The sequence below is a fragment of the Doryrhamphus excisus genome, linkage group LG23 (assembly GCF_037039965.1).
Source record: "Doryrhamphus excisus strain RoL-2023G ecotype Guam linkage group LG23, RoL_Dexc_Guam_v1.1, whole genome shotgun sequence".
Classification (NCBI taxonomy): Eukaryota; Metazoa; Chordata; class Actinopteri; order Syngnathiformes; family Syngnathidae; genus Doryrhamphus; species Doryrhamphus excisus.
Window position 1 is genome coordinate 9199966 of NC_136379.1, and position 496469 is coordinate 9696434.

The 496469-nt window shown below is 41.1% G+C and overlaps 26 protein-coding genes, 2 long non-coding RNA genes and 1 other non-coding gene across 58 annotated transcripts; 13 read left to right on the plus strand and 16 right to left on the minus strand.

The window, feature by feature from the left end:
* Positions 1-109829: 109829 nt before the first annotated feature.
* pcdh12 (protocadherin 12) lies at positions 109830-124322 on the minus strand. 3 transcript variants are annotated; one of them, XM_058057519.2, is made up of 5 exons: positions 121283-124322; positions 117569-117660; positions 115585-115736; positions 111529-111696; positions 109830-110408 (listed from the first exon to the last, which is right to left on the minus strand). In XM_058057519.2, exons 1-5 carry the CDS (start codon positions 124070-124072, stop codon positions 110182-110184), a joined length of 3429 nt encoding a protein of 1142 aa, XP_057913502.2. In that variant the 5' UTR covers positions 124073-124322; the 3' UTR covers positions 109830-110181. The 3 variants fall into 3 exon arrangements, with proteins under 3 accessions (XP_057913502.2, XP_057913494.2, XP_057913485.2); XM_058057511.2 differs by having other exon boundaries at positions 111529-111693; positions 117569-117663; XM_058057502.2 differs by having other exon boundaries at positions 117569-117663.
* Positions 109850-130834, plus strand: LOC144894880 (uncharacterized). Of its 3 annotated transcripts, none has more exons than XR_013625410.1 (9): positions 109850-110418; positions 113617-113736; positions 113809-115922; positions 117516-117699; positions 117833-118078; positions 127542-127696; positions 127798-127865; positions 130068-130171; positions 130442-130834. It is a non-coding gene; the product is annotated as an uncharacterized LOC144894880 (long non-coding RNA). The 3 variants fall into 3 exon arrangements; XR_013625409.1 differs by lacking the exon at positions 109850-110418 and having other exon boundaries at positions 112814-113736; positions 117833-117859; positions 117945-118078; XR_013625408.1 differs by lacking the exon at positions 109850-110418 and having other exon boundaries at positions 112814-113736.
* Positions 128702-131200, minus strand: gm2a (ganglioside GM2 activator). Its single transcript, XM_058057620.2, has 4 exons — positions 130854-131200; positions 130485-130634; positions 129018-129200; positions 128702-128946 (listed from the first exon to the last, which is right to left on the minus strand). Exons 1-4 carry the CDS (start codon positions 130959-130961, stop codon positions 128791-128793), a joined length of 597 nt encoding a protein of 198 aa, XP_057913603.2. The 5' UTR covers positions 130962-131200; the 3' UTR covers positions 128702-128790.
* Positions 131201-132363: 1163 nt separating this feature from the next.
* On the plus strand, positions 132364-143605 carry shtn3 (shootin 3). 7 transcript variants are annotated; one of them, XM_078788397.1, is made up of 17 exons: positions 132364-132605; positions 134168-134228; positions 135922-136016; positions 136231-136399; positions 137383-137562; positions 137646-137740; positions 137804-137950; positions 138019-138172; positions 138514-138691; positions 138771-138960; positions 139086-139100; positions 140223-140285; positions 140360-140489; positions 140714-140822; positions 140872-141002; positions 142266-142375; positions 143216-143605. In XM_078788397.1, the coding sequence occupies exons 1-16, from the start codon at positions 132570-132572 to the stop codon at positions 142352-142354; spliced, it is 1842 nt and encodes a 613-aa protein (XP_078644523.1). In that variant the 5' UTR covers positions 132364-132569; the 3' UTR covers positions 142355-142375; positions 143216-143605. The 7 variants fall into 7 exon arrangements, with proteins under 7 accessions (XP_078644523.1, XP_078644520.1, XP_078644522.1 ...); XM_078788394.1 differs by having other exon boundaries at positions 140714-141002; positions 143216-143603; XM_078788396.1 differs by lacking the exon at positions 143216-143605 and having other exon boundaries at positions 142266-142832.
* Positions 143606-143770: 165 nt separating this feature from the next.
* Positions 143771-147829, plus strand: thoc3 (THO complex 3). Its single transcript, XM_058064131.2, has 6 exons — positions 143771-144000; positions 144425-144581; positions 144670-144874; positions 145819-145980; positions 147386-147486; positions 147569-147829. The coding sequence occupies exons 1-6, from the start codon at positions 143821-143823 to the stop codon at positions 147721-147723; spliced, it is 960 nt and encodes a 319-aa protein (XP_057920114.1). The 5' UTR covers positions 143771-143820; the 3' UTR covers positions 147724-147829.
* A 2722-nt stretch (positions 147830-150551) lies between these two features.
* On the plus strand, positions 150552-158505 carry cplx2b (complexin 2b). 2 transcript variants are annotated; one of them, XM_058064726.2, is made up of 4 exons: positions 150552-150630; positions 154744-154865; positions 156682-156857; positions 158288-158505. In XM_058064726.2, exons 2-4 carry the CDS (start codon positions 154835-154837, stop codon positions 158483-158485), a joined length of 405 nt encoding a protein of 134 aa, XP_057920709.1. In that variant the 5' UTR covers positions 150552-150630; positions 154744-154834; the 3' UTR covers positions 158486-158505. The 2 variants fall into 2 exon arrangements, with proteins under 2 accessions (XP_057920709.1, XP_057920710.1); XM_058064727.2 differs by lacking the exon at positions 150552-150630 and adding an exon at positions 150660-150824.
* A 4226-nt stretch (positions 158506-162731) lies between these two features.
* slc25a48 (solute carrier family 25 member 48) lies at positions 162732-173142 on the minus strand. Its single transcript, XM_058064721.2, has 7 exons — positions 173032-173142; positions 172874-172917; positions 172708-172779; positions 170344-170599; positions 167612-167899; positions 165438-165571; positions 162732-163139 (listed from the first exon to the last, which is right to left on the minus strand). Exons 1-7 carry the CDS (start codon positions 173081-173083, stop codon positions 163035-163037), a joined length of 951 nt encoding a protein of 316 aa, XP_057920704.2. The 5' UTR covers positions 173084-173142; the 3' UTR covers positions 162732-163034.
* Positions 172649-281077, plus strand: glra1 (glycine receptor, alpha 1). 5 transcript variants are annotated; one of them, XM_078788531.1, is made up of 11 exons: positions 172649-172827; positions 188571-188696; positions 244230-244354; positions 250821-250859; positions 258203-258270; positions 262521-262744; positions 265241-265323; positions 267600-267737; positions 273500-273714; positions 275979-276125; positions 280293-281077. In XM_078788531.1, the coding sequence occupies exons 3-11, from the start codon at positions 244276-244278 to the stop codon at positions 280575-280577; spliced, it is 1278 nt and encodes a 425-aa protein (XP_078644657.1). In that variant the 5' UTR covers positions 172649-172827; positions 188571-188696; positions 244230-244275; the 3' UTR covers positions 280578-281077. The 5 variants fall into 5 exon arrangements, with proteins under 5 accessions (XP_078644657.1, XP_078644658.1, XP_057920682.1 ...); XM_058064699.2 differs by lacking the exons at positions 172649-172827; positions 188571-188696 and adding exons at positions 233529-234408; positions 245923-245934; XM_078788532.1 differs by lacking the exon at positions 250821-250859 and having other exon boundaries at positions 172650-172827.
* A 3171-nt stretch (positions 281078-284248) lies between these two features.
* Positions 284249-290366, minus strand: g3bp1 (GTPase activating protein (SH3 domain) binding protein 1). Its single transcript, XM_058064698.2, has 12 exons — positions 290215-290366; positions 287175-287296; positions 287021-287102; positions 286782-286955; positions 286604-286694; positions 286446-286539; positions 285957-286197; positions 285585-285689; positions 285386-285503; positions 285190-285315; positions 284999-285108; positions 284249-284906 (listed from the first exon to the last, which is right to left on the minus strand). Exons 2-12 carry the CDS (start codon positions 287267-287269, stop codon positions 284667-284669), a joined length of 1476 nt encoding a protein of 491 aa, XP_057920681.2. The 5' UTR covers positions 287270-287296; positions 290215-290366; the 3' UTR covers positions 284249-284666.
* A 2511-nt stretch (positions 290367-292877) lies between these two features.
* sparc (secreted protein, acidic, cysteine-rich (osteonectin)) lies at positions 292878-302458 on the minus strand. Its single transcript, XM_058064715.2, has 10 exons — positions 302352-302458; positions 296574-296657; positions 296429-296497; positions 295938-296022; positions 295429-295550; positions 294747-294867; positions 293580-293713; positions 293297-293445; positions 293073-293221; positions 292878-292999 (listed from the first exon to the last, which is right to left on the minus strand). The coding sequence occupies exons 2-10, from the start codon at positions 296628-296630 to the stop codon at positions 292971-292973; spliced, it is 915 nt and encodes a 304-aa protein (XP_057920698.2). The 5' UTR covers positions 296631-296657; positions 302352-302458; the 3' UTR covers positions 292878-292970.
* A 3726-nt stretch (positions 302459-306184) lies between these two features.
* On the minus strand, positions 306185-308020 carry rnaseh2c (ribonuclease H2, subunit C). Its single transcript, XM_058064724.2, has 5 exons — positions 307970-308020; positions 307598-307759; positions 307414-307526; positions 307210-307329; positions 306185-306333 (listed from the first exon to the last, which is right to left on the minus strand). Exons 2-5 carry the CDS (start codon positions 307749-307751, stop codon positions 306310-306312), a joined length of 411 nt encoding a protein of 136 aa, XP_057920707.2. The 5' UTR covers positions 307752-307759; positions 307970-308020; the 3' UTR covers positions 306185-306309.
* Positions 308021-309644: 1624 nt separating this feature from the next.
* Positions 309645-314990, plus strand: LOC131119338 (seipin-like). Of its 2 annotated transcripts, none has more exons than XM_078788461.1 (9): positions 309645-309898; positions 311028-311106; positions 311238-311381; positions 311476-311511; positions 312616-312750; positions 312876-312973; positions 314439-314568; positions 314628-314691; positions 314776-314990. In XM_078788461.1, the coding sequence occupies exons 1-9, from the start codon at positions 309645-309647 to the stop codon at positions 314862-314864; spliced, it is 1029 nt and encodes a 342-aa protein (XP_078644587.1). In that variant the 3' UTR covers positions 314865-314990. The 2 variants fall into 2 exon arrangements, with proteins under 2 accessions (XP_078644587.1, XP_078644588.1); XM_078788462.1 differs by having other exon boundaries at positions 314631-314691.
* Positions 314991-316617: 1627 nt separating this feature from the next.
* On the plus strand, positions 316618-329146 carry nxf1a (nuclear RNA export factor 1a). Of its 2 annotated transcripts, XM_078788502.1 has the most exons (22): positions 316618-316676; positions 317406-317456; positions 317810-318017; positions 319007-319187; positions 319282-319365; positions 319446-319550; positions 319622-319702; positions 320334-320403; positions 320508-320596; positions 320992-321099; positions 321204-321313; positions 323204-323240; positions 324367-324435; positions 325941-325996; positions 326086-326193; positions 326277-326335; positions 326458-326573; positions 327722-327764; positions 327845-327923; positions 328020-328202; positions 328674-328734; positions 328831-329146. In XM_078788502.1, exons 1-22 carry the CDS (start codon positions 316619-316621, stop codon positions 328867-328869), a joined length of 1995 nt encoding a protein of 664 aa, XP_078644628.1. In that variant the 5' UTR covers position 316618; the 3' UTR covers positions 328870-329146. The 2 variants fall into 2 exon arrangements, with proteins under 2 accessions (XP_078644628.1, XP_078644629.1); XM_078788503.1 differs by lacking the exons at positions 316618-316676; positions 317406-317456 and adding an exon at positions 317074-317331.
* A 597-nt stretch (positions 329147-329743) lies between these two features.
* On the plus strand, positions 329744-348578 carry LOC131108749 (uncharacterized). 3 transcript variants are annotated; one of them, XM_078788414.1, is made up of 19 exons: positions 329744-329958; positions 331982-332161; positions 333563-333759; positions 334764-334858; positions 335086-335150; positions 335856-336117; positions 337233-337426; positions 337649-337774; positions 337862-337990; positions 339628-339750; positions 339908-340043; positions 341323-342443; positions 343318-343710; positions 343789-343932; positions 343975-344051; positions 344884-344947; positions 345221-345713; positions 345799-345932; positions 348130-348578. In XM_078788414.1, exons 2-18 carry the CDS (start codon positions 332000-332002, stop codon positions 345915-345917), a joined length of 3900 nt encoding a protein of 1299 aa, XP_078644540.1. In that variant the 5' UTR covers positions 329744-329958; positions 331982-331999; the 3' UTR covers positions 345918-345932; positions 348130-348578. The 3 variants fall into 3 exon arrangements, with proteins under 3 accessions (XP_078644540.1, XP_078644538.1, XP_078644539.1); XM_078788412.1 differs by having other exon boundaries at positions 343789-344051; XM_078788413.1 differs by having other exon boundaries at positions 335859-336117; positions 343789-344051.
* A 1031-nt stretch (positions 348579-349609) lies between these two features.
* kcnk4a (potassium channel, subfamily K, member 4a) lies at positions 349610-362198 on the plus strand. 4 transcript variants are annotated; one of them, XM_058061732.2, is made up of 10 exons: positions 349610-350410; positions 351646-351770; positions 354093-354402; positions 355389-355506; positions 355572-355732; positions 356061-356247; positions 356323-356459; positions 357634-359981; positions 361059-361116; positions 361198-362190. In XM_058061732.2, exons 3-8 carry the CDS (start codon positions 354214-354216, stop codon positions 358591-358593), a joined length of 1752 nt encoding a protein of 583 aa, XP_057917715.2. In that variant the 5' UTR covers positions 349610-350410; positions 351646-351770; positions 354093-354213; the 3' UTR covers positions 358594-359981; positions 361059-361116; positions 361198-362190. The 4 variants fall into 4 exon arrangements, 3 of the variants coding, with proteins under 3 accessions (XP_057917715.2, XP_078644681.1, XP_078644682.1); XM_078788555.1 differs by having other exon boundaries at positions 356061-356459; positions 361198-362191; XM_078788556.1 differs by lacking the exons at positions 349610-350410; positions 351646-351770 and having other exon boundaries at positions 352789-354402; positions 356061-356459; positions 361198-362191.
* A 6289-nt stretch (positions 362199-368487) lies between these two features.
* On the plus strand, positions 368488-373322 carry LOC144894887 (uncharacterized). Its single transcript, XR_013625418.1, has 3 exons — positions 368488-369759; positions 369841-370057; positions 372778-373322. It is a non-coding gene; the product is annotated as an uncharacterized LOC144894887 (long non-coding RNA).
* Positions 369036-382544, minus strand: tgfb5 (transforming growth factor, beta 5). Its single transcript, XM_058060048.2, has 7 exons — positions 379171-382544; positions 377290-377453; positions 373962-374094; positions 373762-373872; positions 371725-371905; positions 371371-371524; positions 369036-370036 (listed from the first exon to the last, which is right to left on the minus strand). Exons 1-7 carry the CDS (start codon positions 379538-379540, stop codon positions 369878-369880), a joined length of 1272 nt encoding a protein of 423 aa, XP_057916031.2. The 5' UTR covers positions 379541-382544; the 3' UTR covers positions 369036-369877.
* Positions 382536-385772, minus strand: trmt112 (tRNA methyltransferase activator subunit 11-2). The gene is made up of 4 exons (XM_058060171.2): positions 385606-385772; positions 384906-385007; positions 384727-384819; positions 382536-383078 (listed from the first exon to the last, which is right to left on the minus strand). The coding sequence occupies exons 1-4, from the start codon at positions 385678-385680 to the stop codon at positions 382977-382979; spliced, it is 372 nt and encodes a 123-aa protein (XP_057916154.1). The 5' UTR covers positions 385681-385772; the 3' UTR covers positions 382536-382976.
* Positions 385773-386111: 339 nt separating this feature from the next.
* On the minus strand, positions 386112-415955 carry atg2a (autophagy related 2A). Of its 2 annotated transcripts, none has more exons than XM_058060011.2 (42): positions 413970-415955; positions 412913-413075; positions 412078-412227; positions 411825-411927; positions 410730-410874; positions 409767-409973; positions 409575-409674; positions 409300-409476; positions 407473-407615; positions 407308-407386; positions 406976-407225; positions 406761-406902; positions 405288-405386; positions 405040-405195; positions 404685-404958; positions 404470-404542; positions 402818-402992; positions 402606-402748; positions 402419-402540; positions 401250-401407; positions 401043-401175; positions 400773-400954; positions 399235-399315; positions 399036-399142; positions 398861-398953; positions 398717-398787; positions 397058-397134; positions 395164-395334; positions 394958-395084; positions 394633-394871; positions 393314-393543; positions 393101-393236; positions 392795-393025; positions 392622-392723; positions 390720-390804; positions 390481-390637; positions 390339-390408; positions 390190-390272; positions 389980-390101; positions 389734-389888; positions 388277-388435; positions 386112-387463 (listed from the first exon to the last, which is right to left on the minus strand). In XM_058060011.2, exons 1-42 carry the CDS (start codon positions 414138-414140, stop codon positions 387227-387229), a joined length of 6078 nt encoding a protein of 2025 aa, XP_057915994.2. In that variant the 5' UTR covers positions 414141-415955; the 3' UTR covers positions 386112-387226. The 2 variants fall into 2 exon arrangements, with proteins under 2 accessions (XP_057915994.2, XP_057915983.2); XM_058060000.2 differs by having other exon boundaries at positions 400773-400957.
* Positions 415956-416924: 969 nt separating this feature from the next.
* LOC131108807 (protein RD3) lies at positions 416925-421173 on the plus strand. The gene is made up of 3 exons (XM_058060146.2): positions 416925-417059; positions 417942-418249; positions 419480-421173. The coding sequence occupies exons 2-3, from the start codon at positions 417942-417944 to the stop codon at positions 419859-419861; spliced, it is 690 nt and encodes a 229-aa protein (XP_057916129.2). The 5' UTR covers positions 416925-417059; the 3' UTR covers positions 419862-421173.
* A 7-nt stretch (positions 421174-421180) lies between these two features.
* stx5a (syntaxin 5A) lies at positions 421181-429180 on the minus strand. 2 transcript variants are annotated; one of them, XM_058060061.2, is made up of 12 exons: positions 428972-429180; positions 428388-428517; positions 427235-427305; positions 427099-427154; positions 426604-426674; positions 426390-426506; positions 426205-426261; positions 425313-425394; positions 424802-424888; positions 424510-424613; positions 422923-423044; positions 421181-422493 (listed from the first exon to the last, which is right to left on the minus strand). In XM_058060061.2, exons 2-12 carry the CDS (start codon positions 428448-428450, stop codon positions 422334-422336), a joined length of 990 nt encoding a protein of 329 aa, XP_057916044.2. In that variant the 5' UTR covers positions 428451-428517; positions 428972-429180; the 3' UTR covers positions 421181-422333. The 2 variants fall into 2 exon arrangements, with proteins under 2 accessions (XP_057916044.2, XP_057916055.2); XM_058060072.2 differs by lacking the exon at positions 424802-424888 and having other exon boundaries at positions 428972-429177.
* Positions 429181-435766: 6586 nt separating this feature from the next.
* On the minus strand, positions 435767-448202 carry vegfba (vascular endothelial growth factor Ba). The gene is made up of 8 exons (XM_058060107.2): positions 447534-448202; positions 444252-444294; positions 443950-444146; positions 443786-443859; positions 443681-443716; positions 440066-440137; positions 437107-437286; positions 435767-436924 (listed from the first exon to the last, which is right to left on the minus strand). Exons 1-8 carry the CDS (start codon positions 447609-447611, stop codon positions 436903-436905), a joined length of 702 nt encoding a protein of 233 aa, XP_057916090.2. The 5' UTR covers positions 447612-448202; the 3' UTR covers positions 435767-436902.
* A 2909-nt stretch (positions 448203-451111) lies between these two features.
* Positions 451112-454366, minus strand: dnajc4 (DnaJ (Hsp40) homolog, subfamily C, member 4). Its single transcript, XM_078788631.1, has 6 exons — positions 454275-454366; positions 453513-453603; positions 453204-453382; positions 452714-452884; positions 452119-452205; positions 451112-451205 (listed from the first exon to the last, which is right to left on the minus strand). The coding sequence occupies exons 1-6, from the start codon at positions 454364-454366 to the stop codon at positions 451112-451114; spliced, it is 714 nt and encodes a 237-aa protein (XP_078644757.1).
* Positions 454367-454472: 106 nt separating this feature from the next.
* On the minus strand, positions 454473-465292 carry LOC131108752 (heterogeneous nuclear ribonucleoprotein U-like protein 2). 2 transcript variants are annotated; one of them, XM_078788417.1, is made up of 13 exons: positions 464416-465292; positions 463673-463752; positions 463346-463591; positions 462091-462203; positions 461744-462010; positions 461558-461680; positions 461384-461485; positions 460350-460518; positions 460033-460260; positions 459848-459900; positions 457558-459780; positions 457315-457486; positions 454473-454558 (listed from the first exon to the last, which is right to left on the minus strand). In XM_078788417.1, the coding sequence occupies exons 1-11, from the start codon at positions 464901-464903 to the stop codon at positions 459718-459720; spliced, it is 1932 nt and encodes a 643-aa protein (XP_078644543.1). In that variant the 5' UTR covers positions 464904-465292; the 3' UTR covers positions 454473-454558; positions 457315-457486; positions 457558-459717. The 2 variants fall into 2 exon arrangements, with proteins under 2 accessions (XP_078644543.1, XP_057916022.2); XM_058060039.2 differs by having other exon boundaries at positions 461558-462010.
* nudt22 (nudix (nucleoside diphosphate linked moiety X)-type motif 22) lies at positions 455267-459524 on the plus strand. Of its 4 annotated transcripts, none has more exons than XM_078788419.1 (8): positions 455267-455336; positions 456489-456533; positions 457143-457249; positions 457317-457767; positions 457832-457945; positions 458009-458106; positions 459067-459160; positions 459242-459523. In XM_078788419.1, exons 3-8 carry the CDS (start codon positions 457164-457166, stop codon positions 459380-459382), a joined length of 984 nt encoding a protein of 327 aa, XP_078644545.1. In that variant the 5' UTR covers positions 455267-455336; positions 456489-456533; positions 457143-457163; the 3' UTR covers positions 459383-459523. The 4 variants fall into 4 exon arrangements, with proteins under 4 accessions (XP_078644545.1, XP_057916068.2, XP_078644546.1 ...); XM_058060085.2 differs by lacking the exon at positions 455267-455336 and adding an exon at positions 455347-455545; XM_078788420.1 differs by lacking the exon at positions 455267-455336 and adding an exon at positions 456057-456384 and having other exon boundaries at positions 457150-457249; positions 459242-459524.
* A 352-nt stretch (positions 465293-465644) lies between the features above and the next one.
* On the minus strand, positions 465645-469275 carry LOC131118057 (transmembrane protein 179). The gene is made up of 4 exons (XM_058064607.2): positions 468544-469275; positions 468099-468236; positions 467918-467996; positions 465645-467068 (listed from the first exon to the last, which is right to left on the minus strand). Exons 1-4 carry the CDS (start codon positions 468867-468869, stop codon positions 466886-466888), a joined length of 726 nt encoding a protein of 241 aa, XP_057920590.2. The 5' UTR covers positions 468870-469275; the 3' UTR covers positions 465645-466885.
* Positions 469276-469473: 198 nt separating this feature from the next.
* trnaf-gaa (transfer RNA phenylalanine (anticodon GAA)) lies at positions 469474-469546 on the minus strand. The gene has a single exon. It is a non-coding gene; the product is annotated as a tRNA-Phe (tRNA).
* Positions 469547-469695: 149 nt separating this feature from the next.
* Positions 469696-473073, plus strand: hs6st2 (heparan sulfate 6-O-sulfotransferase 2). 2 transcript variants are annotated; one of them, XM_058064605.2, is made up of 2 exons: positions 469696-470695; positions 471945-473073. In XM_058064605.2, the coding sequence occupies exons 1-2, from the start codon at positions 470139-470141 to the stop codon at positions 472753-472755; spliced, it is 1368 nt and encodes a 455-aa protein (XP_057920588.2). In that variant the 5' UTR covers positions 469696-470138; the 3' UTR covers positions 472756-473073. The 2 variants fall into 2 exon arrangements, with proteins under 2 accessions (XP_057920588.2, XP_057920587.2); XM_058064604.2 differs by having other exon boundaries at positions 469699-470695; positions 471942-473073.
* A 2510-nt stretch (positions 473074-475583) lies between these two features.
* On the minus strand, positions 475584-478845 carry prss23 (serine protease 23). Its single transcript, XM_078788580.1, has 2 exons — positions 478491-478845; positions 475584-476958 (listed from the first exon to the last, which is right to left on the minus strand). The coding sequence occupies exon 2, from the start codon at positions 476948-476950 to the stop codon at positions 475853-475855; it is 1098 nt and encodes a 365-aa protein (XP_078644706.1). The 5' UTR covers positions 476951-476958; positions 478491-478845; the 3' UTR covers positions 475584-475852.
* Between the last annotated feature and the right edge of the window lie 17624 nt (positions 478846-496469).

Genomic DNA, 496469 nt, shown 5'->3' on the forward strand with positions numbered 1-496469 from the left:
TATTTTATTTATTTTATTTATTTTATTTATTTTATTTATTTTATTTATTTATTTTATTTATTTATAATGTATTATTATTATTATTATTATTATTATTATTATTATTATTATTATTATTATTATTATTATTATTATTATTATTATTGTCATGTACCAAGGTACGAGGTGACCATATGACCATTAATTTTAATTTTAATTTTAATTTTAATTTTAATTTTAATTTTAATTTTAATTTTAATTTTAATTTTAATTTTAATTTTAATTTTAATTTTAATTTTTGTGAAATGGGAAACATTTTTGCAAAATGCATGATTTTTTTTTTTTTTTTTGGAAAACAAAGACATTTCCAAGTCATCCCAAACTTTGGAGCGCTAGTGTGATTAATTTTAATTTTAATTTAAATACAATCAGTAACTTGTTCATTTCAATTTGTTCACTTCCTGATTTCCTAATATCATTTAAGTTTTTTTTAATTAATTTTAATTTTAATGTTTGTAAAATGGAAAAAAAAAATATTTTAACTATCAGTAACTGTTACATTTGTTCACTTCCTGATTTCCTAATATTTTTAATTTTAATTTTAATTTTAATTTTAATTTTAATTTTAATTTTAATTTTAATTTTAATTTTAATTTTAATTTTAATTTTAATTTTAATTTTAATTTTAATTTTAATTTTAATTAACAATCAGTGTTCATGACTCACATATCAATGATGGATGCGCTTTCCCTTTAAGAGGAGCCCTGGAGATCCAGTTGACAGCCTGGGATTTTAGCTCGACGGCTAGCACGCTCGCTCGCTCGACTCGCCGGTTTTGGTTGAAACATGCAACCACGCCCCCTGGCGGCGTGTTTGCGACCGTTTTCTTCGAGTTCTGTTTTTCCATCATCGCTTTTCACTTCAGCCATCGAGAGCCATCGTTAGCGCAAATGACGACTCCCAGCGTTCACGCAATCACGAAAGGCAATCCAATTACGGCGGCAACGTGATAGAGAAGCGTCACGCCGCGAAGAAACACCTTCTAACGCTCGCCACAATTCCTCATCTTTGCCGCGCCCAACACCTACAAAAAAAAAAAAAAATCATCGTCTTCTACCTGTCAAAGGGGAGCAAATGTTGCCGTGATGCCTTCGCTGACTGCCGCACCGCGGGTGAAAACTAATGAAAGTCTCGCTGAGCGAGCTAGCACACGAATTCACTTCCTGCTGCCGCCGGCAGCTGATGATGGCGGCGTACACGGCGGCGACATGGCGGACGTCCCGCTGGAGTTTATGATCCGTGCAAATGGAGGAATCTGCATATTGTTGAACATTTCCTTTTCCCAGGTTTTTCCCTAATGTGGAAGCTAACACGCTGAGGTGATCATCAGCCAGGAGCATGCCGCGCAAGCTAATGACGCCGCTAAAGTGAAAAAGTAAGGGGGGGGCGGAGTAAACCGTGTGGGACTACAGCAAAATATAAGAAGATGTGAATCAGAAAAATACTTCATTGGGTACACAATCCAATTAGCTAATATTATGGTAACAACTGCAATCAAAAAAAAAAACCTCAACCTCATTTACTTTCCAATCCTGACTCTTTGACCACAGCTTGAACATTTAAGGCAAAGTTGTCCGGAAATTTACCCAGCAACGGTCACATCGCAGCTACCACTTCCACACAAGAAGGGAGGAGAACCTTTTTTTTTTTTTTTTTCGTTTGAGCTCATTTCATTTTATTGTTATTATTATCATAATTATGTTATTACTTATTTTAGTTGGCTTTTCTAAACCAATGGTGGCCAAACTACGGTCCGGGGGCCACATGCGGCACACCAAGCTTTTGAATCCGGCCCGCCAGTTACTTTCAGAGTATTTCAACTTTTAACATGATGTCTTATTCAATTAAAAAAAATATAAAAAATAAAATTAAATAATTTTTTTGTAATAATTTGTAAATAAGTTTGTAATTTGATTTGTTTGGTCTGATGTTTAAATTGCTCCTGAATGTTTTTATTAATTAAATAAATAATAATAATTAATAAATAAATAATTAGAATAAAATTAGACTAATAAGTCAATAATACATACTTTATCTCATAAAATGTTGCTCTAAACCAATGGTGGGTAAACTATGGTCCGTGGGCAACATGCGGCACAGCAAGTGCCTGAATTTTTTTTAAATAATTAAATAAATAACAATAATAATTAATAAATAAATAATTACAATCAAATTAGACTAATAATTCAAGATGAACAAACTACGGCCCGGGGGCCACATGCGGCACACCAAGCGTTTGAATCCGGCCCGCCAGTTACTTTCGGAGTATTTCAACTTTTAACATGATGTCTTATTCAGTTAAAAAAAAATAATTAAAAAAAATGTACAATTAAATAAATTTGTAATAATTTGTAAATTGCTCCTGAATTTTTTAAATATTTAAATAAATAATAATAATTAATAAATAAATAATTAGAATAAAATAAAAAGAGTTGAAGTTCAAATTCATATTCTTATGATACCGTAGCCGGAATGTGTTTTTTTTTTTTTTGGTTCATAATTTCGTAATTTGATTTGTTTGGTCTGATGTTTAAATTGTTCCTGATTTTTTTTAAATAACTAAATAAATAATAATAATGAATAAATAAATAATTAGAATTAAAAAAAAGAAGAGTTGAAATTCAAATTCATATTCTTATGATACCGTAGTCGGAATGGTTTATTTTTCCACTGCTGGGAGAAAAAAAAAAAAAAAAACAATCAGCAGTAGCCGATTCCAATTTAATAGCAATTCATTGTCAGTAATCATGTTGAAATTGCTCATAATTAAAAACAGGCTAGTGTTTTATATATATATATTTTTTATTATTTACCGTCACGGCCGAGCGTGTTTGCACGCCGCCCACTTCCAGGAAATAATTGCTTTTGAGAAGCCGGCGCTTTAATTTGGCAGCGAGTGAAAGGAAGAAGTGATAAGTGGGGGTGTGGGCGGGGGGGGGGGGTCCATTAAGACCACGGCGACTAGCTCAAACGTGACGCGCACAAGTGGCAACAGCGATCGGATTCGCTTTTTACTTCCGTGGAATCAATTTCAGACTTTCTTACCTTTTACACTTCCTGTTTTGTTTTTTTTTTTAAACTCTGGTTGACTTCCTGTTTTCCAGTGATGGCCGTTGCGTATCCTGCTTCTCATCACGGAAGCCATCTGGCACCGTCTTCTACCAGGAGGATGCGGTGTCCATGGCAACCGTCAGTGTTCTGAGGTCACGCTGTCATGGCAACCACACCACTCTTATATGTAGACTTTTGACAACAGTGTGTGTGTGTGTGTGTGTGTGTGTGTGTGTGGGCTGTCTTAATTGGCAGACGCTCCTGTCAATCACAGAGCCACAAAGCTGGTCACACCTGACTTCCCCAGTTTTGACGGACAGGCCCAGGGGACCAATCACAGAGGCAGACGGGCTTTCAGACCACCTCGAGAACAACCGGAGCTCCTCGCCGCTCGCCTCGCACGCTCCAAACTTTTCTCTTTTCTTCCGCTTTTGCTGCTGTCGGAAGGAAAGATGGAGGACAGACGTCAGGATGGCCGACTTTACTTGACTTGACCAGAAGAACAACTGACTGGTCTCTCTTTTTAGCAAACCGAGTATGCAACTGCACACTCGTGCAATTAAATGACTAAGTATGTAAGTGCACATTTATACAATGAAAAGACATAAGTATGTAAGTGCACACATATGTGCACTCAGAAGACTAAGCCTAAGTACGCAACTGCAACACTCAAAGGTATACTAAGTACACAAGTGCGATCTCAAGCACTAAAAAGACTAAGTTCAAGCATGTAAGTGCACTTTGATGCACTCAGAAGACTAAGTGACTACTGATAATAAGATAACATTTACACTTAGTGTCTTGACTTCATAAGTGTGCACTTAATCAACGTACACTATTATGTGCTGGTGTACACAAGGGCACACTTGTACACTAAGTGTATTACAGAAGTGTACACTTATGCACTGAAGAGACTATATGTATGTACGCAAATGCACACTAATGCACTGAAGAGACGAAGTGTACTACAAGTGTGCACATATGCACTCAAGAGACTAAGTGTATTACACAAGTGTACGCTTATTCACCAAAGAGACTAAGTGTAAGTATGCAAGTGCACACTTATGTACTAAAGAGGCTAAATGTAAATATGCAAGTGTACACTTATGCACTGAAGAGACTATATGTATGTACGCAAGTGCACACTTATGCACTCAAGAGACTAAATAAAAGCATGCAAGCGCACACTTGTGCACTTAAGAGACTAAGTGTACTACATAAGTGTACACTTATGCACTGAAGAGGCTAAATGTAAGTATGCAAATGCACACTAATGCACTGAAGAGACGAAGTGTACTACAAGTGTGCACATATGCACTCAAGAGACTAAGAGTATTACACAACTGTACACTTATACACTGAAGAGACTAAACGCAAGTACGCAAGTGCACACTTATGCACTCAAGAGACAAAGTGTAGGTACGCAAGTGCACACTTATGCACTCATGAGACTAAATGTAAGTATGCAAGTGCACACTTATGCACTCAAAAGACAAAGTGTATTACACAAGTGTAAGCTTATGCACCAAAGAGACGAAGAGAAAGTATGCAAGTGCATACTTATGTACTAAAGAGGCTAAATGTAAGTATGCAAGTATACACTTATGCACTCAAGAGACTAAGTGTATTACACAACTGTACACTTATGCACCAAATAGACTGAATGCAAGTATGCAAATGCACACTTATGCACTCAAGAGTCTAAGTGTATTACACAACTGTACACTTATGCACCGAATAGACTGAATGCAAGTATGCAAATGCACACTTATGCACTCAAGAGTCTAAGTGTATTACACAAGTGTACACGTTTGCACTGAAGAGACCAAATGTAAGTCTGCAAGTGCACACTTATGTACTGAAAAGGCTAAATGTAAGTATGCAAGTGCACACTTATGCACTCAAGAGACTTAAGTGTATTATACAAGTGTACTTTTATGCACCGAAGAGACTAAATGTAAGTATGCAAATGCACACTTATGCACTCAAGAGACTAAGTGTATTACACAACTGTACACTTATGCACTCAAGAGACTAAATGCGAGTGTGCAAGTGCACACTTATACACTCAAGAGACTAAATGTATTACAAAACTGTACACTTATGCACTGAATAGACTAAATGTAAGCATGCAAATGCACACTTATACACTCAAGAGACTGAGTGTATTACACAAGTGTACACGTATGCACTGAAGAGACCAAATGTAAGTCTGCAAGTGCACACTTATGTATTGAAAAGGCTAAATGTAAGTATGCAAGTGCACACTTATACACTCAAGAGACTAAATGTATTACACAAGTGTACACATATGCACCGAAGAGACTAAATGTAAGTATGCAAATGCACACTGATGCACTCAAGAGACTAAGTGTATTACACAAGTGCACACGTATGCACTGCAGAGACTAAGTGCAACTAAGCATGTAAGTGCACTTTGATGCACTCAGAAGACTGAGCGCAAGTGCGGACATATGACACGTAAAAGAGGAGGAGCCACTAAACTCCCAGAGTTAGTTGTTGCAGTTATGTGGCGTCACGATGTAAGTAAGGGAGGCCTGCTAGCAGGCCTCAGGGGAGGGGTTGAACTACAGTCGACCTGGAGGTATCGCCAAAGTCAAAGTGCCAGAGGGATTTTAAGTCTTGCATGCAAAACGATGCTGAATCACAGGCGGCTCGTTGGCGTTGGCGTTGGCGGCGGCGGCGGCGGCGTTTGACAGGCTGAATGCGGCGTGCTGATGAATGAAACGTCTTTTCTTTTCATGTCCACTTCCTGTCTCCGTCAGGCGCCGGTGTCGCACTGCGGCTCCTCCGCTCGGCGTTTTTTTTTTTTTTTTTTAGAAGTCCGCCACAGATGAAACATGCTCACTGTCGACGCGTGACGGCGTAACGAGGACGCTGGCGCTTTTTTAAAGCGAAAGCGTCGAGAACGCTGCCGGCGTCCAAATGAGCTCACGTTGGAAAAACGTCAAGGTTGCGTTCATGTGAATCCCGTCATCGACGTTTGAGCTTCCGAGCTTCCCGCCATCTGGACCGAAGTAGAAACATCAGCGCCTGTCTCCGAAAAAGATCCAGGTTCAATTCCCAAATACCTTCACAGTACAGCACGGATACGGAACAGATGCTAACGTAAACGTAAACATGTCAACATGACGATCCATGATGACACACGCACAAAATGGCGACCTCTGACCCCCCCAAACCGTATCAATACGAAACATTGCTCTGATTAGAAAGCCGAGCGAACATTAAGACGTCGCACGCCGCCATCGATCCCAGCGTTGGATAATAGGTCTTTGATTAGGTCATTGTTTACTAATATGAGTATTGATCGCTTTGCCATTTCCCTCATTGATCGGCTGAAGCCGGCGTCTTATTGATCACTTCCTTATGAGGCCTTGGGAATAAATAATTACCCCTTCGGATTTCATTCACGTCGGAATAAAGACGCCCGCTACGTCACTCTGGCGTCTATGTGGCATGGTTCTATAGTTATCATGCGTCTATGTGACATGGTTCTATAGTTATCATGCGTCTATGTGACATGGTTCTATAGTTATCATGCGTCTATGTGACATGGTTCTATAGTTATCATGCGTCTATGTGACATGGTTCTATAGTTATCATGCGTCTATGTGACATGGTTCTATAGTTATCATGCGTCTATGTGACATGGTTCTATAGTTATCATGCGTCTATGTGACATGGTTCTATAGTTATCATGCGTCTATGTGACATGGTTCTATAGTTATCTACATCACTCTGGCATCTATGTGGCATGGTTCTATACTAGTAGTTATCTAGGTCACTCTAGCATCTATGTGACATGGTTCTATAGTTATCTACGTCACTCTAGCGTCTATGTGACATGGTTCTATACTAGTAGTTATCTATGTCACTCTAGCGTCTATGTGACATGGTTCTATAGTTATCTACGTCACTTTAGCATCTATGTGACATGGTTCTATAGTTACATATGTCACTCTGGCGTCTATGTGACATGGTTCTACAGTTATGTATGTCACTCTAGAGTCTATGTGACATGGTTCTATAGTTATGTATGTCACTCTAGCATCTATGTGACATGGTTCTATAGTTATGTATGTCACTCTAGCATCTATGTGACATGGTTCTATAGTTATGTATGTCACTCTAGCATCTATGTGACATGGTTCTATAGTTATGTATGTCACTCTAGCATCTATGTGACATGGTTCTATAGTTACGTATGTCACTCTAGCATCTATGTGACATGGTTCTATACTAGTAGTTATTTACGTCACTCTAGCATCTATGTGACATGGTTCTATAGTTATCTACGTCACTCTAGCATCTATGTGACATGGTTCTATAGTTACCTACGTCACTCTAGTGTCTATCTGACATGGTTCTATACTAGTAGTTATCTACGTCACTATAGCATCTATGTGACATGGTTCTATAGTCATCTACGTCACTCTAGCATCTATGTGACATGGTTCTATAGCTAGTTACGTCACTCTAGTGTCTATCTGACATGGTTCTATAGTTATCTACGTCACTATAGCATCTATGTGACATGGTTCTATAGTTATCTACGTCACTCTAGCATCTATGTGACATGGTTCTATAGTTACCTACGTCACTCTAGTGTCTATCTGACATGGTTCTATACTAGTAGTTATCTACGTCACTATAGCATCTATGTGACATGGTTCTATAGTTATCTACGTCACTCTAGCGTCTATGTGACATGGTTCTATACTAGTAGTTATCTATGTCACTCTAGCGTCTATGTGGCATGGTTCTATACTAGTAGTTATCTATGTCACTCTAGCATCTATGTGACATGGTTCTATACTAGTAGTTATCTGCGTCACTCTAGCGTCTATGTGACATGGTTCTATAGCTAGCTACATCACTGTGGTGTCTATGTGGCATGGTTCTATAGTTACGTATGTCACTCTAGCGTCTATGTGACATGGTTCTATAGTTATCTACGTCACTCTAGCATCTATGTGACATGGTTCTATAGTTATCTACGTCACTCTAGCATCTATGTGACATGGTTCTATAGTTACCTACGTCACTCTAGTGTCTATCTGACATGGTTCTATACTAGTAGTTATCTACGTCACTATAGCATCTATGTGACATGGTTCTATAGTCATCTACGTCACTCTAGCATCTATGTGACATGGTTCTATAGCTAGTTACGTCACTCTAGTGTCTATCTGACATGGTTCTATAGTTATCTACGTCACTCTAGCATCTATGTGACATGGTTCTATAGTTACCTACGTCACTCTAGTGTCTATCTGACATGGTTCTATACTAGTAGTTATCTACGTCACTATAGCATCTATGTGACATGGTTCTATAGTTATCTACGTCACTCTAGCGTCTATGTGACATGGTTCTATACTAGTAGTTATCTATGTCACTCTAGCGTCTATGTGGCATGGTTCTATACTAGTAGTTATCTATGTCACTCTAGCATCTATGTGACATGGTTCTATACTAGTAGTTATCTGCGTCACTCTAGCGTCTACGTGACATGGTTCTATAGTCACGTATGTCACTCTAGCATCTATGTGACATGGTTCTATAGCTAGCTACATCACTGTGGTGTCTATGTGGCATGGTTCTATAGTTACGTATGTCACTCTAGCGTCTATGTGGCATGGTTCTATAGTTATCTACGTCACTCTAGCACTCTGGTTCTATAGTTAACTACGTCACTCTAGCGTCTATGTGACATGGTTCTATACTAGTAGTTAACTATGTCACTCTAGCATCTATATGGCATGGTTCTATACTAGTAGTTATCTATGTAACGCTAGCATCTATATGGCATGGTTCTATAGTCATCTATGTCACGCTAGCATCTATGTGACATGGTTCTATAGTCATCTATGTCACGCTAGCATCTATGTGACATGGTTCTATAGTCATCTATGTCACGCTAGCATCTATGTGACATGGTTCTGTAGTCATCTATGTGACATGGTTCTATAGTTACGTATGTCACTCTAGCATCTATGTGACATGGTTCTATAGTCATCTATGTCACGCTAGCATCTATGTGACATGGTTCTGTAGTCATCTATGTGACATGGTTCTATAGTTACGTATGTCACTCTAGCATCTATGTGACATGGTTCTATAGTCATCTATGTCACTCTAGCATCTATGTGGCATGGTTCTATAGTCATCTATGTCACTCTAGCATCTATATGGCATGGTTCTATACTAGTAGTTATCTATGTAACGCTAGCATCTATATGGCATGGTTCTGTAGTCATCTATGTGGCATGGTTCTGTAGTCATCTATGTGACATGGTTCTATAGTCATCTATGTGACATGGTTCTATAGTCATCTATGTCACGCTAGCATCTATATGGCATGGTTCTGTAGTCATCTATATGGCATGGTTCTGTAGTCATCTATGTGGCATGGTTCTGTAGTCATCTATGTGACATGGTTCTATAGTTTGCTATAGTCTGCTGCTTCCTGGTCGTCATCCACTCCTCCTCCTTCAAGTCCACGTCAACGCTAACTTTCAGCAGGATGTGGAAGAGCGAAGACAAACGCTAGCTAAAAAAAAGGGTGTCGTGGGGGGGGGGCGAGGGTGGTGGTTGGGGTGGGGGGGGGGTTGATGAGGAGCAGGGAGAGCATGTGGCGGATCAGAACCACCTGGGAAGAGGAGATAGACCTCCAGTCAGCCGCTAACAAACGGAGTGCAAGGCTAACACGTGCCAAGCGGGGCCGCAAATAAACCCCCCCCCCCGCTATCAGGGATTAGAGCCAAGAGCCGAGCCTTTCAATAAGTTCCTTTCAGCATCCGGCAGGAAACACAAAAGACCCGCTTTGGATGCTCCGAAACTCCCAGACGCCAGATTGGAACGCTGTCCGTCAAAAAAAAAACACCTCAGCTCAGGTAGCGTCGGGTTTGAGCCTGACTTTATTTCTGCACGACGGCGCCGTCCAATCTATGCTAGCTCTTTAACACTTGTCTTCCGAGGACACTTAATTCCGGAAATTCCAAAGTACAATCCGGAATTGGAACCAAATATAACATGATAAAAATCTACAACATTTCTTTATTTGGAGTCATTTGATTGGTCCAATCATGCTAATAGGGTCTCTGCTTCTGACACTAGCTTTGTCCGTGTTGTCAACATCACACACACACACACACACACACACACCACACACACACACACACACGTGTTGTGGAAAAAGAAGAGACAGCATCAATGAAACATTCCCATCATTAAAAGTCTGACACATGCTAATTGAAACTAGCCAATTATGGGCACGCTATTTGTCAAACACACACACACATACACACGCACACACACACACACACACACACACAGGCGTGTTAAATGAACTGACTGCATAATCTTATCAAACAATAAAAGTTGCTACAACTAGTAAAAAAGATGACTGTTGGAGGCAGGTACTGATAATAATAATAATAATAATAATAATAATAATAATAATAATAATAATAATACATATTATTTGTATAGCGCTTTTCAGAGTACTCAAAGACGCTTTACAGTAAAAAAAATAAAGAAATAAAAATAAAGTTGAGTAAAAACAGAGTAAACGATGCGTTCAAATACAATATGCACACTTACACTTAGTGTAATAAGTGCATAAGTGTGCATTCATCAATGTATTCACCATTGTGTGCTGGTGTACTTAAGCAGTCAAGACGGTGTAAGTGTAAGTGCACAAGGGCACGCTTGTGCACCCAAGAGACTCCAGCGTATTACAGAAGTGTACACTTATGCATCAAAGAGTCTAAATGCAAGTACGAAAGTGCACACTTATGCACTCACGAGACTAAATGTAAGTATTCAAGCGCAAACTTGTGCACTCAAGAGACTAAGCGTATCACACAACTGTACACTTATGCACTGAAGAGACTAAATGCAAGTGCACACTTATGCATTCAAGAGACTAAGTGTATTACAAAACTGTACACTTATGCACCGAAGAAACGGAATGCAAGCATGCAAGTGCACACTTATACACTCACGAGATGAAGTGTATTACACAAGTGTACACGCATGCACTGAAGAGACTAAGTGCAACTATGCAAGTGCACGACTAAATGTAAGTATGCAAATATGCAAGTGCACACTTATGTACTGAAAAGTCTAAATGTAAGTATGTAAGTGCACACTTATGCACTCAAGAGACTAAGTGTATTACACAAGTGTACACGCATGCTCTGAAGAGACTAAGTGTAAGTATGCAAGTGCACACTTATATACTCAAGAGACTGAGTGTATTACAGAACTGTACACTTATGCACCGATGAGACTAAATGCAAGTATGCAAGTGTACACTTATGCACTCAAGATACTAAGTGTATTACACAAGTGTACACGTATGCACTGAAGAGACTAAATGCAAGTATTCAAGTGCACACTTATACATTCAAGAGACGAAATGTATTACAAAACTGTACACTTATGCACCGAAGAGACTAAATGCAAGTATGAAAGTGCACACTTATGCACTCAAGAGACTAAGTGTATTACAAAACTGTACACCAAAGAGACAAAATGCAAGTGTGCAAGTGTACACGTATGCACTGAAGAGAATAAGTGCAAGTATGCAAGTGCGCATTTATGTACTGAAGAGACTAAATTCAAGTATGCAAGTGCACACTTATGCACTCAAGAGACTAAGTGTATTACAAAACTGTACACCGAAGAGACAAAATGCAAGTGTGCAAGTGTACACGTATGCACTGAAGAGAATAAGTGCAAGTATGCAAGTGCGCATTTATGTACTGAAGAGACTAAATTCAAGTATGCAAGTGCACACTTATGTACTCAAGAGACTCAGTGTATTACACAACTGTACACTTATGCACCGAAGAGACTAAATGCAAATATGCAAGTGCACACTTATGTACCAAAGAAACTAAATGGAAGTATGCAAGTGCACACTTGTGCCCTCCAGAGAGTGTAAGTACTCAAGTGCGCTCAAAAGAATAAGTGTACTCAAAAGGATAAATGGAAGTACTCAAGCACACTTACGCACTGAAAAGACTAAGTGCACACTATGCAGTCAAGAGAGTAAGTGTAAACAAGCACAGGCAAGAGACTGAGACTGAGTAAGTGCACACTTATAGTACAGAGCGCCAATGGACTTGGGTTATTTTCAAGATGTTTGAAGGACCCCCTCCCCTCCCCTACACACTTTTCTGCTTCCTTTGCGGAGTAGTTTTCCTGCCGGATGTTGCGGGCGTCCCCTTGAAGGACGTGCGGCCCATCGGTCTTGGCGAGAGCAGCCCGAATTGCGTCTTTGTTCCTCTAAATGTAATAAAGAGGCGGATTGCTTTGCTAATCACCCGCCGTCTCCATGCTGCTGCTGCTTATTGCTGCCATTAATTTCACAGATAACGGGCGGCGCTCTGCGGGGGGGGGGGGGCGTACACGAATGTGTGTGTGTGTGTGTGGCGCCGACGTTAGTCCAGTTCCCAGGACTTCCTCCCAACGACAAAGTCGACTTCCAGCAGTCCAGAAGAACCGGAAAATCAAGCAGAAGCTTTGGAAGTTGATGGCGGCCAGAAGCCGTACGGTTTGCGGATACGACGAAAAAACGTGCACGCCGTGTCCTGCACAGGAAATGAAAGAAAAAAAAAAAGGGAGGGGGGTGTTTAAGTGCGCTCTATTAAGGCGGGCATTCATCTTGTGCGTATTGATCGGAGAGCACGCTAATGGACGTATTGTCTCGGCGCTCTCACGGGGACGCGTCCGCAAATAGAGGAAGTGGCGCTCAAAGGCTTTGGTCGGAAAGCCTAATTGGTCACAAAGAGGCTTCCTCCCCTCGATGGCGGCCATGACAGCCTGTCCGTCACGTGGAAAGAAGACTTTAGCTCCTTTCTTTTTAGCTTCTTTCCACGCTAAGACTCATACTGCAATGATTGACAGGTGTCTTATTTGAGGTGTGAAGCGCACGTCGTCGGCGCCATCAATCCCGCCTCGCACACACACCGTGGCCACCGTCCAGCATCGATCCCCGAGCTACGGCGCTAAACCGCCATTGACAGCATGTTTTGTGTTTGTCAGGATGTGTCTGGTCCAATCACGTCACAGCGTGCAATAAGTCTATATTCCCCCGCCGGCCCTGTTTGGCCCCCGGCCCGATGTCATGATGGGACACCCCGCCCCACCCGGTGTCCATCAATAAGCGGCCTTGATGTGATGTAAGGCAGTTTAGCTGTTATTGATGTATTCTTTGTGTGCGATGGGACTTTTGAGCGATGAAAGACGAGTCAGGGTCGCAACCGCTAAGCTACGTTGGCACCGCCCATTTTTTTTTATGTTATTAAATTGTTTGTTTTTTTTTACTTTTATTGAAATTTTCAATTAGTATTTTTATTGCTTTTGTATGTTTTTCGGCCTTTTTCTCCAATTTTATTGAAGTAATTTCAATTTTTTTACACTTAAATAAATCCATTTTAATTATGTTTTATTATTTTTTTGTTTTTATTATGAGTTGTTTATTTTTTTATATTTTTTATTATTTTTACAGTTTTTTATATAATCTTTTTTATGGTTTTAAGACTTTTGTTTAAATATTTTGTTTTTATTTGGGCTTTTTTAAAACACTTTTAAGTATTTTTTACACTTTTATTGAAGTCAGGTTTGATTTTCTTACTTTTGTATGTTTTTCAGTCTTTTTCTCCACTTTTATTGACATCATTTCAATGTTTTTACATTTTTAATTATGTTTCATTACTTTTCTTTGTTTTTATTTTGAGTTGTTACATTTTTTTTAACATTTTTTATTATTTTTACACTTTTTTATATCATCGTTTTTATGGTTTTAGACTTTTTTATTTGGGCTTTTTTTTTTAAAACACAAACAAGTATGTTTTGACACTTTTATTGAAGTCGTGTTTAATTAAAATCTTCTTACTTTTGTATGTTTTTAAGTAATTTTATTTGCTTTTTTACTGACCTACATTGGTAGAACCCATTTTTATTTTGTCAGTTTTTTATTTTTTATTTATTTTGAAACACTTTTAGTTTTTTTGCTTTTATTTAAATCATTAATTTTATTAATTTGTATTACTTATGTCTTTTTTTTAGTACTTTTATTGATTTAATAATTTAATTTTTATTTCTTTTTATACACTTTTATTGGCGTCATTTTTATTTGCATTTTTTTTACACTTAAACCTTTTTTAATTTATTTGATGCAATATTTTTTACACTTTTTTTTACACTTTTAACTAACCTACATTGTTTGCAACCATTTTTATTGAAGTTATAAAAGTTTTTTTTAGGTATTTAGTAATTTATTAGTTTTACAATTTTTCAGACTTCTCTATGGAAGAAATGATGTCCCGCCCTTGTTGACTGACTGTTCCCAGGCTGGATTTGGGGGGGGGGGGTGTTGTGCCACCAAGGCCTTTCTAGGTAACGTCGTCTTTTATCATCACACAGTCGCTCAAAGTGAGGACGCGAGGTCGGAACATCCGCCGCTTGGACACAATTAGCTCCCAATTTAGCCCAAAATCAAATGTCGGGAGCTTGACATTTAATTTCCTCCCGAGAAGAAGCGTCGCTGTCACTTGCAGCAGGTCTGGACGCTCGCCACTCCGGCACCGTGTCACCACCGTGTCACCGGCGTGAAGTTTGAAGGCCCCGTTGCAACACTTCGGTGTGCCTCTTTCCTGATTTTCCACAACATTCATCCCACAATTAGCAGACTTATTAGCTCCACACGGATGCTTGAACGCGTTCTTCCTCACATCCTCCACCGTGGGACACTTGCTCCTTCCAGGCACGGATGTGGAAGGTTTGAAAGAAGGAAGGCAGGCATCCATCCAACCTGACACAGGTTTCACTTGGTACGTAACGTAGCGTAACATAATGTAACATAACGTAGCATAATGTAACGTACGGGCTTTGGCAAGACATACGCTCCGTCCAGTCAAGGATGTGGAAGGTTTGAAAGAAGGAAGGCAGGCATCCATCCAACCTGACACAGGTTTCACTTGGTCCGTAACGTAACATAATGTAGTGTAGCGTAACGTTACGTAACATTATGTAATGTGCAGGCTTTGGCGAGACACGCTCCATCCAGTCAAGGATGTGGAAGGTTTGAAAGAAGGATGGCAGACATCCATCCAACCTGACACAGGTTTCACTTGTAACGTAACGTAACGCAACGTAACGGCACGTGACGTAACGTAACGTACAGGCTTTGGCAAGACATACGCTCCGTCCAGTCAAGGATTCGGAAGGTTTGAAAGAAGGAAAGCAGACATATATCCAACCTGACACAGGTTTCACTTGGTCCGTAACGTAACATAATGTAGTGTAGCGTAACGTAACGTTATGTAACGTATCATTACGTAAAGTACAGGCTTTGGTGAGACACACACTCCATCCAGTCAAGGATTTGGAAAGTTTGAAAGAAGGAAGGCAGGCATCCATCCAACCTGACACAGGTTTCACTTGGTACGTTACGTAATGTAACGTAACATAGCATAGCATAACCTAACGTACAGGTTTTGGCGAAACACGCGCTCCATCCAGTCAAGGATTTGGAAGGTTTTAAAAAAGGAAGGCAGACATCCAGACAATCCCTCCAACCTGACACAGGTTTTACTTGGTATGTAACGGAACGTAACGTAACGTAACATAATGTAACATAACGTGACATAACGTAACATAACGTAACATAACGTAACATAACGTGACATAACGTAACATAACATAACATAACATAACGTAACATAACGTAACATAACGTAACATAACGTAACATAACGTAACATAACGTAACATAACGTAACATAACGTAACATAACATAACATAACATAACGTAACATAACATAACGTAACATAACATAACATAACATAACATAACATAACGTAACATAACATAACGTAACATAACATAACGTAACATAACGTAACATAACATAACGTAACATAACGTAACGTAACATAACGTAACATAACATAACGTAACATAACGTAACATAACGTAACGTAACATAACGTAACATAACATAACGTAACGTTTGGACTGTGGTGATGAAGAAGATCCACTTGCATCCACGGCAACAAAAGTTCTTCTTGCCACTCAACCGCTTGAGGGAAGAAAAAAAAAAGAGTCTGAGAAGCCTTCAGCCTCCAGAGACCACCCATCCCACCCCGAGGGACCACACTTCGGTCTCCGGGGTCCTAAGAGCGATGGGAGGCCGGTAACGCTCGGCTGGGCGCTGCCAAGCGGAGAGGAGCTGTCAGGAGGTCATCGACGTGAAGGAGGAAGTCAAGACTTTTCGCACTCAAGACGATGACAACAACGACGACTCTTTAAGAGTAAAACACAAACACGTGCGTTTGGCGGCGGCGGCGGCGTGCCGTTCCCGTAATGGAAGCCAGCGGGAAAGTTAATACCGTGTGACTGAAACTGGGACCGCTGTCAGCTCGATTCCAGCGGGAGAGGCAGGATGATGACAGATGAATTAGCACGCTGACAGGCGGCGTGGAGGGACGTGTAATTGTTGCTGAGAGATGGCGAGTGTTTTCTGTCTCTCGCCGCGCTTACGCCAGGACAATCAATCTCGGCTTAAAGACGCCAACAAGGGTTGTTTTTTTTTTTTTTTTCTCCACGTAGCGGAGTTGTCACCGCCACACTGTAAAGTACTACCGTGACCTTTATAGTACTTTATACACACATACGGTATTAGATGTATAAATACTCTTTTACCAAATCATTTTACCAATATGATAACCTTCTTTCCTTCTCATATTATTTCTCAAATTAGGACTTAAAAAATATATTTTTTTCTTTAATACATAAAATAAATTTTTCCTAATATTTCAAGCTTATTTTTGAAAATGTTAATAATAATTTTATTTTTATTACACTAAAATAAAAATGTAATATTTCAAACTCCATGCTACTACAATGATAAACTATATTTCCTCATAAAATTACAAGTTTATTCTTGTAAAGTTAAATTTTTTTTCTTGTTAAAATTTGACTTTTTACCCTCTTAATATTTTGACTTTATTCCCAAGTTTTAGCAAGTTTTTTCTTGTAAATGTTAATTTTTTTCTTGTTAAAATATGACTTTTTTTCCCTCTTAATATTTTGACTTTATTCCCTACTTATTAACTTTAAATCAATTTTTTTCGTTTCTCATTTTAGAACTTAAAATCAGCAATTTTTCAGTAATATTTCAACTCAATGCTACTACAGTGATAAACTATATTTCCTCATAAAATTATAATTTTATTCTTGTAAATTTAATTTTTTTTCTTGTTAAAAAATGACTTTTTTCACCTTTTAATATTTTGACTTTATTCCCAAAGTATTAACTTTATTTAATTTTTTTGTTTCTCATTTTAGAACTTAAAAAAAGCAATTTTTCTGTAATATTTAAACTCCATGCTACTATAATGATAAACTATATTTCCTCATAAAAGTATTTTATTTATAAGTTTATTCTTGTAAATTCAAATTTTTTTTGTTAAAATATGACTTTTTTCCCCTTTTAATATTTTGACTTTATTCCCAAATTATTAACTTTATTTACATTTTTTGTTTCTCATTTTAGAACTTAAAAAAAGCTAATTTTCTGTCACATTTTGATAAACTATTTTTCCTCATTCTTGTAAAAAAAAAAAAATTTCTCATTAAAATATGACTTTTTTCCCCTCTTAATATTTTGACTTTATTCCAAAAATATTAACTCTAATTCAACTTTTTTTTCTCATTTTAGAACTTAAAATAAGCAATTTTACTGTAATATTTTAACTTTATGCAACTAAAATAACTTTATTATTCTGCTATATGCTTCATATGCTACTGGCTTAGGCTGGGATAGGCTCCATCTCATGCCATCTATTTTCTACGCCGCGTATCCTCATTAGGGTCCCAGGGGTACGTATGCTAACATGCTAACAACCACCCCTCCACCGTGCGGCCCTAATGAGGACTATATTGCTATATAACAGGGAAGGATGGATTAATCAATGCATGGCATGCATGCATGGGGTCGGGGGGGAGGGGGGGTGGGGTCTTCTTGCAGTCCAGGTTGAAAGAAAAAGCGACTAACTCGGGAACGTCGGGACTAAGTTGAGGAAGAAATGTTATCGTCGCCGTGATCTCCGAGTCTCGAACGCGTCCCTCCGGGTTGCCGTTGTGCTTACCGCTCATGAAAATTTCATGTGCCTTGGCAAATTGCGGAGATTAGAGGTGTGTGTGGGGGGGGGGGTGAAGAGGACCGGTGATGGTGGTGGGGGTTGGTGGGGGGGTCGAGCAGGCCGCCTGTTCACAGATCTATTTATTGTTGCGGATCATCCAGGCTTATCTGCTCCCAGAAGCAACGATGGCAAAGGTGGCGAAATGTGATCTGCAGCATGCGAGGCGGTCGGGGGGGGGGTGGTTTGGGGGGGGGGGGCGCTCTCGCCCACACGTTAATATTCTTATGTTTTAATATCATCAAGTTCGGCTGTGCCCTATTGATTTGTGAAGGATGCACACGCATACAGGATACATTATAGTACACACATTATAGTAGTACACATTATAGTACTTCTTATTTTATACCTTTTCCGTTTCATCCGCTTCATACATGATACGCTTCCATTGCTGATACACGCTGGTTTGGTACTATCTTGGTCTACGTTTGGTACCGTTCTGTTCTAGTTTAGTACTATACTGGTCCCAGTATTATACTGCAATTACAAGTTTATTCTAGTAAATTTTAATTTTTTTTAATTATATTTTTACATTTACAAAAGTACATTTTTTTAATAGAATTTTTTATTTTAATTTTAAACTTTTTTTCCCCTCTTAATATTTTGACTTTATTCCCAATGTATTAACTTTAATTTAAAAAAAATTCATTTTAGAACTTAAAATAAGCAATTTTTCTGTAATATTTCAACTTTATGTGAATAAAATGATAAACTATATTTCCTCATAAAATTACAAGTTTATTCTTGTAAGTTTTAATTTTTTTCTCGTTAAAATATGACTTTTTCCCCTTTTAATATTTTGACTTTATTCCCAAAGTATTAATTTTAATCAATTTTTTTCTCATTTTAGAACATAAAATAAACAATTTTTCTGTAATATTTCAACTCTATGTGAATAAAATGGTAAACTATATTTCCTCATAAAATTACAAGTTTATTCTTGTAAGTTTTAATTTTTTTCTCGTTAAAATATGACTTTTTCCCCTTTTAATATTTTGACTTTATTCCCAAAGTATTAATTTTAATCAATTTTTTTCTCATTTTAGAACATAAAATAAACAATTTTTCTGTAATATTTCAACTTTATGCGAATAAAATGGTAAACTATATTTCCTCATAAAATTACAAGTTTATTGTTGTAAAAAAAATTTTTTCATTAAAATATGACTTTTTTCCCCTTTTAATATTTTGACTTTATTCCCAAAGTATAAACTTTAATTAAATTTTTTTGGTTTCTCATTTTAGAACTTTCGATAATCATTTTTTTTGTAATATTTCAACTTTATGCAAATACAATGATAAACTATATTTCTTCATAAAATTACAAGTTTATTCTTGTAAAAAAAAAATTTTCTCATTAAAATATGACTTTTTTCCCCTTTTAATATTTTGACTTTATTCCGAAAGTATTAACTTTAATTAATTTTTTTTGTTTCTCATTTTAGGACTTAAGATAAGCAATTTTTCTGTAATATTTCAACTTTATGAAATATATATAATATAAACATATACAGGGTCTACTGGTTCTAATCTGGTGTCAATTTCAGTTATTGATCCAATCCAGTGCAATTACAAACAGGAAGTGGAGGTCTGAGAGTTCGCCGCGGGGGGGGGGGGGGGGGGGGGGGGGACTGCACGCTTGCTTTCACGTGCACGCTCATCTCGTGCACACTCACAGAGGCCATTGTGTTGCCTTCAGGCGCTTGTGGCATCCCGCCAATCCGCAATCATCTCCCTCAACTTCCGGCCTGAGAATCCATTTCCTGATTAACAGGAAGTCAGGGCCTACACACACACACACACACACACACACACACACACGTGTTCTCCAAACTTGGAGAAAAACTTTTTGTGTGTGTGGCGTTTCAGGTAACAGGAAGAGGAAGCTGAAGTGTCTTTAAGGTCTTTTAAGTCGCAGCGTTCCACACCGCAGAACCTTTTCTTCCCTTCGGAGGTTTGGACGCTCGGAACGCCGCCCTGGAGAGCAACGCGGGCCTGGGTCTTATCTTCGGGACGCACATGTCCCTCCCCCCGGGGGAAATCAGGCCGCCTCCACCTTGGGCACGGCACTCAGGTGATGAGCGCTTTGTGTGCTCGCCGCCAATCAACCCGGCACAGCCAGGAGTCACGACTCAGCACTTTCACAGTAAACTACTCCAAACTCTTATTGTGAAGGGCTGGCTGCCAGCCGCTTGCCTCGTTCAAGATGATCCCTTCCTTCCCTTCAGCCAATCAGCAGGCGACAGATCCCACAGAGCTGTGGCAGCTGGGGTCAAAGGTCATGTTCACTGGCAGTCTGTCTGTTTGCGTCTCAGTTGGCGCACTTACACTTCATCTTTAAGTGCACACTTGTGTACTAACGCTTAAACATGTAGTGCGCTAAGTGCATACTTGCAGAGGGACAAGTTGTGCACTAACACTTAAACATGTAGTGCGTAAGTGCATACTTGCGTAGTTACAAGTTGCGCACTAACACTAAAAGGTGGTGCATAAGTGCATACGTGCGTAGTTACAAGTTGTGTACTAACACTTAAACATGTAGTGCGTAAGTGCATACTTGTGGAGTTACAAGTTGTGCACTCACACTTAAACATGTAGTGCGTAAGTGCATACTTGTGGAGTTACAAGTTGTGCACTCACACTTAAACATGTAGTGCATAAGTGCATACTTGCGGAGTTAGAAGTTGTGCACTCACACTTAAACATGTAGCGCTAAGTGCATACTTGCGTAGTTACAAGTTGTGTACTAACACTTAAAAATGTAGGGCCTAAGTGCATACTTGCGTAGTGACAAGTTGTGCACTAACACTTAAACATGTAGTGTGTAAGTGCATACTTGCGTAGTGACAAGTTGTGCACTAACACTTAAACATGTAGCGCGTAAGTGCATACTTGCGTAGTTACAAGTTGTGTACTAACACTTAAACATGTAGTGCGTAAGTGCATACTTGTGGAGTTACAAGTTGTGCGCTCACACTTAAACATGTAGTGCGTAAGTGCAAACTTGCGGAGTTAGAAGTTGTGCACTCACACTTAAACATGTAGCGCTAAGTGCATACTTGCGTAGTTACAAGTTGTGTACTAACACTTAAACATGTAGGGCGTAAGTGCATACTTGCGTAGTTACAAGTTGTGTACTAACACTTAAACATGTAGTGCGTAAGTGCATACTTGCGTAGTGACAAGTTGTGCACTAACACTTAAACATGTAGTGTGTAAGTGCATACTTGCGTAGTTACAAGTTGTGCACTAACACTTAAACATGTAGCACATAAGTGCATACTTGCATAGTTACAAGTTGTGCACTAACACTTAGACATGTAGTGCATAAGTGCATACTTGCAGAGTTACATGTTGTGCACTAACACTTAAACATGTAGTGCATAAGTGCATACTTGCAAAGTTACGAGTTGTGCACTAACACTTAAACATGTAGTGCGTAAGTGCATACTTGCTTGGGACAAGTTGTGCACTAACACTTAAACATGTAGTGCATAAGTGCATGCTTGCGCTTAATCACGTAGTGCGTAAGTGTATACTTGCACATTCATTCATTGATGTTGGGGAGCACTAGTACGCAGTGTACTTAATGAAGTGTACTTAGGGAAGTATTCCCTCATCTGTGCTATGCTGATTGTCTTTCTACTTCCTGTTGGGTTGGGCTTGTGTTGTGTGTCGGGTCACGCATGCACGTACGTGCACGTGGGCTCGGCGTGGTGGCGAGGGCCATCAGGAAGGAAGAGGGACGTTGCCACGGTTACAAAGCATCATAACAAAGCAGGGCTCATGAATTATTGAAGGCTAGTGCTTTATTGGAGCCCTTCAAAGACACACAAAATAAAGCAGGACAAACATCAATTATGCAGCACAGCCCACTCAAACCCCTGCCCCCCCACACCCCCCGCCCCGTGGAAAGCATTGTTCCCCCCCTTAATTGGACCGTGGACTTATGGTCTGGGAGGTGAGCGGGCAGCAGGGGGGGGAGGGCGCGGCACTCGTATAATCTGCTTGGATATGTATTGATACAGGAGGTTATTGATCCGCCTTTTAGTGGAACCACCCACAGGGACGCCATGGCAACACACACACACGTTATGGACACACACACACACACGCTATGGATACACAAATTCACTAACTTCTACGTGCAAGTTTACATTTATTTTACATTGTATTAAAGTACCAAAGTAGAGCCAGTACTGTAGTAAAGTATATACTATAGTATATAGTATAGTATATATAGTACCAATGTAGACGTGTCTAGTACCAACATAGGACCCAGCATACAACCAAAACAGACCAGTATTCTACCAAACTAGACCAGTATTGTACCATGTAGACCAGTATAGTAGCAAGGTAGACCAGTATAGTAGCAAGGTAGACCAGTATAGTACAAGGTAGACCAGTATAGTAGCAAGGTAGACCAGTATAGTAGCAAGGTAGACCACTATAGTAGCAAGTAGACCAGTATAGTACAAGGTAGACCAGTATAGTACAAAGTAGACCAGTATAGTACAAGGTAGACCAGTATAGTAGCAAGTAGACCAGTATAGTAGCAAGGTAGACCACTATAGTAGCAAGTAGACCAGTATAGTACAAGGTAGACCAGTATAGTACAAAGTAGACCAGTATAGTACAAGGTAGACCAGTATAATAGCAAGTAGACCAGTATAGTAGCAAGGTAGACCAGTATAGCACCAAGTAGACCAGTATAGTACAAGGTAGACCAGTATAGTAGCAAGTAGACCAGTATAGTACAAGGTAGACCAGTATATGTAGTACAAGGTAGACCAGTATAGCAGCAAGTAGACCAGTATAGCACCAAGTAGACCAGTATAGCAGCAAGGTAGACCAGTATAGGGTCCAAAGTAGACCAGTATAGTACAAAGTAGACCAGTATAGGATCCAAAGTAGACCAGTATAGTACAAGGTAGACCAGTATAGTAGCAAGTAGACCAGTATAGTACAAGGTAGACCAGTATAGTAGCAAGTAGACCAGTATATGTAGTACAAGGTAGACCAGTATAGCAGCAAGTAGACCAGTATAGCACCAAGTAGACCAGTATAGCAGCAAGGTAGACCAGTATAGGGTCCAAAGTAGACCAGTATAGTACAAAGTAGACCAGTATAGGATCCAAAGTAGACCAGTATAGTACAAGGTAGACCAGTATAGTAGCAAGTAGACCAGTATAGTAGCAAGGTAGACCAGTATAGCACCAAGTAGACCAGTATAGTACAAGGTAGACCAGTATAGTAGCAAGTAGACCAGTATAGTACAAGGTAGACCAGTATATGTAGTACAAGGTAGACCAGTATAGCAGCAAGTAGACCAGTATAGCACCAAGTAGACCAGTATAGCAGCAAGGTAGACCAGTATAGTACAAAGTAGACCAGTATAGCACCAAGTAGACCAGTATAGTACAAGGTAGACCAGTATAGGGTCCAAAGTAGACCAGTATAGTACAAGGTACACCAGTATAGGGTCCAAAGTAGACCAGTATAGTACAAGGTAGACCAGTATAGGGTCCAAAGTAGACCAGTATAGTCCAAGGTAGACCAGTATAGGGTCCAAGGTAGATCAGTATAGTACAAGGTAGCCCAGTATAGGGTCCAAAGTAGACCAGTATAGTACAAGGTAGACCAGTATAGGGTCCAAAGTAGACCAGTATAGTACAAGGTAGACCAGTATAGGGTCCAAGGTAGACCAGTATAGTCCAAGGTAGAGCAGTATAGCACCAAGTAGACCAGTATAGCAACAAGGTAAGGTAGGAGAAGGAGTAGAAGGAACAGGAAGTCGGCACGAAGGGCAGGTGCAGAACGCCACTAAGAGACGAGCAGCGACTGCGATAAAGAGAGAAAACGAAACCTTCTCTCCCTCCCTCCCTCCCTCCCTCCCGCCCACTTGCCGCCGCTCGCCGGGCGGCGTCGACTTCGTCTAACTGACAGGCCGCAGTCACGGGGTGAGCAGCGTGGCAGCCATTTTCCTGGCGTCAACTCCCACCGCGTGCCAATTAGAGCTGCTGGCAGCCTCTGATGGCGGCGCTATTAAAAGAGATGTTCGGGGTGAATCTGACAGATGGCTTCATGCCGCCTCTGTACCGACAGAGCCCGCCCACGGCTCCGCCCACAGACCAGACCTCCGCATATAGATCATGCGGCGGACCCGCCGCACACGGAAAGCGTCGCATCCACGTTCGTTCCGTCGTCTGTGATGGAGCTCACACACGCTCACTTTATATTTGGACCAGCCGCCATGTCGTCCTGATGCCGGGGTCACATGACCGACACATGTGACACTGGACGCACAAGTGGGCGTGGCTAAGATATGACAACAGTGGTGTATGGTGGGGGCTTGAACTGTGGCGGCTGGGGTCAAAGGTCATGTTCACAGGCAGTCTGTTTGCGTCTCAGTTGGTGCACTTACACTTCATCTTTAAGTGCACACTTGTGTACTAACACTTAAACTTGTAGTGCGTAAGTGCATACTTGCATAGTTATAAGTTGTGCACTCACACTTAAACGTGCTACATGTTTTAAGTGTTAGTGCACAACTTGTAACTACGCAAGTATGCACTTACGCGCTACATGTTTAAGTGTAAGTGCACAACTTGTAACTACGCAAGTATGCACTTACGCGCTACGTGTTTAAGTGTGAGTGCACAACTTGTAACTACACAAGTATGCACTTACGCGCTACATGTTTAAGTGTAAGTGCACAACTTGTAACTACACAAGTATGCACTTACGCGCTACATGTTTAAGTGTGAGTGCACAACTTGTAACTACGCAAGTATGCACTTACGCACTACATGTTTAAGTGTTAGTACACAACTTGTAACTACGCAAGTATGCACTTACGCACTACATGTTTAAAGTGTGAGTGCACAACTTGTAACTACGCAAGTATGCACTTATGCACTACATGTTAGTACACAAGTGTGCACTTAAATATTAAGTGTAAGTGCACCAACTGAGACGCAAACAGACTGCACTAACACTTAAACATGTAGTGCATAAGTGCATACTTGCGTAGTTACAAGTTGTGCACTCACACTTAAACATGTAGTGCATAAGTGTATACTTGTGTAGTGGCAAGTTGTACACTAACACTTAAACATGTAGCGCGTAAGTGCATACTTGCGTTGGTACAAGTTGTGCACTGACACTTAAACATGTAGCGCGTAAGTGCATACTTGCGTAGTTGCAAGTTGTACACTAACACTTAAACATGTAGCGCGTAAGTGCATACTTGCGTTGGTACAAGTTGTGCACTAACACTTAAACATGTAGCGCGTAGGTGCATACTTGCGTAGTTACAAGTTGTGCACTAACACTTAAACATGTAGCGCGTAAGTTCATACTTGCATTGGTACAAGTTGTGCACTAACACTTAAACATGTAGCGCGTAGGTGCATACTTGCGTCGTTACAAGTTGTGCACTAACACTTAAACATGTAGCGCGTAGGTGCATACTTGCGTAGTTACAAGTTGTGCACTAACACTTAAACATGTAGCGCGTAAGTTCATACTTGCGTAGTTACAAGTTGTGCACTAACACTTAAAACATGTAGTACATAAGTGCATACTTGCAGAGTCACAAGTTGTGCACTAACACTAACACACCTTGTGTCACAGACGCACTTCAACTTTGGCCTTTCTGGACCACCCGCTGGGGAAGGCACCCATGTGGTCCTGATGACAGGGTCACATGACCAACACATGTGACACTGGACACACAAGTGGGCGTGGCTAAGTTATGACAAGAGTGGTGTCCGCTGCTAAATCCTGAGAGTGACAGGACGCGCCAGCAATGCATGACGGGGCTTGAACTCTAAACCTTGAATCCCAGAAAGCCGTCCCCCCCAACCCAACTGCCCCCCCCCACCACGCACCCCCCGTCCCCTGAGTAAACTATGAGCTCATGGCATTAAGTGCAGGAGGATTATTAGCACAGGAAGCAGATAAAGCTGACGCCATATGAGTGCTCAGCATCATCTTTCTAGGCCAGCGGGCTAAGGGGGGGTGGGGGGGGCTAAATTTATGAGGAAAAAATTAAATTTTATTAGAAACTAAACAATAAAAAATAAAATCATAACATCGCCACTGTTATTGTACTATGCCGCTATATCATGCATACCACTACTACAGTACTATGTGTAGTACACAGCGTGTACCGCGGTACAATATGTGACCCCGGCTATGATGCTGTAGCACTTCAGAGAACGAGTGTGCTCGTTAGGAGAAAAAACGCCAACACCACCTGTGACGTCCATCACTCTGCTAGCAGCTAGCACCCCCCCCCACCCCCACCCCTTCATCAGTGGCAAGCGGCTAATAAAGCTGAATTGTTTCAAGACAAGTGGGAATGTTTGCACGTGGCAGAGCTTGTGGGTGGTGGGCATCTGTTTGTGTGTTTTTTTTTTTTTTCGTTTTTTTTTTTTTTACGCTGTCAGGAAAAGTAAGCAACATCGACGCTCGAAAACTGAAGCACAAGCAAAAAAGTAATAACGTTGAAGTGAAAAGGTGAACATGTTGGAGAACACGTTTTTAAAGTTCTACCAGCTTTGTTTGAAAAAAAAAAAACACACAAGACACCGCACAATAAAACAGTTTGTGTCTTTTTTAGTCTCGTGTAGCTGTCTTGGGGGGGGCGAGAGGAGGGGTACGCCATGACAAACAACCATTCACACTCACATTCATACCTATGGACAATTTGGAGTCGCTAATTAGCCTAGCATGTTTTTGGAATGTTTTTGGAACCGGAGTACCCGAAGAAAACCCACTTACACTTAATCTTTAAGTGCACGCTTGTGTACTAACACTTAAACATGTAGTGCGTAAGTGCATACTAGCGTAGTTACAAGTTGTGTATTAACACTTAAACATGTAGTGCATAAGTGCATACTTGCATAGTTACAAGTTGTGCACAAACACTTAAACATGTAGTGCATAAGTGCATACTTGCAAAGTTACAAGTTGTGCACTAACATTTAAACATGTAGTGCGTAAGTGCATACTCGCCTAGTTACAAGTTGTGCATTAACACTTAAACGTGTAGTGCGTAAGTGCATACTTGCGTAGTTACAAGTTGTGCACTAACACTTAAACATGTAGTGCATAAGTGCATACTAGCGCAGTTACAAGTTGTGTATTAACACTTAAACATGTAGTGCGTAAGTGCATACTAGCGCAGTTACAAGTTGTGTATTAACACTTAAACCTGTAGTGCGTAAGTGCATACTTGCGTAGTTACAAGTTGTGCACTAACACTTAAACGTGTAGTGCGCAAGTGCATACTTGCGTAGTTACAAGTTGTGCACTAACACTTAAACATGTAGTGCATAAGTGCATACTAGCGCAGTTACAAGTTGTGTATTAACACTTAAACATGTAGTGCGTAAGTGCATACTTGCGTAGTTACAAGTTGTGTACTAACACTTAAACATGTAGTGCGTAAGTGCATACTTGCGTAGTTACAAGTTGTGTATTAACACTTAAACCTGTAGTGCGTAAGTGCATACTTGCGTAGTTACAAGTTGTGCACTAACACTTAAACATGTAGTGCATAAGTGCATACTTGCGTAGTTACAAGTTGTGTACTAACACTTAAACATGTAGTGCGTAAGTGCATACTAGCGCAGTTATAAGTTGTGTACTAACACTTAAACATGTAGTGCGTAAGTGCATACTTGCGTAGTTACAAGTTGTGCACTAACACTTAAACATAGGGCGTAAGTGCATACTTGCATAGTTACAAGTTGTGCACTAACACTTAAACATGCAGTGCATAAGTGCATACTCGCATAGTTATAAGTTGTGCACTAACACTTAAACATGTAGCGTGTAAGTGCATACTTGCGTAGTTACAAGTTGTGCACTAAGTTATGTCTTACTTTATCGGCAGAAAATGGGAATTTCATCTTGGAAGACAAGTTAAGGATCCATCTCGAAGAAAGGAAAATGACAGCTTGCGTGGCTTCCAGATGGTCACGCTGATGATCATTTATTTCTCCTGTCGCCGGATTAGCAAACTAAGACCACGAAGATCCCGGCGCATGTGGGGGGGTCTTCCTTGTGGAGCACCAAGGCTGCCAACATGGCATGGACCACTTAAGACACACACACACACATTTCATCTTCATACTCATCTCCATCCTGGTGTGGAAGCTCTGGAATCCACGGTTTGTGTTCTGTTTACATGTGAATGGCGCTCATGTAAAATGAGTCTTATAGTATTAATAGTAATATTAAGTGGAAATAACATTTGTCCATTAAATATTCTCATTATATTTCCCAAAATACCTTCACTCCAATGTAAATCACATTTCTGGTGCTGATTTTACTTGTACATAATGTAAAATGAGCTTACCTGTGAGACAACCTTGAGGGCTATTTGAACCCAAAAATCGCCGTGACGCTGCACTCACTCACTGCCTCCTCGATCGAACTGAAAGTTTTACAAAGCTGTCAAAATTCCCATGTACTTACCTGTGAGACAACCTTGAGGGCTATTTGAACCCAAAAATCGCCGTGACGCTGCACTCACTCACTGCCTCCTCGATCTAAGTGGAAGTTTTACAAAGTTGTCAAAATTCCCAAGCACATAATGTACAATGAGCTTACCTGTGAGACAACCTTGAGGGCTATTTGTACCCAAGAAAAATCGCCGCGACCCTGCACTCACTCACTTCCTCCTCGATCGAAGTAGAAGTTTTACAAAGTTGTCAAATTCCCAAATAACTTACATCTTTTAAACACTTCCGTTAGCATGCTATGACATTAAAAAATTATAATATTACTCACTTTAATCAACAACTGACCTGTAAGAAGAGTTAGAGGCATATTACAGTCAAATTTCGTCTGAGGCGTTGCCGGAAGTTCCCACCCAATTACAATCCTGGCACAACAGCTGCCGCGATAAAGGTTCCACCTGAATGCCGCCCGCAGTGCACTATATTTTATTTATTGTATGGATTTTATATTTTCACAATATGCAGTATATGACAAAAATACACACCAGAAATTATGCCTGGAACAATTTTTACAGTTTATGAATATTTCACACCTGTTAGCACCAATTTACTGATTGGCAGCAAAATTGTGACAAAGTGTGAACAAGGCTTAATTTTGACATACTGTCTTGTTTGTGGTTTGTTTGTATGTTTCTGAATATCCATTTTTTATACGTAATATTTTTTATTCATGTCTAAAAAATATTAACTGAAGTAGGATTCAATATTAATAAATTGAATATTTTTGTAGTTTCAGCAATGACAAAACTTAAACTTAACTTGTGATTTTCTGAATAGTTTTAACCATTACTGGAGACCTCCAGACATGATATAACACCCCTACAGTCACTCATTTTACCCATATAGTAGAAGTAATAAAAGAAAATTATCGATTTAAGACATAAAAATGTGTTTTTCAATAAATGTTTTCCAGACATGTGGACAGGAAGTGGACAGGAAGTGACAACAGTCTCATTTTTATCCAACCAATATGTAGCTGTACTCATCTGCATTGCCGCTTAAAAAATATTTTTGTTGTTTGTACCTGGTTCATGATTTTCGGAATAGTTTTAACCATTACTAGAGCCCTCCAAACATGATATAACACCCCTATAGTCACTACTTTAACCCAACTAGTAGAAGTAATAAAAGAAAATTATCGATTTAAGACATAAAAATTTGTTTTTCAATAAATGTTTTCCAGATATGTGGAAAGGAAGTGGACAGGAAGTGGACAGGAAGTGGACAGGAAGTGACAACAGTCTCATTTTTATCCAACCAATATGTAGCTGTACTCATCTGCATTGCCGCTTAAAAAATATTTTTGTTGTTTGTACCTGGTTCATGATTTTCGGAATAGTTTTAACCATTACTAGAGCCCTCCAGACATGATATAACACCCCTATAGTCACTACTTTAACCCAAATAGTAGAGGTATTATCGATTTAAGACATAAAAATGTGTTTTTCAATAAATGTTTTCCAGATATGTGGAAAGGAAGTGGACAGGAAGTGGACAGGAAGTGGACAGGAAGTGGACAGGAAGTGGACAGGAAGTGGCAACAGTCTCATTTTTGTCCAACCAATCATCTTCATCCCAACCCCCCCCTTGAGTAAGAGAATTTGGTTAAAGAGGTTTCGACCCAAAGAGCAGAATGATTTGACTCGGGTCACATGACGGAACGTCCATTCCTGGCATTCCTGATGATGGAGGTCCTGGAGGAAGACCGTTGGGATGAAAAAAAACCACGCTGGTACTTTGTCCATCTGACAGCGCTGATCACAGCGTTCTAAGGAGTTTATTTCTATTTTGCGAGCGCTCCTTTGGCAGACATGAAGGCGAGAAACGAGAAACGCTGCCAAGATTCTCTGAGCCCGGAGGCGAGAGAAAACAGCTTCGGCGGCGGAGACGGGAGACGGGAGACGGAGGATGGAAATAAATTATCCGTCTGCCGAGCCGAGGGATGTGAGAGCCAGTGAACCATCAGACCACTTGAACCCAAAAGACACGCACGGCACATGTGTTTAAGCATGGCGCCGCACACGCCGCCGACTTTGTGTGAGGGTGCTGTTAGCGGCGAGCATCCTCGGCAGGCGGGAAGGTGAAAGGAGGCGGCAGCTCCCCCCCCGCCCCCCCTCCCCCAAACACCCCTCTCCATCATGCTGATGCACAAAAATCCTTCCTTCATTGTCGTTTGGAAAAATAAAAATGACAGGCGTTTGCAAATCTGAACATTTACAATCCAGGGAGGTTTTTTTTTTTTTTGCAGAAGACCTTGGACATCACCTCGTACTTCGGTACGAGGTACATCATTGTTTAAAAAAAAAAACTTAAACTGTATTATGGAAAGCAGGAAGTGAACAAATGTAACAGTTACTGATTGTAAAAATTATAATAGAAAAAAAAATTAATTAAAAAAAACTTAAATATATCAGGAAAGCAGGAAGTGAACAAATGTATCAGTTACTGATTGTAAAAATTAAAATGAAAATAAGAAAAATTAAACTATATTAGGAAAGCAGGAAGTGAACAAATGTAACAGGTACTAATTGTAAAAATTAAAATTAAAATTAAAAACATTAACAAAATGAATTAAAAACAAAACTTAAATTATATTAGGAAAGCAGGAAGTGAACAAATGTAACAGTTACTGATTGTAAAAATTAACATTAAAATTAATAAAACAAAACTTAAACTATATTAGGAAAGCAGAAAGTGAACAAATGCAACAGTTACTGATTGTAAAAATTAAAATTAATAAAAAAAATTAAACTATATTAGGAAAGCAGGAAGTGAACAAATGTAACAGTTGCTGATTGTAAAAATAAAAATAAATTAAAAAAAACTTAAATTATATTAGGAAAGCAGGAAGTGAACAAATGTAACAGTTACTGATTGTAAAAATTAAAATTTAAAAAATTAACTATATTAGGAAAGCAGGAAGTGAACAAATGTATCAGTTACTGATTGTAAAAATTAAAATTAAAATGAATTAAAAAAAAATTAAACTATGTCATCACCTCGTACTTCGGTACGAGGTACATTTTGTATAAAAAAAAACTTAAACTGTATTATGGAAAGCAGGAAGTGAACAAATGTAACAGTTACTGATTGTAAAAATTATAATTGAAAAAGAATAATAATTAAAAAAACTTAAATATATCAGGAAAGCAGGAAGTGAACAAATGTATCAGTTACTGATTGTAAAAATTAAAATTTAAAAAATTAACTATATTAGGAAAGCAGGAAGTGAACAAATGTATCAGTTACTGATTGTAAAAATTAAAATTAAAATGAATTTTAAAAAAAATTAAACTATGTCATCACCTCGTACTTCGGTACGAGGTACATTTTGTATAAAAAAAAACTTAAACTGTATTATGGAAAGCAGGAAGTGAACAAATGTAACAGTTACTGATTGTAAAAATTATAATTGAAAAAGAATAATAATTAAAAAAAACTTAAATATATCAGGAAAGCAGGAAGTGAACAAATGTATCAGTTACTGATTGTAAAATGAAAATGAATTTTTTAAAAAATGAATCAAAAACAAAACTTAAATTATATTAGGAAAGCAGGAAGTGAACAAATGTAACAGTTACTGATTGTAAAAGTACCAGATGGAGGGGTAGGATTTACTAAGCTTTGCTTCTTCCTACTCCTTTTGGACATGTGGAACTGGGAACTGATTATGGGATGCATTCAATTGGAATCTTTGTAATTGTAATCAATCTTTTTGCATTTTGGCGTCCTGTCAGCAGTCCCGCACTTCGATGAAGCCCGTGTCGGCGGTCCCCCGCAGGCCGTGGTGGGCGTGGGGGTCGTTTGAGCGTGTGTTCACCGTGGTAGTAAAATATCCCGAACTCATGGCCCGCCGCACCCCCGAGGCCCAGTGGTGGTGCCACATGATCCATGCTGATGACAAGTGTTTAGGAATTAGAGACACTGCAAGATAAAGCGAGGGGATGCGGTTGCCATGGGAACATCATCGATGCCGCAGGGGCACCGCAGAGGAAGTCGAAGTTCTCGGTCAGCGGGTTTTGCCACAACCAGCTCAAACACCATCCGCTCTCTCAAAACCCAACTTTAGTTTTCTGTTTGTTCTTCATCCCCTTTTTTCCCGAGCGTACCTGAAGCTGCCGGGAAGCCGTTGAGCAAATGTTCATTCCCAGAAAATGGAGATGGATGACGAACCTGACCTGATGGATGGTACGCGTTCTTGCATGTTTGACGTACAGGTTGTAACTAAACTAAACTAAACTAAACTAAACTAAACTAAACTAAACTAAACTAAACTAAACTAAACTAAACTAAACTAAACTAAACTAAACTAAACTAAACTAAACTAAACTAAACTAAACTAAACTAAACTAAACTAAACTAAACTGACGGCTACTATTTACGATTACTATGAGGCATCATTGTCTTAAACTCTCAAATTTTTTTGGGCAGCAACACTCTCAGATATGCAGTGTTTTTCTGTCCTTGTTAGACCCGGTTTTAAAAAATCATCTCATTCATTTTCATTCTTTGGGAAATGGATAAAAATGTTTGTGAAATGCATGAAAATTTGTTTTTCTTTGGAAAACATTCTCAGATATGCAGCGTTTTTCTCTCCTTGTTAGACCCAGTTTGTGCCGCTCTCTGAAGGGAGTAGTTAACAGCATGGTAAGAGATTTTATTATTTATTACTATTCATTTTCTTTGTTTGTGAAATGGATAAAAATGTTTTTTTCTTTGGAAAACACTCTCAAATATGCAGCGTTTTTCTGTCCTTGTTAGACCCAGTTTAAAAAATCATCTCATTCATTTTCATTCTTTGGGAAATGGATAAAAATGTTTGTGAAATGCATGAAAATTAGTTTTTCTTTGGAAAACATTCTCAGATATGCAGCGTTTTTCTGTCCTTGTTAGACCAAGTTTGTGCCGCTCTCTTATGGGAGTAGTTAACCGCATGGTAAGAGATTTTATTATTTATTATTATTCATTTTCTTTGTTTGTGAAATGGATAAAAATGTTTATGAAATGGAAAAAATTGTTTGTGAAATGCATGGAAATGTGTTTTTCTTTGGAAAACACTCTCAGATATGCAGCGTTTTTCTGTCCTTGTTAGACCCAGTTTAAAAAATCATCTCATTCATTTTCATTCTTTGGGAAATGGATAAAAATGTTTGTGAAATGCATGAAAATGTGTTTTTCTTTGGAAAACACTCTCAGACATGCAGCGTTTTTCTCTCCTTGTTAGACCCAGTTTAAAAAATCAACTCATTCATTTTCATTCTTTGGGAAATGGATAAAAATGTTTGTGAAATGCATGAAAATGTGTTTTTCTTTGGAAAACACTCTTAGACATGCAGCGTTTTTCTGTCCTCGTTAGACCCAGTTTGTGCCGCTCTCTGAAGGGAGTAGTTAACAGCATGGTAAGAGATTTTATTATTTATTATTATTCATTTTCTTTGTTTGTGAAATGGATAAAAATGTTTTTTTCTTTGGAAAACACTCTCAGATATGCAGCGTTTTTCTGTCCTTGTTAGACCCAGTTTTCAAAAATCATCTGATTCATTTTCATTCTTTGGGAAATGGATAAAAATGTTTGTGAAATGAATGAAAATTTGTTTTTCTTTGCAAAACTAAGAAATTTGCAAGTGATCCCAAACTTTTGAGCGGTAGTGTTTACGTGGCTGAACTCGTTTTTGTGCGTTTTTGTCATTCATTCAGTCAAGAATGTGAAAGTATTTCAACCGTTGGAAGTCGTTAAGATAAGCTCACGCTCTCAAGTTTTTCATTCCGGCTAAAGAGGAAAAAGTACATCTCTCTCTCTCACTCGCGCTCTCTCTCTCGCCCCTCATCTTTAAAGATGCCTTCAACCGAGAAGGACACATGACGGCTTTGAATCTTTTTTTTCCTCTCATGAACATAAAATGCAGCCAACCCTTCAAATCAGCGCTGACTCAGCACTTTCAACACTTGAAACCACACACTGTCATCAATCATGGACGCCCCCCTTTAGAGCATCCTCCTCCTCCCTTTTCAGGCCAAGGTAACTGTTTTGCAAATAATCGGTTGGAATTCAGAGAGCTGCACAAACCGGGTCTAACAAGGACAGAAAAACGCCGCACAAATATCTGAGAGTGTGTAGTTAACAGGTCGTCACCAGATAATACTAAATAGTACCTGTCAATCACCAGTGTCAGTATGCGTTCTACTAAACGGTAGTCCTAAAATAAAGACTAGCCTAGCTTAGCCTACAGATGTAGCTGCATTGTACTAAGCAGCAGTTCTAAAAAAAGACTAGCCTAGCTTAGCATACAGACCTTGCTATTTTCTACTCATATGTAGTCCCCGAAAAGACCACTAGCTTAGCATAAACAACCTGGCTGCATTCTACCAAACGGTTGTTTGAAAAAAAGACTAGCCTAGCTTAGCATAAACAACCTGGCTGCATTCTACTAAACAGTAGTCCTACAAAAGAACTAGACTAGCTTAGCATACAGACCTAGCTATCTATGTTTGATTCATAGGTAGTCCGTGAGGAGATTAGCCTAGCTTAGCATGCAAACCTAGCTGCGTTCCATTGGTAGTCTCTGAAAAGACCACTAGCTTAGCATGAACAACCTGGCTGCGTTCCACTAAATGCTAGTCCTAAAAAAAGACTAGCTTAGCTTAGCATACAGACGTAGCTGCATTGTACTAACCAGCAGTTCTAAAAAAAAGACTAGCCTAGCTTAGCATACAGACCTTGCTATGTTCTATTCATAGGTAGTCCCTGAAAAGACCGCTAGCTTAGTATAAACAACCTAGCTGTGTTCTAGTAAACAGTAGTCCCATAAACAGTCTAGCCTAGCTTAGCATACAGACCTAGCTATTTATGTTCGATTCATAGGTAGTCTGTGAGGAGACTAGCCTAGCTTAGCATAAACAATCTGGTGGTGTTCTACTAAACGGTAGTCCTAAAAAAAGACTAGCCTAGCTTAGCATACAGACGTAGCTGCGTTCTACTAAACAGCAGTTCTAAAACAAGACTAGCCTAGCTTAGCATACAGACCTTGCTATGTTCTATTCATAGGTAGTCCCTGAAAAGACCGCTAGCTTAGCATAAACAACCTAGCTGTGTTCTAGTAAACAGTAGTCCTATAAACAGTCTAGACAAGCTTAGCATACAGACCTAGCTATTTATGTTCGATTCATAGGTAGTCCGTGAGGAGACTAGCCTAGCTTAGCATAAAAAAACCTGTCTGCGTTCTACTAAACAGTCGTCATTCCATATTTAACTCCTCCAAATCCCAACAACAACAACAACAAACGTGCAAAGAAGCAAAAGCTAACTCCAAAAAGACGCCATGACGCCCCCCCGTCTTCTTTTTTCACTTTTCAACTCGACATGGAAGCTTCTAGTCAGCGGGGCGTTCGGCGACCTTACGTAAACTCCACGCTTCCTCCAACACAAACCGGCTGTCAGTCAGGAACCCCCACCATCACCCGCCGCCTGGGGACTGGAGACTGCCCTCTACTGCTGGTGGTGAGAATGCGAGAATGAAGGTACAGGTTCAATTCCGGGTGGTCACCTGCTTGCGGTAATAAAATCAGATATAGTGAATAAAAATATAAACAAACAATAAAAATTTTTGTGTTGCCTTTTTTCTTCCGCCCCCCCCCCCTTCCCCCTCCTTCTTCCATTCATGTCGCTGCTGTGGCGCGTTCAAGAGCGCAGAAGTGGCACTCATCCGAGCCACGACGCGGCGTTCCCTCCCCAGCGTTCCCAACCTCAACAACACAAAAGAGCGCTTTCAATTTTGAATGCAAAAAAAAAAAAAAAGGAGGGGGTGTTTAGGGTGGGAGGGGAGCAGATAGATGAGAGCTGGCCTCCAGCAGGATGCAACGTGCTCAACGGCGTTGTCAAAAGTGGCTTTTATTCAGCCCGCGCTTCGCCATCGCGACGCAACCGTTTTCTATTTTCACGCAATCGGCCATGATTTTCAGCTTGGAATTGACCTGCTGATCGTTTTAATAATAATAATGATTTTGCTTCAATGAGCAAGCAATTTGCAGGAAGGCAAACACGTGAAATGCGGCGTTGTGCTTTCATATTACAGTCGTCCGATCGCAATATCACGGTTCGATTAATATTCCCTTGCTATATCGCGTTCTTCAGATATGAATGATGATAATTTTAACCGTTTTTTTATTCTATTATTATGGTCACCAGGCGGTATTAGCTTACATTACATTACCTTCACACTGCATGGAGTCAGCCATGGCTTGTCCCACAGTGTGAAAAAAAAAGTTCTCCTCCCCTCCTCATTTGCAAATTTCTTAGTTTTCCAAAAAATTAAAAATTTTCATGCATTTCACAAACAATTTTTTTCATTTCGCAAATTTTTTTGTCCATTTCACAAACAAAGAAAATTAATAATAATAAATAATAACATCTCTTACCATGCTGTTAATTACTCCCTTCAGAGAGCGGCACAAACTGGGTCTAACAAGGACAGAAAAACGCTGCATATCTGAGCATGTTTTCCAAAGAAAAACACATTTTCATGCATTTCACAAACATTTTTTTCAATTTCACAATTTTTTTCCCCATTTCACAAACAAAGAAAATGAATAATAAATAATAAAATCTCTTACCATGCTGTTAACTACTCCCTTCAGAGAGCGGCACAAACTGGGTCTAACAAGGACAGAAAAACGCCGCATATGTGAGAGTGTTTTCCAAAGAAAAACACATTTTCATACATTTCAAACAATTTTTTATCCATTTCACAAACAAAGAAAATGAATAATAATAAATAATAAAAATCTCTTACCATGCTGTTAATTACTCCCTTCAGAGAGCGGCACAAACTGGGTCTAACAAGGACAGAAAAACGCTGCATATCTGAGAGGGTTTTCCAAAGAAAAACACATTTTCATGCATTTCACAAACAATTTTTCCGTTTCACGATTTTTTTTTTCCATTTCACAAACAAAGAAAATGAATAATAATAAATAATAAAATCTCTTACCATGCTGGTAACTACTCTCTTCAGGGAGCAACACAAACTGGGTCTAACAAGGACAGAAAAACGCTGCATATCTGAGAGTGTTTTCCGAAGAAAAACACATTTTCATACATTTCAAACAATTTTTTTTCCATTTCACAAACAAAGAAAATGAATAATAATAAATAATAAAATCTCTTACCATGCTGTTAACTACTCCCTTCAGAGAGCGGCACAAACTGGGTCTAACAAGGACAGAAAAACGCTGCATATCTGAGAGGGTTTTCCAAAGAAAAACACATTTTCATGCATTTCACAAACAATTTTTCCGTTTCACAATTTTTTTTTTCCATTTCACAAACAAAGAAAATGAATAATAATAAATAATAAAAATCTCTTACCATGCTGTTAACTACTCCCTTCAGAGAGCAGCACAAACTGGGTCTAACAAGGACAGAAAAACGCTGCACAAATATTTAATATATTTGTATATTAAAGTATTTTTCTTTGGATCTCATGAGACTTTGCAGTAAATGAAGTCAATGGCAACGGAGCGTCGTTTAAGGGTTATTATGGGATGTTTCAACCCAATGAAAGCATGTTTTAGTGAAGCTGTCAATCAAAAGCAGCACAATGCGCTCCAAAACATCATTGTCATCGTTTCAACATGCGAGCCGGCGGGTTATCAGAAGCTCTCAGGCGTGTTCCGCTAGCGAGGTGGCATTCAAGAGCGCAAGCCCGCAAGACCAGCTGCTGTTTGCTCGGTCCTGACCCGGCCCATTTTTCATGTCCCACACGGCGGTCACGCGTCTATCAGATAAGGCGGCAATGGCAGTTGTGAGCGTGTCAACGCATGTGGCAGGTAACCGCAGAGCCACAATCACGGCTTCCTGTCAGCCGACACGCCGGGACAAAAGGCCACCGCCGTCGCCAGACAAGCGGACGTGGACGAGTTGTTGTATTGACCCCCCCAACACCCAACGTGACTTCACCTGGCCGTGTGGAGCGACGTGCAAGAGGCTGCAGACCTGACAAGTCAATCAAGACAATACAGACGTGAAGACGCTACAGCTAAAAGCTACTAAGAACTAGCTAAATAACACATCACGATAACAAAAATACCAGCCTAGCTTAGCATAACATAATCTGGCTATGTTCTCTTCATAGCCGAGCCTAGCATACAGAACCCGACAGCTTCTATTAAGCGGTAGCACTGAAAAAAGACTAGCCTAGCTTAGCATAGCATTAGCTTAGCTTAGCATACAGACCTTGCTATGTTCTATTCATAAGCAGTCCCTGAAAAGACTACTAGCTTAGCATAAACAACCTGGTTACGTTGTACTAAACAGCAGTTCTAAAAAAAAGACTAGCCTAGCTTAGCATAAACAACCTGGCTGCATTCTACTAAACTGTAGTCTACGTTTAATTCATAGATAGTCTGTGAGGAGATTAGCCTAGCTTAGCATACACAACCTGGCTGCATTCTACTAAACAGTAGTCCTGAAAAAAGACTAGCCTAGCTTAGCATATAGACCATGCTATGTTCTATTCATAGGTAGTCCCTGAAAAGACCGCTAGCTTAGCATAAACAACCTGGCTGCGTTCTACTAAACGGTAGTCCTGAAAAAAGACTAGCCTAGCTTAGCATACAGACCTAGCTATTTATGTTCGATTCATTGGTAGTCCGTGAGGAGATTAGTCTAGCTTAGCATAAACAACCTGTCTGCATTCTACTAAACAGTAGTCCTAAAAAAAACTAGCGTAGCTTAGCATACAGATGTAGCTGTGTTGTATTAAACATTAATCCTAAAAACAGACTAGCCTAGCTTAGCATACAGACCTAGCTGTCTATGTTCGATTCATAGGTAGTCCGTGAGGAGATTAGCCTAGCTTAGCATAAACAACCTGGATGCGTTCTACTAAACAGTAATCCTAAAAAAGACTAGCCTAGCTTAGCCTACAGACCTAGCTGCGTTGTACTAAACAGCAGCTCTAAAACAAAACTAACCTAGCTTAGCATACAGACCTAGCTATCTATGTTCGATTCATAGGTAGTCTGTGAGGAGATTAACCTAGCTTAGCATAAACAACCTGGCTCAGTTCTTTTAAGAGACAGTAATGATGCTTCTTTGCCTAGCTTAGCCAGGCTTAGCTAGCGTGTCCAGTCAGCCATTTTGTGCGTACATTTCGAGGCAGATTCCGGCGTATCGCATCATTTCCTGCCACGATTCATGTTTGCTATTGCAGACAAAGTGCACTTCCTGTGCCAGGCGGCCTCAGAAGCCGAGCGCCCCTGTGGTTTGTGTTTTGTGATTAGCACTACACATCCGGGAGCGTCGCTGGGAGGCCGCCTTCTTCCAGCTGCTCACTTTTCCCAGCAGACCCCGAAGGGGTCACAGAAGAGACGAGCTCGATATTTGAAAGTCGGACTTCTAAGAGGAAGAGTCGCGTCGGGGGAAAAATAGAAAGATTCATTGCAGCTTATTGTCGCACTTTCATGCGTTCACATGTCTGCAAGCCGGGCCCCCCCCCGGGAACGGGGTTCCGGACAGAACCGCATCGCACCATAAAAGAGGAGACTTTACTTTTTATCCGTGCGGGCTCGGATCTCCAGAGGTTAAGATGATCATCGATCGGCACAAAGCCGCTCGCCCGGCAGCGTGGCTCCACGTGTCAATTAGCCGCCGTCGCTACTAGCAACCTTGCCGCTTCGGGTTCTGCTCTCTCGCCCTTTTACCGTCGGGGCGGCTTCTGGCGGCAACATGGAAGCGCATGGAGTCGTTTAGAAGTTTCCCACTCTTCTTCCATGCCACCCACTCCTCTCACGGGAATCACGTTTTCCGTGTCCTCCAGACCCGGCAGCGTGGGACGACCTCCTCCCCCGTTTGGCACTTTCCCCATCACATGCTTGCAAATGGGCCCCGGGCCGGGTGGATGGAGGAGTCCCTTGTGGATCCGCCAATTAGCCCCGGCCCCCCCCGGCCTCTGTGAAGTGGAGCGAGGCGGAGATCTCCATGACATCCCCAGAGTTTCCTTTTCAACGGGTGACCGCCCAAGATGGGTCGAGGAGGAGACGAGGAGTGGGGGGTCGGGATAATAGATGACCTCTTTGTCTGTTTGGTCGCTAAAGAGTCGGAATCAATTGTGCGCCGTCCCCAAAGCAAAACCAGTCGATGTTGTAGCCGTCATGGTCGCCGAGGACGATTCATAGGTAGTCCGTGAGGAGATTAGCCTAGCTTAGCATACGCAACCTGGCTGCATTCTACTAAACGGTAGTCCTAAAAAAAAAAGATTAGCCTAGCTTAGCATACAGACCTAGCTATCTATGTTCAATCCATAGATATTCCATGAGGAGATTAGCCTAGCTTAGCATACACAACCTGGCTGCGTTCTACTAAACGGTAGTCCTAAAAAAAGACTAGCCTAGCTTAGCATACAGACCATGCTATGTTCTATTCATAGGTAGTCCCAGAAAAGACCGCTAGCTTAGCATAAACAACCTGGCTACATTTAACTAAACAGTAGTCCTAAAAAAAATATTAGCCTAGCTTAGCATACAGACCTAGCAATCTATGTTCAATCCATAGATAGTCCATGAGGAGATTAGCTTATCTTAGCATACACAACCTGGCTACATTCTACTAAACGGTAGTACTAAAAAAGACTAGCCTAGCTTAGCATACAGACCATGCTATGTTCTATTCATAGGTAGTCCCAGAAAAGACCGCTAGCTTAGCATAAACAACCTGGCTACATTCTACTAAACGGTAGTCCTAAAAAAAAGATTAGCCTAGCTTAGCATACAGACCATGCTATTTATGTTCGATTCATTGGTAGTCCGCGAGGAGACTAGCCTAGCTTAGCATAAACAACCTGGCTACATTCCACTAAACGGTAGTCCTAAAAAAAAGATTAGCCTAGCTTAGCATACAGACCTAGCTATTTATGTTCGATTCATTGGTAGTCTGTGAAGAGACTTGCCTAGCTTAGCATACAGACCTAGCTATCTATGTTCGATCCATAGATAGTCCATGAGGAGATTAGCCTAGCAGCGTTTTTCTGTCCTTGTTAGACCCAGTTTGTGCCGCTCTCTGAAGGGAATAGTTAACAGCCTGGTAAGAGATTTTAGTTTTAGTTTTTAGATTTTTAGATGGCTTTTCTAATCATCTATTAGCCTTATAAAATGATGAAGTTGGATTAGCAGCCATACCAGGAGATTGATGCAGAGGACTGACAGTTGTTGATAGTAGGCCTCTATGCTAAAATGTACATCCTTCTTTCAAAATCATATCATTCATTTTTAATTGTTTGGGAAATGGATAAAAATGTTTGTGAAATGCATGAAAATGTGTTTTTCTTTGGAAAACACTCTCAGATATGCAGCGTTTTTCTGTCCTTGTTAGACCCAGTTTTCAAAAATCATCTCATTCATTTTCATTCTTTGGGAAATGGATAAAAATGTTTGTGAAATGCATGAAAATGTGTTTTTTTTTTGGAAAACACTCTCAGATATGCAGCGTTTTTCTGTCCTCGTTAGACCCAGTTTTCAAAAATCATCTCATTCATTTTCATTCTTTGGGAAATGGATAAAAATGTTTGTGAAATGCATGAAAATGTGTTTTTTTTTTGGAAAACACTCTCAGATATGCAGCGTTTTTCTGTCCTTGTTAGACCCAGTTTTCAAAAATCATCTCATTCATTTTCATTCTTTGAGAAATGGATAAAAATGTTTGTGAAATGTATGAAAATGTGTTTTTTCTTTGGAAAACACTCTCAGATATGCAGCGTTTTTCTGTCCTTGTTAGACCCAGTTTTCAAAAATCATCTCATTCATTTTCATTCTTTGGGAAATGGATAAAAATGTTTGTGAAATGCATGAAAATGTGTTTTTTTTTTGGAAAACACTCTCAGACATGCAGCGTTTTTCTGTCCTTGTTAGACCCAGTTTGTGCTGCTCTCTGATCGGAGTTGTTAACAGCACGGTAAGTGATTTTAGTTTTAGATTAGATTTTTAGATGGCTTATTATATTTGTAAGTGATGCGGTAGCGTAGCATATAGCATGTTTAGCCGTGTGTTACCAGTGGTGGTTTAGAATGGCGAGGAGAAGCATGTAATGTTGTTGATGTAACAAGAAATGTTTGGCGCATCAGAGTTATTTTTCCACGAGGAGCAAAGAAGCGCTGAGTGAAGATAGCAGACAGGAGGATGAGAAGAAGCGCTGAGGTCAACTTTAGCGAGGAGTCTTTGTGCGGAGGACAATGCGGGAGGCAAATGAGGCAAAGTTGGAGAGCCGAGATTAGGGGAAGTGAGCAAGTGAACATCTGGCGAGGACAGATATGCTTGCCTCAGACCTCGCCGCAACCCCCGACGGCTAAACAAACGCTCTGATTTATGGCGCGCCTCGCCCCGCGTGCTCAGCCATTATTGCGAGCGAAAAGGAGCGTGGAGCGGCGCTGTCACCGCGGGTGAATACGTGCTTCAACGCCGCGGCGGCGCCCGTCCGCCGTTGTCGCTCTCTTTGTCGGGTCGACATCTTGCCTTTTTCTGATTTGACAGCGGCCGAGCTAAATCACTGACGGAGTCTTTATGTCTCGTCGGCGTGGCATTCATCATCGTACGCGTCGCCGTGGTCGACTCGTTTCGCCGCTTTTATCAGCGCGAGCGTCTGGTCGCCCTACAAGCGCACTCAGCGCCCACCCCCCCCCCCACCTCGGGGTCCATCAAACCCGCTTTGACCCCAGAGGTCACTAATGGCTTCTAGGTGAGCTGTAAGCCGCCATGACGCGGCGTCCAATCACATTTAGGACGTTTTATGAACGCGTGCTAACGGCTAACGGAGTCAAAACACATTATAGGTCACAGACAACTACAATGTATACCCCCTGACCTTCACATGTATTCATGTTAGCTGAAGGCTAACAAAACAAAATATAATTCGGTGGTTAGCGCGCAGACCTCGCTAGCTGAAGGCTAACAAAACATCATACGGTGGTTAGCGCGCAGACGTCACTAGCTGAAAGCTAACAAAACAAAACATAATTCGGTGGTTAGCGCGCAGACCTCACTAGCTGAAGGCTAACAAAACAAAACATCATTCGGTGGTTAGCGCGCAGACCTCACTAGCTGAAGGCTAACAAAACAAAACATCATTCGGCGGTTAGCGCAAAGACCTCGCTAGCTGAAGGCGGTTAGCGCGCAGACCTCACTAGCTGAAGGCGGTTAGCATGCAGACCTCACTAGCTGAAGGCTAACAAAACAAAAGGTCATTCGGCGGTTAGCGCGCAGACCTCACTAGCTGAGGGGCTAACAAAACAAAACATCATTCGGTGGTTAGCGCAAAGACCTCGCTAGCTGAAGGCAGTTAGCGCGCAGACCTCACTAGCTAAAGGCTAACAAAACAAAACGTCATTCGGTGGTTAGCGTGCAGACCTCGCTAGCTGAAGGCGGTTAGCGCGCAGACCTCACTAGCTGAAGGCTAACAAAACATCATTCGGTGGTTAGCGCGCAGACCTCACTAGCTGAAGGCTAACAAAACAAAACGCCATTCGGCGGTTAGCGCGCAGACCTCACTAGCTGAAGGCTAACAAAACAAAACGTCATTCGGTGGTTAGCGCGCAGACCTCACAGCTTGGAGACCCAAGTTCAATTCCACCCTCGGCCATCTCTGTGTGGAGTTTGCATGTGATCATTGTGATCATGTGATCATTTATTGACCTTTGACCTCCCTTGCTGCTAGCTTCCCGTGTGAAAATGTCACGTGACTCACCTACAGGATGACGTCGGACATGATGTGCGGTATCAGCGTGACCTCTCGCCTGGCCCAAGATGGCGAGCATCAGGCTCTCATTCGTCACTTGGAGATCGCTATTGATCAGCCGGCGAGATTTACGCCGCCGCCGCCGTCGATGACCAACGGAGCGTTTGACTCCTGCTAAAAGCCTCCCGGCTCGGCGGCACCTTCGTCTTGTGTCGCCACCAGTCACCATGGCGATGAGATGGGATGAGATGAGCCGATGTATCAATCATGTGACCTGGTTGTGAGGAAGTAGCGTGTACGCATAAAAGCCTAGGAGACACACTTCAAAGGGACTACGACTACTTGTCAACAGTACTACTACAGTACTACTCATTCAGTGTTGAAGGCAGAACCGTTTTGATTACTATTGGGAATGGAAAATTTTCCCTCAGCTATTATAAAACATTCCATTCCTATATTTAATATTAATATTAATACCATAAGGAACATATTACATTCCAACAGTATTCCAAAAAGGTTGGTAATAAAACTGGAATGGAATATGTTCCTTCTGCAATGAATAAATCGTCCAGTATTAATATTAATACATATTCCATTACTATATTTCATATTTTTTAATACCAGAAGGAACATATTAGGGTATTAATAGCAGAAGAAAAATATTCCATTCCCAACAGCACTACTGCTTTTGCGTTGATGATATCCCTATATTTAATATTTATTAATACCATAAGGAACATGTTACATTCCAACAGGATTCCAAAAAGGTTGGTCATAAAAATGGAATGGAATATGTTCCTTCTGCAATTAATAAATAGTCCAGTATTTAATATTAATACATATCCCATTACTATATTTCATATTTATTAATACCAGAAGGAACATATTATTTCATTCTCAGTAGGGCATTAATAGCAGAAGAACAACATTCCATTCCCAACAGCATTACTGCGTCAGTGTTGATGGTATCTCTATATTTAATATTTATTAATATTATAAGGAACATATTACATCACAACAGTATTCCAAAAAGGTTGGTAATAAAAACGGAATGGAATATGTTCCTTCTGCAATGAATAGCAGAAGGAACATATTTAATTCTCAGTAGGGTATTAATAGCAGAAGAATAATATTCCATTCCCAACAGCACTACTGCTTCAGCGTTGATGGCATCCCTAGTAGCAGAACCGTTTGGATTACTGTTAGGAATGGAATATGTTTCTTCGTGTTTTCATTATGTTTTTCTCTTATTTTCCTTCTGTTATTAATAACCATTGGATTTGTTAGAAATCTAAAAAGGTTCTGCAAGTAGAGATGTCACTTTTTGGATTACTGTTAGGAATGGAATATGTTTCTTCGTGTTTTCATTATGTTTTTCTCTTATTTTCCTTCTGTTATTAATAACCATTGGATTTGTTAGAAATCAAAAAGGTTCTGCAAGTAAAGATGACACTTTTTGGATTACTGTCGGGAATGGAATATTTATTAATAGCAGAAGGAAAATATTCCATTCCCATGATTACATGTTTGGGTCCCTGAACGTTACCCTAATGTTCCCCTGGCCATGTTGGTTACATTTTTGGGTCCCTGAACGTTCCCCGACGCCCCCCCCCACCATGTAATCTTAATGTAACGTTCCATTTCGTTGCAAAGACCTTGTCAGTCATGTGACATTGTCTTCCTCTGCTGCCTTTAGTTTAGTTTCAAGAGTCAGGATGGTTTTTTTTATTAAAAAAAAAAAAAGCTAGTCTCTGTACGCCCACTTCCTGTCTGCCTCCCGCCGTCACACTGCTGTTTGTTTTGCGCTCACAGGTAACGTGTTGACTCACCTCAAACTGCACGCTCCTCGACAGCTCGCTGCGTTCAAGTCAACTCTGACTCCCCGACATCTCGGCATCCCGGGCGAGACGGGGGTGGGCGGACTTTGGAGTCACATGGTGCAGTGGCGCTCCTTTTTTTCTTCGCTGTGATGTTGAGAGTGAATATATATATATTTCATATTTTCCTTCTGTTATTAATAACCATTGGATTCGTTAGAAATCAAAAAGGTTCTGCAAGTAGATATGCCACTTTTTTGATTCCTGTCAGGAATGGAATATTTTCCTTTTGCTGTTAATAAATATTCTTTCTGTTATTAATAAATATTCCTTCTACTATTCATGCAAGTAGATATGTTAGGAATGGAATATTTATTAATAGCAGAAGCAAATATTCTGCATTACTGTTAGGAATGGAATATTTATTAATAGCAGAAGGAAAATATTCCATTCCTAACAGTAATCAAAAAAGCGGCATAAAAGTGGCATACTGTTAGGAATGGAATATTTTCCTTCTATTAATAAATATTCCATTCCTAACATATCTACTTGCATGAATAGTAGAAGGAATATTTTCCTTCTATTAATAAATATTCCATTCCCAACAGTATGCCACTTTTATGCCACTTTTTTGATAGGAATGGAATATTTATTAATAGCAGAAGGAAAATATTCCATTCCTAACAGTAATCAAAAAAGCGGCATAAAAGTGGCATACTGTTAGGAATGGAATATTTTCCTTCTATTAATAAATATTCCATTCCTAACATATCTACTTGCATGAATAGTAGAAGGAATATTTTCCTTCTATTAATAAATATTCCATTCCCAACAGTATGCCACTTTTATGCCACTTTTTTGATAGGAATGGAATATTTATTAATAGCAGAAGGAAAATATTCCATTCCTAACAGTAATCAAAAAAGCGGCATAAAAGTGGCATACTGTTAGGAATGGAATATTTATTAATAGCAGAAGGAAAATATTCCATTCCTAACAGTAATCAAAAAAGCGGCATAAAAGTGGCATACTGTTGGGAATGGAATATTTATTAATAGAAGGAAAATATTCCATTCCTAACAGTATGCCACTTTTATGCCACTTTTTTGATAGGAATGGAATATTTATTAATAGCAGAAGGAAAATATTCCATTCCTAACAGTAATCAAAAAAGCGGCATAAAAGTGTCATACTGTTGGGAATGGAATATTTATTAATAGCAGAAGTAAAATATGTATTAATATTTAAATATTGATTAATAGCAGAAGGAAAATATTCCATTCCTAACAGGGATCAAAAAAGCGTCATAAAAGTGGCATACTGTTAGGAATGGAATATTTATTAATAGCAGAAGGAAAATATCCCATTTCTAACAGTCATCAAAAAAGTGGCATATCTACTCGCATGAATAGCAGAAGGAATATTTATTCATAGCAGAAGGAATATTTATTAACAGCAGAAGGAAAATATTCCATTCCTAACAGTAATCAAAAAAGCGGCATATCTACTTTTCTACCTTTTTGATTTCTAACGAATCCAATGGTTATTAATAACAGAAGGAAAATATGAAAAAAAATTGGCTTTTCTTTTTAAGGGGTCGGGAAGGGCAAGGGATGCGATTTTCCAAGGAAGTTTGCCCCTCCCACCACATGACAAAGAGGATTAGCCGGGGCTCCTCCCACTTCACCTCTCAGGTGGTTTGACAATGTGCTCAAAAGCTAAAAAAAAAAAAAATGAAAAAGCATTATCCTTTATTTCTCTCTTGTTTGCTCTTTATTACTTCTGCGGCTCAGGCGGGATCGGGATTAAAGTTTGGGAGAAAACCTTTTTCAGATTTATGGAGGAAAAAAAAACAGCAGCGGTTGGAAAAAGATCCAATATGGAGTCCGGGCGCTGTAATCTTATGAGTGGCCGGGGAGCCGGCAGATAAAAGTAAATCTGCTCGGCACGTTCCCAAAGTCGCACCTCTTACTTGTTTGTACGGCGCACCAGTGAGCGCATCCAGATGCCGGGTATCTAATCCGGAAAAAAAAACAAAAAAAACAAGTGAGGCACCAGGAGGTAGATTAGGAATACGGCCATTGCCGTAATGGCTGCATGATGGCGGAATCAATTATTTTCCCGGGGCAGAGTTGGTGCTTATTTTCCTGGCAGGAATCTCCTCCAGCTGATTAGCGAGCATAAGACCTGCTGAGTACAACACACACACACCGGAACGTTGTCACATCCGACAGCCCGTCTTGGGAGCTTCCGTGTTGCCAGAACTCGGAGTGGATGATCATATTGGGAATTGGGAAAAAAAAATTCTTTGGAATACAAAAAAATTGCAAGTGATCCCAATAAATATTCCTAATAAATTCCTAATAAATATTCCATTCCTAACAGTATGCCACTTTTATGCCGCTTTTTTGATTACTGTTAGGAATGGAATATTTTCCTTCTGCAATGAATAAATATTCCTTCTGCTATCAATAAATATTCCTTCTGCTATTCATGCAAGTAGATATGCCACTTATTTGATGACTGTTAGAAATGGAATATTTTCCTTCTGCTATTAATAAATATTCCATTCCTAACAGTATGCCACTTTTTTATTACTGTTAGGAATGGAATATTTTCCTTCTGCTATTAATAAATGTTCCATTCCTAACAGTATGCCACTTTTATGCCGCTTTTTTGATTACTGTTAGGAATGGAATATTTTCCTTCTGCTATTAATAAATATTCCAAGGAAGGAATAAGGAATATTTTCCTTCTGCTATTAATAAATATTCCATTCCTAACAGTATGCCACTTTTATGCCGCTTTTTGGATTACTGTTAGGAATGGAATATTTTCCTTCTGCTATTAATAAATATTTAAATATTAATACATATTTTCCTTCTGCTATTAATAAATATTCCATTCCTAACAGTATGCTAGGAATGGAATGTTTTGTTGTATGTTTTGTTTATGTAATTCTAATCCATCATTTGAGACTACATTAATAGTCGGAACAAAAGTCCATTCCTAAGACACTAGCTCTTCCCATGAGATGATGAATGATCCAACCAGGACAGTGGAGCCGACTTGTGGGAGGAGCCCCCAGTGACCACATGGGGTTGGATGACTTCCTGTTGGCGGATGATGGAGGTCAAAGACTTAATTGCAGAGCATAAAAAAAAAATCTTCTATAGTTAAGATGTCTCACTCTGGGGTAAAATCAGGGTAAAATCCAGTGTTAAACCAGCTGTGATCTGAAGGGCAAAGTCTAATTAAAACATGAAAGGTGGCGCTGTAATTAGCGTAGCAAAAAAAAAAAAAAAAAAAGGCCTGGGAGGGAAAATTAGGACGACATTCCAACAACTCTCCGCAGCGTTCCGCCCTCTCGCGGTCATTTCGGAAATTCTTAAACACGCAAGTCGGTTTCAAAGTTGCTTCCCAGGGGGGTTCGGCGATGACATGAAAACGATGCCACATCATCAGCGGGAAACATAACGCTAAAAATGTAAAAAAAAAAAAAAAAAATCATTTTCCATCATTTTGATTGACAGATTCATTTTCTTCATCCTGAGCCTGAAAGCAGCTGAAGGATTGGTTCCTTTGAGTTGGGATGTCATATGGGGATGATCCATCAGCGGATCAGGAAAACATCACTTGTTTTCCGTGATTACTTTCACCTTTCTCCCAGCATTCCAAACGCCGCCTGACTAAAAACGTTTTTTTTCAATTTTTATTGTTTTTATATTTTTATATATTTAGTTTATATAGTTTGCTGGTTTATTGTTACCTTTGTTAGTTGTTAGCCATTAGCTTTTTAGTTGCTCACTGGTTTTTTGTTAGCTGTTATCATGTTAGCTGTTAGCTTTTTTAGCTGTTAGCGTGTTGCCTGTAAGCTTGTTGAGTTAGCTTGTTTAGTTGTTAGCCATTAGCTTAGTAGTTAATGACTGGTTTCTTGCTTGCTTGTTAGCTGTTAGCTTTTTTAGTTGTTAGCATGTTCCCTGTAAGCTTGTTGAGTTAGCTTGTTTAGTTGTTAGCCATTAGCTTATTAGTTGCTAACTGGTTTCTTGTTTGCTTGTTAGATGTTAGCTTTTTTAGCTGTTAGCGTGTTCCCTGTAAGCTTGTTGAGTTAGCTTGTTTAGTTGTTAGCCATTAGCTTATTAGTTGCTAACTGGTTTCTTGTTTGCTTGTCAGCTGTTAGCTTTTTTAGCTGTTAGCGTGTTCCCTGTAAGCTTGTTGAGTTAGCTTATTTAGTTGTTAGCCATTAGCTTATTAGTTGCTAACTGGTTTCTTGTTTGCTTGTCAGCTGTTAGCTTTTTTAGCTGTTAGCGTGTTCCCTGTAAGCTTGTTGAGTTACCTTGTTTAGTTGTTAGCCATTAGCTTATTAGTTGCTAACTGGTTTCTTGTTTGCTTGTCAGCTGTTAGCTTTTTTAGCTGTTAGCGTGTTCCCTGTAAGCTTGTTGAGTTAGCTCGTTTAGCTGTTACCCGTTAGCTTATTAGCTGCTAACTGGTTTCTTGTTTGCTTGTTAGCTGTTACCATGTTAGCTGTTAGCTTTTTAAGCTGTTAGCGTGTTCCCTGTAAGCTTGTTGAGTTAGCTTGTTTAGTTGTTAGCCATTAGCTTATTAGTTGCTAACTGGTTTCTTGTTTGCTTGTTAGCTGTTAGCTTTTTTAGCTGTTAGCGTGTTCCCTGTAAGCTTGTTGAGTTAGCTCGTTTAGCTGTTACCCGTTAGCTTATTAGCTGCTAACTGGTTTCTTGTTTGCTTGTTAGCTGTCATCATGGTGTTTTATTCGTCTTCCTCCACAAACGTTATAACAGGTCGTGGTGTGAAGCACCGACGGAGATGAAAGCATCCAAGCAGAAATCAGGAAGAAGAAGAAGAAGAAGAAAAAAAAAATCCTATTCTCTCAGCTTCCAAATTTTTTTTTTTTTTTTTTTTTTTTGTAAATACCCGAGATAAAAAGCGGCGCCGCCTGCTTGTACTTAACATTCCCATTAGACTTCCAACAATGGCTGCTTTTGTACGGCGGCGTGTAGCGAGGCGAAACACAAACTCCTTCGCCTGGAGTCGCTTGCAAAGCACAATTCAATCAGAGAGGTTTTTTTTTTTTTTTGAAGAAAAGTAAGAGAATAAAAAAAAACACGTGAGGAACAAAAAGCCAAGCGATGTTTGGGGAATTCTGGGAGGTGAGAGCCGGAGGAGGATGAATGGAAAAGTGATAGCGGGTCTCTTGTAAGCCGCCGTCGCATTCAAGCAGCAGCGGGAGGCTTATTAGAGTCAACAAGCGGCGTCTGATTTCTCCTGACGCCTCGCATAGTCATGTGACCGCCACACACACGCACGCACGCACGTGCGTTCGGACCGCGTTTCGGAAAAAAAACTGGAATTGTTTTGTCGATTTTGCTGGAGGCGAAAAGTTGTGATTTTATTTTTTTTTTTCGCTCTCGACGGATTCATAAAGTCATAAGCTCGTAAACAAACAAATGACTTCTGCGCCGTTCTCAAGGTCAAGGGTCAACTGCATCGGGGCGGACCTTCATCTTCCTCGACTTTTCTTCTCTCCAAAAAGAAAACACACTTTTTGTCAAGGCGGGGGGGGGGGGGGGGGGCGAGCTCTAGACCTACGTGGGTACCGTAGTCCCGTAGTCCCTCCTTTATAGTTCCTAAATATGGGCTTTAACATTATTAGAGACCTGTAGACTTGAAATAACACCCCTATAGTCCCTTTGTGTAGACGTAACAAACGCCTAAAAAGGTAGCGTGCTCACAAGTTAGCCTCCTCAATGTACTTATTGTCAACTTCAGGAAGTGGGGAAGAAAAACAAAGAAGCCAAAAATGTACCACTTCCACACGGAATGAGGGGAGAACCTATGCTCTCCAGACTCGACCGCGGTGAGTCAAGTCAAATTCAGTATTAATACACAAAATATTTGGGACTTCCTAAATATGGGCGTTAACATTATTAGAGACTTATAGACTTGAAATAACAACCCTATAGTCACTTTATGCAGGCTAAGGGCGTAACAGATGACTAAAAAGGTAGCGTGCTCACAAGTTAGCCTCCTCAATGTACTTATTGTGAACTTCAGGAAGTGGGGAAGAAAAACAAAGAAGCCAAAAATGTACCACTTCCACACGGAATGAGAGGAGAACCTATGCTCTCCAGACTCGACCACGGTGAGTCAAGTCAAATTCAGTATTAATACACAAAATATTTGGGACTTCCTAAATATGGGCGTTAACATTATTAGAGACTTATAGACTTGAAATAACAACCCTATAGTCACTTTATGCAGGCTAAGGGCGTAACAGATGCCTAAAAAGGTAGCGTGCTCACAAGTTAGCCTCCTCAATGTACTTATTGTCAACTTCAGGAAGTGGGGAAGAAAAACAAAGAAGCCAAAAATGTACCACTTCCACACGGAATGAGAGGAGAACCTATGCTCTCCAGACTCGACCGCGGTGAGTCAAGTCAAATTCAGTATTAATACACAGAATATTTGGGACTTCCTAAATATGGGCGTTAACATTATTAGAGACCTGTAGACTTGAAATAACAACCCTATAGTCACTTTATGCAGGCTAAGGGCGTAACAGATGACTAAAAAGGTAGCGTGCTCACAAGTTAGCCTCCCCAATGTACTTGTCAGCTTCAGGAAGTGGGGAAGATAAACAAAGAAGCCAAAAATGTACCACTTCCACACATATTAAGAGGAGAGCCTATGCTCTCCAGATTCGACCACGGTGAGTCAAGTCAAATTCAGTATTAATATACAGAATATTTGGGTCATTAGAGCATTAAAAAAATGACTTATGACTTCCTAAATATGGGCGTTAACATTATTAGAGACCTGTAGACTTGAGATAACACCCCTATAGTTACATTGTGTAGGCTAAAGGCGTAACAGACGCCTAAAAAGGTAGTTAACTTCCCCAATGTACTTATTGTGAACTTCAGGAAGTGAAAAAGAAGGACAAAGAAGCCAAAAAATGTACCACTTCCACACAGATTAAGAGGAGAGGCTATGCTCTTTGCTACAATGATACAGTAGCAAGCAGTTTGACATGAAAGCTCGATTCCTGGCTTTGTTGCTGAATCAATTTGACACAGAATCGGCCGATGACGGACTAAATGAAGCTTCGCTTTGTGGTTGGCGTTGACGCTGACAACAGGAAGTGGGATCGAAAGACGCAAACACAATCAAATCCCCCCCCCCCCCAAACGAGTTTCGCGGCAGGATAAAGAAATAAAAACACATCCCTTGCCGCCGAAGCATCAAAGCGGCAGTGCGACGTCGCCCCCCCCCTCGGGACTTGACAATGAGCGGCGCGGCTAAATGACAGGCGACGTTGAATGAAATGGAGACGTCGTGGCGAGCGAAAGCAGGCGGGAGCGAACGCAGACGAGCGGCGCCGTGATGCAAAGTGAAGTGCGGAGGCCGACACCTGTCAGCGACGCTTAAACCGTCTCGCTAAACCTTATCAGCCAGGGGGGCGGGAAGGTGCACATCCAGACGTTCGAACCCCCTCACATCCCCCTCCCGTTCCGTCCTTGTCACACAGCCGTGACCAAGACGGCGTCAACGCGACAGCGAGGGCTTCCGAGATGAATAAAACATCATGGCTGCCGCCGCCATGACTCAGTGGAAGTGATGGCGTCTGGGCCTCGTGGAGTTTTTGTCTTATTTTGAAAGAAATATTTGTGGAAGAGCGACGCCTGCCAAAAAAAAACACGGAACACGCTTCACAGTTTGTCATGTTGGAATCAAACACGCGAGCGTTGTTAAATGTTGGTGATACACAGCAAGCCGTTTATGTTGACTCGCTGACTCAAGTCCGCTTAAGCCACCGTCAACAGAACCAAAACCCAAAACAACCACTTTGTCCAAAGACATTTATTCATTTTCTACTGGGGGGGGGGTGCTGGAGCCTATCCCAGCTGTCTTCAGGCGAGAGGAGGAGTCGCTAATTAGCCTAGCATGTTTTTGGAATGTAGGAGAAAACCGTAGTATTGCATAGAAAGCATAGAAAAGTTATCTACAATATGGTTTTTACCACTGTTAGAGCCCTCTAGACAAAAACTAACACCCCTATAGTCAGCATTACATGAAAACTTTAGCATTAGGTTTGTCTAATGCTAACATTACTGACACCTAGCGAGTACTACATATCATTTATTGTTCAATAATGGGGGGTGCTGGAGCCTATCCCAGCTGTCTTCAGGCGAGAGGACCTACCTATGGACAATTTGGAGTCGCTAATTAGCCTAGCATGTTTTTGGAATGTGGGAGGAAACCGTAGTATAGCATAGAAAAGTTATCTACAATACAATTTTTACCACTATTAGAGCCCTCTAGACAAAAAGTAACACCCCTATAGTCAGCATTACATGAAAACTTAGTACATTAGCATAAGGTTTGCCTAATGCTAACATTACTGACACCTAGCGACCAGTGTAAAGTACTACACATCATTTATTGTTCAATAATGGGGGGTGCTGGAGCCTATCCCAGCTGTCTTCAGGCGAGAGGACCTACCTATGGACAATTTGGAGTCGCTAATTAGCCTAGCATGTTTTTGGAATGTGGGAGGAAACCGTAGTATAGCATAGAAAAGTTATCTACAATACAATTTTTACCACTATTAGAGCCCTCTAGACAAAAACTAACACCCCTATAGTCAGCATTACATGAAAACTTAGTACATTAGCATTAGGTATGTCTAATGCTAACCCTACTGACACCTAGTGACCAGTGTAGAGTACTACATATCATTTATTGTTCAATAATGGGGGGGTGCTGGAGCCTATCCCAGCTGTCTTCAGGCGAGAGGACCTACCTATGGAGTCGCTAATTAGCCTAGCATGTTTTTGGAATGTGGGAGGAAACCAGAGTATAGCATAGAAAGGTTATCTACAATACAATTTTTACCAATATTAGAGCCCTCTAGACAAAAACTAACACCCCTATAGTCAGCTTTACACTCGCATTACATTAAAACGTACAGTATTAGTATCAGTATTAGGAATTCCCACTCACATTCATACCTATGGACAATTTGGAGTCGCTAATTAGCCTAGCATGTTTTTTGGAATGTGGGAGGAAACCGGAGTACCCGGAAAAAAAACCCACGCATGCACAGGGAGAACATGCAACTAACCACTCAACCACCGTGCAGCCCTCAGTAGTGATATAAAATCACAAAAAGGTCACTTTTTTATCAGTTTGGATATCTTTATAAAGCACATAATAGAAAGATATGTGTTCTATTTTTTATCCCCCCCAAAAAAAAGGAAATTCAAGCAAAAAAGCTTTCAGACCAAAGCAAATGATCAGCATCAACTCCCACCTTCAAGTCAGCAAACACGATCCCAGCGTGAAGGACGAGGATGTTCAGTGTCAAATCAGCAGGAGGGAGCCGCCCGATCATGTGGGGCCGCTAGGGGGCGCTGAGCCGAGGGTCAAAGATTACCGGAGTGGAGTCTGACGTGAAGGATAAAGTGGAGAAGATGAGTGTCTCCCGGGAAGGGGGGGGGGGGGGGTCAAATGCTCTAACCCCCCCCCCCCCACCCCCCCCTACCGGGACTAACCTTTGTCCACACACACACACACACTTCCGGATGCTAATCCCTAGCCAGGATTAGCAGCAGTAAGCAAACAAGGCTTACAACTCTCCGTTGGCCCCCACGTGAGAAATTGAGTACAGGTGCATGTTGGGGGGGTTTGGGGGGAGGGTGAAAAGGGGGGATGATGACTTGATGGTATTATCATAAACGGGGTGGGGGGGGGGTGTTTTATCCTTCAGGATGATATTGTGGGAATTCAGGCCAACGCTGACTGCAGCAGAACGCCATCTAACCCAGAAACCACCCCCCCTGCCCCTCCACCCCAGACCCCCCCACCCCCATTTCATCCCACCCCTCCCCACCGGGGGGGAACTCATGTTATGTTTTCACATTTTGATGTTTCAGCATATAATTACAGAAGGGGGGGGGGGGGATAGCCGGCCCCGGATGAGCTTTTATGCCGATGCAAAAGCAGGAAGTTCATCGCCGTGGTAACGTCTTTCCTGGTAAATGTTATTATTGTAATATGATGCCTTTAATGACATCATATTTTGGCTTTATTTTGTTTTGTCTGTTTCTATGTATGTTTCTAATATGATTTTTTTCCTCATAATTTTATTTATTATTTATTATTATTATATTAGAATATTATATTATTTATTATTACATTTATTTTGATTTTATTATTTTATTATTAATTTTTTATTATTATTGATTATTTTATTATTATTGATTATTTTTTTTCTCATAATTGTATTTATTATTTATTATTATTATATTGGAATATTATATTATTTATTATTACATTTATTTTGATTTTATTATTTTATTATTGATTTTTTTATTATTATTGATTTTTTTATTATTATTGATTATTTTTATTATTATTGATTTTTTTTTCTCATAATTTTACACATTTATTCTCATGAAATTGCAGCTCCTTTCTCATTTAAATATTATGTTTTTCTCTTCATATTTTGGTTTTATTTTGTTTGTTTGTTTCTCAGAATATTACCACTTTAAATCAAATGTATGAATTATATTGAAATATGATTTTTCTCAAAATGTCATTTGAATTTTTTTTATATATTTTGGCTTTATTTTGTTTGTTTCTCAGAATATTAATACTTTAAATCAAATATTAAAATGGGACTTTTTTGTCATAATTTTACACAGTTATTCTCATGAAATTGCGGGTTGTTTCTCATTTGAATATTATGTTTTTCTCTTCATATTTTTGCTTTATTTTGTTTGTTTTTTACTCCGAATATTACGACTTTAAATCAAATGTATGAATTATATTGAAAGATGATTTTTTTCTCATAATTTTACACATTTATTCTTATGAAATTGCGGCTTGTTTTTCTTTTGAATATTATGTTTTTTTCATATTTTTGCTTTATTTTATTTGTTTTTTTTCTCAGAATATTACTTTAAATCAAATGTATGAATTATATAGAAATATGATTTTTTTTCTCATAATTTTACACATTTATTCTCATGAAATTGCGGCTTGTTTCTCATTTGAATATTGTGTTTTTTTCATATTTTTGCTTTATTTTGTTTTTTGTTTCTCCGAATATTACCACTTTAAATTAAATGTATGAATTATATTGAAATGTGATGGACGGACTTTGTTTTGGTTTTGTAAAAATGACCTTTTTACGTATTTATACCTTTATTCCTTGCATTTTTTTCTTGTAAAATTACAACTTTTTCTGTTTAGATGATAACTTTTTTCATATTTTCATATTTTGATAGCACGTACTTATAGTCGAGGGTAGCGGCTAACACGTCCGTGTCCTTGCTGTGATGCGACTTCATTAATTAGCTTCGGAACATACATACATGCTGCGTATGTAAAAATAAACATTCTCGTCCTCGTCAGCTGCTGCCGTTTATTTTGAGCAGGCGGGGGGGGCGGAAGGGGGGGGGGGCAATGTGACATGCCCCCCAGGGGTCGGCGTCTCGCTACTTGTAATGCATGAGTGCGCTCACCTGTTTGACGCGGGAGACGCATGGCCTCCCCGGGCGAAGCGGCAAGACGGATGAACGGGATGGAAAAAGCAGCATCGGCGCTCCTGGAGGTGACCCAGCTCTGCCCGGAACGCCGTACCACGGATGGCCGCTCGGGGGCCGCGCGGCCCGCAAACGTGACGGCGGCCCTTCTTTGATTTGAAGCATCCTACCGCATACTTACTTCCCGAGTGTGCGAATGAGCATGCTTTGTACAGTGTACTTACTTCCTGAGGGTGCAAATTAGTATACTTTGTACAGTGTACTTACTTCCTGAGTGTGTGAATGAGTATACTTTGCACACTGCATACTTACGTCCCGATTGTGCAAATTAGTATACTTTGTACAGTGTACTTAACGTCCCGAGTGTGCGAATGAGTATACTTTGCACAGTGTACTTGCTTCCCAAGTGTGTGAATGAGTATGCTTTGCAGTGTACTTGCTTCCTGCGTGTGCGAATGAGTATACTTTGTACAGTGTACTTACTTCCTGAGTGTGTGAATGAGTATACTTTGTACACTACATACTTACTTCCCGAGTGTGCGAATGAGTATATTTTGTACAGTGTACTTACTTCCTGAGTGTGCCAATCAGTGTACTTTGTACAGTGTACTCACTTCCCGAGTGTGTAAATGAGTATACTTTGTACACTGCATACTTACTTCTTGAGTGTTCGAATGAGCATACTTTGTACAGTGCACTTACTTCCCGTTTGTGCAAATTAGTATATTTTGTACAGTGTACTTAATGTCCCGAGTGTGCGAACGAGTATACTTTGCACAATGTACTTGCTTCCCAAGCGTGCGAATGAGTATACTTTGTACAGTGTACTTACTTCCTGAGTGTGCAAATTAGTATACTTTATACAGTGTACTTACTTCTCAAGTGTATCAATAGTAGTTATAATAATAATATTAATAATGATAATTAAAAAATAATAATAATAGAAATAGTGATAATGAAAATAATAATAATGATAATATTAATAGTAGTAATCATAATAATAACAGTAATAATAATAATAATGATAGTAATAACATTAATAATAATAATAATAATAATAATAATAATAGTAATAGTAATAATATTAATAATAATTATAATAATAATAGTAAATAATAATAATAGTAATAAAAATAATATAAATAATAATAATAAAAATAGTAATGATAGTAATAATAATCAGAATAATAACAATAATAATAGTAAAATAATAATCGTAGTAATAAAAAAAATAATAGTAATAATATTAATAATAATTATAATTATAATAGTAAATAATAATAATAGTAATAAAAATAATATAAATAATAAAAATAAAAATAGTAATGATAGTAATAATAATCAGAATAATAACAATAATAATAGTAAAATAATAATCGTAGTAAAAAATAATAATAATAATAATAATACCCTGTGAGGACAAGTGTCCTAAAGAAGGATTAAATGAAATAAAATATACATACTAGGAAATAAAATCATCTTATTGTTTATGGCAACCAGTCGAGGGTGAACCCCGCCTCTCGGCCAAAGCCGGCTGTGATTGGCTAACGAGGTCAAGCGCTACGAGACGGTGAAAACCTTATTCAGTATGAAAGTCATCCTTGAACGCCTCGTTGTTCGTAGCGACAGTACAGTACACGTGGAAAAAAATATACTGTATAATATACTGTACATGAAAATACACATGAAAGCTGTCGGCAGATAAAACGAAAAAATCGCACATGCGGCGAATGATGATGAAACGAGAGCACGAGGACCATTAAGAAGAGTTTTTTTTCAATCAGTGTTTTCTAAGAAGGAATAAATCTATCCGACGATGACACAAAAATGAATCCTAATCATTTAAGTAGCACAAGGAGACGGACAGCGTTTACAATCCCGCTACGCCGCCGCCGCCGCCGCCGCCGCTCGGACTTCACGCACACACTCGCTTCAATCCTTAATGCTTTTGCTTTTGTCCTTTATTGCGCCATAAAACACTTTGTGACACACTTATTTAATTAAAAGCGCTAAACTTCTACATCATTTGTACTTTTGATGAATGGGGAGGATTAAAAGCGGCCTCGACGGCGACGGCGACCGCGGCGGCTGAATGTCAAGCGGGCGAGCGTGCCGAGGTGACACCAGATGATGGCGCTGGTGAGGCCCTCGACCAAACGAAACACGGAGGAGGAGGGCGGGCTGAGTGATTACAGCCAATCACAAACATCCGTGCTTGCCTGGATACGCTACACTGATATCCAAACTGCGGCACCGTGGTACAACATTTTTACAGGAATAAATATTAATAAATATAAATATGAATAAATATTAAATAAAACAAAAATATTTAAAAAAAATAATATGCAAATATAACAACAAAATTTCATAAACCATAAAGCCAAACCTTTCCCACCGGGAAGCTCAGACAAAAAACTTAAAGAATGCGGAAGGCCCCTTTTCTTGATTAAATACGCTAAACTGATATCCAAACTGCGGCCCCGTGGCCATTTCTAATTTTTTTTTCTATTGGCTACAGCATATTAAAAAAAAATAAAGCAAAAATGAAAATAAAATCACCAGTCATTTTACAGGAATAAATATTAAATCAAACAAAAATATTTTTACAAATCGTACGCAAATATTAAGCAAAACAAAATAATAATAGTAATGATAATAATAAAATAATAATAGTAATAATAATAGTAATAAGAATAATAATTGTAATAAAAAAAAATAATAATAGTAATAATAGTAATGTTAATAATAAAATAATAATAGTAATAACAGTAATAAAATAATAATAGTAATAATAATAAAATAATAATAGTAATAATAATAAAATAATAATAGTAATGATAATAATAAAATAATAATAGTAATAATAATAAAATAATAATAGTAATAATATTAATGATAATAATAAAATAATAATAGTAATAATAATAAAATAATAATAGTAATGATAATAGTAATAATAATAAAATAATAATAGTAATGATAATAATAAAATAATAATAGTAATGATAATAATAATAATAAAAATATAATAAAATAATAATAAAATAATAATAAAATAATAATATTAATGATAATAATAGTAATAATAATAAAATAATAATAGTAATAATAATATTAATGATAATAATAAAATAAGAATAGTAATAATAATAGTAATAATAATAGTAATAATAATAGTAATGATAATAATAAAATAATAATAGTAATAATAATAAAATAATAATAGTCATAATAGTAATGATAATAATACAATAATAATAGTAATAATAATAGATAGGCTCTAGCGACCCTTGTGAGGATAAGCGATAGAAAATGAATGAATGAATGAATTGGGTGCCGTTTGTGGTTCCGGACTATGTTTATTCCTTGTAAGCGGGGGCACGATGTGGGCGGGCGGGCAGGCGAGAGGAAAGCGGGGGGGGGGGGGGGGTTTAGTGACACAGGTAGGCGCTTCATCTCCGACTGGACCGACTCCAGGCTGGAATGGTGAGAATGACTCACATCCATCCATCAAAAGAAAGCTTTTCCCTTTCAAGCGCCTCTTCCCCCTCTGGAACATCACAGCTCTGCTTTAATCCCTGGAGACCTTTCCCATCTGTGTGTGTGTGTGTGTGTGTGTTTATTTGTTTAGGTGTTGTGTTGTGTTGTGTTGTGGTCCGCCCCCCACCCCTACCCCCACCCCATCCCTCGCCACCCCCAGCCCTCAGGCTTGTTGGCAACGCTGACTTTTTCACTCGTTTTTTTCCAATTCCTCACTGACTTGTCCTGCATGAGCCACATAACAATTCTCCTCTTCTGGAAGGAAGATGAGCATCTAATGTGTGTGTGTGTGTGTGTGTATATGTGTGTGTATGTGTTTATGTGTGTGTGTGTGATGCGACTAAAAACACTTGTTATCTTTAATACCACTGTGATGTTGATCCGTCCCGGCGGGCCCAACTAAACGCCGCCTTATCTCCGACGCCGAACATAGCCATCCGTCTCTGACATGGCGGCGGAGCGAGGATCGCACGAGGATCGGTTCTCAACCCCCCCCCCCCATCCCCATTCTCTCGCCCCCACCCGCACACTTAAATAAGCGTCTGTTTCAATTATTTTTACATGCCTAAGTCTGATTTGTCTGCCTTCAAATTGATCGCAAGGATATTGAACTGTGGAGCGAGTGACAGGCGAGGGGGGGGGGGAGGGGGGAGACGCTTCCTCTCGTTTGTTCACCCGCCGAGCTGGGAGAAAAATGTCGATAGTTAAAGCATCAGCGAGGTCAAGTAAAAACACATATTTGCTTGGATTTAAGAAGCGTGGACGCCGAAGATCAAATTAGAGCTAATTAGGTTAGCATGTTGCTACACAAAAGGTCGCAAAAGATCCCACCAGGTCCTAAAAGACCCCACCAGGTGCCCCAAAAAAACCCAAATGGTCGCAAAAGACCCCACCTGGTCCCAAAAGACACCACAAGATCCCCAAAAGACACCACCAGGTCCCAAAAGACCCCACAAGATCCCCAAAAGACACCACCAGGTCCCAAAAGACCCCACAAGATCCCCAAAAGACACCACCAGGTCCCAAAAGATCCCACCAGGTCCCAAAAGGCACCACCAGGTCCCAAAAGACCCCACCAGATCCCCCAAAAACCCCAAATGGTCGCAAAAGACCCCACCAGGTCCCAAAGAACCCCACAAGATCCCCAAAAGACCCCACCAGTTCCCAAAAGACCCCACAAGATCCCCAAAGGACCCCACCAGGTCCCAAAAGACACCACAAGATCCCCAAAACACACCACCAGGTCCCAAAAGACACCACAAGATCCCAAAAAACCCCACCAGATCCCCAAAAAACCCCAAATGGTCGCAAAAGACCCCACCATGTCCCAAAAAACCCCACAAGCTCCCCAAAAGACCCCACCAGTTCCCAAAAGACCCCACAAGATCCCCAAAGGACCCCACCAGGTCCCAAAAGACACCACAAGATCCCAAAAGACCCCACCAGGTCCCAAAAGGCCCCACCAGGTCCCAAAGAACCCCACCAGATCCCCAAAAGACACCACAAGATCCCCAAAAGACACCACCAGGTCCCAAAAGACCCCACAAGATCCCAAAAGACCACACCAGGTCCCAAAAGACCCCACAAGATCCCCAAAAGGCCCCACCAGGTCCCAACAGACCCCACCAGGTCCCCAAAGACCCCACAAAATCCCCCAAAGACCCCACAAGATCCCCAAAAAGACCTCACCAGGTCCCAAAAAGACCCCACAAGATCCCCTGTGTAAACAACAGCCCACAATCAAATAACAAAACTGATACTTCAACCATGTTGAAGGGGTGCTGGAGCCTATCCCAGCTGTCTTCAGGGCGAGAGGCGGGGTACCACCCTGGACTGGTGGCCAGTCAGCCAATCACAGGGCACATATAGACAAACAACCATTCACACTCACATTCATACCTATGGACAATTTGGAGTCGCTAATTAGCCTAGCATGTTTTTTGGAATGGGGGGGTTAGATATTATATTTACTGTTTCATCGTAAGATATCAGATATACGTACAATGTACATAAAAATAGTCATATTTATATTTTTCCATGTATGAGACTCGACCATTTTAAAAGTGCGGCAGAACGCTGCTCCACACTAATAATAAGCGAACACATGGAAGAGAGTCATGTGATCAAAGAGCGGGCAGGCTCCCCATCCAGAAGTTTGCAGCATGTCCAGCGAGCACCAAGAAGCGAACACTAATGGCGGCACTCACCTGTTTGCCGAGCTCGTCTGTCAGCGCTGACAGGAAGCAGGAAGACACTTACGATAATTGGCTTCCATCCCTCCCGCCGTCACCCGCGGTGAGGAATTAAAATAAGAAATGATTCCCCGGCGCTCCAATGCTCCGTGTGGAATATTAAATCACACGTCAGTCATCACCGGCTGGGGGGGGGGGGGTGGGGGGGGCAGATCCCATGAATCACCTCCTGTCACCTCCTCTTTCTCCCTTCTTCTCCTCTTAAAGCTCATCTCACTCATTAGCAGCGCCACCTGCAGGGGCGGGGGGGGGTGGGGGGGGCAAAGGTAACATGGCTGTGAGTACTACATATGTCCATGTAGACCTTTACTACTACTATATGAGGTCTGGTAGTACGATGTATGTACTTCACGTGAATGCATGGGGGTCATGGCGGTGTGGGAGGGGTCCATTTAATATGGGGGGATCACATGACAACTATTGTGAGTACATTGTGTGTGTGTGAGGACCCCAGGCAAGCTTTTAGATGGTCGTAAAAGACCCCACCAGGTCCTAAAAGACCCCACAAGATCCACAAAAAACCCCACCAGGTCCCAAAGGACCCCACAAGATCCCCCAAAGACCCCACCAGGTCCCAAAAACCCCACAAGATCCCAAAAGACCCCACCAGGTCCCAACAGACCCCACCAAGTCCCAAAAGACCCCAAAAGTGGAGATAACATGCAACAGTGGTGAACCTTCACAGGAGTGCCAAACCAAAATGATGCATCCATGAGGTCCCAAAAGACCCCACAAGGTCCCAAAAGACCCCACCAGGTCCCAACAGACCCCACCAGGTCCCAACAGACCCCACAAGGTCCCAAAAGACCACACAAGATCCCCAAAAGACCCCACCAGGTCCCAAAAGACCCCACAAGATCCCAAAAGACCCCACCAGGTCCCAAAAGACCCCAAAAGTGGAGATAACATGGAACAGTGGTGAACCTTCACAGGAGTGCCCAACCAAAATGATGCATCCATGAGGTCCCAAAAGACCCCACCAGGTCCCAAAAGACCCCACCAGGTCCCAAAAGACCCCAAAAGTGGAGATAACATGGAACAGTGGTGAACCTTCACAGGAGTGCCCAACCAAAATGATGCATCCATGAGGTCCCAAAAGACCCCACGAGGTCCCAAAAGACCCCACAAGATCCCAAAAGACCCCAAAAGTGGAGATAACATGGAACAGTGGTGAACCTTCACAGGAGTGCCCAACCAAAATGATGCATCCATGAGGTCCCAAAAGACCCCACGAGGTCCCAAAAGTCCCCACAAGATCCCAAAAGACCCCAAAAGTGGAGATAACATGGAACAGTGGTGAACCTTCACAGGAGTGCCCAACCAAAATGATGCAATTATGAGGTCCCAAAAGACCCCACCAGGTCCCAAAAGACCCCACAAGGTCCCAAAAGACCCCACAATGTCCATGTTGACCTTGAGACCCCATGAGGTTGCAAAAGACCCCAGCAGGTCCCAATAGACCCCACAAGGTCCCAAAAGACCCCACAACAACATCCAAAAAACTGCAAGCCTCACATATAATAATAATAATAAAAATAATAATAGTAATGATAATACTTTTCATGATGAATTGGTGTGCATGCTGTGGCGCTTTAGGTGTGAAGCGGACATCCATATGTATGTGCTGATCTGTCACCTTTGACCTCCCGACAAGTGTCAGCACACACCCATGTGCCCCCCCCCCGTGGGGTCTCAGGTTGGCGTCTGTCACACATTGACCACGGAGCGACGAGAGGCGCGGCTAATGAGGTCCCCGGACGGCACGGCGCCAGCACAGGAAGCAGCGAGCCGACTCGCGGACGTCATCCTTGCATCCGTTTGAATGTCATCATTTCGTTCTTTGCTGTTCCTAATGAAGTGGCCGGTGACTACATCTGGTGGGCGGACGGGTCCGAATATCGATAGTATTGATACGCATGTGGCCCCCGCATCAGGTTCACAAGAGGGGAGATATTTCCTCACACTAGTTTAAAATCGGGTTTACTTACTTATATAGACACCCCAGCCCCCGACCCCCACGCCACCCCAGCCCCCCCAGCTACACTGTGCATGTATTGACTGACGTTGAGGTTAAAAATATTCCTTCAACACTCCAGCTTGGCAAGGAGACTATTAGTGTCTCATTAAAGGAAGCATGCCTGATCAATCAATCAACGGGGGGGGGGGCGTGGGGGGGGGTACCTCAGGGAGCCCATCTTCCAGGCGATGTTAGGACATGTGTCTGCTGACATAACACCTTCTATTTTCACACTTATTACTGACAGTACACACGCACAGCGACACACACACTCAACGCCTGCACAGCAGCAATCCTATGGAGGATATCATAGCAATACAAGCATGGAGATAACATGGAAGAGTGGTGAACCTCCACAGGAACGGCCAACCAAAATGACGCATTCTAAGAGGTCCCAAAAGGACCCCACAACAACATCCAAAGAACTGCAGGCTTCACTTGCTTCAGTTAAGGCCAGTGTTCATGACATCCTGAGACCCCCACAAGGTCCCAAAAGACCCCACCAGGTCCTTAAAGACCCCACCAGGTCCCAAAAGACCCCACAACAACATCCAAAGAACTGCAGGCCTCACTTGCTTCAGTTAAGGTCAGTGTTTGTGACATTCTGAAACCCCACGAGGTCCCAAAAGCCCCACCAGGTCCCAAAAGACCCCACAAGGTCTCAAAAGACCCCACAAAATCCCAAAAGCCCCACCAGGTCCCAAAAGACCCCACAAGATCCCCAAAAGACTCCACCAGGTCCCAAAAACCCCAACCAGGTCCCAAAAGACCCCACCAGGTCCCAAAAGACCCCACAAGATCCCCAAAAGACCCAACCAGGTCCCAAAAGAACCCACCAGGTCCCAAAAGACCCCACAACAACATCCAAAAGAACTGCAGGCCTCACTTGCTTCAGTTAAGGTCAGTGTTCATGACATTCTGAAACCCCATGAGGTCCCAAAAGCCCCACCAGGTCCCAAAAGACCCCACAAGGTCACGAAAGACCCCACCAGGTCCCAAAAGACCCCACAAGATCCCCAAAAGACTCCACCAGGTCCCATAAAACCCTACCAGGTCCCAAAAGACCCCAAAAAGATCCCCAAAAGACCCCAATAGGTCCCAAAAGACCCCACCAGGTCCCAAAAGACCCCACAACAACACCCAAAGAACTGCAGGCCTCACTTGCCTCAATTAAGGTCAGTGTTCATGACATCCTGAGACCCCACCAGGTCCCAAAAGACCTCACAAGATCCCAAAAGACCCCACCAGGTCTCAAAAGACCCCACAAGATCCCAAAAGACCCCACCAGGTCTCAAAAGACCCCACAAGGTCCCAAAAGACCCCCGCAACAACATCCAAAGAACCTCAGGCCTCACTTGCCTCAGTTAAGGTCAGTGTTCATGACATCCTGAGACCCCACAAGGTCCCAAAAGACCCCACCAGGTCCCCAAAGTCCCAACAAGATCCCAAAAGACCCCACCAGGTCCCCACCACCAATTAACCTAGCATGTTTTTTGGAATGTGGGAGGAAACCGGAGTACCCGGAGAAAGCCCACTCCACACAGAGATGGCCGAGCGTGGAATTGAACCCGGGTCTCCTAGCTGTGAGGTCTGCGCGCTAACCACTCGCCCACCGTGCAGTCCGGAATTCCATTATCAAGTCCATAAATTGTCATTGAAATGCAACAAATTTTCCACATTTCAGGATATCGATTTTCTTGTAATTTTCTATCCAGCATTCCTGATGAGCTTCCAGCATCCACACATATAATTTTTCCTTCAAAATGTCCTTCTCCGGTTAGGATGAACATGACGATTAGATTCATCTTCCATTGCCAGACAAGAAGTTCTACTTTCAAGTTGCGACTTTGTGGCCACTTTAATGAACCAGCAACACTTCTACAACCATCACACACACACACACACACACACACACACACACACACACTTTTAATGACCTGTGGTGGGAGGAAGTGTTGGTGTGCTAACAGGAAGTTACACTTAAAAAGAAAAATAGGGTTTCCTCACAAAGTTTGCTTTTGCTTCCAATTAGCATGCAAGCTAACAAAGAGACGTTCCGACCCGACCGGCTCCTCATTCAAGGGGAGATCCCGTTTATCCGCGGGTCTTCCCGAATTCCAATTTGTATTCTTTCCGCTCTCGGGTTGAAATATGCTGATGACGGAAGGCCGGAGCGTCCTCGCTCGCCGGAGCGCCGCCTTCTCGTTAGCTTGCGTTTCTGCCTGACTTGACACTTTGGTGGGATCAAACGTTTGGAGCCGCAGCTTGTTGTTAATCCTCCCAAAAGACCCCGCCAGGTCCCAAAAGACCCCACAAGATCCCAAAAGACCCCACCAGGTCCCAAAAGACCCCGCCAGGTCCCAAAAGACCCCACAAGATCCCCAAAAGACCCCGCCAGGTCCCAAAAGACCCCACAAGATCCCCAAAAGACCCCACCAGGTCCCAAAAGACCCCACAAGATCCCAAAAGACACCGCCAGGTCCCAAAAGACCCCACAAGATCCCCAAAAGACCCCACCAGGTCCTGAAAAGACCCCACAAGATCCCCAAAAGACCCCACCAGGTCCCAAAAGACCCCACAAGATCCCCAAAAGACCCCACCAGGTCCCGAAAAGACCCCACGAGATCCCCAAAAGACCCCACCAGGTCCCAAAAGACCCCACAAGATCCCCAAAGACCCCACCAGGTCCCAAAAGACCCCACAATGTCCCAAAAGACCCCACCAGGTCCCCAAAAGACCCCACAAGAGCCCCAAAAGACCCCACCAGGTCCGAAAAGACCCCACAAGAGCCCCAAAAGACCCCACCAGGTCCCAAAAGACCCCACAAGATCCCCAAAGACCCCACCAGGTCACAAAAGACCCCACAATGTCCCAAAAGACCCCACCAGGTCCCCAAAAGACCCCACAAGAGCCCCAAAAGACCCCACCAGGTCCCAAAAGACCCCACAAGAGCCCCAAAAGACCCCACCAGGTCCCAAAAGACCCCACAAGATCACACTTTTAATGACCTGTGGTGGGAGGAAGTGTTGGTGTGCTAACAGGAAGTTACACTTAAAAAGAAAAATAGGGTTTCCTCACAAAGTTTGCTTTCGCTTCCAATTAGCATGCGAGCTAACAAAGAGACGTTCCTCCTCATTCAAGGGGAGATCCCGTTTATCCGCGGGTCTTCCCGAATTCCAATTTGTATTCTTTCCGCTCTCGGGTTGAAATATGCTGATGACGGAAGGCCGGAGCGTCCTCGCTCGCCGGAGCGCCGCCTTCTCGTTAGCTTGCGTTTCTGCCTGACTTGACACTTTGGTGGGATCAAACGTTTGGAGCCGCAAACAAAAGTGCTTACCCATAATCCATCAGCGCAGGTGTTGCCAGGCGGCGAGATGAACGGCGCCGCTTGTTGTTAATCCTCCAGACGATCCGGACGCTAATGAAGTAACTCCGCTTTAGCGCTGCAAAAAACAACAATGCTTGGTTTTTATAACCGCTGACAAAATTCCCACAATTCCACACATCAAATGCCACATTTAGAAGAATTCCGCATTTCAGAACCTTACCTTGCTCTCCAAAGTGCGGCCTTGGTAGCATTCGCGGCCTGCAGCTCCATTTTTATTGGCCTCCAGCGGAATATTCCATACCATTCCACATGCATCCTAAACGAAGATCAAGGAAGGACACGAAGACTGAAGACGATATTCCTCGGAAGCTGATTCTTTTCATTAATTTTATGGACAGAATTTCCAAAATTAAAATTAAAATTAAAATTAAAATTAAAATTAAAATTAAAATTAAAATTAAAATTAAAATTAAAATTAAAATTAAAATTAAAATTAAAATTAAAATTAAAATTAAAATTAAAATAGGAAAGCAGGAGGTGAACAAATGTAAGAGTTACTGATTGTTAAAATTAAAATTAAAATTAAAATTAGAATTAAAATTAAAATTAAAATTAAAATTAAAATTAAAATTAAAATTAAAATTAAAATTAAAATTAAAATTAAAATTAAAATTAAAAAACTTAAATTATATTAGGAAAGCAGGAGGTGAACAAATGTAACAGTTACTGATTGTAAAAATTAAAATTAAAATTAAAATTAAAAAATGTAAAAAAATTAATTAAAAAAACTTACTTTATATTGGGAAAGCAGGAGGTGAACAAATGTAACAGTTACTGATTGTAAAAATTAAAATTAAAATTAAAATTAAAATTAAAATTAAAATTAAAATTAAAATTAAAATTAAAATTAAAATTAAAATTAAAATTAAAATTAAAATTAAAATTAAAATTAAAATTAAAATTAAAAAAATTATTAAAAAAAACTTAAATTATATTAGTAAAGCAGGAGGTGAACAAATGTAACAGTTACTGATTGTAAAAATTAAAATTAAAATTAAAATTAAAATTAAAATTAAAATTAAAATTAAAATTAAAATTAAAATTAAAATTAAAATTAAAATTAAAATTAAAATTAAAATTAAAATTAAAATATTCCACCTCCGGGAATACCATTATATATTCATTCGGATCGGCACTTTTCTTTGGGAATGAGATGTATACAAAGGTTACATTCTTTCCCTTTCGGCAAATAAACCGAATCCAATTGGAATATTTGGTTCCATGTAAACGTGGATAGATCAGTAAAACAGTAGAAAAGACGTGACGGGAAAAGGAAATATGTCGGAAGGCGACGTAATCCCGGTGTGGTTGTCAGTCCATCCAGGTTTTTTCCCACTGACGGAACAACAAAACAACGCGCATGAAAGGTGATGTCACCTATGACGCGTCGCACGCATCCTGTTAGCGCTCGGCAGCTAGCCTCGCCAAAACTTTCCTTCTCATAATTGGCGGCGAGCCGCCGAGACGTTGACAAACGAGTGTCAGCCACCAGCCATTCCCGAGCCGGGGACGCCCGGGATGGGGAGTCGGGAATCAAAATAATTCAAATAAATCAGGTGCCAAGCCGTGGCAGCGCTCGCTCCAACATGGCAGCCGAGACGAGACGCGGCGTGTCAGCTCGCCACTAAAACGTTATTAAGGACAAAAAAAACTGCCAGCTGTGTGCGTGAGTGTGTACTTGTGTGTACTTGTGTGTATTTGTGTGTATTTGTGTGAGTGGTCATCAGTGAGTCTTCACCATCGTCTTCCTCCTCTCTCACAGGATGAGCATCAACGAGGAGAAGACAGGAAGTTGGCGAAAAGGTGAAGAGGAGTCATGTACCGATACCAAGTACCATGTATCATGTAAGAAGTACCATATACCATGTACCGTGTACCGAATAGCACATATCAAGTACAGTGTACTGGCGGTGCCAGCAGGGACCGGGTCCCGGTCATAAATACAAGTACTGCATACCATGTACCAAATACCATGTATCAAGTACCATGTATCATGTAAGAAGTACCATATACCATGTACCGTGTACCAAATAGCACATATAAAGTACAGTGTACTGGCGGTGCCAGCAGGGACCGGGTCCCGGTCATAAGTACAAGTACTGCATACCATGTATCAAATACCATGTATCAAGTACCATGTATCATATAAGAAGTACCGTGTACCGTGTACTGTGTACCATGTGCAGTGGGCAGCCATCCCGGGGTGCCAGCAGGGACCAGGTCCCAGTCATAAGTACAAGTACCACCTACCAAATACCATGTATCATGTAAAAAGTACCATATACCATGTACCATGTACTGTGTACAAAATAGCACGTATCGAGTACCGTGTACTGTGTACCATGTGCAGTGGGCAGCCATCCCGCGGTGCCAGCAGGGACCGGGTTCCAGTCATGAGTACAAGTACCACATACCATGTACCAAATACCATGTATCATGTAAGAAGTACCATATACTATGTACCGTGTACCAAATAGCACGTATCAAGTACCGTGTACTGGCGGTGCCAGCAGGGACCGGGTGCCAGTCATAGCGCCAGCTGGGACCCAAGGACCCAGTCATAAGTACAAATATCACATACCACGTACCATATACCATGTACCAAATAGCATGTATCAAGTACCGTGTACTAGTGGTGCCAGCAGGGACCGGGGCCCCGGTCATAAGTACAACTACCACATACCATGTACCAAATACCATGTATCATGTAAGAAGTACCACATACCATGTACCAAATAGCACGTATCAAGTACCATGTACTGGCGGTGCCAGCAGGGACCGGGTCCCGGTCATAGCGCCAGCAGGGACCCAGGGACCCAGTCATAAGTACAACTACCACATACCATGTACCATATACCATGTACCAAATAGCATGTATCATGTAAGAAGTACCACATACCATGTACCAAATAGCACGTATCAAGTACCGTGTACTGGCGGTGCCAGCAGGGACCGGGTCCCGGTCATAGCGCCAGCTGGGACCCAGGGACCCAGTCATAAGTACAAATATCACATACCACGTACCATATACCATGTACCATGTACCAAATAGCACGTATCAAGTACCGTGTACTGGCGGTGCCAGCAGGGACCGGGTCCCGGTCATAGCGCCAGCTGGGACCCAGTCATAAGTACAAATATCACATACCACGTACCATATACCATGTACCATGTACCATGTACCATGTACCAAATAGCACGTATCAAGTACCGTGTACTGGCGGTGCCAGCAGGGACCGGGTCCCGGTCATAGCGCCAGCTGGGACCCAGGGACCCAGTCATAAGTACAAATATCACATACCACGTACCATATACCATGTACCATGTACCATGTACCAAATAGCACGTATCAAGTACCGTGTACTGGTGGTGCCAGCAGGGACCGGGGCCCCGGTCATAAGTACAACTACCACATACCATGTACCAAATACCATGTATCATGTAAGAAGTACCACATATCATGTACCAAATAGCACGTATCAAGTACCGTGTACTGGCGGTGCCAGCAGGGACCGGGTCCCGGTCATAGCGCCAGCAGGGACCCAGTCATAAGTACAACTACCACATACCATGTACCATATACCATGTACCAAATAGCATGTATCATGTAAGAAGTACCACATACCATGTACCAAATAGCACGTATCAAGTACCGTGTACTGGCGGTGCCAGCAGGGACCGGGTCCCGGTCATAGCGCCAGCTGGGACCCAGGGACCCAGTCATAAGTACAAATATCACATACCACGTACCATATATCATGTACCATGTACCATGTACCAAATAGCACGTATCAAGTACCGTGTACTGGCGGTGCCAGCAGGGACCGGGTCCCGGTCATAGCGCCAGCTGGGACCCAGTCATAAGTACAAATATCACATACCACGTACCATATACCATGTACCATGTACCAAATAGCACGTATCAAGTACCGTGTACTGGCGGTGCCAGCAGGGACCGGGTCCCGGTCATAGCGCCAGCTGGGACCCAGGGACCCAGTCATAAGTACAAATATCACATACCACGTACCATATACCATGTACCATGTACCAAATAGCACATATCAAGTACCGTGTACTGGCGGTGCCAGCAGGGACCGGGTCCCGGTCATAGCGCCAGCTGGGACCCAGTCATAAGTACAAGTACCACATACCATGTACCACATACCATATCCCATGTACCAAATAGCACATATCAAGTACCATGTACGTACAGGCGGTGCCAGCAGGCACCGGGGTCCCCGGTCATACCAGTCATAGCTGGCTTTACTGAATTTGTGTGATGATGTCACATGACCTCCTGTGTGGCTAACGTTAGCATTGTGGTTCTTTTGCAAAAGAAACGGAAAGCGTTGATTGTGTACTTTTATTGTCTTAGAACTACACTGTGTGTGTGTGTGTGTGTGTGTGTAGTATATGTGTGTAGTATATGTGTGTATATGTGTGTGTGTGTGTGTGTTGTGACATTTCTTGCCGCTGTAATTTGAAGGCAATCCACTGTAAGGATATTGCCCGGTGGAGTCGGCGCGCACCGCAACTTTTGTGTGTTTGACCTTCCGTTTGATTCCCACACACTCGTTTCCGAATCGCTCCTACCTCTTTAAAAAAAAAAAAAAAAAAAAAAAAAAAATCGTCTCGCCAACGATTACGCGCCACGGCGGCGAGGTGGCGGCGTCGCTCGCATCGCAAAACTTCACCGACTTTCTAACTTGGGAGGCCGTGTTTTTTGGTCCTCACACACACACACACACACATATGAAGTAAAGAACACCAGCATGGGGATGCAGTACAAGTACACACACACACATACTATGGGGAGTAAATGGGCTGCGGTTGCCATGGAAACAGTGGAGTCCCTCAACATCATGAGAGCTTTCAGAGGAAAAAAAAAAAAAGTGTTTGTCTCATTTTTCATTTGTGTGGGACTCTTTCTCTCACACACTCATACAGTACATCTGTGTGTGTGTGTGTGTGTGTGTGTGTGTCGGAGTCCCCCCCACTACTCCCCCCCCCCCCCTCTGTGATCACAAAGTGTAGCTCTCATCCCTGAGAATCTCATTTCACGGCCAGGCTTAGCCATGCTGCTGCTGTGTTATTGTACTGCACATGTGTGTGTTTTTTGTGTTTTTGTGTGTGTGTGTGTGTGTGTGTGTGTGTGAGGGGTGACTGGATTAGCGCGCTACCGCTCATACAGGTTGATGGGATTATATCCAATATAAAATGACAAAATTCCTTCATCACATCGAGTGGAAGATAAGCAGAGTGGGGCCTCCTCACGGGAGAGGAGATGGGTGAGGATCTTGGGAGGATATAAATGATAAAAGACAGGGTACTCGGGATAGGATACTCCGATGAGCGTAAAAAAAAAAAAAAAAAACACGTAAACGTACTCCGGACTTGACTTTTGTCGCTCACGTTGGGCTGCATCAAGAAAAAAAAAAAATTTAATATTTTATAAAGAAAAAAGCGCATCTCGGGTTTCTCATATTGGTGAAAAGCATATCATTCAACTTGTATTGAGTTGTGGGCTCCTATAGAGCAGCTACGCACAATAACACAGCACGCAAAGCTTTCTAGATCTTCAAGAATCTGCATCTGTTCATGGTAAGAATTTTTCCCCCAAAAAATGACAATTTTTTTCTTGTAATATATTGCTAATATTTTGACTTTATTTTAAAAATATGACTTTTTTCCCCGTAAAATTAATTTTTTTTATTTATAAAAGTTTCCTAATATTTTGACATTATTCTCGTAAAGAGTAAGATTTCCCCCCCCCCAAAAAATGACAATTTCTTTTTTGTAATATATTTCTAATATTTTGACTTTATTTTCATAAAAATATGACTTTTTTCCCCATAAAATTAATTTTTTTATTCATAAAACCCTCCTAATATTTTGACATTATTCTCATAAAGAGTATGATTCTTTTCCCCCAAAAAGTGACAATTTATTTTTTGTAATATATTCCTAATATTTTGACTTTATTTTCATAAAAATATGACTTTTTTTCCCATAAAATTGTTTTTTTAATTTATAAAACACTCCTAATATTTTGACATTATTCTCATAAAGGGTATGATTTTTTTCCCCAATAAATGACAATTTCTTTTTTGTAATATATTTCTAATATTTTGACTTTATTTTCATAAAAATATGACGTTTTTCCCCATAAATTCAATTTTTTTATTTATAAAACCCTCCTAATATTTTGACATTATTCTCATAAAGAGTATTATTTTTCCCCAAAAAGTGACAATTTCTTTCTTGTAATATACAACTTTTTTCCCCCAAAATAATTTTTTTTGTTGAGATGTTCTCCTAATATTTTTGACATTATTCTCTTAAAAAAATTTATTTCCTCCAAAATGAATTTTTTTTTCTTGTAATATATTCCTAATATTTTGACTTTATTTTTATTAAAATATGACTTTCTTTCCCATAAAATTCACATTTTTTATTTATAAAACCCTCCTAATATTTTTACATTATTCTCATAAAGAGTATGATTTTTTCCCCCCAAAATGACAATTTCTTTCTTGTAATATATTTCTAATATTTTGACTTTATTCTCAACTTTTTTCCCGCTAAAAAAACTATTTTTTTGTTGAGATGTTCTCTTAATATATTTGACATTATTCTCTTAAAAAAATTATTTATTCATAAAATGACATTTTTTTTCTTGTAATATATTCCTAATATTTTGACTTTATTCTCAACTTTTTTCCCCTTAAAATAAAAAAAAAATTGTAGAGATGTTCTCTTAATATTTCAACTTTATTCTCGTAAATAAAAAAAAAATGCTGTATTTTTAGTCAATAAATGAAGCAAATACAAAAACAGCCGTGTGCTTCAAATGCTCCCCAGGCTGCATTTTGGACACCCGTGGACTGACAGAAGTATTGGGACACCTACAGGTGTTGAGACGTAAGTCTTGACATACACTTGGCTTGATTTTAGCATCTTTGATGTATATAATTTTTCATGGTTATGGTTATTATGGTCCTGTAAATAGCTTCACGGTTTAATACGAAGCATGAAACAGGAAGTCAACAAAATAAAAGACATGATGATGTCTTTCATGAACAGCTGGCCTGATCCTCACTTTGTCAGGAAAGATGACAGCAAATCTCGCTTCTCCTCCTCCTTTCTTCCTATTGTCCTCATCATCAAACACATGACACGTGTGTGTGTGTGTGTGTGTGTGTGTGTGTGTGTGTGTGTGTGTGTGTGAGCAGCAGATGGACGCTGACAGCGCGAGTGTGATCAGCAGATGATGAAACAGCTTCCAGCATCATTTCACGTCTTTGCTCATTTTGTACTTTTTTATTTCTTTCTTTGTCTTTTCCGCCCGCGGCTCTTTTTGCACCCCGGCTATTTTCATTTATGCCATCAATCTTTTTTTTTTTACACACTTTTTTTACACTTCGCACCAAGAAAACATCCTTCCGTCGGAGCGCCGGGAAGCAGCTGACAGCTGACGGTAAACCAACTTGCATACTTGCAGTGCACTTAGTCATTTTTGAGTGCACAAGTGTGATCACGCTGAAAAGTAGGGTAAAAAATGCAGTACACTGCCAGATGTAGTACTCAAAATGGCAGTACTCGCCATTAAAAAGGAGACTTTGAAGTACTTGGTTGAGTGTTTTTAAAGGTCGTTGGGAGTCGGAGTCACGCCTCTCCGTGTGGCGACAGGAAGTAGCCGATAAAGCAAACAAACATGCGTGAAAGCGCCACCAGCCAATCAGCGATCGATGCGTTTAATGTGCTCAAGCTGCTAGTGGGCTAAAAAAGGGGGCCTGTGGAGACGACCGATCCTGTGAACCCAACAACCCCCCCACCCACCCCACCCCACCCCACCCCGTAGATGAGACGCCATTGATTTGTGAACGTAAAAAGCAGGATGTCTTTAAACATCAGACATCAAACTATGTAATTTAACTTGACAGTTTTATTCTTTTTTTTTTTTTACAAAATAAGTAAATAAATTTACTATAATAAATTTATGATATGTATATAAGTAAATAAATTTACTATAATAAATTTATGATATATATATATACATTTATTATAGTAAATTTATTTACTAATTTAGTTAAAAAAAGACATCAGACATCAAACTATGTAATTTAATTTGACAGTTTTATTATTTTTTTTACAAAATAAGTAAACAAATTTACTATAATAAATTTATGATATATATATAAGTAAATAAATTTACTATAATAAATTTATTATATATATATATATACATTTATTATAGTCAATTTATTTACTAATTTAGTTAAAAAAAGACATCAAACTATGTAATTTAATTTGACAGTTTTATTCTTTTTTTTACAAAATAAGTAAATAAATTTACTATAATAAATGTATGATATATATATATAAGTAAATAAATTTACTATAATAAATTTATTATATATATACATTTATTATAGTAAATTTATTTACTATATTTACTAAATTTATTTACTATAATAAATGTATGATATATATATAAGTAAATAAATTTACTACAATAAATTTATTATATATATATACATTTATTATAGTAAATTTATTTACTAATTTAGTTAAAAAAAGACATCAGACAAACTATGTAATTTAATTTGACAGTTTTATTCTTTTTTTACGAAGTAAGTAAATAAATTTACTTTAATAAATTTATTATAGATATATATTATATTATTATAAATAATAATTTTTTTAGAAAGCAACTGGCGGGCCGGATTCAAACGCTTGGTGGGCCGCATGTGGCCCCCGGGCCGTACTTTGCCCACCAATGATTTAACCTCTACTTCTTCACTCCTTTCTAATCACAACAGGTAGCCAAGTAGCCAAGATGGCGACTACTGTATCTAGTGTGCTAAGTGCACTCACTGCATCTCAATGGGAACACACTTATGCACTCAAGACGAGCACACAAGTGCACTGTGTGTGTGTGTGTATGTGTATGTAAACATCTTGTGTTTCTGCAGACGCAGGCTTTAATCAGCGCCGCTTGTTAGCATCATTAGCACCGATGCTAACGACGTTGCGGAGAGATGAAAGGCTCTCAGTGCTCATTTGTGTTTATTTCATCACGCCGCACAACAAGCTGCTTTTGTGCTTTTTTAACTCCTAATTACTAACGACATCCTCGCTTTGTGCTTGTTTTGGACTCCAAACTCAAGTCAGGAACAAAGTTAACCCGTAAAAAATTAAAGGTAACAAAAAATATAACATAACATTCGGCTAAAAGCCCAATAGTGTTATTTTGCTAGCATGTTTTCGAAGAATAATTGAATTGTGATATATGACAGTGTATTAAAATATTACTTTAATACTTTCATGAGCTAGCTTAGCTGACAGGCTAAGCCTAAAAGTTAGCTACTTCCTGTTTCTGAAGTCATGAACAAAGTTAACCCGTAAAAAAATGAAATAACGGAGGATATAACATAACATTCGGCTAAAAGCCCAATAGTGTTATTATGCTAGCATGTTTTTGAAGAATAATTGAATTGTGATGTATGACACTGTATTAAAATATTACTTTAATGCGTACATGAGCTAGCTTAAATGACAAGCTAAGCCTAAAAGTTAGCTACTTCCTGTTTCTGAAGTCATGAACAAAGTTAACCCGTAAAAAAATGAAATAACGGAGGATATAACATAACATTCGGCTAAAAGCCCAATAGTGTTATTATGCTAGCATGTTTTTGAAGAATAATTGAATTGTGATGTATGACACTGTATTAAAATATTAATTTAATGCGTACATGAGCTAGCTTAGATGACAAGCTAAGCCTAAAAGTTAGCTACTTCCTGTTTCTGAAGTCATGAACAAAGTTAACTCGTAAAAAAATGAAATAACAGAGAATATAACATAACATTCGGCTAAAAGCCCAATGGTGTTATTTTGCTAGCATGTTTTTTTTTTTTGAAGAATTGAATTGTGATATATGACGCTGTATTAAAGTATTAATACTATCATGAGCTAGCTTAGCTAACAAACTAAGCCTAAAAGTTAGCTACTTCCTGTTTCTGAAGTCATGAACAAAGTTAACTCGTAAAAAAATGAAATAACAGAGAATATAACATAACATTCGGCGAAAAGCCCAATAGTGTTATTTTGCTAGCATGTTTTTTTTTTGAAGAATTGAATTGTGATATATGACGCTGTATTAAAGTATTACTTTAATACTATCATGAGCTAGCTTAGCTAACAAACTAAGCCTAAAAGTTAGCTACTTCCTGTTTCTGAAGTCATGAACAAAGTTAACCCGCAAAAAATGAAATGACGGAGAATATAACATAACATTCGGCTAAAAGCTCAATAGTCTTATTTTGCTAGCATATTTTCAAAGAATTTAATTGTGATATATGACACTGTATTAAAGTATTACTTTAATACTTTCATGAGCTAGCTTAGCCAACATGCTAAGCCTAAAGGTTAGCTACTTCCTGTTTTCAATGAATTTGTTAAAGCCAAATAATAAGAAGATTTGAATTGTAATATTTGACACCCTAATAAAGTATTAATATTATTACTGGACAACCACTCCTAAATGTTTATTAATATAAACGCTGCGAATGTTTGTAAAGTGCAAACGTGACCTCTGACCCCGTTCTAGCCTACTTGGCAGCTCTGCGACTCATGGATTTTTACGCCGTGTTAGAAAAAGAGGGAGATGGTTTATTGACAGTTATCGACGACGCAAACAAGAGGGCGGCATGACCTCCATGTGATGCTGCGATCTGATTGGCTGACAAAAAAAACGATCCACCACTCAAAAAAAAAAATAAAATGCAAGGACAGCCTGGAAATGTTGGATGACACGAGCAAGCGTTTTTTTTTATGTCTTTGTTTCATGTCAAACTTGCTAATGAGTGCTAGTCACTAAGTAGCATCACCACCAAAGCTAGTAAAAGTAAGCTAAGCTAGTACGACTTAACAAAAAACAAAAAGCCCCGTTTAGCAAGTTAGCCCAGTTGTAGCAGCTTAGATGGTAAGAATTAGCATAGTCGCAGTGGTTGATTAGCATCGGCTAAATGAAACTATTTCATTAAGTGGCGCAAACTTGTGACAGCTAACTATCATCAGAAGCTAAGTAGCAATGTTGAATTAGCTGGAGCTAAGCTAGGGAACAACTAAGTAGCATTAGCTGATGGCTCAAATGGTAAGAAGGAATTAGCATAAGAGCAGTGGTTAATTAGCATCGGCTAAATAGCACTATTTCTAGCTATCTCTTAGCTAGGGCTAATATGTTAAGAATTAGCATAGTAGCAGTGGTTGATTAGCATCGGCTAAATAGAACTATTTTATTAGACGGAGCAAACTTGTGACAGCTAACTATCATCAGAAGCTAAGTAGCAATGTTGAATTAGCTGGAGCTAAGCTAGGGAACAACTAAGTAGCATTAGCTATGTAACTCTGTTTAATTAGCCAGGGCTAAGATGGCAAGAAGTAATTAGCATAGGAGCAGTGGTTGATTAGCATCGGCTAAATAGAACTATTTCATTAAGTGGCGCAAACTTGTGACAGCTAACTATCATCAGAAGCTAAGTAGCAATGTTGAATTAGCTGGAGCTAAGCTAGGGAACAACTAAGTAGCATTAGCTATGTAACTCTGTTTAATTAGCCAGGGCTAAGATGGCAAGAAGTAATTAGCATAGGAGCAGTGGTTGATTAGCATCGGCTAAATAGAACTATTTTATTAGACGGAGCAAACTTGTGACAGCTAACTATCATCAGAAGCTAAGTAGCAATGTTGAATTAGCTGGAGCTAAGCTAGGGAACAACTAAGTAGCATTAGCTATGTAACTCTGTTTAATTAACCAGGGCTAAGATGGTAAAAAAGTAATTAGCATAGGAGCAGTGGTTGATTAGCATCGGCTAAACAGCACTATTTCTAGCTATTTCTTAGCTAGGGCTAAGATGGTAAGAAGTAATTAGCATAGGAGCAGTGGTTAATTAGCATCGGCTAAATAGCACTATTTCTAGCTATTTCTTAGCTAGGGCAAAAAACAAAAAGCCCTGTTTACACTTAATTAGCTGGAGCTAAGCTGGGGTTGGCTAGGTTAGCATTGGCTAAATAGAACTATTTCATTAAGTGGCGCAAACTTGTGACAGCTAACTATCATCAGAAGCTAAGTAGCAATGTTGAATTGGCGGGAGCTAAGCTAGTAACAGCTTAGCTAAGTAGGAGCAGTGATGCTAATGGAAGCTAATTAGCATTATTCATCAAATCAATATATACATACTGTATATATTTATATAGAACTGTACATACTGTATATATATATGTATATACGACATCGATACTACAGTCTGACAGAGAAGTTGCGTCCATAAGTGCTCTCATAAATGTCAGCGTGTTTTTGTCACGTGACCCTCTTTCACCGAACACCTTCAACAAGCCGCTCTTCTAACACCCGCCCCCCCGGCACGAAGTGGAGACATGTTCAAGCGCTCCCCTCCGCACATCACATATTATTTTCTTTGCATGGAAATCTGATATTTGCCCTGCTAATATTCTCCCAACTTCCATTATGCACAGAAATGATACTTTTAGCAAGCAAACCATGCCTGCCAGGCGTCTCACTTCAGGGGGCTGCGGCCCCGCCCCCTCACCCACCACCACCACCACCACCGTCGTTCTCTTTTAACGGGAGCAGACGAAGAGCCACAGTGACCTCATCAGGGTGGAGGTGGAACTGCAGGCATGAGTTGAAATTAGTATTTATTCACAAATACAAAAATATAAAATATTTAAAAATGAATTGAAAATTAAGAAATTTTTTTAAAAAATAGATGTATTAAGGGATGTGCTGTCCTTGAACCTGAAATTTAAAAAAAAGATAATATTTATTTTTGTCCTGAACGTGCTTTGGAATATTTTATTATATTTTATTGGAATAGACCATCAACATCAACACATTATAATGTTTCTTTGTAATACTTTCTGAAGTATTTGTGCCATCAGTATTGTCTTACACCACAAATACTGTAGTATTCCACAAGTATTGTGTTATTCCATGAATACTGTCATATTCCACAAGGAATGTAAGGATGAGTGTTGTGTTTAATATTCCTAAACAAAGTATTTAGGAATATTCTTAGCAGTAGTGCCGATGGGTCCCGAACCCCCCCCCCCCCCACACACACACACACACCACCCCCCCTTCCGCCGTTAGAGCAGGTAAAAATGTTGCCAGCCCACGGCAGCTGCTCGGCCATATTGCCACGCATGTTAATTACCAGCCGGCCAGCAGAGCAACAAGGCAGCTTATTGCAGCCGTGTCGCCATGACAACACATCAAACATACACGGCCAACGGGGTCCGCCGGTGTTCCCCATCGAAAGGGAAGTTTTTCCAGATTTTCAAATTTCAAACCACGTGGAGAGAAGGCAGGATCACGATGACGAATCGGTGTGATGCTTTTATTTTGGTACTTCCTGTTTTCAACCGCTTTTTTTGCATATGTTTTGTTTTGCAGACAGCTTTTTCTCATGTCTGGGGGGCGGAGCAACAAGCTAGATTTGTCGTAGAGATGGGATTTTTGGCTCTTTGAGTGGGGAACCGGATCTTGGTGAGCGGTTCCTTTCAAAGAGTCGTTCAAAAAAATGACTCATTTGACTCATTTTTATATTTACATGAAATTCATTCATTCATTTTCTACCGTTTTTCCTCACGAGGGTCGCTGGGGGTGCTGGAGCCTATCCCAGCTGTCTTCGGGCGGGGTACACCCTGGACTGGTGGCCAGCCAGCCAATCACAGGGCACATATAGACAAACAACCATTCACACTCACATTCATACCTATGAACAATTTGGAGTCGCTAAGTAACCTAGCATGTTTTTGGAATGTGGGAGGAAAACGGAGTACCCGGAGAAAACCCACGCATGCACGGGGGAGAACACGCAAACTCCACACAGAGATGGCCGAGGGTGGAATTGAACCCAGGTCTCCTAGCTGTGAGGTCTGCGCGCTAACCACTAGACCGCCGTATAAAGTTTTAAGTCACAGTGCATGCTATTTGCTATTTTTTTTGTTTACTTTTGTTTGCTGTTTGCGTTGTTTCTCGTGTGTTTATATTGCCGTAAAACAACCGCTGCACTTTTTTGTATATCTTTCAATAAACTGTGTTCTACAACATTTCATGCCAGACGAGTCGAGCTGTCACAAGCAAGCTTAAGAACAAAGTAGCAACAAAGTCATTCTGACTCTTTCAAAAATTTGGAAAATATCAAATACCACTGAGACAAAGGCAGTAAAAAAAAAAAAAAAAAAAAAAAAAAAAACAGCATCAAAGACGGGAAAAATGTGAAGCCGCATGGAAAAATGTACTTACAGCTTAAAGTAGAACAAGCCAGTGGGATGGAGCAATACAACGCAAGTATAGATACACTACCGCTCCAAAGTTTCGGATGACTTGGGAATGTTTTTGTTCAGTCTGGGATATGGCTTTTTCTTAGCAGTCCTGCCATGAAGTCCAGCATCCTACTACGAATACTACTATTTAGTATTATCTGGTGACGACCTGTGAGGCGTCTTTGTCTTAAACTACACAGTCTCAGATATTTGTGCGGTGTTTTTCTGTCCTTGTTAGACCCAGTTTGTGCTGCTCTCTGAAGGGAGTAGTTAACAGCACGGTAAGAGATTTTAGTTTTAGTTTAGATTTTTAGATGGCTTTTCTAATCATCTATTAGCCTTATAAAATGATGAAGTTGGATTAGCAGCCATACCAGGAGATTGATGCAGAGGACTGACAGTTGTTGATAGTAGGCCTCTATGCAAAAATGTACATCCTTCTTTCAAAATCATATCATTCGTTTTCATTGTTTGGGAAATGGATAAAAATGTTTGGGAAATGGAAAAAAATGGTCTTGAAATGCATGAAAATGTGTTTTTCTTTGGGAAAACACTCTCAGATATGCATCGTTTTTGTGTCCTCGTTAGACCCAGTTTGTGCCGCTCTCTGAAGGGAGTAGTTAACAGCATGGTAAGAGATTTTAGTTTTAGTTTAGATTTTTAGACGGCTTTTCTAATCATCTATTAGCCTTATAAAATGATGAACTTGGATTAGCAGCCATACCAGTTGTTGATGGAAATCATCTAATTATTTTCATTGTTTGGGAAATGGAAAAAATTGTTTGTGAAATGCATGAAATTTTTTTTTTTTTTTGAAAACAAAGACATTTCTAAGTCATCCCAAACTCTGGAGCGGTAGTGTAGCACAAACCGAGTCTAACAAGGACAGAAAAACGATGCACATTGTTTGTGAAATGGATAAAAATGTTTGTAAAATTGAAAAAAATTGTTTGCAAAATGCATGAAAATTTGTTTTTCTTTGGAAAAACAAAGACATTTGTCTTGAACTTACACACTCAAATATGCAGCGTTTTTCTGTCCTTGTTAGACCCAGTTTGTGCCGCACTCTGAAGGGAATAGTTAACAGCATGGTAAGAGATTTTAGTTTTACTGAACTAAACACATGGGACATAAACAGGTAGACTAGATTAGATTAGAAGTGTACCTCACACGGGACGGGAAGCAGGTGAGGAAAGGGAGGAGCTTGTGTCATTGACGGCATAGTCATGCGGAAGAACCGGAGATGAACGACCGGGTGGGTCTCGTTGCTGAAACCTGGGGAGGGAACAAAAGACGGGAACAGAAGAGCAGAACCAAACATGGATGCATGGATCATCTGGCTTCAGGAGGTGAATACAAGTCGAGGAATCATCTCCTGAAGCCATGAAAACGTGCGGTGTGATCCAATTCCGGATGAAATGGGATGGCGACGTAATTATCTCCATCCAATTGGTGGACACCTCAGAAGAAGGAAGGATGGATGAGGTTGCTGCTCTCTGGAAGAAGAAGAAGAAGAAGCCAACAAAAACCTTCTAAGCTCCTAACATCACTGAAGGGGGGGCGAACGAAGGGGGGGGGGTATTGAGGTACCCCAACAAAAAGAAGACGACTCGGGAAAAAAAAAAAAAAAAGGTACAAAGTGAAAAAAAAATGAAACAAAAGCGGGCCGAGAGAGCGAACGAGGCAAACGGGGGATGCGAGACATCAGGGCCGTCGCCACGGCAACAGATTGGCAAAACACCAGCCCTCTCGCTCTCATCTGCTGTAATTTAGCATCACATGATGAAATGACCAGAAAGAGCAACAAGCTCGCTGATGCTTCCATTCATCCGCCTGGAAGATAAGCGAGATGGAGTCAGGACACGTCCACGGATCGTCCACGGGATCATCCACAGGTGGTGACACCGGCATGACACCATCATGGACACCCTTGATGACAGGATGGATCACTCCCACTATGATCAGATACACAAGGTAAAAATACATGTTCTTTACTCTAGGGTGTCCAAAGTGTGCCATGGGGCTGTTTTTTTTTTTTTTTTTGCACATTCAAAAAAAAAAAAACTGCAAAAAATGTGAAAAAACAGCGGTAATTTTACAGGAATTAAGTCAAAATATTCTCAAAATAAAGTCATTATCAGCAAAAAAATTTACTAACAATAATGTAATTATTAAAATAAAATAAATAAAAATGTAATTCTTTAAAATTAAAGTTGAAGTATTCAAGGAAAAAACAACAAAAATGTGTTAAAAAACAGATCTAATTTTCAAAATATTCTAAAAATAAAGTCATTATCAGCAAAAATGTTTTACTAACAATAATGTAATTATTAAAATAAAATATATAATAAATAAAAAGGTCATTCTTTAAAATTAAAGTTGAAGTATTCAAGGAAAAAAATAATTTGGAGGCACCTGGCACATTAAAAAAAAAAAAACAACAAAAATGTGTAAAAACAGATCTAATTTTACAAGAATTAAGTCAAAATATTCTAAAAATAAAGTCATTATCAGCAAAAAATTTTTACTAACAATAATGTAATTATTAAAATAAATATATAATAAATAAAAATTAAAGTTGAAGTATTCAAGGAAAAAAATAATTTGGAGGCACTTGGCACATAAAAAAAAAAAAAACAACAAAAATGTGTAAAAACAGATCTAATTTTACAAGAATTAAGTCAAAATATTCTGAAAATAAAGTCATTATCAGCAAAAAAAATAATAATGTAATTATTAAAATAAAATATATAATAAATAAAAATGTAATTCTTTAAAATTAAAGTTGAAGTATTTGAGGAAAAAAAGTCTTCATATGACGAGAACAAAATTTGAGGCCCGTGGTACATTAAAAAAATACAAAAAACCCCCCAGAAAAAAACAGCTTTTCCACAACAATTAAGTCAAAATATTCTGAAAATAAAGTCATAATCAGGCAAAAAAAAATACTCACAATAATGTAATTATTAAAATAAAAAATATCATAAATAAAAATGTAATTCTTTAAAATTAAAGTTGAAGTATTCGAGGAAAAAAAATTCTTATACAAAGACTAAAAACAAAAATTTGAGGCCAGTGGCACATTCTAAAAACACCAAAAAAAAAGAAAAAAAATTATACTTTTACCAGAATAAGGACAGAATATTAGAAAAATAAAGCCACAATATTAGGAGAAAAAGTATGACGCGAATAAAGTTGTATTGTTACAAGCAATAACAAAGTAAATATGAAAAAAAAAAGGATATTACTTCCTTAAGTCGTGTCAGGAAAGGAGGTCGCGCTGATGGCGGGTACTTAGCTCAGTTGGAAAGGTGTTGATGTTTCATCTTATTGAGCGTGATGCGCCATAAACGCCTCATTTGAATCCTGAACGACTGGAAGCCACGTCCCCCCCACCCACCCCCATGCCATGTTTCCTTGGTGACCATCACCGACTCAAATAAAAAAAAAAAGAAGACATTTCGTCTTCTTAGTTCTTAGTTTTTCCAGCTCCTCTTCTCATCTTTTCAAGGCTTCTGTCAAAGGAAGCAATTTAGTTCATTTTCTTGCTCTTCTCGCCAAATACAGCAAGAAAATGGGAGCTGGCTACGTTCTTTCTTTGTCCGGCCCCATTAGCTCCACTTGCTGGACATGTTTACTGCTGTGAATCATATTTATTCATATTTATGCAACTTTGATGCCACTGTGGTGAAGAAGAAGAAGAAGAAAAGTAGCCCCGCCACCACTTGGAAAGAAAGCAGGTTTTAAAAGCAGGAATAAATGACGAGTGAACGCGTGGTTTGTGCAGTAAACAGACAAGGATCATAATAATAATAATAATGCACACATTCAATGTTTTGCAAAGGAGACCAAAATCAATAGATGACTTTTAGATGCCACCGGTAATTACTTTGCAATGAAAGATGAGTGTGAAAACGAGGCATGTGTCCTTGTCAATGTATTTATAATTAAGTTCCATCTTTTTTAATTGAAACTTGATTTAAGGGCCTGGGAGGATTTAAGGTGACGTTTAAGTGTTAATTAATGAAATCCCTCCTGAATCAAGGACTTGTTCATCGTCGACACGCTCCTCACCTACAGACATCTCCTCCTATCTTCTTGGTCCCCTCGCTGCACAAACTACGCATCGTCTTTACTATTCGTGCTGACGTTGGTTCCAGACCAATTCTAAAAGATTCTAAAATCCTAAAATACGACATATAAAACATAGAACACAGGTTTACCACCTACTGAGTACATTTGTAACATTATTAGAGCCCTCTGGGCATTAAATAACACCCCTATAGTCACCTTTACACTCTTATTACCCAATATAGTAGAAATAATAACAGAAAATAACACGTTCAAAACCTTTTTACGACCTTCTAAGTATGTATTTTTAACATTAGAGCCATCCCGACATGAAATAGTACCCCTATAGTCACTTTTATACTCCTATTACCCAATGTAGTAGAAATAATAACAGACAATAACACATTGAAAACATCATTAGAGCCCTCTGGGCATTAAATAACACCCCTATAGTGACTTTTACACTCCTATTACCCAATATAGTAGAAATAATAACAGACAATAACACGTTGAAAACATCATTAGAGCCCTCTGGGCATTAAATAACACCCCTATAGTGACTTTTACACTCCTATTACCCAATATAGTAGAAATAATAACAGACAATAACACGTTGAAAACATAATTAGAGCCCTCCGGGCATTAAATAACACCCCTATAGTGACTTTTACACTCCTATTACCCAATATAGTAGAAATAATAACAAACAATAACACATTGAAAACATCATTAGAGCCCTCTGGGCATTAAATAACACCCCTATAGTTACTTTTACACTCCTATTACCCAATATAGTAGAAACAATACCAGACAATAACACATTGAAAACATCATTAGAGCCCGCTGGGCATTAAATAACAACCCTATAGTTACTTTTACACTCCTATTACCCAATATAGTAGAAATAATAACAGACAATAACACGTTGAAACCATTATTAGAGCCCTCTGTGCATTAGATAACACCCCTATAGGTACTTTTACACTTTTATTACCCAATATATTAGAAATAATAACAGACAATAACATGTTGAAACCATTATTAGAGCCCTCTGGGCATTAAATAACACCCCTATAGTCACCTTTACACTCCTATTACCCAATATAATAGAAATAATAACAAACAATAACACATTGAAAACATCATTAGAGCCCCCCGGGCATTAAATAACACCCCTATAGGCACTTTTACACTCCTTTTACCCAATAAACCAACTTTCTAAATGTGTATTTTTAAAATTAGAGCCATCCAGACATGATATAACAACCCTATAGTGACCTTTGCACTTCAAAACACCCAATATAATCGACATATCTACGGGTATGGGTAGTGAAGTGCTATATGTTGTGTTGCTAGTGTAGCGTAGATGTTCATGTGTGCCGCTGTGGTAGGCTCCAGCTCGGTATTATAGAAAATGTTGACGAAGAAACCCGCTTGGAAGTGCTTTTGCATGTTTTTACGGTGCAGTCACTGTGCTGCCTTCATGTGCAGAAAATCCATCATCTGTGAAGATGATGATGATGATGATGATGGTGCAGATGAAAAAGCATATTTCTATGTTTAGCAAGCTAACAACGCCCGAGGAGAAAAGCGAAAGGATGCGAAAGGGATCAAGTGTGGCGCCGCAGCGGTTATCTCCTCTCACTTTTATGGTCACGCCACAACTTCTTCTGACTTGTCGGAGCGGCGGCGACAAAAGGAGGGCAGCATGTTAAAAAAAAAAAAAAAAAAAAAGGAAAAGAAGAAGGAGAAGAAGAAGAGAAACGGCGTCACGGTGATGAGCGATAGAGCAGCTAATTGTGTGCAGGAGATAAAGGCAGAGGCACTAACTCCCTCCGGGTTATCTCCTCTCCTCTCCGGCACTTTCAGCTCGGAGAAAAAGGCTTGTTAAAAGGAAATAAAAAAAAAAAAAAGGCACAAAGAGGTTTATCCCGGCCCGGCAAAGCCCACAAAAGGACGGAATCTCAGCGCCGCCTAATTACAAGCCAGGTGATGAAAGACACCGACGCACACACAATCCTGCCTCCTTCCTCCTCCTCCTCCTCCTCCTCCTCACACAAGGTGGAGAGGTCCACACAACTCTATCTGCTGCTGGGTGGTTGAGTAGGTGGGGGTCCACCCAATATAATAGACAGGGTATGAGTAGTGAAGTGCTAGTATGAGTTATGGGCATGCATGCTGTGTTATGTTGAACACCGGTTTACCATTTTTAACATTATTAGAGCCCTCTGGGCATTAAATAACACCCCTATAGGGACTTTTACACTGCTATTACCCAATATAGTAGAAATAATAACAGACAATAACACGTTGAAAAAATTATTAGAGCCCTCTGGGCATTAAATAACACCCCTATAGTCACTTTTACACTCATATTACCCAATATAGTTGAAAAAATTATTAGAGCCCTCTGGGCATTAAATAACACCCCTATAGGGACTTTTACACTGCTATTACCCAATATAGTAGAAATAATAACAGACAATAACACGTTGAAAAAATTATTAGAGCCCTCTGGGCATTAAATAACACCCCTATAGTCACTTTTACACTCATATTACCCAATATAGTTGAAAAAATTATTAGAGCCCTCTGGGCATTAAATAACACCCCTATAGTCACTTTTACACTCATATTACCCAATATAGTTGAAAAAAATATTAGAGCCCTCTGGGCATTAAATAACACCCCTATAGGGACTTTTACACTGCTATTACCCAATATAGTAGAAATAATAACGGAAAATAACACACTGAAAAAAATATTAGAGCCCTCTGGGCATTAAATAACACCCCTATAGGGACTTTTACACTGCTATTACCCAATATAGTAGAAATAATAACAGACAATAACGCGTTGAAAAAATTATTAGAGCCCTCTGGGCATTGAATAACACCCCTACAGGGATTTTTACACTCCTATTACCCAATATAGTAGAAATAATAACAGACAATAACGCGTTGAAAAAATTATTAGAGCCCTCTGGGCATTGAATAACACCCCTATAGGGATTTTTACACTCCTATTACCCAATATAGTAGAAATAATAACAGACAATAACACATTGAAAAATGAGATGAAGAACAAGATAAACAACACGAGGTGAAGAAGAAGATGTAGAACGAGATGAAAAACAAGATGGAAAACGAGATGAAGAACAACACGACAGCAGTGAAAAAGATGAAGAATGAGATAAACAACACTATAAAAGAGGTGAAGAAGAAGAAGATGTAGAACGAGATGAAAAACGAGATGGAAAACGAGATGAAAAACAACACGACAGCGGTGAAGGAGGTGAAGAATGAGATGAAAAATGAGATGAAGAACAAGGTAAACGACACGATAAAGGAGGTGAAGAAGAAGATGTAGAACAAGATGAAAAACAAGATAAAGAAGACGTAGAACGAGATGAAAAACAAGATGGGAAAACGAGATGAAGAACAACACGACAGCGGTGAAGGAGGTGAAAAATGAGATAAACAACACGTTAAAGGAGGTGAAGAAGAAGATGTAGAACGAGATGGAAAACAAGATGAAGAACAACATGAAAGAGGTGAAGATAAAGAATGAGATAAACAACACGATAAGGGAGGTGAAGAAGATGCGGAACAAAATGAACAAGGTGAAGAAGAAGTAGATGAAGAAGAAGATGTAGAACGAGATGAAAAACGAGATGAAGAACAACATGTCAGCAGTGAAGAAGATGAAGAATGAGATAAACAACACGATAAAAGAGGTGAAGAAGAAGATGTAGAACGAGATGAAAAACAAGATGAAGACCAACAAGACAGTGGTGAAGAAGATGTAGGACGAGATGAAAAACGAGATGAAGAACAAGCCTCCGTCTGCGGAGTCGTGTGCGTGTGTGTGTGTGTGTGTGCGTGTCGCGACTGATGAAGCGATGATGAAGCGCAAATCCTCAGGGTGTCATTTGTTTACTTTAAGACTGGGATTTGATTGACAGGTGGCGGCAGGCCTGGGAGGAAACGTTTCGGCGGCTTCTTAAAGGGACAGCGCCATCGACCGGATGAATACTCGCGGTGGTCTGCGACTCGTCAGCCTGCTTAGGCAGCGGAAAAGGAAAAAGCAGGCCAGCTGAGAAGAGCGAGAACACGCCGACTAAGCAGTTTTAAAATTAACCTTGATGAAGTAGCACGAGAAACACCCCCGCCCCCCACCATGCCGCCCCCATTCTCACACCCACCGCCCCCGCTCCAACAAACCATACGTGCTAAATCAACACCATGTCATGTGACTGAATGGGCTCAGCGGCCTACATGTTAAAAATACAACACACCTGCTGGCCACGCCCCCCTCACCTCACGCTTCATACTGTGCAAAGTAATACTACATCCATACTGTGTATACTGTGTACTTCTGAATATTTACACTTTTTACACTCATGTTATGTCACAGACAGGAAGTGATGTTTAGGGAACAGAAGCAAGTCAACGCCGGAGCAAATGAAACATGCGGAGTCTCCTGAGGGGCTTCGTGGAGGAACGGGGGGGAGGCGGGGCGGTCGGTGGTGGGAAGGGGGTAAACACGCCGGCGGGTGCGTGTGCACGTGGCGAGACGCGGCGTGACCTTTGCATCCCTCGCTGATGAACGTCACCAGCTGAGCGTTTGCCCTTTTCCCACCTTAATCTTTTCCTTTGCTCGCTGGTTGCACGCCATCGCCATCACCGCCGCCATCGCCATCGCCATCGCCGCCGTAATGAAACTATGTTGACTTTCAAGCTAGCTTAGCTTTACATGTTGAACGTACATTCGCTCATGCAATATTTCATCCTCACATGCCCACTTCCTGTTCTTATATCGTTCTTAGGAGATTTTTTTCGAAATACACACAAATAAGTGTTTAGGGCAGGGGTGGGCAAACTACGGCCCGGGGGCCACATCCGGCCCGCCAAGTGTTTGAATATGGCCCACCCATTCTTTCAAAAAGTATTTCATGTAAAGTCAACATACAACCTGGCATAATAATATTTTTATTTTTATTTTTATTTTTATTTTTATTTTTATTTTTATTTTTATTTTTATTTTTATTTTTATTTTTATTTTTATTTTTATTTTTATTTTTATTTTTATTTTTAGTTTTATTTTTATTTTTAGTTTTATTTTTATTTTTAGTTTTAGTTTTATTTTTAGTTTTATTTAATTTTATAATATTATTTTTATTTATATTTATTTATTTTATTTATATATTTTTTATTTTTACTGTGATTATTATAATAATAATTTTTATTTTTATTATTATAAGATAATAATAAAAGATAATAATAAAAATTATTATTTTTATTTCATAATATAATATTATATAATATAATAATTATTATTATTAATTCATTCATTCATTTTCTACCGCTTTTTCCTCACAAGGGTCACGGGGGTGCTGGAGCCTATCCCAGCTGTCCAGGCCAGCCAATCACAGGGCACATATAGACAAACAACCATTCACACTCACATTCATACCTATGGACAATTTGGAGTCGCTAATTAACCTAGCATGTTTTGGGAATGTGGGCGGAAACCGGAGTACCCGGAGAAAACCCACGCCGAGAGTGGGATTGAACTCGGGTCTCGTGCTAACCACTCAGTCGCCGTGCAGCCCCGGAGCTAATTCAGTGGCCATCTATTCACACATTCCCTTTTTAAAAATGAATTTGGAAAAAACCACTTCCACACGTTCCAATGGCAAAAACCTTCAGCTCCCTGTAAGCATTTTTCATATACCATTTAATACCGGAATTCCACATTTTCATAACACAAATTGGATCTTAATTCCACGTATGCACGGGCAGAGATGGCCGAGGTTGGAATTGAACTTTACTACTTAAAGCAGATAAAAGAAATCTGGGAATAACGAATATGGAAAGCAGCAATGTTGGCTTGTGTTTTCCGCTGTGTCGAAATTCACATGTTGCACGCGTTCATGTCGCGTTAGCGTGAGACGGACACGCCTGCAGCAATACTTGTAATACTAAAATATAAAAGAATCTTCCAGGCTGACTCGGAGTAGTTTTGGCTGCGTGTTGTTTGCTTGATGAAATAATTCCAGTGATTTTTTATGTGTTGGCTTCTGAAACAACGGGAGAGTGCACAAGGACTCATTATTGCAGCAAAACAAGAAAATCAGCATAATAGCGGGCGTGTTTTTGTGAAGATGGCGTGGCTGGGTGTAAAATAAAAGTACTATTTGCCGCCTGTCTTCAAAAACAAAAGGATAAATATGTTCCATTTGCCCAACTTAGGTCTCATTTCACGCTTTTCTCCTGCTTTTCATTTCACGCTCCGCTTCAGCCTATTTATAGATGACGTGGAGGAGGGAGGCCATTATTGTGTGTATGCGTATGTGTGTGTGTGTGTGTGTGTGTGTGTGTGGGCAGTGTCACATAAAAATCACATTGCAACACAAATTGAGTGAAATGCATCTGGAGATTTGTTCATCGTCTTCCTCCTCCTCATCCTCAGTGGTGACAGGAAGCAGGACAAAAAAAAACCGATACCGACAACTTATGATTCCAAAAACTGGTACGTCACCGATAAATAATATTTTTTTTTATTTAGATTTAAGTGTAATTTGTGCAAAACTACACTAAGAATGACTTGGACATATTTCGATTTGACTGAGTGTACCTGTTGATTTCTGTCAATCAAATATCATGACATTACTACCAGTAGAACAAGAATACAGAGTGAAGGGAGCCCAACAAGGTGTACTGTATTCGGGCACACGCTCCGAGCAGCCGGTTGATGTTACATCAACCCGTCAACGTCAGAGGCAGAAGAAAAAAGATGCGCTTAATTTACTCACCTGTTATCTCACCTCAGGGCTGCACGTTGGCCGAGTGGTTAGCACGCAGACCTCGCAGCTAGGAGACCCGAGTTCAATCCCACCCTCGGGATTGTTGAGTTTCCATGCGTGGGTTTTCTACGGGTACCTCAGTTTCCTCACACATTCCAAAAACATGCTAGGTTAATTAGCGCCTCCAAATTGTCCATAGGTATGAATGTGAGTGTGAATGGTTGTTTGTCTATACACTACCGCTCAAAAGTTTGGTAGCACTTGGGAATTTTTCTGCGCAGTCCTGCCATGAAGTCCATGGCAGTCTGTGAAGTCCGTCTTTGTCTTAAACTACACACTCTCAGATATTTGTGCAGCGTTTTTGTGTCCTTGTTAGACCCAGTTTGTTTGTGAAATGCATGAAAATGTGTTTTTCTTTGCAAAACAAAGACATTTGCAAGTGTTCCCAAACTTTTGAGCGGTAGTATATGTACAGCCTCATCTTAGCTTTGTGTTATAAAGTACTAGTACGAACTCCAAATCTCATTTTAACAGTTTTATTGTAATTTTATAATTATTTTATGTGAAATTTTCCAAGAATTGGAACATAATTTGTTTGATTTTCCTAATATGATGACACATTTTACTCATTTTATTATTTATAATATTTAATCTTTCTTCTCTTAATGTTTGGTCATAATTCCCACAAAATTTTATTAAATTTATTATTTTTTTGTTTAATGTCTTTTTGCAAAGTGTGTATTTAAGTAGAAGAGCTTATATTTTTATAGATTTATGTTGTATGACGTAGTGACGTAGTACTAAATATCCCGTCGTAAGATGGGTCTAACAAGGACACAAAAACGATACACAACTGTGCAAGAATCACATTGTTTGTGAAATGCATGAAATTTGCATTGAAACTTTGATAGCTCCTCAAGTTATTTTGATCTCATAGCAGGACGCCATTGATTGATTTTACATTATAAAACAACATTATAGTGATATCATACCAGAGTGATATCATATTGCGACACAATATAACATAGTATGGTATCACAGTGGGACATCTTAAAATTATATAGGACGATACCACAGTATGATATCATATTGCCACACAATATAAGATAGTATGGTATCACAGTGGGACATCATAAAATGATATAGAACTATACCATAGTATGATATCATAGAGTGATATCATATTGCCACACAATATAAGATAGTATGGTATCACAGTGGGACACCATAAAATGATATAGAACTATACCATAGTATGATACCATAGTATGATATCATACAGTGATATCATATTGCCACACAATATAAAATAGTATGGTATCACAGTGGGACATCATAAAATGATATAGAACGATACCATAGTATGATATCATACAGTGCAGTGATATCATATTGCCACACAATATAACATAGTATGGTATCACAGTGGGACATCATAAAATGATATACAACGATACCATAGTATGATATCATAGAGTGATATCATATTGCCACAGAACATAACATAGTATGGTATCACAGTGGGACATCATAAAATGGTATAGAAGGATACCATAGTATGATATCATAGAGTGAGATCATATTGCCACACAATATAACATAGTATGGTATCACAGTGGGACATCAAAAAATGATATAGAACAATACCATAGTATGATATCATAGAGTGATATCATATTGCCACACAATATAACATAGTAAGGTATCACAGTGGGACATCATAAAATGATATAGAACAATACATAGTACGATATCAAAGTGATATCATATTGCGACGCAATATAACATCGTATGAGTATGGTATCACAGTGGGACATCATAAAATGATATAGAACAATACCATAGTATGATATCATAGAGTAATATCATATTGCTACACAATATAACATAGTAAGGTATCACAGTGGGCCATCATAAAATGATATACAACGATACCATAGTACGATATCATAGAGTGATATCATAGCATCGCATCATTGCGTGACATGAGAGCGATATCGCAGAATGACAGCGTTAACGCCATAGAATGATACCACTGTATGACATCATACAGTGATCAGTGATTCAGCGACATCAAGTGATATCATGGAATGACATCATGCCGTATGATGACATCATCAGATATGGTATCACTTCTATGGTGTCATTCTATATCATACTATATTATAATATGATATCACTGTATAAGTCTGAGTGATATCACAGCGTGGCATCATAGAATGACATCAAGTGTGACACCATAGAGTGATATCATAAAATGACATTACAGAACGAATCATGGCACCACACGGTATCGGTATCGCAGAGTGATAACGTCAAATCACATCATAGCGGTATCATACTGCAACAATATAGCATGGCATCATAGTGTGACAATAACGTGAAAAAACGAATTGGATTGCACCCCCGCCCTCAAATAGCATTTCCATCATTGGGCCCCTCGACACCCCTACTTTGCAGGGAGACCTCCCCCAAGGCCACAACAAAGAACGGCGCTGAAGGGATCCGGAATGACGGAAGCCCTTGCCCCCCCCCACCCCCCCCCCCCCACACACACACACATTGAGACAGTCACACTGTGTTCTCACTCAGCATTGTCTGATGTAGTCGAGCAGAATCCCAAGCAGCAGCTACTTAGTTATTAAAATAATATTCATACATCTTGTTAGTCAATTTGTGCAACACAATTTATGCTAAGCAAAGCAAATCTTAGCTGCTAGCGCTTAGCTGAGAGATCACAGCAGAATAAAGCAGCTTTGAAATGTTTGATTACATGGAACAAATGTATTCTAATGTATTTGTTTCATGTTACACTTGCTAATGAAAGCGCTGTCACGCTAATAGAAGTCGCTAAGTAGCATCACCACCAAACTTTCTTACTGCCGGGAAGTAGAAGAAAACATCTTACTTGCAACTTCAACGGGCCCGCTAACAGCATTCTGCTTGAAAGCTAACAAAAAAAAAAGCACGTTTGATGACTTCAAATAGCCTGTTTAGCGGTATAGCTAAGTAGCTGGAGCCAAGTAGTAGCATCAAAGCTGTTAAAAGCCAAGTGGCATTAATTAGCATTAGCTAAGTGGCATTATGGCAGGTAATTAGCATCAGCTAAGTAACGCTGTTGAAATAGCTGTATTGAATTATATAGTATTGAATTAGCTGGCGCTAAGGTAGGCTAATTTGCATCAACTAAGTGACACTATTGAATTAACCAGCGCTAATCGGGTAGCAGCTTCGGATGGATGGATGAGCTAAGTAACACAGTTGAATTAGCTGTAGTTGAGCTAGTAGCAGCTAGTTAGCGTCCGCTTAGTAACGTTGTTGAATTAACTAGAGCTAAGAGAGTAGCAGGTAATTAGCATCAGCTAAGTAACACTATTGAATTAGCTGTAGTTAAAATAATAGCAGCTAATTAGCATCATCTTAGTAACATTGTTGAATTAGCCTGAGCTAAAAGAATAGTAGCTAACTAGCGTCAGCTTAGTAACGTTGTTGAAATAGCTGGAGCTAAGAGAGTAGCAGCTAATTAGCGTCATCTTACTAACATTGTTGAATTAGCTAGAGCTAAGAAAGTAGCAGCTAATTAGTGTCAGTTTAGTAACGTTGTTGAATTAGCTGGAGCTAACAGAGTAGCAGCTAATTAGCGTCATCTTACAAACATTGTTGAATTAGCCTGAGCTAAGAGAGTAGCAGCTAATTAGCGTCAGCTTCGTAATGTTGTTGAATTAGCTGGAGCTAAGAGAGTAGCAGCTAATTAGCGTCAGCTTAATAACGTTGTTGAATTAGCTGGCGCAAAGAGAGTAGCAGCTAATTAACATCATCTTAGTAACGCTGTTGAATTAGCTAGAACTAAGAGAGTAGCAGCTAATTAGCATCATCTTAGTAACGTTGTTGAATTAGCTAGAGCTAAGAGAGTAGCAGCTAATTAGCGTCAGCTTAGTAACGTTGTTGAATTAGCTGGAGCTAAGAGAGCAGCAGTTAATTAGCATCAGCTCAGTAACATTGTTGAATTAGCTGGAGCTAAGACAGTAGCGGCTAATTAGCGTCAGCTTAGTAACATTGTTGAATAACTGGAGCTAAGAGAGTAGCAGCTAATTAGCATCAGCTAAGTAACACTATTGAATTAGCTGTAGTTAAGCTAGTAGCAGCTAGTTAGCGTCAGCTTAGTAACGTTGTTGAATTAGCTTGAGCTAAGAGAGAAGCACCTAATTAGCATCAGCTAAGTAACACTATTGAATTAGCTGTAGTTAAGCTAGTAGCAGCTAGTTAGCTTCATCTTAGTAATGTCGTTGAATTAGCTGGAGCTAAGAGAGAAGCAGCTAATTAGCATCAGCTAAGTAACACTATTGAATTAACTGTAGTTAAGATAGTAGCAGCTAATTAGCGTCAGCTTAGTAATGTTGTTGAATTAGCTGAGGCTAAACTAATGCGCTTGTGTGGTTAGTGGCTGTTTAGTAGCTACAAGACTGGATAATATTACTGGATAATAAATGTAATGTAATGTTTAAAATGTAAGTAACTGCTGAATATTAACACTGTAATGTACGTATTTGTTGATATATGATGAAATGCCTTACATTGATTGCAGTTCGTTGTTGTTCCCCCCCTACTTGTTAGGTGAATGAGCTGTTCCATTTCTATTTCATGTCGTCCAGTTCCACCGCCGTGTCTCTGACCCGCCGCGTGCGCGCTGACCCAAGATGGAGTTAGGACAAGTGGATTGATCTGGACGGCAACTACAACACTCACTGAATGTCCTCTCATCGATCTGTCCTCTTCCTCAGGCGCCGAAGAGGACGAAGGAGGTGTGTAATCATCTAACAGCGTCCACATAAAGTGGCACAAAGACACTCGATGAGGCTGAAAATATAACATCATAACATGCAGCAAAGACCTGTGGCTCTCCGCCCTCAGGAGCAGAGGTGAGTACGTTAGCTAAGCTAACTTTTTTTGCTAGTTTCTTCTCATTGTATCAGCGTGTAGAGTAGCTACTTTAGCCTATACTGTCCAGTGATGTGACAGCTGAAGCATTAATATAGGAAATAGCAGAATGGAGTAATGTTAGAATGTAGCTAATGTAGCAGTAGAATGGAGCTAATGTTAAATTATTATAATTAGCAGTATTGGAGTGTAGCTAAAGCTGGCTTGCTAACGTTAGCCATTAATGCTAACGTTAAATGTTATTAGCAGCATTAAAGTGTAGCTAAAGCTGGCTAGCTCACATTAGTCATTAATGTTAATGTTAAATGTTATTAGTGTAGCTAAAGCTGGCTTGCTCACATTACCTATTAATGTTAATGTTAAATGTTATTAGCAGCATTGGAGTGTAGCTAAAGCTAGCTATCTCAAATTAGCCATCAATGCTAATGTTAAATGTTATTAGCAGTATTTGAGTGTAGCTAAAGCTGGCTATCTTAAATTAGCCATGAATGCTAATGTTAAATGTTATTAGCAGTATTTGAGTGTAGCTAAAGCTGGCTATCTTAAATTAGCCATGAATGCTAATGTTAAATGTTATTAGCAGTATTTGAGTGTAGCTAAAGCTGGCTTGCTTACATTAGCCATTAATGGCCATTAATGTTAATGTTAAACGTTATTAGTGTTGCTAAAGCTGGCTTGCTCACATTAGACATTAATGCTAACGTTAAATGTTATTAGCAGCATTGAAGTGTAGCTAAAGCTGGCTTGCTCACATTAGCCATTAATGCTAATGTTAAATGTTATTAGCAGCATTGGAGTGTAGCTAAAGCTGGCTATCTCAAATTAGCCATCAATGCTAATGTTAAATTAGCTAATGTTAAATGTGCCGAAGAAGACGATGGAGGTCATCTAATCATCTAACAGCGTCCACATAAAGTGGCACTCGATGAGGCTCAAAATATAACATCATAACATGCAGCAAAGACCTGTGGCTCTCCGCCCTCAGGAGCAGAGGTGAGTATGTTCATAGCTAAGCTAACTTTGACTTTTTTGCTAATTTCTTCTCATTTAATCAGCGTGGATGCTAAGTAGCTACTTTAGCTTATACTGTCCAGTGGTGTGACAGCTGAAGCATTAACATAGGAAATAGCATCTAGCAAGTAAAGGAATGGAGCTAATGTTAAATGTTATTAGCAGTATTGGAGTGTAGCTAAAGCTGGCTATCGCGAATTAGCCATCAATGCTAATGTTAAATGTTATTAGCAGCATTGGAGTGTAGCTAAAGCTGGCTTGCTCACATTAGACATTAATGCTAATGTTAAATGTTATTAGCAGTATTGGAGTGTAGCTAAAGCTCGCTTGCTCACATTAGCCATTAATGCTAATGTTAAATGTTATTAGCAGCATTGAAGTGTAGCTAAACCTGGCTATCTCGCATTAGCCATTAATGCTAATGTTAAATGTTATTAGCAGCATTGGAGTGAAGCTAAAGCTGGCTTGCTCACATTAGCCATCAATGCTAATGTTAAATGTTATTAGCAGCATTGGAGTGTAGCTAAAGCTGGCTATGTCAAATTAGCCATAAATGCTAATGTTAAATGTTATTAGCAGCATTGGAGTGTAATTAAAGCTGGCTTGTTCACATTAGCTGTTAATGCTAAATGTCTTTAGCAGCATTGAAGTGTAGCTAAAGCTGGCTATTTCAAATGCTAATGTTAAATGTTATTAGCAGGATTGGAGTGTATCTACAGCTGGCTATCTCAAATGCTAATGTTAAATGTTATTAGCAGCATTGGAGTGTTGCTAAACCTGGCTATCTCAAATGCTAATGTTAAATGTTATTAGTAGCATTGGAGTGTAGCTAAAGCTGGCTATCTCAAATGCTAATGTTAAATGTTATTAGCAGCATTGGAGTGTAGATAAAGCTGGCTATCTCAAATTAGCCATTAATGCTCATGTTAAATGTTATTAGCAGCATTGGAGGGTAGCTAAAGCTGGCTATCTCACATTAGCCATCAATGCTATAAAGTATAGTTAAAGCTGGCTAGCTCAAAGAGGACGATGCTAGCGGGTGCCAATGCTAACTTTGGCTTTGTGGCGGTAACTTTTACAAGTATTTGAGGAAGTTAGCAATAAGTGTGTTTTTTGGAAGTGCTTTGTCCGGTTTTGAGCCAATCTAAAAAACATTGTACTAAAGTAAGGAAAAATACGTGTTATTTGCGAAAGCAGCCCGGTGCGTGTGTACAGTAATACTTGATAAGAGACGAGGCAGACGACAGCGGCGTGAATATTTACCCCGCCGAGGAAAGGGCAGCACACTCGGCAGATGATTTTTAAAATGTCATTTTCTAGTTGGCTGCCCTGTAACTTTAAAGCAAAAACAAACGGCGCCATTTAAATCACCGCCAGCTCAAATAATCACAAACACTCGCCAGCAAATGTCAGCGCGGTGCCGCCGAGCCTTGGGATGTTTTCACCATCACACTCCAGAATGAAAGCCCGGAAACATTTGCGGCTTTGATTAGAACATCACACGTTCACACACACCTCCGCTCCTTCAAGATTCCACTTCAACACCACGCAGCTTTCCCACCGTGACACCGGACCCAACCAGGCCGACCTGCCGTGACTGATGGGAAGAAGCTCAGTAGGTATGGAATATCCGCAATGTGTCACAGTTATCCCAGGAAAATTATTTTCAGCAAAATGGATTAGGAGCAAGCAAGCAAGACACCTGGAACAAAGTCCGTGGCCACAGCAGTCCAAGTCCAGTTGATGGCAAGGCAACAAACCCATGAGAGAACCCGAAAGAATGAAGAGATTCAGATGGAACCCTGGCGACTTCGTCCAGCTTCCAGGAGTTCCCAAACCACTCTCGCCAATGTGTCTGCATCCTACTGGTCGTGGTGGCTTACTTACCAGATGTCCGAGCCACCTCATCTGCAGAGGAACCGGTTCTACTCTGAGTTTGTCCCAGATGACGGTACCTCTCACCCGATCTCTCATGGAGAAAATTTTGGTTGCTTGTACCCATGGTCTTGTTCTTAAGGTCATTACCCAAAGTTCATAGGTGAGGAACATGGGAACGTGTATTGACCAGTAACCGACCAATGAAGAACCAATCACTGCAGATGCCGCATCAATCTGCTTCCATCTTACGACCCTCGCTCATCAACAAAGACTGAAGAACATCTGCGCTTGGGGTAGGATCTCATCCCCAACCAGGAGACTGCTGTTTTCAATGGACTTGGTGAGGTGTTGGACTTGGAGGTGCAGATCCAGTCAGAGTTGAAGAACACCCTACGGAGAAAATTTTGGTTGCTTGTACCCATGGTCTTGTTCTTTCAGTCTTTACCCAAAGATCATAGGTGAGGAACGTAGGAACGTGTCGTCAACAAAGAAACCGAGGTACTTAAACATCTGCACCTGGGGTAGGATCTCATCCCCAACCAGGAGACGGCATGCCGCTGTTTTCAATGGACTTGGTGAGGTGTTGGCCTTGGAGGTGCAGATCCATTCAGAGTTGAAGAACACCCTACGGAGAAAATTTTGGTTGCTTGTACCCATGATCTTTCGGTCTTTAGCCAAAGTTCATAGGTTAGGAACGTGTCGTCAACAAAGACTGAAGTACTTAAACATCTGCGCTTGGGGTAGGATCTCATCCCCAACCAGGAGATGCATGCCGCCGTTTTCAGTGGACTTGGTGAGACGTTGGACTTGGAGGTGCAGATCCATGGACCCATGGTCTTGTTCTTTCGGTCATTACCCAAAGTTCAAAGGTGAGGAGCAGCAAAACCGACCAATGCAGAGTCCACATCACTGTTAGATGATGCACCAATTTGCTTCCATCTTACGACCCTCACTCGTCAACAAAGACTGAAGTACTTGAACATCTGCGCTTGAGGTAGGATCTCATCCTGGAGGTGCAGATCCGGTCAGAGTTGAAGAACACGGCCCGATGAAGTCAACCAATCCTGCAACCACCGAACCGAATACCTTCAACACCCGAGTTTCAATACTTTGGCGTCCATCGGATTTAGGTCTGGGTTTGGGTATTGAGTATTTCAGAAGTTCTCAGCGGTTTCCAGCTTTGAGGAATGACCGCCAGCATCAAACGTGCTTCCATTCACGTTGTCACCGCATCGGCCCGAGGACGATTACCACGCTCTCATCTCAATAATGGAGGCAGTCAGGCGCCATCATGTGATTGATAGGTGGCATTTAGCGGCGTCGGGGGCCTCCTGCGTGTCCCGTTGGCGGAAGCCCCCCGAGGGAGGAGAGCCAGCACAACCTTTCAATAATCGAAAGCCTCCCGTCCGGCGAAAGGCTGATCCTTTTGTTCTAATTAACCTGTGGAATGAGTTCAGCGGCCGGCGGCGGGAAGGCGCTAGCCGTGCGTGAAGAAGAGGAGAATGCCAAGAGGGGGAAGGTGTGCGCGCACGTGCTCCATCTCGATGGCGTTAGCGTCACATTTCACCTTTTTGTTTGGAAGGACAATTAACCAGACGCGCAAAACTCAGGTGACAACAACAACCTGCAGCTTAATTTCTCTTTCAAAATAAAAGACTTTTCCTTTTACTGGAAAAGTTGATAACAGCTACAACAAGCAAAAAAAATTAGCCTGAGCTAAGAGAGTAGCAGCTAATTAGCATCAGTTTAGTAACATTGTTGAATTAGCTGGAGCTAAGAGAGTAGCAGCTAATTAGCATCAGCTTAGTAATGTTGTTGAAATAGCTGGAGCTAAGAGAGTAGCAGCTAATTAGCATCAGCTAAGTAACACTATTGAATTAGCTGTAGTTGAGATAGTAGCGGCTGATTAGCGTCGGCTAAGTAACACTAATGAATTAGCTGTAGTTAAGCTAGTAGCAGCTAGTTAGCATCAGCTAAGCAACACTATTGAATTAGCTGCAGTTAAGAGAGTAGCAGCTAATTAGCATCAGCTAAGTAACAACAACCTGCAGCTTTATTTCTCTTTCAGAATAAAAGCCTTTTCCTTTACTGTAAAAGTTGATCACCTTCAATCATCGAGAACTTGGACTTTTCTTCTCAATTCAACATTCCTCTTCTTTGCAAACTTTGACTGAAACCCCCCCCCCCCCCCCCCCCCCCCCGGTGGATGGCATTGGTTTGGACCTGAGCTCTTTAGTACTGCTGTTAATGAAGCACCAGGGAAACAAGATGGAGGTGAAGTGTGGCCTAATGAGGACAGGACAATCCGGCACCGGTTGGAAAAAGTAAAAGTAAAGAACCGGTAAAGTGATCCAGTCAGGGAAGCTGCAGGCCTGCATGACAATCTTACCCATTAAAGCAACATGGAGGATCCTGCCTGCAGCAAAGCACGGCCGGCCCGCCGCCATCATGCTAGCTATAGCTCGGGTAGCGTCATTACAGCCTGGAATTCCAGCAAGAACATGAGGACATTTCAACTTCCTGTTTGCTTGAAGATGGTTTAACAATACCAAGTATTAGTACGTAACATGTCATTCACAGAAAATGGAATACTTCTATTAGTGCTCAAGTAAACCACAGACGATGTGTGTGTGCTTAGTTCCCAAGTGCACTCATTTTGATGGTGTAGTACCGTCCAAAAACCAACACTGCTGTTGAAACGGCCATCATGTTCACACTACGTTCCATCGCTGTGTTGCTGCGCCTCAGCCGCCATTACTTCCGGGTTAATCCTACACGGTGACTATTAACGGTGGTAAGTGTCCATCATTTTTATTTCTTTATTTTAATTTTTACAATCAGTACCTGTTACATTTGTTCACTTCCTGCTTTCTGAATATAGTTTATTTTTTAAATTTTTACAATCAGTAACTGTTACATTTGTTCACTTCCTGCTTTCCGAATATAGTTTATTTTTATTTATTTTTTACAATCAGTAACTGTTACTTTTGTTCACTTCCTGTTTTCCTAATATAGTTTATTTAAAATTTTTATTTTTACAATCAGTAACTGTTACATTTGTTCACTTCCTGCTTTCCTAATATAGTTTAATTTTTTATTTTAATTTTTACAATCAGTAACTGTTACATTTGTTCACTTCCTGCTTTTCTAATATAGTTTATTTTTTTATTTTAATTTTTACAATTGGTAACTGTTACATTTGTTCACTTCCTGTTTCCATAATACAGTTTAAGGATCCTGAGGTGTTCCCAGGCCAACATGGCCAACATGTATTCTTGAGATTGCGAGTCGAGCAGAGGCCAAAAAGACGCCATGAAGAACATCATCAAGAAAAAAAAAAAAAACAATCTCTTCTTGCTGTATGAGAGCATCCCTCCATCCATCTGCGTCGCCTACTTTCATTTTCTTGCATCTCCTCCACCATCTCTCATCATTTAGGCCCCTTCCCTTTGGCAGTCCCCCCCCCCCGCCTCCCATTGGGGTTTAATTGAGATGGCGGCAGCAGGCTACCTGATTAGGAGCTTCTACTAGCGGCGCTGAGCCACGCTAACGCAAACACCAGCTTATTGTATTGAGCCTTGCTTTGTTAGCGGAGAGAAATAAAGCAGGGAATATCCCAGGAATACTTCAATGCGTTTCCATTCCTCTAATCAGGACCGCCTTCGCTCTTGGCTGGTATCAAGAATCAGGTGACCTTTCACCTTTTAAATCAATCATCTCGAATGCCTTGAATGCTACATTATAACTAGCAGTCCAAACAAAGTTCCGGAACCTTCTCCGTGTTTGGCACCGATCCCACCTCGGATGAGCAAATGAAAGGAATGTGTGTCACCTAAATAGGCTGCGCACCTGGAATGTCAGCCGATACATTTTGCTGCTTTGGCTTTTTTCATACGCTAACTCCCTAAAGACGTTCCCTTTTTCGCTCCTTCATCACGCAGCCGCTCTTTTGCATCTCCGACGCCAACTACACCCGTGTGCGTCTTTAACCCCCCCGAAGAACACACACAACACTTGAAATGCGTTCAAATGTTCAACACGGCTTTGCAGTCGAGCCCATCGAGTCCCTAAGTGACAATCATGTGACTATCCCAGGATTCCCGTTCCAAGCATTTTCCAAAACTTTTTCTTTTCTTGCCATGAAAGCTTGCTCTTAAATCCACGGAACAAAAGTAAAATGCTTTAATACAGTATCACATATTACAAGTGTATGTATGAAAGAGTCAGGTGATTTGGATTAGAGTTAGGATCTAAGGTAAGTGTGCTTGATTTGGAAGAGAACACTTGCATATCCGTGTGTTGTGTTTTTGTCTGCAGGTCGCTGCTGCCCTCTGGAGGCGTGATGAGCATGTGCAAGCATCACAAACCTTGCAAGAGCTGAACTTTTTGACGGACTTTGATGGATGATAAAGACGTCAAGACATCAACTCTGTGAGGAACGTTCACTGAAATTAATTGTCTTTGTCAGTGTGTTTGTCATGTGTGTTATTCCGCACCTAAATTCCTCTTCTTCTCATTTTTTCATGCTCAAAAAGTTCCACATTTCGCCATTCAAACCCTTCCAAAAACCAGGAGCTAATTCATTCATTCATTCATTTTCTACCACTTATCCTTAAGGTACCTTAAGCACCCTACCTTAAGGGTCGCGAGGGTGCTGGAGCCTATCCCAGCTATCTTCAGGCGAGAGGCGGGGTCTATCCTCGACCGGTCACCAGAGATGGCTGAGGGTGGAATTGAAAACTCGGGTCTCCTAGCTGTGAGGTCTGCACGCTAACCACTCGACCGCTGTGCAACCAAGTAGGATTCATTCATTCATTCATTCATTTTCTACATACAATCATCTGTCCCAGCTGTCTTCGGGTGAGAGGCGGGGTACACCCTGGACTAGTGGCCAGCCAATCACAGGGCACATTCATACCTATGGACAATTTGGAGTCGCTAATTAACCTAGCATGTTTTTGGAATGTGGGAAAAAAACGGAGTACCCGGAGAAAACCCACGCATGCACGGGGAGAACATGCAAAAACTCCACACAGAGATGGCCGAGGTTGGAATTGAACTGTGAGGTTTGCGCGCTAACCACTCGACTGCTGTGCAACCAAGTAGGATTCATTTCATTTTCTGAAGCTGTCTTCAGGCGAGAGGCGGGGTCTACCCTGGACTGGTCGGCAGAGATGGCCGAGGGTGGAATTGAACTCTGGTCTCCTAGCTGTGAGGTCTGCACGCTAACCACTCGACCGCTGTGCAACCAAGTAGGATTCATTCATTCATTTTCTACCGCTTTTACTCAAGAGGGTCGCGAGGGTGCTGGAGCCTATCCTAGCTGTCTTCGGGCGAGAGGCGGAGTACACCCTGCACGGGTCGCCAGCCAATCACAGGGCGCATATAGACAAACAACCATTCACACTCACATTCATACCTATGGACAATTTGGAGTCGCTAATTAACCTAGCATGTTTTTGGAATGTGGGAGGAAACCGGAGTACTCTGAGAAAACTCACGCCGAGGGTGGGATTGAACTCGGGTCTCCTAGCTGTGAGGTCTGCCCGCTAACCACTCATCCACCGTGCTAATTCAGAGGCCATGTATTCACACATTCTCTTTTGAAAATGAATTTAGAAAAACCACTTCCACACGTTCCAAAAGCAAAAACCATCTTAATTCTTACTACGCTGGAACCTTGGTTAGCGTCCTTGCTGGCGTTGCCTCGGTTTGTTTACATTTTATTGTTATTTGTCGGAGCGCATCTTGCTGTGTTGTTAATATACTACATGAGTAGTGTTTTTTTCTCACAAAAACATCCTTAGCATCTCAGTGCTAAGTTGATAATTACAAAAAGACAACTGGAATTCGACAATTCCTCAACAATGTTGTGTGGTTTTCTTTATCGTGGTCGCTGTCGTGTTGTTGTGGGTATCAGTCACCGGCAATGTAGTAGAAAATAATGTTGATGTTTTCACGGTGCTGCCGCAAGTACTTTCCAGTGGCGTACTTAATGTCGGTGTTGCGTTTCCGCATGCAAACATTGCTTACTTCCTCGGCCGTAAACGATATTTGCAATCTTTCATCATCTGAAGAGGACGGCTTTAAAATGAAACACCTGTTGTTCTCCCACTTTATTGTTTGTGTAATATTTCCACGCCTGTGTTTTATTCCTCTCCTCACCCCCCCCGGGATGCTCCCCTCCTCCCGTATGCGAGCGTGCACTCTGAACTTCAATACTAGACTTGTTTTAATCAGCTTTTTATTAGATTTTTCCTCACATTCTAAGTCACGGGTGGCACATTTAATAGCATAGTGCATTAGCCGCTTCCACGCGTATTTGCTGCTCCGCCAGGGAAGAAAAGTGTTTGTTTTGCTCTTTTTCTCGCCCTCTAAATCTTTCTCTTTCAAATGAATCTCTTACCGATCGTTGGCCATGCTCTCTCGGTGTGTGTGCACGCCGGACACTAACAGGATGAAGGAGGAAGTGAGCAGCAGCAGAGTCAGCACAAAAGATCAGTCAAAGTGCGCAGAAAGAAGATGTAGTCCACCTGCTCATAGAACATACTCTACACCGCTAAGCTGTTTTATACACACACATGCACGCACACAAGTGTGAGCATGGAGGGCCAGGAATGAGACGTGCATGAGCGTTCTCTGTCCGTTTAAGACATCTTAGCTCCTAACTTCATCATAAGCATACATTTAACTCCATGCTTCTACCTCTACTGTATGACATTGACTAGCTGTCTATACAATTCATCCATCTATCTATTCATCCATCCACCCAACCATCTATCTATTCATCCATCCACCCACCCAACCATCTATCCATTCATCCATCCATCCACCCAACCATCTATCCATCCAACCATCTATCCATCCATCCACCCACCCAACCATCTATCCATTCAACCATCTATCCATCCATCCACCCACCCAACCATCTATCCATTCATCCATCCATCCATCCATCCAACCAACCATCTATCCATTCATTCATCCATTCACCCAACCATCTATTCATTCATCCATCCATCCACCCCACCATCTATCCATTCATCCATCCATCCAATCATCTATTCGTCCATTCATCCATCCATCCATCCATCCAATCATCTATCTGGCCATCCATCCGTGCATCAATATTTGGGAGCACCATGGAAACAAATGTTTTCAAATCCGACGTTGACCAGAGGAATGGATTATGTTTGGGTTGAAAACATAGAACATCATCAAAGAAGCACTAATTGTATTGGTTGGTTGTAACTGCACCAGCTGACCACCAGAGGACGCCTTGCACAACAAAACCTGCCTAATCCATATGTAAGGACTAGCATGAATAACGTTTGATCATACACACACACTCACACACACACATTGAGAGTTGACGTTCCCCACGTTATCATCAAAACTTGAAAGGTTTTAAGTTGAGTTTATTGTAAAAAAAAAAAAAAGTATGAAAAAGAGTTGAATAGGTAATTAAAAAAATATGTACAAAGTGCTGTTATTTCAACATGAAAGTCCACTAATTGAACTTTGAATGTGGTCAGCATGTGTGCACAGCAGGTGAACATCTGAGACCCACGCCCCCCCCACCCCCACTCCCACCCGGTCCCCCAAGACCTCCTACATCCCATCCGCCCAACCTCATTTTAAAACATCAAAGTCATCCCGTGGTCATTAGCGGCCACACTATATTCTCCATTAAACTACTTCCTGTTTCCGCTTCATTCTTTTCCACTTCTCCATTTCTCATATTTTTTACAACAAATCATGATTTCCTTTGTCACTATGCATCTCCAGGCTACGTTTACGCTGACGATGATCGTGTTTGGGAAACATTCTTTCATTTTGTTGTATTCTGCAAAACCTCAATTGAAGGAAAAGTCTGCAAGTTTAAATTAAACAGTTAAAAATTAAAACTGTCAATCAATAATAAAAGTGTCCTCATTCTATTGTTTTTTTTTTCCAGTGTTAAAAGCGCGCAGAAGGCGGGGCCAGGCTTCGGACCGTGCCGCTCACAGTTGCCGTGGGGGCGTCCGAGTCCAGCGAGCGTCGACACGCCGAGGACAGTCGGTAGAGGACGTCTGCTCGGGGGCCGGGGTGGGTGTCAGCCTTCTGCGTCATCAGCATCTCGAAGAGCGTGCTGACCTCGGACAGCAAGGCCCCGCCCAGTGGGCCGTCCTTTTCCGGACTTTTTCCTGAGATGAGGTAAGAGCAGAAGACGTGTCAGTGGCAGCTTGGGGTTGATTGACGCATTGAAGAGCCAATGACATACTGATATGATGCTTGATGTCTGGAGTTTTGTCATGAACGGACTATTATTAGGTGCACTGTATTTGGACACAAGCTCTGAGCAAACGGTGTGCCACTACGTGTGCCACTATGGCATGCTAGCAATGCTAACATTAACATGCTAACACCTAGCATAATAGCCCCAAGTGATCACATATGTGTCTACCGATGAAAACGTCTCAATATGCTAATATCCTAATGTTAGCATGCTAGCAGTGCTAACATGCTAACACCTAGCATAATAGCGGCAAGCGTTTGTATGTGTCGACCTGTGAAAACGTCTCAAAAGGCTAATATCCTAATGTTGTCATGCTAGCAATGCTAACATGCTAACATTAGCATGCTAACGCCTATCATAATAGCGCCAAGTGTTTATATATGTGTTGACCTATGAAACGTCTCGAAATGCTAATAGCCTAATGTTAGCATGCTAGCAATGCTAACATGCTAACATTAGAATGCTAATGCCTATCATAATATCGCCAAGTGTTTATTTATGTGTCGACCTATGAAGATGGCTCAAAATGCTAATATCCAAATGGTGGCATGCTAGCAATGCTAACATGCTAACATTAACATGCTAACACCTAGCATAATAGCGCCAAGTGTTTATAGATGTGTTGACCTAAACGTGTCTAAATGCTAATATCGTAATGTTAGCATGCTAGAAATGCTAACATTAGAGCACCAATGTAACAGGAAGTTGGTAGTTAGTAGTAGTACTAGTAGTTGCAACTCTTTAGATCAAAGGCATTTTGCATTCTGAAAAATGGGAATTTTTTATTATCGGGGTCTGTCGTAACGTCCCCTGACCTCACATGTAAACAAATATTCACTTTTCCGAGGAAGCCATTTTGAGTGCTAGCTGTACCAAATGCCACCTGAAACACCAGTGCTGCTGTTTTCGGAGCATGTGCCTGAATACAGTGCACCATCCTGGGCCATGTCATGTGGCTCCCTGCGCTCCATACTATTGGTCAAATCAAATAATGAAAACTCTTGTACGACACAAAATGTGAGGTTTACCAAAGGTGGAGAAGGACGACGACGAGTCCAAGCCGTCTCGGGGCAGGAGTTCGCTATCAGAGGACGGCGGTGCGTTAGGGACGAAGACGTTGTCATGGTAATCTCCGGAGAGCGTCAGGGAGAGTCGGGCCATCCATGCCGGGTCGCTGACCTCTGAGAAGACGTCTTCTGATGGAGTAGATGAAGAAGTGTGATTGTTTTTGTCACTTCCTGTTGTCCTGTTGTCACAGGAAGTGATAACCGCCACTATTCAACATGGATTCTTCATCTGTCAAAACATGCCCTCCATCATTTTTATTACATATCGATACTGTATTCTAATACAGGACGATTTTATTTGCAGAAAAACTGCAAAATATAACGAGAAGCTGAAATGTTAATTCTGATAACCAACAGTAAAAACAAAGTTTTTTATTTTTTTAACATTCAGATTAAATTCAGTTGTATTTTTAGAGCAGTGATTCCCAAAGTGTGGGCCACGTCCCCTTGGTGGGGCGTGGTGGTATTGTAGGTAGGCCATGTGAGGTCATTAAACTATTATTATTAAAATGTTTAAATTATTATTAAAACACTCAATAGGTTATTACTTAGGCCTATACATTTTTTTTATTGTGCAATAAAAATAAAAATAAAATCAAATAAATACATAAATAAATAAATAAAAATAATTTTATAATAAATATATTATTATTATTCAATAATTTTGCAAAAATGAATCATATTTTTAATGATCTCTCATGGCCCACCTGCCATTATTTTTATTGTAAAATAGCTATTGCACAATAATAGCTCCCCCCGTTTTAGAGTATTCCATGGGCCAACATAAGCAGTACTTTGTACACCCCCTGGTTTAAAGGTTTTAAATGACAAACAGGTGAGGGTCTTGTCAGGTCCAATGATTTCACTGAGTGGCTTCCTTCATCTAACCACAAGCATATGCAGCCCGGTATAGCACACACACACACACACACACAGTTAACCCCCTCTTTTCCTTCCTTTGTTTGGGAACTTTTACTTCAAATCCTCTTTAGACGCTTTAAAAAAAATATCCTTGATTGCTTTGTCATGATTTCAAGCAAAACGACTGACATCCTATGGAGTACTGTATTTTCCTGACGATAAGTAGCACTTTTTTTTCTTAGGTTGGCTGTTCCTGCGACTTATACTCCAGAGCGACTTATGTATGTTTTTTTTCTACATAATTATGCATTTCTGGCCTTGTGCGACTTATACTCCAGAGCGACTTATGTATGTTTTTATCTACCTAATTATGCATTTCTGGCCTTGTGCGACTTATACTCCAGTGCGACTTATGTATGTTTTTTTCTACCTAATTATGCATTTTTGGCCTTGTGCGACTTATACTCCAGTGCGACTTATGTATGTTTTTTTTCGACCTAATTATGCATTTTTGGCCTTGTGCGATTTATACTCCAGTGCGACTTATGTATGTTTTATTCTACCTAATTGTGCATTTTTGGCCTTGTGCGACTTATGTATGTTTTTTCTACCTAATTATGCATTTTTGGCCGTTTCAGGGACGTTTCTGAAAACCTGCACACGCTTCTTTTTTTTCAATTCTGTTCTCATGTGATGCTGCGCTTGGACCCAAACAATTTCCTGTCTTTGTTTTGGCCTGCTTGAAATTAGCTGACACACACACACACACATAGACACACACATACACAACACAAAGACAAGCAACCCCATGAATGAGACACAGAGGTTTTCCGTCTATATACAACTTCCATTGCTACAATGGTGACTCTCATTGTACACACAATATATGAAGTACACGTAAATACAACTTGTTCTTGTCTTGTACACTGAAAAGACCGTTGCAAAGGAGGGAGAGTACACTAAATAGCACTACGTTGCTACATTGCGATGTTGAAAGTTACTATCTTTATCTTTGTCCTTCATAATAATAATGATTCTACACTTGCTCTGTTTTTTTACCATGGCTTTTTCACTTTCACTTTCATTTTCTTTGATGCACTGCCATCAGAAAAGCCTTATGCTGGGGGGAAAAAGGTAAATATGTGTTCTTCCACCACATGTATGTAGCTATTTCTCCTTTTTGTACAGTGCTAATCATTGTTGGGAGTGCCTACATAACCAGTAAAGGTGGTACCAGTAAAGATGGCAGCCGGCCGTGTGCTACTCGAATGGACTGCCAAGCCATCGTTAAAAAAAAAACAACAAAATGTACGTTCATCAAGTTCTATTGTGTCAGACTTCACCTGGTTTTTGAAGTGAAACTAAATCTTCATCCCGCAGGAAGAAGAAGAAGAAAAAGAAGAAGAAACCAAAAAGCTGGAAAAAAAGCGAGGAATGTTGGCGGCTGAATCAAAGGTTCCTCACGTGCACGCACACATGCACGCACACTGTATGTGTCACAGGTGTAGGTTTCAGTGCTGACAGAGCCTGCAGGGGGGAGGTGAGTCTCGCACACACACACACACACACACAGTAGTAGTGGGGGGTGTTTTTGATGGTACTTTCCTCCTCGGGCCTCAAGGCTCAAACAAGCACAATAGCAGGAAGATACACACGCCTCGCAGTGACCCACAAACAGCACACACACACACTTTCAAGCTTGGAAGTCGACACATATTTATTCTCTGTATCAGCAAAACTAACTTTTCTACAGCGCAAACAAGTCCGTCATCGAGCGGAGGAAGCTGCCTGCTGCGGGCCACCAAAGTGCACTGTATTCAGACGCAAGCTCCGAGCAAACAGTGTGCCTATACGTGTGCCACTATGGCATGCTAGATATGCTAAGATGCTAACAACTAGCATAATAGCGCTAAGTGTTTATATATGTGTCTACCGATGAAAGCATCTTGAAATGCTAATATCCTAATGTTAGCATGCTTGCAATGCTAACATTAGCATGCTCACACCTAGCAAAATAGCGCCAAGTGTTTATAAATGTGTCTACCGATGAAAACGTCTTGAAATGCTAATATCCTAATGTTAGCATGCTAGCAATGCTAACATGCTAAGATTAGCATGCTAACACCTAGCATAATAGCGCCAAGTGATTATATATGTGTCTACCTATGAAAACGTTTCAAAATGCTAATATCCTAATGTTAGCATGCTAACGATGCTAACATGCTAACACCTAGCATAATAGCGGCAAGTGTTTATATATTTGTCAACCTATGAAAACATCTCTAAATGCAAATATTCTAATGTTAACATGCTAGTAATGCTAACATGCTAAGATTAGCATGTTAACACCTAGTATAATAGCGGCAAGTGATTATATATGTGTCTACCTATGAAAACGTCTCAAAATGCTAATATCGTAATGTTAGCATGCTAGTAATGCTAACATGCTAACATTATCATGCTAACACATAGCATAATAGCGCCAAGTGTTCATATTTGTGTCGACCTATGAACATGGCTCAAAATGCTAATATCCAAATGTTGGCATGCAAGCAATGCTAACATGCTAACATTATCATGCTCACACCTAGCATAATAGTGCCAAGTGTTTATATACATATGTGTCAACCTATGAAAACGTCTCGAAATGCTAATACCCTAATGTTGGCATGCTAGCAATGCTAACATGCTAACACCTAGCATAATAGCGGCAAGTGTTTATATATGTGTCGACCTATGAAATGTTTCAAAATGCCTGTATCCTAATGTTAGCATGCTAGCAATGCTATGAGACAATGCCAGAAACAACTTGTTATTGAGCCTGTCTCTCCCTCCCTTGCAACGCCCCTTTCCAGTGTGTTAAAGATACATTAGCAAGCAGACGAGTGAGGACAGGGGGGTGGGGGGGCGGATGTGTGTTATTTCCTGCGAGTGCGTTAGCATGCTAGCACGTCCTTTGTGTGTGTGAAGAATGTTTTTAAAGTTTTTTTTCCTCCCTTTCCTGTCAAACACTTTCAACAGGAAGTCCCTTCAAGTCCAAACATCGAGCGTTCATGTGCAGATTTTTTGACCACAGTCAACATGGCCGCCACGCGGTTGATGGCATCCAATGATAAGCTCTTTTACGTTCATCAAGAACATTGTGTGTGTGCGTACCAGAGTTGTTGAGCAGGTTATGAAGCCCCTCCTCAAGTTGAGGGTCCACGGGCGAGTCTCTTCCCGCGTCCCAATCCACGTCCCCGGCCTCGCTCTCGCCGTGTCCGCTGTCTTTGGTGCTCTGCCAATCAGAACTGTCCTGACCTGCATACCTGTCCACACAAAGCAGAACAAAGGGACTGAAAAAAAAATCACTTGTGTTTGTGTTTGTGTTCCAGGAGGACACATTTATTGATGACACACTTCCTGTGACTGTTTGACTTTGCTTCCTGTTTATCTGTGCTATTTTCTTTCAGGTGCAGAAAGCCCCCGAATAAAGACGAGAACAGAATTCACACGTACGTAACGAGTCTTCTATTCTTCTCATTCACTCCCTTTTTTTTCCACACTCATTCCGACTTCCTCAAGTCATCCCAACACTTCATGCAGGCTGTTTTCCACATTCCAAAAACTGCCATGACATTTCCCTTCAACCCATCCAAACAGTTCCTACATTAAAACTTTCAGGTTAACAATTTTCCACTTAAAAAAAATTCCCATTTTCCCCAGAATTCCATATTTTCCATAACACAAATGCACCTTGACCATGAGAAATATTACTACTTCCACATTTCTCAAACCATTCCAACACCTAAACATTGAAAAAAAAATGTGCTGGAGCCTATCCCAGCTGTCTTCGGGGCAAGAGGCCGGGTCCACCCTGGACTGGTGGCCAGCCAATCCCAGGGCACATATAGACAAACAACCATTCACACTCACATTCATACCTATGGACGATTTGGAGTGGCTAATTAACCTAGCATGTTTTTGGAATGTGGGAGGAAACCGTAGTACCCGGAGAAAACCCACGCATGCACGGGGAGAACATGCAAAGTCCACACAGAGATGGCCGATGGTGGAATCGAACCCTGGTCTCTTCGCTGTGAGGTCTGCGTGCTAACCAGGTTGTATATTGACTTTAAATGAAATACTTTGGAAAGAAACAGGCGGGCCATATTCAAAGACTTAGCAGGCCGGATGTGGCCCTCGGGCCGCAGTTTGCCCACCTGGCTGTTTTTCTCGCGTGTGTTCAGGTCTCACGTATGAATTGCGGAACATTTCACATCGCCGGGTTTTTATTTGTAGGGTGGGATTGAACTCGGGTCTCCTAGCTGTGAGGTCTGCGTGCTAACCACTCAACCACCGTGTAGCCCGGAAAATTGCACTTTTGGGGGGAATTTGGCCCATCCTACACAAACGTTTTTCTGTTTTCTGTATGTTATAAAGATACCAAAACAGCTAAAAAAAAAGAGAGGCACATCCGAATGCCTTCTGAAAAAAAACTCTAAAAAGCTATTAAATTAAAATAAATTAAATTAAAATAAATTAAAATAAATTAAAAAAAATAATAATAAATAATAATCAATTAAATTAATTAATAATAATAATTATTATTTATTTATTAATTTAATGTGACCTGCATATTAGCCAAACTACAGCAACATTACTGGCATAGCGATACTACCTCGCCACACCACACCGGCTAGCTACTAGCTTCACCCCACCACTAGCGAAAGCTAATGCTACATATCGTAGCTGACGCCCCACCGCTGCCATGTTTTTGTTTTTGTACACCGTGTGTACCTTTCTATGTTGCTACCGGAAATCAATGCAGCCGGAAAGGAAGTTCCGCTAATGCTTTAGCACTATTTTTTTTTTTTTTTTTTTTTAGCATAAGTTTATTTTTTCACCTTTCCATGTCAACCCATTCACACCATTCTAGCATTAAAACCTTTAAACTAATTTCACATTATCCGTACAGAATTTTCCTGAGTTAAGTGGTTTTTTTTAATGTTAGCATGTTGTTATTTTTTTTGCATGAATTGTCGCTCGTAAATGTTTGTATTTTGTTGTGGTGATAAAAGTGATGTTTTGCGTGTTTTTTCGTGCAGTGCTAGCGTCTGCAGGAACAGGAAGAGGAAGAGTAGGATGAAGACTGACTGACCTGCCAGCAGCACGGTGAGAGTATTTGTTCCCCCGGAAGTTCGGTCGAGGCTGCAGCTGACCTTGGCGGAGGAGGGAGAGGAGCTGGGAGATCTGCTGCACCAGGAGGAAGACCAATGAACATTGATGAAGGTCAACGAGTGTGTGTGTGTGTGTGTGTGTGTGTGTGTGTGTGTGTGTGTGTGTGTGTTACACTTTTCTTTTTGGGTGTCTGATATATGACTTTATGACATTTTTTTTGTGTTTTTGCACGTGCGTTCTGCAGCCACCGCCAACAGGAAATGACCTTCACGTAAAAAGCCTATTCTTCTTCTCTGGTTGCTTTCCTTCCAGGATGCACTCTAACGTGGACTTGTGTGTGTGTGTGTGTCTAGCAGGCCTTTTCCTGTGCGACATCGGGGGTGGAGACGAATGTAAAAGTGGGCCAAGAATAGTTAGGGTGGGCTGCGGGGCTTGCGGAGTGATGGATGCTGGGTAGGAATGAAAGATGATGTTCTTCCTTTCCCTCAAAGTGAGTAAATAAGCTAATTAAGTGCTAGCTTCTCACCAACACCTCCATAACCATCATCAACCATGATCGGTATGGCTAGCAGTGCTAACGGTCCCCGACCTTATCAGACAGTAGGCCTCTATGCAAAAATGTACATCCTTCTTTGAAAATCATCTCATTCATTTTCTTTGTTTGGGAAATAAATAAAAATGTTTGGGAAATGGAAAAAAATATTTGGGAATTGCATGAAAAAAAAAATTTCTTTGGAAAACAAACACATTTGCAAGTGATCCCAAACTTTAAATGGCTGTAGAACTAACTAACGCCATTAAAATATAAAAAACAAACAGCATATCTGCTAATGTTTTTTTCATGAATATTCCAAAAGTAAACATGTACTTCTGGAAAAAGTAACTTTAGAACAGTTACACTAGCGCTCAAAAGTTTGGGATCACTTGCAAATGTCTTTTGTTTTGCAAAGAAGAACACATTTTAATTGATTTTGCGAACAAACTGGGTCTAACAAGGAAAGAAAAACGCTGCACAGGCCTACTATCAACAACTGTCAGTCCTCTGCATCAATGTCCTGGTATGGCTGCTAATCCAAGTTCATCATTTTATAAGGCTAATAGATTAAGTGAAACTAAAATCTCTTACCACGCTGTTAACTACTACCTTCAGAGAGCAGCACAAACTGGGTCTAACAAGGACAGAAAAACGCTTCATATCTGAGAGTGTTCTCCAAAGGAAAACAAATTTTCATGCATTTCACAAACAATTTTTTTCCATTTCACAAACATTTTTATCCATTTCCCAAACAATAAAAATGAATGAGATGATTTTGAAAGAAGGATGTACATTTTTGCATAGAGGCCTACTATCAACAACTGTCAGTCCTCTGCATCAATCTCCTGCTATGGCTGCTAATCCAACTTCATCATTTTATAAGGCTAATAGATGATTAGAAAAGCCATCTAAAAGTCGTAACTAAAACTAAAATCTCTTACCGTGCTGTTAACCGCTCCCTTCAGAGAGCAGCACAAACTGGGTCTAACAAGGACACAAAAACGCTGCGCAAATATCTGAGAGTGTGTAGTTTAAAGTCATCCCCTGGCAGCTGCACTAAATAGTAGCCGTCAATCACCAGTGTCAGTATCAACAGTGAAGCGGCCACTTCGGGACGCTGGACTTCATGGCAGGACTGCCGAGAAAAAGCCATATCCCAGAAAAATTCCCAAGTCATCCCAAACTTTGGAGCGGTAGTGTATGTGATTTTCACTTTAAAAAAAGGTGGTTGTGGGGGCACATCACACTTGTGTGACACATGAGATCATGAACACACACACACACACACACACACATCGCTGTCTGAGTAAGTCATCAAACAGCAGCCCGAAAGAGCAGAGCCTGGGAGTGTGTGTGTGTGTGTGACTCCCAACTCTCTAATGGACTTCACTTCAGATTAATTTCAAAGCCTGAAGAAAGGTGGGGGGATTGGGGGGCGGGGGGCTTAGTTAATTAGCGGCACGCTAACTGTAAGCACATGTTGAATCCAAAACGATGGCACATTTGCAAAGGAGAGCGAGGACAATTAAAACAGCCAGGGTGTAAATAAGAGGTCATTAAAAAGCCATCATGTGGATTTAGCGAAATCGTTAACGCTACGCAAATGAAGCCATTCGTCACGTCTGCCCGTAGCATATTCCCACCTTCACGACCGCACTCCGGAGTTTACAAGTTGAGATGAACTCCCAAGGAGTCCTCACAAAGTTTGACAAAGTTCTATGACCACGCAAAAGTCATTGGGCTGACAAATTGCTAACAAATTAGCTTACAGCCCCGACAGAGGGTGAAGTGGTCCTTGAAAAATACAAGAATCAAGTCAAAATATTATGAGAATAAAGTCATAATTACAAGAAGAAAAATGTACAAAAAAAGGAAAAAAACAGCAGAAGAAAAAAACTGAATTTTGTATGTATTTTTTAACGTTGGAATATTATGAGGAAAAAATACATTTTTGTAAAATTAGGTTGCAAGAAAAATACAAGAATCAAGTCAAAATATTATGAGAATAAAGTCATAATTACAAGAAGGAAAATGTACGAAAAAAATAGTTGAAAAATTAAAGAAAAAAAAGCAGAAGAATAGAATTTTGTATGTATTTTTTAAAGTTGTAATATGAGAAACAAACCAGAAAAAATACATTTTAAAAAAATTAGGTTGCAAGAAAAATACAAGAATCAAGTCAAAATATTATGAGAATAAAGTCATAATTACAAGAAGGAAAATGTACGAAAAGAAATAGTTGGAAAATTAAAGAAAAAAAACAGCAGAGGAAAACAATGGAATTTTGTATGTATTTTTTAAAGCTGTAATATTATGAGAAAAAAAAACAGAAAAACAAAATTTTTGTAAAATTTGGTTGCAGGAAAAGTACTAGAATCAAGTCAAAATATTATGAGAATAAAATCATAATTAGAAGAAGGAAAATGTACGAAAAATAAAAAAAATAGCAGAAGAAAAAAATTGAATTTTGTTTGTATTTTTTAAAGTTGTAATATTTTGAGAAACAAAACAGAAAAACAACATTTTTGTAAAATTAGATTGCAATAAAAATACAAGAATAAAGTCAAAATATTATGAGAATAAAGTCATAATTTCAAGAAGGAAAATGTATGAAAAAAATAGTTGGAAAATTAAAAAAAAAACAGCAGAAGAAAAAAAAGGAAAATCTCATAATATGAGGGAAAAGAGTGGAATTTTCATAGCATGTACTTTAAATATTAAAGAAAAAAAAATATTTTTAAAGTTAAATATTAGAAACAACCAGAAACCAGAAAAACATTTTTTTGTAAAATTAGGTTGCAGGAAAAGTACTAGAATCAAGTCAAAATATTATGAGAATAAAGTCATAATTACAAGAAGAAAAATGTACGAAAAAAAGAGTTGGGAAATTAAAAAAAAAAACAGCAGCAGAAGAAAAAAAAAGAAAAATCTCATAATATGGAGAAAAGAATGGAATTTTCATTGCATGGACTTTAAATATTAAAGAAAAACACATGTATTTTAAAAATATATTATAATATAATATCTTTAAAAATATTATTATTAATAATAATATATTATTAATATTAAAAACAACCAGAAACCAGAAAAACTACATTTTTGTAAAATTAGGTTGCAGAAAAATTACAAGAATCAAGCAACAAAAGATTCCCAACTCACCTGAACTTCCGGGGAAGCTGACGACAGCTCGATGGAGTCAGCCAACGCCACCATGGACAGCCGCACCAGATTCCGCAGCATCCTTCGATGTTCCGCATCGTACAGTTCTCGACCCTCTGAAGTCTTCGGCCTCCTGAGGGTCGCCTGGGGTGTCTCAGCTTTCTCCCGCTTCAAGGTGCTCGAACGTGATGCTGAAGAGGACGATGACGGGTTCCTGGCCTTCCGAAGGGTCCGATATGATATCGGTGGCGTCAGAGGTAAAGTGGCGTCCAGTTCGATGTTTCCGGGTTTCCGCAGCGTTCTGCCGTGAGATGCCTCCCCTTCAAGGTGACTTTGAGAATGGAAGCTCGAGTTCAACATCAACGGCGTAAAATCAAAGTGTTTCTCAGCTTCCTGGTCATGTGATGTCGCCGGAGCTAGTGGTGTCGTCTCGCTCTGATCCAAAGGAGGATCTTCCTTTCTTTCCCTTATCACGGGAATAAGCTGAATATCCGACTTCCTTATGTTCTTCTGCGGCCGTCGAGGGTGCCGAGTATACGTCGACTCAGCCTTCCTGCAGTTGTAGGCCCGGTTTTCCCGTTTATCCGGGCGACACACCGTCGTCACGACGGTGACGGCTAGCAACAGCAGCAGGCACGTCGCCCCTAAGCAGATTCCCATCATCATGGCAAAGCTGAGCCGGCCACGGTCGCCGGGAGACGAGTTCTTCAAATGATCCTTGAGGTTAGTGAACGTCACCTCCAGTGCTGCTTTGGTTGCTAAACTAGGCGTGCCCATATCAGATACGGAAATGTCGACTGTGACGGTTTTACCGATGAGTTCGGTTGCGTTGGTGGTGTTAACAAAGAGTCGGCCAGTGGTGCGGTCCAACCAGAAGAGACCATTCCCGTTTCCGTCAGTGATGAAGTACTGGAGTCGTCCGTTCAGTCCCGAGTCGGAATCCTCAGCCTTTATGGTGGACGCAAGAAATCCATGAAAACCATCTTCAATTGGAAAAACTCCCGATCCGTCGTCAGCGTCGCTTCCGAGCTCAGATACAATCTCGCCACGATCTGCGTTAACCGGAACGACTAAGGAAGCCACACCTTGTTTGGGTCTCGGATCCGTGATAATCGGATAATTATCATTCATATCCTGGATTTCGATTTCCACGGCGGCTATGGTCCGAAGAGGCGGATGACCTTGATCCACGGCTTCCACCAGGAACGAATACGAGTGCGATTCTTCGTAGTCCAGAGGGTGAAGAACGTTGACGACGCCGCTTGTTGGATGCACCGAGAAGGACTCGGTGGAGTTCCGAATGTAGTACAGAACTCTACCGCTCAATTCCGAGTCGGCGTCATGAGCTTCCACTTTGAGTGCGCGATATCCCGCGACGTTGTTCTCCATGAAGGACGCTTTAAAAACCGACGACGAGAAAACCGGCGCGTTGTCGTTCTCATCCAGAACATGAACAGGCAGATATCGAACACAAGACAATGGAGGATCTCCAAAATCCTGAGCCAGGAGCGTCACGTTATAATCCATCACCTTCTCCCGATCCAGGAATCCCGCCGTTATGATCATGTAATTCTCCCCGTGTACCTTCTCAAGTCGGAACGGACCGGAATCTCGCTGCATTATTGCTGTAACTTTCCCGTTTTCTCCGGAATCGGCATCAGAAACCATGACCAACGCAAGGAACGTGTTTACCGGCGCTCCTTCCAGAACCGTTGCCGCATTTGAATTGGGATGAGTCCAAGTCATGTGTATCCTCGGAGCGTTATCGTTAATATCCGTTAGCTTGACATGTAGCTTGCAGTGAGACGGAATAGAATTGGGTCCACGATCACGGGCTTGGATGATGACTTCGTAGGAGACCTGGACCTCGTAGTCCAAAGGAGCTTTAACACTCACGGCACCGCTTTGTGGATCCACTTGGAAAAGTTTCCGGATATTGGGCCGTGTGTGTTTACTTAGCGAGTACTCCACTTCCCCGTTGGTTCCCTGATCCGGGTCATTGGCTTTTAGGTGGATGATGGTTGTTCCTCGGACTGTGTCCTCGGGTATCTCCACAGTGGGGGCGCTGTCCTCAAAAGTGGGACTGTTATCATTGGAGTCCAGAATATTAACACGGATTAATGTGCTTCCGGATCTCGGAGGGTTCCCTTTGTCCCAAGCCACCAGGACAAGAGCAAAAGATGCTTGGACTTCCCTGTCCAGTTCTTTGATCACCACCAGCTCCGCTTGTTTGGTCCCGCCCACAGCACTTGTAACATCCAATGCAAAGTGTTGATTGACAGAAAGCGAGTAAGTTTGAAGACCGTTGGCTCCCGCGTCAGGATCCACCGCACATTCCAACGGGATTCTTATCCGTAGGCTCGCCGTCTCGGAGATCTCCACTTCTTGTGCCGGACCGGCGAAGCTTGGACTGTGGTCATTCAGGTCCATGACCTCCACGTGAACACGCAAGCAGTTCATGGCACCGTTTTTTTTGTAAAGGACACTGAACGCCACCTCGCAGAATTCCGAATCACGACACAACTCCTCCCTGTCTAAACGACCCTGAGTGGACACGATTCCGTCGGGAGCGTTGACAGAAAAGGGAAGCGCCCTACCGTGTTCCACGACCTGGAAGTCCTCCACAGGACCTTCCTGATCCATACGCCGTAGGTCATCCACCAGACATCCGACCCGAGTTCCCACAGGTTGCTCCTCCCAGATGCGGTACTGGACTGTTATGGATGACGACTCTGCGCTACGGGCCCGAGAGCCCAGATTGAGAACCACAATCAGAACCAGCAGCATCATGATGATGAACAAACCTACTGAAGAAACATGTCCAAAGATCTTCCGGAGAACAAGATGCCTTCAAATGAGCTTCAGGTCACATGTGGATGAATCAAATTGTGGAGTGAATCCGTTTTTCTTCCATGGAAAAGAAACAAAAACCTGTTTTTAAAGATTTAGTCCGCCAAGTCCGGTCTTCTCAGAAGATAATCAGAACAACACGTTCTTCCCGTTTTCCATCCTCGCTCCACTCCAGCGGCTGCTGCCATCCCACCTCGCACTTCATCCTCCTCCACTTCTGGAAAACTTTTGCTCCCACTGAGGAAGTTTGCGTCTGAGGCTCCCACAAGCTGGCCGGGCCGGCCGGGAAGCCAAGCGGCCAATCCCTACGCTGGAGGAGGAGTCGTATGCTAATGATCCCGAACCAACATGAGGAAAATCCCTCCCGTGTGGAAGAAACACGACACCCGCTGTGAGTTTTCTGCACAACCTTCTTCTTTCTTCATTTATTTCAGACATGCATACTATATTGTCCTTGAACCTAAATAAAACTAAACTAAATAAAACTAAATAAAACTAAAATCATGCTGTTTGCTAACAGCGGAAAGGACACACAAATAGACAGTGTAAACATTGAAAGCGTGAATGAAAATAAATTTCTGGGGATCAAAATAGATGAAAATATGAGCTGGAAACCTCATATTAAAAATATATACAACATAAGGTAGCCAGAAATATTTCAATATTTGAACAAAGCAAAATTTGTTCTCAATCAGAAATCACTCCACACTCTTTATTGCTCTCTGGTTTCTACCATATCTTACTTATTGTGTGGAAATATGGGCTAATAACTATAAAAGCTCATCTTCACTCGCTAAATGTACTGCAAAAAAAGGCCAGTAAGGATAATTCATAATGGCGCCTACAGAGAACATACTCCTTATTTCTAAAATCACAAATACTTCAACTTGCTGATATAGCTAATTTTCAAACGGCTAAAATAATGCATTAAAATTAAATTAAATTATAATAAAATAAAATATAAAATAAAATTAATATAAAATAAATTAAATTAAATGTAATTAAAATACAATTATTTAAAATTATTTAAAATTATTTAAAATAAAATAATGCATAAGGCTAAAAATAGCCAATTAGTGAAGTAATAGTAGTAAGAAGTGAACAAATGTAACAGTTACTGAGGACCTAGAGGCCACGTGAGGACATTCTGAGTGTCTTTATGTGGACTTCTTTTAAAATGACTCCCGTCCAGTCATCAAGTCCCCACATTTGTTGCGTCGGCAGTCCACAATTGCAGCTTCCATGTTCTGGGAAGGGATTTAGTGTCGTCGTTGTTTGATGCCGCAGACATGAGGAAGCAGCAAAGACATGAAAATAAAACACGTCTTGAGATGACAAGAGACGCATTCCTGCTTTAGCCGCGAATATATTTAGAACGTTTTAGCGTATTTGAGTCCAAACAAGCATAGTGTGTTTTTTTGTGTGTTTTTTTTTAACCACTCGACCACTGTGCAGCCAAGTAGGATTCATTCATTCATTCATTTTCTAACACTTTTTCCTCACGAGGGTCACGGAGGTGCTGGAGCCTATCCCAGCTGTCTTTGGGGCGAGAGGCAGGGTCCACCCAATTGACTGGTGGCCAGCCAATCACAGGGCACATATAGACAAACAACCATTCACACTCACATTCATACCTATGGACAATTTGGAGTCGCTAATTAACCTAGCATGTTTTTTTGGAATGTGGGAGGAAACCGGAAACTGTTATCTACAATACGTTTTTTTACCACTATTAGAGCCCTCTAGACAAAAACTAACACCCCTATAGTCAGCTTTACACTCGCATTACATGAAAACTTACACATTAGAAATGCCTAATGCTAACATTACTGACACCTAGTGACCATTGTAGAGTACTACATATTTATTGTTCAATAATGGGGGGTGCTGGAGCCTATCCTAGCGGGGTCCACCCTAGACAGGTGGCCCAGCCAATCACAGGGCACATATAGACAAACAACCATTCACACTCATATTCATACCTATGGACAATTTGGTGTCGCTAATTAACCTAGCATGAGATGGCTGAGGGTGGAATTGAACACTGGTCTCCAAGCTAGTGAGGTCTGCGCGCTAACCACTCGACCGCCCTCACACGTTCATCCTTCATTAAAATGTTGTGACGTCACCTCTGACCTCCAGGTAACGTTTGTGTGTTTAGAGACCACGCGGCTACGGGGGGTGGGGGTGGGGGTTGGACGTGGGGGTTCTGGAATATCAGCCGTCTGTCAACACTGAGGGGGAGGGGCTTGTGACACGCAGCGTGGCGTGGAGACGAGCGCCACAAAAGAGACACAAAAGCAAACAAATGCATGTCAACAGTAAAGGAACAATAAAGTTTTATTTAATGTTGTTTTAGCAGTGAGGCATCCAGGCAGGTCAGAGGTCAGCCAATCAGATTAGATTATCAGTTAAAGTAAACACAAACACAACCTCAGTGCGTGTGTGTGTGTGTGTGTGTACACACACACATTGTAATGGAGTTAGCATGTGTTAGCAGGCTCTGTTCAAAATAAGCTAACAATAGGCTTAGGTCCTCATGGTACTGAATCTGGACCACACTCCATCTATTGGAGATCCTCCAATATCATTCCGAGCCTGCTAACACATGCTAACACATGCTAACTTCAGTGTGGTACTGAATCTGGACCACACTCCATCTATTGGAGATCCTCCAATATCATGATGAAGGAGGATCTCCAATAGATGGAGTGTGGTCCAGATTCAGGCTTAGGTCCTCATGGTACTGAATCTGGACCACACTCCATCTATTGGAGATTCTCCAATATCATGATGGAGGATCTCCAATAGATGGAGTGTGGTCCAGATTCAGTACCATGAGGACCTAAGCCTATTGTTAGCTTATTTTGAACAGAGCCTGCTAACACATGCTAACTCCATTACAACCCTCCATTGGAGGATCTTCAATAGATGGAGTGTGGTCCAGATTCAGTACCATGAGGACCTAAGCCTATTGTTAGCTTATTTTGAACAGAGCCTGCTAACACATGCTAACACATGCTAACTTCAGTGTGGTACTGAATCTGGACCACACTCCATCTATTGGAGATCCTCCAATATCATGATGAAGGAGGATCTCCAATATCATGATGGAGGATCTCCAATAGATGGAGTGTGGGCCATATTCAGTACCATGAGGACCTAAGCCTATTGTTAGCTTATTTTGAACAGAGCCTGCTAACACATGCTAACTCCATTGGAGATCCTCCTTCATCATGATATTGGAGGATCTCCAATAGATGGAGTGTGGTCCAGATTCAGTACCATGAGGACCTAAGCCTATTATTATTATCTAAGCCTAAACCAGCGCCACCTGCTGGAGCAAAGTACTTCCTGTCTGTGCTTTTTGCTTGTTTTGTCATGTCCCGCCCCCTCTTTCCCCTTACAGGACGTCCCGTCTGCGGCCTTCACCGCCGCCTCACGCTTCCTGCAGGCGAAGCCAAGGAGTCGCCGTGAACGCGAGGAGGTGATGAAGTGGCGAGGAAGCGCAAGGGGTCAAAGGTGAGGACACAATCAGCGCCGGAGAACAATCGAGGAGAAAAGGTGAACGGGTTTGACGCTGCTGTCAACGCGGCAGAATAGTCACGTGACCTAGCTCATTAAACGCTTAGTATAATGATTTTCTTCTTCTCTCCTTTTCTAAGGTGAATTGTAACCACCGGAGTTCGCCCTCGTTTCTGCTACGTAGCCAAGATGGCGACTAATGAGTGTGGTAAGCATCCATCACTGCACACTTAGCATATGGAGAACAGGCCAGCATTAGTACCACTTGTGTCCACCAATCAGCTTCTTTCTTCTTCCGTCGTCATTTTCAACCTTTTTTTTTAGATTAGCCTAACCTTTTGTCTGCCGGTGTTTTAATTAGTTGTGTAATTACTGCAGGAGAAAAATCCGTTTTTATTATTTTGTTAGGGAATAAAATATGTACACTCAATTTTCTGCCCCGTTATGACACAGCAACAGCGGCGCCTGGTGGTTGGACGTTGCATGGCCGCAGTCTGTTTAGTAGGAATGCGTCACGTGACCTACTTTAACCAGTGTTAACAGTGCCACCTGTCGGCTATGCTTAGTATCAACTATGACACGTTCAGGTTTTCCCAAAAAAATAAAATATTTTATTTAAATATTATAATATAATAATAATATAATATTTAAAATTTTAGATATTACTTCAATTAATTTCTTTTGTTCAGATAGTTTAGCATAACTTTTATTAATGTAACTTAGTATCAACTATGACATGTTCAGGTTTTTTTCCAAAAAAATTAAAATATTTTATTTAAATAATATAATAATAATATTTTAAAAAATTAGATATTACTTCAAGTAAGATTTTTTGTTCAGATAGTGTAGCATAACTTTTATTAATGTAAAAAACTTACTTAAATTAAAAAAAAACATCCTGATTCAATATTTCATCACACATAAAATCAACATTCTGGCAACGACGTGTGTTAGAAATTGTACAAAGTGCAGCAAAATTTCTACTATAAAATGTTCATCTAAATAAAGTTGATCCAAAATGAATAAACAAATATCATTGTTGTAAAAAAAAAAAGAATGACAATAAATCAAAGTTATTATCTGTAAAACATGAGGTGTTGTGGCAGTAATGACCCCACAGAACCTAACCCGCTTCAGTCTGAGCTGATAGACAGCGCCACCTTGAGGCAACCCAGCTCATTACCGCCTCCGCCCAGAACCCCCTGAAGACGATAGTTCCCATTGGTGAGCCAGGAAGGAAGGTCCATGTAGGGCAGGAAGAAATCCGACTCGGGCAGCGAGTACGAACCCTCAACAAAAACACAACAATATACCTTTAATATTATAATACTCATTTAAAAATAAAGCGGCGGCCACTCACAGTGTGGAAGGGGCATCGGCACGGCAGCCCGTACGTGTGCAGAGGTTCCGGACAGTCATGTCCGGGTGGTATCAGTTGGTTCAAAACATCACACACGTCCGCATAATGGCAGCTTCCCACCTCCTCCAAACACGGAACCTTTACCCAAAATCCTCCGACCTCCTTCTCTAATGTCACGTTGACCTGACGATCACACCGAGCGTGTCTTCAATTAAGTACACTTCAATTAAGTACACTCTACAGTCACTACGCTTTACTGTAATGTTTTCCCTCCTTACAGTACACCGTTACAGGTCAAATATCGCTCCCTCGCTATATCACTGACTACAAAGTCGAAGTCAGGGGTCTCAAACACGCGGCCCGCGGGCCAAATGTGGCCCGCAGGAGACTAGTTTGAGGCCCCCGCCTTGACATGAAAGTTTAAGCGCAAGTTTGATATGGATGCCGTATGGTATCATGTACCCAGAAAAAATTATCACGTTTGATTAATGTTCATGTTAAAGTTTAAATAACTGTTAATAGTTATCCTCCCTATCCGTGTGGAAGTGGTAAGTTTTTGGCTATTTAAGTTGAAAGGAAATAACCTGAAGGCTACCGTTTAGGTTCACTCGCTCTCTAGTTTGCGAGTTAGCATGTGTCTCAAGCACACTGCAGTTGCGCAATATGTTGTAAATAAAAAGTGACTATAGTCGTGTTTTGTCATGTCTACAGGGCTCTAATAATTTTTTAATTAAATCTGAAAAAAATAATTTGTGTACCCACCAACTGTATGTGGTTTCTTAAGTTTTTATTATTTGCCGTTTTATTATTATTATTATATTTATTTATTACTGATTGATTGATTTTCTTTATTCTTGATTTGTTTATTTATTTTTCATCTTATTCTGTGTAGAAAAATAAAAAGTATGATATTTGAGAACAGTGGAATGTTTTATCAGAGCTTTTATTGTAGAAAATTGGAACCAAAGCAAAGTTTTTTTTTTAATTTGTTTTTAATAAATGCGTTTTTTGGTTGTTTTTTTTTTTTTTTTTAAACCTGATGCGGGCCAGTCTCGCCCAGACCCGAGCTCCAGTGGCCCCCAAGTAAATTGAGTTTGAGACCCCTGCTCTACAGTCACTGCGCTTTACTGTAAAGATGGCGACTACTGAGGGCGGTAAGTCGCTTCTCAGTGTGGACTAAGTTAAGTGCGCAAGTGCGCATGAATTGCAGGGTAGGATACTAAGTGTGCAATAATCTTTATCTTGTTTTCGTGTTGTTGAGATTTAGGTCAACTTTTGTGGTCACCTTGTGAGACGTTTACAGCAGTTATTTTATTATTTTATGTCCACTGCTAAGTTATAAAGACGTCATTTGATTATATTAAGTTATATAGTCATGGTCACGCTGACTGTGATGATTTTTTTTTTTTTTTTAACTGTGAAAGGACAAGAGGACGACAGGAAGCGGTGCGTGGAATTCCTACTCACGCTGAGAGGAGCGCCGAGCTCCACGGACGTCGATCCCGAGGCGGACGCCGTCAGTGAGCCGGGGATGTTGATGGGATCAGGTGACAAGTTGAGGGTCTTCATCACGGCGGCGGCATCCGGCTTCCCGCAGTTCTTCCAGTCGAAGCCCAACTTAAACAGATTCAGACACTTATCACTTTATTAAGTGCACACATTAAGTACACACAATAACTTTGTAAATCCAAAATTATTATCCTCTACTTTATCATTCTGACATATTTGTTATTCAGGGTATTTAGAGCAATAATAGCTTATTGTCACATTACTATGCTGTATAGAACAGTTCCAATACAACAAAACACCTCCATTGACTTTAATGTAAACACATACCTTTACTTTGTTGATTCTCCTCCAGATCAGCTGACTTCCGGTGGCTGGATTGAAAACAAAAGCCACCATCAGACTGAGAGTGACAGCAAAAAGTACATTTGCATCCATGTCGGGGAAAAAAAATAACAACTTTGAAAGCGTGAGAAGACTAACTACACCAGCCTGCGCCGCTCGTCGCCGCTTTTTTTGCTACTTCCGCTTACTTCCGCTTCGAACGTCATGACGCAGCAAAGCGTCACGTGACGTCGTTAAAAGTGCTTATAAACAATAACTTGGTCTAACTTTGAATTATACACGTCGATATATTTTGATATGTGTATTCCACGATTGGAAATAATCGATTAAAATCGTGAATATTCGACGTTTCGAAAAAAAATATTTAATGTATTTACACAAAGGCGCCTCTAGATGCCGCTGTACGACAGCTTTCTGTATCGAATAGAAACAAAAACAAACTAATCTTTGTTCCTAGGGTCAATCTATTCCATTGTTTTACGCATAAATACACATAATTGCATTTCAAAATTGCATTTTAATGAATTTATTAGTGCATTGTATTCAGGAAATAAGCACAAACGTGATACAATCACACTAAATAAAACCACATAATCTAATAAGTTTGCAATGAGTAATACCAATGAGGGAAATAACTAAAATATTGCGAAATTTTACTTCAAAATAAAACTAAAGGTTAAATATTGTTTTACTAATATTAGCTAGGACGTGTTTCAATAAAGACTTAAACCAGTGCACTTCAAGAAGTACACTGAATACACAGTGTACTTACTCCCTCGCAGTGTAGTGCTGTCCTATATCCATTACGCTCATTTAAATCACAACCAATGGTTGCCTTCTTCTTCCTTATTATTAATTACATAATTAGTTATTATAATTAATTCCAACCACGCGAGTTCGCCCCTCCCTTACGGCTACGTAGCCAAGATGGCGACTATTGAGTGTGGTAAGTGTCCATCATCACTGTACACTTAGCATTTGGGGCGTGTTGAATGTAACATCCGGGTACTGGCAGCTTATTTAGGCAGCTTGAACGCACTTAAGCACTGAAGGTGCTAAGTGTAAGTGTGCAAGTGCGCCAATCGAGGCGCATATTTCAAGTTTTATTTTATGATTTATAAGAAGTGAAACATCTCAATAAGTAGGAAAGAGGAGACTGATGCAGCATTGACGATGAAGATGCGGAAGGTGGGGGCGAGGGGGGTCCAGATGATGCTGTTCAAGGAGGGGAAGCAGTAGAGATGGGATTTTTGGCTCTTTGAGAGGAGCCGGATCTTGGTGAGCCGTTTCTTTCAAAGAGCCGTTCAAAAAACTGTCAAATTTGACTCATTTTTATATTTATTAAGTTTTAATTCACCGTGCAACCACGTGACGTGTTGCTAGTTGCAAATCGAATAAGCACCGGCAAGCTGCGACTCGGTTCCCATCTTCATATTAACGAGCCGTTCAGAAGAGCCGATTCGTTCGTGAACGTCCCATCACTAGGGGGCAGGGGCAAGGGGGAGGGGTGTGTGTTTTGCCGGTTGCGGCGGCTCACAGAGATTCTCCTTCATCGGCACCGATGATGGCTTCTAATCCAACAGAACCCAATTAATTAGAATCCGTATATCCTTGACGTGGAAACACTTGGACGAAAACAAGAAGAAAGAAGCTAAATTAGCTAAAGCTAACCTGGTCGTCATCATCATCATCATCATCATCATGGACGAGCACAAGGACGCGCGCATGCACACGGAGGTAAGGAAGCATTCAATCATGGACCCCTCCCAAAATGCCCCCCCATGTCACACAATTGCAGCTAAGGAGAATATAGAAAATATATACTATTAATATAACTAAAGTATTTATGTATCATGTGTGTATATGGATAGAATTCCATATATAATACACCGCATTACCAGCAACCTCAGAAGCTAACGTTAGCATAAAGTGCTGATTCATGGTCATGACGGCTAACAAGGTGTTAGCCGTTTAATAAGCCACGTGTCACGTGAGCGTTTTACCTGTAGTACCTCGGAAGGTGCCGCTTCCTTAAAATGCTCTCTGGCGCCCCCCTTTGGTGTGTGCTAGAAATGGGTTTTATCATGGCTTGGACTGTTTTAGTAGAATCACGTGTCAAGCTAATGTTAGCCCAAAAAAGTGGGACAAGTGGTCCTGCTACTCTGGGGAAGAGGGGGGGGGGGTGGTGAAAGGACCAATCATAGACCTGATGTGTGCAATACCGGAAGTGACCTGAGGGGCAGCAATGAGCCGTTGGACAATAAACAGATGAAGAAGCCGCCAGGCTAGCTGCTAGCTTACCTGCTAAGTCCTCACGGCTATACACGTGTCCCTTTTTTTAAAAACACAAATGAACTTTATGAATATTTAACACCGGTTAACAATGTTACAACTCTAGTTAAGACTAGTTAAGGCTAAGACTGTTTAATGTTGTGTAACGTTGTTAAACACCGTATAACACTGCATGAGATTGTTAAACGTTAACACAATTCAACACTGTTTCATGATTAGCATTTTTTGACAGGGTTTCATGTTGTTTCAAATTCGTCTTATTTAGCGTCGTTTCCTGTTTAACATTGTCTGAGGTTGTGTCATGCCGTGTAACGTTGCCTAGCATGGTGTAGTGTCGTTTAACATGTTTGCGTGCTAAAACATTTAACGTTATGCAACAACACGGTGTCACGTTGTGCAACGGTGTGTAACACTGTGTAACGTTATTTAACACGGTGTAACGTTGCGCACCAACACGGTGCACCGTTGTGTAACACTGTGTAACGTTATTTAACACGGTGTAACGTTTAATGTTGCGTTCTACTGTGTCGCGTAACAGCGGAATCCGGTGTAACGTTCAATGTCATGTAACACGGTGTGACGTTGCAAAACGTGGCGTAGCGTTCAATGTCATGTAACACGGTGTCACGTTTAATGTTCCGTGCCGCTGTTCCGTGTCGCGTAACAGCGGAATCCGGCGTAACGTTGCCAAACATGGCGTAACGTTCAACGGCATGTAACGCGGTGTGACACTTAACGTGTACCGTTTAATTGTCGTGTAAAACGTTCATTGTGCAACGTGTGTAACGTGGTGCGCTGTTGTGTAACAATGTGTAGCGCCGTGTAGCATGCTGTAACGTCGTGTAACATGGTGTAACGTTTAATGTTTAGCATTGCGGCGTAACGTTGTTTAGCGGAATGTAACGTTGTGTAACCTTTGTTGATTTTGTGTAACGCTGTACAGTGTGCCACAACATTGTGTAACAGTGTGTAACAGTGTGTAACATTGCGTGACGTGGCGCCCACAGTGCAGCAGGCTGACGGAGGAGAGAGACGAGGCGGAGAGACAACTCAAACACATCAAGAGAGGTTGGTCCTGCTCTACTCGCCTCCATGCTAGCATGCTAAGCTAACCGCGTGCCTGTCTCTCTCACACACACACACACACACACACACATAAACAGACCACCTGCAAGGTGGGCGTGTCCAAGGGGAGGGCAGAGTGTTGTTCCCATGGCGACAGTAGGGTTAGTGTGTCAGTGAGGAGTCAGTCGCTGTTTTTGTTGATGATGGTTCACTCAGGTAAGAATCAACTAGGCTAGTCTATAGCATATATGTATATACAGTATCTATACATAGTATATACTACATAGTATATCATCTACAGTATATGCTGTATGTACAGCTATAGTATAATGTGTGTAATTATACACAGTATAGTGTAAATACATGTTAGACTTATTCTTAATGCAATGTGTGTCTTTTATTGTGATGCTCAGGCAGGAAGTAAACTTAAGTCAGCTTGGTGGTCACCATGGCAACCCAGAGAGGCTCATGTATTCATTGTATTATTCTCGGCTGATGTTGTTCATGATGTTTATTGGTTTATTTTTTTAGGATATCATTACATGTTACGCTAAAACCTCGAAAGTAGCCTTCAGTTCAAGTCCCTGCCCGCGTGAAAATATGATTCCTTTGTTCATGTGTTCATCTTTCATACGTTCATGTATTGATGATGTGCTGCTCCATTATGTTGTCGCTGTGAATTATTCACCACTTTCATATGAATTATTCATGTTGTTAGCATCGCTGATGAAGGTACTTCCTTAGCTACCATCCTGTCAGCTGGCGTGCATTGTTGAGCTCACTGACTCCTCCTGTCAGTACGCTTTCATACGCACACTTAGTCTTTTAGGTGCACTTGTTTACTTATACACTTAGTCTTTTAGGTGTACTTGTTTACTTACACTTAGTCTTTTAGGTGCACTTGTTTACTTATACACTTAGTCTTTTAGGTGTACTTGTTTACTTTTACACTTAGTCTTTTAGGTGTACTTGTCTACTTACACTTAGTCTTTTGAGTGCACTTGCCTACTTGCACTTAGTCTTTTGAGTGCACTTGCCTACGCACACTTAGTCTTTTAGGTGCACTTGCCTACGCACACTTAGTCTTATGAGTGCACTTGCCTACGCACACTTAGTCTTCTGAGTGCACTTGTCTACTTGCACTTAGTCTTTTAGGTGCACTATCCTACTTACATAGTCTTTTGAGTGCACTTACCTACTTACACAGTCTTTTGAGTGCGCTTACCTACTTACACAGTCTTTTGAGTGCACTTGCCTACTTACACTTAGTCTTTTAGGTGTACTTGCCTACTTGCACTTAGTCTTTTGAGTGCGCTTACCTACTTACTTGTCTACTTAGACTTAGTCTTTTAGGTGTACTTGCCTACTTAGGGTTAGTCTTTTGAGTGCACTTGCCTACTTGCACTTAGTCTTTTGAGTGCACTTACCTACTTACTTGCCTACTTAGACTTTGTCTTTTAGGTGTACTTGCCTACTTACACTTAGTCTTTTGAGTGCACTTACCAACTTACACTAAGTTCTAAAGTGTGTATTGCTAACAGTAATAATAGTAAGTAGTAGTAATAATTGGAGAAACAATAGTAATAATAAATCAAAGAATAACAGTGGTGTGTGTGCGTGTGTGTGTGTGTGTGTGCGTGTACATGCGTGTGTGTGTGTGTGTGTGTGTGTGCATGCGTGCGTGTGTGTGTGTCAGTGTCACAGATGGTGATCGAGGAGGTCAGCGTCCTGCAGACTCAGCTGGAGATCGAGAAGTCGTGTCGGGAGAACGCCGAGGCCCTCGCCACCAAGGTCCGCCTCCGTAATCCTCTCCGGGAAGGAGATTAGCATGCTAGCTAGCGTTCAGCATGAGTCAGCACAATGTGTCTGGCCCTTTGTGCTGACTCGTAACATTCATACACTCATTCTCAGACATCACAGCATATCATAGCATGTCCTGAACGATTTTGGAAAAAGCCTGACATCGTGTTGATTGACACCTGTGATGCCCCGCCCCAACCGCCAGCTGAACTGCGAGAACAGGAAGTTGAAGTACCTGAGCTTGTCGTCTCGGCCTTGTCTGGACGAGCTCTTCCCCAGCATCTCCGACTGCATGGCCGTGGAAGCCGACGGCGAGCCGACGGAGGACGACGCCGACGCCGACGCCTTGGAGCCGTACCAACAACAGGTCAAAGGTAACGCGGCGCCAAACCTTCCACTCCAGAAAATAACAGCAAAAAATAACTGCAAAACTGGAAGAAAAACCCAGCAATAATCTTTTGACAATAAATTTGAAATATTAAGAAAATAAAGTTATAATAAAAAATTAAAAAATATCCTAATATTATGGAAAAAAAACACAATTCGTAAAATAACAATTAAATAATAAATGCTTTCAAAGTAAAATCATTGAAATGTAAAAACAATAAAATCTTATAGAAAAAAACGGAAAAATTGCATCTTCAGTTTAAAAATAAAGGTGCATTTCTTAAAAAAATACATTATTAATGAATTAATTAATTCTGTCAATTAATTAAGGTATATAATTAATTAAGTTATATTACAACAATATAATCATAATATTTTATTTATATTCCTATTATATATTACATTTATATTATATACTTATTTTTATGAGACCCAATATTAACAATAAAAAATTAATAAATATAATAAATTAAGTTTAGAAATAAAATCATTAGAATTAAAGTGAAAATGTAATAAATATAATTTCTAATGTCGGCACATGAGAAACGCAAGAGCAAAAACAAGATCAGAATTTGGTTTTTCGAAAAGGTTAAAATACTACAACAATAATCAAGAATAAAGTGCCTAATATTATGAGGAAAAAAACATATTTTTTAAAATAAAAATACATTTTAAATTAGTGAAAAATAAAAGCATGATAAATACAGCGACAAAAAATAAAAAATAGCTTGTGGAAAAAGTCAAAATGTTACAAGAATAAAATAAAAATGTAAATTTAATTTTTAAATATTTGTGAAAATAAAGAACCAAAATGGAAAATTTAGAGAAAAAAGTGTCAAACTAATAATATTTTTTTTTACTTTTTTTTCATCGACGTGAGATGCAATTTTATTTTGAAAAGCTGCATCTTCTAGCATAGAAGTTGCATCCTTCCATCCTTCACCGTGTGTGTGTGTGTGTGTATCTTCAGAGCTACGGGAGGCGGTCAGCAGCTTGCTGGAGGAGAAGAAGAACTTCCTGTGTCAAATCCACGAGCAGCAGAGAAGACTGGAGGAGCTCACGGCTCAGACCCGACGAGATGAGCAGCGAATGAAGGAACTCGGCGACACGGTGGAACAACAACGCCAAACCATCAAGAGGTTCAACAGAGGTGAGGACGCTGCACCGACGCCATCGTCATAAAGGAGTGTTGTGGACGGTCACGCGGCATCCACGGTGTCCGCCATTCCACAGTGTCCACGATGGCCACGCTGGAGTACGAAGGCATGAAGGAGCAGCTGGACTTGGAGCAGAACCTTCGAGTCCACGCCGAGACGTACGCACACGAGGTATAATCATACGTCATCCATCGCTAACGAGTCGCCGTGACGACAGAACGTCTCCCTTTGCAGATGTTGGTGAAGCAGAAGGAGGCCAAGCGTCAGAGCACGCTCCTCCTGCAGACCGCCGAGCCCACCCTGCAGCTCCTCAACGCTCTGGACGAGGTCGCCGCCATCACCAAAACGCTGGAGGACGAGCGACTGCGGCATCAGGAAACGGTAAAAAAAAAAAAAGCACCAAAATATGCTATTTATGACAACTTCATAACATCTTCTTCTTCTTCTAGGTGCGGGACCTGGAGGCCCAGCTGGACGGCAGCAGCGTGAAGAAGGACGTGGAGGCCCTGCAGAGGCAGGTCCACCTCCTGGAGGACGAGAAGAAGGACCTGGAGGCCCGGCTGGAGCAGACGGAGAAGGACAAACTTCACCTGCAGAAGACACGTGCGTGGAGATGATCTTCTTCTCTTTTAGCTTCCATGCTAGCTTCGATTTAGCTTCAAAGTGGGACAGACTCCAGCGTACCTCCACCCCAGTGAAGATGAGAAGATAGAAGATGGGTCGTAATGAGGACGAAGGCAAAAAAAACGAACTAAATCAGGTTCTGTAGCAGACGGTGAAGCGTTGTTGTCTGCTCCTAAGTGGGTCACATGACCACACGGCAAAGATGGCGTGCGGAGCGTGAATAATTGAAGCGGAGAAGATGAAAAATACATCTGGCGTCCGCCGCCGTGAGGAGAACGCAGAAGATGAGACGCCGCTGATGTCCTCCTTCTTCTCCACAGTCCAGCAGCTCCAGAATGTCGCCATGACGACCGACACGCCGCCACCTCCTCCTCCGCCTCCCGCCCCGGCACCCGGTGTGGCCCCGCCGCCTGCGCCTCTACCGCAGCCGCCCCCGCCTCCTCCTCCGCCGCCTCCTCCGCCTCCTCCGCCTCCCCCGTCCAGATGCAACCCCCTCAGGTGAGGAATTAGGACACCTCATGAATCCATCTTGGCCTCTCAGGTCAAAGTTCATCCCTTGTCTCACGAACGCCCTCAGCTCTCTGATCGCCATCATGAGGAAGACGTCCAAAGGGTCCAAAGCATCTTTGAAGGCGGAGAACCCCCCAGGTAACGCCTCGTCAGCGTCCGAGGGCGTGGACGACGTGAAGGTGAAGGCCGTCAACGAGATGATGGAGCGCATCAAGCACGGCGTGGTCCTGCGACCCGTCAAGAGTCAGGAGAGCAAGGTGACCCCGCCCGCTCCTTCCTGTCCGACGTTCCGACATCACAAAACCTCTTATCTCTGACCTCATTGTGTCCCCACAAACTCCGCCCTCCATGTCTTCCCAACCCCGCCTCCATGGCCCCACAGAGACTTGCCGTCAAAGTGAGTGCATTGAGTACACTTCTTCACCTCCATCAGTGCACTTACATAAACGCTTACACTGGGTCTCCATCTGTGTGCACTTCCATACTTACATACACACTTACACTATGTCTCCATCAGTGCACTTCCATACTTATACACACTTACACTATGTCTCCATCAGTGTGCACTTACATACTTACATATACACTTACGCTATGTCTCCATCAGTGCACTTCCATACTTACATACACACTTACACTATGTCTCCATCAGTGTACTTCCATACTTACATACACGCTTATGCTGGGTCTCCATCAGTGTGCACTTACATACTTACATACACTCACTATGTCTCCATCAGTGCCCTTCCATACTTACATACACACTTACACTCTGTCTCCATCAGTGTGCACTTCCATACTTACATACACACTTACACTATGTGTCCATCAGTGCACTTCCATACTTACATACACACTTACACTATGTCCCCATCAGTGTACTTGCATACTTACATACACACTTACTCTATGTCCCCGTCAGTGTACTTCCATACTTGCATACACACTTACACTATGTCCCCATCAGTGTACTTCCATACTTATATACACACACTTACATTATGTCCCCATCAGTGTACTTCCATACTTACATACACACTTACACTATGTCCCCATCAGTGCACTTCCATACTTACATACACGCTTAGTCTGTGTCTCTATTGGTGCACTTCCATACTTACATACACACTTATGCTGGGTCTTCATCAGTGTGTACTTTAATACTTACATACACTCTTATGGTGGGTATCCCATCAGTGTGCCCGTCCATACTTACATACACGCTTGTGTCTCTATTGCTGCACTTCCATACTTACATACACACTTGGACTGTGTCGCCATTAATGCACAGTGCACTTACAGAGCACTTGCCCTTGTGAGTGCACAAGAGGTACAGTAAAATGCAGTACACTGTCAGTACTCAAACGTTGTACTCAAAACAGTGAGTGTGCAGTGATGGACACTTAGCAGTCACTCACTGCCATCTTGGCCGCGTAGCGGAAGGGGAGGAGCTAACTTGAAATGAATGGAAGGTGTGTGAAAGTGCTGAGTTTGATCCATCAAGATCTTTGTTGTTCAGCAGCCTCCATCCAGCGAGGAGAAAGCTCAGGAGAGCGCCATGGATGAACTCAAGGGCATGCTGGTAAAACACACACACACACACACACACACACACATGTGGAAGGAACGCAAGTAGCGGTGCTGTTGGGTCCGCAGGAGACGGTGAAAAGGAGTCCCAGTCGAGGTTCCCAGGAGGCGGCGCCATCGCCAACGGGGAAGAAGGACAGCGAGCTGGAGGTCATCCTCAGACGGCGCCGCAACAAGGCGGGAGAAGCCGGCTCCGGAGGTGAAGCTAGCTACATCGATGTTGCGGTTTACAGCAGGGGGTCCGCATGGGTTTGAGCACCAGCGCTCGGGTCCAGCAGGTTCCCGTGAGGTCACGCCGGCGCTGTCATTGCTTTATTGATGTTTCCGTTCCAATTGACTCCAGCCGCCGTGCCGTTCTGGCGCTGAAGTATTGGACCGGTCACCTCAAAGCTGATTGGACGATCTTTTTTTTTCCGCCATCAGACGAGCGCGACGGGCAAATGAGTCACGTGTCGTCGTGCGACAGCTTGAACGGGCGCCGTGCCAGCAGCGACTCCGGGAAAGATCCCGACGGGTCCATCACCCCCTCCAACCCGACGGGCCCCAAGCTGGGCTCAGAGAGGCGGGGCTCCGGGCCGGGGCCCGTTGTGGCCAGAAGGAGGAGCTCAGACAAAGAACCCCGGGCGGGCTCCTGGCAGGAGAGGAGGTCCGCCTGCTCCGTGTCCGAAAAAGACCCCATGGAGTCTCCGCTCGGGAATGGCTGCGACCGCAGGTTGGACAACCGCAACGTAGCCAATCAGTAACTTTATTGACAACTTTCACCTCCGTCAGTGCACTTACATACTTACATACACACTTACACTATGTCTCCATCAGTGCACTTTCATACACACTTACACTATGTCTCCATCAGTGCACTTACATACACACTTACACTATGTCTCCATCAGTGCACTTCCATACTTTCATACACACTTACACTATGTCTCCACCAGTGCACTTCCATACTTACATACACACTTACACTATGTCTCCATCAGTGCACTTCCATACTTACATGCACACTTACACTATGTCTCCATCAGTGCACTTACATACACACTTACACTATGTCTCCATCAGTGCACTTCCATACTTACATACACACTTACACTATGTGACCATCAGTGCCCTTCCATACTTACATACGCGCTTAGTCTGTGTCTCTATTGGTGCGCTTCCATACTTACATACACTCTTATGCTGGGTCTCCATCCGTGTACTTACATACTTACATACACACTTACACTATGTCTCCATCAGTGCACTTACATACTTACATACACACTTACACTATGTCTCCATCAGTGCACTTACATACTTACATACACACTTACACTATGTCTCCATCACTGCCCTTCCATACTTACATACACACTTACACTATGTCTCCATCAGTGACCTTCCATACTTACATACACACTTACACTATGTGTCCATCAGTGCCCTTCCATACTTACATACGCGCTTAGTCTGTGTCTCTATTGGTGCACTTCCATACTTACATTCACACTTATGTTGGGTCTCCATCAGTGTGCGCTTCCATACTTACATACACTCTTATGCTGGGTCTCCATCCGTGTACTTACATACTTACATACACTGTTATGCTGGGTCTCCCATCAGTGTGCACTTCCATACTTACATACACACTTACACTATGTGTCCATCAGTGCTTTTCCATACTTACATACACGCTTAGTCTGTGTCTCTAATGGTGAACTTCCATACTTACATACACACTTATGCTGGGTCTCCATCAGTGTGCACTTCCATACTTACATACACTCTTATGCTGGGTCTCCATCAGTGTACTTACATACTTACATACACACTTACACTTTGTGTCCATCAGTGTACTTACATACTTACATACACGCTTAGTCTGCCATCTTGGCCACGTAGCGGAAAGGGAGGGGCTAACTTGAAACGACAGCGTAGCCAATCACAGTAACTTTATTGACAACTTTCACCTCACATTGTCTCCGCCCCACAGCGTTGCCGAGGAGACCAGGTCCGCCGCCAAGACGCCTGTCCAATCCAACGGCGTCCACCACAACGAGCACGGACAAGACGCCATCATGAGCAACCAATGACGACAGCCAGGTCGGCCTCTGAGAGGGGGCGTGGTCTTATGACATCACAAACGATGCACATGTTTTTTTTTTGTTTGTTTGTTTGTTTTTTTTAAAGTGACCTTTTTGTTTCTGCTAACCAATGATAACAGCCTGTTCGGTCACATGACTGACATGTGACGTATGTAGTATCGAGTTATTTTCATGCAGCAGCTTCACTCACGAGCCACCAACAGCCGTTAAAAGCCACAATGTCGCCACCTGCCGGCCAATGGAAATAATGCTGGGTGTCCCTCAGTGTGGACATACAATATAAATACATTATAAAACGTCAAATAAATTCTGAATTCTGAAAACGATTTAAATCATATAAATATAAAATAATTACAATTATATAATATGCAATAACAATAATAATAATACAATTTTAATAATTATAATATACAGTGTTTAAAAAAGAAAACATGTGTATTATAGTTCTATCCTATGTGTTAGGGACGCCCTGTCGTTTTTTTTACCATTCAAAACAGAATTTATTTCTTTACATTCCACGCATTTCCTGACATTATGTCATGAATAAGTGCTGACTAACCGAGGCGAAGCTTATTATGCAACAACACACAAGTCCCCTGACGGCTGAAAAGACTTTGCCGCCTCCACACGAAGGTGCTTAGCAATCAGGTGTGGATCAATTAAAGCCAACCAGGGAACTTGCTATACTATTTGCACAGAAACAATTCCATATTTTGACCTTTGTCACTTTGTGTCATCAGTGTCCTGATACACTTTTTTTTTTTTAACATTAGCATGAAAACAACATGGATGGATGCAAAATGTGCATTAAATAACATCTCACTGTCCACTTTATTAGGCACGCGTGTGGAATGGAATGAGAGCCCCCCCCCCACAAGCCAAGACTCCAATGCTGGATTTGTGTCGGCTCTCATTAATAATGACGGTTTGGGAAGCAGCTTTGTCGGAATTCCATCCTTTGTCGGCTACCTCTCCTCATTCACACGTCTGTAGTCCTAAATCGTTTTTGTAAGAACGGATGTCTTCCAAAACTTACTTACTTACTTACGTATACGAATATGAGGCTGAGCGTTTTAAACGTGCAATGAGAGACATGGCTGCTCCTTATTATGATTATTGATATTGTGTGTGTGTGTGTGTGTTTGGGATAAACAGCATATATATAATAAGTGTTATAGGTTTTTTTAAAATATGAATTTTCATGTAACCACCACTTGAAATAAATTACAATGCAAACTACAATGTATATTGTCTATTTCAAAGCAGGATAACATCCATCCTAACACAATGTACAACAGTAGAGACATTGCTGCCCTCTAGTGGCCTTTAAATAGAATTGCAATTGCAGTACAATTCTATTTTATCCAGCTGCAATGACACTCCGCAGCACCAGGGGGCGCTAAGTTAACTACACCCCGCCCACTGTGACGTCACAAAACCAAGATGGCGACGCGCTACTATCAGACGATGCAGGAAAGCTTCAAGAATAACAACAAAAGTCGGGAATTTCCAGCTCATTCTGCTAAAGTTCACTCCGTGGCGTGGAGTTGTGATGGTAGAAGGTTGGCTTCCGGATCTTTTGACAAAACCGCCAGCGTTTTTGTCCTCGAAAAAGACCGACTGGTGAGTACACAGCCTCGGCCTCGGTGGGATGAATAAATGAATGAATGAATGGAAACTTTGGTCCTACAAAGCTACTCGATTGTGTTTTATGTTGGCGTCAAAGTTAATATATTAGTACTAACATTGTAGTATAAAAAGTATTATTACGTTAGCTACAATACTGTCATTTTATTCAAACCGGAAGTCGTGGAGAGACCGGTCAACTCTTTATGACGTCACTAATATGCGTGTAAGTTGATATAGAAAACAAGCAACATGTTCATTTAGCTTTAATTTAATTTCAAATATTTATTCTATATCTATAAACATAATTTATTTATTAATTACTTCAGTTTCTGTTTGCTTTAGTATCTATTTACTGACTTATAATGTAAAGCTAATTGTATTTACTATGTATTTATTTCGTGTGTTTGTGTGTGAAAAGGTGAAAGAAAACAACTACCGAGGTCACGGAGACAGTGTGGATCAGCTCTGCTGGCATCCCACCAACCCGGATCTGTTTGTCACGGCGTCTGGAGACAAGACCATCCGCATCTGGGACGTGCGGACCACCAAGTTCATCGCCGTGGTCAACACCAAAGGTGAACTTTATGAACAGCTTCCTTCGAAGGTGACACTTGTGGGAGCATTGGCGAGGAACGTGAATCCATGTTTTTTAACGTTCTGTAGGTGAGAACATCAACATCTGCTGGAGTCCCGACGGGCAGACCATCGCCGTGGGCAACAAAGACGATGTGGTGACCTTCATCGACGCCAAGATGCACCGCTCCAAGGCGGAGGAGCCGTTCAAGTTTGAGGTGAACGAGATCTCGTGGAACAACGACAACGACATGTTCTTCCTCACCAACGGCAACGGCTGCATCAACATCCTGAGGTACGAACAACTTCTGCGTCACGCCGCACGCTTCCTCTTTTATTCACGGCGCTGTCGCTGTCTGGACAGGAAGTCTGTTAGCCAAACGCGCAATACCTCATCACTTTGTGCATTGGTGCAATTTGTCTTTTGAGTGCATATGTACACACTTGTGTACTTACTTAGTCTTTTAGTGCAAAAGTGCACACTTGTGTACTTAGTTACACTTGTCTTCACAGTTGTGTACTTTTAATCTTCGGAGTGCTTAAGTGCACACTTGAATACTTTAGCGTGAGTCTTTTGAGTGCACAAGTGCACACTTGTGTACTTAAACATAGTCTTCTGTGTGCATAAATGCACACTTGTGTACTTACTTGGTCTTTTAGTGCAAAAGTGCACACTTGTGTAGTTAGTCTTCTGAATGTGTAAATTTAGTTGTGTACTTTTAATCTTCAAGTGCACACTTGAGTACTTAGCGTTCGTCTTTTGAATGCATAAGTTCACACTTAAGTACTTAGTCTTAGTTAGTCACAAGTGCACACTTGTGTGCTTCAACATAGTCTTCTCAGTGCATAAGTGCACACTTGAGTACTTAGAGTTAGTCTTTTGAGTGCATAAGTGCACACTTGTGTACTTAAACATAGTCTTCTGAATGCACGAGTGCACACTTCAGTACTTAGAGTTAGTCTTTTGAGTGCATAAGTGCACACTCGTGTACTTAAACATAGTCTTCTGAGTGCATAAGTGCACACTTGGTCTTTTAGTGCACTCTTGTGTACTTAGTCTTCTCAGTATGCAAATTCACAGTTGTGTACTTTTCATCTTCTGAGTGCATAAGTGCACACTTGAGTACTTAGAGTTAGTCTAGCTGTTTCTAGTTTAGTTTCAGCTGCCCGTCGTCGACGGGATGTCCAAGACTTGTGTGTGAAGGTCAAGGGTCACGTGACTGGTTGATTATTTGCCAGTTACCCCGAGCTGAAGCCCATCCAGTCCATCAACGCTCACCCGTCCAACTGCATCTGCATCAAGTTCGACCCCACCGGCAAATACTTTGCCACAGGAAGTGCCGACGCCCTGGTCAGCCTGTGGGATGTGGACGAGCTGGTGTGTGTGCGCTGCTTCTCCAGGTAGGTCAAAAGTCATCGTTCATCATATTACTCTTATTATTCATGATATCCTCACTGCATACCTCATATGGAATATCAGTGCGCTTCACTGTCTACTTACTCACTCCGTGTGTTGAGTGCCGCCTCAAATGTGTTAATGTGGCTTGTACACTTAGCTTAGCACACTTAGCTCACTTTTGGTGCGCATTCTGTTTACTATACTATACTATTTAGCGCAGCTGCCAGGTGACCACCTGTGAGGCGTCTTTGTCTTAAACTACACACACTCGGATATTTGTGCGGCGTTTTTCTGTCCTTGTTAGACCGTCCGTCCGTCTGTCGGTCCATCGAGCATCAATCAATCCAGTATATAGAGTATATCCAGTATATGGAGTATATACAAAATATAGAGTATATGGAGTATACAGAGTATATCCAGTATATAGTAGAGCATATGGAGTATATAGAGTATATCCAGTATATAGAGTATATGGAGTATATAGAATATATGGAGTATATAGAGTATATCCAGTATATGGAGTATATAGAGTATATGGAGTATATAGAGTATATCCAGTATATAGAGTAATCCAGTATATTGAGTATATGGAGTATATACAGTATATGGAGTATGTGGAGTATATTGAGTATATCCAGTATATGGAGTATATAGAGTATATACAGTATATGGAGTATATACAATATATACAGTATATACAGTATATACAATATATGGAGTATATACAAAATATAGAGTATATGGAGTATATAGAGTAATCCAGTATATCGAGTATATGGAGTATATACAGTATATGGAGTATATTGAGTATATCCAGTATATGGAATATATAGAGTATATACAACATATGGAGTATACAGAGTATATACAGTATATTGAGTATATCCAGTATATGGAGTATATACAGTATATGGAGTATATTGAGTATATGGAGTATATAGAGCATATGGAGTACATGGCGTATTTAGAGTATATAGAGTATACAAAGTATATCCAGTATATAGAGTTTCAAATATATCCAGTATATAGAGTATATCCAGTAGGTACTATACAGTACACGACATGACGTATGAGACGGTACGTTAGTACGAATTCAGTGCTTATTAAAGTACTTTATCAAGGTTCTTCATGTGACGTCGGAGCGTCGTTGGGAAAAAGGGAAGGCCCTCCATCGCCGCGGGTCCTGCGTGGGCGTGAGGAGGCGGGCTCTTATTTATTTATGTCTTATTTTCCTTTTCCTTCCTCCTGATGAGGCGTTCAGGCGTATGCTGTGCTTCCTGAGTGTTGTGTGCTTTTTAAATTATGGATGCAAAACGGAGAACGTGGTAGCAGTGGTAGGCGCGTCTTTACGCTGAGAAGTCGGGCAAAAACGAATATCGAGCAAAAACCACGTGTCGTGCGATGCAGGCTGGACTGGCCCGTGAGGACGCTGAGCTTCAGTCACGACGGTAAGATGTTGGCGTCGGCGTCCGAGGACCACTTCATCGACATCGCCGAGGTGGAAACAGGTCAGTCGGGCGTCACGAAGCCAGGTTTGCGGTGCGCGTGTGCGGCATCGAACGCTCACAGTACAGTGTCGCGTCTCCGCAGGTGAGAAGCTTTGGGAGGTCCAGTGCGACTCGCCCACTTTCACGGTGGCATGGCACCCCAAGCGCCCCCTGCTGGCCTACGCCTGCGACGACAAGGACGCCAAGAACAGAGAAGCGGGAACGGTCAAGCTCTTCGGCCTCCCCAACGACTCGTAGATCTTTGTCCCCAGCAGGGGGCGTCGTTGTCCGGGTTGTGTTGTAAAATATTATTTTTTATGTAAAATGAATCTTTTGATATTAAACATGAATGCTTTTCTTGTGTTCTGACTGCTGTGGATTTTCTTTTTTATGGCTAATTTATTTACTTTTGCCGAGTTGAGAGCTGTCACATGACCTGCTTGGGCCACACTTAGCAGCAACAACTGCAATCAAGCCTTGTTGATTGCAGTTGTTGATCAAGCGTGAATTGCTTTTAAGCCTTCTTAAGGTCGTGCCACAGCATCTCAATAAGATTAGCACCTTTAGCAGCAACAACTGCAATCAAGCGTCTAATAACTTGCAATGAGTCTCTTAGAGTGATTTTGCTGAATTGTTGTCATTCAGACTTTTAAGCATTCTTAAGGTCATGCCACAGCATCTCAATAGGATTAGCACCCTTAGCAGCAACAACTGCAATCAAGCGTCTAATAACTTGCAATGAGTCTCTTAGAGTGATTTTGCTGAATTGTTGTCATTCAGACTTTTAAGCGTTCTTAAGGTCATGCCACAGCATCTCAATAGGATTAGCACCCTTAGCAGCAACAACTGCAATCAAGCGTCTAATAACTTGCAATGAGTCTCTTAGCGTAATGTGGAGGGATTTTGCTGAATTGTTGTCATTCAGGCTTTTAAGCCTACTTAAGGTCATGCCACAGCATCTCAATAGGATTAGCTTCTTTACCAGCAACAACTGCAATCAAGTGTCTAATAACTTGCAGTGAGTCTCTGAGTGATTTTGCTGAATTGTTGTCATTCAGGCTTTTACGCCTTCTTAAGGTCATGCCACGGCATCTCAATAGGATTAGCACCTTTAGCAGCAACAACTGCAATCAAGCGTCTAATAACTTGCAATGAGTCTCTTAGAGTGATTTTGCTGAATTGTTGTCATTCAGGCTTTTACGCCTTCTTAAGGTCATGCCACGGCATCTCAATAGGATTAGCACCTTTAGCAGCAACAACTGCAATCAAGCGTCTAATAACTTGCAATGAGTCTCTTAGAGTGATTTTGCTGAATTGTTGTCATTCAGGCTTTTACGCCTTCTTAAGGTCATGCCACGGCATCTCAATAGGATTAGCACCTTTAGCAGCAACAACTGCAATCAAGCGTCTAATAACTTGCAATGAGTCTCTTAGAGTGATTTTGCTGAATTGTTGTCATTCAGGCTTTTACGCCTTCTTAAGGTCATGCCACGGCATCTCAATAGGATTAGCACCTTTAGCAGCAACAACTGCAATCAAGCGTCTAATAACTTGCAATGAGTCTCTTAGAGTGATTTTGCTGAATTGTTGTCATTCAGGCTTTTACGCCTTCTTAAGGTCATGCCACGGCATCTCAATAGGATTAGCACCTTTAGCAGCAACAACTGCAATCAAGCGTCTAATAACTTGCAATGAGTCTCTTAGAGTGATTTTGCTGAATTGTTGTCATTCAGGCTTTTTACGCCTTCTTAAGGTCATGCCACAGCATCTCAATAGGATTAGCACCCTTAGCAGCAACAACTGCAATCAAGCGTCTAATAACTTGCAATGAGTCTCTTAGCGTAATGTGGAGGGATTTTGCTGAATTGTTGTCATTCAGGATTTTAAGCCTTCTTAAGGTCATGCCACAGCATCTCAATAGGATTAGCACCCTTAGAAGCAACAACTGCAATCAAGCGTCTGATAACTTGCAATGAGTCTCTTAGAGTGATGTGGAGGGATTTTGCACAATTGTCATTCAGCCACATTGGAGGCTTTTAAGCCTTCTTAAGGTCATGCCACAGCATCTCAATAGGATTAGCACCCTTGGCAGCAACAACTGCAATCAAGCGTCTGTTATAACTTGCAATGAGCATATACACTACTATATACTAATATACAGTATATACTGTATATTATATACATATATATGCTGTTAACTACTCCCTTTAGAGAGCAGCACAAACTGGGGTCTAACAAGGACAGAAAAACGCTGCACAAATGTATGAGAGTGTGTAGTTTAAGACAATGTACTGTACACAGTTGTCCCTCGTTTATAGCTGTTAATACCCGAACTCTGTATCATGTGAGAGATGTCATGGCTGACTTGGTAATGTCTTGTAAGTTAATGTTTTGTGTCATTAGTGCCATCTAGTGGCCAGAATACTCCATATCACTACTAATACATCATAGTCTACCATTATTTATTGATACATTCAAGGGATGACTATATTATTCATTTATTAGGGTCTTGGAAGGTATCCCTCATAATGTAATGTACTTTGAACTGTTATACTGCAGTATGTGTACTTAGTGTACTCTTGGTGTTTCTGAATGACTCGATTAGGATTGTTAGCGGAGTACTAATTAGACAAAAGTCAACATGAGGCATTATTTGCTTGATGATAACAGTGTGTGTATGTGTGTGTGTGTGTGTGTTTTAAGTGTTTGCTCAGCTGACCCGATCCACAAAGAGCAGCCATGATGTGTGTCATGTCAACATACATCAAGCCAGAACACACTAATATACTATTATATACTATAACAGTACTACGATACTACTTAAAATGCATCACTACACAAATATAATACACAAAAACTGCCAAATTGTAAAAAAAAAATTAAAAAAATGTCAAGTTGATGCGGACAGCCAATCACAACACAGAGCTGTTGATCATGTGTGTGTGTGTGCGCGCGCGCCTACCGCTGCGCGTGTTGACTGCGTGCATATGCTAGTGCTCGTGCAGAGGCGGAAGAGAAGAGGAGAGGAGAGGGCGGGGCGGAGCGAGGAGATAAAAAGGCGGGTCGTCAAACCGTGGAGGGGGGGGTTCGACTCCACACACACACACACACACACACACACACTCACACTCACTCCACTGGCGGGATCCACATTTTTGGCGGCAGGTCAGTACCATCACGCGCACGGGTTCGGTTTTGTACGGAGGTTTGGCGCGCGCTCGTGCGCCTATCAAAATCGGTTCCTTTTGGACGACTGCGGCTGCGCGTGCACGGCCGCGTGCCCGCACGTGAAGGCGAGGTTTCGTGGTCATCGTTTGCTGCATGCATGTTGGTGGTGGATGAAGATGAGGAGGATGAAGGTTTGCTGGCAGGAAGTGTGTGTGTGTGTTTGTGTGATGATGTATGAATGATTATGAATTATGATATTAGTAAAATAATAATAAGCTAATAATATTTGAAGGTCCTGGAATGTTAGCATATGTTAGCATATGTTAGCATGATAAGCCTGTACATAAAAATGTGCATATTGTTAACAATTAGCACTTCAATGGCGGCGTATCACGGCGCCTAGCATTAGTAGCTAAACTTTGTCAAACTGCTATCATGACACAACTAGTGCATGTGCATGTTATGTTTCCGTTATGCATGTCGTGCTTTATCATTTCTCAAAACTTTATCGAAACGGCGCGGACTCACAGACGATGCTACACTCGCTACTTCTGCGTCAAGCTAATGTGGCTACATAGTAATTGAGTAATGTGAGTTACATTCCTATTGTGTAATTCACGATTATTTGTTTTCATGACTGGCGACTCGGACATACCGAGACGGTGTACCTAATCAAGTGGCCAGCAGTTACCTGCTAGCGTTAGCATGCTGCTTTATTCATCCTCTGTTGCCGTGGAAACCACTCACCTGATGTGATGTCTTTGAGGTGCCAATCGGTATTTGTCTTCTCCTGATTGGCCGTCCTATTTGCGACGGTACATGCTAACAAACACAAGAAACGTAGCATATACTCTGTTAGCATCATAGCTCATGCTAATAATTGCAATGGCACATGCTAACAAACACAATAAACGTAGCACTATACTGTTAGCATCATAGGTCATGCTAATAATTGCGATGGCACATGCTAACAAACACAATAAACGTAGCACTATACTGTTAGCATCATAGGTCATGCTAATAATTGTGACGGTACATGCTAACAAACACAATAAACGTAGCATATACTCTGTTAGCATCATAGCTCATGCTAATAATTGTGACGGTACATGCTAACAAACACAATAAACGTAGCATATACTCTGTTAGCATCATAGCTCATGCTAATAATTGTGACGGTACATGCTAACAAACACAATAAACGTAGCATATACTCTGTTAGCATCATAGCTCATGCTAATAATTGCGATGGCACATGCTAACAAACACAATAAACGTAGCACTATACTGTTAGCATCATAGGTCATGCTAATAATTGTGACGGTACATGCTAACAAACATAATAAACGTAGCAATATACTCTGTTAGCATCATAGGTCATGCTAATAATTGCGATGGCACATGCTAACAAACACAATAAACGTAGCACTATACTGTTAGCATCATAGGTCATGCTAATAATTGCGAAGGTACATGCTAACAAACACAATAAACATAGCATATACTGTTAGCATCATAGGTCATGCTAATAATTGCGACAGTACATGCTAACAAACACAATCAATGTAGCAATATACTCTGTTAGCATCATAGCTCATGCTAATAATTGCGATGGCACATGCTAACAAACACAATAAACATAGCACTATACTGTTAGCATCATAGGTCATGCTAATAATTGTGACGGTACATGCTAACAAACATAATAAACGTAGCAATATATTCTGTTAGCATCATAGGTCATGCTAATAATTGCGACAGTACATGCTAATAAACACAATAAATGTAGCAAAAGGTCATGCTAATAATTGCGACGGTACATGCTAACAAACACAATAAACGTAGCAGTATACTCTGTTAACATCATAAGTCATGCTAATAATTGCTACGGTACATGCTAATAAACACAATAAATGTAGCAATAGGTCAGGCTAATAATTGCGACGTACATGTTAGCAAACACAATAAACGTAGCGATATACTCTGTTAGCATCATAGGTCATGCTAGTAATTGTGATGTACATGCTAACAAACACAATAAACGTAGCAATATAGTGTTAGCATCATATGTCATGCTAGTAATTGTGATGTACATGCTAACAAACACAATAAACGTAGCAATATAGTGTTAGCATCATAGGTCATGCTAGTAATTGTGATGTACATGCTAACAAACACAATAAACGTAGCAATATAGTGTTAGCATCATAGGTCATGCTAATAATTGCGACGGTACATGTTAACACACACAATATTAATGATGTGTGTTATGACAAGGCGTAGACAGCTGAAGTCATGTGACCTCCTCTCAGCCAATCACTGATCATCTGACAGTCACATGAATGAATAAACGATTGCTCCAGAGCCAGCTAGCTCGCTGCTCATCAGTTCATCAATAATTCAGCCACAACTTCTTCCCAGCCTGCACGTTGTTACTGTGTGGTTTCCATGGCAACCCCTAAACCGGGTTAGCCGCAGCGTGTCTGATCACACGGCAGGCCGTTGTTCGAGTCCTGCTTGCCTGCGGTGCACACACATTTGTCCAACTTTCACTCTCCATTCATCATTGGTCCATCTCGCTGTCCCCTGGGGGTGTGTGTGTGTGTGTGTGTGTGTGTGTGTGTGGACTTAGCTCTTGTTTATGGCTTCTACACTTGAGAGGAGCATAAGAAGGGTAGATGTTGAGTTTTGACAGGTGAGGCAACGTTTGTTTGGATGATTAATTATAGACTGGAGAAGAACAACTACAGCACTGATGGACAACCATAAACCTCTTCATGGTCCTTCATCATGATGCTGCTACATGGTCCATCATTATGGTCCATCATCATGGTCCATCATCATGGTTCATTTTCATGGTCCTTCATCATGATGCTGCTAAATGGTCCATCATCAAGGTCCATCATCATGGTCCATCATCATGGTCCATCATCATGGTTCATTTTCATGGTCCTTCATCATGATGCTGCTAAATGGTCCATCATCAAGGTCCATCATCATGGTCCATCATCAAGGTCCATCATCATGATGTTGCTACATGGTCCATCATCATGGTCCATCATCATGGTCCATCATCATGGTCCATCATCAAGGTCCATCATCATGGTCCATCAACATGGTCCATCATCAAGGTCCATCATCATGATGCTGCTACATGGTCCATTATCATGATCCATCATCAAGGTCCATCATCATGGTCCATCATCATGATGCAGCTCCATGGTCCATCATCATGGTTCATCATGAAGGTCCTTCATCATGGTCCATCATCATGGTCCATCATCAAGGTCCATCATCATGGTCCATCAACATGGTCCATCATCAAGGTCCATCATCATGATGCTGCTACATGGTCCATCATCATGGTCCATCATCATGGTCCATCATCATGATCCATATCATGGTCCATCATCAAGGTCCATCATCATGGTCCATCATCATGATGCAGCTCCATGGTCCATCATCATGGTTCATCTTCAAGGTCCATCATCATGGTCCATCATCATGATGCAGCTACATGGTCCATGATGAAGGTCCATCATCATGGTCCATTATCATGATACAGCTACATGGTCCATGATCAAGGTCCATCATCATGGTCCATCATCATGGTCCATCATCAAGGTCCATCATCAAGGTCCATCATCATGGTCCATCATCATGATGCAGCTACATGGTCCATCATCATGGTCCATCATCAAGGTCCATCATCATGGTCCATCATCATGGTCCATCTTCAAGGTCCATCATCATGATGCAGCTACATGGTCCATCATCAAGGTCCATCATCAAGGTCCATCATCATGGTCCATCATCATGGTCCATCTTCAAGGTCCATCATCATGATGCAGCTACATGGTCCATCATCATAGTCCGTCATCATGATGCATCTTCATGGTCCATCATCATAGTCCATCATCATGATGCATCTTCATGGTCCATCATCATAGTCCATCATCATGATGCATCTTCATGGTCCATCATCATGGTCCATCTTTAAGGTCCATCATCATGGTCCATCATCATGATGAAGCTACATGGTCGAAGATTATCCAAACAAAAGAAGAAACGTGGTATGGTTCCTCGCTCACTAGATCTTTTCTCCCACAGGTGAAGCAGTGAAGACGTTCCATCATCATCCTCCTCAGAGCTGACGCGGTGGCTACATGCTAGCTGGTCTTGGACTACACACAAAAGCAACATGGACTTTGTCATGAAGCAAGCCTTGGGGGGTGAGTTCTGTTAGCCTGCATGAAGGTCCATCATCATGGTCCGTCTCCTGTTTTCTCATCAGGCCTCTCAAGCAGTCTCTCGTGGTCTCATGTAGTCTCAGACAGTCTTAGGCAGCCTCGTTAGGTCTAAGGTCAGACTTTCTTGGTCTCATGTGGTTTTTTGGTCTTAGGTAGTCCGATGTGGTCTACATGGTCTACATGGTGAACATTCCCAGTTGAGGCCCAGCATCAGTAATGTCTTTTTCACATAAAAGAAACGGGAAATGGGAAGAGATGGAGATCCAGCAGAGATGGCGGGAAGACTCCCTTTTTTATTTCCCGTGCAGGCGTGTCCACAACGAGTGAGACATCTATCTGAAGATAGCATCTTTGTTGGGATATTGCATAGGAAGATAGCTGGAATTGTTTGTCTTCATTTCCTGCAACGCTCTTTATCTCCTTTATCCACCTGACCACCACGAACTATATGATACCATACCATACGATACCTTACCATACCATACCATACCATATCATACCATACCAAATGATACCATACCATACGATACCATACAAACTATATGATACCATATGATACCATACCATACGATACTATATGATACCTTACCATATGATACCATATCATACCATACCAAAATGATACCATACCATACGATACCATATATGATACCATATGATACCATACCATACGATACTATATGATACCTTACCATACGATACCATATCATACCATACCAAATGATACCATACCATACGATACCATACAAACTATATGATACCATATGATACCATACCATACGATACTATATGATACCTTACCATATGTTGCCATATGATACCATACCATAACATATGATATGATACCATACGATACCAAATGATACCATACCATACGATACCATATGAACTATTTACCATACCATATGATACTATATGATACCTTACCATATGATACCATATCATAACATATGATATCATACCATGTGATACCATACCAAAAGAGACAATACGAACTATATGATACCATACCATATGATATCATACCATGTGATACCATACCAAAAGAGACAATACGAACTATATGATACCATACCATATGATACCATAATATATTATATCATACCATATGATACCATACCATACGATACCAAATGATACCATACCATACGATACCAAATGATACCATACCATACAATACCAAATGATACCATACCATACAATACCAAATGATACCATACCATATGATACCATACCATAACACATGATATCATACCATGTGATACCATACCAAAAGAGACAATACGAACTATATGATACCATACCATATGATACCCTATGATACCATAATATATTATATCATACCATATGATACCATACCATATGATGCCATACCATATGATACCATACCATATCATATGATACCATACCATGTTACCATACCATACCAAATGATACCATACCATATGATACCCTACCATACCATATGTTACCATATCACATGATACCATCCAATACCATACCATATGATACCATCTTTGATACATGGCCGGTTAAAACTGCCACGCTCTTATTGTGAAGCTTACTCTGCACTGAACAGGAAGTGCGAGTGTAAGTAGACAGTAGTTACAGCATGTTGCTGCTTCGTGATCACGATGGAGGTCGCGATACTACAACATCACGTCAACGTAATCGGATGACGTAAAGGCGTTCCAGGGTGTAGTAGATATGATGCATAGTGTAGTACTTGATGTAGTACAAAGTAGTACGCTATTTAGGAATGATTCTCCATCTAATCGACCTCTTGGTCCTCATGCAGGGGCCACCAAAGACATGGGCAAGATGCTAGGTGGTGAGGAGGAGAAGGACCCGGATGCGGCCAAGAAGGAGGAGGAACGTCAAGAGGCGCTGAGGCAGCAGGAGGAGGAGAGGAAGGCCAAACACGCCCGCATGGAAGCTGAGAGGGAAAAGGTCCGACAGTCCATCCGGGACAAGGTACTGTTAGCACGTGCGTCCCACCGGTCCGGGACTCAAGCCCAGGCTTGAGTCCACAAGTACACACTGGCGTACTTACACTCAGTCTTTTGAGGCCATAAGTGCACACTGGTGTACTTACACTTAGTTTTTTGAGTGCATAATCACACGCTTCTGTACTTAGTCTTGTCAGTGCATAAGCACATGGCTGTGCTTATTCTTTTCAGTGCATAAGTGCAAACTGGCAGTCTTCGTCTTTTCAGTGCACAAGTGCACAAGGCCGTACAGACATTTGCTCTTTTCAGTGCATAGGTGCCTAGTGGTGTACTTAGTCTTTTCAGTGCATAAGTGCACACTGGCATATTTTTACATCGTCTTTTGAGTGCACAAGTGCACACTGGCGTACTTACACTCAGTCTTTTGAGTGCATAATCACACACTTTTGTACTTAGTCTTGTCAGAGCATAAGCACACGGCTGTACTTATTCTTTTTAGTGCATAAGTGCACACTGGTGTACTTACACTTAGTCTTTTCAGTGCACAAGTGCACAAGGCCATACCTACACTTGCTTTTTTCAGTGCATAGGTGCCTACTGGTGTACTTATTCTTTTCAGTGCATAAGTGCACACTGGCATAATTATACTTCGTCTTTTGAGTGCACAAGTGTACACTGGCGTACTTAAATTCAGTCTTTTGTGGCCATAAGTGCACACTGATGTACTTACACTTAGTCTTTTCAGTGCACAAGTGCACAAGGCCATACCTACACTTGCTTTTTTCAGTGCATAGGTGCCTACTGGTGTACTTATTCTTTTCAGTGCATAAGTGCACACTGGCATAATTATACTTCGTCTTTTGAGTGCACAAGTGCACACTGGCGTACTTACACTCAGTCTTTTGTGGTCATAGGTGCACACTGGCGTACTTACACTCAGTCTTTTGTGGTCATAGGTGCACACTGGTGTACTTACACTTAGTCTTTTGAGTGCATAATCACATGCTTCTGTACTTAGTCTTGTCAGTGCATAAGCACACGGCTGTACTTATTCTTTTCAGTGTATAAGTGCACACTAGTGTACTTACACTTAGTCTTGTCAGTGCACAAGTGCAAGCTTGGGTACTTACACGTAGTCATTTGTGTATAAGCGTACATTTGTATACTTACACTTAATCTTTTGAGTGTGTAAGTTTGCATACTTAGAGCATTATGGTGGCTAACGGTGGAAGGGTACTTACTAGCTGTATCTCAGTTAGTGTACTTAAAGTTAGTATTTTCTGACATGGTTAAGCCCATAAATGTTTCAATAATGACTCAGTGGCGCCTCCTGTGGAAGAAAGCTGCATCGCTCTTCTTTACTGTCTTACTTTTCTGAGATGATGGACGCACGGAGATGATGACTGCTATGATGGGCCGTGATGCCAGGAAGATGTTCTCTTGTGCTCCCGGCAGTACGGCCTGAAGAAGAAAGAGGAGAAGGAGGCGGAGGAGAAGGCCGCCATGGAGCAAGCGTGCGAAGGCTCGCTGACCCGGCCCAAGAAGGCCATCCCGCGGGGCTGCGGCGACGATGACGAGGAAGACGAGGAGAGCATCCTGGACACCGTGCTCAAGTTCCTGCCCGGACCTCTTCAGGACATGTTCAAGAAGTAGACCAGGGAATGGGGGGGGGTGGGGGCATCTTCACTTAAGTGAACTTATGGAAGAAGATGGGGGCGGGGTCCAGGGGGGGGGGGGTCAGGGTGGGTGTTTGCGTGTTTGGGGTGTCGGAGGCTTCACACTGCCTTTTTTACTCGTGTTTTTTTTTTTTTACTCCCCACATTTTATTTATTCAAGGCTGCACGGTGGATGAGTGGTTAGCATGTTGGCCTCACAGCTAGGAGACCCGAGTTCAATTCCACCCTTGTTCCACCAGGAACAGAAAGAGTTGTTAGCGTGTGTGGCTAGCCGCTAGTAATGAACAGAAATGTTAGTGTTTTTGGCTAATTAGCATGTATGGCTAGCTGCTAGGAAAGTGCGTAAATACGTCTTAGTGTGTTTGGCTAGCCGCTAGCAACGGAAAGATGTCTTAACGTGTTTGGCTAGCCATCAGGAACGAATGCCACAGTTTGATGTTAGCGTGTTTGGTTAGCCGCTAGGAATGAACAGAAATGTTAGTGTTTTTGGCTAATTAGCGTGTATGGCTAGCTGCTAGGAAAGTACGTAAATACGTCTTAGTGTGTTTGGCTAGCTGCTAGCAACAGAAAAATGTCTTAACGTGTTTGGCTAGCCATCAGGAACGGATGCCACAGTTTGATGTTAGCGTGTTAGCCGCTAGGAATGAACAGACATGTTAGTGGCTAATTAGCGTGTATGTGCTAGGAACATAAATACGTCTTAGTGTGTTTGGCTAGCTGCTTGGAACAGAAAGATGTTTTTAGCGTGTTTGGCTAGCCATCAGGAACAGATGCCACAGTTTGATGTTAGCTTGTTTGGTTAGCCGCTAGGAATGAATATACCCTTTAGTGGCTAATTAGCGTGTATGTGCTAGGAACATAAATACGTCTTAGTGTGTTTGGCTAGCTGCTTAGAACGGAAAGATGTTTTAGCGTGTTTGGCTAGCCATCAGGAACGGATGCCACAGTTTGATGTTAGCGTGTTTGGCTAGCCGCTAGGCGATGAAGGTGCAAATTTGTGGTCACGGTGCGTATCTTGCATGCTCCCCTTAGACAATCACTTGGGCGTTTTTAAGGTCATCAGCAGAGACCAAAGACAAGTTAATTTCATCCAAGTAGTTGTTTACGTTGTCGCCAGGCAGACAGGAAGTAGAGCACTAAGCCATACTCTTTACTCTTTGCAATAATTTTTTTGTTTTGTCTCCACTGAGTGTGTCTTCTTGTCCAAAAGGTGTCTTCTGATCCACGAATCCACGATTTGTTAGCCGTTAGCACACATTAGCATTCTTGTGGGCGTGTCTCAGTGGCGTCCGTCCATCGTACGGATTGACCACGCTAGTCACGCTAAACGTACAGTTAGCTATAGCAACCACCACCGGTAACAAAAGCACTTTTTACTTTTTATTTTGCTTTTTCTTTGGCCCTCAGCAGCCACAACTTTATTGACATACAAACATGACAACAATGTTAGCGATGTTAGCATCAAAGTTTATTTCTTCTTTTCGTCCTTTGCTGCGTCTCAAATGGAATACTTACATCAGTGCACTTCATTAAGTACACTTTGTACACTGCAGTGAAATGTAGTACACTGAGTATATAAATCCATGACAAGTACAGTCAAATGTAGTACGCTGAGTGCATAAGTGCACGAGAAGTACAGTGAAATGTATTGCGCTGAGTGCACAAGTCCGTGAGAAGTACAGTGACATGCAGTACGCTGAGTGCATAAGTGCACGAGAAGTACACTGAGGGTATAACTGCACTTGAAGTGCACTTCATTGTACTTAGTTCCTGACAGTGTACCACAGCTCATATTTACCTTCTTCTTCTCTCCCTTTTAATGCGGATTTGCAACCACCGGATGGAGCGCTAGCCCCTCCCCATTCCTCTACGGAGCCAAGAGTGCGCACTTAGAATTTTGAGTGTTTTCGGTTTCTGCACTTCATACCTACTTCCCTGTATTTGAACACACTTCTATAAGTATATAAGTATATATAAGTCCATGAGAAGTACAGTGAAATGTAGTACGCTGAGTGCATAAGTGCACGAGAAGTACAGTGAAATGGAGTACGCTGAGTGCACAAGTCCGTGAGGAGTACAGTGACATGTAGTACGCTGAGTGCATAAGTGCAGGAGAAGTACAGTGAAATGTAGTACACTGAGTTTATAAGTGCAAGTGAAGTGCACTTCATTATGTACACTATGTACTTCTTCTCTCCCTTTTAATGCGGATTTGCAACCACTGAAGTGTATAAGTATAAGTATATATAAGTCCATGAGAAGTACAGTGAAATGTAGTACGCCGAGTGCATAAGTGCACGGGAAGTACAGTGAAATGCAGTACACTGAGTGAAGAAAGTGCAAGTGAACTGCACTTCATTAAGTACACTTTGTACTTCTTCTCTCCCTTTTAATGCGGATTTGCAACCACTGGATGGAGCGCTAGCCCCTCCCCCTTCCGCTACGAGTGCGCACTCAGAATTTTGAGTGTTTTGGGTTTCTGCACTTCATAGCTACTTCCCTGTATATAAACACACTTATATGAGTATATAAGTACAAGTATGTAAGTGCATGAGAAGTACAGTGAAATGTAGTACGCCGAGTGCATAAGTGCACGGGATGTACAGTGAAATGTAGTACACTGAGTGAAGAAAGCGCAAGTGAACTGCACTTCATTAAGTACTTTGTACTTCTTCTCTCCCTTTTAATGCGGATTTGCAACCACTGGATGGAGCGCTAGCCCCTCCCCCTTCCGCTACGAGTGCACACTCAGAATTTTGAGTGTTTTGGGTTTCTGCACTTCATAGCTACTTCCCTGTATATAAACACACTTATATAAGTATATAAGTACAAGTATGTAAGTGCATGAGAAGTACAGTGAAATGTAGTACGCCGAGTGCATAAGTGCACAGGAAGTACAGTGAAATGTAGTACACTGAGTGAAGAAAGCGCAAGTGAACTGCACTTCATTAAGTACACTTTGTACTTCTTCTCTCCCTTTTAATGCGGATTTGCAACCACTGGATGGAGCGCTAGCCCCTCCCCCTTCCGCTACGTAGCCAAGAGTGCGCACTTAGAATTTTGAGTGTTTTGGGTTTCTGCACTTCATAGCTACTTCCTTGTATATGAACACACTTACGCTGTCCCAAGACTAAGTGTACTGAGTGTAACTATGTGTAAGTGCACCAATTGAGACGCGGCGGCGATTGTTTTGTGTTCATGAGGTCACATGTCTGTTAGGTGTCTTCCTATTGGCCGCGGAGTGGTCCCGAGTTGTGCGGAGGCGCCGTGTGATGCTTGCCTTGATAAAGGGCTATTTATCGTTTATTTATCATGTCTTGTGCCTGCTTGTTCTGTCTGTTTTTTTTTTTTTTTTTTAAGGAGTGAGACATCTGTCCGCTTGTGAAATATCTGTGCAGGAAGACAGCGGTAAGTCTCAGCATCTTCACAAACATTCCAAAAAAAAAAAAACTGCCAAATTTCATGCGATGACCCTAACGACCGGGGTCAAAGTTCACACTTTGGTGATCATTTGTCAAAAATGAAAGTGAAAGTAAAAGATTTGACTTTGGAGGAACTTTAAAAACACGGGTGTCCAAAGTGTGACCCGGGGGCCATTTTGCGGCCTGAACCGTTTTTTTTGGGGTTTGTTTTTTTTTCATACTACTGTATATATGACATAAGTATATACTCTATATACTACATACAGTACTACTACATAGAGTATATGACATGTCAGTAACTTTGATTGTATTTAGCTTCATTTTTTTTTCCCCCCAGGATGAGAAATATGAAAAGTGACTTTCGAGAATCGGAACCCGGGTGTAAAACTATGGACACTCGTGTTGCAGAGCGTGTCCTCCGTGTCCTCCAAAAAGAGGACAAAAGGTGAGCGTGGGAGGTACGGGGCTCGAACCGGTGTGAATTGATTGACAAAAACGTTATTTTTGAGAAGAATTTCAAATTAAAAGCACTTAGTTTTTGCATGTTATGTCGTTTTAACTTGTCAAATGAAACATTAAAAATTGTTTCTAAAGATGATAAAAAAAAATGTCCTCCTCGTTTTGGTTGTTTGTTCCATTTTTGCAAATCGGGACAGAAACGTCAAGAACCCACCCCCCCCGCTCTGCTTCTCTACGCTGTCAATCAAACTACAGTATACGTACGTCGCATGCATCAGGAAGTAAGTCTGTTCTTGATACACAACTCAGGTCACATGACTTCAAACAGGGTTTTGTGTATAAAAGATGAATTTATTTCTGTACAATAAGACACAAATGGCACACTAAGAGTAACTTTTCTTAATATAAAAAAAATATTTTTACATGGCATAATAGAACATAGAAATATATTAAACGTTGTACTCGTGTAACATGACAAAAGTCACAAAATGTAAACCTAAAAAAGTGTGCAAATTTTTGAATTTTTACACTAATTGGAAAAAAAACTTAATATTTACACCACCTCCGATTATACTTCGACAATAATTGGTAATTCCAAATAAAAAAAACATGGACGTGAAGACCTTGGAGTCTTACAAGAAGGCCCTAAAAGCTCCTGAAGAACTGCAAGGAGAGCTCGTAAGCCAGGAACATCGTGGCGCTCATTGGGAATCCTCGGATGGCGTTCACTGATGCCCCCCGGAAGAATACCTGCACATGCAAACACACGTTAAGGTTGGATTTGTGTACTTAACACTTGGTTAAGTGCATACATGCATGAGAAGTACAGGGGAATGTAGTACACTGAGTGTATAAGCGCATAGTGCATGAGAAGTACAGTGAAATGTAATACACTGAGTGTATAATTGCATTAGAAGTACAGTGAAATGTAGTACACTGAGTGCATGAGAAGTACAGTAGTAAATGTAGTACACTGAGTGCATGAGAAGTACAGTAGTAAATGTAGTACACTGAGTGCATGAGAAATACAGTAGTAAATGTAGTACACTGAGTGCATAAGTGTGTGTGAAGTACAGTGAAATGTAGTACGCTGAGTGCATAAGTGCAGGAGAAGTACAGTGAAATATAGTACACTGAGTGCATAAGTGCGTGAGAAGTACAGTGAGTGTATAAGTGCCCGATAAGTACAGTGACATTTAGTACGCTGAGTGCATAAGTGTGTGTGAAGTACAGTGAAATGTATTACGCTGAGTGCATAAGTGCAGGAGAAGTACAGTGAAATATAGTACACTGAGTGCATAAGTGCGTGAGAAGTACAGTGAGTGTATAAGTGCCCGGGAAGTACAGTGACATGTATTACGCTGAGTGCATGAGTGCATGAGAAGTACAGTGAAATGTAGTACACTGAGTGCATAAGTGTGTGAGAAGTACAGTGACATGTTGTATGCTGAGTGCATAAGTGCATAAGAAGTACCATGAAATATAGTACGCTGAGCGCCCAAGTGCGTGAGGAGTACAGTGACATGTAGTACGCTGAGTGCATAAGTGCATGAGGAGTTCAGTGAAATGTAGTACACTGAGTGCATAAGTGCGTCAGGAGTACAGTGGAAACATAGTAAACTGAGTACATAAGTCCATGAGAAGTACAGTGAAATATAGTACGCTGAGTATATACATAAGTCCATGAGAAGTACAGTGAAATGTAGTACACTGAGTGCATAAGTGCATGAGAAGTACAGTGAAATGTAGTACACTGAGTGGATGAGTTCAAGAGAAGTACAGTGACATGTAGAGTGCATAAGTGCATGAGAAGTACAGTGAAATGTAGTACACTGAGTGGATGAGTTCAAGAGAAGTACAGTGACATGTAGAGTGCATAAGTGCATGAGAAGTACAGTGAAATGCAGTACGCTGTGTGTATAAGTGCATGAGAACTACAGGGAAATGTAGAACACTGAGTATATAAGTCTGTGAGAAGTACAGTGAAATGTAGTACGCTGAGTGCATAAGTCCATGAGAAGTACAGTGAAATGTAGTACGCTGAGTGCATAAGTCCATGAGAAGTACAGTGAAATGTAGTACACTGAATGGATAAGTTCAAGAGAAGTACAGGGAAATGTAGAGTGCATAAGTGCACAAGAAGTACAGTGAAACGTAGTACACTAGGTCCATAAGTGCATGAGAAGTACAGTGAAATGTAGTACACTGAGTGGATAAGTTCAAGAGAAGTACAGTGAAATGTAGAGTGCATAAGTGCACGAGAAGTACAGTGAAATGTAGTACACTGAGTGTATAAGTGCAAGAGAAGTACAGTGAAATGTAGTACGCTGAGTGCATAAGTTCGAGAGAAGTACAGTGAAATGTAGAGTGCATAAGTGTACGAGAAGTACAGTGAAATGTAGTACGCTGAGTGTATAAGTGCACGAGAAGTACAGTGAAATGTAGTACGCTGAGTGCATAAGTTCGAGAGAAGTACAGTGAAATGTAGAGTGCATAAGTGCACGAGAAGTACAGTGAAATGTAGTACGCTGAGTGTATAAGTGCACGAGAAGTACAGTGAAATTTAGTAAACTGAGCGCATAAGTGCACGAGAAGTCCACTTTTATGTCCCATAGTGGGTGTGGCTGCTGGTGTGTTTTCTCCCCTTCCATTAGCAGAGTGGTGCCACCTGGAAGGTGCCCCCCAGGTGTGGGTGATTAGCAATCAAGTGTAGCTGGCATCAAGCAGGCGGACAGCAAGCAGAGTCCCCACTTGCCACTCGCTGTGTGGTTAATATCGCTGCTGTTTGAAGTGCGCTCAGCCACTTATTGAAGTGTACTCAAGTACTGCTTTTGAGACTCAGCCGTAGCTCGTTCCCTCGAGGTGAAAGGTCAAGCGGTGCTTATTTCACACCAGCGTGACCTTTGAACCGCAGAGAGGAGTCAGCTGCTTTGGTCTTCTCACACGTGAAACCGAAGAAAACGACGCAAGATGATGATGTAAGCTTCTCCTTCTCCTCCACTAAAGTTGCAATGCTGTCAGCCTCCACGAGAGGGCGCCATTTCTCACCTGCGCCCCTTCTGTCTTGTAGCTGTGCATGATGCAGTGCACGACGCCTTTGTACTTCCTGTACAGCTGAGCGTCCGCCTGCATGCGACTCTTCACCACATCGGCCGGCGTGGCCGTCACCCAGGAAATTGACCCTGGAAACATGACACAGTGCCTTACTACTTCCTGTCACATGAGGTGAGAACGTGTTTGTGTGGCATGTTTGAGTTAGACTACATTTGGACATGGTGCTGACATTCACACTAGGTTAGAACAGGTTTATACCTGGTGTAAACACAATGTTAAACATGCACCACATTCACACCTGGTGTGAACAGGTTTACACCTGGTGTAAACACAATGTTAACCGTGTACCACATTCACACCTGGTTCGAACAGGTTTACACCTGGTGTAAATATAATCTTAACTTTGCACCACATTCACACCTGGTTAGAACCGGTTTAACCCAGGCGTAAACACAATCCTAAACATGAACAGGTTCACACCTGGTTAGAAGAGGTTTACACCTGGTGTAAACACAATCTTAACCATGCACCACATTCACACCTGGTTAGAAAAGGTTTACACCGGGTGTGAACAGGTTTACACCTGGTGTAAACATAATCTTAACCATGCACCACATTCACACTAGGTTGGAACAGGTTTAACCCTGGTGTAAACAATCCTAAACGTGAACATGTTTGACACCTGGTGTGAACTGGTTTGACACCTGGTGTGAACTGGTTTGACACCTGGTGTGAACTGGTTTGACACCTGGTGTGAACAGGTTTGACACCTGGTGTGAACAGGTTTGACACCTGGTGCGAACAGGTTTGACACCTGGTGCGAACAGGTTTGACACCTGGTGCGAACAGGTTTGACACCTGGTGCGAACAGGTTTGACACCTGGTGCGAGCAGGTTTGACACCTGGTGCGAGCAGGTTTGACACCTGGTGCGAGCAGGTTTGACACCTGGTGCGAGCAGGTTTGACACCTGGTGCGAGCAGGTTTGACACCTGGTGCGAGCAGGTTTGACACCTGGTGCGAGCAGGTTTGACACCTGGTGCGAGCAGGTTTGACACCTGGTGCGAGCAGGTCTGACACCTGGTGCGAGCAGGTCTGACACCTGGTGCGAGCAGGTCTGACACCTGGTGCGAGCAGGTCTGACACCTGGTGCGAGCAGGTCTGACACCTGGTGCGAGCAGGTCTGACACCTGGTGCGAGCAGGTCTGACACCTGGTGCGAGCAGGTCTGACACCTGGTGCGAGCAGGTCTGACACCTGGTGCGAGCAGGTCTGACACCTGGTGCGAGCAGGTCTGACACCTGGTGCGAGCAGGTCTGACACCTGGTGCGAGCAGGTCTGACACCTGGTGCGAGCAGGTCTGACACCTGGTGCGAGCAGGTCTGACACCTGGTGCGAGCAGGTCTGACACCTGGTGCGAGCAGGTCTGACACCTGGTGTGAACAGGTCACCAGGTACACCGGGTGTAAACACAATCTTAACCGTGCACCAGGTTTACACCTGGTTAGAACAGGTTTACACCTGGTGTAAACACAATCTTAACCGTGCACCAGGTTTACACCTGGTTAGAACAGGTTTACACCTGGTGTAAACACAATCTTAACCGTGCATCACATTCACACCAGGTATGAAGATGTTTATTTCTGGTGTAAACATGACCTTAATCATACATCAGTCAAACCTGGTTTGGACGTATTTACACCTGGTGTAAACACAATCTTAATGGTACACCTCCTGGTCTAAAGCGGATCCTAATTGTACACCACATTAAAAACTTGAAGACCGTAAACTGGATCAGAGCCGTCTTCAGCATGTGTAGAGGTCGTTGAGTTGTTTATGTGCGTGACCTGAGATGCCTCATGATGACTAGCGTGCGTTTAGCTAGCTGGCGGGGACCAAATGTGTGGGCGGCCATTTGGCTAGCGTGAAGTCGGGCCATGTGGTTTTGGTTTCTTTTGGTCAAATGGTTCCCAGATGAAGGCCGACTCTCACCAAAAACCAGACGGGCAGGAAGCTTGGTGAGCATTTTGAGTCTCATTGGGAGACAAAGTCCAAAAGTCCCAGCGTTCCCGTTTCTATCCAATAATGCTGACTTGGAGCTAGGTAGCTAGCTAGCTAGCTAGCTTGCTAGCTTGGCGTATTTTGTGTTCCGTGGGGAAAAGACGTCTCACCTGCCAAACCGCCGGCCAGCCAAATGGAGCACGGATGAGGACTGGAAGTGGCGTCGGGTCTCAGAAGATCACAGAAGACCGTATAAGGGATGAAGTACAGGACGTAACCGGGAACGTCCCTGAGCACCATGGCGCCGCCCCCGCGATACAGACCCCGGACGCCCTCGCTTTGCAGGATGCTGCTGATGCAGTGGATGGGACCCCGGTAGAGCGTCTGGCTGGACGAGTGCATGGCGCGTACGGTGATGTTGCTGCCGTTGGGAACGCTGGTGGCGAGTTGGAAATTCTCTGCCAAGATAGAAGGAACGTGTTGGAGAACCTTCTGGCAGCCGTCAATCACACAGTGTCAAATACTGACTGACTGCTAACTATGAAGCCACATTGGGAATGTTTGACATGGAGCTAGCTAGCTTCACGTGTGAACCTGATACGTGTCCACGTGATTCCCAACATTCCCATTTTGGCTCAGAGATGCTCCCGTGCACGTTGCTCTGGCATGGACACCGCAACGTGCGCACCGCAGTGATCTGGCGGAGACTTGAGTGCATAAGTGCATGAGAAGTACAGTGAAATGTAGTACACTGAGTGCATAAGTGCAAGAGAAGTACAGTGAAATGTAGTACACTGAGTGTATAAGTGCAAGAGAGGTAAAGTGAAATGTAATACACTGAGTGCATAAGTGTGTGAGAAATACAGTGAAATGTAGTACGCTGAGTGCATAACTGTGAAATGTAGTACACAGAGTGCATAAGTGCATGAGAAGTATAGGGCAATGTAGTACACTGCGTGTATAAGTGCGTGAGAAGTATAGGGCAATGTAGTACACTGAGTGCATAAGTGTGTGAGAAGTATAGAGCAATGTAGTACACTGAGTGTATAAGTGCATGAGAAGTACAGTGAAATGTAGTAAGTGCATGAGAAGTATAGGGCAATGTAGTACACTGAGTGCATAAGTGCGTGAGAAATACAGTGAAATGTAGTACGCTGAGTGCATAACTGTGAAATGTAGTACACAGAGTGCATAAGTGCATGAGAAGTATAGGGCAATGTAGTACACTGCGTGTATAAGTGCGTGAGAAGTATAGGGCAATGTAGTACACTGAGTGCATAAGTGTGTGAGAAGTATAGAGCAATGTAGTAAGTGCATGAGAAGTATAGGGCAATGTAGTATACTGAGTGCATAAGTGCATGAGAAGTATAGGGCAATGTAGTACACTGAGTGCATAAGTGTGTGAGAAATACAGTGAAATGTAGTACGCTGAGTGCATAACTGTGAAATGTAGTACACAGAGTGCATAAGTGCATGAGAAGTATAGGGCAATGTAGTACACTGCGTGTATAAGTGCGTGAGAAGTATAGGGCAATGTAGTACACTGAGTGCATAAGTGTGTGAGAAGTATAGAGCAATGTAGTACACTGAGTGTATAAGTGCATGAGAAGTACAGTGAAATGTAGTAAGTGCATGAGAAGTATAGGGCAATGTAGTACACTGAGTGCATAAGTGCGTGAGAAATACAGTGAAATGTAGTACGCTGAGTGCATAACTGTGAAATGTAGTACACAGAGTGCATAAGTGCATGAGAAGTATAGGGCAATGTAGTACACTGCGTGTATAAGTGCGTGAGAAGTATAGGGCAATGTAGTACACTGAGTGTATAAGTGCATGAGAAGTACAGTGAAATGTAGTAAGTGCATGAGAAGTATAGGGCAATGTAGTACACTGAGTGCATAAGTGCATGAGAAGTATAGGGCTATGTAGTACACTGAGTACATAAGTGCATGAGAAGTACAGTGAAATGTAGTAAGTGCATGCGAAGTATAGGGCAATGTAGTAAGTGCATGAGAAGTATAGGGCAATGTAGTACACTGAGTGCATGAGAAGTATAGGGCAATGTAGTACACTGAGTGCATAAGTGCATGAGAAGTATAGGGCAATGTAGTACACTGAGTGCATGAGAAGTACAGTGAAATGTAGTACACTGAGTGCATAAGTGCAAGAAGTACAGTGAAATGTAGTACACTGAGTGCATGAGAAGTACAGTGAAATGTAGTACACTTAGTGCATAAGTGCAAGAAGTACAGTGAAATGTAGTACACTGAGTGCACGAGAAGTACAGTGAAATATAGTACACTGAGTGCATAAGTGCATGAGAAGTATAGGGCAATGTAGTACACTGAGTGCATAAGTGCATGAGAAGTATAGGGCAATGTAGTACACTGAGTGCATAAGTGCATGAGAAGTATAGGGCAATGTAGTACACTGAGTGCATGAGAAGTACAGTGAAATGTAGTACACTGAGTGCATAAGTGCAAGAAGTACAGTGAAATGTAGTACACTGAGTGCATGAGAAGTACAGTGAAATGTAGTACACTGAGTGCACGAGAAGTACAGTGAAATATAGTACACTGAGTGCATAAGTGCATGGGAAGTATAGGGCAATGTAGTACGCTGAGTGCATGAGAAGTACATTGAAATGTAGTACACTGAGTGCATGAGAAGTACAGAAAATGTAGTACACTGAGTGCATAAGTGCATGAGAAGTATAGTGCAATGTAGCACGCTGAATGTATAAGTGCATGAGAAGTACAGTGAAATGTAGTACGCTGAGTGCATGAGAAGTACAGTGAAATGTAGTACGCTGAGTGCATGAGAAGTACAGTGAAATGTAGTACACTGAGTGCATAAGTGCGTTCATCCATGATTTTGTTGCTGAGGTCATGTGATCATTCACCTGCCGGCCGCACCATCTGCGTCTGCATTTGGAGTCGGATCTTCACCAGATCCACGGGGGCGCCCAGGCCCACCGACACCAGTCCGGTCAGCATGCTGGCGGCCGTCAGGTCCAGCATGCTGCAGGGGTGGCGGCCGTCGCCGTAGCGATACTTGCTGATGAACCTTTGGGCGTTGCTGAAGAAACCGAAGACCAGAGAGTTGTAGGCGGCGATGGTGGCCACGGGGAAGGACATGCCTTTGAAGAAGCCTGCCGCCTGCAACACACACAAACGTCAAACATCTACAGGAAGTAAACACACGGACGCTCGTGTAAAATCTTGTTAATGCAAGAAAGACGATGATAGTAAACATTAATAGGCTGGTTGAAGTATTACTTCAGTTCTGCAGTACAGGAAAACAAAGTTAACGTCACGTTTTGTTGTGTAATCGTACACAAAAACACGACTTTGACTACAAACCTGCTTCTACGCTTTTAATGCTTTTTCTCTTTACACAGCCGCCTAGTTGGGTCTGGGCTAACTCGTTGCGCCATCGCTAATTTGATGTATATGAGCTAACTAGTTGGGTCTGAGCTAACTCGCTTGACCGGATCTAACAAGTTGGGGCTGAGGTAACTGTTTGGGTCTCAGCTAACTCGTTGGGTCTGAGCTAACTCACATGGCCGGATCTAACTAGTTGGGTCTGAGCTAAATCCCTTGACCGGATCTAACAAGTTGGGTCTGAGGTAACTGTTTGGGTCTGAGCTAACTCCCTTGACCGGATCTAACAAGTTGGGTCTGAGGTAACTGTTTGGGTCTGAGCTAACTAGTTGGGTCTGTGCTAAATCCCTTGACCGGATCTAACAAGTTGGGTCTGAGCTAACTAGTTGGGTCTGAGCTAAATCCCTTGACCGGATCTAACAAGTTGGGTCTGAGGTAACTGTTTGGGTCTGAGCTAACTCCCTTGACCGGATCTAACAAGTTGGGTCTGAGGTAACTGTTTGGGTCTGAGCTAACTAGTTGGGTCTGAGCTAAATCCCTTGACCGGATCTAACAAGTTGGGTCTGAGGTAACTGTTTGGGTCTGAGCTAACTAGTTGGGTCTGTGCTAAATCCCTTGACCGGATCTAACAAGTTGGGTCTGAGGTAACTGTTTGGGTCTGAGCTAAATCCCTTGATCGGATCTAAGAAGTTGGGTCTGAGCTAACTCACTTGACCGGATTTAACTAGTTGGGTCTGAGCTAACTCCCTTGACCGGATCTAACAAGTTGGGTCTGAGGTAACTGTTTGGGTTTGAGCTAACTAGTTGGGTCTGAGCTAAATCCCTTGACCGGATCTAACAAGTTGGGTCTGAGGTAACTGTTTGGGTTTGAGCTAACTAGTTGGGTCTGAGCTAAATCCCTTGACCGGATCTAACAAGTTGGGTCTGAGGTAACTGTTTGGGTTTGAGCTAACTAGTTGGGTCTGAGCTAACTCCCTTGACCGGATCTAACAAGTTGGGTCTGAGCTAACTCACTTGACCGGATTTAACTAGTTGGGTCTGAGCTAAATCCCTTGACCGGATCTAACAAGTTGGGTCTGAGCTAACTAGTTGGATCTGAGATAACTCGACCAGATCTAACAAGTTGGGTCTGAGCTAACTCACTTGACCGGATCTAACAAGTTGGGGCTGGGGTACCTGTTTGGGTTTGAGCCAAGTAGTTGGGTCTGAGCTAACGCACTTGACTGGATCTAACTAGTTGGGTCTGAGCTAACTCGTTGCACCTGCGCTAATTTGTGTATGAGCGAACTCTTTGGGTTTGAGCTAACTCACTTGACCAGATCTAACAAGTTGGGTCTGAGCCAAGTAGTTGGGTCTGACCTAACTCACTTGACCGGATTCAACAAGTTGGGTCTGAGCTAACGAGTTGGGTCTCAGCTAACCCGTTGCACCGGCGCTAATTTAATGTGTATGACCCAACTCTTTGGGTTTGAGCCAACTAGTTGGGTTTGAGCTAACTCACTTGACTGCAGCTAACAAGTTGGGTTTGAGCTAACTAGTTGGGTCTGAGCTAACCTGTTGCACCGGTGCTAATTTGATGATTTGTATGAGCTAACCCTTTGGTTTTGAGATAACGGTTTGGGTTGAGCTAACTAGTTGGGTCTGAGCTAACTTGCTGCGGCGCCGGCGCTAACTAGATGTGTCTGAGCTAAGTAGTTGAGTTGGGGTTGAAGCAGCTGTTTGGTTACGAGCTAACTAGTTGAGTCAGCGCTAACTAGATGTGTCTGAGCTAACTACGTATTTTTGCGTTTGAGCCAACTAGTTGCTCCGGCGTTAACTAGACGGGTCTGAGCCTCGTTGGGCCTGAATGAAGAGTGCTAAATAAAGAATGCTAAGATGTTTACCGTCTCCTTCCTGTAGATGGCGAGCATGCAGTGCACCATGCTCTGGTAGCCTCGGCCCGCCTGAAGTCGTGTCTGCACGCGGGAATCGAACGGCGTCAAATCATCGTTCATCTTCATAAGGTAACGTCTCCGCTCCGCGTGCACCCCTCCAAAAAACATCGCTTACCTTGACCGTGTCCAGGGGGTGTCCCACCACCACGCTGGACGCCCCTGCACATGAATAAATAAATAAATAAATATCACATGACATAATTGAACATACAATAACAAACACACACTTAAGTGCATGTACATACACACTTAAGTGCATGTATGTCCACTCACCACCAATCCATCCGGCAATGAAGTCGTCCAAGTGGAAGTTCTTAGAAGCCATCTTTGTGTGTTCACAAACAAACACAAGCACGTGCACACAAATACACACACTAACACACACACACACACACACACTGTCGTTGTCTTTACACTTTGTCCTCAAATGAAGATCTGAGACGAGGAGAACGACCACAAAACTTTGACTTGCTCCTCTGCCCGGTCACTCGACCAAGCAGCCAATCACAAGCTGAGGCTGGCTTCCCATTTAAACCAATCAGATGCCTGCATCCTCGGTATGCAAATGAGCCATGAGAAGGGGAAAAAAAACTCCTCTAAAGAATAACAATAAATTCCATTTGGTGATCTATTTTATTTGATTTAATGATTGATTTTTTTTTCTGGGAACGGTACACTTTGACTTTATGATTTAATCTTTGACTGAAGCTTTTTACTAAACAAAACAGCAAAAAGGAAAAATATGGAATAATAGAAGAAGAAGAAACTAGCTAACTAGCTTAAGGCTATATATATATACATATTAATATGTTGCATACATCACGTAATAGAAATGTACACGTCTTCTTGGCTAAGAAAAAAAAAATTAATAAAATAAAAATAAATAAATAAATAAATAAAAAATAATAATAAAATAAAATAAAAAAATAAAAAAATTAAAAAAATTAAAAAAGCAAAAAGCTTTTCTCCTCAATGTGGCTGTTAGCGCTTTTGCGGACAAAATGAAAGCATTCCTCATCCTAACCAAAGGACAACAAAAGGCAAATGTTCATAAATTCAAGCCAGTCAACAAAAACGTTTGCCAGTTTGGCTCTTTTGATTTGTTTTTGTTTTTTTTTTTGCCGCATTTTAATGACTTGCAGCTTTAAATCATCGCTAACTAGCAAAAGGGAAAACAACAGATGTTGTGTTAGCTTTCACTGTTGGCGTTTAAATAAACAAACGTGTTGTTCAGTGTTAGCTTCCAAATGAACTTCACAAGTCAGTGTTAGCGTTTAAAATAAACGTGTAGCTAAATGTTAGCGTTCAAACGAACGGTACAGATCGTTCAGGGTCGGCGTTCAAAACGAACGGCACTGATCGTACAGTGTCGGCATTCAAACGAACGTCACTGATCGTTCAGGGTCGGCGTTCAAACGAACGTCACTGATCGTTCAGTGTCGGCGTTCAAACGAACGGCACTGATCGTTCAGTGTCGGCGTTCAAACGAACGGCACTGATCGTTCAGTGTCTGCGTTCAAACGAACGGCACAGATCGTTCAGGGTTGGCGTTCAAACGAACGGCACTGATCGTTCAGGGTCGGCGTTCAAAACGAACGGCACTGATCGTTCAGGGTCGGCGTTCAAAACGAACGGCACAGATCGTTGAGGGTTGGCGTTCAAAACGAACGGCACAGATCGTTGAGGGTTGGCGTTTACACAAACGGCACAGATCGTTCAGGGTTGGCGTTTACACAAACGGCACAGATCGTTCAGGGTTGGCGTTTACACAAACGGCACAGATCGTTCAGGGTTGGCGTTTACACAAACGGCACTGATCGTTCAGTGTTGGCGTTTAAATAAACGTGTCATTCAGTGTAGCCGTTCAAACAAACGTGTCGTTCAGTGCTAGCTTCCAAATAAACGTCACAGGTCAATCAGTGTTAGCGTTCAAACAAACGTGTCGTTCATTGTAATGTAAACAAAGATGATAGGTTATTCGGTGTTAGTGTTCAAATGACCCTTACCCTTACGTTCGATGTTAGCGTTTTAAATAAACGTGTTAGCTTCCAAATGAACGTTACAGCTTAAATGTTGTTGTTGTTGTTGTGGTTGTTCAATGTTAGCATGTTAACATGAACGTAATGTGTGCTTCAATGTTAGCGTTAGCTGTGAAATGGAAGATTGTGTGTTTTTATGGTGAAATAACGGCGGCGTCGATGTGGACTGTGACTTTGTTGTTGTCCTGGCAGGGTCCACAGAGGACACGTTAAATATTATGTCGCTTATCAGGACCGCCATGACCTTGACTGGAAGTCACTGGCCTTAGCTAGTGGACGTTAGCGTCCATTTTGGACACGTCTCTTTGCTAGTGGACGTTAGCATGGGCGGCACGCTGGAGTTTGACCCCCCCACCCCACTGTGCCACTTTGGTGGGCATGCTAATGCGCAGGAAGTGAGTTATATTATATTATATATTTGGTTTTTTTTTTTTTAAAGTCATCAAAGTTAATGTTTCAGCAAAGTCCGCCCCCCCCCCCCCCAACAACCACCCCCCCCATGATAAGACTTTGACAGCAGATGCAAACTTCCACAAAAACAGAGCCAACTCTGCTACATTCCTCCTTACTTTTATTCTGTTTCAGTCTCATTTATTCATTAGCGCTCTTTCTGAACACCCTTTCAAAGTAAAGTGTCCACAAGAAAACAGCAAAAATAAAAGATGCAAATTACTGATGAAATGTTTCAAAACTATTTATGTATTCATTTTTAGATTTAACTATATCTCACCGTATCATAATGCTCATTATTCATGATTGTGTCCACACGTGTACCCTATCATTGTGACTGTATCGTTTTAGTTGAAATGCTTTAAATATAAACTCGTACGTTAGCTTCTGACCCACATTAGCTGCAGATGAGGTGTGTGTGTGTGTGTGTGTGTGTGTGTGTGTGTGACATTTCATCCAGTAAACATGCTACACATGATAGCAAAAACACGGCTCACATTTCCCCTCGCTAGGTGGGCCGTCAATAAATACACCACACTTACTTGCACTAAGTGTACTGTCTCATTACAACTAAATACACTATACTTACTTGCACTAAGTGTACTGTCTCATTACAACTAAATACACCATACTTACTTACACTAAGTGTACTGTCTCATTACAACTAAATACACCATACTTACTTGCACTAAGTGTACTGTCTCACTACTTCTAAATACATAAATACACCATATTTACTTCCACTAAGTGTACTGTCTCATTACTTCTAAATACGTAAATACACCATACTTATTTACACTAAGTTTACTGTCTCACTACTTGTAAATAAATACACCATACTTACTTACACTAAGTGTACTGTCTCACATCTAAATACACTACACTTATGTACACTAAGTGTACTGTTTCATTACTTCAAAATAAATAAATACACCATACTTACTTACACTAAGTGTACTGTCTCACTACTTCTAAATAGATACACCATACTTACTTACACTAAGTACACAGTCTCATTACTTCTAAATACATAAATACACCATACTTACTTGCACTAAGTGTACTGTCTCACTACTTGTAAATAAATACACCATACTTACTTACACTAAGTGCACAGCCTTGTTACTTCTAAATACATAAATATACCATACTTACTTACACTAAGTGTACTGTCTCATTACTTCTAAATACATAAATACACCATACTTATTTACACTAAGTGTTCTGTCTCACTACTTGTAAATAAATACACCATACTTACTTGCACTAAGTGCAGTCTCATTACATCTAAATACATACATACACCATACTTACTTGCACTAAGTGTACTGTCTCACTACATCTAAATACGTAAATTCACCGTACTTACTTTCACTAAGTGCCCTGTCTGACTACATACTTACTTTCACTAAGTGCACTGTCTCATTACATCTAAATAAATACATCATACTTACTTGAACTAAGTGTACTGTCTCACTACATCTAAATAAATACACCATACTTACTTGCACTTAGTGTACTGTCTCACTACATACTTATTTTCACTAAGTGCATTGTCTCACTACATCTAAATAAATACACCATACTTACTTGCACTAAGTGTACTGTCTCACTACTTCTAAATAAATAAATACACCATACTTACTTACACTAAGTGTACTGTCTCATTACTTCGAAATACACCATACTTACTTGCACTAAGTGTACAGTCTCACTACATTTAAATAAATGAATACACCATACTTATTTACAGTAAGTGTACTGTCTCACTACATCTAAATAAATAAATACACCATACTTACTTGCACTAAGTGTACTGTCTCATTACTTCTAAATACATAAATACACCATACTTATTTACACTAAGTGTACTGTCTCAGTACTAGTAAATAAATACACCATACAGTGTACTGCTGTTGGTTGTGGATGAATGTGGAACTGCTAAAATACTCCGCCCCATTTTCCCATCTCCTTTGGGCTCCTCGCCGCTCCTCGCCTTGCCCTCCCGTGTACAACTAAACACGCCAAGTACAAAACGCACAAAAACTGATTTAAAAATACTCCAAAGTCCGAGGAAACGTAAACATATACTTTATAAATAAATATTAACGTATACAGTAAATAGCGTTGCTAATCTCACGTGCGGCCGGGCGGGTGTTAAACTCGCGCGTTTGAGGCCTCTTGAGCCCCGTGTGTACATGACACCCGATTAAAGCGCAGGTGCGCCTGACGTGGAGGGCGCGCACGAGGAGGCGCACGTGCACGTCGCCGAGGCAATGTTGAAATGTCAACTTGTGACATCGGGACCTAAACATTTGCGTTCTTCACATATCGTCCATAACACGAGATAAGAACCATGTGACTGATAGCGTGTTTACAACCAAACCCGCTGAGGTCAGCACAGCAGGCCGTAAGTGTCAATAAAGTTGGATTTTGACAGGGGGCGGGGGGGCGATGGTGCTGATTGTCCGTGGGCCAGGAGACTAATTATCCACAGCGTGAAGATAAAGACGAGCACAGTATGGAAAATGTAAAACAAAGACATCCCCAGCGTGGGACGCCATTGCACTCAAAGCTTCATGCTGCCTGTAATAGCAGTATCCAAGTTGGCCACCAGGGGGCACCAACGCTTAATTTTTCACTCTATTCAACTAACTCTATTCCTTTCTACTTTCCTTCGTTCCTTCTTTCATTCTTTTCTTCTTTCTTTGTGTTGCTGCATGCCTTCTCCTCATACGTCTGACATCAGATTACTAGTGTATGGTATAGTACGGTTTGGTATGGTACAGTACAGTACAGTATGGTGTGGTATGGTATGGTACAGTACAGTATGGTACAGTACGGTATGGTACAGTACAGTATGGTGTGGTACATTATGGTATAGTACGGTATGGTACAGTATGGTATAGTACGGTTTGGTATGGTACAGTGTGGTGTGGTTTGATGTGGTACAGTATGGTATGGTACAGTATGGTGTGGTACATTATGGTATGGTACAGTACAGTATGGTATAGTACGGTTTGGTATGGTACAGTGTGGTGTGGTTTGATGTGGTACAGTATGGTATGGTACGGTATGGTACAGTACAGTATGGTGTGGTACATTACGGTATAGTACGGTATGGTACATTATGGTATAGTACGGTATGGTACAGTATGGTATAGTACGGTATGGTACATTATGGTATAGTACGGTATGGTACAGTACGGTATGGTACGGTACGGTATGGTACGGTACGGTGTGGTTTGGTATGGTGTGGTACGGTATGGTACAGTATGGTTAGGTGTGGTATGGTATAGTATGGTACAGTATGGTGTGGTTTGATGCGGTACAGTATGGTTTGGTGTGGTACAGTACGGTATGGTACAGTATGGTGTGGTTTGGTATGGTATAGTACGGTTTGGTATGGTATAGTATGGTGTGGTTTGATGTGGTACAGTATGGTTTGGTGTGGTACAGTACGGTATGGTTTGGTATGGTACAGTACAATATGGTATAGTACGGTTTGGTATGGTACAGTTTGGTGTGGTATGGTACGGTGTGGCTTGGTATGGTGTAGTACAGTATGGTTTGGTGTGGTACAGTACAGTATGGTACGGTGTGGTATGGTGTATATAGTATGGTACAGTTTGGTGTGGTACAGTACAGTATGGTTAGGTATGGTACAGTGTGGTTTGGTGTTGTACAGTATGGTGTGGTATCGTACAGTGCGGTTTGGTACGGTATGGTACAGTACAGTATGGTTTGATATTGTGGTATGGTTTGGTACAGTACGGTATGGAGTGGTAAAATATGGCTTGGTACGGCATGGTGTGGTACGGTATAATGTTGTTTGGTACTGCACAGTATCATATGATACAGTACGGTACGGTATGGTACGGTATAATGTTTGGTACTGCACAGTATCATATGATACAGTACGGTACGGTATGGTACGGTATAATTTAGTCCCCTTGGTGTAAATTGTGTCCACGCCGTACTCGAAGCGCCACTGTTACCCTTGCAAAGCTAACCCTTGAAGACGAGCTGTTATGTGTGCAGGTTAGCGCTTTAGCCAAGGTGTTGCTGGCCGTGTTCCTGTGCAGCTAGCTAACTTTTGTTTATTTTGTGTCGAGTAATGCGTCTTGGCGTGCGTGCGCTTATGTAAAAACACGCAAGCTAGCCGCCGAGGCCCGCAGCAGCTTTGAGGGTGAGTGCACTTAATGCGGAGTGACAGTCGTAAAACAGAATAGGCTGCTTGTCCTGTGGCGGCGGCAACGACGGCGGCGTGTGCGTGCGTGCGTGCGTGCGTGCGTGTGCATGTGCGTGCACGTAGCTGTCAGCGGGGTGCTAATATGTTGATGGCGCCGCGCTCGCCGCCGGCACGTCTCTGAACGAGACAATGGAAAATCCAAGTATTGGCTCCCGCTGAGCTGCTGGAAGGTTAAACGTCGGCAAACGTACGCGAGTTGAAATCCACGTTCTCGCAATATGGCGCTCACTCTTCAATATGGCCGATTATTAGTAAATAAATATGCTAATTTTTGCTAATTCTACTCATTTTTTTTAAGCTTTAAATACTTAAATGTACATAAATACAAACCCAAGGCAGAAGAAACGTAGTAAATGTGAATATAGTACTACACTCTCCTCACAAAGGTTGCTAAGGGAGCATATTTACTATTTGGGATACTGTATTGTATCGTCCTCGGACGCCGTATCGTCTTTGGGATGCCGTATCGTCCTCGGACGCCGTATCGTCTTTGGGATGCCGTATCGTCTCGTCTTTGGGATGCCGTATCGTATCATCTTTGGGATACCGAATCGTATCGTCTTTGGGATGCTGTATCGTCTTTGGGATGCTGTATCGTCTTTGGGATGCTGTATCGTCTTTGGGACGCCGTATCGTCTTTGGGACGCCGTATCGTCTTTGGGACGCCATCTCGTCTTTGGGATACCGTATCGTATCGTCTTTGGGATGCTGTATCATCTTTTGGACGCCGTATCGTATCGTCTTTGCGACGCCGTATCGTATCGTCTTTGGGATGCCGTATCGTCTTTGGGATGCCGTATCGTCTTTGGGATGCCGTATCGTCTTTGGGATGCCGTATCGTATCGTCTTTGGGATGCCGTATCGTATCGTCTTTGGGACATCGTATCGTCTTTGGGACATCGTATCGTCTTTGGGACGCCGTATCGTATCGTCTTTGGGACGCCGTATCGTATCGTCTTTGGGATGCTGTATCGTCTTTTGGACGCCGTATCGTCTTTGGGATGCTGTATCGTCTTTTGGACACCGTATCGTATCGTCTTTGCGACGCCGTATCGTATCGTCTTTGGGATGCCGTATCGTATCGTCTTTGGGATGCCGTATTGTATCGTCTTTGGGACACCGTATCGTCTTTGGGATGCCGTATCGTCTTTGGGACGCCGTATGGTATCGTCTTTGGGACGCCGTATGGTATCGTCTTTGGGACGCCGTATGGTATCGTCTTTGGGACGCCGTACGGTATCGTCTTTGGGACGCCGTACGATATCGTCTTTGGGACGCCGTACGGTATCGTCTTTGGGACGCCGTACGATATCGTCTTTGGGACGCCGTACCGTGTCGTCTTTGGGACGCCGTACCGTGTCGTCTTTGGGACGCCGTACCGTGTCGTCTTTGGGACGCCGTACCGTGTCGTCTTTGGGACGCCGTATGGTATCGTCTTTGGGACGCCGTATGGTATCGTCTTTGGGACGCCGTACGGTATCATCTTTGGGACGCCGTACGGTATCGTCTTTGGGACGCCGTACGGTGTCGTCTTTGGGACGCCGTACCGTGTCGTCTTTGGGACGCCGTACCGTGTCGTCTTTGGGACGCCGTACCGTGTCGTCTTTGGGACGCCGTACCGTATCGTTCTCGGGACGAAGATTTATTGCTGTCTAGTGTTGTCGTTAAATATATAAGTTGGCAACACTGATACCTCTTGCTACATCTTCTTCATCTCCGGCAGAGCAGGTGTATATGAAGCAGGTTAGCAACAGGCGGGTCGGAGGAACCCTGAAGTGACTCGAAACTTTTGTTGCATGAATACGATCAACGCTAATTATCGAAGAAGCTCGTTAATCCGCCCAATTACGAGTCAACTGGCCGCTTATTAGCGTAGTACTTCACATCCTGGTCTTGTTGACCTGCGGTCCTCCTGGATGTCTGGCATCAAACCCGCGTGACTTGACATTTGACCAGCGGGGGGGTGCTGCGGGGGGGGGGGGGGGGGGTGATGACTCAGCAAAGCCGCCGCCGTCTTCCCGCCTTCCTTGTTGACTTGTTGACAAAGTGCGGCGTCGCAACCTGGTGACATTTCTGGTGGACTAGACCTCAAGCTTTGGTCGCCACGCAAGCGTGGCGGTGACGGCGGCGGTGACGGCGGCGGTGATGGCGACGGCGGCGACGCTCCAGGTCTTCACGCTCCACGTGAAAAAGGTCGTCAAGGCGTCCTGTCATATTTAGCCTCTTAGCTAACATGACGTCAACCGAGACTGATGCTGTGTCTCAATCGGTCCTCTGCCTTAAGTGTGCATAAGTGTGTACTTAGAAGTACACTCTTAGTACCCGGATGTTGTATCGGACTTATTTTGGCAAAATGGCGGCTAAAGAGTAAGTCAGTCGAGAACCATCATCTCAATCATGCCGCACGGAGACTGGAGGGCTGGCCGGGTCACATGACTGATGATGACGAGCACGTTGACTTTGTCAGCACTTATGAGGTCACATGACACGAAGCCGCGGAGTGTTTCCGTGTGTTCATCCATCACGAATCACTCGCTTCATCGCTTGCGACACGTGCACGCCACCTTGGTTGGCGCCAAAAGATCAACGTGTGTGTGTGTGTGTGTGTGTAAGTGTAAGGTGCACACTCAACGGTTCGGCCCGGTGGCTTAGTGGTCACGTTGGACGAGTCGTGACTGACACGTTCATCAGGCGAGTCGCTCACAAGTCAGCATTTTTTTTGTTTTTTTTAGGCCGTATCAGGAAGTGTCTTCAGGAAATCGTATTATCCTCGGGATACCGTATCATATTGTATTCAGGATTCTGTATCGTCTTCGGGATACCATATTGTATTGTCTTCGGGATGCCGTATTGTATCGTCCTCGGGACGCCGTATTGTATCGTCCTCGGGACGCCGTGTTGTATCGTCCTCGGTACGCCGTGTTGTATCGTCCTCGGTACGCCGTGTTGTATCGTCCTCGGGACGCCGTGTTGTATCGTCCTCGGGACGCCGTGTTGTATCGGCCTCGGGACGCCGTGTTGTATCGGCCTCGGGACGCCGTACTGTCTCGTCCTCGGGACGCCGTATCGTATAGTCTTTGGGATGCCGTATCAGGCCGTATCTTTGGGAAACTGTATCGTATTATCCTTGAGATACCGTATCGTATTGTATGTATCGTCTTCGGAATGCCGTATCATCTTCGGGATGTGGTATCGTCTTCGGGATGCTGTATTGTATTTGGGACGGCGTATCGTCCTCGGGACGCCGTATCGTCTTTGGGATGCCGTATCAGGCCGTATCTTTGGGAAACTGTTATCGTATTATCCTTGAGATACCATATCAGATTGTATTCGGGATGCCGTATCATCTTCAGGATGCTGTATCGTCTTCGGGACGCCGTATCGTCTTCGGGACACGGGACAGTATTGTATCGTCTTTGGGACAGTATCGTATCGTCCTCGGGACAGTATCGTATCGTCCTCGGGACGCTGTATTGTCTCCGGGACGCGGGACAGTATCGTCTTCAGGACGCCGTATCGTATCATCCTCGGAATGCCGTATTGTCTTCGGGACACGGGACAGTATCGTCTTCAGGATGCTGTATTGTATTTGGGACGCCGTATCATCTTCGGGACGCCGTATCGTCTTCGGGACTCGGGACAGTATCGTATCGTCTTCGGGACAGTATTGTATCATCCTCGGGACGCCGTATCGTAATGTCCGTATCGTATCGTAAGATCCTACACAGAACCCTGAAGGTCCCAGGACTGCTGGAGGACCCCAGCGTGGAGGACATCCCACCCCAGTGGGGGCGAAAACAAAGAGTATAGCATGTATGGGATCACACCATCAACATGTTGGCTAGCATTAGCAGTTAGCATCAGCGCTATCATCTACTCTGGTAGAAAGTGTGCATGGTCTTGTCGTGTCGATGGCGTGTGTGCATGAGTGCGTTAGCGTGTGCGATCAGGGACGGGGTGACAGCAGGACACGCACACGTGTCAGGGAATAGGAGGTCCTGGCGAGACACGGGAAGGTCCCCAGCAAAGCATTGTGGGACACGAGGATGCTCCCTCAGCATCTGTTGAATGTCAGCTGGCGTCTTGTGGCTCAAACGCGGGAAATCAAGCTCTCGTGCGTCGTGTCGTACGGCCATAATTGGCGCCACGAGACCTCGCCACGCTACGGCAGTTTTAGCCAATCGGAACGCTGAGGAACGTCTGTGGGAAAGATTCACCATGGCTGAATAAATATCTTTAGATGGGAATAACCATGGTGGATTCCGTCTTCTTCAGGATGCTGTATGGTATCGTCCTCTGGATACTGTATCCTATTAGATTTGGGATACTGTATCGTATTGTATTTGGGATACGGTATCATCCTCTGGATACTGTATTGTATTAGATTTGGGATACTGTTGGTATCATCCTCTGGATACTGTATCCTATTAGATTTGGGATACTGTATCGTATTGTATTTGGGATACGGTATCATCCTTGGGATACTGTATCGTATTTGTCATATGGGATTGTATTTGGGATACTGTATCGTATTATTTTCGGGATGCAGTATTGTATTATCCTCTGGATACTGTATCGTATTGTCTTGGAGATATGGTATTGTATTCGGGATACTGTATCGTATCATCCTCTGGATACTGTATTGTATTAGATTTGGGATACTATATCGTATTGTATTTGGGATACGGTATCATCCTCTGGATACTGTATCGTATTAGATTTGGGATACTATATCGTATTGTATTTGGGATACGGTATCATCCTCGGGATACTGTATCGTATTATATTTGGGATACTGTATCGTATTTGGCATATGGGATTGTATTTGGGATACTGTATCGTATTATTTTCGGGATGCAGTATTGTATTATCCTCTGGATACTGTATCGTATTGTCTTCGAGATATGGTATTGTATTCGGGATACTGTATCGTATCATCCTCGGGATACTGTATTGTATTTGGTATACTGTATCGTATCATCCTCGGGATGCTGTATGGTATTATCTTCAGGATGCAGTATCGTATTATCTTCGGGATACTGTATTGTATTCAGGATACTGTATCGTGTCATCCTTGGGATACTGTATTTTATTTGGGATGCCATATCGTATCATCCTCGGGATGCCGTATGGTATCATCCTCGGGATGCTGTATGTTATCGTCCTCGGGATGCTGTATGGTATCGTCTTTGGGATGCAGTATTGTATTGTCTTCGGGATACTGTATCGTATCATCCTTGGGATACTGTATTGTATTTGGGATGCCGTATCGTATCATCAGTTTAGTATCGTCTTTGGGATGCAGTATCGTATCGTCTTTGGGATGCAGTATCGTATCGTCTTTGGGATGCAGTATCGTATCGTCTTTGGGATGCAGTATCGTATCGTCTTCGGGATGCTGTATTGTATTTGGGATGCTGTACCGTATCATCAGTTTCGTATTGTCTTTGGGATGCAGTATCGTATTCGGGATACTGTATCGTATCATCCTTGGGATACTGTATTGTATTTGGGATGCCGTATCATATCATCAGTTTAGTATCGTCTTTGGGATGCAGTATCGTATCGTCTTCGGGATGCAGTATCGTATCGTCTTTGGGATGCAGTATCGTATCGTCTTCGGGATGCTGTATTGTATTTGGGATGCCGTACCGTATCATCAGTTTCATATTGTCTTTGGGATGCAGTATCGTATTCGGGATACTGTATCGTATCATCCTTGGGATACTGTATTGTATTTGGGATGCTGTGTCATATCATCATCGGAGTGCCGTATCGTATCATCAGTTTTGTATCGTCTTTGGGATGCAGTATCGTATTATCCTCTGGATGCTTTATTGTATTGTGGATGCTGTTTCGTATTATCTTCGGGATGCTGTATCGTATTATCCTCGGGATGCTGGATGGTATCATCTTCAGGATACTGTATTGCCTTGTTAGCTCGTTGCTAATAACGCCATCTGTTGTATTGCAATGAAAAAGCTTCTGCTATGTAAACATGGTCCTAACCATCCTATGGGAGTATCCTCACTGGACATATTGGGAGTGTGTGTGCGTGTGCGTGTGTGTGCACGTGCACGTGCACGTGCTCCCGAGGCTGTGGGAATGATGCGTGAGGCGAGTTGACAGATGTCTGTCACACAGGAAGGAAGCCTCGGCTCGTCTTGGCGACTGCTCCTCAAAGGTCAGAGAGTTTAGTGATGAGATCGATGTGACAGCGTCCTCTTCCTCCTCGGCCTGTGAAGACCAGGAAGAAGGAACGAGTCGAGCAGGAAGTGAAGCTTTTCCCGCCGAGTGTAACGCGGTGGCTACCGGGATGGCGAGGAGGACATCATGCATCACTTCGGCTCCATGATTGACACCTCTGGATGTCACGCCTCCCTCACGTGTGCTTTGGTCTTCTTCCCGGTCTCCGTCCACCAATCAGCACACTGAACCATGTGTAGTCCCGCCCCTTTAGGTAAACTGACACATAGAAATGAGCTTTAGGAAACTACGTACGTTTACTTGACCCGTCCAAAATGGCGGTGATGTTGGCCTACGCCGTCCATTTATGTCTACGCAGCCCGTCGTGTCGTACGCCCATAATTGGTGCCTGTGTATTGTATATTGATACTGTATCTTCGGGGTACTGTATCGTATCATCCTCGGGATACTGTATTGTATTCGGGATAACGTATCGTATCATCCTCGGGATGCCGTATCATATCATCCTCAGGATACTGTCTCATCTCATCCTTGGGATACTGTATCGTATTAGCCTCGCGATACGGTATCATATCATCTTTGGGATACTGTATCGTATCATCCTTGGGATACTGCATCGTCTTATCCTTGGGATACTGTATTGTATTATCTTCGGGGTACTGTATCGTGTCGTCAGGATACTGTATCGGATTATATTTGGTATACTGTATTGTATTCGGGATACTGTATCGTATCATCCTCCGGATGCCCTATCGTATCATCCCGAGGATGGTACGATACAGTATTGTAACAGCATCCCGAGGATGATACGATACAGTATCGTAACAGCATCCCGAGGATGATACGATACAGTATCGTAACAGCATCCCGAGGATGATACGATACAGTATCGTAACAGCATCCCGAGGATGATACGATACAGTATCGTAACAGCATCCCGAGGATGATACGATACAGTATCGTAACAGCATCCCGAGGATGATACGATACAGTATCGTAACAGCATCCCGAGGATGATACGATACAGTATCGTAACAGCATCCCGAGGATGATACGATACAGTATCGTAACAGCATCCCGAGGATGATACGATACAGTATCGTAACAGCATCCCGAGGATGATACGATACAGTATCGTAACAGCATCCCGAGGATGATACGATACAGTATCGTAACAGCATCCCGAGGATGATACGATACAGTATCGTAACAGCATCCCGAGGATGATACGATACAGTATCGTAACAGCATCCCGAGGATGATACGATACAGTATCGTAACAGCATCCCGAGGATGATACGATACAGTATCGTAACATCCTCGAGATGCCGTATCGTATCATCCTCGGGATACCGTATTGTATTTGGGATGTCAAATCGTATCATCCTTGGGATGCCGTATCGTGTTATCTTCGGGATGCCGTATCGTATTATCTTCGGGATGCCGTATCGTGTTATCTTCGGGATGCCGTATCGTGTTATCTTCGGGATGCCGTATCGTATTATCTTCGGGATACCGTATCGTATTATCTTCAGGATACTGTATTGTATTCGGGATGCCGTATCGTATCATCCTTGGGATGCCGTATCGTGTTATCTTCGGGATGCCGTATTGTATTATCTTCGGGATACCGTATCGTATTATCTTCAGGATACTGTATTGTATTCGGGATGCCGTATCGTATCATCCTTGGGATGCCGTATCGTATTATCTTTGGGATGCCGTATCGTATTATCTTCGGGATGCCGTATCGTATTATCCTCGGGATACAGTATCGTGTCATCCTCGGGATACAGTATCGTGTCATCCTCGGGATGCCGTATCGTGTCATCCTCGGGATGCCGTATCGTGTCATCCTCGGGATGCCGTATCGTATTCGGGATGTTGTATCGTATCATCCTTGGGATGCCGTATCGTATTATCTTCGGGATGCCGTATCGTATTATCTTCGGGATGCCGTATCGTATTATCTTCGGGATACCGTATCGTATTCGGGATGCCGTATCGTATCATCCTTGGGATGCCGTATCGTATCATCCTTGGGATGCCGTATCGTATTATCTTCGGAATGCCGTATCGTATTATCTTCGGGATACCGTATTGTATTATCTTCGGGATGCCGTATCGTATCATCCTTGGGATGCCGTATCGTAATATCTTCGGGATACAGTATCGTGTCATCTTCGGGATACAGTATCGTGTCATCTTCGGGATACCGTATTGTGTCATCCTCGGGATACAGTATCGTGTCGTCCTCGGGATACCGTATCGTGTCATCTTCGGGATACTGTATTGTGTTCGGGATGCCGCATCGTGTCATCTTTGGGATACCATATCGTATTCGGGATACTGTATCGTATCATCCTCGGGATCTTAACACCCCCCCCCCCCCATCCTGCCCCCACTATGGCTGCTCAGTGGCCTGGTTGACTATTATTCAGCAGGTTGAATAAAAGCAAAGGGTAATAAAAGCAATCCTTTAATAATTCATGCCAGCTGAGCGCTGTGTGTGTATGTGTGTATGTGTGTATGTGCATGTGCGTGTGCGTGTGCGTGTATGTGTATGTGTGTGTATACATGTCAACATGTACCTGATACAGAATTCACGTTATGGTTTATGTTGTGTGCATTGATATGTGCCTGCAATATTTATTGTCTGACCTCAGCATGACTCGCATGTCAAAGCGGACAAAGTACGAGCCTCGAACGTCAACGCCATCGTTATCATCTAAAGTTGATGACGTCACATGACGCATGTCACATGATTTCCTCTGTCAAGTCCGGAATACTGGCTAAATGTTCGTATGACTTGGTTTTCACCCCCTGCTGATCATGTGATGTTGTTGTTGTTGTTGTTGCTTTAGGGCAGATGGAGGCGGAGCCACAACAGGTGGAAGGGGCTCGTACTGCCAACCTCAGGACCAGGCTAAAGGCTAAAGGCTAAAGGCTAAAGGCCGTGGTGAAGATCCCATCTGTTCCATCCATCATCGGTGAGTACCGATACTTTTTATACTTTCACATCTTGAATGCGTGTTCTCTTCCTTTGTGGCAAGTGAACAATGGCAATGGAAGAGAGAAGGGGAGGCTTCTCACAGCTGAATTTGATGTCATAGTTACTTTTATTGCAAATGTTTATTGTTAATCCAAAACCAGAAAGTGGACACACAACACAGATCTTAACCTAGCATCGTGTAGAGTTAGCATGTTCAAGTGTATAGGTGGGGTTGTGTAGCGTTAGCATGTTAAAGTGTACACCTTGGGTTGTGTAGCGTTAGCATGTTAAAGTGTACACTTGGACTGGATGTAGTGTTGGCATGTTAAAGTGTACACCAGGCATTGTGTAGCGTTAGCATGTTAAAGTGTACACCTAGCATTTTGTAGCGTTAGCATGTTAAAGTGTCTATGTGAGGTTGTGTAGAGTTGGCATGTTAAAGTGTACACCTAGCATCGTGTAGAGTTAGCATGTTAAAGTGTATAGGTGGGGTTGTGTAGCGTTAGCATGTTAAAGTGCATAGGTGGGGTTGTGTAGCATTAGCCTGTTAAAGTGTATAGGTGGGGTTGTGTAGAGTTAGCATGTTAAAGTGTATAGGTGGGGTTGTGTAGAGTTAGCATGTTAAAGTGCATAGGTGGGGTTGTGTAGCATTAGGTGGGGTTGTGTAGCGTTAGCATGTTAAAGTGCATAGGTGGGGTTGTGTAGAGTTAGCATGTTAAAGTGTATAGGTGGGGTTGTGTAGTGTTAGCATGTTAAAGTGTACACCTTGGGTTGTATAGCATTAGCATGTTAAAGTGTATAGGTGGGGTTGTGTAGCGTTAGCATGTTAAAGTGCATAGGTGGGGTTGTGTAGAGTTAGCATGTTAAAGTGTACACCTAGCATCGTGTAGAGTTAGCATGATAAAGTGTATAGGTGGGGTTGTGTAGCATTAGCATGTTAAAGTGCATAGGTGGGGTTGTGTAGTGTTAGCATGTTAAAGTGTACACCTTGGCTTGTGTAGCATTAGCATGTTAAAGTGTATAGGTGGGGTTGTGTAGCGTTAGCATGTTAAAGTGTACACCTAGCATTGTGTAGCGTTAGCATCTTAAAGTGTACACCTAGCATTGTGTAGCGTTAGCATCTTAAAGTGTACACCTAGCATTGTGTAGCGTTAGCATCTTAAAGTGTACATGTGGGGTTGTGTAGAGTTAGTGGCCATTGACCATCACGTGTACTATTGAGTATTACAGTACTTGTCGGTGTAGTACTGTGTATTATTTTTAGGCTTGTCAAGGTTAATTTTGGAAGTTAATATTGAATGATGGGTCATAAAAAATGTTCCCCCCTCAGCTCAACCGCTGCACACTTTGCCTCAGGCTGCCTTCACTGTCCTAATTAGTGTGTGTGTGAGGGGGTTGGTACTGCAGTTTTATCGATACAGCTGAGATGGATGCTGGCAGTTTGATGGATGTTGGATGAACGTTGATGGATGGATGCCGAGTCACGTGACGACGACATTTCCATCGCCCTCGTGGTCTTTTTTTTTTTTTTTTCCTGCGATGTTGTCTTCCTGGTAGTTTGGCTTGGAAAAAGCTCAAAGCTGACGCCTCCTTCCTGCCAACCCCCCCCCCCCCCCCATCCCCCCCCCCCCCAAGCAGCCGCCATGTCGCTGCAGACGTTCCAGGCTGCAGTTGCCATGGAAACCCTCCTTGTCCGTTACCTCCGACCGTCTACGGACCCCTACGGTCTACCTGAAACCTTTTGTAGCCACGCCCACTCGGCTGCCCGGCGTCACGTGATTTCAGGTGGCTTCCCGACAAGACAAGACAGGTGTGCCGCTTGGTTACCTTGGCAACTGGAGGCTGTCAGTCAAATTTGATGTCTGCACCTGCGTCGCTTTGATTGGCAGACACCTGACATCTTGCACGTGTTGCTGTTAAAAAGTTATATTTGTTCACTTCCTGCTTTCCTAATATAATTTCTTAAATTGTATTTAATTTTTTAAAATTTATTGTATAGGTTTGTATAGTTAGCATGTTAAAGTGTATATGTGGGGTTGTGTAGCGTTAGCATGTTAAAGTGTATACATGGGGTTGTGTAGCGTTAGCATGTTAAAGTGTATACATGGGGTTGTGTAGCGTTAGCATGTTAGTGTATACATGGGGTTGTGTAGCGTTAGCATGTTAGTGTATACATGGGGTTGTGTAGCGTTAGCATGTTAAAGTGTATACATGGGGTTGTGTAGCGTTAGCATGTTAAAATGTATACGTGGGGTTGTGTAACGTTAGCATCTTAAAGTGCACACCTAGCATTGTGTAGAGTTAGCATCTTAAAGTGTATACATGGGGTTGTGTGTAGCGTTAGCATCTTAAAGTGTACACCTTGGGTTGTGTAGCGTTAGCATCTTAAAGTGTACACCTAGTATTGTGTAGAGTTAGCATCTGAAAGTGTACACCTAGCATTGTGTAGCGTTAGCATCTCAAAGTGCCCACCTAGCATTGTGTAGCGTTAGCATCTCAAAGTGCACACCTAGCATTTTGTAGCGTTAGCATCTCAAAGTGCACACCTAGCATTTTGTAGCGTTAGCATCTCAAAGTGCACACCTAGCATTGTGTAGCGTTAGCATCTCAAAGTGCACACCTAGCATTGTGTAGCGTTAGCATCTCAAAGTGTAAACCTTGGGTTGTGTAGCGTTAGCATGTTAAAGTGTGTACATGGGGTTGTGTTGCGTTAGCATGTTAAAGTGTACACCTAGCATTGTGTAGCGTTAGCATGTTAGCATGTTTGCGTTAGCAAGGTGATATGACCATACAATGACATAATGGTAACTGGTAACCGACTGGCAATGGTAACCATAGTAAGTGTCAATATAGTGATATAAATAGCACATCATGACGATATTCGCTCATTTAGCATGTTAGCCTTTTCAGGAAATCGAAGGCACAAAAAAGTGTTGAAGCTAAAAAAAAAGGAGATGAGGAAAAAGACTCGAAGGAGTGATGAGGAGGAGGTGAAAGCGAGCTCAGTAGGGGGAGACAAGCGAAGGACGCAAGGTTAGAGGACACGAGGGAGCGCAGCAAGGACAAAACAAATGCGTCCCCAAAGCGGAGCTGACACGGCTCATCAGGACGTTTTAGCAGAGGTGAAAGCACCTGAGCGGAGGAGCAAAGCGCGCCTTGCCTTGCTGGCGCCGCACGTCCAAACGCCTTAGCTCATTATTCATCTTCCTGGAGGCGGGACTCATGAAACATTCACGCCACGGAGATGCTCCGTGCTGAAGATGTGGAGAAGTTCTTCAGGTGTGTTCGGCCGGCCGCCATGGAGGGTTTATGTTTTTATGCTTCACTTTGCCAAAACTATCACAACTATCGCCATGGCTACCGCTAAAGCTATAATTATAAAAATACTAATTATTTCATTCATTCATTCATTTTCTACCGCTTATCCTCACGTATGTCATGGGGGGGGGGGTGCTGGAGCCTATCCCAGCTGTCTTTGGCGGACCAGGACTTGAGGCGGTCCACATGGACGGGACCAACTTAGACTTGTTCCACTTTAACAACGGTCACCATAGTAACACTTGCTGATCGCAAAACAATTAACAAGATGCATCGATGATCAATTTCCATTTGCACGGAGCTCAAGACTGTCCCTGAAGCACACACGCACACACACACACACACACACACAATCAATGGACATCAATGTGCAGTACAAGTTTCGAAGCGGCGCAGAGCAGTAAACGAGAAAACCCAAACCAGTCTGTACGCCGAGCACGTGCCGCCGTAAACTTTCCCGCCTGCGACCCTCGCACGTGACCCGCACACAGGGGGGGGGGGCGCGTAAACAACGTGACCAGAGGCGGCGTCGAACGGGACGATGCTTATCGATCACGGAAGGAACCTCACTGGAGCGTGACTACTTTTTAATCTCGCACGCCGTGGCGTGATTTATTCTTCTGTGACGTCCTCTCAGCAGCCACCGCCGCCGCCGCCGCCGCCGCCGCAACTCTCGGAGACGTCACATCAATAAAAATAATCACACTGCACCAGCTGACATGCACTTCCTGTACCGCTAAGGCCTTCCACTAGGGGGCGCAAAAGAGCAACACAAAGTAGATTAATCAATATAAAACAGCTATATTATATTATTAGTAACAGAATAATTAATTATCTGTATTATGATGCAATTAATCTCAATTATTGTGGCAGATCAAAATCTCCATATTTAACCAAAAAAACGGCTTCATAACGTAAATATATTATTTTTAACAGTCCTAGCTTTCGACCAATCAGAGTGAAGTATTGCTGAGTTATTTTTGTCAATCTCCAAATAATTAGTCGAAATAAAATACTTCTCGCAGCTCCTCACCGTGCCCTCACGTCTACAATGGGACCTTATGAGTTGACGCTAGACAACCAAACCACCCCCAACCATTCAAGCGCATTAAAAAAATGATTTAATTTCATTAATTCATCGCGTACGCATCTAATTAGTCGGAGTGTTGTCGGCGTTTCAGGAAAAGGGATTTGTGCGGGCGGGGATCGGTGAGCGTGACACTTGACATTTTGATAATTGGCTTCTTTTTCCCTCCTTTTGAAATGTCATATTGGAACCACTCCATGAAGGATTTTCACCATCATTTAGATTATCCTATTTTTGGATTGCCCCTAAATGCCCCTCGCTGGTGTCTTGTGACAGTGGGAAAATGTGTCATTCCGAGGAGGACTAAAGATAAGTGTACTACCGCTCAAAAGTTTGGGATCACTTGCAAATGTTGTTTGTTTTGCAAAGAAAAACACATTTTTATGCATTTTGCGATTAATTTTTTCCATTTCACAAACATTTTAATCAATTTTTTTATCTATTTTTATTTTTTTTATTTTTTGTAACTTTATTTGATTAATTTGTAATTTTTTATATATTTTTTTATTTATTTTAAAATATTTTTAATTTATTTTTTTTTTTTGTCACATACCAAAGTACTAGGTGATATGATGTACTACCTCTTCTTCTTCCTTTTCCCCATTCTGCTTGTTTTTTTTTCTTTTTTTCCATTATCTTCACCTTCTTCCTTTTCTTCAGCGTCTTCCTTTACTCCTTATTCTTCTCATCGGTCTTGCCGTACGTCATCCTGTACTACCTCTTCTTCTTCCTTTTCCTCATTCTGCTTCTTTTTTTTGTCCTTGTTTTTTCATTATCTTCACCTTCTTCCTTTTCTTCAATGTCTTCCTTTACTCCTTATTCTTCTCATCGGTCTTGCCATACGTCATCCTGTACTACCTCTTCTTCTTCCTTTTCCTCATTCTGCTTCTTTTTTATTTTTTTCATTGTCTTCACATTCTTCCTTTTCTTCAACATCTTCCTTTAACTCTTATTCTTCTCATCGGTCTTGCTGTACTTCATCCTGTACTACCTCTTCTTCTTCCTTTTCCTCACTCCGCTGCTTCTTCTTTTTTCCCTTTGTTTTTTTTCATTTTCTTCACCTTGTTCCTTTTCTTCAACGTCTTCCTTTACTCCTTATTCTTCTCATCGGTCTTGCCGTACTACGTCTTCTTCCTTTTCCTCATTCCACTTCTTCTTTTTTCTTTGTTTTTTCATTATCTTCACCTTCTTTCTTTTCTTCAACATCTTCCTTTACTCTGTAATCTTCTCATTGGTCTTGCCGTACTTCATCCTGTACTACCTCTTCTTCTTCCTTTTCCTCATTCTGCTTCTTCTTCTTTTTTTCTTTGTTTTTTCATTATCTTCACCTTCTTCCTTTTCTTCGACGTCTTTGCTTTGCTTTGGAGTTTGTTTTGGTTTGAGTCGGATCAATGATGTTAACCAAGGCACAATTAAATAAACAGGAAGGAATTAAATAAACACAAATAAAAACACACAAAAATTAAATAAACAATTAATCCATCAGATTGAGTTTTAAAAGTCAACAACATTGTAAAACAAGACACCAATTGACTGCAATGTGTTTCTTCACTATGGCGCCGCCCTGCTGGCCATGTGAGGTCACGCAAAAGCAGCATTGAACGGATGATTGCCCGCAGCAGCAGCCAGGGGGCGCCATTGTTTACATCCAAGCAAAGTGATTGTGACAGGTTAAATGTGCGCCGCCGTACGCCTTTTTATTGACTGTGGAATGACTTTTGGCGCTTGGAACTCGTGGGTGCGTGCGTGCGTGCGTGCGTGTGACCTCTGCTGGTGCGTGAAGGTCATAGGCTGTGTCAGCGCCGTCACATGACTCACGTTTTAATGTCAGCTTATTAGACGCATCAGGCCAGCGGATGAAGGTCGTGTTTTTTTCCAGGCCCGATGACTCGACCCCCGACTCGGCAGCGATGCCGCCGCCCTGCATCATCGCACACACGCACACGCGTGTAGATGATGATGATGATGATGATGAGGGTGAAACAGAAGCAAAGTGTCATGAGGAACACGCAACCTTTGACCTCAGGCAGAGCAAGATGGCGGTCGGCGAGGCAAAGCGGATTGATGGGGGAAGAAGAAAAGGTGTCGCATTGCGGAAGCTCTCACATTGATTTGTGGCCGTTGAGACGCCGCTGATACGGCGGCGAGCACACGGACGTCAGCGCTAGGATGGCGAGGCGGGATGGGGGGGTTGGTTGGTTGGGGGGGGGGGGTTGGATGAGGAAGTTCACCTTGACGACGTTCCGTGCACGTCACGCTGAATGCGTCCTGTTGCCGTTTCAGACACGTGGCGTGGGGGCCGGGGGGGATGGGTAAATGTGGGCCCCCCCCAAGTAAAAGGGGGCGGGGGGTGCCGGTAAAAGTTGTTGTCCTCTTGGGGGAGGGGCTGTCATGTGATTCACCCTCCATATTGCCAATGATTCACATCTGGCCTTCCTTTTCCTCCTGCTTCTTCCCGCTTTCCTTTTTCATCCTCTTCCCCTACTACCTTTTCTTCTTCCTTTTCCTCGTTCTGCTTCTTCTTTCTTTCTTGTTTTTCTTTCTTTCATTATCTTCACCCGCTTCCTTTTCTTCAATGTCTTCCTTTACTCATTCTTCTCATCGGTCTTGCCGTACTTCAAATTCTTTCCCTCGTGCTTCGTGTTCCCTTTTCTTCTTCAGCTTCCGAACATCCTCTTCCTCTACCTCGTCTTCTTTCTTGTCCTCGTTCTTCTTCTTTTTTCATTATCTTCACCCTCTTCCTTTTCTTTGTCTTCCAAAACTACTTATTCTTCTCATCGGTCTTCATTCTCTACTACCTCTTCTTCTTCCTTTTCCTCATTCTGCTTCATCTTCTTTTTATCTTTTTTCATTATTTTCACCTTCCTTTTCTTCACTGTCTTCCTTTACTCCTTATTCTTCTCATTGGTCTTGCCGTACTTCATCCTGTACTACCTCTTCTTCTTCCTTTTCCTCATTCTGCTTCTTCTTTTTTCCATTATCTTCACCTTCTTCCTTTTCGTCAGTCTTTTACTCCTTATTCTTCTCATCGGTCTTGCCGTACTTTATCCTCTACTACCTCTTCTTCTTCCTTTTCCTCATTCTGCTTCTTCTTCTTTTTTTTCTTTTTTCATTCATTTTCATTTTTCACCTTCTTCCCTTTCTTCAATGTCTTCCTTTGCTTCTTATTCTTCTCATCAGTCTTGCCATACTTCATCAACTTCTGTCCGTCGTGCTTCATGTTCTTCTTCAGCTTCTTCCCTGTTCTTCCTTTCAGGGTGCCCAAGACGCCTTTGCCATTGAAATTAATACTTTCCCATTTTAGTGTGAAAAGCTTTTTTTGTGTACACACCCTTGGTGTGTAGTGTTAGTGTGTACTGTGTGTTGTTGTTGTTGTGTAGTGTGGGTCTGGGATGGAAGACGCGGCCTGTAGCGCCCGTAGCACAAGTCCCTGAAGCGACGTGGTCCGTCATGAATTAGTCATCACTGTAATGCATATAGAGGTGCCCCCCCCTTGCCCCCCCCCCCGCCCTCGTGACTCTACATTATTCATGAAGGAGGCGTGGCCAATGTCGCGTCGAAACACATGATGTCGCGGAAAAGTCGTATTTATCACGACTTTTATTGTTTTAGTTGCTGATTTTTTTTTAACCTCAACTAGACACTTTTTTTGTTTCTATCGTGACATCACTTCCTGTTTCAGCAGGAAGTCACTTATTCACAGGAATGAGAATGTATTGTTATAGCACTTTCACGCCAAGCGTCGACGAGATGCGTTTCACTAGCTCCGTGTGCTCCGTCATCAACATGTTTGTCCTTCACGTTGCCCCCCGTCCCCCCCACCCCCGGCCCCTCGTCCCCCCCACGCCCCCCGCCAGGAATAACAATGTCACAGCGGCGTTTTGTATTCATCGGCTCAGCCAGCCAACCTGCGAGCCGCTCTCAGACCATTGTATGCAAACACCGCAGGGCCGCGCTGTCAAACGATGTTGGAGAGTACACATTGTACACAATACCGATACCCCCCTGCCCCCCCCACCCCCTTCCCACCCCCCCATACACAGTATCACGGAGCCAGGACGCATATAGGACTAATACAATGATGCAACAGGTGGAGCTGGAGGATAACAATACTATTAATACTACTAATACTAATAATAACAATACTATTAATACTACTAATAATCATGATAACAATACTACTACTACTACTGCTACTACTAATAATAATAATAATACTATTAATACTACTACTACTAATAATACTACTACTACTACTACTACAACAATACTATTAACACTACTACTACCAATACTCTTAACACTACTACTACTACTACAACAATACTATTAACACTACTACTACCAATACTCTTAACACTACTATGACTACTACTACCAATACTATTAACACTACTATGACTACTACTACCAATACTATTAACACTACTATGACTACTACTACCAATACTATTAATACTACTATGACTACTACTACCAATACTATTAATACTACTACTAATCATGATAACAATACTATTACTACTACTACTACTAATAATAATAATAATACTATTAATACTACTACTACTACTAATAATAATACTATTAATACTACTACTACTACTACAACAACACTATTAACACTACTACTACCAATACTCTTAACACTACTACTACTACTACAACAATACTATTAACACTACTACTACCAATACTCTTAACACTACTATGACTACTACTACCAATACTATTAACACTACTATGACTACTACTACTACTAATACTACTACTACTACTACCAATACTACAATAGTATTAATACTACTACTACGACCAATACTACAATTGTATTAATACTACTACTACTACTACTACTACCAATACTACAATAGTATTAATACTACTACTACTACTACGACCAATACTGTTAATACTACTACTACTACCAATACTGTTAATACTACTACTACTAATACTGTTAATACTACTACTACTAATACTATTACTACTACTACTATTAATACTACTACTACCACTACTATTAATACTACTACCACCATTAATACTACTACTACCACCATTAATACTACTACTACCACCATTAATACTACTACTACTACTACTACCACCATTAATACTACTACTACTACTACTACCACCATTAATACTACTACTACTACTACTACCACCATTAATACTACTACTACTACTACTACCACCATTAATACTACTACTACCACCATTAATACTACTACTACTATTAATACTACTACTATGAATACTATGAATACTACTACTATGAATACTATGAATACTACTACTATGAATACTATGAATACTACTACTATGAATACTATGAATACTACTACTACTACTACTTCTAATAATAATAATAATGAATTGCATTTATACAACAATTCCCACTAAGGTGAGAATCTACACACACACACACACGTGCACGTGCACACGCACACGGACCTCAGTCGGAGATGAGGTGAGCTCGGTGCTGGACTTGATCTTTTTTCAATTTGCTGTCAGGACCCGGAACCATCCATCAAGACCTCACCCTGCTCGCCATGCTGACCCTGCACCCCCGACACCGTCCATCTACATGTGTCACGCACACACGCACACACACACACACACACACACACAGTATTCCGATCTTCTGTGTTCAAGGTGGATGAAAAGTTGGGATGAACGGCATCGTTAAAGAAAACGTGTTATTAATTAATGTCCCTAATAAGGGGGGAGTTCATTCATTTTCTACTATTATTATTATTATTATTATACATGTAAAGGTGACTATAGGGGTGTTATTTCATGTCTTGAGGACTCTAATGTTGATGCATTGAGAAGATTGTAAACAGGTTTTCTATGCTATAAATATAAAAATACTAATTATTTCATTCATTCATTTTCTATTGCTTTCGGTCAGTCTAAGGCCGGGGGCAGCTGTGATTACGGATATAGTTTACCACCAGCAGTGTGTGACTGTGGCTGTCAGTGGGAATTGTTGTATAAATGCAATTTATTTATTATTTATTATTTATTATTTATTATTTATTATTTATTATTTATTATTTATTATTTATTATTTATTATTTATTATTTATTATTTATTATTTTATTTATTATTTTATTTATTATTTTATTTATTATTTTATTTATTATTTTATTTATTATGAGGAGGAAAAAGCATCAACTGTACCTTCGTTTATTTAGAATGAAGGGCAGATGGGAATATCAGGAATAGCCAATAGAATAGGAACAACTTGGCGAGGAAAAACCAACAATTCCGTTAGCAGCTCCGGGGAAATAAAACAGAAGTTCTTGGTTTGAAATGACACACGGAAGAAGGTGCTGACGCAAGTTTTACTTTACTTTCCTAGCCTGGTTGTGAACCTTTTGAAACCGCTTCCTCACTAGGGATGAGTTTCAGCCGCCATTATGAGCCAATAAATCCGCAGATGTCGGCAGTCTTCCTGGTGTTGAAAGCTTAGGTCCCTTCGGGGTCTTTGGATTGTCCCACTGAAGGGGGGGGGGTGACTTTATTCCTGTATTGGCATGTGGGGGGGGTCTCGTGTTGTCATTTACGATGATGCGTTTGCTTGTACGGAAAAACGTGGAAATGTGCTTTTTTGGATTTGGACTCGTGTCTCCTTTGGTTGCTTTTTATAAGAGATGATGGAGCTCAAAAAATATTATATAATAATATAATAAAAAAATATAATAAAATTAATATAATAAAATAAATTAATGTATAATATAATATTATTATATTATATAATATAATATTATATAATATTTAATATTTTATTTTATATATATATCATACCATATTTTGTTATAATAAAAATAATAGAATAAAATAACAAAATATGGTATGATAATATAATCAAAATATATAATAGAATAAAAATAATAGAATAAAATAAATAAATAAATAATATAATAAAAAATATATAATAGAATAAAAATAATAGAATAAAATAACAAAATATGGTATGATAATATAATGAAAAATATTTAATATAATAAAATAATATAATAAAATAAATAAATAATATATAATAAAAATATATATGATATTATAAAATAATATAATAAAATAAATAAATAATATAATATAGTAAATATATAGTAAAATAATATAACAAAATATGACATGATAATATAATAAAAATAATATAATAAAATAAAAATAATACAATAAAATAAAAAATAATATAACAAAAATAATAAAATAAAAATAATACAATAAAATAAAAAATAATATAACAAAAATAATAAAATAAAAAATAATAGAATAAAAACTATATGATATAATAAAATAAATAAATAAAATTATATAATAATATGTACTATAAAATATACAATCAAATATAATAATAACATTGTGGTGCTATTTTTTTTCCTTTTTTTGTCATATGACGCAGCCGTACATGCCTACATGCATGTTGTCTTTGCTGTTTGGTGGCAGCCAACAGCCAGCAGGTGCTTCTTTCCCTTTAACAACAAACACACACTCTCAAAGTGTGAAAGTGTGCTGATGTGTTTCCTGGTGTCACTACGGTTTTATTGAGGTGATAAGTACTTTGTGTGTGTGCATGAATGTGTACTGACAGGGGCGGGGGGGCCCAGCAGCAGCAGCAGCATCTTGAGTGTCACGTAAGAAAACCAAGGAGGGAAGACGTTATGTTTTTACGCACGTGCATGCCCCGCACCGCCTCCATTGTCACTTCTTTTTGGGAGAACGCACGTCAGCCTGGAGGAGGCTTATACACACACACACACACACACACACACACGAGTTTTAAGGTTTCTAAGGTCACAAGGGTTCTTCATGTGACCTGCAGTGTTGAACCATATTAGCTTTACTTACCTATAGATGTACACTACCGCTCAAAAGTTTGGGATCACTTGCAAATTTCTTTGTTTTCCAAAGAAAAAAAAAATCATGGATTTCGCAAACAATTTTTTTCCTATTTTTTTTTTTTATTTTTTATTTTTTATTTTTTATTTTTTATTTTTTAATTTTTTATTTTTTTTATTTTTATTTTTATTTTTTTTTTGTATTTTGTATTTTTGATAATATAATAAAAATATATATAATATAAGAAAATCATATAATAAAATAAATAAATAATATTTAATAAAAAATATCTAATATAATAAAATAAATAAATAATATAATATAATAAGAAATATATAATATAATAAAATAATATAACAAAAATATGATATGATAATATAATAAAACTATATAATATAATAAAAACTATATAATATAATAAAAATAATATAATAAAATAAATAATAGAATAGAATAAAAACTATATAATATAATAAAAAAAAATAATATAATATAATAAAAACTATGTAATAAAATATACAATTAAATATCATAATAACCTTGTGGTGCTATTTTTTTCCCCTTTTTGATATCAATGACCTTCGACATCGATATCATCACAGTTGGCGTGTTCGGAATCGCTCAAAAATAGAACAGTTCAATTGATAAACGTTCAGATTTATTTCAAGCTACTGTTGTTTGCTTTTCTTTCAGTATACTTACTACTATTACTACTACTACTATACTTACTGAAGTACCGATGGAAGTATTCAGCCTTGGACGATATCTTAGTTAGAAATGATGAAGACTGATTAGTATAATTTTTCTAATCATTTATGTCTTGAATAAATTTACACAGTGAGTGGAAGCTGAAAGTGAAAAATAATAATAGTAATAATAACAATAATAATAACATCCAGCATTGGTGCTGAAAGTTGCAGTAAACACCAGCTTCCTTCTCTGTGTCCCCTCGGGGTGGAGGGGTTGTGGTGGTAGTGGGGGGGCGAGATGGATGGTCCCCCCCCCCCCCCCCGCCGCCTCTGTGCCGGGGAAATTGCTTTGTTTTGTTAGCGGGCGCAACTCGGCGATAGAGCGCCATCTTTCTTTGCTTATCTGCTGAATATGTGAAATAAATGATTGGCGCTCGGACGTGCTCATCATTTCCCTGCGCACGTGCACGTGCACGTTGTGCAGCGTCACCTTGAAACATGCTTACGTACACACGGACCACTTCATTAGGTACACATGCTCATGACAATTGATATAGAGATATTCATAGAAGAATATTGACATATTTAGCATACTGTAGCATTTAATGGAGTAATATTTACACCCAGTCAAATACTACAAACTCTCAGCATGATATATGGCAAGCATGGCAAATTATTATAAATTAATTTTAATTTTAATTTTAATTTTAATTTTAATTTTAATTTTAATTTTAATTTTGGTCGAGAAAGATGGCGTTTGGTACTTTTACAATCAGTAACTGTTACATTTGTTCACTTCCTGCTTTCCTAATATAGTTAAACTTTTTTTATTTATTTTTTTATTATTTTACATTTTTAATTTTGGTCAAGATGGTTGAGAAAGATGGCGTTCTGTACTTTTACAATCAGTAACTGTTACATTTGTTCACTTCCTGCTTTCCTAATATAGTTAAACTTTTTTTAATTATTATTTTTTTATTTTACATTTGAGCAATTGTAATTTTAATTTAAAATTTAAATTTAATTAAATAAAAAAATTATTTTATTATTTTACATTTGAGCAATTTTAATTTAAAATAAAAATTTATTTTTTAAATTAATTAATTTTAAAATTGCTCAAATGTAAAATAATAAAATAATAAAAAAATAATTAAAAAAAAAAGTTTAACTGTATTAGGAAAGCAGGAAGTGAACAAATGTAACAGTTACTAATTGTAAAAGTACCAGATGGAGGGGTAGGATTTAATAAGCTTTGCTTCTTCCTACTCCTTTTGGACATGTGGAACTGGGAACTGATTATGGGATGCATTCAATTGTAATCTGATGCATGTTCAAATGGAATTAAACCATTACCATTACCATTACCATTACCATTACCATTACCATTGATTGACACCAGTAGTGATGGCTACGTCACGGAAGGAGAGGATAGAATAAGAATTTAAATATCATGGTTGTCTTTTCCGTTAAGTGTGGCACTACACTACAAAGTACACACACGGTGTACACGGGAATACTTTTTAAAGTGTACTGACGCAAGTATTGCATTAGAGACTCAGCCAAAAGGTGAGGTAGCAGTGTGTGTGTGTGTGTGTGTGTGTGTGTGTGTGTGTGCGTTTGTCGACACGACAAGCAGCGCTAATGAAATGTCGCATATTAACAAGCGCCGGGCCGCTGCCAGCGTGTAGACGACAACAACGTTACCTGGTGGACATTATGAGCTAGCAGGTGTCCAGAGGACGGAGGTCAGAGCAGCAGATGGACGCCGGCTAGTACACAGTATGTGTGTTTTTTTTTTTTTTTTTTTTTTTTGAGGTCTAAAGGAAAACGTGTAAGGTGTTGTCACGGCGTCCGAACGGCGGTGCTGATGCTGCGTGAGGCAGGACGGTGCCGCAGTGTAACGGCGCTGAGATTTAAAGGCGGTTGCTGCCTGTGCAGGATTTTCTAATTAGAGCGGGCGACTTGGCTTCAGCTTTGCCTCGCAATAAATCATTGAGCCTCTCAGGTGCACCCCCCGCTCCCCCCCCCACACACACCCCCGCCCCCGCCTTCTAGCATTCCACTATCAACACGCCAGACATCCTCCCCTGATATTTCACTCCAGTACTCAACACACCATCCACGTTTACTACAACATTTGCTTTGCATTCGCTTTGTGGCTCAAAGAACACTGCATTACAATGGATCACACAGGATCACACAGGATCACACAGGATCACACAGGATCACAATGGATTAAAATAGATCACAATAGATCAAACGGGATCACAATGGATCACAATAGATCACAATGGATCACAATGGATCACAATGGATCAAAATAGATCACAATGGAACACACAGGATCACAACGTATCGAAATAGATCACAATAGATCACACAGGATGACAATGGATCACAATGATCACAATGGATCACAATGGATCAAAATAGATCACAATGGATCACAATGCATCACAATGGATCACACCAATCACACAAGATCACACAGATCCAACATTCACTCCCAGAATCAATACATAACGCCAACGGTTTGTCCGGTATCGGGTCCCCCTCGACACTGGGACTGATACCACACGGTTTGTCCGGTATCGGGTCCCCCTCGATACTGGGACCGATACCACACGGTTTGTCTGGTATCGGGTCCCTCTCGATACTGGGACCGATATCACACGGTTTGTCCGATATCGGGTCCCCCTCGATACTGGGACCGATACCACACGGTTTGTCCGGTGTCGGGTCCCTCTCGACACTGGGACTGATACCACACGGTTTGTCCGGTATCGGGTCCCCCTCGATACTGGGACTGATACCACACGGTTTGTCCGGTATCGGGTCCCCCTCGATACTGGGACTGATACCACACGGTTTGTCCGGTATCGGGTCCCCCTCGATACTGGGACCGATACCACACGGTTTGTCCGGTGTCGGGTCCCTCTCGACACTGGGACTGATACCACACGGTTTGTCCGGTGTCGAGTCCCCCTCGACACTGGGACTGATATCACACGGTTTGTCCGGTATCGGGTCCCCCTCGACACCGGGACCGATACCACACGGTTTGTCCGGTATCGGGTCCCCCTCGGCACTTGATTACGTACACTTAGACGTAGCACTTGCATACTTAGTCTTAGAACTTGTGTACTTAGCACTTGAATACTTACCCTTAGATGTAGCACCTGCGTACTTACCACATACTTACCACTTGCATACTTAAACTTACTTGTGTACTCACACTTAGCGCTTGTGCACTTGCACTCTGTACTTAACACTTGTGTATTTACACTGAGAACGTCCCTACTTGTACTTATTATTGCTGTACTTGCGCTTAGCACTCGTGTACTTATGCTTAGCACTCGTGTACTTATACTTGGCATTTGAATATTTGCACTTACACTTAGCACTGGTGCACTCACACTTGTGTATTTACACTGAGAACGTGCCTATTTATACTTATTATTGCTGTACTTGTGCTTAGCACTCGTGTACTTATGCTTAGCACTCGTGTAATTGCCAAGTATTTGTTGCTGCTGCTGAACACAATCAGTGCTGCTGAGCACTTACACTTAGCACTTCTGTACTTACTATAAGACCTTGCGTACTTGCACTTAGCTTGTGTACTTAGACTTGCAATTAGCACTTGCGTACTTACTATTAGTTACTTGTGTACTTACACTTATCACTTGATTACTTACACTTAGACGTAGCACTTGCAAACTTTAGTTTTAGAGTTTGTGTACTTAGCACTTGAATACTTACCCTGAGATGTAGCACCTTCGTACCTATACTTAACACTTGCATACTTAAACTTAGTTGTGTACTTACACGTAGCACTTGTGCTCTGTACTTAACACTTGTGTATTTACACTGAGAACGTGTCTGCTTATACTTATTATTGCTGTACTTGTGATTAGCACTCGTGTACTTATGCTTAGCGCTCGTGTACTTATGCTTGCCATTTGATTATTTGCACTTACACTTAGCACTTCTGTACTTACTGTTAGACCTTGCGTACTTGCATTTAGCTTGTGTACTTAGACTCGCAATCAGCACTTGCGTACTTACTATTAGAACTCGTGTACTTGCGTACTTGTGTTGATCACTAGGTGGCACCGTTGACGTGTTTTGTGGCAAGATTGTCGTAAGAAGCCTGTCTTTATTCCTGGTGCTCGGCTCATAGCGTATTCTCTGGGCTGAATATGTCTTAGAGAGTTTAATCAGGGAATGCTTTACCCAATCCCGTCGTAGGGCTGAATTATTCTTGTTCCCACGTCCACGGCAGAGTGGGTCATTTACAGGATCAAGCTGCAAGTATTGATTTGATTGAAGAGGTCAACGACACGGAGATTGGATTGATTGGGGGAGAAGATTTGCATTCTGCTGAGTCGTCCCTGCAGGATGAGTGACACGCTTCCCAAACCAACGCCACGCCGCTCCGACTCCTCGTTTAGCTCGCTTTCATCCGCCTCATTAGCATTTCCTGTCAGCGTGGAATCACGCCTTTGCTATCAGATACCCGCACGCCATGTTGGCGATAACGCGTCATTGGCTGGCATGTGGCGGCGTGCTGTTGGTGGTCACATGACTTATGTTACTTCCCATCATGCACTGCCTTTACCTTTTCATAACTCGGACAGGAAGCAGACAGTCTTTACTTCCTGTCTCTTCTTTCTCTGCTTACTTACACTTACCACGTGTGTACTTATTCTTAGACCTCGCGTACTTATACTTAGCACTTGAATATTTGCACTTCTGTACTTACTATTAGACCTTGCTTACTTGCACTTAGCTTGTGTACTTGGACTTGCAATTAGCACTTGCGTACTTACTATTAGAACTTGTGTACTTATACTTAGCATTTGCATACTTGCACTTACACTTAGATGTAGCACCTGCATACTTATACTTACCACTTGCATACTTACATTTAGCACTTGCATACTTCAACTTACTTGTGTACTTAAACTTACTTGTGTACTTACGCTAGCACTTCCATACTTACTATTAGAACTTGTGTACTTATACTTGCATACACTTGCATACTTGCACTTACACTTAGCACTTGCATACTTGCATACTTGCATACTTGCATACTTGCATACTTGCACTTACACTTAGCACTTGCATACTTGCATACTTGCATACTTGCATACTTGCATACTTGCATACTTGCACTTACACTTAGCACTTGCATACTTGCACTTACACTTAGCACTTGTGCACTTGCACTCTGTACTTAACACTTGTGCATTTACACTGAGAACGTGCCTACTTATACTTATTATTGCTGTACTTATGCTTAGTACTTATACTTGGCATTTGAATAGTTGCACTTACACTTAGCACCTCTGTACTTACTATTAGACCTTGCGTACTTGCACTTAGCTTGTGTACTTAGACTTGCAAGTAGCACTTGCGTACTTACTATTAGACCTTGCGTACTTGCACTTAGCTTGTGTACTTAGACTTGCAATTACCACTTGCGTACTTAGTATTAGACCTTGCGTACTTGCACTTAGCACTTGATTACTTACTCAGACGTAGCACTTGCATACTTGGTTTTAGAACTTGTGTACTTAGTACTTGAATTCTTACCCTTAGATGTAGCACTTGCGTACTTCTACTTACCACTTGCATACTTACACTTACTTGTGTAGTTACACTTAGCACTTGCACTCTGTACTTAACACTTGTGTGTTAACACTGAGAACGTGCTTATACTTATGTACTTATGCTTAGCACTCGTGTACTTATGCTTAGCACTCGTGTAATTGCTACGTATTTGTTGCTGCTGCTGAACATAAACGGAATATTATGGGATGCACGTGTCCTTCACGACCTCCTCCGACCTCCAGCGTGAGGCAGGAAGTGCAACGGCGCTTCTGATGCGAGCGACTGGCGCGTGTCTTTGGGGAGGAGTCGCAGGGGGAATCCTCTCCTGGCGACCTCCCCCCAGTGGGGTTCCGAGTGCCACCGCGTCCTCGCTGACGGCGCCACAGGCCACGGCGCTCTATTTTTAGGCCTCGCCGCGTCCGGCGCTGCCAAGGACGATCTGTGTGAGCGGGGCCCGGCGGCGGCGGCGGCGGCAGCGGCGGCTCGAGTCCGGTTTTCCTGACGGGATGAGCAGTGACATCACGTTTGGAATCCCTGAAAGCGTACGCCGCTCGCTCCTTGCCAAGATGCTCCCGACCCGTTGAGAGTTTACCATCTGGTCCTCGCACACCCGGCCAGCGAGTGCCTGTTAACTAGGCGCTAACAGCGGCGACGCAGCACGATAACACAAGGTGTCGTGGCCCCGCCCACACCGCCGCTGACATACATTCCGGTTTCCTGCCGGCGTCAGCTTTTTTCCCTGCCGCTTCGCCTCGTTTGCATTTCAAAGCCTCTGGCAGGATGGGGTGGGGGCGGGGGGGGCAGTCCCTCGGGTGCCCGCCACCAAACGAGACAAACGAGGACGTTGTCAAGCTAATTGGCTAACGTGTCGTTTATCAGCGTCAAGTTGGCTCTTCGCTCGCCAGCGCTGAAAGATCCTCGCCGTATCATCGCGGCCTCGGTCCGTGATGACTCGGCGTCTTCGCTCGAATCGGTAGCAGTGTAACCGCTAACTGCAAGCTAATAGCTAACAGTAATGTAACAACTAACAGCAAGCTAACCGCTAACACCAATATAACAGCTAACAGCCAGCTAATAGCTAACAGTAATGTAACAGCTAACAGCAAGCTAATCGCTAACACCAATATAACCGCTAACAGCAAGCTAATCGCTAACACCAATATAACCGCTAACAGCAAGCTAATAGCTAACAGTAATGCAACAGCTAACAGTAAGCTAAAAGCTAACAGTCATGCAACAGCTAACAGCAAGCTAATAGCTAACAGTGATGTAACAGCTAACAGCCAGCTAATAGCTAACACCGCTAACAGCAAGCTAATCGCTAACAGTAATGCAACAGCTAACAGTAAGCTAATAGCTAACAGTAATGCAACAGCTAACAGCAAGCTAATAGCTAACAGTAATGTAACAGCTAACAGCAAGCTAACAGCTAACACCAATATAACAGCTAACAGCCAGCTAATAGCTAACACCAATATAACAGCTAACAGCAAGCTAATAGCTAACAGTAATGTAACAGCTAACAGCAAGCTAACAGCTAACACCAATATAACAGCTAACAGCCAGCTAACAGCTAACACCAATATAACAGCTAACAGCTAACACCAATATAACAGCTAACAGCCAGCTAACAGCTAACAGTAATATAACAGCCAGCTAACAGCTAACAGTAATATAACAGCCAGCTAATAGCTAACACCAATATAACAGCTAACAGCCAGCTAATAGCTAACAGTGATGTAACAGCTAATAGCTAACAGTAATGTAACAGCTAACAGCAAGCTAACAGCTAACAGCAAGCTAATAGCTAACGGTAATGTAACAGCTAACAGCAAGCTAATAGCTAACACCAATGTAACAGCTAACAGCCAGCTAATAGCTAACACCAATGTAACAGCTAACAGCCAGCTAACAGCTAACACCAATGTAACAGCTAATAGCTAACAGTAATATAATAGCTAACAGCAAGCTAATAGCTAACAGCAATGTAACAGCTAATAGCTAACAGTGATATAACAGCTAACAGCAAGCTAATAGCTAACACCAATACAACAGCTAACAGCAAGCTAATAGCTAACACCAATACAACAGCTAACAGCAAGCTAATAGCTAACACCAATACAACAGCTAACAGCAAGCTAATAGCTAACACCAATACAACAGCTAACAGCAAGCTAATAGCTAACACCAATACAACCGCTCACATGCGACCATGAACAGAGAGCTAGCAGCACACGGCAACGTAGCAGCCAGCTAATATCAAAAGCTAACGACAACACAGACGCAAGCTAACAGCTAACAGGAAGCAGGGAATCGGTCAGTGTCATTACGCAATCCGTCCTGGAAAGACGTCTAATTGAGACGCGGCTTGGCGTTGTCGTACACTTCCTGTATACTTTTGACTACTGAGGAGGCATAGCTGTCAATCATACTCAGTGTGTATCTGTGTGTATTTGTGTGTGTGTGTGTGTAGATGATATTAATATTTTGTGCATACAGAAGGGAAAAATTCAGCATGGTTATGACAGTAAGACCTCATTTGCCTGCAATCGCACACGCTTGTGTGTGTGTGCGTGTGTGTATTGTGTGTGTGTGTGTGTGTGTGTGTGTGCGTGTGTGTGTGTGTGTGTGTGTGAAACGTCAGCTATTTACAAGTCCAATATTTTCCAGCACAGTCAACAGTTGCCTGGAGGCACACAGGAAGATCCCATTTGGCTCAGTGTGTACTCACTACTTCACAAATACACACAAATACACACAAATACACACACACACACACACAGTTCCTTGGGTATAATTAAGTATTTGAAGAAAGATTAAAATGGAGAAAACGTCTATTGACTTTTATCAAAGGCTGACGAGTCTCTGGAGCAGACGCAGGAATTTCAATCAGGACACACACACACACATATACACACATATATACAGTGAAGAAAATAAGTATTTGAACACCCTGCTATTTTGCTATTTCTCCCACTTAGAAATCATGGAGGGGTCTGAAATTTTCATCGTAGGTGCATGTCCACTGTGAGAGAGATAAACTAAAAAGAAAAATCCAGAAATCACAATGCATGATTTTTTAACAATTTATTTGTGTGATACAGCTGCAAATAAGTATTTGAACACCTGTGTATCATCTAGAATTCTGACCCTGAAAGACCTGTTAGTCTGCCCATTAGAAGTCCACCTGCACTCCATGTATCATCCTGAATCAGATGCACCTGTTTGAGGTCGTTAGCTGCATAAAGACACCTGTCCACCCCATACAATCAGTAAGACTTTAACTTGTAACATGGCGAAGACCAAAGAGCTGTCCAAAGACACCAGAGACAAAATTGTACACCTCCACAAGGCTGGAAAGGGCTACGGAGCAATTACCAAGCAGCTTGGTGAAAAAAGGTCCACTGTTGGAGCTATCATTAGAAAATGGAAGAAGCTAAACATGACGGTCAATCTCAATCGGAGTGGAGCCCCATGCAAGATATCACCTCGTGGGGTCTCAATGATTCTAAGAAAGGTGAGGAATCAGCCCAGAACTACACGACAGGACTTGGTCAATGACCTGAAAAGAGCTGGGACCACCGTTTCCAAGGTTACTGTAGGTAATACACTAAGACGTCATGATGTGAAATCATGCATGGCACGAAAGGTTCCCCTGCTTAAACCAGCACATGTCAAGGCCCGTCTTAAGTTTGCATATGACCATTTGGATGATACAGAGGAGTCATGGGAGAAAGTTTTATGGTCAGATGAGACCAAAATAGAACTTTTTGGTCATAATTCCAATAAGCGTGTTTGGAGGAAGAAGAATGAAGAGTACAATCCGAAGAACACCATCCCTACTGTGAAGCATGGGGGTGGTAGCATCATGCTTTGGGGGTGTTTTTCTGCACATGGGACAGGACGAGTGCACTGCATTAAAGAGAGGATGACTGGGGCCGTGTATTGTGAGATTTTGGGGAACAACCTCCTTCCCTCTGTCAGAGCATTGAAGATGGGTCGTGGCTGGGTCTTCCAACACGACAACGACCCGAAGCACACAGCCAGGAAAACCAAGGAGTGGCTCCGTAAGAAGCATATCAAGGTTCTAGCATGGCCCAGCCAGTCTCCAGACCTGAACCCAATCGAAAATCTTTGGAGGGAGCTCAAACTCCGTGTTTCTCAGCGACAGCCCAGAAACCTGACTGATCTAGAGAAGATCTGTGTGGAGGAGTGGGCCAAGATCCCTCCTGCAGTGTGTGCAAACCTGGTGAAAAACTACAGGAAACGTTTGACCTCTGTAATAGCAAACAAAGGCTACTGTACCAAATATTAACATTCATTTTCTCAGGTGTTCAAATACTTATTAGCAGCTGTATCACACAAATAAATTGTTAAAAAATCATGCATTGTGATTTCTGGATTTTTCTTTTTAGTTTATCTCTCTCACAGTGGACATGCACCTACGATGAAAATTTCAGACCCCTCCATGATTTCTAAGTGGGAGAAATAGCAAAATAGCAGGGTGTTCAAATACTTATTTTCTTCACTGTATACACACACATATATATACACACACATACTATACACACACAATGTATCATCCTTCTGTAGTCCTGGTCCTGGTGCTATCTTCATTGGTGTACTCATATAAGTACACGGATATTGTGTAATAATGGACACGCCTCTACCACCATCAACAGCCGCCATCTTGGCTACGTCGCAGAAGGGGAGGGGCCAAAAAAAAGTGGTACTAGTACAGTAGTAGTGTTTATTGGTATAGTAGTGAGTAGTACAGTAGTAGTGTTTATTGGTATAGTAGTGATGTCTAGTAGTACAGTAGTAGTGCCTATTGGTATAGTAGTAGTGCCTATTGGTACAGTAGTAGTGTGTAGTAGTACAGTAGTGGTGTCTAGTAGTACAGTAGTAGTGCCTATTGGTATAGTAGTAGTGATGTCTAGTAGTACAGTAGTAGTGCCTATTGGTATAGTAGTAGTGTGTAGTAGTACAGTAGTGGTGTCTAGTAGTACAGTAGTAGTGCCTATTGGTATAGTAGTAGTAGTACAGTAGTGGTGTCTAGTAGTACAGTAGTAGTGTCTATCGGTACAGTAGAAGTGATGTCTAGTAGTACAGTAGTAGTGTCTATTGGTGTAGTAGTAGTGTGTAGTAGTACAGTAGTGGTGTCTAGTAGTACAGTAGTAGTGTGTAGTAGTACAGTAGTGATGTCTAGTAGTACAGTAGTAGTGTCTATTGGTGTAGTAGTAGTGTGTAGTAGTACAGTAGTGGTGTCTAGTAGTACAGTAGTAGTGTGTAGTAGTACAGTAGTAGTGTCTATTGGTATAGTAGTGGCGTCTAGTAGTACAGTAGTAGTGTGCAGTAGTACAGTAGTAGTGTGTAGTAGTACAGTAGTAGTGTGTAGTAGTACAGTAGTAGTGTCTATTGGTATAGTTGTGGTGTCCATTGGTACAGTAGTAGTGTGTAGTAGTACAGTAGTAGTGTTTATTGGTATAGTAGTGAGTAGTACAGTAGTAGTGTTTATTGGTATAGTAGTGATGTCTAGTAGTACAGTAGTAGTGCCTATTGGTATAGTAGTAGTGTGTAGTAGTACAGTAGTGGTGTCTAGTAGTACAGTAGTAGTGCCTATTGGTATAGTAGTAGTGTGTAGTAGTACAGTAGTGGTATCTAGTAGTACAGTAGTAGTGTGCAGTAGTACAGTAGTAGTGTGTAGTAGTACAGTTGTAATGTCTATTGGTACAGTATCGGTGTGTCTGGTAGTACAGTAGTAGTGTGTAGTAGTACAGTAGTGGTGTCTATTGGTATAGTAGTAGTGTGTAGTAGTACAGTAGTGGTGTCTAGTAGTACAGTAGTAGTGCCTATTGGTATAGTAGTAGTGTGTAGTAGTACAGTAGTGGTATCTAGTAGTACAGTAGTAGTGTCTATCGTTACAGTAGTAGTGATGTCTAGTAGTACAGTAGTAGTGTCTATTGGTATAGTAGTGGCGTCTAGTAGTACAGTAGTGGTATCTAGTAGTACAGTAGTAGTGTCTATCGTTACAGTAGTAGTGATGTCTAGTAGTACAGTAGTAGTGTCTATTGGTATAGTAGTGGCGTCTAGTAGTACAGTAGTAGTGTCTATTGGTATAGTAGTGGCGTCTAGTAGTACAGTAGTAGTGTCTAGTAGTACAGTAGTAGTGTGTAGTGGTACAGTAGTGGTGTCTAGTAGTACAGTAGTAGTGTTTATTGGTATTGTAGTAGTGTGTAGTAGTACAGTAGTAGTGTCTATTGGTATCATAGTGGTGTGTAGTAATACAGTAGTAGTGTCTATTAGTATAGTAGTAGTGTGTTGTAGTACAGTAGCGGTGTCTGTTGGTATAGTAGTTGTGTGTAGTAGTATCTCACGTGTAGTAGTACAGTCATAGTGTCTACTGGTACAGAAGTAGCAGTGTCTCTTGTGTGTAGTAGTGTGTAGTAGTAGAGTTGTGGTGTACAGTAGCGTATAGTAGTAGTGAGTGTGTAGTAGTACAGCAGTGTTTACTGGTACAGTAGTACAGTATTAGTCTGCAGTAGTAGTATGTAATAGTACGGCAGTGTCTATTGGTACAGAAGTAGGGTGCAGTAGTGCGTAGTAGTAGTATTGTGTATTAGTACAGTAGTAGTGTCCTTTGTGTTTAGTGGTGTGCAGCAGTAGTACAGTCGTAGTGTCTACTGGTACAGTAGTAGTAGTATCTCTTGTGTGCAGTAGTAGAGTTGTAGAGGTGAACTGTAGTACAGTAGCGTAGTAGCGTGTAGTAGTACACTATTAACAGTGTTAGTCTGTAGTAGTACAGCAGTGTTTACTGGTACAGTAGTAGTGTGTAGTAGTAGTGTTTAGTAGTAGAGTAGTAGTTGTGTTGTTGTTGTTGTTGATGATGAAACCATAGAAGAAGAAGAAGAAGAAGAAGAAGATGGTGGACTGGATGTCGGAATATTCCATGAAGGATTGCAGAAAACGTTCCCAGCGTTCACGGACCATAAAGCTCCGAGAAGATGTGAAAGCCGGCCTCTGCTGGCCATCCCATCATTTTTCCTCACAGGCCATTTGGGGGGGGGGGGCGAGGGGGGACGGGGGGGTCGGACTTTATGACGTTCTTCTGAAGGAGAACTCACGGCAATAAAAAGATGGAGATGATTGATTCCATCGCTGTGCTCCACTTTGTTCCCCCCCCCCCCGCTCACGCTCGTCTCGTCTCCTTGGAGACACGGCGGAATGTGGAATGTCGCTGAAGATGAAGAGGAGGGAATTCCATGTCTGAAATATACACTCTTTGTTCCGACTTCACTCAGAGATTTGCGGTTCAGAGATTTCTTACAGAGTGAGATATCGCTTCACCTCTCTGGAGGCCCGATGTCTTTTAATTACAAGTTATGTTAATCTCTCTTCTGGTTCTGGTCTCATCTGGGTCAACTTGAGTTCATCTCATTCAGGTTCACATCCAGGAAGTGCGTCTCCTTTTCTCATTGGCTACATCTTAGCTCCGCCCACACCATCCTCCAGAGCAGAGATCAAAAACTCCTAAGTCGTTTTTGAGTGCATAGGTGCACACTGGTGTACTTACAATTGGTCTTTTCCATGCATAAGTGCACACTTTCTTACTTATACATGGTCTTTTGAGTGATTAAGTGCACACTTGTGTACTTACAGTTTGTGTTTTGAGTGCATAAGTGCACACTTTCTTATTTATACTTGGTCTTTTGAGTGCTGAAGTCCACACTTGTGTACTTACAATTGGTGTTTTGAGTGCATAAGTGCACACTTGCCCACTTACACTTGGTCTTTCTAGTGCATAAGTGCAAACTTTCTTACTTATACATGGTCTTTTGAGTGCTTAAGTGCACACTTGTGTACTTACAGTTGGTGTTTTGAGTGCATAAGTGCACACTTTCTTATTTATACTTGGTCTTTTGAGTGCTGAAGTCCACACTTGTGTACTTACAATTGGTGTTTTGAGTGCATAAGTGCACACTTGCCCACTTACACTTGGTCTTTCTAGTGCATAAGTGCAAACTTTTTTACTTATACATGGTCTTTTGAGTGCTTAAGTGCACACTTGTGTACTTACAGTTGGTGTTTTGAGTGCATAAGTGCACACTTGCTCACTTACACTTGGTCTTTCTAGTGCATAAGTGCAAACTTTCTTACTTATACTTGGTCTTTTGAGTGCTGAAGCCCACACTTGTGTACTTACAATTGGTGTTTTGAGTGCATAAGTGCACACTTGCCCACTTACACTTGGTCTTTCTAGTGCATAAGTGCAAACTTTCTTACTTATACATGGTCTTTTGAGTGCTTATGTGCACACTTGTGTACTTACAATTGGTGTTTTGAGTGCATAAGTGCACACTTGCCCACTTACACTGAGTCTTTTTTAGTGCATACGTGCACACTTGCCTACTTGCATTTGGTCTTTCTAGTGCATAAGTGCACACTTTCTTACTTACAATTGGTCTTTTGAGTGCACAAGTGTACACTTGTGTACTTACAATTGGTCTTTTGAGTTCATAAGTGCACACTTGCCCACTTCCACTTAGTCTTTTTAGTACATACGTGCACACTTGCCTACTTGCATTTGGTCTTTTGGGTGCATAAGTGCACACTTTCTTACTTATACTTGGTCGTTTGAGTGCGTAAGTGCACATTTGTGTACTTACAATTGGTCTTTTGAGTGCATAAGTGCACATTTGACTACTTATACTTGGTCTTGACTTGACTTTTCAACCCCTTGACTTTTCAACTTCACAACTTGTGTACTTACAATTGGTCTTTTGAGTGCACAAGTGTACACTTGTGTACTTACAATTGGTCTTTTGAGTTCATAAGTGCACACTTGCCCACTTACACTTAGTCTTTTTAGTGCATACGTGCACACTTGCCTACTTGCATTTGGTCTTTTGAGTGCGTAAGTGTACATTTTTTGTACTTACAATTGGTCTTTTGAGTGCATAAGTGCACATTTGCCTACTTATACTTGATCTTGACTTGACTTTTCAACCCCACTTGACCCCTCCCAGAACCAAATGGACCCACTCATGATACTATGTAGTGTTTGTGTGTAAAGTGTGTAGCGGTTGTATGTAAAGTGTGTTGTCGTTGTGTGTAAAAGTGTGTAGCGGTTGTGTGTCTCCTCGCAGTTGTGGGTCAGCTGAGCATGTTTGTGTTCTCCATGCTATGTTCTGGCTCGACCCGCTCAGCACTGCAGGCATCATTACTCAGTGTAGCGCCGCCCTGATGTAGGGGGGGAGGGGAGGGGGGTCGGCGCTGGTCCGTTCAGCCAATCCCTGATCCGGGTTGAGCAGCATCCCGCGGCCCGTGATGAAGCCATTAAAGATGGCTGACTGAGGCCAGATGGTGGTCCGTGAGCGAGGAAGGAGGGAAAGGAGGGCGAGGACACGATGGAGACAAGGTCGAGACGGACGTGGAGAAGTGTGTAGAGTGTAGAGGAGGATGAGGATGGCGTGCTTCGTAGCGAGAAGGGTCTTCAGCGGTTCTGGTTGTGTCTGATCTGGTTCTGATTGACGCAGGAAATGTTTCAAGTCATTTTTATCACAGCACTCACTGCTACCTGCTTAAGTGCACACTTGTGTACGTACAATTGGTCTTTTGAGTGCTTAAATGCACACTTGTGTACTTATACTTGGTCTTTTGAGTGCATAAGTGCACACTTGCTTACTTGCATTTGGTCTATTGGGTGCATAAGTGCACACTTGCCCACTTACGCTTGGTCTTTTGAGTGCATAAGTGCACACTTGTGTACTTACAATTGGTCTTTTCCGTGCATAAGTGCACACTTTCTAATTTATACTTGGTCTTTTGAGTGCTTAAATCCACACTTGAGTACTTGCAATTGGTCTTTTGAGTGCACAAGTGCACACTTGTGTACTTACAATTGGTCTTTTGAGTTAATAAGTGCACACTTGCCCACTTACACTTGGCCTTCTGAGTGCATAAGTGCACACTTGTTCAGTTACACTTGGTCTTGTGATTGCTGAAGTGCACACTTGCCTATTTACACATAGTCATTTGAGTGCATAAGTGCACACTTGCCTATTTACACTTGGTCTTGTGAGTGCACACTTGTTCACTTAGACTTGGTCTTGTGAGTGCACAAGTGCACACTTGTTCAAGTACACTTGGTTTTCTGAGAGCTGAAGTGCACACTTGCCTATTTTTCATTTAGAGTCATTCTGTCATTTTGAGTGCATAGGCGCAGACTTGCTTACTTACACTTGGTCTTCTGACTGCATAAGTGTGTTTACACTGCAAAGTGCGTATATTAAACTGCAGTACACTATTAATACCAGCATATAGCACTTAAAGACCGAAAATGTTGTGTGCAGTGATGTACACTTACCACCTTCAAATCCAAAACAATACTTTGTTATGAATTATTGAACAACAGCAGCGTGAAGGGACGCGGGGTGATGCAAATATTGGTGAAAACACTGCATCCCCATCATTCACCATTAAAACGGAGACGAGAAGAGGAACGTAAGCGTGTGTAAAGAACAGTAATGGATATGCGACACCACTGCACTGCCAACATTCACACACTCACTAAGTACTCAGTGCACTGGATGCATGCGTTTATTATTCTTGATGCATGTTTTATGATTCCTCATGCATGTGCAAATGTGTGTGTGCATGTGTAAACAAAGGCCCAGTGCTGTGTAGTAAATGTGTTTCATTGACTGTGTGCACTAAATTACTGCAGGGGCGGCGGAGGAAGGGGGGGTGGGGTGACTGTGAGTGGACACGAAGCATCACATGCTGGACCAAAAGTCATGCGATGACACTGGCAGTGTGGGAATGGCCCCGTAGGTGTGTGTGCGTGTGTGTGATGTGGAGTGGAGGCGAGTAGCTGGAAGCGAGTGAGATGTTGTTCCTTGGTGGCGGCTGGTGGGCGTCGGCATCATGAAGACGATTACGGCAAAGCTGGCAGGACAGTGGGTATTGTCGCGGATGAAGAAATGTGCCGGGAAGAAAGTGGCAGTCTTATTATGTCGACTATATCGGGGAATATCGGTGCTCTGATAATGCTACAAAGCATAATTTGTGGTATTTTCTATAAAAATATCCCATAAGGGCACACTTGCCTACTTACAATTGGTCTTTTGCATGCATAAGTGCACACTTTCTTACTTATACTTGGTCTTTTGAGTGCTGAAGTCCACACTTGTGTACTTACAATTGGTCTTTTGAGTGCTTAAGTGCACACTTGTGTACTTACACTTGGGCATTTGAGTGCTTAAGTGCACACTTATGTACTTACAAAAGTCTTTTCTGTGCATAAGTGCACACTTTCTAATTTATACTTGGTCTTTTGAGTGCTTAAGTCCACACTTGCCTACTTACACTCGGTTTTGTGAGTGCATAAGTGCACACTTGTTCACTTGTACTTGGTCTTTTGAGTGCTGAAGTCCACACTTTGTACTTACAATTGGTATTTTCCGTGCATAAGTGCACACTTTCTTACTTATACATGGTCTTTTGAGTGCTTAAGTCCACACTGGTGTACTTACAATTGGTCTTTTCCGTGCATAAGTGCACACTTTTTCATTTATACTTGACCTTTTGAGTGCTTAAGTGCACACTTGCCTATTTACAATCAGTCTTTTGAGTGCATAAGTGCACACTTGTTCACTCACACTTGGTCTTTTGAGTGCTGAAGTCCACACTTGTGTACTTACAATTGGTCTTTTGAGATCATAAGTGCACACTTGCCCGCTTACACTTGGTCTTTTGAGTGCAGAAGTGCACACTTGACTACTTACACTAGGTCTTGTGAGTGCTTAAGTGTACTTACAATTGGTCTTTTGAGTGCATAAGTGCACACTTTCTTATTTCTACTTGGTCTTTTGAGTGCTTAAGTCCACACTGGTGTACTTACAATTGGTCTTTTCCGTGCATAAGTGCACACTTTGTCATTTATACTTGGTCTTTTGAGTGCTTAAGTGCACACTTGCCTACTTACACTCGGTTTTGTGAGTGCATCAGTGCACACTTGTTCACTTACACTTGGTCTTGTGAGTGCTGAAGTGCACACTTGCCTATTTACACGTCGTCATTTCGAGTGCATAAGTGCACACTTGCTCCACCTTGAATATAATATTTACTTTTGTGGTCTAAACACTATTTACGTTCCTTCTGCCACTTACAATCTTTTTACCGCTCACTCACAGTCTCCTCCTGCACCTCATAATCATCCAAACCGCTTCCATGCATCACTCCAGACACGGTGTGTGTGTGTGTGTGTGTGTTGTGTGTGTGTGTGTGTGTGTTGTGTGACAAATAGTAGAAATGTGAAGCAGAAGTAAGTGAGATGTGCTCCTCCAGCCGCTAAACGTGTTTCATATTTGTGGAGGATGTAGAAATGACATTTCAGCGGCAGTGTCACAATGATTAATTGGCCCCCCCGCACGGCGACATAGGGATCCTCGTCACCACGCCGCCATCAATCACGCTTCGGTCGCCATGGCGGCAGAGGTGAGGCGGCTTCCTTTCTCGACGCAAACACCAGCGGGTTCAAGGAGAGGAAGAGCGGAAATGTCAGCCAAAAGAAGAATAGAAAAATAATAATAATAATAATATAAAAATAATAATAATGTAATAATAATAATAATAATAATAATCATCCTCTCTTCTCTTCATCCCACTACCGTCAAATTCCTGCTCTGCCGGCTCGTTTTGGGACGAGAGCAGATGGACGTTTAACGGGGCTGCTGACGTCAGGGGCCACGTGATGCTGTTGCCACGGCAACCGGACCGCTCCTGTATAACTTGTGCTTCTCGGTCGAGCGCCAAACCAGGCATGACCGCGTCACAAACCGCCAAAAAAACCCGCCGCGACAAATGAAATTTGTCAGATTTTTTTTGGGTAAAAATTAATTAATTAATTAAATTAATTTTTAAAAATACCAAAATTATTTAGCCGGGCTTAAGAACATTTTAGGGGGGTCTGAAGTACCCCCTAAAATAGGCCTAATGACACCATTGACCATCGTCGCCATGTTGGCCGCCATCTCTCCAGGGTTCATAACTCGGGAAAATTAAATCTTGACGTCTCTCTTGGGGATTTAAGAGGCGTCGGTGCGCCATATGGAACGCAGAGGACAATCTTCCAGCAGGCTAACGAGGCTTAGCAGCGCTTGTGTGTGTGTATCAGAAGCTGCGATGACATCAGCTGCTTCGTATGCGTTGACTACAATTGGTTTCCATTTGGACAACAATACACATTAATGCATTTGGATCTTCATATAATAGTCATAGGGCTGCACGGTGGTTAGGTGGTTAGAGTGGTTAGCGCTCAGACCTCACAGCTAGGAGACACGGGTTCAATTCCACTCTCGGATATCTCTGTCTGGAGTTTGCATGTTCTCCCCGTGCATGCGTGGGTTTTCTCCGGGTACTCCGGTTTCCTCCCACATTCCAAAAACATGCTAGGTTAGTTAGCGACTCCAAAATTGTCCATAGGTATGAATGTGAGTGTGAATGGTTGTTTGCCTATACACTACCGCTCAAAAGTTTGCAAATGCAAATGTCTTAGTTTTTCAAAAGAAAAAATTTTCATGCATTTTACAAACAATTTTTTCCATTTCACAAAATATTTTTATCCATTTCATAAACAATAAAAATGAATGAAGTGATTTTCAAAGAAGGATGTACATTTTTGTATAGAGGCCTACTATCAACAACTGTCAGTCCTCTGCATCCGGTAATTACTGTTAATAAACTTAAATAGCCAAAAACTTACCACTTCCACACGGACAGGGAGGATAACTATTAACAGTTATTTAACCTTTAACATGAACATTAATCAAACGTAATAATTTTTTCCATAAAAAACATCCATATCAAACTTGCACGGGCCGCACTAACATTAAACGTTCATATCAAGGGCGGGGGCCTCAAACTGGTGTCCTGCGGGCCACATTTGGCCCGCGGGCCGCATGTTTGAGACCAACTGCTCTAGTGGGTGTAACGCACCGATTTTGCCGGGAACACACAAACACCTTCTTTGCTTACACACATTGAGTCCCAAATTGTGGTTTATGTGAGGCTCGGGTACATGTGAAAGCTTCCTGCGGCCCCCCCCCCACTGGTTGGAGACCCCTGTGGTATAGAATTGGGTAACCATGGCAACATTATTTTGCACAGGAACAATGTGTTTTGATGTCATGAGCACTTAAGTGCATATGAGGTATAAAAATAGCACGCTATACGCTAGCATGGAGCTAGCTAGCATCAGGCATCGTTAGCCCGCAGGGCGAAACGACCCTTGACCTCCCGTGGCTTGTAAACACGGGATAAAAATGGCATGGCATGACTCCGTGAGCAACGTTCACGTCCATGCTAAACGGAACGCACACTCATCGTTTAGCATGAGCCACGCCGCCGCCGCCGCCGCCGCCGCCGTTGCCTCCTTTACGTCACCGCTGACATGACGGACGAGACGAGAGCGCCGCGTATGCTTCATGAGAGCTCGGACACGGGGGGGGCCCGCGAGGCACGTCATTGTTTAATGAGTCCACCTCATCCGTCATTCGCCATTAGCGTCATCGTATGTTAGCGCACGCGGCTTCCTTACCTTCAGCACACGCTATTCAATGCCATCATCATCATCATCATCCTCACGGCAACATATGGCCGCCAGTTCGAAGCTTCCTCCGCTTTAGTCGAGTCGACAGCCCCAATTATATAATACCCACCGCCCCCCCGACCCCACCCCCCGCTCTATATGCGTTGTTTTGCATCGTAGGACACGCAGGAGGCCATGCTCCGCCTCCACGCCGCATGCAAGGTGATGGCGCTCTGGATCAGTGTGATACGGTTGAACATCTCCAATCATCTGCAGGAGGAAACACTCATTAGTCCAGAAGGTCCGACTCAAACCAAAATGAACTCTAACCAAGGCGCGTTTTGCTATAGCAAAAAACTAATTAATTAACTGTTCCAGACACCTCAAATTTTTTTTTAGGGATGTTAGCATGTTAGCACTATCATGCTAATATTAGCATAGTAGCTTTTTTGGTGTTGCATGTTCATGTTAGCATGGTACCATTGTTTGGTCTCACTTATGATTGATGAACGTGAACTTGTCTCTGGTCCGTTCCGTCCTCTAACCAAGGCAATTGTAAGTTTTACAATAGAAAAAAAACAATTAACCGTTCCAGAAGGTCCGGCTCAAACCAAAATGGACTCTAACCAAGGCGCGTTTTGCTATAGCAAAAAACTAATTAATTAACTGTTCCAGACACCTCAAATTTTTTTTAGGGATGTTAGCATGTTAGCACTATCATGCTAATATTAGCATAGTAGCTTTTTTGGTGTTGCATGTTCATGTTAGCATGGTACCATTGTTTGGTCTCACTTATGATTGATGAACGTGAACTTGTCTCTGGTCCGTTCCGTCCTCTAACCAAGGCAATTGTAAGTTTTACAATAGAAAAAAACCAATTAACCGTTCCAGAAGGTTCGGCTCAAACCAAAATGGACTCTAACCAAGGCGCGTTTTGCTATAGCAAAAAACTAATTAATTAACTGTTCCAGACACCTCAAATTTTTTTTTAGGGATGTTAGCATGTTAGCACTATCATGCTAATATTAGCATAGTAGCTTTTTTGGTGTTGCATGTTCATGTTAGCATGGTACCATTGTTTGGTCTCACTTATGATTGATGAACGTGACCTTGTCTCTGGTCCGTTCCGTCCTCTAACCAAGGCAATTGTAAGTTTTACAATAGAAAATAACCAATTAACCGTTCCAGAAGGTCCGGCTCAAACCAAAATGGACACTAACCAAGGCGCGTTTTGCTATAGCAAAAAACTAATTAATTAACTGTTCCAGACACCTCAAATTTTTTTTAGGGATGTTAGCATGTTAGCACTATCATGCTAATATTAGCATAGTAGCTTTTTGGCGTTGCATGTTAATGTTAGCATGGTACCATTGTTTGGTCTCACTGATGATTGTCATGGCTATATACGGCGATAACATTTAGCATGTTAACGTTATCATTGCTAAGATGCTAACCGCCAGCATAGTAGCTGTTTCCATATCTAGAAACCTTTGTATATAAACAATGCTATCATGTCAGATGTTAGCATGTTAGCATTATCATGCTAATATTAGCATAGTTGCTTTATGGTGTTGCATGTTAATGTTAGCATGTTAGCATGCTAATGTTGGCATTGTTGCATTTTAGCCACTTTCATAAGTAGAGACTTGTCCAAACACTCAATGCTATCATGCTAAGGTATCGTTTGTGCATCCGATTCCCAAGCGGTACAAACTCATCCGTGTTGTGTGTGTGTGTGCGTGCATGTGTGTGCGCATGTGTGTGTATATATGTGCGTATGTGTGTGTAATCCATCACAGTCCGACTTGTATTGACGTGAATGTCAGAGTCAGTGAGGACCGAGTGCACTGAAACGCACCATAAAGCACTCACTCTAATTACACACACGCATTCGCACACACACACACACACACACACACACACACATCAAAGTGCCTTATGGTCAATGTCACTTCCTGTTTTGTGAACCATCTTTACCTGAACTACGTGCCCATGAAACCGTGTTATTCCAGTGCACATGATTCGGGAGTACGAGTACGAGGGCCACATGCAGCCAAAGTCAAAGGACGCCGGGCTATGCTAATGCTATAATAATTAGCATAATTATTATCTATAATATTATCTATATATATATAATATGATCCATATTTATGCGTAAAACAGCCTGAATGTTAACTTTGTCTCGTAGATGTTTTTTTTTTTTACGCAATCCAACTTTATTTGAATGTCACTTAAAAACCGCAACCGCAGTAAAAGTAAAATAAATAAAAATAACTCAAATACTGTGAAAACTTGTTTTTCATTTGTAATCTGTCCCCAAAAGTCAAACAAAACCCAAAATGTATGAAAAAAGTGTACATTTTTCCCCTAAGAAAAAATCTACCTCAGTTAGCGTATGCCCCGGTTAGAGTGTTTTTTGGTTAACATTGAAAATTTCCACCATTGTTTTTGCATTATTCATGAATGTAACATTTTGCTAGTTACAGCATAGAAAAGCTTAGATAGCTTAAAATAATTATCCATGAAATACATCCCTTTATGCTTACTTTATGCAGAACAAACTGGGTCTAACAAGGACAGAAAAACGCTGCACAACTGTGCAAGAAGACATATCTGAGAGTGTTTTCCAAAGAAAAATAAATTTTCATGCATTTTGCGAACAATTTATTCCATTTCACAAATAAAAATGAATCTTCTTCTTGCATGGTTGTGCATCGTTTTTCTGTCCTTGTTAGACCCAGTTTGTGCTGCTTTGTATGGGAATGTTTTTGACCAGTCTGAGATATGGTTAAACTAAACACCAAAGATATGCATCGTTTTTATGTCCTTGTTAGACCCAGAAAAACAAATTTTCATGCACAACCTGGGTCTAACAAGGACAGAAAAACAATGCATATTTGAGTGTGTAGTTTAAATGGAAAAAAAATGTTTGTGAAATGCATGAAAAAAATTTTCTTTGGAAAACAGACATTTGTCTCAAACTACACACTCAAATATGCATCATTTTTATGTCCTTGTTAGACCCAGAAAAACAAATTTTCATGCATTTCACAAACATTTTTTTCCATTTCACAAACATTTTTATCCATTTCACAAACAATCTACACTAAAACTAAAATCTCTAACTACTACCTTCAGATTGCAGCACAAACTGGGTCTAACAAGGACAGAAAAACGATGCATATTTGAATGTGTAGTTTAAATGGAAAAAAATGTTTGTGAAATGCATGAAAATTTGTTTTTCTTTGGAAAACAAAGACATTTGTCTCAAACTACACACTCAAATATGCATCGTTTTTATGTCCTTGTTAGACGCAGAAAAACAAATTTTCATGCATTTCACAAACATTTTTTTTCCATTTCACAAAAAATCTACACTAAAACTAAAATCTCTAACTACTACCTTCAGATTGCAGCACAAACTGGGTCTAACAAGGACAGAAAAACGATGCATATTTGAATGTGTAGTTTAAATGGGAAAAAAAATGTTTGTGAAATGCATGAAAATTTGTTTTTCTTTGGAAAACAAAGACATTTGTCTCAAACTACACACTCAAATATGCATCGTTTTTATGTCCTTGTTAGACCCAGAAAAACACATTTTCATGCATTTCACAAACATTTTTATCCATTTCACAAACAATCTACACTAAAACTAAAATCTCTAACTACTACCTTCAGATTGCAGCACAAACTGGGTCTAACAAGGACAGAAAAACGATGCATATTTGAATGTGTAGTTTAAATGTTTGTGAAATGCATGAAAATTTGTTTTTCTTTGGAAAACAAAGACATTTGTCTCAAACTACACACTCAAATATGCATCGTTTTTATGTCCTTGTTAGACCCAGAAAAACAAATTTTCATACAAAAATTTTTTTCAAACATTTTTTTTCCATTTCACAAAAAATCTACACTAAAACTAAAATCTCTAACTACTACCTTCAGATTGCAGCACAAACTGGGTCTAACAAGGACATAAAAACGATACATATCTGAGAGTGTGCAGTTTAGCCATATCTCAGACTGGACAAAAAAAATTCCCAAGTGATCCCAAACTTTGGAGCGGTAGTGTATTATTACTAGAAGCTACTGGTGTTATTATTTTTGCAAGTTTTTACAATTTTACTGTTGTTTACTGTTTGTTGTTTTTTGCCACGGGAGCTGCGGGCCACACTTTGGAGACCCTGGTGAAAAGAATGAAATGGTAACACTGTGGACACTGTGGTTATGGGGGTTTGAACACCGCCAGGGATATTCATGATGAATAATGAATCCTCTTTGCACACCAGCATGAATATGTATGCGTACAAATGAAAGCCATGTAAATATTTACAATTAGCCTGCTATCCCGTATTAGCATGAACACGGTCGTTGATGTGTGTTTTATTCATGAGGCCACGCCGCGACGATGCTTGATGCCGAGCGTATTGGCTTAGTGGAAGTGGGCGTCCGAGCGCGGGACACACGTTTAGCCGATTTAGCTCCGACTTAAAAGTCAAAAATGACGAATTTGTGAATTTTTTTTGTGCAACATTTTGAGAGACTGGAAAAAAAAAAAAAAGTCTCCGTCTCCGCCGCATCTGTTCGCCGCGCCCGCGGGGAGCACAGCTGGGCTCGGGCCTTGGCGGGACAATTCAGACGAGGACGAGGCAACAAAAGGAAGATGGAGGAGCAGAGCGGGAATCACATCCTGCGTCTGCTAACGACGTGGAGGCTGCAGATGTTTACCGAGGCGACGCTCCCCGCTCTTATTCTCGCTGCTCGGAGCCACAAAAGCGGAAGTAATTGGAACCATTAGAAGCCTGCAAGGCGGCGCTACAACAGTCCACTTAGCAGAGCGGGTCGGGTCCTCGGAAATAGGGCCGAGATGAGGACAACGTGCTGGGTTGGACCGCAGCACTCGCCTGTTAAGAAGGTTTAAAAGGAGCAGGCCAGGGATTTGAACCTGTGCTCGGCGGTATGACGACAACGGACCCAATACACCGTCGACACCACCATTACATTTTTGTTTTTTTTGTCGTTTATCTTATAGGGGAGCTATTATCCTCATAATTGGACCCTTTGTATTGAGTTGTGGACGCTATTATCATTATTAATAATAATAATAATTACCATTATTATTAATAATTATGATGATTATAATTATTATTTTATTTTGGTATGTTTTATCATTATTATTAATAATAATCGTGATAATAATTATTTTATCGTTTTTATATTTTGTTATATTTTATAGTTGTTATTATTAATAACAATAATATTGTTATTAATAACTATAAAATATAACAATATATAAAAACTATAAAATAATAATTATGATCATCATTATTAATAATAATTATTACTAATAATTATTATTATTATTTTAATTTTTTTATATTTTTATATTGTATTTTTTACTATAAAATATACAAATATATATAAAAAATGAAATAATAAGTATTATCATATTAATAATAATAATTAGAATTATCATAAATGTCCATAAAATAATAATTATTATTAGTAGTAGTAATAATTATTATCATTATCATTGTTATTATTAATAATAATAATTAATAATAATTATTATTTTATTGTTTTTATATTGTATTTTTTTACTATAAAATATACAAATATATAAAAACAATAAAATAATAATTATTACTATCATTATTAATAATAATTATCATTATCATAAATGTCCATAAATGTGTAATTTTTATTGTCATTATTAATAGTAATAATTAGTATCATTATTATTACTATTAATAATGATAATAATTATTATTATTATTTTATTGTTTTTATGTTTTTATATTTTTTAGTTATTATCATTATTATTGATAATAATAATAGTGATTATAATAATTATTATTTTATTGTTTTTGTATATTTTAATAATATATAGTTATTAATAATAATAATAATAATAATAATAATATTAAATTAAGCGCTCTGAGAACGCAGCATTTCGTCTGTGTATTGTTTATAGGACAAATGTGGAGCGTGGACATTTTTTATATTTTCAAGTGGGGCCCTAAGTTTGTAAAATTTGGGAACCCCTGAACTAACCTGTTCCGAGGGGGCGGGGAAACGGCTGCCAATCAAAGAGTACAGGAAGCAGAGTGGAAATGGCGGATGTGCCATCGCCGTGGAGCGGACGGAGCAGAGCGGCTGCTGTAGAACTTTTAGTCATGAGCGAGCAGGATGTGATGTAACCTCACTGAGCTATTTTGGATGAGCCTCCGGGCTAGAAACCTGGTGTGCCTGTTGAAGGAAACAGACAAGTCCATGAGCCCAGGCACGTTATTTGCTAGTTTGAAGCCATTACGGGGGGGGGGCGGGGGGGCGACACGGTGAGCATGCTCCTCCATGATCCCTCGTCATCCTTTCTCATCAGCCTCACGGTGGACTTTGGCTGAAGTCATTTGGAGTTTCGTGTTTTTGCGATCGCTAGCAGGTTTGCATGCCAGCCTCGCCGCGGCCCCCGCCGGCGCGCAGGCAGCCGCTCTGACAGGGGTCAAAGTTCATTCCACATTCCTCTGTCGTTTGTCGTTATTTTCTGTGCGTGACGTTCCCGAGGCTGACCTTCACCACCACACCGAGCACCTTGCTCATTGCTCTTCTTCTTCTTCTTCTCCTGGACCGCCATGTTAGTCTCTTTATGGGTAATTATTTTTATTATAAGTTGTATCGTTGTAAGCCCGAATAAATCTCCATTGTCAGGTTTTTGTCTTTGAACGCCCCCGCAATGTCCTCACTCTACTAATTGTGAGCCTCGGTGAGCTTCCAACAGTTGTGGTTCCGTCCAGAAGCTTAAAGCGGTACTTGAGTTGAAGTCTACACTACCGCTCAAAAGTTTGGGATCACTTGCAAATGTATTTGTTGTCCAAAGAGAAAAAAAAATTCATGCATTTCACAAAACAATTTTTTTTCGCAGCGTTTTTCTGTCCTTGTTAGACCCAGTTTAAAGTCCAGCATCCTGAAGTAGCCGCTTCATTGTTGATACCGACACTTGTGTTTGACGGCTACTATTTAGCGCAGCTGCCAGGTGACGACCTTAAACTACACACTCTCAGATATTTGTGTGGCGTTTTTCTGTCCTTGTTAGACCCAGTTTGTGCTGCTCTCTGAAGGGAGTAGTTAACAGCATGGTAAGAGATTTATAACAATTATAAAAAAATTGCTATATATTTTCATATTTGTTTAATATTTTTTATATTTTTTGTTTTTGTTGTATATTTATATTTTTTATTTATTTTATATATTTTTTTATAAGGATTTTTATAAGGATTATAAGATGATTAGAAAAGCCATCTAAAAATCTAAACTAAAACTAAAATCTCTTACCATGCTGTTAACTACTCCCTTCAGAGAGCAGCACAAACTGGGTCTAACAAGGACAGAAAAACGCTGCACAACTCTGCAAGAAGACATATCTGAGAGTGTTTTCCAAAGAAAAAAAATTTTCATGCATTTTACAAACAATTTTTTCCATTTCCCAAAATTTTTTTATCCATTTCCCAAACAATTAAAATGAATGATATGATTTTGAAAGAAGGATGTACATTTTAGCATAGAGGCCTACTATCAACAACTGTCAGTCCTCTGCATCAATCTCCTGGTATGGCTGCTAATCCAAGTTCATCATTTTATAAGGCTAATAGATTAACTAAAACTAAAACGAAAATCTCTTACCATGCTGTTAACTACTCCCTTCAGAGAGCAGCGCAAACCGGGTCTAACAAGGACACAAAAACGCCGCACAAATATCTGAGAGTGTGTAGTTTAAGACAAAGACGCCTCACAGGTCGTCACCTGGCAGCTGCGCTAAATAGTAGCCGTCAATCACCAGTGTCGGTATCAACAGTGAAGCGGGCCACTTCAGGATGCCGGACTTCCAAGAACTGGACCGGACAAAAAAAAACTCTTGAGATTTTGAGCGGTAGTGTACATGTAGGACACATCCAGATTTTTTCCTCAGACTTTTGCTGAATTCCGTTCCTCCATGTTAGCGTTATGAACGCTGTAGCCTCATGTTTTTTCATGAGCGCTATCATTCCGCTGTTAGAGGTCATCCACATCCTGGACCGGAACGCTGTCGGAATTACCTGTGTGTGTGCGTGTTAATAGTTTCTGCACGGGAAAAAGCTATTTCTTTAGCTCTATTCATGTAACCTGTTATCTCCCAGCCGGGATTAAAATGTCTCTCCGGAATAAAAGGAATGATACTGGTACCTGGGAAGTGTTTGACCTTGTCGCCTTACTCTTGCTAGTGTTGTCAAGGTCACGGGGATGTAATCCAGGCAGATACAGAGTAGAGTGAATTTTTCAACAGACAACTTCAGTGTCTTGATGGAGATGGAATTTTTTTGAAGCATCTGCAACCCCCCCTTAGTAGCCCCCCCCAACACCCCCACCCAAAAAAGCAAAACGAAGCAACACAAAGTTTATACTTCTTACCCAAGTGCACACTTATCCATCAACAGACTGTTGTGTAAGTACGCAAGTGCACAGTTATGCACTCACAAGCCCAAGTGTAAGTTTGCAAGTGCACATTTATGCACTCGTAAGGACTCACTGTAAGTATGCAAGTGCACACGTATGCATTCAAAAGACTAAGTACGCAAGTGCACACTTATTCATCAACAGACTAAGTGTAAGTTTGCAAGTGCACACTTATGCACTCGTAAGACTAACTGTAAGTATGCAAGTGCACACTTATGCACTCAAAAGTCCAGGTGTAAGTATGCAAGTGCACACTTATGCATTCAAAAGACTAAGTACGCAAGTGCACACTTATTCATCAACAGACTAAGTGTAAGTTTGCAAGTGCACACTTATGCACTCGTAAGACTAACTGTAAGTATGCAAGTGCACACTTATGCACTCAAAAGTCCAGGTGTAAATATGCAAGTGCACTCTCGTCTATTGAATGACTAAGTGTAAGTGCCCAAGTGCACACTTATGCACTCGTAAGACTCACTGTAAGTATGCAAGTGCACACTTATGCATTCAAAAGACTAAGTACGCAAGTGCACACTTATGCACTTGTAAGACTAACTGTAAGTACCCAAGTGCACACTTATTCATCAACAGACTAAGTGTAAGTTTGCAAGTGCACTCTCGTCTATTGAATGACTAAGTGTAAGTGCCCAAGTGCACACTTATGCACTCGTAAGACTCACTGTAAGTAAGCAAGTGCACACTTATGCGCTCAAAAGCCCAGGTGTAAGTATGTGTACCTGGGAAGTGTTTGACCTTGTCACCTTACTCTTGCTAGTGTTGTCAAGGTCACAGGGATGTAATCCAGGCAGATACAGAGTAGAGTGAATTTTTTTGACAGACAACTTCAGTGTCTTGATGGAGATGGAATTTTTTTTAAGCATCTGCAACCCCCCCTTAGCCCCCACCCCCACCCCCCATCCAGATTTTCAGTATGTGTCCCTGTCTTGAAAAGTTCCACTTTTGTGTTTGAAGCATTCTGGTCCTAATGACGACATGCTGGTAAGAGTCGAGCCCCGCCTCGGGGTCGGCGTCTCCTTTTGACAGGAAAAAAAACTAAAAGTGTGTCAGCCAGGCGTGACGGTCCGCACACGCTCAAAGTAAAGGTCACGTTTTTCTTTTTAAAGCTTGAAGAAAATGAAAAGTGACAGTGCACAAAAGCCGCTTTGGATCCATTTACTCCTAACTTTCTTTTTGGGTTGACTGCAGGTGAGCTTTCTTTCCCCTCTGGTGCTTATTATTTATTTTCCGCCTGCAACCCAAAGTGTCCTTTAGCGTCCGTGTTTGACTTCCTGGGTGACTACCAGAGATGGCGGGCCCCTCGTTGCCGAGTGCTGCATTCATTAGGTCCGGGATAAATGAAGCATCTGGCTAAATGTGCTCCCCTCGCGGTTGTGAAGAAATGGACCTCTTAAATGCGACTCAAAGACCACCGTCAGCTGCACACACTTAGCCGACAATCAAAATGACGGGACACAAAGGTATGTCCCGTTGATGCCACCCCCACCCACCCACCCCCACCCAAAAAAAGCAAAACGAAGCAACACAAAGTTTATGATGCTTTTTACCCAAGTGCACACTTATCCATCAACAGACCATGTGTAAATACACAAGTGCACAGTTATGCACTCCTAAGCCAAAGTGTAAGTTTGCAAGTGCACACTTATGCACTCGTAAAACTCACTGTAAGTACACAAGTGCACACGTATGCGCTCAAAAGCCCAGGTGTAAGTATGCAAGTGCACACTTGTCTATTGAATGACTAAGTATAAGTACCCAAGTGCACACTTATCCATCAATAGACTAAGTGTAAGTACCCAAGTGCACACTTATCCATCAATAGACTAAGTGTAAGTATGCAAGTGCACACTTGTCTATTGAATGACTAAGTGTAAGTACCCAAGGGCACGCTTATCCATCAACAGACTAAGTGTAAGTACCCAAGTGCACACTTATCCATCAACAGACTAAGTGTAAGTACGCAAGTGCACACTTGTCTATTGAATGACTAAGTGTAAGTACCCAAGTGCACACTTATCCATCAACACACTAAGTGTATGTACGCAGATGCACACTTATGCACTCGTAAGACTCACTGTAAGTACGCAAGTGCACACTTTCCATCAACAGACTAAGTGTAAGTACGCAAGTGCACACTTATGCGCTCGTAAGACTAACAGTAAGTATGCAAGTGTACATACACTTGTCTATTGAATGACTAAGTATAAGTACCCAAGTGCACACTTATCATCAACAGACTAACTGTAAGTATGCAAGTGCCCACTTATGCGCTCAAAAGCCCAAGTGTAAGTACCCAAGTGCACACTTATCCATCAACAGACTAAAGTGTAAGTACGCAAGTGCACGCTTATGCACTTGCAAGACTAAGTGTAAGTATGCAAGTGACACACTTACGTGCTCGTAAGGCTCACTGTAAGTACACAAGTGCACACTTATGCGCTCAAAAGCCCAAGTGTACGTACGCAAGTGCACATTTATGCACTCGCTAGATTAAGTGTAAGTATGCAAGTGACACACTTATGCACTCGTAAGACTAAGTGTAAGTATACAAGTGACACACTTATGCGCTCGTAAGACTCACTGTAAGTACGCAAGTGCACATTTATGCACTTGTAAGACTAAGTGTAAGTACGCAAGTGCACATTTATGCACTTGTAAGACTAAGTGTAAGTACGCGAGTGCACACTTATGCACTCGTCAGACTAAGTGTAAGTACACAAGTGCACACTTATGCACTCAAAAGCCCAAGTGTAAGTATGCAAGTGCACACACAGCCCTGCTAGCACGGGCTTCATCAGTGGGCCACTTCTATCCCGCCGTGACTATAAATAGCAGCTAAATGACACTAATGGTGGCGTCCGATTTGAAATATTCAACACTTTACTTTGCGTTTCACGGTCACGGAATGACGCCAAGAGGAGTCAGACCAGAGTCGAAATAATATTCTCGCTCTTCAATGAGGAATTTAGTTTTAAAGTTGAGTCGGGTAAATGAGTTTTAATGCGTTGAAGACGAAGAAAAGGAATGTTGTTGCTCGGGGTCGCTGAGTGACATCTCGAGCGGCCAATCAGCAGCGAGCCGTGTCGCCTCGCGGGGGCCAATGGCGGCGCCCTGTGGGCGTGTCGTGCGGCTCGGTCGGCGGCGCGTTAGTGGGAGTTTTTGCTAAATGACTGCAGCATCATCATTCCTCCCAGGCTGACACGCCGCGCCGTCCACACGGTAACTTGGTCTCCGCAGGCGGCGCGCCCGAGAGCGGATGCAAGCAGTCCGCCGGTGCGTTGTGTCAAGACTCGGACCGCTAAACTGACGATGGAAGAAGCCGAGCGCGGAGCCCACGTCCACGCGCACCCCTGACCGTGTGACCGTGCACGGCGAGCGGGACCTGCAGCAGCTCTGGGGGGGGGGTGCCGGCGGAGGGGTTTGGGGGGGGACGCTCCGGTCCTGGTGGGGATGAATGAGGCAGGAACGCCGCAGCCGCGTCTGACAGAGTGTGGGGGGTCCACTCTCTCCGTGGATTAACACACTTTGAGAACCCCCCCACCACCCCCCTTGAAGGAATATACCTCATTTTGCCGATATCAAGGGAGGATCGTTAACCAGGTGGAATTGTGAGCCAATTAACGTCCTGTGAGAGACCCTCTGCTCCCCCTTCCTCCCCCCCCTCCCACTCCCACTTAAAAAAAAAAAAAAAACCCAACCTGGACACCCCCCCCAACCTGCCCCCACTCTCCCTCTTGTGTGTGTCCGTGTCTTCCAGGAGAGGACACAGGTTCGATTCCATGGCTGCGGGGGTCACTGTCCGATAACTCACCTTGGAGGTCCGGAACCCACCTACGCCCCCGCCCCCCTTCTTCCTCCCTGTCTTCCTCCTCTGAAGGGGAGATTCCGCCTCTCAGAGTGTGACCCCCCTTTCCTCCGTTTACCCCGGTGACCCCCCTAAATCCTACCCCCCCCCCAAAAAAAAAAACACAAAATGAGACTGTCCAAAATGTGCCGTCTGAACGCGCTGGGGATCTACTTGTGGGAGACGTTGGTGTTCTTCAGGTAAGGAACTTTATGGATCTGGTCTTGCATGTAAGTTACCAAGTCTCCGACGCTCCGAAATCCGGTTCACGGATCGAGTGGATCCATGTGTGACCACTAGAGGGCAGCGGGACTTAAAGACGCGACAGGTTCCTTCGAAGCTTTATGAGAAGAACCGTCAAAACAAACGTCTTCCTGTTGTTTTATTTGTTGTCAGCCGCCATGTTGGCGTGGCGGCTCCTCCCTTTTTTTTTTTTTTGGCCACTTGTAGTCTCTTCGAGGTCAGCTCCGGACTCTTCCCGCCCCCCCCCCCGGAGATGTATTTACTCATCCCGCTGCTTCCCAAACTTGCCTATTCATCATCCCCGCGCCCGCGTGCCGACGCCCCTGGCCCGGCGAATCATCTTCTTCATGTTTGCGGCAGATGCTGTGCCATCGGGGGGGCAGGGGGATGGGGGAGGGGGGGCGGCGTGGGGACACATCGGGCCCGAGATGATAGGCGGCGGCCGTGACTGGACTGCGACTTCTTTGTCTCAGCGCGGCTGCGGGGGACGCACTTTAGAATCACAGAGGTGTGGGGGGGGGGGGTATTGTGGCATAATTTGCACACTTTTATGCAACTGCGTCACGGCGCCGCCGGAAGTCATGCCGGCCTTCTCTGCCCCTTTCTGAGCACTGATTGGTCAGATTTTCTTCCGATATATTTTCCACTTATTACCTGTCAGGGAAACGCCAAAATGGCCGCCAGTGTGACTGGCAGCAACATAACCAATAACTTCATCAACAGGTACCGAGCCTGTACACTGTGTACTTACTTCGGAGTTTCTTCTGAGTGTACTTCACCTCGGTCTCCGTTATTTCAAGTTAGTGCCTAACTCTTCCGCTACATCGCCAAGATGGCCGCTGTTGAGGTGGTAAGCAGCGATCTGTGAAAAAGTATGCAAGTGCACACTTACACTTAGTCTTTTGAATGCATAAGTGTGCACTTGCATACTTGCACTTAGTCTTTTGAATGCATAAGTATGCAATTGCACACTTATGCATTCAAAAGACTAAGTATGCAAATGCACACTTATGCACTCGTAAGACTCAGTATAAGTACACCACTGCACACTTATGCGCTCAAAAGCCCAAGTGTAATTATGCAAGTGCACACTTGTCTATTGAATGACTAAGTGTAAGTCCCCAATTGCACACTTATCCATCAACAGACTAAGTGTAAATACGCAAGTGCACACTTATCCATCAACGGACGAAGTACGCAAGTGCACACTTATCCATCAACGGACGAAGTACGCAAGTGCACACTTATCCATCAACGGACGAAGTACGCAAGTGCACACTTGTCTATTGAATGACTAAGTGTAAGTACCCAAGTGCACACTTGTCTATTGAATGATTAAGTGTAAGTACCCAGTGCACACTTATCCATCAACAGACTAAGTGAAAGTATGCAAGTGCACACTTGTGTGTAAGTCCCCAAGTGCACACTTATCCATCGACAGACTAAGTCTAAGTACGCAAGTGCACACTTGTCCATCAACGGACGAAGTACGCAAGTGCACACTTGTCTATTGAATGACTAAGTGTAAGTACCCAAGTGCACACTTGTCTATTGAATGACTAAGTGTAAGTCCCCAATTGCACACTTATCCATCAACAGACTAAGTGTAAATACGCAAGTGCACACTTATCCATCAACGGACGAAGTACGCAAGTGCACACTTATCCATCAACAGACGAAGTACGCAAGTGCACACTTATCCATCAACGGACGAAGTACGCAAGTGCACACTTGTCTATTGAATGACTAAGTGTAAGTACCCAAGTGCACACTTGTCTATTGAATGACTAAGTGTAAGTACCCAGTGCACACTTATCCATCAACAGACTAAGTGAAAGTATGCAAGTGCACACTTGTGTGTAAGTCCCCAAGTGCACACTTATCCATCGACAGACTAAGTCTAAGTACGCAAGTGCACACTTGTCCATCAACGGACGAAGTACGCAAGTGCACACTTGTCTATTGAATGACTAAGTGTAAGTACCCAAGTGCACACTTGTCTATTGAATGACTAAGTGTAAGTACCCAGTGCACACTTATCCATCAACAGACTAAGTGAAAGTATGCAAGTGCACACTTCAACGGACTAAGTACGCAAGTGCACACTTATCCATCAACGGACTAAGTATGCAAGTGCACACTTGTCTACTGAATGACTAAGTGTAAGTACCCAAGTGCACACTTGCCGATTGAATGACTAAGTGTAAGTACCCAGTGCACACTTATCCATCAACAGACTAAGTGTAAGTACGCAAGTGTACACTTATGCACTCAAAAGCCCAAGTGTAATTATGCAAGTGCACACTTGTCTATTGAATGACTAAGTGTAAGTACCCAAGTGCACACTGATCCATCAACAGACTAAGTGAAAGTACGCAAGTGCACACTTATGCACTCGTAAGACTAACTGTAAGTACGCAAGTGCACACTTGTGCGCTCAAAAGTATGCATGTGCACACTTTGAATAATTCTATTGAGTAACTAAGTGTAAGTACAGAAGTGCACAAGACGAGATATTGACCAAGCAACAGTTGAAGACACCTCAGCCGATTGGCTGATTGCTGGAGGGTGGGCGGGGCATGAGTCACAGCATATTCTTTGTCTTCATGCAGGGACGTTATTGAGTGGAAATGTTTATTGCATGCAGATATTCAGCCTCCTTATTGCTTTGTGTCGGAGTATTATTCCCCACGCATGCCTCTTAAGTATTTCATTATGTGAAGTGTTGACGCAGTTTTTCTACCTGATGTCGTCCGCCCGCCCCCCACCACCCCACATCACCCCCCCCCCTCCCCCTCATGTGTGTGCTGCAGAGGGCTTTTGCATTCCGTGCACACTCTTAAGTTAATGGAGAGCTTTGGGATATTGCCATCTCAGCTCCTCAGGCTCGGATTGTGTTTAATAGATACCTGCCCCCCCCATCCTCCAAACCCCCCCCCCGCCCCCCCCCCCACTGCAGCCTCGTTCCACGTCCATTGATTAGCTTGTCAATGACCGAGGACACATCTGATGAATGCACATTCCCTTTTTGTCCTCCGCCATGTTTATTGTTTATCAAGTTAGAATTATTTCCTAGCATCGGTAGCTAAAATATATTACAAATTTTGGATTTACACAGGTTTGATTTCCGGCCGGGAGATCCCCTTTGTTGCCTCCGCGTCCGGGAGCGCTGTGGCGTGAAGGACGTGAGGCGTTAAAAGTCAGACGTGCCGCATATCAGTCATGCCTCATGGGAAAAATCCAAAGGACGTCCATTTTGGCTTTTTTGAAGTGTTTTTATGTTCAACATGATAATACACAGAAACGGTGTATTACTACAAGTACTTGGAATCTGATTCCTAGCAGGGTTGTCACAGTAATCAATACTTCGATACCCATTCAACAGGATATTGTTTTTTTTTTTTGGATTGTGAGCTGCCGTATCGACTCAAACATACGCATAATTATTTATTTCAATACATGAATAAATCAATAAAATCATATATTAATCAGAAACAATGAATTATAATGAGTTAGCTTGGGTGTAATCAAATATAGCTAAGCTAATACACAACAACATGATCGGTATTGTTGAATTTTTTTGTTGAAGTAAACGGTAAATGCAGTCTCAGTTCAGGAAGTGATGTCATCCGGGGGAGGGGGGGCACCTCGGCGGGGGAGGGGGGCACCTTTCTACTACAGCAGAGTAAACAAACGCATTTCAAGGTCGACTTGGTTCAGTGTATTTTTCATTAAAATAGTACTTATACCCAAACATCGTGTTGCTGCTGGATGTTCATCGGATCTTCACAGTATCCGAGTGATACTAGAGGTGTGTTGTCTTTCTCTCGACTACAGCAGAGTAAACAAACGCATTTCAAGGTCGACTTGGTTCAGTGTATTTTTCATTGAAATAGTACTCATACCCAAACATCGTGTTGCTGCTGGATGTTCATCGGATCTTCACAGTATCCGAGTGATACTGGAGGTGTGTTGTCTTTCTCTCGACTACAGCAGAGTAAACAAACGCATTTCAAGGTCGACTTGGTTCAGTGTATTTTTCATTAAAATAGTACTCATACCCAAACATCGTGTTGCTGCTGGATGTTCATCGGATCTTCGCAGTATCTGAGTGATACTGGAGGTGTGTTGTCTTTCTCTGGACTACAGCAGAGTAAACAAACGCATTTCAAGGTCGACTTGGTTCAGTGTATTTTTCATAAAAATAGTACTCATGACCAAACATCGTGTTGCTGCTGGATGTTCATCGGATCTTCGCAGTATCCGAGTGATACTGGAGGTGTGTTGTGTTTTTTCCCTGATTTGGCTTGAAAGTACTGTATGAAAAGGATACTACTTCGTCTGTGAGTGAGTGTCTGAGTGTCTTGTCATGCCTGGGGGGCATGTGGGGGGGGGGGGGGGGGCTTATAAAATGTCAAGACGGGATCAATTAAGGGTTCAGGTCTTTAGAAGAACATAATGAGGAGCACTTAGTGCCAATGATTGCATCCTGGTGTTAGCGCGTGCCTCCCACTCGCGCCCCGCCGCCCCCCGCCACCCGCCCCCCACCCCCCCGCTGTGCGTGCTTTACACTCCCCTCCCTGCTTCAGCTGTTTCTTCTCAGCGGCGCCCGCATTGATCTGAAATAATCACTGCAAGCGCAACTTTGATCAGGGGAGCGGGAGAACAAGTCCAGACACCAACGGCGAGGACTTACTCGGCTTTGCCGCTCCAAACTGTCCATGGCCACGTTCCATTTTTCCAACTCTGGTTACTTATTGATTTGCTTCTCCTTGTACTAAGTCGTTTAAGTCTCTGATTGATGCTGCTTGTTGGATGGCTGGAGGAGGACACAGTGAAAACACGGCAGCCAATCAGCATCTCCAACAACAACAACTTAGCCAATAAGAACTATGGTACTACTACGGTACCCATTATGTCATTGTATGGTCATATCACCTTGTACTTCGGTACATGACAAAAAATTAAGATTTTTTTTTTAATAAAAATATTTTAAAAAATAACAATAATTAAAAAAAACTATATTAGGAAAGCAGGAAGTGAACAAATGTAACAGTTACTGATTGTAAAAATTAAAATTAAAAAAATGAATGAAAAAATTTAAATGATATTAGGAAAGCAGGAAGTGAACAAATGTAACAGTTACTGATTGTAAGAATTAAAATAAAAAATTTATTAAAAAAATGATATTACGAAAGCAGGAAGTGAACAAATGTAACAGTTACTCATTGTAAGAATTAAAATAAAAAATTAATTTAAAAAAATGATATTAGGAAAGCAGGAAGTGAACAAATGTAACAGTTAGTGATTGTAAAAGTACCAGATGGAGGGGTAGGATTTAATAAGCTTTGCTTCTTCCTACTCCTTTTGGACATGTGGAACTGGGAACTGATTATGGGATGCACTCAATTGGAATCTGATGCATGTTCAAATGAAATTAAACCATTACCATTACCATTACCATTACCAGAAGTCCAGCATCCTGAAGTGGCCCGCTTCACTGTTGATACCGACACTGGTGTTTGACGGCTACTATTTGTGCGGCGTTTTTGTGTCCTTGTTAGACCCAGTTTGTGCTGCTCTCTGAAGGGAGTAGTTAACAGCATGGTAAGAGATTTTAGTTTTAGTTTTAGTTAATCTATTAGCCTTATAAAATGATGAAGTTGGATTAGCAGCCATACCAGGAGATTGATGCAGAGGACTGACAGTTGTTGATAGTAGGCCTCTATGCTAAAATGTACATCCTTCTTTCAAAATCATATTCATTTTCATTGTTTGGGAAATGGATAAAAATGTTTGGGAAATGCATGAAAATGTGTTTTTCTTTGGAAAACAAAGACATTTGCAAGTGATCCCAAACATTTTTGCATCAATCTCCTGGTGTGGCTGCAACGTTTAGAACTCATAACGGCTCATCACCCCAAGTGGGGTCAAAGCTCCAGCTGGCCTCGTGGCCCGGACACATGCTTCCCAATCAAATCTTACACACATAACAATAATTCCAAGAAGCTAATTGGCTCCCAGGACAGCACAACAAGCAGCAATTCATTAACTTTGGACTTGTTTACTTTGAATGTCAAAGGAAGGGAGCGTGTTGTGTTAGCCTTCCTGCGAAATAAAACATGACACATGACTTACATGTTTGGTGTTGGAATAGTTGGGATGGTTGGGATGGTTTACAGTAAACGTAATAAACCACAAACGGAATACAAATAATCCCGCAAATGTAATAAATTTCCCACAAACTTAATAAAATTTGCCTACTGCGAACATAATACTGAATTTTTATCGCATGTGTGGGAAAGTGAAAATCTGTAAAGGTAATAACTTCCCACAAATGTAATATGAGACAAAAATAATGATTTTTGTGGTTGTTATTTGTTGTTTGTTCTGAAGGTGTAGATGTCATTTTGAGGATTTTAACAAGATAATTATTTATTTTTATTTTTTTTTGTGGAAAAAAATATGATTCAAAGAGTATCATTTGAATACATTAATTATTAAATTATAATTTATTTTAAATTAAAAATATTTAAAATATAAAATAATAATAAAATAAAAAAATAATAATTTTGATCATTGCAATTATTTTAATAAAATTATTACTATTATTATTATATTTTATTATTTCTTTTGATTATTTCTTCCCCATATATACACAAAATCACACATACAATAATATACTGTAACTAAAACGCACATAAACGCCCACAAACAAAATGTAATAATTTTTAAATTAAATTCAGTATTACGTTTGCAGTGGGAAAATTTTATTACGTAGGTGGGAAATTTATTATTATTATTATTTAATTTATTATTATTATTATTATTTATTATTTGCGGGATTATTACATTCAAAGCTGCAGATTTGTATGACTAAATAATCAAAAGAAATAATAAAATATAATATAATAGTAATAATAATTTTATTAAAGCAATTGCAATGATCACAATTATGTTATTTTATTTATTTTATTATTATTTATATTTTTATTAATTTATTTTATTTATTAATTATTCATTAATTATGTATTTTTGCAATTGCAATGATCTCAATTATGTTATTTTGTTTAATTTAAAATAAATTATAATTCATTAGTTACAGATTCCTTTTTATATTTTATTTATTATTTATTAATTAATTATTTATTAATTATGTATTTGTTATTTATTTATTTTTAATTTTATTTTTTTATTTAAAATAAATTATAATTTAATAATTACAGATTCCTTTAATGTATTCAAATGATACTTTTTGCATAACATTTTTTCCACAAAAAAAAGATAATAATAGAAAAATGGTGGCGTTCTTTAATATTGATTCAATGAACAGGAAGTAGCTGAAATTTCACAGTAAATGCTCGACTTGCTCTCGAAAAACTTTTTCCCCCTCCCTCGTCATTGTCGTTGTCACTTCCACTTCCTTTCAGCCTTCCAGAGATCGACTAAAACGCTTTACTGCCTCCGTCCCCCACCCACAGCGAGATAACGGCACCGCGGTCCCGTCGAGCGAGGTCTGGACTGACCCGTGACCCCGGCAGTGCGCATGCAAGTTGACGACACTGGTCGCGCTCTCGGCGTGTGATTACATCATCTCTCGCTGCCTGGATAGCGCGGCTTTAAATAGACGACAGTAACGACCCATTTAGCTTGGTTATCCGAGAAGAACTACTCCGGCGTTTTGGGTGGCGACATGGTGACGGCGACCGCCGCGCCGCGACACAACGCTTAAAAAAAAAAAAAAAAAAAAATGGTGACTTTACTGCAAAGTTTCTGACTTTGAAAAGACTCTTCAAGTCCGAGCGGAATGAAATGAGACGCGGCTCGTAATGGAAGTCTGCTGGCTCCATTCCCGATTCCCCTTCAGATTCCAAGCGACACCGACGACGACAATGGACCTGCTCGTGTTCCTGATAACCGCATTTCTGGAATCGAGCACCAAAATTGGGGATTGCTCCATGATAAATGCTGTTAGCCACATCAAAATCCCCACGATATACTCAATGGCAGCCATTTTTTCAAGAGGAAAAACAAAAAGGGAAGGCAGGAAATTCCAAAATAAGCTTAGCAACATCAGTACAAATAAACAATCTGAACCATGGGACTCGCACTAGGGGAAAGGGAAAGGGGAGTGGAGGTGTTTCCAGCACAGGCCGACAGCCAGTCATATTTCAACGTGAGCTGTTGTCCCCGCCCACTAGCACTGAGATGATATTTGTGCAGCGTTTTTCTGTCCTTGTTAGACCCAATTTGTGCTGCTCTTTGAAGGGAGTAGTTAACAGCATGGTGAGAGATTTTAGTTGTAGTTTAGCGGGGGTGCTGGAGCCTATCCCAGCTGTCTTTGGGCGAGAGGCGGGGTACACTCTGGACTGGTTGCCGGCCAATCACAGTGCACATATAGACAAACAACCATTCACACTCACATTCATACCTATGGACAATTTGGAGTCGCTAATTAACCTAGCATGTTTTTGGAATGTGGGAGGAAACCAGAGTACTGTTAATAGTTATCCTCCCTATCCATGTGGAAGTGGTACGTTTTTGGCTATTTAAGTTTATTAACAGTAATTAACAGATGCAGAGGACTGACAGTTGTTGATAGTAGGCCTCTATGCAAAAATGTACATCCTTCTTTGAAAATCATTTCATTCATTTTTATTGTTTATGAAATGGATACAAATATTTTGTGAAATGGAAAAAAATGTTTGTAAAATGCATGAAAATTTTTTCTTTTGAAAAACTAAGACATTTGCATTTGCAAACTTTTGAGCGGTAGTGTATAGGCAAACAACCATTCACACTCACATTCATACCTATGGACAATTTTGGAGTCGCTAACTAACCTAGCATGTTTTTGGAATGTGGGAGGAAACCGGAGTACCCGGGGAAAACCCACGCATGCACGGGGGGAGAACATGCAAACTCCACACAGAGATGGCCGAGGGTGGAATTGAACCCAGGTCTTGTGTTGTTGTGCAGCGTTTTTCTGTCCTTGTTAGACCCAGTTTGTGTTGCTCTCTGAAGGGAGTAGTTAACAGCATGGTAAGAGATTTTAGTTTAGTTAGTTAGTTTAGGAAAATACTCTCAGATATATCTTCTTGCACGGTTGCGCAGCGTTTTTCTGTCCTTGTTAGACCCAGTTCTTGGCAAAATTCTTTGCAAAACAAAGACATTTGCAAGTGATCCCAAACTTTTGAGCGGTACTGTAACTGTTCTAAAGTTACTTTTCCCAGAAGTACATGTTTACTTTTGGAATATTCATGAAAAAACATTAGCAGATATGCTATGCTATTAGTTGTTTATATTTTAATGGAGTTAATTAGTTCTACCGTCACTTAAAACATGAACTAACCTGGTTGCGCAACATCGAACAACTTGTAGAAGAAAAATACACGGGCTAATGTTAGCTGTTTGTTTGAGGTAAGCTAGCGTATTAGCACTAGCATACCTTGTTTAATGCTACAATGTTTATGTACGCTATTTTTCATGCTATACTTATGTTGTTACCACTAGTAAACAAAGAATTAGCTCTTATTTTGACGGTCAGAAGTGTTGTTTTGTTGACTGTCGCTAAACAGCTAGCATCCAGCTAGCATCCTGTGACGGACGTCGTTGATTGTTTTGTTGACTTCCCGTTTCTAAAACACGAAATCTTATCAAGTTAAACCAAACCTAACTTAGCTGTTAGCTTCCCATTGATATTCCGGACTTCGACCAAACCCTGTTTGGGATCTCGGAGCTTCTTCCCTCCAACTTTGTGGTGTCTTTTGTCTTCCAGCCTCGCGGCGTCCAAAGAAGCCGCGGCGAGGAAGGCCGCCTCCCCAATGCCGCCTTCGGAGTTCCTGGACAAACTCATGGGCAAAGTTTCGGGCTACGATGCCAGAATCCGCCCCAACTTTAAAGGTAGGAGCCGCCACCAAAGAGGGCCGAGAGGCCTACGTTTGATGCGATCACTGGTTGTCGCCGCGTCTATGTTCGATTTCGAGATGTCTGCTCGGAAAATTAAGCGAACTTGTCGCCCAAAACGGTTTGTATCTGAAATTTCAAAGCAGGGGTGTCGTCACAGTTTTAGCCCTCCGTTCACTTTTGGTTGTTTTACGAAGCCTTTGTGCTGCAGTTCATACACCAGCCACTAGGTGGCAGACGGTACGCTTTCAATTTGGCCAAACGCTGGACTCCCGCGAGGTTAGACCCCGTCCCGGAATGTAATTGTTTAATTTCATTCCAATTGAGTGCATCCCATAATCAGTTCCCAGTTCCACATGTCCAAAAGGAGTAGGAAGAAGCAAAGCTTATTAAATCCTACCCCTCCATCTGGTACTTTTACAATCAGTAACTGTTACATTTGTTCACTTCCTGCTTTCCTAATATAGTTTAATTTTTTTTAATTAATTTTTTTATTTTAATTTTTACAATCAGTAACTGTTACATTTGTTCACTTCCTGCTTTCCTAATATAATTTAAAAAAATTTATTAATTGTTTTTAATATTTTAATTAAAAATTTTTAAATCAGTAACTGTTACATTTGTTCACTTCCTGCTTTCCTAATATCATTTACTTTTTTGTTTTGTTTTTTTAATTTTTACAATCAGTAACTGTTAAATTTGTTCACTTCCTGCTTTCCCTAATATCATTTAAGTTTTTTATTAATTGCTTTTAATATTTTAATTTTAATTGTTAAAATCAGTAACTGTTACATTTGTTCACTTCCTGCTTTCCTAATATCATTCACGTTTTTTTTAATTTTTTTTTTATTTTTACAATCAGTAACTGTTACTTTTGTTCACTTCCTGCTTTCCTAATATAATTTACAAGTTTTTTAATTGTTTTTAATTTTTTAATTTAAATTTTAATGTTTACGATCAGTAACTGTTACATTTGTTCACTTCCTGCTTTCCTAATATAATTTATGTTTTTTTTTATAATTTTTTTTATTTTAATTTTTACAATCAGTAACTGTTACATTTGTTCACTTCCTGCTTTCCTAATATCATTTACAAGTTTTTTAATTGTTTTTAATTTTTTTATTTTAATTTTAATTTTTACAATCAGTGACTGTTACATTTGTTCACTTCCTGCTTTCCTAATACCATTTACAAGTTTTTTAATTGTTTTTAATTTTTTAAATTTTAATTTTTTTGTAGAGCAGCGTTGACTTCCTGTCCCAGTACCAGGATCCTCCATTTTGACGAATAATAATAATAATAATAATAATCACAATAACAACAACAGAGATGATTAGCTTTAGAACGGGGGCCATCGATGGGGGGCCAACGGAACCCAGCGGGAGTCCAAGAGGAGTGCCGGTACGTTAGCATCATATGCTATCCGTCATTGTTCAACGAGCTCGGTGGTCAAATTGCAATGGTGACACCCCTGATTGGCGGCTCATGTTCTCTGGCTGTTTAACCATCTCATGTGCTTGTTCTCAACCTGCCGACCTTTGCCCTTTGCCCTTTGCCCTTTGCAGTGTGGAACAAAGGTAAACAAACGTGCTCGAAATGCTACAAACTTGAAATGTGTCCGCTCGTTAGATTCCCAAACTGCCTTTTTTTTTCCCAGCCCTTGCACCCGGCTCACCCGTTAGATGCTAATAGGATGTTTTTGTTTTTTTTTTTTTACCCATGATGCTAGTTGGCTACATGGTATCCTCAGTGCCCCGCCTCCTCGCCCCCCCCCTTCTCAAAAGACGCTGCTTACTCTCTCAGTGAAGAGACCCCCCCCCCCCTCCATTAAGACACATGTCACAGGTTTCTCACTTTAGCATCACGAGTACACACGACAGACGGACGGTCTGCAACCGACCAATCACGGACGCCGAGCTTTGATTGACAGCTGTGCTTTGGTACTTTTCAGGAAGTGGAAAGACAACCGATGATATTCTACTCAACTTGTTCTTGGTATCTTCTCGTTGTAACGTTCATGCACTAACTGGGTCATGCTAACGTCCTCGGCATCAGACGTACTGCGTCTCCGATGGAATACTTCTGTTAGTACTCTATTCCAAGAACGTATACCGTGTACAGCGTGTACTTAGTTCATGTGTGTGTGTGTGTGAATGTTGACGGTGTAGTGCGGTCGTAAATACCGTGCTGGCGTACGTTTGAGGTTTTTTTTTGTGTGCATATAAAATACCAAGACGGTTGGACGAGTGGTTGGCATGTCGGGAAGGAGGTCAGGAAGACATGGGTTCGATTCTCCATTTGGGGGGCATCTCTGTGGAGTTGCATGTTCTTAATAAAACACAAATGAAAAATGACACAAAAAAAAACCCCAAACAATAACAATTAAATCAAAATAGCAATGACTTAAATAAAAATGTAAACATAAAATAATGAAAAATAACAATCACTTTACTTAAAAGTAAAAAAAATATATATTAAAAATAATATAAATGCCTTCAAAATGTAACAAAAATAGTAGGAATAGAAATGACCATAACATATTTGAAAGAACAATTAAAAATGTATATAAATATAAAGGGTAGGGTTTAGAAATGACCATAAAATATTTTTAAAAAACTATAAAAATTATATCAATATAAAGGGTAGGGTTTAAAAATGACCATAAAATATATATTAAAAAAAAGTATATAAATATAAAGGGTAGGGTTTAGAAATGACCATAAAATATTTTTTAAAAACTATAAAAAAGTATAGAAATATGAAGGGTATGGTTTAGAAATGACGATAAAATATTTTAAAAACTATAAAAAAAAAGTATATAAATATAAAGGATAGGGTTTAGAAATACCATGAAATAAAATTTAAAAAAACAATTAAAAATTATGGAAATATAAAGGGTAGGGTTTAGAAATGACCATAAAATATTAAAAAGCAATAAAAAAAAGTATATAAATATAAAGGATTGGGTTTAGAAATACCATGAAATAAAATAAAAAAAAACAATTAAAAATTATGGAAATATAAAGGGTAGGGTTTAGAAATGACCATAAAATATAAAAAAAAAAACAATTAAAAAAAGTATATAAATATAAAGAGTAGGGTTTAGAAATGACCATAAAATATTAAAAAGCAATAAAAAAAGTATATAAATATAAAGGATAGGGTTTAGAAATACCATGAAATAAAATAAAAAAAAACAATTAAAAATTATGGAAATATAAAGGGTAGGGTTTAGAAATGACCATAAAATATAAAAAAAAAAACAATTAAAAAAAGTATATAAATATAAAGAGTAGGGTTTAGAAATGACCATAAAATATTAAAAAGCAATTTAAAAAAGTATATAAATATAAAGGATAGGGTTTAGAAATACCATGAAATAAAATAAAAAAAAACAATTAAAAATTATGGAAATATGAAGGGTAGGGTTTAGAAATGACCATAAAATATAAAAAAAAAAACAATTAAAAAAAAGTATATAAATATAAAGAGTAGGGTTTAGAAATGACCGTAAAATAAAAAAAAAATTTAAATAAAAAGTATCTAAAATAAAAATGAAAAATAACTTAGATTGCAAACAGACATTTTTTAACATGCAAACATTTTTTTTTACATTTCAAAATGGCCGAGAAGTTGTCTCGTGGTCTTGTAACTGTGATGTAACGTAGCGCCGCTGTGATTTAGTGACGCCGCGGTGCCGCTGCTGACCTTTTTCCAAATCACTCTTTAAACGGAGCCGAGCGACACTTGCTGCTCTTCATCGCTTCTAATAAGACGCGGCGGCGCCTTTACACGGCTGAGGTCAGCCATCTTTTTAGTGGGTGGGGGGGTGGGGGTGCTATTAATTAGAACAAGCGACGATGAAGATTCACATTCATCCTCCTCCTGACGGCTCGGAGAGATAATTGCATCGTTAGCCGACAGGCTGACCCGAATGTCCAGACTCTTGTCGTGTCGTCCGGACGAGTGTGAGTGCTGAGAGTCGTTCATTCATGCGCTCTTTTTGTGTTTGTGTGTGTGTGTGTGGTTCAAATCCCTGACAACCTTCTTGTGATGACAACACGATGATTCTCTCTGGGCCGTAACCGCCATGAAGCATCATAAGGAGGGGGGGCTGGGGGGGGCAGGAAATGAACCAGTATCAATACAAACGACTCTTCATGTCTCGTGTACCGCTACTGTACACTTGACTCTTCCCTCGATTATGCTGTTTCCAAAATATAGTCATTAGCCGGTCATTAGGGGGGTACTGTCGTGTACTTTTGCTGCTGGATGATGCCGTCATGGCGCCATTGGAAGGGCCAGAGGATTGTGTTCTAGGGCTAATTCAACATGGAACCTAACAAAAGAAGATCTTTAGTAATCAGCAGTAGAAGGGGGGTACTGTCGCGTCCCTTTGCTGTTTGATGACGGCGTCAACGTCAATGGCGCCATGGGAAGGGCTAGAGGATTGTGTCCTAGGGCTACATCAACATGGAACCTACCAGAAGAAGATCTTTAGTAATCAGCAGTAAAGGGGGGGTACTGTCGTGTACTTTTGCTGCTGGATGATGGCGTCATGGCGCCATTGGAAGGGCCAGAGGATTGTGTTCTAGGGCTAATTCAACATGGAACCTAACAAAAGAAGATCTTTAGTAATCAGCAGTAGAATGGGGGGTACTGTCGCGTCCCTTTGCTGTTTGATGACGGCGTCATGGCGCCGTTGGAAGGGCTATAGGATTGTGTTCTAGGGCTACATCAACATGGAACCTACCAGAAGAAGATCTTTAGTAATTAGCAGTAGAAGGGGGGTACTGTCGCGTCCCTTTGCTGTTTGATGACGCGTCATGGCGCCGTTGGAAGGGCTATAGGATTGTGTTCTAAGGCTAATTCAACATGGAACCTAACAAAAGAAGATCTTTAGTAATCAGCAGTAGAAGGGGGGTACTGTCGCGTCCCTTTGCTGTTGGATGACAGCGTCATGGCACCGTTGGAAGGGCTATAGGATTGTGTTCTAGGGCTACATCAACATGGAACCTACCAGAAGAAGATCTTTAGTAATTAGCAGTAGAGGGGGGTACTGTCGTGTCCCTTTGCTGTTGGATGACAGCGTCATGGCACCGTTGGAAGGGCTATAGGATTGTGTTCTAGGGCTGCATCAACATGGAACCTACCAGAAGAAGATCTTTTGTAATTAGCAGTAGAGGGGGGTACTGTCGCGTCCCTTTGCTGTTTGATGACGGCGTCATGGCGTCGTTGGAAGGGCTATAGGATTGTGTTCTAGGGCTACATCAACATGGAACCTACCAGAAGAAGATCTTTAGTAATCAGCAGTAAAGGGGGGTACTGTCGTGTCTCTTTGCTGTTGGATGATGGCGTCATGGCGCCATTGGAAGGGTTAGAGGATTTGACTGATCTTTCAAGGCACCTAGATGATTGTGTTCTAGGGCTATATCGACATGGAACCTACCAGAAGAAGATCTTTAGTAGATCAGCAGTAGAAGGGGGGTACTAGCACTAGCTTAGTCAAGTCAAGCTGCTAATTAGCCGCTGTTGCGTGTTAGGAGGCCATTTTGGAGGCAAAACGAGGCTGTGGTTTTTATGTCAAGATCAGGAGCAGCGATGTCGGATAGCTTGAGGCTAAGCTCCGCCTTAAGCCTTAAGCTCCGCCTTAAGCTCGGGCTTAGCCATGACACTAGCTCACGGCTGTGGCGGAAGTGGTTTAAGCGAAGATTTCCTTTCTCTGGCTTAGACGAGCGTAGGAGTTGACACAGGTTTTTCCCGCCGACACGAACGGATCTCAACATGGCTGCCCGTCATCCCTCAGGCCCCGCCCACTGCGGCCGGAGTCTGATGCTGCAGAATGACCAAGCTAATCAACTGAAACGCACCGTGACCTTTTTTTGACGAAAGTGAAAGCGTTTACGTTTGAAGACGTGTGTGACCTTGGAGGAGGTCGCTCGTCGCTGGCTGGGATGTGCCAGTGTGACATCACTTCCTGTCTCCACAAGGAACGCTCTCGGCTAAAATGAAACGGAAGCCAGTTTGACATGTAGTCTTTGCATTCTGACCCCCCCCCAACCCCTCGCAATCCTGCATCATATGTAGTGCATTTTGCTTGTTAGACTTCAGCCGCCCCGACCCCCCCCCCTCTTTACCCCGCCCCCTCTTGGCTTCATCTCGCCTCTTTCCTGCATTATGGCAGTTACTTCCTTCTTTTAGACTCGTGCATCCCCCCCCCCTTACCACCACCCGCTGCTACTGCCTTCACAGTATGTTGCCCAACACCCCCTCCCCCGCTGCCAACCGCGACCCCCCCCTTACCCGTTCCCCGCCAAGCGTTGGCAGCGTGCGATGGCGGCCTTGCTGTCTTGTCGCCTCCTCCCTGATTGGACGTTGTTTTCCTCCGAGGACAAACAACGGTAGTTTGCTGAGCTGTTGTTAGAAAATTCTGTGTTTAATTCTCGTCTGTTTGTATTATTAGACCCCAAAGGCTCCAAAAATGAAGCTACTCACAAGAAAGGTACTTTCCTTTTTATTTCTCCTTTTTTTTTTTTGTTGTCCTCCACGACGGTGGTGCTGTGTGAGTCCACCTTCCCCAGCGTGCTGCTGTCCGTGTTGCAATGTTAAAGAAAAAAATTGAGTACATTTATTTATTATTATTATATTTATTTGTAATTAAATTATGAATGATAATTTATTTATATCTATTTATTTATATTATATTTATTATTAGTAGTATATTTATTCATAATTAAATTATAATTTATATTTATTTATTTATATTAAATGTATTATTAGTAGTATATTTATTCATAATTAAATTATAATTTATATTTATTTATTTATTATTATATTTATTTGTAATTAAATTATGAATGATAATTTATTTATATCTATTTATTTATATTATATTTATTATTAGTAGTATATTTATTCATAATTAAATTATTTATATATATTTATTTATATTAAATGTATTATTAGTAGTATATTTATTCATAATTAAATTGTAATTTATATTTATTTATTTATATTTATTTTTTGTGTGTATTTATTTACAATTAAATTATAAATTATAATGTATATATATTTATTTATACTATATTTATTATTAGTAGTATATTTATTCGTAATTAAATTATAATTTATAATTTATATACATATTTTTTATATTAAATGTATTATTAGTAGTATATTTACTCATAATTAAAATATAATTTATATATATTTATTTATATTATATTTATTGTTGGTAGTATATTTATTTATAATTAAATTATAAATTAGAATTTATATTATATTATTATTAGTAATATATTTAGTATATTAGTAGTATATTTATTTATTTATTATTTATATTTATTTTTTATTAATTAATGTATTTATATTATATTTATTATTAAATATATATTTATTGTTATTAAATTGTAAATTATTATTTTTGTATATATTTATTCATATTATATTATTAGTAGTATATTTATTTATAATTAAATTATAAATTACAATTTACATTTATTTGTTTATATTATATTTATGATTAGTAGTATATTTATTCATAATTAAATTATACATTATATTTTTTATATGTTTATTTATATTATATTTATAATATTATATTTATTGATAACGACAGATGCAAAATAATAAAAATGGAGTCGTACTATTATTAAAAAAAAGTTGTAGTTTTAGGAGAAAAAAGGGATAAAAAATGCAATATTTTTTAGGAAAAATGCGACAATAAACGTTTCAGTGTTATGACAATAAAGTAGTAATATTATGAAGAAAAAATTGTTTTATTTTAGTAGTAAAAAAAAAAGTGTAGCAACATTATCGCAAATAGTCCATAAAAATAAACACTCTTTAATCGCTACGTGCTTTGTTTACAGTATGACTGACGCTAAATATTATTCCATATCATATTTTAGCCGTATGCACGCTTATGCCGCTTTTTTCCCGAATCCCTCCTGATGGAGCACTCTGACATGATGGCGTGTTAAAGAAGCGTGCGTTACCTCCATAACGTGCACTTTATACACCCAAGATAATAGCGACTCAACCTGCGTGTTGCGTGTGTGACCGCTAAGCCGCCATGATACATCTTCCTTCCTCTCCGCATGATTAAAAGCATCAAGCTAACGCCATCGACACACATCGTTAAATCGCACACTTATTTACATACACACACACACACACACAGGAGCTAAAATGGCAGGCATGCAAACAACACACACACACACACACACACACACGCTGTTTAATCCAGTGGCTGCGAACCTCGTATTGATTTCCGTCCTTCTGCCGTCGAGCGGCTGCCAGCGTGTCGTGTTTGCACGTCAGTCAGCGGCGGCCCGGAAAGACCCGGAAGGTCGGTCGGGTCGAGCTGATGGAGCGGCCTCGTTCCGGCTTTCGGGAAAAAAGCAAAACAACGACATGGCGAGCTCGCTCAAAATGGCCGCACGTCGGTGACGTTGTTTGCGAGTTACTGTGACATTGGAATTGGAATTGGAATGTCAATGTTTTTATTAAAAATGAATTCAACAGACAACATATCGGGAATTCCGGCGTATCCGTTGCTACATTTTAGAGGAACGCACGTTTCCATGACGACCAGTCATGAAAAAACTCAAAACCAGCTTGTCAACCCATTGGAAATTTTTTGGAGTATTACTCATCTTACAAGCAATATTAAACTCCTCACACAGCAACTGTGCGCCACAGGGAGGCTGATGTCATTGCAGCGTTCCAGGAAAAACTTTTAACAAGTTTTTTTTTTCTCCCCATTTCAAACTCACATTCAAACTCAGGTCACGTGACATGGACTATTGTTGGAATTAAATATTAACTCACGGGGTGGGCAAACTATGGCCCGGGGGCCACATTTGGTACGCCAAGTGTTTGAATACGGCCCGCACGCTCTTGAAAAACTCCAAACTTGTCAACCCATTGGAAATTGCAGGAGGTCTGACTCATCTTACAAGCGATATTCAACTCCTCACACAGCAACTGCTGTTTCTGTGCCTCAGAGGGAGGCTGATGTCATTGCAGCGTTCCAGGAAAAACTTTAACAAGTTTTTTTTTTCCCCAAACTCACATTCAAACTCAGGTCACGTGACATGGACTATTGTTGGAATTAAACTATGGGGTGGGCAAACTATGGCACATCCGGTACGCCAAGTGTTTGAATACGGCCCGCATGTTCTTTCCAAAGTATTTCATTGAAACTTAACTTAAAATTTTTCAATATATTTTAATAATTTTTGAAATATTTTTGAAATATTTTTTGTTTTGTTATATATTTATATATATAGTTTTATTTTATATATATTTTTATTTTTAAAAATAAAAAAAATAAATAATTTTGTTTAGGATTTTTGATTGGATGATTGGAAAAGCCATCTAAAAGTCTAAACTAAAACTAAAATCTCTTACCATGCTGTTAACTACTCCCTTCAGAGAGCAGCACAAACTGGGTCTAACAAGGACACAAAAACGCTGCCCAACTGTGCAAGAATTTGTGAAACGGCTCAAAAGTTTGGGATCACTTGCAAATTTGTTTTTTTTGCAAAGAAATAACTAATTTTCATGCATTTTGCGAACAATTTTTTCCATTTCACAAACATGAAAGACACAAAAATCCTTAGTAATAGCACAAACTGGGTCTAACAAGGACACAAAAACGCTGCCCAACTGTGCAAGAATTTGTGAAACGGCTCAAAAGTTTGGGATCACTTGCAAATTTGTTTTTTTTGCAAAGAAATAACTAATTTTCATGCATTTTGCTAACAATTTTTTCCATTTCACAAACATGAAAGACATAAAAATCCTTAGTAATAGCACAAACTGGGTCTAACAAGGACAGAAAAAGGCTGCCCAACTGTGCAAGAATTTGTGAAATGGAAAAAAATTGTTTGTGAAATCCATGAAAAAAAAATTTTCTTTGGAAAACAACAAAATTTGCAAGTGATCCCAAACTTTTGAGCCGTTTCACAAATTCTTGCACAGTTGGGCAGCGTTTTTCTGTCCTTGTTAGACCCAGTTTGTGCTATTACTAAGGATTTTTGTGTCTTTCATGTTTGTGAAATGGAAAAAATTGTTCGCAAATGCATGAAAATTTGTTTTTTTCTTTGCAAAACAAACTTTTTCAGCGCTAGTGTACATAAAACAATAACACCAAGACATTGACATAAAGAATAAAGAAAAATGAGACTAATATTCAGACTTAATCAAGGCTTCCCCTTCCCGCAGCCTGCCATGAAATATTCATACAGCCTGGTGTGTCACACTTTACATTTATTGCTCTGACACACACACACGCACACACACACACACACACACACACACGCTACCGCTAGCAAAACAGCCATCATTAAATAACAGCCTTCATGAAAGCTTTGCAGCCTGGATATGCAAACACAGCTCATTATCTGGCTTTACTTTCTCAACGCCGCTAATGAAGAAACATTCACTTCTTCAGAAAGATTCCTCAGAAGGGAAAAAAAAAAAAAAAAAAAAGTCTTTCCAGACAGTGTTTACCTTCCTGTTGCAACAACAACGCAGTAAAAGACGCTGTAAACGCTGTAAACCGTGATGGACAGCACGTGCACGACAACAAAGATGTTTTGGCAGGTTTTGAAGAGTTGCAAAAAAAAAAAAAAAAAACTCTTGTACTACTTCCTGGTTCATGATTGCCCACATGGAAAAAAAAAACCACTTCCTGTCACATGTCATGGAGGCAGGAATAGGCGGCGTTATGCTTCTTCGTCTGCTTTGAAATGTTGGTCACAATGTCTCAACACTTGTGTGCTGCCAGAGTCTTTGGACTCAGCGGGTGGAGGCGGGGCCGCTGGCGAGTGCACACAGAGCGGCGCAAGCGGGCCCTCCGCACCGTCCTCGCAATGCGTGCTATTGTTTTATGTATTTATGGTATCCCTGCAAAGCGGAAATGCTAGTTTGGGTGTTCTGTTTATATATATATGTATATGGGCAATTAATTTATTAATCGCAATTTATGGCATTTTGTCCATAGTTAACTCATAATTGGTAATTGGTAATGGTTTAATTCCATTTGAACATGCATCAGATTACAATTGAGTGCATCCCATAATCAGTTCCCAGTTCCACATGTCCAAAAGGAGTAGGAAGAAGCAAAGCTTATTCAATCCTACCCCTCCATCTGGTACTTTTACAATCAGTAACTGTTACATTTGTTCACTTCCTGCTTTCCATAATACAGTTTAAGATTTTTTTTATTTTTACATTTTTTTTCCTGTACTGAAGTACGAGGTGATATGAGCATCCAATGACATAATGGGTACCATGGTAACAGTTAGTTTGGTAATAATTAATTTTATTTAATTAATTAATATTGCTTAGTTAATTAATTAATAATATGTTAATTAATAATATATAATAATATATATTATTTTAATAATAAATAATTAATAGTGATATACATATCACTATATTGACAGTGATATGTATTGACAGTTATTTTGGTAATAATTAATTTTAATTAATTAATATTAATTAATTGATTAATAATATATTATTTAATAATAGTATATAAGAATAATAATATATAATATATTATTTTAATAATAAATAATAGTGATATACCTATCACTATATTGACAGTGATATGTATTGACAGTTACTTCATTAATAATTCATTTTAATAAATTAATATTAATTAATATATGGTATAATAATAATATATAATATATTATTTTAATAATAAATAATGAATAGTGATATACATATCACTATATTGACAATGATATGTATTGACACTTACTTTGGTAATAATTCATTTTAATTAATTGACTTATATTAATTAATAATATATTATTTAATAATATATAATATATTATTTTCATAAAAAATAATTAATAGTGATATACATATCACTATATTGACAGTCACTATGGTGCCCATTATGTCATTGGATGCTCATATCACCTCCTACTTCGGTAATAATTAATTTTAATTAATTAATAATTAATTACAATTAATCATTTTAATCTATAATAAACAGGGATGGGATCTCTTTGTGGTAAAGTATTGGCTATGTGTTTATATACACGAGTTAGGAAACACTCAAGTTTAAAAAAGTAGTAGATTTGATACCATCGGATACGGCGTGGAAACGATACCACTTTTATCGAAAGAGTAACGTCCGCCAGCGAAGGTTCCGTCTGCGATCGATGCTCACCTTGTGTCCGCTCCAAGCTCTTCGTCATGTTCGCCTCGTCACGCGTTCCACGGTGGAATGAAAGCCGACATCTTTGTTAGCCAGTCACGCCATCTCCCTCGGCTCTTCCTACACGAGACTTCCCTCTTAGCGCCGCATCTTGAAGCCCGCCATTGTCCCCCCCTCCCAACACAACATGGCCTCCAGCGATGCGTACACGCTGACAGGGAGAGTAATTGGCCATCAAAGTAATCCAGACTCCTTCCTTCATTCCGGATCGCCGGAGGCCTGCGGAATTAGACACTGAGTCGCAGCAGGGATATTAAACGGTGGAACTGAGCGTGTGCGGCGGCGGCGGCGGTGTGGTTTGGCGTTTGCACAAACGGTGCGACCTGACCACGAAGGAATCGAACCGATAATCAAAGTTCCAACCAACAAATGGAGTGACTTAAACGGTTCGAGTCCGCATGGCGGTGCGACTGTTCGGCGCCACCATCTTCACCCGCTCATTATCGTGTTTGTACAAGCTGCCAACGCCACTTCCTGTCACTTTGACTTTACGTGACGTCACCGCTTTGAGGGCGGAGCTTGGCTTCGAGTGATGTTGGTGTGGAAAAGAAGAGGCGGTTTGAACGATTCTTCTCTGTGATGACTCCCTGGTCACGTGACACGGACTATTGTTGGAATTAAAATTTAACTCAGGGGTGGGCAAACTATGGCCCGGGGGCCACATCCGGCACGCCAAGTGTTTAAATACGGCCCGCACGCTCTTGAAAAACTCAAAACTTGTCAACCCATTGGTAACTGCAGGAGGTCTGACTCATCATTAAACTCCTCACACAGCAACTGCTGTTTCTGTGCCCCAGAGGGAGGCTGATGTCATTGCAGCGTTCCAGGAAAAACTTTTAAGAGTTTTTTTTTCCCCTTTTCAAACTCGCATTCAAACTCAGGTCACGTGATATGGACTATTGTTGGAATGAAATATTATCTCAGAGGTGGGCAAACTATGGCCCGGGGGCCACATCCGGCACGCCAAGTGTTTAAATACGGCCCGCACGCTCTTGAAAAACTCAAAACTTGTCAGCCCATTGGAAATTGCAGGAGTTTTACTCATCTTACAAGAAATATTAAACACAGCAACTGCTGTTTCTGTGGCTCAGAGGGAGGCTGATGTCATTGCAGCGTTCCAGGAAAAGTTTTTAAGAGTTTTTTTTTTCCCCTTTTCAAACTCTCATTCAAACTCAGGTCACGTGACATGGACTATTGTTGGAATGAAATATTAACTCAGGGGTGGGCAAACTATGGCCCGGGGGCCACATCCGGCACGCCAAGTGTTTAAATACGGCCCGCAAGCTCTTGAAAAACTCAAAACTTGTCAACCCATTGGAACTTGCAGGAGTTTTACTCATCTTACAAGAAATATTAAACACAGCAACTGCTGTTTCTGTGGCTCAGAGGGAGGCTGATGTCATTGCAGCGTTCCAGGAAAAAAGTTTTTTTCCCCATTTCGAACTCAAATTAGTACATGTTTGTTTATTTCTACTGTGGTTTCCAAAGGGTTGACAGGTCTTGGTAGCTTGGGGTTGGCTCCTGCCAAAAAGGTGTGTGTGTGTCCATGCGTCCATGCCTGTCAAACAGGACTCAGGGCTAATGTTTGTGGTCCTCCGCAGGTCCTCCTGTCAACGTGACCTGCAACATCTTCATCAACAGTTTTGGCTCCATCGCTGAGACGACCATGGTAAGTGACATACATAAATACAGTACTGCATATTACAGCCGCAACAATTAATCTATTAATCTATAGCTAAACTGTCACCCAATTAATCGACAACTGTTTTGGGAATTGAGTAATTTTTTTAAAATAATTTCTGGTTGGTATACACATACAGTACATGTCCATGGATGGTATACACGTACAGTACATGTCCATGGCTGGTATACACGCACAGTACTTGTCCATGGCTGGTATACACGCACAGTACTTGTCCATGGCTGGTATACACATACATGTCCGTGGCTGGTATACATGTAGAGTACATGTCCGTGGCTGGTATACAAGTAGAGTACATGTCCATGGCTGGTATACACATACATGTCCATGTCTGTGACTGGTATACACACACGTTTGTGGCTGGTATACACGTAGAGTACATGTCCGTGGCTGGTATACACATACAGTACATGTCCGTGGCTGGTATACACGTACAGTACATGTTCATGACTGGTATACACATACAGTACATGTCCATGGCTGGTATACACATACATGTCCATGTCCGTGGCTTGTATACACACACATGTCCATGGCTGGTATACACATACAGTACATGTCCATGGCTGGTATACACACACATGTCCATGGCTGGTATACACATACATGTCCATGTCTGTGGCTGGTATACACGCACATGTCCATGGCTGGTATACACATACAGTACATGTCCATGGCTGGTATACACATACAGTACATGTCCGTGGCTGGTATACACATACATGTCCGTGGCTGGTATACACGTACAGTACATGTCCATGACTGGTATACACGTAGAGTACATGTCCGTGGCTGGTATACATGTAGAGTACATGTCCATGGCTGGTATACACATACATGTTCGTGGCTGGTATACACATACATGTTCGTGGCTGGTATACACATACATTTCTATGGCTGGTATACGTACACGTACAGTACATGTCCGTGGCTGGTATACACACACATGTCCATGGCTGGTATACATGTAGAGTACATGTCCATGACTGGTATACACGTACAGTACATGTCTGTGGCTGGTATACACATACATGTTCGTGGCTGGTATACACGTACAGTACATGTTCGTGGCTGGTATACACGTACAGTACATGTCCGTGGCTGGTATACACATACATGTTCGTGGCTGGTATACACGTCCATAGCAGGTGTACAAGTAGATGTCGTGGTGTGTACCCAAAAGCAGACTCAATGGGAGTCATTGTGTCGTAACGACAGGCTATCCATTCAAAGATAGCCACCGCTAGCTGCTAACATTAGCTTAGCTATATTAGCTGTAAACAAACAACTACTGTGCATGCCAGCGTGTTAGGTCTTCCATCCTCACAGCAGGAAGAGGCGGGGTTTATTTTATGGGTACGTTGGAAAGAACTCTCCAGGCAGCTTGGAGGGCGGGGTTAAAAAAAAAATAAAAATAAAAAAAATGTCGGTAGTTTTCCCGATGCCATGTGACGAGAACAGACGACAACTCATCCCTGCAAATATTTATATGCCCCCCCCCCCCCCCCGATGACGAGCCCGCAGCTTCCTGTGTGCTGCTGATGGCGTCCGCCTCATTGAGCCATTTGCACCCCCCCCACCCCCCCATGAGAGCGAGGGCGTGTGAATCGAGGCGCCCCGTCATTACACGAAAATTCCATTAGCGATAATTTCAGCAGTCGTGACGACGTAGCATGGTGCTAAAATAGGCCACGCCCACCTGTGCGACCTCAGCAAGGAGCTCAGAAAGTAGCGACTTCATCGCTTCATCGTCATGGCGATGTGTGCGTGTGTGTGTGTCTTAATTAAACACACACTAGCCTTGTTGTGGTGTGTGTGTGTGTGGTGTGTGTGTGTGTGTGTGTGTGTGTGTGTGTGTGTGCGCCAAGCAAACACTCATCGCTAATCTGTCGGAGCAGATTAGAAAGCAAAATAACAAAGTACAGGAATAATCAGATTTATCAGCTTTCATCCCGGCGCTAAATCCTTTTAGAAGATCTCCCGACAAAAGGCAAGCGAGCCCGGGAACGCCAATGATGGGAAGATTTATTGGGAAGTGTAGCACATGTACGGACGTCCGCTCCACGCTGCTAAAATGATTTTAATGAAGGTCTTGAAGTCTAAGATTTATTAGCGCCTGAAGGCATCGTCTTGGAGAGTTCTTTCCAACGTACCCATAGAATAAACCCCGCCTCTTCCTGCTGTGAGGATGGAAGACCTAACACGCTAGCATGTACAGTAGTTGTTTGTTTACAGCTAATATAGCTAAGCTAATGTTAGCAGCTAGCGGCTAGCGTCGGTACCACACAATGACTCGCATTGAGACCGCCTTTGGGTACACACCACGACATCTACTTGTACACCTGCTATGGACGTGTATACCAGCCATGGACGTGTACTGTACGTGTATACCAGTCATGTACATGTACTGTATGTGTATACCAGCCATGAAAATGTATGTGTATACCAGCCATGGACATGTACTGTACGTGTATACCAGTCATGTACATGTACTCTATGTGTATACCAGCCATGAAAATGTATGTGTATACCAGCCATGGACATGTACTGTACGTGTATACCAGTCATGTACATGTACTCTATGTGTATACCAGCCATGAAAATGTATGTGTATACCAGCCATGGACATGTACTGTACGTGTATACCAGTCATGTACATGTACTGTATGTGTATACCAGCCATGAAAATGTATGTGTATACCAGCCATGGACATGTACTGTACGTGTATACCAGTCATGTACATGTACTCTATGTGTATACCAGCCATGAAAATGTATGTGTATACCAGCCATGGACATGTACTGTACGTGTATACCAGTCATGTACATGTACTGTATGTGTATACCAGCCATGAAAATGTATGTGTATACCAGCCATGGGCATGTACTGTACGTGTATACCAGTCAGGGGCATGTACTCTGCGTGTATACCAGTCGGGCATGTACTGTATGTGTATACCAGCCACGGACAAGTACTGTGCGTGTATACTAGCCACAGACATGTACTGTATGTGTATACCAGCCATGCACATGTACGTGTATACCAGCCACAGACAAGTACTGTGCGTGTATACCAGCCACGGGCATTTATTGTGCGTGTATACCAGCCAAAAACATGTACTCTACATGTACGTATACCAGCCACAAACATGTATGTGTATACCAGCCATGGACATGTACTGTACGTGTATACCAGTCATGTACATGTACTGTATGTGTATACCAGCCATGAAAATGTATGTGTATACCAGCCATGGACATGTACTGTATGTGTATACCAACCACAGACAAGTACTGTGTGTGTATACTAGCCACAGACATGTACTGTATGTGTATACCAGCCATGCACATGTACGTGTATACCAGCCACGGGCATTTACTGTGCGTGTATACCAGCCATTGACATGTATGTGTATACCAGCTACGGACATGTACTGTATGTGTATACCAGCCATGCACATGTACTGTACGTGTATACCAGCCATTGACATGTATGTGTATACCAGCTACGGACATGTACTGTATGTGTATACCAGCCAAGAACATGTACCCTACGTGTATACCAGCCACGAACATGTATGTGTATACCAGCCACGGACAAGTACTGTGCGTGTATACCAGCCACTGACATGTACTATATGTGTATACCAACCATGGACATGTACTATATGTGTATACCAGTCATGGACATGTACTATATGTGTATACCAGCCATGGACGTGTACTGTACATGTATACCAGCCATGGACATGTACTGTACGTGTATACCAGCCATGGACATGTACTCTACATGTATACCAGCCAAGAACATGTACCCTACATGTATACCAGCCACGGACATGTACTATATGTGTATACCAGCCATGGACATGTATGTGTATACCAGCCATGGACGTGTACTGTACGTGTATACCAGCCATGGACATGTACTATATGTGTATACCAGCCATGGACATGTATGTGTATACCAGCCATGGACGTGTACTGTACGTGTATACCAGTCATGGACGTGTACTCTGTCAGTCACATGACCTTGACATTATGCATGAAGGTGTATCATCAACTGGGAGGGGCTGACATAAAGGTCAAAGGTGATAAACGTTCCGTATGTTTCCCGGAAGGACAACTGTCGGGAGACATTAAGGAATTCTGTGCTGTCCTGTCCTCCATGAGAGCACGCCACGGCGTTCCTGATGGTGTCTGGTGTCTCCTGGCAGGACTACCGAGTCAACATCTTCCTGAGGCAGCAGTGGAACGACCCTCGACTGGCCTACAGCGAGTACCCCGACGACTCGCTGGATCTGGACCCCTCCATGCTGGACTCCATCTGGAAGCCGGACTTGTTCTTTGCCAACGAGAAGGGCGCCAACTTCCACGAGGTCACCACCGACAACAAGCTGCTTCGCATTTCCAAAAACGGCAACGTGCTCTACAGCATACGGTAACTTTAGTCGCTACTACGCTCTTTGTACTACGGTACTTTCATGACCGAGTTGGAACTTTGTTACGATTTAAGTAGTATGCATCTTCCAGGATGTGGTTTGAACTGCAGGTTCGGTAAACATAAACATAACATAACTCATCTTTGAAGCCTTACAGCAATCCAACGGTAAACAAAAATGGCCGACGTTGGTAGTGGTCCCCCATTGGTCTACGCTAGTGCTTCTCAAATAACGGGGCGGGCCCATTATGGGGCGGGGGGCACGGTGAACGGAACTGTCAGGGAAAGGTACTTTCAGTGTTAATGCAGACCTGCCAACATGTACACATGTGTAGTACTCAGTACTCAATATGCAATTAGACTCTTGGATGGGCTACCAGTCGGAATTCCGATGTCTTTTCAGGGAAGAGTTGGGAATTTGAAGCTGGAACTTTTAGTTTACTTTTAGTTTACTTCATGCTTTTCCGCTGGAAGTCTTTGGAATGCGTCAGACTTGAGCTTCCTGCGTCCTTTTCATTGCGTCTCCCAGACATCCAATTCAAGGCTGTAGGAGTTATAGCCTGCCCCCCCCCTTCCCCCCCTCGCTTTTATTGCCTCTGCTCAGCGGCGCCGGTGGTAATCTACGGATCCTCTTAGTATTCTGGTGGCGAGCCGGGTCCATCACCAGGCTGGAGGAGGAGGAGGAGGAGGAGGAGGAGCCACACGGGCCCTTCAGATGACACCATCTAAATGAACCATTTTAAAGCATCCTGTTTACTACATCCTTAAAACATGTTTACTACATCCTTGCAACATCTTTACTACATCCTTGCAACATGTTTACTACATCCTTGCAACATGTTTACTACATCCTTACATGTTTACTACATTCTTACAACATGTTTACTACATCCTTACAACATGTTTACTACATACTTACATGTCTACTACATCCTAAAAACATCTTTACTACATCCTTAAATGTTTACTACATCCTTACAACATGTTTACTACATCCTTACAACATCTTTACTACATCCTTAAAACATGTTTACTACATCCTTACAACATTTTTGCTACATCCTTACATGTCTACCACATCCTTACATGTTTACTACATCCTGACATGTCTACTACATTCTGACATGTCTACTACATCCTTACAATATGTTTACTACATCCTTACAACATGATTACTATGTCCTTACAACATGATTACTACATCCTTACAATATGTTTACTACATCCTTACAACATGTTTACTACATCCTTACATGTTTACTACATCCTTACAACATGATTACTACATCCTTACAACATGTTTACTACATCCTTACAACATGTCTACTACATCCTTACAATATGTTTACTACATCCTTACAACATGTTTACTACATCCTTACATGATTCCTACATCCTTACAACATATATACTACATCCTTACAACATGTCTACCACATCCTTACAGTATGTTTACTACATCCTTACAACATGTTTACTACATCCTTACATGTTTACTACATCCTTACATGTTTACTACATCCTTACAACATGTCTACTACATCCTTACAACATGTTTACTACATCCTTACAACATGTCTACCACATCCTTACAATATGTTTACTACATCCTTCCATGTTTACTACATCCTTACAACATGTTTACTACATCCTTACAACATGTCTACTACATCCTTACAACATGTCTACTACATCCTTACTACATCCTTACAACATGTCTACTACATCCTTACAATATGTTTACTACATCCTTACAACATGTTTACTACATCCTTACAACATGTCTACTACATCCTTACAATATGTTTACTACATCCTTACAACATGTTTACTACATCCTTACAACATGTTTACTACATCCTTACATGATTACTACATCCTTACATGATTACTACATCCTTACACGATTCCTACATCCTTACAACATATATACTACATCCTTACAACATGTCTACCACATCCTTACAGTATGTTTACTACATCCTTACAACATGTTTACTACATCCTTCCATGTTTACTACATCCTTACAACATGTTTACTACATCCTTACAACATGTCTACTACATCCTTACAACATGTCTACTACATCCTTACTACATCCTTACAACATGTCTACTACATCCTTACAATATGTTTACTACATCCTTACAACATGTTTACTACATCCTTACAACATGTCTACTACATCCTTACAATATGTTTACTACATCCTTACAACATGTTAACTACATCCATGAATGAACCATCTTAAAGCGTCCTGTGCCCAAGTGGTTCCTGGTGGTTTTGTGATGTTTATGGGTCAGGAATCAAACAGAGACACAAGTGGACACGTCTCGGCTTGGGTTTGAACAATGATCATCGTCTTCATGACCACCAAGCGTGCGCACGTAAATTTTTCGATTTGCAACAGCGCCGCCGTCTGATGTGTTTGCTGAGCTGATGAAGATCAGGATAATCCTCTTAGCAGGAAGTGATACACTGTGTGTGTTTGGCAGAATAACCCTGGTCCTGGCCTGTCCCATGGATCTGAAGAACTTCCCGATGGACGTGCAGACGTGTATAATGCAGCTGGAGAGTTGTGAGTACACACACACACACACACAATCACGCACACAATCACACACAGACACACACACACACACACGGTCATCAGTGTGGGTCCATCAGTTCCGTATAGATTTCTCCGCTGCCACCCCATCCTTTTGAGGAAACGTGATACGACTCGGAAACGGGGACACTGTGATGGATCACTGGACATGGAGCCAAGACACACTCCCCGGTCTCGGACCGGCGCCAGTGTCGGGGGCCCGTGATGTCAGAAGGTGCTGACAGAGAATCACTTCCATCAGAGTCAGCGGAGAAAGTGTCAATCAATATCGGCATGCAGGCAAAGGACCGCCTCCGATCCTTCTTCAATGACGACTACGTGAATCGGGTTCCAAGCAGCTTCTTAAAACGCATGTAAACACCTTTTAATACATTGGAAGTGGGATTAAAACGTGGACTATTTGACTGGGAAGCAGATCCCACTGAGATGGGCGGCTCTCGCGGCGTGGCGGTCTCCGTGGAGGACCAACGGAAACGACAACAACGCCGTACAGTATCGACGCTAACGAGTGACGGAAGCTGAAATAGGACTCCATCATCATCTTCTTATTCCTGAGTGGGCGTCCTGGTACTGGGACCCCATTGGTCCCCATGGGTCTACAACATGGGTTCAGGTCTTTTCCCTGAACAATGGTACTATTTCGGGACTGCGGTTGTTAAAGTACATGTAAACATCATCACTTTCTTTGCTTGTGAAGGGGGGGGGTCCTGTCCCGCCCCGCCCGGCCTCTTGACACTGGGTCCCCATCGGTCCACCACATTTGGGAACCTATCATGTGCGATCCAAGGGGGTCTTTTCCCTGAACGATGGTACTATTTAGGGACTGCGGTTGTTTTAGTGCATGTAAACGTCATCACTTTCTTCACTTGGGAAGAGGGGGGTCCTGTCCCGCCTCCTGACACTGGGTCCCAATGGGTCCACCACATTTGGGAACCTATCATGTGCGAACCAAAGGGGTCTTTTCCCTGAACGATGGTCCGATTTTGGGACTGCGGTTGTTTTAGTGCATGTAAACGTCATCACTTTCTTCACTTGGGAAGAGGGGGGTCCTGTCCCGCCTCCTGACACTGGGTCCCAATGGGTCCACCACATTTGGGGAACCTATCATGTGCGAACCAAGGGGGGCTTTTCCCTGAACAATGGTACTGTTTTGGGACTGCGGTTGTTTTAGTGCATGTAAACGTCATCACTTTCTTCACTTGGGAAGAGGGGGGTCCTGTCCCGCCTACTGACACTGGGTCCCAATGGGTCCACCACATTTGGGGAACCTATCATGTGCGAACCAAGGGGGTCTTTTCCCTGAACAATGGTACTGTTTTGGGACTGCGGTTGTTTTAGTGCATGTAAACGTCATCACTTTATTCAATGGGAGGGGTCCTGTCTCGCCCCGTGCCGCCTCCTGACACTGCGTCCTCATGGGTCCACCACGTTTGGGAACCTATCATGTGCGATCCAAGGGGGTCTTTTCCATGAACGTTGGTACTATTTTGGGACTGCGGTTGTTTTAGTGCATGTAAACGTCATCACTTTCTTCACTTGGGAAGAGGGGGGTCCTGTCCCGCCTCCTGACACTGGGTCCCAATGGGTCCACCACATTTGGGAACCTATCATGTGCGAACCAAAGGGGTCTTTTCCCTGAACGATGGTCCGATTTTGGGACTGCGGTTGTTTTAGTGCATGTAAACGTCATCACTTTCTTCACTTGGGAAGAGGGGGGTCCTGTCCCGCCTCCTGACACTGGGTCCCAATGGGTCCACCACATTTGGGGAACCTATCATGTGCGAACCAAGGGGGTCTTTTCCCTGAACAATGGTACTGTTTTGGGACTGCGGTTGTTTTAGTGCATGTAAACGTCATCACTTTATTCATTGGGGGGGGGGTCCTGTCTCGCCCCGTGCCGCCTCCTGACACTGCGTCCTCATGGGTCCACCACGTTTGGGAACCTATCATGTGCGATCCAAGGGGGTCTTTTCCCTGAATGATGGTACTGTTTTGGGACTGCGGTTGTTTTAGTGCATGTAAACGTCTTCACTTGGGAAGGGGGGGGTCCTGTCTCGCTACAGTAGAATTTCCTTTGGGATTAATAAAGTAGCTCGTTAACAAGCAGGAAGTCCCAGTTGTTTGAAAGTGAAAGTAGGGATCAAACATTGGGAATAATTCATGAATGCTAAAACTTCATTATGACCACATCGGTCCAGCCAATCAGAGAGAGGAGTTCATGGTCATGTGGTTTCTTCTCTCACCAGTCGGCTACACCATGAATGACCTCATATTCGAGTGGGATGAGAAGGGTGCCGTGCAGGTCGCCGACGGCCTGACGCTTCCTCAGTTCATCCTGAAGGAAGAGAAGGACCTGCGCTACTGCACCAAACACTACAACACAGGTGAGGCGCCCCCTTCGGGACCATGCATGCGTTGTGATCGGCAGACACGTACAGCCCACTTCCTGTGTGTGTGTGTGTGTGTGTGTGTGTGTGTGTGTGAGCGAGAGAGAGAGCATGCCTCGCTGCCTCCCAATCAGACATAAAGCGGGAACGGTGGTGTCGTTTTCCCCGGGATTTATTAGCTCCTGTGTGGCTGTGAGAGATTCCGCACAGCAACACAAACATTGGGCGACAAAAAGCCTCTTTGAAATACTAATTACCTTTCTGCTGCAATGCAGAACTTTTTTACCCTCGCTGGTCCTGGACCAGTTTGGGGCCATCTGCTGGGACCGCTGGACCTGCTGTCTGTTTGACCTTGGCTCCAACATGTTTACTACATCCTTACAACATGTTTACTACATCCTTACAACATGTTTACTGCATCCTTACAACATGTTTACTGCATCCTTACAACATGTTTACTACATCCTTACAACATGTTTACTGCATCCTTACAACATGTTTACTGCATCCTTACAACATGTTTACTACATCCTTACAACATGTTTACTGCATCCTTACAACATGTTTACTGCATCCTTACAACATGTTTACTACATCCTTACAACATGTCTACTATGTCCTTACAACATGTTTACTACATCTTTACAACATGTTTTCTACATCCTTACAACATGTTTACTGCATCCTTACAACATGTTTACTGCATCCTTACAACATGATTACTAAATCCTTACAACATGTTTACTAAATCCTTACAACATGTTTACTACATCCTTACAACATGTTTACTACATCCTTACAACATGTTTACTGCATCCTTACAACATGTTTACTGCATCCTTACAACATGTTTACTGCATCCTTACAACATGTCTACTACGTCCTTACAACATGTCTACTACGTCCTTACAACATGTTTACTACGTCCTTACAACATGATTACTAAATCCTTACAACATGATTACTACATCCTTACAGCATGTTTACTACATCCATACAACATGTTAACTACATCCTTACATGTTTACTACATCCTTACATGTTTCCTACATCCTTATATGTTTGCTACATCCTTACGTGTTTACTACATGCTTAATGTTTACTACATCCTTACTACATCCTTACAACATGTTTACTACATCCTGACAGCATGTTTACTACATCCTTACAATGTGTCTAATACATCCTTGCAACATGTTTACTACATCCTTACATGTTTACTACATCCTTACAGCGTGTTTACTACATCCTTACATGTTAACTACATCCTGGCATGTTTACTACATCCTTACAACATGTTAACTACATCTTTACATGTTAACTACATCCTGACATGTTTACGACATCCTTACGTGTTTACGACATCCTTACGTGTTTACTACATCCTTACGTGTTTGCTTACATCCTTACATGTTTACTACATCTTCACAATATGTTTACTACATCTTCACAACATGTTTACTACATCCTTACAACATGTTTACTACATCCTTACAACATGTTCACTACATCCTTACAGCATGTTTACTACATCCTTACATTGTAAGTTTTATGACATGCATACATTTCTATAATATCCTTTCTACATGCTTACATGTTTACAACACACTTCCAGCATCCTTAGGACATTCTGACATGTTTACAACATGCTTAGAACATGTTTACGGCTGCCTTTAAATGTCCTTTCAGCATTCTTCCAGTGTCCATACAACAAGCTTCCATCCTCTCGCTCTTCCACGCTATCCATCATCCTTCCATCCATCTTCTCTCTTTCTTGTCCTCAGTTGTATCTAGGGGATATGCTGGAGCCTACCCCAGCTGGCTGAGAGGCAAGGTACACCCTGGACGGGTCGCCAGCCAATGCGGTCTTTTCATTGTGTCTTTCTGACCTTTCCCATGTGTGAGCTAGCTAACAACAACACATTGACGTGATTCTGCCACAAAAACCTTCTGTTTACGAGTACTGCACAAGCCATATACTGTAGACAGTAACGATAAAAGCAGTAAACAAATCAATATACTGCAATAACACTCTGGAATGTGCCTGCTTCATCTTTGAATGCTAGTGAAAAAAGGTGGCAAGCTCCTGGAAGCTTTTTAAAGTAGTAAAGATGTAGTTTACTACATCCTTACAACATGTTTACTACATGCTTACATGTTTACTACATCCTTACAACATGTTTACTACATCCTTACAACATGTTTACTACATCCTTACATGTTTACTACATCCTTACTACATGTTTACTACATCCTTACAACATGTTTACTACATGCTTACATGTTTACTACATCCTTACATGTTTACTACATCCTTACAACATGTTTACTACATCCTTACAACATGTTTACTACATCCTTAAAACATGTTTACTACATCCTTACAACATGTTTTCCACATCCTTACATGTTTACTACATCCTTACATGTTTACTACATCCTTACAACATGTTTACTACATCCTTAAAACATGTTTACTACATCCTTACAACATGTTTACTACATCCTTACAACATGTTTACTACATCCTTAAAACATGTTTACTACATCCTTACAACATGTTTTCCACATTCTTACATGTTTACTACATCCTTACATGTTTACTACATCCTTACAACATGTTTACTACATCCTTAAAACATGTTTACTACATCCTTACATGTTTTCCACATCCTTACATGTTTACTACATCCTTACATGTTTACTGCATCCTTACAACATGTTTACTGCATCCTTACAACATGTTTACTACGTCCTTACTACATGTTTACTACGTCCTTACAACATGTTTACCACATCCTTACATGTTTACTACATCCTTACAACATGTTTACTACATCCTTACATGTTTACTACATCCTTACAACATGTTTGCTACATCCTTACAACATGTTTACTACATCCTTACAATATGCCTACCACATCCTTATATATTTACTACATCCTTACATGTTTACTACATCCTTACAACATGTTTACTACATCCTTACAACATGTTTACTACATCCTTACAACATGTTTACTACATCCTTACAATATGCCTACCGCATCCTTATATATTTACTACATCCTTACATGTTTACTACATCCTTACATGTTTACTACATCCTTACAACATGTTTACTACATCCTTACATGTTTTCTACATCCTTACATGTGTACTACATCCTTACAACATGTTTACTTGCATCCTTACAACATGTTTACTACATCCTTACATGTTTACTACATCCTCACAACATGTTTATTACATCCTTACATGTTTACTACATCCTTACATGCTTACTACATCCTTACAACATGTTTACTACATCCTTACATGCTTACTACATTCTTCTCCCAAAAATTCCCACTTTTGACTTTTTTGCCTAATTCCATGGGTTCTGTCCAGGATTTCAGTTTGGTATCAGCTTGTGTAGGCTCCTGCTCAGAGACCAGCAGCACCAGACGAACCCTGGATTTGCTTGAACTTTGCCTGCGTGTGTGTTGTGTGTGTGTGTGTGTGTGTGTGTGTGTGTGTGTGTGTGGTACCTTCCAGACTATTGATTAAAAGACACACACACACACACTCAGGCTGAGATGAATCATTTCAATCTTCTCCCGGGATGGAAAATATGGACATAGCTTAAAAGCTCTCAAGTGTATCGCCGCTATAAATCAAGCCCCCCCCCCCACCACCACCCCCCCCTTATTCCCTTTGATAATGCTCCGGTCCTCTTCCACCACCCCCCCCCTCTCATATTTGTAATTGATGAAGCTGCTATTATTGATCCTCCTTGATGAAATGGACGCCCGGCCTTCTTGTTGGCCCAGCTTTTTGTGTTGATGCCCCCCCCACCCCCACCCCCCCCAATCCACGTGGGCGATGACGAATCAAGATAGCATCGGTTTCGGAAGCGAGGGACAACCCCAACAAAAGACGGCGTCGTTGTTGTTCTTGTTGTTGTTGTCGTGTCTTCCTGAGGAACGTTGACTCTTTCCGATCTGCCCCCCATCCCCCCATCCCCCCCACCCCCCGCCCCCGACTCTGAAACGTCTTGTGAGCCTCGCTGACGTTCAACATGTTTCGCCGTCGCTCGGCATTCAGCTTCCTGTCGCTCCGAATTCCCCCGTGTGACGTTCACTTCACGGCGGAAAGATGACAGTTGCTTTCCTGAGCTGTCATCTTCTTCTTCCGTCTTCTTCTCCATCTGCTGGAGCGGAGCCTCCTCCTTCCTGCCTCGTGCTACGATGGCCGCCGGCCAGGAGCACCTGACCTCCGTCTTGGGAGCCATCACGACAAATGGAATACTCCACTCAGTACACTTCAAGGAGTGTACTTTGGTCAGGGTACTGGAAATACTGGGAATGGTTGTTTGTCTATATGTGCCCTGTGATTGGCTGGCCACCAGTCCAGGGACCGGTCCAGGACCCCGCCTCTCGCACAAGGTCAGCTGGGGTAGGCTCCAGCATACCCTGCTACCTTAATGAGGATATGGATGGACGGATTGACGGATGGATGGGTGGATGAATGGATGGATAGATGGGTGGACGGATGGATGGATGGGTGAATGGATGGATGGATGGATGGATGGATGGATGGATGGACGGAATGACAGATGGATGGGCAGATTGATGGCTGGATGGATTGATGGATTGACAGATGGACATGTGGATGGAAGGATGCATTGATGGATGGATGGATGGATTGACGGCCGGATGGATGGATGGTCAAATGGATGGATGGATTGATGGATGGATCGATGGACGGATTGATGGCCGGATGGATGGATGGATGGATATACAGATTGACGCAGGGATGGACGGATGGATAGACAGATTGACGGGTGGATGGATGGATGGTTGGATCAATGGATGGACAGATGTATGTACGGATGGATGATGGAGAGACAGATTGATGGATGGATGGATGGACAAATGGATGGATGGACAGATGGATGAATGGATGGATTGATGGCCGGATGGATGGACGTATGGATGGATGGACGGATGGATGGATGGATGGATAGACAGATTGACGGACGGACGGATGGATGGTTGGCTCAATGGATGGACAGATGTATGTACGGATGGATGGATGGATGGAGAGACAGATTGACGGATGGATGGATGGTTGGATCAATGGATGGACGGATGTATGTATGGATGGATGGAGAGACAGATTGACAGATGGATGGATGGACAGATTGACGGATGGTTGGATCAATGGATTAATGGATGGATGGATGGATGGAGAGACAGATTGACGGATGGATGGATGAATGGATGGATGGATGGATGGACAGATTGACGGATGGATGGATGGTTGGATCAATGGATGGACAGATGTATGTACGGACGGATGGATGGAGAGACAGATTGACGGATGGATGGATGGTTGGCTCAATGGATGGACGGATGTATGCACGGATGGACAGATTGATGGATGGTTGGATCAATGGATTAATGGATGGATGGATCGATGGATGGAGAGACAGATTGACGGATAGATGGATGGATGGGTGGTTCAGATTGATGGATGGATGGATGGTTGGATCAATAGATGGACAGATGGATGGAGAGACAGATTGAAGGATGGATGGATGGACGAATGGATGGATGGATGGACAGATTGACGGACAGATGGATGGTTGGCTCAATGAATGGATGGATGGATGTATGCACAGATGGATGGATGGAGAGACAGATTGACGGATGGATGGATGGATGTCCATCCATCCATCCGTCAATGATGTTTTCTCTTCCTTGCGGCTCTTCAGGAAAGTTCACCTGCATCGAGGCCCGTTTCCACCTGGAGCGTCAGATGGGCTACTACCTGATCCAGATGTACATCCCGTCCCTGCTCATCGTCATCCTCTCCTGGGTGTCCTTCTGGATCAACATGGACGCCGCGCCGGCCCGGGTGGGTCTGGGCATCACCACCGTGCTGACCATGACCACTCAGAGCTCCGGTTCCAGGGCCTCCTTGCCTAAGGTACCAACGCTTTCTTTTTTTCTCTTCTTTCGTTCTTTATGAGAAGGAAATGACATTTGTGTCCAAAACGTGGGGGCGTGGGGCGGGGGGGGGGGGGCGATGAAGAACATAAAAAAGACACAAAAACGAAAACAACTTGAAAAAAGCAAGGGATTTTCAGATTAAAAAAAAAACAGTCATTGCTTGCGTGACCCAGTAGGATTGTATAATTATGTCCAGGGAAGCTGTAATCCCCAACACACACACACACATATGCACACACACACACACACACACACACACACATATGCACACACACACTTTGTCGACATTAGGTGCTTCATGCGCTCTAAAAATCGAACAAGTGAACCGTGATTCCGCTGCAGTTCAGCTGTCACAATAATGATCACACAGCACAGCTGAGCTTAGGTGAGGCGCACACACACACACACACACTCAGGTGTGTGTGTGTGTGTGTGTGTGTGTGTGTGTGTTAGCGCACACTCTCACGCTGCACATCCACTCGCTCCACGTCACAGGAAGCAGCATGAAGGTGGGAGATTAGGACGAGGAAAAGAAGGCAAAAAAAAAAACCAGAGCAATCTTAGCCCTGCTAGCATTTTTAGTAGCATTATTAGCATGCTTTTGCTCAATTATATGAAATTTATTAAAAAAAAAATTATAAAAAAAATATAAAATTATTTAGGGGGTCTTGAGAATATTTTAAGGGGCTGAAGCCCCCCCCTAAAATATTGGAAGATGTGGATGCGGTAAGATTTTGGCTTTGTTGTTGTTCTTCCTTGTCTTTCTTCCTCTAACTAGTTAGCCCGCTAGCGTATTATATTATAATAATTATTATATTATTAATTAGCCTATTATTATTACTATCATCATTATTATTATTCAGATTTTTTTTATTATTATTATAGGTATTATTATTAATATTATAGGTATTATTATTATTATAGGTATTATTAATATTATATGTATTATTATTATTGTTATTATGTTTATGATTCTTACTATTATTATTATTATTATTATTATTATTATTATTATTATAGGTATTAGGATTATTATAATTATGGTTATTATTATTATTATAGGTATTATTATTATATGTATTATTATTATTATTATAGGTATTATTATTAATATTATATGTATTATTATTATTATAGGTATTATTATTAATATTATATGTATTATTATTATTATAGGTATTATTATTATAGGTATTATAGGTATTATGATTATTATAATTATTATTATTATTGTTATTATGTTTATGATTCTTACTATTATTATTATTATTATTACGCTTATTGTTATGATTATTATTATTGTGATTATTATAGGTATTATGATTATTATAATTATGATTATTATTATTATTATAGGTATTATTATTATAGGTATTATGATTATTATAATTATGATTATTATTGTGATTATTATTATTACTATTATCATTATTATGATGATTATTACAATTATTATTATGATTGTTATGATTATTATGATGATGAATATTATTAGTATTATCATGATTATGATTATTACGATTATGATGATTATCATTATTATTGCAATTATTATGATTATGATGATGGTTATTATTATATTATTATTATTATTACTACAATTATGATTATTATTAATCAAGTGTCTCTGATAACTTGCAATGAGTCTCTTAGAGTGATATGGAGGGATTTGGCATTATTATTATTATTATTATTGTTGTTGTTATTGTTATTATTATTATTATTGGGCACCACGAAGACTGCTGGGATAGGCTCCAGCCCCCCCCCCACGACCCTCATGGGGCTAAGCTGCTGATGAATGAAGTTACGGAGCCCCCAAGTGGAGGGTTAAAAAAAAAAACATTTCCTGTCCACTGAACAACTGCTCAGATGCGAGAAGGATCACATGACCCGGAAACAGAATTCCAACCGGGTAAATGTCGGAGCGATATCGCGGATCACCACGCAAGGTCGGCAAATACACAACCCAACACCTCCCAAACCAGTTGGGACCTGCTTGCACATAGTTTGGGGTTTTTTTTATAGTACGGGGCCCCCATATGACACAGGGTGTCAGTCTTGGGGGCATTCGTGCTTGGGTGGCGGTCACTATGGCGAAGGGGCAGCGCCTTGACGACGAAGCTTGACATCAGCATCAAATGACGAGTGATTTGTGGGCGGGGTTTAATCAACCGAAGATGCAACCTTCTAAACTATTGTGTGTCTGCCGCCCCGCCCCCCCCCCTTGCCCCCGCCCCGCAGGTGTCCTACGTCAAAGCCATCGACATCTGGATGGCCGTGTGTCTGCTCTTCGTCTTCTCGGCGCTGCTGGAGTACGCCGCCGTCAACTTCATTGCTCGTCAGCACAAAGAGCTCCTTCGCTTCAGACGGCGGCGACGGCACATGAAGGTCACTTCCTCCTTCCTGTCTCATCTCATCGTGCACCCCCCCCCCACACACACACGCACACACGCTGTTTCAGGCCAACATAGTAAATACGTTCCAGGATCCCAGTAAACAACCAAGCGCCAAACGGGAGCGTTTTCCAATATGGCCGTTAGGAAGCAATCAATCGGTGGCGTGATGGATTGATAGCAGGCCTAGCAGCAACAACTGCAATCAAGCGTCTGTCATAACTTGCAATGAGTCTCTTTGAGTGATGTGGAAGGATTTGGCATTATTATTATTATTATTATTATTATTATTATTATTATTATTATTATTATTATTATTATTATTATTATTGGGCTGCACGGTGGTCAAGTGGTTAGCGCTCAGACCTCACAGCTAGGATACCAGGGTTCAATTCCACCCTCAGCCATCTTTGTGTGGAGTTTGCATGTTCTATGATTATTATTATTATTGTTGTTGTTATTACACTTATGATTATTACGATTATGATTATTATGATTATTATGATTATGATTATTATGATTATGATTGTTACAATTATGATTATTACGATTATGATTATTATCATTATTATTGTTGTTATTGTTATTATGATTATGATTATTACTATTATTAGAATTATTATTATGATTATGATTATTACTATTATTATTAGGATTATAATTATGATTATTATTGTTGTTATTAGGATTATTATTATTATTACCATTATTAATATTATTATTACTGTTATTAATATTACTATTACCATTATTAATATTACCATTATTAATATTATTATTACTGTTATTAATATTACTATTACCATTATTAATATTACCATTATTAATATTATTATTATTATAATGCTTAGTATTATTATTATTACAATTATGATTATTACAATTATTATGATATTATGATGATTATTATTATTATTATTACTACGATTATGATTATTATTATTATTGGGCTGCACAGCAATCGAGTGGTGTGATTATTGTGATTATTATTATTATTATCATTATTATTACCATTATTAATATTATTATGGTTATTATTATTATGATTATTACAATTATTATGATTACTATGGTGATTATCATTATTACAATTATGATTATGATGATGATTACTATTATTATGATTATTAGTATTACTACGATTATTATTATTATTATTGTTATTATTATTATTATTTTTTTTTTTTGGGCTGCACGGGGATTGAGTGGTTAGCAGACCTCACAGCTAGGAGACCCGGGTTCAATTCCACCCTCGGCCATCTCTGTGTGGAGTTTGCATGTTTTCCTCTCCGGGTATTCCGGTTTCCTCCCGCATTCCAAAAACATGCTAGGTTAGTTAGCGACTGTTAGATAGGTATCTATACTTATATATATGTATATATATATATATATATGTATATACGTATATACTAAGACACCCTGATGGGTGTCGTCGAATGAGAGGAATATCACCTGCCCACCAAAGTGTGAGACATGAAAAGTGGAGTCGCAAGCCGTGCTGATCATTTGGACAGAAGATGGCTGCCAGCTTCTGAGATGACGCCGATCAATAAAAGAGCGGCTGCGATGTTGTCAGCCCCAATTAAGAGGAGGAACTATTTGTTGCGCGGAAGCTGTCTGTCACGGAGCCTCGTTATCTCCAGCGGAGAAGCGGAGGCGAGTACCGTGCACGCGCACACACGGCGCCCACATCAGGTTATCGATCCCCGGCTACCCGACGAGCAGGACAACCTCAGCGGCCCGGGGACGGAGCCCTGAGGGACTCCACACATCGGGGTCCGTTTGATTAATGACGGCGCTGCTAACGGCAAAACATCATTGATTGGCGGGTCAGCCGCTGCTGAACTCTCAGGTGCGACTCGCTCGCCCGTTGAGAGCCGGAAGAGAGATAGACGGCGCAATGCGTGGTTTTTTTTTTTTTTCCAACAACTTTATTTGCTTTGTTATTCGTCACAAACTCAACTGTAGCCTCCGCTTTTGTTGATCGAGGCTCAAACGAGCAGACTCATAACTTTACCAAGCGCCGCAAAGCATGCTGGGAGCCGGCTAAATATCTATACGTTCATATATGGTCATATTAAACCTTACACATTTCCCTCTTTATCCTTTTGTTATGATTATTATTATGAAAATAATGGACCTCCTGGTCCAGAAGACCATGTGACAAGAATGGAGTGAGGCTGCCCCCTAATGGCCGATCCCAAAAACTGCATCATAATAATGTTTAACACACCATATATTACCTTCATATTGGTTTAGTCCAAGTCCTGTCCAGTCTTATTATGGTGGATTATATTTTTCATCCAAATAGCAGTCATGTCAAAACATCGTGTTGCTGCTGGATGTTCATCATAAGACAACGGAAGGCAAATGCAGGGCCCGCTGTGGTGTGATCACAAACATGGCCGTCCCTGACATGATCGATTATTATTCTTGGTTATTATGGTGGACTATATTTTTCATCCAAATAGCAGTCATGTCAAAACATCGTGTTGCTGCTGGATGTTCATCATAAGACAACGGAAGACAAATGCAGGGCCCGCTGTGTTGTGATCACAAACATGGCCGTCCCTGACATGATCGATTATTATTCTTGGTTATTATGGTGGACTATATTTTTCATCCATATAGCAGTCATGTCAAAACATTGTGTTGCTGCTGGATGTTCATCATAAGACAACAGAAGGCAAATGCAGGGCCCGCTGTGGTGTCATCACAAACATGGCCGTCCCTGACATGATTGGTTATTATGGTGGACTATATTTTTCATCCAAATAGCAGTCATGTCAAAACATTGTGTTGCTGCCGGATGTTCATCGTATCCCAGTGATACTGTAATACTACAATGGTGGGCGTCCATCTTTTTCTACTTCTCTACATTTTGCCTTCCATTATAGTTAATTGTAGATGAACATCCAGCAGCAACACAATATTTTTGACATGACTAGCATTTGGATGAAAAATATACTGAACCAAGTCCACCATAATAACCATAAAAAAAATAATAATCAATCATGTTTGTGATCACACCGCAGCGTGCCCTCATTGGTGTCTGTCAGGGCGCCATCATGGTGGACTATATTTTTCATCCAAATAGCAGTCATGTCAAAACATTGCGTTGCTGCCGGATGTTCATCGTATCCCAGTGATACTGTAATACTACAATGGTGGGCGTCCATCTTTTTCTACTTCTCTACATTTTGCCTTCCATTGTAGTTTATTGTAGATGAACATCCAGCAGCAACACAATGTTTTGACATGACTGCTATTTGGATGAAAAATATAGTCCACCATAATAACCATAAAAAAAATAATAATCAATCATGTTTGTGATCAAACCGCAGCGTGCCCTCATTGGTGTCTGTCAGGGCGCCATCATGGTGGACTATATTTTTCATCCAAATAGCAGTCATGTCAAAACATTGCGTTGCTGCCGGATGTTCATCGTATCCCAGTGATACTGTAATACTACAATGGTGGGCGTCCATCTTTTTCTACTTCTCTACATTTTGCCTTCCATTGTAGTTTATTGTAGATGAACATCCAGCAGCAACACAATGTTTTGACATGACTGCTATTTGGATGAAAAATATAGTCCACCATAATAACCATTAAAAAAAAAATAATCAATCATGTTTGTGATCACACCGCAGCGTGCCCCCATTGGTGTCTGTCAGGGCGCCATTATTGCTACGCCCCATCTCTCACCCACGCCCCCCTGGTTGCGCACCCCCACCCCCACCCCGACCCCCCTCATTTGTCTCCTCCTCACGTCTTTCTGTCCTCTACATTCATCATCACAGAGGCGGCAAGGATGTCCAACATCTGTCATAGTTTAGCTCAAGGACGCATAGAGGTCGTGTAGTGTGTGTGTGTGTGTGTGTGTGTGTGTGTGTGTGAGAGCAGTAATACATGGTCTGGCCTGGACCCAAGGACAGAATGGGGACACGGGGCTAAAAATGGATGTTACCTGATGGGCTAGCACGTACACACACACACGGTTTTATGTCTGCAGTCGTCCATATGAGCGTTGGTGCTGCGAGGGGCGGGGCTTACTAAGGAGACATTTTTATTACCGGGGTGATTTGTCGCTACTGCAGAGTTTCTGCGTCACTCCTCATTTTCTTCTTCCTGTTCTTTCTTCGTGTTCCTGTCGTTGTAGGAGGACGAGACCGGCGAGGGCCGCTTCAGTTTCCCGGGCTACGGCGTGGGTCCCGGCTGCCTGCAGGCCAAAGACGGCATGGCCATCAAGGGCAACAACAACAACGCCCCGCCCTCGGCGGCGCCGGAGAAAAGCATCGAGGAGATGAAGAAGCTCTTCATCAGTCGCGCCAAACGTATCGACACGGTGTCTCGCGTGGCCTTCCCGCTGGTCTTCCTCATTTTTAACATTTTCTACTGGATCATCTACAAGATCATCCGCAGCGAGGACATCCATAAGCAGTAGACGCGCTGGCTGGCCCCGCCCACCTCCTCATTGTAGCCCCTCCCCGTCTTCTGCATGGCTGCCACACCCACCCCTCTGTGTGGGACCAGTCTGACCAAGACACGTGGTGAAGGTCATGTCCATCACAAACTTTAACTCCGCCCCTAACAGGAAGTAAAAGCAATGCAAGAATATTTACATGCCCCCCCCGTCCCCTACTTCATAACACCCAGCTGCTGTGATGATCACATGACTGAATTACAACAAAAATGGCTGACTCATATTTATTTATTTATGTGCCAAACTGAGGTCAGGTGACCACACTTGGACAAGAGACCGTGTTTACATCTAATTAGTGCTTCCTCTCTGTGACCCCGCCCCCACCCAACACTGTCACGTGACACGCAGCTTCTCTATGCAACCATTCATATGCAAATGACGTCAGCTATGCCCTCTCATACATGTGCCCGGTGCATGCTGGGACTTACTTTTATGACTTCAAAAACAACAAAAAAAATAAACACCTCTTCATTACCAGCAGGGGGCAGCAAATTCACAAGCAATGGCTAACTTTGTTAAGACTCAGCTAGCAAAACTATTTTCATGTACTTTGCTTGGTTTGGCTAGCTTAAACAATTAGCATAACATTATTCAACATTCTCTTTTTATTTGAGTTGTAATGCTGGTTTGTTAACAAAGTTTGTGTGTTCTACTTTGTGTTCTTTACACTCGCTGGCATCCATTATCCTTTTTTTTTTCACCGAAGCTCCTTGGTTAGCTAGCACCGCCTCGCCGGGACGTCTTCCGGTGTGAATTGAAGTTTTCTCCGCGAAGTTATGTTTTTCACTTCCGCATCCGAGCTAAGCACCGCCTCGCCGGGACGTCTTCCGGTGTGAATTGAAGTTCCCTCCGCGAAGTTGTGTTTTTCACTTCCGCATCCGAGCTACTTTTCCATATCTGTCGTTGCCGTGGCAACAGCACCTGTCAAGAAGTCAACATTTTTTTTTTTGTGACGTGATGGTTCCTACGTGCCATAGCCACTGAAGCTAGCCTTGCTAGCTAACAGAGGTGATTTTTGTGCCATAGGGGGGCGGGGCAAAGCAGGGGGCGGGAACATTGTACACGTCATTCCAAAAAGGACCTATAAAAACATTCTGTGCTTCCATTGGAGTAGCTTCTCCAGCGTGAGATCATGTGACTTCTTATTAAACGCGGGGTTTAAGGGGGAGGGGGGGTCTGAGAGGCTTCTAGAAGATTAGGTTGGATTTTGAAAAGTAGCATGTTTTGATTTTTTGATGAATTTAATTCCAATTTGTTGCATTTGATGGGCGGCTGAGAAGAAGTTGGATCTGTTGATTTGCTTTGCACACGTTGGAATGGCCTTAATTTTGCTTTCTGAGCTTCTGTTGTCAACTGGCACCAAGTGCAAACGCTTTGAGTGCATATCTGAGCAGGATGGAAAAAAAAACAAGTTGCGCAAATACCTTTTATTTTCATGAATCCGAGAAACAATATTTTGCATGAATATTAAGAGATTGGCAGATATTTTGCTTGCACAACATTGTGAAGCAATTTGAAGAAGAGAAAAAAAAAGAATGTAGCGTTTCTGCTGTTTATGTATATATGGAAGTATTTATTGAAATATGTCACACTACTAATTCTATTAACCACAAGACAAAACGTTTTATGAAGCTGTTTTTTGAACATTGTCGACAAGCTTGTTGTTTCTCCACTCCAGGATCTGTGTCATGTTCAAAAAAAAAAAACATTAAAAACGGCAAAGAAATGTTTTGACGTCTCTTTAGTTTGTTTGTTTTGCTGCAGTAACTGCCATTAGCCGCTTGATGGCAGCATTGGGTACCTATTCTGCTTTTTCCACTTTTCCGGCCTATAAATGTTGTTAGAATGTTCTATTCCCGTGTTAAACTGTGCCAAAGTTTCATATTATGTTTTGAAATTTGAAGTATACTCAGAAAGAAGTTTTAAATGGCTCTTAACGGTTGTTTTCAGAGATATTTTTATAACACCCTGTGACTTCACAGTGAACCGGACTTCCTTATGTGGGCGTGTCCGGAAACAGAGTGTTGCTGGCCCCTCCCTTTCCGCTCTACCGCACCAGTTCACTACACTGTTTGTTAGCACGGAGCTAACACTAATGGCTTCCAGGAAATGTTTGTTCAGGTTTGAAGGACTGCTAACGTACCGAAAGAGGTGCCCAAGCTGGACTATCCGCTGATTCTGACGTTTGATTCCTCTCCAACGTCGAAAGCGAAAACTGTAAGTCACAATTTATCAGTGTTCGGTGTTTATTTGGTGTAAATAAGCGGTTGTCTGTCATTATAGAGTGCGTACAAGTCAGTGGTATGGAAATTACTAGCTCAGCCATGTTTGGAGTTGTTATTATTTATTTAAGCACGGATAGTCCCCCCCAAAAAAGTGTCTTTTTCTTTCGACTTTCGCCAACCGCCCCAAACCGTGTAACACCCTCCAAAAAAACGTCTAATTTCCACATTTCCACTCCCCATGTTGTGCTAAGATTGTCTACCTATTGCGTTCATACTCTTAATAGCTGCTAACCACTTTCCAAGTCGATATCCAAGGGGTTTATTCATTTATTATCAACCCCTATGACAAACTTGGACAGTTAGGTAGGCTCGACAGTAGTCCGGAAACGCTTGCTAATGTGACCAATCACAGCGGAGTGGGCGTGTCGTGAGTGGAATACATTAAAACAAACCGTTTTGGAACTCCAAGGAAATCCAGCTGGAAAAGGTGTAGAATTGATTGTGGAATTGATTTAAGTTTTATGTGCGGGTTATGGTGTTTAGCTGCTTTGTATGAATCCACAACTCGTTTAGCATTTACGGAAGGAAGTTTCATAAATGAATAACAAAACGTGTAACTGTTTTTGACAGGCATGTCAAAGACAGCTATGAGAAGGGCGGGGGGCTTGTGTGGGGGCGGGGTCAGCAAGGCGGAAGTCTGATGATGCTAACTGCTCTGTTTGCTATTCCGTTATGAATAAAAGCTTACCTGAAGAGGAAAGTTAGCTTCCTTCCTTACGAACTGTGCTCTAATTTTTATTCTGGTTGTTTGTGTTTATGTGCTTTGAAAAAAAACTTTGTCCACGTCTTGTGTGAGACGATACCTGTTTACTGCAATATATGTAAACCTCTGTAATAGTACTTTTACTGGTAACTAGTTACTTTTGTAGCGTAGTAGCTCAGGTACTTTTTTGGAGAGGTAACTATAACTAATTACTTTTTTCCAGTAACGCGCCCAACACTGGCTGTGATTGGCTGGCGACCAGTCCAGGGTGGACCCCGCCTCTTGTCCAAAGACAACTGGGATAGGCTCCAGCATGCCCATGTCCCTCGTGAGGATAAGTGGTAGAAAATGAATGACTTTTATTGTCAATTTTGCTTTTTAATGTGGCCCCACATCGTCCTATATTGTTTTAATTGATATTTACAGCACGTGTTGCATTCATGTACTCCGCAGGCAGTTTGACGTTTGTGTGCTTCACTGCTCTTGTTGCATTTCGGTGAGTTCAGTTTGGAGTTGGGTGTGTACAGTAGATGTTCAGTTAGCAAATAGTACTTTAGGGGCATGTAGGAAAATAAAGATACTGTTCTAAGAACATAAATAGCCCAGCAAAAGTTGACACGTTTATGAAGAGATGACAGGAAAGCGTTTTAAAACAGTAAATGACTTTAATTTAGTTGTGTGGCGTTCAGGCGAGCCGGCAACACAATAATGGCAAAGAAGCGAAGAAACAAGTTGAGCTCGTTGACCCGACAGGCTAAAAAGAGGAAGAAGTTCACCACAGATCGACGTCCTTTTTAAGAAAACCGAAGAAAAGAACCAAAAGTTCTCCTCAAGTCCACCAGTCCACTTCAAGTTCAGCTTGGAGAAACAAAAAGTCCCAAAATTCATGAGCTGGCCACGGGGCGAGGTCACTGCAGGGGGCGGGGCAGCAGGCCAGAAGACGAGGCGGCGGCGGCGGCGGCCATCGTGAAAGAGGGACTGGACAGTGAGTCAACTAAATATGCGAAGGTCACGTGAAGATCAATTTGGTCAAGTCCAATGGTTCTTGCAGGAAGTCGAACATCACTGACGCTGAGCCGAGTAACGCCCCTCGCTGGGTCCCGCACCCCGGCCGGAACCGAAACTGGGCTTCTGTGTGGCTCCTCCGCGGGTCGGGGGGCCTCTGGGGCCGCTGACACGCTCTCTGGGACCGCCGGGCCCTCCCGGTCCACGGGGCCTCACGTCCCGTCTGTCGCCCTCTCGGGCCGAGCGGGTCTTCTTCTCCTCCACGTTGAGACGCACGTAGCCGCGTAATTTGATGGGCTGGGGACACGACACAGACGACGGCGGGCACCCGTCAGTACAGAGCCGCACTTTGGATGTTCCCGAAACAAAAAGGCAAACCTTGGACTCACCCGACTGTTGAGGATCTTCTGGACGGGCTCGGCGGCGTCGAAGACCACAAAGCCAAAGTTGGGGAGTTTGCCTCCGCTGTTGATCCGCAGCTCCAAAACCGTCCCGTATTCTGCGGACCATGGAGGACACCATGTGATTGGTGATGTCATCGCAACCCGGGCGCCCCCCCCGCCACGACACCGACACTTACGCTCAAAGAATTCCTTGAGTTCGCTCTTGTCCGCATTGTGGGGGACGTTGCCCACGAAGAGCTGATGGGCGTCAGGGTAGCGGATCGTTCGCCGACCTTCCGCCTCACCCTGCTCGCCTTCACGGGCTGCAACACAAACACCAGTCAGTCGGTAACACCACTTCCTGTGTCGGCAGGAAGTAACGGTCACACGTACCGGGTTGCGGTCCTCTGTTCACAGGCGGCGCAGCGGGCGGCCTCTGCTCTCGGGGGCGCTGGTCTCGTTGGGGTCTCTGCGACACTGTCTGGGACTCTGACTTCAATTCCATTCGGGTCTGCAAGACAAGACCCGCATGCACATTTGGGATCGCCGGTCGTGTTTGTTTAACGTCGGCCGGGGAGGGGCGTGACCTTACCGGTGCCGTTGACGCTGCTTTGACCACGTGGGGCGGGATTCCTGAGACGGGGACAGCCCCGCTGGGTGGGAGATTCTTGCTGGTCACTGAGGCCCACGAGAACGGCTGCAAAGACCATCATGTTAGCGCCTTGTTAGCATCGTTAGCATCTCATATGGACTACCTCGTGTCTGTGTACGAGTTTTGAAAATGGCACCCGCATTATTTACCTACTTATTCCCTTCTTTTTAATGTTGGCTTGCACCCACTCAAGCTAAACCCCGCCCCCTCTGTGTAGCCAAGATGGCGACCGAGGGCGGCCGCCATTTTCCGTATAACATCCAGGCCCTGACGTTTTTTTCCCGTACGTCTCGAACGCAGACTGACACTCACCCTGTTTTCCTCCTGGGCGGCAGGGGCGGGCTCGGCGGGTTCTGCGCCGGCGTTGAGGGCGGGGCTTTTCTCTGTCTGCTCATTGGCCGTGTGCACGCCGTCGCTTTGCGACTCCGGTGCGGCGTCCTGCTTCAGGTCCGCCGCTGTGCCGTCCGCCGCCGACGCCGCCTCCTCGCCTTCGGGTTCCGGTTCCGGACTCGCTGCCACTTCCGCGTCGTCGGCAGGAAGTGCCGCTTCGGAACTGCACATAAAGAAGTTACATATGATCAAGATATACGTTTATTGCACAGTTATTGCACAGGATTTTTTAAGCCGGCCTGTGAGATCTCTACTTTACGCACTTTGAACGCATCACAATGTCACTAATGCGGCTTCTTAGCGCCGTGGGTGTGTCTTGGAGGGGGGGGGGCTCTTTGTGCTATCTCCGCAACCCCCCCCCCCCCGTTCCAGAGGACTTCCCAGGACAGAGCTGGTCAAGTCGGTCCTTACCAAGGTTGCGGCTCGTAGAAGGAACTGGACTCTTCGGGCAGGATGTCAGGCGAGGGAACGCGCTCCTCCATTTCCTCCACCTCGTCCTCCGACTCTGCACACGCACACACATTATTAGACAAAGACGACAAAGAAGGGGGTCATAAAGGGGTCGTCACCTTCGGGTGCTTCAGAGTCCGAGTCGGCAAAGACTTCGTCCTGGTAGCGAAAGACGTCATTGTGAACGTAGAACTTGTTCGCGGCGGTCCCCTGGAGGACGACGAGAACACGAGTCAGGACGCAAAACCGACAAAAACAAAATGGAGGACGACGTTAAAACGACATAATGTTCTGAACCTCTGGCGCCAGGATGAAGGTCTGCATGAACTTCCTCATGGGTTGCATATTGTTGGACAGCTCCCCCATCACCTGGACCACCACGCCCTCGTTGAGCGTGGCGTGAGCGTCCACGTGGCGGATCTTGGTGTGACAGTCGCAGAAGCTCAGCGCCATGACACGCTTGTGGATGTCCTTGAACGCAACGTTCCCGTGTCAGAACACATTTGTGATCGTTTGATGCTCACGCGGAAACGTACCGACTGGCCGTAAACCGCCTCCAGAGGTTTGCCGTTGGCGTCCAGACCGCCGTGCACATACGAGGAGTTCTTGCCGTAAAACCTACACACACACACATCAAAGTGAGGCACGGTGGTGTCGCACGTGGGCGCGTGCGCCCGAGCGTGAGCGTACCTGTGCAGGTAATCGGGCGCCTGGTTGAGCAGCGTGTAATACTGTCGGACAAACTCTCGCCCGACCAGCTGGGCACTTGGCTTCTCCATCACCATTTCTTCTTCTTTGCTCGCTGGAGGCTCCTGACAACACCACGTTAGCACGCTACAAAGTCACGCCAGTCACGCTTTTAGTATTCGACAATAGTGCGTTCACACGAACAAATAATGCAAGTTCCCGAGTTCCATTGAAAGCAGCTTTTTATCAACTTTATTTGTAGAGCACTTTTACTGCAAAAAACATGCGACACAAAGTGCTTTACAGAAGTAAGCCGGCCGGGTCGAAGGGACCCAAGGATGGCACCCCCTCACAGGAGGACCCCCCCCCCCCCCCCCCCCCCGCCCACCCCGAGGAAATACTGGAGTTAAAAGCTAAAAACTAAACCCATAAAATAGGACTAAAAAAAGATAAGAAAAGTTTTAAAATATTAGTTAAAAGCCTGATTAAAAAGGTGGGGGCCATAGTGGCTAAATCAGGGGTCTCAAACTCAATTTGCTTGGGGGCCACTGGAGCTAGGGTCTGGGCGAGACTGGACCGCATCAGGTTTTAAAAAAAAACGCATTTATTAAAAACAGAAAAATGAATAAACTTTGCTTTGGTTGTGATTTTCTACAATAAAAGCTCTGATAAAACATTCCACTGTTCTCAAATATCTTATTTTTTTATTTTTCTACACAAAATAAGATGAAAAATAAACAAAGAATAAAGAAAATCAATCAGTAATAAATAAGGTAATATAATAATAATAAAACGGCAAATAATAACTTAAGAAACCGCATAGTTGGTGGGTAGACAAATTATTTTTTAGATTAGAATTAAAGCATTATTAGAGCCCTGTAGACATGACAAAACACGACTATAGTCACATTTATACTCTATTTACAACATATTGCGCAACTGCAGCGTCTTGAGACACATGCTAACTCGCAAACTAGAGCGCTAGCGACCTAAAAACGGTAGCCTTCAAGTTATTTCCTTTAAACTTAAATAGCCAAAAACTTACCACTTCCACACGGACAGGGAGGATAACTATTAACAGTTATTTAACCTATAACATGAACATTAATCAAACGTAATAATTTTTTTCTGGGTACATGATACCATACAGCATCCATATCAAACTTGCGCAGGCCGCACTAACATTAAACTTTCATATCAAGGCGGGGGCCTCAAACTAGTGTCCTGCGGGCCACATTTGGCCCGCGGGGCCGCGTGTTTGAGACCACTGGGCTAAATGCTGCCTCACCGTGGGTTTTGATACGGTTGATACGGTAAAAGCAGATCAGATAAATAAGAAGGTGCAAGGGCGTTAAGACGTTTAAAAACCAGTAAAAGAATCTTAAAATCGATCCTGAAGCGGACAGGGAGCCAATGTAGCGACTTTAAAACGAAATGTATGTACGATAATGATATCATCTCATTTTTTTGTGACATCACATGAGAATCTCAAATAAAGATGAAACGATTATCATTTCTTGTGGTTGTTTTCCCGACATAGATCAAATCGTGGCGATGTATGTTAACATGGCATGTCCCGCTTCAACACGGTATGAGATTTTGCCACTATCGTCCATCACGTCAGACACGTCACGGGCAACTAGAGGCACCGTTTAGGTCATGTAATGTAATGTAAACTAACGTATCATCAGTGTAACATCACTTACACATACTGACCACAATGTAACTTCCCTTTCACTGTTTTTTTTTTTTTTTAATTGTGACGTAGCGAGGCACGAATGTACGCTTTGACCGATTGGCTAAGTGACCAGAATCGGCCCCCGGGGCATTTCATAACTACGCAGCATTTGGAATCAACAGATCAGGAAGAGTGCATGTAAACGGGGACGTCACATTGATGTGACAAAATGAGAGCCGCTTTAATAAAACGACACACTTTGTATCATGATTGGTCTTTAACGTTATTGTTTATCCTTTCTAATTAAGGACGCCATGAGAGCTTAAGAGATTAGAGGGTGACCGTATTTCTCGTTTAGGGAAAAGCTTTTAATGCCCAAGCAATAGCTGTAGTAATTCTACATTTGAGCAAGCCAATTTAGTAATATCAATAATAGTAACATTTCACTACTTCCGGGGTACTGCCCTCTAAGCATCATGGGAACTGTAGTTCTTTTAGGGTAAACAAAACTAACCTGCGATCTATTTTAATGACGACACGACACAAATGGTTGCTAGTAGCAGCTAACAACCGCTATCGCCATTTTAACGTTTTGTTTTACTTTTTGTTTCAATTTCTGGAAAGTAAAATATTGGTAAAAAAATATTATAACTCGTCTCGTCGGCTAAAGCTAGCCCCGTGTCGTGACACCGCTATTTCTAATACTTTCAGTAGCTGCCATGTTGTTAGCATGTTAGCTTACAAGCAGCGACCATGTGACCCAGCCGGCTCAGTAGCAGCAGCAGCAGCACGCGCACAAATACACGCACGCGCAGTGCCGTCCCCGGTTTGGGTCCGGGTGAGCCTACTCGCTCGTCGCCGAATGTTCCGAATGTATGGAGGCCTAAAAAGAAGCTAGCAGGCTGAGACTAACTAGTTGGTAGCGGAGGCAAAGAAAACACACAGAATAATAAAAGTACAAAGTATAATTGGATATAAATGCTGACAAAAGCCAGGAGAGGGCAGGCGGCCATGAGTGAAAATGAAAGCATGGCGGGGAAGAAGAACCGGAAGAAGGCAGTCACGACGTGAAGCTGTCTGACGGTTGTAACTAATTCCCGTACAAAATCGCCCACAACAAAACGGTACTGCAGTTCATACGAATCTTATCTTACACAAACCGAGTATTAAACGATACTAAACGTATTCCGTTGTAGACGATATGGCCATTTTCCAAGCGTGCTAAAGCCAAGCACTGCTAACATAAACTAACCGTCTCCATCCAGGCTATAGACGGCGCCCGGCAGGACGACCCACTTGACAAAAGAAGAAACAAAAAGGTATCTTTGAACATTCATATGTGATTCAAGATAATTGTTTACTCACCGGAGATTGGTGATCTAATGGGTAGTCGTTTGGAGCAAAAGTGGTATTTGAATGATGACGATTAGTAAAACAAGCACTTTCACAACGTGCCTCCTTGCTTGCCGGTTTCAGCTGCGCAGCCGCAAAGAACGTCCCGGCCTCTCGGCGTAGTTTCAACCAATCAAATCCACGTAAAGCCGCTTTCAACCAATAACATTCAGGTACTGTTGAGCCGACCAGCCAATAACCAATCATCAAAACTTTGAGAAATGGCTACATAATAGTTGCACTTCTGCCGGTTCGTCGCTTGGGGGCATAATACGCATGTTTTTTTATATAACAATTAAATCAAACAGAAAAAGGCGCTTTAAATTCAAAATATTTATCAAATTCCAGATGAGCAACATTAAATAACACCACCTATATAGACACAGGGACAAATTATGACAACAAATAAATAAAACATACATAAATGAGAAGCAAAAAAGGGGTATATTCCCTTAATGGTCTTAAATTGTTGTAATTGTTAGGTGCTATCATGATCACCGTTAACATGTTAGCATTTTAGCTAATTTACTCATAGGTAAATACACACATGCCATGATGTCGGGACACTATGGGACTGCCTTAACACTTTATGGACCTGGTGCTTTCTTGCTAGATGCTACCATGCTAACTCTTAGCATGTTAGCATTTTAGCTAATTTACTCATGTCTAAAGGCAAATACACACATGGCATGATGTCGGGACACTATGGGACCGCCTGAACACTTTTGGGACCCGGTTACTTCTTGCTAGATGCTACCATGCTAACTCTTAGCATGTTAGCATTTTAGCTAATATACTCATTTATAAAGCCAAAAACACACGGCATGATGTCGGGACACCATGGGACCGCCAGAACACTTTTGGGATCTGGTTACTTCTTGCTAGATGCTACCAAGCTAGCTCTCAGCATGTTAGCATTTTAGGTAATTTGCCACTCTCTAAAAGGAAATACTGACATGGAATATGGCTGCGACCGTGTTGTCATTGTAGCATGTCAGTTTTTGTTGCTAAATTCCTCGTCGAATGTACGCACGGCATTGCTCGGCGGCACTAGTTGCCAGATTGTTGCAAGTCTTAACGCTTGAATCCAGCAGCCGAGGACAGCAAATGGGCCTGCTGCTGCTGCTCCTGTGTGTGTGTTTGCACGCTAATTATAGCCTTCTTGCGACTTTAATGTAAACTGCAGATCCCCAACACCGGTGTGGTGGGATATTCTTCAATCCTGAAAGGTAAATACGGTGCATTTGGCAAACTAAAGCAATAATATGAAATTGTTGTACAGTCTCGTTGACATTGTTTTAAAATTCCCTTGGGGGGGCACAGCTGCACATTCTTCAGTCTGGATGAGCGGGCGTGGATGGTGGCAGGGTGCTGCCTCTGTTGCTCAGATGTACCGTAGGCGTGGATGTGGGTGTGTATCATGTACCCAGAAAAAAATTATTACATTTGATTAATGTTCATGTTAAAGGTTAAATAACTGTTAATAGTTATCCTCCCTATCTGTGTGGAAGTGGTAAGTTTTTGGCTATTTAAGTTGAAAGGAAATAACTTGAAGGCTACCGTTTAGGTGGCTAGCGCTCTAGTTTGCGAGTTAGCATGTGTCTCAAGACGCTGCAGTTGCGCAATATGTTGTAAATAAAAAGAGTATAAATGTGACTATAGTCGTGTTTTGTCATGTCTACAGGGCTCTAATAATGCTTTGTTTATTCTAATCAGAAAAAAAACATTTGTCTACCCACCAACTATATGTGGTTTCTTAAGTTTTTATTATTTGCCAATTTATTATTATTATTATAATATGTATTTATTTATTACTGATTGATTTTCTTTATTCTTGATTTATTTATTTTTCATCTTATTTTGTGTAGAAAAATAAAAAGTAAGATATTTGAGAACAGTGGAATGTTTTATCAGAGTTTTTCTTGTAGAAAATTGGAACCAAAGCAAAGTTTTTTCAATTTTTTTGTTTTTAATAAATGCGTTTTTTTTTTTGTTTTTTTTTGGGAAAACCTGATGCGGCCCATTCTCACCCAGACCCGAGCTCCAGTGGCCGAGGGAATGCAAAAAAGAAAGCTACTTCTCTTTTCACCCCCAAAGTATATCTAATATCAACTCCAAATATTTATGCACTGATATACGAGTTTAAAAATATAAAAAAATATAAATATAAAAAGCATGCGGAGATGTGTTCATCTTATTTTATTTCTTCAAGGAAGCTTTGCTGCTGTTGTCAGAAGAAACATTTTCTTGATAAAAAAAACAAAAACAAAAAAAAAACTCTCAGCCTGCGAGATTTCCCCCTCGTGTAACGTTTCAGTGTTCTTTATTTGAACACGCGCGTTCTCCGTGTCCATGGCAACCAGACAGCACAGTAGTCGGCCACAAAATAAGACAACCAAAGTACATGAAGCAGCAGAAAGCAAAGCGCAGGGAATTTATTATTATTATTATTATTATTATTATTATTTATTTCCAAACCTTATTGTGGACTTTACACTTAACGTTGCTGATTGGACGTCCTCAAACATATTTAAATAAAAAAATGATGTTTACTGAAGTGATGTTAGTACGTGTTTTTTTGGAAACTTTTTAGTGGTATAGGCAGCAAAGATAAAGGCAGTTAGCACCAAACTGACTTGTTTTTTGTTTTTCATTTGGGGATTAATTAATAGCACCTCTTCCCGAAAGAAGCAACTAGCTGTGGCGCTGCTGCTGGTGGTGGGCGGAGCTTAGATGACGAGGTCTTGGTCCACATCCTCTGTAAATACGTGAAGTTTGGAAGTCAGCTGTAAGCCGGGCTACAGGAAGTAGACGTGGCGGTTGATACTTACGCTCCTTGATGCCGAAACAGGCGGCCCACTCCTCCAGGGCGATGTACTTGTCGCTGTCGGCGTCGCACTCCTCGAAGAAGCGCGTGGTGCAATGCTCCATGGGGATGAGGGGAGCGCGCAGGGGGGCCAGTTCGGTGTGCGTCAGGTAGCTGCAGGGCAAAAAAAAAAAAGATGGCGGCGGGTCACAGCATGATGCGAGAGGGGCGGCCGCCCACAGCGCTTACCCGTCGGTGGGGTGCTGGTCGAGCTGTCCGAACTGCCAGTGGACCGGGAAGATGTACATGTTGTAGTTCTTGACAAAGTCGTGGGCCAGCAAGTCCAGGGAATGCTCGCCGGCCTGAAGTCTCTTTTCGTTCTCGTAGATCTTCTTCACCTGAAGGACAAGAACCGAATCCGGATTCTATGTCTAAGTACCTTTACACTGACAAGAACAGGAAGTGTACAAACGTCCTTCTTTAAAGGAACACGTGGCGTTTCAGGATGAATGGGACAATATAAGACGCTCACCCTGAGCTTCTGCTTCTCCGTCAGCAGGTTGTTGTCCTCGTCGCGTTCGTACAAGGTCACCAAGACGTTCTTCAGCCAGTCCCTCATGCGAAGAGGGAACTCGTTAAGCTCGTTATCCAGGCAGGGCTCGATGTCTGCACCAACACACAAACAAGAGAGCTTTGAACCACTGTTCATGTTGCTCATAAAAATAAAAATAAAAATAAAAATAAAAATAAAAATAAAAATAAAAATAAAAATAAAAATAAAAATAAAAATAAAAATAAAAATAAAAATAAAAATAAAAATAAAAATAAAAATAAAAATAAAAATAAAAATAAAAATAAAAATAAAAATGCATGCGTGGATTTTCACCGGGATTCCGGTTTCCTCCCACATTCCAAAAAAACATGCTAGGCTAATTAGCGACTCCAAATTGTCCATAGGTATGAATGTGAGTGTGAATGGTTGTTTGTCTATATGTGCCCTGTGATTGGCTGGCTGGCCACCAGTCCAGTTTGGACCCCGCCTTTCGCCCTGAAGAGAGCTGCGACCCTCGTGAGGATAAGCAGTACAAAATGAATAATAATAATAATAATTATTATTATTATATATTATTTATAATAATAATTATTTTAATATTTTATACATACATCTAAATATATTTAATATTTATATTTAATAAATATAATGATATAATATTTATATTTAGTATTTACTTCCAAATATATTTAATATTTTTTATAAAAAATAATATTTAATATTATTTTTAATATAATAAGATTAATATAATATGATATTATATTATAATATTATTATGCCTATAATAATAATAATAAGACCGTTATTGGTGACGTGAAGAGTCAAAGTTACAAAGAGCTTCGGTGAAGTGTTCTCCACTTGAGCCCTGCCAGCCCTGGGCTGACTGAGGTCGTACATTCCACAACAGCTAGCGTGTTTGAACGCATCCCGTGGTGGCTGAGCTGACTCCGCCCACCAAATCACAGCAGCACAGCTGCAGCCGCTTCGTCGCACGATGCTGCGGTCCAATAAAAGAGAATGTAAACAACAGGAAAAAACATGGCCGATGGCTGCTGTTTGTGTTTGATTGCTCTTAGTTGGTCTGGAATTGAGATAATACTTCATGACTGACACCCCACCCGACATTGACGTTGTTTCCCGGGTCACCTTTGCAGGGTCCGATGTAGTCCAGGTGCAGCTTGTGACCCTTCTTGGTTCCCTCCAGGGCGCACTTGGTGGCAAAGAAGTGGCAGGAAGTGTCGTAGGTCTTGTTGTCGGTGCCGCAAACCTGCACGACAGCACAGCAGTGAGACGGGGCTTCATCTTCATCATATTATTATGATGACAATGATTATTATTATATTATTATTAATAAGCACAAAATAGAAAAAATATAAAAATAATAATAATAACTTAATAATATTATTATTAATACTGAATTATATATTTATTTATTATTTATATTTATTTATTGTTTCTTTTTATAGGTTTTTTTACATTTTATAATAATTATTACTATTATTAATAGTAATAATAAAATATAACAATTATTTAAAAATAATTATTATCATTATTAATAATAATAATTATTATTTATTTTCATTATTATAACAACAACAACAATAATAATAATATTAAGTTAAGTGCTCTGAGAACGCAGCATTTCGTCTACGTACTGGTTATAGGACAAAGGTGGGCCGCCGCCATTTTTTATATTTTCAATCACCCCTGATTCATGCCTTCATAGTTATGCCCTTCCCATGCCTCCACTTCCCCGCTCCATATTTCATGGACACTTGATGTTTGTTAAAATTCATACGAATCAAACACCTAATGATGATGAACTCACATGCTCGAATGGTCCCTCGGCGGGGGCGCAGGTGGAGGGGTCCTGACACACGCACATGGGGGTGTTGCTCTCGTCCACCTCGCACACTTTGCCCTTCTTGCAGTGGTGCTGCAGGCATGGGTCTGATGATGAAACACACAAAAAAGTGTTCAAAGGGTTAAAACCATCACAACCCGATTTCCCCTCACTGTCCGGGGCCCCCGCTGGCCTGATCGGACACGCACACGAAGGTCGCAGGTGAGTGAGTGTGCCGCGTTGGTCAGCAAAGGCGAGGTGCCTCTGTATGTACGAAGTGTATGTGTGTGGGGGGGGTGTCTTTATGGTCCAGCAGGGCTGTTCTGGTTGTGTTTGCGCTTGTAGCGGTGCCTGCTTCCTGCACGGCGGTCTGCACCCTGTCATTACCCCCCCCCACTGAGGTCACAGCGCTCTCTCATTTCCATGCTGGATTTTCCACTTTGAGGCTAAAATGGTCATGTGACACTCGTGTGTGTGTGTGTGCGTGTACTCACTCTCAGCAACATCTTCCTCAACCTCGATGGCCTCGTCAAACTCTCCAATCTCCACCTGCACCGGGTTGGCCCCCACTTCCAGCTCCTGGGAAACACAAGAGGTCGGAGGTCAGACTGGAAGCGCGTCTATCTGCGTGACGACCCTCGCTGAGGAATTTTCAAACACCGGACTCCACAAAGGAGCTTTTTATTTGTGGCTGCTGAGGTCACACTGGACCGCTTCCAGAGGGTTCCTCCCCCCGAAGGAACCGGCCTTGCGAGTGAGCGGTGGCACCAAAATGGCTGACAGTAACAAGCATGAGGTGAAGTCTGTAAAATGCCACCACTTCCTGTCAGTAGAAGCCAGTGCTCTTTTTATTTTCCGTACATCGTGTACACTTTGGACCGCAGTCAGAGAAACTTTGTTGTGATCTGCACGCTTTGAGCCGTGCACCACTTGATGACATCATCAGGACTAACGTGACGGGACCCGACCCAACAAGACGACTCACCTCCACAACTGGATCCTCCACTATGGCCTCATCCACCACCAGCTCCTCATCCATGGGCTCCTCCTCTGTCTGATACACACACACAGAAACATCAGAAATACTCTTAAACAGGAAGTGCTACTGGAAAAGGACTCAGAGGACTTACAGGGGCAGCCATGGCATGTCCTGCCAGGCAGACGAGGAAGACGATCCACACCTTCATCGTAAACGTGGGAGGTTCTAAGTCGAGCTTGAAAAGACAGTGACACAAAAAAAAAATTTATTTCACACATGCTAGATCCACGCCTCCGTTAGCAGAGCGTTATGCTCTAAAATTTACCATATTTAATCACAATTAATCACATTTTAATCTGTAGTTAACTCGTAATTAATCACAATTAATCTCATATCCAAAGACATTTTTATCGATAATAAGTTAGTAAGTGTTGGATTCTCGTAATGAGGTTTGGGCATTTTTTTCCAACACTGACTCACTTCCTTATATGGGCACGCCTGGATCACAGCAAAGTGGGGGTACCCGGATTAAACTAGCTAGTCACCGGGAATGATTTTCAACACATCTTGAAAAAACATAGGTGCACTATCACTCCAAAGTTTGGGATGACTTGGGAATGTTTTTTGTTCAGTCTGAGATATGGCTTTTTCTCGGCAGTCCAGTTCTTGGAAGTCCAGCATCCTAAAGTGGCCGCTTCGCTGTTGATACTTACACTGGTGATTGACGGGTACTATTTAGTATTATCTGGTGATGACCTGTGAGGCGTCTTTGTCTTTAACTACACACTCTCAGATATTTGCGCAGCGTTTTTGTGTCCTTGTTAGACCCGGTTTGTGCTGCTCTCTGAAGGGAGTAGTTAACAGCACGGTAAGAGATTTTAGTTTTAGTTACGATTTTTAGATGGCTTTTCTAATCATCTATTAGCCTTATAAAATGATGAACTTGGATTAGCAGCCATACCAGGAGATTGATGCAGAGGATATTTAAAAAATGTAGATCCTTCTTTAAAAATCATCTCATTCATTTTCATTGTTTGTGAAATGGATAAAAATGTTTGCGAAATGCATGAAAATGTGTTTTTCTTTGGAAAACACTCTGATATGCAGCGTTTTTCTGTCCTTGTTAGACCCGGTTTGTGCCGCTCTCTGAAGGGAGTAGTTAACAGCACGGTAAGACATTTTAGTTTTAGTTTAGATTTTTAGATGGCTTTTCTAATCATCTAAAATTAGTTTTTCTTTGGAAAACTAAAAAATTTGCAAGTGATCCCAAACTTTTGAGCGGTAGTGTACGTACATTCTAGTCATGTCATTGATCTTATTATGTACAGTATAGTGTAAAATTATGACAACACAGAGAGTTGGAAAATATGTCGCTCACATGAAACTGTGGGATTTGAATCTGGAGATTTACTTTTTGAATCAAATAATAACTCATATTTCCAAAATTTATATCCAAATACGTAAAATTTGATGTGATTATCGTTGTATCTGCATGAAAAAGATCTTGAGTGCTAGCGTTCAAATACACAATAGGCAGACAGGAGTCGTGAGTTTGAACCCCAGAGGTGTCATGGTGGGCTGAACAAGAAGCTTCATTGTTGCGGACTCTACAACATTCTCTGCCTCCATCGCTTGTGAAATGGAGATGTCCATAAAAAGCTGGTTTTGTTTTGACGCTACACAAAACGTGTTGTTATCTTGCAGACATCGCGGAGGCACGGCGGGATCGTGTTATGGCCTGCTTTCAACGTCAACCTCTTGAAGGTTCTTCATGCTCCGCTTCAGCTGACGTTCTTTGAACGACAATAACATTCTAGATCTTTCTGGAAGTTAGTGGGGAAAAAAAAAACTCAAACAGCTTGAGTTGCTCTATACTTAGTTTGACAAGAAATAATTTAATTGTCCTATAATGTCCTCTTCGTCTTCTCTATATGGACATGACGTACCACTGGACCACCTAGCACTGTAAACATAAGAAGACTAGCATGGACATGTTTCTACTTTGCAAGGAGAACAGCTGCCATTCTTCATGAAAAACTTCCCTGGATTAAGAACAAAAAGCCATTTCTAAAAGCTATAGGACTCTAGCCAACCACAGTGAGAGCCATCATTCACAAATGGCCAAATCAATGGAACAGTGGTGAGCCGACCAACAAGAATGACCCCAAGAACGCAGCGACGACGCATCCAAAAGGTCCCAAAAGACCCCACGCTCACTTGCCTCAATTAAGGTCAGTGTTCATGACTCCAACATCGCTAACCACTCGACCACCGTGCAAGCAGTTATTAGCTTTAATGATAAAAAGTTTCATTTTGTGTTGTCATACATTTCATGCAACACAGGTGTCGAGTGGTTAGCGTGCAGACCTCACAGCTAGGAGACCAGGGTTCAATTCCACCCTTGGCCATCTCTATGTGGAGTTTGCATGTTCTCCCCGTGAATGCGTGGGTTTTCTCCGGGTACTCCGGTTTCCTCCCACATTCCAAAAACATGCTAGGCTAATTAGCGACTCCAAATTGTCCATAGGTATGAATGTGAGTGTGAATGGTTGTTTGTTTATATGTGCCCTGTGATTGGCTGGCGACCGGTCCAGGGTGTACCCCGCCTCTCTCGTCCGAAGACAGCTGGGATAGGCTCCAGCACCCCCGCCCCGCGACCCTCGTGAGGAAAAGCGGTAGAAAATGAATGAATGAATGAATCCTACTTTGTTGCACAGCGGTCGAGTGGTTAGCGCGCAGACCTCACAGCTAGGAGACCAGGGTTCAATTCCACCCTCGGCCATCTCTGTGTGGAGTTTGCATGTTCTCCCTGTACGTACATATGTGAGGTTTTTTCCGGGTACTCCGGTTTCCTCCCACATTCCCAACACATGCTAGGCTAATTAGCGACTCCAAATTGTCCATAGGTATGAATGTGAGTGTGAATGGTTGTTTGTTTATATGTGCCCTGTGATTGGTTGGCGACCGGTCCAGGGTGTACCCCGCCTCTCTCGCCCCAAGACAGCTGGGATAGGCTCCAGCACGGAAAATCGGCAGAAAATGAATGAATGAATATATTTCATGCATCAAAACATGCAAAAAAAATAAATTAGGGAGGGGGCGACCATCTTTTTACCGCACCGTATTGTCCACAATGATTGTTGATGGTCCAAAGACGTCATGGAAAGTTCCAGAGAGTGACGGCGTCCATAAGTAGGCGTCTCTTTAGGAGAAGTTGATCTAAATACGGAAGAAGTCAACATCGAGAAGAGAATCCGTACTCTCTCATCCCGGTGTTTGACTTGGAGGGACACGGCGTGAGGAGGTGACGTAAGAGCCAAACAAACTATTTTATTTGGAAAGCTCCAACCGCGGTCAAAGTTGGCCTCATAAATGAGCTCTTTGCTGGCTAAATGTGTTTGATTTGCTGCTTGTAGCGAGTGTCAACAGAAAGCGGCAAAACAAGCGCACAAACACGCTTTGAAGAGCGGTTTGACTCCGACGCTTTCTTCTCGTCGATGACATAACGCTCGACAAGCAGGTACAGTCTCATTTCCTCTTCTGGTCCAAACACACCAGAGAGGAAGTTGATGTCTGGAATCTTCTTTGTCAGAGTCCACGCTATGTGTTTTATTTACAAGCTACTTGTGTCAGCTAAAGCGGTAAACACGTTTTAAATGAGGATTTGGGTTATATTTAAGGGGGGGGCACGAAGACTAAGGTTTCACAGTTGAGACAGGAAATGAAGCACAAAGAGCCCAAACAAGACAAACTCATTCAAGAGGAAAAGTAACCTGAGATGTTTTTTAAGTCTTTATGCGACTTTCCATGAAGCCTGTACACACTTCCTTTTTTTTACAAAATAAAAGCCTCTTTAACTGGAGATGGACAGAATAACACACACGGTGTACGGCACAGAAGCGCACCGATTATTGAAGACATCATTTGTCTTTTTACTCCCAGCATGCAATGCTTCAAGCGTCCTGTAGGGGGAGTTGCTAGTTGTATATGCTCCGCCCACTTTGGCGGCATTCCTGCCACCTCAACAATCAAAGAGCCAAAAAACACGGTATGATGTAGGGACACTATACACTGTAAAAAATGGGATCAATTTAAAAAAATTACAGTAATTTATTACACTTAAATTTTCTCAAATTTAATTTATTTTATAATTTATAATGTGGTTGAAACCATACATTTTGATTTACTGGAAATACATTTTTGACCTTAAGACAAAGAAAGAAACTGCATTCATACGTACAAAAACTGTAAATATTTTTTATCCTTTGTTACAACTTAATTTTTCATTTTTACTATTACATATAAGTATAGATTTTACTTTGTTATAAACTAATTGAATTGCTGTAATTTTGTTACATGTATTTTTTTTAGTTTTCTCAAATTACATTCCTGATTCAGTACAAACTATAATTTTTATTATACCTTAATCAATACATTATATTTAGTCCAAAGTGTTCCTTAATGTAGGTCAATATTTTTTTTTTTTTTGCCTTTTTACAACTTAAAATTTCACCACAAACCAAAACTAAATTCCCTATAATATAAAACAATAATTCACTGAACTGATCCACTGCAAATAAAACTGAAAACAGAAAAATTATCTTCAAAAGATCATTTATTTGTGATGATTCTGAAAATTGCATCACCTTTCAAAATAATAATTAATAAAAACCATCAAAAACAGTGTTCTTAGCGTGTGTTTTATACACAATAACATTTAGGAAAAAATCATGCTAACTGTTAGCATGTCATAATTTTTTTCTAATATATATGATTATTGGGACCACATTGAGAAAAAAACTATCTGAGATTTTGAAAATAAAGTCATAACTTTCTATGAAAAACTATGTGACCTTTGACCTTGAGTATGTGTCGGGGGCAGGGGAAGGAAAACGGTAAGACGGGCTAGCGTGCTAAACCGTTCAGTGCGCTCAGCTGCACTGTTTTGCTGCCACGTTATAAATAAAAGCTTGTTGAATGAAGCCAGAGGAAGGTTCCCATCTTTCCTGAAGTTCGATGCCCGGACCAAGAGAATTGTTAACGGCGTGGCGAACCAAATCTGAAAGTAAGTTCGCCCATTATTGCCGCCCGATGAAGGAAACATAAAGCTGTCATTAAATCGACTATTTCTTCCAGGTCTTCGTAGGTCTCAAACAGTCCTGATCCTGCTCTATTTTCCTTATGTACGCTTAATATTCTTATAAATTAATTCTCTGAAATTTACGATTTTTTTCTCATCAATATTAAAACATTATTCTCGGAAATTTGGGACTTTATTCCACAAATCTCTGGCTGTAATACTCCGTCATATACGCAAGATTGTGCGTGATGGGCAAAGTTCCACCCAAAAGCACAGCTTTCCGTCAATTCGGAATGGAATCGGAAGCACAAAAACGCTCCGAGTCATCTCCAGGTTGATACGGACGACTTGTACATTTTGTTAAACCTAAAAGGGAATATCCTGGAGCATTCATTTGGGTTTGGGAATGTGTTCCCGAGCAGGCAATGTCTTGCAGGCTTGTGAAGCCGAGAGTAATCTTTGAACAGCTGGTGGGTGGTTGCCATGGCAACGTGCATTCCTTCACAACAGGCTGAGACCTTGTCTTCTTTTTCAATTTTCATTCTTGTTAATTCAACGATATGACAGAGTGCCCTCCCCCACCTTCACCCATCTCCTGCCCCCCCCCACCCCCTCCCCTCCCGATGCCGATGTGGCAAACAATCTTCATCCTGCCGCGAAGTTTCCATGCATGATTCCAGCACTTGGCTACGTGACTATTATGTCAAGGCTTATGGATAAGAAATAAACAATCTTCGACTCGGTTGTTGAAAGTTCTCTGCAAGTTGAAGCGAACTTTTAGCTTTTAGCTACATCAACACAAAGGGAAGAAAGAAGGGGGGGGAAATGAGTCCGAGTGAGAGCTCTTACCTTTCAGAGAGCAGAGAACCAGCGGAGAAGTCAGCGTCGGGGGGATCTGAACACCTCGACACTTTTTCACGCAGGACATTTGCCGTGGGACGTCCCACTAAACCACTGCCCCCCTCCCTTCCTACGCCTCTTTCCTGCCCCTCACTTCAGCCCCTCCCGCACACAATCTATGTATGGCGGGAGGGGCTTTTACTACAAATTAGGCTGCTCTTGTTGACTTTAAAACACCAAATTGCCGGTGAAGGAATATAAATATAAGCTTTGCGTCGAGACACGAAAGTAAAAGAGCCTTAAGTTAACTTTGTATCGGGCTGGTTGAATAAAATACTTTTACACCGTTAACACCGTGTACTTGGTTGACAATGTAGTGCTAGCTAAAATGCTATTATACCGTCATTACGCACCTACATAAAATAATGATCGCAATATGCCAAAAACTACCTTTCATAAACCCCATGGTCGGATTCCAACAAGGTACTTCCACGTTTAACGACGAGAAGTGACGACGAAACTCTAAATGTTCTAAATACTCTAAATACTTTAGACTTTAGAACGATTTGAAGCCATAAAATGGCCGCTAGGTGGCAGAAGTGGATTTGACAAAGAGCTGGGCGGGGAGCACGTGACTCACACATGACCGGAAGTAGGAAGTGTGAGCTCGTGGAGGAGTGTAGCATGTAGAATGCTAGCCACTGTAGAGACATTTTAACAAACAATACTTATAAAAACCTCGTTATACTAAAAATTCAGAATACTAAACGCATCCAATCTCTGTTATCTCATGTATTCAGGTATTTAAAAGTGAAATTGGGTGAACTTATGAGTGACTTCTGCCATCTGTCTTCTCCAATCAAGCTAGCCTCCAAAGGTAAAGTGTTGTTTTTCATTCATATTCATTTTTTAATGTTTTATTTTCTCATTGTTTTCAATGTAAATGATGATGTTGTCATTAAAGAACATATTTCTTTGGAGTGGTAACAGTATTTATAGTTATATGACTGTGACAAAGGTAAATCTTGTCTCATAATATGAAAATACTGATGTACGAAAGCAAATTAATTTCGTATCTTGACGTATTACTGACGTTTATGGTGTTATATTTGTAAACATGGTCATTTTTGATGAAAAATAACCCTCATTTTGTTTTTTATGGTGGTCGGTTGTTTAGATATTTGTGTCAAATATTCTCCATTTATTTAGTCGGGAACTGATATTGTCTCGAAACTTAGCTATGTTCTACTGCGGATTACAAAAGAACTAAAAAAAAATAGAAACAACATTTTTTTCCTGTTATTTATAAACATGTATCTTTTTGAACATTTTAATATGATGATGGACAAAAAAAATCAAGTTGTAATATGAGAATAAAGACAATATTACGAGAAGAAAATTGACAAAGGTTACTTAAGAAGGAAGTTAAAATATTTGGAAAATAAAACAAAACAACAAAAATATTAATAATAATAGTCTTTTACACCTACGGAATATTCAAGCGGTAAACTGGTGTTTTTGCACTGAATAATGATTATTTTAATTTAATTTATCAAATTAAATTCATAAATTAAATTAAATTGTAAAATTATATATATATAATAATAATAATTTTATTTTTTATTTTATCATTTTAATAAATTAAAAATGTGTTTATTGGATGAATCAATTAATTAATTAATTAGCAAAAATAATAAACTTGGTTATTAAAATAATGCTTAGTTGCAGCCCTACTCAGAAAACCTTCCTTTAGCTACTTGTGTTCGAGCCCCGGTGACATCATCCTTCACATTCCCATGGTCAATGCCGGCCCGATAACGGCCTGGGAACGTTTCCCCCACGCAGCTGCAGTGCACTGAAAGACAGAAGCAGTGGAGCATGTCCGTGATCCTGAGTCGATTATTCCTGTCTGTTCCCTCAGGAGGGCTGATGAGAGGAACAGCTGGATGGAGGAGGGGGGGGGGTGTGCGGGTGCAACGTGGCGTTTTCCACCCTGCCTGGAAGCTTCCAGACATGGTGAGAAGAGGGGAGGCGAGGACAGGAAGGGTGGGGTGCCGCATTTATTCTCCTTTTTTCAGTCTGTTCACTTTGTCTGCCCTCCTGCTCTGCAGACGTGGCGGCTGTGTTGACATCACGCCGTGTGTAGGTGTGTCCGATCCCGCCCCCCCCCCCCCCCACTCACCTTTCTGGCCAAAACAAACACATACAAAAAAAACTATATCTGCAAGTCTTTGAATTTATGCTCACTCCCATGTTTGCATGAGGCCGTGCTCTCCTGAGTAACTACTCTAAATATATGTGCCTTAGTTCCTCAGTAACTACTGTACTCATTAGTTCCAGAGTAACCACTCTAAAAATATGTGCCTTAGTTCCTCAGCAACTACTCCATTTATTAGTTCCTGAGTAACTACTCTAAATATATGTGCCTTATTTCCTCAGTAACTACTCTCTTAATTAGTTACCTGGTAACTACTCTAGTCTACTCATTAGTTCCAGAGTAACCACTCTAAAAATATGTGCCTTAGTTCCTCAGCAACTAGTCTACTAATTAGTTCCTGAGTAACTACTCTAAATATATGTGCCTTATTTCCTCAGTAACTACTCTCTTCATTAGTTACCTAGTAACTACTCTAGTCTACTCATTAGTTCCAGAGTAACCACTCTAAAAATATGTGCCTTAGTTCCTCAGCAACTAGTCTACTAATTAGTTCCTGAGTAACTACTCTAAATATATGTGCCTTATTTCCTCAGTAACTACTCTCCTAATTAGTTACCTAGTAACTACTCTAGTCTACTCATTAGTTCCAGAGTAAGCACTCTAAAAATATGTGCCTTAGCTCCTCAGCAACTCGTCCACTTATTAGTTCCTGAGTAACTACTCTAAATATATGTGCCTTATTTCCTCAGTAACTACTCTCTTAATTAGTTACCTAGTAACTACTCTAGTCTACTCATTAGTTCCAGAGTAAGCACTCTAAAAATATGTGCCTTAGTTCCTCAGCAACTAGTCTACTAATTAGTTCCTGAGTAACTACTCTAATTATATGTGCCTTATTTCCTCAGTAACTACTCTCCTAATTAGTTACCTAGTAACTACTCTAGTCTACTCATTAGTTCCAGAGTAACCACTCTAAATATATGTGCCTTATTTCCTCAGTAACTACTCTCCTAATTAGTTACCTAGTAACCACTCTAAATGTAGGAGCCTTAGTTACTCAGCAACTAGTCTACTAATTAGTTCCAGAGTAACTACTCTAAAGCTATGTGCCTTATTTCCTCAGTAACTACTCTCCTAATTAGTTACCTAGTAACTACTCTAAATGTAGGAGCCTTAGTTCCTCAGCAACTAGTCTACTAATTAGTTACCGAGTAACTACTCTACATGTAGGAGCCTTAGTTCCTCAGCAACTAGTCTACTAATTAGTTCCTGAGTAACTAAATATATGTGCCTTATTTCCTCAGTAACTACTCTCCTAATTAGTAATAATAGTAAAATAGATATTAAAATATTACAAAGAAGAAGCAAAGCAATAAAAGTATAAAAAAAAATAAAAACCAATTAAAATAAACACAAAGAACTAAAAGCGACCTAGTGACACCTCGCGGCCAATGTAGAATACTACACCCACAAGTGGCTGCTCTTTATGGCTTTTTCTTTTGTTTCGGCTTTTTTTCTGGAGTTGAATTTATTTCCATTAGTCATTTTATGCTTGAAAATACTTTCTTTGGGCAAAAAAAAACGTACTAATATGAATATTTTTAAAATAGCAGGAGGCGTGGTCAGCCATCATTTATTATTGCTTGAGTGTAAAAACAATATATGCAATAATATGGACTACATGTTTCAGTGAAGTACTTTTTATTCCAATACAAAAATACTCAGTCTTCTAGTACTATATTCAGTCACCAGCTGGTCTTATACTGTATTCCGATTACGCAACATTTGAACCCAATCACAGGATTTTCTTCAGGTTTCCACTGGTCCATGAATCTAGGAAAGCACCAAACATAAGACATTAAAAAATGTATGAGTAGAGTGGAGATCAGGGGTGTCCAAAATGCAGCGAGGGCCACATAGTGACAAATGATGCAACTTTAATTCATTCATATAATTCATATTTCAACAAAAAAGGTGAAAAAGCTTATTTATTATTAGTATCAACTTGGATTTTTTTCACATATTTTTTAATGTTATATAATATAAAATATATTAACTTTCTTTTTAAATAATTGTAGTCAAATTTCTTTTTGGATTTTTTTTTCTAGTAAACCTGTGAATTTTCATCTTGAACTATGACTTTATTTCTTTTTTATTATTTTAGCATTATGACCTAACAGCAACATATTTTTCCATACATTACAACTTTATTATTTGTTTTTATTTTAGTTTCTCATAAGATTATGACTTTAAAAAATCTCTTTAATATGTCAACATTATGCTGCTAAAATTATGTTATTTATTTTCCTAATTTTATGACACTATTATAAAATCTTGTGATTTTTATCTCATAATATTTTGACTACATTTCCATTTACCAACTATTTGAAGTAAACCGGCATTTTTATTATTTTAGCATTATGACCTATTTTTCCATACATTACAACTTTGTTTGTTTTTATTTTAATTTCTTATAAGATTGACTTTAAAAACAATTCTTTAATATATCAACATAATGCTGCTAAAATTATGTTATTTTTTCTAATTTTATGACACTATTATAAAATCTTGTAAATTTTATCTCATAATATTTTGACTATTTTTCCTTTTTTTTTAAAAAACTTTTCCTGTAAAATTGTATTCTTAGATTGTGCCGCGGGCCACCTTGGACACCCCCTGGTATAGCTTCTTTATAACAAAATCATTCACCGCCTCAGCGAGCTCAGGCCAGTCCATCGCCATCACCGCCGCATCGTCTGAGTTAGGCGGCGTCTCGAGGTTCCAGTAAGTCAGCTTGTCAAACAACGAGGTCACCTTCAGGGTCCTGTCCTGTACAATCACAAATATAAGTAATTGATGATAGCAAAATCCTTCTTTTCGTGTGCTCCATTGTAAGATCCCAATGATGATTACCTCCTGATCAGAGCCGGTTTTGTTGACGTCCTTGAGGACAAGTCCAGTGTAGCCATGTGGACAGGAGAGGTCCTGTCCCTTCAGACCACGACCCCTGAATGACACCGTCTTCTCTGTAATAGGAAAACTTGCATAAACGAGTGACAAACAACGAAAACAACATTTATTGTTATATTTATTCTACCCTGTTTACGGTCCTTTATGGCAGCAGTGAAATACCGCGAGATCTCGGCTGGCCCATTGTGCTCAATCTCACAGGGGATGAGGTGAAGTGGTTCCCGGGGTGTCTGCCCCAAAGATGACACATCAAGACGGGTCACGTTGCCTGAAGAGGACATCCTCCAACCTGGTCCAAACACATGTTTATTTTAAAGGTAATCAATAACAAACACATATACCACTACACTCGATTTAATTGGGATGGTATTCCTTTAAATATCACGATGTACCACACATATACCACGTTTTTATATGTTTACATATGACGAAGAGACGCCGTATTTAACTTAGTAAAGATTATAGTATTTGAAAATGTATATATGTTGTTTGTTTTTACCCAAAGGAACGTCTCCCGCTTCCAAAGCTTGATTATGAGTTCCGGGTTCATTAGCATACAGACTCTGATTGGATGGTAAACTCTTCTTCTACGTTCATATTTGTTTTGGCGGGCTATGTATGTTGAGTGGTGGAAATGCTGCCTCCTACAGACGAGTGATGAAATTGCTGGAATCTTTTCTTGTGTTTTTTTTTAAATGCATTTTATCTTTACATTTGTTGCTTTTAATTTATCTCAAATGACATGTACGTTCGTATTGAGTCTGAGAGACCTGTTTATTTATTTTATTCGGCATTTGGGAGGTTGGAGTTTGTAATCTGGATCGGTTTACAGCAATAACATGCACTATGGACAACCGGTACACAATTGTAGCAACACTGTAATGGCGGCTGAATAATTCGACGCCAGGATAGCGGTAATTTAGTTGGTATTTGTAATATAACACATGGAACTCACAATCTTGCAAGCAGACCGAGCCTTATACGTAGTATATACGTAGCAGCCACATCGAACGCTGAGTCGTACGTCAATATCGCCGCCATATTGGATGTGGCCCAAACAAAACCCCAAGAACTGCATAATTTGACCATTATAACATCATTTTGAGAGCATAATTTGTTGTTGATGTTGTGGAAAACGCTGTATTACCGCGCTCAGTTCATTAACCATGCATTTACCATGCTCATAGTATAATATATGTACTTTCATCTAAACTTCCTGATTGTCTTATTCTATGCACTTCAAAAGCGTACTGTAAAGCAGCGTGTTGAACATGACTGCCCCCTATAGCCAATTTACTGAATAGCAGCTTAGAAAAAACATAATATACCTGTAATACAATGTAGTACATTAAAATTAAAACACAAATATAATAATAATCAACAAATATTGATAATATAAAATAAACTATATATTTAATAATATTGTATAAGATTAGAAACATCAAATAATTAAATATTGATAATATAAATATATTGACACTAGCTGTTTTCAGATCTGTGTTGTGATCTCTGATCCAGTTGGCAGCTTTTTTGGACGGGGAGGGATTGAGAGAAAGGGGGGGGGGTGGCTGAATTAAGCCTCCTCCTCCGCTTGGAAATCTGGGAAGCGTTCCTGATCACATTTCATCCGGAGCGTTGACGCACAGAACCGAGTGATTGACAACACAACAAAGGTAAGACGGACATAATTTCCTTCGACTTTGTCACCATAGAAAACAAATAGATTGCCATATTTACATAAAATGTACTGAGTGAGGTCGTATTTGTGTATGATGGGGGTAAAACTGTCCTTTCCGGTACTTATCCTGCATTTATGGTGACTTTAAATAAATGACCTCATACTCCATGCAGTATAATGATTATATGTTGATATAATTAACAAGAACTGGACCTACAAAGCCTATTTTGACACCAGAAGTCTTCCAGTCCCCCCCCCCCCCAGAAGTGGACTACCCCGTGTTAAACAATTCAGTCATCTGATGCTAAATTTCCCCGCTTGTGACCCGAAATTCGACTCAGTGGTTTCTCGCTTCTCAGTCAAATCAAAGCCATAGTTTGTGTCCACTGAATGCATCTTTATTAGCTGGAATTGTGGGTCAGGAATTCCTACAGCGTTCCTTTCTGTTCTTTTTTTTTTAACACATCCATAACCCATCGACCTGTTCCAGGTGGGAATGAATCCAGCATCCGGTCATCGCCGCCCCGGAGGCCACGTGAAGCCATTTGTGCTTTTTCGAGGAATGCTGGTCCAGTTCACCGATGCGCTTCATGCTCAGATGTCCCGTCTGGTTCAGAGAGCCAAGCGGGGAGTTCTTGTCTTCTCCGTGGTGATGCTGCTCCTCTGGGTGTCCGCTTTCCTGTACGGGAGCTTCTACTACTCCTACATGCCCTTCGTGGCTCAGTCCAGACCTGTGTACTATTACTACAGGTGAGATGGCGCAGGTGAGATGCATGGATATGAATGAATGTCGTAGACGTTCCAAAAAATTAAAAAAAAAAACAAATAAGGAACAAGAACCGGGATATAACTTTTTCCTACTTTTGGGCAGATTTAGTAGAGATACTCAATAGTTTTAGACCACCATTAAATGTACACAAGTACACATAAATTACACTGCAAAACCAGTGGGCAGTGATCAATGATTAGCCTATTATTATTACTATCATCATTATTATTCTACTAGTAGTAGTAGTATAATAGGGCTTTTGCCCTATTATATGAAATTTCTCAGAGGTGTTTTTTCAATAAAAATCAATTAAAAATTTAATTATTTTATTATTAAATAAAAAAATATTTTATTATTTATTATTATTATTTATTTTATTAAAATAAAATTATTTAGAAGGTGCTTAAGAATATAAAAATATAGGCCTGATAAAATAGGCCTAACGACGCCACTGACTATTAGTCATACAATATTGTGGCCACTAGGCGTCAGTAATGTTCCATTATTGAGACATGACATTAGAATACCATGTCCGTGTTCTCCTCCCATTCGATGTGGAAGTGGTAAGATTTTGGCTTTGTTGTAGTTAATAATATTATATTATTAATTAGCCTATTATTACTATCATCATTATTCTTGTTCTGATTATTACTAGCATTAGTATTAGTACAGACTAGTATTACTCTGCTTATTGGCTTGCTTATTAGCCTGCTTTTGCTCTATTATATGAAATTTGTCAGAATTTTTTGGGAAAAAAATCAATAAAAAAAATATCAGATTATTCAGGGGGGGGCTTAAGAATATTGGAAGATGTGGCGGTGGTAAAATTTTGGCTTTGTTGTCCTTCTTCATTATATAATAATCATTATTATATTATTAGTTAGCCTATTATTATTAGCATCATCATTATTCTTCTACTAGTAGTAGTAGTAGGCTAGTATTAGCCTGCTTATTAGCTTGCTTATTAGCCTGCTTTTGCCCTATTATATGAAATTTGTCAGAGATTATTTTGTAGAAAAAAATTCAATAAAAAATATAAAATTATTTAGAACGAAGCCCCCCCCCCCAAATCCATTTCCTCTGGTTTATGTTTTTGTTGTTGTTTTGTAGGACGGACTGTGAATCCCCATCCACGTTTCTGTGCTCCTATCCCATGGCCAATGTCTCCCTGTTGACCAACAACAAACCTGTATGTATGAATATGCTAATATGCTATTTACACAATGTAGCATCATGAGGAAAGAAGCAAAACAATGAATGAAATAATCATTTTATGGAAAAATTGGTTTGAATTATGTTTTAATGAGCGCCGTTCCTCAGGTGTTGACATTTGGCCAAGCCTATCGCATCACCCTCCAGCTGGAGATGCCGGATTCCGACACCAACCGGGACCTGGGGATGTTCATGATCAGGACGACCTGCTTCTCTCGTGAAGGAAGCCAAATGGCGTCGTCCGCTCGCTCGGTGAGTGTCTCGCCGAAGCAAGATCCAATCGGCGACTTATTAAGATTGTTTGTGTTCAAGTAGATGATTCTTGCCGTGTTGGTGTTTTTCTCAGGCAAGGCAGCTGTCACTCACCTCCAGCTCCCGCTTCGTGAGTACAGCACCGATGACCCGGTTTCCTCCCACATTCCAAAAACATGCTAGGCTAATTAGCCACTCCAAATTGTCCATAGGTATGAATGTGAGTGTGAATGGTTGTTTGTCTATATGTGCCCTGTGATTGGCTGGCCACCAGTCCAGGGTGGAGCCCCGCCTCTTGCCCCAAGACAGCTGGGATAGGCTCCAGCACCCCCCGCCCCGACCCTAATTAGGATAAGTGGTAGAAAAACAATGATGAACTGCTTGGGCCACCCTTAGCAGCAACAACTGCAATCAAGCGTCTCTGATAACTTGCAATGAGTCTCTTTGAGTGATGTGGAGGGATTTGGCATTATTATTATTATTATTATTATTATTATTATTATTATTATTATTATTATTATTATTATTATTATTATTATTATTAAAATAATTATAATTATTATTATTATTATAAAAAATAATTATTATAATTATATAAATAATAATAATAATAATTATTATTAATATTATTATAATATTAATACTCCAATATTGTTTTTCAATATTGTTTGACTATTAGTCAGTGGCGTCATCAGGCCTATTTTAGGGGGAATTCAGACCCCCTAAAATATTCTTAAGCCCCCCGTAAATAATTTGATATTTTTTAATTGATTAAAAAAAATGTATAGATAAAAAATACATATATTTTTTTTTTACATGGAATTCTAATGTCATGTCCCAATAATGGAACATTACTGACGCCTAGTGGCCACAATGCTACATACTATTAATAATATTAATAATAATACTACTACTAATAATAATGATGATTATTATTATTGTTACATAATTAATATTAATTATAATAATTATTATTATTGGGCTGCACAGCGGTCGAGTGGTTAGCGCACAGACCTCACAGCTAGGAGACCAGGGTTCAATCCCACCCTCGGCCATCTCTGTGTGGAGTTTGCATGTTCTTCCCGTGCATGCGTGGGTTTTCTCCGGGTACTCCGGTTTCCTCCCACATTCCAAAAAAAAACATGCTAAGCTAATTAGCGACTCCAAATTGTCCATAGGTATGAATGTTCAACTTTTTTTTCCCCCACGGTGACGTGCCACCCTCCCGTGCCAGAGCATGCTACGCTACCGGTCCGACCTCCTGAGGACCATATCCACGCTGATGTTCCTGCCGGCGTTCCTGAGCGGAATGGCTGAGCAGAAGCAGTTGTTGGAGGTGGAGCTCTTCTCGGAATACACGGACGACCCGGTGAGTGGCGCGTGTGAGTCATGTGACTCATTGATGTTGTTTAAATGAGTAAGTAAATAAGTAAGCGGCTGTCAATCAACCGTCAAGTAATCCTCATTCATCCATACTTCCTTCTCCTTTCCCAGTATTCCCCCTCCGTCACGGCTGTCATCGAGATTCTGTCCAACAAGGCGCACGTCTACTCCTCCCAGCTCCACATCCACGCCTGCTTCACTGGCATCAGGTGAGAATACAAACCAAAGGACGCACATCCTGAAAGGGAATAACCATCTAAGAGTCGGTCGGACTAATTATTATTATTACGGGGGTCAACTGGTTCCACCCATAATACACATGCACATAATAAGTCCATTTCTTATTAAATACAGTACTTTTAAACCTGGTATTGATCGTCTACATACATTTTTTAAACATTATTAGAGTCATCTGTACATGAAATAGCACCCCTATAGTAACCTTTACATTCCTATTACGCAATATAGTACAGTGTTATAGTATAGTACGCTATGGCGGTTAGTTAGGCTTTTTAATTTTTTTATAGATTATTATTATTTTATGATTATTATTAATAATAATAATAATTTTATTTCTATAGATTATTATTAATAATAATAAAATAATAATAATATATTGTTATTTTATTATTATTATTAATAATAATAATATTAATAATAATCTATAAAAAAAAATAAAAAATCAAGAAAAAAATCTAATTATTTAGGGGGGCTTAAGAATATTTTAGGGGGGCTGAATCTCCCTAAAATAGGCCTAATGACACCACTGACTATTAGTCAAACAATATTGTTATTTTATTCTAATGTCATGTCTCAATAATGGAACATTACTGACTCCTAGTGGCCACAATACTACATACTATTTATGTTTTTCAATATTGTTTGACTAATAATCAGTGGTGTCATTAGGCCTATTTTAGGGGGGATTCAGCCCCCCTAAAATATTTTAACCCTCCTAAATAATTTTATATTTTTCATTGATTTTTAATTTTTTTTTATGGATTTTTAAAAAAATTGTAGAGATTTTTTTTACATGGTATTCTAATGTCATGTCTCAATAATGGAACATTACTGACTCCTAGTGGCCACAATGCTACATACTGTATATGTATCTTTGTTTTTCAATATTGTATGACTAATAGTCAGTGGTGTCATTAGGCCTATTTTAGGGGGGATTCAGCCCCCCTAAAATATTTTTAAGCCCCCCCTAAATAATTTGATATTTTTTATAGATTTTTTTTATTTTTTATAGATTTTAAAAAAAAATTTATAGATTTTTTTCATGGTATTCTAATGTCATGTCTCAATAATGGAACATTACTGACACCTAGTGGCCACAATACTACATACTGTATACGTAGCTTGTATGACTAATAGTCAGTGGAGTCATGAGGCCTATTTTAGGGGGGGTTCAGACCTCCTAAAATATTCTTAAGCCCCACCCAAATAATTTGATATTTTTTATTGATTTTTTTTAATTTTGTATTGATTTTTTTTTTTTTTTACAAAAAAAATCTCTGACAAATTTCATATAATAGACCAAAAGCAGGCTAATAAGCAAGCCAATAAGCAGGCTAATACTAGCCTACTACTACTACTACTACTACTACTAGTAGTATATGCGCAATATCCTGTGCATCTCCAGGGGGGCTAATCAGTGTTCCTTCCTTCCAGGTACTTGTTGTTCCACTTCCCCGTCTTCTCAGCCCTGGTGGGCGTGTCCACTAACTTCCTCTTCCTGAGTGTCATCTTGGTGATGAGCTACATGAGGCTGCTTCTAGGCTTGGAATGGAGACCAGAGCAGGTGAGACCTGTTTTGGAAGTTCCTCGTTTATTTAGATGTGGTAAGATTTCAATGTTCAGCAGGTCCAAGTCACCCGAGCAGCAGGAAGTAGCGACACCCGTGGCGTGAATCACGTGAATAATGGTACTGCGGGTATAAAAAAAAACTGCAGCAATTCACGTTGTACATGGTGTGCTTGTCAACACGCGTGTTCCTTTTTCCTGGCAGGTGCTGCTCAGCCACCGGACTCGCCGAGTTTGACGGACACCGGAAGACGGCAGAGGAATCAGTTAGAAGGGGGGCCGGCAGTTGAATGACCACAACGCAATTAATCTTTTTTTTTTTGTTAAAAAAAGAAATCAATAAAAAACAAATCAATTTAAAAAATCTATTAAAAAATATCAAATTATTTAGGAGGGCTTACGAACATTTTACGGGGCCTGCTTTTGCCCTATTATATGAAATTTGTCGGACATTTTTTTGTAAAAATTTTTTTTTTGTAAAAAAAAAATCTCTAAAAATGTTTTTAAAAATCTATAAAATATTTCAAATTATTTAGATGTCAGTAACGATCCATTATTGAGACATTATTAGAATACCATGTCTGTGTTCTCCTCCTATTCAGTGTGGAAGTGGTAAGATTTTGCCTTTGTTGTCCTTCCTCTAACTAGTTAGCTCGCTAGCTTATATAATAATCATTATTATATTATTATTTAGCCTATTATTATTACTATCATCATTATTCTTCTACTAGTAGTAGTAGTAGTAGTAGGCTAGTATTAGGCTGCTTATTGGCTTGCTTATTAGCCTGCTTTTGCCCTATTATATGACATTTGTCATAAAAAAAATAAAATCAATAAAAAAATGAAAAAATATATTAAAAATGTTTTTAAAAATCAATAAAAATTATCAAATTATTTAGGGGGGCTTAAGAATATTTTAGGGGGTCTGAACCCCCCCCCCAAAAAATAGGCCTAATGACACCACTGAGTCAAACAATATTGAAAAACAAAGATACATATACAGTATGTAGTATTGTGGCCACTAGGCGTCAGTAATGTTCCATTATTGAGACATGACATTAGAATACCATGTCCGTGTTCTCCTCCCATTCGATGTGGAAGTGGTAAGATTTTTAGGGGGTCTGAATACCCCCTAAAATAACGGATTCCCACAATATATGACTCAATGTTAAGTCACTTTTTTTGCCTTTAAAATGTAGTTAGGATGTTGTATTCTTGTGTTGGGACGTTTGTGATGTCACACATGGCCGGGCTTTCCTATATGGCCGTGGTTATAGGCCAGATACGCTCTGTGCCCTCCCTACCATCATGTTACCATGGTTACGTTGTTAAGAATGTCTGTTTTTTTTCAGGTATAAGGAAAAATACATTTGTTTACAAGTGTTGAAGTAGGAATCATGTCATGATTGGGACAAATTAGAAGGTACAATTAGTGAAATTGTACTTGTTTCCCGTCCTTGTTATCTCAATAAAGTTAAATTAAAAATGAAAAAAATCCCTTAAAAATGTATCTATGTTGTTTTGATTGAGAATCAGAAAGTTATCCCGTATGGGTTTCATGTCTGTAATATAATGTAAATAAAATTAAATATTTCACACATTTTAAGTATTTCATCACATTAAATACACACATACGTACATACAAACACCCGAGTGTCGGTGTACCTAATCAATTGGCTAGGATGCGCAACCCGAAGACGTCACAAGGTGGCGCCAAATTGAAGTACCTCCCACAGGAAAACGGCACACCGTGACAGACGTTTAACGATAGCTGTAAAACGTGCTTTGTAGTCGTTTTATTGTAACGTCGCGTCACAAGCGTCAGAAGAAATTAAAAAAAATATTTAGTGGAAGTTGTGTCAAATGTTCTCGGTGAGTACAAAAATGACGTGTCGATAAGCGGAACGAGCCATTGGCTCGGTTAGCGTAAAGCTATCTAAGCTAACTAAATGAAGCCATGCAATCGTCAGTAGCATCGTGCACGTAAACTTGCTCAATTTTGTGCTTTTGTTTTGACAATGTAGGACATCCCGACAGGTGTATACGGCATGGACACTCTTTGGAAAAGTGTCCCCAATCTACAGGTGACGAGAGCACTTAATCAGAGTAAGTTGGGCCGCCATATTTGAATGAATTTTGACATATGTCCTTGTAAATTTATTATATATATCTGTATATTAAATGCGTTTGGTAACAGTCTTAAGTTTAGTAATTTCTAATATATGTGTGTGTATATATGTTTTATTTGTTTTATTTATAATTAGGCGATGTAGTTCAGTACAGCGCATGCGCAACATTGGCGCCATTTATTTCACTGACAGGAAGTGATTTCGTTACATTTATTAAATCCGCTTTATCTGTGTTGTGAGCAAGTTTTACCACATTTTAAACTACATATATACATGTGAATACCCGATACACTGTTATGTTTGAACAAACTATCGACAAGACGCCGTAGTACTACATTACACTACTGTAATACTTTTGAGTATGTATCCGCCATTATGAGACCCGGAAGTACAATGTCTTCACTTCCGCCATCTTCAAACCAGGCACACGGAGAAGCTAGCTAAGTTAAGCTAAGTGGCTAGCAAGGCGACGACCCTTTGTGTCATTGTTTTCTTACACGTCGCGGATATTTTGAGTGTATTTCGGTTTCATATTCAACACAGCCGCCTAATTTAACCGTTAACTGTGTGCCCTTCGACTGTTTTTATCTGACTCTCCGGCAGAAATATGGCGGAAGGTAGTCATTACTTTGGTAAGTAACATTGTTCAGTGCTGTGCTAATCTTACACATTTTTTCCCCCCTCCTCTGGTACCTTGTTTATTCAGGCTCTATGCTGACAAGAGAGGTTAGATGCACTGGTTTAATGACTTCAGGAGGTAATAATGTTTGTTTTTTGACTCGGGTGTTCCAAAAGCTCGGTTATATGAACGCTGACGTGACAGCGTGGTTTCATAATCACGCGTCTCACTAGCGTGCATTTCGTACAAATTCAGAAATATAAATTTGTATATATTACATGAGTCACACTCTGAAGCTAGTAACCAATTTACATTTTTTTTCAGAATGTGTATGTGCATTAAATACACATGTATGATTGCTAAATTCAACTAATAATCACATGGAAATCCGCTACTTCCTGTATATTGTTGTTTAGTATAAATATACTTAATATGACAGATTGGTGAGTGATATTTCACACTGTGGGCTAACATTATTATTACCTTTTCAGAACATGATGATCGAACCGCGCCAGCTTTTCGCAACCGAAAAGGCAAAGGCTCCAATAAGGGCCGGTATGACCGTGCCCGCAGGGACCGCCAACGTGGGGGCCACAGCGGAGGCTTTGGTGGTCCGGGACCGCGGTCCAGACTTGAAGATCCGGATGGAGACGTAACGATGAACGACAGCTCTCAGGACAGCAACAGCCAGAACAGATTGTGAGTGGGGGTTATGTTAAGCTTAATTGTTTACATTTTTGTTTTTATATTTTTGCAAAATCTCAAGCTGAATAAGCATAATGCAACCAAATAGTCCCCGTTCGAATATATATATATATATATACCATATTTTCTGGACTATAAGTCACACAAGGCCAAAAATGCATAATTAGGTAGAAAAAAACATACATAAGTCCCATTTTTTGCGAGTAATTTATTTTCCAAACTACTTGACCAAAACAAACATTACGTCCTCTTGGAAGGCAAGTTCTAACATTAATAAAAGAATCGAGTACAGACTGAATAGGTGTAAGATATGCTAACACAATGCTTATTCAGCTACACAAAAAATAAACATGAACAGAAAAAATGTCCAGTGTTTACGTAACATAAACACTTTTTATATTTACAAGTCGCTCTGGAGTATAAGTTGCAGGATCAGCCAACCTATGAAAAAAAGTGAGTTATAGTCCGGAAAATAAATAAAATAAAATAAATAATAATAATAACATTTAATTACGTTGCGCATTAAATGTGATGTACTATTACTCAGATTACGTCATGTAATATTCTGCGTTGGCCACTAGGTGTCAGTAAGTGAACCGAGGACTAATTGTGATTACATGTACTGTATTGGGTAATACATATTTCACGTCTACTGGGCTCTAAAACAAACAAAAACGGAATTAGAGGATTGTGAACAGATTTTCTATGCCAACATTTTATTTACTAGTCATGAATTCTATTTTGCGGAAATTCACTTATTGTTTAATTACTGTTTTTTATGTGTAAATGTGTATTTTGGCCATCAGTTTACTTCATATTAGGTGGTTTGTCATTTACTGTACCTTCTGTGGCGTGGTTTTGTTTTGGTTTTGGTGTTTCAACCGCCACCAGAGGAATTATTTATAATTATGTAAATCAACAAAAGTTTAAAAAAAATTATGCTAATGCTTTTGTCTGTTTTTCTTTTGAATTTATTTTGTCAGCAACCCGTACGGGAGGTCTTTTCGAAAAGGAGATGGCCGCTTTGACAGAGACAGACGTCAAGGCAAAGGAGGAGGTGGTAGAGGAGGCTTTAGAGGAAACCGTGGTGGCGGTGGTGGTGGAGGAGGAGGAGGAGGTGTGGGCGGTGGGGGCCCAAATCGCTCCGGCTGGTACAAAGTAACTGTGAGTATTACTTGACTTTACTACAGAACGACCAGGACAACACACACACACATTTTTTTGTACTTATGCCTGTGCTACTTTGTCCGTTTAATAGATCCCCCATGGGAAGAATTACGACAAGAAATGGTTATTGACGGCTCTTCAGAACATCTGCGCAGTGCGCTACACTCCCGTTCAGGTGAGGATCACCTCATAGTTTGATTCCACATACTGAAATGCTGCGGCTTTTTTAACGACTTCCATGTTTTTACCCTCCAGTACCACGTGGACCACAGCCGAGCCCATTTCTATTTAGACGATTCCACGGCAGCCAGCGCTCTGCATAAATGCTCCCACAAGATCACGGACACAAACGGTTATAAGGTATGTTATTTTGTCCCCGACTTGTAAACACGCCCTCCATTCGCTGATGGCCGTGTTCATGTTCCCTAAAGGTGGAAGTACACGTCAATCGCAGTAATCCGCCTAACTTCCTCCTGTCTGACCTGAAGACGGAAGATATGGAACATTTGAAGGTGTGTGTTGACTCATTTCTGGATCTGTATCATTTTTTTTTTTTAATAAGACATCACAAGGTAGAACGTGAATGGAATAGAATGGAAAAACCCTTGGCGTTAACCCGCCCCTTCCTGCCCAGACATTACAAGCCACGCCTCACGTAACACGCACACGCATTAGTCATGTTTGCTGTTGGCAAAGTTTATGTATGTATGTATGTATAGCCACACAATAACTCCAACTTGTTGGAAGCTACAGCTGCGCACGTACGTGCACGCGCTACATACGTGTATTCAGAACTCGTCATGTAACGATGGGGCATTTTCACATGTGGGAATCATTCAAATATGTATTTCGGGTAATGATATTTGTGTATGCTATTCATGCTGCAGGTCAATTCCCATTGTTTTTATTTTCTGCTTATATTTGATTTGCTATTTTTTTTCATGTTACAGTCATTATTGACTTTTTTTTCCCAATGAGACTCGGGCTTCATTCACATGTAGATCCAATTTCACAAGAAAATATGGGAGTTGAAGAGGACAGCACATTTTTAATGCTAATTAATTTTTGAATTTTGGTGTCTTGTTTTTTTAATCTTATTTTAAAAAAAAAAAGTTGATTTAAAAATTAATTGTTTGTGTACAGGAATGTATGGCTAAACGTTTCGATGGCTCACAACAAGCTCTGGACTTGAACAACATCCGCACAGACCCTGGTAAGTACATGTTCTCAACGCTGCTGCCTTTTTTTTTTTTTTTTGCAAAGAAAAATGTAATAAGTTGCCATATTGTTGACTTTGTGTGTGTGTGTGTGTAATAGACCTGGTGTCCCAAAATGTTGAAGTCATTCTAAACAGGAGGACAAATATGGAAGCTGTCCTCAAGATTATCGAAGAGAACATTCCAGAGGTATGTATTGATGAACCAGACACCGCGAATAAAAAGTTAGGATGTTTATAGAATATGTTTATGTAAAATGATGTTTATATAAATAGAAATAATAATGTAAATAATATTTGCAAAAGCAGTATTGGCCGCAAATATCGGCCCAGGCAAAACCGACAATCAGCTAAGGGTGATGGGGAAAAAATCGGTATCGGCATCAGCCCGAATAAAAACCCATATCGGTCGATCCCTAATCGGGACATCCCTACCTGTAAATGGAAAAGCGCATTTTAGGTTTATTCTGACATTTCACCCCAAATGGGAATATCCCTGACATTGAGTGAGTGGAACGGATGTGTCACAAAAGTGGTCACTCCAGCCCGAATACACTTTGCAACGCCATTGTCTCCTCTCGGCAGCTGGCCAGCCTGAACCTGAGCAACAACCGCATCCATAAACTGGACGACCTCGGCGAACTGATCACCAAAGCGCCCAAGCTGAAGAGCCTCAACCTTTCCCACAACGAGGTGAGAATAAAGCCCCCCCCCCCCCCCCCGGGTCAATCATCTTTTTTTTTTTTTTTTCCGGTGGCGTTTTGACTTGACTTTGTAACGTCGCACCGTTTTTGTAGCTGAAATCAGACCGGGAGCTGGACAAAGTGAAAGGCCTGAAGCTGGTGGAGCTGTGGCTCAACAGAAACCCCTTGTGCGACCTCTTCAAGGACCAGGCCTCGTACATCAGGTTGGTTCACATTTTGGGGGGGTGAGAGATTCTATGACAATTTTTTTTTTTCTCCTTCATATGAAAAAAAAAAAAGCCGTGAAGGTGGGTTTGGATGTTTGGATCATCCAAAGCCAGAAGACTCGGTTAACGACTGTTTTAGTATATAATGAGCTTTGCAGGAACTCTGTTAATTCCAGTGCTATTTAACGCAGCCTTTTGTCTTTCTATATACAGACTGCATCCTGCAACCTGGCGGTTAAAGTTTGAAAAGTGAAAAAAAAAATTTCCGTTGCTTAAACTTCCTCCACGCTTTCTTTCCAGCTGTTTCCAACTCCCGTTAGGCAGCCATCTTTCTTGGCCAGCTATGTATCTTACACTGCGACGTGTTTTTTTGTTTTATTTTTATTTTTTCCTAAGCTCTGCTCTGAGGTCCTTTGACGCTGGTACCCAGAATCCCCCTGCTGAAATCCTCTGCAGGCGCCCCTAATCAGAAGAGCAACACCAACATACTTAACTTGTTGCTCCGAGGTATATTATTATTATTGAAATTATATAATTATGTAACAATATGGACTGCTTTGCAAGGGAAAAAGTATTAATAAAAGGGCTTGGCCAGTGTTTTTGGTTCTGCATACAAGCGAAGGGGGCACAGACGTACGGTTCTGACTTAAGTACAGATGAAGTAAAAAAAAAAAACCCAGCCGGTGTCTTCCCCTCGACTCCAAACACCCCCGCCCACTCGGCTTCCTGCGTCAGGCGAGTATGGAAGGCTGGATAGCCAATGACGGGTAAGATCCCACCTCCGAAAACTTTGGGACAACCTAAGGCAGGCACAGTCACGATTACTCGGCCGTCAGTCCCCCCCCCCCTTGTGAGCGTAGCCTTCACAGGGCGCTCGATGTCGAAACGGAAGATGTTGGCGGGACTTGATTGACAGGAGAAGCCGTTGTTGGGCGGCGGGGGAGAAAACGGGGACGTGCTTCATCAGAAAGAAAGAAGATATTAGCCTCTTTTCCAGCTCGTTTTTCGACCGCCCGGACGAATAAGCTGGAAAGAGCGACAAAGAACTGGATGTGGAAGTTCAGTTTTCCCTGAAATCAGTCCCGCGACGCTCCGAACACTTCCTGGTGGCTGTGAACGGAACAGAGCCGATTCTCCGAAAGCATGCTAGCAGTTAGGGGGGGAAAAAAGATTTAAAACAGCAACCGGGGGGGGGGGGGCATGCCATTGGATGAGCAGCGGGAGCTGGGTCCAGCCTGCACTGGAAACCATGTTCCGTCTTCCCAGGTGCTTTTGCGGATAATCCCGGAGCGACAATCTTAATCTGATCTGAGTTCTGCTCCCCTCTGTGTTTTCTTCTTTTAGCCTTCCGTCTACGCGCAGGTCTATGTCTATGTCTGCGTCTTTTTTTTTTTTTTTTTTTTTTCAATGTCTCTTGTCATCAAATTTGTCAAATGTCACGCAAAAGCTTTTATTTTATAAATCCAGACGACCCGCCGCCGCCGCAGCCTTGTAGTGCTCTGGTTCTCTGTGTGTATTTTGAGTGTGTGTGTGTGTGCGCTTCTAGAAAAGTGTGGTTGTGTCGCTTCCCCATGTCCATAATTGGGGGAGAGGGTGAGTATACTGCGGGTAAGTGCACTTTGGGTCGGGAGAAATTCATAAATCTTAAGTGCACTAATCTTTGATTGGCTTGCATTTATATTAGTATTTGACGCCAGTTGTATTTCCAGCTTTAAACTGGAGTAGCCGAAGACACATAATGTTAGGGACGCTGTCAACGGGGGGGGTGATTGATTATCGACAGGAACAAATGTAGATTCTTGACGTGTTGCCGACTGTGAGATGATGATGATGATGATGATGATGATGATGATCTAACACCTTTTGGATGTTTTGTTTTCACGCCAGCGCTGTGAGAGAGAGGTTTCCCCGGCTGCTGAAACTCGTGAGTTTATATTTGGCTTTCTTTTCTCGTTGTTGCTCGTCTTGCTTAAAATGGGAACTGCACTTTCTTGGCAATTTTTTTCAATATTTAATTTTATTTTTACTTTTATTTACCCAGGCAAGCAATTTAAGAACAAATTCTTCTTTACAAATGCAGCCTGAATGCTGAAAATAAGAACGTTATATAAAATGACAAATATCAATACAGTAAATATGTAATACAAAAGCATCAAACAACATTAAAACAATGGGATATTGCAATAAGCCTAATCAGCAATGCATGGGTCAGATGTAATTAGTTGCAAGTTTTGTTTAAAGACCGAGATCGATGTGAAGGATGAAAGTTTTCGAGAGTTTTGTATCCTGTTCCGGTCATTAGCTGCAACAAACCCGAAAGCGCTGCGTCCAAAGACGGTACGAACTTTGGCGATGGAGAGTTTGATTCTGATTACCGGACCTTAGATTGTAAGCAGATGTAAAAAAGATGTAATTTCAGCCCTTTTTCCCCCTTTTCTGTGCATTCTAGCATGAGAAAATGAGTTATTATGAGCTAGCTAACAAGGGACGTCATGGGAATTAACACAAAAATAACTCAAAACATCACCAGTGTTCCATTTCCGTAATCGACTTGTTTATTAACCAAGCTGCAGCGATGTTGTTATTGTAGCAGTTAACATGAAAAACGATATTTATCTGGCGGGCTAATACAACACCTCGCTAGCCACTCGTCTCGGCGTCATTCACATACGGGAGAGTGGATACTTAGCTCTCAGTTTGGCTACATCTATACCGTGCTTGTTGACGGAACTAGCATAAGTACAGCATATGTATCAATACGCCGTTTGGGTAGTTTTTTAAAATAATTTTAAAAAATACGGCAATTATTACATGTTATCATCAGTGTACGTGTTCGTGCATGTACAGTCAAACCATGCAATGTTGGAGGGCTTCATAGTGCATTGTTGGCTAGCTCATATTAACTCGTTTCTCGTGTTATCGTGCACCGAAAAAGGAAAGAAATATGAACGATAGTCAAAGTGCAGTTCTCCTTTAAATTGTTACTGTACTTACACCGCTATAACACTTTTCAAATTTCAGAGACCTTGTTGTTGTTTTTTTGGTAACAGGATGGCAATGACCTGCCTCCACCCATTGGATTTGATGTGGAAGCCCCCACCACCATCCCCCCTTGCAAGGTTGCTTGGTTTCTCTTTTATATCATGCATGCGTATGTTTTTGATGACTTCCAGTATAAATTCTTTAGCATGATGATTTGCACATACAATCAACCCTTGCCACATTGCCATTAAACAGCCTTTTTTATGGCATATGTAAGAAAATTGGGCGGCACGGTGGTCGAGTGGTTAGCGCGCTGACCTCGCAGCTAGGAGACCGGGGGTTCAATTCCACCCTCGGCCATCTCTGGTGTGGAGTTTGCATGTTCTTCCCCGTGCATTGCAAATTGTCCATAGGTATGAATGTGAGTGTGAATGGTTGTTTGTCTATATGTGCCCTGTGATTGGCTGGCGAGACCAGTCCAGGGTGTAGCCCGCCTCTCGTCCGAAGGCAGCTGGGATAGGGTCCAGCACCCCCCCCCCCCCCCCCCCCCGCGACCCTCGTGAGGAAAAGCAGTAGAAAATGAATAAATCCTACTTGGTTGCACAGCGGTCGAGTGGTTAGCGCGCACACCTCACAGCTAGGAGACCCGAGTTCAATCCCACCCTCGGCCATCTCTGGTGTGGAGTTTGCATGTTCTCATCCCCGTGCATGTGTGTTTTTTTTTTTTTTTTTCGGGTACTCAGTTTTCTTCCCACATTCAAAAACATGCTAGGTTAATTGGCGATTCCGAATGTGAGTGTGAATGGTTGTTTGTCTATATGTGCCCTGTGATTGGCTGGCGAGACCAGTCCAGGGTGTAGCCCGCCTCTCGTCCGAAGACAGCTGGGATAGGCTCCAGCACCCCCCCGCGATCCTCTTTGAGGAAAAGCGGTAGAAAATGAATGAATTAATGAATCCTACTTGGTTGCACAGCAGTCGAGTGGTTAGCGCGCACACCTCACAGCTAGGAGACCCGAGTTCAATCCCACCCTCGGCCATCTCTGGTGTGGCGTTTGCATGTTCTCATCCTCGTGCATGCGTGTTTTTTTTTTTTTTTTTTCCCGGGTACTCCGGTTTCTTCCCACATTCAAAAACATGCTAGGTTAATTGGCGATTCCGAATGTGAGTGTGAATGGTTGTTTGTCTATATGTGCCCTGTGATTGGCTGGCGAGACCAGTCCAGGGTGTAGCCCGCCTCTCGTCCGAAGGCAGCTGGGATAGGCTCCAGCACCCCCCCGCGATCCTCTTTGAGGAAAAGCGGTAGAAAATGAATGAATGAATGAATCCTACTTGGTTGCACAGCGGTCGAGTGGTTAGCGCGCACACCTCACAGCTAGGAGACCCGAGTTCAATCCCACCCTCGGCCATCTCTGGTGTGGCGTTTGCGTGGGTTTTCTCCGGGTACTCCGGTTTCTTCCCACATTCCAAAAACATGCTAGGTTAATTAGCGACTCCAAATTGTCCATAGGTATGAATGTGAGTGTGAATGGTTGTTTGTCTATATGTGCCCTGGACAGCTGGGATAGGCTCCAGCACCCCCCTGCCACCCTCGTCAATCTTAAGTCGCTGATCTCCTGATGTTTTCATTTTTTTCCCAATCCAGGGAAGTTATTTTGGCTCCGACGAAATCAAGGGCCTCATCCTCCGATTCTTGCAACAGTGAGTTCACTTTCGCTCTTCCTAGCTCATGATATAATCGGCGCTTCTGAGACAGTACATATACAATACATAAATACTGTATGTTTCAGGTACTACAGTATATACGACTCTGGAGATAGACAGCCTCTTCTGGACGCGTACCACGATGGAGCGTCATTGTCCCTCACGACACCTTTCTCCAACCAGAACCCCTCCAGGTGAGGATCACAACTCGCTTAATGTGCTGGATTGATCCTATGTAAGACACTTCCTGTTTTTTTTGTTTTTTTTTGTACTTTAGGTCCAGTCTGGGAGAGTACCACAAAGACACTCGAAACCTTAAGCGGATCAAAGACTCTAGTGAGTTTTACCTACTTTTGATTTGACTTTTTTTAATTTGGGTCATAACGCTACAGTTGTCATGACATACCTTCGATGTTCCCGATGTAACTTTTTTTTTTCTTTTTTTTTTTTTTTTGTAGCAATCCGCTTCAGACTGCTCAAGCACACACGTTTGAATGTGGTGGCTTTCCTGAACGAGCTGCCAAAAACGCAGCACGACATCGCTTCCTTTACCATTGATGTGAATACCTACACGGTGAGTTCTTCATTATCGTGGCTGTTAATAAGATAAGACTTGCCTTTATTCGTCCCTCAGTGGGGGAATTTGCATTGCACAGCAGCAAGACGACAGAATCAGTTAAGCAGTACACAATACACAATATAGAAAAATAAACAACCCAAGTATTAACAAAATCAACAGTTTTTCCAGAGTTCTATACACAATATGAAACGAGATGAGATATATGACCAGTCTATACACTGAGATCTTGCTAGTGAGTTAATATGAGTTAATATCCCAGCTGGCGCCGATACCAGGGAATAATAACGGCGGACCAAAGGATAGCTCTAATTAAAAAAAAAAAAAAAACGCTGCAGGGCTGCAACCATTATACTCTGATAATTCAATTTACCTCCATTTTCAAAAAGTAGTCAAAGAGGTTTTCCACATTTTGAATAATCGCTTACATCGTCACCCACGCCGGAGGACAAAGAAGGAAGTGGGTGTTTGAAGACGCGGGAAGATTGATAAAAGTGGCAGGACAACAAAGGACGAGGAAATTTTTAATGTAAAAAAAAAAAAAAAAAAAGGCAGAAAATATGGATAAGATATAAAATATGCCTTTATTCGTCACTCAGTGGGGGAATTTGCATTGCACAGAATCAGTTAAGCAGTACAAAATACACAATATAAAAAAATTAATTGTCTTATATTTTTGTTGTCTTACCTTCATTTCGGCACTTAACACTATGTACTTGTACTTATATCCATTTAATAATGTGTTCAGCGTTTACATTTAAATAAATATTTGTTTTAACTTGAGACCTATAATATTTGATATCATTTGTTATCATCAGCAAAAAAAAAAAAAAAATCAGCGCAAACAAAATCTGCCATCGGCTAAGGGTGATGGAAAAAAATCGGTATCGGCCCAAAAAAAACATATCAGTCGATCCCTAGTTGTGATGTGGTAGTAGTACTAGTAATATCATGATATATGATTAGGACAAATCACCAGGTATACTTGCTCATTTTTTCCAGTCTTTCTTACCTTAACTGTGCACAAACGACTTAATTTAAATTTCAAAATAAAATCTAAATCAAAGTAGTTATTGATCTTTAGAAGAAGGTTATGTTATCATATCATTCAAATTTTAATGACCGCTGCTTCTTTCTAACCTCAGAACACACTACTGTCATTCACTGTCAGCGGAGTCTTCAAAGAGGGTGAGTTGTTTTTGTGTTTTTAAACACTTCCTGCGTGCTGTCGGTGTTGCTTAGTTTTGATTTTTTTTTTTTTTTCGTAGTTGCTGTAAACGGAAAATCCAGAGACTCCACAATGGCCTTCTCTCGAGTTTTCATCACAGTCCCTGCCGGGAATTCCGGGTCGGTATAATGAGCCCTCAGAGGTGCTCTTTATCGTTATTTTCCTTTGGGAATTTTTATTTATTATTTTTTTTTAAACCAAAAAATGTTCCACAGTTTGTGCATCGTCAACGACCAGCTCTTCATCAGAGTGGCCACGACGGAGGAGATCCGCAAAGCCTTTGTGGCGCCCGCTCCGACTCCCTCCTCCAGCCCGGTCCCCACTCTGACCGCACCGCAGCAGGAGATGCTCGCCGCCTTCTCGCAGAAGTCGGGCATGAACCTGGAATGGTCCCAAAAGTGAGTCCGTCCTCTTTGGTTCGCCAGCAGTGTTCCCTCGGAGATGAGCCGTAGGTGCAGTCCCGCACTGCCCCACCTTTTGGAAAGAACAGGCGGCCTGTATTCAAAGGCCGTAGTTTGCCCACCCCTGGTCTAAGAAGTGGAATGTTATCCGTCCTTTTATTTTGAAGGCTGAACTTTGACAGATACAGGAAGTGCTGTTGAGTTTACCCAGAGTGGATTTTTTAATTTTTTTTTTTTTTTTTTTTTTTTACAAAAGTAAACGCATACAAAAAATATGGCATATTTAGTATTCATAATTAACAAAAATAGTAAAATAAATGGATACACTTCATGTCACATTGGAGGTTTTCTACAAGGCGGCTAAAGAAAGCTAAATGATGTGATATTGTGCACGTCCGTTGGCACTGGCATGGAAAACTTGGGATTGGGATCGGAAAACTTCAGCATCTTTATGTTTCCTCATCTCAGATGTCTGCAAGACAACGAGTGGGACTTCAACAAAGCTGCTCAGATCTTCACACAGTTGCAGGTAACCCAAAGTAACGTCTAACCTTCTGCATGTTGCCAGTATTATTTTACAGTATGCCAATAAAACACTAATATTCTTTTTCTCTGTCCTATCCAGACGGAAGGGAAGATCCCCGACGTCGCGTTCATCAAGTAAAAACATTGCATCGTACCTCCCCTTGTAAAAAATAAAAGCTGAAATGTTTTGTTTAATAATTTTGTGTCTTGTTGTATCTTTTTGCCTATTGTTTTTTGCATAAGTGGCAGAAATGGTTGACATGATGTAAGTTGCATTTTGCGTGGTTTTGTTTTAGCAGCCAAATACGTGAGGAACTGTTTGAAATTCAGACTTGTGTTATATGGTTTTGTTATTTTAAATTCAGTCATCTGTATAGGAATTGTTTTCATTGTAATAAAGACATCTGGCCAGTTTATCTCTTGTTCTGGAATTATTATAAAATTATATTCATTTTGTCATAGTATGATATTGAATGTTTATTTTATTTTTTAAACAGTTTTGGGGTGTGGTCAGGCTTGATTACAGCCATTGATGTTTATCTTTATAGCGAGAACTGTCAGGTGATTTCCTTTTATAGCTGATAATCCTGAAGTAAGGACTCCAGGTAGGTTTGTGGGTCAGTGTTGCAGCACAAGTCCTTCTCCTCTACATGATCTGTACTGTTAATGGCTAATGGAGAATAAAGTTATTTTGCATTTTGAGTGTGAAACTGTTGTACATCAGGACAAAAATGCATATATACATATATAAATAAATATATATATATATATAGCTCTAGTCTAGACCACTACTATTTAAAGAAAAGTCTAATTTCCCTTTAAGAGGATCCTATCACAGACGGTCCAATCCTTACTAGCACCTGTCCAGACATGGCAGTCACGCAAACATAACAGATTTTGACCGCTAGGGGTCGTGCGAGGTTCTTTGAACGACAAGGACCGCCCCCCTTCAACCAAAAAAAAAACCCCATCTACGTCACTAAACCACGCCCCGCCTCGTGTCACAACCCCTTTTGCCCGCTTGTCAGCTGCACGCGACGTGCGGCGTTGATGTTTGCTATGTGGAAGACGATGACAACACAACGCCACGGACGTTATTAATCGTTTCTTTACATAACTGGAACTGAACTAGTGTTTTGTTTTTGTTTGTTTTTTTTTTACCACAGTGACCAGTACATGAGACTGCCTTTCGTTTGGCGCCCTTTTGTGAACTCTTCGAAAGTGAATGGTGAGTAGCTTAACCGGCTTGCTAGCATATCACAGCTAGCGCTTTATTGTCAGTTGATTGACAGGTGAATGGTTGTGGCGCCAACATAAACGGAAATAAAGTACATGACTTCCGAACTGGACCCCGTGATCCGATGCTGACTATTTAAGCCAATGTCCAGCTGCTCAACCGAGGCTCCGCCCTTCTCTAAACAATGAAGACAAACACAAAGACACTTTATTTGTATGCTAGTTAAAGCTACCATTCATTTTATTATTATGTGAACTCATAATTGGTGGCTCAAAAGCTATTCAAATGAATTGTACTAAATAGTAAAAAGGCTGACTACTGCAAAAACACCAGCCAAAGATCCTCTACATCCGGGTTCTCCAACCACCAGAAAACAAGGAAGTTTTAAGGTGCAATGATTTTTGTTTGTTGCGAGCTCTCACTCCATCCATCAATCCATCAATCTATCAATCATCCGCTTAGCAGAGGTCGGCTCACTGGGGCAGCAGCCTAATAAGCAGGGAAGCCCAGACTTCCCCAGGTCTCCTACTAGTATTATTATTTTTTAATTATTATTTTCAACCTGCCCGGATAATATTCCGGTAACATTTCTGTGTGGATAAGGTGTTAAAGGCCCTACTGGAAGAGACTAGTGCAAGGTAGTGGCGTCATTAGGCCTATTTTAGGGGGTCTTCAGTACCCCTTAAAATGTTCTTAAGTCACCCTAAATAATTTGATATTTTTTATAGATTTTTTTTACAATTTTTTTGGACAAATTTCATATAATAGGGGCCCTAAATAATTTGATATTTATTTTCTTTGTATTTTTTCATTATTTATTATTTGTTCTACAAAAAATTTCTGATTTCATATAATAGGGACCCCCTAAAATGTTCTTAAGCCCCCCTAAATAATTTGATATTTGTTATTTAATTTTTTTTGTATTTTTTATTTATGTATTATTTTTTCTACAAAAAAATATCTGACAAATTTCATGTAATAGGGCACCCTAAATAATTTGATATTTGTTATTGAATTTTTTTATTTATTTATTATTATTTTTCTACAAACAAATCTGACAAATTTCATATAATACGGGTCCCCTAAATAATTTGATATTTGTTATTGATTTTTTTGTATTTTTTATTTATTATTTTTTTTGTACAAAAAAATCTCGGACAAATTTCATATAATAGGGTTCCCCTAAAATGTTCTTAAGCACCGCTAAATAATTTGATATTTGTTATTGATTTTTTTAATTTATTTTTTTACAAAAAAATCTCTGACAAATTTCATATAATAGCGCAAAAGCAAGCTAATAAGCAAGCCAATAAGCAGTCTAATACTAGCCTACTACTACTACTAGTAGTAGTAGTATCAGGAATCAGTCATCAGGAATCTGCTGCAAAAACCGCTTCCTCATTCGGAATCGAACTCATGGGCGGATCTTATGTCTTATTTTGCAGGCTGAGTTTGAGTAACATTGATCTAGTCAAGGTTCGGTGACGGCAAGCCTCTTTTACGGATACAGAAATATTGACAGAAGCCTCCAGGCTAAAGAGCATGTTTAAACTATGTTGACAATTATTCTCTTACAGGTTTGGTCAGGGCGTCATCTTTTATTTTTCTTTATTTCCGTTTTAGCTAATGTGTTGTCAAAATGCCAGCAAGCCCGACTTCAATGACGGCATGGAGCTTTTTAAGGGGAAAAGAAAAGGTCCTTATTGAGAGGGTTGTAAAACATGGAGTCACAGCTGCTCATCAGTGACATCCTCATGCTATCCCTGGAGACCAATCCATAGCAACGAAACACACATGAAGACGGTAGGAATTAAAGTGGGTCCCTGGACCATGAACAGACTTTATTCCAATCCGAGTCGTCCTCTTCCTGGTTGTGTGTCGCCTGTTTTCTTCAACCGGCATAGGAGCCACGGGACCTGTCTAATTCCTGAGCGATACTACTCCACACCGACCGCCGTGTATGCAGAACTGAACAGAATTAACACACCACACGGTCTTTTGTGGTTCCCGCCAGGCCTGAGCGGAGAGCGACATGAGTTGGGCCGAAGACGACTGGACCGTGGGCTTGTCGGGTCGGGTTCTGCAAAAGGTGAAGGAGCTGCAGATCCATCAGGAGCGTCTGTCCAGAGAGAACAAGCAGAAGCAGCTGCAGCTGGACAACATCCAGATTAGCTACGATAAACAAACGGCGAAGGTTCGAGCAGACGTTGTTACTCACAAGTTGGTTTTTCTTCAGTTGTTCAGTTCTTCAGTACCGATACCGATAACAAATTTCTATTTCCTGTTGATTTGTCCTAACAAAATATCACGATATCACTACTACCAGGAGAAGCAAAGTATAGAACCAAGTTAGCCCAGCAAGGTGCGCTGTATTCAGGCACACGCTCCGAGCAGACTTTGTTCAAACCTTGGTGTCACTATGCCAGTAAACTAGTTCTTCAGCAAAACAATAATAATAATAACAGTGTCGTTGTAGCTTCCTTAAAATGTAGGTCACATTATGTAAATGAAGCCTTGTTTGAAGTTTTTTTGGAGTTTTTTTCAGAAGTAGATTACTGTGTTTTTCGCTTCTTCTTTTTAGCGGTCTCTTTTTAGCTGTTTTTATATCTTTAGAACACACAGAAAAAGGGAATATACATGCATTTTCATGTCTCATAAGGATTTTGGGCTGCACGGTGGGCGAGTGGTTAGCGCGCAGACCTCACAGCTAGGAGACCAGGGGTTCAATTCCACCCTCGGTTATCTCTGTGTGGAGTTTGCGTGTTCTCCCCGAGCATGCGTGGGTTTTCTACGGGTATTCCGGTTTCCTCCCACATTCCAAAAAACATGCTAGGTTAATTAGCGATTCCGAATGTGAGTGTGAATGGTTGTTTGTGGGGTGGACCCCACCTCTCGCCCGAAGACAGCTGGGATAGGCTCCAGCACCTCCCGCGACCCTTGTGAGGAAAAGCGGTAGAAAATGAATGAATGAATCCTACTTGGTTGCACAGCAGTCGAGTGGTTAGCGAGACCCGAGTTCAATCCCACCCTCAGCCATCTCTGTGTGGAGTTTGCGTGGGTTTTCTCCGGGTACTCCGGTTTCCTCCCACATTCCAAAAACATGCTAGGTTAATTAGCGACTCCAAATTGTCCATAGGTTTTAATGTGAGTGTGAATGGTTGTTTGTCTATATGTCTATATGTGCTGGCGACCAGTCCAGGGTGGACCCCGCCTCTCACCTGAACACAGCTGGGATAGGCTCCAGCACCACCCCTCTTGAGGAAAAAGCGGTAGAAAATGAATGAATGAATGAATCCTACTTGGTTGCACAGCGGTCGAGTGGTTAGCGCGTATGTTGGACACCAGTGGAGACACGCCAGCTTGAAACAAATATTTACACTGGATCTTGAAACCTGTCGCACTAACTTCAGGGAAATTGGATCGGTTCTTCTTTCACAAGGGGCACGTATTAGAAGGATTTAGGTGGGATTTTGAGAGAGTCGGACAGACCCATGCTGTTGTCTGAAGGGGAGGCTTACCGTCCCTCACCCATGGCCTAGTTGATTCCCTTTGTTTAACCGCTCCTTTCATAATAATAGCCTTGTGTTCCTCCTAGTACGAGGAGGCGCGTGTGGAGCTCCAAGCGGCGCACAGGGAGCTTCAAAGTGTCCGCGAGGAGGTCAAGTCGGCCGTGACCAGCGGCCAGCGCCTCGGCCAGGAGCTTCAGACCAAGCAGGCCCAAGTGTGCTCGTTGGAAGGCCAGTTGGATGCCGCCCGGACCCTCGGCAACAAACTCACACAGGAAGTTAAAAGGTCAACACGGCAGTAATGTAAAAATATCATGAGGTCGCAGCGTAATATCTACACTACCGCTCCAAAGTTTGGGATCACTTGGGAATGTTTTTGTCCAGTCTGAGATATGGCTTTTTCTTGGCAGTCCGGTTCTTGGAAGTCCAGCATCCTGAAGTGGCCGCTTCACTGTTGATACTGACACCGGTGTTTGATGGCTACTATTTAGTGCAGCTGCCAGGTGACGACCTGTGAGGCGTCTTTGTCTTATTTGTGCAGCGTTTTTGTGTCCTTGTTAGACTTGGTTTAGACTAGATTTGCGCACTGTTGATACTGACACCGGTGTTTGATGGCTACTATTTAGTGCAGCTGCCAGGTGACGACCAGTGAGGCGTCTTTGTCTTAAACTACACACTCTCAGATATTTGTGCAGCGTTTTTGTGTCCTTGTTAGACTTGGTTTAGACTAGATTTGCGCACTGTTGATACTGACACCGGTGTTTGATGGCTACTATTTAGCGCAGCTGCCAGGTGACGACCTGTGAGCCGTCTTTGTCTTAAACTACACACTCTCAGATATTTGTGCGGAGTTTTCGTGTCCTTGTTAGACTTGGTTTAGACTAGATTTGCGCACTGTTGATACTGACACCGGTGTTTGATGGCTACTATTTAGCGCAGCTGCCAGGTGACGACCTGTGAGGCGTCTTTGTCTTAAACTACACACTCTCAGATATTTGTGCAGCGTTTTTGTGTCCTTGTTAGACTTGGTTTAGACTAGATTTGCGCACTGTTGATACTGATACGAGTGTTTGACGGCTACTATTTAGCGCAGCTGCCAGGTGACGACCCGTGAGGCGTCTTTGTCTTAAACTACACACTCTCAGATATTTGTGCAGCGTTTTTCTGTCCTTGTTAGACCCAGTTTGTGCTGGGAAATGGAAAAAATTGTTTGTTTTTCTTTGGAAAACAAAGACATTCCCAAGTGATCCCAAACTTTTTTGAGCAGATCTGTTTGATCTGTTTTTGCAGGCTTGAAGCAGAACTCGAGAAGTTGCACAGGTCAGCGGACACCACTCCATTCTCGACACCCTGCTGGAGCGCCACCTCGCCCTGGGATCACCACGGTAACCGCTTGACTCCTCGTATTATCCACTCTTGTAACGCAATTGTAGCGCCACAATTCGGAGGTTACGCGTTTATTCCCACAGCGACTATTCTCCCCCCCCCCCCCCCCACACACACACCAGTGAGACATTTCCCTCTTCTGTGCTGAGAACACTTTAGCGCTAGCAGTGCTGTTCTGCTTTGGTGACTCGATAAAGACTCCAAATGTTGTGTTTTTGTCCTTTAGGGAGCCGAAATGAGGATAGGACAAGCCCGAGAGAGGAAGCTGAGAGCCGGTCCCTCCGCATCCGAGTGAGTACATCCCTCATTTGTCGCGGTTAATTGGTTCAAGACCCGCCCACAGTAAGTGAATTTATGCGAAGTAGCGTTCAATATTAATAAAAGGAGTATTTTTGTAGTCAGAACATAGAAAATCTAGTTATGTTTTTTCTAAATACTAGTAGATACTACCTCCAGACATGAAATAACACCCTTATGGTTTTACTTTTACACTTATTATTATTTTATTATTTTATGTTTACATGACAGTACGCAGGCTTTGGGATCACCGCGGGGGGCGCCGCTAAAATAACAAGCTTTCAAACTAACCAGTTAGCCTCTCCAATGGTCTGATTTGAAACTTATAGTGCCTAAAAAGTAGTGGCAAAGAAGGACAAAGAAGCCAAAAATGTACCACTTCCACACGCAATAAGAGGAGAAGTTTTTCCATTCATCCATTCTCCATGCAGTGTGAAAGCTAATGTAATCTAACGTTACGTCTCATAACACTAATAATGCCTAGTGTCCATAATACTGCATAAAATTTGTCTTTAAATATTTATGATATAATAATAATAATAATAATAATAATAATAATAATAATAATAATAATAATAATAATAGGCACTAATCAACCATGAAACTAATTTGTTAATTGATTCTTTTTTTTAAGACGACTACATATTCTTTTTCAAACAAAACAAAAGCCATGGTTTTGTTTTTCCGTGTCCCTTTCAGCAGCGGCTCCCGTTCTCAGAGACTCCCTCCACACCGTTGCCGCGGCAACTCAAGACCACTCCCCGCAGCCACCCGTCCGACCAATCGGACTCTTTTGCCGCTCCTTTGGCTGTGTTTCCGTGGGAGCGCGACGACCCGGGGCCCGGAGCCAAGAGACCATCTCCATCTTCTCCCCAGACGCCATGTGCCGACATCATCCATCACGGCCAATCACGGCAGGAGGCTTCCGAGGGCGAGCAAGAGATCAGAGCGCAAACGGAAAGTGAGTCAAATGGTTTCTCCATTTGTTTTTGTTGCGCTCCTTTTAAGGTCGGGAAACATAAACACCGTCTGCACTTTAGCCAAGAAAAAATTATAAATATTATTAATTAATTATATTAATTAATTAATATTATAATTGTATTTATTTATTATTATTTAATATTAATTATCAATAATAATAATTATTATTATTAATGATAATAATAATTATTATTATTACAGTCATCATTAACATTATTTTAGCGATATATTAGATTTTATGGTTGATTATGGGGTATTATTGGTCCAAAAATATTGAAAGACAAAGATATATGTAGTATTCCGACCACTAGGCGTCAGTAATGTACCGTTATTGAGACATGGCATGTCAGACATGATAGATATAATAATAATATTATTATATTATAATTATAATTATATTAATTTATAATTATATCAATTACTTGTTATTTAATATTAATTAATATTATTATTAATGATAATGATAATAATAATTATTATTATTATTATTACTACAGCACTCCAGATATGAAATAAGACATCTTTAAACTTGTATTTTATACAGTCGTCCCTAACATTATTTTAGCAATATATTAGATTTTATGGTTGATTATGGGGTATTATTGGTCCAAAAATATTGAAAGACAAAGATATATGCAATATTCCGACCACTAGGCGTCAGTAATGTACCGTTATTGAGACATGGCATGTCAGACATGATAGATATAATAATAATAACAACAATTATTATGATTAATTAATGATATTAATTAATTCATATTATTATATTATAATTATATTAGTTTATAATTATATTATTTCATATTGTTATTATTATATTATTAATAATAATTATTATTATTATTACTACAACTAGAGCACTCCAAATATGAAATAAGTAGTAGTAATAAGTATTTTTCCAATCACAAGGCATCAGTAATGTACCGTTATTGAGTGAATAGAAGTACTCTTCTCATTCAGTGTGGAAGTGGTACGTTTTTGGCTTCTTTGTCCTTCCACACCCATTCTTGTGTAACACAGTAAATAGGTCATCGCTTACCGAAATACAAAATAAGATTTGTAGTTATTTCTGACATGTTTTTTTCCATCCCCCAGCGGCTTTGTCCCGAATGCAGCATCGCATATCATCTTTGGAGGAAGAGCTGAGTGGAAAAAGCGAGTTCCTGAAGTCTCTCCAGTGTGAGACGGAACAGAGCAAGAAGAAGATGGCCTCCAGCGAGCTCGGCCTGCAGAGGGCGCACAACGAGCTCAGCGCAGCTCGCACGCGGATAAGCCAGGAGAGCGAACGGGTAATGTATGATATACTACTATTAGGAGTACTACTACTCATTCGGGGTGCCCTTTTATATGCCTTGTTAAAAGAGAAAACGTCTGGAAGGAAAGCTTCCCGGTCTTTTTGTTGTTATTTGCATATGCTAATTTCAATCGTCCAACCACAATAAAGGAAGAACAGTGAGGGCACCTCGGTGATCGTAAGGTCATTTTTATCGGACGTGCGTCGTCCCTTGCAGGCCTCGGGCGCTGAGCTGAGGCTGAAGCAGATTCAAGAGGAGCTCAAGTGTCAGAGGCAGAACGCCGAGAGCGGTCGACTGCAGCACCAACAGCGCACGAAGGAGCTGGAGAAGCAACACCAGAGGGTGAGGACCGACTGAAGACGTAAATCATCTCATTGACGATACGTATCGTGTTGTTGGCTTATGTTCGGCGTGTTTGTTCGGGGGCAGGACCTGCTGGAGCTGCAGAAGGAGAAGCAAGGCATGGAGAAGCAGCATCAACAGGAGGCCCATAAACTCAACCAGGAGCTCCAGCAGGCCAGGGCGCTTCACAATGGCCTGCAGGCCCAGGTTGACAAGGTGAACACACAAACACACACACAAGGGACCCACGCATGCACGGGGAGAACATGCAAACTCCACATAGAGATGGCCGAGGGTGGAATTGAACCCGGGTTCATTAATGACATGTTATGCAAATTTTCTTTGTCAGTAGAAAATGAATGAAAAATGCAGTTTATTTCATTTTTAGATTTGACAATACAAAAATAAGAAATTATCTGTCAAAGTTGAAAGAACAGATACATGCAGCAAAAAATAATTAAAAATGTATGCAGTTTACAATAGTTTTTATTCAGTCAAAAAGTACATTTACATAGAAATATTTTTAAAATAAGATTGCATTTGAGTAAAAAAAAATATTTTTTACCTTATATAACATAAATATTTTTTTACAATATATATACAAACATTTTTAAATATCAATAATTTCTAAATGAATTATATTCAAGTAAAAATCTGATTAATAATATTAACATATGTTAATTAATATTAACATATACATTTTTAAAAAAATAAGTGGCTTTCTTTCTTTGTCAGTAGAAAATGAAATTTATTTATGCAATTAATTTATGCAATTATTTTTAAATAGTTTTTTACAAATAGTTTTTATAAAGTCAAAGTTTATGTAGAAATATTTTAAAAATAAGATTACATGTCTTTTTGAGTTCAAAAAATATTTTTTACCTTATATAACATAAATAGTTTTTTTTACAATATATATATATTTAGATATTTTTAAAATGATATTTTTAAATATCAATAATAATTTCTAAATGAATTATATTCAAGTAAAAATCTGATTAATAAACAGATTAATAATATTAGCATATATTAATTAATATTAACATATATATAATAAAATAAATAAATAATATACGTATATAAATAATAAAGTATAATATATATATTATAATATAATAATAAAATAAATAAAATATATTTAAAAATAAGTGTTCTTTCTTTCTTTGTCTATCCCTACTTCCTCTATGCGTCCCTGTATTGGGAAAAAGATGATCGTCTTCTTATCTTGCTCCCTCCTCCTCCTCCTCCTCCTCCTCCTCCTCCTCCTCTCCCTTTCACCCCTTCTCACTTATTGTGCCAAAGGTCAATAAACTTATCTCGTTTCTTCATCCATGCTTGCGTTTTTTACTTCACCTTTCTCTCTCTCTCGCTCTCTGTTTTCCTTCCACCTCCTCTGAACTCTGCTTCATCCTTTTCCTTTTCTCCTTTTCCTTTACTCCCCCCCCCAGCGGAAAGGTTGAGCAGCAAAGGTAACGACGGTGATGCTGAATGTATTCTGTACGAAAGTGTGCCGCCAATCCATAACCTCATTATCGTTCTGTGCAAGACGGGTTGTGAAGGCATGTCGCTACGTTGGCATGGCAACAAGACGTCATGTTGTGATTTTGGTTGACTTTTTTTTTTTTTGGTTCTTTTTTTACTCACACACGTCGAGGAATGCTGAGTGATGTCGCCATGACAGCCTGGGAGCAGAAGAACTAACTAATGTGATGGCCAAGGAGGATTTGTTGTATTGATCTCTGATTGGCCCGCCTCCTCAGTGTTTTGGCTACATTACCATTTCCTTCCTGTCGTTATTTTCAACTCATATACTTTCTTTTATTGATTGTTTGTTTGTTTGTTTGCCGTGTCAGCTGTCTCTGCAGAAGCAAGCACTGGATAAAGAGTCGGCGTCTTTGAAGGAGCAAGTCAAGTTCAGCGAGAGACAGCTGCAGGAGAGTCAGAAGAAAGAGATGCAAATCCAAGCCAAACTCCAGGTACGACAATAACGCACCGGCATCAATTATGCATTCAACCGGACACAGGACTTTGTAAATATTTCAACAATATCTTAATGTACCATATGTCTGCCTGTCTAAAGTGCATTTGAAATAAATAATAATCGATCGCTTTCTTTGCATTGGAACCTATTAGGAGGCCATGCGTGATGCGGAGGGCGCGGCGCTAAGTCTGGAGCAGAGCAAGAAGAGAGAGCAGGCCTTGGAGGAAGAGTCGAGCAGGCTGGAAGAGCAGCGGGCCGATGCTCTTCGCCTTCTCAAAGACCTGCAAGGTGCGCTTGAGTGCTTTTTACTGCACTTGGAAGATTTAAAAAAAAAAAAAAGGTCTTTACTGCCCCCTGCTGGTGTCTAATATATCACACTCGAAGTATATTCAAACGATATTTCAGGTGCCAAGCACAAAATTGAGTACACAACTTTTGTATAATTCATTCCATATTTGGATTTGACAATAAAAAAAATACATTTTCTGTCAAAGTTGAAAGAACAGATACATGCAGCAAAAAATATTTTTTGATTTAAAAAATGTATGCTATTTACAAATAGTTTTTATAAAGTCAAAAAGTACATTTATGTAGAAATATTTAAAAAATAAACATATTTTTTGAGTTAAAAAAAATATTTTTTTACCTTATATAATAGAAATAAATATTTTACAAAATATATATATATACAAACATATTTTTAAATATCAATAATAATAATAATATTAATAATATTTTGAAAATAAGATTACATATCTTTTTGAGTTTAAAAAAATATTGTTTTTACCTTATATAATAGAAATAAATATTTTACAAAATATATATACAAACATATTTTTAAATATCAATAATAATAATATTAATAATATTTTGAAAATAAGATTACATATCTTCTTGAGTTTAAAAAATATTGTTTTTACCTTATATAATAGAAATAAATATTTTACAATATATATATATACAAACATATTTTTAAAGATTAATAATAATATTGATAATATTTTGAAAATAAGATTACATACTTTTTGAGTTAAAAAATATTTTTTACCTTATATAATAGAAATAAATATTTAACAAAAAATATATATATATACACAAACATATTTTAAATTTCAATAATAATTTTTAAATAAGATTACTTATCTTTTTGAGTTTAAAAAATCGTTTTTTAATTTCTAAATGCATTATATTCAAGTAAAAATCTGATTACTAATTACTAGATTACTAATATTAATAATATTAACATATATTAATTAATATTAACATAATTTTAACAATATTAACATATAAAAATTCCTATTAAGTTCTATTCCTATTAAGTTCTTAAGTATTATTGCCATTATTATGAATTTGTGAGGAAAGCCACTGCATAGCAATACAATTAATTTTTCACAAGTGCTTAACCTAACATATAGTAGTAAATTATATATAAATGGCCAATATTATTAGTGTTTAGAACCAATCGACCGTATCAAAGGAGGGATTATAGTATTCCAATATGAATATATTCCATGTAAAAAGCAATGCAAATAGATTCATGTTCTATAATCTGTATGTTCAACTTCAGAGCAAAAAGCGACCCCTCCTCCTGCCGATACACCGACTGTCCACGTGTCTCCTGTTGGACAGAACTTCTCCTCTCAACCTTTCTCTCCTCCTACTCCATCTCCAACATACACCAAGAGGCCCGTCACCCCCAGAGGAGAGCAAAGAGGGGGCAAACAAGAGGAAGAGAGTCCAGAGATTGTTGCCTCTTACCCCCACGACCGAGAGCCGGGAGAAGGCATCGACTCCGAGCACATCCTAACAGACTCCGAGTGTCCCCACAGAGAAAGAAACCACAAGGAGAAGGATTCTAACGACGGATTCATTCTTGATTCTCTCACGTCTGAACACTCCGTAGCCGCCGATGACCTCCAGAGGGAGAACGCCGTGTTGCGTTCCGAGCTGCGTGATGCGCGCCAGGAGCTCCAGAAACGACTGGAGGACCTGGAAGCCCAGCGACGAGCCGAAGCGGAGGCCAGGACCCGTCTGAAACATCTGAGCCGCAAACACAGCGGCCAGGGCATGACGGACAGAGACGAGCAGGACAAGCCGTGGAAGACTCAGTTGGAGAAGGAGAAAGCTGAGAGCGAGCGCTTGAGGAAGGCCCTCGCCGCTTTGGAGACGGACGTGGAGAGACGCAAGGACGGGCGTGCTCAGGAGGACCGGGAGACGGAAATGATGCAGTTGAACCTCCAGCTGAAGGAGCAGCTCGGCCAGGTGAAGGTCCAGTTGGCTTTAGAGCGAGAAGGTCGGGAGCAGGAGAAAGCGGAGCTGACTCGAATCACCGCGACGGAGAGAGAGTTGAACGTGAAATTGGAAGAACTTGCCGGCGAGCTTGCTGAACTGCAGCGCAGCAGACACAAAGAGGAGAAACTCTCCGCCGGCGTGACGCTCCACCAGCTCGACTCCAACTTCAACAAACTCCCGTCGCCGGAGCAACACGTCCTCTTCTGCCAGGCCGCAAACCAGGCGACGGCGGATCTCATCCAAGAGGAGCAAACGACAACCCGCTCCGACCTCCGGAAGGATGAGTCGGGCGTCTCGGACCTCAAGCAGGAGATTGAACGACTCAGGAAGGAAAATGCGCAGGAGACGGAGCGTGCTGAGCAGTCCCAAGTGAAACTGACCGCCCTTCAAAACCAGGTACGCAAACTCGAAATGAACGTAAGCTCTACCAAATAATGGTAATGGTAACGGTTTGATTCCATTTGAACATGCATCAGATTCCAATTGAATGCATCCCATAATCAGTTCCCAGTTCCACATGTCCAAAAGGAGTAGGAAGAAGCAAAGCTTATTAAATCCTACCCCTCCATCTAGTACTTTTACAATCACTGTTACATTTGTTCACTTCCTGCTTTCCTAATATCATTTACGTTTTTTTTATTAATTTTCTTAATTTTAATTTTTACAATCAGTAACTATTACATTTGTTCACTTCCTGCTTTCCTAACATAATTTAAGTTTTTTAATTAATTAAAATTTTTACAATCAGTAACTGTTACATTTGTTCACTTCCTGCTTTCCTTATACAATTTAAGTTTTTTAATTTTTACAATCAGTAACTGTTACATTTGTTCACATCCTGCTTTCCTAATATAATTTCAGTTTTTTAATTAGTTTTAATTTTTACAATCAGTAACTGTTACATTTGTTCACATCCTGCTTTCCTAATATTATTTCAGTTTTGTAATTCATTTTAATTTTTACAATCAGTAACTGTTACATTTGTTCACTTCCTGCTTTCCTAATATAATTTAAGTTTTTTAATTAATTAAAATTTTTACAATCAGTAACTGTTACATTTGTTCACTTCCTGCTTTCCTAACATAATTTAAGTTTTTTAATTCATTTAAATTTTTACAATCAGTAACTGTTACATTTGTTCACTTCCTGCTTTCCTAATATAATTTAATTTTTCAAAATCTTAATTTTATTAATTTTAATTTTTATTAATTTTTTTTTTGTGTGTGTTTTGGAATGACAATAAGCTGTACTCGTCACTTTCTTCTGCCAGCTGACCGGTCAAACCCAGCAGCTCACTCTCGGCTTCGAGAAGCAGAGCCAGTACATCTCCGCGCTTCTCGCCGAGCTTCGGGAGAAGGACCACGCCCTCCTCAGCCAGGCCGAGGAACTGCAGCGCTGCGCACGAGCGCTGGATTCGCTTAAGGCTGAGGAAGGAAACGTCGGCGAGATTGTTGATGAAGACCAAATAGACGATGCGCTTGACTCCGTGGATTCTCTAGTCAGCGTCATGGCTGACTATCTCGCCGACTCCGATCAACAAGCGGAACACCTCGTATGCTCCGGTAACACTGAAGGTATCCAAGCCTCTGAAGCTGTGTGCGGTCAAGATGGAGGACAAGCACCGGCCGCATCTCCACGCCTCATCTGCCACCTGCAGCAGAAGGTATCCATACCTGGAGCGATGGACTGTATTTTCATTTTGTTCCAAGGTTCATCCATCGTCCATCTTTTTTTCGTCCAGGTGAAGGCGCAGCAGAAGGAACTCAAGCGACTCTCTCAGGTGGCCAAGCAGCAAGCCGAGGAGTTGGCCATCTGGAGATTAGCTTCTCAGCCCGACTCCGCTTCCGAGAAGGATCAGATCCTTCCCAACCCAGGAGACCGCTCCGACGTGCACCCCGATCACATGACCCGCATGGATAGCGGCCCGGCACTGGTCATCAGAGAAGACGAGGTGCTCCTCTCCTGTATCTCCAAGAGACTCCAAGGCCGCATGCTCTCCGCCAGGTACACTCACACTGGAGGAGGAGGAGGGTTCACTCTGTGCATTGCTTTTAGCACCTTGGTGCTTCTGTTAGTCATACAATCTCTTTGTCTTGGTGGGAGGAGGCGGGGCCGCTAGCATTAACACATAGTGCATATGAGTGTAACATATTAGTAGATTGCAATACATATATTGCATATATACATTATATTAGGCAAAAATAAATGCAATTTGCTTAAATATGCACGTTTTTTTTTTTTTTACTGCTGCAGGCCACAAATGGCCCCCAGCCCACACTTTGGGCACCTTTGCCTCATACAGGATTTGTATTTTTATGCAAAGAATTAGGCAAAAAATAAATGCAATTTGCTTAAATATGCATGTTTTTTTACTGCTGCAGGCCACAAATGGCCCCCAGGCCACACTTTGGGCACCTTTGGCTCATACGGGATTTTTATTTTATTTCATGATGTATTTTTATGCAAAGAATTAGGCAAAAAATAAATGCAATTTGCTTAAATATGCATGTTTTTTTACTGCTGCAGGCCACAAATGGCCCCCAGGCCACACTTTGGGCACAATGTTATGCTATATATATATATTTAATCATAAAATAATATTTGGAATATATGAATGACATTATTTAATCATATTAATTACAACAGAGATCAAATTTACATGTTAACTTTAATTATTGTTGAATTTGTCAAAGTAGTTTTCGGTTAAGAATTAGAAATGATGTCAATATACATATATTATATTTATTTTTCAATGTACTTTTCTTAAAAGTCAGTGTGTGAATTTCATGTCCTCAATTTGAAATAACTTTATAATAATTTTTGTTGATACCTCAAGCGTGCAACCGAACAACCCGGCAGAGCTGAGCCCCCTCCATGCGCCCACTGCAGCCATCAACAAGGTAAAGGTCTATTATTTATTATTATTAATTATTATTATTAATTATTATTATTAATTATTATTATTAATTATTATTATTATTATTATTCATTATTATTTATTATTATTTATTATTATTTATTATTATTTATTATTATTTATTATTATTTATTATTATTTATTTATTATTATTTATTATTATTTATTATTATTTATTATTATTTATTATTATAACTTTAATTATTTTATTATTAGTCTTTGGTTAAAAATGAGAAATAATTTTCTTGTGATTTAGGGTTCAGGCGAGGAACCCAAGCCGTCGGGTCCACGTTTAGCCCAACACACAACGGAGCGACAGTCCGAACTTCTCCGCACGGCAGCTGTGCAAGGGGGTCATCGACACGTCGCCACGGATTCCTCCCAACGTCCCGATGCCGCGTGGAGCAGCTGGGGATCCACCAGCGACCCCTCGGCGACAAGCGTCGGCACTCAAACCGAGGGGGGTCACGCTGCAGCAGCAGCAGCACCTGAGCGCCGCTGTGCGCACACACAGACGGAGGATGAGGAGGAGGATGAAGAGTTAGACAACGCTCCTCCGACCGCGCCCAGAGTTGAGACATCGGAGGTGAGAGAGGCAAGAGACAAAATGCTCTTTTCCACTTCCTTCCCCATCCCGGCGGACCCCGTGCGTCTGGCAGAGAGAATACGACGAAACAGGACGCAGCTGTCTGCCGCTTTTGACGATACCGAATATGAACCGTACGGCCTCCCGGAAGTTGTTATGAAAGGTACTTTTGTTTTGTTTTGGAAGAAAAAAAAAAAAGAATCCGTTTTTAGACCGTCCTTTATTTATTGCTAGTTTCCGTCCTGCAGGCTTTGCAGACATCCCCACCGGGCCCTCGTGCCCCTACATTGTGAGGAGGGGCTTGTTGGGGACGGTCGTCGTCCCTGTCACTCAGAAGGAGGCGAGCCGAGAGGACGAGACGGACTGATAGGCGAGCACGCAGGTATGAACCACATGTTGAACCACAGGCCTAGTCTGAGATATGGCTTTTTCTAAAAATGTACCATATTTAATCACATTTTATCCATAGTTAACTCGTAATTAATCACAATATCAGGTCCAACGACGCTTTGGCCAGTCTGAGATATGGCTTTTTCTAAAATTTACCATATTTAATCACATTTTATCCATAGTTAACTCATAATTAATCACAATTAATATCAGGTCCAAAGACGCTTTGGCCAGTCTGAGATATGGCTTTTTCTAAAAATTTACCATATTTAATCACATTTTATCCATAGTTAACTCGTAATTAATCACAATTAATGTCATGTCCAAAAACGTTTTGGCCAGTCTGCGATATGGCTTTTTCTAAAAATTTACCATATTTAATCACATTTTATCCATAGTTAACTCGTAATTAATCACAATTAATGTCATGTCCAAAAACGTTTTGGCCAGTCTGAGATATGGCTTTTTCTAAAATTTAACATATTTAATCACATTTTATCCATAGTTAACTCATAATTAATCACAATTAATATCATGTCCAAAGATGTTTTGGCCAGTCTGAGATATGGCTTTTTCTAAAATTTACCACATTTAATCACATTTTATCCATAGTTAACTCGTAATTAATCACAATTAATATCAGGTCCAAAGACGTTTTGGCCAGTCTGAGATATGTCTTTTTCTAAAAATTTACCACATTTAATCAAATTTTATCCATAGTTAACTTGTAATTAATCACAATTAATATCAGGTCCAAAGACGTTTTGGCCAGTCTGAGATATGGCTTTATCTAAAAATTTACCATATTTAATCACATTTTATCCATAGTTAACTCGTAATTAATCACAATATCAGGTCCAAAGACGCTTTGGCCAGCCTGAGATATGGCTTTTTCTAAAAATGTACCATATTTAATCACATTTTATCCATAGTTAACTCGTAATTAATCACAATTAATATCAGGTCCAAAGACGTTTTGGCCAGTCTGAGATATGGCTTTTTTCTAAAATTTACCATATTTAATCACAATTAATCACATTTTTTTAAATCCATAGTTAACTTGTACACACTTGAACACACCACACACCAACAAACATAGTACATTTAAAAAATACTACGTCTGGGAGATGAAAGACGGCATTTTACTTGAACTATCAGCAACCAAATAAAAACTGATCCCAGACTTATTTTCGGAAAGGCTGCCATAAATTAGTGCTGTGAGATGCCAGAGCCGAGCCAAAACGTCAGAAAAACTAAATCATCGTTGTCATCCATCACGGGCAGGCTGACTCTTCATTTATAATATTCGGATTGTTGAGTTTTATGAGCCAGAAATTGGGAAAAAAAATAGACACAATGGTCCCTTGTGATATTAAAGAGACATTTTTTTTTAAAAAGTCTAATAACCAAAAACAAACAAAACTAACAGTTGTAACGTCATAATGAGGGAGAACATCATTTTAGCAGCATAAAGCTAATCTTTAGAGTCCTGCAAAGCACTGAATTTTGTAATGACAAATAGATGGAAAATATGAGCTCATATTAGAAAATATACAACATAAGGTGGCAAGAAATATTGAAGGTCAAACAGACCGAAACGTTACCTGAATAAACTGATGAATGAGAGCGAAACAGTGTGCGGGATTTAATAACGGGATTTTATTTAATAAATAAATTTAATTTAAAAATTTTTTATTAATTAAAAAATAAAATACAATTTTATATTAGGAAAGCAGAAAGTGAACAAAAAAATTAAAAAAATATATACAAAAATAAATTAAATAATAATATAAATTTTAAAAATTTAATTAAAATTAAAAAATAACTTAAGTTATAACTAATAATAACTAATAACTAATTAGAAAGGCAGGAAGTGAACAAATGTAACAGTTACTGATTGTAAAAGTACCAGATGGAGGGGTAGGATTTAATAAGCTTTGCTTCTTCCTACTCCTTTTGGACATGTGTAACTGGGAACTGATTATGGGATGCATTCAATTGGAATCTGATGCATGTTCAAATCCGGCTACCATTACAAATCAAATTATTCAACAAATTAAGGTCAAAGTCAACTGTAAAAAAACAAAAACACTGTAAAAAAAAAACGCAGAAAAATCTATCCACGTTTATCCATATCCAATATTTTTTCCATGCCAACAAATAGCGACCATGACTTCCTTGGTTTCCAGATGCCTTCCATGGACGACATGGGCTTTAAAGGGACACACACCTCCTCCACCTTGCACCTGGGATGTCTTCATCATCACTACGTAGCGTCACAGACACCACTTATAAATATATTTATATATATTTAGCAACATTTAGTGATATGTACATCGCTAAATATGTACGACACCTCCCTTTTTCCACAGACGCTATTTATCCTTTATTAACTTTATATGAACTCATGGCTGACTGAGTGAGTGGATCGGTGCCTAGATTTTTTTTTTTTTTTTTTTTTTTTTTTTAAAGATGGCGATAGCGCCGTAAAGGCCAAAGCAAGCCTGTTGTTGTAAAATGTGACATTTGTGTTTATTTCTGCGTATCTTATTTATAGACATTTGATTGTGTTTTAGTGAAGGGCAGGTGTTTACATAAACGCACCGTATATGAAAGCATGGAGTGTATGAGAGTGTGGGTATGTTTTTAAACACATCTACATCTGGATGTTAATGTGTGTGTGTGTGTGTGTGTGAGAGTGGGTGGGTGGGTGTGGGGGAGTATCAGAGGGGCCGGTTTGTGTGACTAACCTGCGTTGCTTTCCGCTCCATTTATGGCGATACGCTCTCCCGAACGCTGCTTTGCTTTCCTGTCGTGTAATGATGGCGTACTTGTCGGTTCGACCTGCTCGTCCTGAAAGTGAACACACTGTTTTATTAGCTGGCTACACACACACACACACACACACACACACAAGCTGCTTAATATCATCAGATATGGCTAGCTTGTGTTCACGATGGATGGGTTTGTCGAACACGTCAAAGGAAAAGTGCACTTTTCGAGGAAGATTATTTTTTTTCCCCGTCATCCACAATCCTTACGTGAAATACGACCGCGCATCTTTCACTTTTCTGCAAAAATAGTTCGAAAAGCGGTAGCTAAAAGTACATGTAACAGGACACGCTTACTTTGAAACAAAAACTCCGCGCAAAAACGTACATCACCGACCTATATATAAACCAAGCTAACCATTTATCTGTCGTAGTGACGCAGCACCTCACATCCCAATCGAGACGCATCGGAACGGGCTCAATCCCAAACAATCTGTACCGATCAGGAAACGAAAACAACATGTAAAATATTAGCCCACATTCTATGTTTTGTTGGGATATCATGTGCTATGTGGGCTGCACGGTGGTCGAGTGGGTAGCGCGTAGACCTCACAGCTAGGAGACCCGAGTTCAATCCCACATTCGGACATCTCTGTGTGTTCAAATGAAATGAAACCATTACCATTACCAAAACGATATGCGTTCAAAAGAGTAATGCATTTGAATTAAGTAGTGTATTTTTGTGAAATGGTTACTATTTACTGCATGTTCTCCGGGTACTCAGTTTTTTTCCCACGTTCCAAAAACATGCTAGGTTAGTTAGCGACTCCAAATTGTCCATAGGTATGAATGTGAGTGTGAATGGTTGTTTGTCTATATGTGCCCTGTGATTGTCAGCTGGGATAGGCTCCAGCACCCCCGCGACCCTCGTGAGGAAAAGCGGTAAAAAATGAATCAATCAATGAATCCTACTTGGCTGCACAGCGGTCGAGTGGTTAGCGTGTAGACCTCACAGCTAGGAGAACCGAGTTCAATTCCACCGTCTGCCATTTTTGTGTGGAGTTTGCATGTTCTCCCTGTGAATGCGTGGCTTTTCTCCAGGTATTCCGGTTTCCTCCCACATTCCAAAAACATGCTAGGTTAATTAGCAACTCCAAATTGTCCATAGGTATGAATGTGAGTGTGAATGGTTGTTTGTCTATATGTGCCTTGTGATTGGCTGGCTGGCGACCAGTCCAGGGTGGTACCCCGTCTCTCGCCTGAAGACAGCTGGGATAGGCTCCAGCAACTTTTTTTTTCAATTTGTCATCCTCCATAAGAGCCATAAGTGTCGCCTTTTTGTTTCCCAAAAAAAGACAGCATCTGGAAAAAGCTAAAATTTACAACCCCACATCTCAGGAAACTGCGGACCCCTCTCGCTTCCTCCTCTTGCGACAACGTGCGGTCACGGTGCCGTAATGCCCCCCCCCTCCTCCTTTCTCTCTCTCTCTCTCTCTCCTCCTCTAGTCTTCCCCCCCTCCCTGTCAGAGTGATGTAGGAGCCCAAGAATGGGGAAACACCTTCCAAGGAGAAAACACACATGCACTTTCATAACACACACACACACACACACACAGCTCCTGACTGAGTGCTGCGGGGGTCAGAAAACAGCACATGTTGCTTTGGACCGACTTGCACTCAACTTTTTCCCAAAGGCAAGGTAAGAAAAATCACGTTAATTTGACTTTTATTGACATTTTTGTGTTAATTTTTGTGTGTTTTGCCGCAAAAAGTACATTTGTAACTATTTCAACATTGACATTTTAATGTTATTGTTATTATTATGAAGGTGTATACTAAATATACGATATTTAGTTGCTGTACTTGCCCCCTCCCGTGCACCCCTTTCACGATGAAGTGTCCCACCTGCTGCTCCGTGACATGTATCACGACAAGAACGGTCATTCAGTGTCGAGTGTTGTGTCAATGGCATGATATCAAAAACATGTTTTTTGAGGAATAACTGGAATATGAAATTATAAAAAAAAAAATTCATTACAAAGATATTTCAAGGAAACAACCTGAAAGCGTCATTTTTGACCCACTTATGGAAGATTTCTTAAAATGTATAAAAGTTAAGTTAAAAATGTGAATGGCGTCATATCAAAAAATGTTTTTTGAGGAATACCTGGAATATGAAATTATTGAAAAAAATTAATTATAAAGATATTTCTTTCAAGAAAATAACCTGAAAGCGTCAGTTTTGACCCACTTATGGAAGATTTCTTAAAATTTCTTAAAATGTATAAAAGGTAAGTTAAAATTGTGAATGGCATGATATCAAAAACATGTTTTTTGAAGGAATACCTGGAATATGAAATTATTAAAAAAATTTAATTACAAAGATATTTCTTTCAAGAAAACAACCTGAAAGCGTAATTTTTGACCCATTTATGGAAGATTTCTTAAAATTTTTAAAAATGTATAAAAGGTAAGTTAAAATTGTGAATGGCATGATATCAAAAAATGTTTTTTGAGGAATACCTGGAATATGAAATTATTTTAAAAAATTATTACAAAGATATTTCTTTCAAGAAAACAACCTGAAAGCGTCATTTTTGACCCACTTATGGAAGATTTCTTAAAATTTCTTAAAATGTATAAAAGGTAAGTTAAAAATGTGAATGGCATGATATCAAAAACGTGTTTTTTGAGGAATACTTGGAATATGAAATGATAAAAAAATGTCATTATAAAGATATTTCAAGAAAACAACCTGACCGCTCCGTGACAGGTATCATAACAAGAACGGTCATTTGTTGTCTAGTGTCGGAGAAGCTCAGGACGCCAGCTGTCTATGTCAGTAGGTCCATATGAAGACGTCGTGGAGAAGCAGGACTTCGCTTTGAGTGAAGATAATTAATGACATTTTTTTCATTATTTTTTTTTTTTTAGCTCTCCCCCATTTTATTGTGGCTGTTCAGTTCACGTCCCAAATCGTCTGCGTCGAAGGAGGCCCATCAAGCGTCCCTCATCACCTGACCTAACATGGGATGAACCCCTGACCACAAGGCCTCAAGGTAACCTCGTGAATAACGTCTTTGTCCTTTTTGAGTCAGGGGGGTGTGTGGGGGGGAAATCAGGACAATGTCTTCCTCTCACTGCATGCAACCATAACACATTAAATCCATAACAATAAATCAAACGTTTACCCATCTTACCCGCTATAAAATTACCAGCAACAATTGCGTTCTGCTAAAAAATGCTCGGGGAAATAGGTCACAGGTCCGAAGCCTTGAACTATATGCTTCAGTGTCGTCACTGATGGCGTCTTTATTCTGTTACCGCATTTTGCGTGACTTGCAATTCTCCACTAAAACAACTTTGTCGAGCTATTTAGCTTGCGGCGTCGTTTGGAAACAATAGCTATATCGTTGTGGAATCCATGTTGTTTGTTGTACATGCAACAATATATACAACAACACATATACAATATATACATACAATATTATTTTATATAACTAAATATAAATGATATTCATTCATTCGTTTTCTACCGCTTTTCCTCACGAGGGTCGCGGGGGGGGGATGCTGGAGCCTATCCCAGCTGTCTTCGGGCGAGAGGCAGGGTACACCCTGGACTGGTCGCCAGCCAGCCAGCCAGCCAATCACAGGACACATATAGACAAACAACCATTCACACTCACATTCATACCTATGGACAATTTGGAGTGGCTAATTAACCTGGCATGTTTTTGGAATGTGGGAGAAAACCCACGCATGCACGGGGAGAACATGCAAATTCCACACAGAGACGGCCAAGGGTGGAATCGAACCCTGGAATCAATGCCAATTGATGCCAATTTGAATTTTTATGCCAATTTTGCCATTTTGGTTAGGAATAATCACTTGTATGATATTTAGTATTATATTTAGGAGTTGATAAGAATCGATTGGATTCCATAGAAAATACATGCGGGTCATTTTTGACCCACTTATGGAAGGTTGGGGTAGTAACACAAAAACAAAAAATGTTTTAAGTTAAAAATGTGAATGGCATGATGTCAAAAACGTGTTTTTTTCGGAGGCCACTGCCCGTGTACGACGCTTTTGTGGGCTGTCCTTATACGTTCTTCAGTGTGAGAAAGGGCGCTCCAGCGTAAATTTCTCACCTGCAAAATGAATCAACGGCGACGTCTATTTATCTACCATCTTTAAAGGAAGTTTCATACAAATCCACAATTTCCTCTCGATCCCAGAAAACAAAACCGTAACATGAATGGCGTGGAATAGAATGTACGACTCTGCCAAGGCTGAACAATCTTCAACAACAACAGAAAAAAAATTAATACAGTAATCTCTCCTTTATGCCGGTTGATTGGCTCCAAAACCGGTTTACAGCCTTCTAGAGCCCTCTTGACATCAACTAACACCCCTATAGCCACATTTATACTGCTACTATTCGATATAGTCAACACAATAAGAACAAGTATGCCATTTAAGACATTAAAAAAAAGACTCAAGCTTCTCGGTGTTGATATAAATGAGTCCCCCGGGGGGGCTTAGTGGTGGCCGGACAGGAAATGAGGTGGGTTTGACGTGGATTACTGCAGCAACAGTAGTGTTTTATTTTATTTTACTGTGTTTTATCACAGTAACATTACTGACACCTAGTGGCCGGTGTAGAATACTGCATTAGCACTATTAGCTATGCACTATATCGATTTTTTTACCAAACCAATATCGAGAAGAACCAGAGTATAGAGGGGAGGGAGACACTTCTTGTGGCCCAGCAAGGTGCACTATATTCGGACACATGTCCAGATCAGCTGGTGTACCGCTACGGAGGTCTTGAGAACCAGAGTATAGAGAGGGACGAGCCAGCTGGCGTGGCCCAGCAAAGTGCACTGTATTCGGACACGCGCTCCGTGTAGCCGGTGGGCGGCTACGGAGGTCTCGACTGTTTTTTTTTCCCGTCATCACAAAACATTTGGTACAAGTAGCGCTAGCAATGTTTGTTTTGGTCATTCGCTTACCTGCACAGTATGGGTAATCTCGCTTTATTGGATCGTTTTTGGAATTTAGCGGATTGTTATTGGATTTATCAGAATGATGTCATAATTCCCTCATCTGCACATGTAAACATTAGTAATTTTTTGACTAACTGACCGAGCATCTGAACCAAATGTTACCCACAACAGACAAGTTTTTTTTTTTTTTTACCGCATCATCAATGTGTGACTTCTCACCCAAATTCATGGGAACATCCTTGGAAGAAACCTTCCCATCAGCGCGTTGACGCACACACGCATAAATAAAAGTCAGCCCTCCTGCATGTTTACACGTTTTCACGCCCACACGTACAGTAGTCCTCTAAAAAGGAACTTCCTGTTTACAACCAGCTGTGCCCCCGTGTATCCTGACTGCGAGCGCCACCACATCCACGACCTCTAACCCCGAGGGGCCGTGTGGGGGGGCGGCCGGGGTGGGTGGTGTGGGGCGGTAGCCGCAGTTTTGACAACAATGCGCTGCACCACCCTCCTGGCCCTCTTGTTCGGGGTCGTGCTGTACCTGGGCATGGGAGCGTTGGTCTTCCAGACTCTGGAGGCTTCCGAGGAGAGCGTCAAGTTCCAGGAGCTGCTGGATGCCAAAAACAACTTTCTGAATGATCACTTCTGCGTCAGCGAGCGGGACTTCTACGAGCTGGTGAAGGTATCACAGGACTTTATTATGTCACATAACACCACACAAACCATTCTGAGTTTCAAATGCAGAACATGAACATTTTTGAAGGGTGATTGGTGGTCTATTATTAGTCAAAACATCTGGAAATACGAGTAATATGTATTCTGACCACTAGGTGGCGGTAATGCAAAACTACTGATTTTGTTTCCCATTCCAATGCTGCATTAGAAGTCAGGCTGGTATTAGCGATACCTTTAGATACCGAAAGGTAGTCTATTTCACATCAATGTAATACATTTATTAATGTAAATAAATTAATAATTGAAGTAAATTAATATAAACAATGAAGTATATTGAGGCAGCGGGGCGATTTACAATATATGAAAACTTTATTTATAATTCAAACATGGCTCCGTTGACAATGGGTCACATCACGAAAAAGACATTAGCTTACTTTACATTTCCTTAAAATTGCATGAAGTCAGACATGGCATGTCCCACATGATAGAGTTAAAAAAAAATAAAGTTCTCCGATCCCTTATGGAGGTGGTAAGTTTTTGGTTTCTTCCGTTTAGAAGAAATAAATTAGCAAACAGCTAGTTAAACTAGTTAGCTTGTTAGCTAGCGGCCGTGGCTAGCATAAAGAGTTTCAATGTGGTGTAAACACGGAAAAATAGGAGTGTAAATGTAACTAAAGCTTAAAACCGCATTTAGAAAGTGAAAAACATTTTTTTTCTGTGGTGTGACTACGAAAAAAATCAATTTCTTAACATCGAATGACATATCATGGGGATCCATTTAATACGTCACTTCCGGAATCAATTAACTGCTATAAACGAGTGGCAACTTACTGAAAAAAATATCTAATTTACTGTAATGTACGATTATATATTTAGATGTAATAAATATATCTTTTTTTAAATGTCCCATTATACTATTCAACTGTTTTTCAGCCTTCATGACTATCATTAGTATCCAATCTGTTTTCCAAGACTTCCATTTTGCTCCCGCAGGGAGTTGCGTCCGCCGTGGAAGCCGGCCTGGAGGTCAGCAACCTCTCCACCAACTTCACCAGCCGATGGGACGTCGCCTCGACCTTCTTCTTCTGCGGCGCCATCATCAGCACCATAGGTAACGCCTCCCGAGTGTCTCGACGCGTTCCCCTGAGACGTCACCATCAAAGCTCTCTATCTCAGGCTTTGGTAACCTGTCTCCTCGGACGTGGTACGGTCAGCTGTTCTGCGTGTGCTACGCCCTGGTGGGCATCCCCATGTTCGGGATCCTGCTGGCCGGAGTGGGCGACCACATGGGCACCGTGCTGCGCAGGGCGGTGGCCAAGATTGAGACCCTCTTCCTGGTGAGTGTAGTGTTGCCAGTGTCTGTGATATGATTGGATAATATGGATTGGAGTGAACATATTGGGTGAAACTAATGTAAAGGTGACTATAGGGGTGTTATTTTATGTCTTGAGAGCTCTGATTATGTATTCAGAATATTGTAAGCAGGCTTTTTATGCCTGTTCTGTCTTCTTATTGTCTGGCAAACAGGCGAATCCGCCATAATGTGTCCGTGACGAGTTAGCATAACCGCACATGACAAAAGTCATGTGACCCGGACCCCTGTTGTCTTAGCTATGTCGGCAACATCCGCACTAACTCACGCTGCTTTGTTTGTCTGGGCGTTAGAAACGTAAAGTGCGACCCACCACCGTGCGAGTGATCTCCGCCGTCCTCTCCATCCTCATCGGGTGCCTCATCTTCCTCGCCGTGCCCACGGTTGTCTTCCAGAAATCCGAGGACTGGTCCTTCCTGGAGTCGCTCTACTTTGTTGTCATCACGCTCACCACAGTCGGCTTCGGAGACTACGTACCAGGTGTTTTACTTGGCGTTTCCAAAAGGTCAGCACGCGAAATCCCCGCCTTCCTCACGTCTGTGTTTGTGTGTCCAGATGGGAGTCATGCGGGCGGGTTCTTCTTCAAACCCCTGGTGTGGTTGTGGATCATGTTTGGTTTGGCCTACTTTGCCTCCATCCTCACCATGATCGGCAACTGGCTGCGTGTGCTGTCCAAGAGGACCCGCGCTGAGGCGAGGCACACTCACCGCATCACTGATGTCCACACTGGGTGTCCACACTGGATGTCCACACTGGATGTCCACACTGGATGTCCACACTGGATGTCCACACTGGATGTCCACACCGGGTGTCCACACCGGGTGTCCACACCGGGTGTCCACACCGGGTGTCCACACCGGGTGTCCACACCGGGTGTCCACACCGGGTGTCCACACCGGGTGTCCACACTGGGTGTCCACTTTAGCCTACAATGGAATATTTCAAATCAAGGTTATTTTTAGGTGTATATTATATTATATTATATTATATTATATTATATTATATTATATTATATTATATTATATTATATTATATTATATTATATTATATTATATTATATTATATTATATTATATTTTTTTATTATATTCTTTTTCTCCTGAAGATTACATTTTTTTTGCTTGTTTTTCATTTTGATTTATTTGATCAAATATTTCAACTTTCAAAACATAATATAATAATATGTTTTTATTTATTTAATGAATTAATTAATGTTATTATTTTATTTATTTATTTATTTGGACTTCATTATCATAAAATTATAACTTCATATTATGAATTATATTTATTTTTAGGTGTGTGTTTATTAGAGATGCATTGTTTTGTGTTTTTTTTCAAACCAACATGATGTGCAATTTTTTTTTCAATATTTTTTCAATATTTCAACGATCAAACAGGCGACATTTTTGAAGGTGACATTTTTTTTGCTTGTTTTTTATTTTGATTTATTTGATCAAATATTTCAACTTTCAAAACATTTTTCTTGTAATATGTATTTTATTTATTTTATTTATTGTATTTATTTACATATATTTGGACTTTATTATCATAAAATTATAACTTCATATTATTATGAATGTATTGTTCTGATATTTTGTCTTTATGATAAACACAGCCGTGTGCCATAAATGGCACCCGTGCCGCAGTTTGGACACCCCTGATGTAAGATAAACATATCGGACAAACATAGTAAGGTCAAAAATATATTTTTTTCTTATATTGCAATATTGCATGTTTTGCAATGACTACAAAAATGAGGCGTACTTCTGAGCTGCAACCAGCGGAGGCGCTGTGGAGTCTTTCACGATATTGTATAAAATATTAAATGATGTGTGTTTGCTGATGACGTCGACGTTTCTGATGGCAGATGGAGGAGTTGCGGGCCCACGCCACAGACTGGACCCAGCACATGTCCAAGGACTTCCGGATCCCCAACCCGCTGGAGTTCAACGACCCCTTCCTGCTGCAACGCCGCCGCTGGAAGCGAAGCGAGCGCCGTCGCATCCGCCGCGGAGCCCAGGGCACGTTGGGACACTGGGTCCGAGCCGGCTCCGAGAACGGACGCCTTCCCAACCACTGGGCCGGCCTCTCCGGATCCATGAGCCGCCTGGAGGTGCTCAGCTCCTCCCTGGAGAGGATGATGATGTCCAAACCTCGTGTGAGGGTCGTCGGCGCCGGAGTCGGCGGCACGATTCCGAGAGCGAAGCCCGCCGAGCCCTGTGCCGGTTTGCGGCGGGAAGCCGGGCGGCGCTCCTTACCTCACCTGCTCATGCGCTCCTTCTCCGTGCCCGTCGCTCGCTCCGCCTCCGAGCTGGACTCCCCAGAAGCGGCCGCGCAGGAAGAAGGCTCAATCTCGGGATCCGAGTCTGACATCTCGTCCGCGTCTTCATCTTTCTCGGTTCTCCGGCGGTTCCAGGCCTGCCGCGCGGCATGCGGCCTCGAAGGTGGAGGAGAAAATAGCCATCCCGACTCCCCGATTGCTCCTCTTCCTCCTTACTCTCCCAACGCCGTCGACAACGCAGACGATCCCTCAACTGCGTGTCAGCTGCTGGACTTCTTCGGGGAGAACCTGGCGTACATCGACGAGTCCTCCGACACGCTGAGCGAGCACGCCCGCACGGTGGGCGGCGAGGACAGGAGGAGCCGAGCCCGTAAGCCCAAGAAGAGAAGCATGAGGAGGCGGCTGTCGCGCAGGTGGAGCCCCCTCCAGGCGAGGAGGCCCAGCGGCGACCCGCCGCCGACGCCGCCGACGCCGCCTCCTCCCGTCTCGTCTTTTTCAGACCTGACTCGCTCCGAGAACCACACCCACCCGCTTCCCCCACTATGACAGCCTGCTTTTGTACAACTTGCGGATGTTTGGAGTGAACACGCCCGCGTCACGGCCTCATCATCAACTTTTCGTGGTTGGCACCGCTAACGTGCACGTTAGCGTCAACGGCGGCCATACATACGTGTACCATGGTACCCTGCCTCGGCTGGGATAGGCTCCAGCTTACCACACGTCACCCTCATCAGGACATGAATGTACGGATGATCATGGAGTGCAGGGGTGTCCAAAGTGCGGCCCGAGGGCCATTTGTGGGATGTGAAACAAAAACACAACAGCAAAAATGGGGGAAAAAATAAAAAAATAAAAGAAGAAAATTAAAATATATAATAATATATAATATATATAATAATATATATATATAATAATATATAATAAAAATAAAATATAAAGAGAAAAAAGTTGTAATCTAATGATACTAATAACTTTAGCCTACAATGGAATATTTCAAATCAAGGTTATTTTTAGGTGTATGTATATTATATTAATATTATATTATATTCAAACCAACATGATATTTTTTTTCAATATTTTTTCAATATTTCAACAATCAAACAGGCATCAAAGAGAAAAAAATTGTAATCTAATGATAATAATAACTTCATTTTTAAATAAATGTCTTAATGTTATTGAGGGAAAATATTAAAAGTCTCACTAGTACAAGAATAAAGTTGTAATATGAAAAAGAAATTATTAAAAAAATGACAAATATTTAATGTCATATTAGAAGAAACAACAAAAGTTGTAATTTTTGTTTGAGGAAAAAGATCTAATTAAGTAAATATTTAAGAGAATTTAAAAAAAGTAGAAAATATAGAAAGTAAAAAAAAATGTTTGAAGTTAATACTAATAATACTATAAGATAATAATATACTACTACAGTATATGACAAAGCTGAGTTGTTTTTCTCCAAATATATATCCAATGTGGCCCTCGCTGTAAAAAGTTTGGACACCCCTGTTATAGTCTTTTGAGTTCACTGTTGCCATGGTGATATGGATTGGGTTGCAGTCTTGCCTCCTTCATTAAAAAATGGAATTCTAATAGTCCGACAAGTTTTACATTTTGTGAACTACCAAATAATGCATTTTAAAAATGACATCATAATAATAAATAGCGGATGACAAACTCCAATATCTGTCAAAGTATGCCCCCTTGTGGCTGTGAACGGAATAGCTGACCGCCATCGAAATGAGCAATTTATTTATTTATATCCCCCAAAAATTATTTTTTTCTGTTCATACGTTAAAACCATCACAAAAAATGTGCATCAATGTTTAACATTTTGAAAACAAAACTGTGTGCATATGTGGTGAGATTGTCAACATTTTCGGGGCGTGCGCGAGCCTACGACGTCACAACCAAAACAAAGATGGCGGCCCTCGATGGTAACTTTGTGGCGTTTGTGTTTATATAACGCTTTTTTGACATTTACTACACAGCTTACTTTGAAGTAAACACGCATTTCATGGAAAGGAGGAGTTTGTAGTGGTTTTAAAAATGTTATATCGCCGCCTGCTGGCTTTGGAATCCACATTTCAGCGATTTATTGCCGAAATATGCACCGCTTAAAATAGGTTGCTAATACCCCGGATGTGCATGATAAACAACTCCGTGTTAAATTGAAATGAAGGCGTCTCTCCAGATGACTTATTTTAAGCTCAACAATTTAGTGTCAGACATGTTGTGCTTTCTACAGACGCGCTGACCTCTGCGAGTCCTCGTTGAACCCAACGTGGGTGCATGCGGTCTCCATTCACTGAGGGTTCCAATTCCTCGGGAGGCCCTTGAACTCAACAAGAGGACCATTATAGCTTTTGGCAAGTTGATTCATACGTTTTTTTTAATATATATATATATTTGTTAAGTTGTTGTAATGTCAGGAATAAAAATACGTGGAAGATTGTTCCAACAAGTTTGAAACTTTTTTTAGGGCATAAATAGGTCTTATTTTATGACGTGACGTCATCAACTCTGCGCCAGGACGCCCTCTAGTGTTTAAAAAGAGAATCGCCTGTCTCAATGTAACACAATGGCCGACCACGCCTCATCCTCCAACTCCTTTATAACCTTTTTATTTGTTCTTTACGGGTGTCAATGCCTCGTCTAGCGTCCACGTCCAGAGCCCACGTCCCTCCCACAAGGCCGTCAGCGTGGGATAAGTACAGGTTGGATATAGCAAGAGGTAGTTAAGTGGAAAAGACAAACAGATGCTGGGCCCCGGTTTACTCAGGAAGGGAGGGGGGAGGAGAGGAGGGGCTCACCGCATGCGCAATGAAAGCACACCCACACAAAGTGAGACTGTGGCTTTAAAGAAAAAAAACGCGAAATAAATCTCTTAAGCTATTTTAATTGCACACGTAGCTCGAATGTAACCTTAACTCCAACCAAAGCGAACATGCTTATAAGACTTTTTATTGTCTTGCTGAACGTTTTAAAGTGTTTTATGTGCTGTGGCAAAACAGGAAAATGGCGTCCGTGTGGTGTCTTCGCTGCCTCGTGTGTCTTCGTGAAGTCTTAAAGGTAAAGGTAACTATTTCACTCATTTGGGATTGTTTTGTGTGTAAAACTATTAAAGGGTGTTTTTGTGTTGACATTTCACAGTGGAAACAGCTGATGACATCATAAATGAGCGACATAGCGAGTGAAAAATGAACTTTGAGCATCCATTCTGGTTAGTACTTTAATTATATTTGTTTGCCATTTAAGTTGTTTAATTGCCACTTTAGTTAGTTAGTTTTTCATTCAGAAGTCATTGGTTTTGTTCCTAATTTCTCATCAGTTTTTTTGAGGTGATTGGTTGGGGCGCAAACATTGAGGCGCACCCATGCTACGGCTATCCCGGGCTAGTAAGAGGCCTTTTTTTCCTACTTCAAATCTTAAAGTGTGTGATGTTTCCCATTTATTTTAACAGAAAAGTGCATTTTGAGCAAGTTGAAAAAACTGAAAAAAACGACATACTAACCCCTTACGTTTTTTTTTCAAAAATTGAGATCCAAGATTTTTGGCGTTTTATGCCATTTTTTGATCCTTCTGGGGCCCCTGTTGAGTGTGTGTGAGGTTTCCCGTGTTTATTTTAACAGAAAAGTGCATTTTGAGCAAGTTGAAAAAACTGAAAAAAACGACATACTAACCCCTTACGTTTTTTTTCAAAAATTGACGCCCAAGATTTTTGGCGTTTTATGCCATTTTTTGATCCTTCTGGGGCCCCTGTTGAGTGTGTGTGAGGTTTCCCGTGTTTATTTTAACAGAAAAGTGCATTTTGAGCAAGTTGAAAAAAATGAAAAAAACGACATACTAACCCCTTACGTTTTTTTTCAAAAATTGAGATCCAAGATTTTTGGCGTTTTATGCCATTTTGTGATCCTTCTGGGGCCCCTGTTGAGTGTGTGTGAGGTTTCCCGTGTTTATTTTAACAGAAAAGTGCATTTTGAGCAAGTTGAAAAAACTGAAAAAAACGACATACTAACCCCTTACGTTTTTTTTCAAAAATTGACGCCCAAGATTTTTGGCCTTTTATGCCATTTTTTGATCCTTCTGGGGCCCCTGTTGAGTGTGTGTGAGGTTTCCCGTGTTTATTTTAACAGAAAAGTGCATTTTGAGCAAGTTGAAAAAACTGAAAAAAAGGACATACTAACCCCTTACGTTTTTTTTTCAAAAATTGACGCCTAAGATTTTTGCCGTTTTATGCCATTTTTTGATCCTTCTGGGGCCCCTGTTGAGTGTGTGTGAGGTTTCCCGTGTTTATTTTAACAGAAAAGTGCATTTTGAGCAAGTTGAAAAAACTGAAAAAAACGACATACTAACCCCTTACGTTTTTTTTCAAAAATTGACGCCCAAGATTTTTGGCCTTTTATGCCATTTTTTGATCCTTCTGGGGCCCCTGTTGAGTGTGTGTGAGGTTTCCCGTGTTTATTTTAACAGAAAAGTGCATTTTGAGCAAGTTGAAAAAACTGAAAAAAACGACATACTAACCCCTTACGTTTTTTTTCAAAAATTGACGCCTAAGATTTTTGCCGTTTTATGCCATTTTTTGATCCTTCTGGGGCCCCTGTTGAGTGTGTGTGAGGTTTCCCGTGTTTATTTTAACAGAAAAGTGCATTTTGAGCAAGTTGAAAAAACTGAAAAAAACGACATACTAACCCCTTACGTTTTTTTTCAAAAATTGACGCCTAAGATTTTTGCCGTTTTATGCCATTTTTTGATCCTTCTGGGGCCCCTGTTGAGTGTGTGTGAGGTTTCCCGTGTTTATTTTAACAGAAAAGTGCATTTTGAGCAAGTTGAAAAAACTGAAAAAAACGACATACTAACCCCTTACGTTTTTTTTCAAAAATTGACGCCCAAGATTTTTGGCCTTTTATGCCATTTTTTGATCCTTCTGGGGCCCCTGTTGAGTGTGTGTGAGGTTTCCCGTGTTTATTTTAACAGAAAAGTGCATTTTGAGGAAGTTGAAAAAACTGAAAAAAACGACATACTAACCCCTTACGTTTTTTTTCAAAAATTGACGCCTAAGATTTTTGCCGTTTTATGCCATTTTTTGATCCTTCTGGGGCCCCTGTTGAGTGTGTGTGAGGTTTCCCGTGTTTATTTTAACAGAAAAGTGCATTTTGAGCAAGTTGAAAAAACTGAAAAAAACGACATACTAACCCCTTACGTTTTTTTTCAAAAATTGACGCCCAAGATTTTTGCCGTTTTATGCCATTTTTTGATGCTTCTGGGGCCCCTGTTGAGTGTGTGTGAGGTTTCCCGTGTTTATTTTAACAGAAAAGTGCATTTTGAGCAAGTTGAAAAAACTGAAAAAAACGACATACTAACCCCTTACGTTTTTTTTCAAAAATTGACGCCCAAGATTTTTGGCGTTTTATGCCATTTTTTGATCCTTCTGGGGCCCCTGTTGAGTGTGTGTGAGGTTTCCCGTGTTTATTTTAACAGAAAAGTGCATTTTGAGCAAGTTGAAAAAACTGAAAAAAACGACATACTAACCCCTTACGTTTTTTTTCAAAAATTGACGCCCAAGATTTTTGGCCTTTTATGCCATTTTTTGATCCTTCTGGGGCCCCTGTTGAGTGTGTGTGAGGTTTCCCGTGTTTATTTTAACAGAAAAGTGCATTTTGAGCAAGTTGAAAAAACTGAAAAAAACGACATACTAACCCCTTACGTTTTTTTTCAAAAATTGAGATCCTAGATTTTTTGCGTTTTATGCCATTTTTGGATCCTTCTGGGGCCCCTGTTGAGTGTGTGTGAGGTTTCCCGTGTTTATTTTAACAGAAAAGTGCATTTTGAGCAAGTTGAAAAAACTGAAAAAAACGACATACTAACCCCTTACGTTTTTTTTCAAAAATTGACGCCCAAGATTTTTGGCGTTTTATGCCATTTTTTGATCCTTCTGGGGCCCCTGTTGAGTGTGTGTGAGGTTTCCCGTGTTTATTTTAACAGAAAAGTGCATTTTGAGCAAGTTGAAAAAAATGAAAAAAACGACATACTAACCCCTTACGTTTTTTTTCAAAAATTGAGATCCTAGATTTTTTGCGTTTTATGCCATTTTTGGATCCTTCTGGGGCCCCTGTTGAGTGTGTGTGAGGTTTCCCGTGTTTATTTTAACAGAAAAGTGCATTTTGAGCAAGTTGAAAAAACTGAAAAAAACGACATACTAACCCCTTACGTTTTTTTTCAAAAATTGACGCCCAAGATTTTTGGCCTTTTATGCCATTTTTTGATCCTTCTGGGGCCCCTGTTGAGTGTGTGTGAGGTTTCCCGTGTTTATTTTAACAGAAAAGTGCATTTTGAGGAAGTTGAAAAAACTGAAAAAAACGACATACTAACCCCTTACGTTTTTTTTCAAAAATTGACGCCTAAGATTTTTGCCGTTTTATGCCATTTTTTGATCCTTCTGGGGCCCCTGTTGAGTGTGTGTGAGGTTTCCCGTGTTTATTTTAACAGAAAAGTGCATTTTGAGCAAGTTGAAAAAACTGAAAAAAACGACATACTAACCCCTTACGTTTTTTTTCAAAAATTGAGATCCTAGATTTTTTGCGTTTTATGCCATTTTTGGATCCTTCTGGGGCCCCTGTTGAGTGTGTGTGAGGTTTCCCGTGTTTATTTTAACAGAAAAGTGCATTTTGAGCAAGTTGAAAAAACTGAAAAAAACGACATACTAACCCCTTACGTTTTTTTTCAAAAATTGACACCCAAGATTTTTGGCCTTTTATGCCATTTTTTGATCCTTCTGGGGCCCCTGTTGAGTGTGTGTGAGGTTTCCCGTGTTTATTTTAACAGAAAAGTGCATTTTGAGCAAGTTGAAAAAACTGAAAAAAACGACATACTAACCCCTTACGTTTTTTTTCAAAAATTGACGCCCAAGATTTTTGGCCTTTTATGCCATTTTTTGATCCTTCTGGGGCCCCTGTTGAGTGTGTGTGAGGTTTCCCGTGTTTATTTTAACAGAAAAGTGCATTTTGAGCAAGTTGAAAAAACTGAAAAAAACGACATACTAACCCCTTACGTTTTTTTTTCAAAAATTGACGCCCAGATTTTTGGCGTTTTATGCCATTTTTGGATCCTTCTGGGGCCCCTGTTGAGTGTGTGTGAGGTTTCCCGTGTTTATTTTAACAGAAAAGTGCATTTTGAGCAAGTTGAAAAAACTGAAAAAAACGACATACTAACCCCTTACGTTTTTTTTCAAAAATTGAGATCCTAGATTTTTTGCGTTTTATGCCATTTTTGGATCCTTCTGGGGCCCCTGTTGAGTGTGTGTGAGGTTTCCCGTGTTTATTTTAACAGAAAAGTGCATTTTGAGCAAGTTGAAAAAACTGAAAAAAACGACATACTAACCCCTTACGTTTTTTTTCAAAAATTGACGCCCAGATTTTTGGCGTTTTATGCCATTTTTGGATCCTTCTGGGGCCCCTGTTGAGTGTGTGTGAGGTTTCCCGTGTTTATTTTAACAGAAAAGTGCATTTTGAGCAAGTTGAAAAAACTGAAAAAAACGACATACTAACCCCTTACGTTTTTTTTCAAAAATTGACGCCCAAGATTTTTGGCCTTTTATGCCATTTTTTGATCCTTCTGGGGCCCCTGTTGAGTGTGTGTGAGGTTTCCCGTGTTTATTTTAACAGAAAAGTGCATTTTGAGCAAGTTGAAAAAACTGAAAAAAACGACATACTAACCCCTTACGTTTTTTTCAAAAATTGAGATCCAAGATTTTTGGCGTTTTATGCCATTTTTGGACCCTTGTGGGGCCCCTGTTGAGTGTGTGTGAGGTTTCCCGTGTTTATTTTAACAGAAAAGTGCATTTTGAGCAAGTTGAAAAAACTGAAAAAAACGACATACTAACCCCTTACGTTTTTTTTCAAAAATTGACGCCCAAGATTTTTGGCGTTTTATGCCATTTTTGGATCCTTCTGGGGCCCCTGTTGAGTGTGTGTGAGGTTTCCCGTGTTTATTTTAACAGAAAAGTGCATTTTGAGCAAGTTGAAAAAACTGAAAAAAACGACATACTAACCCCTTACGTTTTTTTTCAAAAATTGACGCCCAAGATTTTTGGCGTTTTATGCCATTTTTTGATCCTTCTGGGGCCCCTGTTGAGTGTGTGTGAGGTTTCCCGTGTTTATTTTAACAGAAAAGTGCATTTTGAGCAAGTTGAAAAAACTGAAAAAAACGACATACTAACCCCTTACGTTTTTTTCAAAAATTGAGATCCTAGATTTTTGGCGTTTTATGCCATTTTTGGATGCTCCTGGGGCCCCTGTTGAGTGTGTGTGAGGTTTCCCGTGTTTATTTTAACAGAAAAGTGCATTTTGAGCAAGTTGAAAAAAATGAAAAAAACGACATACTAACCCCTTACGTTTTTTTTCAAAAATTGAGATCCTAGATTTTTGGCGTTTTATGCCATTTTTGGATGCTCCTGGGGCCCCTGTTGAGTGTGTGTGAGGTTTCTCGTGTTTATTTTAACAGAAAAGTGCATTTTGAGCAAGTTGAAAAAAATTAAAAAAAACGACATACTAACCCCTTACGTTTTTTTTCAAAAATTGACGCCCAAGATTTTTGGCGTTTTATGCCATTTTTGGACCCTTCTGGGGCCCCTGTTGAGTGTGTGTGAGGTTTCCCGTGTTTATTTTAACAGAAAAGTGCATTTTGAGCAAGTTGAAAAAACTGAAAAAAACGACATACTAACCCCTTACGTTTTTTTTTCAAAAATTGACGCCCAAGATTTTTGGCCTTTTATGCCATTTTTTGATCCTTCTGGGGCCCCTGTTGAGTGTGTGTGAGGTTTCCCGTGTTTATTTTAACAGAAAAGTGCATTTTGAGCAAGTTGAAAAAACTGAAAAAAACGACATACTAATCCCTTACGTTTTTTTCAAAAATTGAGATCCAAGATTTTTGGCGTTTTATGCCATTTTTTGATCCTTCTGGGGCCCCTGTTGAGTGTGTGTGAGGTTTCCCGTGTTTATTTTAACAGAAAAGTGCATTTTGAGCAAGTTGAAAAAAATGAAAAAAACGACATACTAACCCCTTACGTTTTTTTCAAAAATTGAGATCCAAGATTTTTGGCGTTTTATGCCATTTTTGGACCCTTGTGGGGCCCCTGTTGAGTGTGTGTGAGGTTTCCCGTGTTTATTTTAACAGAAAAGTGCATTTTGAGCAAGTTGAAAAAACTGAAAAAAACGACATACTAACCCCTTACGTTTTTTTTCAAAAATTGACGCCCAAGATTTTTGGCGTTTTATGCCATTTTTGGATCCTTCTGGGGCCCCTGTTGAGTGTGTGTGAGGTTTCCCGTGTTTATTTTAACAGAAAAGTGCATTTTGAGCAAGTTGAAAAAACTGAAAAAAACGACATACTAACCCCTTACGTTTTTTTTCAAAAATTGAGATCCAAGATTTTTGGCGTTTTATGCCATTTTTTGATCCTTCTGGGGCCCCTGTTGAGTGTGTGTGAGGTTTCCCGTGTTTATTTTAACAGAAAAGTGCATTTTGAGCAAGTTGAAACAACTGAAAAAAACGACATACTAACCCCTTACGTTTTTTTTCAAAAATTGACGCCCAAGATTTTTGGCGTTTTATGCCATTTTTGGATCCTTCTGGGGCCCCTGTTGAGTGTGTGTGAGGTTTCCCGTGTTTATTTTAACAGAAAAGTGCATTTTGAGCAAGTTGAAAAAACTGAAAAAAACGACATACTAACCCCTTACGTTTTTTTTCAAAAATTGAGATCCAAGATTTTTGGCGTTTTATGCCATTTTTTGATCCTTCTGGGGCCCCTGTTGAGTGTGTGTGAGGTTTCCCGTGTTTATTTTAACAGAAAAGTGCATTTTGAGCAAGGTGAAAAAAATTAAAAAAAACGACATACTAACCCCTTACGTTTTTTTTCAAAAATTGACGCCCAAGATTTTTGGCCTTTTATGCCATTTTTTGATCCTTCTGGGGCCCCTGTTGAGTGTGTGTGAGGTTTCCCGTGTTTATTTTAACAGAAAAGTGCATTTTGAGCAAGTTGAAAAAACTGAAAAAAACGACATACTAACCCCTTACGTTTTTTTTCAAAAATTGAGATCCAAGATTTTTGGCCTTTTATGCCATTTTTTGATCCTTCTGGGGCCCCTGTTGAGTGTGTGTGAGGTTTCCCTTGTTTATTTTAACAAAAAAGTGCATTTTGAGCAAGTTGAAAGAACTGAAAAAAACGACATACTAACCCCTTACGTTTTTTTTCAAAAATTGACGCCCAAGATTTTTGGCGTTTTATGCCATTTTTTGATCCTTCTGGGGCCCCTGTTGAGTGTGTGTGAGGTTTCCCGTGTTTATTTTAACAGAAAAGTGCATTTTGAGCAAGTTGAAAAAACTGAAAAAAACGACATACTAACCCCTTACGTTTTTTTTCAAAAATTGACGCCCAAGACTTTTGGCGTTTTATGCCATTTTTTGATCCTTCTGGGGCCCCTGTTGAGTGTGTGTGAGGTTTCCCGTGTTTATTTTAACAGAAAAGTGCATTTTGAGCAAGTTGAAAAAACTGAAAAAAACGACATACTAACCCCTTACGTTTTTTTTCAAAAATTGACGCCCAAGATTTTTGGCGTTTTATGCCATTTTTTTATCCTTCTGGGGCCCCTGTTGAGTGTGTGTGAGGTTTCCCGTGTTTATTTTAACAGAAAAGTGCATTTTGAGCAAGTTGAAAAAACTGAAAAAAACGACATACTAACCCCTTACGTTTTTTTCAAAAATTGAGATCCTAGATTTTTGGCGTTTTATGCCATTTTTGGATGCTCCTGGGGCCCCTGTTGAGTGTGTGTGAGGTTTCCCGTGTTTATTTTAACAGAAAAGTGCATTTTGAGCAAGTTGGAAAAAATGAAAAAAACGACATACTAACCCCTTACGTTTTTTTTCAGGCCTTTTATGTGTAAAAAAGTGTCTTTTGATTTTAAATGTAATCCCATTTCTAATTCAGAAACAACAAAAGACAAGTGAGTAGGTCAAAGGTGGTACTTTATTATCATCTCTAAAAAAAAACACAAATCAAAGATCCATTGAATGACAGGAGGCTCCTGCTGAAGGCGTATTTTTAGTGGTGAGGTTAAGTGGAGCGGATATGTCTATTTAATGGACAGCAGTGTTTTCCTGTTGCATAACTCTTACCAAAACGCAGCTTGACCGCCGACTTCATACTTCCATGACTGGACGCTGGAGCAGCCGTTTCAGTCGCATCACGCATGACCTCACCACACACACACACACACACACACACACACACACACACACACACACAGGAAGTGAAACCACTAGCATACCAGAGTCTATATTTAAAAATGAACCCTGTGGATGTTTTTCTTTTATTTCCAGCATTGAGACTTTTTTTCTCCAACGTTGAACCAGAAGACAAAAAAAAACGATGAGTGGACATTTTGACACGATAACAAATAAAAAAAAAAAACGGGGACAGATTCAGTCCTAGCATGCCAACGTCGCTCCTCCCGCCACAAATGCCAGAAGGAGGAGACCCGTTTTTTAAATGGAAGGCTTTGGTGAGCGTCCCGGCCCGGCCCGGTGTCTGGAAACCTTTCACATCCTGTTTACGCCGGGCGGGCGGGCGGGCGGGCGGACTTTCGGGAGGCGACCACAGGGATCTGGCTGGCAACGTGGAACACAAGCTCCTCTTTCTTCATCTCAGCAACAGTCCAAGGTAAACATCACGTCACGCCCCGTAACATCACGTGAATGATACAAGTCCCGATGAGGTTCGGGTATGTGGATTTATTTACAGCGTCCGGACCGAGAGAGACAGGAAGTCCCTCCCCCCGTCAGCGGCACTTGCAGGATTTCACCACCATGTTGGAGAGCTGCTCCACGCGGGGGGAGCGCCCGATGAAGTACATGATGGTGAGGGGCTCCAGGTCTTGGGGGACGCAGCAGGGCGAGGCCGAGGCTTCCGGGTTGAGTTTGTTGTACAGCGGCAGAATCTGACACAAAAAAAACAAAAGGTTTGTTTATTTTTAACCACAATCATCTTTTTTTTTTTTTTTACTCCTATTTTAGGACACTTGACAGCTTCTTAGGGGTCAAAGGTTACACTTTAAAGTAGTCAGTGTACAGATTGTATAAAGTAAAACAAAAATGGCTTCGTGCTGGGGAAGCCTCCATTGTGACTGAATGACAACAATCCTGCAAAATCACTTTTTGGATTCTTTTTCTCCTGACAGAGAACATACTAACTCCATACTAACTCCTGATTTCTAAAATGACAAATACTTCAACTTGCTGATATAGTTCATCTTCAAACGGCTACAAACGGCAGTTACTGATTGTAAAAATTAAAAAAATTTATTACATTTTTTTAAAATTATATTAGGAAAGCAGGAAGTGAACAAATGTAACAGGTACTGATTCTGAAAATTAAAATAAAAAAAAATAATTCTATTAGGAAAGCAGGAAGTGAACAAATGTAACAGTTAATGATTGTGAAAATTAAAATTAATTTTTTTTAATTCTATTAGGAAAGCAGGAAGTGAACAAATGTAAGAGTTACTGATTGTAAACATTAAAATTAAAATAAAACAATTTAAAAAAACTTAAATGATATTAGGAAAACAGGAAGTGAACAAATGTAAGTTACTGATTGTAAACATTAAAATTAAAATAAAACAATTAATTAAAAAAAACTTAAATTATATTAGGAAAGCAGGAAGTGAACAAATGTAACAGTTACTGTTTGTAAAAATTAAAATGTTAAAAAAATACATTTGTTCACTTCCTGTTTTCCTAATATAATTTAAGTTTTTTTTAATTAATTGTTTTATTTTAATTTTAATTTTTACAATCAGTAACTTACATTTGTTCACTTCCTGTTTTCCTAATATCATTTAAAAGTTACTGGTTGTAAAAATTAAAATGAAAAAATAATTAAAAAACATTAATTATATTAGGAAAGCAGGAAGTGAACAAATGTAACAGTTACTGATTGTAAAAATTACATAAAAAAAAACTTAAACTGTATTATGGAAAGCAGGAAGTGAACAAATGTAACAGTTAGTGATTGTAAAAGTACCAGATGGAGGGGTAGGATTTAATAAGCTTTGCTTCTTCCTACTCCTTTTGGACATGTGGAACTGGGAACTGATTATGGGATGCATTCAATTGGAATCTGATGCATGTTCAAATGGAATTCAACCATTACCATAAACAATAATTCATATTAATTTTGCGTTGCCATTGAGTAATACTTCTGGTGAAAAGCGGTAGCATTGACCAACATGTGACCGCGGTGACGACGTGTGGCGGATGGTGTGAAACCCACCATGTTGTAGTGGTTGTTGGCGCTCCAGAGGTACGGACAGTTGCCGGCACAGAAGTTGGCCTTGTAGCCTTTGGGCTCGTGGATCCACTTCCAGTTGAGGTCTCGGCGGAAGTCGATGTAGAGCGAACGCAGGCAGCAGCCCGATTCCGAGCCGCTGGACGAGAGAGAGAGAGAGAGAGAGAGAGAGAGAGAGAGACAAGTCAGTCCTCGGTCGCCCCCTCCCCCATGCCAGACTAAATAACAGACAGCAGTCTAAACACTGACGCGCTATTGTTAGCTTAGCCGCACAATAATAGTCGCCAAAAAGTCGAGTCGTGAGGATGTGATGACATCAGCGAGCATGCGGCGTCCTACCGGGAGCAGGTGGCGGCGTCGGTGGCTGCCGCCCTCTTCTTGCGGTTCCTCTTGGCCGGGTTGTCCACCCGGTCGCTGGGCAGCAGGGTGAGGATGAGGTGCGGCGTCTTGGTGCTGGAATCCGCCTGACCTTTGACCTGGCTTTGCATTTTGATGCGGCGAAGCTGCTCGTCGTCCACGCCTAAAATAAAAAAAAAAAAAGACAAACACAACTGGTGTCAAATATGGCGGCTGACAACATGTCCGGTCTGTTAGCATCATGCTAACATGCTAACATGCTATCAGTCAAATATGGCGGCTGACAACATGTCGGGTCTGTTAGCATCATGCTAACATGCTAACATGCTATCAGTCAAATATGGCGGCTGACAACATGTCGGGTCTGTTAGCATCATGCTAACATGCTAACATGCTATCAGTCAAATATGGCAGCTGACAACATGTCGGGTCTGTTAGCATCATGCTAACATGCTAACATGCTATCAGTCAAATATGGCAGCTGACAACATGTCGGGTCTGTTAGCATCATGCTAACATGCTAACATGCTATCAGTCAAATATGGCAGCTGACAACATGTCGGGTCTGTTAGCATCATGCTAACATGCTATCAGTCAAATATGGCGGCTGACAACATGTCGGGTCTGTTAGCATCATGCTAACATGCTAACAGTCAAATATGGCGGCTGACAACATGTCGGGTCTGTTAGCATCATGCTAACATGCTATCATGCTAATAAGTAACACAACCTGCAACATCTGAAATGTTTATTCTCACATTTAGTCGCCGTTCATCCACTGTGAGGGGGGCGGGGCTTAGAAAAAACAGCTTCCTGCTTGTCTAGGCGCCCAATCAAACATTGATATTTCTTGTTGACATTTAGCCCGAGTGTAAATTTGGACTAAAGAGTCGATGCTAGAATAAGTACGGCACTGTGTCGGGGAACAGTGTGGCCGTTATTTAACACGGCGGGGGTCATGTGACCGCCGCATTCCGAGAGCGGATTTACACTAAGGCCACAACATTAAGTACACCTGCACCGTCTCTCACACAGGTTTGCCTTCAGCGAGGGAGACGTACGGAAATATGACACATTAGAAATATGCTAACTGCATCCTCTCACATCCTCTTCCTGCTTTGAGTACGCAAGACACGCCCCCACGTAACACATGCAAGTGTGTTGGCAGCTAATGATAGCAGTTTGGCAAAGTTTAGCTACACATGTTGGTTATATTTGAATGTATAGCCTTTTTTTCTCTATTTTGTTATTTTTTTATTAATTTATTTTCAATTGTTTTAGATGACAGATGAAAAAGATGTTTTTTTTCTCTATTTTGTTGTTTTTAATTAATTTATTTTCAATTGTTTTAGATTACAGATGAAAAAGACACTTTAAATGTATTTTTTTCTCTATTGTGTTATTTTTTATTAATTTATTTTCAATTGTTTTAGATGACAAATGAAAAAGATGTTTTTTTTCTGTATTTTGTTATTTTTCATTAATTTATTTTCAATTGTTTTAGATGACAGATGAAAAAAAACACTTTAAATGTATTTTTTTCTCTATTTTGTTAATTGTAATTGATTTATTTTCAATTGATGGCAAATGAAAAATATGATTTTTTTTCTCTATTTTGGTATTTGTAATTAATTTATTTTCAATTGTTTTAGATGGCAAATGAAAAATATGAATTTTTTTCTCTATTTTGTTGTTTTTAATTAATTTATTTTCAATTGTTTTAGATGACAAATGAAAAAGATGATTTTGGTTTTCTTTGCTCTAACTATGAAAATATTAAAGTTATTAACATTGAATCCTACTTTGTGAAAATTTAAATCCATCAATAAAAGACGGAGACATCATTTTCATAAATGCCCTGCATAAATAAAGGCGCCCCCCCCAGCAGCTACTATACTGTATGATGAAGTACTAATTACTGCAATATGAGGGGGGTCCAGTATTACGCAGTACAACGTTAAATGAATATCACCGTGACGCCATTTTGATGGTGCGTTAATGAAAAAAAGGTAAACAAACCAGCAAAGAGAGCCTCCAGTTCCTCGCTCTTGTTGGGGAGGATGTTGTTGGTGGCGGGGACGAAGGTGCAGCAAGGACAATGGACGCCCAGCTTCAAGCCCAGATTATTCTCTGGCGGGACGAGCGAGCGAGCGAGAGAGAGAGAGAGAGACATTCAGTATGCATAAGGACATTGAATATGAAGATGGCGTGACGCCGACCTGGCTCCGCCACCCAGTCCTTGACCGTTTCTGTGACGTCCACAGACAGCCAGGACCCCCTGGCCCGGGGCTGGACGGTGCGGGAGTCTATGTAACGCTGAGTGGACGTGCTCTCCTCATCCGGCTTCAGCAGCTGACGTCAAAGACAAAATGGCCGTTAAGACAAAAAAAAAAACAGCCCTTCTTTACCTCTTTGGTAGCGGTGCAGCATAATGATCCGGCCCATATGAGGGAACTATGACGTCATAAAGATAAATCCATAAAATTAAAAATGGCTCCAATAACAGCCTGTCGGACACAAACATTGGATTTCAGAGATATTTTGTGTGCTAGTTGGACCAAACGCTCAAGCAGCTGTTCGGCGCATGCGCCCTCATACAGTACACCTTGCTGGGCCACACCAGGTAACAAAGAGCTGGTGACTTTGTCACCAAACTAAAATGCTGAAATAGGTTATTTTTATATTCTGTGATATTTGCCGTCTTGTATTTTACAAAAAGCTTCAAAATAATACTTTCTGTGACATCTTATGTGATGTCGTTCAAATATTCCAAAGCAAAACGCTGGACTTTATACGTACACTACCGCTCAAAAGTTTGGGATCACTTGCAAATTTCTTAGTTTTCCAAAGAAAAAAAAATTTCATGCATTTCCCAATTTTTTTTTTCCATTTCACATAATTTTTTTATCCATTTCCCAAACAATAAAAATGAATGAGATGATTTTGAAAGAAGGATGTACATTTTAGCATAGAGGCCTACTATCAACAACTGCATCAATCTTTGTGGTACTATCTTACGACGGGATATTTAGTAGTACGTCACTACGTCATCCGAGTACTGACTGTGTGTGTACTGCATTTGAATGTACTTCTTGGTGTAAACACAAGCTCTTCTCCTTAAATACACACTTTGCAAAAAGACATTAAACAAAAAAATAATTTAATAAGAGCTTAAATTTTGTGGAAATTATGACCAAATACTAAGAAAATAAAAATGAAATATTATAAATACTAAAATGAGTAAAATGTGTCACCATATTAGGAAAATCAAACAAATTATGTTCCAATTCTTGGAAAATTTGGCTGGGAAAAAGTAATAAAATAATTATAAAATGACAATAAAACTGTTAAAATGAGATAGAAAATTTGATAGAAAAAAAACAGCAAAAAAAGTGTAATACAAGGAGATAAAGTTACTACAAATACTTGGAGTTCGTACTAGTACTTTATAACACGAAGCTAAGATGAGGCTGTACATATACTACCGCTCAAAAGTTTAGGATCACTTGCAAATTTCTTAGTTTTCCAAAGAAAAAAAAAATCATGGATTTCACAAACAATTTTTTTCCATTTCCCAAACAATGAAAATGAATGATGATTTTATAAGACTAATAGATGATTAAAAAAGCCATCTAAAAATCTAAACTAAAACTAAAATCTCTTACCATGCTGTTAACTACTCCCTTCAGAGAGCGGCACAAACTGGGTCTAACAAGGACACAAAAACGCCGCACAAATATCTGAGAGTGTGTAGTTTAAGACAAAGACGCCTTATAGTAATACTAAATAGTATAGCCGTCAATCACCAGAGTCGGTATCAACAGTGAAGCGGCCACTTCAGGGATGCTGGACTTCCAAGAACTGGACTGCCGAGAAAAAAAGCCATATCTCAGACTGGACAAAAACATTCCCAAGTGATCCCAGACTTTGGAGTGGTAGTGTATATTTATCGTAGACTTGCATGAGGTCAAATGTTACGTATCAATAAAGTACCAGGTGTGTTACCGAATGACGCCCCCGTGCAAATAAAACCGTATGGAGAAGTGGGAAGTTTGAAAGCATCCAATTCCGGTGCGAGTCCCGGATTGTTTAGTCAAGTGTTTGGCCTTGGCAGAGGTCGGCGCTCTCTTTCGTCGGGTGCTCGTTTCCAGTGCGGCGAAGGAGGCTCATTTATGCATAGCAGCTAAATAACAGTCTAAGCGTGGAAGGTCATAAAGTAAAAATAGAAAAAGAGGAGGGAAAAGAAGAACGAGGGATGGAAACGATGGTGACTCGGAACCCTGGGATTTCTGTGGAAGGTGTGAAATATTTGCTCGGAGCCACAAAGTCATTCTCGCAGTCCATCTAGAGATTGTTGACATATTCCGACGAGCCCAATATCTAATTTTATTTTCCTTTAAAAAGCTCCATGGAAGCTAAGTGCTTATAGAAGTGCTTATTTCATGATGTGGTTTTGGTGTCAACTTGACACGTGATGGGACTTCACTGGTCCCAGTCAATGTCCCCAAAGTAGGACTCCTTCTATATAAAGGAAATATTGCCATAGTTATGGAATAGAAAAGCCTCTTAACAATCTTATAAATATGTCTTATATGTAAATATGTCTTATATGTAAATATGTCTTATATGTAAATATGTCTTCTATGTAAATATGTCTTATATGTAAATATGCCTTATATGTAAATATGCCTTTTTAAAACGTGATTAGGGCCCTTTAGGCATGAAATAACACCCATATTTAAAACACATTTACGGCCATGGGGCGGCCATGGGGCGGCCATGGGGCGGCCAATGGGGCGGCCAATGGGGCGGCCAATGGGGCGGCCAATGGGGCGGCCAATGGGGCGGCCAATGGGGCGTCCAATGGGGCGTCCAATGGGGCGACCATGGGGTGTCCAATGTGGCGACCATGGGGTGTCCAATGTGGCGATCAATGGGGCGTCCATGGGGCCTCCATTGGGGCGACCATGGGGCCTCCAATGGGGTGACCATGGGGCATCCAATGGGGAGACCAATGGGGCGTCCATGGGGAGACCAATGGGGCGTCCATGGGGCCTCCCATGGGGCCTCCAATGGGGCGTCCAATGGGGCCTCCAATGGGGCGTCCATGGGGCCTCCAATGGGGGGTCCATGGGGCCTCCAATGGGTCGACCAATGAGGCGAACAATGGGGCCTCCAATGGGTTGACCAATGCGGCCTCCAATGGGGCGACCAATGGGTCCTCCAATGGGGCGACCAATGGGTCCTCCAATGGGGCGACCAATGGGGTGTCCATGGGGCCTCCAATGGGGCCTCCAATGGGGCCTCCAATGGGGCGACCAATGGGGCCTCCAATGGGGTCTCCATGGGGCGTCCAGGGGCCAGTTACTGCCCATGGATAATTTTTGAAAGAAACAAAATGTATTTTAAAAAGCATAAAATTAGCATAAATATGCATATTTTTGTATTAATAACAAATCTACATGATTTATGAATATATTTTGTCAAAAGCGTGACAGAGTGAAACAAGGAACCACAATGTGGGGACGGACGACTGTAACCCCGTACCTGATAGATCTCCACTCTTTGCTCGGAGGCCCGGGCCTGCGGGTTGGGGGCTCGGAAGATCCTGAACTCGGCTTTGACCAGGGTGCTGTTTGTCAAATCCACGCCGCTGACGTCGAACAGGACGCTTCGGTAATACGGGTTGAGCGGCAGCGTCTGCACCGCGTCTGCGGGATTGAGCACAAATGGAAGGTTGGGATAAAAGTAATGGATGACTGCGGCTTTAAGGCATCGTTAGGACGCTGCAACGTTACGTAAGAAGGGAAGTCCTTCCTTGGCCAACGTGTGTTCCTTTCATTCATACCCCAACATTTAGTGGCATCTCAATTGTGCTTCTACCATCCGCATCCATGACGTGATGTCTGGAGAAAGCACACATGCTCATCCCGCCACTTCCCTTCTTAAACTTCCTAAGGAAGAATACGCAACATTTCCATCTTAGCAATACGTACGATTCAATAAGCTTATAGTTTATCTGATGTGTTGCATTTATTATCGAACGCCACATAGAAAAACTTGCAAAAAAGAAAAAAAAAAATAAGGGTCACGCATGCTGGAGTCTATCCCAGCTGTCTTTTGGGCGAAAGGTGGGGTCCACCCTGGACTGGTGGCCAGCCAATCACAGGGCACATATAGACAAACAACCATTCACACTCATATTAATACCTATTGAATTAAAAAAAAAATTACAAAAAAAAATCTTACAAATTTCATATAATAAGCAGGCCCCCTAAAATGTTCTTAAGCTCCCCTAAATAATTTGATATATTTTATTGATTTTTTTTTTTACAAAAAAATCTCTGACAAATTTCATATAATAGGGCCAAAACAGGCCCCCTAAAATGTTTGTAAACCCTCCTAAATAATTTGGTATTTTTTGTTGATTTTTATTATTTTTTATTGATTTTTTTTTTTTTTTTTTTTACAAAAATCTCTGACAAATTTCATATTCCAGGACAAAAGCAGGCCCCTTAAAATGTTCATAAGCCCTCCTAAATAATTTGGTATTTTTAATTGATTATTTATTTATTTATTTATTACAAAAATCTCTCACAAATTTGATATAATTGGTCAAAATCAGGCTAATAAGCAAACCAATAAGCAGGCTAATACTAGCCTACTGCTACTACTACTACTAGTAGTAGTAGTGGCAGTACTACTAGTAGTAGTACTACTACTAGTAGTAGTAGTAGTGGTAATAATCACAAGAAAAAGAATGATGATATTAATAATAATAGGCTAATTAATAATATAATAATACTTCATGTTCTTTAACCTCCCCTAAATAATTGTATATTTTTTATTGATTTTTTTAAAAATGTTTTTTTAATTAAATTTTTTTTAACAAAAAAAATCTCTGACAAATTTCATAGAACCGGGCAAAAGCAGGCCTCTAAAATGTTCATAAGCCCCCCTAAATAATTTCATAATTTTTATTGATTTTTTTAAATTAATTTTTTATTGATTTTCTTTTTTTTTTTTTACAAAAATCTCTGACAAATTGTATATAATAGGGCAAAAGCGGGCTAATAAGCAAGCCAATAAGCAGGCTAATACTAGCCTACTACTACTAGTACTACTACTAGTAGAAGAATAATGATGATAGTAATAATAATACTACTAAATCTGTCCAAAAGTGGGAAAAAGTTATATCCCGGTTCTTGTTCCTTATTTGGTTTTTGGATTTTTTTTTAACGTCTACTACATTGATATCCTGTGCATCTCCGGGGGGGGGGATAAGCCCCCCCCAAACCCCTGTCCTCAGAACCTAGTGACGCCCCTGGCGTCATAACATATAATTTGCAGTTATTCTTTTTTCGTCTCCGAATTCTGCCTAGCAACAAGTGGTTACAAACGAAAGCGCCCCATTATGACAGGACTCACTTGTTTGCGTGGGGGCCAGCATGTCGATCCTCTGCACCTCCTTAGCGTAGTAGTCCTCCTCGCTGCTCTCCCGCTCGCACGCCGACTCCCCGATGCCGGCGCGCTCCTTCAGCAGCTCCCGGGTGCTGTTGTACAGCAACATGACCTCCGGAGGCACCGTGCCGCTCGCCGGGACCGCCGCGTCGTTGTCGTCGTCGGCGTCGGCGGGGGGGCTCTGGATCCGCAGCTTGCTCAGGATCTGTCCGCGCACCGCCTCGATGCGCCGCGACTTTTGCTCGTCCAGGTTGATGAACTGACAAGTGTTGATGCCCTTGACCAACGCCACGGAGAGACGGAGGAGGAGCAGCAAGGCGAGGCGAGACAGCCGCATTGTCCACGGAGAAATGGATATACTTGTCCGTTATCGTCCAACTGTAGGGGGGGGGGTCCTCCTGGGGGGGGGGGGGCTTTTTTAAACTAAAAGCAAGCGTGCGTCAGAGACTTTAAGTACATTTAAAAGCAGGCTGATATCAGGCTATGCTAAACCACCCACTGCTCGTCAACCATAACCGACAATTACACACCTCATCAGGAAACCGTCAAAAAGTAGCATTTACCCTTTAAATTCTTTATCTGACAACTTTTTAAATAAATTCCAGTGTTAGAAAAGCCAAATTTTAACTCATATATATATAACACTTCTATGTACTTAAGCTAGCAAGCGAGCGGGCATTTCTAGAACGATCCGTACAATTTGTCCAAAACAAGGAACTCTTCCATCAGACTCCATTGTCCATTCGTCTGGAAACAACAAGAACGACCAGCACGCTTCAGCCCATGTCGCCAAAGTCCGCCAAAAAGGAACCCAGACCGCTCCCACAGCCGTGGGGCCAACGGAGCCACATATCCAAATAAACCTCCAACGTCCCCGAAAGAAAGTCCTCCTGTTCCGACTCTAAAAGCCAAGTGTTCAGTTACGCTGCAACACCACGACCGGCGGTGCCCCCGCACATAAACATTAAAATATTAAAAAAAATAAAAAAGTCTAGACGACCTTATAAGACGGCAAGACGTATGAAAGAAAGTCCTTGTGGTGGACTTAGACCGGAAGAAGTGGACTCCAGACCCGCTGAGAGATGGAGCGCCATCATCACGGTGAGGAGCTCTGACTGAGCCACACAGACCGAGAAGGAGAGTCGGGAGGCGGGGCGGGGCGGGTGGCGACCAAAGTGTGTGTGTGTGTGTGTGTGTGTGTGTGTGTGTGTGTGTGTGTGTGGAGTGGGAGTGTTACTTTGTGGATAAGAGCCATTTCACTCCCTCACCAAAGTGGACACATTTTAATTCACTCTAAAAAAAGACACACAATCCTCAAGTGTGCGTTTTGGAAAATGGAGTTAGAAGTGACAGCTAACTACCAGTTAGCTTAGCATTCAGATAAAAGACGGCTAAACTGCTAACTTCGCTCTATTTAAGCCATCTTATCTAAATAAAAAACCATACAATTCAAAGTTTAAGATATGAAGAGATGTATTATGTAAGTAAAGCAGAGTGATTAGCAGGCCAAGCTAACATCAATGCTAACTGAAAGCTAGCGTAGCATCCAGATAAAAGAGGGCTAAACTGCTAACTTCACTCTATTTAAGCCTCCTTATGTAAAAAAAAACACCCATACAAATTCACAAATCAAAGCAGGCCAAGCTAGCATCGATGCTAACTGAAAGCTAGCGTAGCATCCAGATAAGAGGGCAAAACTGCTAACTTTACTCTATTCACAAATCACAGTTTAAGATATGAAGAGATGTTTTATGTCAGTAAAGCTGAGTGGTTAGCAGTCCAAGGTAGCATCGATGCTAACTGAAAGCTAGCGTAGCATCTAGTTAAACAGTAAAACTGCTAACTTCACTCTATTTAAGCCACCTTATGTAAAAAAAAACATACAATTCACAAATCAAAGTTTAAGCTATGAAGAGATGTTTTATGTAAGTAAAGCAGAGTGATTAGCAGGCCAAGCTAACATCAATGCTAACTGAAAGCTAGCGTAGCATCAGATATAAGAGGGCAAAACTGCTAACTTCACTCTACTTAAGCCACCTTATGTTAAAAAAAGCTGAGTGGTTAGCAGCCCAAGCTAGCATCGATGCTAACTGAAAGCTAACGTAGCATCCAGATAAGAGGGCTAAACTGCTAACTTTACTCTATTTAAGCCGCCTTATGTAAAAAAAACATACAATTCACAAATCAAAGTTTAAGATATGAAGAGATGTTTAATGTCAGTAAAGCTGAGTGGTTAGCAGTCCAAACTAGCATCGATGCTAACTGAAAGCTAGTGTAGCATCCAGATAGAAGAGGGCAAAACTGCTAACTTCACTCTATTTAAGCCACCTTATGTTTAAAAAAAAAGCTGAGTGGTTAGCAGGCCAAGCTAGCATCGATGCTAACTGAAAGCTAGCGTAGCATCCAGATAAAAGAGGGCAAAACTGCTAACTTTACTCTATTCACAAATCAAAGTTTAAGATATGAAGAGATGTTTTATGTAAGCAAAGCCGAGTGGCTAGCAGCCCAAGCTAGCATCGATGCTAACTGAAAGCTAGCGTAGCATCCAGCTAAACTGCTATTAATTGTAACTTGTACATTATTTGACGGTGAAAATGATATTAATGCATCGTTTATCGCGGTTAATGGATGATGAGCGAACGAAAAATTGAAAATATTTTGGTGTGTACGGCATAGAAAAATATGTTTTTTAATCATATTAGATACAAAATAACATCCATATAGTCACTTTTATATTCACTTTACTTTAATATAGTGTATTCAATCAGAGAAAATAAGCCAATGACGCCATTATGTCGGCCATGTTGAACAGCAGAGTGATTAGCAGTCCATGCTAATAACATGAAATGCACTCATTAGTTCTGCAAGCTAGCATCGACGCTAACTGAAAGCCGGTTTATAACAACATTATATACACCGGCCGTGTTAGCGGTTGAAGCTAAAACCAGCATAGCCGTCTCCCACAGAATTACGCAACAAAAAAAGAAATCGACATTAGTAAAGAGTAAAGTATCTGAATGTGTATCTTAGCGGGCTAGCTGCCTCCAGACGATATAATAGCTACGTCGAGACGGCAGCCATTTTTCCAAAGTGCAGCGCTCGGCATTTCACGGCAAAGCCACTTTATCTTTCTTTCCAAGGTTCCAATCTCACCCATCTCGTCGTTAATTACGGTTTAGGGTTGGCAGACGACTGTTAATCTGTCAAAGGGTGGCTTTTATTGGTGCTCTGCTGCCATCCCATCATACTGTCATTATAGTTGTGGGCGCGGGCCTGTAATTGTGTTAAGTAGAAGGGAAAGAAAGGTGGGGGGGGGGGGGGGGCTGCCTGCCTGCCTGCCTGCCTGCCTGCCTGCGGGGGCTCCTATTTCACTTTAAAATGATAACACGCTTGTTTGGACTCGACTTAATAAAGACGGGGAGACCACATGAAGAGTTCATCTTCGTAATCGCCATTTTTGGCTGTGATGTGCGGTTTTTTTATAAAAACACAAAAAAATCCTTCAAAACAATTTGCAGCCAAAAATAGAGCAGCCGCTGCCACGTCATGCGGCCTGCAGCGCTCCGGTTCAAACCCCCAGACGTCTACGCAGCTTCAACGCAACATAACAACAATTACCGCAAATCCTCATTAACCGCAAAAACCTACAAGCTATCAGAACATCAACTGTGTTTTATTTGGGGGAAAAAAAAAAAAAAAAAGCGAAAAAGCCTAACGAGGATACAAAAATAAATACTTCCGGGTGGTAAAACTGGAAAAAAAAAGACTTTTCCCTACGCCTCATCTTCATTCAGAAGCATGTTGGGGATTCCTTTGGAGATGGGGAACTCTCGTCCCGACTCGGGACACTTCAGACAGCCTTCTATCACCTCCACCTGAAGCGGGCACAAGGACACGTGTGAGTCCTTGTCGTAACCGCTAGGTGGCGCCAAAGCTCAAAGTGACAGGATGTCAACATCCTTATATTGCATCCTTATATGTGAGACACAAACAAACATCTTTCTTTTTTTCTGTGCTTTCTGATGTAAAAACAGATTTTAAAAAAAACCACCTAATTAATCCACATAATGGGACACAGCTATTCCACTTAAAAAAGCTCATTATTAAAAAGTTTTATATCTATTACACGCTAATGATGGATCTGCGCGATCGATCGTTAGCGCACAAATCGATCGATTTCTGCGCTCACGAAGCCAGAGACCGATGCTTTTGACGAAGCTTTGATTTGACAACAAAAGCAACATTGAAATAAAAGTATTTCATAAATACATGAGTTTGTGTTGTTTGTGAAATAGATCGATATTTGTTATTGTGTCTCAAAAATATATATTGCCTTTGAAAGCGAATCAGAATCAGAAACGGTTTTATTGCCAGGTACGATCAAAGACATACTAGGAATTTGTTTTGGTGAAGTAGGTGCAGAAACATCTATTAAAAAAAATTAAAATACATAATTAAATACATAATACATAATTTTTGTTTGTTATTCCGGAAGTGCAGTCTTATTGTTCTAATAATCGAATAAATTTAATCTAATAAACAGTCTAATAATAATAGAATACTTTCTTTAGGGTTAGCGTTTTGCTTTTTTATGTTTTGCTTTTATTTATTAGATTATCAATTTTATTTTAAAAAAGGAGATACAAGGTCACATGGTACACAACGTTTAAAGCAGGGGTCTCAAACTCAATTTACTTGGGGGCCACTGGAGCTAGGGTCTGGGTGAGACTGGGCCGCATCAGGTTCCCCCCCCCCCCCCCCCCCCCCCAAAAAAAACGCATTTATTAAAAACAAAAAAATTTAAAAAAACTTCACTTTGGTTCTGATTTTCTACAATAAAAACTCTGATAAAACATTCCACTGTTCTCAAATATCTTACTTTTTATTTTTCTATAAAAAATAAGATGAAAAATAAACAAATCAAGAATAAAGAAAATCAATCAATCAGTAATAAATAAATATAATAATTTACAACATATTGCGCAACTGCAGGGGTCTTGAGACGCATGCTAACTCGCAAACTCGAGAGCGAGCCACCTAAACGGTAGCCATCAAGTTATTTCCTTTCAACTTAAATAGCCAAAAACGTACCACTTCCACACGGATAGGGAGGATAACTATTAACAGTTATTTAACCTTTAACATGAACATTAATCAAACGTAATATTTTTTTTTCTGGGTACATGATACCATACAGCATCCATATCAAACACTAACATTAAACTTCTGGCCCGCGGGCCGCGTGTTTGAGACCCCTGGTTTAAAGTGAAAACATGAAATTATAACGACGCTGCCACCTGTTGGCATCTAAACAAACTACACACATCCATCCCGGGTGCAGTAATATATCAACGATTGTGAGAGCAGAAATCAATCGATTTGTGCGCTAACGATGGATCCATCTCGGGCGCAGCGCTATCGATCGATCGTGCAGATCCATCGTTTGGGCTTACTAGTCACAAATGTAAAAAGTTAACCACTGTAGAAACTAAAATACTAAGCAAAGATATACTTCACACGTACCTCCAGGAGAACTCTGTGCACCTTCTTCAGGAACTCCTCGTTGTTCTCAAAGTCCGAGACCAGATCACCGGGCAGGTCTTGTCGGTGTCCCAACTATGGCGACAAGAACGGTTTCTTAGCAAAAAAAAAAAAAAAACACGTGATAATTGGTAGGTAAAGTATTTTTTATATCTTCTGACCTCATCTGCAGCTTGCACCAGAGCGCTCCACTCCAGCTTTGGGATCATCCGGCTGACAAACTGGGGGTTGAACTCCACCTCGTTCACTTTCACCTCAGTGGCCTGCAGTGGAAAAGCACAAGATTGATTCTTGTTTTGCACTCATAAACTTCCTGTGACTTATTCTAGGAGAATGTAAACAATGTAACAATACGAAAACACTTTCAAAACTAAAGATCGACCGTTACATCGATATTTGCGTTCTTTACTTGAATCGGTATCGGTCGATAAGCGCGTAAGTTCGCCGATTTATTTTTCCGTCACATTATTTTTTTCAGACAGGCATCCGCCGGGGCAGCTTTGTGTTGCCGGAGGACCGGAAGTCGGTCGATCGCTATTAAAAACACTGATATTTAGCTAATTTTAACTTGGAAGGGGAACCGTAAAACATCGATCTAAACACGCTAGCTTCGATCCGATACCGATACGACCATTTTGATCCCTGTTTGGATCGATATGTTCCATTCCGTTCAATTCCTTTAACTCCATTTTCAAAAATTCGAATAAACCTCATAATATATTATGCTAATAGACCATCCGTGTCCCTTACAATATACATATACTATCTTGACAGCCTTGTAGCATGTTTGACAACACTTTCGTTTACAAATTAGCATGAACTGGCACGGTTAGCTTGTTTATGCTAACGTGTTTTTTTTACCTTGATTAGCAACGGGTATCCTTTAGTGACTCCCTTCACGTGTGACGTCAACATGTTGTGCGTAAGAAGCTTCATTTTTGCCAAAATGCAATATAACTTCTAAAAAAGACAATTATTTACCCCCGACAAATAACTATGAATATATCACCGTCTTTCGTTCAACAACATGTGGACCGGAAGTAGAGAAAAGTGGGCGGGCCGTCGCGACGATTTGAAAGTTTCCCCGGAAACGTTTCCACTGCCCGTTGGTTCCGTTATTTTTTTTTTTGTGGGGGGGGAAACAAGTCACTCAAAGTATCGGTATCGGTATATTAAAATTGCCAAAATAATGATATCGGTAACTGGTGTCACTTATCATGTCTTGATTGCCTGGAATACGCAATCTTTTAAACCCAAGGCCCCGCCCACCGCAGTATCGTACTGGACCTGAATTTTACTAATTAAAAATAAAATCAGTATCTCACATCATTAATTTCAGTCTGAGAGAGTTTCAGGTGTAAGTCACCAAAGTCTAAAGTTTTTATTTTTTTTTAATGTCTTCATTTTTTTTTGTACTATACAGGCCATTCATTCATACATTTCATGATATCATAAATCGTCATTAACAAGCATCAATCAATCAATCAATCAATCAATCAATCAATCAATCAATCAATCAATCATCCTTCCATCCTCACAGACATGCATGGAGCGTGCACACAAGCACACGCCTTAAACTCACATTTATTCAACAAAACCAGATAAAAAATGTAAAACGTTTTATATGTATATATGTATAATCACCGACTCCTCATCCTTTGATGGTCACTACATTCACATCCCATTGAGTACAACATACACTGTCAATGTAAAAAAAAAAAAAAAAATCATAAACATAAAAATACAGGAAGGCAACTAAAGACCGGGGCGATAAAAACAAGCGCTGACCCTTCTTTGATGACAGTTTGGAGACAGACAATTGAAATCTGATATTATTTTGTTAAGTAATGCAACATAATGAAGGGAATTCAGTCAGGCCGAGCAAAAATGAGCTTTTTTTTTTTTACGTTGCATGACTGCAGAATTGAGAAAAAAAGGCAACACAAGCTACTGTGGTAATTAAAAAAAAAAAAAAAAAAGGTCACTCTGTAAGCCTTATGGCACACATGAAGTCAAAGGACAAAATCAAAATATTCTCGTGTTTTGTTTCAGTTTTGATTCAAAACCGGGCGCCATTTGAACTACAAATAAAACTAGTGTTGTTGTTTAAAAAAAAAAAAAACATGATGGCGATATGTTACACACTAAAACCAACAGTGAGGAGATTCTGTGCAATACTGAGTAGGGAGGTGGTGGGGGTGTGGTGGGGGTATGGTGGGGGGGGGGACTCACAGAGTCCCTGCTGCTGCATACATGAATCAAGAACGGAACGCATACACACAACACTGGGCATCGGGGAAATGCAGTAGGTGTTAAGTCGTCGTGTTCCTTTTTTTTTTTTTTGCATCAAATCACACGCTAACATTTTGTTAGTCTACACAGAAAATGCAAAATTACAAAAAAAAAAAAAACAACTCGCATTCTCGCAAGCTTGCATCCTCACGCAGACGCCAAAAAAACAAACAAAAAAAAACATCATTCATCATTCTTGGCAGTCCTCCGTCCGCCACTTGAGGAAGTCCTCCTTCCTTGCATCGGGTTTGATCTGGTTCCGCATGCCGCCCAGCAGATTGGAGGTGGCTTCCGACGCCACGATCAAAGGTCGCACCACGGTGGGCGGGATCTGCCGCAGGACGCCGCCCACCGCGCCGGGCAGACCCTTCTGCTCGTGGCCGCGGGACGCTACGTCGCAGAGGGTCTGAGCGGTGTCGATGACCCCCTGCAGAGGAACAGAAGCAGACGTTTGTGGAAGAAAAAAAATCCCTCGTATTGTTTTTTTTTTCAGAACATAATTCATTATGGCTCTAAATACAACATTATTAAAGCCTTCTAGACATGAAATAGCACCCCTATAATCACCTTTACACTACTATTACCCAATTTAGTTGACATGATCATGGAAAATAAGCCATTTCAAACATAAGCAGGACTTTAAAAAACTTAAAATGATATTAGGAAAGCAGGAAGTGAACAAATGTAACAGTTACTGACTGTGAAAATTTAAATCGAAGCAGAGGAAAAGAAGCAGACGTTCGTGGAAGAAAAAAAATCCCTCGCTGTATTGATTTTTTTTTCTCAGAACATAATTCATAAATGATGGCTCTAAATACAACATTATTAAAGCCTGCTAGACATGAAATAGCACCCCTATAATCACCTTTACAGTACTATTACCCAATTTAGTTGACATGATCATGGAAAATAAGCCATTTTAGACATAAAAAGGACTATAAAAAACTTAAATTGTATTAGGAAAGCAGGAAGTGAACAAATGTAACAGTTACTGATTGTGAAAATTAAGAAGAAGCAGACGTTTGTGGAAGAAAAACTGATTTTTTTTCCAGAACATAATTCATAAATGATGGCTGTTATTAGCCAGCAAATATTACGTAGTACTGAGGTACTGCATTAAAACGCATTTTGAGGACGCAACCAATAGGGGGCGCCACCGAGGTGTCCTCAAATACGAAGGAACGCCGCTTCTCCAACGCTCCCACACGGTCCCTGAAGTCGGCACGCGTGCGGCACTGACCTCTCTGACAGTGTCGTACGCCTTGGCCACACCCTCTCGAAGGTCAGCAGGCTGGGCGGCTCGGCGGGGCCGCACGGGAGGGGCCCGGCCCTCGGCGATGGCGTAGCGGTTGAGGGGCGGCGTCGGGGACAGGATGTCGTACACCGTCTCGGCCGTGGCCTGCGGATGAGGGGACGGAAATTGGAAAAAACGTGGCCGTGACATGAGAGCCCCCGCCGTCCCTCTCAAAAATACATAAGTATTTTTTTTTTCGTTTTTTTTTTTGCTACATTTGAACTGCACGCAAAACCGACCAAGTCCCATTTCCACAAAGCGGAAGGATTGGATACTAATAAATAGAATATTTTCCCAATTGTAGCATAGTTTACAATCTTCTAAATACACTTTGTAACATTATTAGAGCCCTCTAAAAGTGACATAACACCCCTATAGTCACCATTACATTTGTATTACTCAGTAAAATAGATATCAGATGAAATGAGACACATTAGACATAAATAAAGCGGTCGAGTGGTTAGCGCGCAGACCTCACAGCTAGGAGACCAGGGTTCAATTCCACCCTCTGCATGTTCTCCCCATGCATGCGTGAGGTTTTCTCCGGGTACTCCGGTTTCCTCCCACATTCCAAAAACATGCTAGGTTAATCAGCGACTCCAAAATGTGTCCATAGGTATGAATGTGAGTGTGAATGGTTGTTTGTCTATATGTGCCCTGTGATTGGCTGGATGGCCACCAGTCCAGGGTGGACCCCGCCTCTCGCCCGAAGACAGCTGGGATAGGCTCCAGCACCCCCCGCCCCGCGACCCTCGTGAGGAAAAGCGGTAGAAAATGAATGAATGAATGAATCCTACTTGGTTGCACGGCGGTCGAGTGGTTAGCGCGCAGACCTCACAACTAGGAGACCAGGGTTAAATTTTTTCCGGGTACTCCGGTTTCCTCCCACATTCCAAAAACATGCTAGGTTAGTTAGCGACTCCAAATTGTCCATAGATATGAATGTGAGTGTGAATGGTTGTTTGTGTATATGTGCCCTGTGATTGGCTGGATGGCGACCAGTCCAGGATGGAACCCGCCTCTCGCCCGAAGACAGCTGGGATAGGCTCCAGCACCCCCCGCCCCGCGACCCTCGTGAGGAAAAGCGGTAGAAAATGAATGAATGAATGAATACTACTTGGTTGCACGGCGGTCGAGTGGTTAGCGTGCAGACCTCACAGCTAGGAGACCAGGGTTAAATTTTTTCCGGGTACTCCGGTTTCCTCCCACATTCCAAAAACATGCTAGGTTAGTTAGCGACTCCAAATTGTCCATAGGTATGAATGTGAGTGTGAATGGTTGTTTGTGTATATGTGCCCTGTGATTGGCTGGCTCTCGCCCCAAAGACAGCTGGGATAGGCTCCAGCACCCCCACGAATGAATGAATGATGAATATGACGTCCCAAATGTTCTCCAGGAGATACCTGAATGGCCTGCACCAGCCTGTTGCTGAGCTCCAGCGCCGCCGACGCCGTGGAGGTGCCGAAAGACGCCGCCCCCCTCTGGAGACCGCGGATAATGCGCCCGTCTTTCCTGTACTGCTCGATGGGCAGCCAGAAGAGATCCCTGACGCCGTGGACTGCGGAGAAGCCAAGCGAATGAGCGGCCGGATGATGACGGCGAAGAAGAAGACGTGAAGCGGTAAAACGGTAAAACGGTAAAACACTCACACAGCTGCACCACAGAGTGCATGGGGCCGACGCCTCCCAGAATCCCCGGCAGCTGATTCTTCCGGATGTCGGTCAGCCACTCGGTGACGGCGTACTGGATGACTTTGTCCACGCCGAGCAGTCTTGAGCGAGAAAAAAATAAAAAATACTCGTAAGTACGTAAAAGCGCACCGGGGGCGCAAAACGTTGCGTTTCGTGTGTCCGTCAAACCCGTGTCGGCAGCACAGCCGCTTCAGCTTCAGCTCGGAGCAATTCAACTGAGCCAGGCCGATCAGAATCCCTGCAAAAGTTCCCTGGAAGAAAAAATAAAATACGACGATGACGTGTGCGTCATTGACGACCGTGGCGACAACGCTCACCTGATCAATGACCACGTGTTTGCCGTGATAGTCCAGCCAGATAGGCACTTCGGAGGTGAAACGAAACTCGCTAAACGTAGAAACAAAATTGTGAGAAAGTCCACAATCGTAAACGAAATACGCGTTTTAAATAAATCGATACCGGAAGTAGATCGGCTGCTCGGAAGAGGAGGTGGAGCCGGCAGACGAGGAGCTCTGCTCGCTGTGAGTGGTTTCCACGGACGCCGTGAGGTCGAGGCCCAGACCGGCGCCGGCCGACTCCGCTTCCTCCGACGCCTTCTGGGAGGGGTCCGCTTTCACTGGTTTGGAGAGACATACGGTATAATGCCGACGTACCGAAAGTAGCAACTACCGCAAACTACGGCGGTATGCGCTTTTTACCTTCAGCTGCCGGGTCCACGGGCTGGTAGGGGTTAACAGCGCAAGCTAGGTTGCTGAAAAAGTCCTTCAGGAAGAACAGGGCGTCCTGGACAAAACAAAATGGCTGCTTAACATGTGCACCGACGACAAGGAAAAGGTCGCAACAAATACAAAACACACAAATTATACTAATCTGTAATATTATATACAACACTTATATACGAGAACAGGAAGTGACATCAGAGACTCAGAGATAAGTTTTAGCTTGTTGTGGGTTATTATTAGGATTATTGTGGTATTATTGTAGCGCTCTTGAGATCATTTAAACCTGCAATCATGACTGATCACGACAATCCCTGACACCTAGTGGCCAATAAAGAGTACTGCATACACAATACAATTGGATTTCACTGCATTTTATAGTTCATTTTGATATTTTTTATGCTTGAAAATGCTTCATTTTGGCCTGGAATAAGTACAATTTGACTTTTTTGAAAGTACTAATAATATTAATGAATTTATTTTAATGTTTGAATATTACTGTTCTTTAAATAATACTGGGTGGTTAGCACGCAGACCTCACTAGATTGCTGAAAAAGTCCTTCAGGAAGAACAGGAAGTCCTGGACAAAACAAAATGGCTGCTTAAGATGTGCACAAACGACAAGGAAAAGGTTGCAATAAATACAAAACACACAAATTATACTAATCTGTAATTATTATATACGACAGTTGTCCCTCGTTTACTGCAGTTAATTGCGATGCGTAGAGAACAGGAAGTGACATCACAGGCTCAGAGATGAGTTTTAGCTTGTCGTGGGTTATTATTAGGATTATTGTGGTATTATTGTAGCGCTCGTGAGATCATTTAAACCTGCAGTCATGACTGATCACGACAATCCATGACACCTAGTGGCCAATAGAGAGTACTGCATACACAATACGCTTGGATTTCACTGCATTTTACACTTAATTTTGATATTTTTATGCTTGAAAATGCTTCATTTAGGCCTGGAATAAGTACAGTTTGCCTTTTTTGAAACTACTAATAATATTAATGAATTTATTTTAATGTTTGAATATGACTGTTCTTTAAATAATACTGGGTGGTTAGCGCCCAGACCTCACTAGATGGCTAAAAAAGTCCTTCAAGAAGAACAGGGCGTCCTGGACAAAACAAAATGGCTGCTTGAGATGTGCACGGACTGCAAGGAAAAGGTCGCAACAAATATAAAACACACACAAGCCAAATTATACTAATCTGTAATTATAATATTAATTATTATACACTTGTTCCTCGTTTACTGCAGTTAATTGCGATGTGTAGAGAACAGGAAGTGACATCACAGGCTCAGAGATGAGTTTTAGCTTGTCGTGGGTTATTATTAGGATTATTGTGGTATTATTGTAGCGCCCGTTGTGAGATCATTTAAACCTGCAGTCATGACTGATCACGACAATCCATGACACCTAGTGGCCAATGGAGAGTACTGCATACACAATACAATTAGATTTCACTGCATTTTATAGTTCATTTTTATATTTTTTATGCTTGAAAATGCTTCATTTAGGCCGGGAATAAGTACAGTTTGCCATTTTGAAACTACTAATAATATTAATAAATGAATTTTAATGTTTGAATATTATTATTGCAATAAAAAAAGTTGCAATATTACAAGAAAAAGGTAATTTTGTGTTAAATTTAAGGAAAAATATAAGGAGAATAAAGTTGTAAATTTAGGAGAATAAAGTAAAGAAAAAAAAAGTATTATTACGAGGATAAAGTCATATATTTATGACATTATTCTACAAAAAAAATGTTGCAATACTACAAGGAAAAAAATGTTAACTTTGAATAAATAATACTGCAATGTTGCAGTTGTACTGCATCACAAAACATGGCTGCAAACAACAAGCAAAGTACCTGGTCTATATTAAGTCGGAGCGGCAGCAGGCTGACCCGAAGACAACACTCGGGACCACCAAGACCAGACTCGGGACAGACCTGCAGGGCTTTTATGGTCAACTGATACAAAAAAAACAGAATGCGTGTCATCCAAAGTCAGACGCACGTGAGGTCGCTAACCGCAGGCTCACCATGTTGGAGTGGGCTCGCCGAGGCATGCTCTCGCTGGTGTAGAGGTACAGGAACTTGTTGATCTGCGAGGAGGCCAGACGATCGCGGACCTCCAGCTCCTGGACGATGAAGACCTGCCTGGAGAGAGGCTGCTCCCCGGCAGGGCCGACTCCCGCGGACACGGATGCGTCGCTGTCTTGTCCCGCCGCCGCCAACGCCGCCGTTGGGTAGGACTCGTGCTGGAAGGACACCTGGGGACGGGGATATTAGCATATTAGCGGGCGGCGTCTTCAAGCTGTGCTCGCTATGTAAAAACGGTGACACGCCTTGGTGAGTTGGATCTCCATGAGGAGGCTGTGCTGACGGCCGCTACCTCCTGCCCACCTCCAGGAGTTCTGCGGACGAGAGGAGCCGACGGAGCGAGACGGGGAGCCTCGGACGCCAGACGGGATGGCTCGACCCCTGGAGAGCGAGAGAGAGCGAGAGAGAGAGAGATCATGTGATGCGATAGATCAAATGAATATGATTTTGCGTCTTACTTATTGGCATGCTGGCCGTGTACGGACGAGGGCTTGGCGCCGAAGTCCTTGCCGCCGTACAGATGCCACACCACGGAGATCTCCCGCAGCACCACTCTGCTTTGGGGCACCGGGAAGCGGCCGGGAGCGCGAAGCAGGTCGGAGCTTCCTCGAGGTCTGGAGAAGTGACTGTCCTTCACGTGGATGGGACCCTCGGACAGAACGGTCACCGTGGGCTCCCCGTCTCTGGGCTGCAAGGACGCCACGGAAAGTCGGTGACAAAGCTCATGGTTTTCGTGGTTTTTGGTCCATTTATGGCGGGTAATTGGTTCCACGCCTGGCCATGATCAGTGAATTTCCACACAGTAGGATTCAATATCACTATTTTCATAGTTGAACCTGTTTATGACCTTCTAAATACAACATTATTAAAGCCTTCTAGACATGAAATAGCACCCCTATAATCACCTTTACGCTACTGTTACCCAATTTAGTTGACATGATCAGAGAAAATAAGTAATTTTAGACATAAACAGGACTTAAATGATGTTAGGAAAGCAGGAAGTGAACAAATGTAACAGTTACTGATTGTAAACATTTAAATTAAAAAAATTATATTGAAAAAATTAATCAAAAAAAACTTAAATGATATTAGGAAAGCAGGAAGTGAACAAACATAACAGTTACTGATTGTAAAAATAAAAATTGAAAAATTTAAATTTTAAAAAATTAATAAAAAAAAACGTAAATGATATTAGGAAAGCAGGAAGTGAACAAATGTAACAGTTACTGATTGTAAAAATTAAAATTGAAATATTGACATGAAAAAAATTAATTAAAAAAACCCTTAAATGATATTAGGAAAGCAGGAAGTGAACAAATGTAACAGTTACTGATTGTAAAAATTAAAATTGAAATAAAAAAAAAAAACTTAAATGATATTAAGAAAGCAGGAAGTGAACAAACGTAACAGTTACTGATTGTAAAAATTTAAATTGAAAAATTTAAATAAAAAAAAATAATAAAAAAAAAACTTAAATGATATTAGGAAAGCAGGAAGTGAACAAACGCAACAGTTACTGGTTGTAAAAATTGAAATTGAAAAATTGAAATTAAAAAAAATTCATTAAAAAAAACTTAAATGATATTAGGAAAGCAGGAAGTGAACAAATGTAACAGTTACTGATTGTAAAAATTAAACAAATATTTTTTTTAATTAATTTAAAAAAAGTTAAATTATATTAGGAAAGCAGGAAGTGAATACCTGTGTAGCATACCAAAGCGTAGCATACCATAGCGTAGCGTTGTAATAATTGATAAAAAACAAGGCGGAGCCTTACGGGTATGCCCATGCCGGGAGCCTCCAGGATGCAAAAGTCGTCGTTGTCGGTGGAGCCCTCGGAGCCTTCGTCCATCGTCGTATCCGCGTGCGCTTCCGTCGCCGTGGCGACCAGCCCGTCCAGCTCAGAGTCGCCGTCGTCGTCGTCCTCCTCCTCGAGCACGGAGAGGTCGTGCTTGGAGGCTTCGCCGGGGAACAGGTAGACGGAGACGGGCGAGCCTCTGGGCATGGAGGGCGAGCCTGGACAAAACGCAAGGACGGCGGTGCCATTAGCATTTGCATGTTTTGCTAACCGAATGCGCTGGCAAAAAATGCGTCTGCAGAACCTGGATCGAGCCTCTCTTCCTGGTGGCTCTTCTCCGTGTCGATTAAGGCATCGGTCAGATCATACTGGTTGATCTCAGTGGTTTCAGCAGCAGGACAGGGCAGCACGGACGCGGGGCTCTCGGACAGCTAAACGAATAAGAAGACGTTAGATGTTACGTTCGATCTTCACATCACCGCCTCTCCAGTGGATAACGGCCGCCCGTACCGGAAGCTTCTGTCCGGCGATTTCTGTGGGTGAGGTGTGTCGGGGCGGCGGGTGCAGGTCACCCTGGGAGACAAGGTACTGCAGCATGTTGACCAGGGCGGCGCACGAGTCCGCACAGGTGTGGAGGTGGACCACGTTGTTGGAGCAGCGGAGCTCGAAAAGGGGCTGAGCCTGGAGAACAAGTGACAGCGGAGAGAGCATCAGGAACGACGACGTTCAGGCCTGCTAGTCGTCAGGGCTGTCACAAGATCTCACGGGATTCAAACGTGACACGAGAGGAAATTCACGAATCGAACAACAAATGAAAATGAACTGATTGTTGATTGTTCCCCTTACCGTTTGACCTTTTTGCTCTATTTTTCACATGCAGGGTGTTTTGATTTATTTTTCGACAATGTGCCACAGTTTGGCCACCCCTAGCATAGCAGATATAATACCGTATTTTCTGGACTATAAGTCGCTCCAGAGTATAAGACGCACAAGGCCAAAAATGCATAATTAGGTAGAAAAAAAACATACGTAAGTCACACTGGAGTATAAGTCGCACAAGGCCAGAAATGCATAATTAGGTAAAAAAAAACATACATAAGTCACACCGGAGTATAAGTCGCACAAGGCCGAAAATGCATAATTAGGTAGAAAAAAAAACATACATAAGTCACACTGGAGTATAAGTCGCACAAGGCCAGAAATGCATAATTAGGTAAAAAAAAACATACATAAGTCACACCGGAGTATAAGTCACACAAGGCCGAAAATGCATAATTAGGTAGAAAAAAAACATACATAAGTCACACGGGAGTATAAGTCGCACAAGACCAGAAATGCATAATTAGGTAGAAAAAAAACATACATAAGTTGCACAAGGCCAAAAATGCATAATTAGGTCGGGGAAAAAACATACATAAGTCGCACTGGAGTATAAGTCGTACAAGTCCAAAAATGCATAATTAGGTTGAAAAAAAAAAACATACATAAGTCGCACTGGAGTATAAGTCGCACGTGGCCAGAAAATGCATAATCAGGTAGAAAAAAAACATACATAAGTCACACAAGGCCAAAAATGCATAATTAGGTAGAAAAAAAAACATACATAAGTCACACTGGAATATAAGTCGCACAAGGCCAGAAATGCACAATTAGGTCAAAAAAAAAAAAACATACATAAGTCACACAAGGCCAAAAATGCATAATTAGGTAGAAAAGAAAAACATACATAAGTCGCACTGTAGTATAAGTCGCATTTTTTGCGGGTAATTATTTTTTTATTATTCATTCATTCATTTTCTATTCTTATTATTTTCCAAACGACTTGACCAAAACAAACATTACGTCCTCTTGGAAGGCGAGTTTTAACATTAATAAAAGAATAGAACAGGCTGAATAGGTGTAAGATATGCTAACACAATGCTAATTCAGCTACACAAAAAATAAACATGAACACAAAAGGTGTCCGGTGTTGATGTAACATAAACACTTTTTTTATATTTATATAAATATAAGTCGACTTATAGTCCGGAAAATACGGTAATACATGCAAAATATTCACTGGAAATAACACATACGTGAAGTTCTAAGTGCAGTATTTTTATAATGCCTCATATTTAACTCACTAGCAAGACGTCATAGTGTATAGACTGGTCATATATTTCATCTCATATTTCATATTATCTTGCAAACTGTATTTTTATATAACCCTGGGTAAAATTGTTACTACTCGTTTATTTTTATATTGTGTATTTTGTACCGCTGAACTGATTCTGTTCTCTTGCACTGTTCTCGTGCAATGCAAATTTTTCCCCACCGAGGGACAAATAAAGTCATATCTTATCTTTTGTTGTCTTAAAATTGTTATCTTATGAACGAGGCGTGCCGGCGGACGGGCGCCACTCACCAGCTTGCCCGCGTCGCTGCCTTTCCACGTGGTGATGGCGAGCTCCAGGAGGTCAATGTCCAGGACACAAACGTAGTCTGTGCGACACAAACAAAAACGCCACGGCGTCACTGTACGGATTTCAAATATCCTTCGACTTTTGTCTTCGGGGGGGGGGGGGATATGCTAACAAATATGCTAACAGTGCCAGAACCCTTTGAGAGCCTTGGAGGTGGAAAAGCGCCATCCAAGCGAAAGAGCATTTACCATTATTATTATTATTATTATTATTATTATTATTATGGGCTTGCTCAGTAATGCTTACCATTATTATTATTATTATTATTATTATTATTATTATTATTATGGGCTTGCTCAGTAATGCTTACCATTATTATTATTATGGGCTTGCTCAGTAATGCTTACCATTATTATTATTATGGGCTTGCTCAGTAATGCTTACCATTATTATTATTATTATTATGGGCTTGCTCAGTAATGCTTACCATTATTATTATTATGGGCTTGCTCAGTAATGCTTACCATTATTAGTATTATTATTATTATGGGCTTGCTCAGTAATGCTTACCATTATTATTATTATTATTATTATGGGCTTGCTCAGTAATGCTTACCATTATTATTATTATTATGGGCTTGCTCAGTAATGCTTACCATTATTATTATTATTATTATTATGGGCTTGCTCAGTAATGCTTACCATTATTATTATTATTATGGGCTTGCTCAGTAATGCTTACCATTATTAGTATTATTATTATTATGGGCTTGCTCAGTAATGCTTACCATTATTATTATTATTATTATTATGGGCTTGCTCAGTAATGCTTACCATTATTATTATTATTATGGGCTTGCTCAGTAATGCTTACCATTATTATTATTATTATTATTATGGGCTTGCTCAGTAATGCTTACCATTATTATTATTATTATGGGCTTGCTCAGTAATGCTTACCATTATTATTATTATTATTATTATTATGGGCTTGCTCAGTAATGCAAGCCCCATAGACTGCTGCATCTCAACTCTCCCTGTGGCTAAATGCTAATTGCTAGCATGTTAGCATTTAAGCTAATTTACTCACGTCTAAAGGCAAATACACACATGACATGATGTAGGAAGGTTATAGGACAACCTTGGCACTTTCTAAACTTGAGGCCCTCTTGCTAGGTGCTAGCATGATGACTGTTAGCATGTTAGTATTTTAGCTAATTTACTCATTTCTAAAGGCAAATAGACACATGGCATGATGTGGGGACACTATGGGACTGCATCAACCTTTTCGGTACTTGAGGCTGTCTTGCTAGGTGCTAGCATGATGACTGTTAGCATGTTAGTATTTTAGCTAATTTACTACTTTCTAAAAGGCAAATAGACACATGGCATGATGTGGGGACACTATGGGACTGCATCAACCTTTTCGGTACTTGAGGCTGTCTTGCTAGGTGCTAGCACGGTAGCCATTTGGCGCACCGGGCCCCGAGGTTCACAGCACAGGTGGCAAGCCCATCAAAATTTCCGCGGGAATTTTGTAGTTATTATTGTTATTATTATTATTATAAGGTCAGCCATGCGTAATATTAGGATTGCTGCTGTTCCTAATGTTCTGGCCTGTGAGTGTACAGTATATGTGGGGCGTGTGACAAGTTGCGTACCCCTCCTCAGGTCCACAACGTCGCTGTCACATTTGTCGGAGAGGTAGAGGGCGGAGTCATCTAGGATGAATCTGAATAATAATAATAATTATTATTATTAAAAAAAACAATTTTAAACGCCACAATTTAGTGTGTGATGTTTACCTGAGGTGGAAGGTGGCCGTGTCCACGATGATGTTACTGGACAGAGAGAAGGACTCCGCCGTGAGCAACATTCGTAGCGGTAGATACAGCGGCCTGGCGGGCGAGAGGCAAACGTTACGGAGCTTTTAATACGATACGAGGATTCCGCCACGTGAAAGGAGTCGCGGCATCGAACCTGTAGTCCACGGCGCAGGTAGCTAAGTGTGTGTGGAGGACGGTGATGACAGCCGGGGCCGTGTATCCCAGGATTGGGTCATCGATGACATCCAGGAAGTCAACAAGCTGTGGAAACAAAGCATGGAACCAAGAGTGTGGATATTAATATATGACATTAATATTAATATTTGTGCAGCGTGGTGGCTTGAACGGTTTACCTGTTCGTGCCAGCTGTGATTGGTCTGCGTCACGTAATGCCGCATGGTGGCCCCCTGAAGTCGAAGGGCGACTAGAAACTCCTTGGAGGAGACACAGGAGTATTATTCATTTTATGGAAACATGAATAATTCGCCGTAACGAATTATTAATTTTCATTACATTTCCAGATATGGGAATGAATCAAATCTGATCCCATAATTTTCCATACTTTCCACGAGGGGTGTCGCGAGGCACCCAACTCACGGGTAGGAAAACAAGACGAGAGTTTAACGTTAACTTTAAGTACTATTCCAAAATATGTATGTTATACTTTTATGTAATACTTTTATTTATTTAGTGTCCCACAAATTGATTGTATTTTAATGCATCGTTCACTCTGTTTTTACTTTTTTTTAATTTTTTTCCTCTACTGTAAAGCAACTTTGAGTACTCTGAAAAACGCTATACAAATAAAATGTATTATTATTATTATTATAAATATATAATTACTTTTATTTTTTATAAAAATAAATATCTTTGTAAAAAAATACATACGTATTTTTAAGTATTTTTTATATTTTTTTATGACTTATTTTTTATTTTTTATTGTAACTGTTGCACTTCGAGATCACTCATTTGATGTAAAGTGCGTTATAAATTATTAATTAATATTAATAGATATTTAATTATTTAATAAAGCATTTAATAATTTTTTGATAAATTATTAAATTATTGATAAATATTAATAATTATTATTATATTAATAATATTATAGTAATATTAACTAATATTATTATTTATTCATTAATAATGATAATAGCAACAATATCATAATAAAGCAATATTTCCTTGAACTCATTCAATCAATAATTTTCTAAAGCCGTCCTTTTCGGTGTCAGCCATTTTTGATGATTCTGACGGATATATCAATATATTATATTATTATTATTATTATAAATATATAATTACTTTTATTTTTGTATAAAATATTTTATTAAAAAATATATAAGTATTTTTAAGTAAGTATTTTTTATAACTTTTTTATTGTAACTGTTGCACTTTGAGATCACTCATTTGATGTAAAGTGCATTATAAATTATTAATTAATATTAATAAATATTTAATTATTTAATAAAGTATTTAATAAATTATTTAATTATTAATAAATGTTATTAATTATTATATTAATAATATTATATAATATTATAGTAATATTAACTATTATTATTTATCAATTAATAATGATAATAGCAACAATATCATAATACAATATTTCCTTGAACTCATTCAATCAATCATTTTTCAAAAGCCGTCCTTTTCGGTGTCAGCCATTTTTGATGATTCTGACTGACATATTAATATATGAATATATCAATATGACAGAAAAGCTGGGTTTCTACCTTTTTCCGTTCTTTACTAATCAGCAGTTTCAGCCAAATATCATAGATGATTATGATCATTTATCTATTATTATTTATTCACCAGACAGAGACATCCTGTCATGTTTTAATCGGGCGATATCTTGGGACGCCCCATCTTTCAATAGTTGCTAGCGTACCTTCACGTTCCTGTGCGGGTCCAGTGTGATTTTGATGGCCGTGGACAGCATCTGTGGCTCCGCCTCCCTGCCGCTCACACTGCTGACCCCCACCTCGGTGGGGTAGATGGTCGGGTCCAAGTGTTTGGGGGCGGTGAACTTGGGCATCTCTATTCGGTGAGGAATAGCGGCGTCTTTCACGACTGCTACGGAGGGGGGGGGGGGGGGGTAAACAGGAAACGGCAACTTAAAGCGCTATAGCAAGCGCTAACGATGTAACATGTGACGTACCTCGATGGTAGAGCTCCACCCGTCGACTCTCCACGCACAGGAAGCTGAGATTAGGGTCATTCTGGTGCTGCGCGACACTGAATATCTTCCCGCCTTCCAGGTCGAGCACGATTTCCCCGCGACTCTGGTCCTCCTGGGGTCGGTTCCACCGAGAACGTTAGCTCAGGGACGTTAGCTCAGCGAGCCGCTTTCTCGCGTCTGACTTGCCTTCTCGTCCGTCCTGGCTTGGAGGCGACCTTTGCCGATGACCACGGTGAGGGAGAGGAGGCTGAGGTTGTGGTCGGGCTGAAGCGCCGCCTTTGTCCTCCCTGACGACGGTTCGCTGGCCAAGTAGAACTGAGGCTCGTCCTCCTCCGAGTCCGAGTCTGCATCGCAGAGAGGAGACGAGGCATGATTGTTTGGGACACGCAAATGGTATGTTTGAACAAACAGGAGGATTCCATATAATACGATACAGTGGACAAACGATTCAATTTGGTTCAAACCCATTCTACAGTTTAAAAATAAAGAAATACATAAAAAATAAAAATAATAAGAATAATAAAAATAAAATAAGTAAATAAAATAAGTAAATAAAATAATAAATAAATAAATTCAAATGTAATAAAATAAAACATTAATAAAAAATAGTAATAAAAAATAAATTGATTAATTAAAATAAATAAATTAAAATAAAATAAAAAATAAATAAAATATGCATGCATTGATTATGATCAATGATTATGCTCAACGATTGATTGATTATGGCATGATTATTTGGTCCACGCAAATGGTATGTGTGAAAAACAGGAGGATTCCATATAATACGATACAGTGGACAAACGATTCAATTTGGTTCAAACCCATTATACAGTTTAAAAATAAAGAAATACATCAAAAATAATAATAAAAATAAATAAAATAATAAATAAATTAATTAAAATAAAATAAAAAATAAATAAATAAAAATGATAATAAATAAATCTAAATAAATTAAATAAAATTTAAAAATAAATAAAATAAAAAATAAAACGCCGCGCTCTTATTAAATCAAATCAACTTTATTTGTAGAGCACTTTTCCTGCAAAGACATGCAACACAAAGTGCTTTACAGAATTAAAAACAATTACACAATTAAAAGGAAAAACAATTACTAACAGTGAGCTCTTTTAGTGTGCAGTTACATCATCACCTCTTTTTGCAAAAATAAATAAATAAATAAATAAAATAGCCATGGGATCGGGTGTTTGGGATTATAAAACGGTATTTATAGCTGATTGGGCGGCTATCCATCAAAGCGGCTATCCGGTCCCCCCCCCCACACTTTCCCGTCGGTATAACGCAGCGCCCTGCAGCCGATGAATGTACCCGATTCCCGTGAAAAGGCCAGAACTCACCCAGCCGGAAGGCCGACTTGCAGAGTTGAAACTCGTCGTGCTGTTGGCGGCCGTGCACAGAGCTGTGGGCCGGGGGGGGCGGAGTGGGAGGCGGCTCCCACATCAGCAGGTCGTTATTGATCCTGCGGAGAGGAGCCCGGTCTTACCAAATCGTGATGAGCGAGTCAACGTCGACGCGTTCTTCTACCTGTTGTAGATGCTTTGGAAGGCCTGCTTGCTGGGCAGGAGGACGTAGGCCAGGGGGAATCGAACGTCCACGGCGCACTGACACTGAGCCACGCACTGGGACTGGAACTGACGCATCTCCTCCGGGTCGGCCGGGATCACCATCTGCACCGATGATGGGAGACGTGAGCGGACGGCTCGGAAATGAAGAGCAAAGAAACGACAACTGGCAACCTCCTCAGTCTCGAACATGGTGCGGTTGGACGAGAACGGGGAACTGGTTTTGTCGTTGAGCTCACAGTGGCTTTCGAAGAAGGCGGCCCCCAGGTCTCTAACGAGGCCCAGGTTCAAGCCGGTGAGACCCGCCGCCTGGCCCTGCATCTCGCCTCCTCGCACTCGCACGGATAGCCTGTGAATGACAGGGAAAATGGCACTTCCTCTTTACACAATAAAAGCCCCCGCAGGAGCTTTGTGTAAAGCGGGGGGTGCGCAAAGTGCGGCTCCTGTGGCACATTCTAATCATACAATTTCCCAGAACTAAAAAAAGAAAAAAAAACAGCAGAAACGGTCAAGTCAGCAGTCACTTTACAAGAATAAAGTCAAAATATAATACAAAAAAATAGTAATCTTACAAAGAAATTGTAATTTTTTAATAATTAGGTTGTGGAAAAATGTCATAATATTCTGAAAATAAAGTCAAATTTAATAATGTGATAATAACAACATTTCAAGAAGCAAATTGAAAGAGCTGAAAAAGAAAAAACTGCTGTAGTCAAAATATGCAATTTAATAAGCACAAACCCGTAATATTATCAAGGAAAATAATGTTATTTTTACAGCATAGAGTGGAATAAAAGGGTTCTTTTTTTAAGTTGTAATATTGTGAGAAACATAGTTGTCAGAGTCAAAATATTATGGGAATAAAGTCAGAATTAAGAAAATAATATTTATTAGAATGAAGTCATAATTATGAGAAGAAAGTTAAAATAGCTGGGGAAAAAAAACAACACCAAAAGTTGTAAATTTTGGAAAATTAGTTTGGGAAAATTTAGTCAAAATATTACTGGAATAATAAATAAATTACAAAGTCATAATTATGAGAAGAAAGAAGAAAAGAAAGAAAAAACAACACCAAATTTCAAACACACAACAAAGTTGTAACTTTTGGCAAATTAGTTTTGTAAAAAAAGTCATAATATATACACGAAAATTGAGTAAAAATATTATGGGAATATTAAAGAAATTATGAGAAGAAAATGTACCAGAAGAAAGTTAAGATAGCAAGAAAAAAATCAAAATATTATGGGAATAAAGTCATAATTAAGAATAATATTTATTAGAATGAAGTCATAATTATGAGAAGAAAGTTAAAATAGCTGGAGAAAAAAAAAACAACACCAAACATTGTTACACAAAGGTGTAACTTTTGGAAAATTAAGTAAAAATATTATGGGAATATTAAATAAATTACGAGAAGAAAATGTACCGGAAAAAAGTTAAGGAAGCTAGAAAAAAAACAGTGAAAATGGAAAAAATTGCTGTAATTTTTTGAAATCAAAAATGAGAAAAAAAAGTTGCAATTTTACTCGTAGAGAAAATAATGTAATTTTTGTATTATATATATATTTTTTTTGAAGTTGTGTTAATATGAGAAACAAATTAAATTGACATTTTGGAAACATTTTTAGGGGAAAAGTCGTAATATAACAGGCGCAAAGTCAAAATATTATGAGAATAAAGTCATAACACATTTTTATTAATTGTAATAAAAACATTAGCAGAAAAACGTTGAAATATTTGAACAAAATAATCATCAGAAAAGTGTCTAAAACAGAGTGAAGCTCGAGCTTATGTAGTTAACTTCGTAGAACATGGCCGCCACCCACCTTGGCATGGAGTCATGGCTTTTCTTCACAGTGATGCAGGGGAAGGAGCCTCCCTCCCAGCCCTCATATGATCCTGGGAATGATAAACAATATTCTTATTAGGAACTGGAAGTTCATCAATTGATTGGGTTGCGATTGCCAAGAAGTCGGAAGTCCACGGAGAGTTTTCACGGAATGATCGATTAATTCATCTGGGCGGTGGCGTGTGGCCCCACCGTGCAGGTCGGTGAAGGACGCCTCCAGCAGCTGGGTGAGGCTGGGCGCCGCCAGCTGACCCTGGCAGGGCTGCTCTCTCTGGAGGTCGGGCGCTTCCTGATGCTTGAGCACCAGATCGGTGAGCTCCAACACCAGCGTCTCCTCCCTCACCGCTCTCTGGTTGGGAGGATGGCGCTCGGATGGCGGGCGCAGGTCCGGCACGGGGAAACGAAGCCTGAGGACGGCGTGCGGGGCGAGGAGGGAGAAGGAGGAGCACAGCTCGGTGGTCTGCGTCTGGGAAAAAAAAAAAAAAAAAGCGGACACACGAGTCAAAACGGAGGACTCTTAATGACCCGGGTCTACGTGGAGCGTCACCTGTAAGGCGTCGGGTCCGGCGTTCTCGGCGGGAATGTGGCTGAAGGCCGCGCTCAGGTTGCCCAGCCGACCGAGAACGTCCAGGTCCAACTCGGCGCTGAGATCTTCCAGCTCGACTCGCACCGCGCTTTCACGCCGCGCCACTCGCTGTTTGCCCTGCAAAACATTCACAAGGGGAGGCTTGGGCGGCGGCGGCTTCTTTTGCGTGTACGCCGCCACACGCGCGTGTGTGTGCGTGTGATGCGTACCTTCCTCAGGTGGCTCTCGGTCAGGGTGTAGTGCAGCTGGGCGCACGGCTTGGCCGCCACCCCGACTGTGAACATACTGGCTTTCCGGAATTGGAGCAACTGGGAATAAAAAGATGCGGGGGAACGTTAACAGTCGAGTGGAAGCGGATGGATTTTCAGTGGGTAGTAAAGCTATGCTGCTATGCAAGCTGCGCACAGACTACTCTAAAAAATAACAGTTGAGTTTTTCACACAGCAAAAAATGAAAGAATGCAACTTTTCCACTTTCGGAATGTTGTAAAGATAAAAAGCTACAATGTTCAAACGTGTCAAACGGCGTCTCAAACGTTCAAAACCACCGTTTTAATTTTGGTCATCAACCTGCGGGTCGGACAACAAAATGAAGTCGGCGTTTTGCTGCAGTAATGCGCCTCCATTTACAAGCTAGCTAGCAAGCTAGCTGGAGATGACACGGCGGAGATGACTCAACTTCCCACAATGCAATTCATTCATTCATTCATTCATTTTCTCCTTTTGGCGAACGGCCGCCAATCATCCGTGATCAATGTCTTTCAATAGCAGTCATCAGAAATAAAATATGTATAATTTATCCATTTCATTATCCGTATCGGAATTTTTTTCATTCACATTATTATGACTTCATTCCCATAATGTTGTATTTATTTTGTTGTTTGCTTTCTTGTACTGCAATATCACAACAATGTTTTTAGTTCTTTGTTAATTAACAATTCATTTATTAAATTACTTTCTTCTTAAATCATGTTGGTAATTTTTCATTTTTGTAATATTATGATTTTATTCCCATAATATTGTATTTATTTCGTTTTTTTCTTTCTTATACTGCAATATCACGACAATGTTTTTAGTCATTTATTAATTAACAATTCATTTATTAAATAGCTCTACTTTCTTCTTAAACCATGTTGGTAATTTTTTTGTAATATTATGACTTTATTTCTATAATGTCGTATTTATTTTGTTTTTTTTCTTTCTAATACTGCAATATCACGACAATGTTGTTAGTTATTTATTAATTAGCAATTCATTTATTAAATTATGTTCTTCTTAAACCATGTTTGTAATTTTTATTTTTTTCAATATTATGACTTTATTCCCATAATATTGTATTTTTTTTGTTGTTTTCTTTCTTACGCTGCAATATCACGACAATGTTGTTAGTCATTTATTAATTAACATTTCATTTATTAAATAGCTCTACTATTTAAATAGCTCTCATTTTTCTTTTTGTAATATTATGACTTTATTCCCATAATATTGTAACTTTTTATTTATTTTTGTGCCTCATATTATGCATTATGTTTGTCTATATGTGCTCTGTGATTGGCGGGGTGATTGACCCCGCCTCTCGGCCGATGACGGCTGTGATAGGCTCCAGCACCCCCCCGGTAGAAAATGAATGAATAAAAAAAAAACAAAGTATAGACAATACACCATAGTACAAGGTTTGTGTACCTCGCTGTACTCGGGCGTGGCCTTCTCCCAGACGCACTCCAACACTTCGAGTCTGCTGAAGGAGAGGTCGGAGGTCACCGCCCGACTGTTGCGCTGCCCACTCCGCATCTCACAGAAAACCTGCACGGCCGCTCCCGTCACTCTAAGAGGAGAGGTTTGGATTTAGACTTCATAAACGTCATAAAGAAGCGTGCGTTCACGCCCCCCCCCCCCACCTGAGGTGGGAGTGCGGGCAGGCCTTGGCGAAGCCTCCTCTCAGGTTGTGGAAGTCCCGCTCGCCGAACATGCTGTCCTTGAAGAACGCCAGTTCCCTGAAGAACACCTGAGACACCTGAGCCAACGAGGACGCGCCGTCCGGGTCGGGGGGCGGGTCCTCCTGCAGCATCGTGAGGGTGAGGCCGCCGAGAGTCAGACGCAGCAGAGCGTCGGGCTTCAGCTGCTCCGCGTGGCCGCTGCGGGAACGTCCTGCAAAGGGGGCGTGTCCCAGAACGGAGGCCGTGAGTTGTGGCGGTTTGAGTAGCTCGTCTTTGCCTCGTCGCGTCCTTACCTCGGCTTCGATGGCTGCTCTGCGGTAGACTGGGAAGACAGCCTGCTACCGGGTAGCGCCTGGGACAGTTCATTAGGCCCTGGAAGGCGGGGGGGGAACACAAGCGGCGTTATATATATACACATATATCAACAATTAGCATGCAAAAGCGTGCATGTAGCGTACCTGTGCGGCCAGCGCCGCAGGCTGAGTGAGACTGGCCAGCGAGTGCGTGGAAGAATCCATGTCGCTATCAGACAGCTCGCTACCGGAGCGCACCGACGTCACGCTGCTGCTCATCCCGGCAGGTCCCATGGAATAGAACATTTCTGCAACACCAGCACGATCCGTATCAGAATTGGCAGCATAGAGCACAACACATTCATTCATTTTCTACCGGGTGCTGGAGCCTATCCCAGCTGTCTTGGGACGAGAGGCGGGGTCCACCCTGGACTGGTGGCCAGCCAATCACAGGGCACATATAGACAAACAACCATTCACACTCACATTCATACCTATGGACAATTTGGAGTCGCTAACAGAAATGCATAATTAGGTCGAAAAAAACATACATAAGTCGCACAAGGCCAAAAATGCATAATAAGGTAAAAAAAAAACATACATAAGTCGCACTGGAGTATAAGTTGCACAAGGCCAAAAATGCATAATTAGGTCGAAAAAAAACATACATAAGTCGCACTGGAGTATAAGTCGTACAAGGCCAAAAATGCATAATTAGGTAGAAAAAAAAACATACATAAGTCGCACAAGGCCAAAAATGCATAATAAGGTAAAAAAAAAACATACATAAGTCGCACTGGAGTATAAGTCGCACAAGGCCAAAAATGCATAATAAGGTAGAAAAAAAACATACATAAGTCGCACTGGAGTATAAGTTGCACAAGGCCAAAAATGCATAATTAGGTCGAAAAAAAACATACATAAGTCGCACTGGAGTATAAGTTGCACAAGGCCAAAAATGCATAATTAGGTAGAAAAAAAACATACATAAGTCGCACTGGAGTATAAGTCGCACAAGGCCAAAAATGCATAATTAGGTAGAAAAAAAACATACATAAGTCGCACTGGAGTATAAGTCGCACAAGGCCAAAAATGCATAATTAGGTAGAAAAAAAACATACATAAGTCGCACTGGAGTATAAGTCGCACAAGGCCAAAAATGCATAATTAGGTAAAAAAAAAACATACATAAGTCGCACTGGAGTATACGTAAGTCGCACAAGGCCCAAAATGCATGATTAGGTAAAAAAAAACATACATAAGTCGCACTGGAGTATACGTAAGTCGCACAAGGCCAAAAATGCATGATTAGGTAAAAAAAAACATACATAAGTCGCACTGGAGTATAAGTTGCACAAGGCCAAAAATGCATAATTAGGTCGAAAAAAAACATACATAAGTCGCACTGGAGTATAAGTCGTACAAGGCCAGAAAATGCATAATTAGGTAGAAAAAAAAACATACATAAGTCGCACAAGGCCAGAAATGCATAATTAGATTAAAAAAAAAAACATACATAAGTCGCACTGGAGTATAAGTCGCACAAGGCCAAAAATGCATGATTAGGTCAAAAAAAAAAACATACATAAGTCGCACTGGAGTATAAGTCGCACAAGGCCAGAAATGCATAATTAGGTAGAAAAAAACATACATAAGTCGCACAAGGCCAGAAACGCATAATTAGGTAAAAAAAAAACATACATAAGTCGCACTGGAGTCCCACCCTCATTCATACCTATGGACAATTTGGAGTCGCTAATTAACTTAGCATGTTTTTTTGGAATGTGGGAGGAAACCGGAGTACCCGGAGAAAACCCACGCATGCACGGGGAGAACATGCAAATTGAACCCTGGTCTCCTAGCTGTGCTAACCACTCGACCACCGTGCAGGCAGCCCAACACATAATAAGTACCATTCTTTGTGGGTAACAATGACTAGACAACTGCAAGTGGCCACAAGGCATGCTGGGTAGTGCAGTCAATGTACTGTACCGCCATTCTCCAGGGTGGTGACGTAAGGCTCCAGGTCACACTCGGCGTCCCACTCCCGGTCCCGGTCCCGCGGACTGGAGCCTAACTGCTTGCTGAGGTCTTCTTCGATCATACGCAGGTCATCCGAGTCCAGCGGGCGGCTGTGCACCCCCCCGCCGCCGTGCTTGGCGTCCGAATCTAAGAGGGTCACAGAAATACGCTTTCAGCCTGGCACCGGAATGCAGCCGCATTGTGGAAGTGGCGCCCGCCCCGCCCCGCCCCGTCCCGTCCCACACCTGTCTCGATGCACAGAGCCGCCAGCAGGTCGGTCAGGTGGGTTATCTGAGCCGGAGACAGAAGCATGTGGACGCAGCCCACCTTCCCGTCCAACTCCAACTGCTCCGACACGGACACGGCAGACACGAGAGAAGTTCACACGGGATCCCCGGGCCCCGCACATCACGCCAAAAACACACGCACGCACAAACCTTCGGTCCGGGCAGCATGTCGTTCTGCTTGATCTTCACCGTGGTCTCCATGAAACCGGAGCAGCTTCCTATGAGCAACGGCTGGGAAAGGAAGACCTCCAGGGGCTTCCCCTTTTCTTGATCCCGCTGATCGTAATCATCATCATCATCATCATCATCGCCTTCGCTGGCAGCGCCCGGCTCCTTTTTTTTCTGCTCAGGAATCTCCTATTGAGGGAAAAAAAAACAAAAGTTTGGGATGACTTGGGAATGTTTTTTGTCCGGTCTGAGATATGGCTTTTCCAGTTCTTGGAAGTCCAGCATCCTGAAGTGGCCGCTTCACTGTTGATACCGACACAGGTGATTGACGGCTACTATTTAGCGCAGCTGCCAGGTGACGGACCTTAAACTACACACTCTCAGATATTTGTGCAGCGTTTTTGTGTCCTTGTTAGACCCAGTTTGTGCTGCTCTCTGAAGGGAGTAGTTAACAGATGCAGAGGACTGACAGTTGTTGAAAGTAGGCCTCTATGCAAAAATATTATATGGGCGTGCCTGGGTACAAGCTGAGTGGGACCAATCACAGCGGAGTGGGCGTGTCTGGAAGCGGGCCGTGAGTGGAATGAAATGAATCAAAAAGTGAAAACGCGTTTTGGAAAATCCAAGGAAATGCAGCCGGAATAGGTGCAGATGCTGGAAGCTCTCGAAAGCTTTCTGTGCGAGCCCACAACTCAACACAAAGGGCCCGAAATGAGCATAACGGGTCAACTTTAACGTCACAGCCGGAGAAAAAGGAGCACTTGATTTGCTCACCCGCACAGTCCAGGTAATCTCGCCTCTTTGGAATGTTTCCATTTATCAGCGCTTCGTATTTTTAATGTTATTGGAATTATCATTTATAACTCCCTCATATCGGCACAATAATTACCGTACAGTCATAGTTATAAGAAACTGTTACACGTCGATATAAGACGTCGGTGTGACCTGTGCCGCGCCCATGCCGTCATAGAGGAGCCGGACAGCACTCAGATGCAGGATCTTGTGCAGGAAGGCGGGCGGCTGATGGATGTCCACAGGCACGGCAGTCTGACTGGCTGGGTCCCGCACCGCCTCGTCAAAGTACTCCAGCCTGGGGGAACATGGGAACATCGTTTAGCAAAAAAAGAGACGTCTGCTCGTGTGTTTAGCGGTGGGGGGGGGGGGGGGGGCAAGCGGGCGGCTTTCATGGCAGCGCCCTCCAGCAGCCATGTAACAGTTACTGATTGTAAAAATTAAAATGAAAAATAATAATAATTAAAAAAAAACTTTAATTATATTAGGAAAGCAGGAAGTGAACAAATGTAACAATTACTGATTGTAAAAATTATTATTTTTTAAAATTAATTAAAAAACAACTTAAATATTAGGAAAGCAGGAAGTGAACAAATGTAACAGTTACTGATTGTAAAAATTAAAATGAAAAATAATAATAATTTTAAAAAACCTTTAATTATATTAGAAAAGCAGGAAGTGAACAAATGTAACAATTACTGATTGTAAAATTTAAATTTGTTAAAAAGTTAATAAAAAAACAACTTAAATGATATTAGGAAAGCAGGAAGTGATCAAATGTAACAGTTACTGATTGTAAAAATTAAAATTTAATTTTTTTTTAAATTAATGAAAAAAAACTTAAATGATATTAGGAAAGCAGGAAGTGAACAAATGTAACAGTTACTGATTGTAAAAATTAAAATTTAATTTTTTTTAAATTAAAAAAACTTAAATGATATTAGGAAAGCAGGAAGTGAACAAATGTAACAGTCACTGATTGTAAAAGTACCAGATGGAGGAGTAGGATTTAATAAGCTTTGCTTCTTCCTACTCCTTTTGGACATGTGGAACTGGGAACTGATTATGGGATGCACTCAATTGGAATCTGATGCATGTTCAAATGGAATTAAACCATTACCATTAACCTCCGCCCTTTCCCAGGCGAGAAAATATCTCATTCATTTTCTACCGCTTTTCCTCACGAGGGTCTGCACGCTAACCACTCGACCGCCGTGCCGCCTAGAAAATTAAAAAAAAAAATCTTACCGTTTGATGTGCACCTCTAAGGCAACGCCTGTTTCCAGGTCTGGGGGCTGGTGCTCGATGCGGACTATGGTGTCCAGGAGGGTGACTTTAATACGACGAAGCACTGCAGGAGATGAAGCAGTTGTTTGTCTACGCCAAAAGCGACTGCACAACTCGCATGACAACAACCGTCTTTTTTTTTTGCTGAATGCGTTTTCAGCGGCTAATCGATACCGCCATACAATCTATACTGCACGCGTGCGAAGACACTCACCCGTTTCTATGGTTTGTGCAAACATCTCGAGCCCCTCCAGCGGGGCCGGCGGCTCCTCGGATGCTTCCGGGGGGTCTTTCAGGCACTCCTGAGCCAGCTGCATGCTGGACGTCATGCTGGACGACCAGCCTTGGGAGTCCCAGCCCCCGCCTGCATGGAAATAAAACCACGTGCTTATGAAGCCCAATAATCGAACCAAAGGGAGGCGTTTTGCCTTTGCCATCGTGTGAATGCTTGACAGTAATTCACATTCAATCCACAATTTCACGTTAATGCTCCTTTGTAATAAATTGCTGACTCATAAAAAATGATTTTGTCTCACTCAAAAATTTTGTCTCATGAAAATTTAAAATTAATTACATTTTTTTTAATGATATTAGGAAAGCAGGATGTGAACAAATGTAACAGTTACTGATTGTAAAAATTAAAATAAAAATATAACATTTAAAAAAAATTATTAAAATTTTTTTAATTATATTAGGAAAGCAGGAAGTGAACAAATGTAACAGTTACTGATTGTAAAAATTTTAATTAATTAAAAAAAACTTAAATATAACGAAAGCAGGAAGTGAACAAATGTAACAGTTACTGATTGTAAAAATTAAAATTAATTAAAAAAAACTCAAATGATATTAGGAAAGCAGGAAGTGAACAAATGTAACAGTTAGTGATTGTAAAAGTACCAGATGGAGGGGTAGGATTTAATAAGCTTTGCTTCTTCCTACTCCTTTTGAAAATGTGGAACTGAGTATGGGATGCACTCAATTGGAATCTGATGTTTAATTTCATGTTTAAATGAAATTCAACCATTACCATTACCATGGAGGCAACTTACCGGTGCGGTACTTGGGCCTGCATGTGATCTGGAGACCGGACACCTCTAAGGTGCAGTGATCAGTGAGCAGAGCTTGCCAGGGGATGGTCACCGTGATGCTGCTCACAAAGCCATCCACTATCTCCAGGGGAGCTCCGAGAGACTCCAGAAGCTCGTTGACGGCCTGGTCAAGATACGAAACGTTAGAAAATGACTGATTTTTTTTCACAAAAGTGAGTGTCCTGGTGGCTAAAGTACAAGACAAAAAAAATGAAAAAAAAAACAAAACCTTAAACCATATTCAGAAAGCAGGAAGTGAACAAATGTAACAGTTACTGATTGTAAAAATTTAAATTAACAAATGTAAAAAAAATTAAGAAAAAAACAAATTATATTAGGAAAGCAGGAAGTGAACAAATGTAACAGTTACTGACTGTAAAAATTAAATAAAAAATGTAAAAAAAATAATTTAAAAAAATTAAATTATATTAGGAAAGCAGGAAGTGAACAAATGTAACAGTTACTGATTGTAAAAATTAAAATTAAAATAAAAAAACTTAAACTATATTAGGAAAGCAGGAAGTGAGCAAATGTAACAGTTACTGATTATAAAAATTAAAATGAATAATAATAATAATAACAATTTATTTAAAAAAAAAACATAAATGATATTAGGAAAGCAGGAAGTGAACAAATGTAACAGTTACTGATTATAAAAGTACCAGATGGAGGGGTAGGATTTAATAAGCTTTGCTTCTTCCTACTCCTTTTGGACATGTGGAACTGGGAACTGATTGTGTGATGCATTCAATTGCAATCTGATGCATGTTCAAATGGAATTCAACCATTACCAAAGTCAAGCTAAAAGGTGACGAAAGATAAGATACATGGAGGAGCAGTGAGGGTTTCTTCCGAGAAGAAATGCGAGCTGAGAAGAGAGCATGACGTTGGAGATTGTTGTTGAACTGCAGTGTCGTTGCGAAACAGCCCAGGGTGAACAAAACAAACACACACATACATACACACATACATACACATACAGCTGTGATGGTGGACCAAACAACAAAAAGAGACTCACCCAGACATCGAGGTTAATTTCCTTGATGACACCGCTGCCATTGTACAGGTCCAAGCCCAGCTGGTCCAAGCTCAGGCGCTCCTGCAAAAAGTGACCGAGGTAGTGCTGTAAGAGGTACCGACAGGCCCGCTTCTTGATTGAGCCTGACCAGGGGAAAAGCCAGCGAGACATAGGGCCAGCGAGAGCGGGGAGAGGGAGCGAAGAGGCGGCGGAGGAGAACCAGGAGTGCGACGACAGCCCTCTGGAAACTGCATAACAGGCGAACGCAAGAAGTGAGCTAAAAGGCAGGAATAAGCCGCAGCTAGCTAGCTGCTGGGGGCTAAAAGGAAGGGGCAAACGGTAACTCCACTTCTGTCGGGCTTTACATGAAAAGTCCGAAAAATAGATCCTCTACGTGTGCGACAAGACTCCCCCGTGACTACGGCTAGCTAGTCCAACAGTCTGCCGCCGCCTCGGCTCATATTTCGACAGTTTATTTCGTCGAAATTGAGCTACAAGTCCTCTTGGTGTCTTTCTCTTGTTTCGGGGTTGTTTATTGTTATCATACGCCAACTGACGGGGTGGCGAATACGTCCTACGTGCTACGTAGTGCGTCATAGTGACGCAACCCGGAAACAGGAAGTGTGGGCCCAAAAGCGACGCCATCTTTGTAAGGGCACCCGCTTGTAAACGGGAAACTATCTTAAAGGAATATTGCGCACTTAATCGTTGTGAATATGTTTTAATACTTGTACATGATATGATTTATTTTAAGGCAAATAAAAACTTATAAAATTCTGGCGTACAATCAAACCACACAGTAATGGTGGGCAAAACATCTCTCATTATATAGCTGTTTTTGGTTAGCTCGCTAGCTTGCAATGTGTAGTAAAAGTAGTAAACTGTAAAGGTAATTAGGTTTTTTTTTATAAATACAGGGCTCTAATAATGTTACAAAATATATTTAGTTCTATCCATCCATCCATCCACTCACATTGTTCATTCTGTATATGCAACTTTATCTTTTGTTTTGTTTCTTTCTCATAATGTTCGCAAAGTTATTTTGACTTTATTCTTGTACATTTATAGTTGTTTTTTTATATAACATGTTGGGGTTTTCTTTTTTTTGTAAATTTCTAATAAATTATGTCTTTGTTGCTCTAATATTTGGAATTTATTGCTGTAATATAACTTTTTTTGTAACCTAATTTTCCATTTTTTTTGTTTTTGATACTATTATGACTTTAAAAAAATCAACTATTTTTTCTTTGATATTTCAACATTGTAACTACCGAAATGGCGTTGTTTTCCCCCATAATATTACAATGTAAAAGTTTTTTTTCCTCTTAATATTTTAAAATTACTGTTGTTTTTTTTTAGTTTTCTTATTAAGTAATATTTGTAGATTGTGCTGTCGGGCCACAAATGGCCCTCGAGCCACACTTTGGACACATCGGTCCACGGACAACGAGCATCTAAACCAGACGCCAACAACCGGCGCCAACAACAGCACGCGCAGCCTCGGCTATATGCTCCTTTTATTAGATCATAATCACCGTGATAAACAAGCATTCTTCCAGGTAGACGCCGGATTGGAATCTAATCTGGGATTTGGTGGCTCAGTGCTGAGTGGTGTGGAAACCCGGGGACGAAGCTACGAAGCCACGCCGACTAGCGGGACCCAGCAGAGACGGGGATTACGCTACGTAGGCGTTGTTACGCAACGTTTAGTCATAACACTCTCATGTATAGGAATCATAGGACTTGCAATGAGTCTGGCATCCTTTTGCCTGTGCATTCTAAAGATATACAAACAGATAAAAGGAGGTAGCTAATGAATGTACGTGATGGGACCGCCGACAAATCACGCTATTAAAACACCTCCAAGAAGCTTTTATGAGGCATTGGGAGCGAGTGTGTGATGAAGCTAATTGCTAGCCAGCTAACAGCTAGCTAAACAAATATTGGCGTATCAGAATAATAACAATGCAGAGCCTTAATGGTGTTTTTTGGAAGTTTTTTCAGAAGGCTTTATAGGTCAAGATTTGTCAAGATTTTTTTCCGAGAAAAAAGTTAGCATGGAGACCTCATAGCTAGCATGACCTGAGTTCAATCCCAGAGTTGGAGTTGGCATGTTCTCCCCGTGCATGCGTGGGTTTTTTTTTCCCGGGTACTCCGGTTTCCTCCCACATTCCAAAAACATGCTAGGTTAATTAGCGACTCCAAATTGTCCATAGGTATGAATGTGAGTGTGAATGGTTGTTTGTCTATATGTGCCCTGTGATTGGCTGGGATAGGCTCCAGCAAACCCCCACGGCGACCCTAGTGAGAATAAGCGGTAGAAAATGAATGAATTTTGAGAAAAAAGTTTTAAAAAAAGTTGCAATATTACAATAAAATGTCATAACTTAAGAATAAAATAAAGAATAAATAAGAGAAAAAGTTGCAAAATCAGGAAAATAAAGTTGTAAATTCAGGAGAATAAAGTCGTACAATTATGAGAAAAAAATAGTATTATTACGAGGATAAAGTCATATGTTTATGAAATTATTCTACAAAAATTTTTTTGCAATACTACGAGAAAAAAGTCGTAATTTTACAATTTAAAAAAAGTCATTTTTTACTTTATTCTCAAAAAAGTATTTTTTTCTCAACATGGCCTTAGTACACCTTCATAGGCAGGGTTAGGTTTAGCTCTTTGTGTATCTTTAGAAAGCACAGAATAAAGAAAGACATGTGTTCATGCGTCACAAGGATTTAGGGATGATGGGCGGCAAAATTCCCAAAGAAGTTCGCTTTTCCTTTAAGGTACCAAATATGGTTCCTTGTCCGATAAAGCTGCAGACATACAGTCATCATTTTTCATAAATGATGGCTAATAAAACTTATATCATACCCTGGTGTGCCTCATCAGCTCATCTCGTCATCCACTCTTTCTCGTGTCAGGATTATATCCATTCCCAATCCGGAACTCTCTCTCACACACACACATACGGCGGGACCGCATGACAGGTAGCGGCGCCGCCCGAGGAGCTTCTTTTTTGCTCATGGAGGTCTGCAAGACATTTGGCTGCTAGCAACTTATTGATATCTACAGTAGGTGAAGGCAAGGTAAGAAGTCATCGTTAATATTTCATATATAACATTAATATTCCATATAAGGCATTCATGCATCCAACTGTTCCGGTGACATCTTTGCATGAAACAAAAGGCGATGCTAGCATTTCATTTCATTGAGTACGGTTAAAAACGGCAATAATACCGATAATTATCGACCCGATAGTGGCATAAAAATGACATATTAATTGATATCCGTATCAGATTTTCGTGAAAAGCGATATTAAAAAATGCTGTGACACATATCGCTATCGGTTGATATCGGTATCGGAAATTGAGAGTTGGACAAAAAAAAAAAAAAAAAGCCAATCCCAAATTTAAATGTTATCAATTTAATCGTGGGCGGCACGGTGGTTGAGTGGTTAGCGCGTAGACCTCACAGCTAAGACACCAGGGTTCAATTCCACCCTCGGCCATCTCTGCGTGGAGTTTGCATGTTCTCCCCTCCCACATTCCAAAAACATGCTATGTTAATTAGCGACTCCAAATTGTCCATAGGTATGAATGTGAGTGTGAATGGTTGTTTGTCTTCATGTGCTCTGTGATTGGCTGGGTCACCAGTCTCGGCCGAAAGACAGCTGGGATAGGCTCCAGCACCCCCGCGACCCTCGTGAGGGTAAGCGGTAAAAAAAATGAATGAATTAATCAAATTAATCGTAGACTGGAATTTGAGTGTCCACTTGTTGCTAGGCAGATTTCATAGCAGCTCCATCGTAATTGGCTCATTATGACAACCTCACGTTATAGGTTGTCATCTACAAGCCAGGTTTGTTTAAAGCAAGGGTGCAAATCCGGGTACCCCCGGTTTAAATGGCAAACACAGAGCTCTGTATTAAATATAAAATACAAAACTGCCCCAAAACTGATGTTTTGCAGATGTTCCCGTGGTCGGCCGTATTCTCCCTGGAACCCAAAGTAGCGGGCCAGCGCACCAGCGAGGAGCTGGTCACCAACACCCTGATGCTGGAGTTGGGCGCCATGGTGAAGCGAACCGAACGCATCCGCCTGGAACAGGCCACGGAGGGCCGCCGCCGCCGGCGAAGTTCCTCCACCGTGGCGGACTACACCTGGCTGGCCAACACGCAGAACCCGCAGCCGTACCAGCTGACCCCCAACGACCTGCTGGAGCTGCAGGGCCTCTGCGCCAAGATCCCCCCCGCCCAGTGCGGGCCTGTCATCGTCAGGTGAGACCACCCTAATGCCAGTCAAAGACCTGCCGCAAAAACATCTTGTCAAAGATCTTCTATGAGACAGGAAACCTCTGCTGGTTTTAAGGACATACGGCAAAAAGTGCTAGACAAAGATCCCAAATATGACGGGATTGCGGAGCCTGCTGCAAAAAAGCTTGCCAAAGATCTTATATGTGACAGGAGCACTCTGCTGTTTTTAAATACCTGCTGTAAAAATGTTTGCCAAAGATCCTCTATATGACAGAAAAATGCCAAAGATCCACTATATAACAGAAACATTACAGTTTTTCAGAGCTACGACAAATATTCTAGCCAAAGATCCTCTATATGGCAGACAAACGGCAGTCAAAGATCCTCTATATGGCAGAAACATTGCTGTTTTTAAGAGCTACTACCAAGATTCTAGTCAAAGATCCTCTATATGACTGAAAAATGCCAGTCAAAGATCCTCTATATGGCAGAAACATTACTGTTTTTAAAAGTGACTAAAGAATCTAGTCAAAGATCCTCTATATAACAGAAACATTACTGTTTTTAAGAGCTATGACAAATATTCTAGTCAAAGATCCTCTCTATGGCAGAAAAACGCCAGTCAAAGATCCTCTATACAACAGAAACATTACTGTTTTTAAGAGCTACGACCAATATTCTAGTCAAAGATCCTCTCTATGACAGGAAAAACGCCAGTCAAAGATCCTCTATATAATAGAAACATTACTGTTTTTAAGAGCTACAACAAATATTCTAGTCAAAGATCCTCCATATGGCAGACACATGACTGTTTTGAAGAGCTACTACAAAGATTCTAGTCAAAGATCCTCTATATGACAGAAACATTACTGTTTTTAGGAGCTGCTACAAAAATTCTAGTCAAAGATCCTCTATATGACAGACAAACGCCAGTCAAAGATCCTCTATACAACAGAAACATTACTGTTTTTAAGAGTTACTACAAAAATTCTAGTCAAAGATCCTCTATATGACAGAAAAACACCAGTCAAAGATCCTCTATATAACAGAAACATTACCGTTTTTCAGAGCTACTACAAAGATTCTAGTCAAAGATCCTCTATATGACAGAAAAATGCCAGTCAAAGATCCTCTATATAAGAGAAAGAGGAGTGCATTGCTGTCTTTTTGCACAAACTGAAATCTGCGTGTCCTCGGGCTACCTTCTAAGAATCCGGCTTTGGGAATGTTGTACGTCATCTGACACTCCGGCAGGTTCAGGAAGCTGGTGTCCCAGATGGAGCCCGAGGTCTACGAGGTTCCCCGTCTGTTCCGCACGGTGCTGCGGGACTGCCTGGAGGAGCTGACCTCGGGAGAAGAAGACGAGCAGACGCCTCACGGCGCCCTGATCAAGCAGCAGCGCAGCAAGAGCCTCTCCTTCATCACATTCCGCACCAGATTCCGAACGGGATACTTCTTCAAGGGGAGCGGCCTGAGGGGATCCAGGGGGAACCTGCAGCAGCAGGTGGATTGGTCGGACGAGGAGGAGGAGGATGAAGGAGAGGACGAGGAGGAGGCCATTAAGGCCAGATCTAGGAGGGGAAGGAGCCGCAGCATGCCGGAGATTACGCCTTTGGAGCAAAGCGCCCAAGGCTGATGATGATGATGTTCAGGAAGTGTAGGTCACAGAAATGTAAATATATGCTACAAAAAATATTTTGTAAAAATGTATTTTGTAAAAACTTGCAGTCGAACATTGCTCCCTCACTCTATCGCTGTTAAAATAAGAAAAACTGACTTAATAAATGGTATATGGCACCATTAAAATGTATATTTAAGCAAAGGTTACGTATTATTTGCCCAAATTAAGCATTTTGTGTTGTAAATGAACTAACTACAAATAAAGTTTTGATGAACTGTAGTCTACCGGCCACTAGGTGTCACTAGTAACACGGTCCGGACTTCTTCGCCAGAAACTTCTTCATTCATTTATTTTCTACCGCTTATATTATTTTATAATTATTCATTTCACAACATACACCTTAATAATGTATTAATAATAATAATAATCACTATTGTGAGCATACTCACTTCCTGTTCACGCGTCCGGAAGGCATTTATTGAAACACACAAATGGTTTATTTTCTTTTACTCATATTGGGTAATAAGAGTGACTATTAAATTATTAATAATGGTAAACTCCAGCGTATAAAGTCATAAACAGTTTTTATGTAATCTTACTACGTAAATATAAACATATTTTCTGTCTCTCATTTATAACGTTAATTGGTTCCACGACAGCGTTAAATGCATTTCCGGGATCCATGTTCCAATGTTAATAATGGAATAATTTCATATTTAAGAGCATAGAAAACCTGTTCATGACTTTGTAAATATAGTTGCTAACATTATTACAGCCATGTAGATATGAAACAATACATCTATAATCACTTTACAGTCCTATTATTCATTGTTTACACGACATCGCAACGGCCGCTAGCTAGCTAGCCAGTTAGCTTCGAAGCTTTATGTACCTACCTGATGTGGTAGATGGTATGGTTGACTTCATATAGTGTTAAGGTAATGTAAGGTAAGCTAATATCCTAAATGTTTTGTGTCGTTACTGCCACCTGGTGTCCAAAATACTACATACTGTATATTTGTATTTACATAAGTGAGTAAAAATAGACCACGCCTCCTATTATTCATTGTTTACACTACATTGCAACGGCCGCTAGCTAGCTAGCCAGTTAGCTTTGATGCTTTATGTACAATGTGGTAGGTAGATGGCATGGTTGACTTCATGCAGTGTTAAGATAATGTAAGGTAAGCTAATATCTCAAATGTTTTGTGTCATTACTGCTACCTGGTGTCCAAAATACTATATACTGTGTATTTATGTTTGACTAATAGATCAATCTACAGCCACAATGTATTCATTTCTGAAAAAAACATGATAAACGATGGGTTAGTGTATAAAGTGTATTTAAAAAGCAAGCTTTGTTTTATTATTGTCAACATTTCAGCTTCTTTTTACATTTTGTTTATACAAACATTGGCCCCCGGGCTGCACTTTGGACACCCCTAGCTTATGCGATGCCTTTTTTGCTACCAATTTAACAACAAGGCTTTTCCTAATACATAATATCGATGTGTGGAGTCATCCTGAGCGTACGTGAATGCGATAAACGATAGAATCTATTTTGGTACGTGATCTAATTATATCACTAATCCTCTTACCGCACAACACAATCCCACAATGCCGGCACCCTATTATTGTTTTATTCGTTTGCATTTTCCGATCAAATACACCGTTATCACTATTTGCACTTTGTACATCCAAGGTAAGGCAGTCAGCTAAAAAAAAAGGTAAGTGGAAGAATGTATTATTTCTTCTTAAAAATTGGTCATTTAAATAACATCCTGTACATGAGCTTAAGAGAGGAGTCTGTGTGTGACATCCGAAAATAGAAACCTCCAGGGTCGATTAGGTTGCCTTCAAAACCCCTTCATAAGCACAAATGTCAAACATGAAACTTTTTTTTTTTTTTTTTTGAAGATTGGAATTTCCCGGGATCACAACGTCCGTACGCTTTCATTCCAAAAGCTCTCGTTGTTGCATAAGCGGTTTTTCCACACAAGGACCAGCTGGGGGGCTTCTGTCAGCAAAGTTCTCCCGTTCTGGGTCTGCTTGTGCTCGGTTGTGTTGTGTCAGTTGTGCCGCTGCTCCTTTATGCATTTGGCAAATAAACAAATATATCTAAAAATATTTCACATTGTCACCGGAGGCTTGCGGGAGGAGAAAAAAATTCAAAAAAAAAAAGGAGCATCATCTCAGAAGCGACGCAGTTTGGCAAAGTCGTATACGGCAAGGAGGTGGAACAAAATATGAGAAAGTAAATAAAAAAAAAAAGTTTGCAGAATCAAACCGTTGATTTAAAGCCGTATGGATTAAATGTTGATGAATAATTGGTCAAAGTACACGTCGTTCTATTCACGCAGGAGAAAAGTGTTCCTTCCTTTGGATAAAGTTCTCCGTTCCTCCGTACGATTAAGATCACATGGACAAAAGTTTGTATCCAAAGCGAGTGCAGCTTCAGCTTCTCTTCCCATCATGCAATGTGCTTCTTCAAGCGAGGAAGACGACAAAAATGATGAAGAAGATGACGAGGACGAGAAAGATCTTGATCATGAGCCAGCGATTGGACGACACGGACTGGAAGTATTTGAGGATCTCCGAGTGGGCGGCTTCCACGTTGAGCTGCGTGTCCTCCACGTTGGAGTCGATCCTGCCGAGGGAAGGCCAAGGGTTTATTTGGCTAGACTTTTTTTTTTTCCCCAAAACGATAACCTTCTGCTTCTCAAGACCAATGTACCAAATGGAGGATCCACCTGGCATGGCCCGGCAAGGTGTACTGTATTCGGGCACACGCTCCGAGCGGTGTATTTTCTTTTCAAACACTGTGGTCCTGCCGTTTCCGGTGGCTGATGAGGGGTTCTGTTGCCCCCACCCCCCCTGACGTGAAGTGTCTTCCTCCGGGAGTGAATGTTTGTTTACAAGTGAGCCGGAGAGAAAAGGAGCACTTGATTTGCTCACCTCATTTTGACTTGTTTTTTTTTTTTTATGTTATCAGATTTATCGGTATGACGTCATAGTTCCCCTCGTATCAGCCCGCTAATTATCGTCTATCCAAAAAAACGGCGTGGCACGGACTAACCTTTGGATGGTCTCCTCCTGCTCTTTGACCATGTGTGCCAGCTGCTGGAATATGGAGCCCAGTTCCACGATGGTGCTTTCAATGTTCTGCATAGTGTCCGCCCGGCTCTGGATGTAGGAGTCCTGTGACAACAAGACACAGGAGGAGTTTGCCATTAATGTTTTTTAAGAGCTACTACAAAGATTCTAGTCAAAGACCCTCTACATGACAGAAAAACGCCAGTGAAAAATCCTCTATATAACAGAAACATGACAGTTTTTCAGAGTTACGATAACTAGTTACTGTTTTTAAGAGTTACTACAAAGATTCTAGTCAAAGATCCTCTACATGACAGAAAAACGCCAGTCAAAGATCCTCGATATAACAGAAACATTACTGTTTTTAAGAGCTACGTACCACAAAGATTCTAGTCAAAGATCCTCAAAATGACAGAAATCATTACTGTATTTAAGAGCTACTACAACAATTCTAGTCAAAGATCCTGTACATGACAGAAACATTACTGTTTTTAAAAGCTACGACAAAGATTCTAGTCAAAGATCCTCTATATGGCAGAAACATTACTGTTTTTAAGAGCTACGTACGACAAAGATTCTAGTCAAAGATCCTCTATATGACAGAAATCATTACTGTTTTTAAGAGCTACTACAACAATTCTAGTCAAAGATCCTCTAAATGACAGAAGAATGTCAGTCAAAGATCCTCTATTACAGAAACATTACTGTTTTTAAGAGCTACGTACGACAAAGATTCTAGTCAAAGATCCTCTATATGACAGAAATCATTACTGTTTTTAAGAGCTACTACAACAATTCTAGTCAAAGATCCTCTAAATGACAGAAGAATGTCAGTCAAAGATCCTCTATATAACAGAAACATTACTGTTTTTAAGAGCTACGACAAAGATTCTAGACAAAGATCCTCTATATGGCAGAAACAGTACTGTTTTTAAGAGCTACTACAAAGATTCTAGTCAAAGATCCTCTATATGACAGAAATCATTACTGTTTTTAAGAGCTACTACAACAATTCTAGTCAAAGATCCTCTAAATGACAGAAAAATATCAGTCAAAGATCCTCTATATAACAGAAACATTACTGTTTTTAAGAGCTACGACAAAGATTCTAGTCAAAGATCCTCTATATAGCAGAAACATTACTGTTTTTAAGAGCTACTACAACAATTCTAGCCAAAGATCCTCTATATAGCAGAAACATTACTGTTTTTAAGAGCTACTACAACAATTCTAGCCAAAGATCCTCTAAATGACAGAAAAATATCAGTCAAAGATCCTCTATATAACAGAAACATTACTGTTTTTAAGAGCTACGACAAAGATTCTAGTCAAAGATCCTCTATATAGCAGAAACCTTACTGTTTTTAAGAGCTACTACAAAGATTCTAGTCAAAGATCCTCTATATAGCAGAAACATTACTGTTTTTAAGAGCTACTACAAAGACACAGGAGGAGTTTTCCGAGGGTTGCTTGAAAGAAAAATTCCCAAAGCCTCCCGGTTTAGCCAGTAGCATAGCTTTGTAGCCTTGGACGTGCAGAGACGGTAAAGTCGGGCACCGTCGCTACCAACCTGCTCATCGATAAGCTGGAGCTGCAAGGGATTGGCGTGCGAGTCCATGTCGATGGCCACGTCGCCCAGACTCCTGGACTCGTCCTGCATCAGGACCGAACTCTCTGAGGGGACAAAAGACCAAAAAAAGGAGAAAAGTAGACAACAGCTCAGATGCTAGCAAGTCCTCAAATGGTAAAGTGAGGAAAGCAGGAAAGAAGGGCTGGGCTCATAATTGTAAACTTGTTATTATTATTATTCTTATTCTTATGAATTATACACGCTGAGAGAGTCAAGCGGTCCAGGGAAATACCTTTTACATTTGAGGTTGTAAAGCCCTGGTAGTCATTGCGCGGCTCGCGAGCTGCATGCGGCTCCTGGGCCCCTTTTTTGCGGCTCCCTAAAATATTTTGTCATTTTTGCATTACAGAGGACCAAATACAGGGGAAGAGTCATTCACATGGATTTTTATTGATTGGAATTATTCTTTTTAAAAGCAGTCTTTTCACAGCAGCTGGGGTTTGTTATTACTTCTGGTGGCATTTGAGGTTGCTATGCTAGCTAGGTGCTCAGTCTTGTACAAACAGGAACATTGGAACACATTTTTAGATATGACTTCTGTGTGTATCTTTTCTCGGCGGCCTGTGTGGCACAATCAAATATACATTTCGGTGGGAATTGGATTGTGAGGCAGTGATTTGAACCGCCGCACGCAGTGAACACGCTCTCAGCGGGAGCTATACAACAAAAAAGTGCCGTCCTAAGCCCCAGCGCCGCCACTTTACTGTGAGAAAAGCAACCCAATTAGCAGTGTGCCGACTTACTGAAGTTATTGGCCATCAGAGGGGAGGAGGCAGAAGGAGGTTGGGAGAACTGCTCCCTCCTGCTGCGCTGCTGCTTCAGATTCTGCATACGGAGACGAGAAACACGACGGGAACGCCGCATGATTCCAAAACCACAACTGCACCATTACTGTCAATTCCAGACCATAAGCGACTGGGATTTTTAGACATGAGGTTGTATGACATTCCCAAAAACAGGCACAACAATGGACCTTCAGCGATACGATGGAGTCATGCGTTTGTGATCCGATTACTCTTTTGAATGAATATTGTTTTGGAAGCCAGATCTGGACTCACGGTACGAACCGCTGATGCGGATGTCATACAACTTCATGTCACTGTCCCTTTAAGCGCTGATGTGGCTAAAAGAACTACAGTTCCCATCATGCTGAGAGTGCAAATACAGGAAGTAGTGACGTGGACGCTAATGTCACATATGTCACACCCACGTTACCATATGGACACAAGCGGTGTGATGTCATGCTAGGTTTAGCATGCTAACTTTAGCATCGCTGACACCAGCATAGTTGCGTTTTATCTATTTTCATATGAAGAGTAGAAACCTATGTAAACACATGTTTTAGCATGTTATTGCTAGCATGCTAAATTTAACATGGCAGCATTTTTTTTTTGACATTTTCTTAAGTATTCCACACACGGACACTTAGCTCAACCATGCTGGCGTGCATGTTAATGTTAGCATTGTTAGCATACTAATGTTGCATTGTAGTGTTTTCGACATTTTCACAAGTAGAGACTTATAGAAACAGAGAAGACGGACAAGTGTGGCTTATTAATGTACAAAATTGTTATTCTTATGAAATTTGGTGTGTGCTGCTTATATTCAGGTCGTGAAATTTGAAGCCTGACTCACCTCTGTTCTGACTTCCAGGACTGACTTGAAGTCATTGGACATTGAGGCCAGTTTGGACTAGGGAATAAAATGAATGTAGGTCATTAATTATGGCAACACGTCTCCAAATAAAAAAAAAAAAAAATGTGGCTAAATACTTGGCTAAAATTAGGTCTGAAACTGAAGCGTGTGTGTGGGGTCTTTACCTGCAAGGACACCACTATCGTGTTGGAGTGGGTCTGGATGTGTTTGCCACCCGGAGCGCCACGCGACCTGATCAGGTCTTGCAGCTGTGCTATCTGTTTGTTTAGGCTGTTTATGTCCTATAGAAAAATGTACAAACAACAAACATCTTAGCGTTTTATCGCTATTTTTTTTTTTTTTAAATAAGTTGTTGGTGATTCGGCGATGATGACTCACTTGTTTAATGATATACGTCAACTCCTCAATCTCCACAGCCTTGTCGTCAAATAGAGATTTTCTTTTGGCCACTATAAACAACAGCAGCATAAAAAGGAGTCAGCACACCAGGAAGTACTAGAATGTATATTCAATATACGCAGTGGTACCTCGGTTAACATCTGCCCTGGTTAGCACATTTTGTATGGTGAAGGGCGTTAGAGCCTTAAAATATATGTAATGATGGTAAACAAATACAGTTGGCTACATGCGTCCATTTATTTTTGCATCATTTTCTGCATGTAAAACTAAAATGATTGTCTGTAAAATATGTTTTGTGTTAACCTTTTTGGGTGTCTGGAATGGATTTATCAGATTTACATTATGTTCTATGGGAAATTTCGCTTTGGTTAGAGTCCACTTTGCTTTTAGTCGAACCTTCCAAAACAGATTAATGACATTAACCAAGGTACCACTGTATATAGTTACATAATTATATATACTATTTTAGCTTACAGATTGTGAGCTTTTCCAGCTTGGCAAATGTATTGCTCAGGTCTTTTCCAATTCTCCTGCGAGGAAAACATACAATGAAAAGTTTTGTTTGTGTCAACGTTGGTGGGCGATGTGATGAAATCTTGGGTGGACTTACTTGGCCATGACTGTAAAGTCACTGCGCTGCCGGAGAGCGCTGAGAGCTGGTTTGCTGGGCTGCACTCCATTCTAGTAAGCAATGGAAGTAAAGAAGATTTGTCATACATAATCATAGTCATGTAATCCTGACCACAAACCAAAAATGACTCCTTTAATAGATACTGTACTGTAAATGCGTCGATGGCTGCCGCAAACACAAATTGTGTTATCAGCGACAATGCGTATAATTGGTCTCAACTTTTTCTCCTTGTGTATTTTTGCTATTGTTGAGTAATAATAACGTAATAATATGGCACATAAAGGGCACATATAAACAACAAACCATTCACACTCACATTCATACCTATGGACAATTTGGAGTGGCCAATTAACCCAGCATGTTTTTGGAATGTGGGAGGAAACCGGAGTACCCGGAGAAAACCCACGTATGCACGGGAAGAACATGCTAACTCCACACAGAGATGGCCGGGGGTGGGATTGAACTCGGGGTCTCCTAGCTTTGAGGTCTGCGCGCTAATGTTTTTCTCGGAAAAAAATCTCGAGAAATCTCCATTATTTTTTTCTCAATGTGGACCTACGGTCCTATATTCCGCCTATAAAGCATTCCAAAAAGCACCACTAAACCTCCGTATTGTTATTCTTATACGCCAATATTCGTTTCGCTAGCTACTAGCTGGCTAGCAACTAGCTGGCTAGCAACTAGCTTCACCACACACTCATTACCAATGCCTCATAAAAGCTTGTTGGAAGTGTTTTAATAGCGAGTTTTAATTTTTATTAGTTAATTTTAATTTACTTTTAATTATCAAGCCATTCTAACTTTCACCCCAACCTAATTTGAGTAAAACTGTAACGTTATTCTTTGATGTTTCTCATAATATTCAATTTTTTTTCATTTTTTGGGGGGTCCTGGAGTCTGAGGATTGCGTTCACGAACCGTGCTAGCAGAGCAAACTGACCAAAGTTTGTTTTGACAAGTTTGAACGCACCATAATGCAAAACAAACGGGATCACTGTGTTGTAACACCAAAGATGGAAAACAAGTAAACAAGCAACCAAAAACAGCACTTACAGCGAACCATAATAGCGATTATGCAGTAATTTAATTATTAATATTGTCAAATAAAGTCAAACACAAGAACCCGGCCCACCTGTCTGCCTTGGAGCGATTTACAGGCCGACTGGAACTCGATGGTCCGGTCACGGCAAGTCATCCTGTCGCCGGTCAACGGTCACCAGCCCACACTTGGAACTGCAACACCGTCGTCGTGTGGAGTGGATCTGGTAAAGACGAAGTTGTATTGGGAGCCACATTTCTATCCATTCAGCCCGTCAATTAAAGACGTGTCAATGCGTCATCGTGTCGGAGTGACTCACAGATGACGTGAAAGCTGATTACCGATGCTAACTGAAGCTAGCTGTTCGACTACTCGCTAGCAAAAGGCCAGTCTGGGATGAACTAAATTGTTGCTAATCATACTGTAATCGTGACAATAAACAACACGTTTAATTGGTTGCTTCGTATTGTTGATGGAAATATGACATTATATGTCATTCTCTCCGGAAGGCCGTCGATCCCACCTCACAGCTGACCGGCTAAGGCTAACGTTAGCATAGAAAGCTAACTAGTCTTTCCAGACGGTTTCTTTCGCTTTCCATGCCCGAATTCGATAAAATAAACCACCCTGATCTTAAATAACACACACAAAACAAACGTGACTCGATTCAGACTTACTTGTGAATAAATTACACCATTTTCAGAGGGCCTTCTGTGAAAAGGTGGGAAAAATACACTACCCGAGTTAAAGTTCCGATCCGGGGCATTTCCGGTTTTGACGTCACTGCCACGTTTGCTGAAAACGACAGTAAATTAATGTAGGTGCGACTTCTCACCACTAGAGGCCGCCACATCTCCAGAAAGTATCATAATACACCCGCATTAGTACAGATGATTCATGATAAATGTATTATCCTCATGATTCAGTTATGTATAGAGATGTGATATAGAGATTATGTAAGAGATATGAACCTGGGGGCTCTCTGATCTAGTACTGGTACCAGCATCCCCTGCCTGACATGAGCAAACATGCACAGACCACAAAAATACCCTCACCTTAAAAAAATAACAAATTCTTAGACCCCCCCATCAAGCAAGGTATCAACATACACAACAACATTTTTTACTGCTACAATTTTGTAACATTTTTGTAACAAATATCATTTTAGTCAATCTGGAATAGAATAAAAATACAAAAAAATAGTTTCAAAAAAGTAAACATTAATTGAGGAACAATTACTGAGGGAAAAAAGTAGTTATTTCCACCTTGTGGTTGCTAGTTAAAATGAACAACTCCTGGTATATTATGCTACGATGCTACATGTTAGCATGCTAGCAGTTAGCATTGCTATCACTAAAATGATAGTATTTTTTGCCATTTAGTGAGTATTAAAATACTAAGACACTTAGCGCTACCATGTTAGGTGTTGCATGTTAACATTAGCATATTAACATGCTATTTTTAGCCTTTTTTATATTTTATATTTTTGATATTTTTAATATTTTTGATATTTTGATAGCATGCTAACAACCTTGTAGTATTTTTAGCCATTTTTGTAGTTTTAACATTGGCAGACACTTAGCGATGTCATGCTAGGTTTAGCATGCTAACTTTAGCATCGCTAACTATAGCATAGTTGCTTTTTATCTATTTTCATGAGTACAAACCTAAACACAGGTGTTAGCATGTTATTGCTAGCATGCTAAATTTAACATGGGAACCTTTTTTTTGACATTTTCTTAAGTATTCCACACGCAGACACTTAGCTCAACCATGCTGGCTTGCATGTTAATGTTAGCATTGTTAGCATACTAATGTTGCATTGTAGCGTTTAACATTTTCACAAGTAGAGACTTGCAGAAACACATAGTGCTATCATTCTAACAGGTCGCATGCTAATGTTAGCATGCTAACATTGTTGTAGCCTTTTTAGCCATTTTTGTAGTTTTAACATTGGCAGACACATAGCAATGTCATGCTAGGTTTAGCTAAATTTAGCATCGCTAACACCAGCATAGTTGCTTTTTATCCATTTTTAGAAATCTATGTAAACACGGGTGTTAGCATGTGATTGCTAGCATGCTAAATTTAACGTGGCAGCATTTTTTTTACATTTTCTGAAGTATTCCACACGCAGACACTTAGCTCAACCATGCTGGCTTGCATGTTAACGTTAGCATTGTTAGCATACTAATGTTGCATTGTAGCGTTTTTGACATTTTTATAAGTAGAGACTTATCTAAACACTTAGCACTGTCATGCTAGGTATAGCCAGTTTAATTTTGGCGCGTTTCCTCGCAGTTTCAGCTGGACTTTGTCTCTTTTGCGTTGACATTTATGTCTTTTCTGCTCATTTGTTTTTTCTTCTTCATCCATTTCTTCTGCTCGTTATTTTTGCTACGTATTTGTTAACCGAAAATAAGCCGACTTTGCGAGCACACAAAGCAACACAACACCAGATTTCATCTGTGAAACAGACTCGGGGAAATCTCATTTCATTTCCCAATCCCGGTTGGCGGACCGTGAGAGCTCAAGGTTGATGTCCTTCATCGGACCGTGACAGATGAGGCCCGTGTTTATGTTGGGAGATAATGCTGGTAGTTTGCTCTGCAAATGACAAAAAAAAAAGTGTCCTTTGTGTTTTCACGCTGGACGGCAAACACGCTTGCTTTCCTGTTTGCTCTGCAGAAAAGCAGCTCATACGTCCGCACTGCTATCGTATCGTCGTTGCATAAACTTCATTTGTCTTTTCGGTTTGGTGTCCCGAGTGCCGATAGCATCAGACAACACACACTCACGGGCCAGATAAGAGTTCAGTACCTGCTTGGACACAGCTGCTGCTACAAAAGAGGGAGGAAACCGCGGCTGGAGTATGCTAGCAAAACACCAACAGACGCGGTGGAAAAATCCAGGAAGACAAACGGTCGGGACGATCGATGAAACGAGAGGAAGACTGGCAAAGTGATACGACACGTTCCGAACGTCAAGGTCACGCCGCATCCTTAGCTTCTACAAGAAAGGTCACACGATGAATTAGACATGAGGTTGCAGTGCGAGAAAAGAAAAGATTTCGGGAGACATCTCGTCCTCTTCGGTGACGCATGACTCAGTCGCTCGTCTGCCTCATCTTGGTGCTAAATATAGTCGTGGCACCATGATGCTGACGGATGGCTCGGCAGCAGCAGCGTCTCTCTCGCCGATACGCCGCGTCCTCGCCATCGTCATTAAGAACAATTAGCGGTGCGGGCTTGTTCATCCTGCAGGGGCCTCCAAGCTTCTTCCTGCGGGGGTCACGTCGTGGAAAAGGGAAGGATGTCGCTTTGATAACAACTTATGAATATTGCATCTCATCCTTGTCACATACTGGAAGGAGAAAAAGACCATTATTGCTATCAACTTTTGTTTTTCGACTTCCATTTTTCTGGTTTTTTTCCCCCCAAATTTTCCAAATATTTCAATTTTCTTCTTAAATAATTTTTATCGTTTTTCTTTGAAATATTATGACTTTACTCCCATAATATTCTACATTTTCCCCCACCCTAATTTCCCCAAAATTTAAATTGTAATTGTTTTTTTCTCCTAATATTATATATATTATATATATATAACATTTTAAAAAATATTTCAAGTCCATGCTACTAAAATGACATTATTTTTTCTTCCTAATATGATCACATTATTCTCATAAAATTGCAAATTTTGTTCAATAATTTGACATCATTACATGTTTTTTTCCATTTCTGATGTCTTCTTGTACATTTTTATCTCACCATTTTTTCCTCGTAATATTTTGATAATATTTTGACTTTATTTTTGTAACATTCAAACTTTTTCTCACAACCTAAGTTTCCAAAAATGGATTACTATTATGACAAAAAAATTCACTTGTTTAATTATTTCAACTTTATGCTACTAGACAATGTTATTTTGCTATTTTACCTCATAATATTATGACTTTATTCTCATTAAATTTACTTTTTTCATTTCATATCCTGACTTTAGCTGTGTTTTTTTAAACATTTTTCCAACCTTCTGTTTAACCTTTCTTTTCATAATATTACGACTTTATTACCATAATAGTTAGATATTTTTATTTATTTATTCATGATATTTTAATGATATTAATTTTATTTATTCATTTTATTTTTATTTTATTTATTTTTATTTATTTATTTATTTTTGTTTATTTATTTCTATTTTTTTTAAAGATGAATAGACATACTTCCATGTCCAAAATGTATTTTAGAGGAATTTATTTCGGCTTTTTGTATTGAAAATGAGGAAGAACTAATAAGTGCATGCATGACTCAACAGCGCCTCTACCGGTCACAGCCAAGCATCGCAGCCCAATCTGCCATTCAGGACAGATTCAGCAGCAATTTTCAAACGGTACTTCATACGTGAATAAAACAAATAAAGTTTGAGCTTGTGTTTGTCCTCCGGCAGCTTCTGCCTCGGCAGACGAGATAAGAGAAGAACGGGGAAAAATATTGTGTCTGAAAACACATTCCCAAAAGCGTGTTTTCCTTCCTTTACGCGGGACGGGACGGGATGGAGGAAATAAGCCAGAGCTTTGTATGAAAAATAAGAGCTTTAATAATAACATCTGTAACACGGTGCATGGATCAATTCCGATACATTTGACGCGGTACACTGTTTGCCGTGTTCCAGTGGCTTTTATACACTCGACTAAGACAACATCAACCTGCAAAGATGTCCTGAAAGGGCACAAATGGTGTAGCAGCAAAACACAGACGACGCGTACGAGTCCGAGGAATGTCAGAGACGTCGGGACGTTAGAGCCGAGGAACGAGCCGCTACGGTAGAGGACGCGGGACGGAGATATATATCGCTACAGATGTGCCGATACAGAGCACGTTGGTTTTTCCGTGACAGATATGTCCCAAAGATGGCGGCCGTGCTGGAACCGCCAGAGTAGACGTACGGTTGACTTACGTAGACGGCGTGTGCTTTACAAACCCGAACTAAAGTGCGATCTGGAGACGCTCATCACGAATATACATTAGCAGAACAAAACGCTACATTTACTGTGTGTGTGTGTGTGTGTGTGTGTTACGTTGTTACATTGTTACAAGTGGAAGAGTTCAAACCAGGGGTGTCCAAAGTGTGGCCCCGGGGCCATTTACTCACATTCTAAAAGAATCAACAACGGTTAAATTGGAAAAAGCGGCCCTTTTACAAGAATAAACAACTTTCTTTTTTCAAGCGTGTTTATTTTATTTAATTTTAATTAAATTTAATTAATATTTCTAATCACTTTCTAATCGCTTTTTCTACTTCCCTGACCTATTAAAGTTGTTAAATTGTTGTATTCTGGTGCTAAACCATGCTAAAGTTTCACATCATCAAATTTGGGATGGCTAAAAAAACGCTCGGTTTGAAAAGGCGTGGTAAAAATGTCCCCTTTGTGATGTCACAGAGGCCCCAACTTCCTTATATGGGCGTGTGACCAATCACAGTGGAATGGGCGTGTACAGAGGCGGGCCGTGTGTGGAGTAAATGAAAAGTATTCTATTTCTATTTAATGAAAGTAAATGAAAAGTATCGAGCAGAGAGGGAGGAACCATCTGCTGTGGCCCAACAAGGTGCACTGTATTCGGGCACACGCTCCGAGCAGCTGGCGGGCCACCATGGAGGTCTCTGGAAAAACTTTAGCAAAACGCTCGATTTGAAAAGTTGTGGTAAAACTGTCCCCTTTGTGATGTCACAGAGGTCCCGGATTTTCTTATATGGGCGTGTGACCAATCACAGCGGAGTGGGCGTGCCCGGAGGCGGGCCATTGGTGGAGTAAATGAAAACAGAGCGTTTTGGCAGAAATCCATCTGGAATAGGTGCAGACGCTGGAAGATCTAAAATGGTTTCATTTTACGGGTTATTGTGTGTAGCTGCTCTATAGGAGAACACAACTCAATACAAAATGGTCATCATAGGTTCCCTTTAATATTAAAATTTTTATTGGAATATTTGGACTTTATTATTATATATTTTTTTATATTTTATATATATCATTTTTTAATATTTTTTTCTGACTCTTTCTGACAAATTTCCTCGTGTAAACGTTGTTTTCGTAATATGACATTTTTGGGGCATATTTTCACTTCACTCTTGCAACATTAGAACTTGTTTCCCAATTTAAAAAAAGACAAATTCATTAATTTACGTCTCATATTATGGCATAAAAAAGGCCTTAATATTTCAACTTTATGCTACTAAAAATGACATATTAAAATAAGTATTAGATGACATCATTTTGTGTAATATTTGGAATTTCTCCTTGTAAAATGACAGCTGAGTTTTTAAAATTTTTTAAATAATCCGAATTTTTCCGAATTTTTTCTCATATAATATTTGCTGCTCTTTTATTAAGGGCACTTGTTACATTCTTAAAAAAATACAAGAGAAAAAAGAGCCATAATTTGACAAGAATAAATGAGAAATATGAAGTGTCATCAAATAATAAGAATTCAATTTCTATTATTTTTTTGCATAAATTTGATTAATTTTTTTCTCTTGCCAGAATTTCTTGGAATATTTTGACTTCATTTTTGTAAATCTACAACTGTTTATGTTCCAATTATTTCAACTTCCCTCTTGGAAATGGTCTTCTGGTAATTACCACTATTTTATTTATAATATTTTGACTTTATTCATAGAACTTTTTCCGCAAGCCGATCGTCCCAAAATGTTATACTTGTTTATTTCTCCTATGATGTTTTCATCTTCTAGCTTGATGCTACCAAAATGACATAATGACATAATTAGCGTGATATTATTCTGGTAAAATTCAGACCTTTTGTGGTTAGATGACGCCATTTTTTGTTGGAATAGTTTGTTTTTTTTCCATTTCTGTTGCTTTTTTTTCCCATTAACTATTTCCTCTTGTGGTAATATTTGGACGTTATTCTTTTCACATTACAACTTTTTTTCCCGTGACTTAATTTTCTGCCTAAATTGAAATTTATTTTCAACTATTTCAACTTTATGCTGCTAAAATCGTTATTTTTGTCATGACATTACGACGTCATTGTGTTAAAATGACTTTTGCTTTTTATGTGTTTCTTGTTTGCTACGGGCCGCAGTTTGGACACCCCTGCTTTGGAGGTTCTCTGAGGGCGGGGGGGACCTTCTGTTCTTCCCGGGTTACGGATGTAGACGGAACGTAAACTAGAGAGGTAGCGATGGAAGCGTCCATTTGGAGTAACGGCTAACACGACTAAGTCATAAATAGTTTATGCTAGCGCGTCTTTGCCGGAGGCGGCGAGCGTTTATTAGCAGACTGTTGTTGAACCCTGGCTGGTGGGTGGGTGGGTGCGTGCGTGGATGGATTGGGGGGGGGGCTTTGCACTGAATCCCGTGTATACCGCACGGACAAAATGTGACTGGTAAAAAAAAATGGAGCACATGACTCCCTGACCTGCGCCATTATGCTTCTTGGGGGGGGGGAGGCCGCGTCGATGCAACTCCGGGGTTTTTTGGCTCGTCACGCCGAGCGAGGCCTCGGGCGTCTCGGCTCGAAGCGGCGGATTCCTTCCCGTCCTCAAAGAAAACAACACTGCAGTGGGAATGGCGGCACACATTATAATATATATGACCTTTAAATTCTATACATTTACCCCCCCCCCCCCATCCACCTGGTTCCTCGTGATGTGTGGCGCTTTATTCAGACGGATTACACGTTCACTTTTCATAAAATATATCAAATTGAGGCTTATATTTTCACAAAAAAACTGCAGTAATATATAAAAAGATTGGCATAAAAAAGAAAGATGGCTACCTGCTGATTTCACATTGCTTGCAGTGTGTGTGTTCCTGCTGCTTTAAGTGTGAATACAAGTGTGTGTGTGTGTGTGTGTGTGTGTGTGTGGGTGCAGAGCAGTGGACGGACGCCAGACCTCATTATTGTCATTCTTCTCACTCGCCCAAAAAGAGAGGCAGTGCGAGCGCCGGCTTTCAATATGGGGGCGAGCAGAGGAAAAGATGGAGACAAAAGAGCCCAAATTAAACAAATGGCGCTCATGCGCCTCTGAATGAGGGGAGAAGGGCGCCGAGGATAACCCATCTGGGTCTTTCAGACCCCCCCCCATCAGGACCACACAGATACGTACATTCAGCATCGCTTATACCGACTCCGAATGCCATTCCGAGCGCATATCCTATATCCCGTCTGGCGTGTCTGAGTGTGTTTGCACCTTTTATCTTATTTCGATGCTACACACACACACACACACACACACACACACACACACACACACACACACACACACACACAGGCCTCGACACGAACCAGAAGCAATGTGGTCTGCATGTTGCGCTTCTATACGTAGATATTGTCCCGTTACAAGAGAGTCCAAAGAGGCTCCATTGGGAATGTTTATATCCGTAAATCAGCGTTTTCCCAGCGGACAAGTCCGTGCACGTGTGTACTGTACATGTGAGACCACAGAAACACACACACACAAACACGCGTGTGTACATACATGATCTACGTAGGTCTAGGATCGCTACACTGGTGGCTCGGCTAGAAAGCGACTACAAGGTGGCGTGCTGTACGTGTCCGCTCATACTTCCTGTTGGGAGGCGGAGGTCGTCAGGTCCTCACGGCGTCACACCTGAAAGGATAGAGAGAGAGATGGAGAGAGAGATAGAAGATTTCATGTCAAACTTCTGAAAAACATCCTGAGGCTCAAAAAAGTGGTAGATTAAAAAAAAAATGGTGGTTTTAATGAGCTGATTTCCTGGTTTTGCTCCCAAAAACGTCCTCGCGCTTCTCCAAGACTACGTCGGTACCAACCTGCAACGGTGAGAATCCAACCTCCTGTCTTTCCTGCCGCAGCTCTCGGCCGTGACGGTGCAGAGACAGCGACAAGACCCGGCATCCAACGCCCGATTCCGCCCTCTGCAGGGTCGACAGGAAGGCCGCGTGGACGGCGAAGAAGGGGGGCTGGTGGGTTGGGATGAGAGGACGGGCGTCCTGGAAAAGAACGGTTGGATTACCTGTTAACAAAAATTCTTGGCAAACACTAGTAGCGCCCCTAAAATGTTCTTAAGCCCCCCGAAATAATTTGATATTTTTTATAGATTTTTTTAATTGATTTTTTTTTTACAAAAAAAAATCTCTGACAAATTTTAGGGGGCACTGAAGTCCCTCTAAAATAGGCTTCAGCTCCCCTAAATAATTTGATATTTTTTAATTGATTTTTTACATTTTTTTATTGACTTTTTTTTTTTTTTACAAAAAAATCTCTGACAAATTTTAGAGGGCGCTGAAGCCCCCCTAAAATAGGCTTCAACCTCCTAAAATGTTCTTAAGCCCCCCTAAATAATTTGATATTTTTTATTGATTTTGAACATTTTTTTAATAGATTTTTTTTTTGACGAAAAAAAATCTGACAAATTTTAGGGTGCACTGAAGTCCCTCTAAAATAGGCTTCAGTCCCCCTAAATAATTTGATATTTTTTATAGATTTTTTACATTTTTTTTTATTGAATTTTTTTTTACAAAAAAAATCTCTGACAAATTTTAGGGGGCACTGAAGTCCCCCTAAAATGTTCTTACTACTTTTTCTCTGAATATTTTGACTTTATTATTACTATTTATTTTATTTATATATATATTATAATATAAATACTATACTATAGTAATACTACTATAATATAAATACCATGACATGACTACCAGAACATGACTACTACCAGAGTAGAACCAGAGTATAGAGCGGAGGGGGAGGAACCACCTGCTGTGGCCCAGCAAGGTGCACTGTATTCGGACACACGCTCCGAGCACCTGGTGGGCCGCCATGGAGGTCTCTTGAATTTTTTTTTTTCACTTTTAATGCGGCGCGGTGCTGGCTATCGAGGGGGATAAAAGGGGTAAAGGTAAAAAAAAAAACACAATAATAATAATAATAATAATAATAATAATAATAACCATCTCATCCCGTCAGCGCCTACGGCCCGGACGCTCTGCCTCTCGCCTGCACCGAGACGCCATGAGAAAGTGTCTCCATTTACTTGGGCTGGGTTTTTTACCCACGTCTTCCCAGGAGGCGGGCGAATAATGAAGTTACTTAATGAGGCAGAGAGAAGCCATCTTTGTTCGGGCCCCCGATGACCACGCCTGCCGCTGGCACGGACAGAGAAGGTGGCATTTGGGAGCAAATGACACAGATTTCACCCCTGCTAGAGCTTGAATAAAGCCTCTTCTGGGTGATGGATGGGTGCTGAGGGGACATCACACCCAAATGGACCCCCCTGCCCGACCCCATGGGGCCCGGATATGACTGACAGCCAAAAGGTGCGCTAGTTCTTTTATGCTGTCATGGGAAACACGCGCACTCGCTAATCACACCTGTCAATCTCCCGTCACCGGAGTCGCAAGTTCTTAACACCTCTTCCCACGCACGCGCTCCGATCTTCACTGGCTAAATGTACTGCAAAAAAGGCCAGTAAGGATAATTCATAATGGCGCCAACAGAGAACATACGAACTCCTTATTTCTAAAATGACAAATACTTCAACTTGCTGATATAGTTCATCTTCAAACAGCTAAAATAATGCATAAGGCTAAAAATAAAAAATGCTTAGCTAAAAATGTCATCCAATACTTCTCTACAAGAGAGGAGAAATATGATCTCAGGGAAGAACTACATTTGAAACACTTCTATGCTAGGACTACGTTAAAATTAAAATTAAAATCTTAAATTATATAAGGAAAGCAGGAAGTGTACAAATGTAACAGTTACTGATTGTCAAAATTTTAATTAAAATTAGAAAATGGAAAAAGAAATATTTAAAAAAACTTAAATTATTAGGAAAGCAGGAAGTGAACAAATGTAACAGTAAGTGATCGTAAAAAACGAAATTAAAATTAAAATAAAATGAAAAAAATGTAAAAAAAAATTTATTAAAAAAATGTAAATATACTAGGAAAGCAGGAAGTGAGCAAATGTAAGAGTTACTCATTGTAAAAATTAAAATTAAAATTAAAATTAAAATTAAAATTAAAATTAAAATTAAAATTAAAATTAAAATTAAAATTAAAATTAAAATTAAAATTAAAATTAAAAAGCTGGAAGTGAACAAATGTAACAGTTACTGATTGTAAAAATTAACATTCAAATTAAAATTAATTAAAAAAAAAAACTGAAAATATATCAGGAAAGCAGGAAGTGAACAAATGTAACAGTTAGTGATTGTAAAAGTACCAGATGGAGGGGTAGGATTTAATAAGCTTTGCTTCTTCCTACTCCTTTTGGACATGTGGAACTGGGAACTGATTATGGGATGCACTCAATTGGAATCTGATGCATGTTCAAATGAAATTAAACCATTACCATTACCATTACCATTACCATTACCATTACCATTACCATTACCTTCACACCTCCAGTCGCTAAAACGCCGCACACATGTTTATATTATCTGTTGTTATCTGTCATCGTCGTCATCCTCGCACTCCACAAAAACGCTGTGGGGTGTTAAACGTGGCCACAAAGGCGCATTATGTTCCTCTGACTGTATCCCGACCACAAAGATCTCTTTGAGGCCCGAGTAGCACACAGAGGTGAGTGAGCATGTGTGTGTGTGTGTGTGTGTGTGTGTGTGTCAGACCTTGACTAATGCGTCTGTAAAGGAAATCCAAATAAGTGTGTCAAATAACGAAGACCAGATAACCTCATGTAAACAGCGGCATCAGTAAAATATACATCGCATATTAAAAAAAACTAAATAGATGAAAATATTTGACATACGCTCTTCTGGACGCTGACATCGTCTTCTTTCCTCTCCTCTTCTTCTTGCCTCTTGATGCCGCGTGATTGGGCCTGGGAAGGAACGTCAAAGGAAGCTTTTATTCATCATCATCATTATTATTATTATTATTATTATTATTATCATAATCAGGCTGACCGGAATATATATGAATAAAATAAAAGTTTGATGCTTCATTGATTAACATTAGGCACACAGGTGTGAGTGACAGGAAGAAAAGCTCGCTTGGGCCACCTGCTGGTTTGCATGGACTTTACATTTCTGATCAAAATTTCAAAAGCAGTTGCAAAAATGTATCTTTCCATCTCCTGGATCTTCTAGCAGAGCTTCAAAATGCAACAAGAAGAACGTAGGAGTTCTACCATTCTTCTTCATGAGGTGAAAGATGCCCCTGGGGGTACTTGATGCCCGTCTTCACAGGAGGCCTGTGGGAATGTTGCTGAAGATGTTCACTGTCTGGAACTCATGCGGGATGGTCCAAAAAGAGTCAGCTTGTTCCTCTGGAAGAAGTCCTTGACCACACAGACCAGGGCCTTCAGTCACGAGCAACGCCGTTTGACACCCCTGCACCACCTGAAGCGCCACTGTTTCATTGAAAGATGATGATAATGGAGAACTTCTCAGGTGGGATCTCCTTTTGGAAGCCATCAGGACCATCCAGGGAGAAGACGACCTTCTTCCACCTTTCAATGTCCCATTTTTTGTGCTCCTCTGGTAATTACCACCCCCCAATTAGACCCGGCACTGGTACCACCCTTCATTGGGGCCCAGGATGGTCCAAAAGAGTCAACTTGTTCCTCTGGAAGAAGTCCTCAGTGAAGTGTTGAAGAGCCAGTCATGACCACACAGACCATCTCCACATAGCCGGCTACCGTTTGACGCCCCTGCACCACCTGAAGCTCCATTGTTCCATTGATTGAAGGATGATGATGGTGGTGGTGGAGAACATCTCAGATGGGACCTCCTTGTGGAAGCCATCAGGACCGTCCAGGAAGAAGACGACCTTCTTCCACCTTTCAATGTCCCATGTTTGGTGCTCCTCTGCTAATTCCGGCTGCCGTTTGACGCCCCTGCACCATCTGAAGCTCCACTGTTCCATTGAAGGCTGATGATGGTGGTGGAGAACATCTCAGGTGGGACCTCCTTGTGTAAGCCATCAGGACCGTCCAGGAAGAAGACGACCTCCTTCCACCTTTCAATGTCCCATGTTTGGTGCTCCTCTGCTAATTCCGCCTGCCATTTGACGCCCCTGCACCATCTGAAGCTCCACTGTTCCATTGAAGGATGATGATGATGGTGGTGGAGAACATCTGAGGTGGGACCTCCTTGTGGAAGCCATCAGGACCGTCCAGGAAGAAGACGACCTCCTTCCACCTTTCAATGTCCCATGTTTGGTGCTCCTATGCTAATTCCGGCTGCCGTTTGACGCCCCTGCACCATCTGAAGCTCCACTGTTCCATTGAAGGATGATGATGATGGTGGTGGAGAACATCTCAGGTGGGACCTCCTTGACATGCCAGTAACGTAGGAAGCCATCAGGACCCTCAAAGGAGAAGACAATTGGACCCGGCACTGGTACCACCCTTCATTGGGGCCCAGGATGGTCCCGTGTCTTTGCTCAGGATGTTCTGGAGAAGTTAGAAACGACTGTCTTGGAGGCCTTTCTTGTGTAGCTCAACAATCCGTCAGGTTCCAAATGGAGGGTAAGGTGAATATAGGGGTGCTTTTTTATGCCTGCGGGTCTCTAATGTGTTCAAGATCATATTCAGAAAGTCAACCAGGGTTCCTACGCCGGAACGAGGAACATATGTGAATATCCGTGGCGTGTAAACAAGCTACGCCGGAAGCACGGCTGCAACGTTATCATGATGTACTCTTGTTGTCGTCGTCGTCGGGGGCAACGGCGGCGGCGACGCAGCTTTAATAGACGCTGACGGATGCGTGACTGAGCCCCATCAGTGTGTGAGCACATGGCCGGGGCCAGATAACATCATCGCTATGGTGACAACAGGATGCGGGCTGCCCCCGGGGAATGGGGGCAGGGGGTGTGGGGGGGGGGCGTTAGCGACACAGATGCTAACTCCATGAGACACACACACAGATGCAGAACATTACACAGAAGGACTAATTGTACCACACGTGTGGAACTTGAACGCGTCGTTACGGCGCGGTATGACGCACGGAGCGAAAGGACTCGCACATCAAACCCCCCCAGACCGAGTCACTTAACAAAACCTACAGTGTATACACACATACGCCACGCTCATACATTGGAATTCTTTATTTATGTCCACATCCAAACAGGAAGCACGGCCGCATAAATACGATGATGGCGTGCTCGATTCCTACGTGGGAAAACGCCGTTTACACGCGCCGACGCAAAGCTGCCATCATCACTTCCTGTGATGCTGGATTCAATCCACCCGGGTCTGCAGCTGTATCGTTTCATACAAACCGTAGACAACATTTGAATGGACCCGGTACACCCTGCTGGTTCTCAACTGCTGGGTTGAGACCCAAAAGTGGGTCACGGAGCTACCTGTTCCGGGGCGAGTTGCAGACTGAGAGTGCAATCTGGTCATTTCATTCTACTGCGTTACACTCTTCCGCACTGTGTGTGTATGCTAGCGGCCCCGCCTCCACCCAAACTGACAAAAGGTCTCACTCCGTTCATGCGGTTGTTTTATGAAAGTATAAGCATTGAATCCGACTTGGTGGAAAATTCACTTGTCACGGTCGGGTCTGGAACCAATTAACTGTGATAAATGAGGGCTGCACGGTAGTCGAGTGGTTAGCGCGCAGACCTCACAGCTCGGAGACCCGAGTTCAATCCCACTTTCGGCGATCTCTGTGTGGAGTTTGCTGGATGTTCTCCCCGTGCATGCGTGGGTTTTCTCCGGGTACTCCGGTTTCCTCCCACATTCCAAAAAACATGCTAGGTTAATTAGCCACAGGGAATATGTTGTTTGTCTATATGTGGCCTGTGATTGGCTGACCACCAGTCCAGGGTTTGTTTTGTTTTTTTTTTAGTGCAGCTGCCAGGTGAGGCGTCTTTGTCTTAAACTACACACTCTCAGATATTTGTGCAGCGTTTTTCTGTCCTTGTTAGACCCAGTTTGTGCCAATCCGAATGAATATATAATCGGATTCCCGGGGGTGGAATATTCCTTTCCCCAAATCCGATTGAGGTATCTTGTACCCGCTTAAACGGAAAGTTGTCAGGGTGCGTTATGTTTCAATATGGTACCCATTATGTCATTGTATGGTCATATCACCTTGTACTTCGGTATGTGACAAAAAAAAAATTAAAATTAAAAATTAATTAATTAATTAAATAATTTTAAAAATGTAGATCCTTCTTTAAAAATCATCTGATTAATTTTCATTGTTTGTAAAACGCATGAAAAATTGCTTTTCTTTAGAAAACAAATACATTTGCAAGTGATCCCAAGCTTTTAAGCAGTAGTGTCCGTATACGGCATGCATTACGTCCGACAAGTGCAGAGTCGCACTGTAAGAAATGCACAAATGGTCACAAAAAGCAGCCTGTGCTACTTTGGAGACACGAGTTGAGATGTGATAAAGCGATCGATTACCTTGTCGTTGGTGTCGGCTGGAACGCTGCTTTTACTCTGCAAAAACAAAAACCCTGTAAAGATGCTGTAATGTCTTTGAATTGTGTTTGTGTGTGGTTTTCTTACCGGCACTCACACTGGCTGTGCTCCACGAAGGGCAACTCGATGAGCTCGTGCTTCATGAAGGAAGTCCTCATCAGCTACACACACACACACACACACACACACACACACACACACACACATGGTGAAGGCCAGCTCCAACATGGATGTCAACGATATTATTCTACCTCCATCGTGACCGTGCGCGTTAGCGACGGAACGCACTCCATGGCCTCGTCCGCGCAGCAGCCTCCGCATCGCCTCACCGCCACGCAGGAGGGCACGAAAAGGTGATGCGTCTCCCCCGGCAACTCCCGCCAAACCTCCGCCAAGGTTTCTCGAGGCTCGCAGCCGCTCCGCGAGTACACCTCCAACCACCGTCGCACTGAGGGGAGACGCCAAGCGACAAGCGAAGTTGTTAGCCGAAAGTCGGGGGTCCGGAAGGGGGGGGGGGGGGGGGGGGTTATGTCGGGGAAGTATGTCCACGCACCTTCTCTGGATTTGGACGGCTCCGTGGGTCGCCAGTGAGCCAGCTGGCGGGAAAGAAATAGTCAATTAATGAACTCCATGCTTATGAATGACAATACTGTAGTATACATGTACATACATAGTAAACCTGGATAGTAGTCCGTGTACTCCTTGTATAGCAGTAGAGATTTTACTACCGAATGAGTCAACACAGCCATCTTTGTCTCCATGGCTGGCAACGCAGTCAGTAGGCCTCACAGCTTTTTATCCATCCCGCTCTGTATCGACTCGTCATCCTAAAAGTCTGTTTGGGCTCGTCATCGTGTTGGAACGCTGCCAGGCGGCCCACTTTTCCCCCCCTCCGAGGGAGGGGGATCACGCTTTGTTTCAGCACTCATGCAGCCCCCCCACCCCCCAAAGACCACGACGACGCCAGCGCCACCGAGCACGGCCAAAGGGAATGCGGCTCTTCTCTCATTCAGTGTGGAAGTGGTAGTTTTTTTGGTTCTTTCTCACTCCCGTTTTAAAGACTTTCGAATAAGTTTAGAATAACCGGTGAGGCTAGCTCGATAGCTGGTTGTGCTAGCGTAAATAAATAGAATGGGATGACTATTCTAATGTGGTTGACTTTCTGTACACTGACTACTCTAAAATGTTGTTTATTCTCTATGGTATTGTCCCATGAGAATATATATACATTTACAGAACAAAAAAAAAAACAACAATGCTAGACTGGTTTCATGATGGCCACAGTTTGACCCTGGAACAGACTATTTATATTATTATTATTCCTCTTTTTCCTAAGGAGATGGAGTGTTTTAGGGATGTGTGACACACAATGTTGTCGTTCATGACGTGGGAGGGGCGCCCCCACATTTTAACTCTGACACACACTAAAGTCCAATTGTGTGTGTGTGTGTGTGTTTGTATGTGTGTGTTTGCATATGTGTGTGTGTGTGTGTGAAAAGGACCAAGGCCACTAGCAAGGGAATGTAGACTTTGTTCAGTCGAACCCCCTCTTACACACACAACCCCCTCTTACACACACACACACACACACACACGTTAAAATGACTTTGTCTGACACCATGCTATGCCCCCCCCCGACCCCCCGAGGGGGGGGGGGGTGCTACAGAAAGGCACCTCTAGTAAGAGAGGTGTGACATTTGTTTTTACTAGTTTCTATTCCATTTCTGGCAAAATTCACCAAATGGTGGCGCTGTCACTCAACGCCAAAGCTTGATCCCCTATTCTAACATTTATACTTTATTTTTGTACATTTTTTGTTTTTGTTAATTTTCTTGTTTCATTATATTTTTTTGAATGCGGTTAATTGGTTGCATTCTACACTTAAGAATGCCAAGAATGTACCACTTTCACACAGAATAGGAGGAGAAGCATTAAATACGCACACAGGATTTTTTCCTGTATTTATTCTATTTTTTTATATCTCCTATGTTGCCATGTTTATATTAAATGATTAAAAGACATTTTTGCACAGCGGCTGGAAATGTGAATTTCCCTTAAAAAACTCTATCCAGAGTTTGTGTAGCAGTTTGCACCCCCAGCCTACAGGGGGCGCCAAAAGTGCTTGCGGGTAGTCTGTCCTCATGAATGAGTAAAACGGAGCAGCTCTAGCAGCTGGATCCCCCCTGCGTCTGCCCGTCTGCTACACAAGAAAAAACACGAGGGCCTGGTTGCGTTTGAGTGCGAGTTGAAGATGAGTTCACGTGTCGCCTCAATCGCCAAACGGGCCGTCGAGGAAAGAGAATCTTTTCAAGGACAAACGGCGTCTCGTCAATAAATGATACACACCCCCCCGGTCTGTCATCTGCGTGGTTTGACTTTGACATCAGCGCTCGATAAAGAAGCCTTTCTTTGTATTTTGGTTACACAACCAGGAATTACAATCACATTGGCGGTTGCCAGATCGTAGGAAAACCCTCTTTTCCTACACCGCTTGTTAGCTAGCAGTTTTAGCGATTACATATCCAGATATTATCAGTTTTTAACAATGGGGAAAATAACCCAGCAGGATTGATAGAAGGTTAAGATGAAACATGGCTAAATTGTTGGACTCGTAAAGGCAGACAAAGTTGAATTGTAAAATTGAACCAATGTTGGAATTTGAAGCAATGGACGCAGGGACCATCGAGACGCGTGGGGACGGACACAGGACGCAGGGAACATCCAGACGCGTTGGGATGGACCATTGAGATGTGTCGAGATGGACACAGGGACCGCTGAGACACGTCGGGATGGACGCAGGGACCCTCAAGATGGACGTAGGGACCATCGAGACGTGTCGGGATGTACACATGGACCATCGAGACGCGTCGGGATGGACGCAGACACCATCAAGATGGACGCAGGGACCATCAAGATGGACGCAGGGACCATCGAGACGCGTCGGGATGTACACATGGACCACGAGACGTGTCGGGAGGGACACAGGGACAATTGAGACGCGTCAGGATGGACCATCGAGATGCGTCAGGATGGACACAGGGACCATCAAGACATGTCGGGACGCAGGGACCACTGAGACGCGTCTGGACGGACACAGGGATCGCGTCAGGATGGACCATCGAGACGCATCGGGATGGACCATCGAGACGCGTCGGGATGGACACAGGGACCACTGAGACGCGTCGGGATGGACGCAGGGACAACCGAGAGGCGTCGGGACACGTCAGGATGGACCATCGAGACGCGTCGGGATGGACCATCGAGACGCGTCGGGATGGACCATCGAGACGCGTCGGGATGGACCATCGAGACGCGTCGGGACGGACGCAGGGACCACCGAGACATGTTGTGACGGACGTAGGGACCATCGAGACATGTTGTGACGGACGCAGGGTCCATCGAGACATGTTGTGACGGACGCAGGGACCATCGAGACGTGTCGGGATGGACACAAGGACCATGGAGATGCGTCGGGATGGACCATGGAGATGCGTCGGGATGGACACAGGGACTACCAAGACGCATCGGGATGGACAGATGACCACGGAGACGCATCGAGACGGACGCAGGGACCATCGAGACTCGTCGGAATGGACGGATGGACCATAGAGACGGACACAACAACCATCAAGACATGTTGGGACGGACATATGGACCATCGAGACGCGTCAAAGGTGCCAGCTGGTGGTGTGACGGACCACCAGGATGACGTCCCCAAAGCTCGCCTACCAGCTGATGCCAGTGGCGGCCAATGCGAGGACAGCGAGCATGAAAGGCGCTTTAGAGGTCACGCAGGCATGCACACGAAGACACGGACACGGTATAGGCTACATACCTTGGCGTGGGAGCTGGGAATTCTGGTGAGCAGCAGGAATTGAAACATTCCTAGAATAACTTGGAGCATAATCCCCATTGTGCGCAGGAGTCCAAGGGCCGGGTAAAAAAAAATATATATCTATCTTTTTTTGGACAGATCCAAAGATGTCTCCGTGTCCTCCGTCACCGATCAAAGACGCTCAATGCCGGCTTTCACTCGCCAGTCTCCGCTCCAGGGTGGCATCTTCATCCCAAGTTGAAACGGGCATCAAACTCTCACGTTATCCGCCTCTCAATGACAGACTCCATGACCGCTCCAAAATGGTGATGATCACAAGGAGGACTTGGTCAAACTTTACTTGACGGACGCCGTCCGAAGGATCACACGAAGCGGATCCACGACGTGCGTTCTCCCCTCCGGACGGACCTTCGAATCCTCCGGGATTGAAATAAAAGGATGCTGCTCATGTAGATAGATCCACCGCATATGACAGGAAAGGAGGGAGGGGGGGCGACAGTGCCGCATATTCCTGCTCCGAGCTCGGTCACAGTGTCTCCATGCCGCCGCTCCGGCGGAGCACGTCACCTTCCTCCGCCAGCAGGCTCATCGTATAGGAAAGCCGTCCTGGAAAGCGGCAAAGGGCACGCAGGAAAGAGGGGGAGGGAGGGGGGCTCTCATAGTGGCGGACGGGGCTTTGCCAAAAGAGACAGAAGGTGTTGTTGGTTAGCGAGCTTCATTGGTCTTCATATTCGGAGCTTTTTTTGCCCTTGAGACGCACGCAGCGCGGAAGAAGAAGCGTTATTGCGCAGCTCCGCAACTTTGTTCCGAAACGGGACGCCCGGGCAGGCGCACTGGGTACAGGTGCCGCTGTCCCCCCCCACCTCCATCCCCCTCAGCAGAGGTCACAGCCTGCGTGAATGCCCCCCCCCCCCCCCCACGCCAAAGGGAAACAGAGCAAGGGAGCTGCCATGAGGTCACGTCCGGATATTGGGTGGGGGGTCCAAAGTCTGGCCTGGGGGCCGTGTGTGGCACCAAAAATGCCAAAATTTCACCTTTCACCTTCCAAAAATTCACTGAAAAAATATAATAAAGTAACCAAAAAAGGAAAAATCAGCACTAATTTTACACGCATAAAGTCAAAATATTCCAAAACAAAAGTTCACGATAAAAATATCACGAGAAAAAATAACATTTTAAGCAAAAATCATATTTTTGGAGTCATAATATTCTGAAATAAAGTCACCATTAAAAATAATAGGTTGCAGAAAAGCATATAATGTTATAAAATGAAGTAAAAATATTATGGCAACATTCATAATGACAAGAATAAAACGACATAGAAATAGAAAGTACAAGATCTAATATCTAAATTACTGTAACAAAACCATAATTGCAAAAACAAGAAGACTGAAATTAAACAAGTTGAAAAACAGAAAAAAAAATTTTATGAGAAAAAAGTCGCCTTCTAATGAGAAAAAAATGAGAAAATTATGAGAATAAATGATGAAAAATATTAATTGTCATTTTGGTAACAAAGAGATGGAAAAAAATGTTACAGTGTTGCAAGCATAAAGTCAAAATATGGGAATAAAGTCAAAAATGATAAGAACTGGCTGGAAAAAAACAGCTGGAATTTTAGGAGTATAATAAAGTGAAAAAATCAAGAAAAAAGTCCTATTGTAATGAGAAGAAAGTTACCAGCATGATACCTGGAAAATGTCTTTTTAGCAGCATTGACTGGAAATCTGAAAAAAAATATTAAGTCATAATATTATGAAAAACAATAATAAAATGAGGTTGGGGAAAAAATTACATTATGGCAAGAAAATTATGTTTATTATGGGAATAAAGTCATCAAATCTACCTTTCATTCATCATTTCCACGTTTTCTGCAAACCAAACTCTAATGGTAAAACGATAAAAAGGTTTCATGTGTTTACATTTTAGTCTTTCTGGAAGCGTTGACTGGATGGCTATGATTCTGGCCATCTCTGGTTTGAGTCAGCCAATCCCAGGGCACATATAGACAAACAACCATTCACACTCACATTCATACCTATGGACAATTTGGAGTGGCCAATTAACCTAGCATGATTATGGAATGTGGGAGAAAACCCACGTGTGCACAGGGAGAACATGCAACCTCCACACAGAGATGGCCGAGGGTGGAATTGAACTCCGGTCTCCTAGCTGTGAGGCCTGCACACTAACCACTCTACCACCGTGCAGCTTAAACCCCAACATATCACAAATAATTTAATAAATATCCCAAAAGTCCAGCTCCAATTGAAGCACCTGGTGATTGAATATGAAAGGTGTAATTACGTTTGAGGCCGCTTGAGGTCAGCAAAGAGCAAGTAGACAAACCTTGGCTGCATAAAGTCATCGAAGCTTTCCCCTTAGAATAAACATTTACAATTGTTATTACAATCTGTGTGGTTGATAACCTCTGTTATCTTTTTATGCTAAAATAATATAAATGTCCACATCTCAAGTGAAAGACACCAATTATAATTATTGCAATAAACCAAGTCAATAACGGACATCTGATGATCTTCATCGATGGTTTTTTTCCACATGATGGCTTGTGAGGAATGTGAACGTGACTGGACAACCTTCAGCGTCTGTGAAGGTCAATTAAATCGTGTGTGTGTGTGTGTGACTGGAGTCGCTTTCATGGTGGCGTGTTTGGGTTATGACGGACCACATGGGGGTGTCGGGAGGAGGGGAAACCTTATCTGGTAGCGCGGGGCCGACACAAGAAGAAGAAAACATTTGATGAACTAAAGCGTGCTTCACACGCCACTTTAGGGAGCTAAGTAGCCATTCCCGAAAAATCAATAGACCGTCTTTCCTCGGCATGATGTCACACCGGGGTTGGCTCATCTGGACAGAAAGGAGCCATTGTGCCGCTGTGTCATTGCGATAAAACGCAAAGGGATCACATTTGTGGCATCGGAAGAAAGAAAGCAATACAAGCTTTCTTGTGAGATGACGACTAAAGCCGAAATTATGACATAAAAGGTCATAACTATGAGATAAGTCAAAATTATAAGTCATAATTATGAGATAAAGTTTGAAATAATAAGACAATATAAGTCATTATTATATAAGACATCAAAATGATGTGATAAAACAACACTGTGATAATTAACGTATTCAATGAAATAAATGCTAATAATTCTGAGATAGGAAAGTTATAATTAAGCGATATGAAAAGACATGTGTCATGTGGCGACATACACTAATTCTGATTTAGTATTGGTCTTTTCATTCTAATAAAATTGGAGAAAAATAAAAATCAGGTATGTTGACCTACTGTACTGTACTATGTACTACTATGTACTGTAATCAAGACATAAGGATTTTAATGATGCACATGTCAAAATGATTTTTTTTTCCATCATCCTTATTCTTCATTCAAGGCATTTGAAAGACGTTCTACACGTTCCTCCAGTCCAGTTGTGTATGAGAGCAGAATGTAGCATGTACAGTATGTATGTACAGTATGTATGTACAGTATGTATGTACAGTATGTATGTACAGTATGTTTTTGTGTGTGTGTGTCTCTGCTTCCAAACACCTTTCATAATCTCCTACTTCTCTCGAGTGCTGGGGATTTTGTATTTCTCCAAAAACTCTGCATGTTTCTGTCGCAGGATTTCTGTCTGCTTCTTAAAACCGTTGACCCTGTAAAGACAGAAACGAGTCAGGAGCAAAAAGGGACTGTCCAAGTCCAAGTCCAAGTCTCAAGTCCGCAACATTTGAGGGATTTGACTCAAAAACATGGATTAATTCATAAATCATGCTGTTTTGTTGCAGGGTACAGTCTACAATCAGGCAAAAAGCCAATTAAGCCTAAATTAAACATTTAAATTATTTACATTAAAGCATAAAAATGGCTACATGAACTCAAATACGCAAATATACAGTAAGCCATTATCATTTGTGAGTGTAGTACTCGACATCGGCCGCTAGGTGTCACTAATTGTTGGGTGAGACCAGCACCAGGCTTGAGGGCCAAAACAACCGACCTTTATTGCAGATTTAATGACCTCGCAACAGGCACAATCACAAAATCACTACATTAGAAGACAAGTTTTCTTTTAGTTAGAAAGTCATATTTATGAAGTTGAAATTATGAGATAAAAAAGTCCAAAATCTGAGATAAAAACGTCAAAATTAGGAGATAAAAAGTCACAATTATGAGAAAAAAAAGTGTAAAAGAAATTAAAAGTCATAATAATAATTCTGAGATAAAAAAAAATATCAAAATATGCTAGGTTAATTGTCCATAGGTATGAATGTGAGTGTGAATGGTTGTTTGTCTATTTGTGCCCTGTGATTGGCTGGCCACCAGTCCAGGGTGGACCCCGCCCCTCGCCCAAAGACTGCTGGGATAGGCTCCAGCAAGCCCGCGACCCTCGTGAGGATAAATGATAGAAAATGAATGAATAAATGATGCAAACATAAGCCGTTACACAATAATGGAAATTCACTTATCATGGTCGGGTCTGGAACCAATGAACCGTGATAATGGAGGGATGACTTTATCGTAGTAACACAAGCTGATTTTTTTTTTAAAAAAGAGTGCCCCACCCACCTGGCCCTCTCTTTGGACTCGTTGTATATTTCGGCGATGACACGATCCTTTTCGTCCATGTAGCTCGTGTGGACCTCTTCCAGCTTTCTGCAAGCAGAAGGACACATGACAAGTGACACACTCCTCCAAGGAGAACTTCAACCAATCCCAGCCATCCGTGCTAAGATGTCAATAAACCAGGCAGGGAGGATGGCTGCATCCTACTTCCAAAGCTGTTTGACTGAAAAAAAAACATTTGGTACCAAGCTATGCTGTTCCACGTCAGGCCTGTAGGGGGCAGAAAAGCACACTACACATGGATGCCTGCTGGTTTTTGTCACCACAGCGCCCTCTGCTGGATATGGTGGCTCATTAACTCAGCCACCACAAACGGAAGCACTAATTTAGAGGTCGTAAAGAGTCAATCTAATTTACTTATTTAAATGAAATGTGTTCTTATTGCATGACGCGACAAACCTCAAAGATTGTTTGAATAATAAAACAAAACAAAACAAAAAGTAACCCCTTGCCTGGTACTTTTCATTTCTTTCTCTGGTGTCATAAACTCGTCAAAGTGGTCCAAAAGCGGTGAATAAAATAACGCAGGAAAGGCCACCTGAAGAAGACGAAGTGCACGCCGACGCTGAGCACCATGGTGAGCAGGCAGTAGCCCATCAGGCGGAAGTTCCTCCTCCGCTGCCGCTCCCTCTCCTCTGCCGACATCTCCTGGCTGTGAGACTGGTACACTTGCTCCCAGTAACGCATGTTGTCCTCCGCCGGCGTGCTGCTGGGGAAGGGGAGGGAGGGGGGTGTACATCATGTGAGCTGCATATGAACCGATCTACAGCGACATTGTTATTAATATTGTTAAAAAATCAATGCAACCAGCATGGATGGAAAAACAGGAAACCTTGTTGGAGCAGGTTTTCTCTGTGGAATAGATGTGTCCCATTAAATGCATTACTTAGCCGCCTCCTTTTTTTTCCTTTTTTTTCCTATGCCGGCTATGTGGAGATGTTGCTAAATTAATGCGTCCATATTTACATACACTACAGAGAATCAATTGTTATTTTTCTGCAATCAAAGGCCTTCAAATGCATCATCACCTGGTTCCCTGACTGGATGCTGATCGGAAGGCCTGTCCTCCTCCTCCTCTGTAGGGATGTCTGATTTTGAAGTCGTACTCCTTCCTGCTGGTCTCCTTGCTCAGCACACGGTAGGCCTCGTTCAGCTGCACAAACTGGCTGTGCAGGGCTGGGTTTGACGGGTCACTATCTGGGTGTAGCTGTGGTGGCACACGATGGAACGGGTCAGTCCAGTCTAAGACAGATCAGGATATCTCTAACATACATCTCTGCTCGGGTGTGAAAAAGGCTCGTGTGGTCTGATATTGTATTATTACACCCGATGATTACCTTTTTGGATTTGTGAAAAAATGCATTTTTGATTTCATCCAAGGTGGCATCACATTTGACTCCCAGCAGGTCGTAGTGGTTTGCAGCTTTTCTGCCATGAAACAAAAAAACACAGCCAAGTAGATAATGTTATTACTTACCACAAATGAGCAATTTAAGTTGATTGCTTTGGATATTATACTCATATTATTGTGCCATATAGAGTGTTATCATTACATTAATGAAAAAAATGGTCTCAAAGTATTCTTGACAATAATATCATTCATCTGCAATAATGGGCTCTAAATGCAATATATTAAGTTCTATGTGAAATATTTCTATAATGCCTCATATTAACTCACCAGCAAGAGACTGGTCATATATTTAATCTCGTTTCATAGTATATGCATACTGTATTTGTATATAAGTGGGTAAAACTGTTGTTAATCTTGGGTTTTTTATATTGTTTATTTTTCTATATTGTGTATTTTGTACTGTTTAACTGATTATGTACTCTTGCTGCTGTGCAATGCAAATTGCAAAATGTTTTGCCTTTATATTTATTTAAAAGGTCCTTAAAAAGTGCAGCCCTCATGTAATTAAATATCGTTTGTGGTTTGGAACTGGAAAAGTCACATTGTTAAAGCGTGTAATAGGATTGTGACTTATGCCTTAGTCAGGTGCCTTTTGTCTCTTGCATCAGTGTCGGTTCAACACGGTGGTTTGAAGGCAAGGGCAAAGCTGACCAAACAGGTGGAGTGCTAGTATATTTATAGATGTTACCTTTGTGCAATGTTCTGGGAAAACAGGCGCAGTCCACTCTTGCAGCACCACAGGCAACTCTGGCAGAGACGAAGCTGCGCCTCCAACTGCATGGTTATAAGATGCCCGGCAGCTCTTCCTTTGAAGAGAAGGCATGTGTCAATTACAGCTGTGTAACTGTATTACCAAGAAGATGCCATTTTGGTTACCTTGTTTCTGTAGTTGCATGAAGAGGGCACAATGGTGTTGTCAACAAATACTACCACCGCACCCTGACTTGTCTGAGCACCATAACAAGGGTGACACTGTTATTTAGAAGGGCGACACAGCAATAACGTCATTTTGACATTGTAAAATCATTATGTGTCATAATGTGGGCTAAATGGTTATTCGCTGGACGTTGAAACTATGTAAACAAGAATGGTACCGCGTTTAAAAGTGACTTTTATCATTGCGTGGCAGCAGAATCCCCCTAAAATTATCTTACAGCATAGATACACGCTGTACAACACTACATTATACAACAACAAACATACACAATGCTAGCCGGAGTTAGCATCAGGCACTGTTAGCATCGCCTGTCACCGCAACAATCTAAACAAACAAGTTGCTAACAACGAGTTATAAACACGGCAAAAAAACATCAAATTAATTTGCGTGTACTCCTTACAAATGGCGGTATTGTGGACAGAAAGCAGAAAACTGACATACCAGCATGACAGGGTTTCATAACACATTTCAGTGCAGTTAACTCCGTCAATGCACGACTCTCACACCGGAAATAGAAATACGACACCTTCAAAATAAACGACTTATACATACATATTATACATATTATACTTTATTATGACAGAAAACAGTATTGAAAATCGGTGTATTGACGTAAATGCTTGGCACGTGTATGTTTTGGGACACTGGTCACTTGATTTGCAATAAATCGACATCTATTGACAAATGTGAACATTTCTCGTCGTATTTAAGATTTCTAAGGTCACGTGTGATGCCAACCAATGACGTCGCTTCCTGTAACTGGACTTGCTCGAGGACCCTAGGGGAAAAGACACCAGTGTGTTTGAATCCGGGGTATGCATCCTAAAAATGTACATTTGGAGGTTCACATGACGTCATCATGCTGCGCGAAGGCTCCCCCAAATGCGTCCTCCTTCTCCATTGAGGAAAAAGTCTGCATCCCAACCAACCTTCGTAGCCCATCATATCCCAGCATTCTTTGCGCGCTTCCGTCTAGCCCTTAAAAAAGTCAACATTACGGTGCAAAGCTCACGGAATCAAGCGTAAGTATCGATGAATGAACAAGTATTCGTTTCTTTGTAAACCGTAAGTAATGATTTATTTGTGTTAGTAGAGTGGCGTTTAAATATCATACATTATTCACAAGTGGAAATGTTTGATTGTGATGTTACTGCCGGTATTTAATGACCTAACACTTCATATTATGAACATAACAAGATAGTCATTATGTTTTAATGGAAAATTATGTGTGTTAGCTTTTATGAACGTTCTTGTGTTTACATTTGTCTTGCTTCCGTCTTTCGTGGAAATGGAGGAAATGCACATACAGTAAAGCAACTATAAATAATATGTACGAGTAAAGAACGTTAACGAATACATATGAAACTATTGCGCTTGTGGTTTTCATCTTCTTTATGATGATTGCAAAGATTGAGGAATATGAAGGATGTTCTCCTCCTCTTTGGCTTCCTGCACCTCATCATTATTTCACATGCCCTCCAGCTTGATGCAGTGCAGGATGCTACATTGTTATTAATACTACTACTCTTTAATCTATTAGGTTTATCTTCAGAGAGATTCTCTTTCCCGTAAAACTTACATAAAAAACAAATAACCTTGCTCGCCTTCACTGCAGTTATGATACTTTCTTACTCTACGGTTGCGATTGAAGGCTGATATCATTCTGTCATGACGTCAGGGTAAATTTGAGACAATGTGACCCAACCAGGAAGTGCGAGGCCGGTTAGACCATCTGAATTCACAGGGCTGATTGGCCGCTGGATTGGGAGCCTGAGAATGTCTGGCATCCGTAGACCGGGTTAGGCTACTGGCCTGGTAGGATGCAGACCCCGGATTGAAATTGAGCCAACGACGCAAAAGTGTATTACTACATTTTTGTTCACAAACGACGAATTTGGGGAGTTATTTAGCTAAAAATATTAACTTCCTCTTCTCTCCTGTTTTTTTTTTTTGGGTTGTACCCAGGTTGCCACTTGCGGAAGAGAGAGCAAGTATACACACTCCATACAGGTAAGCGAAATATATCATTTTGTTTGCAAGCTACGGAAATTAACAATTGAAAAGTTGGAGTTTGTCCATAATTGTGTTGCGTTTGATGTCATATTATTTACCTCCGTGCAAGAATAGAGCCATTCATTCATTTTCTATACCGCTTCATCCTCATGAGGGGGTGCTGGAGCCTATCCCAGCTGTTTTCGGGCGAGAGGCGGGGTACACCCTGGACTGGTGGGCCAGCCAATCACAGGGCACATATAGACAAACAACCATTCACACTCATTCATACCTACGCCTGGCCTTTGACAACCGGGTAGACTACGGGTCGGATTCAGGCCTTCGTTGACAAGGCAGGCTTCTAACCGTCATAGACCGGGTTGGCTACAGGTCAGCCACTGGTTTTTGTTGACTGGGTAGACTACAGATCGGCTACTGGCCTTCATCGGCTGCAGACTCCCAGCTAATTTCCACTGCCTTGCGTTTGATAATAAAGTTTAGCATATTGTAAAATGATGTCATAGAATGCGTGATAACACATATAATAGCTATAAATGTGCTCTTTGGACCTCTTGGCCTCTTACGTTTTGGACATTATGAACAACCATTGCATATTTTCCGTGTCAGTAATTAGGAACACCTCCGAGGATGGACCCTGAAGTGTCCTTGCTGCTGCACTGTGAAACCTGGCGAGGGCTGCGTCAATCCCAAGTGCGGGTGGAGCTCTCCGAAAGGTGGGATTATCCGTGTCGGCGGCATATTTACAGCGTGTGAGCGAGGTGCTTAAATGTGGACTTACAGGTATAATCGTCAGACGGACGCAGCTCTTGAACGTCACATCGCAGAGGTCTGGGCGGCACGGGTGTCCAAGGAGCCGTGGCTTTTCAACGGCGCCAAATTCAGGCTGCACTCTTTCCACTTGGCTTCGCCTGTCACGGAGCTCTCGCGTTGCCGTCAGTCACGCCGAGGCTCTACAGACAAGGAGACGCTTGAGGTGCCGCTGCTCACGCTGAGAGTTGGACTCACCTCCTACAAGGACTACCTGGGGACCAACTGGTCCTCGGCGGTGGCAGACCTCCGTCGACGCGGTAAGGCGGACTTTGGTAGCAGCGATGCCCTGCTGGCCCAACCGTTGGGCGTGGGCGCCATCATGTGCACGGGTGACAAACGGGTGGTGTTGATCAGGCGCAGTCAGAAGGTCGCCGAGGCGGGCGAGAAGCTGGACATTCCTGGTGGTCACCCAGAACCAAAGGTAACATTTTGTGGTCGTGATTCATGCATCGGTGTTACCTAAACGGCATTCTGGTCATCCTCAGCTGGTGTGTGAGAGTCTGGGTGAGGAGACCATCACCATGAACCTGCTGGAGAAGAGTCCCGAAGCTGTAGTCTCTGAGCTTTTCTTATCTGTGTGTGCTGAGATTAGAGATGAGGTGGGCCCTCGTTAACTGGTCAGTAGTAGAAGTGAGAGTGTTTACTAAACACGTTATCTCCAGGTGAACGTCCCTCTGAGCTCCCTCGGAGAGCCACTGCTGATGGGCGTCGCTCTGAATCACACCAGCGCCGGGAGACCGAGTGCTGAGTTCTACGTCAGGTTTGTCTGGCTTTGACAATTCTTGGGATTGGGAAGTCGCACATTCCCATTTTGGAGCTGCCGAAAAACATGGCTGACAATGGCACGTCAATAAGCGTGACCAAATTAGGTCAATTAGGTCAGTGTTGCTAAAAATACATACGGTCATCCCTTGAGGCATCGTAGTTAAATTATAGCTTCCTTGCGTTTTTCACAGAAATTACTTGAACTATGGTCTATTACTAGTCAAAACGTAGTATGTAATTACAAGTGATATACAGTATTGTGGCCACTAGGTGGCAGTAATGACATACTAGCATTGAGACATATGGTCATATCACATTATATATTATATACATTATTTAAAAAAAAAAGAAAACCTTAAACTGTATTATGGAAAGCAGGAAGTGAACAAATGTAACAGTTACTGATTGTAAAAGTACCAGATGGAGGGGTAGGATTTAATAAGCTTTGCTTCTTCCTACTCCTTTTGGACATGTGGAACTGGGAACTGATTATGGGATGCACCCAATTGGAATCTGATGCATGTTCAACTGAAATTAAACCATTACATTAGCTTACATGACGTTACCTTAACTCTGCATGAAGTCAGCCACGGCATGTCCCACATATTTTGAGTGGGGAAAAAAAAGTTATCCTCCCATTCTGTGTGGAAGTGGTATGTTTTTGGCTTTGTGAGGTTTAACGCTGAGGCTAACTGGTTAGCCTGCCAGCTTGAGTCCCTACAGTAGTGATGTGGGATACTACTGATTTTGTCTGATCTGATACTGAGTAAAATTCAGGCTGGTAGCAGTGAAGCCAAGATAATATATACAACATGAGGAAACAGGGTAAAATAATATCAAATGTGGAAATAATATAAAGTTTCAGTATTGCCTACGTTTTCAGATTTTACCAGTTTTTCAGGGCATACACGTTCCCGTGTGCATCGCCCCTAAAGCTGTCGTTTGCGTCCCTCAGTTGTTCACTGTCATCAGCTGAAGTCAAAGCGCTGTACTGGAAAGGAGGAGCCGAGGCCAGCGAGTCCACCGACATCGTCTTCCTCAACAAAGTGGTGAGAAACGTTGACCCGCGTGTTTGTTTCCATGTTCGGCACAAACGGAAAAATGATAACGTAAAGAAAAATTCCCGACAGGAGGTGTTGGGCCTGGACAGGGGCAGCCCTCTGTGGTCGGAGCTGTGTCCTTCCGCCAAAGGGGCGGTGCTGCTTTACCAAAGAGTGAAGCCTGACGTGGAAACGAGAGGCGAAGAAAGCGATGCTCAGAGATCACATTAGGCAAGGATGGCAAGCTCTGCTGTAATATACGACTGAGCTTTATTACTCCTGTCAAGAGCGCTATAAAGCAGACTCGTTATTCCAAACTGTACAGTTTATCTATTAAAGTATTTTCAATAAAAAATATTTAAAAATTGCACTTTTAGACAGTTTGTGAAGTCAACACTGAACCAGAGATGCTCACCCGCATAGTAAGGGTAATCTCACCCTATTGGAGACTTTTTTTTTTTTAAATCATTGCTTATCTGAGCTATTTTTAATGTTGTTGGATTTATGGCTATGATGTCTTAATTCCCTGATAATTAATCGATACAACCTCAATGCACTTTTTTTCTTCACCAGAAGTTCTCATATCCACTGTTGTAGCACATGGCTTGGTCATAATAGACAGTGTTCCACTGAAATGAAAGATAAGATATAATCAATAGGGTGTATTGAACCGATGCTAAGCTAATCTATACTCACATATCTGGGCTGTGGGCTCCAAGCCTGCATGTGTGGACTTGTGCCATTCCACCCTGGAAGAAAAATATTCATAACAACATAAACCCCATACGGACAAAAAACAGGATGCTTGGCCATTACACCGACAGGAAGTGACACTAAAAGGGAATAAAACTGCAGTCAACATGTCGATGTAGCGTATGTACCCTTTAAGCCACTCCCCCTGATCCAATGAGGTGGCAGAGGCCCATGTGGGCGGGGTCTTTTCTTCTGCAGGTATCTCTTCTTCTTCTCTGTTTTTGGAACAGGGGGCAAAAGCCGTCGGGCCTGGTCTTTGTACTCCTGCAGCAGCGGCCCCGCCGCTTCCTGAGGCAGCTCGGCGTACTGCAGCTCGTCCGGAAGTTGGCCGTGCTGCTCCGGAAGACTGCAGCTGACTGGACATCACAGGTGAAAGACGGACTTGAATTTGCGTCGAGCGGCCTTCTCCTTGCCTTTGTATCCGTGTTGGGAACATGTCACCCACCTTGGAGTTTGAGCAGGGCGATCTCAGGGATTTTTTCCCCGCTCTTCTGATGTTCCGACAGGCGTCTTTTCCACTCGGCCGCTGAGGGAAAAACAACCACCACCGAGCGATGCCTGAAGTCGGCAAACAGTTGCAGCTTGTAACGCTGTGCGGAGAAGAGGATGTTGCACTGGAGGAAAGAAACATTTCCCCCCGGCAGTGAGCACCAGTACTTATCAAATGCACTTCTGCCACCTAGTGGACGGCTTAAAAATTGCCCTGAAGTCAAATTATTTGATGGGTCATCGCCTCTGTACCCTCTTGTGCCAAAAACATAAATATGTTGATGGGACGAATTGTTTGAGTTCATAAACACGTAACTACGTCTTTGGTATTAAATGAATTAATATACTAGTACAACAATATATAATCATCAATTCATACATTCATTAATTTTCTACTGCTTATCCTTAAATAAATTTTATTTATAATACAAAAATAATATACAAAGAAAAAATATATATATCAAATAAACAAAAGTAAAAATTAATGAGAAGGTAAATAAATGTAAATACTAAGTTTTGTATAACAAAAAGAAGTGAAATCAGCTGAACAATTATAAACTAATTAATTTAAATGTTTTCTCAAAAAATGACGGCTGTAATTAAATCTCATGAAGCAGAAAGGTTAGACCTTGAACACTCCTGAATTAATATACATGTACAATATATAATAACAAATACATTTCTACAATTCATTCATTTTCTACTGCTTATCCTTAAATAAATTTTATTTATAATACAAAAATATACAAAGAAAAAAATATATATATATAATAAACAAAAATAAAAATTAATGAGAAGGCAGATAAATGTAAATAAAAAAAGCTGAGCAATTATTAAAAGGTAAAACCTTTTGGAAAAGATTGGAAACAGGCTAAAATACTAATTAATTTAAATGTTTTCTCAAAAAATGACGGCTGTAATTAAATCTTATAAAGCAGAAAGGTTAGACCTTGAACACTCCGGCACCCGCGTTGACAAGCGAAACATTACCTGGTCCAGGATGTAGTTGCCTGGCGTGTGAGCGGCTCTTTGGATTAATTCAGTCAGACACCGAGCCGCCTGCTGCAGCCGGCGCTCCCTGGCTCCTTCTCTCTAAAAGACCGCCCACAGACATTTGACATGTATGGACGTGGTGATGATGCAGTGTGATGATTTTGTACCGACCATCATGCAAGCCAACAGCTCCTCCGTGCCCAGCAGCTTGTATTGTTTCTCTGGATGGCGCCGCATGTGAGCTTTAGCCCAGTGGCTCTTCCCAGAAGCCGGGAGGCCCACCATCAACACCACCTGTGGACGCAGTAGAAGCTCCAATGATATAGGAAGAGGCTTTGCCTTCAAATAACAACCAACCTCACACTGCGCTACGGATTCTGGGCCCAATGTGTTGCGAAGCCTCAGCCCGGCAGGGAGCCCCACCAGCGGGGTGAAGCCGGGAGGTCCGCTGTACCACGGAGGAGCTGTGGGGTCCAACAAGAAGTGGACAGAACAGTTCTTGCAGAGGACGTGAGGGTACAGGGCGCGGCCTTGAAGCACTGATGCGTCAAGGGAAAAAGCCACGCCCATGAAACGACCGTTTTTATGGAAGGAGAGCTGAACGCTTCCATTTGTGGAGAAAGCCTGTGTGGGGGTGGGAATGCTGACGATTAGTGCAAATTCACTTGAAATGAAGATTCAGAAGGGGGAAAAAAGTAATTCACAGCATAGCAGCCAATGATATCGCCCTGGGAAAACGTCTCTCCATAGTCGTCTTCCACTCCGCCGCTCACTTTTCTTGCTCGTCCGTCATAAGCGAAAGAAAAGGCTTCTTCACCTAGACGCCAGGTGGGGAAAAGCAAAGAAATAACAAAAGATGATGGATAGCCGTCCCTCATTCTATCACTGTGTTTCAAAAATGCACAAATTAGCAAAGGACCCATATTTAAGAAAATTTTGCTATTTTTTTTTTTTACCAAATTAAGCATTTTCAAGCATAAAAATGGCAACATTAAGTAAAATACAAATACACACCATCTGACTATATGCTGCTAGACAGCCAACGAAATAAATAAAGGAAACTCCGTACACAAGGCTTACTTTTCTTGCTTTCTTTGTCATGAATGTATGCGTGTGGTAATTGTAGCACACAGAGAACACAATTGCTATCTATAAATGTACATTAAATAAGCTAACCACAAGTAGCTAGCCAAAACAAAAGCTAGCTAACAGCTACGCCGCAGCTACAAACGCATTCAAATTCAGAATTCAGAAACATTTAAGCTCGCTATTTTTACTGCTTTTTACACAGATACTCACAAAAAACGAAATGTTTTAGAACAAACACAGCTTGTTTATGAGCTTTTCGAACTTCATTTCTGCCGTTGCTAGCTTGTGCTTCACAGAGAGAGGGAAAAAAACGTCCAAGACTAGTAGCGAGAAGAGCACTCACTCTTGTTGTTACTGAAAAGGATTGTTTTTGGAGAAGATGTCTCACTTTTATCTTTTTAACCAGTTGTACTGTACATTTTAACGTATTTATTTAATAATCAGACACCTGGGACAGGCTCCAGCACAAGCTGTAGAAAATGAATGAATATTTGCTAACTATGATCCACTTTAGTCATTTTAAATAATCTCAGAAATCACATGAAACCACTATCTTTTCGCCAGTAGACATGACACGTATAAGCTAGCCATCATGGCGGATGTTGGTCCAGATCCGGACCCAGTGATGGCCCTTTGTGGAATATTGGCGGCGTAATTACTTCAGGTATTATGGTTAAGGGGACTGCAAAGGCGGTGACATCACTTTACAGCAGGGATCCATAACTTCCTTTATTTACAAATGAAACAACAACTTTCCTGACAGAATCAACCTCCAGGCATTCTGTGCATTATATATATATTTTTTTTTGGGGGGAGGGGGGTTGGACTCCTACCAATGGTGTAAATGCACATCTGACACCAACATCTTACCTAGTAGCAGTGATGTTTGGGCCAAGGACCAGCCTATTCGCATGCCGTAGGACTCGCCGCTTTCCACGCCGCCCACCGCGTTGTTGCTGATCAACCTCCTATCCAGTCTGGCCTCGAAGCCCACGCTGCCTTGGGACACCCCGTGGGTGAGCCTGCAGCCTGACCACAGCAGGGGGAATCTGTCCCAGAAGCGGGGCTGACCGCAGGCGCCGTCTGGCCCGACCTCAAAATGAAGATGACTGTCGTCTGAGTTAAAAACACACAAAAAAAACCATTATTGAATAAGATGATGTCATAAAAACATGCGAGAAGTGTTAAAATGCTCACGTGAATCGAGTCTGACTGCGTCTTCAACTTCAACCCGATGTGTCTCGTCTCTCCCCGGGGGCGCTTGTGGTGGCTTGGCTCTGGTTGACGGAGAGAATACAACACTGACATCTTCAAAAAGTGTGATATACTCCTTAAAAGGGACACCCATGTACGTCAGAGGGCTTGTGTATTCCATTTCCTGTTGCCACTGTGTGGCCCCGGGACTAATTCAGGAAGTGACCTATGTATAGCATGGATATAAAACCATAAAACCTCATTGGACGGTTTTGGAAGTGTTTTCATAGCAGATTTTCTAGGCAGAATAGGTTCCATTACATGCATGAATTAGCTGCCTAATTTTTTGTTTTACCTGTTTTATATCTTTAGAAGGCATAAATAAGAGAAAGACGTGTGTACATGTCTCACATAAAGATTGTGGATGGTGGGCAAAATTCCAAAAAACAAAAGTGCACTTTATCTGTGTTTATCTGTATGAGTGTATGGCATTTTAGGCTAATTTTAGGAGCATAGATAGTTCTAAAGTGTTTTAAAAACGAATCTCATCTGGCAAATGTCACTCATATTCGTTCAACACACCAAATTGGCGGAAAATGCCCCCGGAATCTGACTTCCGCGTTTACGACACTTGCTCTCGCTTTACGTTGACTTCGACGGTTGCTCATTTAAAGCAAAATGCATCACAAACATGTTTAAAACAGTCACGGTATCTTTTAGTTTTAAAGTTAGTTATTCCCCCTAACCTTTTATATCGTATCTCCTCTTTAAACTCGTAGAAAGCCCGACCTCTGTCGTCCGTCTGTGGTGGCTCCGGTTCGACCCTCTCGACTTGGTTGTCATCCTGAACAGAGTCGGTTAAAGGACTCTGCGCTTCACTTTCGGTCTGTGTCGCGGAGTCGGAATACTTTCTGGCGGTTTGGTCTGGATCGACAGGGGGAGACGAAGCCGCCCCCTCCGTCAAAACTGTTAAAATCGTCGCTCCGTCGTCTTGACGTTGGACGTCTTCGTCTGCGTTTTGGCGGTGATCCAGCGACGACCACAGCCTGCCTACCAGCTCAGTCTTCAGTCCCCTGTGGTCCAAACCAGCTTTTTCAAGCCTGGACCGGAGTTCTGCTACTTTTAGCTTCTTAATGTCCGCTAGTTTCATTCTTACTGTTACACAGTGGACGTGGTCAAGTTCTATCACGACAAATATTAAGCGAAATTGAGGAAAAAGGTGCCGTTTTCGCATCAAAAACAACAGTTCAATATGGAGCCCTGTTTTCTGATTGGTTAGCCGCTTTTTTCTTCTTCTTTGGTTTAAAGACGGGCTGCAACCGTGACTTAAAGGCACATACCGCCACCTACCGTATCGGAGAATATAGCATTGATTATAACCTACATTGTTTTCTAATATTTCAACACTATGCTAAAAGAATTGCATATTTCCTGATATTACGAGTTTATTCTCTTAAAATTGCAGCATTTTTTCCTCACAACTTCTACTTTTTCTCTTAATATCTCGACTTTTTGCTGCTGTTATTTTTTTTATTTCCCCACTATTTCAACTTTCTTATAAATGTTATTCTTGTTATATCATTATTTATTCAAATAATATTTTGACTTTATACCAATATGTTTTTCCCCATATGTAGTTTTTCAGAAATTACAACTTTTTTTTGTCATTACGTTGCGATTAAAAATATATATTTTTTTAATATTTGTATACTGCTAAAATGACTTTTTCCTCATATTTTGAAGGTATTTTCTTATTTTTTGTCTTGATTTATGTCTACTTTAATTTTCCAAAAATTACCATACTATTTTGTTTTATTTTCTTCTCATATTACGACTTAAATAAAAAAAAAAATGAATATACGACCTGATGCGCATGCGTTAATGAGGCTAAGAACGTTCACGCTGTTAATGCTCTATTTTTGCCAGCCTTGGTGGAAATAAAAATTGTATAATCACAACTTTGGACACATTTCTCTCCAAAATGACAAGCATTTTATTAGACAAGTGCATGAACAGGACTTGGCTCGACAAGAGGTAGAAAATAAAGACCTGCTCGGCAACAAAACGATCCAAAAACATCGACATTCAGTTACAATTAACAAAAAGTCAAATCTCTTTTCTTCAGATTTGTCCCTCCGCTGTGCGCGCATCATCACGACTGCATGGGCAGCGACTTTGCATCATTTTTTTATTCAAAACTCCACAAAGTTGCCTTGCCGCTACAGACTCGTTCCTCCGGTCTCTGATCAACTTCCGGGTCATGACATCTCGGTCGCATCCACACAGACAGCGTCATTGCAACAAATCGTCATCAGGAGACACGTGACGAGGCGTTCAGGGCACGTCAAGCTCACACGGTGAGTCGCCCTTCGCCGGATGCTTCACAACAAAAAGCATCTCGGAGCTAAGTTTGAATATTTCACACGTGTGTAAATCTCACAAAACAGTGTTTTTCCCATGTTTTCCGACATGCACCTTATTGACATTTCCACTCAGATGAGCCAATTCCACTCTATAGTGTCTTATAGTGCTGCCCATGGGGGTGGGGGTGGGGGGGGGGGGGGGGTGCGTCCAGACCTTTCGCTGTGGGCCACATACTGAAAATTTTAAGTTTAATGCTAAAAAAATATTACATATACTTACTTCAAGGAAAAATCAGCTTTGTGGTACAAGTAGAAAAACTGAGTATTAGTACTACTTTTTTCCTTCTTCTTCTTGTTTCATAACTTTATTCCTATAATGTCTGAACTTTGTAGCCATAATGGTACAACTTCTTACCCAACCAAGTTTGCAAAAAATGTACTTTGTTTGGTTTGTTATGTGCGTTTTTTTTTTTATTTGTAATATTTTAGCTGCTTTTTTCCCTATAATATTATGCATTCACACTCGTAAAATAACATTTTTCTCTTCATAATTAAATTTTCTTGTAACATTACAAATTGTTTTTTTTTAATTTCTTGAACTATTTCAACTTTCACAGTATTAATACTTTATTCCTAAAGTATTGTAACATTTTCTCCAACAATTCCCAGTATTTTTTAGTGGCAGCGAAATTGTTCCGCACTACGAAATATTCTTCAAATACACGAAGATGCCTCTGGAAGCTAATCATGCTAGCAGTGCAACGTCAGTGTCCGAGTGGCTCGACGTGAGATAAAGGGGATATAAAGTGGGAAAAAGGAAAAAAAAAAAGAACCTCTCGGCGACAGTTCGGCATCAGACCAAGACGGTGGGCGTGTCCGGAGCATACGGCGTGGCGGCGGAGCCCTCGGACGCGGCCTCCCTCAGCAGCAGCTCCTTCTCCCGCAGGAGACACGGCCCGCTGTGCGAGTGGTAGAGACGCATGAAGGCCACGGCGGACTCAACCAACCACAGCAGCGTCACACACCACAGAGATGCCTGAACGTGCACACACACACACACACACAAACAAGGAATCAGTCTCACTGCAGGGATCTCTAATCCCAGTGGGATTCGCTTATGGATCCACTTTGGGAAAGTGGGAGAACCTGGCACGGAGTTCCGAAACACTAACTGCACATGACATCATTCTTTTCCATGTCATTTCATCTGAACGAAATACTGAAAATCACTTTCTTTATGTGTGGTTATTACAGTGAGGGTGTCCAAAGTGTGGCTCGGGGGCCATTTGCGACCCATGGAGTTTTTTTTTTTTATTATCCCAAGACATATTCTAAAAATATAATTTAACACGCAAGCTAAAAAACAATTACTGCAAAAATGGAAAGAAATTGCAGTAATTTGACAAGAATAAACCAGAAAAGTCATAATTTCACAAGAATAGTTACATTTGGAGGAAAAAATATTGTAATTTTAGTAGTATGAAGTTGAAATATTAAAGAAAATATGTTTTATTTCAAGTTGCAATATTATGGGAATTTCTGAAAAACATTTAAAAGGGAAAAAGTTAGAATATTCTGTCAATAAAGTCCAAATATTATAAGAATGAAGTGAGAATAATACTAAAAAAAAAAAAAGAACTTTTTAGCATATCTTTACAAAATGTCAAAGTTGCGTCCTTTCATTTTTTGGTGGAAAACGCTTGGCCACCCCCGTATTAGAGCATACGGCTGTAGACAACCCTCACATGGCCTTTCATTTCATGTTGCAATTCACTTTTGTAGTGAACTTTGACCTCGACACGTTCCTCAGGGCACGGTCCATGACCACTAAAACACTATTAGTGTGCTGTGACTTGGATTTGTGTGTCTACTTGTTAGCGTGTACCTGTGCCAGGCTGAGTTCCACGTAGAAGGACGAGGTGTCCACGTCCAGGTAAAGCGGCACAGACTGGGACGCCGCACAGCTAAATATCCACACAAAAAAAAAAGGACGACTCGTTCAGTTTGGGTACAAGCACCAAGCAGTATCAAAACATACACACACACACACACACATAATGGCTGACCTGAATGGTTGTGTGTTGTTGTCGGTCACCGTGGCACACCAGGATGCCAGACCCAGAGACAAGATGACACTGGCGCCCCCGGACAGGAAGAACATACACACACTCAACAGCACCGTCAGGAAGGATGAAAACAAGGTGCTGTTGGAAAGATATACAATCATAAACATGGCGTGAATAAACATTAGCTGAAAACTACTACCATGAATAAGCTCATAAACGTGAATAAGTGTATATTTGTCGATTTATTTACGAGTGTTTTGGTCTTGGTTGCCCCAAGACGTTAAGACTGTACAGTAAATAAGAACATATACATTACAGAGCTAAAGTGCTATTATGCTATTATGCTAGCTCCGCTGCTGCCATTTAAACATGTTAGCATAGTTGCTAATGGCGCCATAATGAGTGCCGTCAACTAGCTATAATATATTTGTTCATGCGGGCTTACTCGTCGTGTCGTCCGTGGAGGTAAAAGAGGCTCCTCCAGCCCTGCGCCGCCCCGTAAAGCACCGTGAAAATACCCACGAAAGTGGCAAACTGGCAGGCCGCCGGCGGGCCCCACTGCTGCACTACCAAGCGGTGGTGGGTGAAGACCCCCGTTTCTGCTCCGCCGTAGCCGGGCTCGGTCCTCCAGTGGCCGCTGGAGAAAAGCGCACAACGGCCTTTAAACGCGGAGCCATTGAGCGCCATGGGGACCACCACCAGCAAGCCTGCCGCCATGGAGAGGGCGTGAGCGGCGCAGTGAGCCAGCAACAGCCGCCGGTCCAGCTCCATGTCCGGCGGGGGGGGGGAGGTCACAAGAGTGGGTTGGTTGTAAAGTGAAAATGCATTAAAAGTTAGGGCATGTCTCTGGAGTGCAAACACGGAGCGTTTGCAACCTAACTTTTAAAACGAAGACTGACACACTGAAGCAAGGGCGGGGACCAACTATAGCCGAACAGTTACACAACTTGTTCGGTCAAAGATAAGACGGATGTAAGACATCTTACTCTGCACCACACAATTCCATACTCATATTTAATTAAAAACTATTTAATTAGCGTCACTCGTTTGACCTTAGAATTCAATTTAAACAGGCACATATTAATTTATCAATATATATATTCATATTAATTCATCACAGAGTCGTGGAAAGCCGTGACTGTATTGGTTCTTTGAGTTGAGTGGGACGTCTTCTGTACACATACGATCTGTCCCACTGTCACTGACGTAGCGTTGACGTCACTTCTATCCCTTTACTAGGTCACCAAAAAAACAGAACCTGCGTTTTCTTTTTAAATCCTACTATTCCCTCCTTTAAATTGATGCATTTATAAATTTTGATATTTTGATATTATATGGTATATTACGGGTAGCACTTCAGCAACCAGTACCAAAATGCCGAAACCCGGGATCGAACCAGGGACCTTTAGATCTTCAGTCTAACGCTCTCCCAACTGAGCTATTTCGGCATGTTGCTGAGCGCAATGAAATCTATATATCTCGTGTATTCGATATATATGTATATATGTATTCGTGTATCGACATATATATATATTTGTTATATTTATATTCTATATATATTTATATATATATTTAAACGTGTCATAATTGGGTTAATGTATTGTAAATATATATAGTATGTACCTTAGGGCTTTGTAATCGGCTTGTGTGGCCATGACTTGATTTGGGGGCGTTCCGTGGCAGGCACTACGATGACGTCATTTGCACACCGAAATCACGCAGAGGCTATCGGGAAGAAAGGTCAAGAATTGGTCGGTGGGAAAAAAAGCTCCGACCCACCACGAAACACACAAACAATACGGTGTGAATAGCGACCATCTTGTACGATTTGTTTACCTTCACTTTCAGTGTAACACAGCGGGAGTTTACACTAGCATGGGTGTTTTTGTACGTTGTCAAAGAACGCTAGCTAGTGTTAGCAAGCTAGCTAGCAGCGCTAGCATGCTTGTTTTTGTTTTGTCGTAGTAGTACGTTCCTCCAAGTGGATTCCCATTTCCACGCAGACCGCCCGAGTGATGTTATCTTGTTCCTGCCGGGGAAATGGATGAGAAGTCCAGCAGCCACCACAGGCTCCTGGTGGTCCTGCTCATGGCGCTGATCTTCGGCGTCATCATGATCCAGTACGTGTGCCCGAGCAGGTCCGAGTGCCGGATGCTCCACCGGCTGGGCTCCTGGCTCAGCGTGGCCGGTGCCGCTGGGACTCCCGGTGATCTCCGAGAGCAACGGGATCCTTACATTGCAGAAGACGGCGCCTTGGTGCGTTTTATCCCCCGCTTCAATTTCACCCAAAATGACTTGAATCGCGCGGTGGATTTTAACATAAAAGGAGACGACGTGATTGTGTTCCTGCACATCCAAAAGACCGGGGGAACCACGTTCGGTCGCCACCTGGTGAGGAACATCCAGCTGGAGAGGCCCTGCGAGTGTCATGCCGGCCAGAAGAAGTGCACCTGTTACCGGCCGGGAAAGAAGGAGACGTGGCTCTTTTCACGGTTCTCCACAGGCTGGAGCTGCGGCCTTCATGCGGACTGGACCGAGTTGACCAGCTGCGTCCCGTCACGGATGGACTCGAGGGAAGCCCCGAAGGCCATGCTGAGGTAGGCCAACCGCAGGGGGACCATCTGGTGGTCCATAATCAAACACAGAAATCCAAATTTCCCTGATCTTTGTCTTATAGGGCAACAAAGCAAATTCATGTGTTGCCTAACGAAATGCAACCCTGATCCAAAATTTTGGAAAGATTGTAGTTGTAGTAGAAGTATACAGGAAGTATGTAGGAGGTTCACTCCCATGCTACTGACATCTTGCGGCCTGATTCAGGAGGTCGCCCACAGCCAAAGCTGCCAATGTTTTTTGACCAGGTGCTAATTGGTGACCTCAGCAGTTGTGTTATTTGTTTATATTAGTATATTGTGTATATATTATATTATATATATTTACATATATTTATTTATATTTACATTTATTTATTTACATATATTATATTTATTTATATGTATTAATTTATATATAAATTTATTTATTTACATATATAACATATTTATTTATTTACATATATAAAATATTTATTTATTTACACATATATAAATGTATTTATATTTACACATATATAAATATTTATCTATATTTACATATATAAAATATTTATTTATTTACACATATATAAAATATTTATTTATTTACACATATATAAATATTAATATATTTACATATATTTATTTATATTTACATATGTTATATTTATTTACATATTTGTATATTTATTTACATATATAAAATATTTATTTATTTACACATATATAACATATTTATTTATTCACACATATATATTATATTTTTATATTTACATATATAAAATATTTATTTATATTTACATATATATTATATTCATTTATATTTACATATATTATTTACATATATAAAATATTTATTTATATTTACACATATATAAACTATTTATTTACACATATATAAACTATTTATTTACACATATATAAACTATTAATATATTTACATATATTTATTTATATTTACATGTTATATTTAATTACATATATATATTTATTTACATATATATATTTATTTACATATATAAAATATTTATTTGCATATATAAAATATTTATTTATTCACATATATAAAATATTTGTTTATATATATATATAAAAAATATATTTATACCTGGGCTTGTGTTATTGACTTTGCAGTTAATGGGATAGAGGCATTACTGGAAGCGTGTCATTTACTTTAGCGTCTGCAGACGTGCGTTCCTAGCTAAATTAGCATAGTAGCATAGCTCATCTACCTGAAAGACGGCCGTGACGTTTTACTGTTCCTCTCCAGTAGGAACTACTACTACATCACCATCCTGAGAGACCCGGTGTCACGCTACCTGAGCGAGTGGCGTCACGTCCAGCGCGGCGCCACCTGGAAGGCGTCCTTGCACGTGTGCGACGGACGTTCCCCCACGCTGTCCGAGCTTCCCAGCTGCTACCCGGGCGACGACTGGTCGGGCTGCACCCTGCAGGAGTTCATGGACTGCCCTTATAACCTGGCTAACAACCGACAGACGCGCATGCTAGCCGACCTGAGCCTGGTGGGATGCTACAACGTCTCGGCCATGAGCGAGGACGAGCGTTGGGCGGTGCTGCTGGAGAGCGCTAAGCGTAACCTCCGCGGCATGGCCTTCTACGGGCTGACCGAATACCAACGCAAGACGCAGTACCTGTTTGAGCGCACCTTCAACTTGGAGTTCATCGAGCCTTTCACACAGCTCAACGGCACGCGGGCCTCCAGCGTCGACGTCCCGGTTGAGACGCAGCATCGAATCCGCCAGCTCAACCGATGGGATGTGGAGCTCTACGAATACGCCCGCGATCTTTTCCTGCAGCGCTTCCAGTTCGCCAGGCAGCAGGAGCGCCGGGAGGCCAGGCAGAGGCGGCAGCAGGAGAGGAGGCGGCGGCTGCGCGGGAGACTCGGAATCAAGAAGCCAACAGCGGCGCCCCCTACGCTTGACGGACGTCTGGTCGTAACCGAGTCGGTAGCGCGGTCTGAGGAAGACGGCGGGGAGTCCGAGGGTTTGATGCCGGTGTGGTGGGAGCTGGATGAGAACGGCACCATGGAGGACTACGTGGACAACGTGGAGCAGTGGAAATGACTTTTAGTAATGGAGGTTCTAAAAAAAAAAAAAGAGGCCTTACTTTTAGTTATTGTGGAGCAGCACCTTGACATAAAAAAAAAAATCGATGAAACGGCTGCAAAAGGTAACATTTACAGAATATTTCTGTTATTTATAATTGTACATTGTCAATAATCATTTCAAAACAAACGCGTTATATTATAACTATTAATCCTACTGTGATTTTATTATACTGTGATGTTTCTTTTTGTATTAATTTATACATTTTGTGTCCTAGAACCACATTATGCAAATGACTGATTCATGTAAAATCATTTCGGGGATGATTATTTCATCACATATGGATCATATTTCGATATTCGATTCATCCTAAAAGCGACTCAGGCAGAAATCAAAGATTCTTTTGAATCATCTTGAAATATCCTCGAACAAAACTCACATTTTTTTACCTTTCAGTTATGAGCATGGCCTTCAAGTCGTTTATCGTTACAGTACAGTGTTATTATTTTTTTATGATGAACAACGTAATACCTTTTTTTTATGTCAGAGAGCAATGTTTTTCCAAGTGTCTGAAATGCAAACATTGACAAATGTAGCTTTTTTATAACAGGAAATGGATACCTCAATGTGTAGTCTAACTGATACTGTAAAGTAACTGAACTTATCATGCATCTTTTGTTTTTTATATATATATATATATATATATATATACATAAAAAAAATAATCAACCTTTCCACTCAGTGAAGTGTGTTTATTTTCTATAATGTAGTTCCCTGGAAGCACCAACAGAGGGTGTTCAACTCAAACTGACAGCAGCAGCATCATTCAACAGTATACCAAAACGTAACAATCACAGATTTGAAATTAATCATGATTAATCACCATTTGCCACTATGTGTGAAATATGCATTTTATAAAAGACGGACTATTAGGATCACATTGAAAGAAAATAATCTTGAGATTTTGACAAAAAAGGCATACATTTACGAGAATAAAAGTCATAAATGTCGCATGAATAATGTTGCAAATTTACAGTAAAAAGTGGAAAAGTTATGGAAGCGGACAAAGACGTAATATTACCTTTGTCCAAGGCCAAATGTCACATACGGAAGTCCCACAGTTGCATTTTTTTCATGCCTACAAGGCTGTAGTACAGTTGAAACAGTATTCAGGAAGTTATGAACATGATTTCTATGCTTTAGCTATGAAAATATTAAATTAACACTGAATCCCATATAGCTATTGCGTCTGGAAAACAATGAATATAAACAAGAAACTGTAAACTACTGACTTGCTTGTTTTGTACTTGAAAAAAGTAGCTCACAATACTATATTGAATATTTTACTATAATAAATCACACTTGATATCTTTTGATGAGTCGTAATAATAGAAAAATATGTATTTTTTTTACAAGAAACGATTTAAACAGCAATGCAACTTATGGCCACACGTCGGCGCCAATGCGCCACTTTTCAACCCCAATAAAGACAACTGATGCCAACGCTGTCGTAGAGCTCTATTTATTAAAATATATAAAAGCATTTTTGCAAAAATAAAATTAACATTTTGAGTCCGTTACTGCCGACGCTACTCTGGTTGCCACTTATATCCAAATCTCCCGTCGGAACCTCTTTATATCTCCACATGGGACCACAACTTGTTATAGTTTTAGACAGCTTCCGGCTTCCGGTGCGTGTTGGAGTCAAGCTAGGTCAAACCTCGAGATATTTTTTTACCATTCCATTTGGCCCAAAGAGGTTAAATAAAAGGCTTTTTGGACGAATATCGTGTTTTATAGTAAACATAGAATGACACAAGTGGGAGAAGTGAATGTCCAAAGTGGATTTAGGTTGTTCGAGTTGTACGAAATTGGAAAGAAAGTGGACTTACCAGGCGTCACGTTGTGTATTTGCACGGCCAGAAGAAAGAAAAAAAGCGAGGTCATGATGTCAGTGGTAAAATATTAACATTTTTTCACCCACTTTTCATTTAAGACAACAGTAGGCGACACTCGCTTGACTAGCAAACATGAAGAACATTCAAGGAAATGACCAGACGGTATTTGAATCACGCCCCCGAACCTCCGAGCCAATGACAATTCAGCATGTCACCTGTTACTAGGCAGCACAAGATGCTCCACTGAATGGGAAATCACGTGACCTGCCAAGACCCATTTGAAACCACAATGCTACTTTTGACCACACGATGGCGGTACAGCACCACTCCTTCAACCCCAAATAAAGCACCGAGGCTATGGCGGTCATAAATATCGATTAAAATATATCATATAATGTTTCCAAACTTTGTAATTCTTTAGTTAAGTTTCATAACTGTGATTAAAACCAGATGTAGTGTAAACTTGTTCATTCTTGATTGCACAAGACGTATTATTATGTTTAGTATATATTCTGGCGTTTGCTAGCTTGCTAGCCTGCTAGCTGGCTAGCTAACGTCCGTCTGGAGTCCCGCAGTTGCATTTTTTTTCATGCCCACAAGTTACTAATACTGTTGAAACAATATTCAGAAAGTTATGAACATGATTCTATGCTTTAGCTATTAAAATATTAAATTAACACTGAATCCTATATACCTGTTGCGTCTGGAAACAATGAATATAAACACATTGTAAACTACTGAGTTGTTTTGATCGTTTTGTACTTGAAAAAAGTAGCTCACAATACTATATTTAATATTTTACTTTGATAAATCACACTTGTTATCCTGGTATATTTTGATGAGTCATAATAGTAATAGAAAAAATGTTTTTTTTTTACGAGAAACGATTTCAACCGCAATGCAACTTATGGCCACATGTGGGCGCCATTGTGCCATTCTTTAACTCCAATAAAGACAACTGAGGCCAACGCTGTCATAGAGCTCTATTTATTAAAATATATAAAAGCATTTTTGCAAAAATAAAATTAACATTCTCGTCTCTCGATGTTACACCGACATGAGCATAATCCCTTAAGTTTTAAAACATAGATCCATAAAGATATATTAGTAAAACATTCTGTGTAATGTAAATAAGCGGAGTCACAGGCGGGTTTGTTTACGGCTGCGGACGCAATAAAAAAGTTGAGCCGAGGTGGGATGTGATGGATGTCGGAATTTCAGTCTTGGGAACAATCCAAACGGTTTCCGTGCACCCAGTAGCAGATCTGAGCAAACTTGAGAGGAGTGATTCGCACGGCCACGTTGTAGTCCTTGTTCTCTCCGTCGATCTCCAGCCACTGATGACCCGAGAAGATCCCGATGACCTTCCTCTCCCAGCGTTCCAAGGAGTTGTCCCAAACCCGCCCGTACACCCCGGAGCCGCTGGCGCCGGGTCTGGCGTCGCAGTGCTGGTAGATCAAGTCACTGGACTCCTGCTCCACGGGGCAAAATCTGTAGACCAGCTCTCCGGGTCTGTCGCTGTCGAACCCCGAGAAGTGGATGCGTCGGCCCGCCAGGTCGTCCAAGTCGGGCGCCACCGCCAGACGCATGAAGGGTCGGCGGTGAGGCGAGCGCAGCTCCAGCAGGGCGTAGTCAAAGTCCATGCTGACCTCCTGCGGGCCCTGGATCCAGCCCTTGGGCACCCGTGTGCGCCGCACCCGCACCCAACGCACAAGAGGCTTCTTGGCGGACGACGGGTCGCCTCGGGTGGCGTTGACGGACGGCGGGATGAGGAAGCCCACCCTCAGCTTGCGCGCCCCCTTGACGTAATCCTTGCCGTCGTGGACGCAGTGGGCGGCGGTCAGGACGTGCCACCGTGACACCAGGACCCCGGTGCACCCCGTGGAGATCCGCACGGCCGCGGAGAAAGGGTAGTCCAGGAGGAAGTGGTCTCCTTGGATGTTGAAGCGCCCGTCCGCGCCGTAAATCTGACGCCTCACTCGCTTGCGTGTGGGCCTCACCCCGCCCTCATCGTCATCATCATCGTCCTCGTCCCTGACGTCCACATTGGTGAGCGTACGCGAGCCGTCCCAGTAGAGCGTCTCGAAGGCCAGCTTGTCCGCCGCCTCGTGTCCCTGGTGGAAGCAGCTGGAGTTGCAGTGAGTGCTGAAGTCCAGACGGGTGTGGGCGCTGAAGCGGGAGCGCCCCAGCGGGGTCGGGCTGTGGGGGACCAGCGTGGGGACGTGGTGGAGGGGGGCGGCGGGGCGGCGTGGAGGCTGCAGGGCGGACGAGAGGACGAGGGGCAGGAGGAGCAGGGGGGTCAGGGGGGCGCTCATTGTGCTGTCTGAGGGGACATGAAGGCCACGCGTCACTCGTCGATATTTTGCAGTACATGTTGCAGTACAAGCAGACATGCTAACGAGTACATTTCAGCTTTATCATAAAACATATTACATATCAAAGTAACGCTTTCCTCCTTTACATTTTTTTTTCCAAAATATTTAAATGTTATTTTTTCCCGCGTACTTGACCCATAAACGTAGTTAGAACGTAGTATTCTGCTGTTAAACATGCTAAACATGCTAAACATGATGGCTCAAAACGCTCGGTAACAAGAGGCGGGGTCAAAGTGTCCCTTTGTGATGTCACAGAAGGACGGACTTCTGTTCTTCTTCTTCTTTGAAATGTGCTGCGGGCCAAAAAAAATACAACTGCGTGCCATAGTTGGCCCTCAGGCCGCAATTTGGAGAGCAATAGAAAGTAATTTAAGATAATAAATCTACATTAACTTACCTTTTATAGTACAAGTAGAATATATGACTTTTCATATTCTATATATTTATATACAGTATAGAAAAGGTATACATATATATATATAGATAGATAGTATATACAGTATACAGAGTATGTATACACTGTATACAAAGAGTATATATATACAGAATATACAGTATATACAGTATACAAAGAGTACATATATATACAGAATATACAGTATATAAAGAGTATATATATACAGAATATACAGTATATACAGTATACAAAGAGTATACATATATACACAATATACAGTATACAAAGAGTATATATATATATATATATATATATATATATATATATATATATACAGTATACAAAGAGTATATATATATATATATATACAGTATATACACTTGTTGAGCCTTTTCATGATGGGCATTACAAGAACGATTCGGTCGTATCTGAGCTCCCGACAAAGCGGCTCAAGTGTTGACAATGAAGCTTTTGTTCCTGGAATATATTCCAGATTAGGAAAAAAAATAGGATTTCAAGATGACGAAAGCGTTTACATGCGCGTCTGTGTTTTCGCCACAAAAACAAGATCGAGTCCGTGCAAGCCTGAAAATAAGAAAACTCTTTTATTTTGAAATTTGATTATCTTTATGTTTTACATGTATTTATATTATATGAATAAAAAAAAGTATCAAGTAAAAATTAGTTGCGGATTAGACCGCCTGGGGAAGCAGCCTGGGGGGGGGGCAGGTGTGTAAAAAGTGGAATGGGACAGGTTGAAACATGGCTGCTACACAAAAAGAGCATTATTACTGACAAAGGTGCTGTAGGGTGGGGCACCCACACCCACACCCCAGTGACTTGTTGAAACGTATACCCCCTTTAGGATAAAGTGCCTCCTGCCAGTGACCGTGTCTGAGTCTTAAAAAGGTCATTGAACGCACCATGCTTACATGCATTAACTCTAAGGGTCACAAATCAATCCATAGGACTTCGAGGAAGCTTTAAAATTCCCGATTATTCAAATAAAAGTTATTTAACGAGCAAGAGTTGTCACAAGTTACTCTTTAATGTGTATTACTGTCAAATGTACTGCAATATTACCTCCTTGTTCACCAAGCAGTGCAGTCCGTGTTCATGGGATCCATGATTCCATGCACCAGCAGCAAATTCCCAGGTGTTCCTCTCCCATCCCCGCATGGAAAAAGGCGGCTCGGAAGGTGGTGAAGCTCTCTCGGAGTGGAGTAAAGTAGAGTAAAGTAGAGTAAAGTAGAGTCGAGTGGACTGCGCCACAGAGGCAGGGCACTGTCACGCAGCGTGTGCGGAAAAAAGACGCTCCCTCCGCAACATGAAGTCTCCTCTGGTCAATGAGCGTCTATCTGGAAGCAACCTGTCCCAGTCACAGGGCCCTGGTGTCCGCAGGGTCCTAGCGCCTGCCGGGTATAGCCGTGGGTTTGTCTCCTTTCAGTTGAAAGAAAAAAGTTAAAGTAAAGAAACTAATAATAATTTTACCAAATACATTAGTTAATAAAATTTTTTAAAAAATTCTGTTTGGTTCAAAATTTAATATAAAAAAAAATAAAAAAGGAATAATTTTTTTTATTACATGAAAAAACATGTAATTAATTTGATTTAAAAATATTATTTATTTTGTTTATCTCAATTGTTAGAATGAATTTCTGAAATAAACAGTACCAAGATAAAACTTTTTTTTCTGTGTTGTCCTAAATAAATCTGATTTAACATATCGTTATCATTGTTAACCGCGATATCGGATTCAATACTAATAAATTGAATATTTTTGTCATTAAAAGCATAAAAAACCTGTCTGGATTTCTAAATGCAGGTTTTAACATTATTAGAGCCCTGTAGACATGAAATAACACCCCTATAGTCACCTTTACGCTCTTATTATTCTTTGTTTACAACGCATTGCATCTTTTATGCTGCAGGAAGTCCAGCTAGTGCACTAAATACTTTGCCTTGAATTTATTTTTTCTAAACTTAAGCAGACAAAAACTTACCGCTTCCACACGCAACGGGAGGAGAAGTTTTTTTCACTGTTTTGTTGTTGATTCGGGACATGGCATGGCTGCTTTCATGGTGTTCAGGTAACATGGCAGTAAGGTAACGTGTCATTACTGCCACCTAGTGACCACAATAAATATTGACAGACGGCGGGATGGGGGGGGGCTCATGTTCCGGCCTTGACCTCCAGCTATCTCCAGCTCCTTGCTTGGGCTTCTCTGGGAACCTGTGGAATTTGGGATGCGCCGTTGAGGTGCGGGATGGGCGTGCCGAACAAGAGCTCCCAGTCACGGCGACGGCGCTTTCAGGAATCTCCCAACAAGGACACAAGTCAGACTGGGGGATTCGGGGGGGGGGGGGGCGACAATGTGGACCTTGTTGTCTCGGGTTTCCCTCCTGCAACCTGCTCCTCATCCTCAGCTCCAAGCTCCCACGTTCTTCCGTGTCTAAACTGATGAGTACAGGATGACGGATGACGTCTCTCTCGTCTCTAGTCGGGGGTGTCCAAAGTGCGGCCTTGAGGCCATTGGCAGCCCACGCCTGCTATTTTATTGGCCTGCAGCATATTGTAAAAATAGAATCTAACAACAAACAAAAATAGACAAAAACAGACAAATCTGCAGTCCTCTTAAAGTGACAGTACCATGACACACAATTGCAATAAAGTGAATTTAAAGCCAGCAGAGATGAAATATAGAGGCTAGCCTAACCTGTTAGCATATCTACATGTGCTTTAAAAATATCCTTCCTTTTTCACAACGTGGTCCTTGAAGACAAAAGAAAACCCGCTGTAGTTTGATGCCCAGCAGGAGTCCACACATGAAAGAACATTCCTGGACACGGACCGGACCCCGGAGACACTGCTGCCTCTGTTTGATGGCCGGGGGCCGCTGCACGTACGCATATTTTTGGAGTTAAGAGCATAGAAAACCTGTCTGGATTTATTGATATTTTAAAATAAAATTTACCAAATACGTTAATTTTTTTTAAATTAATTTTTAGTTAATTTAAATTTTTTTCTGTAAGGTTCAGAATTTATTTGAAAATTAAAAAAAGGAAAAATTTCTTTTTTTACATGAACAAACATGTAATTAATTTTATTTAAATATATAATTAATTTTTTTAATCTTTGTAATGAATTTCTGAAATAACCACTACCAAAATAAAACAAACTAAAAATAAACATGGATTTTTTTTCCTGTGTTGTTGTAAAACATATTCTATTTTTTGATTGGCTGTGACAAGTCACATGGTTCTACAGTCATCCCTCATTTATCACTGTTAACCATGATATTGGATTCAATATTAATAAATGGAACATTTTTGTCATTAAGAGCATATAAAACCTGTCTGGATTCCTAAATACAGGTTTTAACATTATTAGAGCCCTGTAGACATGACATAACACCCCTATGGTCACCTTTATGCTCTTATTATTATTTATGCTCTTTATTATTTATTATTACTTAACGTCTAACTTTTTATACCTGGCTTTTAGCATTGTTTTTAGCTCTGAATGAATTATGGATATTGTATTTTCATGCATCTTTTACTCTCTTTTTTACTATTTTTTTCTTTTTTTCTTCACTGTAAAGCCTCTTTGAGTACTTTGAGTGAAAAGCACTATACAAATGAAATGTATTATTATTATTATTAATTATTATTACTATTATTATTATTATTATCATCATCAAACTAAACACAGAGATGCCAAGTGTAGAATATCCCGACTGTGTGGCCGAAAGCGTTATTACCGTGATAAAGGAGGACGCTTGACCGCATCTCTGATTGGACCGCCACTGATGAAGTGTCGGTTGAGTGACACGTTTGGAGTCGGACTTTTCAAACGGCAGACGGATGACTCTGACAGCGTGGGAAGTCCAGAGGCAGACAGACCAGTGAAGGGGCCTCATGAAACGTTAAAACATTTAACACCTTTTCTCCAAGTCTTGCTCTACCTCTCTCTCTCTCTCTCTCTCTCTCTTTCTCTCTCTCTTTCTCTCCCTCCGATACTTCCCAGCATGATTCATGGAAGAAAAGGCGTCTTCTTCGAGTCACGAGAGCAACAGCTGGTCAGTAAAGCCACCTTTTTACGTGATGATGGCCGATGGTTTCCTTCTTGGGCTGGTCTTCCTTCATCTTATTGGGGGGCTGATGGTGCCTTCACTTGTCATCTTTGCCTTGGTCTTCCTTCATCTTATTGGGGGGCTGACGGTGCCTTCACTTGTCATCTTTGCTTTGGTCTTCCATCATCTTATTGGGGGGCTGACGGTGCCTTCACTTGTCATCTTTGTTTTGGTCTTCCATCATCTTATTAGGGGGGCTGATGGTGCCTTCACTTGTCATCCTTGCTTTGGTCTTCCTTCATCTTATTGGGGGGCTGATGGTGCCTTCACTTGTCATCTTTGCTTTGGTCTTCCTTCATCTTATTGGGGGGCTGATGGTGCCTTCACTTGTCATCTTTCCTTTGGTCTTCCTTCATCTTATTGGGGGGGCTGATGGTGCCTTCACTTGTCATCTTTGCTTTGGTCTTCCTTCATCTTATTGGGGGGCTGATGGTGCCTTCACTTGTCATCTTTGCTTTGGTCTTCCTTCATCTTATTGGGGGGCTGACGGTGCCTTCACTTGTCATCTTTGCTTTGGTCTTCCTTCATCTTATTGGGGGGCTGACGGTGCCTTCACTTGTCATCTTTGCTTTGGTCTTCCTTCATCTTATTGGGGGGCTGATGGTGCCTTCACTTGTCATCTTTGCTTTGGTCTTCCATCATCTTATTGGGGGGCTGACGGTGCCTTCACTTGTCATCTTTGTTTTGGTCTTCCTTCATCTTATTAGGGGGGCTGATGGTGCCTTCACTTGTCATCTTTGTTTTGGTCTTCCATCATCTTATTAGGGGGGCTGATGGTGCCTTCACTTGTCATCTTTGCTTTACATACATACATGGTACCTACATGGTACATAGATACATACATGGTACATACATGTACATGTACATACATGCATCTCTACTTATTAGATCAAAACCTCTTTATAGCTGCGATTAATTACCATTCATTGTGAGTTAACTATGGGCAAAATCACAATGAAATGTTTGATATAATTGACAGCTCTAGATAATATTTTTTATATATTTTTAATATCATAATTTATTATAAGGAAAATCATTTTAGAATTACAGATTTTATTATATTATAATTATATTATTATTATTATATTATTATATAATAACATTATTTAATATAATAATATTATTATATATTATATTTTTTTATTATAATAATTATATTTTATTTTATAATTTTTTTTATTATAATTTTTTTTATTAATACAAAATTATTTGTTTCTTAAATTTCATTTTTGCCTGCATTTTCTTGCTGGACAAAACCCCCACCTCTTCTGACTTCCTCCATGGATATGTCATATTTACGTGTATTTACGTGTACGTCAGGATAAGACGGTCATAGCATGCAACATTAACATCATCTTTTAAAAAAACATAAAATGAGTACTCACGTTTGCCTCTGCCTGGCCATGGGATGTAAACGTCTCTTCTTGATTGTTATTGGTTCATGAGGAGCCAATCATGAACCAGAGGTGCTGACATCGTGCAAGTCCAATGTTTTGATTCAAAAAATAAAATGACAAATATGAAAATGTGTTATCTCCGCCATCACGGTGGGCTGGTGTCACACGCTCTGTGGGATCACATCTTAATCTGATAATTGGCTTCACGTTCCCACAAGACGTCTGAGCCTTCAAGCAGAAGTTGACAGCTTTCATAACAATCCCCTCGCTCCACTGAACTCACACCAGGACACTTTGGATTAGTGGGAACGCTCTCGTCCACGCTCAGGTGGACCACCATTGGTCGGCATTGGTCGGCATTGGTCAGCATTGGTCGGCATTGGTCGGCATTGGTCGGCATTGGTCAGCATTGGTCAGCATTGGTCAGCATTGGTCACATGCACCCGAGCAACCTCGCCAAGTCAGAGAATGACTGCAATGAAATGGAATAAAAACCATGCTCTAAACCATCCATCCATCCATCCATCCATCCATCCATCCATACATCCATCCATCCATCCATCCATCCATCCATACATCCATCCATCCATCCATCCATCATCCATCCATCATCCATCCTGATCAGGAGTTGATCCCACTACTGCAAGCGTCCGCCTGCTGCCTCCCGTCCCTGGTTCTCCTGCAGGGCCTTCTGGGTATTCCAGCCACAGCGTCTCCTCGGCATGATGTCATTCCGGTTTGGGCTGCACATGCTTGAAGAGGAAAAAAGAAGAAGAAGAAAAAAAGAGTTGGCAAAACCAGCGGAGAGGAATGCTTGGGGCCTGAGTGCGTTGCCAGCTCCTGGAAGAGAAGTGGAGAGTGTGTCTCATCACACGGCCAACCAGTCTGGGCACAAAGGAAGGAAGCATGGAAGATGTCCCAAAATATCTTCATGCTCAGAACATGTTCAGTCATGGCTCTAATAAAAGTACTCCAATACCTCAACACCCGAGGTGCTGTACAATACGGGAGCCGGGATCCTTACCCACTTAGCCTGCACAGAGGATGGACTCTTCATAGGAATTACACATACAGTAGGATAGGAATGGAACATTTTACCTCTGCTTTGAACAAGACATGTTGTTCATAGTGTATGAGGGTGGTAGTATCACATTGGAGGAAACTGTGGCTCTACAGTATAGTATATTGGTGTATAGTATAGTATTGTATAGCATCGCATAGCATAGTACAGTATAGTCCATATTGGCGTATAGTATAGTATTAGTATAGTATACATACTGGTATATTGTATAGTATAGTATAGTATATTGGTATATAGTATAGTCTAGTGTAGTATAGCGTAGTATAGCATAGTATAGCATAGCATAGTACAGTAGAGTCCGTATTGGTGTATAGTATAGTATTAGTATAGTATACATACTGGTATATTGTATAGTATAGTATATTGGTATATATGTAGTATAGTATAGGGGTATATAGTATAGTATAGTAAAGTATATTGGTATATAGTATAGTATAGTCATATATAGTATAGTATATTGGTATATAATATAGTATAGTATATTGGTATATAATATAGTATAGTATATTGGTATATAGTATAGTATATGGGTATATAATATAATATAGTATATTGGTATATAGTATAGTATATTGGTATATAGTATAGTATATTATATTGGTATATAACATAGTACAGTATAGTATATTGGTATATAATATAGTATAGTATACATATTGGTATATAATATAGTATATTGGTATATAGTATAGTATATTGGTATATAATATAGTATAGTATACGTATTGGTATATAGTATAGTATAGTATAGTATATTGGTATATAGTATAGTATATTGGTATACAGTATAGTATAGTATCATATAGTGGTATATAGTATAGTATAGTATTAGTATATTGGTATATAGTATAGTATAGTATAGTATTAGTATATTGGTATATAGTATAGTATATTGGAATATAGTATAGTATATTGGTATATTGTTAGTATTAGTATGTTGGTATAGTACAGTACAGTATAGTATAATATAGTGGTATATAGTATAGTGTAGTATAGTATAGTGTAGTACAGTATAGCATAGTATATTGCGCAACACAACCATTGTTGTAAGGAGCTGCTTTAATTTCGCTGATGCCTTCACTGTCAATCGTACACGATGTACATAGAGGTGAAGAAGGTTTGATTCCAGAGGTTATTTTGTTTGAGTGTTTGCTGCTGTTGGCTTTGAGAGATTGAAGAAAAAGTGTCTGCGGGAATGAAAAACGAGGCAAAGTGAAAGTAAGTGAGGGCAGCTGTGCCTAAAAAGGCAAACGTGATGCTAGGAGAGAAAGGTAGAGCACGGGAGAGCGGAGCACACTTCCTGTTTCCATGGAGGACACAAAGCATCCACAACACAAACACGAGCAAATATTTACAAGCTGACGGCCAACGCTCTTTTATGTCCACGGCGCCTCGCTCCGCCTACGGGACACACATCCTCACTTCCTGTCGGAGGGTTTAGATCAAGGGTGTTCAAAGTGTGGCCCGGCAGACAGTTGTGGCCTGCAGCTAAAAGTAAGATCAAAATATTCAGGGAAAAAAGTTGTAATATTTTTACAAGGATTACATACTAATATTCAGGGGAAAATATAAAGTAGAAATATTTCAGAAAAAAATAGGTGTGTTTTAAAAGTCCAATTAATTAAAAAAAAAATAATAAAACAATGAATATATTTGTCTTTTAAAAAAAAATAGAAATCCGGTTGTGGAAAAAGTTGTAATATTTTTACAAGAATTACATACTAATATTCCAAGGAAAACATAAACTATAAATATTTCAGAAAAAAATAGGTGTGTTTTAAAAGTCCAATTAATTAAAAAAAAATAATAAAACAATGAATATATTTGTCTTTTAAAAAAAAATAGAAATCAGGTTGTAGAAAAAGTTGTAATATTTTTACAAGAATTACATACTAATATTCCAAGGAAAACATAAACTATAAATATTTCAAAAAAAAAATAGGTGTGTTTTAAAAGTTTTAAAAGTCCAATTAATAAAAAAAATGTCATTATTTTATCAAAATCAGGTTGTGGAAAAAGTTGTAGGAATAAAGTGAAAATATTACGGGAATAAAGTCATACTTCTGAGAAAAAAACATTTTGCAAAGAGGAAGCTGAATTAGTTGGAAAATAAATAAAAAAACACAAATTAAAAAACAGCTGTAATTTTAAGAGAATAATATAATAAAATATTAGAAAAGTTGTCATCTAATGAGAAAAAAGGCACAATTTTGTAAGAATAAAGTATATAAGTTAATCAGAAATTAATCAATTAATCATAGTGGAATCAGCTCAACTCAGTGCATCCATAATGTGAGAGAAACACAACAAATTATTATTTTTTAAATCAATAAAAAATATAAAATTATTTAGGGGGGCTTAAGAACATTTTGTTCAATTGTTTTAATCATAAATTAATCAATTAATCATAGTGGAAAAAAATAAAAAATAAAAACAATTACAAAAATTTCATAAGAATAAAGTAAGAGGAAAAATAATGTTAGTAGCCCAGAGTGTAAATACAGTATGTAGATATATTACATTATGGAGATATCAACAAATAATAAAAAGCAATGAACAAAATGTTGACGTTTCCATCATGAGATTCTCTACTGGAGGATTTTTGTAGCTTTAGTTGGTCTGATCTTGATGATAAAGTACGTTTTTAGTCACGGAACGTTGACCCCCAATCGGTTTCCCGGAGTTAAATGTCAGAAAAAGGAACATTACTGAAAACGATGTGTCCATTTTGGAGCTCCGTCCATACAAACATGATCCTTGATTCAATAATTGACTTGGACGACTCCACTGTGCCCCCAAAACACACACACACACACACACACACACACATGTACAGGTTGAGGGTGCACCTGAGACCTACATGGAATGTGGTGGAGCTGAAATGTTCCGGAATGTTATCACTGGAGTTCTTTTTCTGCTTCCCACGGACAACATGGTTGCCGGGCAACAGGGGACTCTTGATAAGTGTGTGTTTTATGTGTGTGTGTGTGTACAGCTGGTGAAAGACTGGAAGAAATGAGATCAGACTATTATTTACCGACCTCGGGAAGGCTTTGCGTTGATGATGTCATCAGGAAAGATAACAGAGCTTCAATCTTGTGTGAACGTTAAGAAAATCGCCTGATTTCTAAATTTCTAAATGAGTCATCTTGCTAAGAAAACATTTTACTATTAAATGGGAAAAAAAAACCCAAACTACACAACCAGAAATTCAGGAAGCAAAGAGAAAGAAAGTAATCGGGATCTATCAGTCTGGAAAATGTTATGAAGCTATTTCTAAAGCTTCATAAAAGGGACTCTGGCCAACCACAGCGAGAGCCACTATCCACAAATGGTGAAAATCCAAATGAGCTCACATCCCAGAGGTCCCGAAAGACCCCACAACAACATCCAAATATTCATCCAATTATTTTAACGCCTATTCTTGCCCTAAAATTTGTCAGAGATTTTTTGTAAAAAAAAAATAAATAAATAAAAAAATTTAAATCAATAATTAAAAAAATTATAGGTTAATTTTCATAGGTTGGCTGTTCCTGCGACTTATACTCCAGAGCGACTTATAAATGAAAAAAACTGTTTATGTTACATAAACACCGGACACCTTTTGTGTTCATGTTTATTTTTGTGTAGCTGAATTAGCATTGTGTTAGCATATCTTATTACACCTATTCATCCTGTTCTATTCTTTTATTCTTAGAACCTTACGCCACAAAATAAAGGAAAATGGACAGATTTATGATTATAAATTAATGACAAGTGATGTGAATATTTATTTTAATACCTATTCTTGCCCTAAAATTTGTCAGAATTTTTTTTGTAAAAAAAAATCAATAAATTTTTTTTAAATCAATAAAAAATATTAAATAAAAAAATCTATTAAAAAATATAATAAAAAATTATTAAATATATATTAAATATTAAATATTAAATATTAAATATTAAATATTAAATATTAAATATTAAATATTAAATATTAAATATTAAATATTAAATATTAAATATTAAATATTAAATATTAAATATTAAATATTTCGCTTAGTATTTCGAGGGGGCTTAAGAATATTTTGTTTCCCCCTAAAATGGGCCTAATGACACATTTTCTGTTCATGTTTATTTTTTGTGTAGCTGAATTAGCATTGTGTTAGCATATCTTACACCTATTCAGCCTGTTCTCTATTCTTTTATTGTTAGAACTCGCCTTCCAAGAAGATGTAATGTCAGTTTGGGTGAAGTAGTTTGGAAAATAAATTACAAAAACATTTTAAAATGTGACTTATGTATGTTTTTTCTCTACCTAATTATGTATTTTTGGCATTGTGCGACTTACAGAAACCACGTCTATCTGGGTCAGTGTTGTTTTTTTTTTTAAGTTGAGCAAGTGAAAAAGTAGCCGCGCATGCTAACATGACAGCTGCATGGAAAATGAAGCATAAAAGCGGAGAACGTGGCTTCTCCCTCCACATTCCTTCCATCATCAGGAACGCACTGAGGTTTGGCTGCACATCTTTCTTTTTTTTTTTCATACCTCCAGGCCTTTCCCTTCTTCGTGGCCACTTTGCACACACGCATCTGCCGTCTACACCTCCACTACCCACACAGTAGAAGAAGAAGACAGACGGCAGATGGAGCTCAGCATCCTCGTCTTGGATACTTCTGGTTGTATTCCACTGATTGTGGATTCTTATGATTGCACTGCATGCATTCCACAGATCCACAGAGGATGAGCTTGTGGGTTTTATGGCTAAAAAGGACCATCATGGTTGCTTGATTACAGATTTGAAGGAGATCCAGGAAATGTAAACACCAGGGAAAAACCAGCACCCACAAAAAGGGGGGGCACACATGGCGTCCCAAAGAGTCTGATGCCAAGCCAAAGCAGTCGTACAGTAAATACTGTAGTAGGGAGTTAAACCTTGCTTTGCTTTAAAAACATCATTTTTATGATACATTTCCATTGGCAACACTAGAAAAGCACTGAAATTTGGCAGATCTTTTTTTTGTAAAAAAAAAAAACAAAACTCAATACAATATAAAAACAAAATTTAAAAAATCCGTACAAAATATCAAATTATTCAGGAGGGCTTACAAACATTTTTAGGTGGCCTGCTTTTGCCCTATAATATGATTTTTTTCTGAGATTTATTTGTAAAAAAACAAATCAATAAAAAATATTTAAAACATCATTAAAAATATATATATTTTTGTAAAAAAAAAACTCAATACAAAATTAAAACAAAATAAAAATAATATGATACAAAATATCATATTATTTAGGAGGGCTTACGAACATTTTATGGGGACTGCTTTTGACTGCTTTGCTTTTGTCATAGATTTTTTTGGTAGAAAAAATCAATTAAAATATCAATTTTAAAAAAATCAATAAAAAATGTCAAATTATTTAGGAGGGCTTACAAACATTTTAGGGGGACTGCTTTTGCCCTATTATATGAAATTTGTCAGAGATTTTTTTGTAAATAAATCAATTTAAGAAATCTATAAAAAAAAATCAATTTATTTAGGAGGGCTTACAAACAGATTTTTTTTGGTAAAAAAAATACATTATTTTATTTTATTTTTTTTTTATCTATAAAAAAATCAAATAATTTAATAACATTTATCCTAACATTATTTATTTTATTTTTTTTATCTATAAAAAAAAATCAAATTATTTAATAACATTTATCCGAGTGCTTCGGCTGGCATTTGCACGCCATAAGGTCAACAGCGCCAAGGTACAATGTCGTGTTGTCACCACTAGGGGAGCTCTAAGCATTGAAAACACTCCATACTCCACTACAGTAGTCGTCGTGAAGATTTAAAAAGAGTGTGAGAGCCATAAAAGTGAGAAATGTTTTGCAGGGGGGGTTTATTCCCGTGCCCCTCGAATGCGATGTGTGTGTTTGACGGACTTGGCAGTGTTGAAGGACTGTCGGCTTAAAGAGCGCTGCCTTCAACAACTCGCTGGCCTTTCTTCACCCACAACAAACACGGCAAGGACACGCCGAACCCTGGTTTGAACCCGAGCCACGCCGCCATTACTGGATGTCCTCTGGCATTAGCATCCGTTTGACGTCTCGCCAGCACACACACACACACACACACACACACACACACACACACATAACCTCTCAAAGAATGCGTTCCTAGCAAACAGACGTGCACCAAACTGCCACAAAAGATCCTTCACATGCGGTTTGATGCAGCTGACAAAGCCAAGTCGTCGGGTCACATGATCCCGTACATTTATGATGAGAATTCATAAATAGGAAAGCAGGAAGTGAACAAATGTAACAGTTACTGATTGTAAAAATCTTAAATTCATAAAAAAAAGTTAAATGATATTAGGAAAGCAGGAAGTGAACAAATGTTAAAGTTACTGATTGTAAAAATTTAATAAATTTTTTTAAATTAATTTTAAAAAAGTGAAATTATATTAGGAAAGCAGGAAGTGAACAAATGTAACAGTTACTGATTGTAAAAATGTAAATTTAAATTAATTTTAAAAAATCATATTAGGAAAGCAGGAAGTGAACAAATGTAACAGTTACTGATTGAAAAAAAATAAAAATTAAATGCATATTTTTATTATTAATTTAAAAAAATTTAAATGATATTAGGAAAGCAGGAAGTGAACAAATATAACAGTTACTGATTGTAAAAATTTAAATGAATTAAAAAAAAAACTTAAATGATATTAGGAAAGCAGGAAGTGAACAAATGTAACAGTTAGTGATTGTAAAAGTACCAGATGGAGGGGTAGGATTTAATAAGCTTTGCTTCTTCCTACTCCTTTTGGACACGTGGAACTGGGAACTGATTATGGGATGCACTCTGATGCATGTTCACATGAAATTAAACCATTACCATTAGCATTAGCATTAGCATTACCATTACCATTACCATTACCATTATCAAGGACTGCAGGGTAGAAAAAAGGCCACTGGTCTTTGTCAGGCTACACAATTCCTGTGCCAAGTCCAGCCAACATTCCCTGCTGGGAAACACGTCCAACACTGTCATCATTCGATACCCTGTCATTGGGCTGCACGGGGGTGTCACATACTAGGCGAGCGGAGCGGAGCGGAGCGGAGCGGCGGCACGGGAAAGGGCGAGTCCAAGGTGTGAACGGCCTAAATACGCACCCCAGTGGCCGCCTTTGAAGTTAAAAGCCACGCGGCTTGTTTTGCGGAGGCCCAGGTATCTTAATCCCCAGCACCCTCGGATTCCCCCGCCATGGGATCCCATTAGCCCGGATAAAAGCTGTAACATATTCCGGAGAAGCTGACCTCCATCTGATCCCTCGCTAACTGGAATTACCGCCCCCCGACTCCAACTGGCAGTCGAAACGAGCGCTGGACTGTGAAGCGTCGGGTCGTCTTAATGAACAACACGCAGCAACACGTGCGATCCAGGACGTTGAGCAAGATCATGCAGATGGAACGAGGACGCCGTCCAACATGTCAGAGATGTCCGCGCTTTGGAAAACAAGAATTTGGGATGAGGGAGGAATCGGTGAGCAATAATCACACACAAACGTGAACATCCGACCAATGGATCTTCTCACTTCAATCCGGAGCCGTCAGACCGTGAAAAGGCAGGAAACAGCGGAATATTCACTCGTGGTGGCACAGTCTACTTCCTGGAGTATGACACCAAATAAGGGACTATCATCACGACCGATAGGAAGTCTAAAAAGAACATAATCCCGACTAAACGATCGCCACTCGCGTTGTTCGCGTGTGACGTCGTCATTCCTGGTTTTACTCCACGGAGTTACAATGTGCTTGTTATTCGTCACTTCTTTACTGCCGGCCGCCTGACCTTTGAACTTTGCCGCTTTGGCTTCTTACCTCGTAAAGATAGCTGGGATTTTATTGAGCAAGGTGCTTGTAGGTCATCTTGAGTTGGATAAAATGGTTGGTTCCACAAATGGGTAACCCTGTGCTAAAGTACTAAAGTAGAGTAGTCAGTGTACAGCTTGTAGAGCGGGAGGGATTTAAAGGAAAAGTGCACTTTTTGATTTTGGCTAACCGCAATCCTAACGTCAGACATGGACGCACGTTTTTCTCTTTTCTTTGCCTTCTGAAGATGAAAAAAAAAAAAAAAAAGAGGCGGCTAATGAATGCACACGATGGGACACACCTATACTGTGAGCGTGTAGTAACTAGTACTAGTACAAGTTCATGACAACATCGAATACTTTTCCATTACTCGTAAAGTCAGACAAAGGTCACATAGCCGTCTCAGGAAATGCCCTCCATGACGGAGTATTAAAATAATCTTATAATAATAATAATAATAATAATAATAATAATAATAATAATAATAATAATAATAATAATAATAATAATAATAATAATAATAATAATAATATTCATTCATTCATTCATTTTCTACCGTTTATCCTCACGAGGGTGGCGGGGGGTGCTGGAGCCTATCCCAGCTGTCTTGGGGCGAGAGGCGGGGTCCACCCTGGTGGACTGGTGGCCAGCCAATCACAGGGCGCATATAGACAAACAACCATTCACACTCACATTCATACCTATGGACAATTTGGAGTCGCTAATTAACCTAGCATGTTTTTGGAAGGGGGGGGGGCAGACATGGTAGAGGGTGGGATTGAACTCGGGTCTCCTAATAAAATCATAAATATTCTCGTGAATATAGGAGAAAAGAAAGAACGTCACTTTATGTAACAGATAATTTGCTGTGAATAAATATGGAATTTTATGGAATTTGGAAAAAAATATGGAATTTTATGGACATTTCAAAATGCTTAAAAAGTTTCTTTCGTATATATAAAATCTATAAAATCTCAATCAGGTGCACGGTCTCGTTGTCACTTTGAAATATTACTATTATGACTTTATTCCGGGTTGCACGGTGGTCGAGTGGTTAGCGCAGATCTAGTTTATTAGCGCAGATCTAGTTTATTTCGTATATATAAAAACTATAAAATCTCAATCAGGTGCACGGTCTAGTTGTCACTTTGAAATATTACTATCATGACTTTATTCCGGGTTGCACGGTGGTCGAGTGGTTAGCGCAGATCTAGGAAAATAGCGGCGTCTGAGGCAGGCCCGCCATGAGTTTTCTATGGTTTCTATTACTCTGACTTCCAAAGGAATGCACACACGGCAAAATCTGCCACGCTGTGGTGCATTGCAGTGCGGTGCGGTGCTGTTGCACGCCACTGCACTCTCGACACTTCCTGTTTTGGATGTACCTAATGAAGTGTCCACTGTGTGGCTCACCTGAACATCCAGAAGCGGTCATCCTCATCCAAGTGTGTGTTCACAGCTGCTTTTCATATCTGCCAGATAAGAAAATGGTCAGAAGCCGAGAAAGATGAGGAGGGGGGGGGGGGGGGGGCAATCTTAACTCCCTGATGACATAAGAATTCTGTTATTTTCTTGAATAAATCGAACACAGACACACGAGCGCTGAACATGTTTTTAAGGACAGCTTTATTCTGTTATGACTACAAGAGCGCATTTAAGAAGATTTATGGTTCTAATGCTCTTTTGTGACGCTCAAGGAGCCCTAGGTTTGACACCGTCCATGTGCACCATATGAATATCATATTTGAACATTCTTGGCTTGTATAACCGACCGCACTTGGCATTGAAGGAACACTTGGACAACGTACCGTAAATGAACTATCAGCTTATCCGTCACTTAGGATAGTATGTTGGAGCCTATCCCAGTTCGGAGGTATACACCCTGGTCACCAGCCAATCACAGCGCTTCTGTTTATGGTAATGGTTGAATTTCATTTGAACATGCATCAGATTCCAATTGAATGCATCCCATAATCAGTTCCCAGTTCCACATGTCCAAAAGGAGTAGGCAGAAGCAAAGCTTATTAAATCCTACCCCTCCATCTGGTACTTTTACAATCGCTGTTACATTTGTTCACTTCCTGCTTTCTTAATATCATTTTTTTAATTAATTTTAATTTTTACAATCAGTAACTGATACATTTGTTCACTTCCTGCTTTCCTGATATAATTTAAGTTTTTTTTAATTAGTTTTTTATTTCAATTTTAATTTTTACAATCAGTAAGTGTTACATTTGTTCACTTCCTGCTTTCCTAATATAATTTAAGGTTTTTTAATATTTTTTTATTTTTAATTTCATTTTTAATTTTTACAATCAGTAACTGATACATTTGTTCACTTCCTGCTTTCCTGACATAATTTAAGTTTTTTTTAATTATTATTTTTTTCAATTTAAATTTTTACAATCAGTAAGTGTTACATTTGTTCACTTCCTGCTTTCCTAAAATAATTTCTAAAAAAGTTTTTTTTTTAATTAATTTTTTTATTTTAATTTTTAAATTTACATTTACATTTTTTGTCATGACATAATGGGTACCATAGTAAGTAAGGCAGTAGTAGCAGGTCAGTCGTTTTAGGGAAAAGGGTGGATTTTGGATCACTCCAGTGTAGACATCTCAGTCTGGCTTCTCCGACCTTATCTTAACATGTAATGTCCCTCTGATATACTCCTTCCTGATCCTATCCATCCTGGTCACTTCCAACGAGAACCTCAGCATCCTGACACTAGACCAACCAACATGGCAGGTCTCACCACGGTTTTCATTTTAGCTGAAAGTCTTCTATCACATGACAAAACTGGAAGAAGTTCTTCTGGATGCTCCTCATGTGCTGCCAGAGCCCAAAGTGTCCTCAGCACCAAGCAAGGCCACTTAAAACAAAAAGTCCGTACGCGTGCTTTCAGTCATGTGGTCCATCTGCTCGCGGTCAGGCCAAGTCGTAAAAATGTCAACATGTCGTTTCGGAGGGCCTCGTTGAAAAGACATGTGATCATCTCCTGAGGTTCTGCTGCACGCTTGCACATTGAAGCTCTTAAAAAACAGGAAAATGTGAAGTGTAGAAAGAAAAATAGCTGCGCAGGGTAAAGTGATCAAGCCAAAATCAGGATGCGGATCAAAAAGATCCGCTGTGGCGACTCTGGAATCAGGAAAAAGCGGAAAGAATCGGTGTTGGTGGTGGAAGGGGAAATATGGACATGATGGTGCAGATGAACATGCGTTCAAGTTAGAGTCAAGTGTCTGGCCTGATGTCCTCGGAGGAACGAAGAACATCCAAATGTCAACATGCCAGCATTCCTTCCACTGCATTCGTATCCAGGAATAAATAAAAGAAGGAATTTGTGTTGTCGGATGTTTAATATACAGGGGTCCACTGCCCCCTTGTGGCACACATGGAAAGCTACACTTCAGCTTTGCTGACCTGGGACACACATTTTGCTATGCTCATTTAATCACACGCCACATTTATTTTTTATACATTTTTACACAATTTTATTGAAGTCAATTTTATATATTTTTTTATTTTTGTACTTGAGTCAATTTAACATTTGTTCAATTATTTTTACCTTTTTAAAGTCAATTTTATTTGAATACTTTTTACACTTTAGTATTTTTTATAATTAATTAAACACCTAATATATTCATTAGTAATTATTTTAATAATTTTTTAGACTTATAATAATTTATATTTTTTAAATTTATTTTTGACCATCAGTTTTATGTATTTTTGTGCTTTACTTTTACACTTCAGGTTTTTTTAATTAAATAAACACTTAATAATTAATTGGTAATAATTTTTTATATTTAATAATTTTTTGGACTTTAAAATAATTTAAATTTTTTACATTTCTTTTTGACCATAGTCAGATTTATATATTTTTGTGCTTTAATTGATGTATTTTTTTCATTTATTTCCATTTATTAATTATTAAAATATTTTTTTAAAAAATGCTTCCATGACAAGATTACCCATACTGTGTGGGTGAGCAAATCAAGCGCTCCTTTCTCCTTCATGTGACATTGAGGTCCTGTCGTAATGACCCCAGACCACTTTCACAGGAAGAGTTTTTGCGGGCTAGTTGAACCCAGCACACAAAAAACCTTAGAGCCGCCTGCAACGCCGGTGCCGTGGCATTTGAAGAAAATGTAAAAATGTGTTGCATCTCAAATTAATACACGTCATTTTGTCAATAAAAAGTTGTCAGACCCAAAGTCATCAAAATTGTGACTCAAGTCCTGACGATTGTACCACCTTCTTCCACAATATGTTCCACTTCCTGTTCTATGGTTATCATCACACCATTCAAAAACCATCCTTTTCCAGAATGTATACTTCAGGGGAGACACGGAATTGAAAAAAGCAACTTCTCAAAATGAAATTGATGAATTGTGCTCATGTGTGAGGGATTTATTTCAGACAGAAATGTATTGTTATTCACATTTCTATACAATAAAATCTGGAGGTCATTTTAATACCTGGAACAAGTTGACACTAAAAAGTCAACCGTGTGAAAGACAGCCTGTTATCGGGTAAAAAAAAAAAGGTGAGGTGAGACGAGTCAGTACAACCGAGCCGCCGTTTTTTGTTTTTTTTTTACCGCAACACAAGCTAA

Coding starts and splice junctions, on each gene's coding strand:
- LOC131118057 (XM_058064607.2), bottom strand. CDS start 468,869: ATGGAGCTGGACCGGCGGCTGTTGCTGGCTCACTGCGCCGCTCACGCC. Junction 468,237..468,543: donor CTCCACGGACGACACGACGA/GTAAGCCCGCAT, acceptor TCTTTCCAACAG/CACCTTGTTTTCATCCTTCC. Junction 467,069..467,917: donor TGGAACTCAGCCTGGCACAG/GTACACGCTAAC, acceptor GTGCACGTTCAG/GCATCTCTGTGGTGTGTGAC.
- atg2a (XM_058060000.2), bottom strand. CDS start 414,140: ATGTCTCGCTGGCTTTTCCCCTGGTCAGGCTCAATCAAGAAGCGGGCC. Junction 410,875..411,824: donor TTAGAGGTGCACATCAAACG/GTAAGATTTTTT, acceptor ATGTTCCCCCAG/GCTGGAGTACTTTGACGAGG. Junction 407,616..409,299: donor CACCACCCTGGAGAATGGCG/GTACAGTACATT, acceptor CTGGTGTTGCAG/AAATGTTCTATTCCATGGGA.
- tgfb5 (XM_058060048.2), bottom strand. CDS start 379,540: ATGCGGCTGTCTCGCCTCGCCTTGCTGCTCCTCCTCCGTCTCTCCGTG. Junction 371,525..371,724: donor GACGCCGCCACCTGCTCCCG/GTAGGACGCCGC, acceptor TCTCTCGTCCAG/CGGCTCGGAATCGGGCTGCT. Junction 370,037..371,370: donor CCAACAACCACTACAACATG/GTGGGTTTCACA, acceptor TTTTTGTGTCAG/ATTCTGCCGCTGTACAACAA.
- LOC131108752 (XM_058060039.2), bottom strand. CDS start 464,903: ATGCGAAAACGGCACCTTTTTCCTCAATTTCGCTTAATATTTGTCGTG. Junction 463,753..464,415: donor GAGGAGATACGATATAAAAG/GTTAGGGGGAAT, acceptor TCCGTCAACCAG/AGCCAAGCCACCACAAGCGC. Junction 460,519..461,383: donor GCAACTACATCCTGGACCAG/GTAATGTTTCGC, acceptor TCTTTCCTCCAG/TGCAACATCCTCTTCTCCGC.
- nudt22 (XM_078788419.1), top strand. CDS start 457,164: ATGGACCCTGAAGTGTCCTTGCTGCTGCACTGTGAAACCTGGCGAGGG. Junction 458,107..459,066: donor AGTGCTGAGTTCTACGTCAG/GTTTGTCTGGCT, acceptor TGCGTCCCTCAG/TTGTTCACTGTCATCAGCTG. Junction 459,161..459,241: donor TCGTCTTCCTCAACAAAGTG/GTGAGAAACGTT, acceptor AATTCCCGACAG/GAGGTGTTGGGCCTGGACAG.
- sparc (XM_058064715.2), bottom strand. CDS start 296,630: ATGAAGGTGTGGATCGTCTTCCTCGTCTGCCTGGCAGGACATGCCATG. Junction 293,446..293,579: donor CGGAGAAGCAGAAGCTCAGG/GTGAGCGTCTTA, acceptor CTTGTCCTTCAG/GTGAAGAAGATCTACGAGAA. Junction 293,222..293,296: donor GACCAGCACCCCACCGACGG/GTAAGCGCTGTG, acceptor TTTGCCCTGCAG/CTACCTGACGCACACCGAAC.
- thoc3 (XM_058064131.2), top strand. CDS start 143,821: ATGGCGACGCGCTACTATCAGACGATGCAGGAAAGCTTCAAGAATAAC. Junction 144,875..145,818: donor GGCTGCATCAACATCCTGAG/GTACGAACAACT, acceptor ATTATTTGCCAG/TTACCCCGAGCTGAAGCCCA. Junction 147,487..147,568: donor CATCGCCGAGGTGGAAACAG/GTCAGTCGGGCG, acceptor GCGTCTCCGCAG/GTGAGAAGCTTTGGGAGGTC.
- vegfba (XM_058060107.2), bottom strand. CDS start 447,611: ATGGGGATTATGCTCCAAGTTATTCTAGGAATGTTTCAATTCCTGCTG. Junction 444,295..447,533: donor TTCCCAGCTCCCACGCCAAG/GTATGTAGCCTA, acceptor CTTTCCCGCCAG/CTGGCTCACTGGCGACCCAC. Junction 440,138..443,680: donor CAGCCGACACCAACGACAAG/GTAATCGATCGC, acceptor GTTCCTTCCCAG/GCCCAATCACGCGGCATCAA.
- pcdh12 (XM_058057502.2), bottom strand. CDS start 124,072: ATGATGCTGCTGGTTCTGATTGTGGTTCTCAATCTGGGCTCTCGGGCC. Junction 117,664..121,282: donor CAGCTTCCCCGGAAGTTCAG/GTGAGTTGGGAA, acceptor CTCCTGGTGCAG/CAGATCTCCCAGCTCCTCTC. Junction 111,697..115,584: donor TAACCTGCTCAACAACTCTG/GTACGCACACAC, acceptor CTACTCCATCAG/AAGACGTCTTCTCAGAGGTC.
- glra1 (XM_058064699.2), top strand. CDS start 234,338: ATGAGACTGTCCAAAATGTGCCGTCTGAACGCGCTGGGGATCTACTTG. Junction 258,271..262,520: donor CCATCGCTGAGACGACCATG/GTAAGTGACATA, acceptor GTCTCCTGGCAG/GACTACCGAGTCAACATCTT. Junction 262,745..265,240: donor AACGTGCTCTACAGCATACG/GTAACTTTAGTC, acceptor TGTGTTTGGCAG/AATAACCCTGGTCCTGGCCT.
- trmt112 (XM_058060171.2), bottom strand. CDS start 385,680: ATGAAGCTTCTTACGCACAACATGTTGACGTCACACGTGAAGGGAGTC. Junction 385,008..385,605: donor GATACCCGTTGCTAATCAAG/GTAAAAAAAACA, acceptor TTTCCACTGCAG/GCCACTGAGGTGAAAGTGAA. Junction 384,820..384,905: donor TGGTGCAAGCTGCAGATGAG/GTCAGAAGATAT, acceptor TTGTCGCCATAG/TTGGGACACCGACAAGACCT.
- gm2a (XM_058057620.2), bottom strand. CDS start 130,961: ATGGATGCAAATGTACTTTTTGCTGTCACTCTCAGTCTGATGGTGGCT. Junction 129,201..130,484: donor AGCTCGGCGCTCCTCTCAGC/GTGAGTAGGAAT, acceptor TGTGATCGTCAG/GTCAACGTGACATTAGAGAA. Junction 128,947..129,017: donor GCCGATGCCCCTTCCACACT/GTGAGTGGCCGC, acceptor GTTTTTGTTGAG/GGTTCGTACTCGCTGCCCGA.
- prss23 (XM_078788580.1), bottom strand. CDS start 476,950: ATGAGCGCCCCCCTGACCCCCCTGCTCCTCCTGCCCCTCGTCCTCTCG.
- hs6st2 (XM_058064604.2), top strand. CDS start 470,139: ATGGATGAGAAGTCCAGCAGCCACCACAGGCTCCTGGTGGTCCTGCTC. Junction 470,696..471,941: donor GCCCCGAAGGCCATGCTGAG/GTAGGCCAACCG, acceptor GTTCCTCTCCAG/TAGGAACTACTACTACATCA.
- LOC131108749 (XM_078788412.1), top strand. CDS start 332,000: ATGAGTTGGGCCGAAGACGACTGGACCGTGGGCTTGTCGGGTCGGGTT. Junction 336,118..337,232: donor GATCAGAGCGCAAACGGAAA/GTGAGTCAAATG, acceptor TCCATCCCCCAG/CGGCTTTGTCCCGAATGCAG. Junction 340,044..341,322: donor CCTTCTCAAAGACCTGCAAG/GTGCGCTTGAGT, acceptor GTTCAACTTCAG/AGCAAAAAGCGACCCCTCCT.
- LOC131119338 (XM_078788461.1), top strand. CDS start 309,645: ATGAATCCAGCATCCGGTCATCGCCGCCCCGGAGGCCACGTGAAGCCA. Junction 312,751..312,875: donor CGGAATACACGGACGACCCG/GTGAGTGGCGCG, acceptor CTCCTTTCCCAG/TATTCCCCCTCCGTCACGGC. Junction 312,974..314,438: donor GCCTGCTTCACTGGCATCAG/GTGAGAATACAA, acceptor CCTTCCTTCCAG/GTACTTGTTGTTCCACTTCC.
- cplx2b (XM_058064726.2), top strand. CDS start 154,835: ATGGACTTTGTCATGAAGCAAGCCTTGGGGG. Junction 154,866..156,681: donor CATGAAGCAAGCCTTGGGGG/GTGAGTTCTGTT, acceptor GTCCTCATGCAG/GGGCCACCAAAGACATGGGC. Junction 156,858..158,287: donor GACAGTCCATCCGGGACAAG/GTACTGTTAGCA, acceptor TGCTCCCGGCAG/TACGGCCTGAAGAAGAAAGA.
- dnajc4 (XM_078788631.1), bottom strand. CDS start 454,366: ATGCAGTTGGAGGCGCAGCTTCGTCTCTGCCAGAGTTGCCTGTGGTGC. Junction 453,604..454,274: donor TCCCAGAACATTGCACAAAG/GTAACATCTATA, acceptor GTTTCATGGCAG/AAAAGCTGCAAACCACTACG. Junction 452,885..453,203: donor GCATCCAGTCAGGGAACCAG/GTGATGATGCAT, acceptor CCCCTTCCCCAG/CAGCACGCCGGCGGAGGACA.
- slc25a48 (XM_058064721.2), bottom strand. CDS start 173,083: ATGGCTTCTAAGAACTTCCACTTGGACGACTTCATTGCCGGATGGATT. Junction 172,780..172,873: donor ACCCCCTGGACACGGTCAAG/GTAAGCGATGTT, acceptor TCCCGCGTGCAG/ACACGACTTCAGGCGGGCCG. Junction 165,572..167,611: donor GCTGGCCGGCGGTTTGGCAG/GTGAGACGTCTT, acceptor TCATGTTTCCAG/GGTCAATTTCCTGGGTGACG.
- g3bp1 (XM_058064698.2), bottom strand. CDS start 287,269: ATGGTGATGGAGAAGCCAAGTGCCCAGCTGGTCGGGCGAGAGTTTGTC. Junction 286,695..286,781: donor CCTTCATCCTGGCGCCAGAG/GTTCAGAACATT, acceptor GTCGTCCTCCAG/GGGACCGCCGCGAACAAGTT. Junction 286,198..286,445: donor TTCTACGAGCCGCAACCTTG/GTAAGGACCGAC, acceptor CTTTATGTGCAG/TTCCGAAGCGGCACTTCCTG.
- nxf1a (XM_078788502.1), top strand. CDS start 316,619: ATGGACACTCTTTGGAAAAGTGTCCCCAATCTACAGGTGACGAGAGCA. Junction 320,597..320,991: donor TCGAAGAGAACATTCCAGAG/GTATGTATTGAT, acceptor TCCTCTCGGCAG/CTGGCCAGCCTGAACCTGAG. Junction 323,241..324,366: donor TTCCCCGGCTGCTGAAACTC/GTGAGTTTATAT, acceptor TTTTGGTAACAG/GATGGCAATGACCTGCCTCC.
- kcnk4a (XM_078788555.1), top strand. CDS start 354,214: ATGCGCTGCACCACCCTCCTGGCCCTCTTGTTCGGGGTCGTGCTGTAC. Junction 354,403..355,388: donor ACTTCTACGAGCTGGTGAAG/GTATCACAGGAC, acceptor TTGCTCCCGCAG/GGAGTTGCGTCCGCCGTGGA. Junction 356,460..357,633: donor CCAAGAGGACCCGCGCTGAG/GCGAGGCACACT, acceptor TTCTGATGGCAG/ATGGAGGAGTTGCGGGCCCA.
- rnaseh2c (XM_058064724.2), bottom strand. CDS start 307,751: ATGTCCTCTTCAGGCAACGTGACCCGTCTTGATGTGTCATCTTTGGGG. Junction 307,330..307,413: donor AAACCGGCTCTGATCAGGAG/GTAATCATCATT, acceptor GTGATTGTACAG/GACAGGACCCTGAAGGTGAC. Junction 306,334..307,209: donor GGCCTGAGCTCGCTGAGGCG/GTGAATGATTTT, acceptor GTGCTTTCCTAG/ATTCATGGACCAGTGGAAAC.
- stx5a (XM_058060061.2), bottom strand. CDS start 428,450: ATGACTTGCCGTGACCGGACCATCGAGTTCCAGTCGGCCTGTAAATCG. Junction 427,155..427,234: donor GACTTTACAGTCATGGCCAA/GTAAGTCCACCC, acceptor TTTTCCTCGCAG/GAGAATTGGAAAAGACCTGA. Junction 426,675..427,098: donor GCTGGAAAAGCTCACAATCT/GTAAGCTAAAAT, acceptor TGTTGTTTATAG/TGGCCAAAAGAAAATCTCTA.
- shtn3 (XM_078788394.1), top strand. CDS start 132,570: ATGGACGAGCACAAGGACGCGCGCATGCACACGGAG. Junction 136,017..136,230: donor CCGAGGCCCTCGCCACCAAG/GTCCGCCTCCGT, acceptor CCCAACCGCCAG/CTGAACTGCGAGAACAGGAA. Junction 141,003..142,265: donor GGGAATGGCTGCGACCGCAG/GTTGGACAACCG, acceptor TCCGCCCCACAG/CGTTGCCGAGGAGACCAGGT.
- LOC131108807 (XM_058060146.2), top strand. CDS start 417,942: ATGTTCCCGTGGTCGGCCGTATTCTCCCTGGAACCCAAAGTAGCGGGC. Junction 418,250..419,479: donor TGCGGGCCTGTCATCGTCAG/GTGAGACCACCC, acceptor ACACTCCGGCAG/GTTCAGGAAGCTGGTGTCCC.